Source organism: Typopeltis vanoorti, chromosome 6 (assembly GCF_054136105.1).
Source record: "Typopeltis vanoorti isolate ZY-2024b chromosome 6, IOZ_Tvanoo_1.0, whole genome shotgun sequence".
Classification (NCBI taxonomy): Eukaryota; Metazoa; Arthropoda; class Arachnida; order Uropygi; family Thelyphonidae; genus Typopeltis; species Typopeltis vanoorti.
The window spans coordinates 54,273,943-54,761,529 of record NC_143554.1 but is presented as its reverse complement, the minus strand read 5'-3'; the positions used below and the strand labels follow the sequence as shown (position 1 = coordinate 54,761,529).

Sequence of the window (487,587 nt, the reverse complement as noted above, 5' to 3'; positions counted from 1 at the left end):
GTTCTTCATGAAGCTGTAAAAATCATAAATTATATTAAAGGCCGTCCTCTAAACGCCAGACTTTTCTCTCAACTTTGCAAAGAAATGAGAAGCAACTATACAACTTCTTTTCTATACCAATGTTCGTTGGCTTTCTCGTGGAAAAGTCCTTACGGGTTTATTTTAACTTCGGAATGAACTACAAGTTTTTCTTGATGAAAAGTTTGAATTGAAAAAGCATTTACATAATTGGAAATGGCTCAGTCAATTAGCATACCTGGCAGATATATTTACTGTATTAAATAGTCTTAATTTATCTTTACAAGGCAAGGAAATTTCTATATTTCATGTCCAAGATAAAGTGAACGCCGCGTTGGCAAAAATGAAGTTATGGCAAAAGCTGGTTGGTAATGGAGAATTTGACGCGTTTCCGTCGCTTCATGAATTGCTCGGAAGTTCAAATGAACAAATTGATGATGATATGAAAATTACTATCATGCAGCATTAAAATCTTACAAATGAATCTAGAAAAGTATTTCCCTGAATTGGACATTAATATTGAGTGGATAAGATACCCTTTCAATAAAAACAAATTTATGCCAAAAGGTCTATCGTCAATAGAAGAAGAACAACTTTTAGAACTAGCTTCTGATGGTTTCCTAAAAAATAAATACACCGAGAATACGTTATCATCATTTTGGCTACAAATACAGAATGAATTTCCCGAATTAACAGATAAAGCTCTAAGGTTCATTTTTCTATTTCCAAGTTCATATCTGTGCGAAGTTGGAATTTTTTTAGCCCTTGTAGATATTAAGACGAAGAAGAGGAATCGCATTATAGATGTCGAACCACATCTGAGATGGAAATTAACAACTATAGAGCCAAACTTTTATCTTACCATAAGCAATTTCACTCCTTTCATTGATGATAAATTATTTCAAGTAAGTAAAACTTTATAGTATCTTTATAAAGTTTGTTCTATTAAAAATAAATCATATTTTTTGTTTACGTGAACAAATAAATTCAAATAAAATAGATATTTAATTTTTTAATATTTTAAATTAATTTATTAATTTATTCGTTTTAATTAATTAATTAGGGGGTACTTGGTAATAATGAAAATTTAAGAAGAGCTCGGCGGATATCTGAAGTTTGAGAAACACTGTTCTAAGTGATACTGTAAAGTTGTCAAAAGAAATTTTAGTTCATCCGCAGAGGATAGTGCTGCTTCTGTTAATATCTGTTTTTTTTTTTTTTTTCATATATGTGGATGTGTTTAAAATCGTACTCGTGTGCAATAAAATTCCTAGATTAGACCCAATATTCATTAGAAAGTTTAGAAGTGATGGTTCACCCTTCCAGTATTCTTCTGTTGTTTCAGGTATGTTTGCATATATATTCAAGTTCAGTTGTAAAGTGGGCATACAAAACCACGCTTCAGGGAAAATTAGTACTGGTAAAACATCATGCTGTATGTCGATGAAACAGACGATAGCATGACTGGTTAAGTTTATTTTAGTAGTTTATGCCCAAAAGTAACAAAAACCGGCATTTCTTTAATTTTTATTATGTAAGAAATGAAACTCCGCAAGAAGGAAACAGAAGTCAAAAAGCAACTGTAAATTCTGCTAAAAGTACACATGCACAGCTACGTAACAGCGGTACGGATATGCCACAGTAAAATCAGGAACTTAAAAGATATATTAGGGGCCGTACATGATACTAATTTTAAAAAATATATATATTTTTTAATGACATCCATGATGAACCTTATTTTAATGACTTTATACTGTGCTAGTGTTGGAAATCCAGGGAACTATAGCAATGTGGTGAAACTGGATAAGTATTAAATCTAAGTGTCCTGCACTAGAGACCAAACACAATACTTTCCTGTTCAGGTCTCATATAATAAGGGGGCACGCAATGACGATAAGATCATTTCTTGCGAAAAAATATTCTCATATATATCCAGAGTAGGGTTTGAAATCATTACCTGTAGTTTGGATCCAGACTACCAGTGTCTGTATTATGCCTTTAGTTCTTTGTTGTTGTTTTTTTAAACCTTCTTTTGAAAGAGCGTATTGGAGAAGGAATTTGGCAGAACAGTAATCCTTTTCTCCCATCTGATATTAGTCTGCTTAGTTCAGCATATTTGTGGTGAGTGGAGTAGATATTTTAATTTATAAATAAGTAACAGATGTGCACAATCTTGGAGGGTGTTTTTTTTTTTTTAATGGAAAAAAAATCACGGATATCCATTTATCCTTAGCAGTGATCATTAAGGGTCATAGCTGTACTCAACAAAATATATGTTTTGAAAGGGGAATTTTGGAGGTACAGAACTGGGAGCAAACCTCTACCTAGCCTTTTAAGGAATGCAGAGAACTGACTGAGGCTTCCTTCTCAATGCATGCCTTATCGACTTGGATACTGAATAAATGACGATGGGCAGGCAGTTTAGAATTTTTAGCCAACCAGATTGTATTCTTATTTGCTGTCGTGTCGCCTGGTTAAGCAAGTCCCCCATTGTTTTTGGCAGAGAATCAGGGTGAACAGTACAATTACTGGAACACATCCCAACTCAACATCAGCTGAGTTTGAAATTGATGCTATCAACGTAAGAAGCATCAATGGAAAAGAAATGGAACTAGCAGAAGAATTGGATAAGTACTAGATAGACATAATAGCTGTGACTGAAAGGAAGAAGACAAGAACAGATGATATCTTTCTTAGCAACAAATACAGAATGCTATATTCAGGCAATAACAGTCTGGGAAAAGTAGTAGCTATAGCATTCAACACTAAATATGAGGAAAAATCTTTAATAAAAGGTAATATTAAGTACAGTGACATAGGCATATATCAGAAAGGATAACTGGACAATGAGACTACGGAAGAACTGGAGGAATTTTGAGGTTCTAGAGAAGACAGCTGACACAAAAAAAAAAAAAAAAGTAAAAGATGGTCCTTAGAGATTTAAATAGCAGAGTAGTAAATGATTATCAGACATTAGCAATATTTTGGGAAGGTATGGAAGAAAGAGCAAAGCTAAGAGTATTGGCAGCCATCAACTAATTATACAGACATCATTCAAGAAAAAAATGAAAGTTAAAGAAAAAAGAATCAAACATTGGGCACTCAGTGGTAATGAATTCATCAATGAAGAAAACATTGATGAATTCAGTAAGAGAGGCATGTGGAGAAGTAATCTTCAGTGATTACTATTATTACTATTATTACGGGCAACTCCAGAGAGTCATTAGACTCATCGAGGGAGTCATCATAACTATCTGACATTCATACAGTATCTATCATACCTCGCCTTAAACTCATTCACTGTCACAGCATCCACTACAGACTCAGGGAGCGCATTCCACTCATTCACTACTCTAAAAGTAAAGAACCCAGCTCTAACACCTTTACTAACCACACTTTTGCCCAGTTTCCATGGATGTCCCCTAGTCCTCCCACAACCAGTCCTGTTCTCAAAAATATCTTCTGAATTAATTTTATAGAAACCCTTCAGTAATTTGAATGTCTCAATCATATCTCCCCTCCTCCGCCTATCAACCAATTTTTGCAACCCACAAATCCTCAACCTGTTCTCATACGGTTCATTCCACAGACCTGCTATCATCTTGGTCACTCGCCTCTGGATCCTCTCCACATCCTCCCCATCAAGAAGAAACCTAGGTGACCAAATCTGAACACAGTAGTCTAGATGGGGTCTTATCAAGGCTCGATAGAGAGGAACAATAACCTGCTTGTCTCTGCTTGTCAACGTATTCTTCAGCAACCAAGTGATTTGATGAGCTGTTTTGGTCACTTTTGCAATGTGTCCCCTAAATTTCAATTCCCTATCCACCAACACTCCTAAATCTCGTGCCTCATCAATTTCCTGGAGCAGGGTTCCACCAATGCAGTAAACTGCCTCCAATCTTTTCACCCCAAAATGCATAACCTTACATTTTGCCACATTAAACTGACATCCATTCTCCTTAGCCCAGACCTCCAATCTATCCAAATCATCCTGCAAAATTTTGACGTCATCTGCATTCACTATTGCCCTACCCAACTTCGCATCATCCGCAAACAAATGAACTGTTCCTCTCAGATCATTTCCTATATCATTTATGAACAAATTAAACAGCATTGGTCCAAGAACAGATCCTTGTGGCACACCACTAGTCACAGGCCGTCTTGTGGACTCTACTCCCGAGTAAACCACTCTCTGATATCTCTCCGTCAACCACCCTCCTATCCATCTCACCAACCCTATATCCATCCCCATATGCTGCAATTTACTGATTAGAATTCCATGTGGAATCCTGTCAAAGGCCTTGGCAAGGTCCAGTAGAATCACCGTAAACCCATTGCCCTTATCCAGTTCAGCCGTCACTGTGTTATAATACGTGAGCAAGTTACTGAGGCATGACCTACCCTTCACAAAACCATGCTGTCCCCGATACAGTATCCCATTTTCTTCAATCCAATCTTGTATTTTCCTTTTGACTATTTTCTCTAAGACCTTTACAATGATTCCTGATATGCTAATCGGTCGGTAATTTACAACAGCAGTCTTGGAACCACCTTTATGCAGTGGAACTATTTTCCCCTCTTTCCACCCGCTCGGGACTAACCCAGACCCGAGACTCAAATTAAACAAAATGGTCAAGGGTACTGACAATTCTTTAGCTGCTTCTCGTACAACACGAGCTGGTATACCATCCAATCCCACAGATGTATTGACATTGAGGTTATGCAATAGACTACTCACCTCCACTTCATTAACCACAATTCCCGTATAATCTACTGGTTTATTCGTTTCTGCAATGTCACCACCTTGATGATATACTTTTGCAAAGTGCTCACTCAGTAACTCAACTATCTCAACTGATTCAGTTACCTCCCTACCATCGGCATTCTTTAAAATCAATCTGCCATGTACATTTTTCCTTTTACTTGCTACATATCTAAAAAACTGTTTAGGATTCTCTTTAGCCTGCATGGCCAATGTTCTTTCGTAATCCTTTTTTGCTTTTCTTACCACACTCGTCACCCTTCTGGCCTGCGCTTTATACCGTTCATGTGCCTGCCGGTCACCCTTCTCCTTAAATTCCCTCCATAGTTGTTTCTTTTTTGCAACTCAAGCTTAATGGTGTTATTCATCCATTTAACCCCTACTTGATTTATTATTCGGACTCTAGGTATACAGTCAGCCATTGCTTCATGCAAGCACTTCTTAACTACCTCCCATGCACTATCAACTTCTAGTCCTTGCAGTTGTACATGCCATGGCACTGAACCAATCAAACTCCTAAGCTTGTCATACTTTCCCGCCCGATAATTCCACATGTACCCTGTCTTAATTGAAAATTCTACACCTTTAGCCACCTCCCAAGTTAAGACCCTATGATCACTCTCACCGATTGGTGGCAATGTGGTCATATTTGTTACATAAAGCTCTAATAATATACCAAAATTAAACACTTAAGTCCATTAAATTGAATCCAAAACACCAATAAATCAGCAAAAAACACCAATAAATCAGCAAAAAACACAAATCTCTCAGGAGCTCTCCGATAGCACGACCGTTCACCAGCTAGCCTCGACACCGCAACCGCAGTGATAGAACAATCTGAATTCTATGATGAACTCAAGAAGTTAAAGAGGCATTCGAGAAAAAGAAGAAAAGAGCATGCCAAAAGTTCTAGCAAATAACTCCACAGATGCCCTAAAAGAACATGGAAAAATGAGAAAGCAAAGTACTGTGTAAAATTATTATTATTTAACAGTATCTCCATGGAATCCGGAGACACATTGAGGTAGATCCAAATCAACCATCATACACACAAATCCTATCATACCTCTCTTTGAATCCATTCACTGTCAGCAAACTCAAAAACCAATTCTGGCAATCCATTCCACTCGCTCACCACTATGCAAAAAATCTAGTCTGCCCCTACTAACTACAATAACACAACCTTCATGGATGCACCATTGCTGGATTAAGGGGTGGGTGGACTGGGCACCCACCTAGGACACCAAACATAGGTGGCCTCAAAACTAAGGCTGGCCTTAGAGCCGGCTCTCCTAACAAAAATAATAAAATAATGATTCATAAGTTTCAAATCCAAAAATGACAGTTTACTTCTGGAAAATGTCAATTCGCTGTTAGAAACTTTATAATTTTTAAAAGCAAGCAACTTGCAGAATATAATTCCAAATATGGGTCGCACTGAGAATTTTGCTGACAATTCCTATAATGGTATCAACGGCTAAATGAAGTTTTAGCAAATTAAAACTTATCAAAACATATTTGCTATTCATAATGGGGAGTGAGAGATTAAATTCTTTAAACTTGCTATCTATTGAAAATGCTGTTGCTTAGAATATAGACATTAGTGAAAGAATAAAAGCTTTCTCAGATTTAAAATCAAGAAAAAAAAATATCTAAATTATAATTGATTAAATTAAAATTGCAGTGTAAAATCAATAATTTTTGTTTGTAATAATTTTGATGTGTTTCTTTTTTATGTAGTATATCTGAGTGAATAAAAATAATAAGTAGAAATAATGAAGTTATGAAATTATTAATAATTTGAAAAAATACTTTCAATTAGAAAGTACTTAAGTATTTAAAAAAAAAAACTTAAAGGCATCAATCACACATGGAGTCTGCCCAGGGCACGAAATTATCTTGGTCTGGTACTGGATGGCTCCTACTTCTGACTATTTGTCATATATTGAAAACTTTTCAAATGCATTATTAAACCCATTTAATATCTTAAAAGTTTTTATCATTCCACCTATCGACTAAACTTTGTAACCCACAAACATTCAACCTATCCTTGTAGGGAGTATTCCAAAGACCTGTCGCCATCTTGGTCACTCATCTGTGAATCCTCTCACCCACTTCCTGGTCCCCAAAAACTAAGGAGACCAAATTGCAGTAATCAACATGTGGCCCCAATCATAACTTTATAAAGAGGAATAACAACTTCCTTATCGCTCTTTGTTAGTGTGTTTTTCAACATCTAAGTAAGCCTTTGAGCTATTTTACCAACTTCAACTCTTTCAACCAAAGTCCCTACTAGTCTTATCTTTTCATCCCAAAAAGGGTGCATATAGTGTATAACCCGAAGTGCATAACCTTATATTTTGCAGCATTAAATTGACGTTCCTTTTGATTATCCTTTGGCCACGATGCCAATTCATTTAAATTATCCTGCAGGATATCTACATCATCTTTATCAACTACTGCTCCTCTCGGTTGATAAAGGTGATGTAGATATCATGCAAATTAAAGAGTAGTGGCCCTAGGAATGCATTTAATAATATATATCAATATATCAATACTTGAAGTAGGAAAGTTATCAGAAACCTGAAATATGGAAAGGCATTTGAAGTAGATGAAATTTGACTAGAAATGTTAAAATATTATTATTATTATTATTATTATCATCATCATCATCATCATCATCATCATCCTAAGACCCCGTGGAGTCACAGACTCATCTAGGAGTTACCTTTTGCCATACACACATCTCATCATACCATGAGACATGGATGACACACTTCAACTTTGCATCATCTGCAAACAATTGAATATCCCCATTCAAATCTTCTCCAATATCATTAATATACAGGTTAAACAGCAATGGCCTTAAAATAGACCCCTAAGGCACACCACTAGCAACTTTCCTCTTCTGGGATATTGTTTCCCCCATACACAACTTGATACTTGTCAGACAGCCAGTCTCCAATCCAATGCACTGGTCTGTGACTATCAACTTATCATGTGATAATCTGTGAAAAGTCTTTGCAAAGTCTAAGTATACTACTGTGTATCCATCTTCCACATTCAATGCTGATGTTACCTTATTGTAATAAGTAAGTAGATTACTAAAACATCACCGCCCTTTAGCAAATTTGTGCTGTCCATCAAAGATAACACCGTTGTTGTCAACCTGATTGTGGATCTCATTCTCACCATCCTTTCCAACACTTTAACCACAACACCTGACACACAGATTGGCCTATAATTTAATGCTTGAATTCTGTTACCTTCTTTATGAAATGGTACAATCTTGCCTTCCCTCCATTCCTTTTGAACTCGACCCAATATAAGACTCATATTAAACAAATATGTCATGTTAGATGTCAACTCCTGGCACATTCCTTCAAAATATGTGCTGATATATCAAGTCCTACAGCCTTATTAATATCAAGTTTGCTTAATTCTCCATATACCTCTTTCTCACTCATTCATGATCATGATCCACTGCTCTCAAACTCTCCAGGATGAAATTATATTCACAAGGATGAAAAACCTTTATAAACTGCTCATTAAATATCTCAACTATATTCTCTGTAGCAGTTGTCGTTATACTATTTTCTCCAATCACTGCCATCCTACCATAATCAGTATTATTTTTTTTTTCTAGCTACATATTGAAATAACTCTCTAGGATTTTTTTTTTTGTTGTTCTTTCGTTAACTAACTGCTCTCTCATACTGAACTTTTGCTTTCCTTACCAACCCTCCTTGCCTGTTCTTTGTATTCCTCATGAAACTGATTATTTCCACTCCTCTTACATTGCCTCCATGATGCCTTTTTTTCCCCCTCTCTGTTCATGCTTAATCTCTGCATTCATCCATTTTGCATCTGTTAACATTGCTTCTACTAGATAGTTCTTGAATATCACCCAAGCAGCATTGATCTTCTTTCCACCCATCTCCTTATTCCATGCTACAGCTGCAGTCTGTTTTCTGAGCTTCTCATAATCACCAGCCTTGTAGTTCTACATATACCCTTTCCTCACGGAAGTCCTCACATGATTGGCAACCACCCAGGTAATCACTTCATCATTACTCTCACCAACTGGAGGGCGATTTGATACCTCATTTATAATAACATATTATCATTATTTCGTGACACCTCCAAGGAGTCTGGAGACTCATCGAGGAAGGACACCTACTCTATCTACAGTTCTCCCTCTCCACCACTACACCGAACCTCTACTACCATCCATCTACATTCAATGCCATCTACTGCCCTCCACCACCACTGGTATTTTTTTGTCTGTAAATTGTGTGTGTTTTCGGATGGGCCGATTTGTCTGTATGCAGGATGAAAAACCCAAGTTTCTGAGAGAAGTCCTGTTACCTCCAATGAGTTCGGCTAACTCGCCTTCAATTGAAAAAATCCATATAAAGATTCCTCCCGTCACAACGAGAATTGAACCTAGACCTTTTCCAATTGAAGGGTGCAGCATATCATCGTTCTTCAAATTGCGCTACAGAGGCTGCTATAACATCCTCTGATCAGATGATCAAATCCAAGATCCTCAGTGAGGTCAGTATTGGATGTATAAATGTTTTACAGTGAATGCACTGCATAATTCAGAAGTCCAGGTTAATGCGTCAAATTCTGGATTATTTGAGTGGATCTATCATAATACCATCTGTAAAAAGGAAAATAAAACTGAGTGTGAGAATTACAGAGAGAGAGAGAGATTTCTTTACTGAGTGTTCTGGTAAGATTTATACAAATATACTTGGGAAACAGATAAGAAAAATTGTGGAAAGGAATCTAGGTGAAGAACAAGCTGGATTCAGGCCAAATAGAGGTTGTTGGGATCAGATTTTCACTTTTAAGACAAAGAGTTGGCATCTCTTGGGAATATAACAAGGATTTGTTCATAAGTTTCGTAGATCTGGAAAAGCATATGATAACATGTGATGAGAAAAGCTTCAAAACATATTTATATGGTGTAAATGGGATATCGAGCAATACATGGTCTTTACTTGAACTGTAAGAGCAGTTAAAATTGAAGGAGGTACAGGATGATGTAGAGATTTGATGTTAAATCAGGGGTGTGACAAGGGTGTACATTATCTCTATTCATTATCTATATGGATTATGTTATGAAGGAAAGTGGTATTAAACCTGATTTCAAAATTGGTGATATTGATCTTGGCTCTTTATTTTATGCGGATGATGTTATACTTATAAATAAATCTAGTATAGTTCTGTAAGATTCTCTGACTAAATTACATGACTGTTGTAATAAATATTAAAAAAAAAAACCAATTAACTCCTTTTTATTCCCATATACGGGGAGTAGGCGAGGCCATTTAGCCCTATCTAACTTTTGGAGACTGAGTGGGCAGTTCAATCTCCACTGGTACCAATCAGAGATAGATGGCCCAAGGCTATCACTAATTAAGCAGTACACAGTGAAGAGAGATGGCTCAAATGTGCTGCCATCTCGTTGTCCCTAACACAATATATTTAATGTGTGAAATAATGTGGGTTTTACAGTTGATTTTCTTGAGTTTACGGGACGAAAAACCTGAGTTTCCGGGAAGAAAAACCTGCTTGCCTGTGCCAGAGATCGACTAACTCGGGAACCGGTCGAAAAAAGGCTTAGAAAAATTTCCTATAGTCGTCGACTAGACTTGAAACTAAGTCTTCCTTCGTGCGGCCAAGCGCCGTGGTGTGTGCAAACGCCGCAACCACTGAGCTACATGTAATAAATTTGGTATGAAAATCAGCAATAAAAAGACAAAGACATTGAAATATGCAGAAAAATTGAAAACCATCAACTGTATCCTGAATGCAAACATATAGAACAGGTAACGCATTTTAGCTATTTAAGCAATTTTAGTAAAGATTAGTGAAAATCTAATCCTGACAACCTCTATGAATTAAATATGGAAATATACAACAGAATTAGTAAAGCTGGTATGGTAGGAAGTCAGCTGAATAAATTTATACGGAATAACAACGAAATTAGGCAAAACACTTAATTAGCTGTATATAAGAGAGTGGTTCTGAGAGCTGGGTTGGAAATAAAACCGTTGATCAAAGACTGGAGACCACGGATGTGAGAGTTCTGAGAAAGGTTAGAGGAGTAAATAGATGGCATCAATGGCAGTATCATATTAAAAATGAGAATATTAGGATTGTTAGAATTCAGGAATGTGCTAGTAGGTCTTATCTCAGGTGGTATGGTCAGTTAAACAGAATGGGAGAGGAAAGATTAGCAAAACAATTTTTTTTTTTTTTTTTTTTTTTTTTTTCCATAATGGCAGGTAATAGATCCAGAGGAAGACCAAGATATAGATGGATTGATACAGTAAAAAGCGCCTTATAAGGCAGAAATATAAGATCTGATATGTTGGAGTCTTCACAGATAACAGATTATGAAAGAAAAATTGTCGATCGAAAGTTAGTAATGATGTAAATTTTTTGTGTAGTACCTCTCATACTATGCTGTACAGCATAGTATGAGAGGTATTATGCTGTACAGCCTCCTGTGAGTATACATATTAGGAATTTGATAATGATTTTTCCTTAGAAATGAAATATAGAAGAAAATGGAAACAAATTTATTATTATTTTTATTACCCAAGACCTCATGGAGTCAAAGACTCATCTGGGAGGTCCTTTTATCACACACACATCTCATCATACCGTGTCTTAAACACACTCAAACTCTTTGCAGACACCACAATCTCAGGCAAGGCATTCCAATCATTCACAACTCTGCATGAAAAAACCTGCCTCTCACTCCCCTACTCACTCTTTATACAGTTTCCAGGAATGACCTCTGGTTCTCCCCTGATCTCCCACTATTCTCTGTAGAACTTCTCCACCATTGATCTTATAACAACCCCTTACCAACTTGTAGGTCTCTATCATATCTCCCCTCTTCCTTCTCACCACCAGACTCTGCCAATTACATCTTCTCAATCTTCTTCCTCTTTCCTCATATTCAACATTCCAGAGGTCAGAAACTACCTTAGTCAGTCACCTTTGGACCCTTTCCAACATCTCTTCATCCTTCTCAAAACCTGGTGACCAAATCTGGTCACAATAGTCCATGTGTGGCCTAATCAAAGCTTTATACAATGGAACAAGAATATCCCTACTTCTACACGTCAGTGTCCTCCGCATCATTCCCAGAAGTCTTTGTGTTGTCTTCACAATTTTGGCAATGTGTCCCCTAAATTTTAGATCCTTATCCCCTATCACCCCCAGATCTCTTATTTCCTCTACCTCCAACAATATATTCTCACCAAACATAAATTCTGCATCCCATCTTTGTTATCCAAATTTTAAAACCTTACATTTTGCAACATTGAACTCACATCCCCATTTGCTTACCCAATCACTCAATTTATTCAAGTCTTCTTGCAAGGCCACAACATCTTCACTATTTATGGTTCGTCCCAACTTTGCATCATCTGCAAACAACTGAATATCTCCATCCAAATCTTCGCCAATATCATTAATATACAAGTTAAATAGTAATGGCCCTAAAACAGACCCCTGAGGAACTCCACTAGTGACTTTCCTTTTCCTGGATATCGCACCCCCATACACAACTTGTTGATACCTATCAGATAGCCCGTCTCCAATCTAATGCACTAATCTAATATCATTATACTTTACAAAACATGAACAAATGTTGTGTAATTTGCTTCAGTTAATATCATGACATTACATGGTTTTGATTACTGGTTTTGACCTTTATTGAGTGCTCATGAATACTCAATAAAGGTCAAAACCAGTCTGGGTAGCGGCCCTACCCATAATGCATAGCATTATACACATCTGAAAAGGTATGTACTTTGCATTATGGGATAGTAAGAGACAACTGATGGTGAAGTATTAGCCTCTGTATACATGTAGCCCAGTCATGAAAATACTTCACACATCAACATTGTTTGCTTACACTTGGAGAAAGGATTAAACCAAGAATACAGTTTCTTGGCATGTTTAATTTGTGCATGTATTCAAGAATTGGTTATGTTCATAGCTTGATCAGTCACTCCTAAACTGATTATGTGAAGACTGTGACTTATAATACCAACTTTGGACTTTTATTGTTATTTTTAATATATTAGCTAAAAACACTAGTGTTAGTCATTAATCCGTCTTTCTCCTTTTAAATTAAGAATCCTCTTTATCTTTCACTAGCTTACAAGCAGACTTCATTCCATGCATATCTTGAATAAGCTATACTTTTATTGACATAACTGGATTATCAGACTTGCCAAATTGAATCTATCTGCTGTCCAACTGATAGCCTGTGAATCTGAATCTCACTGTTGTATGGATATTTTGTAATCTTCTTTAGGTGGTATTGTCTGGTATGGGATTGCCACTTTGCTTATTAGTTGCTTGAACTAGTTTGAAAAAGTTTCTTCTCTAAAGCTGATTTTGTAGATAATTTTCTTACTCTTAGCCCATTTTCAAATAAAAGGGACAAGATTTGATCAAGTGTTGTAAAATACCAGTGTGAATATTATTATTAATAAACTTTCATGAAGGCATTGACTCCATGAACATTTGTTAATAGACTCATCCTGAGGTGAATCTGTTAACATAATATAGGTGATTTGTAAACAATTTTGTCATTCATAACATTTATGGAATAAACTATCATCAGATCTCTATTGAGTCAAAAGACTCATCATGGTAGTCTCTCTTTCACACAAAGTTCATCAAAAAAAAAGGTGCCTTAAATATATTCACTATCTCTGCACCCACTACATTCTCAGCTGATGCATTTCAATCATTTACTATTCTCCATGCAAAAACTCTTCTTCTCACTCCCCTGCTCACACCCTACTGATAAAATTCCCAAGGATGGTTTCTTGTTCTCCTGCCACCTTTCCCAGTCTATGAAAAAAAATTCTTCTGTGTTAATCTGGTAATAATCCTTTATTTGCTAATATGCCTCTATCATATTCCCTCATTCTCCATTTTCTTGGTCTTTCTTTATACTCAGTATTCTGGAGGGTAGTAACCACCTTAGTTAATTGCCTCTAGATCTTTTCCAGTATCTTTTTTCCTTTGAAAACTAGGTGATTATGGGCCTAGTTGGAAATATGTGCATTGTATAGGCCACATATTTCCATTGTATGTGGCCTATACAATGGAACCATAACCTCTTTACTTTTACGCATCAGTGTCCTCAGCATCATTGCCAGAATCCATTGAACTGTCCTCATAATTTTATCATTGTATCCTCTAAATTTAGATCCTTATCAACCATTATCCCCCTTTCCCTCAAGATCTCATATTTTCTTCACCTCCTCTAAGATATCCCCCACCAGTTTTATATTGCATTCCATCTCCGTTTCCCGAATTTTTAAACCTTACACTTTTCAAAATTGAACTGGCAATTCCACTTGCTTTACCCATTTGTTTGGTCTGTTCAGGTCCTCTTATAAGCTATAGCTGATCTACTCTTCATAGGTCTTCCCAGCTTTGCATCATTTGCAAACTGCATATCCCCATCCAAATCTTTCCCAATATTATAAACATACAAGTTAAACAGCAATAACCCTACAACAGACCCTTGCAGCACCGCACTAGTGACTTTCTCCTTCTGGGAAATTGCTCTCCAATACCAACTTGCTGATGCTTATTGGATAGTGAATCTGCAATCCAGTGCACTGATCCAGCCCATCTGTTCCAGTTTAATTACCAACTTGTTATGTGGGAATCTATCAAAGGCTTTTGCAAAATCAAAGTATACCATTATGTATGGGGGGGGGGGACTAGAAAGTCCTGAACACCTAGAACAAAAATGATGCTAAAGCAACTGATATAACCACAAGAAAGAACATATCTTAAAACCCTTTAATATCCATGTTTCATCAAATTGTAATAATTTGTTCTTTTTCTTTTAGGATATATAAGAAGAGTTTCTTTAATATCATTTTTGTTCTAGGTGTTTATCAGAACTTTTCAGCCCCACCCTCATATGCATCTCCTTAGTCTGGTGCACTTGTCATCTTATTTAATAAGTAAGTAGGTTACTAAAACATGATCTCCCTTTAGCAAACCATGCTGTCCACCAGAAAGAATGCTACTGTTGTCAACCATCTCAAACACTTTAAGCATTCATACAGGCTTGAGTCTTGTCACCTCCCATATGAAGCAGAACAGTCTTGTCTTTCTACTCCTATGTAACTTGACCAAAAACTCATAGGTATGATAAACAAGGCAGATGATAATCCTTGCCACATTCTCAGAGCATGGGTTCAGACTATGTGAAAAAATAAATAAAAATAGTGACAGTGGTTTTGAAGCAGTATTGTGTGAAGTGGAGGTGTACAGGATGAAATGTTTAGTAGTGTGTTGCCATAGACCTGATAATGTGGAAGAGAGTGAGAAGGAAATTTTTAGGCAAATTGGTCTGGCTAATAAGGGTGATCATTATGAGTAATTTCAATTATGGTAATATGGACTGGAATAAAGAGCCAGCATCTGGAACCAAAGAGAATGAATTTCTTGAGCTTTTTGAGGGACAACACTTATTCTTTAGAAGTTCATAACAGAGGCTGCATGTGGATCGAGGGTCTTGGATTTGATAATTTCATCAGAAGATATTGTATATGAAGTACCAATCTTCTCCAGTTGGTGAAAGTGACAGTGAAGTCATCACTTGGGTTTTGCCCTGATATATCAGAACTTTGTGAGAAAGGGTTATATGTGGAACTATAAATCAGGTGATGACAAACTCAAGCGGCAGCTTGCAGTGATAGCATGGAATGAGGAATTGGATGGAAAGGAAATCAGTGCTGCTTGCTCTCTACTTAGAAACTATCTGCCAGAGGCAGTGACTGAATGTATTCCAAAGGTCAGGAGATTAAATAAGGCAGGCATAAAATGGATGATTGAAGTGGTGAAACATGCATTCTGGACGGAAAAAAAAAAGCATTGTGGAGGCAGCACAAGATGAATGGCAATAATCAGTTACATCAGTAGTACAAAGAGCAGGCAAGGAAGGTTACTTGCTTGGAAAGGTTAGTGAAAGTGCAGTATGAGCAGCAATTAGCAAATGAGTAGAAGTTATTCCTAGTTTTTTTTTTTTTTTTTTATGTGGCCATTAGAAGGAAGAGTGATTATGGGAGGATGATAAACACAGAGGAGAATATAGTGGAGGTGAGCAGTAGGAATGGGGGAGGAACCACTGATGGTGGGTGTTCAGGGGGGGTATATGAGGAATTGAGTGAATTTGATGTCAACAAGGCTGTGGGACTTGATGGTCCCACAGCCTTGTTGTGGGACCATCATTACATTAATGATGTCCTACATTAATGTTCCAGGATTTTGGAATGTTGTTTATTTGATAAGGTTGAGCAATTATAAATTGTAGTGGATAGAAAAGAGATGATAGAGATGTTGATGAGAAGGTTTTGCCAGATGAATACTAAAGGGATTATACATAGTATGAAGAGTGAGTCTGGAAGTTGTGTAAAGATTTCATTAAGAAAAAAAAGTGAGGAGTAGATTTTTATTTATTTATGAAGCAGTGCTGAGTAAAGAATATTGCTGGGAAAATGTTCTCTGTTAAGGTTCTGGTTAAGGTTCTCTGTGAGACAGACCTTCCATGATAATCTGTTAAGTCTATGGAGAAGGTTTATTATAATACTGTAATCTATTATTTATTCAGTCTTCAAAACTGATCCTTCAAGTAACCAACTTTTGCATGCAAACACACTTCTGGTATAATCCTATGTAATTGCACTTCAATTATCTAACCTTCAGTTATCAGAACTCGCTATTCTGATAATTGAAGAGTCAGATAAATGATAGTTTACTGTAATAATAATTTTATTGAGTGGTGGAATTTAATTAATTTATTTTTATAGATTTGACTAATTTATGGCATATGCTAGACATAGTTTGTTTTGCTTAATATTGCCTTTTAATTGGCCAACCAAAACAACTTTCATACATATCCTAAATGTCAAATTTCATTAAATTTTACCCATCCAGTTTGGAATTAATATTTCAACTCATTTTTTCATGTGGATGTCATATATACTGTATGTTGGTATCATATAATGTATGAAACCAACATTGAACCACATGTATGTTCTTCTTGGTTATATCATTATTATTGTTATTATTTTATGACATCTCCATGGAGTCTGGAAACTCATCACGAGAGACCCTAATCCACCATCATACACACAAATCCTACCATACTTCTCCTTGAATCTATTCACTGTCAGGGAAGCAACCAATTCTGATATCCAAATCAGATTTTATTAATTCCATTTAGGTATGGGAATTATTGTAATACGTGGTATTACATTGTATTGTAATACAATATCATCCGTAAATGACTAATCCTGTAGTTATGTTAGTAGTTGGCACTTCAGGAAAGTTAAAGATTAGAAACTGGTAATTAGCTAACGGAATTAATAACACATATAAAGGATATTAATTAAAGGCAACTTTAATGAATAACTTCAATATTTTGGCAACGTCACGTTGCCATCTTCAGGTACATAAAAATATGGTATGTGCACGCAAGCACTAACAAAAGCAAATGAAGAAGAAGGCAAGAAACTAATATTGTTCCTAAAGTCCTAATGGTGCCCTCTGGTGGGCTAATTTGGTTGTCTTAGCCGTTAGGCTGAAGTTCTCATAATGTAAGTCTAACAAATTTGGGTAGCTTAATGCACCCAAATTTGTTGAGGTTTGGAATGTTTTTTAGAGCTGCTGATGATTCCTTGAATAATCTTTCGTACTTAAAATTGCTGTGGTGTATTATTTTAGTTTTCTTCAATGAATTCTATGGTGGGTATCTAAGGCATGGTCTACCAGCCCAGAGTGGCTGTACTGGTGAAACCGGATGTAGTTTTTGTGTTCTGAAATCCTGATATTTGCTGTCCTGCCTGTTTGGCTAAAGTAGGACAGTTTGCAGCTGCAAGGGACCTGATATACACCACGTAGGTCTAGGGGAAGTGGTTGGTCTTTAGTAGAGTGGATAAGGGATGCCAACTTTTTTATGGTCTATAACAAGAAGTCGGGTCATATTTTTTGATATCGGTTATTTTCTCAGAGGTGCCCTGGATGTAGGGGATGGTGATAGATTTGGTGTAATCTTTATTGTGGAGGGGTTGTGGTTTACTGGTTTTTGGATTTTTTGGGGGTTATAGCCATTGGCTAAGAAAGTGTTGAGGATGTGGTTTAGTTCGGTGGTTAGGGCATCATCATCATCTGAGCAGATTAATTTTGCTCTGTTATATAGTGTTTTTATAATGCCGTATTGTTGTGTGTGTGTGTGTGTGTGTGTGGTGTGTGGGGGGGAGATTGCTAGTGAATGTATCTGCCAGTATGGGGTGGGTTTTCTGTAAACAGAGAAAGCCAAAGATCCATCAAGCTGGCGAGTGATTAAAGTGTCTAGGAAGGGGAGGGTGTTGTTTTCCTCTTTTTCTAAGCTGAACTGGACTCTGGGGTGTTGGTTGTTTAAGTGTGTTAGGAAGGAGTGGAGTGTATCTGAGCCATGTGGCCAAATAGCGAACACATCATCCACGTATCGAAGCCAAATAGTGGGTTTTTGTGGGGTGGAGTTTAAGGCTTTCTCTTTAAAGGGCTCCATAAAGAAATTGGCTAAGGGCAGGGAAAGTGGTGAACCCATGGATGTCCCCAATATCTGTTTGTAGAATTTTCCTTGCCAAACGAAATAGCCTGAGTTCATTGTGAAATGAAATAGGGCTGAGATATCGGGAGGAAACTTGGCTTGGATGAGCTCTAGGATTTGTTTGAGTGGGACATTAGTGAATAGGGAGGAGACATCTAAACTGACCATTATGTCAGTGAGTGAGAGGTTTTCTATACTGGCTTTAAAGTGGGCTGAGTTTTTTATGTGTGATGGTGTGTTGCCAGTATAGTGTACAAGCATTTTGGCTAAATGTTTGGCTAATTTATATGTGGGGGGAAATCGATGCCATCCACTATGTGATGTAATGGCACATTTGGTTTATGTATTTTTGGGAGTCCATATAATCGGGGGCGGGGGTCTAGAGTTATAAGGTTTTAGTTTGTTAGTGACTTGCTTAAGGATTCTGTGGAGAGTTCTAATCTGAGAGCTGGTAGGATTATATTCAGTAGGGAGGTAGGTAGTACGGTCTAGTACTAAAGCATTAGCTTACTTTTGTAGTCCTTTTGTTTGACACCACAGTGGCGTTTCCCTTACCCACTTTGGTGATTACTATTTTTTTGTTTTTCTTCATTTCTAGTAGAGCTGCATATTCGTTGGCAAGGAGAACACGTGTTGCGGTAATTTGTTCTCTTAATAGGACGAAGCTAGTGCGATTATAAATATGGAGAGCTTTCTGTGAAGTAAAACGGTGCTTAAATTTAACACAATTAGGGATTACCTTGTTATCCCAGCAGCGTTTTAGGAACGTCAGGCGATTTAGTTGTCTCGATATCTTCAACCTCATTTTGTCGTATTTACGGGCCTTTCGTGCGATGTCCTTATCTCCATGGATGATCGTAATTGTAGTAGCAAGGCTTATACATTGTCATACATAACTGGTAATGAGCTTACGGAATTAACAACACATATAAAGGATATTAATTAAAAGCAACTTTAATGAATAACTTCAATATTTCTGCAACGTCACGTTGCCATCTTCAGGAACATAAAAATATCCTAACCATATCGCCAACAACGTCAGACTGGATGTAGCTGGTGTTCTCACCAAAGAAAAACCTCCGAAAACCAGCTTATCCAAAGACGAATATGCAGCTCTATTAGAAATGAAGAAAAACAAAAAAAAAGTAATCACGAAAGTGGATAAGGGAAATGCCACTGTGGTGCTCAATCAAAAGGGCTACAAAGGTAAGCTTATTGCTTTAGTACTAGACCGTACTACTTACCTCCCTATTGAATATAATCCTACCAGCTCTCAGATTAGAACTCTCCACAGACTCCTTAAGAAAGTCACTTCTTGGCCTGTGGAAGTCGCTAACATACTAAAACCTTATAACTCTAGACCCCCCCCCCCCTTATTATATGGACTCCCAAAAATACATAAAGAGAATGTGCCATTACATCCCATAGTGGAGGACATTGATTTCCCCCACATATAAATTAGCCAAACATTTAGCCAAAATGCTTGTACACTATACTGGCAACACACGATCACACATAAAAACCTCAGCCCACTTTAAAGCCAGTATAGAAAACCTCTCACTCCAACACACTGACATAATGGTCAGTTTTGATGTCACTAATGTCCCACTCAAAGAAACCCTAGAGCTCATCCAAGCCAAGTTTCCTCCCGATATCTCAGCCCTATTTCATTTCACAATGAACTCAGGCTATTTCGTTTGGCAAGGAAAATTCTACAAACAGATAGAGGGGACATCCATGGGCTCACCACTTTCCCCACCCTTGGCCAATTTCTTTATGGAGCCCTTTAAAGAGAAAGCCTTAAACTCCGCCCCACAAAAACCCACTATTTGGCTTCGATACGTGGATGATGTGTTCGCTATTTGGCCACATGGCTCAGATACACTCCACTCCTTCCTAACACACTTAAACAACCAACACCCCAGAGTCCAGTTCAGCTTAGAAAAAGAGGAAAACAACACCCTCCCCTTCATAGACACTTTAATCACTCGCCAGCTTGATGGATCTTTGGTTTTCTCTGTTTACAGAAAACCCACCCCATACTGGCAGATACATTCACTAGCAACCCCCCCCCCCACACACAACAATACGACATTATAAAAACACTATATAACAGGGCAAAATTAATCTGCTCAGATAACAATGCCCTAACCACTGAACTAAACCACATCCTCAACACTTTCTTAGCCAATGGCTATAACTCCTAAAAAATCCAAAAACCAGTAAACCACAACCCCCTCCACAATAAAGATCACACCAAATCTATCACCATCCCCTACATCCAGGGCACCTCTGAGAAAATAATCAATATCAAAAAATATGACCTGACTTCTTGTTATAGATCGTATAAAAAGTTGGCATCCTTTATCAGCTCTACCAAAGACCAAACACTTCTCCTAGATCTACCTGGTGTATATCATGTCCCTTGTAGCTGCAAATTGTCCTACTTTGGCCAAACAGGCAGGACAGCAAATATCAGGATTTCAGAACACAAAAACTGCATCCGGTTTCACCAGTACAGCCACTCTGGGCTGGCAGACCATGCCTTAGATACCCACCATAGAATTTATTGGTAGGAAACTAAAATAATACACCACAGCAATTTCAAGTATGAAAGATTATTCAAGGAATCATCAGCAGCTCTAAAAAACGTTCCAAACCTCAACAAATTTGGGTGCATGAAACTACCCAAATTTCCTGAAGATGGCAACGTGACGTTGTCGAAATATTGAAGTTATTCATTAAAGTTGCCTTTAATTAATATCCTTTATATGCGTTGTTAATTCTGTAAGTTAATTACCAGTTATGTATGTCCAACGTATAAGCCTTGCTACTTAAATAAAGATTAGAAAATCTTGAATACTAGAGATTCACAGTGAAATTCATGCATCAAAAAAACCAAACATCCATTCCTGCGGTGGCAGTTCAAACTTGCTACCTTTTGGTTGGAAAGCAGGTATGCTAATGACATATTATTATTGTTACGTGACACCTCCAAGGAGTCCAAAGACTCATCGAGGGAGGGCACCTACTCTACAACTCGCCAACTACAGCAAACCGCAACTACCATCATCATCTACATCGGTGCCATCTACTGCCCACCACCACCACCACGTCTAGTACATATAAGCCAAAAGTGGGTTAAAGAGTCCAAAAGAAAAAAATTTCTACAGTGATTTAAACTGGTGATTAATTCTTTTCTTTATCACATTCAATTTTCAGATGTTTTTTATTGGCATATTAGATGCTTATTCTATAAACTTAAGAATGTATAGTCACTCACTATATCTAATTGCTGAAAAGTCTCATTTGAAGCCTCATAGATACAACTGCTGTTTTAATGAATATTTCCTGTGGCAAACTATCATTATAATAGAATGTTTCTGTAGGACCTATGAATTTGCTGTGTTGAGAGTTGACTGTTTTATCTTATTTCATTTAAATTAAATTGTCATTGTTTCTTATTATACATTACATAAATATCATCATTTTAATATTTTTTGGACAAAAAAGCATGAGTTTGAATTTCTAGAGAAAGGTTGTTAATTTAGGCCCCTTATAGTCTCATTAACATTTTTTTTTGTCTCTTTTACTGGCAGTAAGGTTTTTAAGCTTAAAACGATTGTTACGAGTTTCTAAGATTTGTTTCCTTTACAGATTTTGTACTTCCCTTCCTTCCTTTAGCACTTTTCGTGTGGTCTGCTCTGCTGTCTGCCTTTCCCTTTCTTCTTGTTGCAGGGTTAATGATGTGGTTGGCATGCCACTGAATTCCATGTTTTTGAAGTAGAAATTCAAAATTAAATTTGTGACAAATCTAATGTGAATTTAAAAAATAATTAGTATGGAACTCATTTAAAATAAATTTAAGTGAGTATATATATTTTTGTTTTCTATTATTAGAGAACAAAGTTTGTTGATTCTTTAAGAATATATGCTCGTGGAGGACCTGGTGGAAATGGACTTCCCAGATATGGAGGTATTGGAGGTAAAGGAGGTGATGTTTATGTTGAGGCTCATAAAAATTGGGAATTGGTGAAAACAAAATTAAAATTTCCATCTAAAAGATTTTCTGCTGGTCAAGGTGAACATAGCAAGTAAGTGTACAGTTGTTGCCATTTTTGCTCTCTTTAAATTAAATATTTAGGAGTGATATCCATGGTTTCTTTAAAAGTGTGAATTAGCTCTTCTTTTTTTGGTCATATATATATATATATATATATATATATCATTTTCTCCATTTACTTGATATCTAGATTGCAGCTTTTCAGAAAATAATAAGTTAATAAATTAAAAAAAATTATTTGGAATCAGTGCTTTTTTTCATTGGAATATATAGCAGCATAACAAAGACCATTGGAGGTTTGGTAGCCTGTATCATTTATGTTCTACAGTCATTTGACTGCATCAGTTATGCTATTCCCTGCCTTGTCTGTATATCCAACCTTTTAGTTATAGTAAGTTATGGAGAGTGAGATTTTGTTATATAATACTATATAACAAAAAATATATATTCTTTAGTTTTAGTTTGTTAGAATGTTTCAAATTCATATCTGTGATGGTGCATTGACTTCACGATCAGCATGTTGTGAATTCCAAAGAATGAAGCTTACGTAAATATATAAAAATAAGTATTTACTGTAAACGTATAAATATATACAATAAATTCTATTTTTCTGCCATCGTCTTCTTTGGATGCCATCTCCTATTGGAGGTCAGGGATCACCTTGGCAAATTTTGAGTGATCCTCAGCCACTTTGAACAGTCCTTCAGAGCTCATGTCAGTCCACTGTCTGACATCTGCCAGTCAAGATTTTCTTTGTCCATTTATCTTCCCTTTTATAATCAGTTGAAGTATCTTATATTTTTTACTCCAAAATAGGTGACCAAGATATGCAGTTTTTCTTCTTTTTATGGTATCTAAAAGTTCATGATTTCCTCATTTGTTCCAGTACTTATTGATCGGATGTTTATGCTGTCCATGGGATTATTAATATTTGTCTGTATAACCACATCTCAAAGGCTTCAAGTTTTTTTATCAATGTTGTTTTCAAGGTCCAAATTTCTGCACCATACAGTAGTACAGACCACACATAGCATTTAACCATGCATACTCTAAGCTCTAAATTTAAATTGCAGTTACACAGTGTCGATTTCATCAGGAGAAAATTTTTTTCTTGCCATTTCAATTTCAGATTGCATTCTTCATTTAATCAGCATCCAAGATATTTAAATTTTGTTACTCTTTCTATTTGTTTCCTGTTTAAAGAAAGTGCTGAATTAAGAATTGGTTTCTTTCTTAGACCATGAATTTAGTTTTGGTGATATTTATTCTTAATCCCATTTTATCACTCTCTTCGTTCACTAGTTGCAGAAGATTTTGAAGATCCTGAATATTGTCAGCCAGGAGAGCTGTGTCATCAGCATATAGGATGTTATTGATGATTTCACCATTTACATTAATCCCTTCCTCTCTTCCTTTTAAGATTTTTTGAAATATGGCTTCTGAGTATATGTTAAAAAGGAGAGGCAACAGCACACATCCTTGCCTTACTCTTCGTTTGATGTTAATGGAGTCTGTAATAATGTCATCAATTTGAACAGATGCCTTTTGATACCCATATATGTTTTTGATGATGCTGATGTCCTTACCATCTAATCCAAATCTTTTTAATAATTCAATCATTTTAGTATGTTGGATTTTGTCAAATGTTTTCTGGAAGTCGATGAAGCAAATGAATACTTGTTTTGGTCAGTACATTTTGGGAATAAGATTTGAGAACAGATTTTTTTATAGAATTACAATTAGAAAATTCTAATATTTGATATATGTAACTCTTAAATTCTTATTACATATTAAAACATGTCTATATGGCCATTCCAGAATGAATTATATAATATGAGCTCAAGAAACGTTTCTCATTCTCTGACTGTCACAGTTAAATTCAAATCTTAGGGATAACATCAAAATACTATACAAAACTTATTGAACAGTATTCAGCTGAAAGTTCTATAGTTTCATTTGACTATATATGAACTTCTTGTCTTTGTCTTTCTTTGTTTTATTTACTTCTTTTATTCTTTTTACTCATTCATTGATTGTCATTTCTCCAATTATTTAAAATACATTAAAAGTTGAAGATCTCACTTCTAATATACTTGCATATGTCCTCTTCTGGTACAAGTTTCCTTAATGCATCTTTCTTTATTTCTGATGAAATAGGCATGAGAATAATCACTCAGATAATAGGAGTACATTTAGTTGATCAGTTCCAAATACATTTCCAATAAAAAGAACTTTACTGCAAATCTATCTTGCTCCTTGAAACATATATAATTTTCTTTTCATTAAGCACAAAACATTATCACTAACACATGAAGGCTTGATACATTATACTGTAGTTCAATATTAATTTCACAGTTCCTCATTGGAGAGTAGATAAAGACATTGAAGTGTTTCCACTTGGTTATATTATAAATTAAAGATACCAAGAAATTATATACTTGGTTTAATCCATATTCAAGTGTAAGCAAACAAGTTTGCGACTGAACTATTTTCAGGACTGGGGCAACTCATGGTAAAGGTGCATGACTTCACATCACTTGCCTTAGTATCCCATAATGCAAAGCACATATCCTTATGGGTATGTATAATGCTATGCATTATGGGTCACTACCCAGACCAGTTTCAACCTTTATTGAGGTCTCATCAGTGGGAGCCAGACCCAGAGGTGAAATCAAGGCTGTAGTAATGCAGAAGTCATATTTTTACATATGAGTTGTCAAAAGGTGTCGCACCTTATTATTAAAATACTCTGTATTAGAGATAGTTGTTGAAAGTTTTTCCACTTGGTTATAGTATAAATTAAAGATACCAAGAAATTACCGTATTTGCCGGCATATAAGACGGACTTTTTTTCTTTGAAAATAGGTCTGAAAAACAGGGTGTGTCTTATATGCCGATACTCAGTTTTTTTATTACTTTCATTTCTGGAAATTTTCTCTGTTCTGATTTACGCAATTTCTTTCTTGCTTCCTTGTGGTGTGTGAGAGCATTCCAGTTAAGTAGAGTTCAGTGGATGCGCTTAAAACTGCTTATAGGAGTGTTTGTACATGTTCACACAAAAGGCTGGATGGATGGAGGAGGATTAAAGTTATGGATAGCTAAACTTTGGTCTAGGTGCCCTGTGCGGACTGTTGAAGAAGCCTGCCCTGCTAGTATGGGATCAGTTTTGTTCTCACAGAACAGAAGATGTTAAAAATAAACTCAAGGAATTGAAAACTCAGTTAGCTGTGATTCCAGGAGGTCTAACTAGTTAGCTTCAACCTTTAGATGTCTGAATTAATAAACCATTTAAGGGATTTATGAAGGAGAAGTGGAACAGGAGTCTTCAGATTTTGAGGTTCTGCCATCAGGAAGAAGGTAGAGGCCTAGCATTTCGCAAGTTTGTGAGTGGGTCAAAGCTTCATGGGATGCTGTGAAAACTGTGAAGTGGTTAAATCATTTAAGAAGTGTGGCATTAGCAATGCACTGGATGGTACAGAGGACAATTTCTTGTATGAGGATTCACATTCTGATTTAGAAGAGGTTTCAAGTGTCTCTTAATTTAGCTCTGGAGATGAATTTCTGGGTTTTGACGAAGAAGATTAAAAGGGGATACTCTTTCCTAGTTAGATTAGTTATTTGTTGAAAGTAGATCTACTTATTACTTTATATTTGAAATACTGTAAATTCATTATAATATTCAGTGATAAAGTTTTTTTCCTAAAAAATGTGTACAAAAAAGGGGGTGTGTTTTATATGCTTAATGCAGGATTTGATTAATGCAGCAGAATTAATTTTGACACTCCCTTTATATACATGGCAAGAGTTTTAATTAACGCGTCTTTAAATTTACTACGAAAAAACATGCAAGCCTCGAGGAGTGTTTTCTGGTTGAGAGAAATGGTTGAATCTTATTGCAAGAGAAATAACTTAGCTTTCAGAGCTCTTCTCTTTTGCTTTTAGATAACACACATGATCATCCAAATTCTCTTAATGATCTGTGTGAGAATGTGAAAGTTTTATTTTTTTCCACCAAATACGACATCATTGCTACTGCCCATGGAAATGGTGTCATTGCAACTTTCAAAGTCTGTTTTCTTAAAAAGACATTCTCAAAGGCAGTAGAAACAATGGGAGAAAATGCAATTACACTCCAACAATTTCGGAAAAATTTTAACATTAAACACGCAGTTGAAAACATTCATGACTTGTTGGAGCAAGTGTCTTCTAGCTTTTGGAAAAACCTCTTGCCAGAATGCGCTAATGACTTAGGTGGTTTTCAAAATCCTGTGAACATCATGATTGAGGAAATCATTGCAATTGGTGAAGACCTTGGTTTTGATGCAGAAGATGTTAAAGAAATATTGGATTCAAATTCAAAAGATTTCAGTGACAACGATTTCTTGAAATTGAGCAACAATGCGCATATGAAGACAACGAACAAATGGAATGTGAAGATGAGGTTCCAAAGGAGATAACAATCAAAGAACTGGATGGACTATTTTGCAGTTTAGAATCGCTTAAACAGTAAGTAAGTAATGGATATGGATCCAGATGTTAATCGAAGAATGCTTGTTTGCTGAAGTCTGGAGAGTCATTTTGCTTGTTATCGTAGAATTTATGGTAATAAGAAAAAACTAAAGCTGCTTAAATGACTCTTGATAACTTTTTTTGATTAAAAAAATGCAGTAAGTAATGTAGGTACAAACATTTATTAAACATATATTTTGCATTCATTTTTTTATCTTTCCTAAAAGAGTACCATATAAAACTATTAATACAGTAATCGGTCATGGACAAATTGTAATTTTTACCATTGATTATTATATTTGATTAACACGATTTTGATATACGTGATAACATCGAGGGATTAATTAATTGTGTTAATCAAGGAATACTTGTACTTGGTTTAATCCTTTATCCAAGTGCTGCCTGAACTATTTTCAGGATTGGGGCAACTTGTGGTGTAAAGGTGTAACTTCACATCACTTGCCCTTTACACCTTTATCACGAGTTGCCTCAATCCTGAAAATAGCTCAGACGGAAACTTGTTTGCTTACATTTGGATAAAGGATTAAACCAAGATTACTTCAACCTTGGTATCATCTTTGGGTCTGGCTCCCACTGATGAGACCTCAATAAAGGTTGAAACTGGTCTGGATAGTGACCCTTCCCATAATGCATAGCATTATACATACCTGTAAGGATATGTGCTTTGCATTATGGGATACTAAGGTAAGTGATGGGAAGTCATACACCTTTACCACGAGTTGCCGCAGTCCTGAAAATAGTTCAGGTGCAAATTTGCTTGCTTACACTTGGATAAAGGATTAAAACAAATATATAATTTCTTGGTATCTAATTTTTAGTAGGCAAAGATGCATATAAAAATTCTTCTAAGATCAGAGAACTTAACTTAGTAGTTTATTTTTCTTTCCAGTTTGCCACTTGTTGCTTACTTTCTTGTGTTCTTGTTACTTAGTGACTGCTGTTCTTAAAACTCAAAACTAATGCTCATGTCTGGTACATTCAAAGTGAAACTCAAACCACGCCATGGCTGCTATTAGTATGAAATTACACACTACAGGTGTTCATCATAGAAGTGCTACTGTAAACAACATAAATTAATATGCATATGGCATTCCCTAAGGATTATAATATTGTGGTAAGCAAGTTTACTATTTATATGCATTTAAGTTTTCTTTCGTTATGCTACCTGTCACTTAACCTCATGGTGGTTGTATAATACTCAGAATACAACTGCATTAGTAAAATGCCAACAAATTCGTATATTTTTAAAGATTATCATATGATAAAAGTGTATTCCTCATTAATGAAATTTTCACAGTATTATAAATTTTTTTATAATTTCTGTAAAAAACGAAAATACAAGGTGTAGCAGAAAAGTAAAGAGACAAAATTTGTATAAAATCAGGTCTTCAATGAATCGTCTGATACAGCTTGGCAGTAGCTTCAAATTACCCCCCCCCCCCCCCGCGCATGAAATGCACTGGTTTCTATGTTCCTTCCATGTAATATAGTAGGATTGGAAGTTCTCCTCTGTTAGCTCATTTATTTTATGTCCCCTGTCATGGCTCGTTTAATGTTTACTAGTCTCAAAATAGGTACTTTTTATCTTGTTCTTGAGTTTGGAGAAAAGAAAAAGTCACATGGTGATAAGTCGAGTGAGTACGGTAGCTGTTCCAACACTGGATGCATTTTTTGGCAAATAAATACTCACGGATTGACAGCACAGAATGAGGTGGTGCATTGTCTTGATGCAAGATCCAATCATTTATAATCTCTGGACACACATGTAAGACATATTTTCACAACTGTTCAAGGGTTTCTTTGTAGTAAATTTGATTGACAGTTGCTCGAGGCGGTACAAATTCTTGGTGAACTTGCTCATGCCTTCTCTCCCTTTCAAAAACATCTTGTGCCGCCATGATAAAGAATCATTACCATACATCCACTTAATTTTATTGAATGTTTCAGTAGCATTGTCATTCAGTTTAACAAAGAATCTAATCACACAATGTTCAAGATTTTGCTTCTCATTTTTGTGATGAACACACCAGACATACTATTTACTAAAAACACAATAACTCAACAGGTTTACTCTACTGACAAGAAAGTGTTGCCGATGGAATGAGTGAGAATCATCTAACATATTACTTCATCAGTTACAGTGCTGCCATTTGTTGTGATAAAAAAAAAACCTCGTAATAAGTAAATTACGATTATGTGAATTATAAAAAGATAGAGAATTTTTAAGAGGATATATATAAATTAAAAGAAAACTTGCTGTTTTGAGTTTTTTTGCTTATTTTATACTGTGTGGTAAGTAAATTACTCTGTCATGATAAATAAAAATTCTATTTTATTCAATTTAAAAAATTACCATGGTATGCAACTTTATTATAAATATATAAATAATATATAAAATTTAATATAAATATATTTCTCGATTGCTGAAGGGTCAAAGCTAGATAAATGGGAGGAGACTTCCATGTAGACTTTTAAAGAATGCAGAGAATTGACTGGGTTTCTGACGTAATATCCAGTCCTCTCCTTCTCATAGTGTACCCTATTGCTACCTGAATATTTAATGCACAGTGGTGGTCTGGCAATTTGGGACTTAGCTAACCAAATTGTATTCATTTTTGGCTTAAACCAAAACACGATGATGATACAACAGGATGAAATGTCATGCTTGTTGGGGAATTGCCTAAATAAACAAGTTTCCAGCTGTTTTCATCAGAGAACTGGAACCAACTTGAACTCTACAATCAACAGAGCTCAAGATAGGCATCATCAGCATAAGAAGTATCTACAGAAAAAAGTAGAACGTTCAGAACAATTAGAGATGTGCCACATCAACATTATTGGTACTACTGAAATGAAGACTAAAACAGGCAAGATTCTTCTAAATAGTAACTACAAGATGTTATATTTCAGGCAATAATGACAAGGGAAAGGAAGGAGTATCATAGCATTTAGTAGCAAAAATGAAGATTAGCTTCAATGGCAAACATTTTAACTGCAAACATCAAATTGGGGAATTGGACATTGAGGATTATTTGTGCTTATAATCCCACTGAAGAGTAAGTGGATGGATTTTTTGAGTAATTAGAGAAAGCACTTAATATAAAAGGGAAAAGTTGGTCCAATAATGTCTCCACCCAGTAGAGGAGAGAATGAATATCAGATGTAGAAATGCTTTGAAATTTATGGGAAAATCTGGAGAAAAGAGCAAACCTAATAATGATAAATATCTGCTGGATTTCTGTGTAGGACATAGACTAGTCATTACTAAAACCATGTTCCAGTATAAAGATGGGCAAAAAATTGACATGTAAAAAAAGAAACAAATAAGAAAAATCTCATTGATTATGTCATTGATAATGATATCTTTACATCTGTTCTGGACATAAGATTAAACAGGGGAGTTATTGCCATTTAGTTGCGAGCAGGCTAAAAATGAACTTCATAATGAAAGGAAAAGTACATTCGAAAAGTTTTAAAATAAAATCAAGCAGCTTTCAGAGGTGAGCTGTAGACTCATATATACAAATATATTATTCAAGCAAAAATGAAAGTTTGAAAGAGAACCAGCTGTGGAGACTTACTGGCAGACTGAAAAAAAAAAAGTTTGGTTCAGCTAGCTAGAGGGGTATGTTGTAAAGTTGTCTAAAAAAAAATATCAGAACTTCATGATTGACTCAGGAAGATAAAGTGGTAGTCATGAAAAAAAGTATATCAATAGTTCCTGGCAAGTAAGTGAGCATTGTTCTCTGAGAGAGAGAGAGAGAAAATACTGAGAAAAATGCAAGAAAACCAAGCAGCATGTAATTACAAGTTGCTAAACAAAAGTCATGGTAAGAATGTAGAAGATGAATATCGGGAAGGTGGCAAAATGTTCTCGAGGCTATTGAAGAAGCTTGGAATTGGAAGAAAGTGCTATAAAAGAAATCAGATGATAAACATCTAGAATTCAGATATCCTAGATGTTTGAAGCAGTTACTCTGAAAGCGTGTTAAATGAAACAAGCAGTGACAGAACTGTGACAGAAAATATTAAAGAGATATGCATTCAGAGGTGTGTGGAAAAGCAGCTGGTGCAGATGATAATTGACTAGAAATGCTCAAATGTGGAAGTATATTTCATAGTGACTGCACTTCATAATTCAGAAAGCATTGTCAGAAAGCAAAATTCTGGAAGATTGGAGTAGAACTCTCTTAGTATCCATCTATAGAAAAGGGAAATGAAATAAAACCGAATGTGAGAATTATAGAGGAATTTGCTTACTGAGTGTTCCAGAAAAAATGTATGCAACCATCTTTGATAAGAGTTTAAGTAGAATTCTGGAAGAGAAGAACATGATGAGTTCAGGCCAGGCAGGATAAGGATATGTCAGGATTAGATTTTCACTATAAGACAAATAGTTTTAAGATAAATATAGTCGTTCATTCACGGAGGCTATTGAAGAAGCTTAGAAATGGAGGAAAGAGTGTTATAAAAGAAATCGGATGATAAACATATAAAATTACAGATATCCTAGATGTTATTGATGATGCCCTTTGCTAGGTTGAAATTCCACCTAGAATGTGAAGAACCTTTTTCAGGGCTTTTCAAGTGAAGGTGAGTTAGCTGGACTCATATAGAGGGGGCTGGATTTTTTTCTCCTTCAAGGTTGGACAGCAACCAGAAGAACACATGCTATTACAGATAGTAGACAATGCAGGTAGAGCTAACTACTCTATCAGGTTTCTAAGAAGCCAAATTAATTGAGCTTAACACTAATATAACAGATATAACAAGGATCTGTATTTAATCCTGCGGAGGTCTCGGCTGATCTGACAGATACATGCAAATTGTTTAATATAAATATTTTTACGCATATTCAGTGTATAGCTTGGAGGTCATGAATAGCTGTGAGTATGTTACGAGTGATATTCTGCACTGTTTTTTTGCTGTAGTTCGGTTTAACACGTGTTATGTAAAGATTTGTGATATTTGACAGTAAATTGTATTTGAGAGATACCGCAAACTCCGATGTCGGTATAGTATTGGTTTAGTTTTTTTTTTTTTTTTTTTTTTTTATTTACCATTGAAAATGGTTGGAAAAATTTATCGATTGGATAATCCATCAAATGTTGAAGAGATTCAGCGAATGTTACTCGAGTCCAATGATGAGAATGATAAGAGTCGAATGTGAAAGTGATATTGGATAGTAAATTGTATCTGAGAGATATCCCGAACTCACTCCGATGTCAGTATAGTATTGGTTTAGTTGTTGTTTTTTTCTTTGTTCACTAATTTCTAGATTGTAACTGAAAATAAATAAACCGTCATTTCACTAATTCCATCAGTTTCAATAAAATAATTGCTATCACTGACATCTATGAGACAGAAGACAACACTTTTTCATATAGTGCTGCTTCGAATGTTGAAATAAGAATGTTTATTTACTATTCACATATTAACAGTCTCAATTTTCCTTCCTGCAATTCCATTTTCATAATCCTCTATTAATATATTCCGACTGTCAGATGTTCTTAAAACCCTCCTAAAACAAAATTCTCTGGTCTGCGTTTTCAGACTTCCATTCTTTATCTTCTTGTTTTCCTCCATTACCGTGGTACCAAACACACTCTTTCTCTGTCAGTCACCCATCAATCTCCTTAGTGAGCCTTCTTTCACTAAGTGGCATTCGAGAAGCTAGTAACAGCTGACATAATCATCACTGGCGAAAAAAAAATGTCTTGCAATGAACAACAGATGTTACAACACTTAACAATTATGAATTACAATAAAGAACATTGAAATTATTACATCTATCAGAATCTAGTAACTACATCAGTCTCAGATATTTTGCATTTCATTTTAACATAAATATCAATATTGGACATGTTGCAAGTGCTGGTTATATCTGGTTACGAAACCAAAACTAATGAAATGCTAGCATAAATAAACAATTGTAAAAAGATTCATAATTATAAATTATATGACTATTTTTACAAGGGTATTAAGAAGGAACTTGACAACATTGACATTCAGGAATGTGTGAGTAGAGCTGATGTTAGGTTCACTTAAACGAAAGATTAGCAAAGGAGAGGAAAGATTAGCAAAGCAATTTGCTGCTAGAACATGGCAGGAATACTACCCAGAGGAAGACCTAGATCTGGTTTTGATGCAATTATAAGTGCCTTCTTCCAGTAGTCCACAAAGGACCATCGAGTAATCTGGAAATATTCCTCACAGAAATCTTCCACTCAGTTCCTTGATTGATACTTGCTTTCAGCTCTATAAGTGAAGTATTTCTCCAATATTTTATATTGTTCATTCTAAATCTGCTATTTTTCAAGCTCCTGGTATAAGTCCTTAAAAAACTTGCATGGGGAGACCATTAGATTTGCTGATATGAACAAAACAGATGAGTTGTTACCTTTGAACATTAGTTATGATGTTATCCCTTGGACTGGCGAAAGAACCGATTCTTTGTCTTACTTCAGAATTTGTGATGTGATCAGTATATGGTATTTTTAGGAGAATCGTCTATAGTACCTCATTTCAATAAATTAAAGATGAAAAGAAATCATATTCTTGGTTTCATCCTTTATCCAAGTGTAAGCAAACAAAGTTTGTACGTGAAGTAACTTTACAACTGGGCTACTTGTATACAGAGGCTAATGATCTTCACATTAATTGCCTTAGTATTCCATAATGCGACACGCCCATCCTTACAGACATGTATAATGTTATGCATTATGCGAAGGGGCCGTTACCCAGGCTGGTTTCAACCTTTATTGGGGTCTCATCAGTGGGAGCCAGACCCTGAAGAGATACCAAGGTTGAAGTAATGCATATTTCCATATACAAGTAGTCAAAACGTGTCATACCTTATTACTAAAATATTCTGGATTAGAGATAGATGTTGAAAGTTTTTTCCACTTGGCATCTTTAATTTATAGTATAACCAAGAAATTATATTCTTGGTTTCATCCTTTATCCAAGTGTTGAAGTAAAGCATTACTTCAAACTTGGTATCACTTCTGAATCTGGTGGTGGCCCTTCCCCATAATGTATAGTATTATACATGTCCATAATGATATGTGCATTGCATTATGGGATACTGAGGCAATTGATGTGAAGTCATTAGCCTCTATATACAAGTAAGCCCATTCATGAAGTTACTTCACATGTAAACTTTGTTTGCTTTTAGTTTTTTAAGGCTGTTGTTTCTATGCTTAAGTAGTAGACATTTTTCCCTGTTTCTGCCACAGCATCAGACCTTAAATAGATATGGTCAGTTTTACTCATGTTCTTTTCTAAATCCATCCTGGAAGTCTGAAAAATCGGATTCCACTTTTGCTTCAGTACATAAGAGTAAGATATCCAAAAATATTTTGCTTCGGTTGCTAATGGGGCTAATTGTCCCAAAATTATTGCACTTTTTGCTGTCTTCTTTTTTGGAATGGGAATAAGAATAATTATATACTGATCTTATAGTCTAATCTCAGTATTCCACATCTTCTGGCATAGGTTGTGAAGTGCACTAACACTAGATCCCCCCCCCCCCCACTTTAAGTAGTTCTGATGGGATATTGTCAGTTCCTGCTATTTTTGATGTTAAGATGGCTCTTTCTACTTCGTCTCTAAGTATAGGGACAGCCTGGTTAGCTGAGTGGTTACCATATCTGCATCCCACCAAGGGCATGGATGCTTGTGATTTTCCTACTAACCATTTACCATATGTACTATTGTAATCTGTGTCCTGGTGCCGTGTGACCTTCAATGTCTTGATACCATAAAAATCACTGTTCTCTGTTATCATTGAGACAATTTCCTCTAAATTTTGTTGGTCCTAGCTGTCATCATATTTGAATAGTTTACTTGAACAATCATACTATCTTTCCAATAATTTTTCATGATCAGTAATATTTCTTCCATCCTCAACCTCAATTATCCATCTCTTATAAACAAAAGACTTTGTAAATTTCTTAATTATTTGGTATACTGTTGTATGGCTATTCTTATGCATTCAGTTTCATTGCATTCTTCGGATAACTACTTATATTTTGCAAGCTTGATCTCTTTTTCAGAAATGCTTTAGCAGACCGAAATATAAGATCTGGCAATATTGAATTCTGACAGATAGACGAATTTGGAGGAAATTTATAGATACAAAGTATCATAGTAATCTTGTACATCCTTTGTTGCTAATGATGATATTTCTGGATGTTTGTGAACCCTGGTTAAAAAAAAAAAAAATGCAGATTGATAAATAACATTATTTTATCTTCATGTTTACATAGTTATTCTGTGGTATTGCTATTTAGAATTTCATGTCTAACTGGTGGAAAAACTCTTCTTAGACATGGGAAAGCTCTATCAGACATGAACTGTTGCTCTTTGAAGTAAGTGCTAAGTGATACCTTAATTATCCAACCTTCCTTGAATGGATTAGTATGTCAGCTGACTTTCAGTACCTCATAATTTTTCTATACCTTCAGTTATGCAACTTAACATTGATTTCCTGCTGCATTCAGATAATTAGGGACTTGTATTCTTGAAGAATAATACATAATTCTATTTATAACATCTAAAACTCTTTAATTTATTATGTATTTCAGAAAATTCAGAATTTTGGGAGAACCTGGAAATGATTTTACTATTCTCTGCCCTGTAGGTGTCACTGTAATTAATGAACATGCCAAAGTGTTAGGTTTGTATTTTGATTAGTTAAATATATTTTGTAATATGAACTTACTATTTCAGTTGTACATTTTCTTGTCATTAAAATAGTGGAGACAAAATAACTCACTGGAGTAGGCTGCTTTCCAATGAAAGTCTTCTTTGCTTTAATTAGTAACTTTACATTAAAGCATCTATGGTCTCTGTGGTTAATAGTTTTGATTTTTTTTCTATAAAACATACTTGATATTTGCCTAGCGATTTGATAAAAAGTTTGTTTGATAATAAGTGTTTGTTTGAAGTTTCTTTGCCATTTTGGCAGTGCTTATCATGAGTCCTGTTATCTATTATAGTTTGTTGCATAGCTCTGGAGAGGATAAAAGATGTTTGTATATACAAATATGTGTATATAATATGAAATTATATATGCATTTTTTTTTTTTTTTTACTGTCTTCACTTGGATGAATTAAATTTATCTTATTGATTATATAATTTTTTTTTTTTAGAACCTCATGCTTTTTCAAGAGATAAGAGGATGCAAAGGGTGATGTGGATGTTTACATCCACATCACCCTTTGACTTTCATGCATCCACATGAAGCTATCTCACTTCAGATAGCTTCATATGCCTAGCTTTCCACTTCTCTAACCTCGTCCTGAACTAAATTTTTTTTGCTGCAATTCATCCGCTTCATCAGTAATATCCTTCTCCCATCTTGTTTAATCCCATCTTCCCTGAAAATATTCTACCTCTCACATTCTGTCTTAATGATGTATCATCTCATGTTAGCCATATTTTGCTAATTGCAATAACTTTTGATCAAGAGAAACTAGCCAATGCCAAAACCTCCCTCTTGTTCTAGATGCTTTTGATATTAGCATACATAAAGTGTACTAGACCTTTGGGCTCACAACAGCCCTTACTCCACCTTTTTTTTATTGACTGTTCTATTCCAGTTCATTACCTGTGGAACTATATTTGGTATTTTTTTTATTGTTCTCATGCTTACTTGCCTCAGTGGTCCCCTCACACCCACACGCACTCATTCATTTATTAACATGAATCCTCCCCACAAGTTTTAGTTTTTTCTATTTTACACTAGAAGTGTAAAATAGGGAAACAGCATTTTTTCCAGACCCTAAGTATCAAATTCATTCAAGTTGCAAGGCTTATAATAGTCCTTTCATTTATCATATTCACTTCATGTATGTACAACTTGCATACTCTACCTTCTGTACAACCTGTATACATTAATTCATTTGCACTCATGGCTTTCTTCTCAACTTCCTGCTATCTGATTAAAAATTCAGACTACAAATTAAAAATACTAGAACGCTTACTCTTTAGCTTACTCTTTGTATATATGTGGTGATGCAAAATTATTTTAGCAAATCTAATATATATACAGAGTGTTTTCAAATTAAAGTTCCCCTTTTTAGAGCAGTCTGTAGAGAGCCAGTAGATGAAATACCCTCAGACTTCGTGAATACCCTAATCAGATCATAGGAAAGAGATTTTGACATTAAAAAAAAAATCAGTTAAAAAATGACCAATAAGGGAAATATGGTGCTAAACATATAGGAGAATGCACATTATTAGAGTTCAGAGAAAATAATAGTTAATATTATTCAATACAGAATTACATAAAGCATTAAAAAAAATCATGATTCGGAGCTATTGAGATTCAGATGGTGTTGTTGAGTTGCATATTTCTAAGAACAAATAATCAAATATATTTTTTGATTATTTGAGTGCAGAATCTTGGCTTAAATCCAAGAACTCTTTGGCTGGTGTCATTAGCTTGGTAAACAAGGCCCAAATTTATCAGATTCTAAGAATTTGACATTGTCCTATATTCCTTTCTGATCTCAGCAGAATTCTTTTTGTTGGAAATAACCAATTGACAGAAACAAGGTACTTAACGATCACTGAGCAAGAAGAGAGAGGATGTAATTTATCCCTGGTAGATTGTTGAAAACAGGACGTTTTCCAAAATGTTCGAAGGTGATGCATAGATAAAACTTGTAAGGAACTTTTGCTGTTCATTGTGTGTTCCTTGAAGTTATATGACATGTAAACTTTTTAAACATCTGATTGCAGTCTGATTAAGGGTTTATATTTATCGGTAGGTTTTTTGATGGAAGCCTGGTTATATCCATTAGCAGATATAGAGATTATTTTAATTATTCCATTGAATAGTAGCATATTATATAAGAGTTATATAAGATTATAAAAGATAATACTTTTTTTCTATGATAATACTTGCACAGTACAGTACGAAGGCTGTACTGCAAGTAAAGGATGGTCTTTGATAAGCAGAAAATTGAATATTGCCTGACGATATGCAGATTATCAGTGTCCAAAAAGTGAGGGTTGTTAGATTCATGTTCAATAGCAAATCTCTCAGCAGAATCTTATGTCTCTGAGTGCAACCATACTGCAAAGATATAATTTATGAAATAAAGCTAAATATCAGGTTGAAAAAAAAAATAGTACTTAAAAGTTAACTTTCCTGAAATTCCATAATAGTGTACCAAGGCTAGTGAGATAGGACTGTTCATAGCTGTTCTCTCAATTTGTTTGTATGGCTTATTTTGAGAAGTGATCTTATCCCAAGGCTGTACTACCTTCAGTAATTTATTTTATTGGTTTAAATTGGCTTTAGCTGGATGTCTACTGATTACACTATAAGTAGATCTATCCTTTAGTAAAATATTGAGTTCGATTATACTTTTGTAGTATTCATCAGATAGGTAGTATTATTAGTTCTAGTGATGAAGACGTCCCTGTTGTGCTGCAAAGAACTGCAGAATGTATAGATATGCTCATAGAAAGAAATTTTCTCCATATATAATTTAGGCAACTTCAAAACATAATTTGCTTGTTTCATCTGTGTACAATTAGATATCTTTTTCTACATTTGTCATTGTGTTTATGGAGTACCTTGTTCCTGTTGACTTTATTTTGATGGACAAGCTGTTCTGTTGGAATTAAAATCTGGGAACACCAGGACTACATCAGATTCTTTGTATCTGATAAGTCATCCTTCTTTAATATGTCATTGATACTAGTTACAGAGGTTTTTGGATTCACATCATTTGCAGAGAAGCAAAAGAAGGGAGAGGTGCAAGGGAAGAGAAAGTGGAGTGTAAAAGTGAAAGGATAAGATTGATGATAAGAGGAGTGCCTGAGGAGAGCATGAATGTGTTTCCCTGCAGCAAAGATTAAGGATGTTAGCAAGTCTGTTAAGATGATGCATCTTTCACTTTCTCTGCATCATCGTCTGTTAAAATGCTGCAGAGAGAGAGAGAGAGAGAGAGAGAGAGAGAGATACACAGAGTGTTTTCAAATTAAAGTTATCCTATTTAGAGCAATCTGTAGAGAGCCAGTAGTTGAAATACCCTCAGACTTGGTGAGTACCCTAATCAGATCATAGGAAAGAGATTTTGATAATAATAAAAAAAATCAGTTACAAAAATGACCAATAGGGGAAATATGGTGCTAAACATGTAGGAGAATGCACATGTAGGAGAGAAAGTGAAAGATGATTATTTTGGTAGGTGCAAGTGATCTGACAGGTAACAATTGTGATATGCAAGAAGATATGAAAGAGTTGGTAGTATAAGGGAATAAGAAGTGAGAGAGTATTGACTGTCTTCTGCTACGCTATGATAGAGCAAGGAGAGAAGAAGGGCTGTGATTGCAAATGAGTCGGTGTGTAGGTTTATGCAGCAAGAAAAGTGTGGTGGATGTGTGTGTGTGTGTGGAGTGAGGTCAGTGCACAAAATGACTTATAATGCTAATGGTTTGCATTTGATTAGATTTTTGAGTTATGTTTATGGAGAAAGTGTTGTTCGGTGAGACAGAGAAACTAGATTTTTTAGAAGGATATATTGTGTGTATGTGTTGCCATCCTTCAGGTAAGTGGAAGTAAGATTGATTAAGTTCTTTTGAATGTAGCTCCTCAGGCTCTGAATGGGATAGTCAACACAATATGTGATGGAGGTTGTTGGCTAAATGGGAAGGGAAGTATCCAGAATAATGGATAGGAGTTTTTGATATATGGTAGTCCATCTTGGACAAAATATAATAAATTTAGTTTAATCCTTTATCCAAGTGTGAGCAAACAAAGTTTGCGCCTGAAAGTATCTTCAGGACTGGGTTAAGGTGGTACTACACCAGGGCAACTCGTTGCAAAACTTTCAACATCTTGGACAAAAGTTATAGGCATTATCAAGACTTGGTTGCTGGAGGATGATAAAGGGATATAATATTTTTAGGGGGGGGGGGCAGAGGGAGCAGAATGGGGTGTGTGGCATTAATAGAGGAATTGCTAATAACAACAGAACTATTAAATCCAAAAGCAAGTCAGAAGTTCGGTAGAAGAACACGAATGCAGAGGGCAGTGTGTTTAACTATCTGATGAAATATAGGATGATCAAAATTAAAGTATCTATGTTTAAGGCCTTGTTGAGCATCACCCAGTGATTCATGCAGAAGCAATATCTGAGAAAACAAAGTAGTTCCAAAATTCACCACTAAGGGTACTGTATGATGTACTGAATGTAGATGTAGTAATTTGTGTGTGTGTGTGTGAGAGAGAGAGAGAAGAAAAGCAACACAAGCATAAATAACACATTTTTATTCACTTCCATTATGTATTCACAGATTGTACTGTTCAATGTGCTGCTCTTCCTGGTATGACACAAACTGCATCCTTTGCACAGTGTGTTCAATGGCAGAATGCAGCTGGTCGGGACTGTCTGGTACATCTGCTGATACATGATTTTTCTCTTAACACTGAATTGTCGATACCCATTTCTTACAATTGTTTTAATATTAATTAAGCAGTGCACACTGTACTTCACTTTTATTTATTGGCAAGAGTTTTAGTTAACATGTCTCTGGCCATTGGTATTACTTATACTGCAATTTGCTTTTGAGGTTTCAGTATTAGCATGTATTGCCAATGCACAGCAGCTGCTACTTAAATTTGTGCTTGTTGCATGCACATATTCAAATAATTTCCTTGTATTGCAGTTTTTGTGTTCACAAAAATATAATTTTCTAATACGCAATTAGATTATTTTTAATCGTGCTCTCAAAAAAAAAAAATAAATTCTCAGAATTTTACGATTGTTTAAAATAAAACGTTAAGAATTAAATTTTGTTTTGCTGCAGTACTCTGCAATAAAGTAAGATGTTCAATGTTAGTATGCAGTATTTTTAATACAGTTAAAATTTTTAAGCTACAATTCACACCTGGATATTCTCATGGTCAAATGGAGTAGTAATCTCAGCTGTATTCTCTGTTATTAATAATGGATAAAAGGAGGTAGGGTGAACAATTTGATTGTCCTACCAATAATCCAGTTTCGTAGCTATATCTCATTACTACTGAAATTAAAAATAAAACATTTTTTTTTTGCGATATATATATATATATATATATATATATATATATTTTCCTCTCTTATAATTATAGTTGTTTTAATGAAAAAAAATAAGAGAAACTTCCATACTGTAATATGTGATTTTTTATCATAAAAAGGAGAAGGGATCATCAATGGGTATATACACAAAAGCGTGACAAAGCAATACAAGCAGATACAATATTTGTGTAATCACATAAATATTTTATCTTACAGGAGAAAGTAATCTCTAATTTTTTTTTAATAATTACATTTACTTGAAGGGGCATTTTTTGATCACAAAGAACTTTATTCCAGACAATCATGAAAGATATTTGTTTGTCACCATTTAATCACAATGTCCAAGTTTTAGAAAGTCTGCTGTTTGTTCCAAATTAAGTTTTATAAGTATTGTTTATACATAATCCTAGTTAAAAATTGCTTCACAGAATGAATGCTGCTTAGTTTCTGCCCTTACACTGTTTTTTCTCTATAAAAAAACAAAACAAAAATCTAGATATCATTACAAGGCATTTATAATAATTTCATCTTAAATTTTTTTGGTCTGCTGATTTAATCATCTTGGTTTCATCCTATGAAGCTAACTGAGTAATAATTCATGTTTACGAGTTACCTTTATATGGTAGGTGGAAGTATTCTGTAAACATGCTTATACTTTTCTGCATTTGTAGTTTCCATACTTGTATGTAAAGGTTCCATTGTGTGTCACGTAGAGATTTAAAAGTTAATCACTTTAGGTAATTAACTTATATTTAGTTTGAAAAGTTTATTGACTAACAGATAAGTGCATATACATTTTTTAAAAAGAATGAATTTTGCAGTTTTTCTGACTTCAAAAGTGAAATGTGTTTTCATCTTTTCCTTATATTGATTAGGAATATAGTAATTCATTGGAGTAGTGCAAATATGTTACTATAATATTACTGCTAGCTGGTTAGGAATATTTACTACTACTACTACTGGAATTCCTATGCCATAATTTACCTGGATATGTAATGTTTTGCTGCAATGTATAAATGTAGTTGAGCAAATAAATATCATTTGTTTCTTTAAGATACCTCTGAAATTGTCCTGAAGTACTTTTTTGTAGTTTATAGTGACTACACTACTCTGGAATTCAGTATGTCGAAAGTTAATAGAGGTTATATAAAATTGAAAATTAAAATTCTAACTTCTTTCAGAAAAATAAAATGAAGCTTACACATCTTTTTTTATTGCCTAAATTTAAGATTAGATATATTTATGATAATCGTTCTAATAATTTATTTTTCTATAGTTAAGCAAATTGCTCTTAAAAAGCTGTAGTACTGTATTTCAAAAACAGATAAGTATTATTATTTGAGAAATAAATATTATTTGATGCCAAGTATGCAAATCTTCTTCTTCTGCAGTTTCTCCCACTTAAGTGGGGTCACTGTTGATGATGAGTCTCCTCCACATCCTCCTGCCTTGGACTGTCACCACATCCAAGTTCGTCATCCTCAAGTCCTCTTCTACCAGCTCCCTCCATCTCCTCTTTGGCCGTCCACGCTTCCTCCTTCCTTGCAAATCCATCTGCATGACCCTTCTTCCCACATATTCGTCCTCCCTCCTCATCACATGACCAAACCATCTCAACCTTGCCTCCTGTATCCGAACACCTGTCTTCACATTTCTGTACATCTCCCACACCAACCTGACATATTTCTCCGGAACCTTCTTCTCCCTCAGACACCTCCAGACTTCTTGCCTTGGCACTCTATTGTATGCTTTCTCCAGATCAATAAATGCCAGATGTAGCTCCTGTTGTTTCTCTCGAAACTTTTCCATCATCTGCTATAACCCAAAGGCAGCATCTGTTGTTGATCTACCAGGCATGAAGCCAAATTGTTCATTTGCAATCTCCACCTCCTTTCTCAATCTTCCATCATGAACCCTTTCTAGGATTTTCATTGTGTGGGACATCAACTTTATTCCTCTGTAATTTTTACAGTCTTGTGCATCCCCTTTACCCTTGTAGATGGGGACAAGAGTACTCTCCCTCCATTCCTCAGGTATATTTTCCTGTTGGCAAACTTTCATGAACAAGTCCCACAGCAGGTCAATTCCCTCTTCCTCCGGTGCCTTCCATGCCTCCACTGGAATCCTGTTGGGGCCCACCGATTTTCCATTCCTCATCCTCTTCATGGCTTCCGTCACCTCCAGTCTACTGATGTTCTGCACCATCCCCCTAAGAAGGCTGCCCATCTTCTCTGTGAGTCCTTGCATTTTCCTCATTCAAAAGTCCCTCAAAGTATATTCTCCATCTGTTTCTTATGTCCACATCCCTCCATAATACTCTTCCTTCAGCATCTTTGATCTGCCTCACATGTAAGATGTCCTTAGAAATGCAGAGAAATCCGACATTATTTACATACCAAGTATGTAAATAATGTTGGAAATTATCTTTCCTCCACTTATAAGAGAAAAATGAATAATGCTACGATCATTTTTGGATATGTAAAAGTAGCACGTGGTTGCTTTTTTTCACGTTTTTTTAAAGGTCCACACGTGAAGGTGAGGATTGGACATTAGGTCAGAAGCCCAGTCAGTTCTCTGCATTTCTGAAAGATGATGTAATGGTCTCCTCCCAGTTATTTGGCTTTAACCCTAAATTGACTCCTTGGAATTTCACAGGAAAATTGAAGAAGATATTGATTGATTCAGCTAGGGTATGTGATGAGTTTTTGTAAGCATAGAAAAATATATGGTGGACACAAGAAGTTAAAGAATCAGTTCTAGAAAAGAAGAAAGCATAAATTTATTATCTGTAAAAATAGCTAAATAAAAGTCATGGGTAAGTTTTGGTAAGTATATAGAAAATAAATATCGGGAAGGTGGCAAAATGTTCTGGAGGCTATTGAAAAAGCTTAGAAATGGCAAAAAAAGTATTGTAAAAGGAATCAAATATGTTAAGCGTGACAAGAAAACTGAAGAGAAGGATATCCTAGATGTCTGGAGTATTACACTGAAAGACTGTTAAACAAAGCAAACAGTGACAGAACTAGACTGGAAAATTTTTAAGAGAAATGCAAAGAGGAATCCTTGAAAGAGCTATCAAAAACTTGAAATGCAGAATGGCAACCAGATTTCTGGATGAATATCTAGATGATATTCATCCAGAAATGCCAGTCAAAAGGTTGAATTCCAGATGATTGGAGTAGAGCTCTAATAGATCCCATCTCTAAAAAAAGGGAATGAAGTGCAGAATGTGAGAATTACAGAGGAATTTCACTACTAAGGGTTCCAGGAAAGATTTATGTAAGCATACTTGAAAAGAGGTTGAGAAAGATTCTGGAAGAGAAACTTGGGAAAAAACAAGCTGGGTTTAGGCCAAATAGAAGTCGTCGAGATAATATTTTCACATTATGACAAACAGTTGAGAAATCATGGGACAAGGATCTGTACTTAAATTTTATATGTCTTGAAAAGGCTTATGACAAGATACCCAGAGAAAAGCTTTTCAAACACTACAGTTATATGGGATAAATGAAACATTATACAGAGTAATACATAGTCTATATGAAAATTGTAAGTCAGCAATTAGAATTGAAGGAAATACAGGAAGATAGCTTGATGTAAAATCAGAGGTAAGATATGGATGCACATTATCTCCACTCCTATTCCTCGTCTATATGAATCACATTCTGAAAGAAAGTGGCATTATACCTAATATCAAAATTGGAGATTATCAATCATAGCTCTTTGTTTTATGCAGATGATGATGTGCATCTAAACACAGCTAATGCAAGTCTCCAGGATTCTGTAACAAAATTGAATAACAGCAGTAAGAATTTGTTATGAAAATTGGCAATAAAAAGATCACAACTATGAAAATAGGCAGAAACCTTTAACACATCAACTGCATTATGAATTGAGATCCTATAGAACAATAAAATATTTCTGCTATTTGGCCACAGTTTTTAGTGAAGATGGCAAGTTAAATCTGGAAATTGACAACAGAATAAGTAAAGCTGGTATGGTGGGTAGCCAGCTGAATAAATTTATATGGAATAAGAAATTAGCCAATACACTTAATTAGCATTATACAAGGCAGTGTTTCAAACTTTTTTTTTAAGTTATGGATCTGAGAGTTGGGTTAGAATAAAGTAGAATAAAGCACTTGATCAAAGACTAGAGATCTTAGATCAAGTGATGGTGCCAAGATTTTCTTAGCATCATCATAACTTAAAAAAAAAAGTGTTTCAAACTTTTTTTTAAGTTATGGATCTGAAAGTTGGGTTAGAATAAAGCACTTGATCAAAGACTAGAGATCTTAGATCAAGTGATGGTGCCAAGATTTTCTTAGCACCATCACAGATATGATGGCGCTAAGAAAATTAGGGGAGTGAATAATGGCATCATTGGCAGAATCATATTAAAAATGAAAATATTATAAAGGAACTTGTCATTGTTAGCATTCAACAGAATTAATCTAAGGTGTATGACCAATTAAATAGAATGGGTGAGGAAAGGCTAGCAAAACAGGTGTTTGGAAAGAGACCCAGGTGGTAGGAAAGAGACCCAGAGGATGACCAAGAGCTAGGGGCAATCAGAAGCCTTAGAAGTACAAAATGTTAGATATGGCAATATTGGGGTGCTACCAAGTGATAGACTAATTTTTAGAAAAATTGTGGATAGGAGATTAATAATTATGTAAACTTAATCATGCAGTTCTGTCATTGTAGCCTTGAACACCCAATGGATCTGTTAATAAGAATATATAATGCATATAGAGAAGTGAAATGATTGATGGGGGGTGGAACGAAAAGAAAGACGCACTGAATTGTACTTTTGTTTGTGATGCAAAATATTAGCCTCTTAAAATGAATATGCAAATATGCATACAAAACTGTTATTCACTCATATTTGGTTTATTCTTATTTTATAATCTTTTGTCAACTTGCACAATTTGCATTTAATGTGCAAAAATATAAGTTGGTAGTGATGATAACTGTGTTTGTGCATTGTGAAGAAACTTACCATTTCATAGTGCAAACTTTGCTTTGTTGTTACTTCGCTGAATGCAAAAGGATAGAAATGATATGTATTTTTTGCCTTGGTTTTCATAGTATGTGCATTTGTTTGATGTTGTAACATTCTGTATTAATTTTAAGAAAGTAATATTTCGTATTGGAATCAAAAGTGCAGTTCAGGCATTGTTATTATTTTTTCTTTTTTTCTTCAATAATTTTGTTTTTCTGTATGCATTATAAATTCATGATGTGACTAAGAGCACTAGTATTGTGATGATGAAGCTCACATATCTGACACATGACGAAACTTTAGCACATACGCATGTATCATATCACAGGAAAGCATTATTCTAGGGGCCTGCATTATGTAGAAAACTTCACTATCTGACTAAGCTATTCAGATTATGCAGATTTCACTGTATTACAGATGCTGAATATTGTTAAATCTTTTTTCTAGAGTTCTTTAAGATATATAATTATTTTCTTTTTCATTTCAGTCTTGATGTTTTTGTATTAGTTTTCAGAAAACATTTTTATACTAAGAAAATCACTCAAATTTCTCTTTATTTTTACTTAATCAGCTATATTAGTTAAATATTATCCAATTTATAATTGTCAGATTTCTACTTAGAGTAGTTGATTTATAGAATTAGATGCAAGTTTAAAAATAGAATGGAATCAGGAGTGAAGGCTTGTAATGCAAGCATCAAAGTGTTATATCAGTGTTAGAGCAAAAGCTTTTTTATTGATGGTGTTACAAGATTACTGTTAGTATTAATCACATCAGTTATTTCCTTAATCACTAATTCCCATAATTCATATGCTTATTGATTGATTGCGTTTGGGGATGTTCTTAATTCCATCCAAGAGAGGGCAGTCTGCTTAATCAGTGACCATTTTTTACAGTAATAATTCTATTAGAAGAAGGGTCATTGATTAACCATGTTGCCTAGTAGCTTTCATAGACATTTTCTACTTTATATTTTCTGTTGTTAAATTTTATTGGCACTCTTCAACCGAACTGGCTTCTAGCATTCTCTTCTTTTCTTTGTTTGCAAGAACACAGGCACGATTTATGGTTAATATTTATTCACAAGTCCATCCTTAAACTTATCAAACCAGTTTGTTTCTTATCATTCTCTTTCATTCCATTTGCTTCTTTCTTCTAAAACAGTCCCTTTTATCCTTTTATGTGATTTCCTTGACTGCAGTTTCCTAGTTGTTGAAGAGTTCCTTGCTAATTTTTCATGTGACACTGATGTGTTGTAGGTTTTCTGCACCCTTATCTGGAGTTAATAAATTTTAAAAAAAATGTAAGAAAAAAAGAAAGGTTTCTTGGTGGGGAGAAAAAAAAAAGGAATGACAAAATATAATGCTTGCTTATCCATATTAAAATGCAAAGGTTCTCACTGAAGCAATGGCAGTTTGTAGTCTGCCTTTGAATGAAAGTTTCTTTTTGATATAAACTTTTGTTGCTTTTAACTGGATATTCTACTTTAGTTAATGAAAATTATATTGTAAATTCACCTTTGTTATGTAGTAAGCAGCTCATTGCAAGCAAAATTATTCTGTATATGCTATAACAGTGGCCTCTTACTCAATTTTTCCTTTCTGTTCAATAATGTGATTGCAGTGTTGACACAGTCTGTATTGTATATTTTTGTATAGGTATGGATAGAACAATTTTAAATGAAAGTTAAATGATGGGAGCATATCCGTATTCTTTATCATTTAATGTGCTTTCTGTTATTTTACACTTTTAAATATTCTAAAACAAAAATATTTACTGTATTTACACTTAACAGTTTTAGCCAAAGCAGCTAGGAACTTCCTAATGCATCCTCATTTATAAATATCAGGAAAACTGGGGGGAAACATATATAAAAAAGAGAAACCATGCAAAAAGATTAATAAAATGAGAAAACAAAATTGATAGTGAAGTGGCTTCAGTCATACAAATGCAAAATCTAGAACTGAAGAGTATAAAAAGGTGACATAATCACAGTGAACCACATATCTTAAGAACATTTAGAGAAATGCCATGGAGACTTTTTTTTATCCAGATTGGGCGAAGTTCTTATGATCTCTTTCTAATGAAAAAAACAAATTGGGAAAATTGAGTGTTCAGAGAATATTCTTGGAATCATCAATGTGAAGGATGAAGGAAAAGTAAAAAGCCAGAAGATGGGCTTTTTCTGGAAAAAAAAAAAAGAATGGTTTCTCTTTTTCTGGAAACAGGGATGGAAACAGCATTGGACAAATGTTATAGCCAGTAGTTTTGGGAAGGGAACCTGAGAGCATGATTGAATATTTCTACATTTGGCCCTTCTGAAACCATGTTTGGATCCCATTTTCTGAAAGGGTAATGCTGTTACATATCCACTTAATTTATATTAATTGTTTGTTCTTTACCTGATTTGTCTGTTTTGCAGGCCAAATCACTCTGCTAGTGATGCATGTGTGTGTGTTCGTATGAGATTGCCTGACTCGTTTTCATTTAAAAAAGCCTATATAAAGGCATTAGTCAGACTTGGCCATCAGAAGCAGATGTACTAACTGGTATTGAGTGCAAATAGTACAGTATCTTTAAGAAGGATAGAGAGGATAAGGAAGGGGACATACTGCTAATGTTATCAAATGTCTTGAATCCAGTTAGAGTTAAGACCTATTACTGCAATACTAGTAACAATTTTTCATGTGGCAGTGAGTTTGAAGCCATCTAGTTTGAGGTGGAGTCTAACAAGATTAAATACACAGTGGAGTGTTGTTACAGACCTGGTGGATCGGTTGCTAGTGACAAAGAAATGCATCAACAAACAAATATGATGGGTGCAAAAAGAGTAATCATAATGGGGGACTGTTATTATCCAAACATTGATTGGGTAGCTATGTAATCACATAGCTACCCAATATATCAACAGAAGAATGAAACTCAATTTATTGAGCTGTTGCGAGACATCTTCCTCAAGCTATGACAGAAGGAACTTGAGGTCAAAGAAGATTAGATCTAATTATAGAGTCAGATGGGGTTTCAGTTAAAGACGTAGCTATTCTGCCTCCAGTTAGTGACAGTGATCATGCGGCACTCACTTGGAAAGTGGCTAAGTTTATGAATGTTCCATTCAGAAAAGGTTATATGCTGAACTGCAAAGCAGGAAATTATGACCACCTGAGAGTATGCCGGATGCTGTGCCATGGCATCAGTTACTGGATAGGAAGGATATCAACAGTGCATGGGAAGTGTTTAGAAAACACTTAAATGATGTGATATCAGAACGTGACCCTAAAGTTCAAAGAATAAATAGAGTAGTGCAAAATGGATGTATAATCTAATTAAGCAAGAGATTCATAAGAAAAAAGATGATGTGCATAAGAATGTCAGTTATGATAATTATAAGCAGCAAGCCAGAAGAGTTCAAGTGTTGTAGAGAAAGCTAAGTCTGAGCATGAAAAGAAACTGACTCTGCAAGTTAAAGACAACCCAAAAGAATTCTAGCATTATGCTGCAAGTAAAAGTAACAATGAATTTGAAAGAATAACTCTACTGAATGCAGATGGTATGCGGGTGACTGATGCAGAAGTGATTGCCCAACTAATGAGCAGCCATTTTACTATAAGCTATCAACCTGGTATATATGCAACATTGAACTCATTACTACCTCTTCGCTGTGTGAGGAAACTCATGTGGATGAGGAGGAAGTACGAGCTGTTGCACAAACTGAATCAGAATTCTGCAATAAGAACTGATGGGATATCAGCACGGATGTTGAAAGAGTGTTCAGCTGAATTGGCTATTCCTTTGACCAGGCTCTTTAATATGAGTCTTAGAACAGTGAAGATTCCCTTGGAGTAGAAAGAATGTACGGTAATCCCATTGCACAAGGTTAGTACAAAGAACAGTGTATCCAATTATTGACCAATTAGTTTCTCAAGAGTGGCAGTGAAGATTTTGGAAAAGTTGGTTAGGGCTTACATTCAGAAATGGGTTGACAGAGAATTTCACTTTGACATACAACTATTTGCTGGTGATGCAAGGATAGCTAGGGTAATCAGGAATGCTGCTGATATGCAGTGCTTGTGGAATGATTTGAATAGGATGGAATTGTGGGCATGGGAAAATCGGTGTCAGTTCAACATCAGTAAATGCAATGTCGTGCACTTTCGCTTGATTAGATATCCGATGCGGTATTATATTAGTGGGATTATGCTTGCAGAAACTGATTAGGCTTGGGATCTTGGAGATTTTTAGTAGACAGAAAGTTGAAGTTCAAGGATCATAATAGCAAAAATTGTAAATACGACTCATGGCAATGTTGAAACGAACCTTGACACATAAAGATAAGGAAGTCATTTTACCTCTTTACAAGGCCTTGATAGAACCCCACTTGGCTATTGCACTCAGGTCCAGTTTCCATGGTGATTCAGATATAGTGGAGAGAGTGTCAAAAATGATATCAGGATTGTGGAATACAGATTATGAAGACAGATTGAGCATTTGTAGGCTGCAGACACTAGCAAACAGGAGAAAGAGGAGGTGATATGATTGAGACTTACAAACTTCTGAAAGGGTTGTACAGAATTTTAGTAGATAGAATTTTTCATTTTATAGAGAATGGGTAAAGCATGTCAGTACATCCGTAGAAGTTGATAATGAATGCTATCAAGAAGGGAGTTAGGGCTACATTTTTCTTTCATGGAGTAGTGCGTGATTGGAATGGATTGCTGTTGGATGTTATCTGTGCAGGTAGCGTGAATGAATTCAAGAACAGGTGTGAGCTGATGCGAATACTATGGCCTTCCTCAGTGAGTTCCTGACTCCCTGGAGGTCTGTTAATAATAATAATAAATAAAGATTTTCTAACTTTTTCATTAGAAAGGTGCATATACTTATGGTGGAATTCTATTGATAACTTTTGTAATTTGTATTTATAAATTGTAATTACAAAAATTCCTAATTTTTGCTTTTATTAAAGGAGATTTAAATGTTGTTGGAGACAGAGTTCTGATAGCTAGAGGAGGACCAGGGGGCAGCCCAAATAATAATTTTTTGGGACAGAAAGGTCAAACTCAGGTTGTTACGTTAGACTTGAAGCTTCTTGCTGATGTTGGATTTGTTGGGTAAGTATTCTGTCCTAACAGAACAATTACCTTTTCTCAGACTGTCATAATAATTAAACTACTATTCTGCTACACCTTTTGGAAAACTTAGATGTAGCTTCAAAATAAGATTCTTATTATTATTTTTATTTTATTTTATTTTTTTTTCAAGTGAAAGTTTTGATTACAGCTAGAAGCATTTAGTTTTTCAAGAACAGTGAATGCTTGAATCAGAAAATTAAGTAGTGATTTGACTTGAGCAAAGAATAGAAATAAATCATCCAAATATTTAGAAGAAATATAACATCCAAATTAGAAATACTAGTGCTAAATACCATGAAGTTGAGGGGAACAACAAAAATGCAAGAGCAGATCTGCAACAAGAATAGTGTTTTGTTAAATTTTTTAATAACCAAGCCATCTAATATAAGAACATTTTGTGTGATAGCTACATTTTTCTCTTTAATAACCTGTAAACATATTATTTAATGTGTACCAGTATTAGTCTATTTATATATTTAGAAGAAAGACAGCTTTCTTTAACACTTTTATTGCCAAGCTGAAAATTGGAATTTCGTGCGGTGGCCAAATTTTTTTTATTTAGTTAGCGACGTCCACGCGATAACGCGTTATCGGCCGTTTGGTGAGAACTCGCATCGCGTGATATCGTGTGATTGGCAATGAACGTGTTAAAGAAGTATTTTGTGAACTTATGAACTTGTCAAACTGGGAAAATACCCCATTTCGAAAATGGGAGGTAGTTTTGAGGTTACTGTTAAAATGCACTTTAACTTCTTTTGTGTGGTTATATTAGTAGTTGTTTCGTAATTTTCTCTCATAGAGTGGTGCATGATTAGAATGGACTGTTATTGGAGGCAGTGAGTGCAGGTAATGTGTATGAATTCAAGAACAGGTATGACAGCTGATATCGGTAATATGTGGCCTCCCTCAGTGAGTCTCTGGCGGTCTCATTTATATTCTGGAGGCTATTGTAAAAGTTTAGAAATGGAGGAAAGAGTACTTTAAAAAAATGAATCAGAGATGATAAAGGTGACATGAAAATTGAGGATAAAGATATGTCAGTAGTAAATACTTTGAAAGATTGCTAAATGCAACAAGCAGTGAGAGCACGGTGATAGAAAACACCCAGCAATATTGATATGCAATCAGGAATACATATCAATATTTGAAGTAGAAAAAGCCATAAAAGATTTTTATGGCTTATAATATGGAAAGGCAGCTAGAGCAAATGATATTTCACCAGAAATGCTCAAATATGGAGGTATAAAAGTTTTACAGTGGCTGCAATGCTAATTCAGAAGATCTGGTGGGAGTGAGAATTATAGCATTATTTCCCTGTTGAGTATTCCTAGTAAGATTTGTTCAACTATACTTAAGAATCAACTAAATAAAATGTGGAAAGAAATGAAGAACAAGCTAGATTCATGCCAAATAGAAGTTGTCAGGATTAGATTTTCACTTTAAGACAAATAATTGAGATCTCTTGGGAATATAACAAGGATTTGTTTTTAAGTTCCGTTGATCTGGAAAACGCATACAATAAAGTGGAAAGCTCTTCAAAATGCTACAATTATATGGTGTAAATGGGATCTTACCAAGCAATATAGCTATGATAAAAATGAATTAAGAGAAAGGGTTATGATGGCAAACGATTCAATGCGTAAGCTATATAGAAGGAATGGATGCGAATTTTTGGATATATGGCGTGAGTTTGAGGGAAGATTGGATTTGTATAAGAGGGACAGCCTATACTAATGTGTTTGGTATTGGGAGACAAGAAACACTAATAACTGGCATGAGACCTAATACAGAGAGTCAAGGAAACTAAATCATAAAGAGAGGAATGGTGTGAGTGTAAGAGTGACAATGTTATATAACTGTGTTAATGACAGGAATGGGCTATGTCATGGAAATGCTGACGAGGAGAGAATGATTTCGGGTTTGTGTTTGTACAGTTCAGACCCATTGTATGTGTGCAAAGATGTCTACATATTAGAGAATAACAGAGATCTGCAAGTTGTCCAACTGTGTCAGGCAGACTGCAGACAAGACAATACAAAAGAACAAACATGTAGATTATTATGTCTGTACACGGATGCTGGGAGTATTAGAAACAAAGGGATAGAGTTGGTTGTCTTAGTCAATATGTCGCAACCTCAGATTGTAGGTATTAGTGAGACCTGGCTATCAGCATCAGACCTACTAAATAGTATTGAGTATCAAGGGTACAGTATTTTTAGGGAGGATAGGAGAGCAGGGGGCATGCTGCTAATGATATCGGATGACTTGAATCCAGTTAGGGGACCTATGATTGTAGTACTACTACACAATATTTCATGCAGCAGTGAGTTTAAAACCATCTGGTGTGAGGTGGAATCTTCTTCTTATTGTGCTATCTTCTATCGAAGGTCAGCGACCATCTTGGCGAACAAACTGCGGTCTTATGCCAATCTGAGCAGTTGCGCACTGCTCTTTCCTGTCCACGTCTTGATGTTGTCAAACCATGATATTCTTTTTCTTCCTCTAGTTCCTTTGCCATCAATTCTTCCTACCAAAATAGTTTGTAGAAGTTGGTATTTGCTGTTTCTCGTGATGTGGCCAAGATATGATGTTTTTCGTTTCTTGATTATTTGTATAAGATGTTTAGCTTTGCTAATGGATTTTAAGACCTCTTCATTGGTAATTTTTTCTGTCCATGATATCTTAAGCATTCTTCTGTATAGCCACATCTCAACGGCTTCGATTTTCTTGATGGTTGTCACCTTCAATGTCCATGTTTCAACTCCATAGAGCAGACTAGACCACACGTAACATTTCAGCATTCGGCATCTGACTTCCATGTTTAGGTCTTTATTGCAGAATAGTGTTCTCATTTTCATGAAGGACTCGTGCAACTTCAATCCTTGTCTTTATATCTATTTCTGGATCCCACCGTTCATTAAGCCAACAACCAAGATATTTATATTTTGACACTTGATCAATATTTTTCCCATTGAGTGTCAGTTTCATTGATGAGGCTGGATGTTTGCTGATGATCATGTATTTGTGAAATCTAACAAGACTAATTACATAGTGGGGGGTGTTGTTAGTGATAAAGAAATGCATCACCAAATAGAAAAGATGAGCACCAAAAGAGTAATCATAATGGGAGACTTAAATTATCCAAATATTGATTGGGTTGCAGTAGAATCTCATGAGTAGAATGAAAATGCATTTATTGAGCTATTGCAGGACAATTTTCTGAAGCAGTATGTGACAGAAGGAACTCGAGGGCAAAGAGTGTTAGATTTGATTTTAGTGTCAGAGGGCATTTCAGTTAAAGACGTAACTATTCTGCCTCCGGTTGGTGACAGTTATCGTGCGGAAGTGACTAAGTTTATGAATGTTCTATTCAGAAAATGGTTACGTGCTAAACTACAAAGCAGGAAATTATGACCAAAGTAAGAAAATATTGAGTTCAGTGGAATAGGATCAGTTGCTGGGTGGAAAGAATATCGACTGTGCATGGGAAACATTTAAACAACACTTGAATGATCCAATATCAGAATATGTACCGAGAATTCGAAGGATAAATGCAGTAGGAGTCAAATGGATGTGTAATCTTATTAAGCAAGAGATTCGTAAGAAAAGGACGATGTGGAAGGAATACCGTGTGCATAAGGATTACGTCCGTTATGAGCGTTATAAGCAGCAGGCTAGAATAGTTACAACTATTGTATGGAAAGCAAAGTCTGAGTATGAAAAGAAACTGCTCTGCGTGCTAAAGACAACCTACAAGAATTCTATTGATATGATGCACGTAAAAGAAAGAAAGAGAAAGAATAACACTTCTACGAAGAGTTATTCTGGAGAGTGGTGTGAAGAGCCCTCTGCCTAACAAAGAAAAAAACGAATTTATAATTTCAAAATTATTTTTATTTTTCAACATAATCTCCCTTACGACTAATACATTTATTCCAGCGATGCTTTAGTGCAATTATCCCGTCATTGTAGTGGTTCTCAGTAAGATCAGCAAAATTCCTCTTTACAGCTGCAATCACCTCTTGATTCAAAGAAAAACGGTGACCAGCGAGGAAGAGTTTTAGTTTCTGGAAGAGATAGAAGTCAGAGGGACCAAATCTGGGGAATAGGGTGGATGTTCCAACAATTCATCTTGCAGATCCCGTAATTTTTCCATTGCCAAAACACCTTTGTGGGCAAGTGCATTGTCCTGATGAAGGATGATTTTTTTCTTCTGCAAACCAGGTCTTTTCTCAAGAATTTTTTCATCTAGTCTGTTAAAAGATCGTAATAATATTCCCTGGTTAAATAATCGTAATAATAGTTATTGTTTTGCACTTTTCAAGATAATTAATAAACAAAATTCCTTTAGCATCCCAAAACACCGATGCCATGACCTTTCCAGCTGATGGAACTGATTTTGTCTTCCCCGGTGCTGAACAACTGGCTTCTGCCCACTGTTTTGACACTGCTGTTTGGATTCTGGTGAGTAATGGTGAATCCAATTCTCATCCATAGTAATAAATCAATGCGTTTTAACTTGTTAAAACGCTCCGAGCACTGTTCAGAGATTTTCATGCAAGTGCGTTTTTGATCCGCTGTGAGCAAGCACAGCACCCATCTTGCACAGCTATTTCATTTGCAGTTCTTCATGCAAAATATATCCTACACGTTCTTTTGAAATGCCTAAAGTCTCAGCAATTTCACGCACTCTGACTTGCCGGTCATCCAATACCATAACTCGACAGCCCATTTCTTAATTGTCAGAAATGAAGGACAAGAGTGCCTATAAACATTTATAAACTTTGAATGAATTTCTTTTGACGTTAAACCTTCTTTTACAAAGAGTTTTATAACTGCACAATACTCAATTTTATTATTTCAAGGGATACAGACAACACTTTTTCTTCAGACAGCTGTATAAAACAAACTACTTGATAGAATGACTTGCAATTTCACATGGATGCTTATAATAGATGTACCAACTTAGGAAAAAAAAAATGGTTCCGATAGTGTTACCATCTATAGTCGAAACCGAGAACTTTTCAGACCACACTTGTAAATCCAGGTGGCATGAGGGTTACAGATGCAGAAGAGGTTGTTCAGTTAATGAGGCCCATTTTGTTAAAAGTTATGGTGTATGCAACATTGAGCTCACTATTATGTATTCACTAGATGAAGAAACTCGGGTGTATGAATATGAGGTATTAGAGCTGTTGAATAAATTGAATAAGAATTCAGCAATAGGGACTGATGGGATATCAGCTTGTGTGCTAAAAGAGTGTTCAGCTGAACTGGCCATTCCTTTTTCAAGGCTGTTTAATATGAGTCTCAGAACAGTGAAGATTCCTCAGGAATGGTGCAAAGAACACCCTTGTACAATGGGTGTATCGAACTATTGACCAATTAGTATCTCAGGAGTGGTGGTGAAGATTTTGGAAAAATTTTTTAGGGCTTGCATTCGGAAATGGGTTGACAGTGAATCTCTACTTTGCAATGAACAACATGGGTTTACTAAAGAAAGGCCATGTTTTAGCAATTTGCTCATATTCTATAACATTGTTACCATTGAACTAGACCGGGGTCGGCAAACTTTTGAGACGGAAGAGCCAAACCTGTCCCTCATAACAATTTAAAAATTTTTCGAGAGCCATAAATATATGTTTACAAATAAGGAAAATTTAAAGTAATATTATAGTAAATTTATAGTAATATATAACAAGTTATAATATTAATTATATCTTTATTAAATGAAGAAAAATCACACAAAAGAGACCTATAAAACAAATGAAATCACCATTATGTGAATAAAATTCTTTAAAAATTTTATAAATGAAACTATGATAGTTTTATTTTCATTTTCAATTTTACTTCAGAGCCCCACATATGTACCCAAAGAGCCGCATGTGGCTCGAGAGCTGCAGTTTGCCGATCCCTGAATTAGACGAAGGGGAATGGATACACCATGATACTTTTGGATTTTACTAAGGCTTTTGACAGAATACAGTATGGCAGACTGCATAAATTGGAGAAAATGGGTTTGGGTTATAGAATATTAGCATGGCTGACTGACAGAGATATCAAAAAGTGGTATATGTAGGATGTGATTCTGCAAGATTTAAGGTAATTAGTGGTATACCACAAGGATCAGTGCTTGGTCCACTGTTATTCAATCTGTACATTAATGATATTGGAAAGGATTTGATAAGCAACATACAGCTATTTTCTGATGATGCAAAGATACGTAGGGTAGTCTGGAATGCTGCTGATATGCAGGACCTGTAGAATGATTTGAGGCAGGAATTGTGGGCATGGGAAAATGGGTGTCAGTTCAATGTCAATAAATGTGAAGTCATTCACTTCAGCGTAATTAGATATCCTATGTCATATTATATCGGTGGGATTAAGCTAGAAGAAACTGATGAGGCTAGGGATCTTGGGGTGTTAATAGATAGGAAGTTGAAGTTCAGGGGCCATGTGGCAAAGATTGCAAATGCAACTCAAAAGATAATTGCAGTGCTGAAACGAACGTTCACATAAAGATAAGGATGTTATTTTTGCCTCTTTACAAGGTCTTGATAAGATCTCACTTGGACTATTGTGTGCAGCTCTGGTCTCCTAGTTCCTGTTATGATTCTGATATATTGGAGAGAGAATACAAAGGAGAGTGTTTAAAATGATATCAGTATTCTGTAATAGTGATTATCAAGACAGCTTGAGCATATCTAGACTGCATACACTAGCAAACAGGAGAAAGTGGGGAGATATGATTGTGACTTACATACTTCTGAAAGTGTCATACAGGATTTCATTTGATGAAATAATTTTGATGAAAATGACGACAGGGCATCCTTGGAAGTTGAGAATGAAGGCCGCTAAGAAGGGGGTGAGGGCTAGATTTTTCTCGCAGAGAGTAGTGCGTGATTCTGATGGATTGGCATTGGATGTTGATACTGCAAGCAGTATTTAATTCAAGAATAAGTATGATAGCTGGTGTGTGTAGTATCCGGCCTCCCTCGATGAGTCTGACTCCCTGGAGGTCTCTCTTAATAATAATAATAATAATACCTGTTATACAGAACTCTGAATACTTTATCACAGAACGAAAAAAAAAGAAAGAAAGAAAAAGGGAGGAAAAACTCTGTTGAATTGTTGGATTTATGCAGAAGAAATTTTTCAGAATATGACTAAGAGAGAGGGGGGGGGGGAGGAAAGTGATAGAATAAGAGGTCATCCCTTGAAATTAAGTAGGAATGTTATCAGGTGTGTTGTGATTAGAATTTTGCTTGGTGAATGAGTAGAATTGGTTGCCAGAGTTTGTCATGATTGTTTTGGCAGTGAGTAAGTTTTGATGAGTGATACGATAGGTGCTGTTTTCTTAGAATTAGTCGGTCCTTCTGTGGTGAGGCATCAGACTCCATGGAAATGCTCATGTGATGGTGATGATAATCATTAGGATAAATTATTAAGCCATAATTTACATTGAGACTGTTTATTATTATAAAGTAACAATATATTAGTTCTATTCTCTTGAAAGTAATGTGCAAAGAGTTTAAGTTTGTATATTTTTTAAACAGTTGTGAAAGAAAAATATTTTAACAGTTGTGTCCGAAAAATTAAATATTTTACTTAGGCATTTTAAAAATGATCAATTTCAGATTTCCAAATGCAGGAAAATCAACTCTACTTAAAGCACTATCTCGTGCATCCCCTAAAATTGCACATTATCCTTGTAAGTACTTGAGCATTTTCTTATAAAAAAGTTTTCTTATTTCATCTTCACCCACCCCCAGATATTTTGTTTTTAAAATGTATATTTTTTTGCCTGTATTTTTAATTATACTAGTGATAGTTTTTTAAAAAATTTATATATTTATAAATGTAGTTTGTCATTTATTGAAATATGTTTTAAGTAATTGGTTGGTATTTTGTACTACAGTGGCAGGGGGGAAACTATTGAACAGGAATGATGTTAAGAAGAAAGTGCAACTATATGAGTCCAAGACTTCGTGTATGCATTGTTCTGACCGCAATTATTATTCTGGTGATGTGTATCATTGAGAGTGTATGATGTGACAAAGCTTAAGGTAGTTCTAGTATTGTGATTCTTAAATTATACTAGACAAGAAATACACCCTCAGTCCAAAAAAGAAACTGAACTTTTGATAGAAAATAAAACACAGGCCAATTATAATTATTCAAATCATTTATTTCAATCAATATACTCTCCCTCGGCTTCGATACAGCATTTTGCACGGTCAATTAATTCTTTAAATGAGCTTTTTATATTGGATTGGATTTTGGGATACTGTTAAGGGGTTGGGATAATGTTTAAGCGGTTACTGCCGCTTAAACATTTTCAATGGTGTCATATCGCTTTCCTTTCATCGGCAAATGAAGTTGGGGGAAGAGAAAGAAGCCACAGGCTGCTAAATCAGGTGAATACAGTGAGTGATCCAACACACAAACTTGGTTTTTGCTAAAAAAATTGTCTCACAATGTTCAAACGAGATGGTGCATTATCGTGCAAAAGTGACCAGCTTCCTGCATCACGATATTCATGCCGTATGCAACGAATTCTCATCATCCATCACTTCAAAACTTCGAGATAAATCTCACCATTGACCGTTTGGCCAGGCAGAACGAATTCTTTGTGGATAATGCCCTTCGAATTGTAGTAACAAATCAGCATTGTCTTTACTTTTGACTTCTCCAAGCATCTTTTTTTTGGATGTCCCTCTTCTGGTCGTCTCCACTCAGCACTCTGGTGCTTTGTTTTGGGCTCATACTCAAAACACCACGTTTTTGTCACCAGTAACGATCGGTTCAAGGAAGTCCTTGCAGTGTTCAATTTGATACTTTTTTGGTCGTCGGTCAACTTGTGGGGGAACAAATCACGAATTCAATTTACGAAGGCCCAAACTTTCGGTCAAAATGTTGTGCACAGTTGATTTTGGAATCCCTAATTCAACTTCAATCAATCTCAAGGATGATTTTGGATTTTTTCTTTGATGAAATCATGCACTTTTTGGATGTTAACTTCTCTCAGTCGAGTTTTTGGATGGCCTGGCTTTTCCTCATCCTCTAGCGTTTCACGACTACTTTGAAATTGCTTAAACCGCTCATAAACTTCAGTACGGGAAAAGCATTCATCACAGTATGCTTTTTGAAGCATTTGATGCATTTCGATAAAACTTTTACCAAGTTAACGCAAAAGTCAATCGCAGCTCTCTGTTTGAAACTCATTTTCCGACCATTCGTTAAAACACTCAACAACTTTTAAAAAGAATACAACAGGTGGCACCACTAGTTTCTCTATTTTCGAAAAGTTTGGTTTCTTTTTGGACAGAGGGTGTATATTCATTTTAATCCCTTATTCAAGCATAAGCTAACAAAAGTTTGTGCATGAAGGATCTTCATGACTAGTCGTTTACTTTTACAGTAGCGAACAAATTAATCTGTCCACTCACATTTTAAAGAAAATTTTAATTTTTTGCAACAAAATAAGTATAAAAATTAATCTCCCAATAATTTATATATATGCTCCTCTGTTCCTAATAAGTTCATTAATTTGCCAGTCATGGATTGTACCAATTAGAACACATTTTTCTTATTTCTGCATCTCCAAACCATACTTTTATAATTGCTTGTATTAAGTTATCCTTTGTATCACAGTTTAATTTTCCATCTCTTTTCCACTATGAGCACAAATTTTCTATTAATGTCAGGAGAGTTACGTGGCCACTGAAGCAATTGGATGTTGTGATTTTTGAGGAACTCTTACTTATTTTAAGTGTGACATGGAATAAGATCCTTTTGGAAGATGAGTTCTTTGTCTTTCTGAATCTGTGGAACCACTCTTTTCTCCAATATTTTTATATATATTGATCAATTTCATCATACTGTAAATAGACAAGTGATCCTGGACGATCATGTGTAAACATCTCTAGAAGATATTTTTAGCTGGATGTTTAACAGTACTTGCTCTCCTTGGACAAAGAAATGGCCCTCATCTGAGAATATGACTTTCTTCCACTTCTCAACAGTCCAATCTTCGTACACTTTTGTCTGCTGGAGCCTCTTTTTCTGTTTGGTCTTTGTCAACAGGAATTTCTTTTTTGGTCTGTGGGCAGTCTAGTCCTCCCCACTTCCAACAACCTTTGACAGACTGTTATGTTAGAAACAGTCCCACTAGCTGCCAAGTCTATTTAAGTCTCCAGCAGACAATCTTGGATTCAATTTGCTTCTAACTAGTAAACGATCTTGAGTAAGTGTAGTTTTCCTTTTTCATCCACATTTTCCTTTTATGTCAGGAGAAAAGTTACCTATCTCCCTAAACCTTTTTAGAATTGCATCGACAGTACCTAAACCAACGCCACACTCATTGGCAATTTGTCTTTGAGTCATGAATGTGCATTGAGAAAGAGTAAATATTTTTGTACTCTTTCTTGGAGATGTAGCCATTTTATAACTACACAAAATGAGAAAACACTATGAATGTTGACTTCTTTACATTATTAAAAATGCACAACAGTATTAATAAACATTGTAGAGACAGTTAAAACATGCAGCACCCAACAAAAATAGTGAACTAAAACTGAAACTAAAATTATTGTATTCTGAAACAAAAAACAAGCCAAAAACTTTATGAAAATTTGATTTGTTCAGATTAATTTGTTTGCTACTGTATATATAAGCTCTTGACTTCATATCATTTGCCTGAGTATCCCATAATGCATGGTATGCATCCTCTGAGAGGTGTGCATTGCTATTCATTATGGGAAGTCCACTACTCAGACTGGTTTTGATCTTCAATGAGGCTTCATCAGTTGGGGCTAGACACTGAAAACTAAATTAATGCAGAAGTAATATTTTCCACATACAAGTAGCAAAATAGTAAAAAAAGCTTTCTACATCCATCACTGGTGTACAGTATTTTATTATGGTGATTCACCAATTTGCTGTTTATATATGGAAAGTACTTGGTTTAGATTTAGGTATCTATATGGGTCTAGTATCCAAAAGTAAGATCTCAATAAAGGTCAAACTGGTCTGTGTGACCCTTCCCACAATGCTTGGTAACCTATATGAGCAAAAAGGAAGTGTGCTCTGCATTGTTGGATATTGAGACAATTGATGTGAAGATGCCTCAAACTCAGAGTTTTGTTAGCTTATGTGTTGACAAGGGATTAAAACAAGAATGCTATTTCTTGTTTAGCATAATTTACTTTCTAACCATGCAGAAAAACTTTCTGTTTACTTTCTTATTGTGATGCCATATGTGGTACACTTCCCACAAAATGACATTATTTGTTTCAATAAGGAAATACCATGAGTAGGCACATTTAAATAAATTATAATACTGGAATAAACTCATGTAAAATATCATTTTATTAGTATAATTTTCGCCTAAGTATCAAAGGCATCTTCACTACATGTAAAAAGCTAATCAAACAATAACTAACAATTCCAAAAGGCGCCACATAAGTAACTAATGTAAGATAACTAAAAAAAAGTCATTAAATTTCCTAACTTATTAAAATAAATTAATACACATGCATGTGTGTGTGTGTGTAGAATTAAATAAAAAATAAAGTCTATCTATATATTATTTAATTTAATTATTTTAGGAAATTTAATAACTGTTTTTTAGTTATTTTACATTAGCTACTTAGGCCTTTTGGAATTGTCAATTATTGTTCGATTAGCTTTTTTACATGTACTGAAGATGCCCTTGATACTTAGGCAAAAATTATACTAATAAAATAATATTTTATGTGAGTCTATTCCATTATTATAATTTATTTAAAAACAACATTATAAAGTAATTCACAAGTCATTTTTTCTGATTCAGTCTTTCTGTGAAGAATTTTGCTAGTTTCAGTTCCAAATTCTGCGAATTGTATATGTATACACAAGGAGGTATATACATCCCTTACATGCGGCTGGATGAACCGGAGGAAGATGAGCTGGGTCCTGTGTGACAAGAGAGTGAGTTGTAAGATGAAAGGAAAGCTGTATAAGATGGTGGTGAGGCTGACGATGCTCCATGGCATGGAGACGTGGCCTAGAACAAAGGCACAGGAGAGGAAGATGGAGGTGGTGGAGATGTGGATGTTGAGATGCATGAGTGGTGTGACAAAGAAGGACAGGATAAGGAATGACTGCATCAGAGGGATGCAGTCATTCCTTATGATCATGTGGAGAGAGAAGGAGTGAGGAGTATGTTGGTAAACAAGTGGAGGGAAGGAGGAAAAGAGGCAGGCTCAAACTCAAATGGAGGGATTAGGTGGCAGAGGATCTTATGGAGAAAGGATGGAGTCAGAAAGATGCCCTGGACCAGAGAATCTGGAAGAAGAAGATGATTAAGGATGGAAACGCCGATCCCGTATAATACGGGATAAGGCATAGCTAAAGAACAAGGAGGTGATTTTGCCTCTGTACTGCACTTGGTGTGCACAGATTTGGTCTCATGGGTTTGGGGGGGGGAAGCTATTTAAAGGGTGCAGAAAAGACAATGATGTGAAGCTATGGAGTGTGGTTTGTTACATGAAAGGTGGGGAGAGAACCATGGAGCATCTGTGGAAGTTTGTGTGCAGTTAAAGGGTGATGGTTAGATTTTTCTTTCAGAACAGTAGTGAGATTCATCCATTTGGGATGAACGAGTTGAAGAGAATGCATGGGTGTGCGTGATGCATTGCCTCCTTCAACAAGTCCTTGCCTGATGTATGATAATATGTGCTCCAGCTTTTCATTATAATCATTGCTTTCTGTTTTAACCATCTCCAAATGGATATCATTGCATTTGCTTATACATACTTATTTTGCACTAATGATAGTATGATTTGTGATCCCTTGATAGTGATAACATATTAGTGAAAGCTTAACGAACATTACTAGTAAAAGTAATTTATTGTCTTCTACAACATATATAGACCTGCCAAAACAATTCTCATCAAAACCAATTCACATATGAAAGTATTAGTCCAAACTCATGGAGGTAGTAAGGTTTTTTAAGGGAAAAAATTCAGTTTTTTTTCATCCTACAAAACAGGCAAATTGGCACATGTGTTGTAGTGTGGAATGACCTCCTGCAGTGAATTCTTATATTCCCTGTAGATGGAATGTAGTAATAAGAATAAGTGGTTTAGTGATGCAATCTGTAAAGGTGCTTAACTTTTCCTCCCTTAATGAAATTTGATTTAGGCTGAATTTCTTGGTGAACTTTCAGCAACATAAAAAAAATGTGTGTCAAATTTGTTTGAATGATGTGACCTATAAATTTAGGTTTGTGTGTGTGCAGGGGAAAGGAAAGAAGAAAGGTACTTCCCTCTCATATAATTAATCACTGTTTTTCAGCAACTGGATTTAACACTTCAAATTTGACACAGGTTATATCACATTGAATACACCTGGTGAATAAATGGCATATTGATGATATTCATATTAGCCACATCGCTGTCATTATGGATAAAATATGCCACTCCTCTACACTTCGTATCCATCATATATTTCAATGTAATGTCAAGTATTACAATTTTAATATGCACTTCGCATCCATGGTAACCTGGACTTATATTAACCTACACCGTCTTGGCCAGAGTTGTAAGTTAATTTTTCTCTCTCTTGATTCTTGTAATAAGAGTATTGTAGGTTCTTCGCTTAAGCGCCAGTGGTCTGACTCTTGATCATATTATTAATAAATATGAATTTAACATCTCTGTTCCTTATTGTGATACTTGAATTTTTCAGAGCGGAAGCATTTTTGTGCATGGAAAGTTTTTTGCTTGATTATATTATATATTGTACTTGATGTGAAATTATATTCTTGTTTTAATCCTGTACCCAAGTATAAGCATAAGTGCAAAGTAACTTAATGATTAGTCTGCTAGTATACATAGTCTGTTGACTTCATATCAGTTGCCACAGTATCCCATAATGCAAAGCATTATGGAATACTAAGGTCAATACTGGTCTGGTTCACTATTCAGACCAGTATTGACATTTATAGAGGATTCATCAGTGGAGGAAGCAAGAACCCAAGAAGATACTGTGGGTAAACCAATGTAAAAGTCATATATTTGCTGTATACAAAGAAAAGGTATGAGGGTGGTCTGAAAAGTTCTCAGCCTCGACCATAGATGGCAACAATATCAGCATCATTTTTTTTTTCTAAGTTGGTACATCTGTCATAAGCATCTATGTGAATTTGCAAGTCATTCTATCAAGTAGTTTGTTTTATAAGCTGTCTGAAACAAAAGTGTTGTTTGTATCCCTTGAAACAGATAAAATTGAGTGTCGTGCAGTTATAAAATTCTTTGTAAAAGAAGGTTTAACAGCAAAAGAAATTCATTCGAAGTAAGTTCATAAAAGTTAATGGGCACTCTTCTCCGTTGATTTTGACAATTAAGAAATGGAGTGCTGAGTTTAAACATAGCTGTACCAGCCTTGAAGATGATCAACGTGAAGGACATCTAAAAAGCATAACACCACCAAAAATCATTGATCAAGTGCATGATATGGTATTAGATGACCAGCGAGTCAAAGTTTGTGAAATTGCTGAGACTATAGGGATTTAAAAAGAACGTGCAGCATATATTTTGTATGAAGAAATGAAAAAGCTTTGTGCAAGATGGATGCCGCGCTTGCTCACAGCAGATCAAAAATGCACTTGCATGAAAATCTCTGAATAGTGCTTGGAGCATTTTAACAAGAATAAAACTGATTTTGTGCATCGATTTATTACTATTGATGAGACTTGGATTCATCATTACACACCAGAATCCAGACATCAGTCAAAACAGTGGACAAAAGTCAGGTGTTCAGCGCCAAAGAAGACAAAGTTGGTTCCATCAGCAGGAAAGGTCATGGCATCGGTGTTTTGGGATGCTAAAGGCATTTTGTTTATTAATTATCTTGAAAGGGGTAAAACAATAACTGGGGAATATTATTCTGATCTTTTAATCAGACAAGAAGAAAAAATTTGCGAGAAAAGACCTGATTTGCAGAAGAAAAATAATTATCTTTCATCAGGACAACGCACCTGCTGACAAAGGTGTTTTGGCAATGGGAAAATTAAGGGATCTGCACTATGCATTGTTGGAACGTCCACCCTATTCCCCAGATTTGGCTCCCTCTGACTTCTATCTCTTCCCAAAACTAAAAATCTTCCTTGCTGGTCAACGTTTTTCTTCGAATCAAGAGGTGATTGCAGCTTTAGAGGGGTTTTTTGCAGATCTTACTGAGAACCACTACATGGATGGGATAATGGTGCTGGATGATTGCTGGAATAAATGTGTTAGTCTTAAGGGCGATTATGTTGAAAAATAAAAATAATTTTAAAGTTATAAATTCGTTTTTTCATTGTTAGGCCGAGAACTTTTTCAGACCACCCCTGTATATCAAATTATTAAATACTCTGAATGAGAAATAGGTGTGCCACTTGGTTACAGTGTATATTATACTTGACAAGAAATTATTATTATTATTATTAAGAGAGAGATCTCCATGTAGTCAAGAACTCATCTAGGAAGGCCATACTATTCGCACCAGTTGTCATACCTGTTCTTGAATTCAGTCCCACTACTTGCACACACAACATACAACAAGGCAATCATTTCAATCGCACACTCTTCTATGAGAGACAAATTTGGCACTCATCCCCTTCTTGACAGCATGTTCATTCTCAACTTCCAAGGATGCCCTTACATCTTTTCCCCACCTTCCATAAAATGAAAAATTCCATTTACTGAAATTCTATATAATCCTTTCAGAAGTTTGTAAGTCTCAATCATATCACTGCTCTTTCTGCTGTTTGCTGGTGTCTACAGCCTACAAATTCTAAATCTGTCTTCATAATCAGTATTCCACAATTCTGATATCATTTTTAACACTCTCCTTTGCACTCTCTCTCTCTCTCCACTGTATCAGAATCACACCGAAAACCAAGAGATAGATCTGTTCACAATAGCCCAAGTGAGGTCTGATCAATGCCTTGTAAAGAGACAAAATAACATTCTTATCTTTACATGTGAAGGATTGTTTCAGCATTTACAATTATCTTTTGAGTTATTATTATTATCTCAGGCAACTCCAAGGAGTCGACACACACATTGAGGTGGGCCCTAACATCATGTTAAGAGCAACTATTCGACATTCACACAGTATCTATCATACCTCGCCTTGAACTCATTCACGGTCATAGCACCCACAACAGACTCTGGCAGCTTATTCCACTCATTCACCACTCTCCAAGTAAAAAACCTAGTTCTAACACCCCTGCTAACCACACTCTTGCCCAGCTTCCATGTATGGCCCCTAGTCCTCCCACCACCAATCCTATTCTCAAAAATATCTTCTGGATTAATCCTATAGAAACCCTTCAGTAATTTGAATGTCAATCATATCACCTGTTTTCCGCATATCAACCAATTTTTGCAACCCACAAATCTTCAACCTATTCTCATAAGGTTCATTCCAAAAAGAGGATCCAGAGACTAACAAATTTTCAATTTGTTCCTCTCTGGATCCTCTCCACCTCCTCCCCATCAAGAAGAAACCCTGGCGCCCATATCTGGACACAGTAGTCTAGATGGGGTCTTATCAAGGCTCGATATAGAGGAACAATAACTTGCTTGTTAAAGTATTTTTCAGCAACCAAGTGATTTGATGAGCTGTTTTGGCCACTTTTGCAATGCGCCCCCTAAACTTCAACTCCCTATCCACCAACACTCCCAAATCCCTGGCCTCATCAATCTCCTGGAGTACGGTTCCACCAATGTGATATACTGCTGCTAATCTTTTCACTCCAGAATGCATAACCTTACACTTTGCCACATTAAATTGACATCCGTTTTCCCTAGCCCAGTCCTCCAAACTATTCAAATCATCCTGCAAAATTTTGACATCCTGTGCACTCACAGTTACTCTACCCAACTTTGCATCATCAGCAAACAAGTGAACACTCCCTCTCAGATCCTTTCCTATATCGTTTATGAACAAATTGAAAAGTAGGGGTTCAAGAACAGAACCCTGTGGCACACCACTAGTCACAAGCTGTCTTTTGGACTCCACTCCTGAATAAACCACTCTCTGGTATCTCTCCATCAGCCACCCTCCTATCCATCTCACCAACTCTATATCCATCCCCATCTGCTCCAGTTTACTGATTAGAGTAACGTGGTATCCTGTCAAAGGCCTTGGCAAGGTCCAGTAGAATCACTGTAAACCCATTACCCTTATCCAGTTCAGCCGTCACTTTGTTATAAAACGTGAGCAAGTTACTGAGGCATGATCTAACCTTCACAGAACCATGTTGTCCACCATACAGTATCCCATTTACATCTATCCAGTCCTGTATTCTTCTTTTAACTAATTTCTTCAAGACCTTCACAACGATTCCTGATATGCTAATCGGTCGGTAATTTACAACAGCAGTCTTGGAACCTCCTTTATTCAGTGGAACTATTTTCCCCTCTTTCCACCCCCTCAGGACTAACCCAGACCCGAGACTCAAATTAAACAAAATCGTCAAGGGTACTGACAATTCTTTAGCCGCTTCATGTACGACACTAGCTGGTATACCATCTAATCCCACAGATGTATTGACATTGAGGTTCACCTCCACTTCATTCACCACAATTCTCATATGATCTATTGGTTTATTCATTTCTGCAATGTCACCACCTGGATGATATATTCTTGCAAAGTGCTCGCTCAGTAATTCAACTATATCAGCTGATTCGGTTACCTTCCTACCATCGGCATTCTTTAAAATCATTCTACCATATACATTTTTTCTTTTACTTGCAACATATCAAAAAAACTGTTTGGGTTTCTCTTTAGCCTGCATGGTCAATGTTCTTTCATAATCCTTTTTTTGCTTTTCTTACAACACTCGTTACCCTTCTGGCCTGCACTTTATACCGTTCATGTGCCTGCACGTCACCTTTCTCTTTAAATTCCCTCCATGGTTGTTTATTTTTTTGCAGCTCAAGCTTAATGGTGTTTTTCATCCATTTAACCCCTACTTGATTTATTATTCGGACTCTAGGTATACGGTCAGCCATTGCTTCATGCAAACACTTCTTTACTGCCTCCCATGCACTATCAACTTCTTAGCCCTTGCAGTTGTACATGCCATGTCACTGAACCAATCAATCTCCTAAGCTAGTCATACTTACCAGCCCGATAATTCCACATGTACCTCGTCTTAATTGTAAAATCCACACCTTTAGCCACCTCCCAAGTCAAGACCCTATGATCACTCTCACCAATTGGTGGCAACGTGGTCCTATTCGTTACAGTGAAATTCTCAGATGCAATTACCAGGTGAAGCACTCTCTGACCCCTAGTATTTTCCATTACATGCTGTCAAAGATAGTTATCCCTTAATAACCACATAAAATTCAATTCCTTCCTCCCATGTGTCCTCTCCTCTTTCCAATCAATGTTACCATAGTTGAAATCTCCCATAATAATTACCCTCCTTCCACTCATTTCTTCTATTTGCTTATGCATACTATCTCCACCATCTATTCCATCACCTGGTCTATAGCAGCACTCAACTGTATATTTAGTTCTGCTAATTTCAATCTCATACCAAATAACCTAAAATATGCTATTTTCTCTATCCTGCAGTTCCACTTCAATTCTCCTTGGCTGCAGTTCATCAGCTATCATCAATAACATTCCTCCCCCCATTTTATTCTCCTTGTCACTCCTGAACACACCATATCCCTCACATTCAATCCCACTAGCTGTGTCATCTTCTGTCAGCCATGTTTCACTAATGCCAATAACCTGTGGTCTGGAAGTGCCAACCAAGGCCAAAAATTCTTCCTTCTTGTTCCTAATACTTCTGGCATTTGTATACATGAATTGAAAAGCTGATTTGTCCCATCCCTATTTACTCACTTGGGCATATTACACACACACACACACACACACACACACACACACACACACACACACACACACACACACACACACACACACACACACACAACTGTCTCCCTAAAATCTGCAAATCTACCCCCCCCTCTAATACCTCTTGTTTCCCTGGTTCTGTAACTTCACTTCCACCACATTCGACAACACCTTTTCAAGTCTCCGCACACCAAATCCATTCAGATGTAATCCATCCATTTTATATAAATCCTTTCGCCTATCGAACTCATTCCACAAATTCCACATCACTCATCAAACATAATTTACGCATAAAGTCATTAATAATTATGGCCCTCCTTCTATACTCTTTAGTGTCATGCCGTGGCAACAGACTCACCATCCTAACTCTCTCACTCTTTTCTTTTGCTACCTCAAGCAATTCCTTCACATCCTCACTCATAGCCTTTTTATTTCCTTTCAAATCATTTGTACCCACTACCACTATCAATTCTTTCACTGGCTGTTTTTGCATCCTAATTGACTCGCTTACATTCTTTACGTCGTATTTGAGTTGTATTTGCAATCTTTGCTACATGGTCCCTGAACTTCCTATTTGCTAACACTGCAAGATCCTTGGCCTGATCAGCTTCTTCTAACATAATTCCACCAATATAATATGACATTGGATATCTGATCATGACAAAGTACATGACTTTACATTTACTGATATTCATTTTCTCATGCCAAAAATTCCAGCCTATTCAAATCATTCTGCAGGTACTGCATATCAGGAGCATTCCTGATTATCTTACCTTACCTATCTATGCATCATCAGGAAATAGCTGTATGTTGCCTGTCAAATCCTTCCCAAAATCATTAATCTACAGATTGAATAACAGCAGACCAAGTACTGATGCTTGTGGTATACCACTGGTTACTTTAAATCTTGCAGACTTTCATTCTCATATACCACTTTTTGGTATCTGTCAGTCAGCCTTCCACACTAATATCCACGTTAATATTTTATAATCCAAATCCATATTCTCCAATTTATGCAACAATCTTCCATGCTGTTTTCTGTCAAAAGCATCAGAAAAATCCAAATGTATCTTGGTGTATCCATTCCCCTTGCCTGACTTGGTGGTAACGTTATTATATAATGTGAACAAGTTGCTAAAACATGATCTTTCCTTAGTAAACCCATGCTGTGTTCATTGCAAAGTAGAGATGCTTTATCAACTCATTTCTGAATATGAACCTTAATGAACTTTTCCAAAATCTTCACTACCACTCTCAGGAGTGGTGGTGAAGATTTTGGTGTCTTCATTGGTATTGCATCACTCTTGTGGAATCATCCCTCTTCTGAGACTCAAATTATATAGCCTGGTCAAAGGAATTGTCAGTTCAGCTGAACATTCTTTGCATCCTTGCTGATATCCCATCAGTTCTTATTACAGAATTCTTGTTCAGTTTGTACTTCCTCCTCATACACGTTTCCTCATATAGTGAACAGGTAGCAGTGAGTTCAGTGTTGCATATACCAGGTTGATAGCTTATAGCAAAAATGGCTGCTCATTAGTCGAACAATCACTTCTGCATCAGTCACCCGCATACCATCTGCATTCAGTAGAGTTATTCTTTCAAATTCATTGTTACTTTTACTTGCAGCATAATGCTAGAATTCTTTTGGGTTGTCTTTCAAGGTTGTTTAATCTTCGTGGTTTGGATATCATGTACAACTCTGTTTTCTTTGCCTATTCCCTAATTACACTGAATTCCATACAGTAAGTTTAAACCTGATTAATGTTTTTTTATAAGAGTTTTAACTTATTTTGATAATTAATATTTTTTCTGTTGTTTCAAGTTTTGATATTAAAATTTAATGTGATCAGAATAACATCGATTTTGTATACAGTTACAAATGAAGTAAATGAAAAAGCAATGCGTATTTCCTGTAGTAATTTTTTATAGTGATTTCTTACACAGCCAGGTTATTCATTAGTACATTACTATTGTGGATGAGTGCAGAAATTCAAGGAGAAAAAAGAAACTTATCACTCATATTTAACACTTGCTACATTTCAGTTTGAATATTTCTGTTGCTTTTAACATATTTCATATAAATACTTAAATTTGTTTAATATAAATTTAAATATATTTAGAGGGTCCTGCATAGCTCTGTTCAAATAGTATTCACATCCATAGTGCGAAGCTGCCTGAAGATAGACTGTCATAAGTTTGATTCTAGTTACTGATTAGAGTAACAGACCATTTTTTCAGTTGGTTACCAAGTTGGTCTCTCTCTCTCTCTGGAATGGACAAGTAAGGTTTTTCCCCCAGCTGAAAACTCAAGTTTTTAACCACACATTGCAAAGAATTGGCCATATCATTATAAAGAATAATATGAGTGTTAGGGTTTAGGGCCTTGAGACAATAGCAGTTATCTGCCATATGTTTTTCCTGAAAAGCTTTGATTCATTGATAGCCTGGGCTCACTATTAGTGTTAGCTTGAAGGATGGCTCTTTAGGGTTAAAAGAGCTACTTTCTTTGGTGAATAAAAATAATAATAATAATAATAAATCCTTTAGAGGAGTTATTATTATTATTATTTTTAATATATTTAAATGCATTTTAAATATTTGTCGTATATTTATGCTATGGTCTGCATGGTTAGCTGAGTGGCTATGCACTTTGCAACCATATGCCTGGGGAAGGAGTGTCCTAGGTTCGATTCCCTTCAATGACGAGGAGCTTAAGGATCTTCCTCAGTCATAGCCAAGTTAGTAGGTCTTGGGCGTGGACAGCAGGGTTCCCCCCTCCAGTTTATCTGGGGTTTTTCATCCCACAAGCAGGCAAACCAGCCCCGTCAACACACATGGATACAGTCATGAATATTGCCCTTAGGGGTGGCAGCAGAGGAGTGGCAAACCAGCTGCATTAATACGCCAGTAACCACTCATTAGGAGAGGACTCAACTCATCCTAGACAGATGAGAAGGATAGGATAGATTTATGCAATAAGAGATTGGAGAATATGTTTATGATAAGAAGAGTAATCTTCTGTATAACTGAGAGGAGACCTCCACATAGCCTTTAAAGGAATTCAAAGAACCGGGGCTTCTGACCTAATGTACAATCCTCACCTTCTCGTGTGCACCCTGTTGGGTATCTACCTGGATACTGAATGAACGAGGATGGGCTGGCATTTGGTGATTTAGCCAACCAAATTGTATTCTTATTGGCTTAAACCAAAATACAAAATGATGGTACAACATGACAAAATTTCATGCCGGCTGAGGCGTTACCAGGTTAAACAAGGGCCCCCGTTGTTTTCACCAGGAAACCAGGGCAAACAGTGAAAAGTCAGCTGATGGAACAAATCTGAAAACACCCCCCCCCAACTGAAAATCACCAGAGTTCAAGATCAGTAGTATCAACATAAGAAGTCTGAATGGCAAAGAAATGGAGCTAGTTGAGGAATTAGATAAGTACCAGATCGACATAATAAGGGTGACTGAAACAAAAAAGACAAACACTGGAGAGATCTTTCTGAGCAATAAATACAAAGTGTTATATTCAGGCAATGACAATCAAGGAAAAGATAGAGTAGCCATAGTATTCAACACTAAATTCGAGGCTAATCTTCTTGAATGGCAGGCAGTCTCAAGTAGAGTGATGTGGGCAAATATCAGAATGGGGAACTGTACAATGAGACTTATTTGTGCCTATGGTCCCACAGAAGGTTCTAAAAGGTAGAAGTGGAGGAATTTTTTGAGGCTTTAGAAAAAGCAACTGTCACAATGAAAAAGGAAAAGTTGGTCCTTGTTGGGGATCTAAATAGCAGAGTAGGAAATGATTGTCAGACATACAAAAATATTTTGGGAAAATTTGGAGAAAAGAGCAAAGCTAATAATAATGGCAAATATCTGTTGGATTTCTGCTCAGGACATGGACTGGTTATTACTAACACCATGTTCCAACATAAAAATGGGCACAAATTCACATGGAGAGAAGAGGCAAGGAATAAGAAAAGTCTCATTGGCTATGTTATTATTGATAGCGATACTTTTCTCCCTGGTGCAGGACACCACAGTGTACAGAGGATTTGAAATTGGAAGTGATCAATATTTAGTCTCGAGCAAGATAAAATTCAATTTCATATTGAAAAGAATAACATGTAAGAAAGTTTTTAAGCGAATAAAAGCTGAGCAGCTCTCAGATGTGAACTGTAGACTAAAATACACAAAGATTATTGAAGACAAAATGAAAGAGTTTGAGAGCATGAACCAAACCTTGGAGATTCAGTGGCAAGCTTTGAAGAAAACTCTGATTGATAGAGCCAGAGAGGCATGTTGTGGAGTTGTCTGCAAGGATAGAAAATCAGAACTCCATGGTGGAAACAGGAAGTTAAAGAGGCAGTGAAGGAAAGAAAAGAAGAAAGCATATCAAAAGTTCCTGGCAAATAAGTCAGCTTGTGCTCTTAGAGACTACAGAGACAAATGTAAGAAAGCCAAACACTGTGTAAAACTAGCTAAACAAAAGTCATGGGAGGAACATAGAAAATAAATATCAAGAAGGTGGCAAGATATTCTGGAGGTTGTTGAAGATGCTTAGAAATGCAGGAAAGAGTGCTGTAAAAGGAATTAGAGATGATAAAGGTGACATGAAAATGGGAGAAAAAGATATCCTTGAAACATGGAGTAATTACTTTGAAAAATTGCTAAATGAAACAAGCAGTGATAGCACAGTGGTAAAAAACACTCAACAATTATACAGTCAGGAATACATATCCATACTTGAAGTAGAAAAAGCCATCAAAAGTCTGAAATGTGGAAAGGCAGCAGGAGTAGATGATATTCGAGCAGAAATGCTCAAGTATGGTGGTATAAAAGTCTTGCAGTGGCTGCACTGCATAGTTCAGAAGGCCTAGACAGAGGAATGAATTCCAAATGATTGGAGTAGAGCTCTAATAGTACCCATATATAAAACTGGAAATAAAACTGAATGTGAGAATTACAAAGGTATATCCCTACTGAGTGTTCTTGGTAAGATATATGCAAGTATACTTGGGGAAACGGTTGAGAAGAATTGTGGAAGAAAAGCTTGGTGAAGAAAGAGTTGGATTCATGCCAAATAGAGGCTGTCAGGATCAGATCTTCACTTTACGACAAATAGTTGAGAAATCATGGAGTATAACAAAGATCTGTATTTAAGTTTTGTAGATCTGGAAAAGACATATGACAAGATGCCAAGAGAGAAGCCATTCAAAACGCTACAGTTATATGGTGTCAATGGGGCATTATATCAAGCAATACTTAGTCCTTATTTGAGTTGTAAGTCAGCAGTTAGAATTGAAGGAAGTACAAAAAGATGGTTTAATGTTAAATCTGTGTCAGAAAAGGGTGTACATTGTCCTCTCTGTTATTCATTATCTGTGTGAATAACATGAAGGAAAGCAGTATTAAACATGATATCCAAATTGGAGATGTTAATGTTAGCTCTTTGCCTTATTTGGACGATGTCATACTTCTAAATAAATCCGCTACAAGTCTTTAAGATTCCCTGACTAAATTGAATAGCTGTTGTAATAGATATAGTATGAAGGTCAGCAATAAAAAGACAATGACAATGAAAATAGGTAGAATCGTTGAAAATGTCAATTGCATTGTGAACAGAGAACCTGTGGAACAAGTAAAACATTTCAGCTAGTTAGGCAAGATTTTTAGTGAAAACGGTAAATTAAACATGGAAATAGACAACAGAATCAACAAAGCTGGTATGGTAGGAAGTCAATTGAATAAATTCATACGGAATAAGAGAGAAATTAGTCGGAAAACTAAATTAGCTGTATACAAGACAGTGTTCAATCCAATTTTAACTTATGAATCTGAGTGCTGGATCAGAAGTAAAACACTTGACAAAATCTAGAGACCGCAGAAATGAGAGTCCTGAGAAAGATTAGAGGCATGAACAGATGGCATCAATGGCAATATCATATTAAAAACGAGGATATTAGGAACTTACTTGACATTGTCAGCATCCAGGAATGCATTAGCAGATCTAATCTCAGGTGGTATGGTCACTTAAACAGAATGGGCGAGGAAAGATTAGCAAAACAAGTGTTCTTCTGCCAGGTTGGCAGGAAAACGACCCAGAGGAAGACCAAGATATAGGTGGATTGATACAATACAAAGTGCCTTAGATGATAGAAATATAAGATCTGATAATGTTGGAGTCTTGACAAAGTAACAGACTGATTTGGAGGAAAATCGTAGATAGGAAGTTAGTAATGCTGTAAATTTTTTATGTAGTACTATCATATCCTGTACACCCCCTTGAGGGTACATGGCAGGAATTTGATGATGATGTCTTTTACTTGCAGAGTCAGTTTCTTTTCATGCTGAGACTTAGCTTTCTATACAACACTTGTGAACACGTCTGGCCTGCTGCTTATAATTATCAAAGCTGACATCATCCCTATGCACATGATATTCCTTGCACATTCTTTTTCTCATGAATCTCTTCCTTATTTAGATTACACATCCATTTTACTGCTACTCTGTTTATTCTTCAAATGCTAGGGACATTATGATATCCAGCATTCTCCTCAGGTGGTTCTAATTTCTTATACAAATCCAATCTTTTCTCAATCTCCCTCCCCATCCATTCCTTCTACATAACCTACACATAGGATCGTTTGCCATCATAGCCCTTCTTTGTAATCGATTTCCATCATATCTAGGTAATATACTAACAATTTTTTCTTTCTCATGCTTCATTCTTGGTTCTTTTAACAACCTTTTCATATCCTTTCTCTCATACTGTATTTATCACTAGTTAAGTCATTGGTACCTACCAGAATTACGACCTCTTTTGCTTTGCTTTTTTGTTTTTCAGTTCTTTGCATTATATTTTTAATTTTTGCTTCAGGTTATAACTTGATGCTATAATCCATTCACCAATGTCATGTTTTATGATAGAGTTACCACACCAAATCACATCCTTCTTTTTTTACAATCGACTTTACTTACCAGGTTTTCATTATTAGGCACTAACTTACCTCATTTCATGTTTTGTTGTTTTCCATTTTGCTGCTGAACTTTTTTATTCTTCTTATGTTTCTCTAAACGCTGCTTGACTTTCTGTAATTCTCCCATTATTTCTCTAATAATCTGCTTTTTCCTAGCAATTTCAGAGGTTAAATTATTTTTAATATCGTCTTTAGTGGAGAAGATTTTCTTGTTCGTTACTTTGCTGTTCTTGTTAGTGTATCATTTCTTGTGTGTTTCTGGTATCATTTTACAGCTGTATTTAATATTACAATATTACAATTAAAATATGTTATAAAGACACTAAATACTCTAAAAACACGAAAATCTACTGTAATATACTATAAAACGCCAATTTTTCTAAGGAAAACACACAATAAAACAGATAAAAATCCTCACTAGCAGTAAATTATACTGACAACTCACACTATAACCTCTAACCCATAATTTTATATTATATTCTTGTTTTAATCAATGTGAAGCATTTTTAAGAAATAATTAAGTTATGCTGAGTATAGACTGACTATTCATTATTGGTATAGTACACCCACAGATTCGAGACCCTTCAGCACTTCTGTGCATGTCAACAGAAGGGGAATCCATTTCGATAATAGGGTAATCAATCCGTATTGTGGGATGAGTTGTTTATTATTACACGTCAGAAAATTAACTTCTCTTTTATGATCATTGTAGTTTTTAAAGTGTTAACCATGTTGCTTGTATAACACTTGGAAAATTTTACCTATAAAGCACGTGATTTCACGTGTTGGTGATCAATTCGTACATCCTTCATTTCTTTCTCCCTTCAGCATGAATCGACTATTCTTGGCAAGTCTCCAAGCGAAGCTGTCTAAAGTGTGGGCATACTGTAATATGCAGTATATAATTATAATAGCAATAATGTTTATTTCTAAGAAATTTTGTAATACTTTTAGTTGAAAATGTTTAAAGAAGTTTGAATACATTTTCTGCTCTTTTACAGTTACCACCATAAAACCATCCCTAGGGGTTATTGAGTATGAAGATTTTAGACAGGTAATAAAGAAAGTGAGAGAAGCTTATACATTTTATAACTTCTTTGCAAGAAATTTATGTTTTTTATAACTGATTTTGGAACAATTTACTATATATATACAGTGGTATCTCGCTAATCCGAACCTCTTTAGACCGAACTCTCCAGTGATCCGAACTGCGGTTTGAAAGAAAAAAAAGTTTTATTTATTACGTATTGCTATTTTGTGTACTATTAATAATTAAGTATGTAGCATTCTCAGTTGCTACTGCTTGGGAAGCCGTCGAACCTGAGGCAATTCAAGCGGCATGGAAAAAACTGTGGCCTTCTAGAATTTACCAAGATAACTACGGCGATACACAAAAAGAGGAAATTCAAAACGTACATAATTTGGTTAAAAATATAAATCCAGATGTTGAAATTTCACAAACAGATGTTACGGAATGGATTACAGGTAGAACCGAAAGTGAATTCGAAATCAAATCAGATGCTGAAATCATAAATATAAATATGACACTACAGAATGAATTAGAAGACGATGCTGATGATAAAGAACTCAAAGAAAAAAAAGTAAAACACGAAGAGGAAGTTGACAGTTTTAATATGTGTATAGAATGTTTTAAGCAGAATGATACGTTATTCCACAAAATTTTATTGCTAATGCAGCTCTGAGAAGAAGCATTCGAAAAAAGTTTAGCTTCCAAGAAGCAAAAGAAAATCAATTTTTTTTTTTTTTTTTACAAAGAAATAAAACTGTTTTTTATGTTATTTTGTGAAACTTTCTTTTTGTTTTGTGAACATGAAAGTGATATTTTTTAGGCAAATTAAGTTATGTACTGAACTATGCAATTTTATTAAATCAGAATCCTCAACAACACAGGTATATACAAACTAAATTTTTTACTAAAAACATACTTGTATTATTTTTTAAGTTTTACATAACAATACAGTAGCTTTTTTCTATCAGTTACTTCATTTATTTACAGAATTAAATTGATGTACCATTAGAATCTGATTATTTTTGTCTTAAACGCTAGTTATTGTTGTCTCTTGGGAGAAAATTCACTAATCCGAACGAGCACAGTTTTTATTAGTTCGGATTAGTGAGATACCACTGTATATATATATATATTTATTGGAAGTTTCTTTTCCACTTGGTTAGACTATAATAAATTTAGTTTAATCCTTTAAAAAAAAAAATTGCTAAATTTATTATAGTCTAACCAAGTGGAAAATAAACTTCCAACATCTTTCTCTAAATCCAGAGTAAATTAATAATAAGGTGGTACACCTTTTGGCAAATCATATAAGTAAATATGACCTCTCCATTGCTTCTGCCTTAGTGTCACCACTTCTGGGTCTGGCTCCCACTGACTGCTCATACGCTTCGTATCCATCATATATTTCAATGTAATATCAATGGTATTACAATTTTAATATGCATTTCACATCCATGATAAACTTGACGTCTATAGACGTCTTGGCCGGTAGCGTGGTTAATGCAGAGCATTATACATGTCCGCAGGGAGATGTGCTTTGTATTATGGGAGATACTGAGACAAGGAGTGATAGAGCTTGGTCCACCTTTACTACGAGTTGCCTCAGGCATAAGATACTTCAGGTGCAAAAAATGCACTAATAGATTTAGTCTCATTCCAAGATATATTGTCTAACGAAGACTCTAGGCTGTTTTCTAACGTAACTTTTTTTGAGAACAAAGAAGCTAAACTATTTGGTATCTATAATCCTTTCTGCTAAAAGATCTAGTTTGGCCTTGCAATAAATAATATGTGCTCATTTTGTATGGATGGACTCTTTAAATTGTAAGAACTTAGGAATGATTGAATGGAACTAACATCGTTTTAAGAACACAAGTCTGTTTATGAAAAGTCCAATATTTTTAAGGGTCTTCCGGTACTCTACCCTATTCACATAGCACTGTAATCCAATTTTGGCTTACTCATGATATTATTCACACGCAAAGTGCTTCACGCCAGAACTAATGCTCGGACTTAATTTCAAACACAACTACTACCTGTTCTAAATTCTGTGTTTGTCTCGAGTACAATATATTTTAAGATGTTGTCTTCTCCATTGTACTGTATTCACCTGACGAAGTCGGCATTTCCGATGAAACTAGTAGTGAAACCTTATTAAACCTCTTATATTTTTTCTCAGTGTTTAAGTCACTTAATAATTTTAAACATGTCATTACAAGTCAATTACTCTGTAAATAACTATACTCCTTCTGATGAGGATATCCAACATCTCATAAAAGAGTACCTGAAGACCCTTAAAAATATTGGGCTTTTCATAAACAGACTTGTGTTCTTAAAAAGATGTAAGTTCCATTCAGTTATCCCTAAGTTCTTACAATTTAAAGAGCCCATCCATACAAAATGAGCACATATTATTTATCGCAAGGCCAAACTAGAACTTTTAGCAGAAAGGATTATAGATACCAAACAGTTTAGCTTCTTTGTTCTCAAAAAAAAAAAGTTACGTTAGAAAACAGCCTAGAGTCTTCGTTAGACAATATATCTTGGAATGAGACTAAATCTATTAGTGTATTTTTTGAAGCTAGAACCCAAAACATCAGTAGAAATAAACTGATAAGGAAATTTGATTCCCTTTAAGACCGATTTTTTCTCTAATATTGCTTCACGCACATTCTTACAACGGCAGAAATAAATGTACTCTCCAAGGGGCTTAATTTCATCCTTTCACCTAGGTCTATTCCTAAAGAACTTTTTCTTATGGAAATAGAAAAAGCTGCCTCTAATTTTCCAACACAGGATACAAACCTACTTAGGATAGAAGCTATATTTGCAATCAACAACAGTAGACCTCCCACTGACAACGTCTCCTGTTTGGAGAGAAAAGCTATTCATCAACTGCGGAATAATAAAGATATCATTTTACCAGCTGACAAAGGGAATGGCACTGTCATCCTAAATAGAACCGATTATTGTCTCAAGATCTCTGAATTATTAGATTGTAATACTGGTGAGATCTTTCTGAGCAATAAATACAAAATGCTATATTCAGGCAATGTTAATCAAGGAAAAGAAGGGGTTAACCATAGTATTCAACGCTAATTTTCTTGAATGGGGGACTGGACAATGAGACTTGTTTGTGCCTATGGTCCCACAGAAGGCTTCCTCCACTTCTACCTTAGTAGAAGTGGTACAAAAATTCCTCCACTTCTACTAAGGTAGAAGCGAAGGAATTTTTTGAGGCTCTAGAGAAAGCTACTGACACAATGTAAAAGGAAAAATTGGTCCTTGTTGGGGATCTAAATAGTAAAGTAGGAAGTGATTGTCAGACATACAAAAATGTTTTGGAAAATTCAGAGAAAAGAACAAAGCTAATAATAATGGCAAATACCTGTTTGATTTCTGCTCAGGACATGACTGGTTATTACTAACACCATGTTCCAATATAAAAATGGGCACAATGTGAGCTCTTTGCTTTATGCGGACGATGTCATACTTCTAAATAAATCTGCTACAAATCTCCAAGATTCTCGGACTAAATTGAATAACTGTTGTAATAGATATGGTATAAAGGTCAGCAATAAAAAGACAAAGACAATGAAAATAGGTAGAATCGTTGAAAATGTCAACTGTGTTTTGAACGGAGAACCTGTTAAACAAGTAAAACATTTCAACTACTTAGGCACGATTTTTACTGAAGATGGTAAATTAAATATGAAAATAGACAACAGAATCAACAAAGCTGGATGGTAGGAAGTCAATTGAATAAATTCATATGGAATAAGAGAGAAATTAGTCGGAACACTAAATTAGCTGTATACAAGACAGTGTTCAAACCAGTTTTAACTTATGAATCTGAGAGCTGGGTCAGAAGTAAAACATTTGACCAAAGACTAGAGACCGAATGATATATGCACGTAAACAAGAAAGATATTTAATTAACCAAATATTTCGGTCTGGAAATAGCAGACCATCCTCAGTGGTATTACAAGAAACAGTTTTAAAAAATACAAGCTAGAATACTAACAATAGATCATTAAAAATAGAACAAGCCGCGTGATGTTATATCACTAGGTAGCGGAATATTTTGAAGTAGAGACATGATTGAAAAAAAAAAAAAAATTAATGAGTAATCTTGATTAGACTTTCCCAGATTTTTGATATAGATATACAGTCATTACGATTCAGGTTGGGACGATGGAGCAAGGCCTCCATGCTTTCCTTGAACAAATGTTCAAACCTATAACGGGATCTATGTAAGAGGCGAGTCCTGGACCAAAAGATGCTGTGGTCAGTTTCAATCCCATGTTGAGCCAATCCAGACTTTGCAGGTTTGTTGTGAACAATGGAGGGTTGATGTTCTTGAATTCTTTTTTCAAGAGAACGTCCAGCCTATCCAAAATAGGAGAGATCACAATTCGTCCCAACCTAAATCGTAATGACTGTATATCTATATCAAAAATCTGGGAAAGTCTAATCAAGATTACTCATTAATTTTTTTTTTTTTTTCAATCATGTCTCTACTTCAAAATATTCCGTTTCATACTTAGTGATATAACATCACACGGCTTGTTCTATTTTTAACAATCCATTGTTAGTATTCTAGCTTGTATTTTTTAAAACTGTTACTTGTAATACCACTAAGGATGGTCTGCTATTTCCTGACTGAAATATTTGGTTAATTAAATACCTTTCTTGTTTACGTGCATATATCATTCAGTCTTATGTCACAAGTATCCTTAAAACAGACTAGAGACCACAGATATGAGAGTCCTGAGAAAGATTAGGGGCATGAACAGATGGCATCAATGGCAATATCATATTAAAAACGAGGATATTAGGAAAGAACTTGACATTGTCAGCATCCAGGAATGCTTTAGCAGAGCTAATCTCAGGTGGTATGGTCACTCGAACAGAATGGGCAAAGAAAGATTAGCAAAACAAGTATTCTCTGCCAGGTTGGCAGGAAAACGACCCAGAGGAAGACGAAGATATAGGTGGATTGATACCGTGAAAAGTGCCTTAGACGATAGAAATATAAGATCTGATAATGTTGGAGTCTTGACTAGTAACAGACTGATGTGGAGGAAAATTGTAGATAGTAATGATATAAATTTTTCATGTAGTACTATCATATCCTGTACACCCCTTGAGGGTACATGGCAGGAATTTGATGATGATGATGAGATTATAATACTTACTCTGAACTTCAAAGAGACCCCATGAGAGAACTATATAACCGAACAAATAATCCACCTCAGAATTACCTAGCAATATCCGCCTATCGCTCTGCTGTCTTCATCCACTTATTCCCCGTTTATATGGCCTTCCGAAGATCCACAAAGAAAACACTCCTCTCAGAGCAATAGTTGAAGGCATTGATTCCCCTAAATATAATCTCTCAAAATAACTCACTTCCTCTTTGAAACATCTCACAGAAAAATCCTTTTCATATATCAAGAACTCGGCTGGTTTTGTCTCGAAGATCAAGAACATCCAGCTTAACGAAGCCGACAGAATGATCAGCTTCAACATAGTCTCACTATTCACCAATATTCCAACCCAGGAAGACCTTAGTCTTTTAAAAAACAAGTTATCTAAAAAGATTTTTGCCCTACTTGGTGCATTGTGTGAATTCAGGCTATTTCTTATTTGAAGACAAGATCTACAAGCAGAACAGTGGTTTGGCAATGGTAGTCCACTGTCTCTATTACTAGCTAACGTTTTTCTGGAAGATTTTGAGGAAAAAGCCATTTCTTCAGCTACACTGAAATCCAAAATCTGACTGCGTTATATGGACAACATGTTCCTAATTTGGGGACACAGCCCAGAAAATTTACGAACCTTCCTGGATCATTTAAACAATTTTCATCAAAATATAACTTCACATCGGAACCAGAAGTTAATGGTTTTTGTTGGCTTTTCTAGATATAAAACTTAGTGGAACAACTGATGGTCTCAAGATTTCTATCTTTAGAAAGCCAACACACCGATAGATACCTACATGATGCTTCGTCTCACCACTATCCCACTCAAAAATTAGGAATTAGTTCCGCACTAGCTCATTGGGGGAGATCCATGTTGTCAGAAGAAGAGGAACTTCAACAAGAACTTAGTTACCTCAAAAGGACCTTCTTAAATAACGGTTACTCTCCTAAAAATATCTATAATCATCTTAGTGTACATAACGAACATAGTAATGAAGATAACTCATACCCCACAGCCTACATCTCCTTACCATATATAAGTTTTCTTTCCCCTAAGCTGGCAAAAATCCTGAAGAAATTTAATGTTGAAACATATTTTTCTACCTTTCCGAAACTCCAATCTTGCCTCAGTCAACCTAAAGTAAAACACAACCTTCTTCAGTTCCCAGAGTATACAAAATCATTTGCAGTTGCAGCAAACCATATTATGGTCAGACAGAAAAGTCCATCTCTCTTCGCCTAGGACTTGACATTTCTTATAACAGAACCCGTGCTAGTGCCCTACCTAGCCATGTTTTATTCTCTGTCGATACCAACGTTGAAGGACGACAACATCAAATAGACTGGAACTTAACTTCAAACATCTATAAATGTTCTGATGAATTAGAAAGACGTATATTGGAATCCAAAGAAATAGCTCTCGGCCCTACACATCTAAACAGCAATCTCAGTTACAGCCTATCCGATTCACATAGCGCTGCAATCCAATTTTGGCATATTCATGATATCTCTTTACTAGAAATTCACATGCAGAGTGCTTCATGCCAGATCTAATGCTCGACTGAATTTCAAACACAACTACTACTTGTTCTAAACTCTGTGTTTGTCTAAATTACAACATATTTTTAAGATGTTGCTTTCTCCATGGTACTATGTTTACCTGACGAAGTCGGCATTTTCACTGAAACTAGTAGTGAAATCTTATTAAATCTCTTATATTTTTTCTTGGTGTTTAAGTCAGTTAATAATTTTCATCATCATTATGCGTATCAAGGATTTTAGGCCTAGCTTGACCTGTTCTGGCCTTAAAAGTCATTGTTGAATCGTTTAAGAGGACGTCCTGGTTTACTTTTTCCTAATGGCTTGTACTTTAAGGCTTGTTTTGGTAATCTTTCTCTTTTCATTCTTTAAATGTGTTCCATCCATTTATGTTTATATTTTTTAATTTTTTCTATTACTGGTTCTTGGTTTAATTCTTTCATAATTTCTTCATTTCTTTTGTGATAGTTAATAATTAAACAATTAATAATTTTAAACATATATATATATAGATAGATAAGTATGTATCCTGACCTGGTTGGCTGAGTGATTAGCATATCCACTCCTCCAGCCAAAAGGCTATGGGTTCGAAAATGTGGGCATGGATGTTTGTGATTGTCTGTGAAAATACCAGTGGTGCTGGTGGCTGATAGATGCTGTTGGTGTAGTTGCGGTTCATTGTAGTTGGTGGAGAGAGAGAGTTGTAGAGTAGATGCCCTCTTCAATGAGTTCTTGGATTACTAGGCGGTGTCATGTAATTAATAACGATAATTATATGTATGTATACAGTATAACAACCCTACAAACATAATGTTGTAGAACTTATCCAGCAGTATCATGTGTAGGCAAGTGATGAGGAAAACAGAAGATAATCTGTTAATGTGTCTTGAAAAGAAAGTTCCATAATCCTTTTTGAGAAATGGAAAGGAGAAGGCTGTTCCAAAGTAAAAGTAGCCCCCATGAAAATACCTACAAAAAACATTGCAGAAATGGAGCATCCATGAGAAAATGATAGAAGGAAATTTATGGCAGGAGAGAATATTAATTCAATTGCCCTTTTTTGTTCAGTGGACTGCAACAAGCATTCTTAGGAAGTGTTCTTCTCACAATTAAGATGCTTTGCTGCAGCATCTTAATTGTGAGAAGAACATAGTATTCTAAGGTTGGATAGATTTGGGATTTAGAGAAGAATATGAAAGTTTTTTGGAAGAGAAGGAACTATGGATAATGTATTAGGAAAGGCTAGATGGGTAACTTAGCTCAGCTCAAGAAGAAAAATTTGACCTTCACTTGAAATTTAAATATTGCCAAAAAATAAGGTGGGAGTAAAGTAACATCTTTAATTTTAGGTAAAGAAAGATTGTCATTACAGTTTGTTAGGGAGATATAGTAGCACTTCATCACTCTTTTAAACAAATGCTCAAATTCAAAATGGCAACGGTGTGGTAGGCACCTCTTATGCCAGAAAATTCTGTCACGGTGTCATCTCTATACTGTGCTAGACCAGACCTCTCAGTCTTTTTTTTAAAGATGTATAAGATTGATATTCCTGTAGCCTTTCTCAACAGAAAGTCCTGCTTATCCAAAGTGAGAGAGAGAAATCACAAGTAACTTGATAAACAGGAGAGATAGGCATGACTATTTTTTCCATGGTGGAAGTAACGGAAGAGGCTTTGTTGACAGGAAAAATTGACATTAAATTATGTTTCTTTAAGATCTTTGTAATTAGTTCACATTTTCACAACTTGGAAATGTGAACTAATTCAACAATGGAGACTACCAATTCCTTATGTTTTGGGTGTGTGTGTGTGGGGGGGGTGTTCTTAAGAATAGATTTGTAAGAGTCAAGGATGCACCACATCTTTCAAGGGAAGAAGCTACTCTGCTGCATAATACATTGGAGGTCATCAAGTTCTAGTTTAAGAACATAAGGGTTGGAGCAAATAACCAACTCTATTCAGCAAAGGTTTGCTTATCCATATTTTGAGAGGGATAAGGTAAGTTTACAATAAACAGAAGTAGTTAATAAATTATAATAGAACAAAAAGTATTCTTGTTTTAATCCTATATCCAAGCATAAGCAAATAGAGTTTGCACATGAAGTATCTTTGCTACTAAACTACTTCTATACAGAAGCTGTTGACTTTGCATCAGTTACCTTAGTATCCTGTAATGTAAAGCATGCTTCCTTTCAGATGATGCTCTGCATTAGGAATACTGGTTTTGACCTTTATTGAGGTCTCCTTGGTGTAGTTAGACCCAGGAAGATAGTAAGATTAAATCAATGCAGAAGTCATATAGTTTAATTATACAAGTAATAAGATGGTATATCATTATATTTTTGAAATAATCTAGATTAGAGATAGTTGTAGAAAGCTTTTTGTATACTTATAATAATTAATTTTATAACTATAATAAAAAAAAATACTAAGGTTAAATCAATGTAGAAGTCATATGGAAAATTATTCCTGCATTGATTTAACCTTAGTATCTTTCTGAGTCTAGCTCCCAGTGAGGGGACCTCAACAAATGTTCAAAACTAGTCTGGGTAGTGACTTTTTCCATAATGCATAGCTGCATAATTGTCTGAGAATAGGTGTTCTTTGTATTATTGGATATTATCGAACTTCACATCAATATAGCAATTAGATGTAAAGTCAACAGCTTCTGTATTTGAGTAGCCTAGTTACAAAGATATTTCACATACTAACAAGCTGTAATGACCATCTTTCTTTACCTAAAATTAAAGATGTTACTTCACCTTACCTTATTTTTTGGTAATATTCAAATTTCCAGTGAATCTCTTATAATTTACTTGATTACTGAGTGGAAAAATTTTCTACAGAAGTAGTTATAGTTAGCACACCAGAAGGAGATAGAAGAGAAGAATATCTGAGATGGCTAAATTTTCTCCTTTTTCATCTCAATAGTGAAAGCAATATCGGGGGAACATAGGCTGTTGATTTTAGTTAGGAATGAAGATGGAGTATCTTCACAGTGAGGCTATATGGCAAAAACATGATTTGCATAAGATTCTCAAAATGATGGCTGTGATTGTATTGAGGAGAATAAGGAGTCTTCTGAGATAGCAAAGGTAGAAATTGGTTTAAGCAGAACAAAAAAGAGCTTCCTACAGCTGTAGTTTCAATCTGCTTGTAATTTTGTTTCTGCAGACAAAATAGCATGAGTGAATGAATAAATCAAGCAATTTGACTCTGTTATTGAAGAGTTTCAGCAAGTGTACAGTTGTAAATAAGGACTAAATGTCAAATCTGATGATGATATAAATTAGATGTAACAACATCTAACTTATATAATTTTTTTATTTATTTTATTTATTTATTTATTTTTATTTTAGTCAAGAAATCCAATGAATTTTTTTAAAAAAGAATGAGAATGTCCAATAAGAGCATTTAAGAGCTGAGATAAGAATTTTGCTAGGTCATAAATAGGAGAATTGATGTAATTATAATATAAAAAGATGAGTCTTTAGTTTTTCAATAGTATCCATGTCCTAGCTGACAACATCATCCATTTGAGAATTTGGTTTGTCGATTTGGCTTTTAATGGTGTTGTGATCAATTTCTTAAGTCTACAGAGCAATATAGCCTTATGCATAAGTTGTAAGTCACTTGTTAGAACTGAAGGCAGTACAAGAAGATCTTTATATGAAAAGGTTTGAAATACCAATGCACATCACTGTTTCCACTGTTATTCATCATCTATATTTGTGTGAAGTTACGAAGGCAAGTGGCATTAAAGCTGATATTAAATAATTGGAGATGTTAAACTTAGCTCTTTATGCAGATGATCATAATTGTTGTGCTGGAAAAAAAATCAGCAGGAAAAAAAACTACAAAAATAGGGTAGGAATATGGAAAATACAACTATGTGGGTGTGCTGAAAAGTTGTAATGCTTTCAAATTTCTTCAGAACCTCTGACATGTTTTTTATATATCCTAAAAGAAAAAGAACAAATTATTTCAATTTGATGAAACTCTCTCAATAGAGAGCTTATAGAAAAATCAAATCTTTCAGCTATTTACACACAATTTTTAATGAGGATGGCAAAATAGATATGGAAATAGACAACAGAATAATCAAAGTTGGTATGGTGGGAAGCCAAATGAATAAATTAGCCAAAGCACTAACCTTGCAGTATACAAGAGTGTTCCAGCAAATTATTAACTTATATTTGAGAGTTGGGTTGGAAATAAAGCATTTGATCATAAACCACACACACACACACACACATATAGGAGAGCTCTGAGGATATTTAGACAACTGAAGCGATATCACCGGCAGAATTGCATTAGAAATGAAGATATTAGAAAGGAACTTAACGTTAGCATTCAAGAATGTGTGAGCAGCTAATCTGAGGTAGCATTGTTATTTAACATATGTAGAGAAAGTTTCAGCCAAACAGGTGTTTGATATTGGGAGCAGGATAAGGATCTGAGGTATGATGCAATTATTGTACAGTATTGGATGTGGGAAATAAGAGATATGTGAAAGAAAATTGTTGATAGGAAGGTAATAATAATAATGTAGTACTATTCTAGTATCCTGTACCCCCTTTTATCTTGACGATAATGATTAGCCTCCTTACTGGCCGAGGTGGTTGAAATAGTCAGAACCACCTTAGCATTTTTCATGGATCAAAACATCATCAGCGTTCTACCTTTTATCATGCAATTACTCTCCTCCACTGTTAATCCCTTAACAGCAATTGTGGAGCCATTAACAGATTAACTGTAATGGAGCAACCTTTGTGTCACTTGACTTGGGCTCCAATGTGTTACTTGAAATTCCCTTCACTGTCCTTTAATATTTAAATATTTAAAAAGTTTAAATATTTTTGGGAAGAGGCAAAAATTTTTGTCTCTTCCCAAAAATAAAAATGCATTACACATATGTGAAAATAATCAATCCTGGACACAGATCATCAGCCTTTGCAATGCATTTCAATGCAGTGAAAGACGTTCTACACAGATTGATTCAAAATTTATGCTGATTTTGAAGATTTCAAATTGCATCCCTCCTCTTCCTCTCTGCTCCTAGAACTGAATCATAAATAACTACTCTATCTAATTTTCTACTGGTTTGAAAGTTTTCACAGACGGTATTCAAAATATATTACTTCATTTTACCGTTTTGGTAAAAGAAATAAGGAAATAATGTTTTATTTGTTGGGGCAGGTATTTCTAATTGTGGACTATTTCTTTGCAATCTACGATCAGTTGTTCAACAGTTTGCTGAAATTATTTTCATGCTATATTTTCATATTTAAAACTGTTCATATACATGCCACAGAAAAGAAAGTTAAGGAGTGCTAGTGTTTTGTTTTTTTTTCCCCCTTAAAAAATTACAACTTTTACTACTGTTGGTTGTCATTTCTGAAATAATCTGTCTTAGAAATAGTAGATAATAATCCTGGAGGAGAAGGCTAAAAGCTTAGATTACTCTCACTGCTATTGAGAAAGAGGAGAGAGAACACTTTTCCATAATTTACACTAGAGAGTCGATCACTAGTGCAGAATACTTCAGGAATGTTTTGTTTTGTGTTCAGTTGTTGATAAGCAGACATCCTAAACAAAAATATTGATGATTCTTTTACAGGTTGATACAGTATTTATGTCAACATAATTTCTTAATTTATAACAATCAGTTTCACTTTTATTATTGAAAAATTATATATTATTTGATACAATTATTTTTTGACAAGAAAGTGCACATTATTTTCAAGCCACTTTTGCAAACTGAACATCTGATATAAATATAAGAATGACATTAAATTAACTGTGGCAAAGTTGCAACCTTTATGATCTCTTGACTTAGAGTGAACTGGAATTTTCTCTTTTTGGAAATCCAAATAAACGTTTTGTTGTTTTCAAGATATATGTTCATTTTGAAAGATGTGTTACTGATAATATTGTGGAAATTATTTTTTGCACTACTTTGCAAAGCTTGTGTTAAACAATTATTTTCAAATATTCTGAAAAAAAAAATGCTATCAAGCAACATTATATTGAAATAAATATGGTTTGAACATTACTTTTTTCCCCTTGCACTATTTATGGAAATGTCATATCGGTATGCTTACAGATTTAGATACACTGTTGTTTTGTGAACAACTCTTTCTGCTTTTCTGAACAAAAAATTATGTTAAATTACATTACATTCTTATTTTGAAGCTACTTTTTAAAATATCACAAATATTTATCCAGTAGTATTTGAAATTATTGCAGTTGAAAATGAAACAGATTATTATTATTATTGTTGTTGTTGTTATTTGTAAAGTGCTCATTTCAGTAATAATAATTCTATCTCTCATCCATTGTAAATTATATGGTGAAATTATCTCAGACATTACTTAAAATTTCATGTTCATTTTGAAGCATTGCAATCACAACCCCCCCCCCCCCCCCCACGGCCACTCACAATAACTGAATTATAAATATCTATTTCTAATTTCATATTACATACTTTTTGCAGTGTATATTTCACATTTCAGTATCAAAATATATAACTATATTTTATCCGTTGAGAAATGAAATGAAATAATTACTCTCTTATCTACATCCATGCTATTTCTTTGCAATTTTATTATTGCAACCAGTACCTTGTTTTCTTTCTGGGTCACAATATTCAGTTCTTTATGGGGGGATAGTGATCAGCTGAATTTTTACAAATAGATAACCTGTTAGTCCATACTTATAAAGTCATATTTATGTCATGAAAGTTAGACATGAAGGTGTTATTTTCTGCCATTAAAAAAAAGGAAGGAAGGAAGCTGAACAGCACAGAATAATTTTTCTGCACTTCTCTTTATAGAGAATCTTTTTTTTTTATTTGAATATGCCATAACAACATAATTTTTTTTTTCCTTTGCTATTTTGTAGTCAAAAATATTATTAGTGCTAAAGATACCAAGTAATTTTAACTTGCCACATTATTAGTGCTAGTTTGATATTCCTCATTTGTGGCACAAGCACTGCTATGATGCATTCTTATTTACTAAAAATGGTCTTATCTCATTAGAAGACTGTTTTATGAAAATTGTTTGAGAGAGTGTTACGTGGGGGCGGGGTACCAATCAAAGGTGAAATACAATTTTAATTCTATTATGAAAAATTTAGAAATCAAATTTCACTTTTAATGCATACATAATTTGAATGTGTTTACTTTCATATAGTGAATGTATAGTGTCTTTTCTTCAAAATTATGTACATAACAGTTTACTTCATAACCCTTTATTTCAATTTGTAATGAGTGATTTTGAAAAACCAATTGAAGAACAAAGAATTGCAAATTGCGTCATGAAGATTATACATTACATGATGTGATTCCAGGTATAAAGCAAAATTGTAAAAGTGGGTATCTTCACGCAATCTGTGACGTAATCTTCAAACTATGATTATGAATAAAAAAAATAAAACTTAATTTGGAAGAGATGTTGGCTATATTTTTTTTAAGAGTCAGATTTTCATCATCATCATCAAATTCCTGCCATGTACCATCAAGGGGTGTACAGGATATGATAGTACTACATGAAAAAAATTACATCATTATTAATTTCCTATCTACAATTTTCCTCCAAATCAGCCTGTTACTTGTCAACACTCCAACATTATCAGATCTTATATTTCTATCGTCTAAAGCACTTTGTACCGTATCAATCCACCTATATCTTGGTCTTCCTCTGGGTCGTTTTGCTGCCAACCTGGCAGAGAACACTTGTTTTGCTAATCTTTCCTCGCCCATTCTGTTCGAGTGGCCATACCACCTGAGATTAGCTCTGCTAATGCATTCCTGGATGCTGACAATGCCAAGTTCTTTCCTAATATCCTCGTTTTTAATATGATACTGCCATTGATGCCATCTGTTCATGCCTATAATCTTTCTCAGGACTCTCATATCTGTGGTCTCTAGTCTTTGGTCAAGTGTTTTACTTCTGACCCAGCTCTCAGATCCATAAGTTAAAACTGGTTTGAACACTGTCTTGTATACAGCTAATTTAGTGTTCCGACTAATTTCTCTCTTATACCATATGAATTTATTCAATTGACATCCCACCATACCAGCTTTGCTGATTCTGTTGTCTATAAGGGTCAAAGCTGTATAACTGAGAGGAGACCTCCACATAGCCTTTAAAGGAATGCGGAGAACCAACCAGGGCTTCTGACCTAATGTCCAATCCTCACCTTCTCGTGGTGCACCCTGTTGGGTATCTACTTTGATACTGAACGAACGAGGATGGGCTGGCAATTTGGGATTTAGCCGACCAAATTGTATTCTTATTGGTTAAACTAAAATAAAAAAATGATGGTACAACATGACAAAATTTCATGCCGGCTGGGGCGTCGCTCGGTTAAACAAGGCCCCAGTTGTTTTCGCCAGGGAACCAGAGCGAACAGCGAAAAGTCAGCTACTGGAACAAATCTGAAAACAAATCCCAACTCAACATCACCAGAGTTAAAGATCGGTACTATCAACGTAAGAAGCCTGAATGGCAAAGAAATGGAGCTAGGTGAGGAATTAGATAAGTACCAGATCGACATAATAGGGGTGACTGAAACAAAAAAGACCAAAACTGGTGAGATCTTTCTGAGCAATAAATACAAAATGTTATATTCAGGCAATAACAATCAAGGAAAAGAAGGAGTAGCCATAGTATTCAACACAAAATACAAGGCTAATCTTCTTGAATGGCAGTCAGTCTCAAGTAGAGTAATGTGGGCAAATATGAGAATGGGGAACTGGACAATGAGACTTATTTGTGCCTATGGTCCCACAGAAGGTTCTACTAAGGTAGAAGTGGAGGAATTTTTTGAGGCTTTAGAAAAAGCAACTGACACAATGAAAAAGGAAAAGTTGGTCCTTGTTGGGGATCTAAATAGTAGAGTAGGAAATGATTGTGAGACATACAAAAATATTTTGGGAAAATTTGGAGAAAAGAGCAAAGCTAATAATAATGGCAAATATCTGTTGGATTTCTGCTCAGGACATGGACTGGTTATTACTAACACCATGTTCCAACATAAAAATGTGCACAAATTCACATGGAGAGAAGAGGCTAGGAATAAGAAAAGTCTCATTGACTATGTTATTGTTGATAGTGATGTTTTCTCCCTGGTGCAGGACACCAGAGTGTACAGAGGATTTGAAATTGGAAGTGATCACTATTTAGTCTTGAGCAGGATAAAATTGAATTTCATATTGAAAAGAATAACATGTAAGAAAGTTTTAAAGCGAATAAAAGTTGAGCAGCTCTCAGATGTAAACTGTAAACTAAAATACAGAAATATTATTGAAAAGAAAATGAAAGAGTTTGAGAACAGGAATCAAACCTTGGAGATTCAGTGGCAAACTCTGAAGGAAACATTGATTGATTCTGCCAGAGAGGCATGTGGTGAGGTTGTGTGCAAGGATAAAAAAAATCAGAACTCCCTGGTGGACACAGGAAGTTAAAGAGGCAGTGAAGGAAAAGAAGAAAGCATATCAAAAGTTCCTGGCAAATAAGTCAGCTTTTACTCTTACAGAATACAGAGACAAATGTAAGAAAGCTAAACAGTGTGTAAAACTAGCTAAACAAAAGTCATGGGAGGACTTTGGCAAGAATATAGAAAATAAATATCAAGAAGGTGGCAAAATATTCTGGAGGTTGTTGAAGAAGCTTAGGAATGGAGGAAAGAGTGCTGTAAAAGGAATTAGAGATGATAAAGGTGAAATGAAAACAGGAGAAAAAGATATCCTTGAAGTATGGAGTAATTACTTTGAAAAACTGCTAAATGAAACAAGCAGTGATGACAGCTCAGTGATAAAAAACACTGACCAGGCATGCAGTCAGGAATACATATCCATACTAGAAGTAGAAAAAGCCATCAAAGGCTTGAAATGTGGAAAGGCAGCAGGAGTAGATGATATTCGACCAGAAATGCTGAAGTATGGTGGTATAAAAGTCTTACAGTGGCTGCACTGCATAGTTCAGAAAGTCTGGACAGAGGGACGAATTCCCGATGATTGGAGTAGAGCTCTCATAGTACCCATATATAAAAAGGGAAATAAAACTGAATGTGAGAATTACAGAGGTATTTCCCTACTGAGTGTTCCTGGCAAGATCTATGCAAGTATACTTGAGAAACGGTTGAGAAGAATTGTGAAAGAAAAGCTTGGTGAAGAACAAGCTGGATTCAGGCCAAATAGAGGCTGTCAGGATCAGATCTTCACTTTAGGACAAATAGTCGAGAAAGCATGGGAATATAACAAAGATCTGTATTTAAGTTTTGTCGATTTGGAAAAAGCATATGACAAGGTGCCAAGAGAGAAGCTATTCAATACGCTGCAGTTATATGGTGTCAATGGGGCATTATATCAAGCAATACTTAGTCTTTATTTGAGTTGTGAGTCAGCAGTTAGAATTGAAGGAAGTACAGGAAGATAGTTTAATGTTAAATCTGGTGTGAGACAAGGATGTACATTATCCCCTCTGTTATTCATTATCTATATGGATCACATTATGAAGGAATGTGGTATTAAACCTGATATCAAAATTGGAGATGTTAATGTCAGCTCTTTGCTTTATGTGGATGATGTTATACTTCTAAATAAATCCGCTACAAGTCTGCAAGATTCTCTGACTAAATTGAATAGCTGTTGTAATAGATATGGTATGAAGGTCAGCAATAAAAAGACAAAGACAATGAAAATAGGCAGAATCATTGAAAATGTCAACTGTGTTGTGAATGGAGAACCTGTGGAACAAGTAAAACATTTCAGATACTTAGGCACAATTTTTACTGAAGATGGTAAACTAAATATAGAAATAGACAACAGAATCAGCAAAGCTGGTATTGTGGGAAGTCAATTGAATAAATTCATATGGAATAAGAAAGAAATTAGTCGGAACACTAAATTAGCTGTATACAAGACTGTGTTCAAACCAATTTTAACTTATGGATCTGAGAGCTGGGTCAGAAGTAAAACACTTGACCAAAGACTAGAGACCGCAGATATGAGAGTCCTGAGAAAGATTAGAGGCGTGAACAGATGGCATCAATGGCAATATCATATTAAAAATGAGGATATTAGGAAAGACCTTGACATTGTCAGCATCCAGGAATGCGTTAGCAGAGCTAATCTCAGATGGTATGGTCACTTAAATAGAATCGGAGAGGAAAGATTAGCAAAACAAGTGTTCTCTGCCAGGTTGGCAGGAAAACGACCCAGAGGAAGACCAAGATATAGGTGGATTGATACGGTACAAAGTGCCTTAGACGATAGAAATATAAGATCTGATAATGTTGGAGTCTTGACAAGTAACAGACTGATTTGGAGGAAAATTGTAGATAGGAAGTTAGTAATGATGTAATTTTTTCATGTAGTACTGTCATATCCTGTACACCCCTTGAGGGTACATGGCAGGAATTTGATGATGATGATGATGATTTACCATCTTCACTAAAAATCGTGCCTAAATAGCTGAAATGTTTTACTTGTTCCACAGGTTCTCCATTCACAACACAGTTGACATTTTCAATGATTCTGCCTATTTTCATTGTTTTGTCTTTTTATTGCTAACCTTCATACCATATCTAGTACAACAGCTATCCAATTTAGTAAGAGAATCTTGTAGACTTGTAGTGGATTTATTTAGAAGTATAATATCATCTGCACAAAGCAAAGAGCTGACATTAACATCTCCAATTTTGATATCATGTTTAATACCACTTTCCTTCATAATGTGATCCATATAGATAATAACAGAGGGGATAATGTACATCCTTGTCTCATACCAGATTTAACATTAAACCATCTTCCTGTACTTCCTTCAATTCTAACTGCTGACTTACAACTCAAATAAAGACTAAGTATTGCTTGATATAATACCCCATTGACACCATATAACTGCAGCGTATTGAATAGCATCTCTCTTGGCACCTTGTCATATGCCTTTTCCAGATCGACAAAACTTAAATACAGATCTTTGTTATATTCCCATGCTTTCTCGACTATTTGTCGTAAAGTGAAGATCTGATCCTGACAGCCTCTATTTGGCCTGAATCCAGCTTGTTCTTCACCAAGCTTTTCTTCCACAATTCTTCTCAACCGTTTCTCAAGTATACTTGCATAGATCTTGCCAGGAACACTCAGTAGGGAAATACCTCTGTAATTCTCACATTCAGTTTCATTTCCCTTTTTATATATCGGTACTATGATAGCCCTACTCCAATCATCGGGAATTTGTCCCTCTGTCCAGGCTTTCTGAACTATGCAGTGCAGCCACTGTAAGACTTTTATACCACCATACTTCAGCATTTCTGGTCGAATATCATCTACTCCTGCTGCCTTTCCACATTTCAAGCCTTTGATGGCTTTTTCTACTTCAAGTATGGATATGTCTTCCTGACTGCATGCCTGGTCAATGTTTTTTACCACTGTGCTGTCATCACTGCTTGTTTCATTTAGCAGTTTTTCAAAGTAATTACTCTATACTTCAAGGATATCTTTTTTCCCGTTTTCATGTCACCTTTATAATCTCTAATTCCTTTTATAGCACTCTTTCCTCCATTCTTAAGCTTCTTCAACAACCTCCAGAATATTTTGCCACCTTCTTGATATTTATTTTCTATATTCTTGTCCTCCCATGACTTTTGTTTAGCTAGTTTTACACAGTGTTTAGCATTCTTGCATTTGTCTCTATATTCTCTAAGAGCACAAGCTGACTTATTTGGCAGGAACTTTTGGTATGCTTCCTTCGTAAAATGGGACATCAAATGTGTGGCATTTAATGAGGAAATCTCCCTCGTTAAATAAGACATTTTGATACAAAAAATGATAAGAACAGCAATAGAAAATAGCAGTATAAAGAAAACTTCTTGATAATGCTGCTAATCTTTATATGCCAGGTGTAAAAGATGAAAATGGAATACTGATTACAAACAGAACAAAAATATTGGAGATTATAGCTAAATTTTATCAAGAATTATATAGGAATAAAGGGAAAATAATGAGAACAACAATAGAGAAAAGGATACTGAAAACTAATGAATATACTGTTAAAGATGATGAAGTAAAACATGTACTTACAAAATGGAAAGGCACCTGAAATTGATGGAATATTAACAAGAAATGTTAAAAAATGGAGGAGATCTCTTGCACATAAAACTAGCAGAATTGTATACTGAATTAAGAACAGGAAGAACCCCTAAAAGTTGTGGGATTCTACCAAAATTATTTGAACAGATCTTGAATATTCCTGGCTTTTGTAAAATTTATTTTATGGTTTTGAGGGCCGTGGTCACTTCTGTCCATTGTTCTTTGGTTCTCAGGAGGTACTGTATCCTTATGCTGGTTCATTTTTACTTCCATGGGTGTGTAGCAGTTTTGTTTGATGTCGGTACCTTGCATCATTTTTTCCTTCTGACTTCATAGAACCTTGGTTGTTTCCTGGGTTAAATATGAGCCAGATTGTGAGCACACGGTCTGAGACTCTGGTCTGTTGTCAATGATTAGAATGACTGTCGGCCTCTCAAGCTTAACATGAAGTTGATTGATCCATTTCATTTGCAGGAATTCATAAAGACTTCTGAATTGTGCAAATGCTTGCTCAAACTCTAGATTTCCTTTCGGGATCACTCATTTAAAGTTCGTTAAGTCATCCTAAATTCTAAGTTAAGAGAAAAAAGAAAAGAAGAAGATCTAAATATAATAAGTCTAGTAACTAGCTGCTATTTACTTCTGGAGAAGACTCGAATTCAAAGTCACTAAAGATAGGATGAATAAGTTTCAATGAGTTACCTGAAATAGACCAGCCACTGAGAACAAGATCGATCCTCCAGAGAGAGAGAGATACCAAGCTTTGAATAAAGCAGAATTTATATATTTCCCATATACAAGTAGTGAAAAGGTATTATCACCTTATTATTAAAATACTGTGTATGAGATGTTGAAAATTTTTTCGCTTAGTTATACTATAAATTGAAGATGCCAAAAAATTATATACTTTGTTTAATCCTTGATCCGAGTGTAAACAACCAAAGTTTGTACATAAAGTATCTTCATGACTGGATTACTTGTATATAGAAGCTAATTACTTCACATAAGACAACAGCCAGCAAGAAAAGGCATCAGAAATAGCAGTTAAAAAACATGAAAATGTAGAATAAAACAATTTTTTTTTTTTTTAAATTTTAGTAATGTATAAATAAATGTTGGCAAACAATTATCTTGATATACAAAAATCTGGTTTTGATAGTGAGGGAAAGAAAACTTGTCCACTGAGAAAAAATTGCTTTTCATGATTTGCTCTGGATTTTGAAATAAGAGAGGCCCTAATCTATATAAGGAAATTACCATCAAAACAAATTGGTCTCATATGTTTGATGTTCAAGTTTAAAATAAATATTCTCTATTTTGTACTTAAAATAACTGTTTTATATATGAGGGTATTTGAAAAGTTCTCGGCCTGGACCATAGATGGCAACACTGTCGGCACGATTTTTTTTTCCTTCTCTAAGTTGGTACATCTATCATAAGCATCCATGTGAAATTGCAAGTCATTCTATCAAGTAGCTTGTTTTATACAGCTGTCTGAAGCAAAAATGTTGTCTGTATCCCTTGAAATGGATAAAATTGAGTATCATGCTGTTATAAAATTCTTTGTAAAAGAAGGTTTAACACCAATAGAAATTCATTCGAAGTTCATAAAAGTTTATGGGCACTCTTCTCCTTCGTTTTCAACAATTAAGAAATGGGCTATCGAGTGTAAACGTGACCATACCAACCTTGAAGATGATCTACATGAAGGCCTTCCAAAAATGTTGTTAAACTTTTTTGGAAGTCCATTCAGAAATCATTGATCAAGTGCATGATATGGTATTGGATGACCTGCGAGTCAAAGTGCATGAAATTGCTGAGACTATAGGCATTTCAAAAGAACGTGTAGGATATGTTGCATGAAGAATTGCAAATGAGAAAATTTACGCAAGATGGGTGCCGCGCCTGCTCATAGCAGATCAAAAACGCACTTGCATGAAAATCTGAACAGTGTTTGGAGCATTTTAACAAGAATGAAACTGATTTTGTGCATTGATTTATTACTATGGATGAGACTTGGATTCATCATTACACACCAGCTTCCAAACAGCAGTCAAAACAGTGGGCAGAAGCCGGTTGTTCAGTGCCAAAGAAGACAAAGTCGGTTCCATCAGCAGGAAAGGTCATAGCATCGGTGTTTTGGGATGCTAAAGGCATTTTGTTTATTAATTATCTTGAAAAGGGTAAAACAATAACCAGGGAATATTATTCCAATCTTTTAACCAGACTAGACGAAAACATGTGAGAAAAGACATGGTTTGCAGAAGAAAAATAATCATCTTTCATCAGGACAATGCACCTGCCAACAAAGGTGTTTTGACAATGGGAAAATCAAGGGATCTGCCCTATGAATTGTTGGAACACCCACCCTATTTCCCAGATTTGGCTCCCTCTGACTTCTGTCTCTTCCTAAAACTAAATTTTTTCCTCACTGGTCACTGTTTTTTCTTCGAAGCAAGAAGTGATTGCAGCTGTAGAGGAGTATTTTGCAGATCTTACTGATAAACCACTACAAATGGATGGGATAATGGCACTGGAGCATTGCTGGAATAAATGTATTAGTCTGAAGGGAGATTATGTTGAAAAATAAAAATAGTTTATTAATTTATTATATTACATGACTACAACCAATAAAAAATGCAGTTCAATAATGAAAAAATTATTTTCATTATTGAACTTCTTTGGTCAAAAGTCTGCTTTTAAGCTTTCTATTCTCTGCTAAATATTTCTTTACAATACTTGAAGAAATGCTGCAAATACAATATATACCACAGTTGAACAGACCTTTTGATTGAACAATCCAAAACTAGTAACTCTTTCATCAAGTTAATTGAATTTTGTTTCCCCAACAGTAGTGTGAATTGCAAAACTGTAGCAGAAATTATGTATGCTATTGCATATTAGTTTACCTTGCATTGTTCATTCTTTCAAAATTAAAATGAAATGCTCTATTTTCCTTCCCCTCAAATTTATCATTCTTGGTCATAAGGTACTGGATATTTTTTTTTTTTTTTTTTTCCATACTAGCAATGTGCATTGTAAAATTATGGGAGTCAAATCAAATTTTTGTATGCTATTGCATACTATTTTACTTAGATTTTCCTTTCCCCTTTTTTTGCTAGATCTAACAGAATTTGTTTGGTTTTTTTCCATTCATCTCAATATGAATTTGACTTATTTATGCTTTTGTCAGTACTAAAGCCTAAAATGAAGATCAGTAATCTGGATTTTTTTTTTTTAATTGAAATAATACAGTATGAAGCATTAAATTATAACATATCAAAAGAATCTAGTCCTTAAATTTCAAAGTTTAAAATGCTTCACAATTGCCAGTTATGAATTAATATTCTTTTTTTTTTTGGTGGTGGGGGGGGATATTCCGTGATGATTTCAACAAGCCTGCTAAAGCTTGGTGTGAGAAACTGGAGAAGCAATAGATTCCTAACTAAATACCAGTGCCTTCTTGGGTATTTATTTTCTTTATTTTTCCATGAAAAATGTTATTAAAAAGAATCCATAGTTGGTTTAATATGGATTCTCAGGTAAAAAATATCAGACTCTCAGTCTCTGTTTTGACTAATTACTTTTCTAGTAACCAGTATGACTATGGCCCTTGGTTACACATATTTGCATTAACTAACTTACATTACTCTAAACCAGTTACTTATCATAACAATGAAACCATTCGAAATATATTATATTCTACTTGCATATATGAGAAAACATTTTATTAATCATAATAAAATAATAGCCAAATAAGTGTTAGTACCAACAGAATATGATAATAATACTTGAATTTTATTTTGTAACATTGTACTGTGCATTGAATTGTATTGTGAAATATTGTCATAATTATACAAGTTGAATAGTATAATATGTATAATTTGTATACGTGATGTGAATAATAAAAACTGTTCAACTCTTGGAAAAAAAAAAACATTAAATGTAATGTTGTTGTGTCCCAATTTATGATTTTTATTCCAATTAGAGAAATTCTGCTTAGCTATGTTCAACTACTATCTACGCACGAGATATCACCAAAATTTTTACTAATACTTAAGTTATTTCTCCCCTTAGTACCCCTAATATTTGTATTTATACTGCGCCTTTTGGGATATTTAGTTTGAGATATTATATACAAAAACAAGGAGAAAGAACTCAAATATATCTGAAAGTGTAACTATGTTGCAGTCGTGACACTTTATCTCGTTTCTTAACACATTAATTTCCCGCGTGATTAGGTTCGTAATTTTTCAAGTGGTGCATCGGACAGCAATTTCAGACAACTGTTTTATCATTGGACAAAAGGTTAAAAACTTTAACATGGTACAATTCAATTTTTGTTATTACTCAATTCAATGCTAAACTAAATACTTACAAACTAACATTAACTTAATACAAGTAATTAGGCTATGATCCAATAATGGGTATTACGATCATGCCGCCATACACATTCAACACATAAATTCATTTGACACGGACATATAAGATTAATTCACACTATTTAACTATCCGAACTTAAGTAGATTAACTAAACCTTTTACTGCACTAACACACAACTATGACATTTTAATTTTCCAATACATTACAATAGACATGCAAAATTCTCAGGACACTTAATTATTCATATAACATTAACACTAGCCAGCTTATTTTTAATATATTCTGTCAGATACTAAAGTCCTAGTATAAATTTTCCTTGGTCACTTGAACAGTTCGTATTAGAATAATGATACCTATTACAGACAAATTTTAGTTAACATTAGATATATTTTACAGTACCTTTCTTTCTTGAGTTTTTCATATGGGCCTTTACCTTTTTCTGATTGAACTAGCTTGGTATAACCTCTCCGATAATCTGTTTCTCCTACGTTCCTTTTGGAATTGAACTTTAATTACACAGTCTTAACCTCTCGTAACTTAGGACACACTTCGAATCATCTATATGATGGATGTGCAACTCGCGACGTGGATATCGATATCTTTACAGCTTTCCCTTTCTCGTGGTTGTCACTGAAGTTGAAACATAAAGAATTTGTTTCCTTTTCTTTGACTCTATGGCATTCTTCGCTTCTTACATAGGAAATCCGGAATCGAAATCCTGCTCACTTTTGTTTCCATGTTGTGACGACGGAGATATAACCCCAATCTCCACTCAGGAAAACCGCGTGAAACCTATGCCACGGAGCTCGTAGAGAACTCCTCGGGAACAGAACCAAAACAAAAACCAAAAAGCCTCGTGGGGGGGGGGTTCCAACCCTTTTATACCTGTTCTCCTAACGGCACCTTTTTTTACTTCTTTTCTCCGCCCCCTTCTTGATTTTACTTCACCGACCAATTAGGGTGGCGTTTTTTTTTCTCTGCCAAACGTCCTTTGGTCGGCGAGCCCATAACGAAGTCTCAATCCGGGAATTGACCCTAAGTGATTGTCTGTTGTTTTTCTTGTGCTAGCCTCTAATTTAGTCCCCTTTCCAAAATTTTTCTATGAATTTAATCTCTAGCCTCTCACATACCATCTTTTATGACTAATCCCTTTCTGTCTTATTTAATTAAATTTTCTCATTTATACCATATTACAACATTAATATATTCTTTTCTTTTTTTGTTAGTTAGTTTAACAAACACCTTTATATTTTATACATTTTATTCGATGCAAGAATATTTCTTTTTTTTTATATAATTAATCTATTATTATTTTTTTTTTTTGCAGGGTTTTTAATTTATTTATTCTTCATGTTACACCATGATAGCTGAGAATTCTACATTCTTAAGATATCGGGTGTAACAATGTATCATCAAATGCATTAGTTAAAACAACCTTGTTTTGCTATTTACTTATTTACACTTTTGTTATATTTTAGATTACAGCAGCAGATCTTCCAGGTCTCATAGAAGGTGCTCATGCCAATATTGGAATGGGTCACAAATTTCTGAAACATCTTATTAGGACAAAGCTTCTCTTGTTTGTTGTTGATATTACAGGCTTTCAGTTAAATGTAAATAGTCCACCAAGAAATGCCTTTGAAATGGTAATGCTTCTAAATAGAGTAAGTAGATTGAGTTTTTGAAGTATAACCCTCTTTTTGTAATCATTTTGGATATAATTCTGTTTGCTAATACATAGATTCGTATAATTGTGATGTGTTGACATTATTGTGGATATCACACTGGCTTGTAGCTGCCATGAGCTACTTGCTTTACTGAAGTTGCTGGTAACAGTAACAACTTATATATATATATAAGGGGGACCGGAAAGTAATCAATTTTTTGAACTACATTTTTAATATAAATTTTATTAAAGAACAAATTAACATTATTCAATTCTATAATCGCCATCGTTAATTATAACCTTATTCCAACGATCTACTAAGTTTAGAATTCCTTTTTTGAAAAAAGTTTTTTCTTTGGAGGCAAAAAATGATATCAAACTCCTTTGGGCATCATCTTGCAAATGGAAGGTTTTATTTCTTATGTTGTGTTCTAAGGACCTGAATAAGTGATAGTCATTAGGGACAATATCCGGCGAATATGGAGGATGTGGTAGAAGTTCCCATCCTAACTGTCTAATTTTTTCTTGAGTCATTCTTGCAGAATGTGGTTTTGCATTATCTTGCTTATTACAAAATTACCCCTTTTCAATTGACAAGCGCAGGACATTTGATTAACAATGCTTGATGTAGTCACTCTAATTGTTCGCAGTAGATGGCTGCTGTGATAGTCTTACCTTGTTCCATGAGTTCGTAATAAATAATTCCATGAATATCCCACCAAATGCACAACAGAACCTTTTGTAGATGAAGTCCATCTTTAGGTGTTGGAATTGGAGTTTGATTTGGAGAAAGCCACTGTTTTTTGCATTTATTATTCTTACACAGCACCCATTTTTCATCACCAGTTACGACTCATTCCAAATAGGGGTCATTTTGTTGTCTGGTCAACAATGAATTGCAAATCACCGGTCTCTGTGCCTTATTGTTTTCTGACAGTTCATGCGGTACCCATACACCCTGTTTAAGAACCTTGCCACTTTTATGTAAGTGCTCTTGGACAGTTGACCATGATGATTTAAGTTTCTCTGCTAATTCTTGTATGATTTGTTTTGGATATGATTCAACAAGAGTCTTAAGAGCATCGTCATCTAGAGTAAGAGGTCTTCCAGATCGAGGACGATCAGAGAGATCAAAATTTTTTTCTGCAAATCTCCTAAACCATCACTGACATTTGATAACCTTCAGTATGTCCCCATAAGTTGAGCAAATGATTTTGGTAGCCTCGGTAGCATTCTTTCCTTGGTGAAACAAAAACAGCATACAATGATGTAAATGGTGCTCTTCAACTTTAAAATCCACCATATTAAAAAAAAATCTAAAATTAAAAAAAAAGCAGATTTTTTAAATTGGAAAGTAATGTTAATATTTAAATAAAAATCAAATTTAATTATGTGTTATTTAAGAAAAAACAATCGGCTAAAAATGACCTATTAAAAATAATTGATTACTTCGGTCTCCCGTATATATATATATATATATATATATATATATATATATATATAGTATGGACCACATATCTTCTGACCATTTCCTGTGTTAATAAATTTTGAAGGAGATAATGAAAATATGCAAGCTTTCTAACAATTTCCTTCATTATAATAGAATTTTATTGTTACATTACCTTGTAAATAATGTCTTAAATGTTCCCTCCCTTCAATTGGCCACGTCACATAGTTCTAATCTTCATGCAAAATTTTCTATCATTGCTGTGCATTTTAGATACAGGGCATTCTGATTGTGAAGCCAACTGCTCTCTTTATACAGTAGTGAAGATATCTATGTAGTACAAACTTTTCTGTATGCTCAGATAAGGGTGAAAATATTAATATATTTTCTTGTCAAGTATAATGTAATTAACAACCTAGCTAAGCAACTTGCTTTAGATAATCTCTATTCCAGATTATTGTAAATAACATGGTGATATACTATTTTGCTACTAGTGTATGGAAAAGGACTTCTACCATCAAAATAGTTTTCTCAGTAACTCTTTGAGTCAAACTCCTGTCAGTATAATTAAATATTTAAAGAAAGCTACCCTCCCCCAAGTATGAGACCTTGATTAAAAATTAAAAATGAAGTTGTCCAGATAGTAACTATCACCACGATACATGGTAGGATATAGAGTAAGTTTATATGAAGAGATATTTCACATGAAAACTTTTGTTTGCTTATACTTAAGTAAAATATGGGTGATGATCAGAAGATAATTTCTTCTTAAATACAATATACTTTACTTCCTTAGTGAAAAAAAAAATTCTATAGCTATCTAATTTGAGAACTTGATGACTCATTCATCAAGCTCTACTCTCATTTAAATATTTACTTCTTGGAATAAATTAAAATATTTTATTCTAAAAACTCCTCTATGCTTTGTAGTTCATTTTTCATATACTCAGAATTAACTTCCTTTAAATTTTAGTTACAATTTAAAGAAAGCTATCCCCCCACCTTTCTCTGGTGTGACTTATTTCTAAAAATGATGCTCTCGCATGTGTTGCTTCCAGATGGTTATATCGTTCTTAGTGAGGATTTGCCAACTAGGCATCACCTTGCTTAATTGGAGATCAGAAATGGCTGTTCCAGGTTTTTTTTCCTGAAGCAGAGTTTCTAGTTTCTGCCCATGCTTAAGCACACTGTCAGGAAATAATAATAAACAATTTAATAAAAGTAAAACATTTTAGAAAGAAACACTTCCATATTTTCTTCATCAACATTTATAGTTTTAACACATTCAGTGCCACTATCCCTTCTAAGCGTTGTAAGACTTGCGTGTTTCTACGCTGCATAACTCATTTTGGCCCGGGTAGTCAAATTGTGTGGATGGGTAAGCACTGCAGCAATGTCATACTGAATATCCTGAGGACATCCTGTCATAAATTGAGTGGTAATGAACAGCTTCAGCTGATATAAATGATGTGCATTGCCAATTTCAGACATCTGAACCTGATCTGTTGTTTCTATTTGGACCTCAACTGGCAAGTCCACCTTAATTTTTCAAACTATCCCTTAGTATCATTCCTTTCACCTGGGATTGACTGTGCATTTGTCAGATCTGACTTCACTTTTCACATGCAAAACATTTAATCTGCTCTCTTTGATTTGCTCTGATTCAAAATATTTTTGTTTCATGGATTTTCATTTGTCTACTATCTGTTGCTCTTCACATTTAGATAATTATTCTGAATCCTGTTGCATTATTTGTCTTTCAAGCTTTATCTTAAGTCCAAATACCTAAACAGTGAGATTATCTTCCTTGGATACATTCACAACTCCAGCTAGCTACCCTGCTGTAATTTCACTAATCATGTTGGAAGAAATGTTGAGATGATCTTTTACAAATTGTCCACCACGATACTAGATAATTCTCTTCAAACTTATAGTTTTCCTTTCATATAGAAAGGAAATCTTACTCCTAAGAAATCAACTTTGATAAGCAAGATCAGCACAAATTTGCACAAATGCCAATTAAATCTTCTGGTTCCTTGGTAAGGCCATTTGTACACAACTCTCTTACCCATCTGTGTTCCACCTCTGTATCATTGTAATATCAACCAATAAGACAGGACTGACCTCTGGCATCATTCTGCTCTTCCAGCTGCATAAATGATTGAGTTGTAGCTCATTCAGCATCAACAATGTCCTTTGGTTGGAATGGATTTGAATCTTGTCTAGGACACAGAGAATCTTCACAAGGACCTTATAACTAACATGAGTTAGCTGGTGGCATACAGAAGTGTTATCCCCCCCCCAACTGTTTTTTTCCATTCTGCAAAACAGACAAATCGGTCAGAAGAATACATCCAAAGGTAATACACCCTCTTTCCAAAAAGGAAACAGAACTTTTGATAAAAAATAAAATACAGGCCAATTATAATTATTCAAATCATTTATTTCAATCAATATACTCTCCCTCAGCTTCGATACAGCGTTTGACATGGTCAATTAATTCATTAAATTAGTTTTTTGTATCTGTTTTTGGGATACTGATGAGGGTCGTGGTTATTTTGGGATACTGATGAGGGACTTGAACGTTTTCAATGGTGTCGTATCGCTTTCCTTTCATCGGTAAATGAAGTTTAGAGAAGAGAAATAGGCCACTGGCTGCTAAAGCACAAACTTGGTTTTGCTCAAAAAACTGTCTCACAATGTTCGAACGATGAGATGGTGCATTATTGTGCAAAAGTGACCAGCTTCCTGCATCATGATATTCATGCCGTACGCGATGAATTCTCACTATCCGTCACTTCAAAACTTTGAGATAAAACTCACCATTGACCGGTTGGCCCGGCTGTACGAATTCTTTCTGTATAATTCCCTTGGACTCGTAGAAACAAATGAGCATTGTCTTTACTTTTGACTTCTCCAAGGAACTTTTTTTTCGGATGTCCCTCTTCTGGTGGTCTCCACTCAGCATTCTGGTGCTTTGTTTTGTGCTAATACTCAAAAATCATGTTTCGTCCAGTAATGATCATTTCAAGGTAGCTTGAGTCCTTACAAGTGGTTTTAATGAGGTCCTTGCAGTGTTCAATTTGACAGGAGATTGAACACTGCAATGGTCGTTGGTCAACTTGTGGGGAACAAATCACGAATTCAATTTACAAAGGCCCAAACTTTCGGTCAAAATGTTGTGCACAGTTGATTTTGGAATCCACAATTCATCTTCAGTCAATTTCACGGACGATTTCGGGTTGTCTTTGATGAAATCGCACACTTTTTGGATGTTAACTTTGCTCAGTCCAGTTTTTGGACAGCCTGGCTTTTCGTCGTCCTCAAGCGTGTCACGACCACTTTGAAATCGCTTAAACCACTTGTAAACTTGAGTATGGGATGAGCATTCATCACCGTATGCTTTTTGAAGCATCTCTGATGCATTTTGGTAAAACTTTTACCAAGTTTAACACAAAAGTCAATTGCAGCTCTCTGTTTGAAACTCATTTTCTGACCGTTCGTCAAAACAGACTGACGCTCTTGGCACTATAACTCTGCTTTTAATGATTTTAATGAAATAAATGTCATAAACAGTTGGCACTACACTAATGAAGGTTGCTGCTTTCAACAACAAAAAGATACAACAGGTGGCGCCACTAGTTTCTATTTTTGAAAAGTTTGATTTCTTTTTGGACAGAGGTAATATTCTACCCACTAAAAAGCCTTAGTTCCTTAGGCCGTAATGCTGAATAGTATAGATGATCAAGGCAACTATTCTTTATCAGGACCAGTTCACTGCATGTGCCTCCTCTGGTCTTGCATCAGAAATGCATCAGAAGACCCTAAATAGCTCAGATTCTAAAGTCTTTTGGCTCTGATGGTATCCTCTTGTAGACCAGTTGTACTTAAATCTCATGATCCGGCAAGTTCTGTATCATCTTTACAATCTTTCACACTCTTCTAGCCTCAATCCTACATTATGAATATATGCCCATATTCAACCCTTTCCAAAGAAGAGAGATGAAAGCTTGCTATGATGCCATTGCCTTAGTTTTCTTGAAAATAAGGGAGAAAGTCAACAGTCGACTTCACCACCTAAACGCTACTAATTAATCAGTATGGATCTCCTTGCCATTTCATCCATCTTTAGAAAGATTTTGTGAAACTTGTGGTTACTATTGACATTTTCAGAACATTTGATCAAGTTTACCACACTATCACTTATGTTCTATTCTCTAATCTTAGTAGTTGAATTGCCAGTTTCCTCTCTTATTATACACTATTTTTCATAGCTTTATTTTTTAGATTTTCCCACTAATGCTGGAATGTCCAGAACTTTGTATTTTGACCCACACCCTTTATCTTGTGACCTCTTCTCACTTATTTTAGATCCTGTTCATAGTTTTGATATACTGAAAGGCTTAGGTGTTGGTAGTTACTCATTTTATACTTAATGGGTACAAACACAACTTCAAAGAACAAATTAAGTCACGTTATTGTCTGTAAAGTGTCTATAGTTTTGCCGATAACTACTTGCCATTCTTTTTCTAATTAATACTGACACTAATAAATCAGTATCAGTATTACCCTTTATCCAAGTGTAAGCAAACAAAGTTTGTGCCTGAAGTACTTTCAGGACTGGGGCAACTCATGGTAAAGGTGGTATAAGTTCTCATCACTTGCTTTAGTATCCCATAATGCAAAGCACATCTCCTTGCAGGCATGAAGGGAAGGGTGTCACTGAGTTGGACGGTCCTTCGGTCACTCGTAGGGTTTGGTCTGGGAACCACCTAATTTTTAGAGAGGTCTTTACTTAAACATCACCTCAATAAAGGTTGAAACCGGTCTGGGTAGTGAGCTTTCCCTTAATGCAGGGGTCTTCAACGCATGGCCCACGGAGATCTTTGCCGTGGCCCGTCGGCCATTTACTGAAAAAATAATTACCTAACATTAAAACCAATTTGTACTTTTTTGTGCTGATAGATGATAAGCCAGTGTGTTTAATTTGTTGTGAGTCAGTGTCAGTATCAAAAGAATACAATATGAGACAAAGCATGCGTCCAATTTCTATGACTTTCAAGGCTTCGTGTGGATAAAGTGAACTGTTTCCAAATTGATTTAAAATGCCAGCAGAGTACGTTTAAAAGGCAGAGGGAAGAGAGCAAAGCATGCGTCAAAGGAAGTTATGCAATAGTATAGCAATTTTTTCAATATATGAAAAAATTGCTTAAAAAATCAAGAGCCTTCTTGGAGGCGAGTTTGTGAAAGAGTGTCTCATCGCTGCTGGGGAAATTCTGTGCTCAAAAAACTGAGTTTGTTTGTCTGGGGGTAACTGTAGCACGACATGTCGAAGAACTTGCCAATGACATTGAAGGAACTTGAAAGAAATGGTTGTCTGAATTTACGTCATATTCACTTGCTTTAGATGAGAGCACAGATGTGAAGGATACAGCACAACTGGCTATCTTTGTCCGTGGCATTGATCAACAATTCGATGTGACAGAAGAACTGCTAGTATCTGTGAAGGGAATGACAAAAGGCACTGATATTCTTGAAGCTGCAAAGAAAATGCTCCAGCGTTTCGACCTCAGCTTAACCAACCTTGAGGGTGTGGAAACTGATGGTGACCCTACTATGGTGGGAAAGAACGAAGGTTTGTTGCACTGCTTCAGAAAGAACCGGACCTAGAAGGAAAAGATTTCGTCCATTACCACTGTTTAATCCACCAGGAGAATTTGTATGCAAAAACTATTGGATTTGAGAATGTCATGAAAGTTATTGTGACTGTTGTCAACATTATTAGGGCAAAAGGATTGAATCATTGTCAATTCCAAGAATTTTTGACCCAAGAGTGCGAAGTGGATCACGGCAGTGTGGTTTATTATAGTGATGTGCGTTGATTGAGCAGAGGGAAGTTTCTTAAAAGAGTCTTTGACTTATGGAGCAAAATATAGCAGTTCATGTAAACCAAGGGGAAGCAGATTGCGAAATTCAACAATCCGAAGTGGATGACTGACTTTGCCATTGTGATCGACATCTGGTTGCATATAAATGATCTAAATACACACTACAATCCAAAGATCAACTGGTGCACACTCTGTTTGATCACATCAAAGCTTTTGTGGCCAAGCTCAAATTTTGGGAGGCCCAACTCACAAAAAAAAAGACTTAACTCATTTTCAGCTTCTATCGCTGAGCCAACTGTTTGTCTCTTGATGAATACGCTACAAAATTAGCCATGTTGCAAGGTGAGTTCAAGAGAGATTTAGTGATTTTCATAATCAACAGTCTTCTTTAGATTTATTTTCAATGCCATTCAGTGTCAATGCTGCCGAAATGCCAGGCTCAGTACAAATGGAGCTGCTTGAATTCCAAAGCAACTCTCCTTTGAGAGAAAAATTATTCCATGTGCCCTTGCTTACATTTACAAAGACTACATTTCTGAGGATGCATTCCCTAATTTTCACCAGCATGCTTTGAAGATGTGTGCTTTGTTAGGAAGAATTGCTCACATACTTATGTGAGCAGTTCTTCTCCAGAATGAAGCATGTTAAGTCCAAGACAAGAACTCAGATTATGGACCAACATCTCTAGAATACTCTGCGCATAACGACTTCCAACATTGATGCCAACATCAACAAGCTGCTCAAGGAAAAGCATTGCCAAGTTTCCCATTGACATTGTAAAAAATGAATGTTTTCTTCATTAAATTATCTTTTTTCAAGTATTGATTTTATTTACTTATCATGAACCCGACTCCTACCTATGCTCTTAAAGCTGAGTTTGTTTATTTTTATAGGATTTTATGTACAGTATCAAATGCACAGTGATCTGGAAAGCATCTTACAATTCTAAATACCGCAGTATATAGCTTAGTGGCCTGCGGGCTTCATCAAAATTTTTAATGCGGCCTGCACTGTCTGAAAGGTTGAAGGCCCCTTCCTTAATGCATAGCATCATATGTGTCTGCAAGGAAATGTGCTTTGCATTATGGGATGGATACTAAGGCAAGTGATGAGAACTTATACCACCTCTACCACGAGTTGCCCCAGTCCTGAAAGTACTTCAGGCTCAAACGTTATTTGCTTGCATTTGGATAAAGGATAAAACCAAATATATAATTAATAGCATAGCTAAGTGAAAAAAACTTACATAAAGCCATCCTTTTTCATTTGACAAACCTTGTAACTTGGGATACTGAAGACTGCAAGTAAAATTCTCTATAACCCTTGCCTTAAGCACCTTGCTATATTTTACTGGGTTAAGGGCAATTGTCACTTTTGATTCTTTTCTTGCAAGAAAGATCACACTTCACCTCTTTTCATATTTGATATCTCCATTTAAGGTCACATCTCTCTCTCTCTCTCTTTGTCTTCTTGACTGACTTGCACTTAATAGCCTATCCTAGCATAAGCACATCACACGCATATCTTCCTCTGCCTTCAAAAAACTTAGTGTCATTTTCTGTTCAAGACGCTCCAGTTTCAAACATTCTTCTCTTTCACCCACTTCAGATCTTTGGAACAGTCATCCTAAATTTAAACAGATGGGATTAGATAATAGACTAGAGAGTTGTATAGCTGATTGACTATCAGATAGGTATCAGCAGGTTGTGTATGGAGTAGTGGTATTTTACAAGAGAAAGGTTTCTAGCATAATGTCTCAGGGGCTGGACTATTATTGTTTAACTTGTATGCTAATGACATTGCCGCCAGCTTAACTGGAGGTGCACAGTCTGTTGATGATGCAAAGTTGGGAAGAACTGTGAGAAGTAGAGCAGATGTTGTGGCCCTGAAGGAGGATCTGAGTCGACAAATGAGTGGAGCTCTCAGTTTAATGTTGCAAAGTGCAATATCTTGAATTCGGGTAAGCATGGTTTTGATAAGGCATATACAACCGATAGGGGTGCTTAAGGATCAAAGCTGTATAACCGAGAGGAGACCTCCACATAGCCTTTAAAGGAATGCGGAGAACCGACCAGGGTTTCTGACCTAATGTCCAATCCTCACCTTCTCGTGGTGCACCCTGTTGGGTATCTACTTGGATACTGAACAAATGAGGATGGGCTGGCAATTTGGGATTTAGCCGACCAAATTGTATTCTTATTGGCTTAAACCAATATAGAAAATGATGGTACAGCATGACAAAATTTCATGCCAGCTGGGGCGTCGCCCGGTTAAACAAGGCCCCCGTTGTTTTTGCCAGGGAACCAGGGCAAACAGCGAAAAGTCAGCTACTGGAACAAATCTGAAAACAAACCCCAACTCAACATCACCAAAGTTAAAGATCGGTACTATCAACGTAAGAAGCCTGAATGGCAAAGAAATGGAGCTAGCTGAGGAATTAGATAAGTATCAGATCAACATAATAGGGGTGACTGAAACAAAAAAGACAAAAACTGGTGAGATCTTTCTGAGCAATAAATACAAAATGTTATATTCAGCCAATGACAATCAAGGAAAAGAAGAGTAGCCATAGTATTCAACACAAACTACGAGGCTAATCTTCTTGAATGGCAGTCAGTCTCAAGTAGAGTAATGTGGGCAAATATGAGAATGGGGAACTGGACAATGAGTCTTATTTGTGCCTATGGTCCCACAGAAGGTTCTACTAAGGTAGAAGTTGAGGAATTTTTTGAGGCTTTAGAAATAGCAACTGACACAATGAAAAAGGAAAAGTTGGTCCTTGTTGGGGATCTAAACATCAGAGTAGGAAATGATTGTGAGACATACAAAAATATTTTGGGAAAATTTGGAGAAAAGAGCAAAGCTAATAATAATAGCAAATATCTGTTGGATTTCTGCTCAGGACATGGACTGGTTATTACTAACACCATCTTCCAACATAAAAATGTGTACAAATTCACATGGAGAGAAGAGGCAAGGAATAAGAAAAGTCTCATTGACTATGTTATTGTTGATAGTGATGTTCTCTCCCTGGTGCAGGACACCAGAGTGTACAGAGGATTTGAAATTGGAAGCGATCACTATTTAGTCTTGAGCAGGATAAAATTGAATTTCATATTGAAAAGAATGACATGTAAGAAAGTTTTAAAACGAATAAAAGTTGAACAGCTCTCAGATGTGAATTGCAGATTAAAATACACAAAGATTATTGAAGAAAAAATGAAAGAGTTTGAGAACAGGAATCAAACCTCGGAGATTCGGTGGCAAACTCTGAAGAAAACATTGACTGATTCTGCCAGAGACGCATGTGGTGAGGTTGTCTGCAAGGATAAAAAAATCAGAACTCCCTGGTGGACACAGGAAGTTAAAGAGGCAGTGAAAGAAAGCATATCAAAAGTTCCTGTCAAATAAGTCAGCTTGTGCTCTTAGAGAATACAGAGACAAATGCAAGAATGCTAAACACTGTGTAAAACTAGCTAAACAAAAGTCATGGGAGGACTTTGGCAAGAATATAGAAAATAAATATCAAGAAGGTGGCAAAATATTCTGGAGGTTGTTGAAGAAGCTTAGGAATGGAGGAAAGAGTGCTGTTAAAAGAGTTAGAAAGGATAAAGGTGACATGAAAACAGAAGAAAAAGATATCCTTGAAGTATGGAGTAATTACTTTGAAAAACTTCTAAATGAAACAAGCAGTGATGACAGCACAATGGTAAAAAAACACTGACCAGGCATGCAGTCAGGAATCCATATCCATACTTGAAGTAGAAAAAGCCATCAAAGGCTTGAAATGTGGAAAGGCAGCAGGAGTAGATGATATTCGACCAGAAATGCTGAAATATGGTGGTATAAGAGTCTTACAGTGGCTGCACTGCATAATTCAGAAAGCCTGGACAGAGGGACGAATTCCCGACGATTGGAGTAGAGCTCTCATAGTACCCATATATAAAAAGGGAAATAAAATTGAATGCGAGAATTACAGAGGTATTTCCTTACTGAGTGTTCCTGGCAAGATCTATGCAAGTATACTTGAGAAACAGTTGAGAAGAATTGTGGAAGAAAAGTTTGGTGAAGAACAAGCTGGATTCAGACAAAATAGAGGCTGTCAGGATCAGATCTTCACTTTACGACAAATAGTCGAGAAAGCATGGGAATATAACAGAGATCTGTATTTAAGTTTTTGTCGATTTGGAAAAGGCATATGACAAGGTGCCAAGAGAGAAGCTATTCAATACGCTACAGTTATATATTGTCAATGGGGCATTATATCAAGTAATATTTAGTCTTTATTTGAGTTGTAAGTTAGCAGTTAGAATTGAAGGAAGTACAGGAAGATGGTTTAATGTGAAATCTGGTGTGAGACAAGGATGTACATTATCCCCTCTGTTATTCATTATCTATATGGATCACGTTATGAAGGAAAGTTTTATTAAACATGATATCAAAATCGGAGATGTTAATATCAGCTCTTTGCTTTATACGGATGATATTATACTTCTAAATAAATCCGCTACAAGTCTGCAGTATTCTCTGACTAAATTGAGTAGATGTCGTAATAGATATGGTATGAAAGTCAGCAATAAAAAGACAAAGACAATGAAAATAGGCAGAATCATTAAAAATGTCAACTGTATTGTGAATGGAGAACCTGTGGAGCAAGTGAAACATTTCAGCTACTTAGGCACGATTTTTAGTGAAGATGGTAAATAAAATATAGAAATAGACAACAGAATCAGCAAAGCTGGTACGGTATTAAGTCAATTGAATAAATTCATATGGAATAAGAGAGAAATTAGTCAGAACACTAAATTAGCTGTATACAAGACAGTGTTCAAACCAGTTTTAACTTATGGATCTGAGAGCTGGGTCAGAAGTAAAACACTTGACCAAAAACTAGAGACCGCAGATATGAGAGTCCTGAGAAAGATTATAGGCGTGAACAGATGGCATCAATGGCAGTATCATATTAAAAATGAGGATATTAGGAAAGAACTTGACATTGTCAACATCCAGTAATGCGTTAGCAGAGCTAATCTCAGGTGGTATGGTCACTTAAACAGAATGGGCGAAGAAAGATTAGCAAAACAAGTGTTCTCTGCCAGGTTGGCACAAAACGACCCAGAGGAATACCAAGATATAGGTGGATTGATACGGTACTAAGTGCCTTAGATGATAGAAATATAAGATCTGATAATGTTGGAGTCTTGACAAGTAATAGACTGATTTGGAGGAAAATTGTAGATAGGAAGTTAGTAATGATGTAATTTTTTTCATGTAATACTATCATATCCTGTACACCCCTTGAGGGTACGTGGCAGGAATTTGATGATGATGATATACAATCGATGGAGAAATTTTGAAGGAAGTGATGAGAGATCTGGGAGCTGATAGTTTCCTTTTTATAAAGCTTTGATCAGGCCACATAGGGGCCTTCATAAATTTTTCACTTAGTTTTCTGAGGGATGAGGATGTATTGGAGAGGATCCAGGTAAGTTTAGTAAGTCATTTGTCAGGTCTATGAAATGTCAGATACGAGGAGGGTTTCAGGGCAGTTCATCCAATCAAAATCTCATCCATTCCCTCCATTTCGTCCATTACGTTTTTTGTCAGTAGGACATTTCGTCCAATCCTATTTCTGAAACTCTTGGACCATCTGCCCTCAAACCAGGAGGGTTTCAGGGCAGTTCGTCCGATCAAAATCTCGTCCATTACTTTTCTCGTCCAGTAGGACATTTCGTCCAATCTTATTCGTTCAATGCTATTTGTCCAATTCTAGTTTAGGTTAGGTTAGTTAGTTGATGGTCTAACCTCACACATTAGGTTAGTTAGTTGACACATTAGTTAGTCCGTTGGCACAGTAGTAGATTAGTCAGTTGATAGCGCTGGCAATAATAGTCAGTTGACACAAAAGAGAAGGGCGCAAGACAGTATTCATGGTCCACCCTCACATGTTAGGTTAGGTTAGGTTAGTTAGTTGGGCCAACGATGTCAGTTGACATCGATGGGACAAATTGAGATTATACGAAATGTCTGACCGGACGAGTGTTCCCTTGGACAAACTTATAAAAGGACAAAAAAAATCTTGGACCATCTGCCCTCAAACTATGAGGGGAGATTGAGGGAATGCAACTTACAGAATCTTATGAGTAGGTGAAGAAGAAGGGATATGATTGAGGCATATACCTTGGGGAGGAGTTGTTACCAGATTAATATGGAGGAGATTTTTCATAGGGTAGCAAGGAGGCAAGGGTAGAACTAGAGGCTATCTCTGAAGCTGTAGAAGGAAAGTGTGAGTGAGGGGAGTGTGAAACAAGTTCTTTATGTAGAAGTGATTAGTGAGTGGAATGTATTGCCTGAAAGTGTAGATGTGGAAACTCTGAATGGGTTTAGGACATGGTTTGATAGTCTTTTTGCATGAGAGTACGGACCTCTCACATAAGTACTTTAACTCCATGGAGGTTGAATTAATAATAATACTACTAATAAAATACATTAACAGGTTAAGGAAATAAAGAGCAAAACAACATACATCTCTTAGGGGATGAGTTTTACATTAGGGTTAATACTAAGAATAGTGATCCTAGCTTTATCCACCTTTACTACGAGTTGCCCGGTATTGTACTGTACTACCCAGGTGTTTGCTTACGCTTGGAATCGCCGAACTTTTAAGCTTGCTATATTCAGCATGAGACACTTCGATTTCTATCTTAGAGTTTCTTATTCGGCTTTGAAATAATGTGGGATTAAATATCCCCTTAATTTAAATAACATTAACAGGTATTATTTCTGGGAAAATTCCCCTGTGCTATTCCTCTTAAAACTATTACTTTTACGGCTATTATAGCCTGTTTTTGTTTAGGAGTGTCCCTTATTTTAACGGAAAATATAGCAGAATAATTGAGGAAAAAAAATTTTGTACATACCTTGTTTAGATGCTAGGATGACTTCACTCTCCATATTTCTGCTGTTAGGCTGCTAAAAAAAAGGGGAGAAACGTGGGGAAGTGTTTGACACAAGGCGGGGAAGAATAATTTTGAAAACTCGGGTTTTTTTCTAAAATAATATATATACATATATATATATGTATATTATTATACTTAAGAGCACTTCTTTGGGGAAGGGGAAAGCGTTAATGGGGTGTGACCCGCTTTGGTCGTGTGACCATCATCGGAACTTTTTCAGAATGAGTGTAGGGCTATGCCATGACTGCATGTTGTATCTGCCGAAAAATGACATTTGTTGTCGCCTTATTGGTTGGAGGCGTGACCTGATTTGTAAATTGTGGAGCTTCCAACATTCGGAAATTAGGTAGGGGCAGTGCCTAATTTCTGCACTGCACATTAATTCCTTCACTGTATCCTTAGGAATTTGTAACTTTTGCCGAAAACATACAATTATAAATTTGTTATAAATAAATGTGTTATAAATTTCATACAATTTAATTTGTATGAAATTTATAACACATTTTTTGTATAATATAATTTATTAGTAGGCTACTAATTATGGCCACATTTGGCTGTAGTCATGAAAATTTTTTCATATACAGATAAAAATGTAGTTCATCCTTAATTTATAGACATCAGTGTAGATTTTACACCTTTCATATGAGGAGTTGATATATATAAAAAAACTACTTGTATTCTAATTTGTTTCCCCTTAATTCCATTATCAAGATTAACTGATTGGTTTCACAAGTGTGACTGATATGATCTGTTTATAATTCCTCCAACATGCAATTACATTCAGTACTTGAAAGTGGACAAAGTTAGAAAACTTTAAGTCCAGTATAAAAATCCTTATCCTCCACAGCACTGACATAATGATCAATTTTGATGTCTCCTCTGTGTTAAACACTTAAAATACATGTTTGGCCTAATCTGAACTAAATTTCCTCCCAAAATATCTCATCTCTGTTTCATTTCAACCATGAATTAGTTTTTTTCATTTAGTGCAAAATTCTACACAGGTTGTTGCTATATATACTATCTGTCACGCCAGTAGGAAGATAAACAAAAACCGAGTGTAAAATGCAGGACCCTAAAATTCTGGTTGGTGGAGTGATGGGATCTTGCTTATTATGCTAAAGGTCTCAAAATGATAGTCTTCCAGATATCGGCTAACGTGAGGTAGCCATTATTTAAATTTGGAGAAGAATATTGTAGTGCTGTGGTTTCCAGGAAGAATTTCAGATTTGTATCTGTTCCTGTATAACTGCCCCCCCAATTAAATACAATGAATTGTGCTGCATCCCAGAATGGCTTTAGTGAAGATAATAGACATAATTCCTGTGTTCATTCAGTCAAATGTTAGCCATTCTCCCTGTTTGTCCAAAATATTTAGTTTCAAGAGTAAGGAATATTGTTGCCACTAGGATAATCTTTTTTTATATTTATCTTATATGTGAGAGGTTGAAGGACCTATAAACACATCAGATGTTTGGGGATGTAGGTGAGGACTGAGGTAGAAGTTTATTGACTTTTTTTGAAGAGTTTCAGGTTGTAGCTGTGTCGTGATACTTCCTGTGATACAGAGGTAGATCGAATGAAAGAAGAGTAAAAGCAGATTTGAGGTGTTTGCAGTTGAAAGGGTACTGGGTAGCTGCTGCTTTTGTATTAGCAGGTGAAAGTGGAGGAATGATGTTTTGCTAGCCACAATCTCACACCAAATGGCCTCAAATGTGCTCTTTTCTCTATCCTGCTCATTTTCTCATTCAACTTCTATTCTCCTTGGCTGCAGCTCATCAGCTATCATCAACAATACTCCTCCCCCCATTTTATTCTCCCTGTCATTCCTGAACACACTATACCCATCACATTCAATCCCACTAGCTGTATCATCTACAGTCAGCCATGTTTGACTAATGCCAATAACCTATGGTCTGGAAGTGCCAACCATGGCCAAAAACTCTTCCTTCTTGTTCCTAATACTCCTAGTATCAGTGTACATGAATTTAAGACCCCCCCCCATTAGCCCCAACCCTACCTTGATGCCTTATATTAGCTATCCCACTCTGATTTGTTGTCCTTATTTGCTCGGGCATATTATATACATTCTTACATTCAACTGCCTCCCTAAGGACTGTATATCTACCCCCCCCCCTTAATAAATCTAGTTTCCCTGAATTTGCACATTCAGCAACATTTTCTCAAGTCTTCTTACACCGTAACCATTCAAATGCAAGCCATTCATCTTATATAGATCCTTTCGCCCATCGAACTCACTCCATATGTCTACAAATTTCACACCACTCGTCATACATAACCCATGCATAAAGTCATTCGCAATTATGGCCCTCCTTTTAAACATTTCACTGTCATACCGTGGCAAAATACTAATCATTCTAACTCTCTCACTCTTTTCTTTTGCTACCTCAAACCATTCATTCAGGTCTTCTATCGTTTTATCATTTCCATTTTGTCTCCTTTCAAATCATTCGTACCTGCCACAACAATCATTTCTTTCACCCTTTCCTTTTGCTCTCTAATAGACTCGGTTACATCCTTTATGATCGCACCAGGCTGGTACGATTTTGTCAAATCCTCTACTATCACACCTCGTACTAACGAGTCTCCATACAGCACTCTATCCTTCATTTTGTTCATGTTCACACTCATATGTCTATTTTTCCTGTCATACTTTTTATTATTGGCTGGTTCATTCAGTCAACTTTTGCTCATACGCTCTAGCTGCTGTTTTGCCCTTTGTATCGCACCATTCAACAATGCGATCTCATTCATTACGTCTATCTCATCTTTTTTATTCTCAGTAAAACCATTAATACTATCATTCACACTTTCTACATTCACACTCTCACAATTCTCTGGTACGACCTCGCCGTTTCTTGTCATATCCCTACTTTCTTCATTCTGAAGTTTGACAAAAATATCACACTCACGATCCGAAATACTCTTCAATTTCTCATTCTCCCTACATTTTCTACACACATTCACTCTTTTATTATCATCTAACCACACTCCGACTGCACTCCGCAAAGCATACATTTCGCAGCTAGTACACTGAATCATCTCTTTTATACTACCGTTCTTTGATAAAGATGGCAAACCATCATTACTGGCCGCCATTTTCCTTCGTACTGGAGCCATACTTACTTGCAACGTATTTTATCAAACTTATCAATTTAGTAAGTATTTTATCAAACGTAGCAAGTTAAAAAAAACTATGCAATATTAAATAAATTTATCAATGATAACTGAAAATAATACTTATCTTATCCGGAGCTTTCACGAACACTACACACTACGAATCCCTCTAGCAGCGACAGCCCCAATAAAATATGTTATAAAGACACACAAAATACTCTAAAAACACGAAAATAGTTCTAATATACTATAAAACCAATTTTCTAAGGAAAAACACACAAAAAACACCAAAAATCGCCAATTTTACACGAGCGCTAAATTACACCCTATTCTAATTCTAAATTACACCCTATGTTAATGTGATTATATAATCTATATAATCACATCAACACCAAGCTGCAGGCATAAGGAACTTGATACACTCCAGAATGTTCAAGAGGATGCAGTTGATCTTTAGGAGAATTTATGAAGGTTGCTAGCTGAATAAAAGGTTTGAAAGTGGCATGGAGATGATATTTGCAGAGAACTTTGGCTATTTTTTCTGATGTACCCTTATTAACATATGGAATGGGAATGGTTTTGCTATGATCCAGTGTGTTGGGTGTAGGAGGGATGGTGGGGTACATGCAATATTTTATCTATTTTATATAGGCTGTAGCCATTGGCTAAAAATTTGTTGTGAAGGTCCTCCCTGAGCTTAGTTTTAAGGACTGTGTCATTTGAACAAATCTCCCTGGCTCGGTGAGTAAGTGTTTTGAGGATGCGATACTGTTGGGTGATGGTGCGTGATTGTTTTATGTAAATACCTTCTTGTATGAGTGAGTTTTCTGTAAATGGAAGATAATTAGTCATTAGGAAGTTGTTTCATTAGTGTATCTAAAAAGGGGAGACAGTTGTTGCTTTCTTATTCCGTGGTGAAATTTATTTTAGGATGTTGGCTCTTAAGATGCACCAAAAATGTATCTAATGTAACTCATCATCAACATAGTGCAGCCAAAGTTTGGTTAAAGTATGGCCGTGTTGAGTGCTAGGTTTTCAAAATGTGCCATATGGAAGTTAGCTAGAGGGGGAAACCCATAGCAGTCTCATCCAGCTGTTTGTTTGTACAGTAATCCCCCCCCCCCCACCTTATCCACGGTTTTGCTTTCTGTGGTTTCAGTTGCCCACAGTCAACACAGGTCCGAAAACATTAAATGGAAAATTCCAGAAATAAACAACTCATAAGTTTTAAATTGTGTGCCATTCTGAGTAGTGTGATTAAATCTCATACTGTCCAGCATATCCACCCATTAGTCATTTAGTAGCTGTCTTGATTATGAAATTGACTTTTGTATCATCGCAGTGCTGGTGTTTAATTAACCCTTACACTATTTTACTACTCAAAGCGCAAGAGTGCTGGCAATTCAGATGTGCCAAAGAAGAGCCGTAAAGTGCTTCCTTTAATGAAAAGGTGAAAGTTCTCAACTTAGTAAGAAAAGAAAAAAAATCGTATGCTGAGGTTGTTATGATCTACAGTAAGAACAAATCTTCTATCAGTAAAATTGTGAAGAAGGAAAAAGAAATTTGTGCTAAAAGATATATTTCTGCGATTACACCACATTTTTTATTCAGTTATATAAAATTATATTAATTCTCTTGTGTAAACTTAAAGTTTACACAAGAGAATTAATAAATACAATTCATAACCGTCTGGCTATTCATAAAACTCAAATAACAGAATGCAGATATATAACGTTATTGATGTTGAACAGTACTGGACGATGTCACGTGTTCTTGTTCTCGTTCATACAGTCCGAGGGCAGATTGAGGTAGATTTTTTATTAGAGCTGACCACACTTGATGGAGAATTAAACCTTGATTTTTATTGCATTGGGTTGGGTTTTTCAGCATATTAGCAGCTTCTTTAAATTTTCCTATATAACTGTTGTTTTCTATCTATGTGGAAGTGGTATGGAAAGCAAGACCTGTTTTTTGTTCTCTTTTGTATTGTACATCTTTTTGGTGTTCAGCCATGCGTATTTCTCCAGATTTTCCTGTCTGTCCTACGTAGCAAATCCCGCAAGAGCAATGGATTTTGTAGACTCCTGGTTTTTTAAGAGGATGATGAGGTGGTTTTGGTGGATGTAGGAATCTTGAGATTTTTTCCATAGGAAGGAAGGCTACTTTTATGTTGTGTTTGTTCATTAATTTGGCTAGCTTGTCTGTAACATTTTTGATATAAGGAAGCGAGATTGCGTTTTTGTAATCCTGTTTTATTGTGTTGTTAGCTGGAGGCATTTTAAGGATTCTCTTGATGGTTTTTGTTTCATATCCATTCTGTTGGAGAATTTGTGTTAAGTATTTTAGTTCTTCATTACATCTTGTGTGCTGGAGATATTGTATGCTCTGTCTCGAAGAGTTTTAATTAAGCTTATTTTTTGTGAAGGATGGTGGTGTGAGGTTGCATTTAGAAATCTTCCAGTGTTTGTCGGCTTCCTATATACTGAGAAGGAGAGTTTACTTTCTTCATTAACTTCTAATAGAATATCCAGAAAAGGAAGTTTTTTTTATTTTTTTCTTGTTCTAAAGTGAATTTTACGGTGTTGTGCAAATTGTTGAGATGTACTCTGGCAAAAAACCACGATGTCATACATAGAAAACAACAGTTATATAAGAAAATTTAAAGCTGCTAATATGCTAAAAAACCCAACCCAATGCAATAAAAATCAAGGTTTAATTCTCCATCAAGTGTGGTCAGCTCTAATAAAAAATCTACCTCAATCTGAGCTCGGACTGTATGAACGAGAACAAGAACACGTGACATCGTCCAGTATTGTTCAACGTCAATAACGTTATATATCTGCATTCTGTTATTTGAGTTTTATGAATAGCCAGACGGTTATGAATTGTATTTATTAATTCTCTTGTAAATTTTAAGTTATACTATTTACCCTCTGAAGATGTAAATCCTACGATTTACGAAACTTGTCGGGAATTATTATTTCAGTGTTTTATATAACTGAATAACTGAATAAAAAATGTGGTGTAATCGCCGAAATATATCTTTTGAAACAATTAGCCGCAGAAGTCTACGCCTGAAATTTGTGCTAGTTTTTCTGTTGCACCTTAAACTGCAAAAGTTACAGCCACTGGAAAAGGCATTCAATTTGTGTATAGAAGACATGAACAGTAAACATGTTCCAATTGATGGCAATATGTTGCACCAGAAAGCATTGAACCTATACAAAAACTTCAGAAATGGATCCTCTGAAATGAGTGACACCAAGCCATTTACTGCAGGTAAGGGATGGTTACATGGATTCAGGAATAGGTTTTGACTGAAAAATATAAAAATTACTGGAGAGGTTGCATCTGCTGATGAAGAAGCTGCTTAAAGTGATTAAAGAGAAAGGATACCATCCAAAAGAAATCTTCACTTTGATGAGTTAAAAAGAAAGAGACAACTTCCAATTACAATAACCTCCAACAATCGAGGATCTCCAACCATCAACATTGCCATGGCTCGATGACTTTCCTGCTGACAATATGTCAGAAGGTCAGTAGCCTAATGCTATGTCACTATGCTTATGTCATTCATCTCATCACATAGTCATTGTATCATCTCACGTCATCACAAGAATAATGGCGAGTACAATACAGTAAGATACTGTATTTTGAGAGAGAGAGAGAGACCACATTCATATAACTTTTATTGCAGTATATTGTTATAATTGTTCTATTTTATTATTAGTTGTCATTGTTAATCTCTTACTGTACCTAATTTATGAATTAAACTTTATCATAGGTAGGTAGGTAAGTATAGGAAAAAATGTAGTACATATAGGGTGTCGGTACTATCTCTGGTTTCGGGCATCCATGGGGAGGGGGGGGAATTTATCCTCTATATATTTTTCCTTTTCTTATGGAAAGGAAAAATAAACAGCTGGATGGGACTGCCATGGGTTCTCTCTCCCCTCTAGCTAACTTTTGTATGGAGCATTTTGAAAACCAAGCACTCGAGATTATTGTGACATGGTTTGTATGTTGTGATTGGTTGTGTTTTCTGTTTTTTTATTTGGAATTAGTTTGAGGGAGATATTCCTTTTGGTCACAGTGCTACTGTCATTGCTTGCAAGATTCATGATTAGTTCATTCATGGTTCGAAATATAGGTTGAGAACATGCATTGAAAGGAGATATTCTTGGACATGACATCCATACAGAGAGTGACCATTTTCCTTGCCATAACATGGTTTTGGCAGTGTCTCTCACATACCACTATTCGGACTCCCTCTCCAAGCATCTCCTGACAGAGTATATGCCAGTTGATCGAGAAGCCTCGTAACTTGTTACTGACAGGTTCGGGGGGTTTATGTCAGTGGCGCACACAGGGAGGGGGCCAAGATCCCCCCTCCAAAAAAAAAGAAAAGAAAAAGTTCAAAAACACTAGAAAATTTTCTAAAATATTTTTCCTAATTAAAATTCATTTTTTATTTGTGTTGTGTCATGTCTTCTATTTCTATACTACTTATGAATTAGGGGTCACATAAGGTGAGAGAACCCTATAGCAGTGTTTCTTAACCTATGGTCCGCAGGCCACAGGTGGTCCAAAGGCTTAAATTAACCAAATAAATTATATATTTTAATTATCCAAACAAAACAAATTAAAATTGAATAAGTAAGTAAAAATTATTGAAATAAAATGGATACTTAAAAAAATAAAAATAACAGCAGAATGTTCATGGAATGAACATTCTGCCACTATTTTAATTTGTAGCGGCAGAATGACAAGTAATAAAAGAGGGGTGAAATGAACAACAATATGGTTTTATTGCTTTCACCCTCCCTCCCTTGCTGTTTTGTCAGATTTGAAGTGAACACTGTTATCCATATGACCACATTTCAACCAATTGCTTGTTGTTTATTGATTTTTATTGTTGAAGGTTTTCCTCCTTCAACCAAAGCTAGATATATCTTCAGAAGTGCTAAGTAATACTTAGACAAAATGTGTTGTGAGTTAACTCCAGTATTTATATATTTCTTGGAAATCGCGCGAAAAACAATCTGACAATTGAGTTGAAATGCTAACTCTCTTCAACCGAATTTCAATAATATATGAAACTGCCATAACAGGATTCACTATATACATATATATATATATATATATCTTAGTTTTAACACGTTTTAAACGAATTTTAACACTTTTGGTTGAATTTTATTGCTGCCGAGCGAACTCGGACAATGTAATTCAGTGATGGTGAGCCTATGACACGGGTGTCAGCACTGACACACTTGAGGGTTTCAGGTGACACACCTTGGATGTTGAAAGATATTGGTATTCTGATGAAAAAACTGCAATAAAAGTGTAAGATCGCTCTCAGTTAAGGCTAAGGTAGATTTCGGTTCATTGAATGAATTATATTTTGTAGTTAGCCTATTTCTATTTTATTTTGTAGTTAGCTTATTTCTATTTTATTTTGTAACTAGCCTATAAACAACGAGCGTTTAAGTTTTCTTTCTTAATAATTATAATTTCTGCATATTCATATCATATTATAAAAACTTATAAAAATTATTATCAATATTATATGATACAAACCTAAAAATTATTATCAATATTATTATCATCATCATCAAATTCCTGCTACGTACCCTCAAAGGGTGTACAGGATATGATAGTACTACATGAAAAAATTACATCATTACTAACTTCCTATCTACAATTTTCCTCCAAATCAGTCTGTTACTTGTCAAGACTCCAACATTATCAGATCTTATATTTCTATCGTTTAAGGCACTTTGTACCGTATCAATCCACCTATATCTTGGTCTTCCTCTGGGTAGTTTTCCTGCCAACCTGGCAAAGAACACTTGGTTCTTTGCCAGGTTGGCAGGAAACTCACCATGTGTGAATTTCGAAGTCGAAAAGAGGGCGCTGAGAAATGAAATAAATATGGCAGCGCAGGTCTGAAAATCCACCCGTTTATTTCTCTGTTCTGGCTTTCTCATTGTGCTAAGGCACCTATGTTGAGTCTCTACGTTCCCGTAGCTGACTAGCATAAGTCCTGGCAAGGCGATGCACCAGACAACGGCAGATCCAAACCATGGGCCATCGGCGAGAGCAAGCTGATATTAGAGAACAAAGACAAGTGCCAGATTCGTATTGTGCATATGATTCCCATGTGGCAGCATGTTGTAACAACAGTGAAATTCCACTAGAAGCTACAGACGAAAAGATCTCGATGCAGACCGTGCAATGTAGATAAGTACTGCGAATTTCTTATTACATTGGTTAGATATTTGTGAATGGAAGAAATTTAGATCCTTTCTGAAGGGAAGTGAACTTTGATGGCTTAAAATAGTCAGGGACACTCGTAAATCTCGTTGGACTATTTGTCTGAGAATCCTAGTATTGTGTGATTGCAGCAGTTATTGTAATGGAACTGATATTAGAACTTATATGATCTAAGAACCTGAATAATGTTTTGTGCGAAATACGCACCAGATAAGATGTAATTAATGTAATATTTGCTTAAATGATTCTTTAATGTAACAATGATTTGTATATTTAAAGTGAGAGAGTTGTGCATGAAATTCTAAACAATTCTATATCTTAGTATTGCCATTAACATTGTGTTTCTCTTTGTAATCTTTAGTTGTAAAATAAACATGTTTTCTAATTTATACTTATGTGTGTTCTGAGCTTGTTGACCAACTTCACCACTCATAAAATATGAAACCTATGAATGCGGGAAATATCCAAAGAAAATTAAGAGTAAAGTGCTACGACTGCAAAGCTAAGGTATCCACAGCTCCCTGATCTAATTTAATATTATTGAAGACACTTAATCTCTGTGAACTTTCCCTAGGATAAGATATTTCTATCCTTAGACTTAGGCTGGCGCAGCAATTAATCAAACAAATTTGCCTGAGTTAAAAAGGGGATGTCTCACAGGAATCAAGTTAGTAGATAACCTTTGAGGCCCCTATATATAGAGTGAATATAATGTCTCTATATAATGTTTTGTGCGAAATATGCACCAGATAATATGTAATTAATGTAGTATTTGCTTAAATGATTCTTTAATGTAACAATGATTTGTATATTTAAAGTGAGAGAGAGAGTTGTGTGTGAAATTCTAATTTTGTTTCTCTTTGTAATCTTCAGTTGTAAAATAAACATGTTTTCTAATTTATACTTATGTGTGTTCTGAGCATGTTGACTGACTTCACCACTCATGAAATATGAAACCTATGAATGCGGGAATATCCAAAGAAAATTAAGATTCAAGGTAAAGAGTAAAAATTAAGAGTAAAGGGCTACGACTGCAAAGCTAAGGTATCCACAGCTCCCTGATATAATTTAATATTAATGGAGACACTTAATCTCTGTGAACTTTCCCTAGGATAAGATATTTCTATCCTTAGACTTAGGATAGAAAGTCAGTAGATAATTTAAGAGCAAGTTAGTAGATAACCTTTGAGGCCCTATATATAGAGTGAAGCTGGCCTGGTTGGCCGAGTGGTTAGCGTATCCGCTCTCCAGCCAATAGGCTGCGGGTTCGAATCCCGTGTAGGCATGGATGTTTGTGATTGTCTTCCACCTTCATACATTCCTTCACCCAAGTATAGATATACTCTCCCAATATGGACTGGGTCACCATGGGAGTAGTAGACCCAAAACCTCCCACAATGGGAGGGGCTTTCACCCTACAGCAGTTAGAAAAATAGGCTGTTCATCATCATCATATAGAGTGAATAAAATAAATAAATTATGAAGAGCAATGACGTAACACTCCTCAATGTTTTCCCCATGAGAATTTCGAATAAAAAAAATCTGGAGTTGCAATCAAAACACCTGTTTCATCTGACACATTGTTTTTTGTGATTTTGAAATCATGGCATGACCATGGAGCATTGTGGGGCAAAACAACCATTTTATTTATTTGTTTATTTATTTATTTTTTTAAGCAGTACTAATTTTCTGCAGTTTAAAAAAAATTAAGCGCGTTCATAGTTATGTCCAAATGAATTTTAATTGTATCCTAAAAAAGGGACTATTTTCTGTTGGCAGAATTGGCTATTTTCCACGAGGAAGTGATTTCCTGCAATCTAAAGCAGAACAGGATATATAGTTTCATTGTCTTTCCTCAGTCATCTGAAAAAGCTGATGAAGGTCATCAACAGCCAATTTTTTTTGTTTATCTGAAAGTTCATTAATTAATGAACCTGGTATGGGATAATCAGACATTGGTTATTATTCATGTTTTAGTTTAATAGAAGAAACTATACTTGCGATGCCTGAAATCCGTTATATCCATGACATGTTTTTAACCAATAGCTACACCAACTCTCAAGATTATGATCAAAACTCTATGCAACACCAAAGATTAAATTTGTTATCTTGATCCACCAAAAAAAGATCCTTTCTACCACTTAGCTCATCTTTACATCTACAGGATCCACTGCTCATACACACTTGTATACTTTGACCCCCCTGGAAAAATTGCCAATATCTGTCTTGAAGAATATAAAACTATGTCCAAGCTACACCATAACAATGCTGTGTTTCCAGACTATCCCAGTGGAGAGACTCTCAGGAATTTATCACAGCTGTAAAACTTTCTCCTTACATAAATAAATATGGCTGCCCCACACTTCCAGTCTTTTTTTTTTTTTTTTGAGATTATTAGATGAAAACTGTAAATCCAACAGTCAAGATCTCATTACCATGTGTTTAGAGTGCGTCAGTTAGGATTGTAGGATTATGCCATTAATGCTCATTCATGTTAACTTTCTTTTCTGTTCATCTTCATATTTATAGCTTTATGCTTGTGAAGGTGTGTTTTAGTGATGAAAGTGAAACATTAGCTTAATTATTAAATAACAGTTATTTATTATTCCTAAACATTTATCATCATAACATTCCTGAATATGTGCCCTCAGAGGACATAGAAGATATTATGATAGCACTACTTGTAAGTTAAAATTGGTTTTAGCAGGATCTTGTATAGCTAGTTTAGTGTTTTAACTAATTTCTCTCTGATTTCATATGAATTTATTCAGTGATAATATGAATTACTATTGAAGGAATGAAAAAATTACTCATGAATAAATAAAATATAAATTTATTTATTCATGACTCCCTATTTGCCAGCTTTGGTAATTCTGCAGTCTATTCCAGATTAATTCACCATCTTCACTAAATAGATGCTTAAATAGTTGAAATACTTTACTTGTTTGTAAGTTTCCCTTTCAAGCTGCAGTTATTTCTTCCATTAAACTAAAAATGAATTACAAATTAATTAGCAATTACAAATATGGATCCTACTACCCTCACTCCACAATAGATCTATTCATCCTTATATACTTTTGGATATAAGTTACAGAAAAATTTGGAGAAATTTTATAATCACAGTATCTCTTGACATTTCCAGGACTCTTGATTTGGTCTGGCATAGAGGCCTACTTAAATACCAGCTGTCATCAATACCAGTTGGGCTGCAGCTTCCTCTCTGGTCATTTGTTGTATTGTGGTGGATAGTTTCTCATTGGATTTATTTTCCTCCTTTCTCTTCCTTATGTACATTAATGATCTCTGATTGATCTCAGATTTTATTTGTAATTTTCCTGCTGATCACAGTGCAACTCATTTCTTTTCTTCATTTCACAAACCTTGTGCTTAAATAATCCCTGTTTCATGGTCTTCCATGATCAAGTCTTAAACATTTCTCCTTACCGTCTTCCTTTGCAGTGAAGACGATCTCATGAACTTTAAAGCTACCAAAGTGCAGTTTCTTATTTCTCATAATTAAGATCTTGTATAACTTCCCTTTACTTTCTGATCAAGATCAGAGTTTTCATTTTGTGCTGACATAGACCTACAGTTTTTTTGCACTGAACATTATGTCTCTAACCTCTTTAGCCTCCAAAACCCTTAGCATCTTTGCTGGAACATTATTTCTCATTCATATAATACTGTCTAATTTGCATACATGTTCAACCTTTGATTTGAATATTGCTTTTAGGCATGGATGGAACATAAAATCCTCTGCAAAAGTTAGGTAGTATACAGAATGGGGGGGTCTATTTAATGATTGACCCCCTCCCCATCACAGATTCACTCCAGTCACTTCTCACAGAATTTTGTTTAACCTAACATTAAATAGCTTAGTCTTTTTTTTTTTTTTTTACTATGTTTAGCAGTACAAAAAATGCTTGCCTCATTAGAGATTTAGTAGTTTATAAATAAAATTCTGAAAAATCCCATTCTCAGTCTCCCATTGCATGTTAGGTTGAATGGCCTATCATAGTCAAGTAATGCAACTTCTTTAAATCTAATTAATACTCTGATGGAGAAGTTAATTCTATCTTCATAGTGTACTGTGGATGTTGATTTCAAGTGTTGTTCTGGTCAGTTTGCTTTTTTTCTCCCCACCTTATGAGATTGGCTAATTCACCTTTAGTTAAAAAGCCCTGGTAAAGGTGCTTCTTGCCTTAGATGGGGCATTGTCAAAACAGACTCAGTATATAGGCTTCTGAAAAATTAATATGGCTAGTTTTCCATATACACGGGTTTGCATGTATTTGCTTTCTGATCTATGGTAATTGTTCTCTTTGTAGATGCAGAACCATCATATGGGCCAGAAAAGAAGTATAGGTTATGGCTGATGCAGACAAAGAAAAATAGAGTTATCCATCGAAGAAAATGCAAATATTATATTAAAGTGTAATATTTTAATTGCAAACACTGTAATTGCATTAATTACATTGTTCATCTGTGCAGCAAAATGGGGAATTTTGTCATCTTGAATGTTACATTGCCATCTTGAAGATGGCAATGTAACATTGCCAAAATATAGAAAAAGTATTAATTAAAGTTTTCATAATTAATATTCTCTTATGTGTTGTCATTTCCTGAAAAATTAAAATCTATGTTTTACCAACGTATAAGCTTATCTACAAGAATTATGATCATCCACAGAGATTCCATTGCATACAGGGCCTGTCAATATGGCAAGTTGAAGCTGAAGGTATCCAGACAACAGAATCGATTAGCCTTTCGGAAATGCTGCTGGGATAACAACATGATCCTGAATTGTGTTAAATTAAAACACCAGTCTTTCAGGGACACTGTAACCTCTAGAGAGTGCATCCCCTGTGGATAGGGGAGCCCACCATATATATATATGGTGGGGATGGTCTTGAATATATTGAATATGGATTCGCAGGCCATAAGGGGCAATCATCTTGATTGTAAAGGAAGTGGCACTCCCATGGTTCCCTAGCTGGATCAGTCCTCTTCTTCCTCTACTTTGAGGAAGATCCACTCACTTTAGTCTTTCCTATAAGGCCTTATCAGCCAACTCTTCTTATTTTATGATCCTTATGCTATTAGAGTACTCAAGGGCTATGGGATCTTTCCTCTGGCCTATATCTATGTCCCCTCTATAAATACTCTACTATAATCTACTCTTTCTCCTCCAATATACCCTATTCCTCCTATGGGTTTAAATTTGGAAGAAGGCCAGTTTAGAAGCCTTAAGGTAGCAGCCCTACCACTGGACTATCCATCGCCAGGCTAGTCACCTGACAAGGAAAACATTAATCTACTTTTAAACCAACAGAGAAAGGTAATCGAAATGAATCCTGGAATGGAAACGACAAAATATAATACATGTAGCAAACTGGAACATAAGAGGAATAGCATACAAAGAAATAGAATTAGACCAAATATTAAATGAAAGAAATTTTCAAATAGCAGTAATCACCGAAACAAAAAAGAAATTAAAAGGAATCATGAGAACTGAACATTTTAATGTAATATATAGTGGAGTTAACAGAGACCAAAGAGGACAAGCAGGTGTTATGATTCGGATTCATAATTCCCTTTCAAAATAGTTAAAATATTATAAATTATGGAATGAATGAATAATAGAAGCTAGAATAAAAATAGACCAAATAAATATAAACCAATTATTTAACAATAATTGGTTTATATGTCCCAGAAGAAGAAAGAGAAGATGATAGCAGGAGACTTAAATACAAGAATTAGAAACACAAAAATTAATATCTGTGTGTTGAGGCTTAAGTGCTGTGAAGAATTCATGTTGGAGGGTTAATGGAATATTATCAGCACTGAGAAAGGATTAAATCTAATTTTAATACTTCCAATATTTCGTCTCAGTCAGAGAGACATCTTCAGGGATTACAAAGAACTTTTTGTAACAACACACACAAATATAATACAATAGTGAGTGAAACTGAAGTCCTATCTAGGTGGTGTGCCCCTGGGCATTTGCAGGTGGCCTAGGATGTAAAGAGGGATCTCAGATAATTAATGTTTCCCAAATTTTGGGAAGTTTAATGGAACCATATTTGTTTAAATTAGGTTGATTCCTGAGTACCATCATTTTTTATTTTGGTTTAACCAATAAGAATACAATTTGGTCGGCTAAATCCCAAATTGCCAGCCCATCCTCGTTCGTTCAGTATCCAAGTAGATACCCAACAGGGTGCACCACGAGAAGGTGAGGATTGGACATTAGATCAGAAGCCCTGGTCGGTTCTCCGCATTCCTTTAAAAGCTATGTGGAGGTCTCCTCTCAGTTATACAGCTTTGACTCTTAAGCACAAGTGTTGTGAATGGAGAACCTGTGGAACAAGTAAAACATTTCAGCTACTTAGGCACGATTTTTACTGAAGATGGTAAATTAAATATAGAAATAGACAACAGAATCAGCAAAGCTCTTATGGTGGGAAGTCAATTGAATAAATTCATATGGAATAAGAGAGAAATTAGTTGGAACACTAAATTAGCTGTATACAAGACAGTGTTCAAACCAGTTTTAACTCATGGATCTGAGAGCTGGGTCAGAAGTAAAACACTTGACCAAAGACTAGAGACTGCAGATATGAGAGTCCTGAGAAAGATTATAGGCGTGAACAGATGGCATCAATGGCAATATCATATTAAAAACGAGGATATTAGGAAAGAACTTGACATTGTCAGCATCCAGGAATGCGTTAGCAGAGCTAATCTCAGGTGGTATGGTCACTTAAACAGAATGGGCGAGGAAAGATTAGCAAAACAAGTGTTCTCTGCCAGGTTGGCAGCAAAACGACCCAGAGGAAGACCAAGATATAGGTGGATTGATACGGTACAAAGTGCCTTAGATGATAGAAATATTAGATCTGATAATGTTGGAGTCTTGACAAGTGACAGACTGATTTGGAGGAAAATTGTAGATAGGAAGTTAGTAATGATATAATTTTCTCATGTAATACTATCATATCCTGTATACAACCCCCCCCCCCCCCTTGAGGGTACATGGCAGGAATTTGATGATGATGATTCCTGAGTGCAGATGCAGATTCAAAGACATTTGCTTGTAAAACTAGATTATTAAATGACACAAATATACAGTGCCTATATGAACAAAGAATTAACCAATATTTGGATAAAATAAAGCAAAATGAAGAAATATAAATAGAATGGCTTAATATAAAAACAATACTAAATACAGCAGCAATTGAAAGATTAGGACAGACCAAAAATCCAATAAAAAGAAAAAATTGAAGATATGGGATGATAGAATCAAAGAAATAATCAAAATGAAAAAAGAAGCCTATCAAATGGTTTAGCAGTAAAAGATTAGAAGATGAAATACAGTATAAAAGAATTAGAGCCATAGCTAAAAGAGAAGTCAGAAAAGGATATAGAGAATGATGGAATAAATTTGTTTCTAATTTAGAACATGATTTATATAAAATAAGACCTAATGTATATGTGATTTCGAAACATTTAAGTACAGATACTAAAGAAAACAAAATTAAACACGGAATTGAAATTAGAAGAATATCTAAATTTCTATACAGAATTGTGGACAGGTAAATATTTTAAAAAAGATAACTGGCAAACATTTAATGAAAAGGAAATAACTAAAGAAGAATTAGAAATCAGCCTGAAAGAAACAAGAAATGGAAAATCACCTGGAGAAGATAAGTTAGGTTCAGAATTATATAAATATGCAGGAATAATGATACAGGTTGAATGAGGTATCTGCAATCTTCCCAACCATGTTGCTAACAGCATCAGACTGGATGTAGCCTGTGTTTTCACAAAAGCTAAACCACCAAAAAGTAAGCTGACTCTGCAACAGATAAAAAGCAACAACAGAATAATAATAATTACCAAAGCAGATAAGGGAAATGCCACTGTGGTTTTAAACCAAACAGACTACTCAGTAAGCTATGTAAACTATGATCCAACCAGCACACAAATCAGACACAATATACTTTCAACACACCTTCACACAAAAAAAACTCGACCCACTTTAAAGTTAGTATATAGAAAACCTCACACTCCAAAACACTGACATAATGGTCAGTTTTAATGACCTTTAATGTCTCCTCAAAGATACCTTAGAACTCATCCAAGCCATATTTCTTCCTGATATTTCAGCCCAATTTCAGTTTGTCAAGGAAAATTCTACAAACAGATAAACAGAGGACTGCCATTGGGTTCTCCATCTCTGGCCAGAGATGGGTTCTCCATCTCTGCCCAACTTCTTTATGGAGACCTTTGAAGAAAAAGCCTTAAACTCTACTCCACAATTACTTAACACACCTAAACAATCAACACCCCAGGATCCGCATTATCTTGGAAAAGGGAAACAAGTTTTACATTCCTAGACACTGATTACACGCTAGCTTAAAGAACCTCTTACAGTCTCCATTTGCAGAAAACCCAACTTACAGGTAGATTCATTCACCAGCAGTCATCCCCATCCCCCACAACAATATGGGATTATAAAAACCCTATACAATGGGACAAAATTAATCTGTTTGGATAAACAGAGCCCTAACTACTGAACTCAACCATATCTTTAATATCTTTAATGCTTTCTTAGCCAATAATACAACCATGTAACTACAATCTCCTCCTGCCCTTCCTCTTCAAAGCAGAGATTACTCAAAATATATCACCATTCCATATATCCAAGGCACATCTGAAAAACTAACAAAAATCCTAAAGAAATATGATCTTACAACCAGTTACAGACCACATCAGAAATTTACATCTCTTATCCTCTCCACCAAAGACCAGCCACATCCCCTAGACTTACCAGGAATATACCAGGTCCCTTGCAGTTGTAAACTGACCTACTATGGTCAAACAGGCAGGACAGCCAATATAAGGATATCCGAACATGAGAACTACATCCAGTTCCACCAATACAAACCATTCAGGAGTTCTGACCATGCTTTGAAATACCCACCACAGGATATGCTGGAAAAAGGCCACTCTATTACACCGCAGCAAATACAAATATGAAAGACTATTCATCGAATCCGCCTTAGTTTTGAAAAACTTTCCAAACCTCAACGGATTTGGGTGCATGAGACTGTCCCAAATCTGGGGAGCATACATTTTAAGAATGTCAGGCCCAACAGCCAAGACAATTTAGCTCACTAGGGGGCACTGTTTAGAACTCTAGGTCCAATTTCCATTGTCTTTATTCAGCCTCATTTGCTCAGTGTTAGTGCCTGCCTGCATGCATGCATATATCATTGTTTTTTGCAATCCCTGAAGATGGCAATGCAACTGCCAAAATATAGGAAAGTATTAAAGTTTTTTTTTATAATTAATATTCTAGTATACGTTGTCATTTCCTGAAAAATTAAAAGCTATGTTGTTTCCTATATTGAGAGAGCTCATTATAATTATGGTGTTCGCTATACAGAGTCAACTGTAAAAGATAAATCATAGCAATTCATTAATGGTGGTTGATGCTGCTGCTATGATTTGCAAAACTGGACAAATGGTTACTGAATCTCTTGAAATGTCATAACAATAACCAGAAATTAATGGTTAAAACACAAAGTTTAGAGTGGATTATAAGAAACATAAAGGCAGAAGAGTTAATAAGAATAATTTATTAATGCAGATATTTTGACTTAAATCTAACATATCATCATTGCACAAGGATATTCACAAGGTCAAGCACATGCTGTGGAATGTAAGAAAATAAACTAAAATAAAATAACAGGAGAGAGGGGGCGGGGGAAGTAGGGATCACTGCCTGTTTGCCATTTATCAGGATAAGATCCCACAATTTTTTGCTATGGATAGACAGTTGTTCTAATTTAAGTTTGGGTGGTCTAAAAACACCTGTGCATTTCAATGTAACATACATATTAAAACAGAGGATACAATAATTTCCACTGTACTGTGCAAGGCCAAATTTTTATGGCTTATTGTATGTGGTGTAAGACTGGTGTTCTGCAGTCATTATTCAGCAGAATATCTTGTTTGTTTAAAGTAAGAGCAGAGGCAATCACGTTGAACTTAAAAAAACTAAGGAGAGAGAGGGGGGGGAGCTTTTGTATCTTCTTTGGAAAATAATTAGTAAGATATTTTGTTGATGGGAAAGGATGTGGAAACTAAATTGTATCTTTGAGGATCTCTGAAATTGATATAGAAATTCCTGTTACGTGTGGAATTCTGACTTATACAGGGTCTGTATCCCCATTAACACGTTCATTGCCAACTACGAGTATACACTTGTAGTTGGTAAACTAGCTACACAAGCCAGCTACGAGTATACTCGTATGACGCTCACTGCCGGCAACGAGATTACTGTACTGACCTTGAAGAAGTGAAAATACTTGGCTTGTGGAGCTAGCATCAAAACTGTGTATTTTCATAGATGGTATATGCTCTGCACAAACCAACTACGAGTATACTCGTATGATGCTTACTGCCGGCAACGAGATTACTGTACTGACCTCGAAGAAGTGAAATTGATTGGCGTACGGGAACAGACCATGCTGAAGTAGCGTGGCAGCGAACGTGTTAACTTCTGTCATCACGGATGCATTTCATCTTCTTAGAGGTGAAGCCATCTTAGCATGATGCTTTAGATGGTGTCAAGTTCTAGTTGGAGAACATCAGAGTTGGAGAAGATGTGATATATTAAGTAGGGATTTGATGATGCCTATTTTTTGAGATGGATGGTAGACTGAATCTTGTATGTAATGTCCCGGGAAGCGGGGGGGGGGGGGGATTCTGATGAACATAAGCCATAAGTACTTCAGAACTGATATGGGAGAGGAGGATATTTTCTCTCTTTTTTCCACAGTGAAGTTGACACATGGGTACAATATGTTAATCTTGGTTAGGAACGAAGGTAGGTAGGTAGATGCTTCATATTTAAACCATGTAGTAAAAACATTTATTCACATAGCATACCAAAAAAGAAAGTTGCAGTTGTATTGAGAAGAATAGGAGTCTTCAAAATTCTTAGAAATTGGCTGGAATAATGATAAATTATTCATTCTTATACCTACTTGTTTCTAATAATCTTTTACTTTGTTACCAGTGCCATTAAAAACCCAAGGTTTAAAGTGGCCGTTAACTGTTCACTGCAGGTTAACTAACTTTCCATGAATATGCTAAATGTGAATAATTTATATCAGTTTTTCTTCTTATATTTTTTTAATGAAAACTAACACATGCAGCCACTTTTATTGAACCAATCGTAATTTGAGAATGTTTTTTTTTTTTTCCCATTACAAGGAAGTAGAATTGTATAAGGAAGACCTATTAGAAAAACCAGCCATCTTAGCAGTTAATAAAATTGACAAGGATGAAGGAAAACAGTTATTTCTTGATTTGAGAGAGCAATTAAATCAAGCTAAAGGTAAAAATGGATTAATTTTTAACTACAACTATTATATGTTATTATAAATATAATTGTTAAAGCAGATTATTTAATTAGCAAGGAATTAATATTAGTTTAAAATTAATATCTGCATTGAGTGTTATTCTAATGAAATATTTAATTGCTGCTTAGCTACTATATACTTTTCAGCAAATGTATTATTTTTGGGACTTGTTTAAGGAACTCATATCTATATCTGAAATATCAAAGAATATCTGATTAATCTCATTTTTAAAATAAATTTGATTACTGAATTTGTATTTTTATTTTTTAATTAAACACATTACCTGCTGACTACCAAAAAATTTGTAGTTAGCAATCTAAATTATGGAGTCAGATACAATTTTCTCATATTTGTCTTAGTGAAATTTGTTGTGGAGTAAAGAATAATTTGTATTCACTGCAGGTTTTTAAATGGGGAAGGAAGGGGACAAGAAATGTGGCATTCAGAATAAATATACTAACACATTTTTGGAGCTTGCATTTTTCAATTTCTAAACTTATTCTGGAAGCAAGGTAGCATTCAGCTCATTAGAAGTGAGTGCCACCAAGGTCACACTAACATCAACATGCAGTCACTTATCTGTATAGGTGTAAACTAATTTTTCTTCAGGAGCTGATATACAAGAACTCATGGCAAGATATCTTGTAGATGGCAGGTATAAAAGAATTACCCATATGCCAACTATGAGATAATTTGACTGGTTCCTTTACTAAAAAAAAAAAAAGAAAAAAGTCTATATCCACAGTGGCAGAGTGAAAAATATTACATATTTTTGAAAATAACATACTAACAAAACTTAGGCACAAGTGACAAGTTGGTAAGAAGCGTGTGGTGATTGTGCGCTGATGTTCATTTGACTTTGGTGCCATATATTTCTAATGAGCTTGATACTTTCATCTCTTCTCCTAAGAAAAAGTTTTTTCACATTTAGCAGTGTATAAAGTACCTGTGTCTTGCAGGCTTACCCTAGCCTATGGTAGATATACAGGATGGACTGTTAACACCTGTCCTATGAAGAACATAAGAAATACTATTTATCACTATGATGAGTTAGGATTGGCAGACTATGCAGTGGATATCCTTTTCCATTAATTTTAATGAAAGAAAGTTATAATATTAGATTCCTTTACAAGTCTGAATGCTAATTTTGGGTTCACCATCAGTAATAAAGCACTTTACAAATTTCAACAACTATGGGTGTATTAATTTTCTAAAAATTTGAGAGATGATGATTTTAAGATCACCTTCAGCCCATTATCATTGTAGCCTTAGATGCTTTGGCCATAACTCAATAGTCCATAGCCTTCATTCCAAAGATTACACTACTTCAAATCTAGCCAATTTTTTTTTCTTTCATTTAAATATTTAATTGTTTTCTGCTTACTTGATTGTTAATGCCTTGTGTTCTGAGGATGCTGGTTGAAATCCTTTGCATTATCAGCAGCTATAAATATGATAATAATTAACACAAATAATTACTATTTAAATTTCGTTCTAATTTCCAATCAGTTATCTTCCATATTAATCTCTTACATGTCAGGTCTTCGATTCCAGTATGATGAGCACTTAAATTTTTCTTTTGTGGTACTTCCACCTGCATCCATCTCCATCTATAGCTTGGTTTTTTCCATTGATATTTTTGCTCAGACACCTCTTGGTAATTTCATTATCAAATTCTGATATATATCCTCAGAGAGTGTACAGGTTACTATGTGATAGTACTACATGATTAGGTTTATGTTATTACTAATGTTTTATCAACAATTTTCTTCCAAAATTAGTTTGTCATTATCATCAAATTCCTGGCATGTACCCTCAAGAGGTGTACAGGATATGATAGTACCACATGAAAAATTTACATCATTAATAACTTCCTATCTACAATTTTCCTCCAAATCAGTCTGTTACTTGTTAAGACTCCAACATTATCAGATCTTATATTTCTATGGTCTAAGGTACTTTGTGCTGTATTCAATCCACCTACAGGGTGTTCGGGATAAATTTGACAGTTTCGTAAGGAAAAAGAAAATCTTCTTTGTATCTATTAAATTTAATGAATTGACAAAAACACATTACAGGCAGAGTTAATTACAATACTATCAACAAGATTTACTCAAAATAACCACCATTAGCATCGATCACAGCTTCAATTCTGCTTCGGAACCTCGAACAAGCTGATGCTACAGTCTCCCTGGGAAGGGCCGCAAAAACTGTTTTAATTTTATCCATTAACTGGGCTTTTGTATTACTGGAAGTGTGATTGGTGTCTTTTTCAACTGTGCCCCATACAAAATAATCCATGGGGTTAAGGTCTGGGGAGTTTGGAGGCCAAACATTTGGACTGGTGAAGTCGTAGAAATTTTCAGACAACCATTTTTGACTTTACCCAGAGGTGTGGCAAGGGGCCGAATCCTGCTGCCATACATACGGCCTACCATTGGCTACCCTTGTTATCCAGGGCTTGACTACAGTTAGCAACTCCACGAACAAAGCCCGAATTCCAATGCCAGGGTTCTTCAACACCTGTTCCTGCAGATTTGCGAGGAATTCTGCTGTACGAACGCAATCAGATCGTCTGCTAGGGATCTTTCTTCTTGCTACATCCTCGTAGTCACCATTGCAAGTCTCTAGTTCATGCCTGATTGTTTTTACTGTATTCAGGGAGCATTGGGCAGCAGTCGTAATATCCTTATTTTGATGGCGGGCACGAATCATCATGATACAAGTTATTCTCTTCCATGATTCAGGTGGGTTCCAGCTATCCATCCTTTCTGACATCTTGTATATGAATGAAGAAGGGTCCAAACTTTTAAATGAAGAGAAGTGTGTGTTAATACATGTAACTTACGGAAAAATATAATTAATTATAAATATGTCAAATTTATCCTGAACACCCTGTATATCTTGGTCTTCCTCTGGATTGTTTTTCTGCCAACCTGGCAGAGAACACTTGTTTTGCTAATCTTTCCTCGCCCATTCTGTTTAAGTGACCATACCACGCTCTGCTAACGCATTCCTGGATGCAGACAATGTTAAGTTCTTTCCTAATATCCTCGTTTTTAATATGATATTGCCATTGATGCCATCTTTCTCAGGACTCTCATATCTGTGGTCTCTAGTCTTTGGTCAAGTGTTTTACTTCTGACCCAACTCTCAGATCCATAAGTTAAAACTGGTTTGAACACTGTCTTGTATACACCTAATTTAGTGGTCTGACTAATTTCTCCCTTATTCCATATGAATTTATTCAATTGACTTCCTACCATACTAGCTTTTATGATTCTGTTGTTTATTTCCATATTTAAGTTATCATCTTCACTAAAAATCGTGCCTAAGTAGCTGAAATGTTTTTCTTGTTCCACGGGTTCTCCATTCACAACACAGTTAACATTTTCAACGATTCTACCTATTTTCATTGTCTTTATCTTTTTATTGCTGACCTTCATGCCATAACTGTTACAACAGTTATTCAATTTAGTCAGGGAATCTTGCAAACTTGTGGTGGGTTTATTTAGAAGTATAACATCTTCCACATAAAGCAAAGAGCTGACATTAACATCTCCAGTTCTGATATCATGTTTAATACCACTTTCCTTCATAATGTGATCCATATAGATAATGAATAACAGAGGGGATAATGTACATCCTTGTCTCATGCCAGATTTAACATTAAACCATCTTCCTGTACTTCCTTCAATTCTAAGTGCTGACTTTGCAACTCAAATGAAGACTGAGTATTGCTTGATATAATGCCCCATTGACACCATATAACTGTAGCGTATTGAATAGCTTCTCTCTTGTCACCTTGTCTTATTTCTTTTCCAGATCGACAAAACTAAAATACAGATCTTTGTTATATTCCCATGCTCTCTTGACTATTTGTCGTAAAATGAAGATCTGATCTTGACAGTCTCTGCCTGAATCCAGGTTATTCTTCACCAAGCTTTGGTGAAGAATCTCCAAGGTTTGGTACCTGTTCTCAAAATCTTTAATTTTTTCTTCAATGATCTTTGTGTATTTTTGACAATCATTTTGATTTAAATTCGGTTGGTGTAAAATAGCTTAACAACTTTCTTTAAAGGGGCGTTCATATTTGAACCTGCATCTATGAAGGAGAATAGCCTTATCCCATTGGATATTATGGGTAGTGTTAATACTGTGTTGTGCTAGACCAGACTTCTGAGGTTTGTTGTAATCAATATAATATTGATGTTCTTTAATTCTTTTTTCCACAGAATGGCCAGTTTGTCCAAAATAAGAAACATCGCATTCACATTGTATTTGATAAATGCCAGCCGAAGAGATATGACAGTTTATCTTTTGTAGAAGGCAATAAGGAAGAAATTTTGTTGATAAGAATATATGTGGGAATCAATTGGTACTTTTTTAAAATTCTACCTATAGGTTCTGAGATTCCAGGGATGTAGGGGATTGGAACTCTGCGGACTGTTGAAGAAACCTTAGGTATTGGAACATAAGATTCATTTATCTGTTGGATTTGATTAGGATGGTAATTATTAGATTCCATTAACTTTTTAATGATGGAAAGTTCTTGTTGTAAGATTTCTGGAGAAGAGCAAACTTTATGTGCTCTATTAATTAGAGATTTAAAAATGCCAAATTTTTGAGATGTGTATTGAGCAGACTTTTTATGAATATATCTGCCAGTAAATGTGGGCTTTCAAAAGACGCTTGTAGATAAGGTACCAGAAGAAGTTCGAGTAAGCAGTATGTCCAAAAATGGTAAAGTACCAGAATTTTCCTTTTCCATGGTGAATTGGATACGAGGGTGAAGGCTATTTATCTGTTGTAGAAAGGTGGAAAACTCATCTTCAGTATATGACCAAATGGCAAAAACATCATCGACATAACGATACCAAAGAGATGGTTGAGGGTGAATGGATGAAAACATAGTCTCTTCGAATTGTTTAAAAAATTGGTAAGCCAAACGTAGAGACAAAGGACTACCCATGGCAGTACCCTCAACTTGTTTGTAGACCTTGTTTTTCCAACTAAAATAACCTGAATGAATAACAAATTCGAAAATCTTTGCAATATCTGGAGGGTAATTTTCATATAATAATTTGGCTGGCGTTTACTAAATAACATGTGAATGTGATGTTTCTTATTTTGGACAAACTGGCCGTTCTGTTGAAAAAAGAATTAAAGAACATCAATATTATGTTGATTACAACAAACCTCAGAAGTCTGGTCTAGCACAACACAATATTAACACTGCCCATAATATCCAATGGGATTAGGCTATTCTTCTTCATAGATGCAGGTTTAAATATGAATGCCTCTTTAAAGAAAGTTGTGAAGCTGTTTTACACCGACCGAATTTAAATCGAAATGATTCTCTCTCTCTCTCTCTCTCTTGAAGATCTGGGAGATTTTATTTTATGTAATCATTAAAAAAAACAATTATCTTAAATATTAATTATTTATTAATTTCTTTCATTTCCTAGCTCGCGACAATAATGTATTTTAATAGGTGATCCACCGAATGTTCGTTACTTGTATTCCATTCCTATTTGTTTGGAATGCTGAAGATGTACTATTAGTTTTAGTATGAAATATATGTACCTTATTTATTAATTAAAAGTTTTTACTGTGACTTGCGTGTATTTTAATAATTATTATTTATGTACACAAATGCTAAGAGTATAAGAAATAAAGGGATAAAGTTTGTTGCATTAGTGAATATGTTGCAACCTCAGATTGTAGGCATTAGTGAGACCTGGCTATCAGAAGCAAACATGCTAACTGGTATCAAGTGTAAAGGATGTATAGACAGGACAAGAGAGGAGGGGTGTGCTGTTAATGATATTGGATTACTTGAATCCAATTCGAATTTAGACCTATGAATGCAATACTAGTAACTGTTTTTCATATGGCAGTGAGTATGAAACCGTCTGGTGTGAGGTGGAGTCTACTAAGATCAAATTCATAGTGGGCTGTTGTTATAGACATGGTGGATCAGTTGCTAGTGAATGCATCACAAAGTAAAGATGAGTGCAAAACGAGTAATCATAATGGAGTATTTTAATTATCCAAACATTGATTGGGTAGCATTAAATCTCACGAGAAGAATGAAATTGAATTTATTGAGCATTTGACGGAACTTGAGATTAAAGATCATTGTATCTGATTATAATGTAGTAGTGGGTTTCAGTTGAAGATATAACTATTCTGCCTCCAGTGAATGATAGTGATTATGCTGTACTCACTTGGAAAGTGACTAAGTTTATAATTGTTCCATTTAGAAAAAAGGTTACACGCTATACTATAAAGCACGAAATTATGACCAGCTGAGGAGTATGGTGCATTCATCTATGTGGTATTGGTTGTTGCATGGAAGGGTTAAAAAATACTTCAGTGATGTAATATTGGAATGTGTCCCTAGAGTATTATGAATAAATAGGATAAGAGTGAAATGAATGTGTAATCTTATTATGCAAGTGAAAAAGATGCTGTGGAAGGAATATGTAGGGACATCATATTCCTACATATAGTAGAGACTGATGGGATATCAGTCGCTACTATGGCCTTTGACCAGGCTATAGAATTTGAGTCTCAGAACAGGGAAGATTCCACAGGAGGGAAAAGCATGATGGTAATCCCATTGCACAATGGTGATGCAAAGACTGATGTATCCAACTATCGACCTACAGTATCTCAGAAGTGGTGGTGGTGAAGAGTTTGAAACAGTTGGTTAGGACTCACATTCAGAAATGGGTTGATAAAGAATCTGTACTTTACAGTGAACAGTATGTGCTAATGAAGGTCATGTTTTAGCTCACATTCTATAATAATGTTAACATCGGATTAGACAAGGGGTTGGATACACCATGATGCTTTTGGATTTTGCTATGGCTTTTGACAGAATACAGCATGGAAGATTGATTGTTGCATAAATTGGAGAATATGGGATTGGATTATAAAATATTGGCATGGATAAAAGAATGGCTGACTGACAGATATCAAAAAGTAGTGTATGGGGGATGTGAAGCTGCAAGATTTAAGGTAACCAGTGGTGTGTCACAAGGATCATTCCTTGGTCCAGTGTTATTCAATCTCCATTAATGACATTGGGAAGAATTTGACATGTGAAACAGAGCTGTTTGCTGATTCTGCAAAGATAGGCAGGTAATCAGGAATGCGGCTGATATGTACTTGTAGAATTATTTGAATAAGCTAGAACTGTGAGTATGTGAAAATGGTTGTCAGTTCACATTGAATAAATGTGAACTGACTATATTTGTTTAGGTTAGGAGAATGCTTGAAACATCAGTTTGAAGATCGGCTTTAAGATCATCTCCTATATAGTTGTAATACTTTTTTCTTTTTTTCTTTTCTTTTGCAACATCAGGGGATGACAAATTGAGACTTTAGATCTTTTGTTCATTGCAATTTGAATTAATTGTTTCACTTACTTGTTGTCACTTGTTAACTGCAACATGTATTGTGCTCTGAAGATGCTAGTTTAAAATCCAGCAAAATATTGACCAGTTAAAAAACATCTCTTTAATAATTTGTCGTAACACTGTTAAAATAAGTTATGAATAATGTTCAACACCTAAGATTGTCTATTAAATTGATTATCCTACACATGGAAATGATATTGTATGCAAAGCACGACAGATCACTGAGTTGAAACTGAAATTGACCAGATAATTGAACAGGTCAGCTTCCTCAAATGATACTGTGATAACAATATTATCCCTGCTTTTTTACTGATGGACGAGTTTAGCGCTCCTGTAGGAACAAATTACTGCTACCTGCATAGAGCTTAACCAAGTTAAACAGCATTGTAACAGCTCTACATGAAGAACTATTTAATGCTTTAAATTCTGAATGAACTGTTCACTGTTTTATAACACATCTCAAAGTTTTGCCAAAAAAAAAAAAAAAAAAAATTCACAAAAGTTAAAAGCAGGCACTTAAAGAAATTTGAAATCCTACAACAGCACCAAAGTATTACACTCCAACTTTGATGAGATCACATGGTTATAAATTTATCATCACCAATACCTACAAAAGAAGCTAACAATGCTCTCAGTTGTCATAACTTCGTTGTTAATACCTAAAGAAGTTCCAATGCTACAAATTATGATGAACAGAGAATGGGGCATCTACAAACTTCCACCTTCAATATCCAGTAATGTGCATTTAGACATAGCTGGCATCCTACATAAATCTAAAGCAGCTAAAAGTAATACACCACAGAGTGAAATAGCTGCTTTTAAAAAAGTTATCATCATCATTTATTTCCTGATATGTACACCTCAAGGGATGTTCAGATTACTATGACAGCACTACATGGTTAACCACACTACCGGCCAAGACGTCTATAGACGTCAAGGTTATCATGGATGCGAAAGTGTATGAGTATGCATATTTGATCCATAATGTCCGGTACGGTGGTTAATTTTACTTCATTATTAATCTCCTATCAACAATTTCTCTCCAAATCAATCTATTACTTGTGAGCACTCCAATATTGTCACATCTAACATTTCTTGCTTCTAAGGCACTTCTGAATGAATCAATCCACCTAGACCCTGCTGTTCCATTAAATCTAATAATTTTAATCTTAGTATGTGGGGTGCTTAAGGGTCAGAGCTGTATAACTGAGAGGAGACCTCACCATAGCCGTTAAAGGAATGCGGAGAACCGACCAGGGCTTCTGACCTAATGTCCAGTCCTCACCTTATCGTGGTGCACTCTGTTGGGTATATACTTGGATACCGAACGAAAGAGGATGGGCTGGCAATTTGGGATTTAGCCGACCAAATTGTATTCTTATTGGCTTAAACCAATATAGAAAATGATGGTGCAGCATGACAAAATTTCATGCCAGCTGGGGCGTCGCCTGGTTAAACAAGGCCCCATTGTTTTCGAGAGGGAACCAGGGCGAACAGCGAAAAGTCAGCTACTGGAACAAATCTGAAAGCACACCCCAACTCAACATCACCAGAGTTAAAGATTGGTACTGTCAACATAAGAAGCCTGAATAGCAAAGAAATGGAGCTATCTGAGGAATTAGATAAGTAACAGATCAACATAATAGAGGTGACTGAAACAAAAAAGACAAAAACTGGTTAGATCTTTCTGAGCAATAAATACAAAATGTTATATTCAGGAAATGTCAATCAAGGAAAAGAAGGAGTAGCCATCGTATTCAACACAAAATATGAGGCTAATCTTCTTGAATGGCAGGCAGTCTCAAGTAGAGTGATGTGGGCAAATATGAGAATGAGGAACTGGACAATGAGACTCATTTGTGCCTTTGGTCCCACAGAAGGTTTTACTAAGGTAGAGTTAGAGGAATATTTCTGATGCTTTAGAAAAAGCAACTGACACAATGAAAAAGGAAAAGTTGGTCATTATTGGGGATCTAAATAGTAGAGTAGGAAATGATTGTGAGACATACAAAAATATTTTGGGAAAATTTGGAGAAACAAGCAAAGCTAATAATAATGGCAAATACCTGTTGGATTTCTGCTCAGGAGATGGACTGGTTATTACTAACACCATGTGCCAACATAAAAATGTGCACAAATTCGCATGGAGAGATGAGGCAAGGAATAAGAAAGTTTCAATTCTGTTATTGTTGATAGTGATGTTTTCTCCCTTGTGCATGACACCAGAGTGTACAGAGGATTTCAAATTGGAAGCGATCACTATTTAGTCTTGAGCAGGATAAAATTGAATTTCATATTGAAAAGAATAACATGTAAGAAAGTTTTAAAGTGAATAAAAGTTGAGCAGCTTTTAAGGTTTGATTCCAGTTGAGAACAGGAATCAAACCTTAGAGATTTAGTGGCAAGCTCTAAAGAAAACATTGATTAATTCTGCCAGAGAGGCATGTGGTGAGGTTGTATGCAAGGATAGAAAAATCAGAACTCCCTGGTGGACACAGGAAGTTAAAGAGGCAGTGAAAGAAAAGAAGAAAGCATGTCAAAAGTTCCTGGCAAATAAGTTAGCTTGTGCTCTTAGAGAATGTAGAGACAAATGTAAGAAAGCTAAACGCTGTGTAACTAGCTAAACAAAAGTCATGGGAGGACTTTGGCAAGAATATAGAAAATAAATATCGAGAAGGTGGTAAGATATTCTGGAGGTTGTTGAAGAAGCTTAGAAATGGAGGAAAGAGTGCTGTAAAAGGAGTTAGAGATGATAAAGGTGACATGAAAACAGGAGAAAAAGATATCCTTGAAGTATGGAGTAATTACTTTGAAAAATTAACACATAGCACAGTGGTAAAAAACACTCAACAGGCATACAGTCAGGAATACTTATCCATACTTGAAGTAGAAAAAGCCATCAAAGGCTTGAAACGTGGAAAGGCAGCAGGGGTAGATGATATTCGACCAGAAATGCTGAAGTATGGTGGTATAAAAGTCTTCCAGTGGTTGCACTGCATAGTTCAGAAGACCTTTACAGAGGGACGAATTCCTGATGATTGGAGTGGAGCTCTAATAGTACCCATATATAAAAAGGGAAATAAAACTGAATGTGAGAATTACAGAGGTATTTCCTATTTCCCTACTGAGTGTTCCGGGCAAGATTTATACTGACCAGAAGCAGTTGAGAAGAATTGTGGAAGAAAAGCTTTGTGAAGAACAAGCTGGATTCAGGTCAAATAGAGGCTGTCAGGATCAGATCTTCACTTTACGACAATTAGTTGAGAAAGCATGGGAATATAACAAATATTCGTATTTAAGTTTTGTCGATCTAGAAAAGGTATATGACAAGGTGCCAAGAGAGAGAGAGAGAAGCTATTCAATACAGTTATATGGTGTCAATAAGGTATATGGGGCATTATATCAAGCAATACTTAGTCTTTATTTGAGTTGCAAGTCAGCAGTTAGAATTGAAGGAAGTACAGAAGATGGTTTAATGTTAAATTTGGTGTGAGACAAGGATGTACATTATCCCCTCTGTTATTCATTATCTATATGGATCACATTATGAAGGAAAGTGGTACTAAACATGATATCAAAATTGGAGATGTTAATGCCAGCTCTCTGCTTTATGCAGATGAAGTTATATTTCTAAATAAATCTGCTACAAATCTCCAAGATTCTCGGACTAAATTGAATAACTGTTGTAATAGATATGGTATGAAGGTCAATAAAAAGACAAAGACAATAAAAATAGGCAGAATCGTTGAAAATGTCAACTGCGTCGTGAACAGAGAACTTGTTAAACAAGTAAAACATTTCAGCTACTTAGGCACGATTTTTAGTGAAGATGGTAAATTAAATATGGAAATGGACAATAGAATCAACAAAGCTGGTATGGTAGGAAGTTAATTGAATAAATTTGTATGGAATAAGAGAGAAATTAGTCAGAACACTAAATTAGCTGTATACAAGACAGTGTTCAAACCAGTTTTAACTTATGCATCTGAGAGCTGGGTCAGAAGTAAAACACTTGACCAAAGACTAGAGATCGCAGATATGAGAGTCCTGAGAAAGATTATAGGCATGAACAGATGACATCAATGGCAATCTTATATTAAAAACGAGGATATTAGGAAAGAACTTAACATTGTTAGCATCCATGAATGCATTAGCAGAGCTAATCTCAGGTGGTATGGTCACTTAAATAGAATGGGCGAGGAAAGATTAGCAAAACAAGTATTCTCTGCTAGGTTGGCAGGAAAAACGACCCAGAGGAAGACCAAGATATAGGTGGATTGATACTGTACAAAGTGCCTTAGACGATCGAAATATAAGATCTGATAATGTTGGAGTCTTGACAAGTAACAGACTGATTTGGAGGAAAATTGTAGATAGGAAATTAGTAATGATGTAAATTTTTCATGTAGTACTATCCTATCCTGCACACCCCTTGAGGTACATGGCAGGAATTTGATTGATAAGTTTTATGAAATTGATCCAAAGGAAATTTTTCAATATATGACAAATAGAGAACTTGGGGTCATTCATGGAACTTGTGTTAGATTGTAGTAAGGGTGTGCTGAATAGATTTTTTGTGTGAAGGATGATGAATGAGTGAAATGGATTGCCAGAATTAGTTTTGAGTAACCTGACAGTTAATTGGTTTAAGGAGAGGTATGATAGGTTTTTGTGTGTATGAGGTGGGTATCAAAAAATTTCCAGACTAGCTCCGTTTTGAGAAATTACTTTATTTATCTACATTTACACACTATCGCCTTCAAAATAGTCCCCTTGCATGTCAATACAGCACTCCCAACATTCTTTCCACTTCTGGAATGTGTCCTGGTCTTCTTTTCGAAGCATGTCTAGCACCTTCTGTGATTCGTGCTGGATCTCCGCAATGATGTCAAAACGGTGACCTTTGAGATGGCTCTTCTTCTTCGGGAACAGGACGAAATCGGCAGGAGCAAAATCTGGCAAGTAGAGTGGGTGCGGAAGTGAGATCATGTTGTTTCTGGCGAGAAACTCACGTGTGAGGAGAGCTCGGTGACAGGGTGCATTGTTGTCGTGGAGCATCCAGTTTTTTGCGTGCCACAGATCTGGTCGCTTTTGCCGAATGTCCTCCCTCAGATGCTTTAAAACCTGGCAGTAGAACACACTATTGATGGTCTGGCCCCTGAGGACGAATTCTCAATGCACTTGGTCGAGGTGTGGACCTGCCTTGCTTTTTCGGTCATGGAGATGATGGGCTCTTCCACTGTGAAGACTGTTGCTCCATCTCAGGGTCGTACCCATACACCCAAGTTTCGTCACTGGTAATGATCCTCGAATTTCACGGTTTTTTCAAACTTGAATTTCACGTTTGCTCTTTGTTCTAACTTGTTGTCCATGATGAAATCACAGATGTGGTAATGCAGGTGGTCAGAATAGCATCAGTTGCACAGCTCCCGATGTACACAGGACGATGTATTTTGGCACACTGACTTATGAAGTTAGGTGCTCCCTGTGACTGTGCGTGCAGTCACAGGGAGCACCTTTGATATCACCTCGTATAAGAGTTAGTGGTGAGGATCTACAATGAGTCTCCAGATTCCATGGAGATACTGTATGATAATAAGGCAACTCTTGAGCTGAATATCATCTTTACTCCTAGGTCATATTTTTTTTTACAATAAATCAAAATGTGTGTCAATTTTAAAGCAAAGTTTTGATCATTTTAGCTTCGTAGGACATGCATTATTGAACTAACTTTTGCCAATAATTGAAATAATTTATCTGATGCCATACAAGTTCTTTCTTGATTTTTTCCAGTTTTTACTAAATGCATGCCATCTGTATTGTCTCTTTCAAGATGTCTTGTGATATTATAATTTGAAATGGGCTGCCATTGAATGCATCTTTTCTGAATATGTTTAAGAGGGCAGGGGAAGATAGAGAGAGAGAGAGAGGTGATAGGTATTTAGACATTTAGTGACATGGTGGGGACTATTCCTTAATGCATCCTTGGATTTTCTGGAGGGGGCTCATAATAATAAGAATTTGCTCTCATCAGGGGTTATTAATCCACTGATTTTGCTGCCTGCTCACATTATTCGACATTATATATAGGTAGTCCTCGACTTACGACAAGGATCTCTTCCAACATCTCTGTCGTAAGTCAAGGACTTTTTTTTTTAATTCTTGATTTGTTTGATTTCTGTGTTATTTTCATAAATTATGTTTCTATTTAACTTAAAACGGTTAAAAATAAACATTTATAAATTATTTATTAGCACATACACATATAAATATATAAATACAAAATTAAGAAAGAAAAATTTAAGAAAAATACACATAAACACATATCTAAAATGGTGCACTTACTTTAATTTGAAAATCCTCTAAATATTAGTTAACAGAAACATAAACAAAAAACTTATTAAAGGTGTCTTTCATTAGATGGGTGAGTAATTGTCGTTGATTTTGACGATATGGTTATTTCTCGCGATCAGGAGTAGCTTTTTTAGTCAGAAAATTGGTTAATTTTGTCTGTTGGGTTTTTGTTTCCTTTTCTTCTTCATATATTTCTGGATAACATCTGACTGCTTCTCAAATTTGCTTTTTGACTTTGGCGAAGCGATCAGTGTCTTGATCCATATTTTGAGTAGCTGAAGTCGTTGATTTAGTTTGGAAAATACTTCAGCTAATCCTTTTACAGTCAATTTTTTAATTATTTCTCTTCTTCATCTTCCTCATTATTCCTTTCTTCTTCTACAACTCTTTCGTTTTGGAAAATCAAGTCTTGATCAGTCAGTTCACTTTCTTCGTAATCTGATAATTCTTCTATATCAGTAATATTGATTTCTAGATCTATTTTTTTTGCAATTTCAATGATTTCTTCACCAATTTTTTCTAACCTACTATGCTCACTGTACTTTTCAAACGTCTCTTGCTGTAGTAACTTCTTCCAAATTCCTCGCATACATTGTTCCAATACTTCCTTCCATGAAGTTGCAATGTTCTGGATACATATGTTAATATTGTAATTTTTCCAAAAATAGCATAATGTTATAGTATCATTGCCCATTGCTGTTATTTCTTGAGAAAATGTAAGTTTCAGATATGTCTTGAATAATATGTATTGAATGTAGTAATTGAACCATGATCCATAGGTTGAATCACAGCTGTTGTATTGGGCAGTAGATACATCACATTTATATTTTCATTCAAATCGCCAATGTGAAGAGGATGTCCGGGAGCATTGTCAAGCAGCAATAGAATTTTAAAAGGCACGTACTTCTGGAATAAAACAATTTAAGAACCAGTCTTCGAATAAAAACAGTTCATCCAAGCCTTAGAATTACTCCTGTAGTAAATCGGCAACTTATTCTTGTCAATGTTTTTCACAGCTCTGGGGTTTTGTGAATGGCAAACAAGAAATGGTTTTAATTTAAAACTAGCAGCATTTCCTCCAAGAAGAAGCGTAACCCTATCTTTAAATGCCTTAAAACCAGGTGCCGATGTAGCTTCTCTGTGAAATGTTTGTTCCAGCATTCTTTTCCAGAACAGTCCAGTTTAATCTACATTAAAAATCTGCTCTAGCAAATAGCCTTCATCTGTTATCATCTCTTTCAGATTTTTCTTGAAAATTTTGGCTGTTTCAAAATTGGAACTAGCAGCTTCTCCCGTTATTCATATATTATGTAAGTTAAATCGGCTTTTGAATCTATAAAACCAGCCTTTACTAGCATTAAATGTATGCTAGCCGTATTTATCTTCTTGTTGTTTCCTAAAATTGTAAAATACTGTGATGCATATACAAAAGCAATGTGATATATGTATGTATATGATGACAGCAAAGTTAAATTAGAGAATTTTTAATAATAATTTTTGGCCGTCGTAAATACGAATTGTTGTAAGTCAAGGACTACCTGTATATTTATGCGAATCTCACCCATAAAAGTTAACATATCATGCATTAGCACAGTGGGGTGTGCTAACAGTTAGATAATCTTGTTTAGAGACCAAGCGTGGAATTTTTCAAGTGCTCTTAGGTCTATTCAGTAAGCAGGATGATAGTCTCACACAGGCAGTGAAATTCATTTACCACCCAATGACATTCACTTACATCTATGCTTGCAGTATTGGTTGGGTACATTGGCCATCCGGACTGGCAAATGATAGTTTCAAAGTTTAGTGACAAATATCCATTTAGACACTGTGATCTTTATTTGTGTGTTGAGTACATTAAGTGCTGTGAGGACATCGTGTTGGAGGTTTAATGGAATATTTATAGCACTGGGAAAGGATTAAATGTGATGATGAAAAAAAGATGTCTGAGACAAAATATTGGAAGCATTAAAAAAAAAAATCAGTTTAATCCTTTTCCAGTGTTGTAAATATTCCATTAAACCTCCAACATGATAATCTTTATTTGATTGATTATGTTTCCAACATCTTTTAAACTCACTGAATTAAAGTAGGTAGTTTGGTTTAGGTTGTTTTGGAATTATGGTCAGAGCAACTAAGGATATGAGGCCATTGTTTCTGTTTGCTAATTGCATATTCTTTTGACTCATGTGGCTGTTTTGCAGGATAAAAAAATGTGAATTTCTCAATTAAATAGAGTAGATTCTGGATTTAGGTGGTTGAATTTTGGTTGTGCCATTACACTTTAAATAAATAAATGATTATTTTCTGATGTGGCTACTACCAGTACTTAGCTTCTTACAGATTGCACCATGAAAAATTAGTAGTAGAACAGAATATCGACGTATCTAATTCTCGATTAATCTGGGTATTAATATGCTGTAGGTTCCTAGTGTTTCATGAGTAGCATTACTGTTAGAAAAAAAGTCCACTCTCTCAAAAGCAAGTGGAGTAAAATTACCAGACAAAAATTATTAAAACACTTAAGGAATAGAACAACATAGTTAAAGATATAAATTAAATTAAACTTTAATAAATATTTTCCGATATTTCGGCAACGTCACGTTGCCATTTTCTAAAGGAACTTACAAAAAAAGTTACGTGCACGTAGGCACTACAACACAGAAACTGGGAATGAAGAGATGAAGCTATTGTTCTCCTAACAGTCCTGATGGTGCCCTGTAGCGGGCTAAGTAGGTGTTCTTGGCCGTTGGGCTGAAGGTCTGCAGATGCAGGCCTCCCAAATTTGGGGCAGTCGCATACAACCAAATTTGTTGAGGTTTGGAGAATTTCTTAGGGCTGAGGCTGATTCCATAAAGAGTCTTTCAAATTTGTATTTGCTACGGTGTATCACTGTAGCTTTCTTCCACCGTATTCTGTGGCGTGTATCCAGAGCATGGTCCGCAAGCCCAGAATGACTGTATTTGTGAAAAACAGATGTAGTCCTTGTGTTCCGAAATTCTGATATTTGCTGTCCTGCCTGTTTGGCCAAAGTAAGACAGTTTACAACTGCAAGGGACCTGGTAAACACCAGGTCCCTTGCAGTTGATTAATTTTTTATATTTATATTTAATTTATATAATTAAATTAATTTATATCCTTAACTACGTTGTTCTATTCCTTAAGTGTTTTAATAATGCATAACCAACGTATAAGCCTGTCTACGAGAATCAGACAAAAATTAATAAATTGCAATCAAGAAGTATAGTAGCCTCCTAGTTTGTATCATGATTAGAAAGCAATTTATTGAATGTGAAAGGAGATCAAAGCAAGGCTAAAGTAAGAAAAGTAATGATGAAATAGAAATGATCACATAATAAATAATATGGAAAACAGTAGTGTTGACATGAAACCTAAGAAGAACTCCTGCATACCACTTAAAAGAATGTTTCTGGAAATGATTAATAATAAACTAAAATTTAGATTAAATGGTTATTAATGTTGATAAAATTTTCACGTATGCAGTTATTACACATCAGCTGAAATGTTTTAAGTAGATTAAATAATTGATACAAAATGACAAAGTAATTTTATAACAATGCGTTAACTATTATTCTTTCAGAAAACCATTCAGATTTACCAGAAGAAATAAAACCAAAATCTCTAATATCTTTTGAATATGTTATTCCTATTTCTGCAAATAAGGCTTACAACATTGGCAATTTGAAGGACAAAATTCGCAGTACTATTGATTATCATTATGAAATGAATAAAGCAGCCAGACAAACTACAGAACTAATAATAGAAGGCAATGAAAACAAGCAGAATACCAAAGAAATAATTATATAATAGTATTCCAATGTCTCCAAAAATTGTAAGTTATTTAAAATTTTGAATTGTAATTTCTAAACACTTAAATTTAATTATTATATAATTAATTAAAATGTATTATAACAAAAGTTTTAGCTGGCAAATGATTATTAGCCAATGCGATACTACAAGTACTCTGCAAGCCTACATAAAAATATCAGCCGAACAAAGCCCCTAGTTATCAGTCCTTGGTCCACACAGTGTATTCATATGCCATAGGTTGGTATGTTTTACGAATAGAATTGTCAATATTGAATGAGAAGGGGGTGGGGGACTTAAAAACAGATTAAAACAAAATGAAACAAATGTTCTGTTTTATTTTGTGAACAAATTCATAAAACAGTTATTTGCTTAATGCATCATATGCCACATGCTGAGAAATCATGCATGCAACATGATGTTTAGAAGAAAAAATTATAGAGTTAGATTTTTAAAAAAAATTAAAGCAGAATTAAAAGTTGGAAAAAAAATATAACCAGGCAGTCATCAATTTGAACCAAACTGAGTGCAATCCCAGCTGATTGTGTGAAGTTCATCCAACAGAGTACTTCAACTGGATTAATTGTGGACTGTCATAAAAAAAAAGATATGCATTTCATAATCACATTCTTGAATAGTGGCATAATGCATTATCAGAGTGATTCCTAGATAGGGATATATAGGCTCAGTGTATATATATATATATATATATATATATGTATATATATGTATGTATGTATGTATGTATATATATATTTAGTTGTTATTTTTTTTTTGAAACAGATTAAATTACTATAAGCCAAGAGATTTAAAAAAAAAAAAAAAACCTTTTAATTTAAATAAACTGTACAAATAGTTTCATCTTCTAAGAAGACTTCTTCTGGTGCATAACTTGAGGGAACTGCCAACAAACAATGCAGGCAAAGAGAAAAAAAAAATTCTATACTTTAAAGCTTTTAATGTTTGTAGTGTTCTTTGTATCTCTTCATTGTTGGGCATGCGCACGCATACAAGGTCTCGTGAATGCTAAAGTTGGATAGAAACACAATGACAGCCTGAGAGATTATAGCTGAGGTCAGTGTTGAGATGTACTGGATGGAGGATGATTTTTTTTTAGATTCTACAATTCTTCTGTCCAGTTGATCATAACATCAAAAGATATTTTCCAATTTGTCCTATATGACTGGATGACTGATGGTTTTCATTGTTAGCATTAGAAGAATTCAAGACGTTCGACAGAGCACTTGCTCTGGTTCTGCCATATGTGACATCTCTTTTATGTTCCTCTAGATGTAATTCAATGGATTTTTCCATCTAGCCAAAATAAGGCATGTTGCAGTTTCACCAAATACGTTAAATGCTAGAATATTTTGGATTGTTATGTGTTTTGCTTGGGTGTACTGAGCAAGGAACATGGTCTAAGAGGAATGAAAGAAGGGTGGATGTTATACTTTTTAAGAACTTTGGCTAATTTTGGCAAAACAGAACTGATATACAGGAATCTTGTATATCACGGTTTTGAACAGTGCTGGTTTTATTATTACACTTATCATTATTACACTGACCGGCAACTCCCGGGTTTGAGAGCACCATTTATGCAGTAGTTATTCACTTGGCTCTCACGTAGACACATTCTTTCCCCGTGGCATTTTATTATTTATGTTAATATTAGTATTTAATATTTTTTTATTATTTAAGTATGAGTGAAAAGAGACAAAACAAAGAAGACACTGTTGGAGTAACAAAAAAATGCAAGTGGTTTACATTAGAGAAGAAACTTGAAATTATAAAATGGAACGAAAATGGGCTTTGTTTGCTAAAATAGCATGTGAGAATTCAATGAATGAGTCATCTGTATGTGCAATTATTCAGAGCAAAGAAAAGATTAACCAACATGGAATGAGCACCGCTTCTTATATGTCAAAAGTGATCACGAGAAATCGATCTTCTACAATGGAAAATATGAAACGCCTTCTAATGATCTGGATTGAAGATTGTAATCAGAAAAAGATTCCTTTAAGTCAAATGATAATCTAGGCAAAAGCAACAAGTCTATATGACAAAATAAAAGAAAATGAAAGCGAAAATGAAGGCGGTACAACCAGTGAAACTTTTATAGTAAGTTGTGAGTGGTTCTACAATTTCAAAAATCATATGGGACTCCATAACATAAGAATCCAAGGTGAAAGTGCAAGTGCTAACACGAAAACTGCAGAATTATTTCCCAATGAATTGATGGAGCGTATTGAGAAGGAAGGCTACACAGATGATCATTATTAACGCTGACGCGACTGGCTTGTTCTGGAAAAGAATGCCATCGCGCACATTTCTAACAGAGAAGGAAAAAACACAAGCTGGGTTTAAAGTGTCAAAAGACCGATTACACTTTTACTAGGAGGTAATGCATCAAGTGATTTAAAATTGAAGCCACTGTTAGTGTACAGAGCGGAAAACCCAAGAGCTCTTAAGGGCTTTACAAAGAACAATTTACCTGTTCATTGGTATTCGAATAAAAAAGCATGGGTGACTCGTTCAATTTTCGAAGACTGGTTTAAAACTTGTTTTGCCCTGAAGTTAAAAGCTATTGTAAAAAGAATGATATTCCTTTCAAAATTTTGCTTTTATTAGACAATGTGCCAGGCCATCCAACTCTATTGACTGACTTAGATGAAAATGTCAAGATTCATTTTTTCCCTCCAAACACAACATCAATTCTGCAGCCGATGAATCAAGGCATTATCTCCACTTTCAAGGCTTACTATTTAAGACAAACTTTTGCTCAAGCTATTAAAGCTGCAACAGAAGAAGATTCTTGGAAATGAATTTTGGAAGAAATTTAACATAAAAGATGCCATTCAAAAAATTTATGAGGCAAGAGGTGACTCAAAGCAACATGAGAGCCATATGACATAATATCTTGCTGCATTGTTCAAAGAACTTTGTTGCCTTTGCAACACACAAAGAGGAAATCTCAACAGAAATTGTGCAGATGGGCAAAGATCTTGGTTTTACAAGTTTAGATTGTGACAATGTGAACGAATGTATTGATTCTCATTCAAATGATCTGGATGATGAACCCTTTTGGAGTTGGAACAACAATGACCCTATGAAGCAGAAGAAGACCCCCACTGATGTCATGGTTGAAGAATTTTCCTTTGCTGACCTTTCAACTTTTGTGAGAAAAATAGACGATGCTTCTGACTTTCTCATAAATGCTGACTCGAATTTGGAAAGAGGGATCAAAGTGAGACAAAGTCTCGGTAATGCCATCAAATGCTACAGAGATGTAGTACTGTACTTGAAGAGACAAAAAAGACAAGGATGGTTCAACAAACACTAAAAGACTACTTTAGTAAAAAGAAAATTACTGTAATGCAAAATTGAAGCAATACTTGCTTTGTTTTCTACAACTTTTATATCAGTTTAAAAGGATTTTGTTTGTTATTTAATTAATAAAAATAACAATTTTTTTTTCATTTTAAAACATTTTTATTATCCCAAATTTTTGTAATCAACAAATTAAATTGAAAACCTTTATAAATAGACCTCGAACAACGCAGTTTTGCATAGCGTGGACGCTTCTTGCAACTAATTAACTGCGCTATACAAGGTATTCCTGTATATGGTAGTGATATGTAGCCTTTTTCACTATTTCTATCTTTAATATGGCAAGGAGGTAAATTGAATAGTAGCTTATTAATTTGTATGTGGGAGAATCAATGCCATCCACTATGGGACGTAATGGCACATTTTCCTTATGCATTTTTGGGAGTCCATAAATACCGGGGGGGGGTATGAAGTTAAATGGTTTTAATTTGTTAGTGATTTCTACAGGCCAAGAAGTGACCTTCTTAAGGAGCCTGTGGAGTTTTCTAATTTGTGAGTTGGTGGGATTGTACTCGATAGGGAGGTAAGTAGCCCGATCTAACAATAAAGCTTTCAGCTTACCTCTGTAATCCTTTTGGTTAAGCAATACTGTGGCGTTCCATTTATCAGCTTTGGTGATTATTATTTTCTTGTTTTTCTTTAATTCCAGTAGAGATTTAATTTCCATACTGGGCATGTTGGCTTTTGAAATCACTAACAAATTAAAATCATTTAACTCCATACCACCCCCCACCCGTATTTATGGACTCCCAAAAATACATAAGGAAAATGTGCCATTACGTCCCATAGTGGTTGGCATTGATTCCTCCACATACAAACTAGCTAAACATTTGGCCAAAGCTCCCTCACACTATACTGGCAACACACCTTCACACATAAAAAACTCAGCCCACTTCAAAGCCAGCATAGAAAACCTTACACTTAAACACACTGACATAATGGTTAGTTTTGAAGTCTCCTCCTTATTCACAAATGTCCAACTCAAAGAATCCTTAGAGCTGATCCAAGCTAAATTTCCTCCCGATATCCCAGTCCTTTTTCAGTTCACAATGAACTCGGGCTGTTTTGTTTGGCAAGGAAAATTCTACAAACAAATAGAGGGGACAGCCATGGGTTCTCCACTCTCCTCAGCCTTGGCCAACTTTTATATGGAGACTTTTGAAGGAAAGCCTTAAACTCTGCCCCACAAAAACCAACCATTTGGCTTCGCTATGTTGATGATGTGTTTGCTATTTGGCCACATGGCTCCAATGCACTCCTCTCCTTCCTAACACATATAAACAACCAACACCCCAGAATCAAATTCACCCTGGAAGAAGAAAAAATACAACTGCCTTCCTTTCTTAGACACACTAGTCACCTGCCAGCCTGATGGAACCTTGGTTTTCTCAGTCTATAGAAAACCCACCCATACAGGCAAATACATTCACCAACAATACAATCCCACCACCCCTCCTCACAATAATATGGAGTCATTAAGACACTACACAACAGGGCTAAACTTATCTGTTCAAATGACAATGCCCTAACCACAGAACTAAACCACATTCTCAACACTTTCTCAGCCAATGGCTACCCCCCCCCCCCCCCCAAATCCAAAAAATATTGAAACCAGTAAACCACAACCCTCCCCCCCCCCCTCACAACAAGGATTACTCTAAATCCATCACCATACCCTATATCCGAGGCACCTCAGAAAAAATTACAAAAATCCTAAAAAAAAACATGACTTAACTTCATGTTATAGACCATATAAAAAATTGGCATCCCTTATCTGCTCTACTAAAGACCAACCTTCCCCCCGCCCCCAGACCTGCCTTGTGTATACCAGGTCCCTTGCAGCTGTAAGCTGTCCTACTTTGGCCAATATCAGAATTTCAGAACACAAGCACTACATCTGGTTTCACCAGTACAGCCACTCTGGTCTTGCTGACCATGCGCTGGATACCTACTATAGAATACGGTGGAAGAAAGTCACGATAGTACACCATAGTATATACAAGTATGAAAGGCTTTTCATGGAATCAGCTTCAGCCCTAAGAAACAATCTGAACCTCAACAAATTTAGCTGCATGAGACTTCCCCAAATTTGGGAAACCTACATCAGAAGACCTTCAGCCCAATCGCCCAAGAATACCAACATTGCCCACTAGGGGGCACCATGAGGACTTTAGGAGAAATAATAGCTTCCTGCTTCTTCCTCATTTACTGTTTGTTGTGCCTGTGTGCACATGTCTTGTTCTTATGTTTCTTGAAAATGGCATGACGTTGCCGAAATACTGAAGTATATTAAAATTTATTTTAATGTATATTCTAGTGACGTTGTAATTTCCTTAAATTACTTAGTTAAAAATGCATAACCAACATCTAAGCCTTTCCAAATATTAAATTTTGTGTATGCTACTTCATTATAATTTGCACAATGTCTAACCATATTGTGGCCAGTAGGGGTGGTTAATGCTTCCTTTTCATACACCTTTCAGTGAAATCAGCCAGTGACCCAAGTTAAGGATAATATAGTATACATAAACTTATTATAATAGTATTGATAATATTTCTCTCTGAGATTAACCGTCTTCTAAAGATTTTGAAGTGTAGTTGTCCATTAGTATTCCTGTTCCATTTTCATATTTGTTAGTACTTGCGTTTATTTCTCAAGAACATTATTCCAAGGATTAATTCCATGTTTAAATTTCTGTAGCTGTTGCTGCTATTCATGTCAAAATTTCTGGAACATAAAAACTACGTAGACACTGAATATAAACAAATAATTTACTAGCTTTAATTATTTACAGCTAATGTTTCGCTAGCTAAAGTAGCATTATCAGAGGCAGTTTAGCATTACACAATCAGTGAAGAAAACTAAAATGACATGGATAACAAGGACAGTCACATCACGGCGATGCTCTTTGTGGTGATTCCATTGTTATTGCTGATGCTGATAGATAGATAGGGCAGTGGTGTGCCAAAAGCTGTTTAAAATTATACCATCCATTTTGTTGCAGTTAATCTTTCTAAACCTTATTCTCTGGGGCAGAGCAAATTTTGTCCTGAGGACAAGCACTGCACCTGTAACAACAGGCTCTACTCACATCATTCCAACAAAATGGATACAAAAAAAAAAAAAAAAAAACTGACCAAACTCTGTAAAAAGAACAACAAATACTTGTTTTTGTTTTATTTTTTATGTTTTTTGTTTAATTTTTGTTTCTTTTTTATTTAATTATTTATTTATGCTTTGTTGTTCTTATGATTTAATTGTTATCATTTCTTAGACTGTGCTGTCTCACAAAGCTTATCTACACTACAATGTTATTTCCCTCTATCTTAATTTGCATTCCCCCCTCCCTTATCTTCCTGCTCTAGATCTTTGTTCCTATCGCACATGTAGCACTCTAAATATAGTTATTGCCGTCTATACGATTGCAGTTGATTCAGTTTCTTTCACTCTCCAGTCTGACAAATTTATTATTTATGACTGTGCCAGTCAGACTGAATAATGAGAGAGTGAGGAATCAAAAAATGGATTAAAGGCAATATCTAGTCAAATTTCTCTTATCCATATAGCAAGTCATGGCAATATCTAATTAATACACAGGTTTGTAATTTTTTTCGAGACAATGCATTGGCAATGATCAGATCAGATTGTTGTTCAACAAAGCATTTATTCTAACTAGAAAAATTATAATTACATACTAGACAAGTAATGGAGAATAACTGTTTCTCCCAGCATAGCTAACTCCAGGAAATACAAAAAAAAAAAAAAACATACATTTCTGCCTTCGTGCAACTAACACAGTACTTAGTATCTTACAAATTTAGGACAATCCTTGCTTAACAAATACATACAGTTACTCATATCTACAATCCAAGAACATCGATATGATGTAGTTACTCACAGTTTTTTTCCTTATGAACAGTCTTTTACTATGAAAAAAGCTTCCATCAGAACATCTCGTATCTTTGCCTTGATCTGGATACTTCTTTTCTTTACTTGGACATTTCGGTACTCTATACCATCGCGGTTGTCCTGGCCCAAGTAGCAAATGATATCCTTCTTTCTTTTTTTTTTTCTTTCTTCCTTGGCTAGCAGCTGCCTGTTGTTTACAGTAGCAAGTAACTGGAGAGATTATGATTTCGCCTTTGATGTTTATCCACTGGACCCTGGGCAGTTGTGCTTGAGATCACGGCCTGCTATACTGTGTGATATATCAGCAGACATGCCTTGGGAACTGCCTAGAGATCTTCAGGGAGAAGGACCATTGACAAAACTATAACGATAAACCATGAGTGTACTCTCATGGTTAAGAAGTATGAACTACAGATCTTCCTGCCAAGAATTATTAATCATCTCTCTCTTTCTCAGTTCCTTAAAAGTCCTCCTCGTTCTTTGTTTTGACTCCGAAGTACCCGTGATCACCCTCTGGCACAATGACGTCACTCGTGTTCTTCTCTTTTGATGAAAGTCCTTGTTTTAGGTGCTAAATATTTGCAAGCTGTTGCTAACCTTTCCTTTTTGATGTGGTTATCTTATTTCTTCTTTAATCTGGCCAGCTTAATATCCTTTTTTTTTCTGACTCACTATACCAGCGTTTCCCAAATAGGGGGTCATGACCCAGTGTTGTGTCCCTATCTACGATTATTAAACTTTTCTTTAACCTTCTAAGTGAATCTCTAATTTTATCTTTATTCAAAACTTAACTATGTACGAGATATTATAAAATTCAAATATTTAAGATTTTTCTCCCCTTAGTGTCCCTAATATTTATGTTATACTGCGCCTTTCAGGACATTTAGTTTAGGATATATAATTCGAAAACAAGGAGCAAATACAAAAATATGTCTGAGTGTGAAACAATTAAGCAGTCGTGACCCTTTGTCTCGTAACTTAACACATTAATTTTCTGCGTGATTAGGTTCGTACATTTTTCAAGTGGTGCATTAGGCAGCAATTTCAAACAACTGTATTGTCAATGAAACAAAAGATTTATTTAAAATCTCAAACATGGTACAATTCAATTTCTATTATATAAAACACAATTCAATACTAAGAATAAAATTACACAAGCAAATTACAAGTATTAGGGCAAAATCCTGTATGGGAATTTGCGATCATGCCGTCATATCAGACTTTATACATATAAATATACATATATAATCATGGAACAAATTAACACTTTACTTAACCTTATACTAGTCAGAATGCTCTATATTGCTATAATGCCATGGACATTAACGTTTATATTCAGTTTACCTTATCTAACTTACAAAACAAAACAATATAGGTTAAACTATGCTTTCGCTATGCCCATACATACATACATTTGACCCTTAAGACACTCTCATTTGAAATACCATGCGCATACATGAATCTCTAGCACATGAATGCTTATCAAATAATATAAACTAGTTTACTCTCATTCTATTCTGATTTGTACTAAAGTCCTAGTATATCTTCGACTGTCTGGTAATTAACAATGATTGCAACTATATGCGATTTCAATTGATACAAGATTTTACAGTACCTTTCTAGGACGAACCCTGGTTTTCACGATCTATACCTTTCATGCTTGAATAAAGGACACACACAGGATCTTCTATTCTATCACCACAGAACTCCTCACGTGGGCATGGACTTCTGTATGGATTTTCTTTCCCTCGATATGAGTACTGGATGATGAGATGCATAGACAATTTCTTCCTTCTTGTAACTATACGGCATTCCTCGTCTCTTGCAATAGGAATACAGGATCGAATTCCCGCACACTTTGTTTCCTTGTTGCGTCAGACAGAGATAACTCCTACGCTGTCACTCAGGAAAACCCGTGTTCCCTATACGAAAATTTCATGAAGAAACTGAGGGGAAAAAAAGCCTTGTGGGAGGGTTCCTCACCCTTTTATCTGTATGGGCCCCTATCAGCACCTAATACAATTTCTCCCCCCCCCCTTACTGGAGTCGATCTCACTCACCAATTAAAGTCGTGTTTTTCTGCCCAAAACATGCTACTGTTCACTTGCACGCGACTCTTACTTCGGGAATTGACCTTCAGCGATCGTCATTTGTTTTAAGCTAGCCTCTATACTAAATTAATCCCCTCTTAGAATTTACTTGAATATTTTAATCTCCTTTTTTCAAGTGTTAAACTAGCCTCTCACATACAAATTCTTATCTCTAATCCTCTTTGTCTTACTTAACCTATTTTTTTCATATCCTTTTTTTTTTTTGTAATAAGATTCCCTTTTTTATTATTTAGTTAAACAAACAATTTCTGCTATAATTAATTTTCTTGGATGCAAGCATATTTTCTGTCTTTAAATATCTTGTATTAGCTACTTTCATAGGATGTTATATTTTTATTTATTTGTTACACCATGATAACTGAAATTATTACATTCTTGGTTATCATGGTGTAACATCAGCACCGGGTCACGAAAGCTAAATGCAGGGTCGCCTAAAAAAACTCTAGAAAATCTAGGTGTTTCATTTCACAAAACTCTAAAATACAAGTAAACAGCGTTTAATCGGGACTAATGAATAAATAATTTAATTAATAGAAACGAAAAATGCACCCTGTTCGTGTCACCATTTCACAGTCTCTTTGTTCGCGGTAAAGTAGCTCAACTAATGGCGAGGCTGCATGGTGGCAACCGCGCTACCAGCTGAATTGTTTGGTGGTCTGGCGTTTGTTTTACTCGCCCACCATGCACTCACTCTGCTTATTCGGTTTAAGTTAAGCATCGAGAGAGAGCGTATTTTTTTTGTATTTACTGATTACATGTACCTTGCCCGGTGGGTTTGGCTGAACAACCGTAATTATTATAATTGTTTCTAAATAATTTATTTCATTCTTTCTTCATCTCACTTGCCATTACCCATTTAATGAATCACATGCAGCCGGGCACAGGTTCTGAGAACAGCACTAACAAATGGCCACACGATGTGTTATCTGCTACTCTTACAAAAAAGATGTACTGAAGTTTCTAGTTAACAAACAACAGCATCACAGCAACTTATCTTCAATGTAAAAAATGCTTGAATTAAATTAAAAATACTTCAATGCTTGAGTCTATACAGCATAGTTTCTGTGAGAGAGGACATGTGATTCATTAGTTAGCGCCCGTTTTTATTCTAGCTGTCTCTGATTGCACTATTTGTTGAGAAATATATTACACAGACTGCAAAAGCCTCTGTACCTTACAGGGATACAATAAAACTACTTGTTTTTCTTGCATCTGCAGTATAGTGGCTGTTGGGGGAGGACGTGTTGTTTAATTATCTCCTCAACGTGAACATGTTTAAACATTTTTCGTGTGTGAGGCATGTGCAACACTTTTTAATGTCTTTTTTTTTGTAAAGTAAAATCAGGGGTGCCGAGTTATATGCTAGGTTGAGTTATTTTCGAGTAAATATAGTAAGCATTTCGCCGACAAGTTGACATCCTTCTGCTGTTTCCCTTGCTCATCTAACTTTGATGGTGAGTTACAATGCATAAATATTTTTCTCACTACTGTTTTTTTTTTTTTTTTCAAACCAACATAATGAAAATCAATTAATAAATACAATAATCAATTTTACACTAAATAACATTATAAATGTATATATAAATAAATAACATCATCATCATAACACTAATTACTGGTATAGACCATATAGTCTGTTCCGGTCTCATTATACATCCAATATCCTTTTTTGAGGTCTACCCTGCCTTCTCTTTCCAATTGGCTTATATTTTAATATCTGTTTAGGATGTTACAAATAAATATTATAATTAAAATGAAATATTATAAAATTATAAATAATTATTTATAAAATATTATAAATAAAATAAAATATTATTTATAAAATTATAAATAATTACTGGTATTTATGAAATATTATAAATAAATATATATATTATAAATTTATAAATAAATTAAGTTTAATTTTTCCCCTATTAAAAACTACCTGGCACGTCAGCAAATCGATTGGTAAATTTTTGGCAAACGCACATAAAAAGGTTTGCCACCACTGACCTAGGTGACGGTGCTTTTATGATAATATAGTTAATAATAAAAAAATCATAAAAAGAAACACAAAAACTATATTATTTTGAACTTTCTTGAGTTTTGAAATTTGCAATTTCTTGTTCAACAGCAAATTTTTTTTTTATTATTTGGTCTGTTATTACTCAGAGCATGTCATAAACACCAGTCCAAGTGGTTGAGTACTTTGTATTAATTATATTTACTTGAAAATGCTGCTTTAACAAATACATTGTGCATTTTTCTGCACGTTTTTTAAATTGGGATACTTGCTACATGGCAAATATTTCCAAAAATTATCTTCCAAACTATTTCTGAAGTTGCAAAACAAGGAATCAGCTGCTTCTAAAAATGCCTTTTTGAAAATTGCCCCATCACTAAATGGTTTCTCATTTTTAGCAAGAATTGGAAGGGTGCAATCTTCCAGTTATGTTATTCTTGAGCTGAAAGGCTTTTTTTCAGTTCTTTAAGTTTAGCTTTCTGCAAATCACTATTTTGTTGATAATTAATTTCAGAGTTACTATGTACTGTTTTAAAGTGACATTCCAGGTTTCATATCTTTGGTAATTCAACAAAAACATACAATTAAACCATTAACATACAAAGATGTCTGTGACAAGTCTTTTGTTTTTTGCACCAAAATTGATTTTGATGTATCGCCGACATTACGAAGTTCACATCAATTTCAAATGAATTTAGAGTCAACTTTAAAAATAATTTATATGTCAAAGGGTTAAATAATATTTTTCTTTTATAACAGAAAAATAATCTTGCCCCCATTCTTCACAATAGTGATGTGTTGTCTTTTTTAATGTTGAGCCCTACTAGAAGTTGGTAGATCAACCTATAGTACTGTGTATGGGTTGGGAAAGAAGGTACTTGTTCACATTACATTAGATTCGAATGACTGCAGATTGTATTCCCTAGGAACACATCAAGGGGAAGACTTCCATAGTGTAGCAGTTGCAGGGACGAAGGACGAGGAGAAGAAACTTGTTTTGTGGGTTTCAAGGTGCACTGTGTAGGGATGTTGAGCAGCAGCTGCACATGTTCCAATGAGCTTGGTACTAAGTGGGGGAATTATTGATGCTATTTTGGATGAACATTTTCCATAGAAATATTTGTAGAAGACACATAGTACAGAGACGAATCGTCTGTGTGAAAGTGGGAGGAATGATTTGGTAAGAGATGGGTCATAATAAGCCTGATTGCTCTCCTCTGTATGGAGTCAAGCAATTTGAGGGAGCTTTTGGGGCCCCATCCCATTTGTGGGAGCAGTATTAGATGGTTGGGTGGATTTGTGATTTGTATAAGGTTAATAGCTGTTCAGGAGTGAAGGAACGTCTTGAGCGAAAGAAATCCTAGTTTTTTAGAAGCTGAGGATGAAATGGTTGTTATGTGTTTGTGCCAGGAGAGGCTTGATGTCAGGGTAATTCCAAGAAGAGAAATCTCAAATAGTCTGGAAATTTGGGTATTGTCAAAAATAATACTGAGAGAAACTGGTTCTTCTTTTTTTATGAGAAATGAGACAGTACTGGGTTTTATTTGCATTGAAATTGACTAGGTGATATATCTGAATCCCCTTGGAGGTCTGAATTAGGGGCAGGGGTAGTTGCTGATCTATAGGTTGAGGTGAGTTGTGTGGAGTAAGGTTTATCAAAAGAAAGGGAGGAGTGCAATGTGCTGTCATCTACAAAGCTGTGTATTGGGTTGGAAATAAGCTGAAGTAGGTCATTGATATAGTAGGAAGAGGGGTTGGTGATAGGACAGAATCTTGAGGAACCTCAGCATTAGTTAAATAGTGAGAGGATAAGGAGCCATCCACCACCACACATAGTGAGTGTCCAGACAGAAAGCTGACATTCCAATTACAGAGGTCTTGAGATAAACCAAACGATGGTAGCTTGCTTAGTAAGCCCTTGTGCCGGACTCGGTCAAATGCCTTGGAAATATCAATTCCAACTGCTTGAGATTTGGCAAACTTCTCCATGGCATTTGACCAGAGATGGGTGACATATGTAAGCAGATCTCCTGTTGATTGGCAGCGACGGAATCCATACTGGCGGTCGTTTATTAGACAGGTAGCTTCAAGGTAGTGTAGGAGTTGGGAATTGATTTTTTCCATTACTTTAGTCAGGACTGAGGTGAGTGAGATGGAGCGGTAGTTGGACGGCAGTGACTTGTCGCACCTTTTGGAGAATGGGTTGAATATAAGCCAATTTCCAGGCTGGAATACCAGTGGAGTAAGACAGTATATATAAGTGACATAGGACAGGAGACAGTTCTGGTGCACAAACCTTCAGGACAATTGGAGGAGTACCATCAGGGCCAGAAGACTTTTATTGTGTCTAATTTAGACAGGTTTTGCTGATCTCTTTCTGGCAAAAGGATATAGGGGGCATTGTATGTTGGGCATCTAGAATGGTTGGGGGATATTTGCCATTGTTGATTTTGTGTGCATTGGAGAACAAAGTGTGAGGCCAGATGATTAGCCTTATTAGCCTTTTCTGTAGGAGATGATGCAATGGAGTCATCTGGATATGGTAGAGGTGGGAATAGTGTTGGGCAGAAGTTACGGTGCTTTGGCGAGAGATCAAAAAGGCTCGGCTGCCATTTGGACAGGCTGCTAATTTCCTGCTTTTTGCTCTTTCGAACTCTGTTTGAAAGCACTGATTGTTTTTTTTTTTTTTTGCATTTATTTCGGGCTTGGGTATAAGCTGTAAAGGAGGATGGGGTTCTTGATCTGAGCCACTGATGATATGTTTGGTTTTTTATTTGTACTGCCTTGGTACATCTTTTGGAAAACCAGAGTTTAGTTAGAGAATGGCAGGTCAGAGTACTGTGGGGAATGTATGATTCCATGCCAGTGAGGGATTACTGGCATGGTTATTAGTTTAGTGCATGTTGGAAAGTCGGAAGCAATAGTCTAACCATGGGAATGAGGCATAGAAGTTGCAGAGGCTGTCCCGCTTGGCACTGTTATAATGCCAAACTATTCTTGTATGGGAGTGGCTATGTAAGTGTTGTTACATGGGGGAGGAGATGAGCACTTGGTTGTGATCAGAATTGCCCTCTACTTTCACTGTGTATTTGGAAGGATCATTGGTCAGGAAGAGGTCTAGGGTGTTTTGAGAGTGGTTTGGGTTATCAGGTATTCTGGTTGGCATCTGAACAAGTTGTGTAAGGTCATTAGTGATGGTGAATGTTTCAGCATCTCTGCCTGCAAGATCTGTACAGCTGGAGGAGGAAAGCCAGTTGGTATTGTGGACATTAAAATCTCTTAAAAAGATGATTTTGCTGTTGGGAAAGTGGGACTGGAGAAAGTCGATTTTTAGGGAGAGGAAATCAAAGAGCTCAGAGTAGTTGGTTGCATTTGGGGAGCAATAGAGACAACATGTGAATTTGACTGAGTTGGGTAGGGATATTTTCATCCAGAGGAGATGAAAGTTGGGCGATTCTAAGTTGGGTGCTCTCTGGCAAGGTATGTTGGAGCGGATATATGCACAGATGCCACCCTTCGGTCGAAAGGAGTTAGAGTGTGTAGTTTGGAAGGTTCAGATGAATAGTGCTGGAGAGAGGTGAGATCTGAGTTTCTGCCAGAAAGAGTAGGTGGGGTTTGGTAGACTATAGGTGGTAGTGGACACTATTAAGGTTGGAGTTTAGGCCACAGATGTTGTTAAAGTGGATTTGTAGGGTTTTGTGAGTCATGTTTGACTGCAGGGGGTCCTGCACTTTTCCTATGCAGTGCCTGTATACTGGTCACCATGGTGGCTGCTAGTGGTATCACTTAGTTTTTGTACCAATTTAACTTGTCTGTAGTCGATGGTCCAACTGTAGTCACCATTTTCATATTTTTCTGCAAGTTGTCTTCGAAGATGGCGTCCTTGTTTCCTTTGTGCAAATGATAAGTCTGGTCGAGCACATATGCGCAACTGTGGACAAGTGTCTTTGAACTTGTTGTCAATCACTGCTATTAGTTTTGATGTGCTTGTCGGCGTGTCGTAAGTCACTTTTACGAGGCGTGGAAAGTTTGTTCCATCCTTGCTTTTGTTTATGGGTCCAAAACAATGTCATCCGATGATATTTTTAGGGTCGATGTCTCATTCTTCAGCTAGTTTGATGATGTCTTCTTTTAGTGCTTTTCCATTTTCTTTTGGAAAGTTCAAAATGACAGCATTGGATTTTTTATTTTTGGCCTCCATCGAGTCTTGCACCATTGATGTGATTATTTCACGGAGTTTATTCGTGAAATAATGCTGCTGATTGTCAGTTGATTCGAGCTTGGTTTCTAGTATGTGTATTTTGGAGGAAAGAGTTTCGTTCATAACACTGATGTGTTGTTCAAGGTTTTCTATTCGGTTGCCTAAATTCAGGAGCTGTTTTACAGGCGGGAGGCACAGCAAACAGAAATAGGGCTGGTTAAGGTCAATATGTATTTTATGTGCTGTTTCATCCATTTTTGCTTAGGAAGCGTGTAACCAGTGACAGCAGAACTTGCACATTATACCCTTTTTTGTTGCTGATATCAATTTTGCAGCTGCGGCACTTTGTGGGTTTATCAGCAGTCAACAGCAGTACACTGCTGAGACAAGAGGTACTTGTTCATCGTTGGCTTTTGTTGCTGCTATCTTTGCTTTGTACAGTAGTCATAGTGGACACTTGCACATGGCCGATTTTTAGATTGAAATGTAAAAAAAAATATTTTAAGGAAATACATTTATTTACATAACCAACATACACTATGCTTTGCTAATAGGCCAAAACAGAAAACACGAGTTACTAGTAACTAGCTCATGTGTACTTGTCTTCCAAAAATATTGAATCGTGGGAGTGGAACAGGATTGCATCCAACACGTATTGTATTATGTGATTATATGAGTTTGAATGTATCAAGTGGACTTGCTCAAGCAAAATTATTTCTAAGAATGGATGTACTTTTGGTAATGTTATTAGAATGCAAGCGGCTTCATGTGTTAAATTCTACTATACAAATTTTTAACAAATTGCATTCTTGATAATTGCTATCTTAAGAACACAGTGACCACCAGAACTCACAGACTAAAATGTGGCAGGGCTTCCTGATATCCTTGATATAGCAGTACTACTAAATATCGTGCATCATTACCAAATAAGTGTGATGGATGACCACAACCGAGTATAAGTCCAGCTATCAACTGGGCAAAACTAACGACAGCTCTACATGAATCTGTTGGCCCAATTCCCACAATCGACTTAAAGGAAAAAATTGACAACTCAATTTCAAACCTAGAAAAGGATAACAAATTCATTAACAGCTGCCACGCACAAACTCTGACTGACCTCCAAGTTTGTGCGTGGCAGCTGCATGAGGTACATGAAATCATCACCAAACTTAAGAATAGGAAAGCGCCAGGCCCAGATGGGATTTCTAACAAAATCATCAAATGCCTGCTACATAAAACCGTAATGCACATATTAAGATATCACTACTTTCCTGCATGATGGAAAGTAGCAGATGTAAACTTAATTCCAAAACCAGGAAAAACAGAACATCTTCCCCAAAACCTATTCCTAAGTCAGTCTGCTTTCCTGCCTAGGAAAAACAACTGAGAGGGTAATACTAATAAGACTGCAGAAATTCACATTTATTAACATTTATCAAAATATGGCACAATAGGCTTTTTTCAAATTCCTGCAGGCCAAATTTCCAATAGGACTAGTCAAACTTACCAAATCATATCTCATTAATCGCAAACTGTGAATGAAGCTACAGACAATTAGATCATCTAAATGCAACATCACTGCAGATGTCTCTCAGGGCCCTCTTCTATCTTCTGCTATTTGCTATCTATGTGGCTGACATCCCATGCACAGTTGCCACCACAATGGCCCTAAACCCAGATAATACTGCAATCGTATTTTGCTCCTAGCAACCTAACTGAAAAGTGCTATCTCAGTACTAGAACAGTGGTTCAAAAAAATGTCAAATTGATGTTAATGCAAACAAGAGCACTGCAGTGCTATTCACAAGAAGACAAATGTCCCCAGAGGGCAACATTATCGGAAATAGCGTTTAATGCACCACAGTTCTTAAGAAACATGTTTCACTGTGAAACTAATATCTCTAAGATCAAAACTTGCCTATGCAAAAAGGCTGCAAAATTTTTTGCAAATACTATTATCCATGCTAACTTACAACCTGCCAAGCAGTAAACTACAGTGAGTGTGATCCTGCAAAACATGTCCCAAAACCATACTGAACATGTAAGTTTTTTTTTAAAATCCAGAACCCCAAAATGGGCAAGCCAAAGGCTCAAGAATATTCTCAGCCTGTTATGTTCTACCATGTAGTAGTGGACTAAAACAAATATCTCAGAACAAACATCCCAAAAAAACAGCTCACAATGGGTGAGCCATGTGCTCAATAATATTCCTTAATCCAGAAATTTCATTGCAAATCTGACAAAGGAATAAAGGACCACAAATTCAATCATTCCATCTTGCCAGAACAGCTAACAAGAGCATAACTAACTGTTAATAGTTAACTTTAATGTTAATAATTAATAGATTTGAATTAATAAAATTCAAAAGGTCTGGTTCGAGGGCTGAATACCAGATGATTGGAGTAGAGCACTCATAGAATCTACAAAAAGGGAAATAAACCTGAATGTGAGAATTACATAGGTATTTCCCTACTGAGTGTACCTGGTAATATCATTATGTAAGTATACTTGAGAAATGGCTAAGAAAAATTTGTGGTGAACAAGCTTGGAGAAGAACAAAGCTGAGTTCAGGTCAAACAGAGGTGGTCAGGATCAGATTTTCACTTTAAAACAAATAGTTGAGAAATCGTGGGAATATGACAAGGATTTGCATTTAAGTTTTGTAGAAAAAAAAGAAAAAAAAAAGCTGTTCAAAATGCTTCAGTTGTGTGGTGTAAATGGGACATTATATCAAGCAATGCTTAGTCAATCTTGCCATAAATACTGTTACAATTTCTGCACACCCCAAAGCTGCCCACAGAATCGAGCGAGCCTAATTCTGTTGGTGGCGCTGTGTGCAGCCAACATTTGCATGTTTATCACTAGAGAGAGAGAGAGAGAGAGAGCTGTCTAGCTGTACAGATTAACTTGCAGTGGGGAGATTATGAGAACTGTGCATCTGTACTAGCACCTAACAAGGTTGAAATGCAGCCACCCATTATTTTCAACACATTAAAAACGCTCGGGATCAGCAGGATGTTTGTGTATTGGACTATTAACCATTATAATGATACAGAAGATGTATCTGACTGCTAAAGAACAGGTTGACCATGTTGCATTAGGACACAACTGGTGAGCTGGGAGTGAAAGCCAGTTGTCATTCTACTGGGGACTTCTTAACACCTCAACTTATACAGCAAAGGGTGATAAAATCAAAGGCACTTTTCCATTGTACGCAAACAATGGACACAGATTTATTTTCATAGATAAGAAATTTTTCACTATTGAAGAGTTATTTAACTGCCAAAATGATGAGGTATAAAAGCCCCGAATGGTCGCTCAGCATATGCCATAGCACTCAGGATCCAGAGAGGTCATCACCCTACGTCAGCGATAGTTTGGTGTGTGTGTGTGTGGGAGGGGTATCTAACTTGCATTTCTGCAAGAAAGGGATCAAAACCTCCAACAAAGTGTATCAAGATACTGTGCTGGAACCTGTAGTATGGCCCTGAACAACACCTTGGATCACGGTAGTCAGTGGACTTTCCAACAGTAGTTGGAAGCAGATGTGCCCGACCACAAATCACCATCTGATTGGCTGTCTGGAAGTCCTGATCTGAATCCATTGGACTTCAAATTGTGGTCAGAGCTTGAGATAGCTCAAATATTGAGTGCTGCTAATATGCACATTATATATGTGGTTTGTATGTGCTGAAAGCTGTAAATGATTTGCTAATAGATTAAAGGTTTATGTGCTGTTCAAGTTGTAACAGTTTTTATGACTATACTAGGATACAGAGTTGTAAATTAGCAGTTAGAATAGAAGGAGTTACAGGAAGATGGTTTTATGCTAAATCACATGTGAGATAAGGGTGTACATTATCTCCACGGATCACATTATGAAGAAACGTATTAAACCTGATGTCAAAATTGTAGATGTTAATCTCAGTTCTTTACTTTATGCAGATGATGTTATATTCCTAAATAAATCCAGGACAAGTCTGCAGGATTCCCTGACTAAATTGGATAACTGCTGTGATGAACTTGGTATGAAAATGGGCAGAAACATTAAAAACATCAATTGCATCTTGAATGGAGAATCTATTGAACAAGACATTTCAGCTATTTAGTCATAATTTTTAGTGAAGATGCCAAATTGAATTTGGAAATAGACAGCAGAATTAGCAAAGATAGTATGTAGGAAGTCAACTGAATAAATGTGTATAGAATATGAGAGAGAATTTAGTCAAAACACTAAACTGATATAAAGCCATGTTCAAACCAATTTTAACTTATGGATCTTAGAGCTGGGTTAGAAATAACACTCTTGATCAAAGACTGGGGGACATTGTTAGCATTCAAGAGTGTGTTAGCAAAGTTAATCTCAGGTGGTATTTAAACAGAGTTGAATAGCAAAACAAGTGTTCTTGTTTTGCTATTCAATTTATTCTTGTTTGCCAGGAAAAAATACTCGGAAGAAGACCACGATGTAGGTGGATTGGCATAGTAAAAAGTGCCTTAGAGGACAGAAGTAGAAGAGCTGATAATATTGGAATGTTGACAGATAACAGGCTAATTTGGAGGAAAACTGGTGATAGGAAGTTAGCAGTGATGTAACTTTTTCATGTATTACTGTCAAAATATCCTGTACACCCCCTGGGGGGTATATGGCAGGAATTTGATGATGATGTAGTAGTAAAATGCTATTTCAATATATTTTTAAATTACTCTGGATCAGAGATAGTTGATAAAGATGCTTGATTGCTAATCAAGTAATTATATTAGACAAGAAAGTACATGAATACCTTGTATAGTGCGGTTTTGATTATTACACTTATCATTACTACACTACAATTACTACAATAATGATAAGTGTAATAATCAAAACCACAGCTCAGTGGATGTGGTGTTTGCACATCACGGTGCTTGGCCGCCTGAAGGAAGACTATTTCGAGTCTAGTCGGTGACTAGAGGAAATTTTTCTAAGCCTTTTTTCGACTGGCACGGGCAAGCGGGTTTTTTATCCTGGAAACTTGGGTTTTTCATCCCGTAAACTCAAGAAAATCGACCGCAGAACCCACACTATTTCAGACATTAAATATATTGTGTTAGGGACCACCAGATGGCAGCACTTGTTGAGCCATTCTCTTCACTGGGTGCCGCTTAATTAGTGATAGCCTTGGGCCAGCTATCTCTGATTGGGTACCAGTGGAAATTGAATTGCCCACTCAGTCTCCAAAAGTTAGATGGGGCTAAATGGCCTCGCTACTCCCTGTACGGGAATAAAAGGGCGTTAGCAGATTTTAAAAAAATTTTTTTTTATTACACTAACATTGTCAACACTGACCGGCGACTCCCAGGTGTCGAGAGCCATGTTTATGCAGTAGTTAATCGATTGGCTTTCACGTAGATACCTTCTTTCCCTGCTGCATTTTATTATTTACGTTAATATTAGTATTTAATATTTTTTTATTATTTAAGTATGAGTGAAAAGAGACAAAACAAAGAAGTCACTGTTTAGAGTAACAAAAAAATGCAAGTGGTTGACATTAGAGAAGAAACTTGAAATTATAAAATGGAACGAAAATGGACTTTGTTTGCTAAAATAGCACGTGAGAATTCAATGAATGAGTCATCTGTACGTACAATTATTCAGAGCAAAGAAAAGATTAAACAACATGGAATGAGCACCGCTTCTTATATGTCAAAAGTGATCATGAGAAATCGATCTTCTACAATGGAAAATATGGAACGCCTTCTAATGATCTGGATTGAAGATTGTAATCAGAAAAAGATTCCTTTGAGTCAAATGATAATCCAGGCAAAAGCAACAAGTCTATATGACAAAATAAAAGAAAATGATAGTGAAACTTCTGTAGCAAGTCACGGGTGGTTCTACAATTTCAAAAAGCATATGGGACTCCATAATGTAAGAATCCAAGGTGAAAGCGCAAGTGCTTACACTAAAACTGCAGAATTATTTCCCAATGAATTGAGGGAGCTTATTGAGAAGGAAGGCTACACAGATGATCAAATTTTTAACACTGAAGAGACTGACTTGTTCTGTAAAAGAATGGCATCGCACGCATTTCTAGCAGAGAAGGAAAAAACACAAGCTGGTTATAAAGTATCAAAAGACCGATTGACATTTTTACTAAGAGGTAATGCATCAAGTGATTTGAAATTGAAGCCACTGTTAGTGTACAGAGCGGAAAACCCAAGAGCTCTTAAGGGCTTTACAAAGAGCAATTTACCTGTTCATTGTCGTTCGAATAAAAAAAGCGTGGGTGATTCTTCAATTTTCGAAGACTGGTTTAAAACTTGTTTTTGCCCTGAAGTTAAAAGCTATTGTAAAAAGAATGATATTCCTTTCAAAATTTTGCTTTTATTAGACAATGTGCCAGGCCATCCAACTCTATTGACTGACTTAGATGAAAATGTCACGATTCATTTTTTCCCTCCAAACACAACATCATTTCTGCAGCTGATGAATCAAGGCGTTATCTCCACTTTCAAGGCTTACTATGTAAGACAAACTTTTGCTCAAGCTATTAAAGCTGCAACAGAAGAAGATTCTTGGACTTTGAATGAATTTTGGAAGAAATTTAACATAAAAGATGCCATTCAAAAAATTTATGAATCTTGGCAAGAGGTGACTCAAAGCAACATGAGAGCCATATGGCATAATATCTTGCTGCATTGTTCAAAGGCCTTTGTTTCCTTTGCAACACAGAAGGAGGAAATCTCAACAGAAATTGTGCAGATGGGCAAAGATCTTGGTTTTACAAGTTTAGATTGTAACAATGTGAATGAATGTATTGATTCTCATTCAAATGATGTAGATGATGAAACCCTTTTGGAGTTGAAACAACAACGAGCCTATGAAACAGAAGAAGATGAAGATGACCACACTGATGTTGTGGTTGAAGAATTTTCCTTTGCTGACCTTCCAACTTTTGTGAGAAAAATCGACGAAGCTTCTGACTTTCTCATAAATGCCGACCTGAATTTGGAAAGAAGCATCAAAGTGAGACAAAATCTCAATAATGCCATCAAATGCTACAGAGATCTAGTACTTGAAGAGACAAAGAAGACAAGGATAGTTCAACGAACACTAAAAACTACTTTAGTAAATAAAGTAAATTACTGTATGCTAAAATTGAAGCAATATTTTTTGTTTTCTACAACTTTTATATCAGTTTAAAAGGATTTTTATTTGTTATTTAGTTAGTAAAAATAACAATTTTTTTCATTTTTAAATATTTTTATTATCCTAAATTTTTGTAATAAACAAATTAAATAGAAAACCTTTATAAATAGACCTCAAACAATGCGGTTTTGCATAGCGCGGATGCTTCTTGGAACTAATTAACCGTGCTATACAAGGTATTCCTGTATATTGTTCAGTCCTACACCTAAGCATAAGCAGTTTGTACATAAAGTATCTTCATGAATATAATTTATTTAATTACCAAGTAAAAACTCTGACACCATCTGAGTGATACACCATTTTGTAGCAACTTGTATATGGAAAATATATGATTTCTGTATTGATTTAACCTCACTGACTGATGAGACCTCAGGGGTCAAACCTAGTGCGAATGGTGAACCTTTCTGTATAGCATAGCAGTATACATGTCATGTCAGAAATTAAGTGTACTTTGCATTATGGGATACTAAGGCAATTGATTGATGTTCACCTCTGTATATATATACAATTAGCTTAGTCTTGAAGAAACTTCACATGCAAAGTTTGTTTACTTACACTTAGGTATAGTATAAAAATGGCAATATTAAATTCCTTTATGCACCAAGACTGTTCTTGCATATATTTTTCTTTAATTACATTATATTTTAATTATAAGTGCAGAATTTTTTAAAATTAAAAATTGATTTATAAAACAGTTCAGTAGAAAGTTACTAAATATTTTTCTAAGAATGCATAAGAAAGTAATAATTTTCTTGAATAATTCTTATACATTTGAAAATATAGTTTTTTAACAAACAGATTTCATTTCAAATGCATGGAAGCATGCAGAAACTATAGAAAATTATTTTTCATTAAAGAAGTGTGCAGGAATTCAGCTTGAAATACGTAGGCTGTTCAATAAGTAATAAGACTATATTTATACAGAAAACAAATTACCTTTAATTGTCATCATTTACATGGTCTTTTTCGAAGTAACTACCGTGAGATGCAATGCATTTGTCCCAACGTTGCGCCCACTTCTTAAACACATGTGAGAGTCTGTTTTTTGAGAGTTCTTTCAAAACTGCCTCTGCAGCTTTTACACATGCTTTGTTGCTTTCGAAATGGCGGCCTCTTAGTGGTTTCTTGAGCTGAGGAAACAGCCAGAAATCGTAGGGTGCGAGATCAGGACTGTATGGAGGGTGTGGTAGGATATCTGTGTTGTTCTTCTGCAAAACGTCCACTACACAACCAGCAATATGTGGCCTTGCATTATCGTGGTGCAATAAGAAGCCATTCTTCAGCAATGGACGCTTCCTTTTGACGTGCTTGATGATAATCGCTGCTGTGTTCATCATTGTCTCTGTGATGGACGTTGAAGGTCTTCCCTCACGTTCAAGATCTTCCACATTTTGCCTTTCTTCCTTAAAAGTTTTATGCCAGCAAAAAACACTTGCCCTCGACATTGCTTCATCGTGGAAAGCTTCGCGTATCATGTTAAAAGTGTCCGATGCCGATTTTTGCAAACGCACACAAAATTTAATCGCATGACGCTGTTCCAAGGACGCTTCCATTTCGAAGACTGGTCACGCCTTGTAGGCGTGACGATGAGCACTTGCGTTTAGTCACATGACACTCTGGCACATCAGCCCGTATACGCCATCTATCATCCTTTTTTGTTAATACAGACAGCAACATTTCTTTATTCCACAGAAATTAATATTGTGATGAGTGATTTCGCCACAGTAAAATTAGTCCTATTACTTATTGAACAGCCCACGTACTTTAAAAAATGTTTCCCCCCCCCCCCCCCCCCCCCGCTCCAAAGTATATTTCTATTAGGTTGAAAAAATTGAAGCAAACATACTGAATGTTTTTTATAGTATGCAAATATCCCATGGCTTTGTGTAGAATTTTATATAGTATTTTTTTCTTTGAAAAGTGAAAAATTTCGGAATATGCTTACATTATGTGCAATTTCAGCCTATAATATGACCAGAATTAATTTTTTTTTTTTTTTTTTTACTTTAATTTTTACCAGAAATTAAAATTTCAGGTAAAAATTTGAAAATAAGAGTTCAAATGGCATTCTAATAAAGAAACACACATATTTATTTAAGAAATGTAAAATGATTAGCAGAAAATCTTTCATTATATCATAGTGTTGTCACAGGTACTCTTCTAGATGCTTTCCAAGAAATTCCATAGCATTTGTTCCAAGTACTTTTTTCTAAAAAAAAAAAAAAAAAAGGATAAATAGAAATCATATAATGCTATTTAATTTGAAATGTATGCATATATTTGGTGTAAAGAAATGTTATTCAATACATTTAAAGAAATGAAAGGGTGACGCTTGCAAAAATGGTGCAATAGCCTTGCATTAAAATGTTGTGAGATGATGCACACAAGTTCAAACATCTGTGGGTTTGAATCCAGAGTCCTTGGTTTGGAGATAAAAATAATATGAATGAGAGAGAAGTGCAATATTTTATATATTTAAATGGAACAACCTTATTTATATCTGTGATATTTTCCCTGTGTGCACATTAGTCCAACAGGATTGGACAAACACGCAAAACTGAATGTGCATTTTGGTCTATGTCCGTGTCTTTTGTTATGAGTTAGGAGGTATTCTCACCCCCCCAGGGGGTGAGAATACCTCCTAACTAAAGACATGCACCAAAAGAACATTTTACCCATAATTAGTGTTTTGAAGATTTAGATTACAGATTTGGTTGAAGGGTGCAGCAAGTTGGAATTTCTTCAAAATCTTTGCTACATGTTCTGAAATGTTTTTTATATAAGGAATAGGACTTCTTCCATTGAAGGATGTTGAGAGAACTATCATTTTTTTTTTTTTATTTGTGCAGTTCTTGGGTTATAATTTCATAAACCAATTTCCTTGACAGTTTCCAATTCATGTTAGGGGAATTTAAAGCAAATGTGTGATTTTTTTTTTTTTTTTTTTCCCCTTCAAAGGACAGTATTGGGGAGATCGAACCAAGAGACAAAAATAGTTGATACAGATTGAAAGTAAGGGAACTGGTGAACAGTGACAACTGAAATTATCTGCATAAACTTTGTTTGTAAAAGGAAAATTTCTTTGAACTAGCAGTTTACTATGTGGCTTTTCAAGCATTTGAATATAACAGTCTTCTTTGTTTATATTAGTGACCTACATTTCAACCAAAAAATAAACATAGGTGGATCTTTTCTGTATAATCAAATCTTAGAACATGGTAGCTAAAAATTATCATGCATTGTGTGGCTATGTATGATATGTATTCCTGATTGCATGCTTATTGAGTGTTTTTTACCACTTTGCTGTCACTGCTTATTTCATTTAGCAATTTTTTGAAGTAATTACTCCATACATCAAGGATATCTTTTTCTCCAGTTTTCATGTCACCTATGTCATCTCTAAATCCTTTTTCACACTCTTTCCTTCATTTCTGTGCTTTTTCAACAGCCTCCAGAATATTTTGTCACCTTCCTGATATTTATTTTCTATGCTCTTTTGATATGCTTTCTTCTTTTCCTTCACTGCCTCTTTAACTTCTTGTGTCCACTATGGAGTTCTGATTTTTCTATCCTTGTAGACAACTTTACCACATGCCTCTCTGGCTGAATCTCTGAGGTTTGGTTCCTGAATATTGTTTGTGTATCTAGCGTTCACATCTGAGAGCTGCTCAACTTTCTTATGAGTTCTTCTTTTCAATATGAAATTCAGTTTTATATTTTTCAAGACTAAATGGTGATTACTTCCAATTTCAAATACTCTGTACACTCTGGTGTCCTGAACCAGAGAGAAAACATCACTATCAACAATAACATAGTCAATGAGTCTTTTCTTGTTGAGTGTTTTTTACCACTTTGCTGTCACTGCTTATTTCATTTAGCAATTTTTCGAAGTAATTACTCCATACATCAAGGATATCTTTTTCTACAGTTTTCATGTCACCTATGTCATCTCTAAATCCTTTTCCACACTCTTTCCTTCATTTCTTTCCTTGAGCAGCTGAGAGCTGCTCAACTTTCTTACAAGTTCTTCTTTTCAATATGAAATTCAATTTTATACTTCTCAAGACTAAATGGTGATCACTTCCAATTTCAAATGTTTTAGGATTTATTCCAGTAGCTGTCTTTTTACTGTTTGCCATGGTTCCCTGGCATAAACAATGGGGACCTTGTTTAACTGGGTGGTGCCCCAACCAGCATGAAATTTTTTCATGTTGTACCATCATTTTATTTGTGGCTTACACCAATAAGAATACAATTTGGTCGGCTAAATCTCAAATTGCCAGCCCATCCTTGTTCATTCAGCATCCGGGTAAATACCAGGTAGAAGGTGAGGATTGGACATTAGGTCAGAAGTCCTGGTCAGTTCTTTGCATTCCTTTAAAGGCTATGTGCAGGTCTCCTCTCAGTTATACAGTTTTGAACCTTTAGCACCCCTGCCTAGCTCTACTGCTATTTTAATTCATGCTTATACTCTTCTAATTAGCATGGTTATCTCCTGTTTCTATTCCCTCATAAAGTATTTTAAAATTACCATCTAACTGTAGTAGTTAATTTTTCAAAGTGATGGGATGTATATGTGCATTTCTAATTTGAAGATATTGATTTTTCAAATGCCCATGAAATAGTGGTATGCTCCAGCTCAGTGTAAGTTGGAACATACCACTGTGTTGCTGTCCAAATGCAATTCAGATATTTGAATTTAACTAATCATCTATAAGTAATATAGCAGTAATTTAGTAATGTGAAATAAATTGACAGAAACAGCGCTATGACTATTTTTTAGATCCAAGAAATAGTACCTTCTGATTGAAAATAACAGATCATAAGGCAGTGTTGCATGTATGTTTAGAAAATACTAATTTCATCACATGTACTGGAGTTTTAAGGGGGGTCACAGCTCCAGCAGAAAGAATTATATCTGTGGCATGCTTCTTGACTCATTTGGTAATGAAGTAAAATGTGACGGGGTGCTTAAGGGTCAAAGCTGTATAACTGAGAGGAGACCTCAACATAGCCTTTAAAGGAATGCGGAGAACCGACCAGGGCTTCTGACCTAATGTCCAATCCTCACCTTCTCATGGTGCACCCTATTGGGTATCTACCTGGATATTGAACGAACGAGGATGGGCTGGCAATTTGGGATTTAACTGACTAAATTGTATTCTTATTGGTTAAACCAAAATAAAAAAATGATGGTACAACTTGACAAAATTTCATGCTGGCTGGGGCGTCGTCCGGTTAAACAAGGTCCCCGTCGTTTTCGCCAGGGAACCAGGGCGAACAGCCAAAAGTCAGCTAATGGAACAAATCTGAAAACACACCCAAACTCAACATCACCAGAGTTAAAGATCGGTACTATCAACATAAGAAGCCTGAATGGCAAAGAAATGGAGCTAGCTGAGGAATTAGATAAGTACCAGATCGACATAATAGGGGTGACTGGAGATCTTTCTGAGCAATAAATACAAAATGTTATATTCAGACAATGACAATCATGGAAAAGAAGGAGTAGCCATAGTATAATAAATTTAGTTTAATCCTTTATCCAAGTGTGAGCAAACAAAGTTTGCGCCTGAAAGTATCTTCAGGACTGGGTTAAGGTGGTACACACCTTAACCCAGTCAACGAGTTGCAACGAGTTGCCCTGGTGTGTACCACCTTAACCCAGTCCTGAAGATACTTTCAGGCGCAAACTTTGTTTGCTCACACTTGGATAAAGGATTAAACTAAATTTATTATACTCTAACCAAGTGGAAAATAAACTTTCAACACGAGTAGCCATAGTATTCAACACAAAATACGAGGCTAATCTTCTTGAATGGCAGTCAGTCTCAAGTGGAGTAATGTGGGCAAATATGAGAATGGGGAGCTGGACAATGAGACTTATTTGTGCCTATGGTCCCACAGAAGGTTCTACTAAGATAGAAGTGGAAGAATTTTTTGATGGTTTAGAAAAAGCAACTGACACAATGAAAAAGGAAAAGTTGGTCCTTGTTGGGGATCTAAATAGCAGAGTAGGAAATGATTGTGAGACATAAAAATGTGCACAAATTCACATGGAGAGAAGAGGCAAGGAATAAGAAAAGTCTTATTGAACTATGTTATTATTGATAGTGATGTTTTCTCCCTGGTGCAGGACACCAGAGTGTACAGAGGATTTGAAATTGGAAGTGATCACTATTTAGTCTTGAGCTGGATAAAATTGAATTTCATATTGAAAAGAATAACATGTAAGAAAGTTTTAAAGTGAATAAAAGTTGAGCAGCTCTCAGATGTGAACTGTAAAATGAAATACACAAAGATTATTGAAGAAAAAATTAAAGAGTTTGAGAACAGGAATCAAACCTTGAAGAAAGCCCTGATTGATTCAGCTAGAGAGGCATGTGGTGAAGTTTTCTGCAAGGATAGAAAAATTAGAACTCCATGGTAGACACAGGAAGTTAAAGAGGCAGTGAAGGAAAAGAAGAAAGCATATCAAAAGTTCCTGGCAAATAAGTCAGCTTGTGCTCTTAGGGAATACAGAGACAAATGTAAGCAAGCTAAACACTGTGTAAAACTAGCTAAACAAAAGTCATGGGAGGACTTTGGCAAGAACATAGAAAATAAATATCGAGAAGGTGGCAAAATATTCTGGATTGAAGAAGCTTAGGAATGGAGGAAAGAGTGCTGTAAAAGGAGTTAGAGGTGATAAAGGTGACATGAAAATGGGAGAAAAAGATATCCTTGAAGTATGGAGTAACTACTTTGAAAAATTGCTAAATGAAACAAGCAGTGATAGCACAGTGGTAAAAAACACTCACCAGGCATACAGTCAGGAATACATATCCATACTTGAAGTAGAAAAAGCCATCAAAGGCTTGAAATGTGGAAAGGCAGCAGGAGTAGATGATATTTGACCAGAAATGCTGAAGTATGGTGGTATAAGAGTCTTATAATGGCTGCATTGCATAGTTCAGAAAGCCTGGACAGAGGGACGAATTCTCGATGATTAGAGTAGAGCTCTCATAGTACCCATATATAAAAAGGGAAATAAAACGGAATGTGAGAATTACAGAGGTATTTCCCTACTGAGTGTTACTGGCAAGATCTATGCAAGTATATTTGAGAAACGGTTGAGAAGAATTGTGAAAGAAAAGCTTGGTGAAAAACAAGCTGGATTCAGGCTGTCAAGATCAGATCTTCACTTTACGACAAATAGTTGAGAGAGCATGGGAATTTAACAAAGATCTGTATTTAAGTTTTGTCGATTTGGAAAAGGCATATGACAAGGTGCCAAGAGAGAAGCTATTCAATACGCTACAGTTATATGGTGTCAATGGGGCATTATATCAAGCAATACTTAGTCTTTATTTGAGTTGTAAGTCAGCAGTTAGAATTGAAGGAAGTACAGGAAGATGGTTTAATGTTAAATTTGGTGTGAGACATGGATGTACATTATCCCCTCTGTTATTCATTATCTATATGGATCACATTATGAAGGAAAGTGGTATTAAACATGATATCAAAATTGGAGATGTTAATGTTAGCTCTTTGCTTTGTGTGGATGATATTATACTTCTAAATAAATCCGCTACAAGTCTGCAAGATTCTCTGACTAAATTGAATAACTGTTGTAATAAATATGGTATGAAGGTCAGCATTAAAAAGACAAAGACAATGAAAATAGGCAGAATAATTGAAAATGTCAACTGTGTTGTGAATGGAGAACCTGTGGAACAAGTAAAACAAGTTCCACAATTTTTAGTGAAGATGATAAATTAAATATAGAAATAGACAATAGAATCAGCAAAGCTGGTATGGTGGGAAGTCAATTGAATAAATTCATATGAATAAGAGGGAAATTAGTCAGAACACTAAATTAGCTGTATACAAGAGGGTGTTCAAACCAGATTTAACTTATGGATCTGAGAGCTGGGGTCAGAAGTAATACACTTGACCAAAGACTAGAGATCGCATCATATTAAAAACGAAGATATTAGGAAAGAACTTGACATTGTCAACATCCAGGAATGCATTAGCAGATCTAATCTCAGGTGCTATCGTCACTTAAACAGAATAGGCGAAGAAAGATTAGCAAAACAAGTGTTCTCTGCCAGGTTTGCAGCAAAACGACCCAGAGGAAGACCAAGATATAGGTAGATTGATATGGTACAAAGTGCCTTAGACGATAGAAATATAAGATCTGATGATGTTGGAGTCTTGACAAGTAACAGACTGATTTGGAGAAAAATTGTAGATAGGAAGTTAGTAATGATGTAATTTTTTTCATGTAGTACTATCATATCCTGTACACCCCATGAGGGTACATGGCAGGAATTTGATGATGATGATGTAAAATGTGACTTGTTGGAAAGGCAAGTTTAATTCTGCAAAACAAACGAACTTCACTAGTACATTCAATGGATAGATGTCTTTCACTCGAAACACCTTCCTTGTGGTGTTTGTTATCTTGGCATACTAAACAACACCAGATGCCTCCCCCCCCTCTCTTATTTTCCAGCAAGGTAATTTTGTTATGTTTTTTCAGATTTGCATAAGGAATCTCACCCTCTGTGTCAAAGGTAAAATTGCAGTGAAATACATATACATTACCTACAGTTATACTGTCAATTCCTATAAGTAAAAAATGTTTTTCAGTAAAAGGAGAGCACTTGGATATAAAATGAATGTATCAAAATCAAAAATCAGCTAACGCCTTTTTATTCCCGTATACGGGGAGTAGGCGAGGCCATTTAGCCCTATCTAACTTTTGGAGACTGAGTGGGCAGTTCAATCTCCACTGGTACCAATCAGAGATAGATGGCCCAAGGCTATCACTAATTAAGCGGTACGCAGCGAAGAGAGACGGCTCAAATGTGCCGCCATCTCGTGGTCCCTAACCCTAACACAATATATTTAATGTCTGAAATAATGTGGGTTCTACGGTCGATTTTCTTGAGTTTACAGGACGAAAAACCCGAGTTTCCGTGAGGAAAAACCTGCTTGCCCGTGCCAGAGATCGACTAACTCGGGAACCGGTCGAAAAAAGGCTTAGAAAAAGTTCCTCTAGTCGCCGACTAGAATCGAAACCAAGTCTTCTTTCGTGCGGCCAAGCGCCGTGGTTGGCAAGCGCCACATCCACTGAGCTACACAGGCTCCTACAGGCTCAGGAAAATGAATGTGAACTAGCTTAATATTTTCTACAAACTACTCTAGTTTAATTCTCTTGCCTGGGTGGAACCTAAAGAGTAGCTAACAGTTTCATGATACGAATGTATACCAATTAAAATGAACTGAATGGAAAATAGATAGTTTAAATTTCATTCTTATGCAACACGTGATTGCTATTTATATGAACAATTTTTGAAAAAATCAAGAGCTGTGTGTAGCAAACACGTTTCACTTATTTCTGCTATTCTTTGCATTGATAAATAAATACACAGAAGCAACCCATTTTTGGATCTGTTCTCATCCAATATTTTCTCTCTCTTAGATCTCATTCCTCTGTATCAGACATACATGACACCTTCCCTTTATTACTTCACAGGCAATCTTCCCTTCACAATTGACTATCCTGCATATCCGTTCTCTCACTCTTCATTCACTCACAACCTCATCTCTTTCTGTCTTGCTTTTTTCATATCTCTCCATGTGACTCATGCTAAACCCATTCATTGTCAGTCTTGAAGCACGTTAGAAATTGCTCTGCCAACACGTTCTTCCCCATTTCAATTTAATGTTGTCAAACTTGGACAGGAACCATTACCTACCATTATGTTATGGTGGGTAATGGTTCCTGTCCTGTAAAAAATAATGTTTAATATTCATTAAACATTATTTTTTTATCCATCTAAATATTTTGTGAAATCCCCATTATAGTGCCAGTATTGAGTCATTCACTATTTCTTTCTCCCAGCTGTCTTTTATCCAATTTGTTACACTATTTTATGTTTACATTCACTAGTTTTCTGATTTCGTGTTGTATACATTTCCTCTCATTTCTTAATTTTATGAAATATGCTTTCAACTGTTTTTTTTTTAATACTCAGAACTGTATTTTGGTATATACAGTCTGGTTTAAGCAGTTAATTAGATCTTTCAATATACTATTCTCTATGATAATGAAGAAATACACTTTGCATTTGGATAAATATTTATTATAGATTTTAAAAGTATACAGGATACATTACCTTTATTGTGTCATCAAATTCTGACATTTCCTGAATCAGTTTTCCTGGATGTAACTCACCCAGTGGGAAAGGATAGTCACTTCCCAGCAAAACACGATCCTAATTTTGTTAAAATGATAAAATAAATTTATGAACTATAAAATTAAATCATCATACTTGACAAGAAATTATATTTCTATTTCTATCCTTTACATATGCAACCAAATGTATCAACATTTGGTTGCTCATGTAAAGAGCAGCAAAACAATATGTAAGCATAGTTGTAACACATTTTTTGTTACTTGTTCAGAAAGTAAATTATACATATACTTTACCCAAGAATGAGCAAATAAAAATTTGCACTATATAACTTGATACAGATATTTCTTGTCTTGAGGATTTTAAAATTATGGTGATGCACCATGTGCATTTTACTTTTTTAACATCGTTATGTCTATTCAGACCTGAACTATCAGACGTTAGCCCTAACTTGCAGTCTTGTCCTGAATTTCAGAACCCGCCATCATACATTCTATAGATGAATTTGGTAATTTAGTATGTTATCTACAAAATAGTACATACCCATCCTGTTTTCCCTAACACACAATATTCCACATAAGATTTATGCAAATATACTTTGAAAGAGACTAAGTAAGAATAAGCTGGATTCTGGCCAAATGGGTATCATCATTTTCACTAACATTAAAAGGATCTAGTTTAGTTTTGTTGATCTAGAAAAATGATTAGGTACCAAGAGAAGAAAAACATTCAATGCTACAGTGATCAATGTATACTAACTAGCACCATAATATAAACTATCCAAAAGTACCAACTAAATCCCTGTAGACATGGTGCTATTCTATTCTAAAGAAAATTCACTGTAGAAAATTCATGGAGACACCACAGGTTGCTATGGATTTATTGTAGTGACTCAACTCAGCTGAAAGTGAAATCAGAAGATGAGTCATAGATAACAGTATAATGGCATAATCATCTGCATAAAGTAAAGCGCTGTGATTAACATTAATCTTTAAAAATACCTGTTTCATAACTATAAACAACAAATTACACGATAACCACAGTAATTAACTTCAATGAAATGAAAGTACAGATATTTTGTACTGAAAATAATAGTACATCATCAGTGTGTACAAAAAAGCAAATCAAAGAATACAAGATACATATAACCAATTAAAAACAGTTGCTGTGTGCTAGAAATTAATATATTAATAAATAATATTAAAACTATTTTTGATATTTACATGGAATGAGAATCTCCCAAACTTTTGGGAAGAGAGAGAGAGACAATCATTTTGATTTAGGCTTGGCTGATGTAAAAGGGCTTTGCAACTTTCTTTGAAAAGATATTTAAAACTACTGCTATTGAGAAGACGAGCTTCATCCCACTGGATACTATGTTGTACCAGACTTTTGAGGTTTCATGTATTCGATATATAATATTAATGTTCATTAATTATTTTTTCCACAGAATGGCCTAAATCCCTAAAGTATGTCAAATCACATTTAGAAGGTATCTGGTAAACACCAACTAATAATAGAGGTGACAGTTTGTCTTCTGTAGATGGCAAAGATGAGAAATTTTGTTGATAGGATAATATGTGGGAATAAGGTGATATTATATGATAATAAGTTGAAGATAAGAAGGGATACATCTGAATAAATAGAAGAGCAATATAGAAGAAAGTGTAATGAGGTGAAAAAAGCAGTCAGAATGGATAAGATGAAAGGGTTAGAAGCCCAATGCAACAATATAGAACAGTACTATGGAGAGCATAAAACAAGGGAGATATACAAAATGATCAGAACCATTAATAGAAAGTGGCAACCAAAACAGACCACAATTAAAGATGAAAAAGGCAAAGTATTGATGAATAAAGAAAAAATTGTACAGCAGTGGACAAGATGCTGTAATTAGTTATATGAAAAAAAACTAGATTCAGATAGTGTTGGGAAACTGACTGAAGAATTGAAGCAGATATCACCACCAGCAGGTAATGAGCATGATATAGACATTTTAAGAGGAGAGGTAGAAAAAGCAATAGGACGGCTAAAACACAAGAGTCTTGGTAACGATAACATTACTGGAAAAATGATTAAATATGGTGGTGAAAGTATGGTTACAGAAATGCACCAATTATGTAATATGGTATGGAAAGAAGGGAAAATGCCAGAGGAGTGGGTGAAATCAATATTAATAACATTATACAAGAAAGGAAATAAGCTAGAATGTAAAAATTATAGAACAATTGCCTTGATAAGTCACTTTGGTAAAGTGATGATGATCATATTAACAGAAAGATTGAGAACACAATTGGAAGCATACCTTGCAGATGAGCAAGTAGGATTTAGGAAGGATAGAACTACAATTCAACAGATTTTGACAATGAGGTTAATAGTAGAGAAAGCTAGGAGAAAAAACAAAAACATATATACTTGCTTTGTTGATTTTCAGAAAGCATTTGACAGTATTGACCAGAAAGTGACATTAGCAGTTCTGGAATCCTATGGAATTGATAAAAAAACTAATAGCTATATTAAAAGATGTTTACCAGAATGCAGTTGCAGCAGTTAGAATAGGTAATGATTTGGGGAAATGGTTTAAAACAAGCAGAGGTACTAGACAGGGAAACCCAATATCACCAAGCATTTTCATCTCACATTTAGAAAGAGCAATGGATAAAATGAAAGAAGATGCCAAAGGAATATCTGTACACGGAATGAGAATTAACAATCTGAGATTTGCAGATGACATTGTTATTATTGAAGAAAACAAAAGAGAACTACAAAAAACACTGAAACTGTTAAATGAGGAAGGGAAGAGATTTGGACTTGTTATGAACTTTGAAAAAACAAAGACAATGGTATTTGGTGAGAAGAACATGAAACAAAAGATACAAGTGGATGGAACTGATATAGAAAATGTAGAACAATTCACATATTTGGGAAGTAAACTGACATATGACATGGACTGTAAAAGTGAAATAAGATCAGGATTGCAAAAGGAAGAACAAATCTGAAGGCCATGGATTACATCTAGAAAAGTAAAGTGATCAGTCTGCAAACAAAACTAAGAGTATTGGAAACATGCATCTTCAGCGGTGTACTGTACGGATCTGAAATGTGGGTAATAAATAAGGAATCAAGAAAAAAAAAAAAGAATTTTGGCATTTGAAAGAACTTCTTACAGGAAGATGGGTACAGAAAATCGCCAATGAAGAGCTCTATCAGAAGATACAACCAAAACAGAAATCTAATGCAGAAGATTATAAAACGGAAGCTGCAATTATTTGCACACATCTGCAGAATGAGTGAGGACCGGAAGATAAAGACATTTATGTTTGGTATTTTGGATGGTTTAAACAGAAGAGGTAGACCATACAGAGAATGGATAGACGATATAAAAGACTGGTGTGGAATGGTTGTACAAAAACTGCGACACTGTGCACTGGACAAAGAAAGGTGGAAGAAGATAGTGAAACAGGCATCGGACATCAACGGGCAGTGAGCCCATGATTCGTGATGATGATGAATAAGGTGATACTTCTTCAAAATTCTACCAAATAAGTTCTGAGATACCAGAAATATGAGAGATTGGAACCCTGCAGACTGTTGAAGACTTTTTATGTGTTGGAACATAGAAGTCAATTTTCTGCTGGATTTGATGAGGGTTGTAACTATTAAATTCCATTAAGGTTTTGATTAGTGTGAAGCTCTTGGAAGCTGAAGCATACATTATGTACTCTGTCAATTAAAGACTTAATAACATCAATATTTTGAGAGGTGTGATAAGCAGACGTTTGATGAATGTATCTGCCAGTAAAGGTAGGTTTTCTATAAACACTGGTTGGCAAATTACTTGAGGCTAGATGAATGTGCAAGTAAGAAGAATGTCCAAAGAATGATGAACTACCAGCGTTTTCTTTTTCCATGGTGAATTGAATGTGTAGATGAATTGATCCATTATAGGAAAGTGGTAAGTTGATTTTCAGAATGAGGCCAAATAGCGAAAATATCATTGACATAACAAACACAATGAGAGGGTTGGGGATGAATTGATGAGAACAAGGTATGGTTCAAAAAACAGTTTGCTGAAGGTGAAGACAGAGGGCTATCCATGGCAGTGCCTTCAAATCTTGTTTTTCCAGCTGAAATATCCCGATTCTATAACAAATTCAAAAATCTTCACAATATCAGGAGGGTAATCATCATATAGTAAATTAACAGCGTCAGATAATGGAATGGTGGTAAAGAGGGAAACAATGTCAAATCCAACTCTTGTGTTTGAATATCCTTGATTTTCTCAAGAAAATGTGTGGAATTCTTGATGAATGATCTGGATTGCCCAATATGGACAGTTAATAAACATGAAAGAAATTTAGCAATCCTATAGGTGGGAGAGTCAATACAACTCATGATGGCTCTTACTTGATAATCTTATGAATTTTTGGGAGACCATATAAACCAGGAATTCTTCCAAAATGAGTGTGTAACTTATCCAAAGTATTTTGATTCCAACTAACAACTTCATCCAGTAGCTTATTTAATTGTTTAATTTGTGTTTTTGTGGGGTTATAACTAATTTCATGATAGGTGGAGATATCCTGTAAAAGGCAATCTGTCTTTCTATCATAGCCAGTCTTATCCACTTTCGAAATGGTTCTTTTGTCTTAATGAAAACAGTGTACAAGTTTCAGCACTAGATAAATTACATGGAGGGTAATTTGCTTTTAAAAAGTCAAGCAGCAACTTCCAAGCATAGTTTAGCATCTTTGCTTGAAAGTCCCGACAGATTACGTTCAATGTTATGCAAAATATCAAGATATGGAATGGATTTCCGTACCAAAGCAAACTCTCATCAAATCCAGCGGATAATTGATTCCTATGTTCCAACACCTAAGGATTCTTCAACAAGCTGCAGGATTCCAATCCCTTATATTTCTGGTATCTCTGAACTTATTGGTAGAATTTTGAAGAAGTATCACCTTATTCACACATATTTTTCTATCTACAAAATTTCTCATCTGTTACCATCTATGAAAGACAAACTGTCACCTCTCTCATAAGCTGGTGTTGTAAATGTAATTTTGATATACTTTGGGCAGACAGGCTGTTCTATGGAAAAAATAATTAATGAACATCAGTATTATATTCATTACATGAAACTCAAAACTCAACATAGTGCCACCATTAAACACGGTATCCAGTGGGCTGAAGCTTGTCTTCTCAATAGAAGCAATTTTAAATATGAACATCTTTTCAAAGAAATTTGAAGCTCTTTTACATCACCAAAAACCTGAATCAGAATGATTGTCTCTCTCTCTCCCAAAAGTTTACGAGACTCTAATTCTATGTAAATAAACATCGAAAATGGTTTTAATATTATTTATAAATATATTAATTTCTAGCATGCACCAACCATTTTTGAGTAAACCGGTTGTTGTATGTAGCTTGTATTCCTGCTTCTTTGATTTGCTTGTTTCTATGCACTGATGATGTATTGTTATTTTCAGTATGAAATATCTGTACTTTTGTTTCATTAAAGTTAATTACTGTGGTTATCGTGTAATTTATTGTTTTGAGATTAGCATTTCCAGTTTTGATGATGTAATCCATATAAATGATAAACAACAGTGGAAATAACGAACATCTTTATCTCACACCTGAATTAACATAAAATCATCTATCTTCCTGTAACTTCTTCAGTTCAAATGCTGTATAAATAGTGTAAATTTCTTTATGGAGAGAAATGCTAAAACATGAAAAACTGATGACAAAGAAATATTATTATTATCATTATTTGTCACCTCCAGGGAGCCCAAAGACTCATCGAGAGAGGGCATCTACTCTACAACTCTGTCTCTGCCAACTGACAGCAACTACACCAATGGCATCTATCGCCGACCACCACCACTAGTATTTCTACAGACAATCGCAAACATCCATGCCCACAGTGAGATTCGAACCCACAACCTTTTGGCTGGGGAGCGGATACGCTAACCACTTGGCCAGCCAGGCTGGCCAGTCTTATTAATAAAATATCTTATTTTTAATTTAACAGCAAAGCTGTTTTGGCAGTGGAGTCCCTTTAACCCAACAAGGCCAAAGAGATATTGTATTATGTATTTATTAGTTTAAGAATTATTAATTTGACATACTGGTGTGTATTTTTTGATTGTAAATAACTTAGTACAAGGATTTATCTGAATGGGAATGATATATAATTTGAGTGTTGAACATAAAAAACTGAAAACCGAGTGTAGAAATACATATCAGGTGACTGAAAAATATTAATAAAACTAATAACAAAAACACAAATTATGACAAATTATCAATTTAAAAGAACTGAAAATAAAGGAATAGGGACAAAAAAAAATTTTTATATACACAATGCAGTGAGCTTGATGCATATATTGACATGGTGTAGAATATCACCATATAGACATGGTTATTCTATTCTAAGAAAATTCACTGTAGAAAATTCAATTAATCACCATATGTTTAATTGCCATGAGGAGGAGAGTAAATAGGGGATTTTGAAGTTTATGGCACATTTGGGTGGTTCTTATCACTAGAGATTTAAAGCAATGGGTGATTAAGAGTCAAAGCTGTATAACTGAGAGGAGACCTGCATATAGCCTTTAAAGGAATGCAGAGAACCAACCTGGGCTCCTGAACTAATGTCCAATCCTCACCTTCTCGTGGTGCACCCTGTTAGGTATCTACCTGGATACTGAACGAATGAGGATGGGCTGGAAATTTGGGATTTAGCCAACCAAATTGTATTCTTATTGGCTTAAATCAAAATATGAAATGATGGTAAATGATGGTACAACATGACAGAATTTCATGCCGGCTGGGGCGTTGCCCAGTTAAACAAGGCTCCCGTTGTTTTCGCCAGGAAACCAGGGCAAATAACGAAAAACACTACTGGAATAAACCCTTAAACACACCCAAACTCAATATCACTAGAATTCAAGATAAGTAGTATCAACACAAGAAGCCTGAATGACAAAGAAATTGAGCTAGCTGAGTAATTGGATAAGTATCAGATCGATATAATAGGGATGACTGAAACAAAAAAAAAGGCAAAAACTGGTGAGATCTTTCTGAGCAATAAATACAGAATGTTATATTCAAGCAATAACAGTCAAGGAAAAGAAGGAGTAGCCATAGTATTCAACACTAAATATGAGGCTCATCTTCTTGAATGGCAGACAATTCCAAGTAGAGTGATTTAGGCAAATATCAGAATAGGGAACTGAACAATGAGGCTTATTTGTGCCAATGGTCCTCAAGAAGGTTCTGCTAAGTTAGAAGTGAAGGAATTTTTTGAGGCTTTAGAGAAAGCAACTGACACTTTGAAAAAGGAAAAAGTTGGTCTTTGTTGGGGATCTACAGGGTGTTCGGGATAAATTTGACATATTTATAATTAATTATATTTTTCCGTAAGTTACATGTATTAACACACACTTCTCTTCATTTAAAAGTTTGGACCCTTCTTCATTCATATACAAGATGTCAGAAAGGATGGATAGCTGGAACCCACCTGAATCATGGAAGAGAATAACTTGTATCATGATGATTCGTGCCCTCCATCAAAATAAGGATATTACGACTGCTGCCCAATGCTCCCTGAATACAGTAAAAACAATCAGGCATGAACTAGAGACTTGCAATGGTGACTACGAGGATGTAGCAAGAAGAAAGATCCCTAGCAGACGATCTGATTGCGTTCGTACAGCAGAATTCCTTGCAAATCTGCAGGAACAGGTGTTGAAGAACCCTGGCATTGGAATTCGGGCTTTGTTCGTGGAGTTGCTAACTGTAGTCAAGCCCTGGATAACAAGGGTAGGCAATGGTAGGCCGTATGTATGGCAGCAGGATTCAGCCCCTTGCCACACCTCTGGGAAAAGTCAAAAATGGTTGTCTGAAAATTTCTACGACTTCACCAGTCCAAATGTTTGGCCTCCAAACTCCCCAGACCTTAACCCCATGGATTATTTTGTATGGGGCGCAGTTGAAAAAGACACCAATCGCACTTCCAGTAATACAAAAGCCCAGTTAATGGATAAAATTAAAACAGTTTTTGCGGCCCTTCCCAGGGAGACTGTAGCATCAGCTTGTTCGAGGTTCCGAAGCAGAATTGAAGCTGTGATCGATGCTAATGGTGGTTATTTTGAGTAAATCTTGTTGATAGTATTGTAATTAACTCTGCCTGTAATGTTTTTTTGTCAATTCATTAAATTTAATAGATACAAAGAAGATTTTCTTTTTCCTTACGAAACTGTCAAATTTATCCCGAACACCCTGTAAATAGCAGAGTAGGAAATGATTCTCAGGCATCTAGAAATATTTTTGGAAAATTGGAAGAAAAGAGCAAACCTAATAATAATACTTGATGGATTTCTGCTCAGGACATGGACTGGTTATTACTAACACCATGTTCCAACATAACATTTTTATGTTGGAACAAATGTGTTAGTGAAGGGAAAAAAAGCATATGAAAAAATTTCCTGGCAAATAAATCGGCTTGTGCTCTTAGAGAATACAAAGACAAATGTAAGAAAGCTAAGCAAAAGTCATGGTAAGACTTTGGTAAGAACATAGAAAATAAATATCAAGAAGGGGGCAAGATATTCTGGAAGTTGTTGAAGAAGCTCAAAAATAGAGGAAAGAGTGCTGTAAAAGGAATTAGAGATGATAAAGGTGATATGAAAACTGGAGAAAAAGATAGACTTTGAAAAATTGCTAAATGAAACTAGTAGTGATGACAGCACAGTGATAAAAAAAACACTGACCATTCATGCAATCAGGAATATATATCCATACTTGAAGTAGAAAAAGCCTGAAATGTGGAAAGGCATGTATATGATATTTGATCAGAAATGCTCAAGTATGGAGGTATAAAAGTCTTACAGTGGCTGCACTGCATAGTTCAGAAGGCCTGGACAGAGGGACGAATTCCAGATGATTGTCTTAGAGCTCTCATAGTACCGATATATAAAAAGGGAAATAAAAGTGAATGTGAGAATTACAGAGGTATTTCCCTACTGAGTGTTCCTGGTAAGATTTATGCAAGTACACTTAAGAAAAGGTTAAGAAGGATTGTGGAAGAAAAGCTTAATGAAGAACAAGCTGGATTCAGGCCAAATAGAGGCTGTCAGGATCAGATTTTCACTTTACAACAAATAGTTGAGAAATCATGGGAGTATAACAAAGATCTGTATTTAAGTTTTGTAGATCTGGAAAAAGCATATCAGAAAGTGCCAATAGAAAATCTATTCAAAATGCCATTTGTATGGTTGTCAGTGAAGTATTATATCAAGCAATACTTATTCTTTATTTGAGTTATAATCAGCAGTTAGAATTGAAGGAAGTACAGGAAGATGGTTTAATGTTAAATCTGGTGTCAGACAAGGATGTACATTAATTATCCCCTCTGTTATTCATTATCTATATGGATCACATTATGAAGTGGTATTAAATCTGATATCAAAATTGGAGATGTTAATGTCAGCTCTTTGCTTTTATGCGGATGATGTTATACAGGGTGTTCGGGATAAATTTGACATATTTATAATTAATTATATTTTTCTGTAAGTTACATGTATTAACACACACTTCTCTTCATTTAAAAGTTTGGACCCTTCTTCATTCATATACAAGATGTCAGAAAGGATGGATAGCTGGAACCCACCTGAATCATGGAAGAGAATAACTTGTATCATGATGATTCGTGCCCGCCATCAAAATAAGGATATTACGACTGCTGCCCAATGCTCCCTGAATACAGTAAAAACAATCAGGCATGAACTAGAGACTTGCAATGGTGACTACGAGGATGTAGCAAGAAGAAAGATCCCTAGCAGACGATCTGATTGCGTTCGTACAGCAGAATTCCTCGCAAATCTGCAGGAACAGGTGTTGAAGAACCCTGGCATTGGAATTCGGGCTTTGTTCGTGGAGTTGCTAACTGTAGTCAAGCCCTGGATAACAAGGGTAGCCAATGGTAGGCCGTATGTATGGCAGCAGGATTCGGCCCCTTGCCACACCTCTGGGTAAAGTCAAAAATGGTTGTCTGAAAATTTCTACGACTTCACCAGTCCAAATGTTTGGCCTCCAAACTCCCCAGACCTTAACCCCATGGATTATTTTGTATGGGGCGCAGTTGAAAAAGACACCAATCGCACTTCCAGTAATACAAAAGCCCAGTTAATGGATAAAATTAAAACAGTTTTTGCGGCCCTTCCCAGGGAGACTGTAGCATCAGCTTGTTCGAGGTTCCGAAGCAGAATTGAAGCTGTGATCGATGCTAATGGTGGTTATTTTGAGTAAATCTTGTTGATAGTATTGTAATTAACTCTGCCTGTAATGTTTTTTTGTCAATTCATTAAATTTAATAGATACAAAGAAGATTTTCTTTTTCCTTACGAAACTGTCAAATTTATCCCGAACACCCTGTACTTCTAAATAAATCTGTTACAAGTCTGCAAGATTCTCTGACTAAATTGAATAGCTGTTGTAATAGATATGGTATAAAGGTCAGCAATAACAAGACAAAGACAGTGAAAATAGAAGCATTGAAAATATCAACTACATTGTGAATGGAGAACCTATAGAACAAGTAAAATATTTCAGCTACTTAGGTACGATTTTTAGTGAAGATAGTAAATTAAATATGGAAATAGACAACAGGATCAACAAAGCTGGCATGGTAGGAAGTCAACTGAATAAATTTATATGGAATAAGAGAGAAATTAGTCAAAAAACTAAATTAGCTGTATACAAGATGGTGTTCGAACCAATTTTAACTTATGGATCTGAGAGCTGGGTTAAAAGTAAAACACTTCACCAAAGACTAGAGATGGCAGATATGAGAGTCCTGAGTAAGATTAGGGACATGAACAGATGGCATCAATGGCAATATCATATTAAAAACATGGATAATTGGAAAGAACTTGACATTGTTAGCATCCAGGAATGTGCTAGCAGAGCTAATCTCTGCCAGGTTGGCAGGAAAAAGACCCAGAGGAAGACAAAGATTATAGGTGGATTGATATGGTAAAATGTGCTTTAGAAGATAGAAATATAAGATCTGACAATGTTGGAACCTTGACAGGTAATAGATTGATTTGGAGGAAAATTGTAGATAGGAAGTTAGTAATGATGTAAATTTGTCGTGTAGTACAATTATATCTTGTACATCCCTTTAGGGTATATGTCAGAAATTTGATGATGATGATTTAGAGCAATGTAATTTGATTTCTGCTTGCTTGGAAATCAATAACGGTAACCCTCTTAATTTCTGGGGAATGTTTAGATTGCTGTTGTTATTAGTCTGCTTTTGCTTGCGTTTATCTTTGTGGCTGAAGCAAGTAGTCTGATATGGGAATATCGCAATGTCGATAATGTTCAGCACTTTATGGAATGAATGGTGGATCCAATATAACAGGTATTACATCTTGATTGGCACTTACTTATGACAAAGTAGCATGCTGGTCTGAGCTACTGTAGTTGTTTAATTTAGTATACACCCAATTTTCCATTTACACTGTAGATTGGATCCAGCAAAAATCATGTAAATGAAAACTATGTAAAAAAAATACAGTGCATATGAACAAATAGAAGAATGGTTCCAGATGTTAAAACCCAATATAAACAAGTTATTTTCAAACAAAACATGCATATATATATATATCTTAAAGAAAATAGTGTGTTACTAATAAAGGAAAAATTCGAAAAGGTCCAAATACATCTGTGCATATGGTTATTAGTTAAATTTTATTCACCATCACTTTCTGACTAGCCACATTCTTAGAATTAAATCACTTCCATCACTTGAAACACTTTGGCTGTCCTGTTCATACTGCAATGCTGAAATGTTTTTCTTCAGTAAAAGGGACTAAATTAGCACTAATTTCCATTAATTCTGAAGGTTGATTTTTTTATTTTTTTTAACATGAACTCTGTAATTAATCGTTGAAATCCTGTTTTGACTAGATCTTTGTATAATTCTTCATATCGCGGCATACATGACTTCATTTCACTCTTAAACTGTTTAGCTCATTCAGTATTTGGATCATGCATAAGAAAATTATTTGCAATTTTACTAGCCATTTGAAGCCCTTCTTTAATTAATCCTGCAGTGAGTGGAATCTCTTCATCATCATTACTTTTTTCTTTTTCATTGAGATTCTCCAGGACAGCTTCTGTTATTTCGTCATCACTAACAAATAGCCTTGTCAACCGTCAATTCTTCAATATCTGCAGACGGAAAAAATCATCAAATCCTTCTCTGCCAACTGCATGTGCTAATCTGATGATATTGGGATATTCAGTTGTATACAAAGGTATAGGGTTTTTCTTTTTCACACATTCTGGCCAAGTAGCTTTCCAGCATGCATTTAAAGTTGGTGGTTTCAATTCTGATAATGCCAACTTAGCAAGTTTGATGCAATCCAAAATAGAAAATTTTTTCCACACATCAATAACCGTCGCTAAATTATCCTTATCTAGTTTATCCAAAATGTATTGAGATGTTCTTCTTATGTAGTAAGTTTTGACGGTAGCGATCACACCCTGGTCTAGTGGTTGTATTAGGTGACAGAAAACAACATTCCACATTTGGGTGTTCTAAAACAGGATGGTCAGGCACATTGTCTATAATCAAAAAACTTTAAAATCCAGATTTTTTTTCCATCAAATTGTTAACTTCTGGAAAACAAAACATGGAACCATTCATTAAAAATTTCTTTTGTAACCAAACAGTTTTTTGTTTGCCTTTCAATGCATTGGTCACGTGTTAAAATCCACACCTTTCATTGTCTGCAGTCTTAGGAATCGATTAATGAGTAATGGTTTTAATATACGATCTCCTGAAGCATTGCTGCAAAATAATAGTCACACAATCCTTAGATGCTTTAAAGCCACCAACCTTTTTTTTGTGATTTTGCTATATATGGTCTACTTGGGATTTGTCTACATTCTGTAGCGTATAGTAATCCCTGATATTTAAAACATCAAGGGGAGGGTCCCAAAATTCAAGTTTAAGCATATATGTACCATACTAGGAAATGATAATTATAATGGGAATACTCTTTTTAACAGAAATGAATTCAAACAGAAATTTTAAAAATAAGTGCCATTTGAACCGTGTTAAATCAAAATATACAGTGTAAAAATAGAATTTCTTTTGTTTTCGAAATCGTGTAAAAAAAAAAAAAAGCTGTGTAAAAAGAGAATTAGCTGTATTTTGTTTTTTTCTAGTGGGGAACATAATTTTATAATTTGTAGGTCTGTTTTATGGCTTACTGATAAATTTAAATAATTTCTTGGTTTCAAGCCTGACAGAAGATGAATATTTGTAGGCACATTACCGAATTATGTTAATATGACATATTTTGATATAATAAGGGTGATATGAATTGAAATGCAAATAATTTCCGTTGTTAGTAGGTTTGTGATATGCTTGGGTACTGCTATTATGAGGGTCAAATTTAAGCTTATAGATTTATTTCCTTCATATTCGTTGGTGAATTTTAATCTAGGATTAAAAGTGTTGAAAGAACGAAATAGCTGTTGTATAGCATTCATGTTTCTGATACACATTGTCCATATATCTAATGTACTAAGAGAAAAGGCAAGGAAATAGAAAAAGTTCAGTTCAGTGAATATACTGCTAATGTTTCGGACTGTGAAGAGACCAAAACTTTGCATTGCATTTAAAGAAGTTGACTGAGATTATTAGTTTTATTAGAGAAGATATCAGTAGGAGATAATTTTGCATGTTCAAGAGATTCTGGTCATGTATCAGCAATGTGCAGACAAACATTCTAGGAATTTAAGCATATTGACATTGGCATATAGAGAAGAGGCATCTAAAAATGAGATGCCTCTGGGCATAATGTTGGTTTGTTTGGTATTTTTTATCATAAAAGATAAAATGATGACAGTGTAGAGAGAAAATTGGAGTTAAGAAGAAAATTATTTTTTCTGTTGTATCCTAATTAGAAGGTATTTATTTACTGTAGGTTAAAGTTTTGAAATTTTTGGTTTGTTAATAATGGGGTTACAGCAGTTTACTTCTGTTGATAGAAAGTACAATACAAAGTGTGATTCTAGTGAAGTGTTTAAAGGAAATAGTTAATTGTCTTTAGCTATTTAGAGTGTGATATGTATATTATAATTTTAGTTGTTACAAGAGGATATAAGGAAGAATAACTAGTTCAGTGCAACATTATACAGTCATCCCTCGACTTACGTCTGTGATCCCATAAGGGAATAAATAACATTTTCGATTATACTTTCAAACAAGGCTCAAGCGAGCATAAAATAAAATGATTTCTGTTTAGCAACAATACATCATGCATGGTGGCAACCTCCCTTCAACAGTTCCTCTGTTGATTTTGTGTTTGAGAAATAGGTTATTTGTGTATTGATTGCTAAATATTTTGCGATATTTGTGCTACACACCCAATCAAAAAACCTAGTGAAGAATCACAGAAAAAGGTGAGCAACTAATCTTGAAACGAAATTGCAAGTTATAAAGCAACATGAAACTGTTAAGCCCATCAATGTGATCACACATGACTTCGGATCGTCTCATTCTACAGTGCATACCCATTGGCAACCAAAAGTGCATATACTCATTGGCACTAAGTCTCTTCAACATATTGAAGGAGATAGCATGATCTAATTATGACTATGAATTCAGTGCTGCTGCTGCTTCTTGTTGGTTCATGAAATTCAGCTACTTGCATCATGGATAGAGGACCTGAACCAAAAGTGCATACCCATTGGCACAAAGTCTCTTCAACATGTTGAAGGAGAAAGCAGGATCCGATTATGACTACGAATTCAATGCTTCTTCTTCTGTTGGTTCATGAAATTCAAGCAACCTTTTGTGCTGCATAATGTGAAAAGGTATGGTGAATCTGCAAGTGCTGATGAGAAGGCTGCCAAGGAGTTTGTGGAGAAATTGGATAACATTATTACAGAGGAAAATTATTTGCCATAGTAAATATTTAATATGGATGAGACCACCTTGTTTTGGAAAAAAATGCCTGAGCAGACATTCATCGACAAAAAGCTAAAATCTATGCCTGGTTTCAAGGCTCTTAAAGACATTAAGATTCTGTTAGCAGTGATGTGGCTGGATATAAACGGAAACCATTTGTGATATGGCACAGTGAGAATCCATGAGCTTTCATAAACATTAGGAAGCATACTCTTCCAGTTCATTATTGGAGCAATAAGAAGTCATGGATGACTCAAGAATTATTTGAGGATGCTTTAATCAACTGTTATGCGAATGAAATGGAAACCTATTGTGTGAAAGAAAATGTAGAATTTAAAATTTTATTAATTCTAGATAATGCTCCAAGTCATCCACCTTATATTAGTGATCTTCACCCCAAGATCATGTTTCTCCCTCCTTCATTGATCCAACCGATGGATCAGGAAGTTCTTGCAGTGTTAAAACTTATTATCTACGGAGAACAAAATATGAAAAATATTTTGCAAAACAAACAAATATTTGGCAAAACACAAAATATGAGGCTAATCTTCTTGAATGGCAGTCAGTCTCAAGTAGAGTAATGTGGGCAAATATGAGAATGGGGAACTGGACAATGAGACTTATTTGTGCCTATGGTCCCACAGAAGGTTCTACTAAGGTAGAAGTGGAGGAATTTTTTGAGGGTTTAGAAAAAGCAACTGACACAATGAAAAATGAAAAGGTGGTCCTTTTTGGGGATCTAAATAGCAGAGTAGGAAATGATTGTGAGACATACAAAAATATTTTTGGAAAATTTGGAGAAAAGAGCAAAGCTAATAATAATGGCAAATACCTGTTGGATTTCTGCTCAGGACATGGACTGATTATTACTAACACCATGTTCCAACATAAAAATGTGCACAAATTCACATGGAGAGAAGAGGCTAGGAATAAGAAAAGTCTCATTGACTATGTTATTGTAGTGATGTTTTCTCCCTGGTGCAGGACACCAGAGTGTACAGAGGATTTGAAATTGGAAGTGATCACTATTTAGTCTTGAGCAGGATAAAATTGAATTTCATATTGAAAAGAATAACATGTAAGAAAGTTTTAAAGCAAATAAAAGTTGAGCAGCTCTCAGATGTGAACTGTAGAGTAAAATACACAAAGATTATTGAAGAAAAAATGAAAGAGTTTGAGAAAAGGAATCAAACCTTGGAGATTCAGTGGCAAACTCTGAAGAAAACATTGATTGATTCTGCCAGAGAGGCATGTGGTAAGGTTGTCTGTAAGGATAAAAAAATCAGAACTCCCTGGTGGACACAGGAAGTTAAAGAGGCAGTGAAGGAAAAAAGAAAGCATATCAAAACTTCCTGTCAAATAAGTCAGCTTGTGCTCTTAGAGAATATAGAGACAAATGCGAGAATGCTAAACACTGTGTAAAACTAGCTAAACAAAAGTCATGGGAGGACTTTGGCAAGAATATAGAAAATAAATATCAAGAAGGTGGCAAAATATTCTGGAGGTTGTTGAAGAAGCTTAAGAATGGAGGAAAGAGTGCCGTAAAAGGAATTAGAGATGATAAAGGTGACATGAAAATGGGAGAAAAAGATATCCTTGAAGTATGAAGTAATTACTTTGAAAAACTGCTAAATGAAACAAGCAGTGATGATAGCACAGTGGTAAAAAACACTGACCAGGCATACAGTCAGGAATACATATCCATACTTGAAGTAGAAAAAGCCATCAAAGGCTTGAAATGTGGAAAGGCAGCAGGAGTAGATGATATTCGACCAGAAATGCTGAAGTATGGTGGTATAAGAGTCTTACAATGGCTGCACTGCATAGTTCAGAAAGCCTGGACAGAGGGACGAATTCCTGATGATTGGAGTAGAGCTCTCATAGTACCCATATATAAAAAGGGAAATAAAACTGAATGTGAGAATTACAGAGGTATATCCCTACTGAGTGTTCCTGGCAAGATCTATGCAAGTATACTTGAGAAAAGAAGAATTGTGGAAGAAAGGCTTGGTGAAGGACAAGCTGGATTCAGGCCAAATAGAGGCAGTCAGGATCAGATCTTCACTTTACGACAAATAGTCGAGAAATCATGGGAGTATAACAAAGATCTGTATTTAAGTTTTGTCGATTTGGAAAAGGCATATGACAAGGTGCCAAGAGAGAAGCTATTCAATACGCTGCAGTTATATGGTGTCAATGGGGCATTATATCAAGTTGTAAGTCAGCAGTTAGAATTGAAGGAAGTACAGGAAGATGGTTTAATGTTAAATCTGGTGTGAGACAAGGATGTACATTATCCCCTCTGTTATTCATTATCTATATGGATCATATTATGAAGGAAAGTGGTATTAAACATGATATCAAAATTGGAGATGTTAATGTCAGCCCTTTGCTTTATGTGGATGATGTTATACTTCTAAATAAATCCACTACAAGTCTGCAAGATTCCCTGACTAAATTGAATAACGGTTGTAACAATTATGGCATGAAGGTCAGCAATAAAAAGACAAAGACAATGAAAATAGGCAGAATCATTGAAAATGTCAACTGTGTTGTGAATGGAGAACCTGTGAAACAAGCAAAACATTTCAGCTATTTAGGCACGATTTTTACTGAAGATGGTAAATTAAATATAGAAATTGACAACAGAATCAGCAAAGCTGGTATGGTGGGAAGTCAATTGAATAAATTCATATGGAATAAAAGATAAATTAGTCGGAACACTAAATTAGCTATATACAAGACAGTGTTCAAACCAGTTTTAACTTATGGATCTGAGAGCTGGGTCAGAAGTAAAACACTTGACCAAAGTCTAGAGACCACAGATATGAGAGTCCTGAGAAAGATTATAGGCGTGAACAGATGGCATCAATGGCAATATCATATTAAAAACGAGGATATTAGGAAAGAACTTGACATTGTCAGCATCCAGGAATGCGTTAGCAGAGCTAATCTCAGGTGGTATGGTCACTTAAACAGAATGGGTGAGGAAAGATTAGCAAAACAAGTGTTCTCTGCCAGGTTGGCAGCAAAACGACCCAGAGGAAGACCAAGATATAGGTGGATTGATACGGTACAAAGTGCTTTAGATGATAGAAATATAAGATCTGATAATGTTGGAGTCTTGACAAGTAACAGACTGATTAGGAGGAAAATTGTAGATAGGAAATTAATAATGATGTAATTTTTTTTTCATGTAGTACTATCATATCCTGTACACCCCTTGAGGGTACATGGCAGGAATTTAATGATGATGATGATGATCTATGGAGAACTTTTTCACTAGCCATTTCTGTCACTGAAGGAAATGCAATTCTGGAAAGCATTCAATATTTATCATGCTATTAAAAATAATGCTGTGCTTGGGACGAAGTGACCTCTCAATGTATGAGTGGCATATGGAAAAAGACATTAGAAAGGTTTGTGCACAATTTTGGGAGTTGTGAAGAAAAATGAAGAACCTTTGTAAATTGAGTAAAGAAATAGTGGGCATAGCAAACAATCTGAATCTCGAAGTGAAGGATGCGAACATAGTTCAACTCATAGAAAGTGCCAATGAAGAATTGGTCGAACTGGAAGAAGAGAAAAGGAAGAGGGGAAAACAAAAACAAGAAGACATAATTAAACAATTCACAGTGAAGGGTCTTACAGAAATGTTCTCTGCAGTTAGCGATGTTTGCAAAATGGCTGAAAACATGGACCCCAGTGTTGAACGCTACTTATTAGGAGAAAGGAAAGTACATGATGTGTTTGCTTGTTATAAAGAAATTTATGATGAAAAGAAGAAGAGGAATAAGCAAAGCACATTGGACATTTTCATCAAAAAAAAACAACAACAAAAGTTACACCTGAAGAGCTGCAGCCTGGTCCTTCACATGTGATTGTGGAGGAAGATTTGGGTGATCATTCCCCTGTTTTATAGTGGCAGTAATGCACACTACAGTTTTATAAGGTTTAAAAATTAAAATGACAGTGTTGTTTTAATGTATCAATTTATTTTCTGCCAGATGGGATGGAATCCTGACATTGATGACGGAGATAACATCAAAAATTCTTTGATGTTATCTCCCTTTTTTTTCTCCTCTTAGTATTGTGTGGATGTAAAGAATGATATTAATGGGACAAAACATTAATGGTGCATTTGAATAGACAACTGAATTCAAGATCTAGGCAGTTTCAAGCCAAGCCGTGATATGTGTTATTCATGCCAAGATAAGAAGTATTATACTAATTGAAGGTATAAACATTATTTATTTAACATGGGAAAGTGCATGTTTGTCTTGAGAAGGAACAGGCAGTCTTTCCTTTACATATTCATTGACCATGAGTTAAAACCCACTGAGTAGTACACCATGAGAAGTTTTTGGTGGCTTCTTTATACCCAGGTGCTGTCTTCCTTCCCTTCAATGGATAAAGTATAACTGGGCATATGCTTCCAAAACAGATCTGTCTCATCTAGGTTAAACACCTCCTTCTGCTATCTTTACTTTGAAGAGATCACAAAATTCTTCAGAGCCTCCTCACTAGTTATGTTGAGATTGTGGAATGCATAGTGACTCTTACAGAGATTGTACCACTCACAACTTGCAGCAAAAAGTGCTGGCTGCTTCTCATATTTCATCAGATCTTCATATGTACAGATAAAGACAATACAGTAGGGACAGTGGATGGAGGCAGATAATAAAAGCTACCTACACAGCATTTCATATTAAGATGAGCATGAGTGCATGAATTCAGATCTGTGTGTTATATAATGGTTCACAGCAAACGTTCTTTTTATGGATTTTGAAAGTTCTCTCTGTGATAGTAATTTGCTTAAAAATTCATTTTCAGACACACCTTTCTTATATCTAGTCATTAACAATTACATGAACTTTTTTCTTTCTGTTACTCTTCCCTATCTCTCCTCACTATACATGTGCAATTGTTCAATTAGACCAGTCACATGGAAATAACATCCATAACATCACCAAATTTAATTTGGTGATGAAATGTACTTATCATTCTTTAATCAGGCACATGATGAGTCCATATAGCATGTATTTATGCAACCAAAACCAATCAGATGTCTAATGTGTAAAAATGATTTGTAAATTATGACTATCATAATTTACAAATCATTTAACAACTACAAATAGTTTGAAAAACATATGGTAGGCTAGTACAATCCTTAATAAAAGGCAACTTTTCTTATTGCCTTCAATTAATGGACAGACTTCATCTAACTGAGATTGTGTTTTTCAAGCTCTGTCATTTTTGAACTTTTGTCACTTGGCTACAACAGTTAGATATTTGTTAACTATTTGTCAATTTTCTTTCAGCTATTTTCATCAGTTAAAGGGATGTTCTTACACAACATTTACTAGAATTGAAAATGAACATCAGGGATGCATTTTTATTCCTATTTCTTTTCCATCAGCAGCTGGATTAGGTATATCTATTCATTGTAGAGATTTCCATAACATGGTAATACTAAGTTCACTTGAACTTGATGGCATGTAGACATTTCATGTAATATCTTACTGAAATTGGACCACATTATGCATCACTTGACCAAGCGCCAAATTGATGATTTTGGAAAAAAATCATGTTTTGTAAAATTTTCTTAGTAACGTATTCTGTTTGGTGTTTAGTTCTTTGAAAGGAAACATATAGACTCCTTTTGGGCTCGATTTTTTTATAGGTAGGTTGCATCATTATATGTCAGATGGCAAACTAATCTCCAAAACATCAATTTGGTGTTTGGTCAAGTGATGCATAACACGGTCCAACTGATTTTCAGTGATTATAATTGTAGCACAGTCAGAGATCTGATTACCTTGCTAATACATAGTTTATAATTATTTAATGTCCTCTGTAACAAATATGTATGTGAAATTGAAATATAGAACCAGACCTAAGACTATATATCTTTTTATTATCAACAACTGCATCGCTCGTTGCATTAAATATTATTGTAATAGCAGGATGTGAGTTTACATCTGTGCGAAAAACTCGATCCTTTGGACAGATAAAAATTGGTCTGCATTATGGGACCGCAATAAAATTTTACATAAATTGTTCAGTTTGTGTATTATTTTGTTTTCTAAGTTAATGAAATACTTTGCTATGCTGATTACAATCTTTTTCAGATGCTTCAGAGAAGTCAAAAGGAACCTCATTACCTCTCCATAATATAGATAAGATAGAAAAATCTACATAAAGAGTCTGTTATCTTCAAAGATTCAATCAGTGAAGACTTTTTTAGGAAGAACGAAGATAATTAACATGGAAAGACTATCAGTTTTGGCCATAAAAAACCATGCCTAACTTCAAAACATTGGTTGTGTAATACAGAAATGATTATCAGTACATGACCAGTTTAAATTGTACTAGGGGATACAGAAATTGACATTCAGTTGCCAGTTTTGATTTGTTGTGAGATTTTTGTATCATGGAAAAAATATTTTTTCCATGATACACTTAATATCATGATACATGATATTAAGCTGGATTTATTCCAGCCTACTGTTTGTATTACAACCATGCATAAAATGTCAGAAAAGTCTACAGCACTGATATTGTGGATTGATTAAAGGAAAGATTCGAGTTAATAGGTTCAAGCCCATTACAAAAAAATAGAAGTGTTATCTTCATTCATCGAAGATCTCATGCCTCAGTATTCAAAAAATCTGATAAAAGTTAATAACTTCTTAATCTTTCAAAAGAGGCATCAAATCTGATATTGTATTGTTATATGTGAAAATTGAACCCAAATTTCAAGAACCATCTGCAAGTTATGAGGAATTTTATGTGAAATATATCATATTAATAATGTACTCTGAATAGACTTCATTTAAAAAAAAAAAAAAAAACACTTATTCTTTTCAATTTGTGTTTTTTTAGTTATAAGATTCATTCTGATAATGCTCAGAAGAAATATTGAAGCGTGCTTTGTAAGCAAACAAGAGCACTGTCATAATATATGTATCTGGGCTATGGAACATCTGCAGCCACTATCTAAACATTCTGTATAAAAATTGGCTATGTGTGTGTGTGTGAGGTGGGAAGAATCCACATTTTGATTCCAGTGAAATAAAGGTAGTGTTTTTGTCCTTATATGTAGTTTTGTAAGTTAATACGAATATTACAAATTATTGATATTATTTCATTGTATCCGAATGGCACATGACAGGGACACTTTTGATATTGTAGTATTTATAGCTTGACAAGGCTCATTTCTAGATAGCCTCCTCTTACACAAACACAGTGTCTTTCTAGTTGTGCTTGTAATATCAAAAATAAATAATAGTAACTTTCCTTTTGACATTTATTCTTTTGTATACCTTAAGAAAATAATGTAGTAATATGGCTAATGCAGCAATACTTGTAAAGCATGGAACACAAACCAGCTATATAGTCACAACAGTGTGAACAGTATGTTATGTCAAAAACTTTGGGTGGTAGATTTGGCACCTTTGCTTTATTTAGAATTGAAAACTTCTAGATTCAGTGATTTTCACACAGCATTAAGGCATATTTAGAAAGATTTATAAATAGATATTTGACACATTTTACTGTCATTAGAAGATAAAGAATGTTACTTGATTATCTGCTCCTGTGTATTAATTTACTTATTTTAGTAACAATGGCATGGTTCTCTATTATAAAAAATGACTGACTGATTAGTTTAAATGATGGGGATAATATATTCTTATTGCAATCAGACTTGGAATAAAGCAGTAATAAGATTAAAAATGAGACAATATATTAATATTGAAAATTCATGATGCTCTATGTTGGATCAAAAAAAAAAAACAGTTATTTTTGCAAAGGAGCAGCCCTTTTTTTTATCAAGTAGACTAAAAACAGATTAATTAAAACTTCATTTAATTTTAAGGATATTAATTTGATATACCTGTGTAAGAATTTTTTGAAGATTGTATATAATTAAAGGTGGTGAGCATAAGATACTGATATGATTGTAGAAATGCATTACGATAGTTGAAGAATGTGAATAAAAAAAAAAAAAATCAGTTAGGTCATTTGGCATTAATGTATAACAGAACATTGGTAGAAAGGGGTTGTTATTTAGTGCATATAAATTTTGCAAGATTCACTGTGCATGTGCAACGTATTTGATAGCCATGAGTTTTGTGGGTGGAAACCAAAAATAGCAAGAGTGTTAAAAGTGTTTCAAAGCCAATTCACGAAGTATCTAAGAGCCAGAGGAGGAGTCTCAATAAGTTGAAGTATGATGGTTGATCTTCTAAGCATGACACCCAGACCATTGCAGTACCTAGGTGTCTGCAGATGATTTGGCACCTGCATGTCACACCTGAACAGTGCAGCAAAGGAAACAGTGACCACATAGTCTCAATAATTGCCTTGATGCTTTCTGTTCTGTTGGCCTCATTGCTAGAGCGATCACACTGTAACAGTACGAAGGCAATTCCAGCTAGTGCTGCCTTTTAATGCATGCGAGCATGAAGGGATTCTGATCCCACATCTTAGAGCAGGAAGCCTGCAATGCTTGTGGTATATGAACCTAAAGGCATTCAGTTCATGCACTTACTATGGTATCAACCATACTTGTTACCCGCAGATCTAGATTAGCTAGGTTGAACAATCTAGCAATAATGCCAGATCAGGGTGAGATGAGACCAATAGAACACTGCCTTTTTATCTGATTGTGCATGCAAGCCTCAATTCCATCTTTCCTATCCTATGCCTACAATGTTCTTAACTAGGCTTAACACAAGCCACCCAATTAGAGGATGAGTCTCAATAGATCACAGTATGGTGGCTGCTTTTCTATGCATGACACCCAGACCAATACCTAGGTAATCTGCAGACAATTTGGTGCTTGCATGTCACAAATGAATGGTACAGCATAGGAAGCACCAGTAAATGTTATTAAAAAAATTTGCAAAAATATGAGAATCAAAAACAGACATAAGTGGTGGATAATTAGAGCATAGAAAAATGGCTGTGATGAGAGAAATAGTGTATTTACATGGAGTCTTTTGCAATATATAGTGTATGATGAAACAGACTGGAGAAACATATAGTGTATGATGAAACAGAATGGAGGGGGGGGAATATATATAATATATATATATATATATATATATATATATATATTATATATCATTCCTATATATATATATATATATATATAGGAATGAGCTTTCAAGAAAGAGAAAGCAAGTGTAAAACCATGCATTATAATGGTGATTTTGTAAAAAGAGGCAGATTCAATATGAAAAAGTAAAAGTGATATCTTATTTTCCCAAAGAAAACATAAAAGATGTAATGCAGAAAGAATGGTATACAGTGTGATGGCAAAAAGGAAAAATATATATATGACTGATGGATGGTGCTTGCAGCAATTTGTTCAGTGAGAGACTGGACATGAAAATTAGGGAAACCCAAGCTGTTGGTATGTGGGAAGGGCAGACAGATAGGTGAGTGTGAGAATGGGAATTGATCAAATATTACTGATTGCAGTTTATCAGGTTTTGAATTTAAATGGAACAGATATTAGGAGGCAGGTGTAGGCTGTATAAGGGTATGTTGCACTTCATGTATAGTAATGCCAGAAGCATTAGGAATAAGGGTGAAGTGTTTTTTTCACTGGTTAGTTCAACTTGGCCAAATATTAGTGACACTGGTGAGACGAGGTTGTAGAAGAGGATACATTTAGCTTGTATTAAATCTTAAGTGTTGGTTGAAGTTAATTTTTAGATTTTTTTTCACTATAGTTAAAGTAAACAAAGTTTTAATAATACCACTATTTCCTCTGCCACAGAGAGAGAGAGAGATTGAGGATGCAACATAAATGTGACATGCATATAAGTGCTGGAAAATCTGAAGTCCTAAGAAGGAGAATGGGACCTCTGTGGGTGCTGGTAGACCACCTTGGCTATTAGGCAGGAGGTCTAAGAATTAAAATTTCCCCTATGTTGGGGAGTGTCATGAAACTATATTGGGGTTGGATTTTAAAGTTTGCTACCCCCCCCCCCCAACACACAAGTCTCAAATACAGTATAACAACCTTTGCTTCTAATTCGTAGCTACAGATTTGTCCTATACAAGTTGTCATCAACCTTTCTTACAGGTTGATGAAACAGCCATTGTGTTACATCTCATCTGCAACTTGCCTCCCAGTACTGTCAACAATAACAAGCTCGATGTAACTAACATCCATATATGAACCTAAAGAAATCACTATGACAGCCATTTCTCTGCTTTTTATAGGTTACACAAAAATAAAACAGTCATTACAAGATAGAGTAATGCCACTGCAGTCCTTAGTACTTCTGAATAAGAAAAAAAAATATGCTGAGAGACTGCGCTCATTATGACTCCACCAATTCCTAAGGCAGGCAGGGGAGGATTCAAAAACCTACTCCAAAATGTAACTTTGTGGCCCCACTTAATTAATGAAAAAATTAAATGTTTAAGTTCCTTTTGATCCACAGTAGATGCTATTGAATTCCATTATTTTCAGATTTGCCATACACAATTATCATAATCCCCCCCCCCCCCCCCCCCAAAAAAAACTCCACCATTTCAAATCTGTGATCCAGAATTTAATTTTAAGAATATTTCTGACATCATCTTTCTTTTCACCGTCTCACAATTCCTTATCGTTAATTAAAAGTGTCCTACCAACATGACTGATTGCTTCAGTTTTGTCAACCATGCTAACTGAAGAATAAAATGTACAGTTATCTCACTTCTGAAAACTTTTATGTGTATAACATTTTGAAAAAACATGCTCTTGGAACTGCCACTCGTCAACCTTCTATTTAGCTAAGATACACTAATGATGTGTACCACATGGCTCAAGCCCAAATGAACCAACCCCAACAATCTGACCCACCCCCAGAATCCATTTACTATTGAAAAGGAAAATAATACTCTGGCGGTCTTTCAAGTTTACAGGAAACCAACTTACAAACTTTCTTCTTTCCCCCTTCCCAACAATATGATATAAAAACTTTTTAACAGAGCCATCAAATTATATTCCAGTTGGATTTTTCTGACATATTTGCATATCTAATGGTTACAATCTAACAGAATTTAGTACTATTATTACTACTATTCCTTATATCTCGGGCATCTCAAAAAAAAAAAAAAGATAGGACTTAGTTGGAAGCACTGTGGAAATTATATTTCCACAGTGCTTTCAACTCCACAGCAAGCTGGCTGCTCTTCTCTCTTCCTCTCAATTCCAGATAGAACTGAGATTTGTACTTGATCTCATCTTATTATAGACAAACTGCAAGACTGATCTGCCAACATACTACATATTTGTTGCTACAATTACAGTCAATCAAGCAAGTAGTCCATATCTCTGACACCCTACATGGTTAAATGGGAGTGGGAGGAGACTATGTTTCATTGTAGCAAGATAAACATGAAGATGTCAGCAGATCTTAAAACCAACATTGATAAATATGGTTGTGTGTGCAATCCCCAAGTTAACCTGGTTGGCTGAGTGGCATTCTCCAACCAAAAGGCTGTGAGTTCAAATTCTGCCATGTGCATGGATGTTTGCAGTTATCTTCAGGTGGGAGATGAATTCCACCACCCAGCATGTGATCACTGCCCCCACTTGATAAAGGCTTGAAAAAAGTCCTTGTCTTATTTAGAGCAGGGTTTCCAGATAATGTAAAAAAATAAATAAAATTAAGAAAAAGTTTGCTCACTCAGCTTACTAATGTACTATAAGTTTACAACCTTTTGTGGGTATAGGAGTCAAAGAAAAAAAAAAGGGGGAAACTAAATATTAGACCACCTCCTCAACAGCCAAGACTTCCTGCTAGCTTTCACAAAAGTGTTCATTTTACTCTCTTGTATTTGTCTTTCATTACAATTATTTTACTGTATAGCTCTAGGGTGAACAAAATATTTGGGTCATTCAACTTTTTTTGTTTTGTTTTTGTTCATTCTGAATGTTGTTTTCATTCCATTAAACCAAAGAATGAGGATATAGTTATAGGAATAGAATTCATCATTCTATAGGATAATGTATTTTCATCATTAAGGACAAAGTGTGTATTGCTTTTTACAGCAGAAAGTCAAGGTTGTGGAAGGTAGTGCACTTGAAGCTATATGATGTGATAAAATATGCCTTGTTGGCCACTTCTTCTTCTTCTTCTCTCTTTCATCATCTATGTGGATGATGATGAGGGCGAATGAACTCTTTCCACTTCTGTCTGTCCCGGGAGAGTCTGAACAGTTCTGTCCAGTTTGGTGTTGCTTGTTGTGATTTGGTTTTCAGGTCCTCTTTTATTTTGTCTATCCATCTAATTCTGGGTCGTCCTTTAGATCTTTTACCTTCCATCGTTGTATTCAGGGCTTTAGATGGTAGTCTTTCTGTTCCCATTCTGGTCACGTGGCCAAACCATCGCAGTCTTCTTTCTTGGATTTTGTCTATTATTGTTATTTCTTGTTTTAGTCGTTTCCTTATGTCTTCGTTTCTTAGCCAACCCATTTCAGTAACTAATATTTTTTTTCTCTTCAGCCTTTTTGAGATTCCAGCATTCATTTCCATAGAGAAGTATTGGGAGGACCATTATTTAATAGATTCTTACTTTTAACATCCTTTGCAGTTTCTTCTGCTGCACAATATTTCTCCAAGCCATCTAATTTTATCAATCACTGACTCTATAGTCCTTCATTAATCCTTTCTTTACTAAAAATTTCACATGCTTACTTGTTGGCCACTACCTTAGCTAAACTCAGCGAGTGCAGGATAAGTATTTATTATCTGGGGAGAGGAACAGAATTTCTGCAGCTACTACAATATAATTTCTGGAAACATTATGTAATGAAGGTGACACACAAGAGTTAGAGAATGCTGATTCTGGTGATAGCATCGAAGGATCAATCAAAAACCAAGATAGGCTTATCTCTGAATAGAAAGAGTAATTGTGCAGTCTGGCTTGATCTGGGAAGTAAGCATTTGAAATTTTTAGTAAAGAAAGGATTAATGAAGGACTACAGAGTCAGTGATTGATAAAATTAGATGGCTTGGAGCAATATTGTGCAGCAGAAGAAACTGCAAAGGATGTTAAAAGTACTTTGGAAATGGTGTTTGTGAGGGAAGCAGTATTAGCTAAGGTCAAGAGGAGTTGTATGGAAGTTAAACAGATGAGTAGCAGCATCCAACAGGAGCTAAACAAAGTGAGAATATAAAGAGAGGTGTGCAAATATAGGCATGAAGAGACTAGCATGGTAAGTAAGAGCAAAATTAGCTGAGCACACCAAAGGAAATCACAAAGATTTCCTTTGTTACATGTGGGAAGCAGAAAGAAAAGTTATGGAAACATAACTTTAATGACAGAAGCAAAAGAAATAGTTGAATTACTGAAAGGTAACCTTTCCCTATCCAGCATCATCAATATAATATATCCTCTGAGGGTATATTATATTGATGATGCTGGATAGGGAATTGAAGTTTGGAAGCCATACTTCAAAAGTAGGCAAAATAGCTCAAAACTTAGTTGTTGTAGTACTCACTGAGAAGTAGAGGTATAGAGAGTTATTATTCCTCCCTATAAAGAGCAAATCTGTGCACAAATCCAGCAGCTAAGATGGTGACAAACCTGAATATAAACTGAAGGTTTAACCAGTAACAGGTATGATAGAAATATATATAAATTTGCAACCCACAAACCTTGGTATTATTCATGATATATACCAGAAGTAATATCATGAACAACACCAACTAATGAAACTTACTTTCAACAGTAGTCTATCTTTTCTAGACATTTTAATCACATAAACCTGTCAACTCTTTGTTTCGCAGTTTAATGAAAGAACTACCCAAAAGTTGGGGGAATTTGTGTGAACTAGGTGTACTACACCTAGTTCACACAAATTACAGCCTTTTGGCACTATGAGGAGTGAGCATTACCTTTTGTGAATCAGTATGTCAGCAGTTGGCAAGCTGAGAGGCTGCATTCTTGGGTTGTGTGTTTTTGTAGTATGGCTATTTTCTTCTCAAAAAATGGCAGATTTTAAGGAGTGAAGAATCTGCATCCCTCAAAAAATTGCTGCAGAACAGAATGCTTAAGGAAGCGTTGAGTGATAATGCTATGAGCCAAATTGAAACCTTTTTTTTTTTTTTTGTAGTACAATCATGTCTGTCAACAATAAGTGTTCTGGATGACTGTCAACAAGCACAACACTGGAAAACATCACAAAAGTGCAAAAGGTTATCCTTGCAGATCATAGGACTGTCAAACTAGAAGTGACTCCAACTTCATTTCCAAGGTGATGAATAAAGAGTTCACAGTTGTTACCAGAAACAAAGCAGCAGTCATTGTAGTGTGAATCAGCAAATTCACTGTGGCTAAAATAAGCATGTCAAGTTTGCAGCAGTGCAAAATCAGTGATGATTTTTTTTTTTTTTTTTAATTCAAGGCATTGTCTGCAAGAAATCCCCCCCCCCCCCCCCCACCACCACCATCCAACTGTTAACAGCAAATTTTACTGATAGGTTTTGAAGTGGCTAAGGGTGAAAAAATGCAGAGCATTTGATGCAGATGTCCAGATAGAATGACTGGCTTCTCCATCATGACAGTGTACCTACCCACATCACTTGCTGTTTGACAGTTCCTGGCTTCTAAAAAATGACTCATTCTCTTCCTTCCCCCATTCACATGACCTTGCCCCTCTGACTGAAATCGTGTTGTTTTGACATGATCTCCTCATGGTGTTCTTTTTGGCTAAAAGGGCATCGTTTTGACACTACTGAGGAAAATCCATTTAAATAAATGTAATCTTTGCACTGTTTTCAATCCTCATATGAAGTTTACAACTCGTTATCCTGTTTTTGTTGTTGTTGTTCTGTTTTCAGTTCCAGGTGTATATAAAATTCCTTGTTCTTGCAACTTGTCTTCATTGTCCATTATTTATTATGGACCAAATGGATGATCTGCCAACATCTGTCTTGAAGAACATAAGAAATATATCTTTGCCATGTCTCAGTTCTGGTTGACATGCCTTGGACACCTTGCACAGAGCAAATAGGGGAAAACTACAATGCTTCACCACAGCAAACAAGAAAATACTTTTTTGAAATCAGCAGCAGATCTAAATAAATAAATAAATCTGGTTGTATGAAACTTCCCAGGATTTGGAAAACATTAGCCTCTCGCCCAACAGTGCCAATAGAGGAGTCTTCTTAGGACTTTATGCGTCATTACAATTCTTATACTGGGTGATAAGAATTTTGTCACAGAGATCCCACATGAGATCTCTGTGACAAAATAGTGAAAACCATTGAACCTGGATATGAGTTTCAACCAACACTTAGCCTAAAAACACAGCTCATATAATTGTTTTATATATAATACAGTTTGAAATTGTTCATAATTTATTTTTTTCAGGTGTCACTATTTCTAATCTCATCTCTAACAAATTTACACATTACAAGAGCTTTGAGTGGTACTTTGAACAAATTAAAGATCAAACGTTTAATCATATATTATGAAATGAGAACACCTATTTTGGATTTTGTACTGTAGACAACTCTACAATTACAAATGGTCCAATTGAAACAATGATTAAAACTTCGATAGAGATCCTAAATACTGAATTTCAGCCAGTTGGTGCTGAATTATTGTTATGAAATCATTTTGAAAAGCCATGTACATTTTCTAGCATATATCCTAAGAAATTTGAGAGTCCAGTGACAACTTGTATATCATTGGATGGGGAGATTTAAAAAAAAAAAACGTGCTTTACGCATTTTACAAAATACATTAAAAAATTGACAGGTATACCGATTAAAACTGTTGTCACTATATATTCAGATCACAAATCAACAAACTGCCACTGCATGAAGGTGTTACATAAGGCAAACTATTGAAACCAATGCATTCTCTGCAGACTAAAGGAAACCTTGACCACTCAACAGACATCTTACATATGTCTTCTCTATTTCATACACTTTTTATGTGAATTCCACACACAAAAGGCTGCAACTGGATATATTAGTAATTTGGTTAGGATAGAAAGTACAAGAAAATATTATGAATTCATAATTCAGAATGCAATTCACCTACTATCATCAGGCAAAAATTATGTCTGCACAAAGTGGAGATACAAGAGAGAAATAGTGGCAGTGTTTTTGAGTCAGCATGGTATGAGGTGATGGTCGACATGAAGAGGTATTTAGTTGGATTTTTATATACTTTTTATGTGAATTCCAACACAAAAGACTGCAGCCTGATATATTAGTGATTTGGGTGGGCTAAGGGTTTGATGATCTAGTAAACCAAAAATGAAACTCTTTCAAGCTCCTTTAGCCTTTCAATAAGCAGGATGGTCATGGTCTCATACCAGACAATGAAATTTATTTCCTGCCTAAAGGTTTAATGTATTCATACTTGTTAAAGTTAGAAATGTATTTTAAAGCTGATGTTAATTTTGTAAATGAGAACAAAATTACTTTCTTCTAGAATTAAGTTGATTTCTAAAAATTTTGGAATTTATTGATTTATAAAAAGTATTCTTTTTTTTTATTAAGCTATAATAAAAAATTTCAGTATATTAAAATTTTTTATGGAAAAGAAATGACTGACTTATTGCTGTTTGAATGGTACTGAAAGAACCTTCTATGAAAATAATATAGAATACTTGTGAACATTACTAACCTTGCCAAGGACTTTAACTAGAAGTTTCATAGATTCTTTTGAATGGACAAGAGAATCACTGTATATTTTTCCAATATAATTGATGGGAGCAATATGGTTTTCTGTAGCACATAAATCTGGTCTGACCTAAATAAACAACATTGGTTTTATTATATTTAGGTCAAATTTATAAAATTAATTATGTTCAAAAGGCATTTTTCATAAGATATTTTTTTTAAAACTAACATTTGTAGTTTAGAAAATGAGCTATATAATCAAGAATACAAAGTGTATAAAATCTTAATTAACCTGAAGAAAGAAAAATACAATAATGAAGCCCAAAAAATCTTTGAACAATAAATCAAACAACATCTGAAAAACCTGATACATGATTATCAGTCATACTGCTTTTAGAGATTGTTAACTAACCTTAGTTAAATTAAAGATGCCAAGAAATTATATTCCTGTTTAATCCTTTATCCAACTGTAAGCAAATAAAATTTGCATACGAAGTATCTTCATGACTAGGCTACTTGTATACAGACGCTAATGACTTCACATTAATTGCCTAAGTATCCCATTATGCAAAAGCACACACCCAAAAGGATGTGTGCTTTGCATAATGGAAATGATCAGACCAAAGAGATACCAAGGTTGAAGTAACACAGAAGTCGCATATTTTCCATATACAAATACTGGAAAGGTAAAACCTTTTATTAAAATACTCTTTTCTGTAACTGCCTCTTTAGCTTCCTAAGTTCATTTGAAGTTCTGATTTGTTTATTCTTGCACACAACCTCACCACATGCTTATGGGTTAATATGGGTCTTATAAGCACTGTGTACATAGTTATTTTTGTTTTTCTTGAAATCAAATGCGACTAAGTGTATCCAAAGTCCATAGACCATATCATATCATATCATAGTTCTAAGTCCATATCATTCGTAGAAAGAATGCATTTCTGCATCTCAACAGATATCATTTTTATAATTAACTTCTGATCCCAAGTATGTAAAAGCTATGTACAGTTTCAAATTTATAGGAACCAATTTCAATTCGAGAAGGATCATCATTAGAAGTTTTTCTTCTTACTGGTATATATTTTGTTTTTTCTTATTCTGCAAATGCATTTCTTTTCTAAACTGATAAAAGTTTCTTTCATTGCTTTTGTGTCCTAATATAATATCGATATCATCTGCACATGCCAGAATTTGTATTGACTTGTAGAAGATGGTTCCCCCTTGTATTAATACCAGCATCTTTGAAAACCTTTTCAGGCATTATATTAAACAATAAGCAAGTTAAGACATCCCCCTTCGTTGGTTCTTGTTGAATACCATTTTTTATATGTATTGGATGTGCTGAATTTTAGCCTGACACTGAGTGTTTCTCATTGTAATAAGGTAATACGTTTTTGAGTTATCTGTAGTTCCTTCATTGCAAGAAATAAATTAGATCTGTCTATGATATCATATGCAACTTTAAAATCTTGAAGAGATGGTGAGTTTCAATTCCAAATTCATTGCATTTTTCAAATATTTGGCATATAATAAAAATCTGGTCATTTGTAGATCTTCCTTGATGGAATCTACATTGATCATCACGATTAGCATTCTATACCTGAAAGGGGTAAAGTCTCTTAAATACCTTTTAAAAATTTTATAGGTGATACATAATAAATCTATTTCTCTATAGTTAGAGCAGATCATTACATCACCTCTTATGTATAGGGCATATGATGCTCAGATTCCACTCCTCTCAGATTGTTTCATTAATCCAGATTTTGGTAATAAGTAGACAGCTGCCTGAAATATTCTGTACTTGCATTTTAATTAATTTTGCCTGTATATTTTCTATATCATATCTATTCCTTAAGTTTTGTAATAGCTGCTTCCACTTCAGCAATTATTGGTATTGGTTCAACTGCTTTTAATCTTCTGTTTTGGAAAAGAATAAGCCACTGGCTAAAAAAAAGTATCCCTCGTGCACTTGATTTCAACAGATAGGCTAGCATAATCTAAGCAAATGGTTCTAGTCCTGCTTAATGAGATGTCAATATATTGTAGTAATGATGTACCTACTGGTGTGGATAGGTTTCCTGTAGATAGAAAAGGATAAGGAGATCTGCTCATTAGCCTAGTAAACAGAGTATCAAAGGAAGACAGTTATTTTCTTTTTCTGTGGTGAAATGATGATGGTTATCAAGATGTAATACAAACATTTTCAGCATATCGAAACCAACTGGTCAAATGGAGAATACACATTGTTTTTTTCAAAGTGTTAACGAAAAGATTATTGGTAGTGCTAGTGGTGACCGAGATTGAAAACACAGCTGGGTTTTCAATTTGCTTGTAGCTTTTTTTTTTCTGCCTAGTAAAAAGGCTACTGAAAAAGGAGCCTATTGAAAAAGCTTAGAAATGGAGGAAAGAATACTGTAAAAGGAAATAGAGATGACCAAGGTGCTACAAAAACTGAAGATAAAGATATTCTATATGTCTAGAGTAATTGTTAAATGAAACAAGAAATGACAGCATGATAGTAGAAAATACATAACAGGAATGCAGTCAGGATTATATAAAAATACCAGAAGTAGAAAAAAAGCCATCAAAAGTCTGAAATGTGGAAAGGTAGCTGGGAGTAGGTGACTTTGATCAGAAATGCTCAAATATGAAGGTATAAAAGTTTTACAGTGGCTATTACTGCATAATTTAAAAGGTCAAATTCTAGATGATTGGATTAGCTATCATAGTATCATGAGAATTACAGAGGAATTTCCCTTGAGTATTCCTAATAAGATTTATGATTTACTTGAGAGACTAAGTAAAATTGTGGAAGGGAAGCTTGAAGAATAAACTGGATTCAGACCAAATAGAGGTTGTCAGGATTAAATTTTCATTTTAAGACAAATAGTGAAAATCATGGGAATAAACAAGAATCTGTATTTAAGTTCTGTAGATCTGGAAAATGCATATGACAAAGTGCCAGGAGAAAGCTGTTCAAAATATTGCAGTTATATGGTGTAAATGGGATTAAACAACATTATATTAAGCAATACTTAGTCGATATTTTCATGGAGTTTCATGGACTTTCACAGTTTCATGGAGGGAGGAAGTGGAAGGCCGGGATATCACCAGTGCGTGGGAAATTGTGAAAGAATATTTGTTATCAGCAATGGTAAGTTGTATACCACGAGTGAAGAAGATGGTGCAATTTGGAGTAAAGTGGATGACAAACAATATTAAACAGGAATTGCATGCGAAAAAGAGGCTATGGAAGAGATATAAGGAGACAGGTGAAGAGATGCATGAGGAATATAAGACACAGGCCAGAAGAGTGACTCGTGTGGTAAGGAAAGCGAAACTGGAATATGAGAGGAGATTGGCCCTAAGATCCAAAGAAAATCCTAGGGAATTTTTTAGCTATGTGGCCAGTAGGAGGAGAAATGACTGTGGAAGAATGATATTGTGGGATAAAAATGGGAATAGAGTGACTGATGCAGAGGACATAGTGGAATTGTTCAATGAACACTTTATTGGAGTATTTCATCCTAGAGGAGTCAGTTTTAATGCTAGAGGGATAGGACTGGTACGAGGTCTGGAGGTACAGGAGGAGAGTGTGTTTCAGATACTGAGTACTCTGGATGTCAGTAAAGCTGTGGGACTGGATGGTATTTCGCCACGAGTTTTGAGAGAATGTGCTAGGGAATTGACAATACCTTTAACGTGGCTTTTCAATGAAAGTCTGGCTTTGGCAAAGGTGCCCAGGGAATGGAAGGAAGGTAAGATAGTGCCATTGCATAAGGGTGGTAACAGACTGGAAGTGTCTAATTATAGGCCAGTCTGTGTGTCATCAGTAGTTGTTAAGATCTTGGAGAAAGTAGTGAGGGACCGTGTACAGCATTGGGCAGATGAGGGTAATGTTATCTGTGAGAATCAACATCTTGTGAGAATAAAACAAGAGCGTCCTTTAGCATATTGCTAAAGGACGCTCTTGTTTTAGCAATATGCTAGCCTTTTATAATAAAGTTACAAGAGCATTAGATGAGGGAAAGGCATATACTGCAATTTTCTTAGACTTGGCGAAGGCATTTGACAGGGTGCCACATGATAAGCTGATATTTAAGTTGCAGCACATGGGTCTGGATGTCAGATTGGTCAACTGGATTCAGGATTGGCTGTCTGATAGGTATCAGAGAGTTGTGTATGGTGGAGCAGTTTCCAGGAGGCAGAGGGTTACAAGTGGGGTCCCACAGGGCTCAGTACTAGGACCTATATTGTTTAACCTTTATATCAATGACATAGCCAGTGGATTGCAGGGGGATATTCAGTTGTTTGCGGATGATGCGAAGCTGGGAAGGATTATTAGTAATAGTGCAGATGTGGTAGCCCTGCAAGAGGATTTAAATAAGCTAGATAGATGGGCAAATGAATGGGGGTGTCAGTTTAATGCAGCAAAATGTAAGGTCTTGAGGTTTGGGAACCATCGATGGGATGCTGCATACTCTATGGGAGGAGTTATACTGGAGGAAGTAGGGGAGACAAGAGATCTGGGGTTGATGATTGATAGAAACCTGAAGTTTAGGAGACATATTGCAAAGGTGGTGAAGGTAACACAGAGGATTGCTGCTATTATGAGAAGGACACTGACCTGCAGAGATAAGAGGGTTATCATTCCGTTGTATAAGTCTCTGATCAGACCACACTTGGACTATTGTTTTCAGATTTGGTCCCCAGGATTTGAAGGGGATAAATTAACTGTGGAAAGGATACAAAGACGGATGACAAAGATGGTTTCAGGACTGTACAAGGATAGTTATGAGGATCGGCTGAGAGAATGTGGACTGCAGAGTTTGGTGGATAGAAGAAGGAGAGGTGATATGATTGAGACTTTTAAACTGTTGAGAGGTGGTTACAGGGTTGACACTGGGGAGTTCTTTCGCTTGGTTGATCAGCGGGAAGGAGTGATGACAAGAGGCCATCCCTGGAAGTTACGAAAGGAAACTGTGAGCAAGAGGGTAAGGAGTGGTTTCTTTGTGTGGAGGGTGGTTGAGCCGTGGAATGCATTGCCTGATGGAGTGGTGGGAGCGAGAACGGTCAGTGGGTTTAAGGAGTGGTATGATAAACTTTGTGTTTCTCAGGGGGGGGACCTCTCCTCGATGAGTCTTGACAGACTTTATGTCTTAGAAAGGACCTCCCTCGATGAGTCTTTTGCCTCCTTGGAGGCTTGAATAATAATAATAATAATTTAAGGTGTAAATTGGCAGTTAAAATTGAAGGGAGTACATGAAGATGGTTTAATGTTAAATCAGGTTTGAGACAAGGGTGTACATTATCTCCACAATTATTCATCATCTATATGGATCACATTATGAAAGAAAGTGATATTAAACCTGATATCAAACTTGTGTAAGTTACTCTCAGCTTTTTACTTTATGCAGATAATATTATACTTTTAAATAAATCCAGTACAAATCTGTAGGATTCTCTAAGTTGAATAACTGTTGTGATAATTTTGGTATGAAAATAAGCAGAGATATTGAAAACAGCAACTGCCATTCTGAATGGAGGACCTATAATAGAACAAGTAAAACACTTCATATATTTAGGCACAGTTTTTAGTGAAGACTACAATTAAATGTCGAAAGAGAACGCTTAACAAAGCTGGTATGGTAAGAAGTCATCTAAATAAATTTATCTGGAATAATAAAGAAAATAGTCAGAACACTAAACTAGCTGTATATATACAAGACAGTTTGGTTATAAATCTGAGAGCTAGGTTAGAAGTAAAACAATTAAACAAAGACTGGAGACCACAGATGCGAAGTTCTGAGAAAAATGTGTGGCAGTAACATACTAAATATGAGGATATTAGGAAAAACTGGACTGGACATTACTGGTGTTCAGGAATAAGTTAATCTCAGCTGGTATGGTCATTTAAACAAATTTGAAGATTTATGGTAAGTGACATTAATTTAAGCTAATGTAACATTTAGAAATAGAAATTTAAATACTAATGCATTTTTATAATTTCATACTCTTCTAGTTTTTTCCTTTGTTAATGTATGGTTCCTGCCTTACATTAACAAAGTGGATATGCAAACGTCAGTGAGGCAGAATGTGTATAATATGCCTGGGTTAGTAACAATAGTAATGAACCAGAATGGAATAGTTAATATGGGACATCAGGATAGGGGTGGGCCTAGGGGCTTTTGCACTTTATATACATTAATGCCAGGAGCATTAGGAACAAGCAGGAGGAATTTTTGGTCTTGGTTGGCTCAACCCAACCAAGGGTTATTGGCATTAGTGAGATAGTGAGACATGGCTAACAGAAGATGATATAGTTAGTGGGATAGAATATTAAGGGTATGGTGTGTTCAGGAAGGATAGAGAGAAAAGAATGGGGGAGGGGGAGTGTTATTGATGATAGGAGGAAGAAAATGGATTTTATGCAGGTTACTAAGGGAAAATTCCTTGAGACAGCATGTAATGTAATATGCTAGTGTTCGAGAGTGATTGATCTAGTAATCATCTGAGAACTTGTCTATAACGAATATGACCACATTGTCTCCAACCGGTGAGAGCGATCATATGGTCTTGACCTAGGAGGTGGTCAAATGTGTGGAAATTTTCAGTTAAGACAGGGTATGTGTGGGATTGGCAGGCTGTTAAGTATGACAAGCTTAGGAGATTACTTAGATCAGTGCCATGGCATGTAAAACTGCAAAGGCTGGATATTGATAGTGAATGGGAAGTGGTAAAAGAGTGATTGAGGTAATTGCTGACTGCATACCTAGAGTCAGGAGAGTAAATCAAGTAGCAGTTAAATGAATGAATAACACTCATTAAGCTGGAGCTGCAATAAAAGAAATAATTATGGAGGGAATTTAAGGAGAAAGGTAACCTGCAGGCATCCCAAACAGTTCTTTCGATATGCTGCAAATAAAAGAAAAAATGTATACAGCAGAATGATTTTAAGGAATGCCGATGGCGGGAAGGTAACTGAATCAGTCAAAATAGTAAAAAATTACTAAGAGAACACTTTGCAAGAGCATATCATCAAGGCAGTGATATTGCAGGAATGAAGGAACCGATGGCTTATACGGGAACCGAGGTGAATGAAATGGAGGTGAATAGCTTAATGTGAATACATCTGTGGGATTGGATGGTATACAAGCTCGAGTCTTACATCAAGCGGCAAAGGAATTGTCAGTGCCGCTGACCATATTGTTTAATCTAAGTCTCATCTCTGGGTTAGTCCTGAGGGGGGGGGGGGGGTGGAAAGAAGGGAAAATGGTTCCATTGCATAAAGGAAGCTCCAAGGCTGCTGTAGCAAATTACCGACCGATCACCATATCAGGACTTGTTCCAAGTATTGGAGAAGTTGGTGAAGAGCAAAATACAGGAATGGATAGATGGAAATGATGGGGGGGGGGGGGCAGCATGATTTTGCAAAGGTAGATCATGCCTAAGTAACTTGCTCATGTTTCATGATACAGCGACAGCTGAATTGGTAATGGGTTTACAGTGATACTGCTGGACTTAGTAATGGCCTTTGACAGGATACCACATGGAATCCTAATCAGTAAACTGATAGGGATGGATAGATTGGCAGACTGGGCTAAGGAGAATGGACGTCAGTTTAATGTGGCAAAGTGTAAGGTTATGCATTTTGGTGCGAAAAGATTATCAGCAGTATACTACATTGGTGGAACTGTACACCAGGAAATTGACGAAGCCAGAGACTTGGAAGTGTTAATGGATAAGGAGTTAAAGTTTAGGGGCACATAGCAAAAATGGCTAAAGCAGCTCATCAGATCACTTGGTTACTGAAGAATATTTTGACGAGCAGAGACAAGCAAGTTATTGTTCCTCTTTATCAAGCCTTGATAAGATCCCATCTTCACTACTGGGTGCTAGGGTTTCTTGGTGATGGGGAGGAGATAGAGAGGATCCAGAGGCAAGGTGTCCAAGATGGTAGCAGGTCTGTGGAATGAACCTTATTGAGAACATTGAAGATTTGTGGGTTACAGAAACTGGTTGATAGGCAGAAAAGGGGTGATATGATTGAGACATTCAAATTACTGAGGAGTTTTTACACGATTAATTCAGAGGAAATTTTTCAGAATAGGTGTGGCGGTGGGAGAACTAGCCATCCATGGAAACTGAGCAAGAGTTAGCAAGGATGTTGTTAGAACTAGGTTTTTTACTTGGAGAGTAGTGAATGAGTGGAATAAGCTGCCAGAGTCTGTTGTGGGTGCCATGATTGGTGAATGAGTTCAAAGCAAAGTATGATAGATACTGTGCAAATGCTGAATAGTTCTTAACATGATGTTTAGAGCCTCCCTCAATGAGTCTAAGGATTCCTTGGAGTTGACTGGAATAATAATAATGATCTCCCATCATTTCCTTTGTCTACTGATAGTGGCATTATTCGATTTGGAAATTCAGTTTGCTTTCATGAAGGTTTCGAGCTTTTAATGTTTATAACAGCTTAAAGCAGTATTAGTTCTACGGGACCCATGCTGTAATGGAAAATAGTGCAAGCTGTCTATTGATCCAATGAGTTGGATGTATTTCTGAAACAGAATATTGCATTTGAGAAGGAATACCTCCTCTGTATTTCAGGAGGCACAGTGGATGTCTATGTACTTTGATTATCTAGGATTACAAAAAACATTGTAAGCATATTTCACAAGAAATGGGACCCCTCCCCCAACAAAATTATCTACATGTTGTCTCATTATGTGATAATATGGTGTACAGATGGTGTTCTATAAATTACATTTTGATTTTTTTTAAATGAAATATAAAATGTTTGTTAAATATTTGAGTAGGCCTACTCAAAAAATGGAATATAATTAATACTTAAAATTAAAGTGTAATTAATATTTCTTTTAACAATTTAAAAATTATAAAAAAAATTGCCAATCTATTCTAAAACAAAATACAACTCCATCTATGAAATCATTATTTGTTAATTTGATTAAACCATTAAGCATTTTTGGCAAGAAAACTGAAGTGCATTCTCTATAAGAAAAACTGGTTTTTTACTGTATAAAGTTCAAGTAATTTTAGTGGTTGCTTGGGGAAAAAAAAAGTCGAGCAATTTGCCTGTATGTAAAATTTCTGCATGTATAGGAGAATGTTGGGTTCTGTACCATGGGAAGGATATCAACTGTGCATGGCAAGCATTTAAAAAATTATTATTATTAGATGACACCTCCTAGAAGTCCAATGATACAATATTGGATTGTGTCTCTACAGTTTGAAGAATAAACAGTGGATGCATAATCTTGTTAAGTTATTAAGAGATTCATTAGAAAATGATTATGTAGAAGGAATACTGTGTACATAAGGATGATGATGTTAGTTACGAATATCATAAGGAACAGGCAAGAAGAGTCATAACTGTTGTATGGAAACATAATGGCTCTGTAAGCAAAAGATAACCCAAAAGAATTCTATTGTTATGTTGCAATTACAAGAAAGAATGAATATGAAAGAATAACTACTGAATGCAGATGAACAGATGCAGAAGAGATTGTTCAACTAATGAGTGACAAAATCTACTAAAGGCTATCAATCTGGTATATGCAACATTGAGCTCATTGCTACTTCTAAACATGAGGAAGTACTAGAGCTGTTGCACAAACTTAATAAAAATTTGGCAATATGGACTGATGAGATATCAGCACAGATTCTAAAAGAGCATCAGCTGAACTGGCTATTCCTTTTGCCAGGCTATATAATTTGAGTCTCAGAACAGGAAGATTCCACAGGAATGAAAGAATGTATGGTGATCACCATTGCATAAGGATGGTACAAAGACTGATGTTTCCAACTATTGACTTATCAGTATCAATGTTGTAGGGGTGAAAAATTGGGAAAAGTTGGTTAGGGCTTGCATACACAAATGGGTTGACAGAGAATCCCTACTTTGCAGTGAACAGCATGAGTTTACTACTAGGGAAGGTTATGTTTTAGCAACTTGCTCACATTCTATAATAAAGTTACTGTTGAGTAAGATGAGGGTAATTTATACACCATGATATTTTTGGACTTTGCTAAGGCTTTTGACAGAATACAGCATGGAAGACTGTTGCATATATTGGAGGATATGGAAATGGATAAGAGGATGGCTAGCTGACTGACATATCAAAAAAAGTAGTATATGGGGGATGTGAGGCTGCAAGATTTAAGGTAACCAGTGGTATGTCACAAGAATAAGTCCTTGGCCAATTGTTATTCAGTCTACATTAATGACGTTGGAAAAGACTTGGCATGCGACATACAGCTATTTGCTGATGATGCAAAGACGGGTAGGGTAATTAGGAGTGCAGCTGATATGCAGTACTCACAATGACTTGAACAGGCAAATTGTTTGGCATGTGAAAATGGCTACAGTTTAATGTTAGTAAATGTAAAGTCATGCACTTCAGATGATTAGATACCCAATGTGGGATTATGCTAGAAGAAACTGGTCAGGCTAGGGATCTTCGAGTTTTACTAAACAGAAAGTTGAAATTCAAGGGACATATAGCAAAGATTGCAAATACAACTCAGGATAATTGTAAAGTTGAAATGATGACATGCAAAGATAAGAAGGAAATTTTGCCTCTACACAAAGCCATGATAAAGCCCTCACTTGGACTATTGTTCATGGGTCTGGTCTCCTTGTTTCCGTAGTGATTCTGATACAGTGGATGGAATGCAAAGGAGAGTTACAAATGATATCAGGATTGCAGAATACAGATTATGAAGATATTGATATAGTTCACCCACCGATTAGAGATCCTTCAACACTTCTGCGCATGTCAGAAAAAGGAGAATCCATTCCAATAATAGGGTAATCAATCTGTCTTCTGGGATGAGTTTGTTTATTATTACAGGTCAGAAAATTAAGCTTTTCTTTCACGAACATTGCTGTTTTTAAAGTGTAACTATTTTGCTTGTATAACAGTTGGAAAAATGTACATAGAATATTAACAAAATTAAAAAAGTTATAGCATAAAACAAAAATTTAATGGAATTTATTTTTAAGAAAGTTTTCTATAAAACAAAAATAATTATACAGAAAAACAGAAATTTTTTTCAAATGAACTTAAATATTCTAAACTTACAGTTGAGAGAACTGAGACACTTTAATGTCCTAACCCAATTATTTATTTATGACTTGTGACTCTTTTAACAAACCCATGCAAAAAAAATGTTGGAAAAAAAATACCATTATCAAATCCTTTTAATCTTCAGAGTCATCTGAATCGGCATCACTTTCACTTAAACTGATCACCAAAGGTTCACATAATTCTTCAATAATTCCATCTCTCTCCCAATACATATTTTCCAATGAGGTGACATGAGAGCAATATTTTCCCCAGTTTTGAACTGTAATACTTTTAATCGCCTGTTCTGAAAGCTTAAAAAGTTTCGACATGCCAGTATTCCCAGTTACATTGCGATGGCGAATAAAACTTTTCACTTCTGCCTAAACATACTCAGTAGCATTAATATTGCAATGATATGGTGGTAGCCTCAAAGCTAGAAATCCATGCTCTTTGAGCATCGTGTCGAATTTAAATAGTTTAGTTGTGGGCGAGTTTCTTTTGACCAAATTAAGCAATTCAATTTTTTGCATATATGGGGAATGAGAAATGTTATTTGCAGAGAGCCAATCCATAAGAACTTGCTTCTTATTAGAACAATTTGGAACTTTGTTTAATTGAATAGAGTGATATGAAGCGTTATCAATTATAACAACAGCATTTTTAGGAAGGTTTGAAATCAGTTTTTCTTCTGCCCACTTTTCGAAGATCGTAGAATTCATTTTACCATGTTAATCTCCAGTAGTTGAATTGGCTTTGTATAGTAAGTTTGAATTCGGTAAAAATCCCATTTCTCCACCCACACACAAATTGGTCTTTTCTCCTCCCTGAAACGTCTTATTGCTCTCAAATACTGCAGTTTCCTTTTATTCTGGGACTTTTCAAAACAAAATCTGATTTCATGAAGTATTTTCCTTAAAGTTTCTCTTTTCCAAGAAAAATAAATTTTTTCTTTAAGCACAGGAATCAATTTCGGAACAGTTGGCACTCTTTTCTCGGCCACGTAAAATTCGTGAATAGCTCTTCTTATACAGATATATATACAGCGACAGACAAGAAAGCATGTGATTTCGCATGTTGGCGACCCATTCGTACTTCCTTCATTTCTTTCTCCCCTTCAGCATGAATCTACTATTCTTGGCAAAATGCCAAGGAGAGACCTACAAACAGTGAGCAAACTATAATTTGGGGACTGCAAACAGGAGATGATATGATTGAGATTTACAAACTTCTGAAAGGATCGTACAGGATATCAGTAGATAGAATTTTTCATGTAATGGAAGGAGGAGAAAGGACAAGGGGGGGGGGGGGGAGATAATCCTTGTATCCTCATTCTATTGTACTCTTTGTGTGCAATCTCTTTACTTAGTGTCATGCTTAACATCTGATCACTTTATTCTCTTCTGACTTATCATTTCTGTATATTTTATGTTGATTTGCAAACCACTTTATCGGTTTTCTTTTTTTTTTGAGAGGAGTAAGATCTCCTGCTTTAGTAACCAAGTAATACTTTTATGGACTTTTAGCATACTTTGCAAGTTCTTATTATTGATACCTTTCACTGTTGACAATGATGCATCTATCTGTACTATAAGAGTTGTTGGATTGAGTTGGAATTATGGCCAAATCAACAAAGGCTATGCGGCCAATGTATTATGTCTGTTAAATATGTGTGTTCTTCTAGCTAGTTTGCCAGTTTTGTAGGATGAAAAACCTTAGGTACCTTGCATATGAGGTCAGCTCAACCCTGTGAATGTAACCTCTTAAATGAAAGTATTATGTGCCATGCATGACTACAGAAGGTTTTATTGCACTTCTGTTTTTTTTTTTTTTTTTCCTTTGGTGATACCCATACAATACGTTTTGATATAGTGAATGACACCAGGTGAAAAGTTGAAGATACTTTCTTCCTCTCTAAAGTGGAAGCAAAAACAAATCTCTAATCCAATACATAAATATATAGAAAAAGCAGCTCAAAATTTGGAGCATGAAATAATACAATGAGTGAACATTTCTGTTTAATATAAATTAAAAATGCCAGGAAATTATATTCTTGGTTTAATCCTCCATCCAAGTGTAAGCAAACAAAGTTTTATGCCTGAAGTATTTTCAGGACAGGGCAACTCGTACATAGAGGCTAATGACTTCACATCACTTGCCTTAGTATCCCATAATGCAAAGCACATATTCCCTACAGACTTGTATAATAATGCATAGTGCATGCATAATGCATAGCATTATACATGTCTGTAAGAACATGTGCTTTGCATTATGTGATACTAAGGCAAGTGATATGAAGTCATTAGCCTCTATATATGAGTTGCCTTGTCCTGAAAATACTTCAGGTACAAAACTTTGTTTGCTTACACTTGGATGGAGGATTAAACCAAGAATATAATTTCTTGGCATCTTTAATTGATAGTATAACCAAGTGAAAAAACTTCCAACAATTTCTGTGTAATATTCATTTTATGGTGTGACATCTTGAGGTTCAGTGTTTTTCTCCTGAATACATGCTTGTCACAAACAGGCAATGTGAAATTGCACTCATTACAACTTAAAAAATCCTGTGTCTTGGAAAATCATAGTTAAGTAGATTTGACAATGATTTAGTTGAGATTGTGTTCTAAAAGAAAAATCACAATAAGCAAGCATCATGCTAAGCAGCTATCCACTGTACTTAATTACACAATAGGTTAATATTTTATTAAATATTAATATATTCAGCAATACTTGCCTCAAATCCATGTTGTATTCTACCAAGGGTGTAAGGAAAAGCACCTCCTCCATGAGCAAAGCATACTTTCAACCGAGGAAATCTCTCTAGAACCCCACCAAATATCATGCTACACATTGCTGTAGTAGTTTCAGCAGGCATACCTAAGGGCATTTGGAAAGGATTAAACACAAAAATAAGATTGAGATTACTGTCATTTAACCATGAGTGACAGCTCTTTTCTTTTGTTACTAACAAACATTGTGCTCAAAATGGATCCTTTTAATTTTACAATTATAAGATGAAAAGGAGGAAATTAAGTTATTAGAAACAAGTAGGGATGTCACACAAGTTGGAAAAAAAAAAAAATTTTTTTTTTTTTTTTTCAAATACATACCACATCAAAAATTTGAACATATATTACACAGATTATGGGAAACTTTTTGATATTAATCATTTGAAATCCTTTTAATACTTATTTAGGACATCAAGGAGTTTCATTTATACATGCTGCAAAGGATGATGATCAGATTTAGAGCAAGCTGGACAGTACTGTCTCCACTTCCTCTCAGAAATTAAGTGTTTCTACAAATAGCACCAGACACATGCAATTAATAGACATAGCACAGCGACTTCAAAGATCTGGAATTATTCTAAATAACCAAATGTAACTGTTCCCAGTCTGTTATGTTAGTCAAACGTGTTTGTTCAGAGCCAGTCTTTCCTATTCTACAAAAGATAAAATTGGAATTTTAATGAGAAAAAAAAAAAAAAAACTTTGTCTTCATAAGAGACTACTGATCCTGTTTGAAAAAACGATATATAACAGTCCTTCCTTAACAAATGGGAACTGAACTTCTGTTTCTTTCCAAGACAGTCATGTGTGCCAGAACTACATTGCTTTGAAGCTTTACAGTTTCAAAGCAATGTTAATTCTGTTAACAATCAGTAAATAAAAATAACCAAATGATTTTGGATCACTATTATGTTGGACTTCAAAATTAACAGACTTAAATCTGGTGTCTCTTGACTTTAGGATAACGTAACACAAGAAGGTTTCCCAAAAAAAGTAAGGTAATATGTTTTTATCTTTCTTGAGAATGTTTAATAATAGAAACTGAAAGTATACACCAAGAAATAAGTGAACATACACTACTTCTCCACAAAGTCTCCAAATTTATTGATGCATTTATCCCAACAATGGATCAGTTTATCAATACCAGTACTGAAGAAGCCCATGCCAACATCGCACTGCCTGATGAACTTCCTCATCAATAGTGATGAGGAAGTTCTGAAATGGAAAATCTGAAAGCGCTAAGTCTGGGGGGGGGGCAGAGTTTCTCAATGATTACGGTGCAGCCACTCATGAATGGTGTGCACTGTGTGTGTGGAGTAGCATTGCTGTGCACCAAAATCATGCCCCTTGCCAGGAGTCCTAGTCATCTGTGTCGAATGTTGACTTTCAGTTTGTCCAACATTGCACAGTAAATCTTTGCACTGATTGTTGCTCACTTCAGCAATAAGTCCACCAACAGAATGCCTTGGCAATCCCAGAACACTGTGGCCATGACTTTTTAGACAGTGGGGACAGTTTGAATTTTTTGCACACAGGAGGTTGTGGCCGTTTCCAGGTTTACTCTTGTCTTGTTTGCTTTCCGGAGTAAAGTGTTGAACCCACATTTTGTCTCTAGTGACTAGGTGAGTGAGAAAACCTTCACCTTTCTTGTTGCATTGAGCAGATTCTGCAGACACATCCTCATATATGTTGCCTTGTGCTCCTCTGATAATTGTCAAGGCACCCAGCGGGAGCACACCTTTCGAAAGCTGACATCATGAACAGTTTCATAAACAGTGCCCTTACTCAAGTTCACCATTTGTGCAATTTCATGCAGTTTCGCTCATCGGTCTTCAAGAACAATGCCCTTAATGCACAAAATGTCTTCTGTCTTACTCGATGAAGACTTGTCTGATGTTGATCTTCAATATCACCATGGCCAGCTTTAAATTCTTTGCACCAAAAACACACCTGCTTTGACATCACCTTTTTGCCATACACATCAACCAATTCATGAATGTCGCTTGGTAAGCCCCTTTTGCTTGCAAAAAATTAACAACTTCATGGACACCTGTTTTGGACCACACTTGCAAGGTAGCTGCCATTTTGCAACTGGAATTAGCCTGTGAGATGACAGTAGATCCACACTGCAATGGCTGTCTTTTTTAATGTTATTAACAAGTCTATCTGTCTACTGTGTTTTATTTCATTCCCTTTCACCATTATTAAGGGGAAAAAAAGCGTTACCTTACTTTTTGGAAACTTCTTGTATCCACTTTTCTATCCTCTCTTACAATGCCATCTGCTAGAGAAAGTATTATGGCTCAAAGGATTATCCCCCCCCATTGCAAAACAACTGAAATTGTAGGCGTAGGTTTCTGTGGATTAGCAGTTCATAAGAAAGATTCCGACACCTTCAGACATCTTAGCAAGTTTGGATGTAATCAACCTGTTTACAAATGTTCCCAGAAATAAAACAGTGAATCTCCTTGAAGACCTTTTTCTTCCGGACATCGTAGAACTTTATAAACATTGCATAAAAAATACTTTTTTCATGTATCAAGACAAATTTTGGGAACAAAAAGAAGGATTGGCTCCCCCTGGCTTTAGCGCTAACCTATATATACGGAACATTTTGAAAATAATGCTTTAAACAATTATCATAAAAAACCGAAAATTTGGCTAAGCTGTGTAGACAATATTTTCATCATATGGCCAGAAACAACAGAAGAACTAACTGCTTTCAAAGATTACCTGAATAATATACACAACAACATAAAATTTACTTTGGAACAAGAAGAACATAAAAAATTCCCTTTCTTGATATCCTAATAGAAGTCAATGAAAAAGATAGTAAATTATCTTTCTCCATCTATAGAAAACCCACCAACACAGGAAGATTTCTTAATGCAGCCTCACACCACCACCCCACCCCTCACAAAAAATAAGTTTAATTAAAACCTTGAGGGATAGAGCTTGTAATATTTCCAGCACAGAAAAACAGAGAAATGAAGAATTTCAATATTTAACACAGATCCTCAAAAAAAAAAAAAAAATGGTTATGAACCTAAAACAATAAAAAGAATCCTCAATGCACCTCCTACAAGCATCTCACAAAAGCAAGATTTCAAGAACGCAATCACACTTCCATACATCAAGAATGTTACAGACAAAATGGGCAAATTACTAAACAAACATAACCTCCACATCATCCTTTAAAAAAACTAGGTGTTTATAAAATTCATTGTTCCTGTGGCATCTGCTACACGGCCAGACGGGAAGATCAGGGGAAATTTGCATGAACGAACACCAAAAAAGAAGAGAACACAAATCAGGCCTAGCATACCATACAACTTCCACCAGCCATAATGTACTCTGGCAAAAAACAAACATGTCTTACATTGAAAAAATTTGTTACATAAGAAAATTTAAAGAAGCTGCAAACATGCTTAGAATTCCAACGCAATGCAACAAAAACCAGGGCCTAATTCTACACCAAGTTTGGTCATCATTGATAATAAATATACCCAAGTCAGACCTCGGACAATGTGAACGTGAACAACAGAACGTGACAGCATCCAGCATTGTTCAAACTTAGCATTGCACTGAATCTGCATTCGATGAACAGTTAGATGGCCACAACTGCATAAAATGAACTATTTTGAGTAATTTCTCATGTTTAAACTTTTAGTTACCTTTGACCCCTGAAGATGTAAGTCAAATGACTTATGAAACTTGTTGGGTTTTTTTTTATTGTTATCTTAATAAACGTGGTCCAATTACCGGAATCTTTCTTAAGAACTGAAATTATGATTTATTTTATTTTGTTGCTGACCGAAGATCTCCAAGCCAAAGTTAGTCACATTTGGACCCATTCTGTGGAAAGTTTGGAGAAACCTGTGCTGTTGCTCTTGACATATCGAAGGCTTTTGATAGGGTTTGGCATCAAGGGCTTCTCAATAAGTTACCATCATTTGGACTCTCTTTATCCTTGTGTAAAAGGATCACTAGTTTTCTCTCAGATTGATCCCTGTGGATGGTGTTCTATCCTCAGACTTTTCTGTCAATACTGGTGTCACTCAGGGCTCTGTCATTTCATCAGTCCTCTTCTTGATTTATATAAATGACCTGCTCGCATTTGCAGTTTTGCTGATGATAGCACATTGCACGCATTCTATTCATGTGACAGACCTTGCAGTGCTCAAACATCTCAATGCTTCAAAATCTATAATAAGCACCTGAACACTAATTTTCAGAGTATCCATGATTGGGATGAAAGCAACCTAGTCAACTTCATTGCTTCCAAAACACAGTTTTGTTTCTTTTCCCATAAAAAAAAAAAGACTTCAGATCTTCTCCTCTTACTTTTAAGAATGTTGAGCTTAACAGTCAAGACTAAATCTCTCCTCTTGGATTGACTCTTACTCCAAAACTTTCCTGGCACAATCACATCACTTCTATAGCATCAACAGCTTCCAAAAGGCTTGGCATACAGTTACTTACTCTACACATATCCCAAATCTGACCCTTGTTGGAATACTGCTGTCATGTATGGGGTAGGGGAGGGCACCTAAGACCTCCCTAAATATTCTTGATGCTGTTCAGATAAATGAATAAATGATACTTCTCTTACAGACTCTTCAGCCACTGTCTCATAGAAGATAAATTTCTGCATTGTGTCTCTTCTATAGACATTTCCTGGTCATTGTTCAGCAGAATTAGCATCCATTATGCCTCATATTTCTGCTAGATCTAAAGAAATTGTATCACATCTGCTCAGCATCCTTTTACAGTCAAATTGCATGACTTACTGAACCTGCTACTCCAAATCATCTTTCATTCGTTCCATCTCAATTCTGTGGAAGTCTCCCTCAGTAAGCATTTCCAAAGGACTACAATCATCAACTTCAAAAAAGGAATACAACCATCAGATTAATTATTCCTGACCTTCACATGGCATCTGTTTGCTGTAGGCTCTTTTACCATGTGTGGGACAGCCATTAAAAAAACAAAAAAATTAGGTGCATTTCATAACAGTATTCCAATGTGTCATAACAATCACTGTTATCACAATGATTGAATCCACGGCTGTTTATGGCATGTATACAAGTGTGTAATCAGCGAAAGGAAGGAGGAGCTATAGCATTCGATACCCAGAACAAAGGTGAATATTTTGAATGGCAAGAAATTTCAAATAAAGTGAGAGAATATCAAAACTGGGGAATTGGACAATATGAATTATGCCTGTGATCCTACAGAAAGGAAGGAGCAGAGGAATGTTTCTCAAATCATTGGAAAATGCTGTTGACATAAAGAGGGGAAACTGGTTCTTGTTAGAGATTTAAACAATAAAGTAGGAAACAAATGCCAGACACAAAAATGTTTTGGAAATTTTGGAGAAAAGGTTAAAGCAAATGTAAATGGTTTTAAGTGCTCACTGGATTTATGTTCAGGACATGGACATAACAAATACCATTCTCCAAAATAAACATATGCATAAATTCACATGTGGGTTTTTTTCATGTGAATTTATACACATCTTCATTTTAGAGTGCAATATTTGTTGTCTTATTTATTACCTATTTTAATGGTATTAACAACATCAAATAAACTATTTTATAAAAAAATATGTTTATTAACTAGATTATATTTCGCTCGATTTCAAACTAGCATCTTCAGAGCACAAATCAGCATGTTATAGTTTACACATGACAATGAGTAAGTGAAACAATTCAAATTGTAACAGACAAAAGATCTATCTAAAGTCCTAATTTGGTGCACTCTAATGTTAAAAGAAGTATTACAGCTATGTAGGAGTTGATTTTAAGATAACAGCCTCCAAATTTTTGACGAATTAATGCAGAGGTTAGAATTCTTCTAACAGGTCAAGAAATAAAAATCGTTCTGACCTGTAATATAGCACACTAATTTTCTTCCATCTAATCTTGCATGAAGGAATGCCCAAAGCATGGTCTGCCAGTCCTGACTTGTCATAATAATGGTAGCAAATGTATTTTTGATGTTAACAGATCTTCCTGTCTGCCCATAATGGACCAAGTCATAAGGAATTTCATACATTCCAGGTATGCTAGAGGATAGAGTTTATCCTTAGGAGAGTTGATCAGATGGAAGAAAACCAATATGCTATTTATAAGTAGTTACAGGTCAGAAGGATTATTTTTATAGTCAGCCATGGCTATGAAGATTTCTCCTAACCTGAACAAGTAAGGTTGCATTAATTTGCCAGAAATTTGGGAGACTGTTATCTTAAGATCAACTCCTACATAGCTGTAATATACATTAAACACACACACACACACACACACATAGTCATCCCTCGAGTTACATCTGTTTGAAGATACATCCATGATCCCATAAGGGAATAAATAACATTTTCGGCTGTACTTTTGAACAACACAAGTGTAAAGTAAAAAGGTTTGTATTTAGCAACAATGTATCACATGCAGTGATAATAGTGCGTTCAGCAGCAACCTCCCTCGGCAGTCGGCATGTGTCTTCAACAGTACCTCTGTTGATTTTGTGTTTGAGAAATAGATTATTTGTGTATTTATCGTTAAATATTTTGTGATATTTTGTGCAATGCCCAATCAAAAGCCTAGTGAAGAATCACAACAAAAGAGGTGAACAGTTGATCTTGAAACGAAGTTGCAAGTTATAAAAGAAGAAACATGAAGCTGGTAAGTCCATCAATGTGATCGCATATGACTTCAAATAGTCCCATTCTACAGTGACGACCATTTTGAAAAATAAGGATAAAATCGTAGAGGCTATGAAAAGATATGCTTTCATTAATTGATGATAGTGATGAAGCAACAAGTTCCTATTGGTGATATGGATAGAGGACCAGAACAAAAAGTGCATGCCCTTTAGCACTATGACCATAACTGCTGTGGCACTAAGTCTCTTCAATATGTTGAAGGCGAAAGCAGGACTCGATTATGACTACGAATTCAACATTTCTTCCGGTTGGTTCATGAGATTCAAGCAGCGTTTTTGCACTGCATAATGTGAAAATGTATGGTGAATCTGCAGGTGGTGCTGATGAGAAGACCACCAAGGACTTGTGGAGAAATTGGATAAAATTATTACGGAGGAAAATTATTTGCCACAGCAAATATTTAATATGGATGAGACTTCCTTCTTTCAGAAAAAAATGGCTGCGCAGACATTCATCCACAAAAAGCTAAAATCTGTACCTGGTTTCAAAGCTCTTAATGACCATATGATGATTCTATTAGGGGGGGTAATGTGGCTGGATATAAACTGAAACCATTTGCGATATGGCACAGTGAGAATCCATGAGCCTTCAAAAACATTAGGAAGCATACTCTTCCAGTTCATTATCAGAGCAATAAGAAGTCGTGGATGACTTAAAATTATTTGTGGATGCCTTAATGAACTGTTATGTGAATGAAATGGAAACCTCTTGTGTGAAAGAAAATGTAGAATTTAAAATTTTATTAATTCTAGATAATGATCCAGGTCAATCAACCTTATATCGGTGATCTTCACCCCAAGATGAAGGTTTCTCCCTCCAAACACTGCTTCATTGATCCAAGCGATGGATCAGTGAAGGGGGGGGGGGTCTTGCAGTATTTAAGGCTTATTATCTACGGAGAACTTGTTACAAGCCATTTCTGCCACTGAAGGAAATGATCAGACTCTCATGCAATTCTGGAAAGAATTTCCCAATGGATCCTATGGTTTGGGTTCTCAGCTTTGTGTTGAGAGAAACCAGATTTCTGCAGTTTGAAAAGACAAATGTAGTCTTGATGTTCTGAGATTTGTTTCTGAACAGATCTACCTGACTGTCCAAAGTAAGACAAATTGCAAGAGCATGGGATCTCATAAACGCCAGGTAACATCAGAGGTGAGAGAGGAGAAGGTAACAAGTTATAGATCTGGTTGATGGGTTTGTAAGTAGTGGCCAAATTGTATTCATAATTTTTGAAAGATGTTCGGAGATGCCTTTGACATAAGGTATGGGAATCCTATGGGCTTCTTCTTGTCTAGGTTGATGTGTGTGGGGAGATGACTGATGATTTTTTGAGTTGTTTTAAGATTATATCCATTTAGTATATCTGTATTTTTGATTATTTCTAGTTCTTAGTTTAGAGATTCTTCAGAGGAGCAGAATTTATGTGCTCTGGTAACTAGTGATTTAATGATGCCAAATTTCTGAGATGGACGATTAGCAGAAGAATTGTGAATGTAGCGACCTGAAAATGTAGGCTTATGAATAGACAGACGTGGCGATGGAACCATTTTCTTTGAATGTGTAAATCCAGAAAGGAGATACCCTGTGGAGATTCTTTTTGTAGCGTAAAGTTGATGCGAGGGTGAAGAAGGTTTATTTTGTCTAGAAACAGGTGTAATTCATGTTTGGGATGATCCCAGACTGCAAAGACATCGTCGACATTTGGTTTGAACCCAAACCAAACAAATTTTTGGTTTGGGTTCAAAAGTGAAAATCTTTTCTTCCAGGTTCTAGAAACAGGTTTGCTAAGTTTCATGATAATGGAGACCCCATTGCTGTTCCTTCTTGCTTGTAAATTTTACCTTTCCAAGTGAAGTAACCAGGTTCAATAATAAATTTGAATAATTCAACTATATCAGACGGAAATTTTTGAGTTAATAATTCTACTGTTTCTTTATGGAGAATGTTTAGTGAAGAGGGAGACAATGTCGAAGCTAATTAACAAGTCAGTTTTTAACAGTTGAATGCTTTTATTTTTGCATGAAACTCTGTGGAATTTTTGATTTGAAGAGGTTGAGTGGCCTATGTGAGGACGGATAAGGTTAGATAAGAATCTTGATAACTTGTAAGTTGGACTGCCAATAGAATCTACGACGGTCTGAGTAACATTAACCTTGTGAAGCTTAGGTAAACCATAAATTCTAGGAGGTCTAGCATGGTATGTCTTGAGTTTTTTAGTTGTTTTTTCATCTAAGGAGGATTCATCAAATAACTTATTTAATTTCCTGAGTTGACATTTTGTAGGATCATAATCCAGTTTAGCGTAAGTATTACGATCTCGGAGTAGTAAATTCATTTTCCAATCATATGAATTGGTATCAAGAACAACAGTGGTATTTCCTGTCAGCTCTGGTAATGATTATGTTTTTATTATGTTTTAAGGAGGTAAGAGCTTTCAATTCTGATGGTGGAATATTTAAGTCCGAAGGTTTGGCATCATAGATTATTTTTGCTACCTCAAAACGAAGTGTGTTGGCTTCAATACTGAAAAGATGGCTGATATTTCTCTCTATGTTATGTATGAAATCCAAACATGGGAAACATTTAGGTGAAATTGCAAATTTATGCTAGAACATTTAATTCGTCTGTTGTTGTTGGATGGTTAGATAAGTTGACTACCCATTTTTCAGTCAGTAATTTGTTAGTGATCTTCTTAGAATGATTTAGTAAGTTAAGGTATTTATTACGTAGATGAATATTGCTTTTATCCCCGAATTTTTTGAGACACTTATAATCAATTGTAGTAAATCTTGATTTTATGTATTTGATAATTCTGCTTCTAGTTAAGTAATTTTTAAATTATTTGTTGCCAATTCATGCTTAGAAACTCGTAACTGATTAAGTAGTAAGGAATGGCTTGCTTTCTCATAGATTTTATGGGCACCTGGAGATTTGATGACTTCTTTTAATTTTGCAAAAGTTGGAATGAGTTTATTGCATCTGCACTTTTTTAAAAAAGAAATTCTAGCATGTAGCATTCTGGCTTACCCTGTTTTAATTGAAGTTTGCCTAGTAAGTCGGTCTTCTGTGCTGTCAGTTCCCCATGAAGGAATAAGACGTTTTATATAATGAAGACTAGAAACACACGTATAACCACAGTGACTAGAAACATTTATTTTGTCTAGAAACGGGTACTAAATGATTAATCATCATAGGTGACTAATTATATGAATACTGATCGGGTAGCATTAACATCTCATGAAAAGAATGAAGCCGGATTTATTGAGATGTTGTGTAACAATTTTCTAAAGCAGCATATGAGAAGGAACTCATTTGAGGCTATTTGGTGTAAGGTGAAGTCTAACAGGATCAAATATATGGATTAGTTACAATGTTATTATTTGTAAACCGCAATGACATTCTTACTATTCCTAAAGTATGGGAAATTGTCTTACAAAATTGTGTAAAATAGTCTCTTTATATATGTTTTTTTTTTTTTTTTTTCAGTTATATTTTAATTTACTTCTATAACACGTTACTGCACGCATATTGAGATTCCATTGTTTCCAAAAAACCTTAAGAGAGCGAACTCATATTAGCAATCTCACCGGTTTCAGCCTTATGAATAAGTAAAGCCGTCTCTAAAAATTTGGAAGATCCCTAGGCCACTCAGTTGTGTGCGAAAGACCATCCATCTCAGCGTTGGCTCCACTCAGTGATGGCCTTCCACCCGCCACCACCACCGAGCAGAACCGCTCATATTCCGAAGAAAAGCATTCATCGACAAAGCCCCTCACTGGGCTGTGCCAGAAAACACTTTCTCCGGACACTCAAATTGCTCCCTTAAGGCAAAGAGAGCGAACTCATATTAGCAATCTCACCGGTTTCAGCCTTTATTGAGGCTTCATCAGTGAGTAGACCAAATAAATACCAAAGGGTATAGCAAAAAGAACTTATATACTCTGCTATACAAGTTGTCAAAAAGGTGCAACCATTAAGTTACTTAAATATAAAGAGTCAATAGGCTTCATTTCGGCGATATAAACATTATTTAAATTAAGTTGCGTGAGATTGTACTACGTACTAGGACTACTTGCATTAGCTCACGCTGGTAATCGCTGATACTTTTATAGTTTGCTATATTCGGCATGAAACTCTCTGATTCCAATCGTTGAGTTCCTTATTTGGTTTTAAAACAATGTTGGATTTAATATCCCCTTAATTTAAATAATGTTTATATCGCCGAAATGAAGCCTATCGGCTCTTTATATTTAAGTAACTTAATGGTTTTACCTTTTTGACAACTCGTATAGCAAAGTATATAAGTTCTTTTCGCAATACCCTTTGGTATTTATTTGGTCTAGCTGCTCATTGATGAAGCCTCAATAAAGGCTGAAACCAGTGGAGGGGGCTCCGAGAGGCTCTGCTTTGGGATAGGTTTTTGCCTGTCGCTGAGTGGGGCTACCGCTGAGATTATGGCTCTGCTTGGTGGTGGGGTGAGCCTGCCACTGGGTAGAGCCAATACTGAGAAGTTCTTCTCGGTGACGGGGTGAACCTGTCATTGAGTGGAACAACGCAGAGTTGGGCGATCTTTCAGGATCGTCTTATTTTTAGAGCCCGCTTCATCTATACATAAGGCTGAAACCAGTCTGGGTAGTGACCTCCCACCATAATGTAATAGCAGCATACATTTCCCAGGAAATGTATTTTTACATTATGGAAAATACCAAGAATAGCGATCAGAACTTTACCACCTTTGCTGCGAGTTGCCCGAGATTGTACTACGTACTAGGACTACTTGCGTTAGCTCATGCTAGTAATCGCCGATACTTTTATAGTTTACTATATTCGGCATGAAACTCTCTGATTCCAATGTTTCTTATTCGGTTTTGAAACAATGTGGGATTTAATATCCTCTTAATTTAAATAATGTTTATATCGCCGAAATGAAGCCTATTGGCTCTTTATATTTAAGCTCTTTATATATGTTTTTTTTTTTTTTTTTCCAGTTATATTTTAATAAATGAAACATTCATGCCTACAGTGGGATTTGCAACTCACAGTTTGTTGGCTGCAGATTAAGTATGCCAATAACTTGGCCAATCCAGCCAGCAATTACTTAATTCTCTTCATGATAAACAGATATAGATTTAAAAAAAAAATATATATATATATATATATATATATATACACTATTAAAAAATATTTTATTTCAACAGCTCTTAGAAAGTTCAAAGTCAGAATGACATTGTCAGTTATGTCCCATGAATAAATGAAGTCAGTCAGCTGGGGATGTGGTGAATATTCGGGTTTTGCTTTGGTATTGGCTGATTTGGCATTTTTTTTTTCAGATATTCAGTTTTAGCTGAAACAGTAAAAAGATTTGGTATTCAGCTGGCCAAAACAGAAAAATTCCTGTTAGTGTCAATAAATGCAAACAACTGGGAAAAGCCTCCCCTTATATTGTGCAACCATTCAAATAGAAGGTTTCCAAAGCTGATGAGTAAACATATTCTGCAGTATAATTTCTCTGAAATTTCTTTCACCACTAGCTACCAGTGTATTCCTTTTTTTTTTTTTTTCCCAGAAATCAGAAGTATTTATGAAGAAATCAGACATACTACTCCAAAAAATGATGAAAAACTCATTTTCCTACACCATAATTTATCCCAGATTCATTTTGATTTATAAATCCATAATTATTCTCATTTTCACAAATGAATTAGTGCAATAAACAGCAAATTATGATGAAACAGACTTCTCCAAACATAGGAGACCCAAGGCCATCCTACTTCCAAATGAAGATCTTTAAATTGCACCACTCAGGCAGAGCTCTTAGCTCATAAACTTTTCCTCACACAGTAATCTTATCAGATAGCAGGGATTATAAAAGCATTTTGCTTCACCCTTATAGTCAGCAATGTCTTGTGTCTATATTTTTACAATTTAAAATACATTCCATTAATATTTTTGTTATTTGAAGAAAAAAGTGCAGTATTTTACTGATTTTTACTGCATTGTTTTTTAAATACAATGTTCTCTATGAAATTAAATGGTAGTTTTATTATATCAAAATGGATGATATTATGGATTCATCTATAAAATTTTATAGCCAAATATAGAAAGAAAGTGAGGTTTGAAAAATTTATAAGCAAGCCTATGAGAACAAGACTGAAATCAGAGTGTTTGCACTATTTAAACAACACAAACTCTATCCGGAATCTGTATATTCGCCTTTTATTAATGAGTTCAGTAATTTTTCTCTACCCTGAAGTACCAAGCTTCAAGCTGAACAAGTTAAAAAAAAGTGGAAGTAAAAACAAAAGGTCATTTGATGCTGTTACTATGTCAGAAAGTAAAGTCATCTCTAGATGGTTGCATAATAAAATATTAAATTATAGAGCTGAAAAGCTTATATTTGTCTTATATAAAATACAATGACAAACAATATTGCAGATTCATCTATATTTTATAGCAAAATGTGGAAACAAGCAAAAGTTGAAATATAGGAATGTTTTCTTAATTTTGAAAATTTACTAGGAAGCTTATGAGAATATTACATCCTTACAAACTCTTTGGTAAATTTTCAAAACTTTTAAGTTTCTTTCTACATTTGGCTATAAAATATGGATAAATCCATAATATCCTCCATTTCACTATCTCACTTATTCCAAATTGAAGCATCTTGGTTCTATACTTAAAAATTTGATGGTTATTATATTTAGGGAAAGCAAAATTTTATTATCTGAAAGTCTTCATTTTTGGCAATGTAAAATAAACAGATAAGAAATGTTAAAGGCATGTGCTTATTTCATAGCTGAATATACATACACATAAACTTGGAAGAGTTTCAAATAAAGAAGAGAGAACTTATGAAAATACAATCCCCAGTATCGGAGTTGTCTTAGCTTGCACTACTTAAAAAAACTTTTAAAGTTTCTTAAGTAGTGCATGAAATATGTATTGATCTGTTTATTTTACAATGCTGAAATGAATACATTTAGGCTCTTTTTTTGCTAATTACTCTTAAGCACTGACTGCTGTTCACTTATGAAAAATACAATTCTCTGAAACAGAATTCTTGTCATTTTAAGATTTCTACCTGATCTCCAATGAGAACCAACCATTTGAAATAACTGTCCAGCCAGTGAAACTTTAATCAAAAGAACTAATAAAATGTGAATATATGGACACCTTGCCAGCACTCCTGTCTTTTAAGTAACACAAGATAAGTCAACTTCAGTGCCGAGGATTGCATTTTTATAAGCTCTCCAGTCAGTTTTTGAAACTTTCAAAGTTTCACACACACACACACACATTTATTTTCATGTGATCACATGATTAGGTGAAGTATTATTAGAATTTTTTTTAAACTTTCTTCATTCTGCAATTTGACTGAAGTTCCGAATATTGATGGAGCAAAATTAAATTTTATAAACAATTGTTTTGAACAAAAAACGCATTCATTAAAAATTGATAAACAATTTTAATGAGTATTTTTTTCTTCAAAACATTTGTTTATAAAATATTTGGTTTCGACAAATAATCGGTGTTTCAACCAATTTTCAAACCAAATATTAGGCCCTTCCCTAATTGTAATAATTAATAAATATGACCCAGTTTCTAATTCCTCTCTTTCAAGCATGATAGATTTAAGAATGATTTATTATACAGTAATTTAGAACTAATTCTCGTGGAAAGGCTTAGACATTGGTTATACATTCTTACTAAATAGCTTAAATTCCTACCGACACGATAGTCAACCTTTCGTCAATTAGTTTGAAACCTGAAGCACTCGATGCTCTCTCACATGGTCACAACTTTGCTATTGCACCCAGAAGAATACCTACTGAAGACATTATGATACAAATTGAACGCAGGATACGACACCTTCCAAACCATGTCGCCAACGATATTAGACTGGATGTGGCTTGTGTTCTGACCAAAGCAAAACCACCAAAAACCAACATGCCCAATAAGGAAATTAAATCTCTGCAAGAATTAAAGAAAAACAAGGAAATAATAATCATGAAAGCAGATAAAGGGAATGCCACAGTATTGCTTAACCAAAAGGATTACACAGGTAAGCTGAATGCTCTATTGTTAGATCGGGCTACTTACCTCCCTATCGAGTACAATCAAACCAACTCACAAATTAGAAAACTCCACAGGCTCCTTAAGAAGGTCACTTCTTGGCCTGTAGAAGTCACTAACAAATTAAAACTGTTTAACTCCATACCCCTCCCTGCACATATACGGGGGGGGGGGGGGTATGGAGTTAAACAGTTTTAATTTTTTAGTGACCTCTACAGGCCAAGAAGTGACCTTCTTAAGGAGCCTGTGGAGTTTTCTAATTTGTGAGTTGGTGGGATTGTACTCGATAGGAGAAAGAATAGCTTCCTGCTATGTTCCTCATTTACTGTGTGTTGTGCTTGTGTGCACATGTCTTGTATTTAAGTTCCTGTGATAATAGCAACGTGACGTTGCCGAAATATTGGAAGTGTATTAAAATTTATTTTCTATTGTACATTGTAATTTCCTTAAGCTATTTAGTAAGAATTTAAAACTGTACAACTTTATTTTGTCATCATCATATTCCTGACATGTACCCTCAAGGGGTGTATAGGATATGATTACTACATGAAAAATTTACATCATTACTAACTTCCTATCTCCAATTTTCCTCCAAATCAGTCTGTTACTTGTCAAGACTCCAATATTATCATTATGAGATCTTATATTTCTATCGTCTAAGGCACATTGTACCACATCAATCCACCTATATCTTGGTCTTCCTCTGGGTCATTTTCCTTCCAACCTGGCAGAGAACACTTGTTTTGCTGATCTTTCTAACATCGCCCATTCTGTTTAAGTGACCATACCACCTGAGATTAGCTCTGCCAACGCATTCCTGGATGCTGTCAATGTCAAGTTCTTTCCTAATATCCTCGTTTTAATATGATATTGCCATTGATGCCACCTGTTCACGTTTCTGATCTTTCTCAGGACTCTCATATTTGCAGTCTCTAGTCTTTGGTCAAGTGTTTTACTTCTAACACAGCTCTCAGATCCATAAGTTAAAATTGGTTCGAACACCGAACATACAGTTAATTTAGTGTTCCGACTAATTTCTCTCTTATTCCAAATACAAGACATGTGCACACAAGCACAACACACAGTAAATGAGGAACGAAGCAGGAAGCTATTCTTTCTCCTAAAAGTCCCGATGGTGCCCCTAAGCGGGCAATGTTGGTGTTCTTGGCCGATTGGGCTGAAGGTCTTCTGATGTAGGTGTGCATGAGAAATTTGGGTGCATGAGACAACCCCAAATTTGGGGCTGTCTCATGCACCCAAATGAATTTATTCAGTTGACTTCCTCCCATACCAGATTTGTTGATTTTGTTGTTTATTTCAATATTTAATTTACCATCTTCACTAAAAATTGTGCCTAATTAGCTGAAATGTTTTACTTGTTCCACAGGTTCCGCATTCACAACACAGTTGACATTTTCAACAATTCTACCCATTTTCATTTTCTTTGTCTTTTTAATGCTGACCTTCATACCATATCTATTACAACAGTTATTCAATTTAATCAGGGAATCTTGCAAACTTGTAGCGGATTTATTTAGAAGTATAACATCGTCCGCATAAAGCAAAGAGCTGACATTAACATCTCCAATTCTGATATCATGTTTAATACCACTTTCCTTCATAATGTGATCCACATAGATAATGAATAACAGAGAGGTAATGTACATCCTTGTCTCACACCAGATTTAACATTAAACCATCTTCCTATATCTACCTCCTTCAATTCTAACTGCTGACTTGCAACTCAAATAAAGACTAAGTATTGCTTGATATAATGCCCAATTGACACCATATAACTGTAGCGTATTGAATAGCTTCTCTCTTGGCACCTTGTCATATGCCTTTTCCAGATCGACAAAACTTACATACAGATCTTTGTTATATTCCCATGTTCTCTCGACTATCTGTCATAAAATGAAGATCTGATCTTGACAGTCTCTGCCTGAATCCAGGTTATTCTTCACCAAGCTTTTCTTCCACAATTCTTCTTAACCATTTTTCAAGTATACTTGCATAGATCTTGCCAGGAACAGTCAGTAGGGAAATACCTCTGTAATTCTCACATTCAGTTTTATTTTCCTTTTTATATATGGGTACTATGAGAGCTCTACTCCAATCATCGGGAATTTGTCCCTCTGTCCAGGCTTTCTGAACTATGCAGTGCAGCCACTGTAAGACTTTTATACCAACATGCTTCAGCATTTCTGGTCGAATATCATCTACTCCTGCTGCCTCTCCACATTTCAAGCCTTTGATGGCTTTTTCTACTTCAAGTATGGATATGTATTCCTGACTGTATGCCTGTTGAGTGTTTTTTACCACTGTGCTATAACTGCTTGTTTCATTTAGCAATTTTTCAAAGTAGTTACTCCATACTTCAAGGATATCTTTTTCTCCCATTTTCATGTCACCTTTATCACCTCTAACTCTTTTTACAGCACTCTTTCCTCCATTTCTAAGCTTCTTCAACAACTTCCAGAATATCTTACCACCTTGATATTTATTTTCTATGTTCTTGCCAAAGTCCTCCCATGACTTTTGTTTAGCTAGTTTTACATTTGTCTCTGTATTCTCTAAGAGCAAAAGCTGACTTATTTGCCAGGAACTTTTGATATGCTTTCTTCTTTTCCTTCACTGCCTCTTTAACTTCCTGTGTCCACCATGGAGTTCTGATTTTTCCATCCTTGCAGACAACCTCACCACATGTCTCTCTGGCTGAATCAATCAGGGTTTTCTTCAAGGCTTGCCACTGAATCTCCAAGGTTTGGTTCCTGTTCTCAAACTCTTTCATTTTTTCTTCAATCATGTTTGTGTATTTTAGTCTACAGTTAAACATCTGAGAGCTACTCAACTTTTATTCGCTTTAAAACTTTCTTACATGTTATTCTTTTCAACATGAAATTCAATTTTATCCTGCTCAAGACTAAATAGTGATCGCTTCCAATTTCAAATTCTCTGCACACTCTGGTGTCCTCCACCAGGAAGAAAACATCACTATCAACAATAACATAGTTCAATAAGACTTTTCTTATTCCTTGCCTCTTCTCTCCATGTGAATTTGTGCACATTTTTATGTTGGAACATGGTGTTATGCTAGTAATAACCAGTCCATGTCCTGAGCAGAAATCCAATAGGTATTTGCCATTATTATTAGCTTTGCTCTTTTCTCCAAATTTTCCCAAAATATTTTTGTATGTCTGATAATCATTTCCTACTCTGCTATTTAGATTCCCAATAAGGACCAACTTTTCCTTTTTCATTGTGTCAGTTGCTTTTTCTAAAGCATCAAAAAATTCCTCCACTTCTACCTCAGTAGAACCTTTTGTTGGGGGCCATAGGCACAAATAAGTCTCATTGTCCAATTTCCCCATTCTAATATTTGCCCACATCACTCTATTTGAGACTGCCTGCCATTCAAGAAGATTAGCGTTGTATTTTGTTGAATACTATGGCTACCCCTTCTTTTCCTTGATTGTCATTTCCTGAATATAACATTTTGTATTTATTGCTCAGAAAGAACTCACTTATTTTGTCTTTTTTGTTTCAGTAACCCTATTATGTTGATCTAGTACTTATCTAGTTCTTCAGCTAGCTCCATTTCTTTGCCATTCAGGCTTCTTATGTTGATAGTACCAATCTTTAGCACTCGTGATGTTGAGTTTGTGGTGTGCTTTCAGATTTGTTCCAGTAGCTGACATTTCTCTGTTCACCCGATTCCTGGCGAAAACAATGGGGGCCTTGTTTAACCAAGTGATGCCCCAGTCGGCATGAAATTTTGTCTTGTTGTACCATCATTTTCTGTATTGGTTTAACCTCCCAACCGGCTGGGACGTCTATAGACTCCCAGCTAAATCTGGATACGATGCATGCTATCTGTTGAAAGAACATGGATAAGAAGTGCAATTTGGCCAGCATGTCCATTAGAAGTTGTGATAATCCCTCACGCTAAAGAGAGCACTTAATCAGATTATCTCAGGCTCATAGCTGTGACTCCGTTACCTATAACAAGAAATGTTATAGGTAACTGAGTATCCTCCTTCTATGCTGGATAACTGAATTTTAGTTATATTGGATAAACTAAAAATATAGAAATTATTTTTATTTTCTCTTTTTATTGTACAATACAATTTTAATGCCTGGACAAAATAAGGATCCTTGCCTAATTTCTTCACTTAAATATTGCATTACCTTCCAGAACCAATTTAATGTTTAATTTTTTTGCTGATTTTTTCTAATTGCTTACTCCGCAAAACATTTTCTTTGTTCTCGAAGAAATTAATTCACGATAATTATTTGAAATATTATTTTAAAAAACCGGCTGCCGAAGTTCGAGATTATGTTATATTTTTGTTCAAAATCATGATTCGAAGAATACTTCACAGATTTCCTGAAGGATGTGCTTGAGCGACTTTGCTTTATAGAGAATAATGAAATTCTTTAAACATATCACTAAATTTTTTTTCTTTATATTGTAATCTACTGTTCTTTGCACTTTTACCTTCTTGGTTTCCCTGTATAATTGGTCATTACAAAATAAAATTAATGGTTATGATTTAAATTGATATGTATATATTTTCTGCTAGTTCTGATATTATGCTCCAATTTTATAATAAGCAATGCTTTTGCTTATATATATATATATATATATATGACAGAATGATCATATATTTTTTTCATAAAACTATATATATATATATATATATATATAAGCAAAATATATATATATATATATATATATATTTAAATTACAAAGTTTTGTATTAAAAATTTCCACAACAAAAGTTCGACAGAATCAACAATATTATTGTCATATTTCTTTTTCTCGTGTGGGAGGAAAACGATAAAATGCCACTCCTGTAATTGTATCAGATGTTATAATGGCAAAAATAGTAAGAAAAAAAATCATTTGTAGTTTCTTTTCAAAACACAAATAGAGAACATTGTAAATTCGCCCAATGGGAAAAAAAAAAAAAAAAAACTCCATATTTTTCTTGTGTTATCTGTTTTTTTTCTTGTAGTACAAAGAAGAAATCACTGTGCATAAGATGATAGAATACAAGAGTGGCAAAAATCTGTAGATTGATTACATTATAGCTGATAGAGAATTCATGCTAGAAAAATTACTTATGTAAGAGTTCTAATGTCGTTACATCGGCAGATATAACGACATTTTCTTCTAGTTTAGATACGTGGCATTATTGAAGTAGCTAAACCTTTGCTACTATTTAAGCTAAAATGAATGGGGGCATGTTCCCCAAGTGATTTACGTTCATAACAGTTGTCTTGCGAACGATTTATAAAATAAATTCTCTGAAATATCTGCAAATTGAATAAGTCTTCAATATAACCTTCCTGCCCTCCCCAAAAAATAAGATTATGTGGAGTATATGCTCCTTTTCTTTTAAATAATTCAAGTTCTCTTTTTCAAGATAATTATATGAAATAATTTATAATTTTTTGATAATAAAAATGAAACTGATCATTATAAATTAAGAACTTATTTCAGCATAAATACTGTGTCAGCCTGTAAAAGAAATGTCTGTATTTTTTTCTATGTTAGGATGTCTATTAATCAACAATTGAAAACGAAACATGACATTCTTGATGTATCTCGCACTATAGCTTCAGGCACTTTAGTGTCCCTTCTAGCTAAGCATTCTCAATTTTCTTCCTCAATAGCACTGAGAGTAATCTAAGCCTTTACCTTTCCCTCCAGCTAAGAGGATTACTGCAAGTATTTCTAAAACATAGATTACTTCAGAAATGGCAACCAGAAGCATAAGTAGAAGTAAAAATATTTAGATTATTTTAAGAAAAAGAAACTAAATACTACTGAACTTTTTTTTGTGTGGTATGCATATAAACAATTTTATGTGGTGAAAATATAGCATAGTATTTCTAAAATTTCAAATCATTTCAGCAGACAGTAGAACAGCTGGTTTTAGATTGCAAAGAAATAGTACTGAATTAGAAGCTTCGGGGTACAACAATATTATTGCCTTATTTCTTTTGTTGAAACGGTAAAATGAAGTAATAAATTTTGAATACTGTCTGGAAACATTTTGGAACCTGTAGAAATTTAGAGTGGTTACGTAATTGAATTCCAGGAGAGGATAAGGATGGGGGGGGGGGTAAGCATTACAAATCTTCAAAATGAGCATAAATTTTGAATTATTCTGTATATGATATCCTTCATATTATATTTTCAACATATCTACAGTGATTACGCACTGGATGTTATTGTAATGTGCATCCTAAAAAAAAAAAGAAAAGGCAAAGAATCTCTGCTAAAAGATGATTGGATATAAATTTTCGATACTAAAAAGATTCACAATCGGAAACTGAGTTCGTTTGTTGTTCATAAAACAAACAAAAAAAAAATTTATTTCTAGAAATGAAATGTGATAATCCATATAACGGTAATTTGCTAGGAAAGAAAGCAAAAGGTCATATTTATTTCAATAAATATTATTTAAAAATATAAATATGTGACATAATATGTTCAATGCAAACATCTGAAAATTCGCGAAAAAAGTTGTTTCTATATTGGAACAACCAGTGCAACTGTTCCGTTGCAGTGATGTGAAGAATAAATTTATAATACAGCAAATTTGATACTACTAAATAGATTCATTGCAAAGGCTGATCGATGGTCATTTTAGGATTGATTTTTTCGCACATGTGAAATTCGTTTCAATTTTTGGGAAGAAACACAATAAATCATTTTAGAGGCAAAAAAGTCAAATATTTTAGGACTAAAGAAAATTCCAAGTAAACCAGTGTGTGTAAAGACAGGTGACATAAACTGTTAGTCAGGCACTAACAGTTAATCCACGAATGACTCTAAAATAGCCGTAAAGGGATTAACGGCAGAGGGAGGTAATGGCATGATGAAAGGTACAATGCCGATGAAGTTTTGATCCATGCAGAATGTTATGGTGGGCTGGATATTTCATCCACCTCAGCCGGTAGGAAGGTTAAGCTAATAAGAATATATTTGGTCGGCTAAATCCCAAATTGCCAGCCCATCCTCGTTCGTTCAGTATCCAGGTAGATACCCAACAGGATGCACCACGAGAAGGTGAGGATTGAACATTAGGTCAAAAGCCCTGGTCGGTTCTCCGCATTCCTTTAAAGGCTATGTGGAAGTCTCCTCTCAGTTATACAGCTTTGACCCTTAAGCACCCCAGTTTATTTTGTTTATATTAAATATTTCTGCTTCATAAATAGACAAGTTTTTTCCTTTATAGTTCTTATCATGTGGATTTAAACTAATAATGTACCGTCAAGAATGTAAATCATATTTATTATCTCAAGACAACACCAACTTATATAATGATTAGAAGAATGGGATCATTCACTTAATTTTTTATTTTGAATGCTTCTTAATATGATTGTTATTGAAATAACAATATTAAGAATATTGAAATAACAGTATTCTTAATATTGTTATTTCAGACTGATAAATATTATTTTTTTTAAAACTGTGTCTATGAAAATTAATTCATTAGATTAAGAGGTCATTAGTTAAGGAGCTGATGGTTAAGTTGTTTTTGAAAATAATTAGCAATAATTCATTCATTTCTTTTGGAGTACTAATTTTATGAGTGCTTGTAAAGGTTGGTTGCTTGCTTCTTATGTGGTTCTGAAAGCTGCTGTGTTTATTGTAAGTAATGCATATGATTTGTAGAGTAAAAATCTTGTAGAAAGAAAGCGAAACTGGTGAGCACATATCACATATCAGAAGTGTTTTGATATCAAGCACCAGAAATGTGGAGAGTAAGGAGAATGGCATTAGTGAGTTAAATGATAAACAAAAGATCTTAATGTGAATGTCTGCAATCATTGTTACAAGTGAGCAAGTGTGCACACAGTACAAGTGGTAAGAAGAATGAAAACAGTGAAAACTGAAGAGAATGACAAGAAGATAATGAGAGAAATAACACAATTTATGGAATTTTTAACAAAACAAAACATGAGATAGACTGGTTGGAGAAACACCTGGTACATGGTATAGCATAGAAGAAAGGAATGGGGAGATGCAAATGGAGAGAAAGCAGAGTATGAATGAAAAGGTGAAAGAGGGAGGATAAGAATCAAATTTTGTATAGTGATTGCATGATCAGAGCAGTTTTTATCATAAGAGTTCATAAAATGTGTTTCCTAGAGACAAGATTAAGGATGTTAATGATGCTACAAGAAACATAGAAAGTGAAAAGTATGATCTAGCAAGGTGACAACTGTGGCATATGAGAAGATATGAAAGAGTTGCTGGTACAAGTGAATAAGAAGAGTGAGGAAGTAAAAATTGTATGCTGCCACAGCATAACAGAGGTAACCTGAGAAGAGGATACATTATTGCAAAAATCAGTGCATAGTTTGTGCAGAAGGAATAGTATGAAGTTTGTGGATGTGTGGAGTGATTTGATGGATGGAAGGAAATGTATGAGGTAGATAGTTTGCATTTGAATGGATTTGGAGTGAGGTGTCTTGAGAAAGTATTGTTCAGTAAGAGTTTGGAAATGCAAAGTCAGGGAAACGAGTTTGTTAGGGAGGGGATGCAGGTACAGGCATCCTAGAAGTGTGTAAGTGGGAGAGTGATCACATGATTCTGAATGTAGCTCCTCCAGATTATTAATGTTACTGATGTAATCAGCATAAAATGTAAAGGTTTGGGATGAAGGGATATGACCATTTAGGTATACTAATGCCAGAAGTATTAAGAATAGGGGAGAGGAATTTGACATTAGATAATTCAACTGGACCAAAAGTTATAGGCATTAGTGTGACTTGGTTGACAGGGAATGATATAATCATAGGGATATAGGGCTTTCAGAGGGAACAGAATGGGGGATTGTTGTTGTTATAGCAGAAGAAATGAAGCCAAAAACCACAGAAGAATATCAGGAAAACAGGGATGCAGATGTTCATTTGAGGATATCTGGTATGAGATGAAGCCATCAAGAAGAAATACAGGGTGTTCGGGATAAATTTGACATATTTATAATTAATTATATTTTTCCGTAAGTTACATGTATTAACACACACTTCTCTTCATTTAAAAGTTTGGACCCTTCTTCATTCATATACAAGATGTCAGAAAGGATGGATAGCTGGAACCCACCTGAATCATGGAAGAGAATAACTTGTATCATGATGATTCGTGCCCGCCATCAAAATAAGGATATTACGACTGCTGCCCAATGCTCCCTGAATACAGTAAAAACAATCAGGCATGAACTAGAGACTTGCAGTGGTGACTACGAGGATGTAGCAAGAAGAAAGATCCCTAGCAGACGATCTGATTGCGTTCGTACAGCAGAATTCCTCGCAAATCTGCAGGAACAGGTGTTGAAGAACCCTGGCATTGGAATTCGGGCTTTGTTCGTGGAGTTGCTAACTGTAGTCAAGCCCTGGATAACAAGGGTAGCCAATGGTAGGCCGTATGTATGGCAGCAGGATTCGGCCCCTTGCCACACCTCTGGGAAAAGTCAAAAATGGTTGTCTGAAAATTTCTACGACTTCACCAGTCCAAATGTTTGGCCTCCAAACTCCCCAGACCTTAACCCCATGGATTATTTTGTATGGGGCGCAGTTGAAAAAGACACCAATCGCACTTCCAGTAATACAAAAGCCCAGTTAATGGATAAAATTAAAACAGTTTTTGCGGCCCTTCCCAGGGAGACTGTAGCATCAGCTTGTTCGAGGTTCCGAAGCAGAATTGAAGCTGTGATCGATGCTAATGGTGGTTATTTTGAGTAAATCTTGTTGATAGTATTGTAATTAACTCTGCCTGTAATGTTTTTTTGTCAATTCATTAAATTTAATAGATACAAAGAAGATTTTCTTTTTCCTTACGAAACTGTCAAATTTATCCCGAACACCCTGTATATAGTTAGCTGCTGCTATAGGTTGGGAGGAAGAGATATAAGGGAGAATGTGGATGGCATGCATTGGAAAATTAGCTTGAATTAAGGATGAGTAATTATTACACAACACTTCAACAAGAGACAGACTAAAAAGGAGGAATAGTCACAGGATGGGAAGGAAATGAATTAAGCTACTGAGAGATAACTACCTGGAGGGGACTCTAAGTTTGAGAGTGCTGGATCTCGTTATAACATCAGAAAATTTAGCAGCAAATAATGCTTCTGTTCCACCTCTGCTTGGGGGAAAGTGATCATGTGGTCTTTAGTTGGAAGAATGCCTGACGTGTAGACTTGGATATGTGGAATTACAAAACAGTGGATTAAGAGAAACTGAAGAGTCAGCTTAGAGCTGTACCATAGTATAAAATTTGGAGAGGAGATATCAAGGGATGTTTGAAAAAAGCAATATCAGACTGTATACTCACAATCAGGAGGATAAATCAGGTAGGAGTTAAATGAATGAATAGCATCATTAAGCAGGAAGCGCAGAAAAGCATTAAGAGAAACACGTGAACAGGCTCATGTGTTCATCACACATGATAAATTGGATTTAAACGGTGTTGATGCGAACACAGATTGATAAGAAAATAACTATTTATTAACTTAAAAGCTAATATTTCACTGGTATTATATCCACCATCTGCAGAGCACACAAACAAAGCTTGTTATAAATGCGAGAGAACCACAATTCGGTGTAACAGTATAAGTAATTGCAGCGTGCAACACAAGACTAAAGTCCTAATATGGCACAATCTAAGTTAAAAAAAACTTAGTTGTGAACAGATTTTTTTGCAAACTATTTGCCTCAGTGGTCGATAGAAAAATCTAAGACATCATTGTATGGGTAATATTACTTGGATTACTTCCACCCTGAATGACAACGTAATTAAGAGTGAATCGTGGGAACAGTGACATGAATAGGACCTGTTAGATGGAGTCATGAAAATAGTTATGGAAGCCAATCATGTAGGCCAAAATGACGTATTTACCAATAAACGGATGTCTGTGGTACATCCTATATATACCTATAGGATGATTATATTATTATTATTTTGTTATCTAAATTAAATTTTATATATTATTTATCCCTCCTATCAAATATGTAATGTTAATAAGGATGGCAAAAACAAAAACGTATTCCTTTTACATTAAGCCGATATAATAATATATACTATATTATACATACAAGAAACACTGTAACCATAAAATAAACAATTTAAAAACTCACATAGGTGTCTTTTTTTTGCTTGTCCTGTCATAATTACGTAATAGTAAAATAGAGGGGGGTCGATAAAAAGTCAAGAAACTCTTGAAGGGATCGACGGCAAAGAAGTTTGGCGACCCCTGATCTACCTCATACATTTCCTTCCTCCCATCAAATCACTCCACACATGCACAAACTATGCACTGATTTTTGCTATAATGTATCCTCTTCTCAGGTTACTTCTATTATGCTGTGGCAGCATACTCACAATTTTTACTTCCTCAGTGAACACAAAAAATATATCCAGCACTTTCACTATGAAGTCAGGTCTGGCAGACCATGCTTTGGATACCACGGCACACAGGATCAATTGGAAAAAAACAAAAGTACTGCACAGAAGCTTCTACAAGTCAGAGGGATTGTTTCTGGCATTAACAGAAGCCTTAAAACATACTCCAAACCTTAACAAATATGGCTGTATAAATCTACCAAAGATTTGGGAGTTAGTCATCCTAAGACCAAATTAATATTTATTTATTTTAATTTTATTTTTTTCAAAACTTTGGACTACTATTTTTTAAAACTTTCAAGGACTACTATATTTTTTCAAAACTTTTGACTATTGTTTTTTTTTTTTTTTAACTTAGACGGCTCCATATTAGGACTTTAGTCTTGTGTTGTATGCTGCAATTACTTATACTACCCCACTGTTACACCGAATTGTGGTTGTCCCGTATTTGTAACAAACTTTGTTTTGTGTGCTCTGAAGATGCTGGATATAATACCAATGAAATATTAGCTTTTAAGTTAATAAATAGTTATTTTCTTATCAATCTGTGTTCATATCAATACCATTTAAATCCATTTCAACATGAAGAGAAAGGTTATCAGCAAGCCCATGAGTAGCAGAAGTTACAGGCGCAAAGAATGACCTGTATGTTAAGGATGGTCAAAAAAGCTAATTATGAAAGGAAGCTAACTGATAACACCAAAGGAAATTCCAAAGAACTCTTCACTCTATGACTTTAACAGGTGCTAACAGTGGGGGAGACAAACAAAATAATTGAGTTAACTGAGTGATCATATGTGACAATGACTGATGAAAGTTTATTTTTCACTTGGTTAGACTATAATAAATTTAGTTTAATCCTTTATCCAAGTGTGAGCAAACAAAGTTTGCACCTGAAAGTATCTTCAGGACTGGGGTAAGGTGGTACAACACCAGGCAACTCGTTGCAAAGGTGGAGCAAGCTAACATCACTCCTATCTCAGTATCTCCCATAATGCAAAACACATCTCCTTGTGGATATGTATAATGTTATGCATTAAGGGAAGGGCCACTACCCAGACTAGTTTCAACCTTTATTGAGGTCTCTTCAGTGGGAGCCAGGCATAAGTGGAGATACCAGGCAGAAGCATTAGCAAGGTCATCTCTACCTATAGGAGTTGTCAAATGGTGTGCCACCTTTTTATTAAATTACTCTGGATTTAGAGAAAGATGTTGAAAGTTTATTTTTCACTTGGTTAGACTATAATAAATTTAGTTTAATCCTTTATCCAAGGTGTGAGCAAACAAAGCAGAGATGACCTTGCTAATGCTTCTGCCTGGTATCTTCACTTGGGCCTGGCTCCCACTGAAGAGACCTCAATAAAGGTCGAAACTAGTCTGGGGGTAGTGGCCCTTCCTTTAATGCATAACATTATACATATCCGCACGGAAATGTGTTCTGCATTATGGGAGATACTGAGATAGGAGTGATGTTAGCTTGCTCCACCTTTGCAATGAGTTGCCTGGTGTTGTACCACCTTACCCCAGTCCTGAAGATACTTTCAGGTGCAAACTTTGTTTGCTCACACTTGGATAAAGGATTGAACTAAATTTATTATAGACAATGACTGATGTTGAAAATAAAGTAGATGAACTGGAGATGCTTGGAATATTGCTGAACCTTAATGTGAACATAGCCAGAGGATTAGATGGCATATCAGTATGTGTATTATGAGATTGTGCAAGGAAACTGGCACCACTTCTAAGTTGTGTAATTTAAGTTTAGTTCTGGGAAAGTGACTAGGGAGTAGAAAGAGAGCAAAATAGTTGCAATGCTTAAAGGAGGCTCCAAGACAAAGGTAGCAAATTACAGGTCAATGAGTATCTCAGAAGTGGTGGTTAAGGTATTGAAGGAGTTGGTAAATGACAGAATTCAGGTCTGGATGGACAAGAACATAGGGGGGGGGGGGGTAACATGATTTTGTGATTGGTAGGTCTTGCCTTAGTAATATGCTCACTTTTCGTAATCAAGTGACAGTTAAGTTGGATAAAGGAAATGGCTACACAGTGATACTACCAGATTTTGCAAAAGAATTTTGACAAGGTACCACACAGAAATCTGTTGCATAAATTACAGCAAATGGGGATGGATATAAGCTGGTGATTTGGATAACAGGTGGCTAATGGACAAGAAAGAGTTTGAAAGAAACAAAGTGACTAGTGGTGTAGTGAAAGGCTCAGTATTTGGTCCTCTGCTGTTTAATTTATACATGAATGATATAGGAAATTATTTAACAGGAAATACTCAATTGTTTGCTATGATGCAAACCTATGAAGAGTGATAGTTAATAAAGATGATGTAGAGATCATGCAGGATGACTTAAATAGACTGGCAGTTTGGGGAAAGGTAAATGGTTGCCAGTTTAACATATGACTGTTGTACAGCTGTGTACAACACTGATGGAAGTGAACTATACGAAATTGATGATGTCAGGGATTGTGGACAGGGAGTTATGTGGATGATGAAGAACATGCTGCAGGAATTAGAGATGTACATGACAAGGAATTTTTTTTATTATTATTTTTTATTTATAAAGGGAATTTTTTTATTTATAAAGCTTTAAAAGGATTCAGAAGAAAGTGATAAAGATTGTGTAATGTGTAATGCTCCATATCAGCTTCAGAAACTATATAATAAACAAAAAAAGAAGTGAGATGATAGAAAGAAATTATCAAAGGGGTTTTATAGGATTTACACCAAAGACTTTTTTTAATATATGGTAGAAACAGAGAATCTGGAAGGAAATGTCATCAGGAAGGTGAGGGACTTTAGATACTTAGGTTCAACAGTGGTAGAAGAAGGAAGAAGGGCTGAGAAGGAAGTTTGATGCAGAATACAAGTGGGTTGGAGGAACTGGAGTGCTATGCGATAAGAGGGTGCCAATCAATCTGAAAGGCAAAATCTTTAGGACAGTAGTGAGGCCAGCTATGACTTATGCTATGGAAACTGTGGCTCTGAGGAAAAATAACAGCAGCAGGGTGGAGGTAGCAGAAATGAGAATGCTTAGGTGGATGTGCAGTGTGACCAGAAAGGATCGTCTGAGAAATGACTATGTGAGGGGAAACAGTGAAAGTTACAAACTTAGGAGCGAAGATACAGGAGATAAGGTTGAGATTGTTTGGTCATGTGATGAGGAGGGAGAACGAATATGTAGGAAGAAAGGTCATGCAGATGGATGTGCAAGGAAGGAGGAAGTGTGGGTGGCCAAAGAAGAGATGGAGGGAGCTGGTAGAAGAGGACTTGAGGATGAAGAACTTGGATGTGGTGACAGCCCAAGACAGGAGGATGTGGAGGAGACTCATCATTAACAGTGACCCCACTGAAGTGGGACAAGCTGCAGAGGAAGAAGATGGTAGAAACAGAGAAAAACAAAGGATTAAAGGATTCACCCTTGGAAATGGTATATAAGAGTGTGGTTAGCAAGGATATTAAGACTAAAGTTTTTGCTTGTATGGTGGTAAATGGATGGAATGGGTTGCCAAACATGGTTTGAACTGCTTTGTCTGTGAATTAATTGAAGGAGGATACCGTGTGAACAATAGTAAGAGTGGGTCTCCCATGATTGGCGTGACTCCATTGAGATGCCCAAGAAATAATTATAATAATAGCAATAGTAAATTATTTAACTAACCAACGAGCCAAGGTAACCAATACTTGGACATACGACCTCCCTGTTCCATGTCCCAGGGGTGTACAAAAATGGAGCAATCAAGATCTTCTGCTGTCTGTAAAGAAAGAGCAGTAATTAGCAATATCTAATAGTAACACAAAGGATATCAATATTTTAATAATGTAGAGTTATCATAATAGAATATCGTATTAGATTTGGACATGTCAAATTTAGTTCTTTGCTTTATGCAGATGGTGTTGTACTCCTAAACACATCTAGTGCAAGTCTTCGGGATTCTTTAACTAAATTGAATAACAGTTGGAAAAAATTTGACATGAAAATCATCAATAAAAAGACTCAACTATGAAAGTAAGCAGGAATGTAGAAAACTTCAGCTGCATTCTGAACGGAGAGCCTATTGAACAAGTGAAATATTTCAAATTTCAACTATTAAAGCACAGTTTTTAGTGAAGATGGCAGGTTAAATCTGTAAATATACAACAGAATAAGCAAAACTAGTATGATGGGTAGCTAGATGAATAAATTTATATGGAATAGATAAATTAGCCAAAAAACCAAACTAGCAATATACAAGACAGTATTCAAACTAGTTTTAAGTTATGGATCTGAGATTGAGTTAGAAATAAAGCACTTGATCAAAGACCAGTGACCACAGATATGAGAAGAAGTCTGAGAAAAATTAGGGGAGTCAACTGATGGCATCAGTGGCAGAATCATATTACAAATAAGGATATTAGAAAGGAACTTGACATTGTTAACATTCAATAATGGGTATGGCCACTTAAATAGAATAGGTGAGGAAAGGGTAGCAAAACGGATGCTTGATACTAAGATGGCAGTCAAGAGACGCAGAGGAAGACCAAGGTCTATGCAGACTGATTTAGTCAGAAGTAACTTAGAAGCATGAAATGGTAGATATGACAATATTGGAGTGTTCACAAATAACAGACTAAAAAAAGGGGGACACCCAAAAATAACTTTTTTTTTAAGTTTATTACAGTTTATAATACCATATTCTAGTATCCTTCAAAGTACTCTGCATGTGAGTCAAAGCACTTGTCCTACTGTTTTTTCCACTGCTGGAAACAGTTCTGGAACTGTTCAACTGAAATACTGTTTATGGTCTCCTGTGACTTTTCTTTTATTTCATTCACATCAACGAATCTCTGCCCTTTCATGGTTTTCTTTATCCATGGGAATAAAAAAAGTCAAATGGAGAGAGAGGTCAGGTGAGTAGGGAGGGTGGACAACTGCCAAGTTGTTTTGTGTCATTAACTCTTGGACAGACAAGACTATGTGGGCTGGGACATTAGAGCAACCAATCTCCACTACTCCACATTTCTGGCTGTTTTCGTAGCATGCTCTCACACAATCTTCTCAATATGCTGTGATAAAAATGTTTGTTTGTTGTCTGTACAGGAGGAACAAATTCTTTGTATACAATTCTATTAACATAAAAAAAAAAAAAATCAACATTGCGTTGATGTTTGATCGAACTTGACAGTGCTTCCTTGGGTCTTGGTGAATTTGCATGTTTCCACTGGCTTGATGCTTGTTTTGTTTCTGGATCATAAGAGTAGCACCAAGACTCGTCCCTGGTCAGAACTTTTGAAAGTTCTGATCATTAAGAACTTTCTCATTCAAATCACAGCAAACATTCACACATTTTTTTTTTTCTTCTATGAGCAAACAAGGCACAAATTTAGTGGACACACGTTTCACTTGCAAATCTTCTGTTAAAATTCACTAGCACAAACTCCATGACAAATTTTTCTTCAGAAACTTGCTCAATTATCTTTTGCCAATCTTCATTGATTTCTTGGCAAATCTTTTTTGATGTTTTCCTCATTTCTGCTTGTTGAAAGTTGGCCTGATCGTCGTTGGTCTTTAACTGACATGTCCCCATTTTTGAAATGGAAAACCACTCAAAAACTTAAATTTTACCTAAAGCATCATCCTTAAAGGCTTGTTGAAGCATAACAATAGTTTCAGCTGCAGTTTTACCCAAAAGGAAACAAAATTTCATGTACACTCAATTCCTTTTGGTCAGCCATCACAAAATTGCCAAACTTGCTTGTAAGCACTAACAAAACAGAACAATTAACCAGTTCACACAGGATGACTCCACTTGCTAGAATGGCGTGGAAAACTGCACACACAATGCCTAGTGGCATCATCCGTAACTAGAAAATGTGCTCGCCCCAAGTTCAGATTCCAGTTATTTTTGGGTTACCCCCCCCCTTGTAATTTGGAGGAAAATTGTTGATTAGAGATTAATAATAATGTAAACTTAATCATGTAGTTCTGTCATAGAGGGTACATATCAGGAAATTGATGATAATCATTTATCATAATTAACACCACTTGTTTAGTAACAATGACTCTTATTGATAGCAGTTATCTATATTCAACAGTTGCAGCAGTGTCATCATCAGGAGATAATATTTAACTTAAAAAAAATGCAGGAAGCCAAGCATATACTCAACCATCTTAACCTCGTGTATCTATGTCCACTAGAGTTAAACTGAAGTAAGAAAAGCAGATAATGACGTTGAAACAGTGTATAGTAAACAAAAACCACTTAAAAAATAAATACCATGCATGTATGTAGGAATCAAAGCTAGATAGGTAAGAAACTTCTGCATATCCTGTAAGAAATGTGGACAAAGAAATCTGACTTCTCAGTTAATATCCCAACCTTGACTTCTTTTAGTGTGTCCCTTTATTAGGAGTCCATCCAAATATTAAATTAACAAGGATGAACTGGCTGTTTGAGACTCAGGCAACTGTGAATTATATTCTGTGTTAGCTTAACAACATAAAATAGGATGGTACTACATGATAGTCATGACAGTTAGGATACATAATTGTTATACAGTGTTACACAATGCTGCACACTCCCTCTCAAACAGATTTTATCCATGAAAAATGATGAGCAAGGCAGTCATTTACACTGTTATTGAAACTAGTTGAAATTGTTCACATGAGGCTAGTAATAATGCAAACTTAATTATAGGTAACTCTTGTTATACGTGCCTTCATTATCTGCATTTTTGCACATGTGCAATTTCATTCTGCTGCATGCGCTTTGTTTCCTTCCTCCATCCACTGTGCTCAGTGTTCATCTTGTGGCCCTATTACCTTACTGGTCTATATGTATTGTCTTTAAATCATTTCTGTGTCATTAGAAATGATCATATGGCTATAGAAAAGCACATCAGTAAGGAAGGAAGTCCCATGGAGGTTGAACCTGTAAAAACTCTCAAAAAAAGGTCATGACTCAAGCTTTTAAGTTGACCATGCCATGGCTTTCTTTGAAGGACATGACTGACAGGAGTTCCAAAGTGAAAAGAGAGATTGAAAACATCCTTAAAAGCTATAAGGATATTTACAATCAAAAGCTGAAACCACAATCATTTTTCCATTGAGAAATTCACGAAAAGGGCAGCCTTTAATCTCCTATGAGCCTTCATCTTCAGCATGCCAGCTAAAGAAGATGTGATCAAGATGTATTAAGAAAATAAAGAACTACTTAGTTACTTGTGTTTATATGTACTGAATATTTTATTCATTACTCTTATGCCTTAACACTTTCATTGCCAAGCTGAAAATTGGAATTTCGTGTGGTGGCCAAAGTTTTTTTATTTTTTTATTTAGTTAGCGACGTCCACACGATAACGCGTGATCGGCCGCCCGGCGAGAACTCGCATCACGCGATATCGTGTGATTAGCAATGAACGTGTTAAGAAATATGAAAAATAAGTGAATTTTTGATTAAATTAATCTTGAAAGATAGGAGTCTTGCTTTTTTGGGAATGCACCTCTATTATCTCATGTACGAGGATGGTCTGAAAAGTTCTTGGCGTAACTAAAAACTGAATATATAATTTCAAAATTAATTTTATTTTTCAGCATAATCTCCCTTAAGACTAATACATTTATTCCAGCAATACTCCATTGCCATTATCCCATCTCTGTAGTGGCTTTCAGCAAGATCTGCAAAATATCCCCTTTACAGCTGTGATCACCTCTTGATGAAAAATGCTGACCAGCGAGGAAGAGCTTTAGTTTTGGGAAGATGTAGAAGTCAGAGGGAGCCAAATCAGTGGAATAGGGTGGATCTTCCAACAATTCATAGTGCCAATCCCTTAATTTTCCCATAGCCAAAACGCCTTTGTGGGCAGGTGCATTCTCCTGATGAAAGATGATTTTTTTCTTCTGCAAACAGGGTCTTTTCTCACAAATTTGTTCGTCTAGTCTGGTTAAAAGAATAGAATAACATTCCCCGGTTATTGTTTTTACTCTTTTCAAGATAAATAAAAAAAATGTTTTGGGATACCTTTAGCATCCCAAAACAATGATGCCATGATATTTCCTGCTGATGGAACCGACTTTTGTCTTTAGGTGCTGAACAACTGGCTTCTGTTCACTGTTTTGATTGCTGTTCGGATTCTGGTGAGTAATGGTGAATCCAAGTCTCATCCATAGTAATAAATTGATGCACAAAATCAGTTTTATTCTTGTTAAAATGCTCCAAGCACTGCTCAGAGATTTTCATGCAAGTGCATTTTTGATCTGCTATGAGCAAGCGTGGAACCTATCTTGCACAAAGCTTTTTCACATGCAATTCTTCATGCAAAATATATCCTACACGTTCTTTTGAAATGCCTATAGTCTCAGCAATTTCACGCACTTTGACTCGCCAGTCATCCAATACCATATCGTGCACTTGATCAATGATTTCTGGTGTTGTTACTATTTTTGGATGTCCTTCACATGGATCATCTTCAAGGCTGGTATGGCCACATTTAAACTCGGCAGCCCATTTCTTAATTGTCAAAAATGAAGGAGAAGTGTGCCCATAAACTTTTATGAACTTCGAATGAATTTCTTTTGCCATTAAACCTTCTTTTACAAAGAATTTTATAACTGCACATTACTCAATTTTATCCATTTCAAGGGATACAGACAACACTTTTACTTCAGACAGCTGTATGAAACAAACTACTTGATAGAATGACTTGCAGTTTCACATGGATGCTTATGACAGATGTACCAACTTAGAAAAAAAAAAATCTCTTGCCGATAGTGTTGCCATTTATGGTTGAGGCCAAGAACTTTTCAGACCACCATCATATCGTATAAGCCTCCCATTTTATGTTTTAGATATATACGGCAATTCTCAAGAATGCAACTTTCCTGCATATAACTGGTAATTAGTTTATGGAATTAACAATGCATATAAAGTATATTAATTAAAGATAACTTAAAGTTATCTTTATGTTATTATTCTGTTTATAATATTCTGTTTATTTTGATCATTCCTAATTTAATATTATGAGGAATTGTATATATATATAAATTTAATATGTCTTATGTGAATTATAATATTTTGATTTTTTATTTATCACTACCAGTGTGTAAAGGTATAATGTTATGCAATATTTCAGTTTTTATTTTATTTTGTTTGTTACTATGGAGACGGGCTAGAAATAACTAGCACAAGTGCTTGGATTTCGAGATATAGTATTCAACTGCAGAGAAGGAATTGACATAAGAGAGCGTGAGAAACAATTTTGGAGGGAAAAAGAAGGGAGGTATATAAGCTGAGAGCGGAGAAAAACGAGGTTCTTCTCTTTTTCAGGACAGACCATTCGGGGACACGAGAGCATTAAGTATAGCACAGACAGACAGGGAGAATACTGAGAGGCAGCAAAGTGAATGCAAAGGATTGCTGTGTCTAGAACTTTAGTGCTGTAATTGGACTACTTAAGGACTGGGAAAGTAATAGGCAACTGAGAATAATTCTAGAAGTTAAAAGAATTACTACATGTTCCATTAGTTTCATGGAACTTTAACAGAGAGCTGAATTGGTCGAATAGTGTTAAAGAAGGAATGAGCATTTTCCTTTATCCAAGTACGTTTATGCACGCGAAGTGCGACCATTAATAGTTCAGTTATCATTGAGAAGATTTATTCTAAATAGTGTTGCCATAGTGTGCTAAGTAAATATAGTTATAGTGCCCATGGTGAAATTGATGAGCAAAGGATTTATCCAGTAAGAACTGTCCAATTTTATGTTACTTCAGTGCAGAGATATATGTGTAATTCCTCCTGTTATTTGCCACATTAACTATAACGTTTTTTGCTGAAATCAGCTAGAGTATGAAGTATGAAAGTGTATACTCATGAAGCAGTTGTTGCCACCATTAATGTATTGAGACTTTACTGACTGTGTGATAATAGTAAAATTTGTTACTCAGAGATTTTGTGATATTGAACTCTATTAAAAGTTATTTTAATATTGTGAAAGCTATAAGTCTGATAGCAGAATGCCCATAGACTGAATCTGTAAGATGTTGTGACCAGTTAAGCTAAGACATTTATATTATCTTGTTCTCAGAATTGAATTTATATGTATAATATATAACCCTGAATTAAATGTTTTGTTTTGATGATTTTAAAATTGTGTTTGCCTGAATCTCCTTTACTGCACCATTCATGAAATTATCGGACCTAGCAGGAGCTTCAAAAATAAGAGATAAACTCAGTCTACGTGAGAAATAATATTGATATAAAATTAGTTGATATTTGGTTTCACTACATTTCATTAGACTAATCTAAATATAGAGTAGTGCAGTCTAAAAATATAAATTTCTCTATATTTAAATTAGTAATTAACCAGCAACTCATTACTTGTTTAAGAACAGAGTTGAAACAAGATGGCAGATCAAAAACAAGGAAGTACGATCCAACATTATATACACTATTATTAGTACAGGGTGTCTAATAAGTTATGAACAGGTTTAAACATATAATAAATTTTTTATTTATTGATTATTTTTATTCTGTTTTTTTTTGTTATAATGAAATACAGAACCTGGAAATTTTTTTTTTATTAGTTATGAAAAACCACTTCAACAGCCTTAGGAAAACTGCAGAAATATTTGGACTAAAAATAATTTCCCAAAAAACAAAGATATTAAAACATCAGATAGATGGGCACATCTATATAAATCAAAATGATCACATTGAAGAAGTAGAGGACTTTGTATACCTTGGATCACATCTCAGATTCCTTAATAGACATTAAAACAAGAAAATGGAAAGCACTGCAGTTCCACAGAAGTCTTAATAAAGTATGGAAGTCAAGCCTCGTCTTAAAGGAGACAAAGATTCGTCTTTACAAGTGTACAAGCCAGTCTATCTTTCTGTACGGCTCCCAGACCTGGAACATCTCAATAAAAGCAGTGACCAATATTATAAATAGCTTTGGAACTACTTGTCTAAGAAATATCCTGGATTACTCCTGGGAAGACCACATTCCCAACTCTACTATATTAGATTAGATGAAACCCAGCAAGATCCTCTAGTCAGCACTGTTCAAAAAAACCAAATAAAATGGCTCAGCCACCAACTTAGATATCCACCCTCTGCACCCTTTGATGCTCTGGTCCTCTACACCCCCTAGAGATGTAAAAAAGAAAAAGAGGCAGACCCCGAACTCCCATATTGGAAATACATCAGGAATATTCTCACCGTTTCCCTTAACTCTCTGCATCAGAGATCCATCAATTAGCATATGACAGAGAAGCCTGGTTTTCCTTCATGTCATAACTTCCAAGTCCTATTTTAGTGTACACAGACTACTTATTTGTTTTGATTGGTTTCCTTATTTATAATTGTAAAATTATAAATAAATGATGATGATGAAAAACCATATCACATAAATAAATTTAGTTTAATCCTTTATCCAAGTGTGTGTGCAAACAAAGTTTGCGTCTGAAAGTATCTGCAGGACTGGGATAAAGTGGTATACAACACCGGGAAACTCCTTGCAAAGGTGGAGCAGGCTACCAACACTCCTATCTCAGTATCTCCCATAATGCAAAACACATCTCCTTGTGGATATGTATAATGTTATGCATTAAGGGAAGGTCCACTACCCAGAGTAGTTTCAACCATTACTGAGGTCTCTTCAGTGGTAGCTTGTTCCACCTTTGCAAGGAGTTGCCCGGTGTTGTACCACTTTATCCCAGTCCTGAAGATACTTCCAGGCGCAAACTTTGTTTGCACACACTTGGATAAAGGATTAAACTAAATTTATTATAGTCTGACCAAGTGAAAAATAAACTTAACATCTTTCTCTAAATCCAGAGTAATTTAATAAAAAGGTGGCACACCGTTTGGCAGCTCCTATAGGAGGAGATGACCTTGCTAATGCTTCTGTCTCATATCTCCACTTGGGCCTGGCTCCCACTGAAGAGACCTCAATAAAGGTTGAAACTAGTCTGGGTAGTGGCCCTTCCCTTAATGCATAACATTATACATATCTGCAAGGAGATGTGTTTTGCATTATGGGAGATACTAAGATAGGAGTGTTGGTAGCTTGCTCCACCTTTTCAAGGAGTTGCCCGGTGTTGTACTACTTTACCCCAGTCCTGAAGATACTTTCAGGCACAAACTTTGTTTGCACACACTTAAATAAAAGATTAAACTGAATTTATTATAGTCTGACCAAGTGATAAATAAACTTTCGCATCACATAATGGCCTTCCATTTTCAGCTTCACAAAGACAGGCCTTTTCTAAAGCATGTGTCATGGCAGCTGTTAATGTTTCTGGAAGCAGCACCATAAATTTTGCATGAATGTTCTCCTATGGGATTACCTGAAGGAAAAGGTGTATGTGAACAACCCCCAGATAATTCAACATCTGAAGGGTAGTACCTATAATTCTTTTTCAATCTACTAATCTTTCCTATCTTTTAATTATATATAAATATATATTTACCCACTCCCCTCCAAGTCAGTAAAATGTTGACCATTTCTTTGTTACCTTCATTTAGTTGCTAAGATGCTTTTTAGAATTTTAAAATTTTAAAAAGTACCACTGTGTGTGGTACTTTTTAAAATTAGATAATTATTTAATTGATGTTCTACACCTTTGAATAAAAAATGTGAATAATCAAAGAAAATGTGTTGAATGATTTGCAATTCTAATTTATTGCATAGAAAATAATTATTACCAAATATGTATTAGCATCATGAGCTCACAATTCATCTCTTAATATGAGTAACGCTCCACCACCACGTACCTTCCCTATGTTGCCAAAATATGCTATAGCTTTTAATTTCTGTCCCTGTTAGACATCCTCCTCAGTTAACCAAGTTTCACTGATACCAACAACTTTTGGAGAGGCTCAGTCAATCAATGCCACAAGCTCATTCCCTTTTTTCTTAATGTAACTAGCATTTGTATATAGAAAAACCAGTGTATTGCCAGCCTTCTTATAGCCATTATTACTCCCCCTCATACTCCAATGGCTCTATAATGTAGTGTACACTACCTTTTTTCTCAAGCCATTATCCCCCACATGAGGTCATTCCTGCAACATTCCACCTGTGCAATTCTCGTTTCCCTGTCCCAACACACTCACTTGTCTAGAAAACAATAGTCTCTCCTAATGCATGAACCCTTCTGCATTCAGATGCAATCCATTTCATGCATGCAGCTCCCTTCTGTCATCAAGCTCACTCCATGCCTCCACATATTCCAGATCCCTTTCCTGCATATTCTTGCTGTCATCTCATATGTCATCACTGTTCTTCTCCTCCACTCCACATTATCATTTCGAGGCAATACATACACTATCTTTACTCGGACACATTTCTGCTACATTATGTCTAACATTGACCTCATATCTTGTGCTACACGATTCACGCTACCTCTCACATCCATCCCAACCACCGCTATCATCTCCTCCAGACTCCCACCAGGCAAGCACTCCTCTGGCACTCTACTTTGCACACCCCAAATCATACACTCTGAATAGTTTCATTCATCCTTCTCTCACTGGGATTCCTCTCTCTTACAGATTGAAATCTCTCTGTCTTTTTCCTTTCTATCCCACTTTCCATCCTCCTCCTCGCCTATCTCTCCCTTGCTTCCACACCCTCCAGTCTCCTCTCTTCCAAGTCTCTCCCATTCTCTCACCTTCCTCTCTGATGCTGTTCTCTTACACTTACTCTCATTCCTCTCATACTAGCCAACCTTTCTATCCTCCCAAGATTTTCATTCATTCTCCTCAACTGTCTTCCTTACTTCCATCTTGTTTTTCAGCAGTTCTATTTCTCTCTCCACACATTCTGTTTTCAATTGCCTTTCAAAAGATACTTTCATACAGAAACTTGTTTATTTATATCTTGTCTTTGTTCTTACTATTAGGCTCAATGGGACTGTCAGCATCAAGAAACTTGGTTTCGCAGAAACCTAATTAATGATCTGATAAGATGGCTAATCCTATCTGTCAATTGCTTATATTCTGAGGCTGGTTTGTTTCTAATGGAGGATTTAAAATACAAGTTTCTAGAATGGAAATCTCTGCCATCCCTGCATGAGAGAGCTTACTCATTTGTAGTTGAAAAGTCTTTATGCAAGTTCTTAGTATACCACTCTCAATAAAATTTTTTTATATGAATCCCACCTACAATAAGCTGTGAACCTACAGCTTATCAGCTGGAGAGCAGATACACTATCTGCTCCAATCAGGCTAGCTGATACGGTTAATGTTATTCAACAGTATACTGTTAATCACCATAGATCTATATTATGAACAATGCAATGTCCAAAGTACAAAAAATGGCATTTTAAGTTTAGTTAATTATAATTATCTACATAAATATATATTTATTTTAAAATCTCTCCTACCTTATAAAATGGATTCAAGGCATGGGTATCTAAATTCCAGGCATTGACACAAGATCCAATCATTACTGATGAAATTCCTAGCGTTTTAACACGTTTAAGTTCTTCTGCAGCTAATAACGGTGCCTGCAGAGGTACAGTAGCCATTCCAATGAACCTCTTGGGATATAAGCGTACTACTGATGCTATGTGATCATTCAAGATATGACAAAGATCTTGAGTATCCTCTGGCTTTGCCTGATAATAAGGGTAATAAGGCTTGATTAATTAACAAGAAATTTAAACATTGGTATTTACAGCAATATGATTGTCTTCTTTTAGTTTATCTTTATAATATAAAAGAAAATAAACTGCAATTTTATGCAATCTAACAATGTCACTATAATGACTGAGAATTAGGGACACGTAACAGAACATGAAATCTTATTTCTACAATCTAGTTGACTGTGAGATATAAGCCAGTTAATAAACATTTTGTATAATTTGCTTTTGTATGGTGTGTAAGTTGCTTAGGCAGCATATTTTTTTTGTTTTTTTTTTGTAGTATCAAGAATGATTAGGAATGATTTGCATTAGTCAAATACAAATGAATGGCTTGAAATTAATTTTTGCTCACACACACACACACGATATATATATATATTGTATGTGTGTGTCCATTTAGGTTGGGTGTCATGTGGTTTATGCAACCTGTGCTACAAAATGTACGTCAATTTGACCATATAATCACATTTTTATTGATCATCTTAATTGATGGAATGCATTTAATTGTAGGATAACTTTGAATACTTTATCAATTAATGCACTGTTTATGTGAGATGCACAAAAGGTTTACGCTTTGTGGCAAGATTAGATTATCATTGGCAAATTCTAGAGTGAGAACAGATAATTTGAATTTTGATACAATTTTTAAATACAGTCATATAATATGCACAGAAATTGGAAAAAGTAATCACTTTGGAAATTATTATTTTTCCAGATTGAATCAAAGAAAGGCTGAAATAACTCATTTTACAGAAGTCCAATCTCATTCAACTATAATCATACAATCTGTGAAAGTTCTGGCAGAAATTGGGACATTTGGTACAAAGTTGATGCTGTTTCCATTGTAAAAATGGGCAAAAAAGTTATAAATTATTTATAACAAATTATATATTAAAAACTTGTCTATATTGGTACTGCAATTAAAACATGAAACTCAGAAAACAAAAAACAGCAACTCATGACAAATGACAACGTTCAATTGGATTGGTTGAAACAATAACCAATCACAGCTACTGATTTCTGGGTGCTATTGTCTTAGCACATACCCTGCTTCGCCTTCTTGGCCGTTTAAAACCACTAGAATGCTAAGAATTTGACATGCTGCACCATCTGCACGTCTGTTTAAAGGGTTTAAAGGTGTCAGCATTTGTGACCGCACACCTAGGCTTTTAACACAAATATAATGCAATGTTTAAGCATAGAAAAGTGTCCTCTTCATGAAGCATTAATATAATGTGTTTAATTTTAGGAATCATATGAAGCCTGGAAACAATTAGAGGGTCTTTAACAGGAATAAATGCGAAAATATAATATGGTGATAATGCAATTCTGTGGGTGTACACCACACACCTAGCACACCTGAAATATATATATATATATATATATATATATATAAAGACACCAAGCAATTTTAAATAAAACTTGGTTTCAATCCTATTTCACAAGTAAGCAAACAGACAAGTAAGTCAAGTTTGCGGCTACACGTAGTGCAAGTCAGGACGACTCCGCATTTAGTGCAAGTCATAGATTGGTTCATTCATAGATTCATTCATAGATCGGTGTCGAGGCTAGCTGGTGACCGGACGTGCTATCGGAGAGCTCCTGAGAGATTTGTGTTTTTTGTTGATTTATTGGTGTTTTGGATTCAATTTAATGGACTTAAGTGGTTAATTTTGGTATATTATTAGAGCTTTATTAACGTGGTTAGTGTACTAAAGTGTTTTATAACATAATCTATGTCGGGAAGTCGCCGCTAGATGAATTCGTAATGAGTAGTGTTCGTGCAAGCTCCAGATAAGATAAGTATCATTTTCAGTTATCGATACAAATTACTTAATATTGTGTAGTTTTGTTTTGTTTGCCTTGCGTATTTTAGTGCGTCTATTTTTGGTGTGTTATAACGTTTAATTTAACAAAACATGTTACAGATAAATATGGCACCTGTGCATAGGAAAATGGCGGCCAGTAATGAAGGTTCGCCATCGTTATCAAAGAACGGTAGCATAAAAGAAATGAGTCAGTGTACTAGCTGTGAAATGTACGCTTTGCGGAGTGTGGTTAGATGATGATAAAGGATTGAATGTGTGTAGAAAATGTAGGGAGAATGCGGAATTGAAGTGTATTTCGGATCGTGAGTGTGATATTTTTGTCAACCTTCAGAATGAAGGAAATAGGGATATGACAAGAAACGGCAAAGTTGTACATGAAAATTGTGAGATTGTGAATGTAGAAAGTGTGAATGATAGTATAAATAGACGTATGAATGTGAACATGAACAAAATGAAGGATAGAGTGCTGTATGGAGACTCGTTAGTACGAGGTGTGTTAGTAGAGGATTTGACAAAATCGTGCCAACCTGGTGCGACCATAAAGGACGTAACTGCGTCTATTAGAGAACAAAAGGAAAAGGTGAAAGAAATGATTGTTGTGGCAGGTACGAATGATTTGAAAGGAGATAAAATGGAAATGATAGAAGACCTGAATGAATTGTTTGAGGTAGCAAAAGAAAAGAGTGAGAGAGTTAGAATTATTAGTCTTTTGCCACAGTATGACAGTGAAATGTTTAAAAGGAGGGCTATAATTGCAAATGACTTTATGCGTGGGTTATGTATGACGAGTGGTGTGGAATTTGTGGATGTGTGGAGTGAGTTTGATGGGCGAAAGGATCTATATAAGATGGATGGCTTGCATTTGAATGGTTACGGTGTAAGAAGACTTGAGAAAGTGTTGCTGAATGTAGTGGATGTGCAAATTCAGGGAAACTAGATTTGTTAGGGTGGGGGGGTAGAGATACAGTCCTTATGGAGGCAATTGAATGTAAGAATGAATATAATATGCCAGAGCAAATAAGGACAACAAATCAGAGTGGGATAGTTAATATAAGGCATCAAGGTAGGGTTGGGGCTAATGGGGGTCTTAAATTCATGTACACTAATACTAGGAGTATTAGGAACAAGAAGGAAGAGTTTTTTGGCCATGGTTGGCACTTCCAGACCACAGGTTATAGGTATTAGTGAAACATGGCTGACTGTAGATGATATAACTAGTGGGATTGAATGTGATGGGTATAGTGTGTTCAGGAATGACAGAGAGAATAAAATGGGGGGAGGAGTATTGTTGATGATAGCTGATGAGCTCCAGCCAAGGAGAATAGAAGTTGAACTGCAGGATAGAGAAAAGAGCACATTTGAGGCCATTTGGTGTGAGATTGTGGCTAGCAGAACTAAATATACAATTGGGTGCTGCTATAGACCAGGTGATGGAAAAGATGGTGGTGACAGTATGCACAAGCAAATAGAAGAAATGGGTGGAAGGAGGGTGATTATTATGGGAGATTTCAACTATGGTCGCATCGATTGGAGTGTGGAGAGGACACACGGGAGGAAGGAACTGGATTTTATGCGGTTATTAAGGGATAACTATCTGCGACAGCATGTAATGGAAAATACTAGGGGTCAGAGAGTGCTTGACCTAGTAATTACATCTGAGGATTTGGCTGTAACAAATATGACCACATTGCCACCAATCAGTGAGAGTGATCATAGGGTCTTAACTTGGGAGGTGGCTAAAGGTGTAGAATTTTCAATTAAGACAGGGTACATGTGGAATTATCGGGCTGGAAAGTATTACAAGCTTAGGAGTTTGATTGGTTCAGTGCCATGGCATGTGCAACTGCAAGGACTAGAAGTTGATAGTGCATGGAAGGTAGTTAAGAAGTGCTTGCATGAAGCAATGGCTGACTGTATACCTAGAGTCCGAATAATAAATCAAGTAGGGGTTAAATGGATGAATAACACCATGAAGCTTGAGTTGCAAAAAAAGAAACAACTATGGAGGGAATTTAAGGAGAAGGGTGACCGGCAGGCACATGAACGGTATAAAGCGCAGGCCAGATGGGTGACGAGTGTGGTAAGAAAAGCAAAAAAGGATTACGAAAGAACATTGGCCATGCAGGCTAAAGAGAATCCTAAACAGTTTTTTAGATATGTAGCAAGTAAAAGGAAAAATGTACATGGCAGATTGATTTTAAAGAATGCCGATGGTAGGGAGGTAACTGAATCAGTTGAGATAGTTGAGTTACTGAGTGAGCACTTTGCAAAAGTATATCATCCAGATGGTGACATTGCAGAAACGAATAAACCGGTAGATTATACGGGAATTGAGGTTAATGAAGTGGAGGTGAGTAGTCTATTGCATAACCTCAATGTCAATACATCTGTGGGATTGGATGGTATACCAGCTCGTGTTGTACGAGAAGCAGCTAAAGAATTGTCAGTACCCTTGACCATTTTGTTTAATTTGAGTCTCGGGTCTGGGTTAGTCCCGAGCGGGTGGAAAGAGGGGAAAATAGTTCCACTGCATAAAGGTGGTTCCAGGACTGCTGTTGTGAATTACCGACCGATTAGCATATCAGGAATCATTGTCAAGGTCTTAGAGAAAATAGTCAAGAGGAAAATACAAGATTGGATAGAAGAAAATGGGATACTGTATCGAGGACAGCATGGTTTTGTGAAGGGTAGGTCATGCCTCAGTAACTTGCTCATGTATTATAACACAGTGACGGCTGAACTGGATAAGGGTAATGGGTTTACGGTGATTCTACTGGACCATGCCAAGGCCTTTGACAGGATTCCACATAGAATTCTAATCAGTAAATTGCGGCATATGGGAATGGACATAGGGTTGGTGAGATGGATAGGAGGGTGGTTGACAGAGAGATATCAGAGAGTGGTTTACTCGGGAGTAGAGTCCACAAGATGTCCTGTGACTAGTGGTGTGCCACAAGGATCTGTTCTTGGACCACTGCTGTTTAATTTGTTCATAAATGATATAGGAAATGATCTGAGAGGAACAGTTCATTTGTTTGCGGATGATGCGAAGTTGGGTAGGGCAATAGTGAATGCAGATGACGTCAAAATTTTGCAGGATGATTTGGATAGATTGGAGGTCTGGGCTAAGGAGAATGGATGTCAGTTTAATGTGGCAAAATGTAAGGTTATGCATTTTGGGGTGAAAAGATTAGCGGCACTTTACTGCATTGGTGGAACCGTGCTCCAGGAAATTGATGAGGCACGAGATTTAGGAGTGTTGGTAGATAAGGAATTGAAATTTAGGGGACACATTGCAAAAGTGGCCAAATCAGCTCATCAAATCACTTGGTTGCTGAAGAATACATTGACAAGCAGAGACAAGCAGGTTATTGTTCCTCTGTATCGAGCTTTGATAAGACCCCATCTCGATTACTGTGCCCAGATTTGGTCACCTAGGTTTCTTCTTGATGGGGAGGAGGTGGAGAGGATCCAGAGGCGAGTGACCAAGATGATAGCAGGTCTGTTGAATGAACCGTATGAGAACAGGTTGAGGATTTGTGGGTTGCAAAAATTGGTTGATAGGCGGAGGAGGGGAGATATGATTGAGACATTCAAATTACTGAAGGGTTTCTATAAAATTAATTCAGAAGATATTTTTGAGAACAGGGCTGGTTGTGGGAGGACTAGGGGACATCCATGGAAACTGGGCAAAAGTGTGGTTAGTAAAGGTGTTAGAGTTGGGTTCTTTACTTTTAGAGTAGTGAATGAGTGGAATGCGCTTCCTGAGTCTGTAGTGGATGCTGTGACAGTGAATGAGTTTAAGGCGAGGTATGATAGATACTGTATGAATGTCAAATAGTTGTGATGAATATGATTTGGGGCCTCCCTCGATGAGTCTAATGACTCCCTGGAGTTGCCCGTAATAATAGTAATAGTAATAATAAGTCCAGGCAACTCGTGGAAAAAATGGAATAAGCTTTGATCACTATCCTTGGTATTTACCCTTAATGCAAAGCACATCCTCTAGCGGAGATGTATGATGCTATACATTTAAAGGCAAGGGCCACTACCCAGACCAGTTTCAACCTTTACAGTATACACATATATACGAGGTGGTATCAAAAGGTTTCGAGACTAGGTTTGTAACACGCCAACAGATGGCAGCACAAGGCTGCATGCACAGTCACAGGGAGCACCTACCTTCATAAGTCAGTGTGTCAAAAGACATCGTCCTGTGTACATCGGGAGCTGATTCTATTCTGACCACCTGCGTTACAACCTCTGCGATTTCATCATGGACAGCAAGTTAGAACTAAAAGCAAACGTGAAATTCACGTTTGAAAAAAACTGAAATTCGAAGATCATTACTGGTGATGAAACTTGGGTGTACGGGTACGACCCTGAGATGAAACAATAGTCTTCTCAGTGGAAGAGCCCATCGTCTCCACGACCGAAAAAGGCGAGGCAGGTCTGCAGCTCGACCAAGTGCATGCTCATCATCTTTTTCGACATTTGCAGCATTGTGCATCGAGAATTCATCCTCAGGGGCCAGACCGTCAATAGTGAGTTCTACTGCCAGGTTTTAAGGTGTCTGAGGGAGAACATTCGGCATAAGCAACCAGATCTGTGGCGCGCGAAAAACTGGATGCTCCATGATGACAATGTACCCAGTCACCGAGCTCTCCTCACACATGAGTTTCTCGCCAGAAACAACATTATCTCACTTCCGCACCCTCCCTACTCGCCAGATTTAGCTCCTGCAGACTTCGCCCTCTTCCCGGAGATGAAGATCCAGCTCAAAGGTCACCATTTTGACACCATTGCAGAGATCCAGCGTGAATTGCAGATTCACGCTGGATCTCTGCAATGAAGACGACTTCTAGGACACATTCCAGAAGTAAGAACACTGGGATCACTGTATTGATATGCAAGGGAACTATTTTGAAGGTGATAGTGTGTAAATGTAGATAAATGAAGTAATTTCTCGTAAACAGAGCTAGTCTCAAATTTTTTTGATACCACCTCGTATATGTATATAGCCAGCAAAGGTTGGTTGATTGGTAGAGCCTCTGCTACTAATGGCTCACGAAAAAAGTTAAGCAAGTTTGGGAGTGGTTAGTAGTTGGAAGGGATCAATCGTTCAATGCTGTTGGCACACTGTTCCTTGATGAGTCTTTGGACTCCCTCGAGGTATATACACATATATATACATACATGCATCTTATCATCGCATGGAAATTTGATATTATTTCCATGCTAGGAACAAGAGCTCACTGACTAGAAGAAAGAAAACTCCAACATTTAAAAAACACTTTCCTTCAAAAATAGTTATAATGCTTACATTATCTCTAGACTATTTAACTGACATGATATTAGAGATATTTCTAATGAAGAGGAAAACAGAGATTTCATTACGCTTCCATATGCTTAGCTCTATTTTATTTCAGTAAAATTGTATGTCTTTGAAAAAATTAAAGAACATAAAATCAAAACAGTATTCACCCCCTTTATCGAGATGATCTACTATGATCCGCAAAATCTCAACATAGCCCACCTAAAATATCCATGTGTCTAACGGCTATGGTGCAATTGCACCAGAAAAATCTATTGAGCAAGGCATTGAAGAACATGTCCAAGAACTAGCCATTATTAGCCAAATGAATGTATGTGAATGCGTAAACACACATACGCATGCTGAACAAAGCTAGAAATATTTAAAATAACCATCTGTCTTGTATAATTACATAGTGGATGTCACCTTTGTTAGTCTTTACACCTGAAGAAATCTTATGTAATTAAGATGAATTGCCATGTTTTTAATTAAAATAATTTTTACCATCTTATTCCAGTTTTTTGGCTTATAAGCTCTTATTTATATATTCATGAATGGGCAAAGTCTACATGCTTCCATATACAGGGTGATCAAAATTAAAGTATCCCTGTTTGAGGTCTTATGGAGCACCACCCAGTGATCGAAATGCTCTGAGACTTTGCAAGATTACATTGTATGTCACGTGGAAGCAATATCCAAAAGAGACGAGAGCTTCATCTCCCCACAAAATCATTCACAGCCACATAGCATCCAACTCCACTTGAGCAAGGAATGCTAAAGAGAATGTCAGTTGACTTTCAAAGTCCTGTGGGTGGAACTCCTGTGTCAAAGTTATTTTGGATGGGTAGAAATACAGATTTTTCCATAGAATTTTCCAGACAGTTGTGTAAATCCCATCCGTGTGTCTTGATATGCACTGCAGGAACTAACGATGTTATTCATGACCTGCCCCACAACATCAGTAGCAACTTTATTCACTTGTTGTGAACTGATTTGTTTGCAACCTCTGCCAGGTCTAACTCCGAACGATGCTATTTCTTCAAAAGACTAGTCATTCATCGCAGAGAATATGGAGATAGTAGACCTCATTAACATTTGTTCATGGAGTGCAGCAACAGCATTGCAATTATTTATGTAGTACAGCTTCATGAGCAAAGAACATTGGACAAGGTTAGTGACACCTCTGTGGATGGAATTAAACAACCAGAATGAAGTAAAAAATCTGTTGTCCATCTTTTTTTTTAAACCCTCCTGCCACCTGCAAATTTGCATGATATGCAAATTTCATGCATTTTGGTGTTTACAATGCCCTTAGTGGTGAAGTTTGGAATTATTTTCCCAGCATTTGGATCACTGGATGGTGTTCCACAAGGGCTTAAATATATACAGGGTGTTCGGGATAAATTTGACAGTTTCGTAAGGAAAAAGAAAATCTTCTTTGTATCTATTAAATTTAATGAATTGACAAAAAAACATTACAGGCAGAGTTAATTACAATACTATCAACAAGATTTACTCAAAATAACCACCATTAGCATCGATCACAGCTACAATTCTGCTTCGGAACCTCGAACAAGCTGATGCTACAGTCTCCCTGGGAAGGGCCGCAAAAACTGTTTTAATTTTATCCATTAACTGGGCTTTTGTATTACTGGAAGTGCGATTGGTGTCTTTTTCAACTGCGCCCCATACAAAATAATCCATGGGGTTAAGGTCTGGGGAGTTTGGAGGCCAAACATTTGGACTGGTGAAGTCGTAGAAATTTTCAGACAACCATTTTTGACTTTTCCCAGAGGTGTGGCAAGGGGCCGAATCCTGCTGCCATACATACGGCCTACCATTGGCTACCCTTGTTATCCAGGGCTTGACTACAGTTAGCAACTCCACGAACAAAGCCCGAATTCCAATGCCAGGGTTCTTCAACACCTGTTCCTGCAGATTTGCGAGGAATTCTGCTGTACGAACGCAATCAGATCGTCTGCTAGGGATCTTTCTTCTTGCTACATCCTCGTAGTCACCATTGCAAGTCTCTAGTTCATGCCTGATTGTTTTTACTGTATTCAGGGAGCATTGGGCAGCAGTCGTAATATCCTTATTTTGATGGCGGGCACGAATCATCATGATACAAGTTATTCTCTTCCATGATTCAGGTGGGTTCCAGCTATCCATCCTTTCTGACATCTTGTATATGAATGAAGAAGGGTCCAAACTTTTAAATGAAGAGAAGTGTGTGTTAATACATGTAACTTACGGAAAAATATAATTAATTATAAATATGTCAAATTTATCCCGAACACCCTGTATATATATATATGTTAACTATTATCTAATGACTGAACTCCGAGATTATAAGGAAACAAGTAAATTTAATATATCCACACAACTAGTTTCATTGGGATGCCGACTTCGTCAGGTGTGATAACATAAAAGTAAATAAAAGACCATAAAAACATAGCACTTCTACAACAACAGAGCATTAAAAAAAAAACTGTAGTTATGTTAAAGATACCAAGGTATTTTAAACCTGGTTTTACTTCATTTCCCAAGTAAGCAAACAGACAAGTAAGTCAAGTTTGCGCCTGCAAGTAGAAGGTAGATGTAGAAAGGCGCAATTTCTAGCCTAGCTCCCACTGATGAGACCTCAACAAAGGTCGAAACCGGTCTGGGTAGTGGCCCCCTTGCCTTTAATACATAGCATCATACATCTCCTCCAGGAGATGTGCTTTGCATTAAGGGTAAATATTAAGAATAGTGATCAGAGCTTATCCACCTTTTACCATGAGTTGCCTTGGTCTTGCACTACGTGTGGGATCACCTAGACTTGCAATACATGCAGGTGCAAACGACTTACTTGTCTGTTTGCTTACTTGGGAAATGGAGTAAAACCAGGTTTAAAATAGCTTGGTATCTTTAACATTTATTATACCCAAGGTAAAATACTTTCTACAAACTGTAGTTATGTTTGAACTGGAGTCCGAGCTACAGTTCTAGTGTTATGCACATGTGAGCATTTGATTTCTCGTGTTGGCCAATACTGAATAGCAGAGCTATGAGAATCTGGCAAACTAATTGAGATTACTGTTCATGTGGGAGGCATCGAGGATTATTTCCTTTGATTCAAGGATACGACGTTCTAGTTCATCGTAACATTTGTGTGTGTTGGATGTTAAATTCCAGTCTATTGGATGTTGGCAGCCTTCATCATTGGAGTTAACTGAGAACAAGACGTGGCTGGAGAGGGCGCTGGCTCAGGTTCTGTTATATGAGATGTCTCTTGGTGTTCTTTGAGGCGGAGAAAGAGACTTTTCAGTTTGGCTGTAATATGGCTTCCCATAGTTGCACATTATTCTGTAGACACCTGGAAACTGAAGATGGTGATGATTTTCTTTGGGGTGGCTTATGATTGACCGGTGTTTTGATAAAGTGGAGAAACACGTTTTGATATTGAACCTCTTCAAAATTCTTGCCAGTTTAGGGGAGAAGGAGCTGATGTAAGGTAAGGAGATGTAGGCTCTGGGGGTAGTAGAAACCTCATTAGTATGTTGATGACGGTGGTATAGTAGTTTGTTAATACTTTTCGAAGAGTAACCATTATTTATGAAGGTCCTTTTAAGATGTTTCAGTTCAGTTCAGTTTGAGCTCCTTGGTCTAATAATACGGAACTGGCATGATGAGTGAGAGTGGATATGATGCCAAATTTCTGTGGTGGATAGTGTAGGTCCTATCTGTATGTGTAGGTTTTCTGAAGATTGAGATTTTTAAATTATCAGTCATCCTGGTAAGTTTAATGTCTAGAAAGGCCAGAGAACCGTTTACTTCAAGTTCAGCAGTAAACTTGATTTCAGGATGAAAGTTATTTAAATAATTTAGAAAAACTTGAAGGTTGTCTGTACTGTGCTCCCATATCAGGAAAACATTCACAAAGGGATACTAAGGAAAGTGGTGAGAACTTAGTCCATATTTGCCATGAGTTATCCCAGTCCTGAAGATACATCAGATTACACTTGGATAAAGGATTAAACAAAATATATAATTTATAGTCTAACCAAGTGGGAAAAAACTTCCAACATCTTTCTCTAATCCAGAGTAATTTAATAAGGTGTGACACCTTTTGACAACTGGCATATGGAAATGTGAGTTCTGCACTGCTTCAACCTTGGTATCACCTCTTTGTCTGGCTCCCACTGAAGAGACCTCACTAAAGGTCATAATATCAGGTTTTTGTTTCTCCAAGAAACATACTCCTTCAGATATAAAGATATATTATTACTATTACTATTATTATGGGCAACTCCAAGGAGTCATTAGACTCATCGAGGGAGGCCCCAAATCATATTCATCACAACTATTCGACATTCATACAGTATCTATCATACCTCGCCTTAAACTCATTCACTGTCACAGCATCCACCACAGACTCAGGGAGCGCATTCCACTCATTCACCACTCTAAAAGTAAAGAACCCAGCTCTAACACTTTTACTAACCACACTTTTGCCCAGTTTCCATGGATGTCCCCTAGTCCTCCCACAACCAGCCCTGTTCTCAAAAATATCTTCTGAATTAATTTTATAGAACCCTTTCAGTAATTTGAATGTCTTAGTCATATCTCCCCTCCTCCGCCTATCAACCAGTTTTTGCAACCCACAAATCCTCAACCTGTTCTCATAAGGTTCATTCCACAGACCTGCTATCATCTTGGTCACTCGCCTCTGGATCCTCTCCACCTCCTCCCCATCAAGAAGAAACCTAGGTGACCAAATCTGGGCACAGTAATCGAGATGGGGTCTTATCAAAGCTCGATACAGAGGAACAATAACCTGCTTGTCAATGTATTCTTCGGCAACCAAGTGATTTGATGAGCTGATTTGGCCACTTTTGCAATGTGTCCCCTAAATTTCAATTCCTTATCCACCAACACTCCTAAATCTCGTGCCTCATCAATTTCCTGGAGCACAGTTCCACCAAAGCAGTAAACTTCCGCCAATCTTTTCACCCCAACATAACCTTACATTTTGCCACATTAAATTGACATCCATTCTCCTTAGCCCAGACCTCCAATCTATCCAAATCATCCTGCAAAATTTTTACGTCATCAGCATTCACTATTGGCCTACCCAACTTTGCATCATCCGCAAACAAATGAACTGTTCCTCTCAGATCCTTTCCTATATCATTAATGAACAAATTAAACAGCAGTGGTCCAAGAACAGATCCTTGTGGCACACCACTAGTCACAGGCCGTCTTGTGGACTCTACTCCTGAGTAAACCACTCTCTGATATCTTTCCGTCAACCACCCTCCTATCCATCTCACCAACCCTATGTCCATCCCCATATGCTGCAATTTACTGATTAGAATTCTATGTGGTATCCTGTCAAAGGCCTTGGCAAGGTCCAGTAGAATCACTGTAAACCCATTACCCTTATCCATTTCAACTGTCATTGTGTTATAATATGTGAGCAAGTTACTCAGGCATGACCTACCCTTCACAAAACCATGCTGTCCCCGATACAGTATCCCATTTTCTTCTATCAAATCTTGTATTTTCCTCTTGACTATTTTCTCTAAGACCTTGACAGTGATTCTGTTATGCTGATTGGCTGGTAATTTTCAACAGCAGCCTTGGAACCACCTTTGTACAGCAGAACTATTTTACCCTCTTTCCACCCCCCTTGGGACTGACCCAGACCTGAGGCTCATATTAAACAAAATGGTCAAGGGCACTAATAATTCTTTAGCTACTTCACGTACAACACGAGCTGGTATACCATCCAATCCCACAGATGTATTGACATTGAGGTTCTGTAATAGACTAGTTACCTCTACTTCATTCATCACAATTCCAGTATAAGCTGTTGGTTCTTCCATTCCTGCAATGTCACCACCTTGATGATATACTCTTGCAAAGTGCTCGCTCAGTAATTCCACAATATCGACTGATTCGGTTACCTCCCTACACTCAGCATTTTTTAAGATAATTCTACCATAAGCATTTTTTTCTTTTACTTGCAACATATTGAAAAAACTGTTTGGGATTCTCTTTAGCCTGCATGGCCAATTTTCTTCCGTAATCTGCTTTTGCTTTTCTTACCACCCTTGTTACCATCCTGGCCTGAGCTTTATAATGTTCCTGCACCTGATGGTCACCTTTCTCCTTAAATTCCCTCCACAATTGTTTCTTTTTTTGCAGCTCAAGCTTAGTCGCCGCTAGATGAATTCGTAATGTGTAGTGTTCGTGTAAGCTCCAGATAAGATAAGTATCATTTTCAGTTATCGATACAAATTACTTAATATTGTGTAGTTTTGTTTTGTTTTGTTTGCCTTGCGTATTTTAGTGCGTCTATTTTTGGTGTGTTATAACGTATAATTTGACAAAACACATTACAGATAAATATGGCACCTGTGCGAAGGAAAATGGCGGCCAGTAATGAAGGTTTGCCATCGTTATCAAAGAACGGTAGCATAAAAGAAATGAGTCAGTGTACTAGCTGTGAAATGTACGCTTTGCGGAGTGCAGTCGGAGTGTGGTTAGATGATAATAAAGGATTGAATGTGTGTAGAAAATGTAGGGAGAATGCGGAATTGAAGTGTATTTCGGATCGTGAGTGTGATATTTTTGTCAACCTTCAGAATGAAGGAAATAGGGATATGACAAGAAACGGCAAGGTTATACATGAAAATTGTGAGAGTGTGAATGTAGAAAGTGTGAATGATAGTATAAATGGTTTCTCAGAGAACAAAAAAGATGAGATAGATGCATTGAGTGAGATTGCGTTGTTGAATAGTGCGATAGAAAGAGCAAAACAGCAGCTAGAGTGCATGAACAAAAGTAGACTGAATGAACCAACCAATAATAAAAGGTATGACAGGAAAAATAGACGTATGAATGTGAACACGAACAAAATGAAGGATAGAGTGCTGTATGGAGACTTGTTAGTACGAGGTGTGTTGGTAGAGGATTTGACAAAATCGTACCAACCTGGTGCGACCATAAAGGATGTAACTGCGTCTATTAGAGAGCAAAAGGAAAGAGTGAAAGAGATGATAATCATGGCAGGAACAAATGATTTGAAAGAAGACAAAATGGAAATGATAGAGGATGTGAGGGAATTACTTGAGGTAGCAAAAGAGAAGAGTGAGAGAGTTAGGTTGGTGAGTATTTTACCGCGGTATGACAGTGAAGTGTTTAGAAGGATTATGTATGACGAGTGGGTTATGTATGACGAGTGGTGTGGAATTTTTGGATGTGTGGAGTGAGTTCGATGGGCGAAAGGATATATATAAGATGGATGGGTTACATTTGAATGGAGTTGGTGTACGGAGACTTGAAAAAGTGTTGATGAAGGATGTGGAAGTGGATATACAGACTCGGGGAAACTAGATTTATTAAGGGGGGAGAGAGTAGATATGCAGACTTTAGGGAGGCAGTTGAGTGTATGAATGAGTATAATATGCCCGAGCAAGTACGAAGGACAACAAATCAGAATGGGATAGTTAGTATAGGGCATCAAAGTAGGGGTGGGACTAATGGGCTTCTGCAATTCATGTACACTGATGCCAGGAGTATTAGGAACAAGAAGGAAAAGTTTTTGGCTTTGGTTGGCACTTCCAGGCCACAGGTTGTTGGTATTAGTGAAACATGGCTGACAGAAGATGATAAAGCTAGTGGGATTGAATGTGACGAGTATAGCGTATTCAGGAGTGACAGGGTGAATAAAAAGGGGGTAGGAGTGTTATTGATGATAGCCGATGAGTTGCAGCCAAGGAGTATAGAAGTTGAACTGCAGGATAGAGAAAAGAGCACATTTGAGGCTGTTTGGTGTGAGATAGAATCTAGCAGAACAAAATATACAATTGGGTGCTGCTATAGACCAGGTGATGGAATAGATGGTGGGGATAGTATGCATAGGCAAATAGAAGAAATGAGTGGAAGGAGGGTAATTATTATGAGTGATTTCAATTATGGTAACATTCACTGGAAAGAGGAGAGGGCACATGGGAGGAAGGAATTGGATTTTATGCAGTTATTAAGGGACAACTATCTATGGCAGCATGTAGTGAAAAATACCAGGGGACAGAGAGTGCTTGACCTAGTAATTGCAACTGAGAATGTGGCTGTAACGAACATGACCATGTTGCCACTAATTGGTGAGAGTGACCATAAGGTCATAACTTGGGAGGTGGCTAAAGGAGTGGAATTTACAATTAAGACAGGGTACATGTGGAATTAACGGGCTGGTAAGTATGACAAGCTTAGGGGTGCGCTTGGCTCAGTGCCATGGCATGTAAAACTGCAAGGGTTGGATGTTGATAGTGCATGGGAGGTGGTTAAGAACTGTTTGCAGGAGGCAATGCTTGACTGTATACCAAGAGTCTGAATAATAAATTAAGTAGGGGTTAAATGGATGAATAACACTATTAAGCTTGAGCTGCAAAAAAAAGAAACAATTGTGGAGGGAATTTAAGAAGAAAGGTGACCAGCAGGAACAGTATAAAGCTCAGGCCAGGATGGTAACAAGGGTGGTAAGAAAAGCAAAAGTGGATTACGAAAGAAAATTGGCCATGCATGCTAAAGAGAATCCCAAATAGTTTTTTCAATATGTTGCAAGTAAAAGGAAAAATGTTCATGGCAGAATAATCTTAAAAAATGCTGAGGGTAGGGAGGTAACCGAATCAGTTGATATAGTGGAATTACTGAGCGAGCACTTTGCAAGAGTATATCATCCAGGTGGTGACATTGCAGGAATGGAAGAACCAACAGCTTATACTGGAATTGTGATGAATGAAGTAGAGGTAACTAGTTTATTGCAGAACCTCAATGTCAATACATCTGTGGGATTGGATGATATACCAGCTCGTGTGGTATGTGAAGCAGCTAAAGAATTGTCAGTGCCCTTGACCATTTGTTTAATTTGAGCCTCGGGTCTTAGTCCCAAGGGGATGGAAAGAGGGGAAAATAGTTCCGCTGCATAAAGGTGGTTCCAAGGTTGCTGTTGAAAATTACCGGCCAATCAGCATAACAGGAATCATTATCAAGGTCTTGGAGAAAATAGTAAAGAGGAAAATACAAGATTGGATAGAAGAAAATGGGATACTGTATCGGGGACAGCATGGTTTTGTGAAGGGTAGATCATGCCTCAGTAACTTGCTCACGTTCTATAGCACAGTGACGGCTGAACTGGATAAGTGTAATGGGTTTACAGTGATTCTACTGGACCTTGCTAAGGCCTTTGACAGGATACCACATGGAATTCTAATCAGTAAATTGCAGCATATGGGGATGGATATAGGGTTGGTGAGATGGATAGGAGGGTGGTTGACTGAGAGATATCAGAGAGTGGTTTATTCAGGAGTAGAGTCCACAAGACAGCCTGTGACTAGTGGTGTGCCACAAAGATCTGTTGTTGGACCACTGCTGTTTAATTTGTTCATTAATGATATAGGAAAGGATCTGAGAGGAACAGTTCATTTGTTTGTGGATGATGCAAAGTTGGGTAGGTCAATAGTGAATGCAGACGATGTCAAAATTTTGCAAGAAGATTTGGATAGATTGGAGGTCTGGGCTAAGGAAAATGGATGTCAATTTAATGTGGCAAAATGTAAGGTTATACATTTTGGGGTGAAAAGATTAGCAGCAGATTACTACATTGGTGGAACCGTACTCCAGGAAATTGATGAGGCACGAGATTTAGGAGTGTTGCTGGATAAGGAATTGAAATTTAGGGGACACATTGCAAAAGTGGCCAAATCAGCTCATCAAATCACTTGGTTGCTGAAGAATATGTTGACAAGCAGGTTATAGTTACTCTGTATCGAGCCTTGATAAGACCCCATCTCGACTACCGTGCCCAGATTTATTCACCTAGGTTTCTTCTTGATAGGGAGGATGTTTAGAGGATCCAGAGGCGAGTGACCAAGATGATAGCAGGTCTGTGGAATGAACCTTATGAGAACAGGTTGAGGATTTGTGGGTTGCAAAAACTGGTTGATAGGCAGAGGAGGGGAGATATGACTAAGACATTCAAATTACTGAAGGGGTTCTATAAAATTAATTCAGAAGATATTTTTGAGAACAGGGCTGGTTGTGGGAGGACTAGGGGACATCCATGGAAACTGGGCAAAAGTGTGGTTAGTAAAGGTGTTAGAGCTGGGTTCTTTACTTTTAGAGTGGTGAATGAGTATAATGGGCTGCCAGACTCTGTGGTGGATGCCGTGACAGTGAATGAGTTTAAGGCGAGGTATGATAGATACTGTATGAATGTCGAATAATTGTGATGAATATGATTTGGGCCTCCCTCGATGAGTCTAATGACTCCCTGGAGTTGCCCGTAATAATATATATATATATATATATATATATATTTTTTTTTTTTTTTTTATGTTGAGCCCATACACAGGATGTTGGTTGGTCAACCTATAGTACATTAGTACTGTGTATGGGTGGTGGTGGGTTAGAAAAGGAGGAATTTGTTTACATTTGATTTGAATGACTTTAAATTGTATTCCTTGGGAAACACAGTAGGTGGGAGACTGTTCCACAGTGCAGCAGTTGCAGGTTAAGAAAGATGTTAAATAAACTTTTAACATCTTTCTCTAAATCCAGAGTAATTTAATAAAAAGGTGGCACACCATTTGACAGCTCCTATAGGAGGAGGAGATGACCTTGATAATGCTTCTGCCTTGGTGTCTCCACTTGGGCCTGGCTCCCACTGAAGAGACCTCGATAAAGGTCAAAACTAGTCTGGTAGTGGCCCTTCCCTTAATGCATAACATTATACATATCTGCAAGGAGATGTGTTTTGCATTACGGGAGATACTGAGATAGGAGTGTTGGTAGCTTGCTACACCTTTGCAAGGAGTTGCCCGGTGTTATACCACTTTACCCCAGTCCTGAAGATGCTTTCAGGCGTAATCTTTGTTTGCACACACTTGGATAAAGGATTAAACTAAATTTATTATAGTCTAACCAAGTGAAAAATAAACTCTTGTGGGGTCTCTCTCAAGTTGAGAGTAAGTATCTGACTATAATAAATCCAAGATTTTATTGCAGTAGTCTGTTTTATTAAGGACATACAGACATACAAATGTTGTCTGTAGGGGATTTTGCATTGTTAATCACAAAGATGGCTTCCATGTGAAGTAAATTTGTGTCTTTGGTTAGTGGTAGAGAAGCAGCTTTTTTCTATTTTAGTGAGAAAAAATTCTCTAGGAAATGATTTTGGAAGGAGGACAAAACTGAGGCCTTTTGAAAAGATATTTTCTTCTGCAGTAGTGAGGATATGGGAAGATTTATTGACAAGTACTTTTCTCACCATTTTTTTCTCTCCATCTTTCAATAATAAATTTAGTTTAATCCTTTATCTAAGTGTGAGCAAACAAAATTTGCTCACACTTGGATAAAGGATTTCTGAAAATATCTTCAGCACTGAGGCAAGGTGGTGCATCTGTTGGCAACTCATAGCAAAGGTGGACCAAGATCTTATCACTCCTTGTCTCAGCATCTCCCACCATGCAAAGCACATCTCCTTGCAGAATGTGCGAAAGTAAAGAGAACATCTTTTTTGAAATCTTGTTTCTAAGAAGAGTAAGAACATCTTGGATGAGTATATTAGTAAAGAGCGATCTGCAAGGAGTGTGCTTTGCATGGTGGGAGATGCTGAGACAGGGAGTGATGAGAGCTTGGTCCACCTTTGCTACGAGTTGCCAACAGATGCACCACCTTGCCTCAGTCCTGAAGATATTCTCAGGTGCAAACAGGAGCTCTAATTCAGTCATCTGAAATTTGACGTCCTGACTATACTTTCTGAATTCTGCAGCATATCCACTGCAAAACTTTTATACCTCCATATTTGAGCATTTCTGGTTGAATATTACTTATTCCAGCAGCCTTTCTACATTTCAAGTTTTCACAGCTTTTTTTCTACACCAAGTATTGAAATGTTCCAATTTTGCATTTCTCTTGAAATTATATACTATGGCTTGTCACTGCTTGTTTGATTTAAGAGTCTTTCAAAGTAATTTGAAAGACTTTTGCCACACATGGTGTACTGATGTGACTATAGTCCCTTGATCTCTTGGATATGGGATCAATATAAAAAAGAAAAAAAATACTTCAAACATAATGTAGAGTGGAAGAGAAGAGCAGTGATGAATGTAATGATAGCAAGAATGTGCAGGAAAAGGGCCTGGCATGGAATATGTGGATGCGTGTAGTATATGTGAGGATAGAAGGGAGCAGTATGCAAGAAATGGATTGCATTTGAATGAAGAAGGGCACATGCATTTGGAGAGACAATTGTTTTTCTGTTTTTCCCTGTCCCGACACACTCACTTAGTGTGTTGGGACAGGGAAACTAGAATTGCACAGGTGGAATGTTGCAGGGATGACCTCATGTGTGCTTGAGAAAAGGGGAGTGTACACTATATTACAGAGCCAGGTTTGGCTCTGTAATATAGTTTGTGAATATGTGGACTGAATTTAAAGAAAAGTTGGAATGGTTTAAGGTTGAAGGTCTGCATTTGTATGGGTTTGGTGCTGGACATTAAAAGAAGCTATTATTTGTTGAGAATTATGCGCAGAATCAAGAAGTGTTCTAATGATTAAAGGATGATTGTAAAGCCGGATAGCACAGTCAAACAGGTTGTAGGACAGGAAAGAAGGTGGATCTAGGCTGAAGATGGGATTGCAGAGATAAAAGGTGATGGAATGCATAAATGTGGAGATGAGATGAGATGAATGACAATCAGAGTCAGTATTGTGGAAACAGGAGTAGTCAGACCAAAGAGAGAGAGAGAGAGAGAGTGTGTGTATACTATACTACAGAGAGAGAGATATATTATAGTGGTTAGAGTAGAGAATGTTGGTGTTAGTGGGATGGTCTCAAAGACAAAGTTGTTATGCTATGATTGTTATACAAATGTAAGGATTATTTGAAATAAGGGAGCTGAGTTTGTTGCAATGATTGAGTCATTACACCCAAAGATAACTAGTAAGTGAAACTTAGCTTCCTGAGGAGGGTATACTGTTTCAAACAGAAATGGAAGGATATACAATTTTCCAAAAGGATAGGAAGGTGAAAAGATGAGATGAAGTACTGGTAAGGACTGCAGAGAAATTGTGTCCACAAAGAGTGGAAATTGAAAATGGCAGCATGTGCAGCTTTTGAATCTGTGTGGTGCGAAGTCAAAATTTACAGATCAGTATATCTGATGGGATGTTGGTATAGGCCAGGGAATGTAGAGAATATTAATTTTGAAATGTTTAGGCAAATTGGTTGGGTATGTAAAAAGAAGGTGATCCTGATAGGAGACTTTAATTACATGAATGTAGATTGGAAAGAGGAGACAGTGTATAGGTAGAAGGAGAGTGAATTCATTGAATTTATGAGGGATAACTATCTTAAGTAGCAGCATGTGATAAAACAGCTCAAGGTTTTAGTGTTGGATTTGGTGATCTCTTCACAAAATGTGATTGTTAATGAGGTATTAACACTGCTGCTGGTTGGTCAGAGTGGTCATGAGGTACTTATTTGGGAAAGCGTGAAACAAGAAAAGGTTATTGCCAAAAAAAGATATAGGTACAATTAAATATGTATAATTAAAGGTGGGGTATAGGAACCATAGTCCACTTGCATCAATGTGTTGGGACAAGCCGTCTAGAAAAGAATATTGACAATGCATGGGAATTCATAAGACAGCATTTGATACAAACCGTATAACTACATGCCAAGAGTTAAGCGAATAAATAAAGTAGAGGTGAAATGAACGAACAGTAAAATCAAGCAAGCTGTGATGGAAAAGAAAACGTCATTGAGGAGGTGCAAGACATTTAGTGCCAATCAGATGCATAAGGAGTATAAAGTACATGCTGGAAGGTGATGAGCACGATCATGTTGAGCAAATGCAAAAGTTTCATACTGTCCTTTCATGACACATGCATCTTGCATCTTTTTCTAAAGGTGGCAACTGCTTCTTTTTTTTTTTTTTTGAAGTAATTCATTACAAGTAGATTTATATCAAACTTTAACAGTTAAACAGGTTTTGACTCAGACTTTTTTAATCATTAAAACTAAATGTTTCTCAGACATGTTTAGCTGTCTATATGACTGACAGTATCTTCAGGAAGATATTTAACACAACAAAACAATGACAACAACAACAAAAAAAAAACTCAAATGTTTCCCAACAGCCATTATTTTTATAAACTGAAAAATACCGGACTGATAGCTTAATCAAATGTATCATTAGGCACATCATGCACAGTCTATACATTGTTTTGAAAACTATACGTGATTGCTGGAATAGGAGATATCATGAAGTACAAGTCCTTGGATTCTATTCAATGTGCTTGCGAGTGAATGACCTCAGAAGATTCTTTGAACAATCTGAAAAAATGATTCTCTTCTAAGTAAGGCATGGAGGAAGCTTTCCAATTTACCGTGTGACATTCTGAGGATATGTGCTGTGAGTTCGCTTTTTCCTTCTCTTCTTTCTTTTTCCTGTGTTCTCCTAAAGACAATGTTTCATTCTACAAAGAAGATTATACAAGGGTAAACAAGATTCCTTGTTCTTACAGAAAGGTATATGTAGGTCAAAGTGGGAGAAGTTTTGAAATTAATAAACAAGAACATGTAAGTCAAGAAAAAAATACTAAGGCATTTAAAAATAAATTTTAAAATAAAAAAAAAAAAGGAAGAGAAAACCCATATGGAAAACTAATCAAAAAGTCAAAGCAAATAGGAATGGATATGCAGCTGGTAGCATGCGGGGGGGGGGGCTACCAAGACAGACACAACAGAGAGTAGTATATGGTGGAGTGGAATCCAGGTGAATCAAGAAAACTAATAAGGAACATATAGGGGGGGGGGGGAATTCAGCTGTTTGATGATGATGCAATACCTGGGAGGATAGCAGTTGATAAAGGTGATGTGTTATCCTAGTATCCTTAAATGCATGAGGTTTTTGAAGCTAGACTGGTTGGCCGAGTGGTCAGCGTATCTGCTCTCCAGCCAAAAGGTTGGGGTTCGAATCCTGCCATGGGCATGGATGTTTGATTGTCTGTGAAAATACTGGTGATGATGATGGGTGGTATAGATGGCACTGGTGTAGATGATGGTAGTTTATTGGATTGAGCAGTGGAGAAAGAGTTGTAGAGTGCCCTCTGTTGTAGAGTTGTAGAGTGATGAGTCATTAGACTCCCTGGAGGTGTTACGTAATGATAATAATAAACCTTTATAAGTGGGATTCACAAAAAACACTAGAAAGGGCTCAGCAGTATTATTCTTAATATTTTTTATATTTATTTTATTATTCATTACATAATCTAGAAATCTGTTCTAGAGAATAAACACTTAAATTTTTCGAGTCACTTCAGGCCTTCTCAAATAAGCAGGACAGCATTTTCACACTGGGTGATGAAATAAATTCCCTGCCTAAGGTCATTCACAATGAATCCATGTTCAATTTAATGCAACTGATGTCAGTGTGTATGTGTGTGTGTGTGTAGAACATATGTCAAAACATAAACTTCAAATTATCACCAGTTTATGTTGTTTTCAACGTGATATGATGACAGTTTTAGACAACTTGATAAGTACCTGAATTCAAAATTAGACCAATGAAAAAAGCAATTTGCATGGATTAGGTTAATTTGTTTTAAATCACAGCTGAAACAGCAAATGTTGTCAAGTTAACGTCATGTTTTTAATTGTGTGTTCTTCTAGCCTGTTTGCATGGACTCAATTTATGAAATCAGCCAACTCCTTCATTTGAAGAGCCTTTAAAATAAGTTTTTTGCATACTGAGGATGGCATGGCTAGTGCAAAAACTGAAAATGAATTTAAAGTGCAGATGATAAACATTATCACAGATTAGGTGCACCTCCTACACTGAGTCCTGGCTTTACAAAAGTACAATGATGAAAATAATTAAGCATAAATCATTTAAAAGCAAGACTTACAAGGTTGTTTGAATGCCTGTTACTTACCCAATAGCTAAACATGACTGGTACAGTTGATATTACTTGAACATCAACACCTAAATTTGAAGATGAAAAATATTACAATTAAGAGTGTGATACAAATGTAATGTTTGAGGTATAAATTATCTATTTTTTTGATAATTCATGAATCTGGAAATGTGTACACAGGGTGTTTTACAGAAATACCAACCAATAACAAAACTGTTATTATAGTTTTGTTATTGGTTGGTATTTTCTTTTAGTATTTTCTTGAACACTGAAGCTTATTGAGAATCATCTTTTTGATGCTGTTCTATTTAATTACACTATTGATCTCTCAGCCATAGGATTCACTTTTGCTTAAAATTTCATCTTTGAAGACATACTAGTTACGTAATCCAGTTGTAAATTCTTATACAAACTTTCTAAAACAAATTCTCATTTCCAATTCCTAACTGATGGGTCTGCGACAATGTGGAAGTCAGCTGTTAATATTTTTTTTTCCTCTCTCTTTAATTTTTCTGTCCCTCAGATACTTATACTCTCCTAGTCAAGGTATCAATCTTCCATAAGACTCCACACTGAAATTTTAAAATGCTTCATAAAACAAAGTAGTTCAGGCAGAGAAGAAAGGCTTATTGTCAGTTGCAGTGGCGGCCCGTACATAAGCACTGTGACACTGCAGTACCCCCCCCAAGGAAAAAATGAAAAATTTAAATTTTGTTTGTGTTTATAAATAATAACAATGCTTACAACATTATATAAATGCAATACAACATGTTAAAGGTTACAGCTTATGTTTCGACAGTGAGTGAATAGTTAATAATTAGAATTGTTCGATTAATGCTTTAGATTACAAAACAAATACACTGCGATCTAACGCAGTGTCAGAATAATCAAATTCACCGAATAATCAAAGTACATCATTCCAACATTGCTTGGTTGGGCATTGTATCATATGCTTCCATGCATTATTTCTGTGAGATACAAAACTTTTATTATTGGTGCGTGTACATGGCGGGGGTGAACTATTTTTTGCAAACCTTATTTTATTCTGTTAAAATAACATATAATTATTTATTTATTATAGATACAAGGCTGAATTATGATGAATATCACTGTTGAAAATATGAAAAGAATTATATTTTTTTCAATTATCATTACATGAAACAAATACACTGCGATCTAATGCAATGTGAGAATTATTTCGTTTGGCGAAATGCAGAAAGGCTCGCCGATAATCATTTGCACTTGTGATTGCATGTTACAAGGTCATTCCGACACTGGTTGGTTGGGCAGTGTATCATATGCTTCCGCGTTATTTTTGTGAGATACGAAACTTTTATTATTGGTGTTTGTTTGTGGTGAGGGTGAAATATTTTTAATAAAGCAATTTTTTAATATTAATTTATTTATTAATAAATTGGTTACTGATTAGGAAAAAATAGTTTTTTAGTTTTCTATTTTGTATATGCAGCACCCCCCCCCCCCACTTAAAATTTTCACCGGCCACAACTGGTCAGTTGGTCCCTAGAACTGCAGACATATTAATATATATATGGCTAACATGGTATGTAATGATGAGAATAAAAAAATGCAATATTAAGACAGAGGGTCTTAAAGTGCCTTTAAGACCCTTTGTCCAAAAAGAAACCAAACTTTTCGAAAATAGAAGAAACTGTTGTATCTTTTTGTTGTTGAAAGCGGCACCCTTCATTAGTGTTGTGTCAACTGTTTCATTAGAAGCCGAGTTATAGTGCCAAGAGTGATAGTGTGTTTTGACGAACGGTTGGAAAATGAGTTTTAAACAGAGAGCTGCGATTGACTTTTGTGTTAAACTTGGTAAAAGTTACACTGAAATGCATCATATGCTTCAAAAAGCATACGGTGATGAATGCTTATCCCATATTCAAGTTTACGAGTGGGTTTAAGCGATTTCAAAGTGGTCGTGAGATGCTTGAGGACGACGAAAAGCCGAGCAGTCCAAAAACTGGACTGAGCAAACTTAACATCCAAAAAGTGTGTGATTTCATAAAAGAAAACCCAAAATCCTCTGTGAGATTGACTGAAGATGAATTGGGATTCCAAAATCAACTGTGCACAACATTTTGACCGAGAGTTTGGGCCTTCGTAAATTGAATTCGTGATTTGTTGGCCAACGACCAAAAAATCTATCGAAATGAACACTGCAAGGACCTCATTAAAACCGCTCATAAGGACTCAAACTCGCATATTCACCTCATTTAGCACCCTGTGACTCTTCTTTCTCTTCCTCCGATTTCATTTGCCAATGAAAAGAAAGTGATATGACACCATTGAAAACGTTCAAGCGGCTGTAACCACAACCCTCAACAGTATCCCAAAAACCGATATAAAAAAACTCATTTAACGAATTAATTGACGGTGCCAAATGCTGTATCGAAGCTGAGGGAGAGTATATTGATTGAAATAAATTATCTGAATAATTATAATTGGCCTGTTTTATTTTCTATTCCTCTGTCCAAAAAGAAACCAAAAATTTGGTTTCTTTTTGGACAGAGGGTGTATATATTTTTTTAGACTTGTTTATATTTTAAAATACATTTGTATACATTAGTATTACCAGATACTGCAATCTGGTTAAATGGTGGCCATACAAAGGAGACTTCAGTGTACATTTAAGTAGTAAATTTGTTTACTGTATATTGTAATCCTTAGGGATTGCACAGAAATAATATTGCACATGTATATGTATGTCTGTTTGTAGTAGTGTTCCTATGTCATATACTATTACAACATGTAAGTGCTGTAGTAATGACAGCCATTTTTTCACCTGTTCACTCTGACTCTCAGTAATGGACATGTGCGTTAGTAGTGAGTTTTTTAGAACAACTGTTGCTGGTTAACAATAATGCAAGAAAGTAAGCAAGAAGGGAAGAGCTGGAAAGAAAGAAGAACTATGGAGTTAAGTTCTGTGATCTCAGAAAAGTTTTCATATGCATCTTTATCTACTCTCCAATGAGGAACTATGAAGTTATATTGGAGGACAGTATGAAGTATCGACCTTCGTATATTAGTGAAAATGTTATGTAATTAATAAGAAGCAAGTTGTAAATGTTCCAAGGAGCAAGATGAAATATCTGCAGTAATATTCTTTGACTGGAAGTGCCTTTAATAACTGCTTAATTAAATGTACTTCTGTTGTCACAGCGATTATCTTTATGCTTATGGCAAAATGAAGAAAAGATGTGTTTAAGGAAACTTGCTTATTAAAAGATGTCATATGTAAGTATATCAGTGAAGTGACATCATTAACTGTTACTGCATTCTAAGGAATTTGAGAAATAAGACAAAATAAATGAATGAGTAAAAACAAAATAAAGACGTTAATAAAATATAGGAAGATAAAAGCAGGAAGTTCACATATGATCAAGTGAAACTACACAACTTTTAGCTGAATGCTATGTTGAGTAAGTGTTGTATAGAATTTGTCATCTTTCAGGTTTGAATTTAACTTTGAGACAAAAAATGAGAGATTTTTCTTTAGCCCATATTATGTAATTTTAGAATGGCCATAGATATGTTTTAATATGCAATAAGAATTTAAGAGTTTTATATATATATATAGGATAGTTATTGGAGAAGCTTGTGAGAACTAGGATCCAGAATTGGGTTGATAACAATGGTATTATCTTATGGAGAACATGTTGCTAAAGGGAGGTCATGTTTTAGTAATCTACTTACTTATTACAATAAGGTGACTGCTTCCTTCGACAGAGGAGAAGGATACACAGTAATATACTTAGATTTCACAAAGGTTTTTGATATATTACTGCATGATAAGTTGTTAGTCAAACTAGAGTGGATGGCATTGGATATTAGATTGGAGACTGGCCATCTGATAGGTATCAACAAGTTGTGTATGGGAGAAGCAATATCCAGGAAAGGGAAAGTCACTGGTGGTGTGCCTCAGGCAGAACCGGCGCTAGGGTCTTTGCCACCTGCATGCAATTTCTATCTAAGCACCTCTGTAACGATCCAGGCATGTGTGGTTCTTTTATGATAATAAAAATTTAAATTATTTGAAATTTCTTAAATAAATTTTGACAGAATGGGCACACGTTGGTTCGCTAAATGTAACAAACCGGGCGGGGGGAGTGTTGACTAGGCAGGATAATTGTTAAAAAACCGAATATTTAAAAAATTCTCAAAAGGTAAAGCAAATTTTGATTAAGCCACTTCACTTTAATCGATGAATATAATGATACAGGGATTATAAGCCTTCTCATCGACCCAAATTGCTAACCAAATTAAAATGAATTTTAATTAAAGTTAAAATTTATTTGAACTAAAGTTTAAAAAATTATTGCATTTTTTACAAGTTACTAAATTCTTAGTAACCTGTAATCCAGAGTAATTTAATAATAAGGTGTGACACCTTTTGGCAACTGGCATATGGAAATATGACTTCTGCATTGCTTCAACCTTGGTATCACCTCACCTCTGGGTCTGGCTCCCACTGAAGAGTTTGCTTTGCATTATGGGATGCTAAGGAAAGTGATGAGAACTCAGTCCACCTTTACCGCAAGTTGCCTCAGTCCTGAAGATACTATAGGTGCAGACTTTGTTTGCTTACACTTGGATCAAGGATTAACTAAATATATAATTTATGATACAATATCTATTGTACCTCTTCTTAAAACCATTAACAGACAAAGCACTTACCACTGACTCAAGTAACCCATTTCATTCATTCACTACCCTCAAAGCAAAAATTCTAGTCCTCACAACCTTGGCAAACTTTTAGGGATGACCTCCTGTTCTGTTCCCTCTAACCAAGTGCTTTCCTTAGCATCAATCCCATCAACAAACTTTTGCAATCCACAGATTCTCAATCCATCCCCACAGGAAGTATTTCAAAGACCACCTCGGTCACTCACCTTTGGATCCTCTCCACCAACATCCTTATCCCCAAGACACCCAGATGACCAGACCTGTGCAGAGTAATCCAAATGTGGTTGTATCAAGGCATTATAAAGAGGAATGACAACTCCCTTATCTATACTCTGTCAGTGTGTTTTTCAACAACCAAGTAATCTTGTGAGTTACCCTGGCTACTATGGAAATATGCCCCTTAAACTTGAACTATCTACTATCACCCAATCCCTAGCCCCATCAACTTCCCAGAGTAGTTCCCTCAATGCTGCACACAGCTCGAATCCCTGTGTCTCAAAATGCATTATCGCACTCTCTTCTACATTAAACCAACATCCATTATGTTTTGTCTGCACTGTCAGCCTAGTCAATCCTGCAAGCTCTCCACATCACCCTGATTAACAACTAGCCCATCCAATTCTGCATCACCAGCAAACTACCGAATATCCCCCCCTTCAGATTATTTCCCATATCACCTATGTACAAATCAAAACAGCAGTGGTCCAAGCACACAGCACTGCAACACACCACCAGTCACCCACCCTCTTCCCTACTCTGTTCCTCCATATACTACTTTTTAGTATCTGTCCATCAGCCCCCCCCCCCCATACACACACACCAAAATCACCAGTTTAATATCATCCCCATTTGTTGCAGTTTGGAAAATAGAGTCCTATGTGGCATCCCGTCAAACGGCCCCACAAAATCCAGCATCACCATGTAGCCACCCCTCCCCCATCCAACTTAGCTGTCACCAGACTATAAAAAGTTCACAGATTACTAAGGCATGACCTACCCTTCACAAAACCATGCTGCCCCTCAGAGTATCATATTCCTATCCATTCATTTCTGAACTCTCACCCTGACCAACTTCTCCAGCTTTCACCACTACTCCCAAAACACTGATCGTCCACAACCTACCAGCACAGACTTAGATCTCCTCCTTTATGCAAATGAATTATTTTGTCCTCCTTTCATTCTCCTGGGACTTTGCCAGAGCTGAGACTCAAATGAAACAGCCCAGTCAAAGAGTTCATGGTTCCCTTGCACATGCTCTTAAATTGTGAGCCGATATCCCATCCAATCCCACTGCTGTATTTGCATTCGGATTCTGCAACATTCCAAGTACTCCCGATTCATCAATCCCTGCTCTCACATCAGTCCACGTCACCTCTGTCATAACAATATTTTCACTTGGATGATACAGCCTTGCAAAATAATCACCCACCAGCTCAACAACTTCAACTGCCCCTGCCACCTCTCCACCATCTGCATTCATCAAAGCTATCCTTCCATAGTCATTCCCCCCCTCTCACCTGCCACACAATGAGAAAAAACCCTGGGAGGATTTCCTCTTATAATCTGATTTTGCCTTTCTTACCATGCTGGTCATCTTTCTTGCCTGATCCTTGTACTGTTCATGAGTTAGCTGGTCACCTTTCTCATTATATACCCTCCAAAACATTCTTCCCTTTTGTAGCTCATATCTAATGATACCACTCATCCACTGTGAACATCCTTCCTTTGCAGAACTTTATGCCATGGTACTGCTTCAAGCTGCCTCTTAAGTGTTTCATAATCATCTGACTTATAGTTCTACATATATCCTTTCTTAACTGAAAGTTCCACATATTATATTCCAAGTCAAGACTACATGATCAATTCCCCCAATTGGAGGCAATGTAACCTCCTTAGTTATGGACAGGTCTCCTGATCCTATAACAAGATACATGACCTCGAGTCCCTTTTGTTCACATTCTGTTTCAATTAATTATCTCTCAGTAAGCGTATAAATTGCATTTTGTTCCTGCCATGTGATCTATCTTTCTTCCAATCTATGTCTCTGAAGCTGAAGTCCCCATAATAATAACTCAAATCGCATGATACTAATGTGCTGATTCATTCCTGACATCCCCTTGTCTATAGCAGCAACCAATTTTATATTTTGTCCCATTGGTTTCGATCTTACACTGGATTGCCTCAAAAGAATTGCTATCTGCCCAACTGATCAATCTTGTTGGCTGCATTTCATCTGTATTATCCCCTGTCCTGCATACTCTACCCTGCCTGAAAATACTAAATCCATCTCATTCTATCCCTGTAACTATGACATCAGCTGTTAGCTAATCTCACTAATGCAGTTCAAATGGTATTTGAACTGGTATTTTCAAATGGTATTCCAAATTTCAATTTTTAAATTTAAAATGGTATTTGGTAATGGTATTTGAGATTCAAATGGTATTAAAAAAACTGAGAAAATAAATCATGACTTTATGCACTTCATTAGATTCTTATTTTTAGATTGTATTGCACTTTAAAAAACAAAGTTTATCATGTTTAAAGAAAATATTAATTTTAATGTAACAAAATAAATAATAATTACCAGATGCATCCATATCTTTGATTCTCATCTCTGGACACCAAGAATTTTTGTCAACAACCCTAAATAATCGTCCATCATCTCGAACCATGTTTGCCTGTTCTCTTTCACAACAATGTTGCATATGAATCCAACCACCATATCCATACCTCTAAATGAATATTACAAAATAAAGAAAGAGAAATAATAATTCACCTATTCTACCACATTCCACGTGAGAGATGATTTTATAGATTAATTATTTTTAATTTATTAATATTAAAAATTAAGATATTAATTTTATATACCTGAGGAGGAGTGTGAATCAGGTGGCAAGAAATCTGAGGAAAATGTTAGGAATTGTGCACGACCAAAGTGTGAGAAGAAAGATAGTGAGTGTATTGTCCAAATAGGATAATGTATGATTGAGGAGGAAAGTAGCAATAATGACTGAGATCACAACAAGAATGTGTCAAAAGATAGGCGTGGAAGATGTAAATGCTTGGATTGCATTTGATAATAGAAGAGAACCGCATGTGTGATGAACTGCATCTGAACACAGAAAGACATACGCATCTATAAAGAATTGTTGTTTTCTGAGAGTGTTAAGGGCTGCCACTGTGGATGGTAGCAGATTTATAGGCCATAAGCTATAAATGCCATTGGAGGATGAAAGACAGGTGATCATAATAATCTTAAAAATCAACTTGGAGTAGTGTTCTATGAGTGGAAAAATTGTAAGAGAAACATCAGCAGTTAAAAAAGGGAGGTTAAGAAGTATTGTCAAATGGCAAAATGCATTCCTTAAGTGAAAAATAAAACATGATTTGAGGTAAAATGAATGACTAATGAAATTACACAAGAACTGTAAAAAGAGGTTGTAGAAAAAATTATAATTGTGAAGTCCCAGGTTTGAAACCTGAAAGGGCGCTGTTGTGGCAGTAACAACATTGTTTCAAGGCTTGAATTCAAATTCAAGGCTTGTGGGGAAAGCCTTGAATTTGAATATCTTAAATAAGTTCAGTGGCAGCAATTTTCTTTAGTGGTGAATCTCAAATGACCATAATCTCACTTCAAAACTGCCTCATTGTAAGCATTATTCAATATACCCATGGGCATAGTTGATGCTTTTGTACATCTCCAGGGGATTCCCAGTCATCTTGTATAATTTTCCTCTCATTCTCAGTGAGCATCTATTAATGGTATGTAAATTATATTTCCTTTAATTTCTTGAGAAATTCATCAATAATATGTAATAATAATAATAATTATTATTATTATACGAGTATTTCTGTGGAGTCAGAAGACTCATCATGGGAGATCCACGCTAACTTTTATACATGCAATACCTATTATACCTCTCATTAAACTCAATAGCTGTCAGAGCAATCACAACTAATTTTGGAAATCCATTCCATCCACTCGCCACTTTCCAAGTAAAAAATCTAATTGGCACACACACTTACTAACCATACACTTATAAAACTTTCAATGGTGACCTCTAGTTCTCCCTATCTCTCTCTATTTGCATTATACTGAAAAATTTCCTTTGTGTCAATCTTGGAGAAATTAGTGAGGGACCGTATACAGCATTGCACAGGTGAGGGTAACGTTATCTGTGAGAGTCAGCATGGATTTGTTAAGGGGGTACGCTTGCTTTAGTAATATGATTACCCCTTATAATAAAGTGACAAGAGCAGATGATGAGGGGAAGGCATATACTGCCATTTTTTTGGATTTTGCAAAGGCATTTGACAGAGTGCCACATGATAAGCTGATATTTAAGTTGCAGCACATGGGTTTAGAAGTCAGGCTAGTCAACTGGATTCAGGATTGGCTGTCTGATAGCTATCAGAGAGTTGTGTAATGGTGGGACAATATCAAGGAGGCAGAAGGTTACAAGTGGGGTCCCACAGGACTCAGTACTGAGTCCTGTGGGACTCAGTACTGAGACCTGTATTGTTTAACCTTTATATCAGTGACATTGTCAATGGATTGCAGGGGGATATTCAGCTGTTTGCAGATGATGTGAAGCTGGGAAAGGTTATTAGTAATAGCGCAGATGCGGCAGCTTTGCAAGAGGATTTGAATAAACCGAACAGATGGGCAAATCAATGGGGGGGGTCGGTTTAATGTAGCAAAATATAAAGTGTTGAAGTTTGGGATATATCGATGGGAGGCTGTATACTTCATTGGAAGAGCTGTACTGGAGAAAGTAGTGGATATAAGAGATCTGGAGGTGATGGATGATAGAAAACTGAAATTCAGGGAACATATTGCAAAGGTGGTGAAGGTAACTCAGAGGATTGCTGCAATACTAAGAAGGATGGTGACCTGCAGAGATAAAAGAGTTATTGTTCCATTGTATAAGATCCTGATCAGACCACAGTTAGACCATTGTTCTCAAATTTAGTCCCAAGGATTTGAAGGGGATAAATTAACTGTGGAAAGGGTGCAGAGAGAGTTAACAAAGATGATTTTGGGACTGTACAATGTTAGTTATGAGGATTGGCTGAGGGAATGTGGACTGCAGAGTTTGGTAGATAGAAGGAGAGGTGATATGATTGAGACTTTTAAGTTGAGAGATAGTTACTGGGTTGACTCTGGGGAGTTCTTTCACTTGGTGGAAAAGCAGGAAGGAGCAATGACAAGGGGCCATCCCTGGAAGTTGCAAAAAGGAAGCTGTGAGCAAGAGGATAAGGAGTGGTTTCTTTGCATGGAGGGTGGTTGAACCATGGAATGCATTGCTTGATAGAGTGGCGAGAGCAAGAACGGTCAATGAGCGGTATGATAGACTTTGTGTTTCCTATGAAGGACCTCCCACGATGAGTCTTTTGACTCCATGGAGGCCCTGAATAATAATAATATGGGAGGGGGGGTCTGGAAAGTTATGATAAACATGATATTAAAGATATAACCATATTAGGAGCAGAGTTATTAAGATAACTTACATTCTTATATTCTCATATCCTGGTATGCTCTTTCTTGTGGTTATATCAGTTGCTTACATATCATTTTTGTTCTAAGTGTTTATCAGAACTTTCCATACCTCCTCCCCCCACAGTATGGCAAGCATGGAAAAAATATGAGTGTTTATGTTTATGCTCATAATGAATGAGTACAGCACAGAGAAATAATTAAAAAGTTTAATCACTGTGATATTTCATCCCTGAAGATAATTTGTGAGAGTAGATATTTTGCTTGGAGCATGGTGAATGACTAGAATGGGCTGCCAAAGGTGGTTGTGCTGACATTGAACAAGTACGATCAGTAATGTGTGAATAAATTAGCATGGCCCTCTTGTGATGAGTCTTTCAACTCCATGGAGATGTCCATAATAAAAATAATAATAATAAACATGTGTTATTTTATCCTCTTCAATAATTCAATATGAACCTTTTTTATAACAAGAAATACTAATAAATACTTAGAGTTCTGATTTGCATTCAGATGTCTTGCAGTTGCATGCCATCACTAATGCAGTAGATGAACTTTCATGTATACTCTGGACATGGAGTAGAAGTTTAAGATAAAAAGTGGGCTTTTCATTATTGCACTATGTTTTGTTATGAGTGAATGATAACTTATTATTATGAGTATTTCCATAAAGTCCCACATTTATTGTGGGTTGGTATGAGAGAAAATTTAAAGCAGCTTATATGACCTTCATAAAGCAACCACATCTAAACAAAAAAAATGATGGTCTCAAAGTTTCTATGATTTGGTCAACATAAATATAAACTTGACAACAGTGTTCACTCTCACCTTGCCTACAGTACCAAACTGTAGTGAAACTAATCTCAGGCTCACCAAACTCTAAATCAAAATAATAGAGATTACAACTGGTATTGGCCATTTGAAATTTGACAGATTTCAATAAAGAACTTCAACAAGAAAGCAAAGGTTTTTATTTTATTTTATTTTTTTAAGGATTCTGGACTAAATACAGTAAATACTATAAGGCAAGTAAAGAATTAACAGAATTCTAAGCTGTGAATGATTACATTAATGTAAGGTGGCAGGACAAATCATAATATGAGATTTAATAACTGGATATTCAAAAATAGGAATTTTTGATTGGTTGATGATTTTTAAACATTCCAGTCCTCCAGTGAGTGGCGTGGTCTTACATTAGGTAATGATGAACAACAAGTTGAACCATTTAGATCTTATGCTTAACAATCAAACTTTTTAAACTAAAAGAATAAAAGTTTGAATTTAGAAACAAAATCTTAGCTTTATATTTTAAGACAAGGAATTGATGATGATTTATGGTTTTAATGGCTCAAGCCATTAAAACCATATATAGGTAAGATAACTTATATAGATAAGGTTATAGCAGTACACAAGGTAAGACAATCACAAACATCCATGCCTGTAGCAGGATTCCAACCCACAATCTGTTGGTTGAGAGCAGGTACGCTAACCATTTAGCCAATCAAGCCAGCCAAGAAATGGAATTTGAGACTGTACTGACAGATGGCCATTTTAGAGAAACAAATGAAGCATATACCAAAAAGAGTTTGTGCTTGTTTGCAGATATTCCTAAATAAACAAATAATAAAAATAAAAATGAAAAAGACAGTTCAAATATGCATCACTCAACCAAAATAGTCAACCAAAACCAAAATTATTGTGAACAGAAACAAAAACCAAAAACTTTCTCTTGTTCAGATTAAGTTTCTTGCTACTGTAATCTATCATCCTTAGAGCTTTAGTTGCTTTGGCACCCAATTCTAAACAACCCACTCTTTTTCCTCCATGCCCATCTTTCATTCATTCATTCTTTCTTTCATCCATTTCCTCAAAAAACATGATAAATGAAAGATATTAGTATTCTTACAGAAGTGACAAATTACTATACTAAGAAACCTAATGCATCAAGTAAGTGCTTGGGGCTCAATAATAAAAGCATTCAGGAAATCCTGGGAAAATTTTAAAAAGGATAATGAATGTTTGTTGCAGATGGCAGAAAAATCAAATTACTTTACTACCCTACATCCAGCAATTATTTCTTCTAGCTACACAACTAAAGAGTACACCACAATTTATGTGAGCATAGATTATCATCATATAACTCTATAGAGAATTTAAAGGCTAAATGCAGGAAGTTCATTCTGAAGCATATGCTCTGTCTGCTACAGTGTGTGTGTATCCACATACACACATCACCATCAAGAATGTCTTTTCTTCTTTTCTCCTCGCTAAATAACTATCACAGTATATATTTTACAATTTTTTTATTAACTTTCAGGTGAGCCACATCTTTTAAGACCAATACTTTATGCAAAATATTATATTTCAATTTTAGTCTTTGCCCATCAAGAGAAAGATAATTTCTTGTGACTTTGTCAGATAGTCTATAATTCTGTTATTGACTAAAAAGGTTACTATTAGAACAAAAATACCGTGTGTGTGTGTGCATGTGTTCAGAGAGCCTTCTGATACTTAATACTGTAATGCTTATTCAATATATATATTGAATGGTCTAAAATATATTAAAAATAGTTACTTAGCAATCCTAAGTGACATTTTTCTGAATAAATTAATAAAAGTACCTTTTTTAAGTTAGGCCAAATTTCAGGGAGAATATGAGTATGTAGATCAACTTTGAAAGTCATGTTTATCTCTTTTAACTCTTCACTTTCAACTGTTATTTAATGGATGGCCTTGGAGTTCAAAAACTGGCAGATAACCTCGAACTGATGAATAGTGTTTTTTAACTCATACACCTACATCATCAGTGCAGTAAGTGATGTTTACTGAGCTAGAGAAACTGATAAAGTGTTCTATATTGCTGTTTTTGGTAAATATTTGAACTGTGATAAACTGAGATTTTTCTAGATATTATAATAAAATTTTGCAGTGCATCAGCATACACAAGACAATATGCACATATTCCATGTGTATGAATATGGCTTATGAACTGCTTACATGTGGAAAAAAAAACCTGGGATGATTTTAATTTTTAAAAAAAGCACAGTGTATTAATAAGAAGCAGATTGCTTTAAATATTTTTGTTTTTTTTAATTTTGGTAGAAGGTTCTCCCTTTCACACACACACACACACACTCTCTCTCTCTCTCTCCTGTCATATTATATAAATATATAATTGTTTTTAGCATTAATTGTAACTTGTATTTAAACAATTGTGTCTATTCTTTAAAAGTACCTGTGGCATAACTATAATCAACAAAATTACACAATAACCACAGTAATAAACATACAGATATTTTGTACTGAAAATAAGAGCACATTAGCATGTAGAAACAACAAGCATATCAAAGAACAGGAATACAAGGTACATGCCGCAATCGGTTTAGCAATTAAAAACAGTTGCCACAAGCCAGAAATTAATATTAATAAATAATATTAAAATTATTTTTGATGTTTAAATAAAATGCATATCTCCCAAACTTTTGAGATAAAAAGTTAATCGTTCCAATTCAGGTTAGGACAACGTAAAAGGGCTTCACAACTTTCTTGGAAAAGGCGTTCATATTTAAAACTGCTTCTATGGAGAAGACAGGCTTCAATTCACAGGATAGTATGTTTAGTGTTAATACTATGTTGTGCCAGACCAGACTTTTGAGGTTTCGCATATTCAATGTAGCACTCATGTTCATTAATTCTTTTTTTCATAGAATGACCTGCCTGCCCAAAGTATGCCAATTTACATTCAAAAGGAATCTGATAAACACCAGATAAAGATAGAAGTGACAGTTTGTCTTTTGTAGACAGTAACAGATGAGATTTTTTGTTGATAGGAAAATATGTGCGAATAAGGTGATACTTCTTCAAAATTCTACCAACAGGTTCAGAGATACCAAAAATATAAAGGATTGGAACAGTGGCATAGCTAGAGCTTTTGCCGCCCCTCTTAATGCACACCAAAAATACTACAAAAAGTCAAAACGATGTATAGGAAAATAAATGAAAACACTATGTTTATTTTTGAAATAAAACTTTAATTTCAACATTCTAAAATGTTGTTTTTCTTGCTTTTCTGTTAACAAAATCGTCGATGACATTGACGAAGTCTATTTCATAGCAATGTAGGTAATTCTTAATCAATTTTATTTAGGAAATCTTCTCTCACAATTAGCAACACTTACAGCAATTGTGAGGAAAATTCGTAATAGTATTACAATATTTTGAACTGAGTTCTCGAGACTCTATTTTAGAATTAATTGCAAAAGTTCAAAAAGGTTAAAAGTGCTGCCCGGGGCGAACCCCCCTCCCACTAGCTACACCTCTGGATTGGAATACAGTCTGTTGAAGAATCCTTAGGTATTGGAACATAGAATTCGGTTATCGGCTGGATTTGATGAGACTTGTAACCATTTAATTCCATTAAAGTTTTGATGGTGAGAAATTCTTGCTGGAAGCTTGAGGGAGAGGAGCACACATTACATCCTCTATTAATGAATGGCTTGATGACACCAATTTTTTGAGAGATGTGACAAGCAAACTTTTGATGAATGTGCCTGCCAGTAAAGGTAGGTTTCTGATAAATACTGGTTGACAAAGCACCAGAGGCTGTGCAAGTAAAAAGGATATCCAAGAATGGTAAACTACCAGCATTTTTTTCCCCATGGTGAATTGAATAAATAGGTAAAGGCCACTGATCCAATGTGAGAAAGTGGTATGTTTATTTTCAGATTGAGGTGAAACAACAGCAAAAATGTCATTAATGTAACAAAACTAAAGAGAGGGTTCGTTACTGTATTAGTATGGCCAACTAACTAGATGGGCCAACAGTCAAGTCAGCAAACAAACACAAGGACTACATCTGTTTCCCACTAGCCACTCAGATCTAGGACTTGCTGACCATACTTTTGACACCCAGCCGAGAATATGCTGGAAGAAGGCCACTGTATTTCTCCACAGCAAATATGAATAGAAGAGACTATTTGTTGAATGTGCCTCAGCCTTAAGAAACTACTCAAATTAGGAAGGCACACTCATCCTCCATACTTCAACCCAATAGCCAAGGACACTCATTTTAGCCTACTTAAGGGACATTATTTAGGCTTACTTTTGGTTGCCATGCTTCAGCCTCGTTTCCCCAGTGTAATGAGGTGCACCCAGTGCACGCACATATCATATTGCACTGTGTTCTCTGATTATGGCAATTTGACTTAGCTGAAGTACTAGAAATACTGATTAAATTTATTGTAATTAATATTAGTCTATGTTGTTATTTCCTTAAAAAATACAATTATATTTTAGCTGCCATGTAAAATAACCAGTAAGAACAGTAATTGAACAGTGAAAAAATTTCAGGAAAGGGCCAAAAATGTGATGGAACATAATATTAAAGCTGATAATGATTAATTTCAAAATTAGAAGCTATTTTTTGAGTAAGCAACAGCAATGAAGCATTTCCCAAATCTTTTGGTAAACTAATGTATGGCTACATTAATTAACCAAACTTTGGGAGACTTATTTGCTGATCATTAAATTACTTATACAGGCACCTCTGTAACACAGTTGGAAAAATGATGGGACAATGCACCTTTCAATTGGAAAAGACCTGCATTTAATTTCCAAGACAAGACAAATCTTTATATGGAACTAAGATTGAAGCTGCTAGACAAACTGCAATTAAAAATTTAAAAAAATCCCTTTTTTTTTTTCAATTGCAGTTCAGTTAGCTAATCTCATAATTATTATTATTATTATCATCATTATTTGTCACCTCCAGTGAGTCTAAAGACTCATAATGAAACAGCATGTTTTTTCCCCCTCCTGAAACTCAAGTTTTTCATGCAAACAGGTAAAATCAGCCAGAAAACACATGCAATTAACAGATAAAAATATCATTAGTGGGCAGTACAGATGGTGGATTGTGTGGTGCACCTTTCCTTAATGAGTCTTAGGCTCCATTGGAGATGCCACATAATAGTAATAATATAGCAATCTCCAGATGGGGATTCTTAGTTCTTACTTTTTCTATGACAATTTTGAACTGTTTCTGCTAGTTATTTGACTGACAGTAGTGCTTTTTTTGTAATCTTAGAAAACTGATTTAAATTCAGAATGACGTCATTTGTCGGTAAGCTCAAAATAAACTTCGCTAATAAAAATACACAGTTTATTTTAAACTTACATGTTAATTTACAACTTAGATGTTGTAAGTTAATACCACAAAAAGACAACATCTACAATAACCAATATCTAATTCTTGCTGTATAACTATTCTATATGGAAATATTATACAGAAGTAAACTTTGGAGTGAGAAAACTGGTAAAGGTGGAGGGAAACACAAGAGTGCCAAGAAATTTTGGTGGTCCTGTAATATAACAGAGGCAAGAAACTGCATGTTTTCAAAATTTCAAAAATTCTAGCGGAATGTTCTATTCACATTAACATTAAAAGTTGAACATCAGAATGGCACCTTCCTTAAAAAATTCCATCACATATTCAAAGTGATGAGATTAGTATGATAATATGAGAATAAATTGTTCATATGTGCTTAGAAGTTCTCTCAAGACTAATAAGGTTAAAATGTTAGAAATTTCCACTAGAACTGTTTTTACTATCGCCAATGATTCATTGTGGGAGGTCCTCACCAGCCATAATCATTGAACTACTTTTAAACTCTTTTACTGTTTATGCATTTATGACAAACACACACACAACTTTCAGAGGTTTACACTATAAAAAGTTGTGTGAAAGTTCTTATCTCCCAATCTTTCTTAAAACAAACTTGAATGTCTTATTCAAGTTTGTGTCAAGAAAGGTTGGGATTTACATCCGGCAGTGAGCTGCAACTGGATTTGTGTGAAACTTTAATTTCTGAAGCAGTTTTAGAACTAGTCTTAAAAATTTCAACAAAAACCAAATATGTCATAATAAAATTATCTTAAGCTTATAAAACTGTATGGAAACAATGAGCAACAAAGCAAACTTCAAATGCAGAGGAACAAGCAATTCAAACAATTAAAGATCAAATTTTAAAATAGATGATTCAAGGTTTGGGTGGTTATGCACATCTTTTACAGTCGGGACTGACAGCATACTAGAGATCAAGCCACTGACAATTCTGAAAATGATAGTTCTGACGTGTACATGATTCAACCATCAGACCTTTTGAATACATTCAAACAATGTTATTGACTAGCATCGAAGCAACAATGATCTCTTTTCAATCTAACTCCTCATTCTATGCTTTACTTTCAAACTTTTGTAGGACATCTGTATTAAAATTCAGATATCCCACAAATTAAAAAACATAAAGTTAAATTAATAATAATGTGTTATTTGGAAAGTTGTTAGTTAAACATTTATCTTCATATGTCATGAGCAAGGTGTTTTGCAATGTTCTTTCTATCTTTGGAAACTGATGTCTTGCTCAGATGTGAAATAAATTTATTAAAATTGGTAAGTGCATAAACAGACAAATGCAATTTATTGACAAAAAATACTAGTGGTGGTGGGTAGTAGATGGCATTGGTGAAGATGATGATGATAGTAGCATTTTGGACTATTTGGTGGATAATGGTAGAGACAGACAGTTGTAGAGTAGGCGCTCTCCCTTGATGAGTCTTTTGACTCCTTGGAGGTGTCACAAAATAATAATAATTTTGTATGAGCTGGCAAGTGTTGAAACATTTCTGCTGTTTGTATGTAGACAAATGTTGTTGACTTAATACAGGGTGATCATAACTGAAGTATCATTGTTTAAGGCTTTGTGGAGTGCCATCCAGTGATCCAAATGCTGCAAAACTTTAAAGGAATACATTATGTCATGTAGAAGTGATATCTGAAAAAAAAAAAAGTAGTTGCAAAATTCATCACAGACGTGCTGTTAACACCAAATGCATGGGATTTGCATATCATGCAAGTCCCATGCTAGGAGGGTTTAAAAATATAGACATGGAATTTTTTCCTTCATTTTAGTTGTTAATACCATCCACAGAGATGCCACTAATCTTGCCCAACATGCTTGGCTCATGAAGCTGTACTACCTAAACAATTGCAATTCTATTGCTGCATTCTGTGAATTTCATCACCTCAACAAATGTCAACAAGGTCCACTATCTCCATGTGCTCTATAGTTTTGAAGAAACGGGATCATTGGTTTGGTAGTTAGACCTGGCAAAGGTCATAAACCAATCAGTCCACAACAAGCAAATGAAGTGCTAATGACATTGAGGAGCAGGTCATGAATTACAGCACTGGTTCTTGCAGTGCACATGCTGTATGAAGACACATTGATATGCCATACACAACTGTCTGGAAAATTCTATGAAGGAATCTGCATTTCTATCCATCCAAAATAACCTTGACACAGGAGTTGCACCCACTGGACTTTGAAAGTCAACTGAAATTCTCTTTAACATTCCTTGTTCAAGTGGAGTGGGATGATTTTGTAGGGAGATGAGGCTCACTTTCACCTGAGCAGGCCTGAGATGTAAATATCCACAATTGCCAGGTATCAGCTATGCAAAACCAACATGCAATCCAACAAATTCCTTTGCATTTGTCTAAAGTTGCTATCTGGTGAAGATTTACAACTTCGATTATGACTGGACCATTCTTCCTTGAGGACAATGGCCAGTGAGGTCCTGTGACCTGCTCAGTTACTGCCAAGAAGTATCACAATATGATAAACAATTATGTTTATCATATTGCTACAGCAGTTGATCCATACAGGAGATTCTTAGAAAACATTTCACAGAGGTCAGAGTGATCAGCTGTGCATTTCCTACTGCTTAGATGCCTCATTCACCTGATCCCCCTGTAACTTCTGGCTCTGGGATTTCAAAGACAGGGTTTACTGGTAACATGCTGATAAGTTGCCAGCACTGAAAGACAGCATGTGCACAATATTGGTCCCAACCAGCTGAGTTCTGCCACTGAACACTCTGTACGCAGAGTGTTCAACTCAGTCCTGAAATGCATAGTATTATAACGCTATGTATTTCAGGCAAATGCAAAGCACATCTGCAAGGAGATGTGCTTTGCATTATGGGAGATACTAAAGCAAGTGATGAGAACTTATATCACCTTTACCACGAGTTGCCCCAGTCTTGAAAGTACTTCAGATGCAAACTTTGTTTGCTTACACTTGGATAAAGGATAAAACCCAATATATAATTAGTAGCATAGCCAAGTGAAAAAACCTCCATAAACTTATCTCTAATCCAGAGAATTTTATTACTAGTGTGTGGCACCCTTTGGTAACTAGTATAGGTAAATATGACTTCTCCATTACTTCCACCTTGGTATCACCACTTCTGGGTCTGACTCCCACTGATGTGCTTTCGCACAGAAGTGGTTGCTTTCCCTGGGAGGGATATGAGCTTTGCTCTCTCAGGTTCTTCCGAATCCACTTCCAAGTGAAGGGAGCTTAGATTTTGGGGGGGTTTACCCTGAGAGAGCATTTTGAGTCTCCGGAGAAGGTGTTTTCCGGTGTGGCCCGTGAGGAGCCTTGTCGGTAGATGCTTTTCCCTGGAATATGAGCGGTTTCTGCTCGGTGGTGGGGTGAGCCTGTCATTGAGTGGAGCCATTGCTGAGTCCAACACTGAGTTGGACGATCCCTCAGTCACTTGTAGAAGTGTTCTGGGGGATCGCCAAATTTTTAGAGACCGCTTTACTTATGCATTGCACACAGAAGTGTAATGGGAAGGGAAGGTAGTGGCCTATGTATTGAGGGAAGGTAGTGGCCCTTAATGCATAGCATTATACATGTCCTCAAGGAGATATGCTTTGCATTATAGGAGATACTAAAGCAAGTGATGAGAACTTATACCACCTTTACCACGAGTTTCCCCAGTCCTGAAAGTACTTCAGGTGCAAACTTGTTTGCTTACACTTGGATAAAGGATAAAACCCAATATATATATAATTAGTACACTTGGGCTGTTGTGCTCAAATCTGGTCACCAGTGTAATGTGGAAACATTGGAGAGGGGTCTAGAGAGGAGCGACTAAGATAATCTCAGAACTTGGGAATGCTGGCTATGGAGAGAGAGCGAGAGAGAGGTTGAAGAAATGTAGATTGCAGAGTTTAATGAATAGGTGGAAAAGAGGTGATTTAAGTTGGTGAGAGAATTTTATCAGGTTAATCCAGATGAGATTATAAAATAATAGAAGGCAAGAGAGGGTGTGAGGAGTAGATTTTTTACATGGAAAATTGTCAGTGAATGAAATGCATTACCAGAATGTGTTGTTAATACACTGGGGGGGATTAAGGATTTTAAGATTCATCAGTTGAATGAAGCACCCACAGTGAGTCTGCTGACTCCATGGAGGGTGCAATAATAATAACTTAAAATGCTTTGCCGCTATTTTCTAGTTGTTTTTTTTAACCTGCTTAAAACAGTATCAGTTTATTATCATTTTACGTGAACCTTCAGTATAATTTAGTTAAAGCATGAAGTTTCTCTCTTACCTATCTTCAATTACTTAGTAGTACAAGTATACGACCATTACCAGGTAATTAGAGTGATCGAGAGACCGTGAGTGATTGGTGAGTCTGTTGCCGCGGTATGACAGAGAGGAGTTTAGGAGGAGGGCCATAATCGCAAATGACATTATGCGTAGGTTATGCAGACGGTTGGTGTGGAATTTGTGGACGTGTGGAATTAGTTTGATGGGCAAAAGGATTTATAGAAGATGGATGGCCTGCATTTGAATGGACTTGGTGTGCGGAGACTGGAAAAAGTGTTGCTGAATGAAGTGAAAATGGTTGTGCAGAACCAGGGAAACTAGAACTACCAAGGAGGGGGGGGAGTGGATATGCAGACATCAGTGAGACAGTTGAGTGTATGAATGTATATAATGTACCCGAGCCAGCACTAAGGACAAAAAATGGGAATGGGACATTTAGAATAACGCATCAAGATAGGGGTGGGACAAAGGGATCACTGCATTTCATGTATACTAATACCAAGAGTATTAGGAACAAGAAGGAAGAATTTTTGGCCTTGATTGGCTCTTCCTGCCCACAGGTTATTGGCATTCCTGAAACATGGCTGATGGAAGATGATATAGTTAGTGGGATAGAATGTGTAGGTTATAGTGTGTTTAGGAGGGACAGAGAGAATAAAATGGGGGGAGGTGTGTTATTGATGAACTGCAGCCAAGGAGAATCGAAGTTGTATCGCAGGATAGTGAAAGGAGCTCATTTGAGGCTATTTAGTGCGAGATTGAGACTGGCAGAATAAAATATACAGTTGGGTGCTGCTATAGACCAGGCAATGGAATAGATGGTGGAGATAGTATGCATAAACAAATTGATGAAGTGAGTGGAAGGAGGGTAATTATTATGGGGGATTTCAACTATGGTAACATTGATTGGAAGGAGGAGAGGACACATGTGAGGAAGGAAATGGATTTTATTCAATTATTAAGGGATAACTGAGACAGCATGTGATTGAAAATACTAGGGGTGTGAGAGTGCTTGACCTGGTAATAGCATCTCAGAATTTGACTGTAATGAATATGACCATATTGGTGAGAGTGATCATAAGGTCTTGACTTGGGAGGTGGCTAAAGGTGTGGAATTTTCGATTAAGGCAGGGTATATGTGGAATTACTGTGCTGGCAAGTATGACAAGCTTAGGAGATTGCTTGGATCAGTGGCATGGCATGGCATGTACAACTGCAAGGGCTGAACGTCGATAGAGCATGGGAAGTGGTCGAGAAGCATTTACAGGAGGTTATGGCTGATTGTATACCTAGGGTCCAAATAGTAAAACAAGTAGGGGTTAAATGGATGAATAACACCATTAAGCTTGAGCTACAAAAACAGAAACAACTGTGGAGGGAATTTAAAGAAAGGGGTGACCTGCAGGCACACGAACGGTATAAAGTGCAGGCCAGAAGGGTAATGAGAGTGGTAAAAACAGCAAAAGCGAATTATGAAAGGAAACTAGCTGTGCAAGCTAAAGAGAATCCCAAACAATTCTTTCAATATGCTGCAAACAAGAAAAAAATGTACACGGGAAAATGATTTTAATTAATGACGATGCTAAGGAGGTCACTGAATCAGTCGATATAGTGGAGTTACTGAGCGAGCACTTTGCAAAAGTATATCATCCACGTGGTGACATTGAAAAAATGAAGGAACCATTAGTTTATATGGGAATTGTGATGAATGAAGTGGAGGTGAGTAGTCTATTACAGAACCTTAATGTGAATACATCAATGTGAGATTGGATGGTATACCGGCACAGGTCTTGCGTGAAGCGGCTAAGGAATTATCAGTGCCTTTGACCATGTTGTTTAATCTGAGTCTCGGATCTGGTTTAGTCCCGAAGGTGTGGAAAGAGGGGAAAATAGTTTCACTGCATAAAGGAGGATCCAAGACTATGGTTGCAAATTACCAACCGATCAGCATATTAGGAGTCATTGTCAAGGTCTTGAAGAAAGTAGTAAAGGGAAAAATACAGGAATGGATTGATGAAAATGAGATACTGTACAGGGAACAGCATGGCTTTGTGAAGGGTAGATCATGCCTCAGTAACTTGCTCAAGTTTTATAACAAGGCGACGGCTGAACTGGATAACGGTAATGGGTTCACAGTGATTCTGCTGGACCTGGCAAAGGCTTTTGATAGGATACCACATGGAATTCTAATCCATAAACTACAACATATGGGAATGGATATAGGGTTGGTGAGATGGATAGGTGGGTGGTTGATGGAGAGATGTCATAGAGTAGTTTATTCAGGAGTAGAGTCCAAAAGACGGCCTGTGACTAGTGGTGTGCCGCAGGGTTCTGTTCTTGGACCACTGCTGTTTAATCTGTTCATTAACGATATAGGGAAGGTTCTAAGTGGAACAGTTCATTTGTTCGCTGATGATGCAAAGTTGGGTAGGGCAATAGTGAATGCAGAAGATGTCAAAATCTTGCAGGATGACTTGGATAGATTGGAGTTCTGGGCTAAGGAGAATGGATGTCAATTTAATGTGACAAAATGTAAGGTTATGCATTTTGGAGTGAAAAGATTAGCAGCAGTATACCACATTGGTGGAACTGTACTCCAGGAGATTGATGAGGCCAGGGACTTGGGAGTGCTGGTGGATAGGGAGATGAAGTTTAGGGGGTACATTGCAAAAGTGGCTAAATCAGCTTATCAAATCACTTGGATGCTGAAGAATACTTTGACGAGCAGAGATAAGCAAGTTATTGTTCCTCTGTACTGAGCTTTGATAAGCCCTCATCTTGACTACTGTGCCCATTTTTGGTCATCTAGGTTTCTTCTTGATGGGGAGGAGGTGGAGAGGATCCAGAAGCGAGTGACCAAGATGATGGAATGAAGCAGGTCTATGGAATGAACCTTATGAGAACAGGTTGAAGATTTGTAGGTTGCAGAAATTGGTTGATAGTCGGAAAAGAGGAGATATGATTGAGACATTGAAATTGTTGAAGGATTTCTATAGGATTAATTCAGAAGATATTTTTGAGATCAGGACTGGTGGTGGGAGGGCTAGGGGACATCTGTGGAAGCTGGGCAAGACTGTGGTTAGTAAAGGTGTTAGAACTGGGTTCTTTACTTTTAGAGTGGTAAATGAATGGAATAAGTTGCCAGAGTCTATTGTGGGTGCTATGACAGTGAATGAGTTCAAGGCAAGGTATGATTAGATACTGTGAGAATATCGAATGGTTGTGTAGACATAATGTTTGGGGCCTCTCTCGATGAGTCTATGGACTCCTTGGAGTCGCCCGTAGTAATAATAATAATAATAATAAAATCCATTATCATAACCCCAATAATGTTCTAAAATAAAAACAACAAATGTTATGTCTTTAATTGTAATGTCCAAATATTTAAAGAGACAGAGTAAACACGATAAGCACTACGAACACTCTACTACTGGCACAAACTGTATATAAACAACAGTGGAACTGCACGAAGGACAGTGCCGCATTATGCTAATAGCTCAGATCTCACTAAGAAGTGCATATGCTTGCACACGTAGCAATATGCCACTGTGGTAAACACAGGTCTGATAGCGTCCTTCGCCCTCCTAAGTGCTACAAGATGGATTTTTCATTTTTTATGCAAAATAAGAGAATTGTATAGGATTGTTGATGATAAAATTAAATATTACAAGCAAATATAAATAAATTAATAAATATATTTATATATCGAGAAAAATTGGGGCTGCTGCAGTTCTGCAGTGCCTATGCCCGAGCCGCTCCTGATTATAAACAAAAAAGAATACCTCTTAGTACAGGGAATATTCAGGCAAAAGCGCTCAATATTTTTTACCTCTTTGAAAGAGACTAAACTTCAAGAGGAATATGAAAGCTTTACTGCAAGTTTAGGATGATTTGACTGTTTTAAAAATCAAACTGGACTGCATAACATAAGAATGACTTGGGGAATCTGCTAGTGCTGATAAAGATTCTGCTGCCAAGTTTCTTGAAGAATTGCAAAGCATAATTTTCAGGAGGTTGATTATGACGATCATAAAATATTCAACGTCGACAAAACTCACCTCTTTTGGAAGCATATGCCAACAAAAACTTTCCTAGCTAAAACTGAAGCATCTCAACTAGGATACAAAGTATCCAAAGATCGTCTTATGCTTTTAGTAGGAGGCGATGCAGAAGGTGACTTTAAATTCAAACCTATGTTAGTTTATTTTGCGAAAATCCAAGATCATCTAACATTATTGAAGAAATCAGCACAACTGGAAAAGAACTTGGATTTAATGAACTGGATAATGAAGATATGAGAAACTTGCTCGATTCCCATTCAGAATAGTTAAGCGAGTCTCGTCTCCTTCGATCAGAAGAACAGTTTATTTAGAGCCTTAGTCAAACCCAACTACTGTATGTCCATAATCTGGATATCAGTATGTTAATACTGATACCTAGGTTACAATGGAATCAGGAAGATCACCTTTCATGTAGTACTCCGCAGAAATGCACTCATCTGCAGTGATGTGGGAAAGTGGAGATTGTTTACCTAATAAATTCAAAATTAATTAAATAAATTTAATTAAAAATAAAGACTTGAAGCTAAAAACAGAGCACACCTATTTCCTTGCACGATATTTTTTATATTAATATGGATATTTGCTAATAATAATACACAGAGTTTGCAGTAACATAATAGGCCAAAATAGCGGCTCGTGTGTTAATTTCATGTATTATTGATGGTGAATTTCAAATTTGATTGATAATGTTTTTAGCGATTTATGCTTTAGTGACGAGTATTATGTTCACATGTTTTGATCATGAAAAGTTTTTATAAGTTGCAGGTGAGTGAATACTTTAATTTCCAAATCTTTAGTTCCATCGGAAACCATCTTCTAAGCCTAAACACTGGGCATACTAAATTATATACTGTACTGCTGGATGGGATTTGCTAGTGGATCCAATCCACAGGATTATTTTAATTTGTTCGAACACTTCATTACCATGCAAAACCTCTAAACGAGACCGTTTTCGAGGAGGTTTATAATGAATTCCTCAGATTGGGAAAACTGCTGAGTGATGGCTGGCCAGAAAAGTTAAGCTTTTTGACTCATTCCCACCCTCTGCAGTCACAGAAGATAACTCGGACGATACAAGTGAGGAGCTCATTACTCAGTAGCAATCTTCCCCAGACTCTGAAGATGTACATGTGTGCAAAACCGCTGATACAGAACCTACCATAGATTTTGGTATGGATGAGGATACTCCCAGTTCCAATCCCTCGACCGCAACGAAAGAGAGGTTCCAGCGATAGTCCTCCGTGAAAAGAAAAGATGGACACACTTAAGGCTCACCATGATAAACTCACAGATACAGTATCTTTCGGCCAAGGATATGGATGATGGTATAAAAATTCAGTCAGCTACTGTGACAGACTACAGCAATATTCAATACCACACCTATTCTCTTGGTTCAGAGAAAAATCTGAAGTGGTACTGTGGGGTGTCACGGAGGCTATAAACTACAGATGAAATTGAGGTGGACATCCACCACCACCACCACCAGGACCTGCCACCTATTAAGATCAGCAGAATGACTAGAGCGGACAAAACCCCTATGCCTCTGGTCTTAGTTGAAATCCACAAAGCTTATAAGAATATCTATGATTTAACATCAGTCTGTGGACTCTGAATCACTCCAGAGCCACTCCGTAAAAGGGCATCTACTGGTCAATGCCATAGATGCCAAAAATTTGGCCATGCTCAAAGGCTCTGCAAAGTACCAATGCCTCAAATGTGCCAAGAACCACCCCAAGAACACCTGCACAAAGCCGAAAACTACCTCGGCAAAATGTGCCAAATGTGGTGGCCCTCATCCAGCAAACTACAAGGGATGTACTTAGCACCTAAGAAGAGACGGATGGAGGCGGTTAAACTTCCCTCTTCCTGTAGTAAAAGAACACCTGAGGCCCCGCCTCCAAAGCCTGAGACTTGGCAGCAACAGTCAGTTACCTTCAAAGACAGGGAAGCCAAAGGCAAACAAGAGGCCTGCACAAACAAACCAACATCAGAACAAAATCAGCCAACAGCACCCACTAATCTGACAGCAATTATTATGGCCTCTCTAGCTAACATGCTACAAGATTTCAGCCTGTCTAACCCTTCTGCAACCTCCACTAAAAGATTCCTACGGGAAACACAGGCCATTCCTCACAGCAATCAAAAATGGATAAAAACAAACTCATTCCAGCCTCTCTTCAGATTATTGCATGGAATGCAAACGGCTTAAGGAACAAAATTCTGGAGCTACAAGACTTCACTACAGATACCAACCAGATATTATACTATCAGTCAAACTCATCTTAGACCCCTCAGACAGCCCCAAAATACGAGACTATCTCATGTACAGAAATGACAGATCCAACTACAGAGGCAATGGCACTGCCATCTTCATTAAAAATTATATTAAGCACCATTCTGTGAACAACCCACCAACCACTAACCTTGAAATTACAGGCGTGGAAGTTTTCACCAGCTCTACCGGCAGATTGAAAATCTATTCAGCTTACAATCCACCCTTAATAAATCAATACAAGTCAAAATCAATGGTTCTACCTCATTACTGCACACTGATCTAAATGACATTTTAGGAGTTAAAGTACCCATCCCATCATTATTGCTGGGGATTTAAACTCCAAACACCCTGCTTGAAATTGTAGAACCACGAACAAGAATGGCTGCCATCCTTTCCAACTATATAGGATCAAACTATGCTGTTATGGCTGGACCTACCGAACCAACTCATCTCAGTAGGTTTGGCATTGCTGACATCCTGGATATAGCTATCCTGCAAGACATTAAACTTCAGTACACCCTTAAATCGCTAAACGAGCTGTCATCGGATCACAACCCAATTCTACTACAACTGGGAGAACAAGAATACCTGTCTCCTTCCTCTACTCATGCATATCGTGGGACAGATTGTCTAAGGCGTTAGGGATCAAATTCGACCAGTCCCTCACATATGCACAGAAGATGTGGAATCTGCAGTGACTAGCCTCACCCAACAAATTAAGTCCGCTATAACGGTTGCTGCCTTCTACAAATCTGTCTCCAAGCCTGGTCGTTTGCCCGAGGATATTATGGGCCTGATCAGAGAGAAGAATAGAGCTAGGAAGAGATTTCACAACACTCGCGCACCTCAGGACAAAACAGTTAATAGATTAAACGGGGCAGTGAGAGATGCACTTAACACTCATAAGTTTTGGATGAAAAGTTAGCCTCTATATTAAACAGTAAAGAATCTAGAGGAACAGTGCAAACGTCATATGATAACTTAGATTTCAATTACTTATATAAAATCCACAGACAAGTCAGACATGTATTAAAACTCCCAGACCAGTGCTGACCATATTGCACCTACATCACCTGTTGAAATATATGATATTATTAAAAAAAAACTAAAGAACAATAAAGCTCCTGGACCAGACGGTATCTCAAATAGGATGATCAAAAACTAACTACCGTCCCATAAAGCTGTAGTGCACTTGACTATAATCATTAATGCCATCTTAAGGTTTCACTATTTTTCTTCCATCTGGAAACAGGCTGATGTAATCCCAATTCATAAACCATGTAAGGACCCCCCCCCCACACACACACACAATTATCGTCCAATCAGTCACGTCTCCAATCTGGGTAAGGTTGCAGAGGTCATTCTCTCTCGACTTCAAGCCTCTGTAAACGAATTAGACATCATTCCTAAAGAGCAGTTCGGCTTTCGGCAGCATAGTACTACCTTACAAATCCATAGAATTGTGGAATACATCACCACCAGCTTTAACTTGCACCAGTGCACAGGAGCTGTTTTTCTAGACCTATCCAAAGCATTTGACAAAATATGGCATTTCGGACTGCTACACAAACTTATCTCAGCCGGTATCTCACTAAAAATAGTTCATCTAATCTGATCATATCTTCAGAATAAATCAATACAAGTCAAAATCAATGGTTCTACCTCATCGCAGCGCCATATCTTGGCTGGAGTGCCAGAGGGATCCCTACTAGCTCCATTGTTGTTTTCTATATACATATGGGACATTCCGCACAATACGATGTCTTCCATCCTGGCCCTGTATGTGGGCGATGCAGCAATACTAACCAGATCTCTCCGACCACATTTCATTACCAGAAAGCTTCAGGAAAACATTCCAAAGTTGGAGGGTTGGTTCTCCAAATGGAGATTGGAAGTCAACTCCCAAAAAAAGCTCAGCCATTCTTTTCTCGAAAAGGCCAATATCTCCTGCAGGAGACGTATTACTATTCAATACTAGAATTCCCTGGCAGACAGAAACAAAATACCTCGGTGTAATGCTCGACAAAAAGTTAACTTTCAACCAACACATCAAGTCTATGTGCGCAAAGGCATCGCTCAGATTTATCCGCTAATAAATAGAAATAGCAAGCTAAGTAACAGAATCAAATTGCAGCAATACCAGATGACGATTCGTCCTATCATCACCTACGCCTCTCCAGCCTGGAGCCACACCTCTAATACTAACATTATCAAAATACAACGAGTACAGAACAAGTGCTTGAGAATGATTCTGAACGCCCCATGGTATGTTGGAAACAATCAACTTCATAGAGATACGAATATTTCTTATATTTTCTCCTTCCTACAATCTTTAGCAACTAAGTTCTTCCTAAAGACGTCCATGCACCCCCAATGATGTAGTGCAGCAAGCTGTAGCATACGAGGCTACGGATATGTTCAAATATAATAGACCGAAAGTCATTCTAAGTTCCTGCAGGGACGCATAATCTCCATGCCCAGCCAGGGTGAGCAGACTACTCATAAATTCTACCCTCATTGTAACCACAACAGATAGGCAGGAATATGAAAAGCATCTTGCTTCACCTCTAAAGACATAAATGTCAATTGTCAATAATACACACAATGTGTGATTAATTGTTTAACATTTATCATGGCACAAAATTTTAAAAATAAGATGTGAACAGTTATGAAAGCATATTTAAAAAAACTGAACGATCTATACATAGCATGCTTGTATGGTTTTAGTTATATTACCAGAAAGCATACATTATAAAAATGTATGCTTTCTAGGTAACGAGGTTAACGCAAGTGTCTAACTTGCTGCGCCCCCCCCCAACCCAAAAATGACAGAAATTTTGAAAAATTTTACTAAATGCAATATATTAAATACAGGTATCCCCTTGCTATATGCGGTTTTGATTAGTGGACAAAAAATTATTGTGACCATAAACTTGATATATGCAGTAGCAAATTTGATTAGTGCGGCCCAAAAAGTTTGAAAATAAGCAAAGCGTTAGACTTGGGCAATGAAACCGATCAGATCACGTGGTACGAGTCGTGCTCGAACGTTAGTAACTCACTCTCGGCCTCAGTGCTTCAATTTATTAGCAGCGCGTGGCGCATACAGACGTACATGTGATGTAATAGTGTACGCTTACGGCCTATCCGCATATCACGTAATTTTCAAATTATGTAAAGCATTACCCTTCGTAACCATGGCCTCCAAAAAGAGTAATAAACGAAAACTTATCACTTTGGATACTAAAATTGACTGCATTCAAGGCTTACTATATTAGAAGAACTTTCGCCCAGGCAATTCAAGCTACAACTGGAGACGATCCAATCACTCTAGAGGAATTTTTGAAAAAAAATACGATATTAAACAAGCAGTTATAGACATTCATGAGTCTTGGGAAGAAGTGACAGCCAACTGTATGAGAGCAGTCTGGAAGAATCTTTTGCCTGAATCTGCAAATAATTTTGGTAGTTCTATTAATCCCGTCAACGAAGTTATCGATAATAGTGTTTTGGTTGGAAGTGCTCTTGGCTTTGAGAATGTCGATTCGGGAATTATTGGAATCACATTCGAAAAACACCTAAATAACGAAGACCTTCTTGGAATCGAACATCAACAGGCATACAAAGAGGAAGAAGAAAAGCAAAGTGAAGAAATGGAAGATGTAGCTAAAGAAATCACTATTAAAGAACTTGAGGAATTGTTTAGGACAATTGAGAAGGCGAAAGAACTTATACTAGAGATAGATCCAAATGTAGAGAGAAGCATGAACGTTAGTCACGGTTTAGATAAACAAATTGATTGATATCGCAAAATCATGGAGGAGAAAAAAAAAAGCTACCACTGTTCAATTTACGTTAGATAAGTTTTCATGTAACAAATATGTAAAAAAAAAATATATAAATACATATCACCTTAAAAAATAAATGTTTAAATTTTTATATTTTGCAGGATTCATTATAATTATTCCCATTAATTAACCGCATATATCAAGGGATGCCTGTACTTACTATTAACCCCATCAAAATGAAATGCAGAATTTGTGTCTACAGCGGCGTTTTGCCGAAATTTAAAAATATAATATAAAATACCGGACTTTTATATCTATTTATTTATTTTTAACGTTTTGAGCCCCAAATCTAGTTGCGCCCGTGGCGGGCGCCTCTTTCGCCACGCCACCGTCACGGCACTGGTATTGTGAGACGTCAGGAGCACTGATAATTCACCATAAATATACGTTGTTTTTATAAAGGTTATTTTTCTCATTTTAGTTAAAATGACAAAAATAACCTTTATAAAAAAAATTTTAGTTAAAATGGCTATGCAGAGTGAAAAAAAAAAAAAACAAAGTGTGTGGCATGCACAGCATAGAATATGTAAGAGCAGTGTTCGCACACATTTTAATCCGCATAATATACGAACGGCATCCTCTTCTTCGGCGTAATACATAAATTGACCTCGTTTCTCTAAGTGCACCCTTCAAGCTGTCAGTGATACAAATATTTCCTGTTATAATGAACTAAAGCAAACTGCTCATCTGTTTACCTGAATATTGGATCAGATCTCTCGGTTCTAGCAATATTTACTGCTGGTTTTTTCCTAGCACGAACAATTAAATGCTTCGTCAGCCCCTAAAAAAACTTGGCAGGATTTGCAACTGAAGATGCTTCTTTTCAACAACTCAACTACTGCTCTGGTACAACCCTCAGATTTAATAAGTCAACTAACGCATTTTATTCCCTTATACAGAATAGACGAGGCCTTTCAATTCTACCTAGCTTTCGGGGACTAAGCAGGCAGTTGAATCTCCACCTATAGCCAATCAGAGATAGCTGGTCCATTACTTTCACAATTTTAAGCCGCAACCGATGAAGAGACGGGCAAACAAGTGCTACCATGTCGGTACCTAACCCTAGCAGGATATGTTAGTCTGAAATAAAGTAGGTTCTACAGTTGATTATCTCGAGTTTACGAGACGAAAAACCCGCCAGCCCGTGCCAGAGATCGACTCAGATTTATCCATTAATGTTTGTATTACTGATAGCTTGAAAAGAGCCTCCGTAGCTCAGTTGGTATAGACGAAGTCCTTTGGTTGGAAAGACCTGGACTGAATTCCCGTCCAAGACGTACGTTTACGTAGTCTCTTCCAACTAAATGTGAGTTAGCCAGTCTCATACGACGGTGTAGGTTAATTTTCACTAGGAACGTCGCGTTTTTCTATATCCCTCAGAGCGGTTAAACTGGTCCTGTAAACACACGCATCAATTGTTTCCCTAGCCCATTCCAACGTCAGACTCTGCAACAAGCCTGTTGGGGTTCCCACAGTTGTATAATCATAGCAGACTCTGTACTAAGTGGGATAAAAAAAAAAAAAAAAAAAAAAAAGCCAGAAAGAAAGAGGAAGATTACTGATAGTTTGAGAAGTGCATTTAGAGAAAGGAAGCCGATTTCAGATATGACCGCTTAAGTTCTTCAAGGGAAATGACAATGTTAAAGTTATATTAGGCTGCAGAAAATCATGTTTCAGGAATTTAAATAAAGAGCTCGAACTGGTAATCAGAAGTCAGAAAGAAATAAAGATAACAAATGAATGCAGGAAAGGCATTCATTTGCTATCTTTATTTCTTTCAGATTATAAAAGCAACAATTAAAGTTTGGTATTCTCCCATATGTTTGATGTACTGCCCTTTGTGCAGAGAAAGTAACATAAAATATAGTTTATAGTTTACATTGCTGAAGTTGACGGTAGTTGTTGAGGTCTTGTTACAAATACGCATTAAATGCATATAATCGATAGTGCACATCATTTATAAGTAGACTGCTATATGAAACCCCCATAGTGTTATTTGGATATATTGCACAAGCTACTAAGGCTATGATGCCTTAGTTGCATTGCACTGTCTGATAATTTTGTCTTCTACTGAAAAATCCCAGTTCCCAGAAAGGAAGTAAACTCCGTCGTATGGGACTGGTTAACACACTAGCAGCTGTTCATCTATGGAGTCCAAGGATTCCACTCACGATTCATACTCTTACATTTCACAACACTGCAGTGGTGCAGTCGGGGGGGAGATGAAAGGGACCAGATCCCCTCCAAAAAAGAAAAAAACACTAGGAAAAATTTCCAAAAATGTTTTCCTAATTAAAATTTTTTTTTTTTATTTATGTTGTGTCGTATCTTCTATTTTTATACTATTTATGAATTAGCGATCACATAAGGTGGGAATACCCTATAGCTCTCGGGAATCACGGCCACTGTGAACGCGAGACGAACAAGATAGTGCTCGAGGGAACCGAGCTGGGACAGAGGAGATCACGGGTTTCATGTATTGGCGATTACTGCAGATGCTCAGTCATAGGTCGTATGCAATGCGTAGTGTCTATTCTCAAATCTACTCCCCCCACCCCACGAAGATTAAATCTTGAGTGCAACACTATCATCAACTGCTATCGCCGCTGCACAATCCAACTCTGTACCAGTTAAGCTAACTTGCGCTACAAATCTGTTATTCGTGTTTTGCCAACACGCTGTAGATACACAAATAATTTGTAAGGCTTATAACAGTTTCTCAACCTGGCTGTGAAGAAATTTCATTCAGCTTGCGTACGGTATTTAAATTCTTAATATTCGTCATGGTTTACTTTGGGCTCAATTTGTTCATTAGGTGATAAAAGTTTGAATGTCTAATTAAAGATAACTGAACAAAATACTCAAACACAAAGCAGTCATACAGTTCAATTTAAAAACAATGCTAAATAAGGGTGGGAGGTGAATTTTATTGCCCAGTGTGAGACAACCTCCCCACTTATCGGAGGATTGATGAAAAAGTTGCATGTTGGGTCTCTAGAGCAGGGTTTCCTGATTAGGTTAAAAACAAGTAAAAATACAAATATATATAATACAATAGGTATGAAATAAAAACGGGGAAAAATCCTTAGGTCAACGGTACGAATGTACTATTGGTTTACAAATAAATCGTCCCTGGGTGGGAACCAAATCAGAAAGCTTATCTTTTTCATGTGGTTTTCTATCTCTATTTTATATGCTTTACTTCACAATCTCTTCTACCTGCAATCATCTAATTCTTTTCTTTCTTATGTGGAGCATTCTTCTCTGCAAGACTCTTTGGGCCACACACAATGTGCCTTCCTGTTTTTTTGTTGTTTTTTTGTCGTTGTCCACTTATATGCCGACAAATTAAATAGCTTTCTTTTAAAACATACAGTTACATCTCCTAAGAGATATTCTTTACAGGCAAAACACTTTGTTTCCTCGTTTGATTTTTCTATTTCTTTCTTTTATCTTGCGTTTTCCTTAAAACTATCTAAATGTCCCAGATAAATACAGTCGTCAACAATTTCAACAGGATTATTTCCTAATTTTTGTTATGTTAGTTTTTAAACCTTTTTTTTTTTTGCCTCCTACTTCTTTCTGCTAACTAAACAGTTATCTGCAAAACGTAAATGAATTAGATCACTTGTAATGATGTTAACTCCAGTTTTATTTTCGTTATAAATTCCTAAAGTAATAACAGAAAATGTAAATGGGCATAATCTTCTTGCATGTTTAATAGTCGTAGCAAAAAAAAAAAAATAATTCGGATGATAAGTGATCTCCTTGCCTTACTCATCTTTCAATGTCGAATTCCGTTCTCTCATGTTCAAACTTTTACTGGCTCTTGAGTTCTGATATGCAGTCCCTAATATATTTTGCTGGGATGCCCTGTTCTTTTGAGTTGTTTATTATCCTCTATTACGATTGGCGTTTCTGTATCCACCCCGTCTAAACTATAAAAATCACTGCACATCCCCCCCCCCCCTTTTGCATTGTATTATCCCTTGCTTATTTTTCAGTTTCCATGATTTTTTTTTTTTTTTTTTGATGTTTTGAATTGTTCTTTAATTATATTTCCTGGTGCCTTCGATATCTAACTTTGGCATTTCTTCATATTCAATATTGCCTGTCTACTCCTTTTCCTTAATTCTTCTCTATTTTACTGTTTTTTAATTTTATGAAATCAGAAATTTGTAATGTTAGTTTAAGGACTAGATCAATAGATCAGTCATGATAAAAACTATACGACTGAAAGAATTAAAATTTGATGTTAATAGAGGAAACAAAGAAAGCAATTAAATGCTAATTTATCAATAATTCAATGCTTTGTTACATCATTTGCATATTTGAAGTACCTGTTATATTCCAATTTCCTCACTCACTCTCTTCTGAGACTTGCTACTGAAAGCATTCATAAAGCGCTCATATTGCAAAATAAACCGAAAGCTATTATTCTGATTTTTGATAAATACTGTACTTGGACTACTACTTTGATTACTGATTTGAGACAAAGATGCATCGAATGGCTTGTCTTCAATGTAAGTAAATTTCATAACTATTATATTTAGATAGATATTAAACTTTCGTTATCTTTAAATTCAAGAGCGTATTTAGGCTTAATTATTAGAATGAGTAGGTTAAGTGACAGTGTAGTATTTTCGAAGCAGAAACGTTGCTTTTCGACAACAGTTCTAATTCCATAATACTACATTGCCAGAAGAAAGTTCATTATATGTTTGATTTTTATCACCGACTACAGGAATTTTTTTAGCTAGTTCCCCTGTTGGTGAAGCTTTTGTGCAGAACTCGAGATTGAAACTCGCATCTCGGAAAAATTGCCTATTTGGGGAATTCAAATATAAAATACAAAAATATCTGCGAAATCATCGATAAGCAACTTAGCTATCATTGACGGCTAAAGTCAGCCGATTTCCAATAAATGCTAAAGGGGCTTCCTGTTCTCTCTTTCGGGGATAAAAAGCGACACAGAATTTATGCACGCAATGTCTATTCAATGACCGTTTATAAATATCATTAAATTTAATTGTTAAGTAACATTTGCAGCCTAACTATTCTACACCAGATGCAGTAACCGAACTTCATCTGGACAGACATTTATACTACCATTCTGAAATGCTTACTCTTTTGTCAGATAATGTGTGATTATTAACGTAATATATAATTAAAATATTATCTGATTATATATTATTGTCCTTGACATCCTAAGTAGATAGTTGTCATCCAGCGTTGGATTTTGAATTAAAAAAAGAACGCGTTAGACATTCGATTTCAAAAATAACGAGTCCATAAGAGGCGCGGTATAGGCGAATGGTATGGCTATCAATTTGTAAAAGGAGAGGAGAAAGAACACAATTTAACGTTAATAAAATAAAAAAAAAAGTTCCCTTTCTCTTTATTTTTCAAGTTGGGTAAAAAATAAATAAATAAATAAGGCTTTTAAATAATAAAATATTCTAACGCATATGTTTAATAAAACCAATTTTAAATAAACATACTGAGAACAGTTATGCGGAAATGAATTAGACACTACAACAGTATCAATAGTTCCTGGAGACACTGGATTTTCATCCAGGAAAACAAGCAAACTGGGCAAAAGAGCGCGCACAATAAACATAGATAAAATATCGCACGCGGAGCCTTAGCTACTTCAGCTAATTTAAAACAAATCAATCGGGAAAGCATGTATATCCCCCATCCCTTTGCTATTGCATAGTTCGCTGCAAGTCTCAAGAGATGCCGAAATGTGCAATAGCAAAGGGGTGGGGGATTGAGTAGTAGTGGAGGGCTTGTGACGTATTTAGCGAAGTGTAGAGAGTGATATCATTGCTTTTGACAGAGATATCACCAGCATTCTTTTTTGTGGTTTGGCATCTTCACTGAGATTTTTAATCGACTCCTTCTGAGCCAGGGTGGGTGGCTGTTGTTGGCAATGAAACATTGCTACTCATTGTTGCAATAGCTGATTTTTTGCTGTCTGTGGATGCATTCAGCTGCAGGAAACATTAAGTAGATAAACATGATAAACAAGGAATAAGTAATGTTATTTATTTAAGGACATATATTTCAGTCTGCATGTTACAGGCCATCTAAGATATATCACTATTATGTGACGCCGCCAAGGAGCCCAAAGACTCATTGAGGGAGGACACCTACTCTACTGCTCTCCATCTCCACAATTTAATCCACCAAATATGGCGAACTGCCACTACCATCATCTACACCAATACTATACCACCACCACCAGTATTTTTTGTCTGTAAAAACTGCGTGTATACTCAGCACCAATTTGTCTATATGCAGGATGAAAAACCAGAGTTTCTAAGAGGAAAAAACTCTGTTACCTCCATATCAGATCAGCTAATTCACTTTCAATTGAAAAAAACCCATATAAAGATTCTTCTCGTCACAACGAGAATTGAACTTAGACCTTTTGCAATTGAAAGGGGCAACTTACCATCATTCTTTTGGTTGTGCTATGGGAAAGTTATTTTAATCACAAATCCTATAATTTTTTTAAATAGCTAACAAATTGTCAATATTTCCTCAGTTATACCACTGCATTTTTTTTAATGTATAACATCATGCAGCTCTTAATTTTTCAAATCCATCTCTTGTTCACGTTCTACTTTGTAATCGAATATCCTTGCCACTGATGATGGAATGTGATATTCAGGCTGAAATATATGGCCTTAAATAAATAGTATTATCTCTTGTGTTTTTTTGTGTTAATTGAATAACATTATAGAGTAAAAGAGAGAGAGACTTTTTACATAGAAACCAAACTTTGTTGGTGTTGTTGAGATGAAGAGAATGGTGAATAATACTGGTTTCCTACTCAGGAATTGGTTTCTTTCATTTCATAGTTGGCAGAAAAGGTCAAGTGCACCGTTTTTCCTGTGGTGATGTTGCTCTTACAGCAAATGGTTTCTCACCATCTGCCTTAAGGTTCCAAGAAGAGGGTCTACAACTGGCCTGAAGACTGTTGCTGTCTTAGCTGTAATGAAGGAAGGTGAAGATGTGAAGGTTAACTGATTGTGTGAGATGAGGTCAAATTACACATCTTCTGTGTGTAAACAATAAATTTGTAGTTTCCAAAGGCAAAACAGATACCTGAGATGCATAAAAGGGTTCCAGTTTAGTCACAGAAAAAAATTTTTTTCTGATAATTCTGGTTTGAATTTGCATAAAATTGCATAAGTGGAAAGGGCATTTACTATATTTCCCAATGAATGACAGTATCAGGCTCTCCTCCAGTAAGGTAGGTCCCAGCAGAATGACGTTGGTTGGGATGATAAGAGATTATCTGATAAATTTTTTTTTTTTTTTTAAATCAAGGTGCTATAAACTGGGTTCATTGGAGAGTGTCTCACCCATGCATTAGTGATTTTTATGGAAGAGTACTGGGTCTCCTATCATGGGAGGTCAGAGTCCCTCTTCAGTTATACTATCAGCATAGCTGCCTGATTCTCAAATTCCAAGGTAGTAAGGAAAATGCTATATGCAGCTCAGAGTAAGGATGTCACCGGAGACTCTCATACCTTACCAAGTGCATGCATTAAAGCCAGTCTGTTTTTAGTGATGAGGTTTTTTATCAAGCAAAATAATGGTGTTCCACTAAGCAATGAAGGTTGTTGACTACCTATATTACAGAAGACTGTGGGATAATATGCAAAATAGAAGTTTTTTTGAAATTCTTCTGCTGGTAACACATAATACTACACTTGTTTCACTGGCATCAAAAGACTACACATAATTTAGCTTTTAGTTTTCCTTGTGATAGTGTTTTTTCATGCTTTATATGAAAGAACTGGAACTTTCATATCTGATTTATTTAGTTTAACAAAACTGATATGTTGAGAATCAAGATTTTATTAAACTTTTTTTTTTAAAAAAAGGTTATTCCATACCTTCACAGCTTGAAGTGAGACATTAAATTAAACTTGCCAATAAATCATATTCTTGCTTAATCTTTTATCCAAATGTATGTATAATGCACAGCATTAGACATTCATGTGCTTCTGCATTATGGAATACTGAGGCATTTGCCTATAATAAATTTAGTTTAATCCTTTATCTAAGTGTAAGGAAAAAAGTTTGCACCTGAAAATATCTTCAGGACTGAGGTAAGGTTGTGCAACACCAGGCAACTCCGAGCAAAGGTGGACCAAGCTCTCACCACTCCTTGTCGCATTATCTTCCATAATTCAAAGCACATCTCCTTGCAGACATGTATACTGCTATGCATTAAGGGAAGGGCCACTACCCAGACCAGTTTCAACCTTTATTGAGGTCTCGTCAGTGGGAGGCAGACCCAAACATGGAGATACTAAGGCAGAAGCAATAGGAGAGGTCATATTTACCTATCAGTTGCCAACAGGTGTACCACCTTATTATTGAATTACTCTGGATTTAGAGAAAGATGTTGGAAGTTTATTTTTCACTTGCTTAGACTATAATAAATTTAGTTCAGTTTAATAAATTTTGAGGCATTTGCCTCTATATACAAGTAGCCTAGTTGTGAAGTCACTTGATGTGCAAACTTTCTTTGCTTACACTGGAATAAAGGATTAAACAAAAATATAATTTCTTTTCAAGTTTAATTTAATTTGTAACCTAGTAAAAAAAAATTTCTAGCATGAAGTGAGACATAATTCTAGAGGATATAGGTTCAAATGAAACAATGAAAGATGCTCTTATATAACAATTCTAAATTCATCTAAAAATACATTTCATTTTGAACTGTGGATTTTCTGATTAAAAAAAAAATAATTAAAAAAAAATGATTAATACAATAAAACAATTGGATTCTCAGGATATAAGTTTTAGTGTATCTAATAACTGCATCATCATTTGTTAACAAATCTTTAACCTACTTTGATTAGATAATGTTGCTATCTACCATAACTGTGGGTATATTGTTTTTATTAGTTTTAATATTTATTATAAAAATGAGCTAATCATGTGTTGTGATATATTAATGGTGAATAATTAGGCACAGTACACATTCCTAATAGAAATAAAGATCTGATTATATATACTGTAATATATCCACCTGATGGAAGGAGAGTGACAAGATGTAGCTCCAAAAATGAAATTATTCATAGTCTCATTATGAAGCAATGAAATAATTTCATTGGGAGAAGTATGTTGGTAACAAGACTATCTTGTTAAATATGTTTCATTATTACCCAACCCAGAGGAAAGAAATTTGGCACAACTATCTTGGCGAGTACTGGGAAAAAAAAAAAAAAGACCAGATTGCTTTATGCATATTGAAAATGACTTCACCATAAAAGAACTGTTTCATCACCACATAGGTGTCATCTCCTACATGCTTTTGAAGAAATTACGATATTTTTTGACAATACCCAATTATGACAATGCTAACACCAGTCTTAAAAAGACTGATGTAGGATCATTTTCATGCTAACACCAATCCGTAAAGGACTGGTGTAGGATATTTTCTAACTCTCACTTCTTTAACTTCATTCCAACTCAAGTGGAAGCACTGCAGTGGATCAAGTGCCTCCAGTCAGTCTTAAGGCCATGTTTTCCTCCAGTCTGACAGTTTGGAAGTCCCCTCTGAAGCTGTCCAGCCATCACTGTTTAGGTATTCTCTTATTCATTTGCCTAGCAGCTTCAATGCCAGAACTCTTCCGATTCTTCTCACATAGCATTTGTCTTGTCACATAAAGTGACCAAACCACCTTGGCCTATCAAGGTTATATGATTCCTGAATCTTCCCAGATACCTGAGTTTACCACTGTGGATAAGCAAATTTTTGATCTTTTCCAATATTAGTATTCCACATGCAAGTCTCAGCATTTTCATTTCAGCCACATCTGTTCTCTTTCCCCCATCCGTTGTCTCTACAAAGTTTCACTGCTATACACCAGTACTACTCTTACTACTGTTTTGTAGATCTTTCCTTTTAACTTACTTGAGACTTTTGTATTATACAAGAGACTTGAAACCTTCTTCCAGATTATCCATCCTGAATGGATTTGTCTATTGAGTTCCATGTCTCCATCACTTTGGACACATGATCCCAGGTATGTGAACCAAAACACGTGTGGCATGTCTGTGGCCTGTAATTTTACATTCCTTACTGCTTCACCATAAGATATGTATTCTGTCTTAGTTCTACTGATCCTCAATCCAATATGTTCGAAGTCTTTCCTCTACTTCCTTCTCAGACTTTGTGCAAATCATTGCATCAGCAGCAAACATCACTGTCCAAGAAGTTGCAGTTCTAACATCTGTCAGCATGTCTTGTGGTGAAGCAGTATATTATTAGGTGAATCCTAATAAGAAGGGCTCAAAGCTGAGCTTTAATGAGCCCCCACTTTTACTAGGAATGCCTCAGTGGTTCCTACTCCACATCTCACCCTTGTTTTGCTAGTCATATGTCTTGTACAAGATGTACGTGCTTTTTTTTTTGGGATCATTTCCCTTCCTCATGCTTCTTCATGTCTCTTTTCTTGGGACTTTATCAAATGCCTTCTACAAATCAGTGAAGACAAGAGAGAGGGAGAGTTCTGTGTTGATCTCCCGATAACTTTCTATGAGCTGTCTTAGAGCAAAGATGGCATCAGTTGTCCCCCAGTCAGGCATAAACCCAAACTGCTGTTTGCTAATAATGCCCCAATCCCAAGACTCTCAATTTCTTCTCAGTTACTATTTCCCATATCTTCATAGTGTGATTCGAGTTTAATTCCTCTGTAGTTACCGATAGAGTAGGTATCACCTGTGTTCTTATATACTGGAACCAGTATTCTCTTTCTTTATTCATCTGGCATTTTCAATGATTCTGATAGAAGCCATCCATTAACAGAACCAAACCAAGTTCACTAGCCATTTGAATACATCTGTGGATATTCCTTATAAAAATTATGGAAACAAATACCATGTTAGATAATAATCACTTGCAAGCCTACACATACCGGACAATACATACATGCTAACTCATATCACCACCCTTCGCAAAAACTTGGAGTAATTAACACTCTGAAAAACAGAGCTATAACAATTTGCTTTAATGAACAGTCTCTTAAACAATAATTACAGATTATTAGCAACACATTTATAAATAATGGTTATAGCAAAAATACTATCAATAAAGTTCATCATAAAACTTCAAAAAATACATGTAATACAGATTACGATAAAATCATAGCTATCCCATACATTAAAGGGTTATCAGAAAAAATAAACAGAATTCCATAAGATTATCATCTTAATGCTACTTTTCATCTACCCATAAAATTAAAAACATATTCAACTCCTTTAAGGATCCTCTTCTCCATTGGCTAACTCTTGAGTTTATCATATCTATTGCTCCTGTAACTTACCTTTATATATTGGTCAAACTGGATGTACAATCCTATCCATAAAAAAATAACACAAACGACACATTAAATTTAACAATTTTGTGAAGCAGGCCTCTCAGATTATGGTCTTAACACTCCACACCAAATTGATTGTAAAAGTACTTGTTCTTTACATCATACAAAAACCTGGTATGAATGCAAATTTAGAGAAGTCTGTGAAATTTTGATTAACCATCCTAATCTAAACAATAATGGTGGCTTAAATATCCCAAGAATTTGGATGGCACACATTCAAACCCCCTTAGTTCAAGTTTTCCAGCAAACCCTGACTTTAGGACTCTTAAGCAATTACTTCAGCATTTATTGGTCATCATCCATATTGCTCCTATAACTTTGTGTTAACATGTTGCTCTCTAGCTTAATTTATTTTTATAACCAAATAGGTAATAATAATAATAATATGCTTGCTCTCTAGCGTTGATGTAGTAAGGTTTTTTCCTCCTCCACCAGAGGTCAGGCCAGTAGTTTATACAGCTGACAAAATCAATGCAACTTTAACATACAATGTTGATTGTAATGTAGCTTGTTTCTTTATATTTATATATACACACACACTCCAGATGATGACCTTAATATGAAGGTTGAAACGTCGAGTGATTATTTTGCTTTATATTAAACCAAAGTTTTACTCTAGCATGGTGGCTATTTACATAATTTTTATAATGAATTCTGATCACTGTGTAACCACAAAGGAAAGGACACCTATGGAGATGTTATCAGGTCCAACTGCCTTTCCAGTGTTCATCTTTTCCAGTGCTTTTTCCACTTCCATTCTTGTTATATTAGAGACTCTGTTACTATATCTCCTTTTGTATATTCCCTATTTATTTCCTTTCCTCATTATCCAGACTTTATCCTTTAGACTTTTTATCCTTTCCTCATTATCAGAGGGGAGGGGCATCTATATTCTATTCTCATCACCTACTTTGTCAAACATCCCCTTGGCCATTTTCTTTTCTCCTGTACACTTTTGTATCTTGCCATTCCACCGCATTAATGCGTTACTGTTTCCTGTTGTATGGCTCACTCACACCACCACTTTCCCAATATTATGGAAACCATCCATTTTGTTTTCCCATTTTCCATCTTCTGTTGGTTCATTTTCAGCAATCATAGCTTGTATCTTTTTGACAAACTCTTCTCTAAAGTCAATTTCTTCCAATCAACATGTTTTGATAATCCATTTCACTTGCTTCTGTTTTATCCTTTTTATTTCCACTAGGCAGAATAGGAGCTTTTGGCTGTGCCTCTCCTCTCATGGTATTTATTACCTTACCATCATTTACCTCCTTCATATGCTCTTCTGCAGAGTATATAATCCACCTGGGCAGCTGATGTTTTAGTAATCTGCTTATGTTTCACAATAGAGTAACAAGTGGATGAGGGGAGGGCATACACTCTCAATTTTTTTTAAAGTTTGCAAAGGCATTAGACAGGGTGCCACGTGACAAATTGTTTTTTAGGGTTGTAGCATATGGGTTTGGATATCTGGTTAGTAAATGGATTGGTAACTGGTGTTCTGAGAGATAGAGATGTATATGAGGGAGTAGTATCAGGGAGTAGGAAGGTTATAAGTGGAATTCCACAGGGACCACTACTGATGAAATTACTGGTATCAATGATATTACTATGTCAATGATAACGTCATGGGACTGCAAGGATATATTCAGCTGTTTGCAGATGATGTGAAACTTTGGAGGGTTATTAATAATATGCTGATGTTTGACTCTTCAAGATGTTAAGCTGGAAATGTCGGCAAATGAATGTGGATGACAGACTAAATGTAAAATTTTGAAATTTGGGATCCACAGATGGATGCTTCATTCTCACTTGTAGAAGTAGTAGAGTTATAGTAGAAGTAGCAGCAAAAGCAAGGGATCTTGGGGTGATTATAGATAGAAATTAAAAGTTTGGAGGACATATTGCAAAGGTTATGAAGACATCACAAAGAATTGCTGCAATGTTGAATAGGACATTTACCGCCAGAGATAAAAGGGTGATGGTTTCATCGTATAAAGCTTTGATCAGACGACATCTTGATTTATGTGCTCAGATCTGGTGCCCTGGATTTGAAGGGTATGAAGTAACCTTGGGGGGGGGAATGGAGATGGATAACCAAAATGATATCAATACTGTACAGTGCTGATTATGAGGATAGACTGGGGAATGCAGACTGCATAGTATTATGAAGAGATGGGAGTAGCTTGTTTTTCTAGACTGAGAAATTTTTTGTATGGTAGAAAGAGGGGAAGGAACAAGGATAATGGGGGCCATCCCTGAAAGTTACAAAAAGAAAGAGTGAGTGAAAGGGTAAGTAGTATTTTTTTTTTTTTTTTTTTTTTTTTGCATGGAGCAAAGTGCGAGAATGGAATGAATTGCATGAGTAGATGGTTGAAGTGTAACCAATTGATGAACTGAAGGAGTGGTATGATGGACTTTGTACTGACTAGCATTGATCTTCCATGATGAGTCCTGTGACTCCAAGTGGATCAAGAAAATAATCATAATAAACATTTATTCCAAAAAATAAAGTCAAAAAGATCAATGCAATGACAGAAAAAATCCAAACTTGATGAAAAGTTATCCAGTTGAAAAGTGAGAGACAATCCTGTAACAGAAATCACACAAACTGTGATTAATAGGAAATTAGAACATAAAACTTAATCATGTTACTATAATAGTATCCTATACACTCCTTGAGGTACATATCAAGAATTTGATGATGAGAAATAAGAGAAGGCTGTAAGTAATAAATGCTTGTAGAATTTTACCTTGCCATTTGACTCTGTAAACTTTATATTATTTTCTCCTGTTTAAAAATTCTTAATATTATTACATAGGCATCTCAAGAAAGTGGGACGACATCATAAAAGGCCAACACTAACCATTACTCAGGCAAAATATAATAATAATAATTATTATTATTATTATTTCTTGGGCATCTCCATGGAGTCAAAGTGGGAGATCAGCTCTAACACACACACAATATCAATCAGGCTAGTTACGGGGGAGGGGACATTGTATAAGTTGTTGATTAACTGGTGAAGTAATTTTTTTTTATAATTTAGTTAATAATAATTCATTATAGTTTTTTTTTTTTTAATTTTATAGGGGTGTATGACAGATTGTGTTATTTAGTTTTAATAAACCTTGTATTTTAATTTAAATTTGATATTATTGGTATGACATGAACGCATGCTATAACAATGGCAACCAAGACATTCTTGTTGGGTGAAATGAATTTCCACTATTTTGATCAATGCAGTGTGTGCAAGATGTGTTAATTGTGAAAGTTGAAGGATTTATGGAAGAAGAGCAAAACTGGTGAGCGATGGCGTGGTGTTTTGAAAGTGAGTGCGAGCTGAGGGAGACAACAAAGCAAGCGATAGTACAGTCGACTCCAAAATGTTACTGTCAGAATTAATGCTGAATGTATGGCAGTACAAGTTCAGGAGAACAAAGCAGACTTCAATAAGGGAATAGCATGCTTGTGTTTTATCCTTCACAAGTGTGCTAAATCAAAAAATTGCAGACATATCAAAGAGATTAACAGGACTAAGAAGAAAACAAAAAAGCAGGTCCATGGTAAAAATCAAGATTATATAAATAAATTAAAAAAAAAACAAAAGTAAGAAGAAATTTCATATGGAGATTTTACTAAATACTTTATGCACCAATCAACTTTATAGCTTATGAAAAATACACCTCTCTGATACTTCGAGTTCCTTGGTACTGAACGAGAATTTTTGCTCTCTTAAGGTTTCTGCATGGTCTCTGAGAACCAATTGGTTCAAAACAGCTGTCAGCCAATGAAACCTTATCAAAATAGACCAAAAGAAGGCGAATATATAGATGCTTGGGCAAGCGATCATGTTTTCTATAAGTTCATGACAGGGCAACTTGTAAATGCCAGTGAGTGTATTCTCATAAGCTCCCTGGTCTAATTACTTGATTTATATAATTTTGTATGGAGATTCTATGATTAGAGAAATAGTTAATGAAAGCATAACAAAATCTTGTTTCCCTAGCTCAAAAATGAATATTAGTAATGCTATCAGGATGCAGAAAGGTAAGGGTGAAAGAATTAACTGTCTTGGTTTGGTTGGCACTAAGGACCTGAGAGGTGAGAAGTATTTGATGGGAAGGAGTTGTAAAAAAAGAAAAGCAAGAGGGTAAAGACAGTTCGAGTCTCCCACCACAGCTATGACAGAAGCAAACTGAGGAGGAGGGCACTGATATCAGATGAATTAATATGAATGTTGTGCAGAAGAAATAATGTAGGGTTTGTGGACCTATGGTGTGAGTGTAATATATGGAAAGATTTGTGTAATGCTGATGGACTCTACTTAAACGGCTTTGATGTTAGATATCGAGAGAGAGAGAGAAGGCTTTCTCCACTCAGAGTGTGCAGGAATGTAAATTCAAGAAAACAAGCAGCGTTAAGATGGATGTAGGTGAATGTGTGTGAAGCCGCCAATGAGGCAAGTCAGCGTGAGAATATCAAAAATATGTGGAATCTTATGTCTCAAGCAATACTATCAAAATAGGTATTGGAAGTTTTTCCACTTGGTTATACTATAAATTAAAGATACCAAGAAATTATGTACTTGGTTTAATCCATTATCCAAGTATATAATTTCTTGGTATCTTTAATTTATTTAAATTCTACATGTGTTTGGTCATAAAATGTTACAAAATATAAGACTTATTGTTAAACTGACCATAGATTTTTAATTCGTACGTATATTCATACAATATTGCCTACTAGTTTTTGTTAGTAATAACTGACTAGCTTTCCCAAGGCTTGCACAGTACAAAAAAAAATGGTAAATGCAAAAAAGGTTTAAGAATACAAAAAACATTAGTACCTGTTAGGTAGCTAAGGTATCACGTTGCTGTGACATTTCTGCTCAGTATCATGAACATGCGTAATATGATTATTCGCGTACTGTAGTTCTGTTGAGCTGAGGGAATTAATTAGATTTTTCCAAGTATTGTTCAGTATGGACCCTTGATTTTTTAGGTTGTTGTCTGTACGTAGCACTACTGCTGCTTCTTTAAATAATCGATGTCTGTAATCTTTGGTAATCTTTGTCTATGTAGGACATAGAGCTGTTATCCCGGTCTATAGTGTGGTTCGAAGTTGAAAAGTGATGTGCTAACCTGGAGGTGATCGTTCTGTTGTGATTTACATCGCCAACATGTTCTTTCTGTCTTATTTCCAGCTTGAAGTTTGTCCAATGTAGGAAAGACCGCACGTGCATGGAATATTATTATACAGACCTGGATATTTATAAAATGGAACACTGACTTGAGATCTTAGACCCTGTCTGATGCTATAAGTTGGTTTAAATACAACCCTAATGTTATGGGCCTTTAACAATCTCGCAATTTTGGTGGAAATTGAACCCATAAAGGGGATGACTGCTGTTGAAATTTGCTGGGAGACTGTTCTTTCTTGTTGGTTATCTTTGTATAGAAATTTGTTGATGATGTTTTGAGGATAACCATTTTGCAATAGTGTTATAGCGATTTGAGACAGTTCTGTTTGAACTTCATCATCGGAGATAAAGTTCCTAGCTCGATTTCTCAACATGTGGATGATGCTCTGTTTATGTGACCTATGATGGTTTGAAGAGTAATGTAGATATTGTCCAGTGTCCATAGGTTTTTTGTAAATTAACAGTTTGATATTGTTACCTTGTCTCTTAACTAGTATGTCCGAGAATTGTAGCTGTTCGTTGTTTTCTACTTCTAGAGTAAATTTGATTTTATTGTGGAGTGTGTAGATTCTATTGACAAACATGTAGGCTTTCCATGTTGTTTTGCCATATGACAAAGATATCGTCTACATATCTCCACCATATTGAAGGTTTAGGAGTAATGCTGGTGAAGATTTCATTTTCAAATTTCTCCATGAAAAGGTCTGCACATGGTGGTGACAGAGGGCTGCCCATGGCTAGGCCTTCTAATTGTTTGTATACCTTGTTGTTAACTTTGAAGAAATTTGATTGTAAGCAGTGCTTGAACATCTTTGTAATATCAACAGGAAAGAGATCTTTGATAATGTTCATGATTACTTCTTCTACTGTACATTTGTGAACAAGGATACTACGTCTAGACTGGCCATTATTTCTGTTTGTGTTGAGAATTTTTTATGTAGGATTCTGTTTGTCTGATTTTTCCCTTAAATAAGTTCGCTAGGTGCTTAGCCAATAGGTAAGTGAGGGAGGACCTGCCATCCACAATCGGACGAAGTGGCACTTCTTCCTTATTCACTTTAGGCGCCCCATACAGTCTAGGAGAAAACCTACATATGTTTATCAATAGAATCAACGCACTCCACAATAAAATCAAATTTACTCTAGAAGTAAATTTGGACATACTAGTTAAAAGACAAGGTAACAATATCAAACTGTCAATTTACAAAAAACCTACGGACATTGGACGATATCTACATTACATTACTCTTCAAACCATCATAGGTCACATAAACAGAGCACCATCCGCATGTTGTGAAATCGAGCTAGAAACTATCTCTGACGATGAAGAAGTTCAAACAGAACTGTCTCAAATCGCTATAACACTATCGCAAAACAGCTATCCTCGAAACATCATCAACAAATTTTTTCTATACAAAGATAACCAACAAGAAAGAACAGTCTCCCAGCAAATTTGAACAGCAGCCATCCCCTTTATGGGTTCAATTTTCACCGAAATTGCGAGATTGTTAAAGGCCCATAACATTAGGGTTGTATTTAAACCAACTACTAGCATCAGACAGGTTCTAAGATCTCCTAAAGGCAGTGTTCCATTTTATAAATATCCAGGTCTGTATAATATTCCATGCATGTGCGGTCTTTCCTACACTGGACAAACTTTGAGAAGCCTGGAAATAAGACAGAAAGAACACGTTGGCAATGTAAATCACAACGGAATGATCACCTCTGGGTTAGCACATCACTTTTCAACTTCGAACCACACTATAGACTGGAATAACAGCCCTATGCCCTACATAGATGAAGATTACAGACATCGATTATTTAAAGAAGCAGCAATATTGCTACGTACAGGCAGCAACCTAAACAGAAATCAAGGGGCCATACTGAACGATACTTGGAAAAATCTAATTAATTCCCTCAGTTCAACAGAACTACAGTACGCGAATAATCATATTATGCATGTTCATGATACTGAGTAGAAATGTCACACGAACGTGTTACCTTAGCTACCTACTTAACAGGTACTAATGTTTTTTTGTATTCTTAAACGTTTTTTGCATTTACCATTTTTTTTTTGTACTGTGAAAGCCTTGAGAAAGCTAGTCAGTTACTAGTGAAACCAGTAGGCAATATTCTATGAACATACGTACGAATTAAAAATCTATGGTCAGTTTAACAATAAGTCTTACATTTTTAATTTATACTATCAAATAGGATAGTCAATTCAGTAAGTAAAGGTGATTGGGGATTCAAAAGCTGTACCATTCCAAAAAGGATGCTACAGTTTTTAAAGTTTTTTCACTTGGTTATACTATAAATTAAAGATGCCAAGAAATTATATTCTTGGTTTCATCCTTTATTCAAATGTAAGAAAAGTTTGCATGTGAAGTAACTTTATGACTGGGCTACATGTATATAGAGACTGATGACTTCACATCAATTGCCTTAGCATCCCAAAATGCAAGCCACATATTGTTACATGAATGTATAATGCCATGCATTCATGTGCAAACTTGTTTACTTACACTTGGATAAAGGATGAATCCAAGAATACAACTTCTCTGCATCTTTAATTTCAAATATAACCAAGTGAAAAAACTTTCAACATGTATCTCTAATCCAGAGTATTCTAGTAGTAAGGTGTGACACCTTTTAGCTACCTGTATATAGAAATATGACTTCTCCATATGTCAACCTTTTTATCACTACTGGGTCTGTCTCCCACTGATAAGGCACAAGGGAAGGGCCACTACCCAGACCAGTTTCTTTGAAGTCTCAATATCTCAATATATAATGATGACATATCTTACAGACATGTATATTGCATAGCAATGTACATGTCTGTAAGAATATGTGCATTGCATTATATCATACTAAGGCAAACGATGTGAAGCCATAAGCCTCTATATACAAGTAGCCTAGCCCGGGAAATAACTTCACGTGGAAAATTTGTTTGCTTACACTTGGCATTGATTTGTGCAGCCTTTTGTGCAAAAAGTTATGGAATTTATACACCTGATGAGAGATAATTACTAGAGGTAGCATGTGATGGAAGGAATACTCTCATCTTATGACCAGATCCAATACTCTCGCAGTATGAGTATTGGATTTGATCATGGGATCAGAAGAGCTATCCATAACCAAGATGGCCACATTGCCTTTGACTGGGGAGAGTGAACACATAGTCCTGACTTGTGAGGTTGCAACATATATTCTACCAGGAAGGGCAATAAATGGAACTCCAAGGCAGGTGGTGATTATAAGAAGCTTGAAGCTGTACCATGATAGAAAAACCTGAAAGGCAAAGATGTTAGCAGTGCATGGGAGATAGTTAATGGGTGTGTGAAGAAAACAATACCAAACAATCAATGCACAAGGTCAAGAGGGTTAATCAGACAGAAGGTAGATGGATGAGTGGTATCATTAAGTAGAAGCTAAAAAAAAAAACTATTGTGGTGGGTACATTAAGGTAAAAGGTGACCAACAAGCTCATGAGCAGTATAGAAATCAGGAAAGAAAGATGACCAGCATAAGGAAAGCAAAATCAGATTTTGAGAAGAAACTATACAAGAAAGTTTTTTTTTAAGGAAATCTGAGAGTTCTTTTGTTATGTGGCAAGTAAGAAAAAGAATAGCTATAGAAGGATAACTTTGTCATGTTGTACCATCGTTTTAGCCATCATCATTAGCATCCAGGAATGCGTTAGCAGAGCTAATCTCAGGTGGTATGGTCACTTAAATAGAATGGGAGAGGAAAGATTAGCAAAACAAGTGTTCTCTGCCAGGTTGGCAGCAAAACGACCCAGAGGAAGACCAAGATATAGGTGGATTGATACAGTACAAAGTGCTTAGACGATAGAAATATAAGATCTGATAATGTTGGAGTCTTGACAAGTAACAGACTGATTTGGAGGAAAATTGTAGATAGGAAGTTAGTAATGATGTAATTTTTTCATGTAGTACTGTCATATCCTATACACCCCTTGAGGGTACATGGCAGGAATTTGATGATGATGGATAACTTTAATGTGTGCTGATGATAGCAAGTTGAAGGAAGCAAATAAAGTTGTTGAATTACTGAGTGACCAGTTTATAATGGTATATTATCTGGGGTTACTGCAGTGACATTTGAGAATAGAAGTGAATGAACTGGATATTCTTAGGATGTTTGAAATTTTTTTCCACTTGGTTAGACCACAGTAAATTTAATTTAATCCTTTATCCAAGTGTAAGCAAACAAAGTTTGCACCTGAAGTATCTTCAGAACTGAGGCAACTCATGGTAAAGATGGACCAAGCTCTCAATACTCCTTGTCTTAGTATCTTCCATAACATCTCCTTGCTGACATGTATAATGCTATGCATTAAGGGAAACCCAGACCAGTTTTGACCTTTATTGAGGTCTCGTCGGTGGGAGCCAGACCCAGAGGGGTGATACTAAGGCAGAAGCAATGGAGAAGTCATTTACCTATACAAGTTGCCAAAAGGTGTCTCACCTTATGATTAAATTACTCTGGATTTAGAGAAAGATGTTGGAAGTTTTTTCCCACTTGGTTAGACTATAATAAATTGTTTAATCCTTTATCCAAGTGTAAACAAACAAAGTTTGCACCTGAAGTATCTTCAGGACTGAGGCAACTCATGGTAAAGGTGGACTAAGCTCTCATCACTCCTTGTCTTAGTATCTCCCATAATGCAAAGCATATCTCCTTGCAGACATGTATAATGCTATGCATTAAGGGAAGGGCCACTACCCAGACTGGTTTCAACCTTTACTGAGGTCTCGTCAGTGGAAGCCAGACCCAGAGGTAGCAATACTAAGGTAGAAGCAATGAAGAAGTCATATTTACCTATACAAGTTGTCAAAAGGTGTTTCACCTTATGATTAAATTACTCTGGATTTAGAGAAAGATGTTGGAAGTTTTTTCCCACTTGGTTAGACTATAATAAATTTAGTTTAATCCTTTATCCAAGTTCAATCTTTATTCAGGCGCAAACAAACTTTGCGCCTGAAGTATCTTCAGGACTGAGGCAACTCGTGGTAAAGGGGAGACCAAGCTTTGTTTGTTTACACTTGGATAAATTTATTATTAGATTCTTAGGATATCGCAGAATCTCAATGTAAATGAGACTTTGTGATTAGATTGGATATTAGCCACATTTTACAGGAATGCGTAATGGAACTGGCAATGCTTCTGACTAGTCTCTTTTAATTCAAGTCTCAGCTCTGGGAGAATTCCAAGGGAGTGGAAAGAGGACAATAATTCCCTTGCATAGGGAGATTTTAAGACTACAGAAGAAATTATAACTCAATCAATATCTCAGGCATGGTGGAAGTAGTACTGGAAAAATTGGGCAAAAAGAATTCAAAAATAGGTGGATAAGAATACGATACTGTATGAAGGTGCAACATGGTTTTCTGAAGGGTCAGTCTTGCCTAAGTAATTTACTGACTTTTTATAAGAGTAACCGCTGAAGTAGATAAACAAAATGACTACACAATGTTTCTTCTGCATTTGGCAAAGGCATTTGACAGAATACCACATGGAACTCTGTCATGCAAATTATGGAAAAATTGGGATGAATATGACACTGGTTGCATATGAGAATGGCTGATGGATAGATACCAAAGAGTGGTATATGAGGAGCAGAATCCAGATGAAAGAGGGTGACTGGTGGTGCGCCACAAGGTTCTGTGCTAGGACCACTTCTGTTTAATCTGTACATAAATGATATAACATAGGAAATAATCTGAAGGGAAATATTCAGTTGTTTGTGAATGATGCAAATAGAGTAGAATGATGGTTAATCAAGGCAATGGTTGGCTGAGTGGTTAGCATATCCGCTCTCCAGCCAAAGGGCTGTGGGTTCGAATCCTGCCATGGGTATGGATGTTTGTGATTGATTGTGGAAATACTAGTGGTGGACAGTAGATGGCATTGATGTGGTTGCGGTTCATTGTAGTTGGTGGATTGAGTGGTGGAGACAGTTGTAGAGTAGGTGCCCTCCCTCGATGAATCTTGTGACTCCCTGGAGGAGTCACATAATAATAATAATAAACATAAATAAATGTGGAGAGCTTGCACGATGATGTCAGTATGCACAAAAGATAATGGTTATCAGTTTAATGTGGAGTAATGTAAAGTTACACATTTTAGGATACAAAAATTACAAGCTATGTACCTCACTGAGAACTGTACTTCAAGAAATAGATGTAGAGAGAGAGAGAGAGACGAAGGTTAGATGGCACACAGGGTTACTTGTCTATTTGAAGAAGAACACAATAACAAGGTAGAGATTAAAAAAAAAATTGCTATTCTTCTGTTTAAGACCTTGATACATTTTTCTATCTAGATTATAGAGTGCAGGTCTGGGACTTTTGAGATGAGGAAGTAGTGGAGAGGCGAGTGACAAGATAGTGAGCGGGATGCTCCTTATGATGGCTTATAGGTTGTATAAATTAGTCGATAGACAAAAAAGAGGGGATATGGTAGAAACATTTAAGTTACTTAAAGGATTGTACACGATTAATACAGGCAAAATGCTTCAGCACTTAGCTAGAGTGTGTGTGTGGGGGGGGGGGGGGATAGAACTAGAGGTCATCTCTGAAAGTAGAGTAAGAGTGTGGTTAGTAATGGGAGTGAGAACTAGATTTTTTTGCTTGGAGAATGCTAAATGGAATGGGTTGCCAAAGTCAATTGTGAGTGCTCTGTATGCTAATAGGGTCAAAGAAAGGTATGGCTGATATTGTGTGGATGGTTTGAGTCTCTAGTAATGAGTCTTTGAACTGAATGGAGGTGACCATAGAACAACAATAATCTATCTCACTGAACTCACTTACTGATTAAACACTCAACCCCCCCCCCCCCCCCCACCTCTCGGCTATTAGCCACATTGTCAAAATCTGTTGAAATTGTAATTGTAGCTCTGTCTTTCCTAAATCCTGCTTGCTCGTCTGCAAGGTATATTTCCAATTTTGTTGTCAATCTTTCTGTCATTATCATCATCCATCCACTTGTATTTTTTGTCAATTACCAGCTTCATATCTATTACTATTTGCTCCAATTTATGCAACAGAGTTCTGTGTATAATCCTGTAAGGGGACTTTGCAAAAGGCTAACAGTATGTGGTTTAAGTAGTAGTAGTCATTTCCTTTATCCAACTATACTGTCACTTTATTAAAAAAAAAGTTGGCATATTATTATTATTATTATTATTATTATTATTATTATTATTATTATTACCCCAAGACTCCATGGAGTCAAAGACTCATCTGGGAGATCCTTTTATCACACACACGGTTCATCATACAGCCTTGAAAACATTCAAACTCCTTGCTGACACCACACTCTCAGGCAAGGCATTCCATTCCAATCATTTACAACTCTGCACGAAAAAACCTGCCTCTCACTCCCCTACTCACACCTTCTTTATACAGTTTCCAGGGATAACCTCTGGTTTTCCCCTGATCTCCCACTATTTTCTGTAGAACTTCTTCAGCATTGATCCTATAACAACCCCTTACCAACTTGTAGGTCTCTATCATATCTCCCCTCCTCCTGTTCACCAGACTCTGCAAATTGCATCTTCTCAATCTTTCCTCATACTCGACATTCCAGAGGTCAGAAACTACCTTAGTCAGTCGTCTTTGGACCCTTTCCAACAACAAAAAGTAGGCATATTACTAATGGAAAAACCTACCCTTCACAAAACCATGTTGCACTTCTGAAGTATCATATTCCTGCCTACCCAATCCTGAATTCTTTTACCAACTATTCCAATACCTTAACCACCACTCCAAAGATACTGAATGACGTCTAATTTGATACTTCTGTATTAGAATCTGATTTATGCAGTGGAACTATTTTGTCTTATCTTGTCGCCTTCCCAGAATTTAGGCTTAAAATACACAAACTGATCAGAGGAAGTGTTAATTCCTTTACAAATTCTTGTAATACTTGGGCTAACATGCCATCTAATTCTATGGTGGAGGTCACATTAAGATTCAGCAATACTGTAAGTACCTTGAATTCATCTACCTTTATTCTCCCATCAGGCAGTGTCACATCTGGCACTGCCTGATGGAATGCTGCTGATATGCAGTACTTGCAGAATGATTTGAATAGGCTGGAATTGTTGGGCATGGTAAAATGAATGTCAGTAAAAGTAAAGTCACGCACTTTGGCATGATTATACATCCAAATGGCGTATTATATTGGTGGGATTATGCTAGAAGAAACTGATCAGGCTAGAGATGTTTGAGGGTTAGTAGACAGCAAGTTGAAGTTCAGGGGCCATATAGCAATGATTGCAAAACTCAAAAGATAATTGCAATGCTGAAATGAACTTTCACATGTAAAGATGTTATTTTGCCTCTTTACAAGGCCTTGATAAGACCTCACTTGGACTATTATTGTGCACAGGTCTGGTTTCTGCTGTGATTCTGATACAGTAGAGGGAGTGCAAAAGAGAATATTAAAAATTATATCAGGATTGTGGAATTATGAAGGCAGATTGAGAATTTGTAGACTGCAGACATGGAAACAGTGGAAAGCTGGGCAATATGATTGAGACTTATAAACTTCTAAAAAGGTCAAAGGATTTCAGTTGATGGAATTTTTTATTTAATGGAGAGTGGGGAAGGGACAAGAGGGTATCCGTGGAAGCTGAGAATGAATGTTGCTAAGAAGGGGATGAGGACTACATTTTTCTCTCATACAGTATTGCACGATTGGAATATATTCAAGAACAAGTATGGTAGCTGGTGAATGTAATATGTGACCTCCCTCGATGAATCTCCGACTCCCTGGGGGGGGGTCTCTAAATAATAATACAGGTATCCCTAGATATGCGTTAATTAATGATTGATGGACACCGCACATATCAAAACCACATTATTCATTGTTAAGAATTAATGGGAATAATTATAATGAATCCTGCAAAATATAAAAATTTAAACATTTATTTTTTAAGGTGATATGTATTTATGTATTTTATTTTTACATATTTCTTACATGAAAACTTATCTAATTTTTATTTTTTATAAAAAAAAAAACTTATATAACATAAATTGAACAGTGGTAGCTTTTTTTCCTCCTCCATGATTTTGCGATATCAATCAATTTGTTTATCTAAACCGTGACTAACGTTCATGCTTCTCTCTACATTTGGATCTATCTCTAGTATAAGTTCTTTTGCCTTCTCAATTGTCCTAAACAATTCTTCAAGTTCTTTGATAGTGATTTCTTTAGACACATCTTCCATTTCTTCTTCCTCTTCGTATGCCTGTTGATGTTTGATTCCAAGAAGATCTTTGTTACTTAGGTCTTTTGAATGTGATTCCAATAATTCCCGAATATTTTCTGAATCGACATTCTCAAAGCCAAGAGCACTTCCAATCAAAACAATATTATCGATAACTTCGTTGACGGGATTAATAGAACTACCAAAATTATATGCAGATTCAGGCAAAAGATTCTTCCAGACTGCTCTCATACAGTTGGCCGTCACTTCTTCCCAAGACTCATGAATGTTTATAATTGCTTGTTTAATATCGGATTTTTTCCAATATTTCTCTACAGTGATTGGATCGTCTCCAGTTGTAGCTTGAATTGCCTGGGCAAAAGTTCTAATATAGTAAGCCTTGACTGCAGAAATGACTCCCTGGTCCATAGGCTGTATCAAAGATGTCGTATTCGGTAGTAAAAATACAACCTACACATTCCTATTTAAATCATTATCCAATACTAAAAGAACTTTGAAAGCTAAATTATTTTCATTGCAGTATTTTTCAACTGAGACAAAAATGCGAAGTGAACTATTCTTCAAACAACTGTTTGGTAAGCCATGCTTTTTTATTTGATTCCCATATTACTGGAGGGGATTGTTTGTTACAGCCTTTAAAAGTCCTTGGGTTCATTGTTCGATAAATTAGCATTGGCTTTAATTTGAAATCACCTTCGGTATTACCTCCAAGTAAAAGGGTTAAGCGATCTTTGGATGCTTTATAACCAGGTGTGGTTCGTTCTTTTCTTGCTAAAAATGTTTTTGTTGGCATTTTCTTCCAAAACAGGCATTCTCAAATATTCAACGTAGTTTCGTCTACGTTGAATATTTGATGATCGTCGTACCCATTTTCTTCAATTATTTTATTTAATTCAGCTGGATATCTGGCTGCAACATCTTTATCAGCACTTGCTGCTTCGCCTGTTAATTTTACATTTTTCATTCAGGATCGAGATTTGAAATTTTCTAACCAGCCTTTGCTTGCAGAAAATGTTGCAGTCACATCTTGATATTTGTTTTCTTTAAGTGTAGAAAAAAGGCTTAAAGCCTTGAGCCTAAGATTATTGCTGTCGATGGGAATATGCTTCTGTTTACAATCTTCTAGCGAAAGAAATATTAAATCTTCCATTTTGATCATTAATGGGCGTCTATTCCTAGTACACTGCATATTCAAAGATGCAGGTTCCACTTTGCCTTGTTCGCGGTACTCAGTCGCTTTATTTAAAATGGCTCGTATAGTTGATTCACCAAAGCTTAGAGCTCTTCCGATGTTTGCTTTGTTTTCTCCGTTATCAAACCTTTTAATGTCAATTTTAGTATCCAAAGTAATAAGTTTTCGTTTATTACTATTTTTCGAGGCCATGGTTATGAAGGGTAATGCTTTACATAATTTGAAAATTACGTGATATGCAGATGGGCCATAAGCATACACTGTAATACATACACATATACATCTGCTGATAAATCAAAGCACTCAGACTGAGGCCAAGAGCGAGTTACTAATGTTGGAGCACAACTCGTACCACATGATCTGAGTGGTTTCATTTACCAAGTCTAATGCTTTGCTTATTTTCAAACTTTTTGAGCTGCACTAATCAACTTTGATACTGTATATATATCAAGTGATACCTGTATTTATAAATATCTGCTATTGAGTTCCAAAACAATGAGGTGCCATTATATATTTAAAAGAGGTATACCATGAGTAGACATATCGATACAAAATTAATAACGGAAAAAACTCACGTACAAAGATTATTTAATAGTATAATTTTCACCTGTGTGTCACAGGCATCTTCAGTACATTAAGCTCAAATTAAACAATAACTGACAATTTCTACCAATTCCGTGCTCTTGTGGATTATCTTATTTCGGACAAACGGGAAGATCTACCTCTATTCGGCTAGAAGAACACCAATCTTATATTGAATACTTTAAACTTGAAAAGTCTGGACTTGCAGAACATGCCATCTTCACTAGACACAGAGTTCATTGGAGAAAGACAACAGTTCTTCACAAAAGTCAGTTTCTCATGGAACACCTTTATAAAGAAACATGTGAAACTCTACTTCATTCTCCTAACTTAAACAGATCCGACGGCTTACGTCTATCCCCTTTATGGGAGATAGTACTTTACAAATAAGCTAATCTTTCCTAACTTTTTATTGTATTGATTTTTTTTTTATTTATTTATTTTTATTTATTATTATTATTATTATTATTATTTTTAGGAAAGTTATTGACCTTTTTAGTTATCTTACACCAGCTACTTAGGTAGCGCTTTTTGGAATTGTCAGTTATTGTTTAATTTGAGCTTAATGTACTGAAGATGCCTGTGACACACAGGCAAAAATTATACTATTAAATAATCTTTGTACGTGAGTTTTTTCCGTTATTAATTTTGTACCATTATATGTTATCATTATGGTTTCAAGCAAAACAATAAGCTTATCATATCACGAATATATTTAAATTAAATTACAGTAATAATTTCCAATAATTATAATCAAATGAATACTTTCATTTTAGTTGAATGGTACTGTTAATATACGTCATGTAACAGTCTTATTATTTAAAAAAAATTTTTTTTCACAATATAATTTCATTAACAAAAGAAGCCCGTAATTACACACACAAGATATGAAAAATTAGCATAATTTAATTAAATATTGTCATACATCTATTACTATCTCAGGAGTGGTGGTGAAAGGGTATAAATTCAGAATTCAAGAATGGGTGCATAAAAATATAATACTTTGTAGAGAGCAGCATGGCTTTGTTATGAGGAGGCCTTGTCTTATCAAATTACTCTATTTATAATGGTGTGATAATAAAGTTGGATAAAGGCAATGCCTACTTTGTGATATTTTAGGAGCCTGCTAAAGCATTTTACATAATACTACATGGCCAGCCTGGTTGGCCGAGTGGTTAACATATCCAAACATCCATGCCCACCATGGGCATGGATGTTTGTGATTGTCTGTGAAAATACTTGTGGTGGTGATCGGCAGTAGATGGCTTTCATGTAGATGAAGGTAGCTGCAGTTGGTGGAGATGGAGAGTTGTAGAGTAGATGCCCTCCCTCGATGAGTCTTTGGACTCCCTGGAGGTGTTATGTAATAATAATAATAATAATTCTGTTAAGTGGAATAATGGCTGGCAGACAAGTCATCCAAGGGTTTTGTATGGTAGAGTAGAATAAAAGATTAAGCATCCTTTCCTTTATGCTTACACGGTGATTAGAATACATTTCATGAAAATTATGGATACAGCTACTGTGTTAGAATAAAACTTTAGTTTAACATAAACCAAAATATACACTCGACATTTCAACCTTCACATGAAGGTCATCTTCTGGAGTATACATATATCTAACAAAGACACAAGCTGCACTACAATATACATGGCATGCTAAAGTTACTGATCAATCGTTAGAACAATTTGCCTGACCTCTGGTGTTTAAAAAAAAAATTACTACATCAAAGCTAGAGTCCTGTTATCTATTAGGTTACAAAGTTAACTTAAGCTGGAGAGTAACATAAAGAAAATTAATAAATGAAAATAATAAAAATAGTATACCCCAGAAGATACATTGCAACAACAAGTTGTTACAATTTATATGTATACTTATATGGATAATTTTATTTTTATTTATTAATTTTCTGTATGTTACTCTCCAGCTTAAGTTAACTTTGTAACCTAATAGATAACGGGACTCTAGCTTTGATGTAGTAAGGGTTTTTTTTTAAACACCAGAGATCAAGCAAATAATTCTAACAATTGATCAGTAACTTTAGCATGCCATATAGATTGTAGTGCAGCTTGTTTCTTTGTGTGTATGTATATGATATATATGTATGTAGAAAGTATTTTACTGATATATATATTTATTTAACAGATATATATATATATATAATGTATATACCAGAAGATGACCTTGATGTGAAGGTTGAAATGCCGAGTGTATATTTTGGTTTATATTAAACTAAAGTTTTACTCTAACACAGTAGTAGCTGTATCCATAATTTTCATAAAATGAAAGATTAAGTAGGTGACCAATGGTGTGTCCCAAGCTTCTGTTATTGGTTGATTGCCGTTTGATCAGTTTCTTGATAATGCTAAGATAGGGAGAGCAATAGTAAATAAAAGAAGTATAGAAATCATTCACAATAATTTGAATACACTAACATTATGAGCAAAGGAAAATGGTTTTGTTTCAGTGTAGCAAAATATAGTTATGCACAATGGAATGAAAAATCAAGTGATATACTGATGATGGAAGTTTACTTTGCACCTGGTTAGACTATAATAAATTTAGTTTAATCCTTTATCCAAGTGTGAGCAAACAAAGTTTGCACCTGAAAATATCTTCAGGACTGTAGCAAGGTGGTGCAACTGTTGGGAACTCAGAGCAAAGGTAGACCAAGCTCTCATCACTCGTTGTCTCAGTATCTCCCACCATGCAAAGCACATGTCCTTGTGGACATGTATAATGCTATGCATTGAGGGAAGGGCCACTACCCAGACTGGTTTCGACCTTTATTGAGGTCTTGTCAGTGGTAGGCAGACCCAGATACTGAGATAAGGAGTGATGAGAGCTTGGTCCACCTTTGCTTCGAGTTGCTAATAGTTGCACTACCTTGCTACAGTCCTGAAGATATTTTTAGGCACAAAAATTGTTTGCTCACACTTGGATAAAGGATTAAACTAAATTTATGATATACTGATGAGATTTCATTCGTGGAAAATGATAAATGGAAGGAGGGGGTCATCAATGACAGTGAACTGAAATTTAGAGGTCATATTGCAAAAAATATGCAAACCAGTACAACAGATCACGTGGATGCTTAAAAACATGCTGACTAGTAATTACAAAGAAATCATTATCCTTCTGTCTGAGGCTTTGATATGCCTACATCTTGACTACTTTGCTCAAATTTGGTTTAGCAGGAATTCTTGGGATGCAGAAGTCATATTAGGCAAGTCACCAAGATGGTTCCAGGCCTGCAAAATGCTTTATATGAGATTAGATTGAAGATTTGTGAGTTATAAAAATTATTTGATAGACACAAGAGAGGAGATATGATAGAAACATATAAGCTGCTAAAAGATTTCTTAGGAGTGGATGTAAGGGAAAATTGTCAATATATAGCAGGAGGGGAAAGAACAACAGGTCATCATTGAAATCTGAGTAAAAGCATTGTTTGCAGAGATGTACCGTTTACATTTTTTGCTACAAAGGGTGGTTAATCAGTGGGATAGGTTGCTGTCAGCACTTTGCCATCAAATCATTTAAAGAGAGGTATGACAGGTATTGTGTGATTAATGGTAGTTTGAACCTCTGCAGCAAGTCTTGATGTGCTGTGGGAAGGAGACATATCAGAGGTATAATAGTATATTGTGAATTGGTTAATGTGGATGTCTCACGATGAGTCATGAATTCCATGGAGATATCCAATTAATAATGATAATAATCTATACATCTTAGTCTTCCAACACCTTTAACTATTAAGGCTTGCAACTGCAATACAGTATTGTCCTAAGCTTATTTTTACAGCTCATAACATGAATTAGCTAAGTGCAATTACATATCTTGAACATATCACAATGAAAAGGCTTTTTAATACTGTTATTTAAAAAATAATCATTCCAATACAAGTCAAAGACCACATCACATAACTGAGTAGATTGCAAGTAGTGTCTAAATCTAGAGCATGTGCATGTAACCTACTTTTTTTTCCTGAATTTCATTATTTGTCTTCATAACATTTAGTTTGTGGGCAAATATCAGAATGGGGAACTGGACATCATCAAATTCCTGACATGTACCTTCAAGGGGTGTACAATAGGATATGATAGTACATGAAAAACTTACATCATTACTAACTTCCTACCTACAGTTTTCCTCCATATCAATCTGTTACCAGTCAAGACTACAAAATTATCAGATCTTATACAAGATATGGTTATTAAATAACAAGACAAGGTGCACTGTGAATCGTGTCCCTTGTGGGATGCCTTTGCACCATGAATGACCTTGAAGGTTCTAGAAGCAGTCGAGATAAGCACTGTTCGCTGTCACTTGTAGTTAGTCTGTAGGCAGTTATAAGAGAAGCGTGTGAAGTCACTGTCTAACGCTAAACTTGAGCAACCCATTAATCTCCAATATTCCTTGTGAAATTGAAGAAATCGCCAACTGAATGTTTTAAACTGTTGCAGGAGGTGCATGGCGATAATGCAATGTCACATGCACAAATGTTTGAATGGCACAAATGCTTTGTTGAAGGTCGAGAAAATGCTGAAGATGACAAAAGACTGGGTTGCCCTGTCACGCCAGCAACCGAACAAAACGTTGCAAAAATTAATGAAATTGTCTGCAACAATTGCCGATTAAGCATTTGGATGATAGCAGACATGGTGCATATTGATAAGGAGACTGTACAACAAATTTTGCATGAGCAATTGAAGATGAACAAAGTCCGCACCAAAATGGCTCCCAAAAACTTGTGTCAGGAGCAGAAAGATGCCTGAAAACAAATTTCCACTGACATCATGGAACAGCTGACAGCAGAGCCAGACTTACAGGAGAAGATCATCATCATGTGTGATGAGACGTGAATTTTCCAGTATAATCCAGAAACAAAGAGACAATCGATGCACTGGAAAACTCTCATGTCACCGGGAATGAAAAAAGCAAGCATGAGCAAGTTAAAACTGAAGGCAATGCTGATAGTTTTTTTTTTTATATCATTGGCATGGTAATGGTTGAATGGGTACCAGAGTGTCACACAGTTAATCAACATTATTACCTTGAGGTTCTGGCCAAGCTGAGAGAACAAGTGAGGAAGAAGAGACACAATCTGTGAAAGAACAACGCTTGGATTCTCCATCAGGACAACACTCCAGCACACTGTCTGCAAAGCAGTAACTAGCTGATAAGAAGATCCCAGGGTTTGACCATCAACCTTACTTGCCAGACTTAGCTCCATCATACAACTTTTACCTTTTTTCAAAGTTGAAATCTGCAGTAAAGTACCCCCATTTTCAGTCAGTGGATGAGGTAAAGGAGAAAATGACAGTGCTACTGAAGCAGATAACACCTGATGATTAGCAGCACTGCTTCCAACAGTCGAAAATTCATATGCAGCAGTGTATAGATGGAGAAGAGTATATTGAAGGAGATAACAATTAAGTTGTACAATTGTAATAATAAACCACTTTTTTCCATTCTTGTTATTTAATAGCCACTCCTTGTATTTCTACCTTCCAAGCCACTTTTTATGTATCAGTCCACCTACATCTTGGTCTTCTTCTGGGGCTTTTTCCTACCAACCCGACAGAGAACACTTGTTTTGCTAATCTTTCCTCTCCCATTCTGTTTAAATGACCATACCACCTGAGAATAGCTCTGTTAGTACATTCCTGGATGCTAACAATGTCTAGTTCTTTCCCCATATCCTCATTTTTAATATGATATTGCCATTGATGTCAACGATAACTGGAAATGGACAATGAGACTAATTTGTGCCTATGGTCCCACAGCACTTTACTAAGGTGGAGGAATTTTTTAAGGCTTTAGAGAAAGCAACTGACAGAGTGAAAAATGGAAAGTTTGTCCTTGTTGGCAATGTAGGAAATAATTGTCAGACATACAAAAATATTTTGGTAAAATTTGGAGAAAAGAGTAAATCTAATAATAATGGCAAATATCTGTTGGATTTCTGCTCAGGGCATGGACTGGTTATTACTAAGACAATGATCCAACATAATCCAACCTGACAAACAGATAGGCCTAAGCATCAAACCATAGGCCTATCTGTGTGTCAGGAGTTGTGGTTAATATGTTGGAGAAGCTTGTGAGAACTAGGATCCAGAATTGGGGTGACAATAATTGTATTACCTTCAATGGACAGCATGGATTTGCTAAAGGGAGGTCATGTTTTAGTAATCTACTTACCTATTACAATAAAGTGACTGCTTCCTTGGACAGAGGAGAAGGATACACAGTAATATACTTAGATTTCGCAAAGGCTTTTGATAGAGTACCTCATGATAAACTGAAAGTCAAACGAGAGCAGATGGGGTTGGATATTAGATTAGTGCATTGGATTGGGGACTGGCTATCTGATAGGTATCAAGTTATGTTATGGGAGAGCGATAACCAGGAAAAGGAAAGTCACTAGTGGAGTGCCTCAGGGGGTCTGTTTAGGGGCCATTACTGTTTAACTTGTATCTTAACGATATAGGTGAAGATTTGGATGGAAATATTCAGTTGTTTGCAGATGATGCAAAGTTGGGACAAACTATGAAGAGTAGTGAAGATGTTGTGGCCTTACAAGAAGACTTGAATAAATTGAGTGATTGGGCATGGAAATGGGGATGCGAGTTCAATGTTGCAAAATGTAAGGTTTTAAAATTTGGAAAACAAAGAAATTTGGAAAATTCCAAATTTCCACGGTATGATGAGGAGGACACTGACGTCGGGAGATTCATGTTCCATTGTATAAGGCTTTATTAGGCCACACATGGACTATTGTACCCAGATTTGATCACCTGGTTTTCAGAAGGATGAAGAGATACTGGAAAGGGTCCAAAGGTGATTGACTAAGGTAGTTTCTGACCTCTGGAATGTTGAGTATGAGGAAAGATTGAGAAGATGTAATTTCCAGAGTCTGGTGGATAGGAGGAAGAGGGGAGATATGATAGAGACCTACAAGTTGGTAAGGGGTTTGTTATAAGATCAACGGTGGAGAAGTTCTACAGAAAATAGAGGAAGATCGGGGGAGAACCAGAGGTCATCCCTGGAAACTGTATAAAGAGGGTGTGAGTAGGGGAGTGAGAGGCAGGTTTTTTTCGTGCAGAGTTGTAAATGATTGGAATGCCTTGCCTAAGAGTGTGGTGTCTGCAAGCGGTTTGAATGACTTCATGAGGTCTTGGGGTACTAATAATAATAATAAAAGTGTGCACAAATTCACATGGAGAGAAGAGGCAAGGTATAAGAAGAGTCTCACTGACTATGTTATTGTTGATAGGGATGTTTTCTCACTGGTGCAGGGCACTACAATGTACAGAGGATTTGAAATTGGAAGTGATCATCATTTAATCTTAAGCATGATAAAATTGAATTTCATATTGAAAAGAAGAACGCGTAATAAAGTTTTAAAGCGAATAAAAGTTGAGCAGCTCTCAGATGTGAACTCTAGACTAAAATACACAAACACTATTGAAGAAAAAATGAAAGAGTTTGAGAACAGGAACCAAACCTTGGCGATTCAGTGGCAAGCCCTAAAGAAAACACTGACTGATTCAGCCAGAGAGGCATGTGGTGAGGTTGTCGACAAGGATAGAAAAATTAGAACTCCATGGTGGACACAGGAAGTTAAAGAGGCAGTGATAAAAAAGAAGAAAGCATATCAAAAGTTCCTGGCAAATAAGTCAGCTTGTGCTCTTAGAGAATACAGAGCCAAATGTAAGAAAGTTAAACACTGTGTAAAACTAGCTAAACAAAAGTCATGGGAAGACTTTGATAAGAACATAGAAAAGAAATATCAAGAAGATGGTAAGATATTCTGCAGGTTGTTGAAGAAGCTCAGAAATGGAGGAACCAGTGCCCAGTTGCTGTAAAAGGAATTAGGGATGATAAAGGCTACACGAAAACTGGAGAAAAAGATATCCTTGATGTATGGAGTAATTACTTTGAAAAATTGCTAAATGAAGTGGTAAAAAACACTGCCTAGGCAGCATGCAATCAGGAATACATATCCGTACTTGAAGCAGAAAAAACAATCAAAAGCCTGAAATGTGGAAAGGCAGCAGGAGTAGATAATATTTGACCAGAAATGCTCAAGTATGGAGGTATAAAAGTCTTCTGAACTATGCAGTGGCTGAATTGCATAGTTCAGTAGGCCTGTACAGAGGGACGAATTGCAGATGATTGGATTAGAGCTCTCATAGTACCCATATATAAAAAAAATAGTACCCATATATAAAAAAAAAAAAAAAAAAAAGGTGCCAAGAGAGAAGCTATTCAATACGCTACAGTTATATGATGTCAATGGGACATTATATCAAGCAATACTTAGTCTTTATTTGAGTTGCAAGTCAGCAGTTAGAATTGAAGGAGGTATAGGAAGATGGTTTAATGTTAAATCTGGTGTGAGAGAAGGATGTACATTATTCATTATCTATATGGATCACATTATGAAGAAAAGTGGTATTAAACATGATGTCAGAATTGGAGATGTTAATGTCAGTGCTTTGCTTTATGCAGATGATGTTATATCCTTATAAGTTTCTATCATGTTCTTTCTTTTCTGCTGTCAGTTAAACTTCTCAATCTACACACCTTCAAGTTTATCCTCATATAGAACATACCACACAATATTAATATTTTGGTCAGATGTCTCTCTGGATCCTCTCCATCACAGCTCGATTCCCTAAGAACCCCACAAGACCGAATTAGTCCACAATAATCAAGTTGTGGAAACTTTTGCAATATTCCCTCTCAATTGTCACTGTCATCCATGAATTTCAAGCCTCATAAATTTCATATAGTTCATTACTATTAATGTATTACACATTTTGTAATCCTTTCATTCTAAAGTGCACTAACTTACGCTTGGCCACGTTGAACTGAAAACCACTGTGCTTTGTGCACACACTGCTAATTTATCTAAATTCTCCAGGATCTCTATGTCACCTTTATTAACTTTTGCCTTCCCCAGTTTTCTATTAGCAAATGACTGGATACTTTCTCTCAAATCATTTCACCAGATCATTAATATACAAATCACACAGCAGTGGGCCCTAGTAGAGAGCCCTGAGACACTACACAAGTCACTAATTCTGGATTCTACACAAATTTAGAATTCTCTGGAGTCTATCTCAGCAATCTCTCCCATACATGTTCACTAGTTTCATATTCATTTCTGCCTGTTCCAATGTAAGTTTTCCATGCAGAATTCTGTCAAATGCCTTTGCAGTCCAGCAATATGATGTAGCCATTTTCCTTCAACTCAGCTGTCACTGTTATTAAATATGAGTACAATACTAAAGCAATACCTACCTTTCACAAAGCCACACATCTGACCACACAGTACTATGTTCCTATACAACCATTCCTGAATTCTACTTTTAATATACCTCAATACCTCAAACTCCCACTCCTGAGCTACTAATTGGTGTATAATCTGGTATTTATGTAATGGACTTCTCTCACCCACTTGCCACATTGGAGCCATGCCAGATCTAAGACAAACAGTTACGTCCATACAAGGTAGAGATGCAATGGGGGAAATAGTGACATACTGCCTCAAAATAGTGATTTTGAGGCAGTATCGTGCAAGATAGAGGTGAGCAGCATGAAATACTTAGTTCAGATGTTGCTATAGACCTGGTAATGTGGAGGATGGTGACTGTGAAATGTATATTCAAATAGACAAAGGGAGACGCAATGAGTCTCCTCCATGGATTTTAATTATGGCAGTTGGTATGACGAGATAGCAACCAGAAATAAAGAAAATGACTTTGTTTTTGAGGGACAACTACCTCAGACAGTATGTAACAGAGGGCATGCGAGGATTAAAGATTTTGGATTTGATCTCATTATAAGAGGATGTCATTTTAACTGACACAGAAATATGTAACATTAACGTGTGAATGTATTCCGAAGGCCAAAAGGCTGAATAAGGTAGGTGTAAAATGGATGACTTAAGAATGAAATCTGGAAGAAATGAAAGGGTAAGAGATTTTTCATAGAATGGGGTGGGGGTAGAACAAGAGGCCATCACTGGAAGCTATTAAGAGCGTGTAAGCAGAGGAGTGAGATGGTTCTTTGCACAAAAAGTAGCTCGTGAGTGGAATGCATTGCTGAGTATGTTGTGAATGTAGACACATTGAATCGTCGAGGATTAAGACCTTACTCCTTGCAAGGTTTGATGAGCATTGTGTGCAACAGTGTGTACCTCCCACAATGAGTCTCCTCCATGGAGATCGAATGTTAATAATAATAGTAATAAATGATGTGTCAAATCACCCACCTGTTGATCAAAGTAACCATGAAGTGATTACCTGGGTGGTTACCAGCCACATGAGAACTATGAGTAAAGGATATATGTGCAACTACAATGCTAGTGATTATGAGAAGTTCAAGAGACGGTTGGCAGCTGTAGCATGGAATGAGAAGTTGGGTGATATTCACCTAGTAGAAGCAACATCTAAATGTATTTCAAAGGTAAAAAGGTTAAATAAAGTAGATGTGAAATGAGTGAATGAAGAAGTTGAGCATGCGAAACAGAGAAATGAGGCATTATGGAGGCAACATAAGATGAGTAGTAATAATCAATTTCATGAGGAGTACAAAGAATGGGCAAGGAGAATGACTCAGTTGGTAATGATAGAAAAATTGTCAGGATGACATTAAGTGGACAAAATTATATAAGAACAACTGCTGTGGAGGATATATTTGATGAGCAGTTCATAAAAGGTCTTTCATCCTGGTTAATATGATATCAGGGAGAGTTTGAGAGCAGTGGAGGAGGAAAGACTGACTGTGAGCGAGCAAGAGGTATATGGGGAATTGAACCAACTTCACATATATCACCATATATTTAAAGAAATATGCCAGAGTGTTGACATCTGCCTTGACATATTTGCTTAATACCAGTCTCACAATAAATCAAGTTCCAAAAGAGTGGAAGGAAGACAAGATTGTACCACTTAAGAGAGGTGACAGAACTCAAGCATCAAATTATAGGCCAATCTGTGTGTCAGGTGGTGTGGTTAAAGTGCTGAAGAGGCTTGTGAGAACCAGGATCCAGAATTGGGTTGACAACAGTGGCATTATATTTGACAGACAGCATGGATATGCTAAAGGGATGTCATGTTTTAGTAATCTACTTAATTATTACAATAAGGTGAAAGCTGCATTGGATGAGGGAGATGGATACATAGTAGTATATTTAGATTTTGCAAAGGCTTTTGATAGATTACTCCATGATAAGTTGAAAATCAAAGCAGAATGGATGAAGTTGATATCAGCCTAATGCAATGAACTGGAGATTTGCTGTCTGAATGATGTCAGCAAGTTGTGTATGGGGGAAGAAATATCTCAGACGAGGAAAGTCACTAGTGGTGTGCATCAGGAGTCTATTTCAGGGCACTGCTGTTTAACCTGCATGTTACTGGGAAAGATTTGAATGGTGATGTACGGTTGTTTGCCGATGATGCAAAGTTGGGACAAGCTATGAAAAGTAGAGCAGCTGTGACCTTAACAAGAAGACTTGAATAGACTGAGTGAATGGGCATGGGGACAGTGGGAATGCCAGTTCAATGTTGTAAAATGTAAGGCTTTCAAAATTAGGAAATAAACATGGGATATAGAACTTACTGTTGATGAGCATATATTGTTGAAGGTGGAGGAAATAAGTGGTCTTGGGATGATGGTAGATAAGATCTCAAATTCAGATGACACACTGCCAAAATTGTGAAGATAACATGACAAATTCTTGCAATGATGTAAAGGATAGTGACTTGTAGAAGGAAGGAGATTCTGGTTCCATTGTATAAGGCTTTGATTAGGCCACATATGGACTGCTATGCACAGATTTGGTCATCTTGTTTTCAAAAGGATGAAGAGATGTTGGAAAGAGTCCAAATGTGATTGACTAAGGTAGTTTCTGATTTTGAAAATGCTGAATATGAAGAAAGGCTGAAAAGATAAAATTTACAGAGTCTGGTGGATAGGAGGAAAGGGGGGGGTGATATGACATAATACAAATTATGTAAGGGTTGTTGTAGGATTAACATTGAAGAGGTTTTTCATAAAATGGTGGCAGATCAGGGCAGAACAAGGGTTCATCCCTGGAAGCTGTATAAGGAGAGTGTAAGCAAGGGAGTGAGAAGCAGGTTTTTTTGCATGGGGAGTTATAAATGATTGGCATGCATTGCCTGAGTGTGTGGTATCTGCAGAGGATTTGCATGTATTTAAGGCATGGTATGATGAGCTGAGTGTATGATAAAGGAACCTAGATGAGTAACTCCATGGGATCTTAGGATAATAATAACAATAACAACTTGGTTAGAAGTACTGCCAGTTCTCTTGATCTTTCTTGTAGCACATGGGCTGATATGCTATCCAATCCCACTACTGTATTCACACTGATATTTGAAATATGCTGAGCATCAGCAACTGCAAATATCTCCAACTTCATGATATATTCTTGAAAAATGATCACTTACTAATTATAATCTATTACCTGATAGAAACAGAAGAAATTCTGTTTCTGTGATTTTCACACCATCAGCAATAAGTAAAGTTATCCTTCCATAATCATTCTTCCTCTTCCTCATTAGAAAGCAAAAAAACTCTCTTTAGTATTTCTTTTGGTTGACTTAGCTAATTTCTTCTGATAACCTGATGATGCTTTTGTTGAAAGTGATGTCTTCAGATTGGCAAAAGACAGAAGTGCATATAGGAAATGTTTATTATTGAGTTTTCAGCAGGGTAAAACTGGATGTCACGTTGAAAACCAAAAGGTGCGCAAGTTAAAATCAACTCATAGTAGTTATCAGCAATGTGAAGTACAGAATCAAATATACAAATAGTGTTGGAGAAATGAAAGAATTCAAAAACAAGAATAGATCCTTAAAAGACCCAGTGGAAACAACATTTGGAAAAAAAAAAAAAAACTGACTGAGCTAGGATAGTGCATGGTGACTTATTCAAAGAAAAAAACACTCAGAACTTCATGGTTAATTCAAGACATTGAAGAAAAAATTTTGAAAGAGAAGAATGCATTATCAAATATGCTTATCAATAAATCAGCATGTGTTCATAGAAAATACAGATAAAAATTAAATTTAATAAAGTCATGTATAAAAAGTAGCTATGCCAAAGTCATGGAAGATGTTAAGAATGATACGGAAGATAAATATGATGAAGATGGCAAAATGTTCTGAAGATACTGACAAAGTTAGAAATGGAGAAAACAGCAGTTTTATAAGCAATCAGAAATCATAAAGATGACAAAAACTAATGGACTTCTTGAAATATCCAGTAAAACATCCAGAAGGATGTAGCATGAGTACATATTGCATGAAAGAATTTCTACTTTAATAGAAATAGTTGAGATGTGGAAATTAAACAATGAAGGATCTGCATTTAAGCATTATAGATTTAGAAAGTTTTTTTTTTTTTTTTTAATACTGATCCCATACATATGAGGACAAAGGATCAATAAGAACATCAATGCTATGCGTGAGGTGCAAGTGATTAGTCAAATAGAAGTTCACCTTTTTCTTAATGTGGTAAGCTGTTCCAAAGGACAGAATTAGATGGAATGAAAGAGGAAGAAGAAAAGTATATTCACTGTGTTTGCAGTCACCCAGTAAAAGGGTGCATTGCTGCTCCTGTATAATCAGATGCAACAGAAAGTGGAGGAATGATGGTTGCCAGTTCAGTGGAGTAACAACTATTGAAATACATGTAGAATAAACAGAAACACTGTGAGATAGTGGAGGAATGATGGTTGCCAGTTCAGTGGAGTAACAACTATTGAAATACATGTAGAATAAACAGAAACACTGTGAGATAGAGGTTGAAGAGAATCAGTAAGAGAGGGATTCTTACTGAGAGAAATCACTCTTCTTTGGACAGCACCAAGAATTCTTAAAGAGGTTTTAGGTGCTCCACTTCAAACATGTGAGCAGTATTCTAACCATAGGTGGATTTTGGATTTGTATATCATTAAGAGTGGGTCTGGTGTAAAATAGCATCTTGTTCAAGATGCTATTTTACACCAGACCATTTTACATAAGAGCCTGTGTAGCTCAGTGGATGTGGCATTTGCATACCAGAGCGCTTGGCTGCACGAAGGAAGACTTGGTTTCGAGTCTAGTCGGCGACTAGAGGAAATTTTTCTAAGCCTTTTTTCGACTGGTTCCTGAATTAGTCGATCTCTGGCATGGGCAAGCGGGTTTTCCCTTCCGGAAACTCGGGTTTTTCGTTCCGTAAACTCAAGAAAATCGACCGTAGAACCCACGTTATTTCAGACATTAAATATATTGTGTTAGGGTTAGGGACCACGAGATGGTGGCACATTTGAGCCGTCTCTCTTCACTGCACACCGCTTAATTAGTGATAGCCTTGGGCCATCTATCTCTGATTGGGTACCAGTGGAGATTGAACTGCCCACTCGGTCTCCAAAAGTTAGATAGGACTAAATGGCCTCGCCTACTCCCTGTATACGGGAATAAAAAGGCGTTAGCTGATTTTTTTTTTTTTTTTTTTTTTTTTTTTTTTATATCATTAAGAGTGGGTCTGGTGTAAAATAGCATCTTGAACAAAAGAGATAGATGTAGAAAGTTTTTCCACTTGGTTATGCTATAAATTAAAGACGCCTAGAAATAACATTCTTGGTTTAATCCTTTATCCAAGTGCAAGCAAATAAAGTCTGCATGTGAAGTAACTTCATGATACTCACTGGTTGATATAACTTCACACTTGCTTTAGTATGTGATGTGAACTCATTAGCATCTCTATACGAGTTGCCCAGCCATGAAGTTACTAGACACGCAAACTTTGTTTCTTTATGCTTGGATAAAGTATTAAACAAGAATATAATTTCTTGGCATCTTTAATTTACGAACAAAATAGAATGCCTAGTTTTTTCAATGCTGAGGAAGTTTTGTTGAGATGTATTTTTGCCATGAGAGGATGGAGATGAATGTTTAGTCCAAGCAGAGGGAGAGATATGAATTTGCCTGGTGATTTGTGTATTACTGAGGATAAAGGAATGTTAACCTGAGATTATATTTGCGAGAGAAGAGGCAAGACTGCATTTAATGTACTAGTTATAATTTTGATGCTTGCGAGATGTGCACCATGTAGCTATGAGTAAGATGAATGGATAGTACTATCATCTACAAAGCTGTAGATAGGATTAATAGTAATTGAGAGTAGGTCACGTGAAAGAGGGCAGGTGATAGGACAGAGCCCCGAGGTACTCCTACATTGGTGGTGAAGCTCGAAGAGAGGAAGCTAGCAATCCAGTGACGTAGGATTATGGGTAGACTGAAGGTCAGTTTGTTTAGTAAACCACAATGCCAGACACGACCCAAAGCTTTGAAAATATCAAGAGCAACAGCACGAGTTTTGCCCAACCTTTCCATTGCACATGTCCATTGGTGGGTAATTTAAGCTAAGAGGTCAGCAGGGTCTTGAATGGTGGAATCTATACTGGTGGTCACTGATTAACTGATGAACCTCTAGGCAATAGAGAAGTTGGCTACTGATGCCATTATCCATTATTTTGGAGAGGACTGAGGTGATGGCAACTGGTCTGTAGTTTGATGGTCGATTTCTGTCTCCTTTTTTGAAATAGGATAGATAGAATGAGATTGTTTTTACATGTTAGGATAAGTACCTTCGATGTATAATAGAATGTAGAGATGATACAGGATGGGTGTTAGCTCTGAAGCACAATGTTTGAGAACAAATGGAGATATATCATCTGGACCAGAACACTTTTTGTGTGTATGTCCAAGTTCTTTAGTAATTTTCTGATGTCTTTTTGTCAGTTAACTACAGGAGGCATATGGTGCTTGGATTCTGGTATACGGTAGGTGGTGATTTCCCTTGGTCATCAATAGATGAAGAAAAGAGATGCTAGGATGAGAGAGAGAGAGAGAGAGAAAGGTGGAAACGCTGGTGAACAGAAGTTGCATACAAGGATCTTAGGAAGTGACCAGAAGACATAGCTTCCATTTGGACAGGAGGTAAGTTTTCTGCTGTTGGCCTTTAAATAAATAAATAAAGAGAACCAGACACATCTTCAGAAATATTGGAAACAAAAAATCTCAAATATTGAATATTTCAACAGTATCCTAACAAAAAGTACAAGGAATGCTAAAAATTTTGGGGGGAATTCAAAAAGGAAAATAAAGAGTTAAGAAGAAAAAGAAGAAACATGAAACCATAAAAAACCATAAACTTTACAAAACAGTAAGGAAAAAGATGAGGGAGGAAGTAAGATATTTTAATATAAAAATGATAACAGAAATTGAAAATAACAATAGTATAAAGAAAACTTCTTGATAATATGCAAGACAAAGAATTACTGATTACAAACAGAACAAAAAAAAAAGTTGGAGATTATATCTAAATTTTATCCAGTATTATTTACAAATTATGGGAAAGTAATAGAGAAGAACAATGGGAAAAAAAGGATACTGAAAATAAAATGAATATATAATCAAAGATGAAGTAAACCATGCACTTACAAAACTGAAAAATGGAAATGTCTGGGACCTGATGGAATGCCAATAGAAATGTTGAAAAACGGAGGGAGATATTGTTCACATAAAACCAGCAGAATTATATAACGAGTGTTTACAAACAAGAACTAAAAGTTGGAATACTGGAAAAATCATACCTCTACATAAAGGTGATAAAACTGACAAAAGAAATCATGCACCTTACTATCCTTCCCTGAACAAAATAAACAATATATTAAATTTCCATAGATTAGAAAAAGCCTTCTACTCAATAAACCTATGTAAAATGCTTCGATCTTTAAAGCATATAGGAACAGCCGATATTATGATTTTGGCTTCCATGAAGTCTAGACTCATCATGAGAGGCCCTTCCTAGAAAACAAAGTCTATCATACCACTCCATGGACTCACTGACTGCAAACTTGACTGACTTGTTTGTTTGTTTACTTGGGAAAAGGGATTAAAACCTAGCTTATAAAATTGCTTGGTATCTTTAACATATATATATATATATATATATATATATATATATATACTCCAGATGATGATTGTAATAAAAAGTCAAAATGTTGGAAAATTAAAGTAATTAATCCCAACTTAGTTGTAGTCTCCATAATTTGTCTGAAATGAGTTACATCCTTATCCCTACTTGTCACTGTCCTTTGATAGCAAAATTTTCTAGGTAACCTTTTACAACTTTTGCAGTGTGTTCCTTGAACATCTTCTCCTTTTCTGCCAACAACAACCCCAGATCGCTTGCTTCTTCCAATACAACACACCTCATGCTATCTTTTATGATCAGTGCATGATTTATACTCCAGATGATGATCGTAATAAAAAGGTCAAAATGTTGGTAAATTAAAGTAATTAATTCTAACTTAGTTGTAGTCTCCATAATTTGTCTGAAATTAGTTACATCCTTATCCATACTTGTCACTGTCCTTTGACAGCAAAATTTACAACTATGTAACCTTTTACAACTTTTGCAGTGTGTTTCTTGAACTTCTTCTCCTTTTCTACCAACAACAACTACAGATCTCTTGCTTCTTCCAATACAACACACCTCATGCTATCTTTTATGATCAGTGCATGACGTTATACTTAGTAATACTGAAATTATATCTCTGTTCATGTACCCAGACACAAACCCATTGAAATCCTTTGTAATAGCATTGCATTAGAGCTTCTTGAAATTGTTCTTGCCAATTTAGCATCATCAGCAATCAACTGAAAATCTCCTGTCAAACCTTGGACTCTACTGGTGATATATAAATGAACATCTTTCTCTTTTGAGATATTGCATCCCTCTCCCCATACACAACTTGCTGGTTTCTATTACCCAATATGTGTGACCTCACAACAGTAGATTTTCATGTAGTAAAAACAATAAAACATATCTGCAAAATCTAGAAAAATCATCTTATAAGCATCTGCCATTTTCAATCCACTTTTTGGAATACACTTGCCTTATTATAACATGCAACTAGGTTAATGAAGTATGACTACCCCAACAACACATCTGTGCTACTCTGTGAAAAGAATTCTATTCTTATCAATTCAACTTTGTATTGTAGCTTTACACCTAACACCCAAGTTAGTCTATAGTTTGATGCCATCGATCTAGAGTTTTTCCCTGTCAGTGGAACTGTTTTTCCCTCTTTCCCCTCTTCTGGAACTATCTGTTGAACAATTCAGTGTTCAAGAGCACCATCAGCTCATCTGCACATTCTCTTAATATACGTGACAATATCCCATACAGTTCTGCATCCTTATTAATATCAAGGTTTTTTTTTTTTTAAATTAACACTTCGCATTCCTAAATTGCTGCTCCTCTCTTCTCTTACTTCTGACTGTTATTTAACTCCCCTCCCTCCACTTCAAAATACACTGACACTAATTCTGTTTACTAGTAAGTGGTCTTAAATTTTTATTTGTAATATGATATTTTTCATTTCTCTATTTGCATATATCTGTCCTCTTCTTCATGGTGTAGCTATGAGGTCTTCATAACGGCGTCATTTTAGAAATATAATTTTTGGGATATTTCTCTTGCATCACTTGTTCATCTCCATACAACAGTGTGATGCTACGCAGAAGTTTTTCATGACTGGCTGAAAAACCAAGCATAGATTTAACTTGGTTATGAATTGCTTTTATTTCCTTGTGAATTTATACACTATGTTAAAAATTTCTGCCACTGCTAATTAGTCTTGCTTTGAGATCTCAGAGCAAACTGATTGAGCTTACATCCTTTGAGCTACAATTTCACATTGCTGACAAACAGCCCAAAACTGGTCAATTGTTACTGAAATATGTACCATTTTTTCAGCCTCGATGTTATTCCTGCTATGGTGGTGGTGTCATGATGCGGGGAATGTTCTGTTGGTACAGAACGGATCCCCTGATATGGCTGGAAGGTTAGGTATCCTCCAAGGAATATCAGAACATTGGTGCAGATCAAAACAATCTTGCAATGACTTTTTATCCAGGTGACAGTTGTTTCATGGACTACAATGTTACTGGCCATCACGCAAGAAATGTTTGGGTGGTTCAGGCAAGCAAGTTAGCGATTTCCACCACCACATCCCCTGGCAACACAAAGCCCAGATCTGAACCTTATTTAGAATGTATAGAACACGTTAGAAAAGCAGTTCGAGAAGCAGAGCACTCTTCCGTCAAATCTGAGCCAGTTAAAGAACTGTCTGATGAAAGGCTTATATTTTGCAGACGTAGATGCAATCCAATGCTTTATGGAATCAATGCCAAACCGCACGTGCTGTAATTCGGGCTAAAGGAGGTCCAACACGGTATCAAATAAAAGTTTCTAATTAAGTGACCAGTATGTGCATTTATATAACAAGAAAGCAAGAAGCGAAGCATTCCTAACCATAGCCAGATTGAGTCTACGATCAAATGGTGTATTATGCGTGAAGAGAATCTCGAAAATCCCCTATCTCTCGAGATCCCGCTTTCATCCTTCCCCACCATTTTTTTTTCTTCATCAATGAAAAAAAATTTTTTTTTCTTTTCCTCATAATTATCATGGAGTTACTTTTAAACTGCAACGTCTATCAAAATACTATGAGTGCGGTACTTCCCAAGATGAGTGTCCCATGATCTGTACTGATAATCGGCATGAAAAGAAACTTTACAAGCTAAATGGCTGATCGGTTGTTTACATTCTGCAAAAGGAACTGAAGCTGTGAAGCAGAGTGTATGTATATTTTATTTTATTCCAAAGTAAAATAAACTTAAAAATAATTAATAAATAAATTCTTTAATGCCTTTTCATTCCCCAAAGAAAACAGATAAATTCTTTTAGGTGTACCGTTTTGGAAAGCAGTAAGCAACCGATCTCCATCCGTAGGAATCTTATCGTTTTCCTAACCCTTCTTCAACATTTTATGAATATTGCAAAAAAAAAAAAAAAAAAAATCGTGCCTCTTATTCGAGATCTAATGATTTTTATTGAAATCTCAGGTAGGGCAGCCAATGTTGTTGCTACTGTTTGGGGTACATCTCGCCGAAACAGGCAATGAAGCCAGCGTATTATGTCTGTTAACTGTACATCTTCTTCTGAGCCATTTGTAGGGACAAAAAAACCAGAGTTCTCCATTCTTCCACGTCTGCTGGCATGAAGAGGAAATTTTGACTTTTAATTTTTTTTCCCCAATATAAGAGGTGTTTACATTCATCATTCATAACAGGAACATTAGTAATCCATTACAGAAAAAAAAAGAAAAAAAAAATTAAACCATGGACAAAATTGAATCATTTGGTGATTCACTTTGTCTCCATGGTAGTATAATAACTGGATTCTTAAACAATACAGAATTTACAATCAGTTGAATTAGAGACACATTAATAATCGGAAGACAGAAAGAAGTGCGTTTGTTTTGAACAAATAAAGAAATTGGTTTCAAGTGATGTGACAAATGATGTTGAAAAGCTTCAATCAAAACAGAGTTCAAGAATTTTCTGATTTTCATTTAATAAACTAAAAGTATGAAAGAAGTCGTATTAATGCAACCATTTATTTGGTCTGTCAAGCAGATGATTTCTTTGTCATTGAAGAAATCTTTCTTGAATGACTTCAACGGGATAAGTTCATGTTGGTGCAGCGTGAAGGCCAATTAACAACAAACATTTTTACAGACGATCAACTCGTGTCTGTAGAAAAGAAAGATCTTGTCCACGTTCTCATTTGTTAGCATCCTTTAACGTATTGCTCATTAGTGCAGTCCTTTTAACAACGAAAACAGTCTCATGAACAGAAGTATCAAATGAAAGACGAATTAAATACGAACAAAAATTAATGAGTGTTTATTGTTAATTGCCAATGATCCCGAGACTTCATCGCTCATGTTTAAAAGACCTCTTACGGAATAAGAAGAATTTGGCATTCTTCACCTGAAATATAATCACTCATAAGCTGTTTCTTGATTTATGAGAATAAGTGCAGTACCCAAAATATATCTGCATGCGTGTATTGATGCATCCACCGAGATGTTACTTAATTGATTTGGAGAAATTTTCATTCATAGAATTAAACAGTAAACGTCTATTGAAGCCAGATCCGAACCATGAATTTCTGATCTTGCACTTAGGTGATCACTCTTGTGTCTTTTAGCAGCTGAGTGACTTGAAGCCTTGTCTTTCGGTATTATTGTCTGGGAAGCATTTATTACAAAATGCCATGTAGCGGATGGAATGTATGGTTTGTTCTCGTGGATGGCCATCAACAATCCACGGCACTACTAGAAAACCTTCGCGATGGCTAAGAGAGATAAGGCGTCGCATCATTTCCACTCCACCTGAAAAATCTTCTGGAGACAGCTGTGGAACATTAGTGTCATCCATAAGTAGGATAATAGTAGGTCTTGGTCAAGTCTCTTTCACAGACGATCTCAGACATGCATCTGCTTGTTCGAGTTGCTGACAGGAGTGACTGGTGTGTTCACTACTCTATAGCGCCTCCGTAGCGCAATTGGAAGAACGACGATACGTTTCGCCCTTCGATTGGAATAGGCCTAAGTTCGATTCTCATCGCGACGGGAGGAATCTTTATCTGGACGATTTCAATCAAAGGTGAGTTAGCCAATCTCATATGGAGGTAGCATGGTTTTTCTCCCAGAAACTCAGGTTTTTCATCCCACATACAGACAAATCGGCACTTCAGAACACGCAATTTACAGACAAAAAATACTAGTTGTAGAGGTGGTGGAGGTGGGAAAAAAATAAAAAAGCGTTTTTTTTATTTTTTTTCCTAAAAAGTTATCATAAAAAACGCGTTTTTTATTTTTATTTTTTTCCTAAAAAAGTTATCATAAAACGCGTTTTTTTTAATTTTTTTCCCTAAAAAGTTATCAGTATCAGTTGGAGGTGACATCAGTAAAAGATATCCGCAAATGATGAGCTCACTCATCTCCACAAGGCTGAGCAGACATCTTCTGGAGGTGAGGGGGAGTATTGCAGGGAAGACCTCTGTCGCCCTCTTGACTACCCTTTCACTTCCACCACCTAATGCTATTTTTTTTCCTCCAGAGTTATCAGTATCACTTGGAGGTGACATCACTAAAAGATATCCACAAAAGATGAGCTCAGACATCTTCTGGAGGAGAGGGGGAGAATAGGGGTGATGGGATTAGGTGGGGAGCATTGCAGGGAAGACCTCTGTCACCCTCTTGATGACCTTTTCACTTCCACCACCTAATGCTATTTTTTTTCCATCCCAACAATTTCGGACATATGAGTGAGAGAAATAGTCACATGGTCTAACATCAAAAACACATTTTGAGGATAAAATACTTAACATAAGAAGGACAAATAATATTGAATACCCCTTCGAGCAACAGAGATAAGATTTGCCCTATGATGTCTCAAAGTAAGATAATCTCACATCAACATCATATCCAACAACATGTAGAAACATGTCCATGAATCATCTGCGTGAAAGTTTCATTTTGGAGGGAACGGTCAGGGTTAAGGGTCAGGTAAACAGTAAGGAAAAACAAACAAGTCAAGTGTCTTTGCAGTTACAGCAATTCGTTCATCCCGTGCAGCTATCGTATTGTGTTGTGGTGATTGATATCCAGGAAAGTAAAGTAAAATAATGGGTGAGCCACAAAAGTCATTGAAATTTTCTTTCTTCAGGGAAAATAGCACGAGACAAAACTCTTCACCTAGCTGTAAGAGGATGGAAACCGATTATTATTTTAGAAGATACATACAGTGTGATGTATTTATCCAGGACCACTTGGGAAAAGTTATGCAGGAAGTGGTCTGATATCCTCAGTTACTTGCAAAGAAGAGTTGACTATGGAATGGACCTCGGTGAGCATTATATTCTGAAATGCCAAGATGGGGAACTAATACTTGATGATACAGGAGCTGATGGAAGTAAAGTTTTTCCTATTAGTTGTGAAGAAGCTGAGAAATATTCACAAAAAATGTACAACATTGATAATCATTTACTATTTTTGGAAACTGAATTACCATCTATTCGTATCATGGGGAAAATTATTGCTAATCATTTAAATTCATCAATGGTAAAATTAGACTTTCAAGATTTTATCCAATTCGATAAAGATTCTTATTTTGGGACATTTACGAACATTTTACAAAAACTGTTTGTGTATATTTGCTGACAAAAGAAGACACAGAATGTTTAGGGAGGCATGGTGTCAATTCCAGACTGACACAATATCAAATGTATGGAAGTGTGGTATCTGATTTAAAAACTCTTTTGCATGACCAGCTATTTTGATGTAACGTAACCAAGAAACAGTGAGTAACAAAAATTTTATTCATTGAACTCTTTGGAAAATGTTAAGAGTCTAAACTAAATATTATGAAATATTTTTAGGTAATTACATGTTTCCAATTTTTCTCAGTGAATATACTTGTAAATAGTATTTCAGCAAAATAAAATATGCATTTATAAACTTAAATGAACAAAGATGTGTGCTTTTGTTATTGTGTTTTTTCACAGTGAATTTTTTACTCAGTTATTCTGATTAGAACTTGATATTTCAATCCACAACTTTATATCTTAATGCAATTCCATTTAATTATTTAAAAAAAATCGCAACTGTGAAATTAATGCCAGGAACGGGGAAAAAAGTGTTGAAAACTGATATCCATGTATTGATTATTTTAGAAATTGTCTAATGCTTACCTATAGGCATTATTTGAGTTATCTGAAAACAATTCGTTCACATAATCGAAAATCCGAACTGTTAGAATTTGGTTGTTTTACAGAGAGAGAGCAGATGATTAACCCAAAACGTCACTTTAACTCTTAAATTTGGTATAGAAAAAATTTTTATACTCTCCAGATAACACGTACAAATTTTACCTTTCCCCACACAAAGTAAGATATAAACACACCAATATATCCAGCAGCATGTGAAAACATGTTGTTGAGTCATCTGCGCAAAAGGTTTCATTTTTGAAGGAACGGTCAGGGTAGGGCATGGTAAGTGTAAACAGTACTATAAGAAAATACCATGGGGTCGAGTGACTTTGGACTTAAGGTAATTGTTCATCCACTGCAGCTGTTGTTTTTGTGTTGTGGTGTTTTGTGTTTGGTAATGTAAAAATAATGGGTGAGCCATAAATTCTTTTAAAGTTTCTTTGTGAAAAGTTCTAATTGTTTAGAATTTTGTAACAGAATGTTAATATAAAATATATGATCAGAGCTAATAATCAGTGAAATAACAATAATAATAATAAATAAATATTTATTTGTGGTGTCATATGAAGTAATCTAAGAAGAAGAAGAAGAAGAAGAATGAAGGAAAACGATTATCAAAAATCGATGGGTGAAAAATACGAATTTTCAGTTATCATTGGGATAATTGATTGCCAATTTCTTTTGAATAACAGTTCAAATTTATTTCCTAAAGAAATTTGTATTTCTGATGGAATTATTGTAAGATATGCATTGACAAAATCACCTTGTAGTTGGAAAGAATTACCTGAAAGAGTTAAAAAAAAACAGAATTCTTGGTTAATAAAATATAACCATCAGCTGAAGTGGGAAATTGGTTCACTACTTCTGGACAAAAGAAATTGGATGATAGAATCAGCATGCAAATATCACTCGCCAAAGAAAGAGAAAAATCAAAAACATTAACGAGGTTAATAGGGAGACTCGTTCTTGATTTAAATGAAATTGGATGCCCAAAACGTGAAAACATAACGTGTACTTTTAAATGCTTTTGGAAACATAACGAAAGATTCTGTGCTTTTAATAATTCTCAGAAGTATATGTATTGGTTTCAAAAAAATAAATATGCAACCCTTAATTTCACTACAGTAATAAATTCCCAACGATCACCAAATGAAAAATTAACTTTCAGATGATAGTCACATTTTCAAAAACCACATGATGGCAATTCCACAAGCATGGGAAGAACCTTTGATGTATTTTTCAATTTATTTATTTTCTGTATTTCAGATTCAGTAAATACAATTTGTAAATAACATTTCATTCAAATATAAATTTAAATGAACAAATTGGGTGTCGATGTGTTATACAAACTTAAGACCATAACATTTTTTTTTCCTTGTGAAATTTCATGCCACAAAGTAACCAGAGACTTTTTTTTTTGACTCAGTGAATTAAAAGTCTTATTTGTTCATGTAAGCCCTCAAATATTTCATGAAACTGTCAACTCTTGGAAACAAAAGGAATAATCGGGTAATAAATTAATAGCCAGAATTTTAGTAGAGAAGATTTCATCTGAAAAGTCACAATATTTGTTTTAGAGTTTAGTTATTTTAAACCAACAACATGTTACTAAAATTCTTAAAAAGATTGCTGTAGCAAAATGCTGCGTAGAGTTCAAAACCTTGTTTTTCTCATATCAGTTACTTAAAATTACTAATGCTAAAGATAAAACAAATAAATTCCACTTACAGAAATAGGTTAAGAGCACAAGGAATCGAAGGTAAAATTAATAGTCATATTGGTTTTTTTTAAAAAAAATAAATGTAAGCATTAATTTACTATACAAATAATTTCCCACGGGAACCACGACTAAACACACGATTTCTCACCTACGTGCAACAATTTGGCGACTGGATAAGAGAGATATCTTTAAGATGAGACTTAATGAGAAATCTACAGTGCTGGAAAATAAATTCACATACACTTTATATATTGATTAATTTTGCTCAGTTATTCTGTTAGAATATGAATTTTAAAAGTAAAATACAGAAAATAACCATTCAATTTGAAAAATAATAATTTCACTTGTCAGAATTCCATACTCTAACAGCAATCGGAATTCGAAACCGGAAATAACACTTGCCCTAAACTAAACGGCGCATAGACTTTCCCACCAAGCTTGGGAAATCATAGCATGAGCAACAGTGGAAAAGAATTAATACAGAGAACCAATCGGATAGTAATCTAAATTAAGTAGTCAACTAGCTTTTCTGGTTATTTACAAAAATATCTTTCAACTCCTATGTTTTGTGTGTTTTGTGGTGTGAATATATGTTAGCCACAGTAACCTATAATGAAAAAGTGAACTGCATTTTCAGGTGAATATATGTTAATAATCAACAATTTGGAATATTCAGAAAACCTAGATAGTACCAAGATGTTCCCATTCTGGAAAGAAATATAAGTTAATTTTTTTTTTTTTAACTTGAACATAACAATTGATAATTGTAATTTCAATCATCACTGCTCATATGTTTTGGTAAGCATAATTCTAACGCTGAATAGTTTTTTTTTCATAAGTATAATCATAGGGTATATATTAGAGTATCAACATGGATACATTAGCGACTTTTGATGTCTAATGTGTATGTGTGTGTTTGAGGTTCACCAGTATATAATTAAATTATTCAGAAAATCTTGAAACACAGCTGTCAATAGACTCTACTCTACTCCAAGAATTCCCACCCTTTAACAGGAAAGAAATGCCCCAAAATGTATTGGAAATTAGTACTACCATCTATAGAAGAGAAAAAAAAACTATGTTTGAGTGACATAGCATATAATTAAATTATTCAGAAAACCTCAAAACTGTGAATTTTCAAACACATAACATCACGATTCTTATCTCTAAATATCACCCATAAGGCAATAAGCGAACCAAAAACACCACGTGATGTCCCTGACAGACGAGGGCCCCGAAATTCCAAAATCTATAACAACAAACATTCACGTCACAATTCCTTATCTTATCTTGATCTGGTCAAAAGTGTCCCACCAATGACAACACGATTCCTTATACACTAATATATCTTCCTTTCCATTCAAAATAATAACGTCACTTATTTACAACTAACAAATGACGTCACTTATCTACATCTGAAAACAACACACATCCATAACACGATTCCTTATCTTATCTTGATCTTCATCTGATCACTAGTGTCCCACTAATCACAACACGAATCCTTATCTCTACCATCACCCATAATTCCATACGCGAACCAAAACACAAGAACTGAAGCCATTGACACATATGCCCACAGGAAAATTCCAAACATTCCTATCTCATGACATCACCCCCACAATGACGTCACAATTCCTTATCTTATCTTGATCTTGATCTGGTCACTAGTGACTGGACTACTACTATGCTCTTTGAGCATCGTGTCGAATTTAAATAGTTTAGTTGTGGACGAGTTTCTTTTGACCAAATTAAGCAATTCAATTTTTCGCATATCTGGGGAATGAGAAATGTTACTTGCAGAGAGCCAATCCATAAGAACTTCTTATTAGAGCAATTTGGAACTTTGTTTGATCAAATAGAGTGATATGAAGCATTATCAATTATAACAACAACAGCATTTTTAGGAAGGTTTGGAATCAGTTTTTCTTCTGCCCACTTTTCGAAGATCGTAGAATTCATTTGCCTATGGTAATTGGCTTTGTACAGTAAGTTTGAATTCAGTAAAAAACCCATTTCTCCACCCGCACACAAAATTATTATGCGCCACGAGGCATTTCCAGTTTGTAGCACTCCACATTCTTCTTTAGACTTCCAACATTTTACATAATTTAAATTACTATCAATCCAAGTTTCGTCTACATACACAATCGGTTTTTTTTCCCTCCCTGAAACATCTTTTTGCTCAAATACTGCGTTCTAGATAAAACAATGTCACTTCGCTCCATGATAAGTTTCCTTTTATTCTGAGACTTTTTAAAACAAAATCCGATTTCATGAAGTATTTTTCTTAAAGTTTCTCTTTTACAAGGAAAATTAATTTTTTTCTTTAAGCACAGGAATCAATTTCGGAACGGTTGGCATTCTTTTCTCGACCACGTAAATTTGTGAATAGTTCTTCTTATAACGTCTACATCAAAATCAAAATCTATATCCAGAAGATATTTTTAAAAATAGGACTGGTGGTGGGAGCACTAGGGGCCATGCATGGAAGCTGGGTAAGAATGTGGTTAACAAGGGTGTTAGAGCTAGGTTTTTACTTGGAGAGTGGTGAATGAGTGGAATAAGCTGCCAGTCTGTTGTGGGTGCTACCACCATGAATGAGTTCAACGCAAGGTATGATAGATACTGTGTGAATGTCAAATAGTTGTTCTTGACATGATGTTAGGGCCTCCCTCGATGAGTCTGTCGACTCCTTGGAGTTGCCCGGGATAATAATAATAATAAAAATCATTCAAAACTACGGTTTTGATGGTTTTCTTTACTCTGGCGCTTTTTTTTTTTTTTTTTTTTTTTTTTAGGAGATTTAAATTTCGGCTTGCCTTCACCTTTTGATTCCCTACAAATGCTTTTAACAGTCGACCCCAATACGCCCGCAATTGCACTTGCACATTTTTGACTTGAGAAAGGGGAAACAAGGAGACGATTCTTTTTTTCACAGAATGCCAGCACATTATTCAATATTCTTTTGCAAGAGCTACTGAAATGTTTAACAACACAACATGTTAACTGTACTGGATCCATCATACAAATTAATAATAAAAAAATAATGCAAAAAAGCGACAACAAAAATCAAGCTAGTACTAGTACAGCGACAGACAAGAAAGCACGTGATTTCGCATGTTGGCGCCCAATTCATACATCCTTCGTTTCTTTCTCCCCTTCAGCATGAATCGACTATTCTTGGCAAAATGCCAAGGAGAGATCTACAAACGGTATATAAATACAGTATATAAATGATATAGGAAACGGCTTGAAGGGAGATATTCAGTTGTTTGCTGATGATGCAAAGTTATGTAGTGCAATAAAAAAATCAAGCTGATGTTGAAAGTTTGCAGGAGGATTTAAATAAGCTGGTAAAATGGGCAAAAGAAAATGGATGTCAGTTCAATGTGGAAAAGTGTAAAGTCATGCATTTTGGGATTAAAAGATTACCAGCTGTGTACTACATCGATGGAAAGGTACTCCAAGAGATTGATGAGGCTAGGGACTTAGGGGTATTGGTAGATAGGGAGATGAAGTTCAGAGGACACATTGCTAAGGTGTCCAAGATTGCACATAGGATTACTTGGTTGTTGAGGAACACACTGACATCTAGAGATAAAGAGGTTATTATTCCCCTTTATAAAGCATTGATACTTCCACATTTGGATTACTGTGCTCAGGTCTGGTTACCTGGATTCCTTGGAGATGAGGAGGCTGTGGAGAGGGTTCAGAGAAGAGTGACCAAGTTGGTGAGTGATATAAAAAATGCTCCCTACATTGATAGATTGAGAGCTTGTGGATTGCAGAGATTGGTTGATAGGCGAAGAAGAGGGGATATGATAGAAACATTCAAATTACTAAAAGGTTTTTATAGGATTGATGCAGGGGAAATGTTTCAGCTGTGTGATAGTGATGAAAGAACAAGAGGTCATCTCTGGAAATTAAAGAAGAGTGTGGTTAACAAAGGTGTCAGAACAAGGTTTTTTGCATGGAGGGTGGTGAATGAGTGGAATTCATTGCCTGACTTAGTTGTGAGCTCTTCGTCTGTAAATGAATTCAAGAAGAAATATGACAGATATTGTTTTGCTAGTTTGGGTCTCCCGCGATGAGTCTACTGACTCCATGGAGATACCCGTAATAATAATAATAAAATGCCAAGGAGAGATCTACAAACGGTGGGCGAACTATACTTAATAAAATTGTATTATATTAAGTTAAAATATACAAGTCAGCAAAGATGTTTGAAATGTATTTATTTATTTAATTATTAAGGACATTTGTGAAATTTTTTTCTTCTAATTTTGCATATAACTAAGGCCATCGACAGGGTTTTAGGCTCGCGGTAATAATATTTCTGCGGTTCCCTATTATATTAGGTTTTTTGCTTAACACTTTTGATGCGTGCATAAAAATTAACAAGCATGATTCCAAACTGCTAGAATGCCTGATTCATCATTATTTTTTTTTAATCTGTTAGACATTTATATCATTTGGTCGTTATCGAAACTGCTGAAAACATATTTAGTGTATTCTTTATCTATGGTTAGTCTAGAGCAGGGGTGGGCAACCCTTGGCATGCATCAACCCTTGGCTGGGCAACGACTTTTTTCAGGCATGCAACCCAGGGCTCACCTTAATAATTAAATATAATAAAATATAATAAATTTAGTTTAATCCTTTATCCACTTGGATAAAAGTGTGAGCAAACAAAGTTTGCACCTGAAAGTATCTTCAGGACTGAGGTAAGGTGGTACACACCAGGGCAACTCGTTGCAAAGGTGGAGCAAGCTACCAATACTACTGTCTCAGTATCTCCTATAATGCAAAACACATCTCCTTGCGGATATGTCTAATGTTATGCATTAAGGGAAGGGCCACTACCCAGACTAGTTTCGACCTTTATTGAGGTAGAATGGGAGTTCATGTCTCTCATCATTGGCCTTTGGAGAATAAAGCATGCTGAGGATCAGCAGACAGTAAAAGAGGAGTATGATATAAGATAGAGTAGGATAGTAGGAGGTAAAAAAGAGGCCTCAGTCAACCTGTTTAGCCTTATTGGCTAATTGGTCTGTAACATATGTTTAGCCTTAATGGCTAATTGGTCTGTAACATAACTCAATTTATCTGTTAAAAAAAAAAAGGTTAAAGATGGACTTTTGTCTATAGTTCACATATTATTTTATCTAAAGTAATGATTTACTCCAGTGTTAATGGAGGTTCTTTTTATGTTACTAGATATAATATCCTTATTTTTATTCCAGGTAATTTTTTAATTTTTTTTTTTTTTTTAAAACAAGATGTAAATAATAGGACTTATTTAAATATTTATTTTAAATCTAAAATAACAGGACTTAAGGTCCGGTAAGTAGGAGTGAATAGGAACTTTCTGAGGAACTTGTATACCTGGTACCACTGGGACTTAGAATGGGGAAGAGACTGGCCCGGGAGATGCCGCTCACGAGGAGCAGCACCGCCTCGCAGTAAGCCTTCGCCGCCCGGGTTCTCAGCTCTCCCCCCCTTGTTTGGAGTAAAGAAACCGTGCCAGCGAAAGCTTTGTGGCTAGGGGAGACAGAGTGGTCATTCTTTTTCCTGGGGTGGGGGGGTGATGGTGGGTTTTTTTTGGGTTCTAAAGAGATATACAGGGCCTGATGCGTCCCTGTATAAGAAAGCATATTGTCGGTGGTTTGCAGTATTGATTCACAAATTTAAAGTCTCCTAGTAAGTGCCTTTCTTGTGCAAGAAATTTGGGTAAGTAGAAAAAGAAACCTTTTCTTATTCTTGCATACATTAAATTTGCGTCTCGTACCTGGGATTTTTTCCGTACTTTCCAGATGTGATATTTTAGTACATTGATTAGGAAGATAGTGAACTTTTGGGTTTTTTTGACTGGTGGTGGGAATTGTAGTCGTATGACCTCTTCTACTGTCAGCATGGGGATTCCCAACGCTGTGCTGAGTCTCCGCCAGATGCGTTGGGCTGGTGGGCAAAAATAAAAGAAGTGGTCCACCGTTTCCACGTCCCGGCAGACATCGCAGAATGGGTCGCACGGGTTAGGTACATGCCGGGATTTCACCAGTTTCACCGGGAGCCGCCCGTAGGCTATTCTCCAGGCTAGGTCCCGATGAAAAGGCTGTCCCCAGCTATTTTTGATGTTTCTGAAGAGAATTTCATTATTTGTACTAAGATTGGGTGTATCACGCCTGGAAAGTTGGAAGAAATCCCAGTATACTGCTTTGGGTTTGTGTGTGAGGATTGCTATTCCTCTGTCTCTGAGTGTTGTGATCGATTTCACTACTGTACGGTACCACTTGGGCACCCCCCTTGCGCGGGGTCCAGCATAGTCCGTGATCCCAAAGAGGGGGAGGAAAAGTCCTATAAAATATCTAATTAGTAGGCCAGAAATGTGGTTGGAGTTTAAGGCCTTCCGTACGGTTTTGAACGTGTTTGCTTGTAGCAAGCTTCTGTGATCGGGCAGAGCATAACCCCCTTCTTCCTGTTTGAGTTGTAAGTATTCTTTCTTTACTTCGCGTTTTCTCCCATTCCAGAAGAAATCCAGGAGTTCTTTGGTTAATTTATTTTCTTGTGCCAGTGTGATGCCTGTGATATTGACAGTGTGCATCAGCATTGGGGTGACGATTGTTTTTATTACTGTCGCTCTGCCATAAAAGGAGAAGAAGGTTGGTTTGAACAGCCTTATCCTTTCCCTGCTTGTCTCCTGCAATTTTTGGATTGGTAGTGCTAGGGTGTCTGAAAAGGGCACGCCTAGTATAGTTAGAGGCTGTGTCTGTAGCGTTAAACCGTAGGGAAGTCCAGTGCTATGGAAATTTCCGAAACTTTTGATTTTGGTTTTTTGTGCGTTAACGCGAAGACCACTGACTATGCTGAATTTTTGCAGCGTGTGCAGATAGATATAGATGGACTCAGAGTCTCTGAGTGTAGCCACTACATCGTCTGCATATGCCACTATTTTGCATTGTCTGGAGCCTTGGGGCAGTGGAATACCGTTAATTGCGGGGGTGTTATCAATTCTTTTGATTAGGGGTTCTAATACTAGGGAGAAGAGGAGGGGGCTTAGCGGGCAGCCTTGCCTAACCCCTCTCTTTATGCGGATTGGTTCTGTTAGAAACCCATTAATAGATAGTTGGGTCGTGGCTTCCGCATACATGTTTTTAATTGTACGCCGAAGTCTCGGGCCCACGCCTGTTTTTTGTAGGATGTTCTGCAAGTACCTGTGGTTGACGCTGTCAAACGCTCTCTCCAGGTCGGTGGAGAGAAGTGCCAGGGGGTATTTTTTCTCTTTGGCCAGTTTGATCAAGTCTCTTAACAAAAAGAGATTGAATTCCATAGATCTACCAGGGATCCCGTAGACCTGTGAGCTTGTTATTATTTTTTCGATACCGCCCTTAAGGCGCATACAGATAATTTTTGCAAAAATCTTGTAGTCTACGTTGGTTAGGGAGATTGGACGCCAGTTGTTCGACAAAGTCCGATCTCGGTCTTTCTTGGGGATAAAGATGGTGTGGCTCTTAACGAATTCCTCGGGGATGTTTCCCGAAGTGAGGAATTCGTTAAAGATGTTTATTAACGCTGCCAATGCAAATTCCCAGATAGATCTATAGAATTCTATCCCCAGTCCGTCTGGCCCTGGGGTCTTCTTTGTTTTCATCATTCTGCACGTGGCCTTTAATTCGGCTGCAGTTATCGGCCTGTCCTGCAGGGCACTAAGATGATCGGGAAAACGTGTTGCGTCCCACTCACTGAAGTCATCCGTGCCCTGCCGGTCAGAGAAGATACCGATATACTGCTGATGAAAGTGACGGAGTATTTCGTGGGTTGAGCGTAAAATCTGGCCCTTCTCCTCGATCTGGTGAATCGTTTTCTCATCATTAGCCGCCACCCATTGTTGGTTGTAGAATGCGGCGGAAGGTGTTTCCAAATGTCTGAGATAGAGTCTCGTTCGAAAATCGAGGTCCTCGACTCTACTCTGCCGCTCTTGCTGCAGTTCTATTTCTACTTGTCTGATAAGATCTCCGCAGGGAACTCCGCTCCGTTCGTTTGTCCGGTACCAGCCGAGTTCCCTGTAGAGATCCCTCAGCCGTTTGCGTTTTTGGTAGGCCCTTTCGCGTCCACATTTTTGGAACAGTTCCCTAGCCTGCCTCTTGAAGGTCAGCCAGTTTTCCCAGTCCCAGTTGGTGTTTGTCCATCTGTCACAGAGGTTCTGTAGCTGGTCGCTGAAAAGACTGGGGAAGGTGGGAGGGAGCCTCCAAGGACCTCTGGCTGTTTCCATCACCTCTGGGAGCGTGATTTTTAGAATGACCATCTTGTGGTCGGTTGTCAAGTTATGCACTGCGGTGTGACGTATCCTCTGAACATATTGTTCCAGGTTTTGGGACACGTACACCCTGTCTAGTCTTGTCGATATCTGGCCGCGGCCCCACGTAGTTCCTACTTTGGCGGGGTTATTCCGCCTCCAGATATCGACGAGGTCAAAATTTATACAGCATCGATTTAAAGCGGCAATGCCGCCAGTTCCGTTGTTTGCGTTCCCGCCTATTTTGTCTAGACGTGTGTCTTCCACACAGTTCCAGTCTCCTGCAACTATTAGGTGTTCTGCTCCCAGGAGATAGTTTTCAAGGGCAGAGAAGAAACCACTTCTGTGGTATGGATTGTTCGGGGCGTAAACTGCAGCAAGTCGGATGGTACGACCACCGTACTTCCAGTCCACCGTTACTAGGCGTCCTGCGGCGTATTTTTGGACGTTGAAGAACCCCCCCGCGATTGGGGGGCGAATTAGTATCCCCACCCCTCGCGAGTGAGCGTCCCCGAAGCACCAGTAGCTGGTGACCGGATAGCTTCTTGAGAAGTTCTCCACGTCCCAATGCTTATAGAAATGGGTTTCTTGTATCAGGAGGATATTAATTTTGTGTGTTAACATTAGCCTCCAGACAGCGCTTTGCGCAAAGGGGTTGCGTAGTCCGTTAGTGTTTAAAGTTGCGATTTTAACTTCCATGGTGGTGTTAGAATGAGGGGGGGGGCGTTATCTGGTGTTTGTTTTATGAAAGCCGGTTCTGGTTCCTCGTCGGAGCTGGTTGCACTTTGAGCATCCGAGACAATGACGAGCCTGTCTGTCGAGTCCCTGTCTTCGTCAGAGTCCATTTCGTGGACTTGGGGTTGTGCCACTTGATCCATTATTGGGAGTAGGCTCTCTAACATTGTAACGTCATTGTCGAGGGGCTTTGCGCCTATTGTTCGACGTTGACCTGTGGTCTCTGTGTGCTCTGTTTCGTCCTCCGATGACATCATGCTGCTTTGTTTCGCTTTTTTCTTTTCCTGTGATTCCGTTTCTCTTGCGCGCTTTGTTGGGGCGCTAGGTGTGACCTCTTCCTCTTTCCTGCAAGCTTCATGGTTTGCCACATTGATGCTGGTGATGTTCTGTGTGTGGCGGCTTGCCTTGGGTATCTTTGGGGTTTTCGTTTCCGTTGCTGCTTCCTTTTCAGCCTGCTGGCCGAGCTCCGGAAAATCGCTCCTTGATATTTTCTCAGGGTTCCCGATGGGCGTTGCCCTAATCGGTGTTATGGTCCCTCCTATTGCTTCTGAGTGTGTCTTGTTCAGACATGTGTCCAATTTGTGGGTCTGAGCCCCACACTTAATACAGGGTTCTGTACAGCTTTCCATTTTATGCTTTGACGATTTGCAATTTCTGCATTGTATTCGAGGGCAATCTGCCCCAAGGTGTTCCTCCGAATTGCATCTAGACCATCCAGACCTGAATTCTGTCATTTACCAACTCCTTCAATACCTTAACCACCACTTCTGAGATACTCATTGACCTGTAATTTGCTACCTTTGTCTTGGAGCCTCCTTTAAGCATTGCAACTATTTTGCTCTCTTTCTACTCCCTAGTCACTTTCCCAGAACTAAACTTAAATTACACAACTTAGAAGTGGTGCCAGTTTCCTTGCACAATCTCATAATACACATACTGATATGCCATCTAATCCTCTGGCTATGTTCACATTAAGGTTCAGCAATATTCCAAGCATCTCCAGTTCATCTACTTTATTTTCAACATCAGTCATTGTCTATAATAAATTTAGTTCAATCCTTTATCCAAGTGTGAGCAAACAAAGTTTGCACCTGAAAGTATCTTCAGGACTGGGGTAAGGTGGTACAACACCAGGCAACTCATTGCAAAGGTGGAGCAAGCTAACATCACTCCTATCTCAGTATCTCCCATAATGCAGAACACATTTCCGTGCGGATATGTATAATGTTATGCATTAAAGGAAGGGCCACTACCCCCAGACTAGTTTCGACCTTTATTGAGGTCTCTTCAGTGGGAGCCAGGCCCAAGTGAAGATACCAGGCAGAAGCATTAGCAAGGTCATCTCTGCTTTGTTTGCTCACACCTTGGATAAAGGATTAAACTAAATTTATTATAGTCTAACCAAGTGAAAAATAAACTTTCAACATCTTTCTCTAAATCCAGAGTAATTTAATAAAAAGGTGGCACACCATTTGACAACTCCTATAGGTAGAGATGACCTTGCTAATGCTTCTGCCTGGTATCTCCACTTATGCCTGGCTCCCACTGAAGAGACCTCAATAAAGGTTGAAACTAGTCTGGGTAGTGGCCCTTCCCTTAATGCATAACATTATACATATCCACAAGGAGATGTGTTTTGCATTATGGGAGATACTGAGATAGGAGTGATGTTAGCTTGCTCCACCTTTGCAACGAGTTGCCCTGGTGTTGTATCACCTTACCTCAGTCCTGAAGATACTTTCAGGTGCAAACTTTGTTTGCTCACACTTGGATAAAGGATTAAACTAAATTTATTATATTCTAACCAAGTGAAAAATAAACTTTCAACATCTTTCTCTAAATTTTAATAATTAAATAAATAAATACATTTCAGACATCTTTGCTGACTTGTATATTTTAACTTAATGTAATACAATTTTATTAAGTACAGCTATACCAAATAAAAATGCAATAAAGAAAGAAACCCTACCAACTGTTTTAGTAGTAATAAGAAACAAAAGATCCTATTTACAAGCCTATGTACAAGTTTCATCCAGTTCAGTTGTTGCATCATTCGCCATGCAGCCAGACGTGCCGTGACTCCTTTACCATTATTTGATATATCTTTTAAGTAGTGTTCTATCAATGTGTTCTGAAATGCCCCTAATGTAGGTAGCTATGGCATTCCTGTAATCTTTTTTTTGCTTTTAATGGCATTTTTATGGAGGATCTTGTGAACTATTTTTTTTTTATTGTAGCCATTTTTTACAAATATTTGATTAATGATTTCAAATTCTTAGTTCAGAGCTTGTTCATTGGAGCAAATTGTTAGGGCTCTATGTTTGAAGGTACAAAAATTAGGAGTCATCAGCACCCTCAAACACAGAGGGTGCTGATGACTTTTATTTACTATTGCCCTAACATCTGGTCATTGACTTGTATTGGAATAATAATTTATTTTTTTTTTTAAATAACAGTATTAAAAAGCCTTTTCATTATGTAAAACATTCAAGTATGTAATTGCACTAAGCTAATTCATGTTATGAGCTGCGAAAATAAGCATAGGACGGTATTGTATTGCAATTGCAGACCTGCTTAATTTTTAAAAGTTTATTCAAATCATTGTGAAGGATTTCTATACCTCTTTTATTTACTGTTGCCCTCCTCAACTTAGCATCATCAAGAAACTGATCAAACAGCAATGCACCAATAACAGAACTCTAGGACACACCACACCACTAGTCACCTGCTTAATCGTTTAATCTTCTCTTCCACACAAAATCCTTTGACTTGCCGGCCAGCCATCTTCCTATCTATTCCCAATTTGTTCCACTTAACAAATTGTCACATGGTATCCAGTCAAATGCTTTTGCAAAGTTGAAAAATATCACATGGTAGGCATTGCCTTTATCCAACTCTGCCATCACTATTATAAACAGAGCTAACTTATAAGACAAGACCTCCTCTTAACAAAGTCATGCTGCTATCTACAAAGTATCATATTTTCATCTACCCATTCTTGAATTCTTGTAGCCAACTTTTCATCACCACTCCTGAGATAGTAATAGATGTACTACAATATTTAATTAAATTCTGTCAATTATTCTTTTTTTTTTTTTTTTGTTTATAATTATGGGTTTCTTTTGCTAACAAAATTATATTGTGAGAAAAAGTATTTTTTTTAAATAACAGACTGTTACAAATAACAGCCGTACTGTATATACATAGTACTATTCAACTAAAATAAAATTACTGATATGATTATAATTATTTATTGGAAAAATGATTGATGTAATTTAATTTAAATGTATTCATGATATAAAACGCATATTGTTTTGTTTGAAGTGTAATGCAGTAAGAATAACACATTTTGGAGACTGATATCAGATAGATATTTATGAATATAAAAACAAAAATGTTTATAAGTTATAAATTGCTATGTTACTGTTGAGGGTAGATGATACAGGAGATATGAGTTTGTAATTATTGTTCATTTTTTGTAGTCTTTCATACAGAAAGAAAACTAAGATCTCATTTAGGAAATAAAGATGGAAGAAAGTTAGATGACTATATTATGTTATGACTTTTAGAGAAACCGGCAACTAAAGTTGCAAGTGTTTTTGCGATTCCTTAAAAGGGAATGCAGGAAATAAAATCTCTTCAATCATTGGCAGCTACCTCTGATCATAATGAATAAGATGATGTATTAAAATGAGAAAAAAAGTGTAAATTATGCAAAGAAAATAATTTTGCATACATTTAGAACAAGGATGAAAATTATCTTGCTAGTGTCAAGTGGATTGCTGGAGCCCTGGTTGTGAGAGCTGTGATGGTGAATAAGTTTATGGAGAGAATGATGCTGATAACAGTGAGTGTGATGTTGATATTTTAGGAGGTAAAACATAAATTGTTTTTTAAAATAATTAGGGATTGTTGATTCATCTTTTCAGGATTATTATGAGTGTAAGGGTCAGTTGTGCTTCATATGGTGAAGGATTTGTGGAAAGAGGGTAAAACTAAAGAGCATATTTGCTAGAAGTGCTATAAGAAATGAAGCAAAATAGAGGACACAGATGCAGAGGGCAGTTCATTTGAGGCTATCTGTTGAAAGTTTTTTTTTTAACTTGGTTATACTATAAATTAAAGATGCCAAGAAATTATTATTATTACATAACACCTCCAGGGAATCCAAAGACTCATCAAGGGAAGGCACCTACTCTACAGCTCTCTGTCTCCACCACTCAATCCACCAACAACTACCATCATCATCTACACCAATGCCATCGTCCATCATCACCACTAGTATTTTCACAGACAATCACAAACATCCATGCCCACAGCAGGATTCGAACCCGCAGCCTTTTGGCTGGAGAGCAGATACGTTGACCACTCAGCCAACCAGGCTGGCAATTATATTCTTGGTTCCACCCTTTATCCAATTGTAAGCAAGTTGAGTTGGTGTGTGAAGTAACTTCACAACTAGGCTACTTTTATATAGAGGCTAATGACTTCACATCTAAAGACATATAATGCTATACATTAATGGAAGAGTCACGTCACTACCCAGACCAGTTTAGACATTTATTGAGGTCTGATGAGACCTCAATATCCTTAAAGACACGTATAATGCTATGAATTATAGGCTAAGCCACTATCCCGACTGGTTTCAACCTTTATTAAAGTCTCATCAGTGGGAGCCATACTCAGAAGTGATACCAAGGTTAAAGGAATGCAGAAGTCGTGTTTCCCATATACAAGTACTCAAAAGATGACACACACACACGCACAATGCTACTAAAATACTCTGGATTAGAAATAGATGGTGAAAATTTTTTCACTTGGTTGTACTATAAAATAAAGATGCCAAGAAATTATATCCTTGGTTTCATCCATTATCCAAGTGTAAACAAACAAAGTTTACACCTGAAATAAATTCATGACTGGGCTACTTGTATATAGACGTTAATGACTTCACATCAATAGGCATGTATAATGCTATGCATTATAGGAAGGGTCACTACTACCCAGACCGGTTTAGACATTGAGGTCTCATTAGACCTCAATATCCTTAAAGACATGTATAATGCTATGCATTATACATGTCTTTAACCAATAACCAGACCAGTTTCGACCTTTATTGAGGTCTCATCAGTGGGAGCCAGACCCAGAAATGATACCAAGGTTGAAGGAATGCAGAAGTCATGTATATCCTATATACAAGTAGTCAAAAGATGACACACTATGTTACTAAAATACTCTGGATTAGAGATAGATGTTGAAAGATTTTTCACTTGGTTATACTATAAATTAAAGATGCCAAGAAATTATATTCTTGGTTTCATCCTTTATCCAAGTGTAACCAAACAAAGTTTGTGCATGAAGTAACTTCAAAACTGGGCTACTGGTATATATTATTCTTCATATAATTAGTATATTATTGTTATTATACAAGCATCTCCATGGAGCCTGAGGACTCATCGCACGAGATCCAATCTATCATAACTCTCCTTGAACTCATTAACAACTCTCCAAGCAAACATTCTGGTCCTCACACCCATACTAACCACACCTTTATTTAACTTCCAGGGATGACCCCTTATTCTGGTCCCTCTAGCCCAATGTTGAAACATTTCCCATGCATCTATCCTATAAAACCCTCTAAGCAACTTAAATGTTTCTATCATGTCCTCCCCCTCTTTTTCCCCTATTAACCAACTTCTGCAATCCAGACACATCAATCTATCCTCGCACCACTCTGCATCTTGGTCATTCTCCTCTGATCCTCTTCACCACTTTCTCATTCCCAAGAAACCTAAAAGACCAGACTTGAGCACAGTAATCCAGATGTGGGTGTATCGAGGACTTATAAAGACGAATAACATCCTTATCCTTCACGTATCTGTTTCCCAGCCAAAAGGCTGTGGGTTCAAATCCTGCTTTGGACAAGGATGTTTGTGATTGTCTGTGAAAATACTAGTGATGGTGGTGGTGGTGGTGGGCAGTAGATGGCGTTAGTGTAGATGATGCGGTTTGCTGTAGTTGGATTGAGTGGTAGAGATGGAAAGCTGTAGAGTGGGTCCCCTCTCTCGATCAGTCTTTGGATTCTTTGGAGGTGTTACATAATAATAATAAAAAAAAAATAATAATGAAATTGTCTCTAATTGTTAAAAATGTTCTTCAATGGCCAAGTAATCTTATGGGCTACCTTAGCAATATGTCCTCTAAACTTTAACTCTCTGTCTACCACGACCACTAAATCTCTAATTTGATCTATTTCCTGTATACAGTGTCATCAGTATAATATGTTTTGTAATCTGTTTATAACAAAATGCATAACTTTACATTTCTCCACATTAAACTGATACTCAGTATCTTTCGTCCATACCTATTTAAATCATCCTGCAAGCTCTCCTCATCGCCTTGATTAACTATTACGGTACCCTAATTTTGCACATCATCATCAAACAAGTGAATGTTTCCTTTTAAGTTATTTCCTATATTATTTATGTGCAAATTAAACAGCAATGGACCCAGCAGTGAACCTTGCAGCACACCACTAGTCACCTGTTTTTGCCTCAGTTCTGCCCCTCCAACCACTTGTTATCTGTCCAGCAGCCACCCTCTTATCCACTTTACCAGCGTCATATCCATCCCCCATTTGTTTGAATTTGCATAACAGAGTTCCATGTGGTATTCTGTCAAATGCCCTTGCAAAATGCTCATGTTGCCATTTTCTTTATCTAACTTGGCTGTTACTCTGCTATAAAAAAGTTAGTAAATTACTAACTGATCCTTCACAAAGCCATGTTAACCCTCATACAGTATCATATTTTTATCTACCCATTCTTGAATTCTCTTTTTTACCACCAGATTGGTCTATAATATAATATGCTACTGTAGTCTTAGAACCTTCTTTATGCAAGGGAATTATTTTGCCTTCTTACCACTCCCTTGGAACTCTACCAGAGCTGAGACTTAAATTAAACAGCCTAGTTAAAGGCATTGCCAGGTTCCCTTGCACATTCTCACAAAATCCTAGCTGATATCCCATCTAATCCCACAGCTGTATTTACTTTGAGATTTTGCAATATCCTAAGTACATCCATTTCATCCACCTGTTCCCATATCAGTGTCTGTCACATATGTTAAAGCAGTAACCTCACTTGGATGATATACCCTTTCAAAGTGACTTGGTAACTCAACTATTTTATCTGCTTGTGTCTCCTTGTGACCATCATCACTCATCAAGGTTAATCTTCCATAGTCCTATTACTTGCCACATAATGAAAGAACTCGTTGGGATTTCCTTTGGCCTGTTTGGCCTAGATTCTTCTCATAATCTGATCTTGCCTTACTTGCCATGCTGGTCACCTTTCTTTTTATATACCCTCCACAGCATTTTCTTCTTCTGCAGCTCATGCTTAATGATATTACTCATCCATGTAACTCCTACCTGATTAATCCTCATTACTCTAGATATACAATTTAATACTGCTTCCTGTAGATGACCCTTAGACCCTTAACTATACATTGTTAAAATATTCCTCGTGTTTTACAATCTCCCAAGTCAAGACTGCCTGGTCGTGTTTGCCAATTGGAAGCAATGTGGTCACCTTGGTTATGGATAGCTCTTCTGATCCTATGACCAGGTGCAATACTCTTCCATCCCTGTCCCCTCAATCACATGCTACCTTAAGTAATCATCTCTTAGCACGTGTTCAAGTTCTATTTATTTCCTGCCATGTGATCGTTCTTCCTTCCAGTCTATATCGCCATAGTTGACATTCCTCATAATAATCACTCAACCTGTACTCACTATACTGATTTGGTAATGCATGTCTTCCAGATTACCTGCGCAGCTCCCTGGCCTATAGCTGTTAGCAGTGCATCGGTGATGGTCAAGGGGCATTTCAAGAAAGCAGTATCAGACTGTACACCCAAAATTAAGAGAATAAATCAGGTTGGAGTTAGATGGACAAGAAGAACCATTAAGGAGTAGTTGCAGAACAAAAAAATTTTGTGGATTTGTGGGTAATGTATATATATACAAGTGACCTGCAAGTCCACAAGCAGTGCAATTATAGGCAAAAAGGATGACCTGTATGGTAAGGAAAACCAAAGATATTTAAGAAAGGAAGCTAGCTGATGAAGCAAAAGGAAATCTCAGAGTTTTTTCACTATGTGAAAAGTAAAAGGAAGAATGAGTGCTGGCAATAGAGAGGTAGCAGAAAAACATGAAATAGTTGAGTTAGTGAGTACCATCCATATAACTGGAGATATTGCAGTGCCAGATGTGACACTGATTGATAGAAGAATAAAGATGGATGAATTGGAGGTGCTTACAATATTTCTGAATCTTAATGTGAATTCCACTATATGATTACATGGCATGTAATCATATAGTGGATTAGCTCAAGTATTGGTTTGCTGACTCATGCTTTAGATGAAATGCAGGTCTACAAGTGGTTTTCCCATTTCACACATGGTGCATATCAGTTGATCAAACATTAACCAAGGCAATCAATGAAGATCATCAAAAGACAGATCATTGAGCATATTTGTCATGGAGTTCGTGCCAGTGAGTTTTTATAAGAAGATTTGCAAGGGAAACATGTGTCTGTTAAATTTGTACATTTGTTCACAGAGAATTTAACAAAAAAAAAAAAAGAAAGTGTGAATGTTTTCTGTGATTTTCTTAATAACCAGAACTTTCTTTCAGAAGTTGTCACTGGGAATAAGACAAATTCATAGTGTACAAGCACTTGGTGCTTTGGTTATGATCCAGAAACAAAACAAGCATCAACCCAATGGAAATATGCAAGTTCACCAAAACCAAGAAGGCATGTCAATTCAATCAAACATCAAGACAATGTTGATTTGTTTTTTTAATGTCAGTGAATTTGTACACTAAGAATTTTTCCCTCCTTTACAGTGAAACAAAGTTATGAGGATTGGCTGAAGGAATGTGGACTGCAAAGTTTGGTGGATAGAAGAAGGAGAGGAGATATGATTGAGACTTTTAAACTGTTGAGAGGTGGTTACAGGATTGACACTGGGGAGTTCTTTTGCTTGGTTGAACAGTGGGAAGGAGCAATGACAAGAGGCCATCCCTGGAAGTTAGGAAAGGAAACTGTTTGCAAGAGAGTGAAGAGTGGTTTCTTTGCATGGAGGGTGGTTGAACCATGGAATGCATTGCCTGATGGAGTGGTGAGAGCGAGAACGGTCAATGAGTTTAAGGAGTGGTATGATAGACTTTGCGTTTCACAGGGGGGGGGACCTCCCCTCGATGAGTCTTGATGGACTTTGTGTTTCTTAGAAAGGACCTCCCACGATGAGTCTTTTGACTCCATGGAGGCCTGAATAATAATAATAATAAAAAGCGTTTTTATCTCAACGTTTTGAGACTGCTTGATAGTGTGTGACAAAAACTGCCAGAAATGTGGAGTAGTGGAGATTGGTTGCTGTACCATGACAATGCACCAGTTTACATTGTTTTCTGTCCAACATTTCTTGACAAAATACAACATGGTGGTTGTTCCCCACCTCCCTATTTGTGCAGTCTTTCTCATTGTGACTTTTTTGTTATTCCCACAAATAAAGAAAACCATGAAAGGGCAGTGATTCCTTGATAAGGATGAAAAAAAAAATTTGCTGGAGGCCATAAACAGTATTCCAGTTGAACAGTTCCAGAAGGTTCCAGTAGTGGAAAAAACATTAGGACAGTTCATTGACTCACATGGAGAGTCCTTTGAAAGAGACTAGAATATGGTATTATAAACTTGAATAAAAAAATTTTTTAAAAAATAATAATTCTGGTTATTTTGGGGTACCTGCTCATAAAGGAGATCACAACTTGTGATCTCCTTTATGAGCAGCTTTATGAGCTTGGGGACACCTATGGAAGCTGGGCAAGAGTGTGGTTAGCAGGGGTGTTAGAGCTGGGTTCTTTACTATTAGAGTGGTAAATGAGTGGAATAAGCTGCCGGAGTCTGTTGTGGGTGCTATGACAGTGAGCGAGTTCAAGGCAAGGTATGATAGATACTGTGAGAATGTCAAATAGTTGTGTGGACATGGCGTTTAGGGCCTCCCTCGATGAGTCTAAGGACTCCCTGGAGTAGCCCGAAATAATAATAATTTATGAGGTGGCTTGTGTACTACATACATGGAATTGAAATGCAGGAAATAGCAGTTATTAAGGACTAGGTGTTCAAGCTAATAGGACATATTCCAAATGTAACTTAAACAACAGATTTCGCTGTTCTTGAAGAACACATATGACAAGCAGGGATAGGGAGGTTGTTTCCCTTTATAAGGCTTTAAATAAGGCCACATTTTTTTTTTTAATATCAATTCCATACACAAGAGGTCAAAGGACTTACAATAAGCACATTGGTGCTGTGTGAAGTGTGCAGATGAGGACTGAGATAGAAGTTTATTGATGTTTTCTTGAAGAGTTGCAGGATGTAATTAGGAATACTTCTTGAGGAAGGCTGTCCCAGAGGACAGAGCTGGAAGGAATAAAAGATGAAGAGGAGAAGGTGATTCAGTGTGTTTACAGTTGTGCAGTAAAGGGATGCTGGGCAACTACTGCTCTTGTATTAACAGGTACGTATGGTGGCCAGTGAAGGAATGAGAGTTGCCAGTTCCACAGAGCAATGACCATTGAAGTATCTGTAGATTAGACATAATGTTGAAACACGGCATCTGTGAGATAGGGATTGAATTGAATCTGTAAGAGAGAGAGAGCTCATCACAGTATCATTTTAAGGGAAGTTTTAGGTGCACCACCTAATACATGTAGTATTCTAAGCATGGATAAATTTGGGATTTGTATATTTTGAGCTAGTTGGGTTTAAAATAACATTTTGAATGAAATATGAAAAAATGCTAAGTTTTTTAGATGCCGAGGAGGCTATTGATGTGTGTGTTTATACCAGGAAAGACTGGAGGCAAACTCTAGTCCAAGCAGAGAGATTTAATCTTGTCTGGTGATCTGTTTATTATTGAGGATAAGGGTAGATAAGCTGAGTTCTCTCTCTTGTGAGAGAACGGTCAAGACTGTGCTTGGGTGGCATTGAGATGCTTGTTTGATAATAATAATAATTATTATTATTATTATTTAGGCTTCCAAGAAGTCAAAAGGCTCATCACAGGAGGTCCTTCCTATGAAACACAAGTCTATCAGCACCACTCCTTAAACTCGTTGACTGTTCTCGCTCTCACCACTCTATCAAGCAATGCATTCCACGGTTCAACCACCATCCATGCAAAGAAACCACTCGTTACCCTCTTGCTCACTGTTTCCTTTCGTAACTTCCAGGGATGGTTCATTGTCATCAATCCTTCCTGCTGTTCAACCAAGCAAAAGAAAGAACCCCCAGTGTCAACCCTGTAATCACCTCTCAACAGTTTAAAAGTCTCAATCATTGGCACACCCAGGGAGGGGTGTGCCAATGATTGAGGTGTGCCAATGATTGTGCCAAGGGGCCCTGGCCCCCTCCAAAAGAAAAAGGTAAAACACTAGAAAAATTTCTAAAAATCTTTCCCTAATTAAAATTCATTTTTTTTTAAAATTTATGTTGTGTCGTATCTTCGATTTCTATGCTACTTATGAATTAGTGGTCACATAAGGTGGGAATATGTTATAGCACTCGGGAATCCTGGCCACTGAATGCAAGGTGAATGAAGTAGTGCTTGGGCACTACTTCTTTGCCTGAGCCAGGCCAGAGGAGATCACCGGTATCATGTATTGGCGATTACTGCAGATGCTCAGTCAGATTCCCCCCCCCCAAAAAAAAGATTCAATTTTGAGTGCTCGGCTCCCTCCAAGCTTAAATCCTGAGTGCGCTACTGGTCTCAATCATATCACCTCTCCTTCTTCTATCCACCAAACTCTGCAGTCCAAGTTCCCTGAGCCGATCCTCATAACTAACATTATACAGTCCTCAAACTGTCTTTGTTATCCACCTTTGTACCCTTTCCACACTTAATTTATCCCCTTCAAATCCTAGGGACGAAATTTGAGAACAATAGTCTAAGTGTGGTCTGATCAGGGTCTTATACAACGGAATGATAACTCTTATCTCTGCAGGGCAGCGCCCTTCTCATTATTGCAGCAATCCTGTGTTACCTTCACCACTTTGCAATATGTCCCCTGAATTTCAGGTTTCTATCAATAATCAATCTCAGATCTCTTGTCTCTCCCTAGTTTCTCCAGTATAGCTCCTACAATAGAGTATGCAGCATCCCATCAGTGTGTCCCAAACCTCAAGTCCTTACATTTTGCTGCATTAAAACGACACCCCCCCATTCATTGACCTATCTGTCTAGCTTATTCAAATCCTCTTACAGGACTACCACATCTGCATTATTACTAATAACCCTTCCCAGCTTTGCATCATCCACAAACAACTAAATATCCCCCCCCCCTGCAAACCACTGACACTGTCATTGATATAAAGGTTGAACGATATAGGTCCCAGTACTCAGCCCTGTGGGACCCTCTGCCTCCTTGAAACGGCCCCACCATACACAACTCATTGATATCTATCGAACAGCCAATACTGAATCCAGTTGACCAACCTGGAATCCAAACCCATGTGCTGCAACTTAGATATCAGCTTATCGTGTGGCACCCTGTCAAATGCCTTCACTAATTCCAAGAAAATGGCAGTCTATGCCTTTCCCTCATCTGCTCTTGTAACTTTATTATAAAAGGCTAGTATATTACTAAAACAAGAGCACCCCTTCACAAATCCATGCTGACTCTCACAGATAATATTACCTTCATCTACCCAATGTTGTATATGGTCCCTAACTAATTTCTCCAAGATCTTAACAACTACTGATGACACACAAACTGGCCTATAATTAAACACTTCCAGTCTGCTACCGCCCTTATGCAATGCCACTATCTTACCTTCCTTGAATTCCCTGAGCACCTTTCCCATAGCCAGACTTTCATTGAAAAGCCAGGTCAAAAGAGCTGTCTGTTCTTTAGCACATTCTCTCAAAATGGGGGGGGGGGGGTGGGGGGGGGGGGGGGTGGGGGGGGGGGGGGGTGGGGGGGGGGGGGGGTGGGGGGGGGGGGGGGTGGGGGGGGGGGGGGGTGGGGGGGGGGGGGGGTGGGGGGGGGGGGGGGTGGGGGGGGGGGGGGGTGGGGGGGGGGGGGGGTGGGGGGGGGGGGGGGTGGGGGGGGGGGGGGGTGGGGGGGGGGGGGGGTGGGGGGGGGGGGGGGTGGGGGGGGGGGGGGGTGGGGGGGGGGGGGGGTGGGGGGGGGGGGGGGTGGGGGGGGGGGGGGGTGGGGGGGGGGGGGGGTGGGGGGGGGGGGGGGTGGGGGGGGGGGGGGGTGGGGGGGGGGGGGGGTGGGGGGGGGGGGGGGTGGGGGGGGGGGGGGGTGGGGGGGGGGGGGGGTGGGGGGGGGGGGGGGTGGGGGGGGGGGGGGGTGGGGGGGGGGGGGGGTGGGGGGGGGGGGGGGTGGGGGGGGGGGGGGGTGGGGGGGGGGGGGGGTGGGGGGCACACAGACTGATGTTAATTTGTATATATTCTTGGATAAATTTTGAATTTTCACAAAAACCAGTGGCATTGGTCTCCTGTCAGCTTGAAACATTCTTCTGACTTTAACTGGAGGCAGACCATGACAGCAAAGATCAGTGACTATTTCCTCCATAGTAATGTCTTCCATTACTCCTCTCAGAAGTAACTTTAGATTTTTTTTGGAGCTGAGGAAGAATGTATGATATTGCATGTTTAGGCCATCGTTACCCTGGTTAAACGGCAAAAATCTCCCACTGTGCTGGGCTGAATCTTGATGCCTTCATTCGTGATTTTAGTCCATGAGTAGGCAATTTCTTGATCACTCATGATTGAAATAAGTGTTGTCCATTGTGATTTTTTCATGTAAGATGACTGGCACCTTCTCTTCAACAGAGCTAGAAGCGTCTGTGTGTTTATGCTTAACTGCTGGGAGGACATCATGTTGAAGGTTTAATGGAATATTTACAGCACTAGGAAAGGATTAAAAACTAATATTAATGCTTCCAATATTTCATCTCAACCATTGAAACATCTTCAAGGATTACAAATAACTCTTGTAACACACACACTCAAATCAAATACAATACAATACTAAGATGTTGGAAGTTTTTTCCCCACTTGGTTAGATTATAATAAATTTAGTTTATTCCTTTATCCAAGTGTAAGCAAACAAAGTTTGCACCTGAAGTATCTTCAGGACTGAGGCAACTCATGGTAAAGGTGGATCAAGCTCTCATCACACCTTGTCTTAGTATCACCCATAATGCAAAGCACATCTCCTTGCAGACATGTATAATGCTATGCATTAAAGGAAGAGCCACTACCCAGACTGATTTTGACCTTTATTGAATATTCAAGTACAGGTCAAACTCCAAAATCTCACCGTTGTTCCCCTCGCCATTGAGAAGAACTTTTAGCGTTGGCTCTACCCTGTGGCAGGCTCAACCCACCACCGAGCAGAGCCACTCATTTGCTCATATCTGTAGCCCATGAAGTTAACTGAGGCACAACTGTTGCTGTTATTCCTCAGGTAACTTCATGGGCTATAGCATTGATTCCCCCCCGCAGGTGTTGCTGTCACCCAGGACCTGGGTGACAGCAACAGCCGAGCCTCAGTTAAAACTTCATAGGCTACAGCATTGCAATTCATCACCTAAGCTTCCAACCGGCTTCGACCTTTATTGAGGTCTCATCAGTGGGAGCCAGATCCAGAGGTGGTGATACTAAGATGCAAAACATTGCTGACTATAAGGGTGAAGCAAAATGAGAAGTCTGTTTCATTGTCATTTGCTGCTTGTTGCACTAATTCATTTGGATGTGAAGAGGATGCTGAGAAGAACTTTACTGCTGAAGACTGCAGGAAAGAGTAGATGTAGGGGATATTTGTATCCCGGTGGAGTTGGACATTTCTGATATACCATGGTGCATTTAAGATCATGCGGAGACATTTGTTTTGCACTCTCTGTAGTTTGAGGATATTTGTACTTGAGATGTGGCTCGAGGCTGGGGATGCATAAGTAATAATGGGTCGAATCATCAACTGATAAAGGAGCAGTTTTATTTTGGTGTCCAGCTTGCTATTCCTATTGATAAGAGGGCAAAGCTGTGCAATGAGGCTTTTATATGTGGACTGAAGGTTAGTTTTCTGTCCAGCAGTACACCCAGATATTTGGCTTCTGCTTTCCAGGGAATCTTGATATTAAATAGGAAGATGTCATCTTTGGGAGATATTGAGTTTTTAGTGAAGAGCATAGCAATACACTTCTGAGGGTTTACTTGCAATCTCCATTCCAAGAACCAGTGCTCTAATCTCTGCAGGGGTTTTCTGCAGGTTCTTAGTGACAAGGTGCGGTTTAATAGATCTGGTTAGTATAGCTGTGTCTTCTGCATATAGGGCAATGACAGATGACATTGGATTGTGCAGAATGTCTGCCATGTAAATCGTGAAAAGTATCGGTGCCAGTACGGACCCTTGAGGCACTCCTGCCAAGATTCGTCGCTGGGTAGATAATATATCATTTAGTTTGACTTGCATTCGTCTGCCACTATGAAATGACTTTATAATTTGGACTAGATCTAATGGAATGCCAGCTAAAATCAACTTGTATAGTAGTCCAAAGTGCCATAATTTGTCGAACGCCTTTTCTAGGTCAAGAAAGCTCCGGTGTATTGGTGCCAATTGTAACTTGTGGTAATGAATTCAATTAGTCTATGAATTTGTTGGGTGGTACTGTGAAACTGGCGAAAACCAAACTGTTCTGAAGGAAGGATGTTTAATTTTTTTACTGAAAGTTGAATTCTGGAAAGGATAGTTTTTTCTGCTATTTTGCCCAAATTAGAAATCAGACTTATGGGACGATAATTTTGAGGCTGCTGAGGATCCTTGCCAGGCTTGTATATAGGAACTACGTCTGCCAACTTCCATGCAGAGGGAAAGTGCTTAAACCTGAACATAGCATTTATTATTGTTGTAAGATGTATGATGGCCTTTAGCAGTAGCAGTTTAATAACTTTGTTGGATATGCCGTCAGGCCCTGGAGCTTTTTTATTCTTTAAGTTCTTTATAATGTCATAAATTTCAGCTGGAGAAGTAGGTGTGAGTTGGCTGGTACAGGTATCAGGCCATTTTAACACGTGTCTGACGTGGCGGTGAACTCTGTAAATATGATTGAAATTTAGATTATCATAGGAAGGGCTACACTGTTTTTCTAAATTTTTAGCTATAGTTTCGGCTTTTTCTGCATCTGTGTAAACAATGTTCAGGTCAGATTTGAGAGGAGGAAGAGATTTGTTTTTGATGTTTCTCAGGAATTTCCAGATGGACCAGGTGATATGGAGGCTAATTTGCTTCCCATAGTTTGTTTCTGTAGGATTTAAGTGCATCTCTCACTACACTGTTCATTTTGTTGAGATATTTTTTGTCTTGGGGTGCTCTGGTGTTGTGGTATCTTTTCTTGCTTTATTTTTTCCCTGATTATGTTCATTATGTCATCTGGTAGTCATTTAGGCTTAAAAGCAATGAATTTGAGGTGATAGATGCTATGGCTGTGTTGATTTGATCAGTAAGTTTAAATACAAGGAATGGGATCAATGTAGTTTGGAATCATTTTGGATAGTTTTTCCCAGGGAACGAAGGTGTGAGGCGAAGGGGGAAGTCCCCTCTGATAACCCAGTTAGAGCAGAATAGGATTGTGGTCTGATGATAATTCATTCAATGATTCCAGGGTGTACTGCAGGTTGACATTCTGAAGGACAGCTATATCCAACACGTCGGACTGTGGCGAGTTGGCACTGAGGGGCCAGCCACAGCTGTGCAATTTGAGCTTGTGTAGTTAAAGAGGATGCGGCCATTCCTATTTATAGACCTACTGCTCCAGGCGTGATGCTTTGCATTTAAATCTCTGGTGATAATAACCGGTAGTTTAACTCCGAGGATAGCATCCAGATCTGTGGTCAGCAATGTTTTGATGGTGGATTATAAGCAGCATAGATTTTTATGTTTCCCACAGAGTTTGTGATGACAGTGATACCTGTGACTTCGAGATTAGTAATTGTAGGAATGGCTACAGCATGATGGTTGATGTGATTTTTGATGAGGATGGCTGTACCACCACCTCTATAATCCAGCCTATCATTCCTGTAAAGTTGATATCCTTTGAATTTAGGATTGTCAGCAGGTCTCATGAGTTTTATTAATTAATAATATATCTAGATTATATCTGTCATTGAATTCCTGCACTTCTAGTATTTTATTTTTAAGGCCGTTGGCATTCCATGCAATAATCATTAGAGAATCTGGGGTGAATTTTTCCCAATGCATTGGAGAGTGCAGATAAAATGGACTGTGTTTGCTGCAAGAAACTTTTTGTAGTGCTTAGTGATGGATTTGTGTTACTGAAATCTTGTAACATATTTACAAGAGAAGAGGTGATGATGGCTGTTATATTTGAATGTGGATTTGGCATATTCTGGTCATGGACTGCTTTTTGGCGGCAGGCCACATGTTCTTGTTTGGTGGTTTTAAGGGAAGGCCACTACCCAGACCACTTTCGACCTTTATCGAGGTCTCATCAGTGGGAGCCTGATCCAGACGTGAAGAAACCTCAATAAAGGTCGAAACTGGTCTGGGTAGTGGCTCTTCCCTTAATGCATAGGATTATACATGTCTGCAAGGAGATGTGCTTTGTATTACGGGAGATACTAAGACAAGGAGTGATGAGAGCTTGGGCCACCTTTACCACGATTTGCCTCAGTCCTGAAGATACTTCAGGCCCAAACTTTGTTTGCTTACCCTTGGATAAAGGATTAAACTAAGTTTATTATAGTCTAACCAAGTGGGGAAAACACTTCCAACAGCTTTCTCTAAATCCAGAGTAATTTAATAATAAGGTGAGACACCTTTTACCAACTCGTATAGGTAAATATGACTTCTCCATTACATCTGCCTTAGTATCACCACCTCTGGATCTAGCTCCCACTGATGAGACCTCAATAAAGGTTGAAGCCGGTTGGAAGCTTGGGTGATGAATTGCAATGCTGTAGCCCATGAAGTTTTAACCGAGGCATGGCTGTTGCCACTCGGATTAGATATGAGCAAAGGAGTGGCTCTGCTCCTGATGGGAACAACGGTGAGTTTTTGGAGTTTGACCTGTACTTGAACACTCAATAAAGGTCGAAACCGGTCTGGGTAGTGGCCCTTCACTTAATGCATAGCATTATACATGTCTGCAATGAGATGTGCTTTGCATTATGAGAGATAATAAGACAAGGAGTGATGAGAGCTTGGTCCACCTTTACCACGAGTTGCCTCAGTCCTGAAGATACTTCAGGCAGAAACTTTGTTTGCTTACACTTGAATAAAAGATTAAACTAAATTTATTATAATACAATACTAAGTGAAACATGTGGGTGACTCTAAAGTCATATCTAGGTGGTGTGCCCTCTATGGCCATTTGTAGGTGGCCTAGGATGTAAAGTGGGAACTCTGATAACTAATGTTTCCCAAATTTTGGAAGTTTTATGCAACTCTCCAAAATTTGGGAAATGTGGGATTGAATGTGATGGGTATAGTGTGCTCAGGAATGACAGGGAGAATAAAATGGGGAGAGGAGTATTGTTGATGATAGCTGATGAGCTGCAGCCAAGGAGAATAGAAGTTGAATTGCAGGATAGAGAAAAGAGCACATTTCAGGCCATTTGGTGTGAGATTGTGGCTATCAGAACAAAACATACAATTGGGTGCTGCTATAGACCAGGTAATGGAAAAGATGGTGGTGACAGTATGCACAAGCAAATAGAAGAAATGAGTGGAAGGAGGGTAATTATTATGGGAGATTTCAACTATGGTCGCATTGATTGGAGTGAGGAGAGAACACACGGGAGGAAGGAATTGGATTTTATGCGGTTATTAAGGGATAACTATCTGTGACAGTATGTAATGGAAAATACTAGGGGTCAGAGAGTGCTTGACCTAGTAATTACATCTGAGGATTTGGCTGTAACAAATATGACCACATTGCCACCAATTGGTGAGAGTGATCATAGGGTCTTGACTTGGGAGGTGGCTAAAGGTGTGGAATTTCCAATTAAGACAGGGTACATGTGGAATTATCGGGCTGGAAAGTATGATAAGCTTAGGAGTTTGATTGGTTCAGTGCCATGGCATGTACAACTGCAAGGACTAGAAGTTGATAGTGTATGGGAGGCAGTTAAGAAGTGTTTGCATGAAGCAATGGCTGACTGTATACCTAGAGTCCGAATAATAAATCAAGTAGGGGTTAAATGGATGAATAACACCATTAAGCTTGAGCTGCAAAAAAAGAAACAACTATGGAGGGAATTTAAGGAGAAAGGTGACCAGCAGGCACATGAACGGTATAAAGCGCAGGCCAGAAGGGTAACGAGTTTGGTAAGAAAAGCAAAAAAGGATTACGAAAGAACATTGGCCATGCAGGCTAAAGAGAATCCTAAACAGTTTTTTCGATATGTTGCAAGTAAAAGGAAAAATGTGAATGATTTTAAAGAATGCCGATGGTAGGGAGGTAACTGAATCAGTTGATATAGTTGAGTTACTGAGTGAGCACTTTGCAAGAATATATCATCCAGGTGGTGACATTGCAGAAACGAATGAACCAGTAGATTATACGGGAATTGTGGTGAATGAAGTGGAGGTGAGTAGTCTATTGCATAACCTCAATGTCAATACATCTGTGGGATTGGATGGTATACCAGCTCGTGTCGTACGAGAAGCGGCTAAAGAATTGTCAGTACCCTTGACCATTTTGTTTAATTTGAGTCTCGGGTCTGGGTTAGTCCCGAGGGGGTGGAAAGAGGGGAAGATTGTTCCACTGCATAAAGGTGGTTCCAAGACTGCTGTTGTAAATTACCGACCGATTAGCATATCAGGAATCATTGTCACGGTCTTAGAGAAATTAGTCAAGGAAAGAATACAGGATTGGATAGACGAAAATGGGATATTGTATGGGGGACAACATGGTTTTGTGAAGGGTAGATCATGCCTCAGTAACTTGCTCACGTTTTATAACACAGTGACGGCTGAACTGGATAAGGGTAATGGGTTTATAATGATTCTACTGGACTTTGCCAAGGCCTTTGACAGGATACCACGTGGAACCCTAATCAGTAAACTGGAGCAGATGGGGATGGATACAGGGTTGGTGAGATGGATAGGAGGATGGTTGATGGAGAGATACCAGAGAGTGGTTTATTCAGGAGTGGAGTCTAAAAGACAGCTTGTGACTAGTGGTGTGCCGCAGGGCACTATTCTTGGACCATTGCTTTTCAATTTGTTCATCAATGATATAGGTAAGGATCTGAGAGGAAGTGTTCACTTGTGAGTCTGTTGACTCCTTGGAGTTGCCTGGAATAATAATAATAATAATATTTGCATTCTTCTAAATGGATGGTTGCTGTTCTGTCTGTCCAAAGTAAGCCAGCTTGCAGGAACAGGTTACTTTACATGCTCCAGGCACTGAGAGAGGGGAGGGAGCTGACTTTTGGTGGAATGGATAAAAGTAGAAAGTTTATGGCAGAGCTTAAAGTTGTGTAGAGGTTGTAGTGTTTTAAGGACCTGGCTATTTTTTCCAATGTGCCACAGATGTAGGGAATGGTGATGGCATTTCTGAAATCCTTCTGAAGAGATGGCCGAGAGAATGGGGGAGGAACTGATTTTTTTTTTTTTTTTTAATTCTTTAATCACCATAGCCATTGGAAAGGAAGGTGTTGTGTATGTGGGTGAAAGGGAGGTTCTGCCAGAACAAAGATTGTGGGCTCTATTGGTTAGAGTTTTAATAATGCCATATTGTTGATAGGGATGGTGGTGGGAGAGTTTGTGAACATGTAGATTTGTTTGTGAATGAGATCACAGGTCCCACTTTACACCTTAGGCCACCTATAAAGGCCCATAGAGGGCACACCTCCTAGATAGGACTTTAGAGTCAACCCACGTGTTTCACTTAGTGTTGTGTTGTATTTAGTGTGTTACAAGAGTTATTTCTAATCCCTGAAGATGTCTCACTGACAGACAAAATTATTGTAAGCATTAAAATTAGTTTTCTAACCTCCAAAATGAGGTGCTAGAAGGGTCATTATTAGAGATGTCATCATCTCTCCTGTCATATTTGTGTGCTTCTTCAGTTTTGCACTTTTTTCATGCATGTACTTCTTAGAACCCTGTGGGCAGGGAAACTACCAAGTCAATTTTTTCCTCCGTGGTGTCGTGTCATCCCCTTCTGTGTCATTATTTGTTGCAGAGTAAAGGTTTAAGTATCCTGGTCATTCAATTTGAAATTTCTTTAATAATTTTTAAGCAGCTCAAGTGCAAGATGTTTATCCAGTTATTGGATTAAGTCATCCTCCGTGTCAAGATTATCCATAGTGTAAGGAAGTAACTTACCTGTGTAACAGCTACTATTTCATTCAGACACTAATAAAAATCAGCGATTCTGATAAATCACACTGCCATCACAGTTTAACTGTTTTTTTTTTTTTTTTTTTTTTTTTTTTTGTTACTGTATAGCTCTTTTTAAGGCAGTAATTTCTTTATATGGGTATTGCTTTTGAGAGATATCGATCAGTAGACTTGATTAAATAAACTGTCAATATATTAAGTTGACATCAAAACTTGGATGTTACAACTAAGCAAGCTCGGAAAAAAAAAAGAAAAAAAAAGTGAAAATAATGGCATCTGTTGAGCATGAAACATACAGCATACATTCTGTTATAGCCATTAACATTTGTTTGGATGCAGGGGCTTATTATTATTATTATTATTAACCACCTTACTGGCCATTATGGATCAAATACACATCCTCATACACTTCGTATCATCATATAATTCAATATAATATCAATGGTAATACAATTTTAATATGCACTTCGCATCCATGGTAGCTTGGATAAGTCTTGGCCGGTAGTGTGGTTAAGAGAGACATTATTAACATATTAACCTAATTCAAACCTCTCAAAAGCAAAATTCTACATAAAGAAATTGCAGCTTTAAAATAGCTACATATTAACAAAACCAGTGTTATAAGCAAAGCAGAAAGTAATGCTGTGCTACTCTTAAAATGAGTCAAATGGAATATAACAAAATGCACAATCTTCTACAAGATCTGTTCATTATCACATGATTATGATCTTACTAATACAAAAAACAACAAACTTATTAAATTACTGAAAACAATGTCATAAGTTGGCTCAAAGAAATTGTTAAGAAACCAGGTTTCTTAACAATTTCATGTGTTTGCCATTTAGCCACATTTTTCTGACACATTAGATACATTTTTAGTGCATTTAAATAGCCAACATTCTAAAATCCACTTTGCAATGGAAAGCAAATCAATCTGTCCTTTCTAGATACACTAATCACATGCCTTCCTAATGGTAAATTGTCATTTTCTATTTATAGTACGTCTGTATATACCAGTAGATATTTACACAGTTGCACCATCATCCAAGCCCATCAGTATGATATCCTAAAACACCAACAAAATATTACTTCATAGTAATATTTTGTTATGTTTATTATTGAACTTGCCTAACTTCGCCACACTTTCTTAGCCAGTGGCCATAATCTCCATAAAATACTAAATTTTCCCCTCCCTAATACACAAAACTACAGCAAAATTTTTACTATCCCATATATTCAGGACACACCTGAATATCCAGGATGCTTAATAAATATAAGCTCCACATCATATTTAAACCATATATCAAACTAGCAACATTCATCGATTGACATAAGTACAAACTCTCTCCTTTATTAAAAATTCTCTTGGAGAACACATCTAATGAGAATATACTTTGAAGAATATATGAAATGAATGAGGGGAAGAAACCAACAGGAAGACCGCGGACGAACGAATAACATTTCTGGCTAGATGGGTGAAGCAAAATTGCTTTTCATATTCCCCTTTGTCTGTAATGAAAGAACTTTGAATGGAGTGTTTATGAGCTATATGCTCTCCCATTGAGGGCAGTAAAATTAGCTGTGTTCAGCTGAACTTAAGATAGACTTTGGCCTTTTATATTTGTAGCTTTCCGCTTCATTATATTCCAAAGCTTTCTTGATCAATGGGTTTCAGTGGTTGCTTGTCTTGATAAAGAACTTCTCAGCTAGAGCTAGAAGAAGGAAAGAGATATAAGGGATATTGACTTCTCTATGGATCTGGGAGTTTCTAATAAACCAAAGGGCATCTAGAATCATCCTCAGGCACTTATTCTGTAATCTATGAAGTTTTAGAATATTTGTATTCGCTGTGTGGCTCCATGCAGGGGATGCGTAAGTGATGACTGGTCGTATTACTATCTTGTAAATTGTTAATTTTGTTTGTGTCCAGTTTACTTTGTCTGTTGATCATAGGGTAGAGCCGTGCTAAGACTTTGGATGTCTTCAAGGTAATGTGTCTTATATGTTTGCTGAACAGGAGTTTACTATCAAGAATCACTCCAAGATATTTGACTTCAGTCTGCCATGGAATCTTTACTCCCAATAGAAAAATGTCCTCCATGCTATGGATTTTCTTTCTTGTAAACAGTATGGCTGAGCTCTTCTGAGGGTTAACTTGGATCCTTCAGTCTGCCAGCCATCTTTCTAAAATGTATGCTAGTTTGAAGTCTTCTAGTTGCCAGTTTTGGGCTCAGAGATCTTGCCATCAATGCAGTGTTATCTGCATATAATGCAGTGAATGTTGTTTCGGGTTCAGAGGGATGTCTGCTACGTAGATTGAGAACAGGAGAGGAGCCAGAAGAGATCCCTGAGGTGCGCCTGCCAAGACCCTCCATCTGGATGAAACTGTTTCGCCGACCCTGACCTGCTTATATCTGTCTTTCAGGTAAGAGTGGATTATTTTTATTAACTTGATTGGCAAGTAAAATTTTATCGGTTTGTAGAGAAGGCCTTGATGCCATACTTTGTCAAACACCTTCTCTGCATCGATGAAGATGGCAGCTTTATTGCGTTTCCAGTTATAGCCTTTTGTAATGATTTCTACCAGCCGGTGTACTTGTTGAGCTGTACTATGGGCCTTTCGGAAGCCAAACTGTTCGGTAGGCAAAATTCCTAACTTATCTGTTTCTGCTTGGAATCTTGAGAGGATCACTTTCTCTGTCACTTTTCCAAGGCTGGACAACAGGCTGATGGGTCTCTAGCTTTCGGGAAGGTGAGGGTTTTTTCCTGGCTTCTTTAATGGCATGATGGTGGCTGTTTTCCATGTAGTAGAAAAATGCTGGAATCTAAAAATGGCATTAGTAATGTTGACAAGATGGACTATGGCCTTTCTTGGAAGTAGTTTTACTATATCGCTTAGTTATGCCATCTGGTCCTGGAGCTTTTTTACTGTTTAGGTGAGTGAAGATATTTATCATTTCTGTCGGAGTTGTAGGAGTGATATGTTCAGAGTTAACAGTGTTCTGTTGTAAAGTTGTCCTAACATGACGGTGAATCTTGTATATAAGGTTGATATTTAGATTTGCATAAGATGGATTGCACTGAGATTCAAGGTTATCTACTAGTGTTTCAGCTTTCTCTTCATCTGTGTGAACTGTCCCTTTCTTGGTTTGTATAGGGGGTATGAGTTGCTTTTTGGTGCAGATGGCTCTTAAGAATTTTCAGACTGAATGATCTTCGGTATTGATGTTAGTCAATTTGGTTTCCCATTGATGGTTTCAGTGTTTTTGAAGAGCTTCATGGACTTGTCAGCTCCTTGATTTCCTCTGAGATACGGTTGGTTAGGTGGAAGACAGTGGATTGCCTGACTGATTCTATTACTTTCTGAATTTGTAAGGTTAGGTTATTTACTGCTGAGTCTATCTCTTCTTTTTTACTGATGTTGGGCACCAGACCAATATAATCGGGAAGAACCTTGGCTAACTTGTCCCATGGTATGAATGTGTGCGGAGGAGAGAAGTGATCTGATGAGCCTAGATCGAGCACTATGGGACTGTGGTCAGAAGATAATTCGTTAACTGATTCCAATTTGTATTGGTATCTTATATTTTTAAAGATGATGTCTAGTACATGCGAGCTACCTGAAGGGCTGAAGTGGATGGGCTCGATAGGTCCGGCCACAACAGCAGAGTTGAGCATTGCAAAGTTGAATAGTATGTAGCCTTTGGTGTTAATTGAAGAGCTGTACCAAGCTGTGTGTTTTGAGTTGAGGTCTCCTGCTATTATTATGGAGTCATTTGGACCAAGTATGAAGTCCAGATCTATTGTCAGCAGAGGAATGCTCATAGGATTATAAGCAGCATAGATCTTGAGACTGCCAGCATTGCAGGTATGTAGCTCCACACCGGTCACTTCCAGGTTTACTGTTTTGGGCTTGGCTGTTGTATTATGATTCAGGTAACTCTTAATGTATATATGGATGTGCCTCCACCTGTTGTGCCAATTCTGTCGTTTCTGTACATAGTGTATCCAAAGATTTTAGGGTTATTAGCTGGTCTTAGGTGTGTTTCACCAATTAAGATGATATCAGCACTGAGACGAGTCGCAAATTCTTAAAGTTCCAAGACCTTGTTCATCAATCCATTTGCATTCCATGCCATTATCTTAATAGCTTTTGGTTTGAATTTTTTACTCATGACAGATGGCTGTTATAATGGTTTGAGTGCTTTGCAGGAATCTCTTTCTGGAAGATGGCGAAGGAACTTGTCTTGCTGAATTCCTGCAGCATGGTGGCAGGCGAGGCTGTTGTTAAAACTGATGTTAGGTTAGAGCTTTCTAGCTCGAGAGATGTAGGAAACTTAGTTCGCACAGCCTCAGCATATGTTTTGGTCGTGGTTGTTCCTTCCTGTGTGGTTGAAGGTGAGGTGTTTCGGACTGGGGATGACCTGCTTGGTTGCTTATAACGTTGTTACAAGGAGGAGCAAGATTGACTTTTGCTGACCTTTGAGTCTGCATACTACTGTCAGTTCATAGATCTGCTTTTCTGTATTGCTGATTTCCACCAGCACCAAAGGCATTGGTCTTTTATCCTACCTGAACATCCTGCTCACTTTAACTGGGGACAGGCCCTGTCTGGTGAGGTCAGTGATCACTTCTTCAGGAGTGATACCTTCGGCAACCCCACGAAGAACCACCTTCAGGTTCTTTTCACTGGGTAAAGTGAAAGTGTGGTATGGAAGATTGGTATTGTCCATAAATCTGGTTATTTGTCTATAAACCATGACTGTAGCAGGTTGAATTTTAATTCCTTCATCAGAATTTTTGGCCCATGAGAATGTCAGGTTTTGTTCCCTGAGGGCTGATGAGACAGGAATCCATTTTTTTGTTATCCTTTAAGATAACTGGTGGTACATTTTCTTTAGGTACATTGAGTGCTTCCATCGCTGTTGTTTTGGGTTCTTTGGTGAAGAGATTTTCCTCTTCTTTTTGACCGTTTGGAATTCTGTACTTGTTTCCAAGGTCTGATAAATGCTGTCTTGGGATGTAGCTTCTAAATTTGGAGAGTGTACAAAGTTTGATTGTGTCTGAGTAATGAGTTCGTCACTGATATCATCCATTTTGTCTTCTGTGACTACTTTTTGATATATCAAAAAGCTTAACTTTTTCTGGCCAGGTATCACTCAGCAGCTTTCCCAGTCTGAAGTATGGTCTCATTCAGAGGTTTTGCCATGACAACAATAGGTGAAAAATGTATAAAGGCACAGATAGAGAAAGAATTGAGATTGCTCAGGTGTCCCGAGCAGATTACAGATAATCCTGTGGACATTTGAGGGTCTACTAGCAAATCCCGTAAACACACACAGTTGTCTACCAGCAACAAAATATTACAGTTAACTGCACTAAAATAGGGAAAAGGAGTGTCAAGAATCTACTTGCAGATTGAGATCCTACCAGCCATTAGACCTCTTGCATGTTTGTTTTTCAAAAGAACTTTTACAAAAAGAATTACAGTATATTAATTCCTCCTTCATATCCAATGGCTATAAGAAGTCCTTCATAAAAAGAGCTTTAAATAGTCGCGCTCCAGCATCCTCTTAAAGTACAGAAGAACCTACACGTATACCTATCCCCTATGTACAAGGGGTTAGTGAACACATAGCTAAAACCACTAAATATCTGTGTGGCTTTTCAATAATAAAAATTATCATTCTTTATTCTTGAGAATATGAGTCTAATAATGAGCAAGTTGTGTGTGTGTGTGTGTGTGTGTGTGTGAGAGAGAGAGAGAGAGAGAGAGAGAGAGAGAGAGCAATATCCAAGAACAGGAAACTAGTGGTGTCCCTAAGGGTCTATTTTAGGGCCATTGTTGTATTAATCTGTAGGTTAATGGAATTGGTAAAAGAGTAAATGGGGATATCCAAATGTTTGCAGATAACACAAAATTGGGAAATAATGTAACAAGCAGAACAAATGTTGGGGCTTTACAAGAGGACTTGAATAGACTGAGTGAATGGGCACAGAAGTGGGATTTACAGTTCAGTTTTGCAAAATGTAAAGCTTTGAAATTTGAAAAACAAAGATGGAATGTAGAATATACACTTGGTGGGAATATATTAGAGGTAGTGGAGGAAATAAGAGATATAAGTATGATGGTGGATAGGGATCTAGAATTTAGAGGATACAATTTTAAATTTTGAGGAAAACAGAACAAATGCCTCCCTCAAGCTGTGAGGAAACTTTAAAGTAGAGGAGATGAGATATCTAGGAGTGATGGGTTAAACTAGTGATATGCAGCTATTTGATGATGATGCAAAAGTGGGGAAAGCAATGCAGAGTCAAGCAGTCATGGCCTTACAGGAGAATTTGAATATATATTGCATGAATGGCAGTAAGTGAAACTGTCAGTTCAGTGTTGCAAAGTGTAAGGTTTTGAGATGTGGTAAGCAATGATGGAATGCCAAGTATACTCTTGGTGGGGAAACTTTAAAGGAAGCAGAGGAGATGAGAGATCTAGGAGTGATGGTGGACAAGGACCTGAAATTTAGGGGCAACATTGCATAAGTTGTAAAGACATCACATCGGATAATGGCAATGATGTGGAGCATCCTGACATGCAAAAATAGAGGGGTTATGATGCCATGTATGTTATGATGCAGATGTGGCCTTTGATCAGGCCTCCTATGGATTATTGTGCACAGATTCCGTTGCTATGTTTTAATGGTGACAGGGATATGCTGGAAAGGGTCCAGAAAATATTCATAAAGGTGATCAGTGGAATGTGAAGTACAAGGACAGAATGAGAGAATGTAAGTTGCAAAGGCTCCTGTATAGCAGGAAAAGGGGAGGGGGAGGATATGATTGAGACATATGAACTAGTCAGGGGGTTATCAAATTCAGATGGAAAAGATTTTTCATAGAATGAGAGAGGGGATAGAACAGGTAGAGGAAGGTATGAGCAGAGAGTAAGGAGCAGATTCTTGCATGGAGAGTGGGTGTGATTGGAATGCATTGCCTGTGTGTGTTGTGAATGTAGATGCATTGAATCAGTTTAAGGCACGATTGGACGAGCATTGTGTGTACCTCCCAAGATGAGTCTGACTCCATGGAGGTCAGATGATGATAATAATAATAATGATATGAGATGTTGTACTACATAAAATACATTTCAGTTGAATGTTTGTAAGTGATGGGGACATCTTCTTTGTAGACTTGTTACCTTTTGGAAGAAGGTGAAGGAAAAATCTCCTCCAAAGAAAAGAGAGAGGAGGAAAGGCTAGTACGCCTGATTTGAAGTTAGGCTATATATGAATGTTGACCAGTTCATGTGCTTTTCATAAATTTGTATGAAAGTGAAGGGACTGTGCATGCCAATTTAGTTGAACAATGCCCATAGAGGCATGCAAAAATACATATGACAGAAAGAGAGTAGCTGTTTGACAGAGTAAAGTTGAGAGTTAGTAAACTGTGTATTATAAAACTTGTTTTCATCTGGAATATATAAAGAAATTTTATTAAGGAGGATTTTGGTTCTCCACTCCAAATTGGAGAACACTATTCCAAGCAGAATATATCCTATGTTCTTTTGAAATGACTATACTCAGTAATTTCATGCACTTTGACACGCTGATCATCCCATACCATATCATGCACTTTTTTCTGATTTCTGGTGTTGTTACACTTTTTGGACATCCTTCATGTGGATCATCTTCAAGGCTGGTACGGCAACATTTAAACTCAGCAGCCCATTTCTTAATTGTCGAATACAAAGGAGAAGAGTGCCCAGAAACTTTTATGAACTTCGAATGAATTTCTTTTGGCATTAAACCTTCTTTTACAAAGAATTTTATAACTGCACGATACTCAAATTCAACTATTTCAAGGGATACAGACAATACGTTTGCTTCAGACAGCTGTATAAAACAAACCAATAGAATGACTTGCAATTTCATATGGATACTTAGGGAAAAAAAAATCACGCCGATAGTGTTGCGATCTATGGTTGATGCCCAGAACCTTTCAGACAACCCATGTAGAATGTAAACCTGGACTGATAAGAATAGAAATCTTTTGAGAGAACAGCATAGATTTGTTAAAGTGAGGTCATGTTTTAGTAATTTGGTTACAGTTGATAATATTTACTATTATTATTATTATTATTATTCAGGCCTCCATGGAGTCAAAAGACTCATCGTGGGAGGTCCTCCCCTAAGAAATACAAAGTCTATCATACCACTCCTTAAACTCATTGACCGTTCTCACTCTCACCACTCTATCAGGCAATGCATTCCACGGTTCAACCACCCTCCATGCAAAGAAACCACTCCTCACCCGCTTGCTCAGTTTCCTTTCATAACTTCCAGAGATGGCCTCTTCTCAGCCGATCCTCATAACCAAAATTGTACAGTCCTGAAACCATCTTTGTCATCTGTCTCTGTACCCTTTCCACAGGGAATTTATCCCCTTCAAATCCTGGGGACCAAATCTGAGAACAATAGTCTAAGTGTGGTCTGATCAGAGACTTATACAATGGAATGATAACCATTTTATCTCTGCAGGTCAGTGTCCTTCTCAGCAGTGTCGATTTGTAGAAACTCTTAGAGTTCAGAAACGCCAACAAAATCTATTTAGACAGCACAAATCTAGTCTTGACTAGCATATTAGATGGGGGTGATGCTTATACAGAGATTTGGATTTTGCTAATGCATTTGAGTACTGCATTACAAACTACTGTTGAAATTTGGTAGGATGGGAATGGATAGTCATTTGGTAGCTTGATTACAAGGCTGGTTGACTAATTGAAGCTAATGAGCTGTGTATGGAAGTGGAGTGTTTCCAAATGAAGGTCATATGCGAGGTGCCAGAGAGTTCCGTTCTGGGACTACTGTTGTTTAACTTATATCAATGATATAGTTGTTCCCAATGTGAAAGGAGATATTCGGTTGTTTGCTGATGACGTTAAATTAGGAAGTCACTGTCAAGAAGTTCTTATGTGTTCTTGTTACCAGAGGACTTGAATAGGTTGGTTTTTTGGGATGAAGAAAGGGATTTCATTCCAATGTGGCTACATGTAAAGTTATGCACTTTGGCCAGAGAAAATGGAATGAGGTTAACCACATTGGAGGAACTTTGCTTCAGGAAGTAGAGTAAGTAAAAGAACTGAGCATTTTGGTAGATAGAAAACCGAAGTTCAGCAGACACATTGTAGAGGTTGTATGGGTTATCCAAAAAATTGCTGCTATAATGCAATGAACACTAGCATGTACAGATAAAGTGATAGTTTCACTCTATAAAGTGCTAATTAGGCCTCATTCTGATTTATGTACACACATATCTAGTCACTTGGTTGTACTGGTGATAGGGAAATATTAGAGGTGGAGTGCAGAGGTGAATAACTAACATTGTTTCAGGCCTCTGGAATACTGAGTATGAGGACAGATAGGAATATGGTCTTCGGAGCTTAGCAGATAGGAGGAGGAAGGTAATGTGATTAAGCATTACCTGCAGCCTTTTGTCTGGAGGGTGGATACTCTAACCACTCGGCCAACCAGGCCGGCAATTGATCATATTATAAAAGAAATATAGCAGACTGAGACTCATGTTAATTTCAAAGAGGGCATTCAAGGAAAAACTGGCTGAGAAACCAGATGTACCATATAAAACATGATGTGGTTATCTGATGTCGCATCAAATTCTTTGTGCTATATTACACAACATTAATTTGACAGTTCGCTATACAGTGCATTTTTTACTAATTGTGATATGAACTGATCAACAGGCACTGTAACCTTTCCTAACATGTGAAGATAGTCTCTTATGTTGATTAGTTGCAAAAAAGATAATTAAATAACAAGATGTGCTAATTAACTTGGTGTGCAATTGCTTATAGTGCTAGTGTGTTTCCAAAAGTTCCACAATAGCATTTTGATAGATAGACTATTTCACTCAAAAAGCTAAGTCTTTCTCTAAATCACCATAACTGAACATACATATTGCTATCTTGATCCTCCACAGCAAATGCTAGATCAAATTAAGCAGCTAAACTCACCAAGGTACCATTTGAATCGATCTGAATGGTCTGCACTACTCAATTCCTAATATTATAAAAATAAAAGTATAAATATAAATAAAAACAACCTAGTGAACGCCTAAGAGGCTAGCAGCTGGTGTGTCTGTACTTCTGCACGAGACTGTATAACTTGCCTTTAGTTGAAAGAGACCAGATATAGTTTCATGTTTGAATGGGAATCGAACCTGGGTCTTTCTGACCAAAAGGCTTCGTCTATACTGACTACGCTATGGGGGGCTCCATCCATAAGATATTAAAGATATACTTCTACATAAATCCAGTAAAGTATTCAGGACTTTTTAATTAACTTGAGTGACTACTGTAACAAAACATTATATGAAAATCAGCATATGAAAAACATGCCACCATGAAAATAGGCAGAAATATGGGAAACATCAATTGCATTCTGGTTGCAGAACCTATGGAATACTGCTGTTATCAACCCATTTCTGTATCCTATTTCTCACAAATCACTCCAGTACCTTCACCACAGCTCCAGAGATACAGATTAGCATATAATTTGAAGCTACCACCTTTATACAGTGGAAGAGTTTTACCCTCCTTCCACTCCCTTGGAACCAGGGCTGTTCTAAGACTATCTTATTAAACAGGCATGCCAATGCTACTCAATTCCCTGGAACATTCACTTAAGATGACTAGTGATATGTCATCAAATCCTACTACCTTGTTGACATCATGATTATTTATTTCCTCAGATATCTTTTGCTTATCCACAATTAAGCCATCCTCTCCTTTGTCCTCTAGCTGAGTCAGTCTACTGGCTTGTTCTTTATACTCTTCATGTAACTGATTATTATCATGATTCATCTTGTACTGCCTCCAAGTACCTTCTTCCAAACTTCATGCTTCAGCTACTCATTCATCCATTTTACATGGATGAATGAGTAGCTTACCATGATCATTCTTCCTTCTACTTGACACATATCTAAAAATCTCCCTAGGGTTTTTCTTCACCTGATTTGCCAATTTCTCCTCATACAACACTTTTGTTTTCCTTACTAAATGAGTCACTCTGCTGGCTTGTTCTTTATACTCTTCCTGTAACTGATTATTATCATTATTCATCTTGTACTGTCTCCAAAGTATCTTCTTCTTCCAGATTTCATACTAAAGCTCTTCATTCATCCATTTTACACCTACTTTATTCAGCTCTTTGGCCTTCAGAATACATTCACACATTGATGCTGTTGTGTATTTCTTTGTCAGTTCCCATGCAGCATTTATTTCCTTCTGCTCAACTACTCGTTCCATGCTATAGCTCCAAGCTCTCTCTCTAAGCTTTTCATAATTACCAGCCTTATAATTCTGCATATATCCTTTCCTCACAAAAGTCTGCATATGGCTAGCCACAACCCTGGTGATCACTTCATGATCACTCTCACCGACTGGAGGAAAGCGTGAAAGCCCAATTACTTCCTGATGAAATGATCACATCTAAAACTCAATTCTCATATGCCCTCCTTTACGAGCTGCCTGATATAGTTATCTCTCAAGAACTCGAGAAATTCATATTGTGTTATATATTCTGGAAGAGAAAATATAATAAATGGAGCAGCTATAATCTTTAATAAGATATGGTAATAGACTAGTGAAAAATGTATAATATTAGCGACAGAATAATTATGGTTAACATAGCTAATGAACCAGTAAATAGTTATATATTACAAGTATATTTGATAACAACTGATACTAAAGAAGAGGAAGAAGCCAAAAGATTATAGATGATTTGATAAACCAGGTGAAACACAATAAGAACTTGAGATTAAGGGGAGATTTTAATGCAGTAGTTGAAGACAGGAAAGAAGACAAAGTATTTGGAAATTTTTATAGTTGGAGATCTTGACAGATCCTAAGGATATGGAAAAGAGATGGCAACCATATTTAGAGGAACTATACAATGGTCAATATTTTCATATATGAACATAATAACCAAAAAAAGATGATTATTCAAATGAAGATGAGGGATGTGATATTTTAAGGGGAAGAGTTTGAAAGTGCACTTTGCCAATTAAACAATGGAAAAGCATCAGGTCAAGATGATATCAAAATGGAACTGATTAAGGAAGCTAGTGATATGATAAAATCCAAGTTTTGTTATTGAAAAAAGTTTACAGAAAAGGATAAACAATGATAGACTTCAAACAGAATGTAATAATCCAATACCAAAGAAAGCTAATACTACAGATTGTAAACATTATAGTACAATTAACCTCTTGTTAAATTCTTCAAAAGCCCTTCTCAAATAATACAAAACAGAATAAGAAATAAAACAAAAGAGAACCTAAGTGAAGTCTGGACTTAGGAAAAAATCTTGGACAAGGGAAGCAATACTTGCTTTAAGACAAATCATAGAAAAGAGAATGAAGGTGGGAAACCACACATATATTGTATTTGTGGATTTTGAGAAGGCATTTGATAAAGTAAACTGGATAAAATTATTCAAAAGTATGCAGCTAACATAGACTGGAGAGAGAGAGGGGGAGTCAGAAGGATTATATATGACCTGTACTCAGAAGAAATGGCTAGAACTGGAAGTGATTAGAACTCTGAAACTGCTAAAATAAAGAGAGGAGTCACTCAGCATATACATATACTCCCTATTACCACTTCTTTTTAAGTTATATTTTGAAGCAGCTATAAATGAAATAAAAGTAAAAACAGGCTAATATTATTTTGGGAGTATTGATAAATGAGGATGGTGAGAATGAAAGAGACATAAGATGTAGAATTTCAATGGCAAACAAAGGAAGCTTTAACAAAAAGATATTTAATTTCCTTCAACATAAATTTAGAAGTATTAAGAAGATTAATAATTAATATCATTGGAGTACTGCTACTGAAAATTAAATTAAAGTACTGAAAATTAAATGGACAGAAAAATGAGCACTGAGGAAGTACTCCAATGAATAACGAATAACAGAGGATAAAAAACATCATTAGGACAGTAAAAAATAGAAAAGGAAATTGGATAAGACATCTTCTGAGGCACAGCAAATGCAGTTTCTGGAACAAGTGAGTAAGAATGCTACAACTACACTCAAATGAAAGGAATGGCAACGGATAAAAGTGAATGGCATAAGAAGCATTATTTTCCATGACATTGAGTTTTGGTGGCATTAAAAGTGACCAGGTTGTTCTCATCCTACTGCAGGATAGTATGGAGATCAATGTTTAAGGCATTAATTGAAGATAACCTTCAATTAACTACTAACTGTCGTTGTCAATTTTTACCTTGAATGACAGAATCCTTGCTGATAGTTACTAGCTAAGTGGTGGGTCTCTAGAAAGTGGAGAAGTTAACTATTGATGACTTTTCCATTATTTTGGAGAAGATTGAAGTTATGGCAATTGGTCAATAGTTTGATCGACTTCTACCTCTCCTTTTTTAGAATGGAATGAATACATCATTGCTTCCATGTGTAGGGATAGGTGCCAGTCAAATATAAAAGACTCCAGAGATGATATAGAACAGGTGTTAACTCTAGTGTACAATGTTTGAGAACAGTTGAAATTATCCCATAAAGATCAGATGTTTTAGTGTCCAAGTTTTTAGTATTTTTCTGTCTTTTTACCATAAAACCAGAGAAGGCATACTTTCTTCATATTTTGTTAAAATTAATTGAAGATAACCTTTAAGCTTCTGACGTCTTAGCTGCATGGCTTGTTAAATGAGTAAGATGAATGGAGGTGCTATCATCAGCAGAGCTTTGAACAAGATCAGTAGTGATCAAGAGCAGGTCATTTATGTACAGGAGAAAGAGGGTAGGTGATGGAGCCTGAGGCAATGTTGCATGGCCAGGCTCAGACAGAGAAAGCCATCCACCATGATACACAGACACAGTCAATGACCAGAAAGAAAGCTGCCCACCAAATTATAGTGTCAGGTAGTTCAAATGCTACCTGACACTACATAATTTGGTGGACAGTCATCTACATAGGAGTTGGGGGGGAAATAGTGATGCTGTGAGGTCTGCTTCATCTCTGTAAAAGTGGTGCCATCTAGAGATGAAAGAGAAGGTTAGAAGCACAGGTCAGCAGAATTTCATCTGATAGCCTTAACAAGAGACCAGAAGGCATGTTTACTGCTGTTGGGCCTTTATGAAGTCGGACTTAGATCTTTCTTTCCGTGTGATGGTGCACGGCCGTGAGTCCCCTTTTACGGGAAGGAACAGCACCATCTAAGTCTCCCCAAATTTTATCTGGGCTCCGGAACCAGCATAGCTGATGAATCAGACCTATGGCTGGGTCAGTATTCCTGACTGTAATCCATATGTGTTCACGGGACCGGTTTTCCTGCTTGTGGGATGAAAAACTCCTGATAAACTGGTGAAAAAAGCCTGCTGTCCACGCCCAAGACCGGCTAACTTGGCTATAGCTGAGGAAGATCCTTAAGCTCCTTGTGTCATCGACGGGAATCGAACCTAGGCCACTGCTTCCCCAGGCATATGGTTGCGAAGTGCATAGCCACTAGGCTAACCGCATGGACAGATTTAAATTTGCTGATGGTTACATTATATGTTGAAACATACAGGCTCAGCATGAAGCTGGGATTCTTGATGCAAGCAACCTGCATTAAGCAATTTTTTTTTCTTCAACTTTCATACACTTTGTGTTGACTAGAGGTTGCAAAATGGATAAGGTGTTTGGGTCAGAAGAGTAGAAGTAATAGTCAGACCATGGAAGGAAAGAGCAGAAGTTTTGAAGGCCATCCTGCTTAGTACATTTGTAGTACCGAAGTACTATGTCCTTTAGTACTTCAAAAGGTACCAAAGAACATGGTTGGGGATGGTTGTAGGAAGGACATTCTGTGTCTGCAAGAACTTTCACAACATTTTGATCTAAGTTACTGAGAGAAGAGGTGAGTGACATGGTGTATCTGGAAGAAAATCTGATTAAAAAGAGATCAAGGGTATTAGAGAAGTGAAGAAGGGTTATCAGGAATTAGGATAGGTAGATGTCTGATTTGCATAAGGTTAGTGCTTATACAAAAACTTCTGCATCTCATCTAACTTGGTCAATGGTGTTGGAAAAGCCTCCATAGATCAGTCAGTATACACGAAGCACTTTGGTTGGAAAGATGCGTTTGCATTCGATTCCCATCCAAGATGTAAGGAACCTTTATCTGGTCTCTTTCAACTAATGTCGAGGCAAATGAGTTAACTAGTCTCATATAGCGATAGGGAGTTTTTTCACCCTGAAACTCTAGTTTTTCATCCCCCAAACAGGCAAACTAGTCTCGTGAGCAAACACAGATACACATTCATAAAATAGATACTTTATCCCTCATTAGGAGGTGGGCACATTCTGTCCAAAGGATGGGAGAAGAAAGGAGGAATCCCATATGAAATAAAGTGGTGTTGGAAAAGTGAAGCCAGCTGGAGTTGTGGACATTAAGATTATATAGGAAGATTCATAATTTTAGTTGGATGGTCAAGCTTCACAGAGAGGAAAGTGAAGAAATCACAGTGGTTTTCAGAAGTTGGAGACTGGTAAATACAGCAGATGAATGTCTAGGCAAATGAAGCGAGGAATCCTTGAGCCAGAGGAGGGCAAAAACCAAGGGATTAGCCATTCTCTGACAAGTAGTGCAGATCACAAAAATGCACAGGGGCCACCCTTATCATTATTGTACAGGCACCTATACAGAGTCTGAAGACTCATTGTGAAAGACCCAAACTATCCACACAATCTGTCATACTTCTCCTTGAGCCCATTAACAGACAAAGCACTCACAACTGACTCTGGCAACCCAGTTGACTCAATTCGCAACTCAAAAAGCAAGAAATTTAGTCCACACGTCCCTACTAACCACATCTTTATTCAACTTCTAGGGATGATCTCTTGTTTTGGCCTCTCTAGCCAAGTAATGAAATTAACCCTTCAGAAAGCCATTTCCCCTGCATCAGTCCAATGAAACTCTCATATCCCCCCCCCCTTTATTTTCTATAAAACTATGCAATCCAGACACTGAATCTATCCTCACAGGGAACATTCCACAGACCACTCATCGTCGTCGCTCACCTCTGAATCTTTACCATTTCTCATCCCCAAGAAACTTGGGAGACCAGACCTGAGCACAGTAACCCAGATAAGGAAGTTTCAATACCTTATAAAGAGGATTAACAACTTCCTTATCTCTATTTGTTAATATGTTCTCCAACAGCCAAGTAATCTCATGGGCCACTTTAGCAACCTTAGCAATATGTCCTCTAAACATCAACACCCTGTCTACCACCACCATCCCTAACGAAATCAATAACTTGATCTGTTTCCTGGAGTATAGTGCCTCAATACTATATACAATATGTGTATAGTATTGAGTGCCACAAACAGTGCTTGTGGCACTCAGAAGCAGTGCATCAATGTAATACACTGCTTGTAATCTATTTATCCCAAAATGCATAACTTTACATTTCTCGACATTAAACTGACACCCATTAACTTTTGCACATACTGGCAGCCTATTTAAATCATCCTGCAAACTCTCCATTTTGCCTTGATTAACTATTATTCTATCTAATTTTGCATCATCAGCAAAGAACTAAATATTTCCTTTCAGCTTATTTCTTGTATCATTTATGTACAAATTAAACAGTAGTTCCAGCACTGAATCTTGCAGCACACCACTAGTAACCTGTTTCCATCTTTATTCTGCCCTTCCATCCACTTTTTGATATCTGTCCAACAGCCACTCTCTTATCTACATAAGAAATGTCATATCCACTCCATTTGTTCTAATGTGTGTAACAGAATTCCATTCTTTCACATAATCATGTCCCAATTCTTTTATCAAATCAACTGTCGCACTATTATAAAAAGTTAGTAAATTACTAAGGCATTACCATCCTTCAGAAAATCAATCTTTCCTATCATAGAGGAGAAACATGGCTTTCTCATATTCTTATCCACCCATCCTTGAATTCTCTTTTTGACCACTTTTCCAGTTGTTATAGCACCACATCTGAGATAATGAGTGGTGTATACTTTACTACTGCAGTCTTATAACCTCCCTTATGCAAAGGAATTATTTTGTCCTCTTTTCACTCCCTTGTAACTCTACCAAAGCTGAGACTTGAATGAAGAGTCCAGTCAGAGATATTGCCAGTTCCCTTGCACATGCTTGCAAGACCCAAGATGATATCCTATCTAAACCCACAAATGTATTTACACTAAAATTCTACAATATCCTAAGAACTTTCAATTCATCCATCTCTGTACCCACATTAGTTTGTCTCACATATGTTAAAGCAGTAACCTGACTTGGATTATATAACTTTGAAAGGTCGTCACACATCACCTCAACCATTTTATCTGCTTTTGTCACCTCGTGACTATCATTACTCATTTAGGTTAATCTTACACAGTCATTCTTCTTCTTACTTGCCACATAATACAAGAACTCTTTGGGATTTCCTTAGGCCTGCTGAGCTAGATTCTTCCTGTAACTAAATTTGCCATTATTGCCATGCTAGTCACCTTTCTTGCCTGAGCCTTGTACTGTTCATGAGTTTGCTGGACACTTTTCTCCTTATATACTCTCCACAGCATTTCCTTCTGCAGCTCATGCTTAATGATATTATTCATCCATCTAACTTCTACCTGACTAACCCTCCTTACCCTAGGTATACAATTTAATAGTGCTTCCTCTAGATGACATTTAACTATATTCCATTCACTACTAACATCTATACCCTGCAGTATTTTATGCCATGACACAGATTTAAGCTTCTTCGTAAGCTTATCATAATCACTTGGATGGTAATTTCACATATACCACTTCTTGACAGAATATTCCTCATATTTTACAATCTCCCAAGTAAAGACTGCAAACTCAATTTTGTCAATCAGAGGCAATGTGGCTACCTTGATTATGGATAGCTCTTCTACTCCAATGACCAGATCCAATACTCTCACTCCCCAAATTCCTTCCATCACATGCAGCCTCAAGTAATTATCTCAGTAGGTGTATAAATTTTATTTCCCTTTGGAAATAAAATTTATACACCTACTGTGCCATGTGATCTTTCTTCCTTCCAGTCTATATCTCCATAGTTGAAGTCCCCCATAATAATCACTCAATTTGGACTCTTACTAATTTGCTGATACATCAGATCATCCATGGAACTCTCTGGCCTACATTATTATTATTATTAACATCTGACCTCCATGGAGTCAGAGACTCACCATAGGAGGTATGAACTATTGCACACAATGCTCTACCAACCAAGCCATAGACTAATTCAATGTGTCTACATTCACAATACTCAGGCAATGCATTCCACTCTCCATGAAGAAAGAACCTTCTCCTCTTCATACAGTTTCCAGCAATGGTCTCATGTTCTATCCCCCCCATTCTATGAAAAATCTCTTCCACGTCAACCTGATAACAACAGCTGACTAGCTTATATGTCTCAATAATATCCCCCACACACACATTCAAAGCTTTGCAACTTGCATTCTCTCAATCTGTCTTCACACTCTACATTCCAAAGAACAAGTATATACTTGGCATTCCATCGTTGCTTACCACATCTCAAAACCTAACACTTTGTAACACTGAACTGACAGTTCCACTTAGGCTCATTCACATAATCTCTTCAATTTCTCCTATAAGGTCATGACATCTGCTTGACTCTGCATTGCTCTCCCCAGTTTTGCATCATCAGCAAACAGCACATCACTAATTTAACCCATCCCAATGTGATTAATATACAAATTGAACAACAATGGTCCCAAAACTGATCCCTGCAGTACACCACTAGTGACCTTCCTCTTTCGGGATACTGCACCCCCCCAATATCCAACTTTCTGATACTACCTATCTGACAGCCAGTCGCTGATCCAACTCAGAAGTCTGTTATCCAATCCCATCTGTTTGAATTCATTTAACAGCTTGTAGTGTGGCAGTCTATCGAAAGCTTTTGCAAAATTCAAGTACGTCACTGCATATGCATTTCCCCTGTCCAAGGTATTTGTCACCTTGTTATAGTATACGTAAGTCAGTTATTTGAAATCTTTTAACAAACCAATGCCGATAATCACAGAGAACACTGCTATTATCAACCCATTTCTGTATCCTACTTAGGGGGGGAGGGATACCGAGTTGTTTGCAGACTATGTGAAGTTAGGAAGGGTTATTATTATAGTGCAGATGTGGCAACCTTACAAGAGGATTTAAATGAACTGGATAGCTGGTCAGATAAATGGGGTTGCATGTTTAATGCAGCAAAATGTAATGTCTTGAACTCTGGGGTACATCGATGATAGACTACATACTCTGTTGAAAGAGCTGTACTGGTGGAAGTAGGAGGCAAGAGATCTAGGGATGATGACTGATAGAAACCTGAAATTCAGGGAACATATTGCATAAGTGGTGAAAGTAACCCAGAGGATTGCTGTAATACTGAGAAGGTTGCTGCCCTGCAGAGAAAAAAGAGTTGCCATTCCATTATATAAACCCTGATCAGACCACACATGGACTATTGGTCTCAAATTTTGTCTCCACAATTTGAATGAGATAAATTAACTGTGGAAAGGGTAGAGACAGATAATAAAAATGGTTTCAGGACTGTACAATGTTAGTTATGAGTACAGGTTGAGGGAATGTGTAATGCACAGTTTGGTAGATAGAAGGAGAGGTGATATGATTGAGGCTTTTATACTGTTGAGAGGTAGTTATGGGGATGACACTAGGCAGTTCTTTCACTGGAACAAGGGCAAGGGGGCCATCCCTGGAATTTATGAAAGGAAGCTGTGAGCAAGAGGAGGAGTGGTTTCTTTGGATGGAGGATGGTTGGACTGTGGAATGCATTGCCCGATACAGTGGTGAGAGACAGACGGTCAATGAGTGATATGACAGGCTGTTTTCTAGGAATCACCTCCCAGGATGAGTCTTTTGACTCCATGGAGGCCTGAATAATAATAATAATAATAATAATAAATTGCACTTTTGTTTTCCTACTATGAGTCACTCTGCTGGCTTGTTCGTTCTACTCTTCATGTAACTGATTATTACCATTATCATCTTATACTGCCTACAAAGTACCTTCTTCTTCCAGATTTCATACTTAAGCTCCACATTCAGCCATTTTACACCTACCTTATTTAGACTTTTGGTCTTCGGAATGCATTCACACATTGATGTTCTTATATATTTCTTTGTCAGTTCCCATGCAGCATTTATTTCCTTACTTCTCGACTAGTCATTCACTGCTATAGCTCCATGCTCTCTCCTAAGTGTGTGTCATAATCACCAGCCTTATAATTCCATATATAACCTCTCCTCACAAAAGTTTGCATATGGTCACAACAGATGACTTTCACCAACTAGAGGAAAGTGTGAAATCCCTCTCACAATTATATCCTCTAATGAAATTATCAGATATAGAAGTCTCAATCCTTGTATGCCTTCCTTTACATGCCACCTCAAATAATTATCTCTCAAGAACATCATTTTCTTTATTCCTAAATGCTATCTCTTCATTCCAATCTATACTGCCCTAATTAAAATCACCCATAATTACTCTTCATTTGTTCACTGATCCAAATTGTTTATACACTTCATCACTGTCCTCCACATTCCCAGTCCTATAGCAACATCCAACTAAATATGTCTTCCTGTCAACCTCCATGTTGCTTCATAATGCCTCATAACCATTGCCACTATTTCCCCTCTTTCACTGTACCTTATATGGACATAATTCCCCTCCTTTCTTGTCCCTTCTATCCTTGCAAAAAATACTGTATTCTTCCATTTCTATTCCTATTAGAATATTATTTTCATTCAATCATGTTTCACTTATCCCAATGATTTTGGGACAAATAAATTCAACTCAAACCATTTCATCTCCCTTATTTCTGATACTTCTGACATTTATAAACAAACAAACAGAGTAATTCATTTAGGTCATGATAATCAATCCTATCCAAGCCACTTGTTGGTTGTGATTTCCCCACTACACCTGTCCAATCACCTTTATTACCACTTACATCTGCTCATTTTCAACTTCCTCACCCACATCACAATATACTCCATCTTCATGCACACATTCACTGCCATTTTCAACATCCACTCTCCTCGTGCCAAGTGTGTTCACTCGAATCCACCCGGGCTCCCCACCCATTTCCCTGTTCCTTTTGCATTCCCATTCTCTCTTCTTCCCTCACACTACTGTTTCCACTGCCAAGCACTTCTGTCTCTTCAGTACCATTTTCCTGATTTTTCTCTTCATCTCTTTGTTCTGATGTCTTGCATGAATCAAACACTGTACTTCCTTCCAGCAACACTTTCTGTAGTGTACTCACTCCAAAGCCATTCAAATGCAACCAATTATGCCTGTGAAATTTCATTCTTCCCTCAAACATATGTCATATATCCACAAACTGTACTCCTTTCTTCTCACACAGCTCTGCTAGCATACTATTCATGATTTTGGCTCTCCATCACAACTCATCATCATCATCCTATCTTGGCAACACACTGACAACCTTTCCTACTACACTGTTATCTTTCACTCTTCTCAATAGCCTCCTGATATTCACCCTCACATCCTCCTATGTCCATTTAGATCATTTGTCCCCACAATCACGACTAACCCTCTTGCTCGTTTCTTCCTCATGTCTAATGGCTTAATTATCCTACTCATTCTCCTTCCTGGATTGAATCTTTAGCTTATCCTCTAACTATGGAATCTCCATATACTGCTATCCTGTAATCAATTGTTACCTATTTTAATTTTTTTCTTTCATTCTATTCTCTTGCAACAACCTTTATTCTATAGCAAAAACCAACTGTATATTTTGTCTTATTTGCCTTGATCTCAGACCAGACTGCTTCAAATGAATAGCCACACTCTCACCTACTCCTATTCTTTTTGGCTCCAATTCATTGCTACCATCAGCAGTACCCCCCCCCCATCTTATATCTTCCCTGAAAATACTAAACCCTTCATATTCAATCCCTGTAATTACATCATCTGCTGTTAGTCAAGTCTCACTATTGTCTACAACTTTTTGTTTAGTTGCACTAATCAATGTCAAAAACTCCCTTTTGTTCCTGTGATTATAGTATATAAAAACTGAAGCATCCCTTTAGGCCCTCAATCACCCTTAGTTCCTGAATTGACTACCCTCTTCAATATGTTTGCTTTAGAGACTGGATTCCACATTTGATCCTTCTCCCACTCACTTGCCTCAGACTAATTGCTTAAGTTTTCCTAAATTTGTGCTCTGTGACAAAGCTCTTTCTAGACACCTAACACCAAACCATTTAGTATATCAGTGTTATGCAAATCCTTCTTACCATCAAACACAAGCCATAGATCCACAAATCCTACATCATTTCTTCTGCACAACTTATGTATTAATTCATTAGCAGGCAAAGCCCTCCTCCCCAGTTTGCCTCTATCATAGTATGGCAGGAGACTTACAATATTCACCTTCTCGTTCTTCAGTTCTGCCTCATCTAACAACTCCTTTATCCCCCCTCACTGATTACTTCTTGCCTCTCAAATCATTTATCCCAACCAAGACAATCAGTTCCTTTGCCTTACCTTTTTTTTTGCATCTCGATGGTATGACTAATATCTTGAATTTTTGCACCAGGGAAACACGATTTTTTTTTTATTATTATTCAGGCTTCCATGGAGTCAAAAGACTCATCGTGGGAGGTCCTCCCTAAGAACAAACTCTATCATGCCACTCCTTAAACTCATTGACCTTTCTCGCTCTCATCACTCCATCAGGCAATGCATTCCACGGTTCAACCACCCTCAATGCAAAGAAACCACTCCTCACCCTCTTGCTCACAGTTTCCTTTCGTAACTTCCAGGGATGGCCTCTTGTCATCACTCCTTCCCGCTGTTCAACCAAGTGAAAGAACTCCTCAGTGTCAACCTTGTAACCACCTCTCAACAGTTTAAAAGTCTCAATCATATCACCTCTCCTTTTATCCACCAAACTCTGCAGTCCGCATTCCCTCAGACGATCCTCATAACCAAATTGTACAGTCCTGAAACCATCTTTGTACCCTTTCCACAGTTAATTTATCCTCTTCAAATCCTGGGGACCAAATCTGAGAACAATAGTCCAAGTGTGGTCTGATCAAAGAAAGACTTACATAATGGAATGATAACCCTTTTATCTCTGCAGGTCAGTGTCCTTCTCATAAGTGCAACAATCCTCTGTGTTACCTTTACCACCTTTGCAATATGTCCCCTAAATTTCAGGTTTCTATCAATCATCAACCCCAGATCTCTTGTCTCTCCTACTTCCTCCAGTATAATTCCTCCCATAGAGTATGCAGCATCCCATCGATGTTTCCCAAACTTCAAGACCTTACATTTTGCTGCATTAAACTGATACCTCTATTCATTTGCCCATCTATCTAGCTTATTCAAATCCTCTTGCAGGGCTACCACATCTGCACTATTACTAATAATCCTTCCCAGCTTCACATCATCTGCAAACAACTGAATATCCCCTTGCAATCCACTGGCAATGTCATTGATATAAAGGTTAAACAATATAGGTCCTAGTACTGAGCCCTCTGCCTCCTTGAAACTGCTCCACCATACACAACTCTCTTATACCTATCAGACAGCCAATCCTGAATCCAGTTGACCAATCACATCCAGACCCATGTGTTGCAACTTAAATATCAGCTTATCATGTGGCACCCTGTTAAATGCCTTCGCTAAGTCTAAGAAAATTGCAGTATATGCCTTTCCCTCATTTAATGTTCTTGTAACTTTATTATGAAAGGCTAGCATATTGCTAAAACAAGAGCGCCCTTTCACAAATCCATGTTGACTCTCACAGATAACATTACCCTCATCTGCCCAATGCTGTATACGGTCCCTCACTACTTTCTCCAAGATCTTAACAACTACTGATGACACACAAACTGGCCTATTTTGTCACACTTTCTTTTAGTATTGATCATCGGGTCTCTGTACCTAATTTTCTCCTTAACTTTTTTTCTTGTTTGTTCACTCAATCTTTATTAATACTTCAGACCACCTGCTTGCTCTTGTCACCCTGTAAATCTCTTGCTACTTCTGTAATTTTTCAATTTCATGCTTTGTCGTGTGAAGGATAACATTCAAGCAGGCCATTTCTTTATTTATTGTTGTCGATTTCATTCTCTATTTCCACAGCTGTCTGTCAACATTAATTCCAACATTTCCCATCCTACCATTGATACTGTCCACTCTACTAACATTTGCTGCATTCTCGTCACCTAATAGGCACTCACTTTCGAAACATTTAATACACACACACACACTCTCTCTCTCTCCAGTTTCAATTTCCTTCCATGTTTCCTTTAATTTTCACAACAAATACATTTCACCCACACTGCACTGCACAAAATCCTACAAATTCAAATTACCCATCAGCATGGTCTTTGCCTTTATTGCACTATCATGCATTGCCACCATACCAACATCATCAGCTTTAAACAACAAAAAATTATAAGGTTTATTTAGAAACTAAACCACCATTTAAAGCAAAAACTACAATAACTTAACCTAATATTATCAACTAAAATATGAAAAAGTTACTTATCCTTCAGTAGCAATTTTGCCTTATAGCAAAAAAGAAAATCATGAAGAGTGTAGCTTGGACATTGAAGTTGGACAGTAGTTGATGCTACAATTTTGTTTCTGTCAAGAGGAAGTCTTGTCTGGATGACTTTTAATATGATGAATGTCACTACTTATGTTGGTGTTTATGCTGTGGTGTTGGTGAATGTGCAAGCGAGTTTTTATTTATTTTTTTAAATTGGGGATTATGGGATATTTTATATGTTCTGCACGTCTGTCTTTTTTGTTGGGATTAGATTTTGAGGGCAATCTATTTTAGTTACAGTGCTGCTATCAATGTCTATACTTTAAATTATTAGTTCATTTATGGTTAGATGGAAAAACTGAGTGGGGACATGCAGTGAGAAGAGGTAGACTCTTGGACATACCACCCATAGAGAGCCAGTCTGCATGTTATATTGCGACCTTGAGAGTGCCTCCCACATACCATTACTTGAATTCTTTCACTAGCCATGACCTGGCAGAACAGGTGGAAACTGGTTTATATGCCTGTTAACTGAAAAGCCTCTTGACTCATTTGTGATAGCTTCAGGCCTATTTACTATCTGGTGGCTGGCTCTTGCATCACCACATTTTGGTCTCTAAGTATGTTTGGCATAGAGAAGGGGGGGGGGGGGAAATAAATGTGGCTCTGGGCATGACATGGCGTTCACCACTTTTTTGTACAATATTTATGGTACAAAATATTGTACAAAAATTTCTTACTTGCCACATGTGTGTGTGTGTGGCACACCTGCCACACACACATGTATGGCAAATCAGAAAAAATAGTAATTTCAATTTGTTTCTTATTTGTGCATCATTTTTGAACACTTAGTTCAAGATTGACTACATCTAGTTGCATTATTTCCATGTCTCATTTTGTAATTCCAGAATGGGATTAAATTATTCTATGCTATTATGGCAGTCTACTCTTCAGCAGCAATTTAGTGTTAGTTTATGTTATCATTTTTGAGGATGTTCTAACAGGGATAGAAATCAAGATTTTGACAGGACAGTGAAGGTAAACATGGTGGTGAAGTGTTACTCATGATAAGAGATGAACTGTGTACTCTCAGGGCAGAGAATCTCAGTGGAAATAAAACTAATGGCTTTGAGAGTATATGGTGTGAGATAGATATTTATAAGACAAGAGTGGGATGTTGCTACATACCAGGGAATATAGATGGTGATAAGCAGGAAATGTTTAGACAAATTAGTTTTGCAAGTGAAAAGCTAGAGATCATTATGGGAGACTTCAGCAGTTAGAGTTAAAAGAAGTACAGGAAGATGGTTTAATATTAAATCTGGTGTCAGAGAAGAATGCACATTATCCCCTCTGCTATTCATTATCTATATGGATCATATTTATGAAGGAAAGTGGCATTAAACAAGATATCAAAATTGGAGATGTTAATCTCGGCTCTTTACTCTATGCAGATGATGTTATACTTCTAAGTAAATCTGCTACAAGTCTACAAGATTCCATGACTAAATTGAATAACTCTTATAATAGATTTGGTATGAAGGTCAGCAATAACAAGACAACTATATTGATATAAACTTTATAGAGGAGACAGCATGCAGTAATAAATGAACTAAATTGGATTTCTTGAGGGACAACTGTCTTAGGATTAGATTTGGAGATGACATACTTGACCCCTGCTGGTGAGAGTGATCATGTAGTCCTGATTTGGAGGATGAATAGGCATATGGAGATATCAGAACAAAAGGAAGTTATGTGGAATTATAAGGCAAGCAACTGTTACATACTTAGAAACCAGCTTGCAGCAGTTCAATGGATGAAGAAATTTGAAGAAAGAGGAATAATTCAATGCATGGGAGAAACTTTAGAAAAATTGTTGACAGCAATGACAGATTGTATACGTCAAGTGAAGAACAAAGCAATCTGGAGTCAAATGGATGACAAAAAGGAATAAAAGGATAATTGCAGATGAAAAAGAGATTATGGAAGGCATACAGAGAGAGAACTGAAGAGCAGCTGCATAAGGAATATAAGGCTTAGGCTAGGAAAGTGACTAGCATTGTAAGGAGAGAAAAATTAAAATATGAGAGGAGGCTGTCACTACAATCCAAGTAGAATCCTAAGGAGTTTTTTTTTTTTTTTTTTGGTATGTGGCGAGTAAGAGAAAAAAAATAAGAGTGGACAGATTATCTTCTTGGGTGGAGATGGAAATTGGATGACCAAAGCAAATGACGAAGTTGAGCTCTTTAATGATCAACTAATTAGAGTGTTCAATCCTGGTACCACAGGTTTTATTCCTAGAATGATAATGAGTGGTGAAGGGTTACAAATGAGTGAAGAGGATGTATTCTGAATACTGAGTAGGCTAAATGCCAATAAGGTAGGGATACCTATGAAATTCCATCACGTTTCAAGGGAGTGTGCTATGAAATTGACTGTGAATTAACTTGGATGCTTAATGAAAGTCTTGCAATGAGGCAGATGCCTGGAAAGTGGAAGGAGGGTTTGTATTTTTTCTATAACTGTTAAGATTTTGGAAAAATTGGTAATAACTCATATACAGAACTGGGCAGATTAGGGTAATATTTTTATGTAGACCAGTATGGATTTGTTAAAGGGTGCTCTTGTTTAAGTAATCTGGTTACTTTTTACACTGGAGTAAAAAGAGCAGTGGATAATGGTAAGGCATACATTGTCATTTTTTTTTTTTTTTTTTTTTGGATTTTTTCAAAAGGCATTTGATAGGATGCCATGACAAGTTTATTTTTAAGTTTCATCATAAGGGTTTGGATATCAGGTTAGTGGAATGGATTGGTGATTGGCTCTGGGATACATATCAGAGCTATATGTGGGAGCAGTATCAGGGACTAGGACAGTTACAAGTGGAGTTCCACAGGGTTCAGTCCTGGAAACTATTGCTGTTCAATTTTTATGTGAATAATATTGTCACAGGACTACAGAGAGATATTCAGGTGTTTGCAGGTGATGTGAGGCTTGGGAGGGTTATTAGTAATAGTACTGATGTTTTGGTCCTTCAAGAGGATTTGAATAAGCTAAAAAGGTGGGAAAATGTATCAGGAGATCAGTTTAATGCAACTAAATATATGATTTTAAAATTTGGGATTCACAGATGAGATACTTTATACTCACTTGGTGGAGTTATACTGGAAGAAGTGGAGGAATCAAGGTGTTTAAGGTGATTGTTGATAGAGTTGAAGTTCTAAACACATGTTGCAAAAGGTTTTGAGGTTGTGAAGACATCTCATAGAATTGTAGCAATGTTGAGGAGAATATCAACCATGAGAGATAAACAGTGTTGGCCTGATTGTATAAAGCTTTGATGAGACCACGTCTGAATTTTTGTGCTCATATCTGGTCACTGGATTTGAAGCAGATGGAGTAACCTTGGAAAGGGTGCAGAGATGGATAACAAAAAAGAATATCAGGACTGTACAATGTTGATTATGAGGACAGCAGAGTTTGGTAGATAGAAAGCAAAAGGGGAGAATACGATTGAGATGTTTAAGGGTTATCATCATTAAAACTGAAATTTTTTATACGGTAGAGAGAGCTGCAAGGGCAATGGGACCATCCCTGAAAGTTGCAAAAGGAGGCGATGGGTAAAAGAGCAAGTTTTTTGCACGAAGAGTGGTAGGAGCATTGACTCCGTCTGAGAGGGTGGTATGCACACTGTGGATTATTTTAAAAAGAGTAGTATGATAGACTACTTTGACCAATGTACCTACTATGATGAGTCTTGTGACTCCATGGAGGTCAGGAAAATAACGAGTCCTCTGCTTTTTTTTTTTTCTTTATTCATTGAAAACTGAATAATATTAGATATCACAAGATATCTATGCCTTTGGCCTCCAGACAAATTAAAGAATAAGTCCCATTGGAAGAAAATTAGATGAAAAATGATGTATGTGAAGATTGAAATGATGCATGGGCCTAAAAAGGAGTGGTAAACAAAATACAAGATTCAGTGCTGTATTATATCTTGGAGGTCTAAAATGCAGTTCATCATATGCCATGTTGTAGAGGCGTGAACATCAACTCCATTTTCAATGAAGTCTTGTTGGTCTGAAGCAACTAAATCCTTTGCAATGGTAGGTCTGTTGGCAGTTCTACGTGTGTGTGTATCTTCCAGCTAACAGGCATTTAACCATTATACTGGAAAAAATGATCAAGGAATGAACTAAGAAAAGCATGGATCAAGGTGTGGCATCCACATCCTTCCCCACCCCCCCTCAAAGAAATAACAAAATCTCTTTAGTATTAGGCTGCACCAGGTAGTAGATGATTTTCCTTCATTAGTATAATATCAACCTTAACTTGAAGTGGCCAAAACCATGTTTAGAGCTTTGTCCATCAAATTCTGGTGTATACCAAATTTAGGTGAAAATCATTTAGTTTGCAGCAATTGGAACCTCTGCACAGGAATAAACTTTGAGGTCCATGGAAATAAAGTTCAGTTGTTTGGAGAAATTGTGACATATGCTTCGTAACTATGGCCATTCTGCAAGAAGTAACCCCCTGCCTTAAGTTTTATGTTGGTGAGTATGTTTAGTAGTCCCAGATAGCTATGTTCTGTCCAACAGAGATGCAAGGATTATAACTAAGGAAACCATCTAGAAATGAATTAAAGTGGGTAGGGGTTGAAGTGTGATGTCCATATTCCCTCAAAAGAAAGGCCAACTCTTTGTACTAGGCATCTTTTACTATTACTACAGCAAACCTAATAGTTACACTATAGGATTCTAGGTCCAGGTTAGCTAGATAATCTTCTTACCACTATTTTGCCAAAAGGAGTTGAACAAAATTATCCATGTATATAGCTTTCAAAACCAATCCATTTCTACATATGTATGTTTATTCTGATTTCAACTTAATGTGTTTTACTTTCATGCAGAACATGGATAAATTGAAACAACATGGATACAATATCTAAGATCATTGATATATTTCATTCTCTATAGTTGGTTAGGTGGTTAAACAACAAAATATTTTAAATCTGAAATAGAGGTTGAAGTTATTATTCAAAGAAAACCAAGCTCAGGAGAAGAGAAACAGATTATATGCAGAAAAGGCAAACCTCTTGAAATTTTCCAGGTTTATTTTATAAAGACTTCCTTTTTTGTTGATGTTTGTTTCCATCTTCAATCTGCAAAATCACATCTATTATTCCTCATAGAAATTCATATTTCAGCTTCATTTGTTCACTGAAGTTGTCTCATTGATGCATTCTTTTGAACACCTTGATATGTTGTTCACCTTGATATACCATGATACAGCGTGTCTAACCCAGAATTTCCACTTTTGGACTGTCTTTGACTAAAAATATGACTCATTCTAATGTGCTCCTAAACTTTTCTGTGATTTTTCTGTAAATGTATTTTCTCAAGTTCAACTTTCTATTTTTTTTTTTTTAATAATTTAAAATTAATAAATAAGAGATTAGTAAGGAACAGAATACAGGATTGGGTTGATGGACATAGCATCTTTAGATGGTGCAGCATGGATATGTAAAGGGTAGGCTCTGTTTTAGTAATTTACTTCCAAGTATGTCAGATAAGGAAGAATCATATACAGTGATATTCTTTGACTTTGCAAAAGCATTCGATAGATGACAACATGATAAATTGGTGTAAATGCTGCAGAGGATGGAGATAGATAGTATATTGGTTAAATGGATCAGAAATTGGCTGTCTGAACTATACTAGCAGTGTTTCAAAAAAGGAGGGTGACTAGTAGTGTGCCCACAGGATTCTGTTCTTGGGTCCCTGCTGTTTAACTTGTTTGTAAATGATATATTATGTGGACTGAGTGGGGATCTTCAGTAGTTTGTTGATGAAGTTGGGGAGAATTATAAGTAGCAGTGCCAATGTTAATTCCATTCAGAAAGATTTGAATAGACCTTTGACTTGGACAAAGGAGTGAGGTTGTAGTTTTAATGTTAACAAATACAAGGCGTTGCATTTTGGAGTGCAGAAATATAAGGCTGTGTATTATATTGATGGTGCCATACTGCAGGTGGATGAGATGAGACATTTGGGGGTGATAGTTGACAGCAGACTGAAGTTTAGGGGGCATATTGCTAGTGGTGCAAAGGCTGCATGTCATAGTGCTACTATAAGAAATACTCTAACATGTAGGGATAAAGAAGTAGTTGTGTCACTGGTCATGCTCAGATCTGGTCACATGGTTTTCAATGCAATGTGGAGACATTGGAGAAGGTCCAGAGACGAGTGACTAAGACAATATCAGGACTTTCGAGTGCTGGCTATGGAGAGAGAGGTTGAAGAAATGTGGATTGCAGAGTTTGGTGGATAGGAGGAAAAGAGGTGATATAATAGAGACGTTTAAGTTAGTGAGAGGATTTTATCAGATTAATCTAGAGGGAATTATGAAAAGAGTAGAAGGTGAGAGGGGATGAACCAGAGGTCATCCCTGGAAGTTATGTAAAAGTGTGGCAAAGAGAGGTGTGAGGAGTAGATTTTTTTTGAGCGGTTAGCATATCCACTCTCCAGCCAAAAAAATCCTGCTGTGGACATGGATGTTTGTAATTGTCTATGAAAATACTAGTGGTGGTGGTCGGCAGTAGATGGCATTGGTATAGATGATGAAGGTAGTTGCGATTGGTGGAGATGGAGAGTTGTAGAGAAGATGCCCTCCCTCAATAAGTCTTTGAACTCCCTGTAGGCGTTATGCAATAACAATAATAAATATGTTGTTAGTTGAACGAACCTCCCACGATGAGTCTGCTGACTCTATGGATGGTGTAATAATAATCGCCCTACACAGCATCAAGGTTGTCAGGGAAGATTTGATGCACCATCCCAAATGTGAGAACAATATTCTACGGTTGAATAAATTAGAATATAAACAGTGATAAAGATGAGAAATGGCATTTTGAACAGAAGACACTCTGGAGGTGATGCGTTTGTGTTCCAAGATAGGCTAGAGATGTAAATCAGCACAAGAACAAAAATCTAATCTTGACTGGAGATCTGAGTATTATCAAAAGGTAAATGTTAAATGCAGTGACATCCCTCTTATGAGAAATAAGAGGGCACAGTGTTTCAGTAGCAAGGAAGTTGTCCTAATCCCTTTGTGGTAGACAAGGAGATCAGGGTTTGAGACATTGATTATAGTAGGTATTGGACTGTTTGAACACTACAAGGTTTGTCATGTGAAGAAAGAGAATGCTGTCATCAGCTTTTGGAAAGGATATTAGGTTAGTGAGAGTATGCTATTAATGTACAGAATCTTCAAATACAGAACCATGAAGTTCTGTGGTATTAGTGGGTAAATCTGAAGAGAAGAAGCCATCTGAAATCCTACATAGTGAAAGACAAAAGAGGAAAGGAAACTTTCTGCTAGACACAATCAATACCATGGAAATGTCTAGAGGGATCATGCAAGTTTCTCTAAACCTTACCGTTACTTTGCCCAAGGATAGAATGGCTGGCTATGAGACCAACTGTGTATTGAGAGTTCATATATTGCTGATCACTAATTAATTGGTGAACCTTTAGATACTGAAAAAGTTTGCCATTGATGGCTTTTCCCATTGTTTTAGAGAGGCATCAGATAAGGGCAATAGGATGACAGTTTGTTGGCTGACCTTCTTTATGGGAGACAGGAGGTTTGCTTCCATCTATAGGGTGGTGGACCAGCAGACTTGTTGGTATTCAAGTTATTAAGTTATTTTATTCACTTAAAAATAACTAACACCGAGTTTATGGGTCAAAGATTTAATAAACCTACTAGTTTCGCCACTTAAGTTAGTGGCTTCATCTGAACATACAAATATGCAACAAGTGTTAAATATGAATTAATACATCTAAAAAACACCGAACGTGTAGGAACTGTTACACAAGAATACAAGTACCATTATACTTGTATTCTTCTGTAATGGTTATATATTAACTATTAAACCTTTATGACCCATAAACTCAGTGTTAGTTATTTTTTAATTACATTAGTTTTGGGTCAAAAAAAAACAAAAGAAAACATACTTGTTATTTTATTCAAGTTTTTTTTTTTTTTTCTGTCATAAGACCAGAAGAAGCATTCAGTGAATTGTTTTTGATATAAAAAGAAGTAATTTGGCTTAGCTGTCTATAGAAGAGTTGGAGGAGACATCAGGAAGTAATCAAAAGCAATATCATGATAACACCAGCTTTATCTTTAGGTGATATTACTATGGTATCATATGAACACAAGAGATATAGAAATGTGGAAGTGCAGATTTTGCAAAACAGCCTTGCCAAATGACTTGACTTACATTTTATGTGGGGGAGGGGGGGGAAGACGATGGCCTTTTAATATCAGATTGGATTTGTTGATTTTTTTTTATACCATGCTGCACAGCAGCTATATATAAGCGGAAAATATCATGTAATCATGTTGGAGGCTTAATGGATTTTTTACAACACTCAAAAAGAATTAAAATAGACTTTAATACTTCCTATATTTCGTCCTAGTCACTAGGACATCTACGGGGATTACAAAAAAATTAATGTAACATATGCACAAATAACAGACAATACTAAGCCCAACCACGTGGGTGACACTAAGGTCCTATCTAGATAGGATATCTAGATTGTTATATCTATATCTACCTAGATTGCTATATCTATCTAGATTGTTAGATAGGACTTTAGTGTCACCCACGTGGTTGGGCTTAGTATTGTTTGTTATTTGTGCATATGTTACATTAATTTTTTTGTAATCCCCGTAGATGTCCTAGTGACTAGGACGAAATATAGGAAGTATTAAAGTCTATTTTAATTCTTTTTGAGTGTTGTAAAAAATCCATTAAGCCTCCAACATGATGTCCTCACAGCACTTAAGCCTCTACACACGTAAATATCATGTAAGCTGGGTGAAAAGCTGAGATTTCTGATTTGAGTCACATTAGGTAACTAACAGGACCACTCTAATCCATATGTTATGTTATTTTACATTGTAAGAATACCAAGTGAGGGTGATCTTCATATTATTTATGTTTCATTTCCTTCTCTGGATTATTGATTTCAGTCTTCTGATTCAAACATTAGCAATGAACAGATCACTGAAGCAATTCTTATATGTCTAGAAACACCAAACTCTGCTGTGCTAAATCTGGCTAAGCAAGAACCACTTGCCAATGTAGTCAAAAAACTACAACTCAGATGGCTTGGACATCAACTCTGACATCCTGAAGGCTCACCTTTTTCGGAATCCCTCATCCTGCACAAACCAGAAGATAGCAACCACAGCAGAGGAAGACCATGCAAACAATGTTGGCAAAACATCTGTGAAACCATCAATAGGCTGAACTATAAAACTCCATCTGACATCTACCAGTTAGCTCAAGATAGAGAGACTTGGAAGACCATAATTTGCAATCTTTAACTCTTTTTGTGTGTGTGTTTTAATGTAAATCTCTTTTCACTTTTCATATTGTATCATATTGTAAATAAAACTATGATGATGATTTTAAAGATAACGTGAAAGGGATGATATGCAGTTATTTCTTGACAAAAATTTTGGGAAAGCAATAACGAATAACACAATGAAGTTTCCCCTTTAGAAAGAATTGAATACACTGATTTCATGAACACTTAAATGGATGCCAATACAGTGTCGCAGTTGTAATATTTTATGCTGAGTTCACATAACAGATTTAGTATGTTCACGGTGGGAACTACTCAAAAAAACTGGAGCATCAGACATAATGTCATGAGTAATGGAGGCTTATTAAAATATAAATAAAAAAGTGAGAGAACTCATGAGATAAGTAATAATAGTAGAATTATGGGACATTGACCATGCAGACAGACTGCCAAAAACACATCATAGTTACAAAACTTAGTAAAGAAAATAAGTGGAAAAGCTGGAGTGGGGAAGTTACAGAAAGTTATATGGTTATTTTACTGTTATGAAGAGCAAACCAAAGATCTTGAAATCATCATGCCTTAAACATATTTCTAGTTTCTGCACTCACCACACACTTTCACAATACATTCCACTCACCAATTGCTCCATGCAAATAACCTGCTTTTCACTCCACTACACGCAGACACACACACTCCTTATATAGCTTCCAGGGATGGCCTCTTGTTCTACCCTTGTCTCATTCTACTCTATGAAAAATCTTATGTTAATCTAGTAATAATCCTTCACCAACTTATGACTGATCAGCTGGCAAAGGTTGGTCAATTGGTAGAGCCTCTGCTACTAATGGCTCAGTTAAGTAAGTTTGAGCACGGTTAGTAGTTGGAAGGGACCAATCGTTCGATGCTGTCGGCACACTCTCCCTCGATGAGTCTTTGGACTCCCTGGAGGTGTCAAAATAATAATAATATTTCCTGTCCTATTCACAAGGCTCTGTAACTTGCATTCCTTCAATCTCTCCTTATATCTGATGTTTCAGAGACCTGACATGAAGTATACCTTCTCTTGACCCTCTCTCTATACAATCTCCCTGAAAATCAGGCAACCAACTCTGTCCATATGTTGTTGCAATCAGAGCCTTATACAAGGGAACCATAATCTCTGTTTCAGCATGCCAATGTCCTCGTTATTGCCATAGTGCACTGGGATATTCTTACAATTTTGGCAATATAACCTCTAAACTTCTAGTCTCTGTCCACCACCACTCTCAGATCTCTCATCTCCTCCAAAATTTCTCCATTAATTATGTACACTGCATCCTAAGTTTGCCTACCAAATTTCAAGACCCTGCACTTTATAACATTACATTGAACTGCTCCACTCACTTGTCCATTCAACATGTGGCCTTGCACAGCAGCTGGCCTTACAGGAAGTTCTAGGCCACAAATGGGCCCAGAACTAATTCACATGGCACTATACTAGTGACCTTCATTTTTTGAGATAACACTCCTCCATGTCAAACTGTTAATACATGTTTGACAGTCAAACATGTCAATTAGCTATCCAACTCGCTAGTCTCTTGCCCAATTCGATCTTTTCCATTTATCTTGTGATGTGGCAGTTTATCAAAGGCTTTGAAAAATCCAAGTATACCACTGTATATGCATCTTCTTTATCCATTGAATTTGGCTTGTTATAAAAGCAGATTACAAAAGCATGCCCCCACCTAACAAACTAATTCTGACTATTATAAAGAATATAATATAATAAAATTAGTTTAATCCTTTATCCAAGTGTGAGCAAACAAAGTTTGCACCTGAAAGTATCTTCAGGACTGGGGTAAAGTGGTACAACACCAGGGCAACTCGTTGCAAAGGTGGAGCAAGCTACCAAACTCCTATCTCAGTACCTCCTATTTCTGAATCCTAGTTTTTGCCAACTTTTGTAACAACAACTCCATTCTATAATTAGTAACATTGGTTCTCATTCCTCCCCCCCACCTCTTTGTGAAGTAGAACTGTTTTCGTACCTTCCATTCTATTCCCCATTTCAAAATTTAGGTTAAACAGGTGTGCCAAAGGTGCTATTAAATTCCTTGAGCATTCCTTCAAGATGTGTTGATATGTTGTCAATTCCTAGTACCTTATTAACAACAAATTTACTTATTTCCTCAAATACCTCCTCCTCATTTACCATGAGTCCCTCCTCTGCCAATATGCTCTATACTCCAGCTTTTCATGATGTTGAATTCTCAAGGATGAAACACACTGACATACTGCTCACTGAATTCTTCAATTATATCCTCTGCATCGATTATAATCGATTGATAATTATCAATCTGCCAAGGTTATCTTAGGGAGAAACAAGCTAGCATGTTTCTCCCATAGTCATTATTTCTTCTGCTTGCCACATATCAAAAGTGTTCATTAGGAATCTTCTTAGCTTGGTTGACTAATTTTTTCTCATACTGCACTTTTGTTGTCTTAACCAACTGAGTCGCTTTCCTGGCCTTCCCTTAATACTCTTCATGCAACTGTTACCAACATTCATCTTGTATGGCCTCCAACACTGACTCCTTCCAGATTTCATACTTTCTCTTCATTCATCTGTTTTACTCTTACCTTATTTAGCCTTTCACCTCTGCAATATACTCAGACATTGCTGCTGTTAAATAGCTCTTGATTATTTCCAGTGGCATTTGTCTTCTTTCTACTCCACTCCTCTTCCCATGTTATATCTCCCGGTTGTCTAAGTTTTCATAATCACCAGCCTTGTACTTCCACAGTCACTTTCAATTTGGAGAAAGTAAGACACTCCATTCACAATCACATCCTCTGGTGATATAACAAGAACCAAGACTCATTATGGGTGATTCTTATTCCTTGATGCTATCGCTTCATTCCATTCAATATTGCCATAATTTAAATCAACCATAATGATCACTGCTCACTTGCTCACTAAGCTGTCTATATATTTTTTGTCATCACCTTCCATGTTCCTTGGCCTGCAGCAACACCAAACCAAATATCTCGCTATCAATTTCCACCTCACACTATACTGCTTAAAAACCACTGCCACTCTCTTTCCCTTGTATGAACATAGTCCCCCCCCCCCAGTATCGTTAGCAGTACTAGCCCACTCCCTTCTTGCCCTAACTATCTTCGTGAAAAACATCATATCCTTAAATTTATATTTCTGTCTAGATACCATTCTCATCCAGCCATGTTTCACTTATTCCATCTATAAGAAATCAATTTCTTATACTCCTCCATTCATAAATAAGCATAACAATTCATTTCTAGGTCTATAACAAGTCGTACCCATGTCAACTCAAGTCTGAGTTCTGCACACTTGTCTGTTCACTAATTCTTTGTTCCATACACCTCCAAACTCACTACTCCTCCTGTTCCGGGCCATTGTATTCCTGTGCTGACCATTCCCATACATGCATTCATTACTGCTTTCAAAATCCATTCTTTTTCCACTGTGTAAGCAAACAATATTTGTGCATTAAGTATTTCACAACTATCCTAATTGTATATAGAAGTTCAGTATTTTTTGCATTATGAGATACTGATGCAGTTGATGTGACATCAAGCCTTATAAAGAAGTTAAAATTATACACCAAGAAATAAGTGAACATGTACTACATCTACACATTTATTGATGCCCTTGTCCCAACAATGGATCAGTTTATCAAGACTATTTCTGATAAAGTCCATGTCTACATCCAATAACCAACATTGCACCACCTGATAAACTTTCTCATCCATAGTGAAATGCCTTCTGGAAAGGGTGTTTTTTTTGGGGGGGGATCCCCCTCAAATCAAAGTTTGAGGGTGCTAAGTCTAGGCTGTAGGGGAAATGCAGAAGAGTTTCACAATGATTTACAGCACAACCACTCCATGAGTGGTGTGTGCAAGTAGCATTGCCGTGCATCAAAATCACACTGTGTTCTATGTCTGGTCATTTATGTCGAATGTTGGCATTCAGTTTGTCCAATGTTTTATAGTAAAGCTTTGCATTGATTGTTCCTCTCTTTGGTAAGAAGTCCACCAACAGAATGTCCTGCTGATCCCAGAACACTGCGGCCATGCATTTTTGGAGAGTGGGAACAGTTTTGTAATTTTGGCACACAGGAGATTGTGGATGTTTCCAAGGCATGGAAAAATGTGGAAGAGTTAAACAATTTTTAGTCGTTTCGTCACACAGAACCGACCTAGATTCCACTCAGAATTCTCTTCTATTCTGATATGCATCAAGATCGAGTTCTAAATATTGCACTAAACATGATAATAATTTTCGGGTTACAATTGTATTATACTATTTAAAATTTACGATGTTCACAAGAAAGACATGCCGATTTTTAGAATAATCTCAATGCGATGTCTCAGAAGATAAGATACAAAAAAGGTATAATTTTAAAATAAATATTTAAGGTTGCCACAAATTAAAGATTTTATCGCATTGATCTGTTTCATAATTTTATTACCTGTGACTTATTTCGTAGAAACTGCTGTAACTTTTAACATGTTCGCTTTCGTCTGCTTTCTTTCCCTTGCGTTGTTTCCTTTGTTCGATTAACTTGTAAAAACTGACTCGCATCCACCGTTTATAATTTGCCAGAATTAATATAGTTAACAGAAATCCAAGATTGTAATTCTGATTGCGAGCAAAAATGCAGCCCCAAATGAAAAATCCAACACGTGACAGAAAAGGAATGATGAATGCGTATACATCGTCAAAGTTTGGGGAATACTAAGTCTGGCGAATTGTTTTTTTCATAAGCATGTGGCGAACGTCTCAACTAATGAAATGCAGACAGCTGCACAAGGATACGGATAATTCTGTATATATTACTACAAAAAAAAAAGTTAATGTGGACAGCATATCATATGATGTCAGAAATAACCATAAAACAAATGTTGGCATTAATCCACCTAGGCATTTAAAATAAACATGCAGGGTTCTTTCTTAAAGTGATGCAGTACCCTGTTATACAAAATGCAGTTTTACAATTCCTCTTCCGGTTCCTCAATTGATTACTTTTTTAATTCAATAAGTACACACAGTTTCTCCTCATTTAAACTTTTCTGATAATTAAGAATTTAATTTATAATTCAGATTATAATTTATAAGTAATATTTGGTAGGTTCAATTATAGCGGACTCGATCAAAGTCAAAATCCTAAGAATAATCATGACTAGATTCCGTTTAAATATTAATCCATTTAAAAATTTTAAATTTTGAAAATATATTAAGAAGTTGCTTCTAATCTGAAAAACTGGTAATTTTTCCTTTAAAAAATACTTGGGCATTGTGATATCGTCGATTACTCTCGCACTAATCATGAATAATGACGTCATCGATGTTTATTTAACATAAAGGACTACAAATGCCTTAGTATTTCATAATGTAAGGCACATATCCTTACGGACATGTACAAGTATAATACTATCCATTATGGGAAGGGTCGCTACCCAGACCAGTTTCGACGTTCATTGAGGTTTCATCAGTGGGAGCCAGACCCAGAAGAGATACCAAGTTTGAATTAATGCAGGGAGTCATATTTCCCATATACAAGCAGTCAAAAGTGAAGTCATTAGCTTCTATTTACAAATAGCCCAGTCGTGATTCCCCGCATTCTAGACGATTTCTAAAATGCGGGGAATCACGACTTTCCCCGCATTCTAGATTTTAACCCAGGGCATACTAGCAAAAAGCTGGGTTAGGTTCGGTTAGTTGAAATAAGCAGCAAGGCTATAGCCAGTGTATTAAATCTGCTAATTCTGTGCATTCTTCGGTCGCTTTGTCTGGTTTGAGGGGGAAATAATCCGATTTGCCTGAAGATAAATCCTTTCAACACCTATATCACAACACCTTTAACTGAAAAGGTCCTTTCTAAGGTCCCGCAAGTTTTAGAATTGAGTTACCAAAACTCAGGTCTGTCCCACCGGAAGCATAAATGTCGCGCGGCAGAAGCACTGTGGGGAATGTTAGTGTACACAGAAACCAATGAATTATCATAGGCGTCACCTGCAGTTTTCATGGATATATTATGCCAGTGCTTCCCAAACTTCTGGATGTGAGGGCCCCCTTAGAAAAAATTAAAATATTTCACGGCCCCCTCGAAAAAAAATCGTAATATAGACATATTATAATGTTTATTGTATTTATATTCAATACAAAACATACACAGCGAATATTGCAAAAATCAAATGCAAATATTACATTTTTAGCACCTTACATACAGATTTGACATGGCACATTATCTCATTTTAATATAGATAGATAATATATTGTTATTATACATTTGCAGTACAAGCACATTTAACGTAAAACGATTAGTAATAAAGAAAGAATTAAAAATATAAAAGAATTTTAATAACAATTTAATGTGATGGATGTGTTTCAATACTGCTACACCAATATCAGGTGAAAGATTTGAAACTGCAATTCATAGATTTCGGCTTTGAAATGTATGAACACGCATATATTTACTAACATTCATTAAGCGCCGAAATACGCAGGAAGCAAAACTTGTGAACCAATGTGCGATTTTTTCCATTAAAATATAAAAAATAACAAAAAAGAAATAATAAATAATAAAAATTAAATACGTTTCTTTTAAAATAAAAATAGTCTGCTTAGTCTTAAAACATTTTAAATTTGTTTTCATTATTTCACGGCCCCCCCCTCAACAAAACCTACGGCCCCCAAGGGGGCCGCGGACCACAGTTTGGGAAGCGCTGTATTATGCCATATCCGCCTTTTTCTTTGCCCCAGAAGATACGTTTTTTTTAAATAAAATTAGCTAAAGCCTTTTATCCCCCTTACGTTTTTTTTTTTTTATTATTATTATGTAGGAAGGAAAGAATAGCAGAAATTTGCGCAACGTTATCTGAATTAACTTTTTTTTTTTAATTCATTTGAATTGAATTCAGTTATTTTATTAATTTATTAGCTTTTTTGACACGAGGAGTTGATTTCTATCCTACAATTCAAAAGAATAATGGGAATACATACTCGAATGCAAAATGAAACCATTCGAAAATATTAACTTCCATTTTACCATCATATAACATCTTAACTTTGCTATGCATGTAAAAACATGCTGTTGCCATAGTAACAGTGCCTTAGATTAATGACATGTCGCGTGTTTTTCAATTGAACTGAATTCAGTTCTCTTATATATCATCTGTACATCAAAATTTCTGATTTTGTCCTTTTGCAAGTAAATTGAAAATTCAAATGCTTCTATTTTTCAAACATTTATATCTGTAAAAGAATTTCAAGTGATTCAGATATCTGTTGAAAGTGGTTGGCATAAAAATTGGTTGGCAGCTTTTCTGTTCTTTGGTTAGAATAAATCGATTTCACTGTCTCTACTCGTGAAATGATAATTTCAATGTAACATCATGAGCCCTTCTTCTAATTGAAATCTAACAGCGAACATGTTTGTTATTGATGCTTTTGCTTTTCGTGAGTCACATTTATTTTCTAAATTATCAAGGAGCTAAGTCTAGCATTTTAAAAATACATTTCCTAATTTAATAAATAATTCATTTAAAGCCGTTCATTTCAAATTTATATTTTCTAATCCGAAATTTGGTCGGAAAGACCTGGGTTCGATTCCTATGAATGGTCTTTCGACGAAAGGCGAGTTAGCTGCTCGCATAGGGAAATAGGTTTTTTTTTTTTTTTCGCTGAAACTCAGGTTTTTTTGTACCCCAGAACAAACAAACCGGCCCCGTGAACACACGCACCTACAGATACAGGACACCAGTAGCACATCCAGGATTTAATCTTGGAGGGGGGGGGGGGGGAGTTGAAAGGATAAAAATAGTTTTAATGCAATGAGGGTCAAAGCTGTATAACTGAGAGGAGACCTCCACATAGCCTTTAAAGGAATGCGGAGAACCGACCAGGGGTTCTGACCTAATGTCCAGTCCTCACTTTCTCGTGGTGCATCCTGTTGGGTATCTACCTCGATACTCAATGAACGAGGATGGGCTGGCAATTTGGGATTTAGCCGACCAAATTGTATTATTATTGGCTTAAACAAAAATACAAAATGATGGTACACATGGCAAAATTTTATGCCGGCTGGGGCATCTCCCGGTTAAACAAGGCCCCCGTTATTTTCGAGGACAGGGTGAACAGCAAAAAGTCAGCTCCTGGAACAAATCTGAAAACACACCCCAACTCAATATCACCAGAGTTAAAGATCGGTACTATCAACGTAAGAAGCCTGAATGGCAAAGAAATGGAGCTAGCTGAGGAATTAGATAAGTACCAGATCGACATAATAGGGGTGAGTGAAACAAAAAAGACCAAAACTGGTGAGATCTTTCTGAGCAATAAATACAAAATGTTATATTCAGGAAATGACAATCAAAGAAAAGAAGGAGTAATCATAGTATTCAAAACACAAAATACGAGGCTAATCTTCTTGAATGGTAGTCAGTCTCAAGTAGAGTAATGTGGGCAAATGTGAGAATGGGGAAAATGGACAATGACACTTATTTGTGCCTATGGTCCCACAGAAGGCTCTATTAAGATAGAAGTGGAGGAATTTTGAGGCTCTTGAGAAAGCTACTGACATAATGAAAAAGGTGGTCCTTGTTGGGGATCTAAAAGCAGAGTAGGAAATAATTGTCAGACATACAAATATATTTTGGGAAAATTTGGAGAAAAGAGCAAAGCTAATAATAATGGCAAATACCTGTTGGATTTCTGCTCAGGACATGGACTGGTTATTACTAACACCATGTTCCGATGTAAAAATATGTACAAATTCACATGGAGACAAGAGCAAGAAATAAGAAAAGTCTCATCGACTATGTTATTGTTGATCGTGATGTTTTCTCCCTGGTGCAGGACACTAGAGTGCACAGAGGATTTGAAATTGGAAGTGATCACTATTTAGTCTTGAGCAGGATAAAATTGAATTTCAAATTGAAAAGAATGACATGTAAGAAAGTTTTAAAACGATACAAGTTGAGCAGCTCTCAGATGTGAACTGTAGACTAAAATACACAAAGATTATTGAAACAAAAATGAATGGGTTTGAGAACAGGAACCAAACTTTGGAGATTCAGTGGAAAATCTTGAAGAAAACCCTGATTGATTCAGCCAGAGAGGCATGTGGTGAGGTTGCCTGCAAGGATAGAAAAATCAGAACTCCATTATGGACACAGGAAGTTAAAGAGGCAGTGAAGGAAAGGAAGAAAGCATATCAAAAGTTCCTGGCAAATAAGTCTGCTTGTGCTCTTAGAGAATACAGAGACAAAATGTAAGAAAGGTAAACACTGTAAAACTAGCTAAACAAAAGTCATGGGAGGACGACTTTGGCAAGAACATAGAAAATAAATATCAAGAAGGTAGCAAAATATTCTGGAGGTTGTTGAAGAAGCTTAGAAATGGAGGAAAGAGTGCTGTAAAAGGACTTAGAGATGATAAAGGTGACATGTAAACAGGATAAAAAAGTTATCCTTGAAGCATGGAGTAATTACTTCACCAAATTGCTAAATGAAACAAGCAGTGATAGCGCAGTGGTAGAAAACACTCAACAAGCATACAGCAGGAATACATATCCATACTTGAAGTAGAAAATGCTATCAAAGGCTTGAAATGTGGAAAGGCAGCAGGAGTAGATGATATTCGACCAAAAATGCTTTAGTATGGTGGTATAAAAGTCTTTCAGTGGCTGCACTGCATAGATCAGAAGTCCTGGACAGAGGGACGAATTCCAGACGAGTGGAGAAGAGCGCTCATAGTACCCACATCTAAAAAGGGAAATAAAACTGAATGTGAGAATTACAAAAGGTGCTTCCCTACTGAGTGTTCCTGGTAAGATTTATGCCAGTATACTTGAGAAACGGTTGAGAAGAATTGTGGAAGAAAGGCCTGGTGAAGAACAAGCTGGATTCAGGCCAAATAGAGGCAGTCAGGATCAGATCTTCACTTTACGACAAATAGTCGAGAAAGCATGGGAATACAACAAAGATCTGTATTTAAGTTTTGTCGATTTGGAAAAGGCATATGACAAGGTGCCAAGAGAGACGCTGTTCAATACGCTACAGTTATATGGTGTTGGGGTATTATATCTAGCAATACTTAGTCTGTATTTGAGTTGTAAGTTAGCAGTGAGAATTGAAGTACAGGAAGATGGTTTAATGTTAAATCTGGAGTGAGACAAGGATGTACATTATCCCCCTCTGTTATTCATTATCTATATGGATCACATTATGAAGGAAAGTGGTATTAAACTTGATATCAAAATTGGAGATGCTAATGTCAGCTCTTTGCTTTATGCAGACGATGTTATACTTCTAAATAAATCTGCTACAAGTTTGCAAGATTCCCTGACTAAATCGAATAACTGTTGTAATAGATATGGTATGAAGGTCAGCAATAAAAAGACAAAGAAAATAGGCAGAATGGTTGTAAATATCAACTGCGTTGTGAACGGAGAGCCTGTGGAAGAAATAAAATATTTCAGCTACTTAGGCATGATTTTTAGTGAAGATAGTAAATTAAATATGGAAATAGACAACTGAATCAACAAAAACAAAGCTGGTATGGTAGGAAGTCAATTGAATAAATTCATATGGAATAAGAGAGAAATTAGTCGGAACACTAAATTAGCTGTATACAAGACAGTGTTCAAACCAGTTTTAACTTATGGATTTGAGAGCTGTGTCAGAAATAAAACACTTGACCAAAGACTAGAGTCCGATGAGAGTCGTGAAAAAGTTTGAGGCGTGAACAAATGGCATCAATGGCAATATCATATTAAAAACGACGTTATTAGGAAAGAACTTGACATTGTTAGCATCCAGGAATGCGTTAGCAGAGCTAATTTCAGGTGGTACGGTCACTTAAACAGAATGGGAGAGGAAAAATTAGCAAAACCAGAACACTTGTTTTCTCATTCTGTTTAAGTGTTCTCTGCTAGGTTGGCAGGAAAACGACCTAGAGGAAGAACAGGATATTGGTGGATCGATATGGTACAAAGTGCCTTAGATGACAGAAATATAAGATCTGATAATTTTGGAGTCTTGACAAATAACAGACTGATTTGGAGGAAAATTGTAGATAGGAAGTTAATGATATAAATTTTTCATGTAGTACTATCATATCTTGTACACCCCTTGAGGGTACATGGCAGGAATTTCATGATGATGAATTTGCATTAAAATATTTTTATCCGTTACACTAAAATTCGGTAAATTTTATTCATTCAATAAAATTCATTAGGTAATTATAAAAATTTATTTAAAAAATAAAATCCAGTTTTCTTTTCACAATGCTCTTGAATTATTTCAGTCGTGGTTACATTAATCTCTCTTTGTATGTATATACCGGGTGATTATAAAAAACTCAAGTGTCCAGAGCCCTCTAGCGAGTAATGTATTGGACGAAACACACCAATATTCGGTAGACGTACGCAGTGGAACATGGGGGGGGGGGGGGGGTTCGATTTAACGAGAAAAAAAAAAGTAACAAAAGTCGCCAAGGGGAAATTTTGGCGGTGCCAAATTGATTTTAGTAGATGTGACTAATGAATGACTAAATGGAAAATGAGAGACAACACACATCAATTTGATGACGTTTATTGTTAATTACAAATGAGGTTCGATATGACTACCATTCTGATGTTCCAGGAACTGCATACGGTGCACGACATTTTCCACAGTGGCTCGCAACATATCGGAATTGATTTGTCTCACGTGTAACGTTATTCGATCTTTCAAAGTTGGAATATCGGGTACATTTGATACATAATGCTTTTAAGAAATTTCCACAGCCAAAATTCACAAGGATTAAGATCAGGCGATCTCGGTGGCCATGGCGTGGGAAATGCACGACTAATGATTCTTCTGCCAGAGAAATGTTGTCGCAAAACACACTGTACCTGAAGTCCAATGTGGGGTGGTGCATCATCCTGCATGAAGATGGTCGAATCGAGACATCCTCTTTGCTGCAATTGTGGAACCACAAAGTTCCGTAGCATATTGGCATACATGTTAGCATTGACCGAATAGGTCACTGGTCCATTCTGGTGATTTTCCTCGTAAAAGAATGGACCGATGATAAAAGATGCCGTAAATCCGCACCACACTGTGACTTTGGGCGAGTGGATAGTCATCTGCAGACACGTGCAGAGTAGTTGCAGCCTAAATGCGACAGTTCCATGTGTTAATATCGCCGTTCAAATAAAAGTGCGCTTCGTCACTCCATAAAATCTACCACGGCCATGCTTTATCCACTTCCATGCGCGCTAAGAATTTCAAAGATAAGTGTGGTCACATCACCAGGGCGCAATTCTTGAACATGATGACCGATTTTATAGGGGATAAAACTTCAACATCAGATGTAGGATTTTCCACGCTGTTGTGTATGCGATATCCGTTTGCCGGGATATTGCTCGTGCACTGCTGGTACGCTGCACATTTGTCATCTCCTGTTCCACAATAGCAGTTACAATTTATTCAACTTGTTGGCGATTGATTGGTTTGCATCCCCTACCTACCTGCACTACTAGTTCCAGTAGTTTCAAATCGCCGAATCAGTTTTCGAAAGTTTGTTACGCTAATCGGTCCTTTTCGTAAATTTTTCATACGCCGAAAATCACGAAGATAAGCACTGACATTATTGTTCTGCTGATAATAGAGTTTGACTAACAAAGCACGCTCATGTAAGGTGAAAGACATCGAAAAGCAGTCCGTCTACGAATGATAAGAAATCTCACAGGCTTTCCTTTTATTGCATGATCGCTCACAAGAAACGCGATAATGCAATCAATGCATTTTACTCGGTAAACAGCGCCAAAATTTCCCCTGTTGGCGAGTTTTGGTGCTATTTTTTTCTCGTTAAATAGAATCACCATGTTCCACTGTTTACGTCTACCGAATATTGGTTTGCTTAGTCCAATACATTACTCGCTAAAGGACTCCGAACGTTATTTTATAATCACCCAGTATATAGCAAAGCCAGTCCGTTCAATTGTGATTGTGTGATGACAGATCTTAAATAGGTTTTTAAAAGGCATAAGTTAGAAAATAACCTTTCACTGATGCATGTTGTTACTGGAAGCATTGCAAATATTTTTAATAAGTTATAGAAGGTAGGATATATCATTTTGTCACACTTTGAAACTGCATCAACGGCATTTTTGCATGGAGCTATTGCAAACGGCTTTTTAAATTTCTTATACCACAACTTGAATTCGGTGTTCAAAATTGTGGATTTGTATAATGCAAATCACCGGCATAAATTTCAAACAACTGACGAAAATCTTCCATTGCACTCGCTGTTGGAGCATCTTTTCCATTTGGTAGAAGAGAAAAATATATATTTCAAAATGTTGCGGTGCCGAGTGAAACGTTCATATATTTGAATCAATATTTGGTCATTAAATGGAATGAAATAGTTCTCCTGAAATACTCTTCTACAGAATCGGCTGGAACATTGGACCTTAATGTTTGTTTTGATTAAGTCCTTGGTTTTTTAATGTCAATATTAAAAGTATTGGCTTTTATACATGCTTCATCGTAAATATCTTTAAATGAAGAATCTGGTGCTTCACGAACGACATTTAATTGAGTCACATCTTATTATCATCAACAAAATTTAGAGCAATTAAGAGGTCACTGTCAGATTTGAATTATTTTAGACAACGGTAAGGTACACGCAAATAATTTTTGCAAGCTAAATAAAGATATTATAAATCTTAAAAAGATATTAATATTATATTATATTTTAAACAACAAGGACGTCCTGTCTTTTAGGGATATTGAAGAAATTGTGTACCTTTTCAATTATGCCAATGCAATTTCTTATTTGTCACAGATATAGCATTTCCAAGTGCTAGAAATGCCTATCTTACTGCAAGATGGAATTATTTCAAATATTTCAGCTGAACTGCAGTTTTTCTGCGAATTATCCCCGTAAGGGATTTCCTTCTCCACTTTTTTCCACTTACAAGTTTACAGAAAGAGGGAGATGCCGAAATACGTCAGTGAGTACCGCGGTGGTTCTTTAAAACAACCTCATCCTTTGAAGAAACAGAAAAGATAGAAATATTTCTTGGATTTCATCTACTTTGAAGAAGGGTTGCAGTAGAAAAGATTTTACTGCTGAACTCATCTTAGAAGTTTTCACTCTGCTAAAGGCTCCTTTTTTCTCTTACCCAAATGTCTCACAACTTAAAAAAAAAAAAAAAAAAAAAAAAAAAAAAAAAAAAAAAAAAAAATGAGGACTCAGATTTCGTGTATTTTTTTAAAATATGCAATGACCCCAGATGTAATGGAAGAAAATATTGCCTGAAGGATGAAATTCTAAGTTAGAATCAAAAGTTCTAAATAATTTTAGAAATACGATGAGGACAGCTGTCATCTGAAGTTCCTTAAGTCGGCCCTCCTGGAACGGTGTATAAAATAAAAAATAAAGGATTTGGTGTTAAGCGGGTGTTCTAGGCTGAACACTTTCTCTATCATTAATGGTTCAGCTCGATATAAGTTTGGTGAATTCTTTCTTGAACTCAAGTAGATGGCTAGTCAAGTTCGCCATTCACAAATCGCTTTGTTTTATATTATTTGAAAATTTAAAAGAAAAAAAAAACTTTAAAATAACCACAGGAAAGCCTATTGCGTGGTTGAGTCATCACTATAGCAACACTCTTTGGTTTTCAAGATTCAAGTTGGGATCTGCTCGAGCACTTAGGTAACATTCAGAAGAGCTTTTCAACTAAAAGTTTGAGTTCCCGAGTCTCGTGCGATGGAAGGAGGTTTTCCTACCGAAAAACAGAAAATCAGGGGACAGAGCAAGAGGGAGGAGTCGGACTGTTACCGTGTATTGAAGACATTGGCGTTTACTAACAATGGGTTAAAGTGCACAACAGAATTTGGAGCATCGGAAAGTCCCCAATTAATTAACGTAATCGTCTTTAAGAAATAGTTTCACACTTTTCTTTGCGACGCGTAAATTGCAGCAGACTAACAATTTTAACAATCCAGTTCCACAACGAATACGTCGAGAAATCAGTTGACTAAACATTCACATTAAGTCCAACAATTAAAAATAATGAACACACGGGCGCGCATTTAAGAAATTAGGAAACTAATTAGAAAAAGTGTATGCAACTGTCCAACACACACACACACACACACACACACACACACACACACACACACGGTTTACCACACGTCGATTCGTTTCCCAATCGTTCATTGCTCTTCTATTTCAGTGTAATTTCCAACTCTCGGTTCACATTCATTTGAGGATACGAAACAACACACAAAATTAGAAATGCTACCGTTCTTACTTGTCTACAAGCGTCTGTGATCTGCTTCCTCAAGAGTAGTAATTACGTGAAATACACTTAGGAAGATGTCAAATAATAGAAAGTATGAAAGACCTCGTCCACGCGGTTAGCCGAGTGGCTGTGCGCTTCGCAACCATATGCATGAGGAAGAATTGTCCCAGGTTCGATTCCCGTCGGTGATGGGAGGAGCTGAATGATGTTCCTCAGCCATAGCCAAGATAGCCTGTCTTGGGGGGGGGGGACAGTAGAGTTTTCCCCCAGTCTAGCTAAGGTTTTTTCATCCCGCTAGCAGGCAAACTGTTCCCGTGAACACACACTCGGACTGCAGTCATGAATACCTCCAATAGGGATGCAGCAGAATGGCGTTCCGGCTGCATTATTTCGCCGTGACTCCTCATTAGGAGAAGATCCAACCCGTCTGAATTAGATGGAAGGAAGAGATAGATAGATGAAAGACTCATTCAGAAATGAAAACGTGAAGGATATCTTCCAGTAAAATACAATCACACTTCGTTCGTGCATGATGTGAATCACGGACGTCATTGTTGAGCTGTTTGATGAACTCTTCTTTTCACGTTCATCTCTGCCCAGTTAAACTGTTTTATAAAAGAGAACCACAATGTGATGGAGCATTAAACTACGTAAGTGGACAAGTCTTTTCCGAAGCTTCCTTTAACTTACAGATGTTACTATTATGCAAGATCTAAGACGTTGGTTTGTTGCCAAGTAACCTTTTATTTCTCCATCGTCGTTTGGAAGGCGGAACCTTATTTGTGAGCTCTTTTTCACTGTTCATAAAACACCAGTTACTCGCGTTATATTTCGAAACAAGTTTGATTCAGTGCACGAATGTTGTGTTTTCTGTCTCTAATGCCGCCAGCTTCATCTCTCACGCGTAAAAAGCTCTTCCTCAATTTCAGCGATGAGTTCAGTTGATTGATTTAATTAGGAGTGCCGTGGTTGATGTTTGGTTGACTGTGCTGTTGTTAGAATTTTAGAAGGGAATTTCCATTCTTTTAAGACAATGTTAGCAATGAAAGAATCTTTCAAGTTGTATTCAGCTTTCTGCCTTTTTTTAGCACTTGACTCATCTCTTTACACTTTTAATCATGAATGGCGTCTTCACCACCTCAATTTCTCTTCACACAGTTTTCTATTTTGGGCAATTTTGAAGCTTTGATGTCGAAGAATTCGGTTGGGCTTAGCTTTTTCAGCTCAATGCGGATTTATGTAATCAGAATCATCTCTAGTCTCTAAACCATGCTATCTCAAAGTCGGTCTGCCTGTTATGACAACTTCAATACCAACAGGGAAACCCTATATATTTACAATATATTTTATACCACATTATATCTAAACTAGTGAGCTTCACCACACTAAAATATACCCTTCCCCATCCCGATATGATTTTAGTTGGATTGGCAAGAGACAATCCAGTGCGGATCAGCTGACATTTTATGATCTCTGAATGAAAATCTCTCTCACACACACAGTGGTATACATTACTTAACATATTCCAGTAATGGAATTAATAATAATATCATATTCTTAATGCATCTGATCCTCCATAGTGACGGGGGATAAAGTAATCTGCATTCGAGAGGGTGAGAAAGAAATAATAGGCCGCTGAACTAATTAGCTGAGTCGCTAATTAGTTCAGCGGCCAATCACCCTCGGCATGGAGTTCAGTGACGAAGCGCCCCAGAATATCTGCTTTGTTAAGAAGTATCACAACACACCTGCTTTCTCTCCCTCCCTCCCTCTCTCTTTTGTACTGAATGTAACAAATACCTGTTACGACAATCGCTCTCTCTCTCTGCTAAATACTTCGTTCATTCTCGAGTCTCCACTTAAACATAATTGAAGTATAAACTATTTCGATGCATTCTTCAGTCAACTCAAAAAGGAACAGACAATAAGTTATTCCAGAAAACTAACAAGGAAAACGAGCTATATTTCGTGTTTTTTTTTTTTTTTAAACACTTATAGTCGAAATGGGAATATTTATGTACAGATAAAACCAACTCATCTTCATCTGAAACCCATCCCTAATAAAAGTTCTTTGCGTCCTACACGGAATTTGAACCCAGGTATTTGTAGACGAAAGGCAGCGTACAAACAACTGCCTACGGAAGCTCTAAGACCAGGGAATAAGCACAGACATACGGATATAGCAACAACTCTTCTCCATTTAGTCAATTAATAAATGACGGCGAGCCAATCTCCTCAATTGTGTGCCAACCGTTTCTGACCTCTACTTCCATTAGTCCGTAGGTGACGACGGGCACCTACGTTTGTGTCCAAACCGCCTCAGTTGACTTCTAAAAATGATTCCAAAAGATGTTTCTGCTGGTTTTCTTTGAGAATGAGAGGATTGGTGTATTATCAGTTTATGGTAATGAGCTGTATTTCCATATATTATTACGCTTTTAATATTACTATATTATAGTATATAATATATTAATATCGTATTTTATGAAATTTACTCAGTTCTATTACTTTAAAAAGTCATTTGTAAATTTCTGCCCTCCCCTTGAACTTCGAAGAAGATGTTCTTGTTTTGAATGACACATTACTTCTTATTTCGACACTTGATATCGTACACAAAGGGATAAGGTTATTTTGAACAAATCTGAACAGCCGTCTGAAAGAACAACTCGTGTCATCTTTCTTTCCCTTCATTTCAAACAACGCGCAGACGATCACAACGTCATCTGCAGTATTTTTTCCCCATTAGTGAAAATTTTTTCACGGTTTTTAGAAATCTCTTGGTTGTATTAAGGCATGAACAGTTCGTTTTTTTTTTTTCCCATAATTCAACTGATATTAATAGAAAAATAAAATAAGAAACTCCTGCCAAAGAAAGCAAAATCAATACAGATGGGAAGAAGTGAATGCGGTACACCGTTTCTTAAGGCCAAATGCATTTGAATATTTGTTCTTACAAAGAAAACGCGTTCAAAAGAAACACGAAATTTAATTAGTTGCTTCGATAGCTGTTCTGATGTCAAAGCAACAAATAAACAAAACGCAATAACCACACTGAGGAGAGGGAATCGTGCGCTAAATTCTCTTCTATGTGAAAGACTCGTGTAATGATGATCGATGCTTCTAACGAAAGAATTAAATACCTTTCACACTTTCTTCTTTTCAAGAGTTCTCATCGTTTCCGCCCTGTTCCCAATTAGCTCCTGTAATGGTAAATCAAAAGAAATTTGAAAAGGGTAAGCTTTTCGGTCTTCCTTATAATAATATTTAAAGTGCACGTTCATAATTTTGAGTAAAAATACACATGAATAGATACGGCGATTCGAACATTAAGACGTTTGAGGTTGTATATGATTGTCAGCTGAAGATAATTAATAGGATTTTTCTGCCCAAGTTAGATAAAAGCGAAGAACGAAATTAATATGAAAAGAGGCGCCATTTTTGACAACACATCCTGTGTTATTCATTTGAAACAAATGCGCCTCAGTGTGAAATGGATTTTTGGACTTGAGTACGTTTATTTTATTTTATTTTATTATATATATATATATATATATATATATATATATATATATATATATATATATATATATATTTTTTTTTTTTTTTTTGCTTTAAATGCTCCTTTTCGCGATCCCTAAAAATCAATAATCATTGTCAATAGCGTATCTAATCTGGTTCTTCCATTAGTCATGTAATTCGTTTTACTTACACCACGTGACCACAGTAATTTGTAGATGATTTAAGAAATGAGGTTTGAAGAATTTTGAAGCTACCATTTTAAATTACGAACGAGTCAAGATTCACCAGAGTTGGTGGGGAGTTTCCTTCTCCAACGGCCGAAACAGATCGGAACTTGCTAATAAAGGGTCTCCCATTCCCAGAGAACAACGCTTTGTTTGACTACATCGGCTGTCCATGGTAGGATGTTCGTAAACGAGAACCAGAGGAGAAAAAAACATGAAAATTAAAAGTTTCTAAAATTTACCAAAGAGCTTATGGGAATATAAGCTTTGAAATTAGAGTTACCTCGGTTTGCACTACTTAAAGGACACAAACTCTACAAAGGAGGATGCATGTTTGAATTTTGTTAGTGTTAAAACACGTTTCACTGGCCTGAATTGTTGGCGCTCGTCAGCGACCAGACAGAAACTTAGAAATCAAAACTCTTCAATACCATAGTAATGCAATGTCAAAAAGGTTAAGCAATCATAAGTGAACTCTCAGTAAGTGCTTGGAGTTGCCTTAGTTTGCACTACGTAAAAGAAAGACAAGCTCTGCCCAGGTGACCGTACGCAAGCCTTTGGCGAGTGCGCGAGTCGTAAAAAGCGCATGCCAAGGCAACTCGATTTGCCGAAGGTTTTGTTCACATAAGCTCTGATAAATTTTCAATTTTTTTTTCCAAATTTAGCTATAAAATATGGCTTGATCCATAATATCAATTAGAATATCTTACCTATGTTAAATTGAAACCTTGTAGTTCTGTACTTCAGTAAACTGTGCACCATTTCTTGATACACTTTGGCATTGCAGTGCATTCTACAAACAGCGAATCACTCAGAATTTTTCCTTTCCCAAAGCGCATCAGCATTACCTTTTGCGATGACAGGCTAGTGAGGAAATTTTACCTTGGGAAGAAGAAGAGGGGAGGTATTTCCTGGCGCCTCTGAATATTCCTTATCCGAGTAACGGCCGCTCAACATTCATCTTTAATAGATATGCAATATAAAACTGTCATCGTTATCACACTGTTACAAGACGTTAAAGAGACGAAATGCAGCAAGCAAAAACTTTGGTTCTCAGTGATGTTGCAAAGCATCACTGAGCCGCAACATTTCTTCTAAAGCAGCCATTCCCATGATAATATCGTAAACATCTCATTACAAAACGTGAAGGTCACTAACAATATTTTTTTGATTCTCATAACATGTTGCTTTTCTTTTCATTGGTACTGCGGCAGCAATGTTTGTCCGGAGTGGTTCAAGTTCCCGATTAGCCAGAACATTCCACACTGCGACTGTAATGAAAAAACCAACCCAATCTTATTCTATTGATCAAGCTCCAAATTATGTCATCACCTGAATTCTTGTGTAAAATTTAAGAGGCCTCGCTGTAGTCTTCTCTCCATTTACCTTATTAGTAACTTCATGATGGTTCAATCATCAGAATATTTTAGAAATGACGAAGTTCCAAACCAACTGATAAAAGCAACCCATAACATATATATATACATACACACACAATATTATTTCTGTTCGAACAAATAAACAACCTTCAGATTGGAAACCAATAAATAGATGAGTCAGACAAGGCTGCAGCCGCTCCCCACTTCTGTTCGATATATATAAATGCTCTAATAGAAATTTGTAGAGAAAAAAATTGGGAAAATATCCAAAATCAATTTTAGATACACTACTATATGTAGACGACAGGTGCTTACAGCTTTATCAGAAATGCACTTCAGTATTTTATACGTCATATACCTCTGTTTCCATTTAACCTATAACGAAGAGAAAGATATTGAACATAAAATAATAAATTTCAGAGCAATGGACGTTACAAATCAAGTTTTCAAACATTCATTTGTTCAAAAGCACACTAGAATCAGAGCCTATAACACCTTGGTAAGACCAGGATTATGCTATGGAAGGAAGCCTGGTCTTTAAAGAAAACAGCAGCGGAGATGCATTTTATGAGAAGAACAGCGGGATATACTCGATTCGACCATAAAAGAAATAGTGACACTCTAAAAGAAATCGAGGTAAAACCAATAATCGGATACATCGAGCAATACAGAGAAAACTGCACGAACCACGCAGAAAATGAATTTTAACTGAATTCCAATGAAACTCTTGAACTACAGGCCAAAGGGTAAACGTTCAGTAGGAAGACTCAGATGGAGTGAGACTCTAACAGGCCACTAGGACTAACACGTAAAATGAAGAAGATTCAACAGTTTGCTTATAGAAGTATATGGGATTACGTAAATCCTGCTATTACCATATACGTAAGTATCAATAATGTAATATTTAATACCTTGCGTATATGCGAAATGACCTGCCTGAGATATTTTCTGTTTCACTAATACAAACTGCTTTTGTATTCCGTCGTCAAATTGAATAAGGGAAGAATATTTTAAAATAAATAATAATAACAATGATAACTTCCCAATAAGTGAGACTACAAAATTATTTTTGAAAATCTGGCATCATAAACGAAGCAGTTTCCAGCTGGAAACCAAAAATATACCAAATGGGCAATAAATAAAGGCTTTTAGAAAATAAAAAAAGGAGTAGATTTAATATGCTAATTTTCAAAGTACAATAAAATATTCTCATATTAAACAAATGCAAGACGAATAATAATCAAAAATACGATAAAAGAGGTCGCTTTAAATCATCTTCAGCACCCCAATATGGAAAAGGAACCATTTCCAAAAGATGATATAATCTCCACGATCACTGTGTTAATCCATTTCATTAATCATTCTCTTTTAGTTTTCTCCAGAGGTTACGAGTTAGTTCTGATGGTCATTTCTAAGAATCTCTTCCACTTCGATAACCATTCGCATCGCAAACGGGGTGCATTCAAATATTAATTAACACCAAATGCGTTATTTTCTTTTTTATTTTACTAACATGAGTAGTTTTTAAAACTTGATTCCATTCTTCCCACATTTAATCGTTCGGAAAGATCTCGTTAATGCATTTCTGCTTTCACCCCGAGTTCTACCGACTTACTTATATTATGTATAATGCCTCGCACCATGATCCCCGAAACTATTTCTTTCAAGAATATTCTCGCGATGGTAAGCAGTTCCACTTTCACGCCAAATCAAGTGTCGTCTAGAATCGGAGGAAAGACTAAGACGAATCTCACATGTAAAGCGTACATTAGCCCATTGATACCTTGCCCAATTGTTATGATACAACACCACTGAAAACTTCTCGACGATGAGCTACAGATGAAGGACGCTGATTATAGACCTTCGTGTGTATAGGCCAACTTGTCGCAGGAGTCTTGCCACATTTTGTCGAGATATTCACCGACCTGTGCTTGGCTGGAGCCGACTTGCTGTGGTGCGTCGATTACCTTTTGCTGTTCTAACGAAAAATCTGTCTTCATGCTTTGTGGTAGAGCGAGGGCGATCTCTTAACAAATTGTCTGGAACACGGTTTGAAATTCTGCCCAGAGCCTGGATCCAAGACTACGTGAGATTCCAAACTCTGACAATATCAGTAATTCTTAAAGCTTACCAATAATTCTTCCCCGCATTAGAATTTGTAATCTGCAGTTTTAATCTTCAGAAATAGTGTTCGTCCTTAGGACACCAGTGTGGTATGCTGTTCGAGGCCTACAAAAATCATGGGTGGCCATGAATTAAAATATCAGTGATGATCAAGGATAAAGTTGGATGCCTAACAATTTTCCCCTCAACCCCCCCCCCCCTCAAAAAAAAAAACTTTACAGTCAAAAGACTTATGTTTGCTCCATTCGGGAATAAAAGTTGTTTATTTTTGGTATAAAATACTTTCAAACTAAATATTTTGGCAAATTAAAAACCAAAACCTGGAACAGACAAAAATCAATAATAGGGCTGTAACCTGTCTTCGAAGTTAAATATCAAAAATTTGATCATTTATTCAAAAAAGTGTCATACAGAGAAGCAAACGAGATGTTCACTAAGCTGTACGTATTAAAAAATGAATATTTTTCAATCTAATACGGTGGAAGTTCGTCATGTTACATTCAGAAAACGAAGTCTTTTAAAATCAAGTGTTTATAAATGCTCATTTTCTTAGGGGCTTTATGTGCGAACTGTAAATCCCTAGACCTCCCTAAGGGGGAACGAAGCAACGTCTTAGATTAACGCTTAAGTCATTCATTAGGTGGAACTAATTGGAAAAGAGAAAGTAATGACGACCCACAAGAAACCAGACATGCAAAGGCAAATATCGTCCAGCTGCGCCTTGAGAGATATTTCTGTCACCAATTTACAGCTGCCACCTAGCCGAATGAGAGTAGTTAAATGAATTGCTTTTCTTTTCATTAATATTGATAATTATATTAGAATTACTGTAAGTGCAGTCAGTGTGCTCGCTGCAGCATCTACAAGGTTTACCGTATACTATTTGAGATAACAAAACCTCCACAACGCTTGAATGAACTACTGAATGGAGGATCTACCGTGAATCTTTCGGAATCACCCATATTTCATTATGATATCGCAAACTAAAAGATTTAAAGAAGGGGGAGAGACTTATAGGAACCATGACCGTATAGGAACCATGCTGTCCAACGAATTGCAACAAAAATCCATCCACTGCATCAAGTTAAAAGATTGACTAAGTTTTCTTATAAATCTCATGGAACACAGGTATAGTTCGCCCACCATTTCTAGATCCCTTCTTGGCTTAGTGCCAAGAATAGTCGATTCATGCTGAAGGGGAGAAAGAAATGAAGGATGTACGAATTGGTCGCCAACATGCGAAATCACGTGCTTTCTTGTCTGTCGCTGTACTAGTACTAGCTTGATTTTTGTTGTTCTCTTTTTGCATTATTTTTTTATTATTAATTTGTATGATGGATCCAGTACAGTCAACAAGTTCTATTGTTACACGTTTCAGTAGCTCTTGCAAAAGAATATTGAATAATGTGCTGACATTCTGCGAAAAAGAATCGTCAGAAGGCCGTCTTCTTGTTCCCCTTTCTCAAGTCATAAAACGTGCAAGTGCAATTGCGGGTGTATCAGGGTCGACTGTTAAAAGAATTCGTAGGGAATCAAAAGGTGAAGGTAAGCCAAAATTTAAATCTCCTAAAAAAAAAGCGCCAGAGAAAGAAAACCATCGAAACCGTAGCTTTGAATGATTTTGATGTAGACGTTATAAGAAGAACTATTCACGAATTTTGCGTGGTCGAGAAAAGAGTACCAACTGTTCCGAAATTGATTCCTGTGCTTAAAGAAAAAATTAATTTTCCTTGGAAAAGAGAAACTTTAAGGAAAATACTTCATGAAATCGGATTTTGTTTTAAAAAGTCCCAGAATAAAAGGAAACTTATCATGGAGCGAAGTGACATTGTTTTATGTAGAACGCAGTATTTGCCCGTATTAACACTACGTACATTTTTCCAACTGTTATACAAGCAAAATAGTTACACTTTAAAAACAGCAATGTTCGTAAAAGAAAAGCTAAATTTTCACTTGTAATAATAAACAAACTCAGTTTGTTTATTATTACATCCCAGAAGACAGACTGATTACCCTATTATCGGAATGGATTCTCCTTTTTCTGACATGCGCAGAAGTGCCGAGGGACCTCAAATCGGTGGGGGAACTATCCACCACACACCGCCAAAAAAAGCGTGCAATGCGGCGAAGCTTAGGCAATAAGGCTTTGAATGGGCTCCCAAAATTTGCAGGCTCTCAACGGATTCGTGGAAAGCTTGTAGCGGTGTGTGTATCGGGGGAAACACCGTAGTTACTGTTATAGAAGGTATCCTTTATAGAATTATGACTATTTCGGAGGTAAAAAATATTAATGGTCAATGAGCATTCAGGGTATTTCAAATGGAAGCAGTTGTTCGGTCAAAAAATGTGTACATCGGCAGAATTTCAAATTATAAAATCAAATGAAATTCCCTTAAACGAGTTAGATACCGCCATAATGTGTAAAATCAATAAAACGAAATTTTGGACGTCACAGCTAAGTAGGAGAACATCGAAGCGTGATTGCCACCTGAGTGGCATGTAATAATGCCACCACTTAAGCGTTAAATTGAATTTCATTGACAAGTGGCTTGTCCCAAACTAAGCACAAAAGAAAATTGAAGGTTTCTTTAAAAGCTTCCATCTTGTATGATGTGCATTACAACCGCTCCATTCCATTAAAACTGACAATATGTGAACACATTGATCGTCATCTCCGATGTATGTTTCTTAATTGCCAGCGAAGTGAGCGCTTAATGCCTTGTCGGATGGAACAGTCTCAAATAGATTTGGGCTAAGAGGCAAACATCCTGTTAGCTCGATGCTCATTTCAGAAATCAGCGAAGAGAATGAAATAAAAGGACAATTGGAAATACAGACAAACACTTCAATAAATGAAAAGGAAACTCTCCAAATTCCATTTATTTCCCTGCCTTTCAGTTTTATGCATAACAATTGAATAAGAACCTCGAAATTCTAGTACAGTAATTGCCGATTGGTACCCTAGAAAACTTCGACTGTTGCAATTAAGCACCAATGCAGGAAAATAAAAAGTAATTCAAAATTAGGTTTTTCAAGAAGGATAAAATAATCATCCCATCTGTAGTAGTTGTGTACAAAGCATTATTAAAAACGCAAGAAATCCGATTAACAACGCAAATGAACAATCCTCAGGACACAAGATGAGTAATGCAGTGCTTCAGTTCTCCAACTTGTCCAAAATAGCCTCAATCCCAGTAGGATCAGTAATTAATGAGAAAAATCTGTGTGACAACATGAACTAAATAAAACCATATCGATCGTATAACACATTGACTAAATGATAAATTAGAGATTAATCAGGAGAGAATCCAAACTAAATTATTTCCAAAAAAAAAGAATTTTTTAAAAGTTAATTATTAATACCAGATGAACAACATTTAAATTTATTTTTAAGCGTTCTGCTTCTGTAAATAGGCCTCCGTCTTTCTCTCTCTCCCGTTGTGAATAGCTCGATGGACTGTGGTTTGGATGTCCCACTAAAATTTAAGTTCAGCTGCAGTGATGAGATTGATCCTCAAAAATTTCTAATTCCGAACGTTACCATGACAACAGTAAAACTCATTAAAAAATTAATCGCCAGCTATGGGATATAAGTGCATTTGTTTCTATTGCATTTTTTTTTTTCGTACTGTTGGTTTTATTCCCATCCAAACATTGCGAGTAAAACTCCGCTCCTTAGTTGCGAGTTGTTGAACAGTATTAATTCTATCACAAGTTGTATTAATAGCAGGTGAAAGTGGTGCAATATCTCTTCCGCTCCCCCATAACTCTAAAACAACTTTTCATGCGAAGCGCACATCATTTTTAAATCGAATATTCAAAAATATCGCCTAGGGGTATGCAAAGTCTAATGCTGAGAGTCGATTTTGGATATTTTGTGGTATAAGAGGGTAACAAAAATGCAATCAGATGTTCGCTGGGCAAAGTAATCTTTAAAACCCAATTTTTCGGAGATAAAGCAAAGTTTTCACATTCATTTTTCGCTTCCTGATAAAAAAATCAAATTAATCAGATAAAAGTTTTTACTTCAGCCATGTTAGTTAGGTATATGAAGATTGGGTTTCATGTGAGACATAACAGAAGTGAATTTTTAAAAATAGTGAACGGATTTTAGTTTATCTTCAAGTTTTCAACAGTCCGGGGTATTCTGGTAGACGATGCCAAAGCACTTATCGTCTGTCAAACAAACACCACTGAGATAATCACAATATGTTGTGGTGGAAAGACAAATCTTGATTCGTTACTTGTAGTGTGATTACGATTCGCTGGATAATGTCAGGAGGCCAAATGCGTCAGCTCTGCGAACGCCCATCTGACACCTCAGGTAACCTCTTACGGTGTTTAGATAATCGCCAACAAATCCAGAAAATAAGCTATTGCCTGTCACCCTACTGGGAAGGGGAAAAGGTTATTTAAGAATATGGTAATTCATAAATTACTGAAACCATCTGACACAACGACTGCCGCTTATATTCGATGACTGACGTCACACAAATCCACATACGATTTTGTAAACAACAAGAGGCCGGAATTTTGGACCATCTTTCTTTCACCATGACCAATGGTCCAGTCCATACACTGTAGTGGGACGTGCAAGTCTGTTCCACACTCAATAATTCCACTTCGTCCCCACTGGATCGAGAATGGAAGTCTCGAGAATATTCGGATTCTACCAAGTGATTTTCCTCAAAGGATATCCCCCCCCCCCCTTGCGATATGATCGTATTGGTTCGTGCAGCTTCCACAACATTGGAAATATTGCGCATCAGTCCGGGGTTAATGCTTTCACGCACGGCAACTAAAATTCCAAGTACATAACAAGAGAAGCAACTCCAACACTTCGTGGGTGATGAACTCGAACATAAGACATTCTCCTACACATACAATATCACACCCACATCTGAAGGGTGTGAAGACATTTCTTAATATACACGAAAGATGTGAAGTCAGTTTCAATGTGTGTGCTGAAGATAACCCACCCAAATAGATGAGGCCGAGGGGGTGGAGAATTAAATGTGCCAAAACTTCAAGAAATCGTAAATAATAAAACCGTTTCCTTGCTTTAATGCAGCGCTTCCCAAACTGTGGGCCGTAGGTTTTGTTGAGGGGAGCCGTGAAATAATGAAAACAAATTTAAGATGTTTTAAGACTAAGTAGATTTTTTTATCTTAAAAGAAACGTATTTAAATTTTATTTTTTATATTTTAATGGAAAAAAAATCACACATTGGTGGGGGTTCACAAATTTTACTTCCTGCGTATTTCGGCGCTTAATAATATTAGTAAATATATGGTTATTCATATAAGTTTAATTTCAAAGCAGAAATCTAAGAATTGCAAACATTCACCTGATATTGGTGTAGCAGTATTAAAACATATCCATCACATTAAATTGTTAGTAAACTTCTTTAATGTTTTAAATTTTTTCTTTATTACTAATCGTTTTACGTTGCGTGTGCTTGTACTGCAAATGTACAATAACACGCAAGACGCAAGAAGTTGCTGCCTATAAGGGTGAAGCAAAATGCTTTTTTAATCCCTGCTATCTGATAAGGATTGCTGTGTGAGGAAACGTTTATGAGCTAAATGCTCTGCCTGAGTGAATGTGATTTAGAGATCTTCATTTGGAAGTAAGATGGCCTTCGGTCTCCTGTATTTTGAGAAGTCTGTTTCATTATAATTGGCTGCTTGTTGCACTAATTCATTTGGATGTGAAGAGGATACTGAGAAGAACTTTACTGCTGAAGACTGCAGGAAAGAGTAGATGTAGGGGATATTTGTATCCCGGTGGAGTTGGACATTTCTGACGTACCATGGTGCGTTCAAGATCATGCGGAGACATTTGTTTTGCACTTTCTGTAGTTTGAGGATATTTGTACTTGAGGTGTGGCTCCAGGCTGGGGAAGCATAAGTAATAATGGGTCGAATCATCAATTGATAAAGGAGCAGTTTTATTTTGGTATCCAGCTTGCTATTCCTATTGATAAGAGGGTAAAGCTGTGCAATGACTCTTGATGCTTTCGAACATGAGGCTTTTATATGTGAACTGAAAGTTAGTTTTCTGTCCAGCAGTACACCCAGATATTTAGCTTCTGGTTTCCAGGGAATCTTGGTATTAAATAGGAAGATATCATCTTTGGGAGATATTGTGTTTTTAGTGAAGAGCATGGCGATACTCTACTGAGGGTTTACTTGCAGCCTCCATTCCGAGAACCAGTGCTCTAATCTCTGCAGGTTTTCTTGCAGTTTCTTGGTGACAAGGTGCGGTTTAATAGATCTGGCTAGTATAGCTGTGTCGTCTGCGTATAGGGCAATAATGGATGACATTGGATTGTGCGGAATGTACGCCATGTAAATCGCGAAAAGTATCGGTGCCAGAAGGGACCCGTGAGTATCTCCTGCCAAGATGCGTCGCTGGGTAGATAATATATCATTTAGTTTGACTTGCATTCGTCTGTCACTAAGAAATGACTTTATGATTTGGACTAGATCTAATGGAATGCCAGCCAAAATCAACTTATATAGCAGTCCAAAGTGTCATAATTTGTCGAACGCCTTTTCTAAATCAAGAAAAACTGCTCCGGTGTATTGATGCCAATTATAACTTGTGATAATGAATTCTATTAGTCTATGAATTTGTTGGGTGGTACTGTGAAATTGGCGAAAACCAAACTGTTCTGAAGGATGTTTAATTTTTTTACTGAAAGTTGAATTCTGGAAAGGATAGCTTTTTCTGCTATTTTGCACAAATTAGATATCAGACTTATGGGACGATAACTTTGAGGCTGCTGAGGATCCCTGCATGGTTTGTATATAGGAACTACGTCTGCCAACTTCCATGCAGAGGGGAAGTACTTAAACCTGAACATAGCATTTATTATTATTGTAAGATGTATGATGGCCTTTAGGGGTAGCAGTTTAATAACTTTGTTGGAGATGCCGTCAGGCCCTGGAGCTTTTTAATTCTTTAAATTCTTTATAATGTCATAAATTTCAGCTGGGGAAGTAGGTGTGAGTTGGCTGGTACAGGTATCAGGCCGTTTTAATACGTGTCTGACGTGGCGGTGGACTTTGTAAATATGATTGAAATTTAGATTATTGTATGAAGGACTACACTGTTTTTCTAAATTTTTAGCTATAGTTTCGGCTTTTTCTGCATCTGTGTAAACAATGTTCAGGTCAGATTTGAGAGGAGGAAGAGATTTGTTTCTGTTTTTGATGTTTCTCAGGAACTTCCAAACGGATTGATCACCAGGTGATATGGAGGCTAATTTATCTTCCCATAGTTTGTTTCTATGGACTTTAAGTGCATCTCTCACTGCACTGTTCATTTTGTTGAGATACTTCTTGTCTTGGGGTGCTCTGGTGTTGTGGTATCTTTTTCTTGCTTTATTTTTCTCCCTGATTAAGTTCATTATGTCATCTGGTAGTCGTTTAGGCTTGAAGGCAATTGAATTTGAGGTGATAGATGCTATGGCTATATTGATTTGATCAGTAATTTTATTGACTGCAGAATCAATTTCTTCCTTGGAATTAATATGAGGGATGGGATCAATGCAGTTTGGAAGCATTTTGGATAGTTTCTCCCAGGGAATGAAGGTATGAGGCGAATGGGGAAGATCACTCTGATAACTCAGTTGGAGCAGAATAGGATTGTGGTCTGATGATAACTCATTCAATGATTCCAGGGAGTACTGTAGGTTGACATTCTGAAGGACAGCTATATCCAAGACGTCGGATGAGCCAGTAGGACTGTGGTGAGTTGGCACTGAGGGACCAGCCACAGTTCCGCAATTTGAGCTTGTGTAGTTAAAGAGGATGCGGCCATTCCTATTTATAGACCTACTGCTCCAGGCGTGATGTTTTGCATTTAATTCTCTGGCAATAATAACCGGTAGTTTAACTCCGAGGATAGCATCCAGATCTGTGGTCAGCAATGTTTTTGATGGTGGGTTATAAGCAGCATAGAGTTTTATGTTTCCGACAGAGTTTGTGATGACACTGATACCCGACTTCGAGATTAGTGGTTGTAGGAATGGCTACAGCATGATGGTTGATGTGATTTTTGATGAGGATGGCTGTGCCACCACCTCTGTAATCCATTCTGTCATTCCTGTAGAGTTGATATCCTTTGAATTTAGGATTGTCAGCAGGTCTTAGATGAGTCACATTAATTAATAATATATCCGGATTATATCTGTCATTGAATTCCTGCACTTCTAGTATTTTATTTTTAAGGCCGTTGGCATTCCATGAGATAATCATTAGAGAATCTGGGGTAAATTGTTTCCTATGCATTGGAGAGTGCAGATAAAATGAACTGTGTTTGCTGCAAGAAACTTTTTGTAGTGCTCAGTGATGGATTTGCGTTAGTGAAATCCTGTAACATATTTACAAGAGAAGAGGTGATGATGGCTGTTATATTTGAATGTGGATTTGTCATATTCTGGTCATGGATTGCTTTTTTGGGGCAGGCCACATCAGCATATGTCCTTGTTTGGTGTTGAAGATTTATTTTCTAAGGGGCTCAGTTGATGGTGGGTGAACACCTGTCATCTTGTTCAAGCTAATAGGAGCCTGATGAACTTGAGCTTCTGGGGCTTTCGTTTCTGTCAGTGAGGTAGACTGACTGATTAACTCAGTTTGTCTGTTTTTTGGGTGGCAAATGCACCCTCTGTAATTTGCAGGGTGGGGGACACCACAATTAGCACACTTAGCCCGGGTGGTTTTTGGCTTGGAGCAGGTATATGTGGGGTGGGTGTCATCACATATCAGACATCTGTATTGAGCTTTGCACAACTTCTGGGCATGACCAAATTTTTGGCATCTATGGCACTGTCCAGAAGAGGCCCTCTTCCTAAGTGGCTCTGGTGAGACCTTAAGCCCACAGATTGTCTTCAAGTTATAAATATCTTTATAGATGTTGTGTATTTCCACCAATACTAGAGGCATAGGGATCTTGTTAGATCTGTACATTCTACTGACTTTGATGGGAGGCAGATCTTGCACGTTGAGGTCAGCAGCTATTTCAGCTGTTTCAATGTCTTCAGATACTCCTCGGAGTACCACTTTAAAGTTTTTCTCCGAGGTAAGTGTGAAGGTATGATATTGTATACCTCTTGTGTCCAACTCCTTGGTTAGATTTCTGTAGTCAGACACTGTAGTAGGCTGAATTTTGATGCCCTCCTCTGTGTTCTTGGCAGTGGAGTAATTTATCTGCAGGTTGGCCATGGTGGTTCTTAAGGCTGTCCATCTCTGCTTTTCCCTAAGAATGACTGGAGGCACCTTTTCATTGGTGGAGGCAGAGGAATCTGTGTTGGGGGCATCTTTATCCATGCCATTTTCATTTACTGACTCCGAGGCGAGAGTTTTGCGTTTTTTACGCGCATGCCTCTCTTCTTGATCTGAATGAGTAGAGTCAGAGATAATTGGACTTAGTTTTTCCTCCATTTGAGGAACGTCTTCATTTTGATCTTCATCAGTTTTGGGTAAAGAGTAAAAATTCAGGAAGCCGGGCCATTCAAGCTCGAACTTCTTAAGGAGTTTCTTTACGAAGCTGAAAGCCAGTCCTTTATCTAGAGAGTCTATAATGATATCAGGATCTATCAAGTTTGATGGCCATTTGAGCTTAAATTTCCTTTGCAGTTTATTTACAAGTATGAGCGCTGGCTCTTCATCCAGCGAATCTGTGAGGGCGTCCAAATCTAACACATTCATCACTGACAGTTTGCGTATAAACGCAAGTAAATGGATCTGAAATAGATACGCTAACAATGGCGATTCTAACAGCTGTTAGGCCTAACGAATCGCCCTCGTTGCAATTAGAGTCCACTTACCTTCGCTGATGTTCTTGAATACAGTATAATCCGCAATTTAATGACTTTAAACACGTCTCAGCTAGTTAATCTAGCAGCTAAAGTACAAAACCAAAGTTTTTCATATTTGATTAATACTCGGCACTCAATGATCGGAAGAAAGAAAATCAAGGAATTCGATGACGATGAAACATACACTCAATAATTGTACAATAACAATATATCTATCTATCTATCTATATAAAAATATGAGATAATGTGCCATGTCAAATGTGAATGCGAGATGCTAAAAATGTAATATTTGCATTTGATTTTTGCAATATTCACTGTGTATGTTTTGTTTTGAATATAAATACAATAAATATTATAATAATATATGCCTATATTACGATTTTTTTTCGAGGGGGGCCGTGAAATATTTTAATTTTTCTAAAGGGGGGGGGGGGAGTCCAGACATCCAGAAGTTTGGGAAGCACTGCTTTAATGAACGAAATCATTAATTTTTGCATGTACGTAAAACATTTAGACGTAATGTTTTAACGGCAATAGCACAATAAATATAAACGACATATTTTATTAGTTAACCTGTTTTAAATAAAATGAATGTTTCCTATTCAACCTACTGACTAGCTATTAACACGCTTTGAAACAAAGGAACTCACCGTATTAATTTTCCAATTTTTAGTGAACAGCAATGCACTCACTATCGTCGTTCACTTTAAGTATGGACTTGAATTAGATGATTTTTTCATGTGGAAAAGTCCACTGGAATAATGAATGGAATAAATTTGTGAGCGTGGAAACTCCTTAAGAAAATCGTCCTGCAGTTTTTCAAACAATCAATAAATCACTGAACGTTCCTGTTACATTAAATGGAAACGAAATGAAACTCAACCCAATAACAATGGGGGAGGGGGGGACAAAGTGTCTCCTCTGAAGGCCTATTTATATGGTAGGTGTGATGATCATACCATGTGACAGACATGAGGCGTATGACTAAGAGCGCTCCCCCCCCCCAAGATCTTCTAGATTGTCTCGATACTCATAAAACACTGTCAAAGCTTACATATTGCATTTTTGTACAGTGTACGTTCTTCTTTATTTCTACATTATTTAGGTTTAAATCGCTCTCACGCTCCATAACCATTTCACTTATCGCCGACCCGTTCAAAACCCGGTTTTTCAGCCCAACCTTCGCCATCCCTATTTGGAATGCAGCAAGTTAGGAACTATTTTGAATATGCTTCACAACGTAGAATGGGGCTTCTCTTAAGAATCTAATTTGAGTTCTTTCCCATTTCACTGACGTCAAATATTGAATTAGCGAATAATATTTTGTATTCTTTCATATTTCGTATCCCCCCCCCGCTGACTCATTCAGAAAGGGGGGAGGGTTGAGTAAGAAAGAGAGTTCGCATAATTTAATGTTCCGATGTGGACATTAATATTCAAAGATTTTCAAAAAAAATTAATTCAAAAATGACTTTGAAACAGTTTGTGGTCATTTGAATATTCTTTATTTAAATGAATTTTTTTGTTACAGAAAACAAAAAATTATATATATATATATACTGTATATATATATTGAAAAAAAAAAGGTGTTCGCCATATTGGAGATATTAGAATCGCTTATTTTGCTGTTCAGGAATACGTGATGTTGACAGCGTCAGAGTACATTCGATATTTCCCCAAGTCACACTAAGGTTTTGAAATGTGTACACTGCGTCGGATTACGCTGGAGTACGACAAAGTAGATGAAGTCATGAGCAGTACCTGTTTACCAGCCTATTTGGCAGAAGAAAATATTCCATCAACTTTTAGAAATTATGGACTTTACAACCGTGTTATAAATAACTATTTTAATTTCTCGATGTTTCGATCCTCATAATAAGGTCATCATCTGGAGTATATACAAGGACAAGCTGAGTGACATTTCACACAGTAAGCTAAAGAAACAATTATTTGATCACCGGTTATTCTACTGGCATGACCTCTAGTGGAAAAAAAATACAGATAAAATTAAAAATTAATTATTTAGAAACTACATAAAAGCTAAATTCTACTTAAGATAGCATGAGAGAAACACCCTTATAGATAGTTTTCTTATAGTAACAATGAATTTGCATTCATGCCATTTTAATATGAATGCAAATTTTGTGATGTAAATAACTGGCGCTTTTTCAATCAATTGTATGTAAAATGTTCAGGGCATGATCAGAAAGGCCAGCTTCATCATAGTTATTCTATTTAATGTGTCGTTTATGTTCCTTTTGTCTGATGGAATTGTGTCCTGTTACCACTATATATGGTAGATTACAGGTGCAAATACGGCATACTCCAGGGTGGGGCAGCAGAGGGAGTGGGTCTTTGGATGAGTTGTGTAAGCTTTTTAATTTTGCAGGAGGTTTAAAGGTGGCTTTAAGATATTTATATTCTCTGTAGTATTCTGTTTATTTTATCTGATGTCCCTTTAATGTAAGGAATGTTATAGTTTTATTGTAATCTGGTTTGTCTTTGTTTTTAATTGAGGTCTTGTAGAGAATTTTGTTAATAGTGTTTTGGCTGTAACCATTTTTTAGAAAAGTATTGCTGATAACTTTAAATTCGTCTTTCAGCGCTTGTTCATTGAAGCAGATCTTCAAAGCCCTGTTTTTTTAGAGTATTAATGATGACACCTATTTTTTGCGTTGGATAGTGGTAGGAATTTATGTGTATATATTGTCCGGTATGCGTCGATCTCCGGTAAACAGTGAAGAAAAGACTCCCAGAAAGAAGACGTGTGACAAGTGTATCTAGAAACGAGAGTGTGATCTGTTTTTCAATCTCAATTGTGAACTGTATGCGTTTGTGTTGTTTGTTTAGGTGGCTAAGGAAAGTGTCTAATGTCTGTCATCCAAAGACCCAGTCCCTCCGCTGGCCCACCCTGGAGTATACCGTGTTTATTGCACCTGTAATCTACCATATATAGGGGAAACAGGATCATGCCCTGAACACTTTACATAGAATTGACTGGAAAAGCACCAGTTGTTTACATCACACCAAAACATGGTATGAACGCAAATTTAAGGAAGCCTGTGAGATTCTTATCAACCACCCCAATCTGAGCAATAATGATGGTCTAAAAACCTCAAGCATCTGGAAGGCACATATTCTACCCACGGAACATTTCTCCCTAAGAGTGAACTATAAACAGGACTGTAGATAATCAGGAATCCTAAATCTAATATAACAATTGTAATGTTAAAAATAGGACATCATTATTACTGTAAGAAAACTATCTATAAGAAAGAATGTTTCTCTCATGTTATCTTAAACAGCTTTGATGTAGTTTCTAAATAATTAATTGTATCAGTATTTTTTTCACTAGAGGTCATGCCAGTAGAATAACCGGTGATCAAATCATTGTTTCTTTAGCTTACTGAGTAAAATTTAACTCAGCTTGTCCTTGATATACTGCAGATGACCTTGATATGAAGGTCGAAACGTCGAGAAATTAAAATTGTTATACACATATATAACTCAACAAGACTAATGGCAGAAGAACTGAAGATAAAAACTGTCACAATATAAGTAGTATTAAACGAAAGGAAATCGAACTTGCATAACTGGAAAAGTACCACGTGGACATAATTAGCATCAATGAAACAAAGACGACAAAAACAGGTGAGACCTTCTTTCTAAAAAATAAATGATAATAAGAAGTATGGGATTTATATTTATAACACGGTTATAAAGTCCATAATTTCTCAAATGAATGCTGATCACCGTGCAACACTAAAAGAAAGGAAATATTCCATCATCTCAATATGAGATTCGGCGTCAGTTGAAAAGGCCTAAAATGTTCCTCGCGACCTTGACGTGTTTCTTTTGATTGAGTTCTCAGCAAAAACGTTTAATTTTTGTTATAATTCTGAGCCTCTGATACTTTTTTGGTTGAAAACACCGGGGTTTAAATACTATCTAGGATGTAAAACACCTTCCTATAAGTACATATTAATAACCGGTATCATACAGATATAGCAAGATTTTTCCTTCTGCCAAACAAGAGGAAATATCATTTGTATATTTGAGTTCGGAATATAAGAGACAAAAAAAAAGAAAAAAAACCGCAGGCAGTTTATCAAGTCTAAGAGATCGAGTGAGTGAGAAAGAGAACTAATAGCACAGAAGATGATTAACATTTATTCGCAGCAGTGTGTCAAGTGTTTTAACTGATTAAGGAGGAATTAATAACTGGGGGAAAACTTGAGATTTCTGTTATAGAAATATAACCACGAGATTCAGTGTAAATCTATTTCTTATTTTTATCACTAAAAATGTCGTAAGCGCGTAATTCAATTACTTCGAACTAACTACGATGAGAAATGTTGTCAAAAGGTGTCGAGTTTCATTATTATGGGGAGCGAGCTTTTTTTGCGCGTTAACGTTAAAAGCTGTATGCATAAATAGCACGAGGAGTGCTACTTATTTGCGCTCGGCGCCTCTAAAAATTCAGTTACCAACTTTGCCACTGGTTACAACGAAATGATAAATTGAGTTTGAAAAAAATCTAGAATTGACATCTTAGTAAATTGACTTGCTAATTACGTCATCATATATGTACGAGGTGCATGCATAACTTATTCTACGTTTTGTAGGTTTAAGGTTTTCTTAAATGGATTTGCTTCAAAGAAATTGCTAAAAGAAAGTTTGTACGAATAAAATGTGTGTGTGTGTGTGTGTGTGTGTGTGGTGTGTGTGTGTGTGTGTGTGTGTACCACGTGTTATATTTTATGACACTCGCTCGAAGAAATTCCGCTGTTAGAAATCACAAAATACTAACTCGTGAGTTTCTTGATTATCTCGCGCAGCTTTAAGAGATAGTAAAGGTCAATCAAGTTCACAGAAGGAAGTTGATAAAAATCACGTCCTACGTGAACGCCGAGAATTATGCCAGTGCCAATTTCATAAAGACGTTATATTCAAATACTATTAGTATTGCAAAAATCGCCTAAACGTGTTCTTGTTTTATACAAACAAGACCACGTGGAATTCTTTTTTGCTCAATTGAGGGGGTAATGAGGTTGTCATCTTCAATCAAAAATTCTGAATTCGAGGATCGCTTTGATATTTTAATGTTCACGTAAAAAAAAAAAAAAAAAAAAAACTATGCCTATTTTTGCATACTAATCGTTTGGTGTTCAGGTATGTGTTTATCTGAAGTGCGTTTTATTTCAAAATAAAATTAAAATGCCATTATTATAACCGCTGAAGAAATAAATATTAAATATCCACATGGCGGTATCAAAACTACAGTAAAATATTTGGAAAGGTATAAAATATATAAAAGTATAAAAATTAAAAAAGACACCAGAATGAAGGAGATTCAAATGTACAGTCTTCGTTACTTCATTCAAAATTAGAATTTCTTAATATTTTATATTTCAATTTTTTTGGGTGCCAGCATTATCTCGCAGTGATTTCCATGACGATAGATAAGCGGAATCGAAGCTTCGTTCCTTCTGTATCCGCTGGATACAGAAGGACCGATGATGGGCTAGCGAGTTGGAACTTAGCCGACCAAATTCTAATTTCTATCGGCTTAACCAGAAATACATATGATGGTACAACATGAGATTTCATGCTGGCTGGGCGTCGACTGGTTAAACAAGACCCGCGCTGTTTTCGCCAGATATCAGGGCGAGTAGTAAAAAGTCAGCTGCTGCAACAGACTCAAGCTCAACATCTAGAAGAATAAGCCAAATGCCAGAAGAACTGAAGATAAAAACTGTCACCGTATAAGGAGTACTAAACGAAAGGAAATCGAACTGGCAGAACTGGAAAAGTACCACGTGGACATAATTGGCATCACTGAAGCAAAGACAACAAACAGGTGAGACCTTATTTCTAAAAAATAAATAATAACAAGAATATGATTTATATTCTGAAAATTAATGGTCAAGAACATTCAACAAACATGAAGATACAGTTCTTGATTCAAGTAGAGTTGTGTAGGTAAACTTCAAAATGGGGAAATGGACAATGAAATTTATTTGGGTCTGTCCCACAGAAGGTTCTGCTAAGCAAGAAGTGGAGGAATTTTTCGAGTCATAAGAGCAGGATGATGATAAAAGGAAATGTGGTACTTGTTGGAAATCTGAACAGCAGAGTAGGAAATGAATCCCACCAAGCATACAGGAACATATTGGGAAAATTTGGAGAAAAGGGCAAAGCTAACAGTAATAGTATGTGTTTACTGAACTTCTACTCAGGACATAGACTGGTCATTATTAACGTAATGTTTCAACATAAAGATGTGAACAAGTTTACGTGGAGATAAGACGCAAGAAATAGGAAAAGCCACATTGACTACGCCATGTGAATAGCGATATCTTCATGCTAGTTCAGGATACAAGGGTGTAAGGATATGAAATTGAAAGTGATCACCCTTTAGTTTTGAACAGATAAAATTGAATTTTTTATTGAAAAGAAGTTTTAAAACAAATCAAAGTTGAGCAGATTTAAAAGGTAAACAATACTCGACTATACTAACTATTACTAAAGAAAAATGGAAACAGTTCGAAAACAAGAACCAAACCATGGAGTCTCAGCGGCAAACGCTGAGGCATACATTGATTGATTCAGTTACGGAGGTATATGGAGAAGTTGTCTGCCAGCCCAGAATAATGAAAACCCCCATAGTGGACATAAGTGAAAGAAGCAGTCGTGGAAAAGAACAAAGCATGCCGAAAGTTCCTAGCGAATAAGTCGGCAGATGCTGCACTAAAAGAATAGAGAAAAATGTAAGAAAGCTAAGCGCATGTGAAAAAGTAGGTAAACTAAAGTCATGGGAAGATTTTGGTAAGAATATGGAAGATAATATCAGTAAGGTGCAAACCGTTCCCCTAGGCTATTTGAAGAAACTTAGAAATGTAGAAAAAGTCCTGTAAAAGAAAAAGGGAAGAAAAGATGACACGAAAACGGAAGATAAAGATATTCTAGATGCAAGCTGGAGGGATTACTTTGAAAGACTTAAACGAAACAAGCAGTGACAGAACCATACTAGAAATCTTTCACAAGGAATGCAAAGAGAAGTGCATATCAATACTTTAGGTGGAAAAAAGTAGCAAACTAGAAATGTGGAAAGGCAGCTGGAGTACATGATATTCGGCCAGAAATGCTGAAATATAGAGGTATATAAAAGTTTTATAGCTGCTGCATTGCATAATTAGGAAGGCCTGATCAGAGGGTCCAATTCCAGATGACTGGAGAAGCACTCATAGTGCCCATTTATATGAAAGAGAATAAAGCTGAATGTGAGAATTGCAGGAGGTATTTTCCCTACTGAATGTTACTGGTAAGATTAACGCAAGTATACTGAAAAACAGCTAAGAAAAATTGTGGAAGGTAAGCTGCTGAAGAACAAGCTGAATTCGGGCTGTCAGGATCTGATTTTCACTTTAAGACAAATAGTTGAGAAATCGTAGGAACAGTGG

At 36.3% G+C, this 487,587-nt stretch overlaps 2 protein-coding genes across 4 annotated transcripts; one reads left to right on the top strand and one right to left on the bottom strand.

The window, feature by feature from the left end:
- The first annotated feature begins 1,157 nt into the window (after positions 1–1,157).
- On the top strand, positions 1,158–211,900 carry LOC150105461 (GTP-binding protein 10). 3 transcript variants are annotated; one of them, XM_090394162.1, is made up of 10 exons: positions 1,158–1,363; positions 22,347–22,540; positions 35,628–35,719; positions 51,089–51,233; positions 58,892–58,965; positions 78,153–78,205; positions 103,884–104,069; positions 139,063–139,186; positions 156,591–156,842; positions 210,934–211,900. In XM_090394162.1, the coding sequence occupies exons 1-9, from the start codon at positions 1,328–1,330 to the stop codon at positions 156,815–156,817; spliced, it is 1,131 nt and encodes a 376-aa protein (XP_090250288.1). In that variant the 5' UTR covers positions 1,158–1,327; the 3' UTR covers positions 156,818–156,842; positions 210,934–211,900. The 3 variants fall into 3 exon arrangements, with proteins under 3 accessions (XP_090250288.1, XP_090250286.1, XP_090250287.1); XM_090394160.1 differs by having other exon boundaries at positions 78,153–78,217; XM_090394161.1 differs by lacking the exon at positions 210,934–211,900 and adding an exon at positions 210,124–210,911 and having other exon boundaries at positions 78,153–78,217.
- LOC150105460 (2-amino-3-carboxymuconate-6-semialdehyde decarboxylase-like) lies at positions 181,691–312,277 on the bottom strand. Its single transcript, XM_090394163.1, has 9 exons — positions 312,121–312,277; positions 306,587–306,734; positions 299,317–299,366; positions 275,926–276,159; positions 265,217–265,310; positions 235,278–235,420; positions 221,458–221,583; positions 189,787–189,885; positions 181,691–181,826 (listed from the first exon to the last, which is right to left on the bottom strand). The coding sequence occupies exons 1-9, from the start codon at positions 312,181–312,183 to the stop codon at positions 181,764–181,766; spliced, it is 1,020 nt and encodes a 339-aa protein (XP_090250289.1). The 5' UTR covers positions 312,184–312,277; the 3' UTR covers positions 181,691–181,763.
- Positions 312,278–487,587: the final 175,310 nt, after the last annotated feature.

What these genes read in the sequence shown, in the direction of transcription:
- LOC150105461 (XM_090394160.1), top strand. Translation starts at nt 1,328, where the DNA reads ATGGTTCACCCTTCCAGTATTCTTCTGTTGTTTCAG. An exon ending in TTAGACAGGTAATAAAGAAA is followed by an intron (nt 78,218 to 103,883) that starts GTGAGAGAAGCT and finishes GTTATATTTTAG; the next exon opens with ATTACAGCAGCAGATCTTCC. An exon ending in GCAATTAAATCAAGCTAAAG is followed by an intron (nt 139,187 to 156,590) that starts GTAAAAATGGAT and finishes TTATTCTTTCAG; the next exon opens with AAAACCATTCAGATTTACCA.
- LOC150105460 (XM_090394163.1), bottom strand. Translation starts at nt 312,183, where the DNA reads ATGACTTTCAAAGTTGATCTACATACTCATATTCTCCCTGAAATTTGG. An exon ending in CAAAGATATGGATGCATCTG is followed by an intron (nt 299,367 to 306,586) that starts GTAATTATTATT and finishes CTTCAAATTTAG; the next exon opens with GTGTTGATGTTCAAGTAATA. An exon ending in CCTTGAATCCATTTTATAAG is followed by an intron (nt 265,311 to 275,925) that starts GTAGGAGAGATT and finishes CTTTCTTTACAG; the next exon opens with ACAGCAGAAGATCTTGATTG.